Genomic DNA, 571,714 nt, shown 5'->3' with positions numbered 1-571,714 from the left:
TAGCTGCCGCATTCTGGATTAGTTGCAGTTTCCGGGTCACCTTGCCCAAGGATGGTAGATTTGAGACTGGGCGATAGTTGGCCATACTCTCTCACTCTTTCTCTGTGGGTATTCACAGGTTACACTAGAGAGTTTAATAGTCTATATCCCTATGTAAACAATAGCTAAACTGTACAAATCCTAACATATGAAAAAGCCTCCTCTCAGTTTCTCATTTCCACATCAGTTTGCAATTGTTTTTGAAAAATAAGGCCCCATGAAAATTTATCAGCTTTTTAGCGCAGCCTTAGTAATCAGCCTTTGCCTTGCCTTGGTAATGGACTGGATGGGAGTCAACTGACTGACACACAATTCAGGTAAGACTTGAGGCACTGTCGGTGGGTGGGTCCATAGACCGGAAGGAATGGGTACTCCTGGATCCTTCACTGTCACTTGAGGGTCAGGTGGTCTCAGGGTGCAGAGTGCCTCACATCAGCTTTGGCTGGGGGTCCAGCTACGCCCCCATCTGGACAGGGATAGCCTAACTACTGTCATCTATGCTCTGGTAACCTCTAGGCTTGTTGTTGTTGTTTAACCGTTTAGTTGTGTCCGACTCTTCATGACCCCATGGACCAGAGCACGCCAGGCACTCCTGTCTTCCACTGTGTTCTTGAAGCTACCAACATGCTCCAATACTTTGGCCACCTCATGAGAAGAGAAGACTCCCTGGAAAAGAGCCTGATGTTGGGAAAGATTGAGGGCACTAGGAGAAGGGGACGACAGAGGACGAGATGGTTGGACAGTGTTCTCGAAGCTACGAACATGAGTTTGACCAAACTGCGGGAGGCAGTGGAAGACAGGAGTGCCTGGCGTGCTCTGGTCCATGGGGTCACGAAGAGTCGGACACGACTAAACGACTAAACAACAACAACAGGGAAGTAAAGCAGTCTCCCCACCCTCCTGGGATTGACAGGAGGGACCGCTGGCCCGCGGATGCCCCTCAACCCATCCCGATCTTTGAGGGGTGGGGGGGCCTGGGCCAAGCACCCATGGGGGCCAGAGCTGCTGGAGGCCACCCTGTTGGAGCGCGAGGAGGAATAATGGGATTTAAATTCATGGACATGCTTCAAATGATGGGGGAGAAGACACTGCCAGAAATTCAAGCCTCTGAGTGATAAGAGAGTCAAGGAAATACCATATTTAAGGAAGATAATGACATGGACTGAACAAAAATGGAAGTGAACTTTTTAAAAATATACATCTTAAGAAGCACTTACCACCTTCCCTGGACGGATGGCCCATAATTTAACGAGAAGTTAGGAAACGAACTTTGTGGATGTTGGAGTATATATAATAGAGGAGTGTGATTTTTTATGTTTTTGGAAGTTGCTTTGCTAAGTTTGTAAGATCAAAGCCTCCCCAAGTTGGTTATATTAATGCTGGAGCTCTTAAAAATACCTTGCGGACAGCTATAAGTGGATTTATGATCTGTGACGCACTTTAAATCCGAGCCGCTGAAGGGAGGGGTTTGCCAATTGTGTTATTGAGCTAGATCTGATCCTATAGTTTGCATTGCTTGCATTGTATTAATTCTGACTGTATGGTTAGCCCCCCCCCCAATACCCCTGGGATGTCTTGCTTAAAATGCTCTCCTCTTTGCCTCTCTGTGTGCCAAAGTGGAACAGCAAAAAGAACAGGATGCCCAGCTTGCCATCAAGGCTAAGAGCTGGCCTTGTCTGGAACACAGAGAGGGGCTTATCAGTGGATGAGCTTGACGCTGGAAGCTGCTATCCTTGACGCATAGTCTTACTCAAGGCTGAGTGTGGATGCTACCGGGGCAGCATGAGTCAGCATGTGTTTATGCACAGGACCGGACACGGATCTTCCTTATATGTACTTGTGACCCCCTTGCGTGCGCACATTTACAGAGGAGGGGGAAGGAGCCCAAGAAGTGTATAAGAATGTTTGCAAATTTGTGTTTCTTACTCTTGTCGTGGAGCTGACCACCAAGAGTCTCTTATTAATAAGAAATTAAATTCTTTCTCTGAATTCAACCCTTGGAGTCTTGTTGACTGTCTCTGTCCTTGCCTGGGCGCAATTTAAGGACCCTTATCAGCTAATAAGGCTACACCGCCTAATTGGAGGAGGCAGAGGAGCAGCTAAAGGGTGGGGGAGCCATAAATCTGTCCCAAGAAGAATGCTAATATTTATATTTGGCCAAAACTCGCCTGGAAAAGCTGCATTTCTGCAATCGGTGGAATTATAGAGCAGAAGATGGGACACAACAAATGAGATCTTTAAGATGTTGTCTGCTTGTGTTTTGATTGTTGGAGCGGCCGGGAAAACATCCCAGTTTGTAAAAGAGGATTTATGGGGAGGACAGACTGGACAGAAAATCCACACAGGAAGAGTGACTTTGTGTTAAATCTCGCTTGATATTTATCTCAGAAGCTGTGACAAGAGGAAGACAATGATAAGGAAGAATTGTTGGGAAAGATCGGGATTATAATGGAGTACAAGGATAAGAATTTGGAAATTGGACTAGGATGGCAGGAAGTATTGTTATTCAGAATCCCCAGATTATGAAGCATGGGAAGTCAAAAAAATTATGATTTGGCATAATATTTGGTTTAATTGATATGTATTTGTATAATTTAGAATAATTGATATGATAAGATTGGTTTGTAATTGGAAAATTTAATAAAAATTATTTTTTTAAAAAAAAATATTATATTGAATTGGTTAGAAAAATTAAGAGATGGGTCCCCAAATCAGCCACTGGGTGAAACTTCCAATTAAGTGGGCACGGGTTGCAGCCCCAGTGTGATCCTTCATACAGTATGCTTATTCAGAAGCCAGCCCCATAGTGCTCAGTGGGGCTTAGTCCCTTGTGATTGCATTTAAGATTGCAGCCTAAGAAGGATAGATTTCAGTCTTAAAACTGGTAACAGAGAAAAGGGAAAAAGACAAAGATGTAGCAGTATTTATTTCCATACAAATCATTACAAAACTTCCATCCTTGCTGGTTTGTTGTGCAGTTCTTTACTTGGCAGTCAGCACATGCGAGTCAAGATGCTACTACAAACATTTCACCGGACCTGGCACAATAAATTTGGACCAAACTTAGCCAAAGGAAGAATGACTGAAAGAGTTGCTGGCCAGTGTCAGATACCTCAGCCCACAGAGGTTCAACACGGAACTTCAAATCCAAACAAATGCCATCTTCAGAGTACAATAAGGTGGGTCATAAAAATAAAATAAAATTCAAAGCTGTTTCCTCCCTCTCAGGCGTATGGTATAAACATAGTCAAATTTCAAATTTGGGAGAAATCGGTTAATATTTAGACCCTGCTCCTACAGATTGACATTTTGCCTCACTACGAGTGATAAAAACATAGGAATTTGACTCCTTTAATTCTCAGTATGTTAAATTGTGAACTAATCAACATACATTTTAGGTTTTATGTAGAGCAATAATAGTTGCATACTATTATTTTCTGCAATATTTATTTAAGAGAAAACATGTTGATAATTTACATGAAAAACCAATGGTTTTGAAAAAATGATATGGAACAGTTAAGCAAACGGTGTACTCAACAAGTAAATGCCACTCATATTATGTGTTGCGTCAAAACATCACATTAGACTTAATTACTTGGTATAAATTGTACTAAATGCTTACATTTTGTGTAATTAATAAAATGATGCCTTATGCAATATATACATTGTACATGTACACCATCTTATATCATGCTAAAAAATATGCTTTTATGCATGACACTAAACGTCTATTTTGGTGCAAAGTCCTTCTTTGTCTCTTGTTTTGGGAATTTAGAGCGATTGTTCATTGTTGTTTTGATGGTAGCATCACGTCTTTTCTCTCCAATAACTATCCTAGATGCTCTAGTCATCTCCTTCACTGCACGTGAAGCATTTGTATTCAACAACACTGGGCAGTAATTTCCCAATAGGCCCTGAAAAGGTGTTAGCCCCAGATGTGGGTCCATCTAGTTCAATGATGAGATGTCGTAGAGGCAGTTCATTGGCATGAAGGAGGCAAATATTCCATTGCAATGGCCGGCCAATGTCTATTTCAATAAGATGCTTAATTCCTCCCTGGGCACCTATGTTTGTGTTTGTCCCATCACAAACGACTGCTGAAAGTTGACTCACCAATCCATTAACCATTCCAAAATTCAAGTGCCATTTGCAAATGGTTGAACGTGCAGTAAAGGAGCATCTACAGTGGAACCTCGGTTTATGAACACCTCGGTTTACGAATTTTCCGTTTACGAACGCCGCGGACCCATCTGGAACGGATGAATTCACTTTCCATTACTTTCAATGGGAAAGTTCGCTTCAGTTTATGAATGCTTCAGTTTATGAACAGACTTCCGGAACCAATTACACCCATGCTTCGGGTTAAGTACGCTTCAGGTTGCGTACTCCGTGGACCCATCTGGAACGGATGAATCCACTTTCCATTACTTTCAATGGGAAAGTTCGCTTCAGTTTATGAACGCTTCAGTTTATGAACAGACTTCCGGAACCAATTGTGTTCATAAACAGAGATACCACTGTAGTTCAAATTTCAATCTGTAGGAGCAGGGTCTAAATATTAACCGATTTGTCCCAACTTTGAAATTTGACTATGTTTATACCATACGCCTGAGATAAAATCAAGGGAGGAAACATTTCTGGGGAAAAAAATATGACCCACCCTAGTGTGCAATGCATTTTAAAGGTCTATGTCCTTTATCACGTCCTGCCTATGGGCTTCCCACAGGCAGCTGATAGATCACTGTGCAAAACAGATGCTTGACCCGTCTTGGACTCATCCAGCAGGGCTGTCTTCTTCAGTCTTTTTAGAGGAAGTCTTGTGGAGCCAATTGGCCATAAACGAATAGTGCTGTTCAAGCTGGAGGAGAAAATGATCTTGGCCAAATGAAATTCCTGATTGTCCATGCTGATCGTGCTTCTTGTCTGCAAATGTAGTCAAAGCAGCCGCACTCTAAATTATCCAAGTGTATGATTGTCAGTGAGAAGCCATTAGACACAACAGTCAATGATTTGGTCCTAGGGCAGTGATGGGCAACCTTTTGAGCTTGGCTTGGTGTGTCAAAATTCGCCAAAAAACCAAGCATAACTCGGGTGGTGTGTCACTTCGAGAAAAAAACCATAATTTTGTGATATTTATAGTTTAAATAACAAAAATGTATAATTGTAATATATAACTATATTTAACAAACCAAAAACTAATTATTTAACCAAACCAAACCAAACCCCCCTTATTTATCACAAAGTGCCCAGAGTTGTTGAGCTTTTTGGGGGGAGCTGCTGACCAAAGTTTTTGAAGTTTTTTGGGGGGTGCCCCAAAGTTGCTGGGCTTTTGGGGGGGGGAGAACAGAAATAAATGATGAAAATACCTTCGCTGGAACTAACACACAGCACCAAGATAGTCTGCCAAAGCGCAAGAAAAACCCAGCACAGAACGGGTTAAAAATTAACGCTGTTACACCCAATCATATTCTGCCAAAGCGACAGGAAAAAACAGCACCAATCTCTGGCTACCAGCAGCAACAACAAGGATCCGGGTTTTAACAGAAGGGTTTTAACAGTGGAGACAAGCTGGAGCGTGAGGAGGAGTGGGAGAACAAATGGGGGGGGGGACAAGAACAGCAGCGCGAATGGGCCAATGGGGCACGTGCCAGCAGAGAGGGCTCTGCGTGTCTAATAATAATAATAATAATAATAATAATAATAATAATAATAAATATTATTTATTACTTATACCCCGCCCATCTGGCTCGGTTTCCCCAGCCACTCTGGGCGGCTTCCAACAGAAACATTAAAATACACTAATTTCTTAAACATTAAAAGCGTGTCTTAGGTTCGCCATCACTGTCCTAGGGGAAGCTGCAAGTGTTTGCATTTTGCCATTATTTCTTTGCTGCAGGCCTTTGCATTGTATGCAACTCTTCATCAATCCAAGTGATCACTCCTAATGCAAAGCTTTGTGTGAACAGAAAGCTTGAATACTACTTTTATCAACCCAAACAGGTGACCAATAGAAAAAAACAGAGAGAGGAGCACACCTGACTATCTGGGCAGTCTAAATGAACCCCCAGACAAAAAGTAGCTACTCTTTAGCAGTGATGGCGAACCTATGACACGCGTGTCAGCACTGACACACGTAGCCATTTTCGGTGACACGTGGCTGCATGCCAAGAAGGACGCATCTCTTGTGGATTTCCGGGGAGGCAAAATGGCCATCGGCACGCTGCCGCGGAGCTATTGGAAATGGACAGTGTGTCTGCGCTCCCTGACCGGCTTCCGAGCCGCCAGGATCGCCACCGCCACTGTGCAAACACCCGGGGAGCCCAGAGCAGCAACCAGGGAGCCGCCAAACCCCCCTCAACGCCCCCCACCAGGCCAAAGCTAAGGGGTCCCGAGGCCTGAGACCACCTAACTCGAGGTGTGCCGGCACCACGGAGAGGGAGAAGGAAGGCCCCGGCGTCGCCGCTGGAACCGCTGCCGATACCACCGCCATGCTGTCGCTCTGGAGGGGGGATCGCCGGGGGTGCCCAGTGCGTCAAGTGGGGAGCCGCCGGACCCCCCCAGCAACCCCACTGGGCAAAGGAGGAGAGCATCTGGCCAGTGACGAGGCAAAGCCCCAGGGCCTGGAGGCCTAGAGCGGCCAACCCCGCGACACACCGGAGCTCTGGAGGAGGGAATCCACGACCTCGCTACGGCCACCCCAGCATGAGTACTGTCTCCCTGTTGCCACGCCGCCACACAAGCATAGCCGATTGAGGGGACAGGTGGGCTGAAGAGGGCCACGAGGAGGCACAGGCCCAACTCGAGCCCACCTCCCCAGTGGCAGACCTGTTGGAGGAAGGCCTGAGCCCAGAGTCCCACTGGGAAAGACCTCTGGGTTTTGCCTTATTTTCCCCCTTTTTAAATATATTTTTAAATTTTTTTATAAAAAAAACTTTGATAATTCCCCCCTCCCCTTTTCCCTTTTTTTTTTAAGGGGAACACCTTTTTTTACTTTTTTTTTTTTGGAGTGACACACCACCCAAGTTATGCTTGGTTTTTTGGCGAATTTTGAAACACCAAGCTCAAAAGGTTGCCCATCACTGATGGTTCTGTAAGGCTAGGAAACAGTTGTGTATACAACACAGAAGAGGCAGCAACTTTGTGGTAAACCATGGTGATTTGTATCATGGCCGTACCCAGCGCGGGGCAGGGGGGCAGCTGCCTCCCCTAGAAGCAAAAAAAATATAATAAAGTGAAGATCAGGCGGCTCCTCAAAAAGCACAAGGCCGCAGCCACAGCCGCGGTGTCATCGGGCCCACTGGCAGGGCCGTCCTTCCTATTGGAGGCCCCAGCAGGGGCGCATCAAAGGCTCCATGCCCGGCCTGCGTCGGCTCAGCGGCACCCGATCGGCCTCCACAGGCAACAGCACCGTCGTGGTCATGGTCTGCCTGCCAGCGAGCGCCGCTGCCCCATTAGCAGGTGGCCATGGGGCCCTCCGTGGTGCTGCGCTCTGCACCTGCAGCCAGCTCCAAGAGCAGCCTGTTCCCTGCCCGGAACTCACGGTGCCCGCCTCGCCCTGACTTGTGTTTGTGTCTCCTCAAGCCCCACCTTTCCACTCCACCCCCAGGGGAGGAGAGCCGACCCGGGACCATGGAAGCCTGGAGGGTCGCGCCCGCCGAGTCCCCTGCCTTGAGCAGCTCGCTGGAAAGCGGCGCCGGCTTTTCGTGCTTGCGCAGGCTGGGTTTCAGATTTATGGCTGCTTGTGACTGAGGTGCAAGCCGTACTTCAGGGATAGAGAGTCTCGGGCGGGCCCGGAGCTTTCCCCAACCTACAACCCCTCTGCCCAGGCCACACCCCTCCTCACCAGCGCCGTTTCATATCCTCTTCGGTGTTGTTTTTTCCCCTTGCACTTTCAACTTTGACAATGCCTCTTTGCTCCTCTGGATGGAGGACTGGGGTGCCATCAGCGGTATACATTTAAAGCTGTATGCCCTTAAATAATTCCGCCCCCCCCAAAAAAAATAATCCTGGGGACTATAGATTATGAGTGGTGAGGGAGGTGTCATCGGGCCCACGGACCCTGTAGCCCTACCCACGTTCCCACTTCGTGGGCCCTCCCCTCCTGTGCATTGGCCCCACCCATGGCTTGCCCCCCCCCCCTAGTTTTGATCCTGGGTACGCCCCTGTCAGGATGCCCTCAAGCCCATCATCCAAGTCATTGATGAAGATGTTGAATAAGACTGGGCCCAAGACAGAACCCTGCGGCAACCCACTAGTCAATAGTCTCCAGGATGATGAGTAGAGTTGGCTCTGCCTATCATTAGCTCTGGTTCGCCCTTCTATTGGGCTCCCTCTCTTTTGCCCACCAGGGCACCAGGCACCACTGGACTGAGCTGAGGCCACCTCTGGTTTCTCCATTTTACCTCCCTCCCTCTCGAGGGGCTGGGCTCAGGGGTGCCAACTTGAATAAAATAGGGGGGGGGCAGGTAAGTTCTGTCCTGCATAATTGATCACAAGATGCAGTGCGCACAACACACCATTTGAATGGCAATGCCCACCAACTTTGGCGCTCCAGCACCATCAAATGTTTTCTTGGGAGGATTGAAGAGACCTCGGCCCCTAGGAGTTGGCTCCTACCGTATGGCTGGGCTCATTTTGGCCAGCTGATGCAAGCTTAATAAAAACTAAGCAAAACACAAACCCGCTTCTCAAGTAAACAGCAGACTAGCGGCACATGGCTTGCCTCCCTGGAATAAAAAACAAAATCTTTGATCTGTTCCACTCCATGCCACTCTTCTTTCCAGCTCCTCTTGGGTCTATTTGCAGGATGTTCTGTTAGTAATGCAAAGAGTTGGCACAGGGATAAGGTGAGCTAGCAGGCTTGTGGGGGTGGGGGGAAGAGGAGCCATAGCAGGTGGTTGAGCAAATCCGACGGTTTTGGTTTCTCACAATGTCTCATTATTTCCAATCTCCAGTTCTCCACGTTTCAACATTTGCCTTGCAGTTTTTTTTGGTAAAAGTAAAAAGTCCCTATTAAAAAGTTAGCAGCATTTCCGTTCCCCTCCCAACCCCCACAACCCACTTCTCCCTCCCACAAGGGAGTGCTGTCCTTCACCCTCTCAAAAAGGTTGCCCATCCCTGTTACAAAAGGGCTGGGTAAAATTCATGGTCTTGCCCACAGCTCTTCACTGTGACAGCTGAGAACCGAACCTCCATGTACAAAGGAAGTCTACCTCTGTATACCTGCTCTGAGCAGGAGGCAAAACACAGTGGAGGGCTGCCTTTCTTGCAAGATTCTCGGAAGTACCTTTTTGGCAGATACCAGGTGCCAAGCTCTCATCCTGATCCGACAGGGGTCGTTTTGTGTGCTAATACAGGCCCTCTGGTGGGGTTTCAAACCATGAGGTTTCTTGGCAGCAACGGGCTGTGAGCTCCAGTGTTTAAGGAGTGTGGGGGGGGGGGAGCATCCAAGTCATCCAAAGCATCATGCCCAAGGGCATTGTGGGAAATTTAAAACAGCAGCTGAGCGGCCTGGCGGCCTGGCACAAGGAAGGCATGGGGCTAGGAGCAACGGTGGCCCTTGAGCCACCTTCGAGGACATCTCTTTCCCTCCTCCTGTTGTGGAAAGGGCTGCGTGCCCCAGAAGCTCCTCCCGACTGCCCCGCAGGTCCATGGGTTTGGCACTTGTGTGGTTTCTCCTCCGCCCCACCCCACGGGGAGCTTCAGTCCCAGTTCGGGTAGGAGAAGGTGATGTTGTAGAGACTTGCCCACTTGGCAAAGACCCGCTTCTCAGTGATGAACCGGTGGTGGTGCCCCTTTCGGCTTTGCTCGTTGTGGATGTAGGTGGCACATTCATCCGGACCCTTCGGCTCATAGTAGTGGTAGGGCAACTTGTGGGGCGGAGGCTTCCTGCTGTTGGGAAGAGGAACCGGGGAGGGGGGGGGAGGTTCGGTGAGCAGGGAGCGGTGCAGAGAAGCAGAGGCAGAGATAGAGACAGCCCTGGGGCAACCTCTCCTCCCCTCCCCCCAAAAAACCTGACAACGAGCATGCAGAGTGCAGAACTTACATGCAATACTCGGGAGGGACCATTCCATAGACGTGGATCTTGTCACACAGCTCAACGGCAATCACCATTGTGAACCAGCCGGTGCTCAGCCATGACCGTGACGTCACTCTGCAAAAGCAGGGAGAAACAAAAGGAGGGGTTTTTTCCCCAAAGGAAAGGGAATCCCAACACAACAATTCTTGGGCAAGGTGATTGAGCAAGTGGTTGCTGAACAACTCCAAGCACGCCTTGAAGAAGCGGACCATTTGGATCCCTTCCAGTTGGGATTCAGGCCTCATCATGGGACTGAAACTGCCTTGGTCGCACTGGTCGATGATCTCCGGCGGGCTAGAGACAAAGGTGAGAGCTGTTTCCTAGTTCTGCTGGATCTCTCAGTGGCTTTTGACACCATCGACCATAACATACTTCTGGACCGTCTAGAGGGGGTGGGAGCTAGGGGCACTGTTATACAGTGGTTCCGCTCCTTCCTCCTGGGCCGTGTTCAGAAAGTGGTGGTGGGGGAGGAGTGTTCAGACCCCTGGCCTCTCACTTGTGGGGTGCCTCAGGGCTCTGTGCTCACCCCCATGCTTTTGAACATCTATATGAAGCCGCTGGGAGAGATCATCAGGGGGTTTGGGCTGGGTGTTCATCAGTATGCGGATGATACCCAGCTCTACCGCTCTTTCAAATCAGAACCAGTGAAGGCGGTGAAGGTCCTGTGTGAGTGTCTGGAGGCGGTTGGAGGATGGATAGCGGCTAACAGATTGAGGTTGAATCCTGACAAGACAGAAGTACTGTTTGTGGGGGACAGGAGGCGGGCAGGTGTGGAGGATTCCCTGGTCCTGAATGGGGTAACTGTGCCGCTGAAAGACCAGGTGCGCAGCCTGGGAGTCATTTTGAACTCACAGCTGTCTATGGAGGCGCAGGTCAATTCTGTGTCCAGGGCAGCTGTCTATCAGCTCCATCTGGTACGCAGGCTGAGACCCTACCTGCCCGCAGACTGTCTCGCCAGAGTGGTGCATGCTCTAGTTATCTCCCACTTGGACTACTGCAATGCGCTCTATGTGGGGCTACCTTTGAAGGTGACCCGGAAACTACAATTAACTCAGAATGCGGCAGCTAGACTGGTGACTGGGAGCGGCTGCCGAGACCACATAACAGCTGCTCTCCAAGGCTTCAGGTTCAGAGACATTGGACTAAAGTACCCCAGCTTTTTCTCCAAAGAGCTCAGAGCAGCCCCCACCACACACATTATTATTATTTTTGACTGGGAGCGGCCGCCGAGACCACATAGCACCGGTCTTGAAAGGCCTACATTGGCTCCCAGTACGTTTCCGAGCACAATTCAAAGTGTTGGTGCTGACCTTTAAAGCCCTAAACAGCCTTGGTCCAGTATACCTGAAGGAGCGTCTCCACCCCAATTGTTTAGCCCAGACACTGAGATCCAGCGCCGAGGGCCTTCTGGCGGTTCCCTCACTGTGAGAAGCAAAGCTACAGGGAACCAGGCAGAGGGCCTTCTCGGTAGTGGCACCCGCCCTGTGGAACACCCTCCCATCAGAGGTCAGAGAGATAAACAACTACCTGACATTTAGAAAATACCTAAAGGCAGCCTTATTTTTAATCTGTGATATTTGATGTATTTTAATGTTTGTTGGAAGCCGCCCAGAGTGGCAGGGGAAGCCCAGCCAGATGGGCGGGGTATAAATAATTATTATTATTATTATTATTATTATTATTATTATTATTATTATTATAACTTGTGAGTGATTGGTATAGATTAGATGCTGACCTGCAACGAAATGTTGCAGTGTGGAATTCTCCACGTTGAGGATTCCAATCCCTCTATTCCATTTCACATCAATTTTTCATTCCACACACCCCATACTCCACGTTCTTTTATCGCTCAGCACACACTCAACCCTCATTAGGCTGGTTTTGTTTTTGTTTGTTTTTTGGTGGGAGGTGCCTGCCCCTCTCTCTGCCGATCCAATGGGGTCCCAGGCATCCACACAGGGCCCGTGTCCCTTTCGGAGATAAGACACGGCAGAGACCATATTGGCAGAATTGGAATGATATTTGTAAAAGAAAAATAACGGTAGTTAAGGAAGGAAAGAAGAACGTAGACAGAAAGAAGACGACGTAGTAATAAAAACCTGTGGAAAAAATAAGGATAGAAGAAATCAGGAACAATGAAAAGGATTGGAAGTCTCATATGTTTAATCTGATGTAACATTTTGGATAGGTTTTCATTTTTTAGCTGTCTTTTTTCCCTATATTCTTATGCGTATGAGTTAAAATGTATGTGAATTTTTTAAAATATATTTTTGTCCCTTTGTGTACTTTTAAATAATCTTCAATAAAGAATATATTTTTAAAGAAAGAAAGAAAGAAATGTGGTTTATTCTCCTATTTATACCCTCAGTCTGCATGGAGGGAGTCCAGATCTTATAGCATAGTTCTTTCAAGAGGCAGCAGGGCCATAGCTGCCAAGTACCCCGTTTTCCCCGGGAAATCCCCGTTTTTTCATACCGTTTCCCGACGGTCCCCCGTATCACTTTGTCTCCCATTATTCTCCCTTATATTCTCCTGCCGGCGGCCATTTCCCCCCCTGCTTTGCCCATCTATGGGCACTGAAAATGGCGCCGCAAGTCGCGTCTACGCATGTCCGGAAGTGCGTAGACGCGACTTCCGGTGTCGGTGTCGGCCATTTTTTGTGCCCATAGATGGGCAAAGCGACACCAGAAGTTGCGTCTACGCACGTCTGGATATGCGTAGACGCGACTTCCGGTGTCGTCGTTGGCCATTTTTGGTGCCCATAGATGGGCAAAGCGACACCGGAAGTCGCGTCTACGCACTTCTGGATATGCATAGACGCGACTTCCGGTGTCACGCGGCTGCCGGTCCCACATTCTGCAGTCCAGGACTTGGCAGGTATGAGCAGGGCAGGCAACCTGCCCAAGATGGATCTCAGCTCCTCTTCATCCTTCTCCTTCCTGGCAAGGAAGCTTCGCGCAGGGAGCGCAAGCCTGGGGCCGCCTCCACTGCGCCTGTCAGCTGTAGCCTGTAGAGCAGCTTCAGGTCGCTCTCCGGAGGCACGTGTGTGCCTCGGGAGAGTGGCCTGAAGCCGCTCAGCACCGGGCGGCGGGGGGGCGGGCAGGCTGGCCAGCGCCCCCTCCATTCTGGCACCCTAGGCAGCTGCCTAGGTCACCTGAATGGACGCACTGGCCCTGTGTGCGGGGCCAGCTCAGCGCAGCCTCAGGCAGAAAGGGCTGGTGGGAGAGGCGGCCCGTGGAAATCGAGGGGGGGGCTTTCCCAAAAATTAGCTCGCGTAGGACGGAGAGATGCCACACGTAGGTGTTTGCTATCGGGTTGCTGACGCGGACACAATCTCCTGCATGTCTACTCAAAAGTCAGACCCACAATTTTTTTAAAAATCAAACCCGGGTTCAAGTATTTCTACTCAGAAGTAAGTCTCACTGAGTCCAATGGGACTTACTCCCAGGAAAGTGAGAGAAGGGCCGGCTTACAGTGCACTCCTATATATGCCTACTCATATATACTCATGTTTGAAATATGATTGGCTGGGGGGGGGGCGCCAGAAGGTGATCTCGCCTAGGGCGCAAAAAACCCTAGCACCGGCCCTGCCTGCAGACACCTCCCTCTTGTAAGTTAAAAGGAAAAGATACAACCATCTTATCTTTCCTCCTTCCCCACAGCAAGAGGATCTGCACAAAGTAGGCCGGGGGGGACAATTGCAGGTGAATTTACCTGTCCTTCCCTGTCTCCTTTTTGAACAAGTCATCAAACTGTTTCATGCGACTGGGGGAAGCTACAAAGGCTGTCATGTTGGGGAACGACCCGCTGACCCGCTGGATGACCTTCAGCAAGCTCTTCTGCATCCTGACCGGTGGCCCCCAAAAGATCAAGACGGTGTCCGGAGTCTTGTTGACAAACTCCTGTGGTCTCTTCAGGACCCGGAAGATACTCGAATGGGCCACCACCCTAAAGGTCGTCTTGTTGCCAACATCCACTTCGTAGGCTGTCGTGGGAGCATCATTCATGCGGATTGTGCACTCCGACTGGTCAATTGCTGCCCCCAGCTTGCTCCCCAGCAGGTGACTGGAACTGGTGACGATCACGCATTGGCTGCAGTGATGATCCAAAGTCTGGGGGTTGGGGGTGGGGAAATAAGAGTAAGAGGTGATGTAGCAGAAGTTAATAATAATAATAATAATAGTAATAATAATAATAATAATAATAATTTATTATTTATACCCCGCCCATCTGGCCGGGTTCCCCCAGCCACTCTTGGCTGCTTCCAACAAAATATTAAAATACAGAAATCCATCAAACATTAAAAGCTTCCCTAAACAGGGCTGCCTTGAGATGCCTTCTAAAGGTCTGGTAATTGTTGTTCTCTTTGACCTCCGATGGGAGGGTGTTCCACAGGGTGGGTGCCACTACCGAGAAGGCCCTTTGTCTAGTTCCCTGTAGCTTTGCTTCTCGCAGTGAGGGAATTTAATGCGTTTCCCCAGCCACTCTGGGCGGCTTCCAACAGAAAAATGAAATAAAATAATCTATTAAACATTTAAAAGGTATAGGTAAAGGGCCCCTGACCATCAGGTCCAGTCGTGTCCGACTCTGGGATTGCGGCGCTCATCTCGCTCTATAGGCGTTTGTCCACAGACAGCTTCCGGGTCATGTGGCCAGCATGACAAAGCTGCTTCTGGCAAACCAGAGCAGCGCACGGAAACGCCGTTTACCTTCCCGCCGGAGCGGTCCCTATTTATCTTCTTGCACTTTGATGTGCTTTTGAACTGCTAGGTGGGCACAGCTGGGACCGAGCAACGGGAGCTCACCCTGTTGCAGGGATTTGAACTGCTGACCTTCTGATCAGCAAGCCCTAGACTCTGTGGTTTAACCCACAGCGCCACCTGGGTCCCTATTAAACATTAAAAGCCTCCCTAAACAGGGCTGCCTTCAGATGTCTTCTAAAAATTTGGTAGCTGTTTTTCTCTTTGACATCTGATGGGAGGGCGTTCCACAGGGCGGGCGCCACCACCGAGAAGGCCCTCTGCCTGGTTCCCTGCAACTTGGCTTCTCGCAACGAGGGAACCACCAGAAGGCCCTCGGTACTAACAGCTAACCTCTAAAACTCTATTTATAAGAAAAAACAATGGAGAACAAATCGGCAGAAGTTGAGAATCCATTTCCCATGGAGCAGCTTCAGAATCACTCCTCTGCCATTCTGCAACTGCTTGTTACCAACAGCTGCCAAGATAATTCTTAAAGGCAAGATTTCCTTACCCATTATTCCATCCTTCTGGTTTATAGAACCAGAGGGAAGGGTACTGTGGCTGGTGGCGTGCCAGAAATTATGGAATTTCTCAAGATCCCTCCCTGCCCACCAACGATCAATCTACAGCCACAAAGCCCACTGGGAGACCTTGGGCCAGTAACTCAGCCTAACTGACCTCACAGGGTTGTTGTTGTTGTGAGGATACCAGTAAAAAGGGGCTGAGGAAGTGTCTATAGCAGGCATCCCCAAACTTCGGCCCTCCAGATGTTTTGGACTACCCATCTTCCCCGACCACTGGTCCTCTTAGCTAGGGATCATGGGAGTTGTAGGCCAAAACATCTGGAGGGCCGCAGTTTAGGGATGCCTGGTCTATAGCATGCCTTGATGTGTTTTGGAGAAAGGAATTTTTGGTGATGTAAATGTAAATGTAAACAGAGGTAGGGAACCTATTTCTGAGGGCTGCACTCCCTTCTAGGCAGCCGCCCAAGGGACAAATGTCAGTGGTGGGCAGGACCAGAGGCAAAAGTGGGAGGGGCGGTGAATGTCAATTTTATCTTAGTTGCTTACACAGTCCTTTTTCTCCCAAGAGTTCAAGGACACTTTCTAGTTAGGCAGAAAACACCTGGGTGTGCAGCAGAGCCAATGGGGAGATAATAGAATCATAGAGTTGGAAGAGACCACGAGGGCCATCCAGTCCAACCCCCTGCCAAGCAGGAAACACCATCAAAGCATTCTTGACATATGGCTGTCAAGCCTCTGCTGAAAGACCTCCAAAGAAGGAGACTCCACCCCACTCCTTGGCAGCAAATTGCACTGCCCAACAGCTCTTACTGTCAGGAAGTTCTTCCTAATGTTGAGGTGGAATCTTCTTTCTTGTAGCTTGAATCCATTGCTCCGTGTCCGCTTCTCTGGAGCAGCAGAAAACAACCTTTCTCCCTCCTCCATATGACATCCTTTCATATATTTGAACATGGCTATCATATCACCCCTTAACCTTCTCTTCTCCAGGCTAAACATACCCAGCTCCCTAAGCCGGGCACCCCCAAACTTCGGCCCCCCAGATGTTTTGGACTCCAATTCCCATCTTCCCCAACCACTGGTCCTGTTAGCTAGGGATCATGGGAGTTGTAGGCCAAAACATCTGGAAGGCCGCAGTTTGGGGATGCCTGCCCTAAGCCGTTCCTCATAAGGCATCTTTTCCAGGCCGTTGACCATTTTGGTTGCCCTCTTCTGGACACGTTCCAGCCTTTCAGTATAGACAGAGGTTTACCTTTTTTGTATCATTGTAACCTGTTGCTTATATGATCACTTTGGGAACTATTTGATCAAAGGCAATAGTGTAAAGCTCACACAATAAATAAATAAAAATAGATTTGCTCCTCGGGCCCCTTGGTGTCAGATCTCTGGGCCTGAGATTGTCCCGGCCTGAGATTCCCCCCCTATGACCTGCAAAACAATGGCAGCGGAAAGTTCACATGCTTCCCATACCTTGTTTCCAGAGACTGGCAGGTACCCATTCTTCACCCCCCATTTCTTGAGGCTAGAAGGCAGCGGGGGCTTCACTTTCACCGCAGTGTAGTGGAAGACCTCACTCCTGCCGTTGTAGATGATTAGCAGCATAACCAGACCAAACAGAACCACAAAGACAACTGCGCGCTGGCCCTGCGGACACAAAGAGCAGACGAGGGGGCAAACAGTCAGAAGAGCCAGGTTGCTCTCCAGGGCATCTATTCACACAGGGCACATTTCTAGCTTGGCTACTACCCTGTTTCCCCTTTTTTAATACGTAGTCATAAAGTAAGCCATGGCAGGGTTTTGAAGCATTTGAGAGATATAAGACATACCCTGAAAATAAGCCATACTTCCACGCCACGGAAGCCAACCCCCACAGGCACCTCCACTCACAGAGTCACTCCATGCGGCTGGCACTGCAGGAGCGCGGTCGGCTGGGAAGCGGCACTCCAAGAGCGCCGCTTAAAAGCTGATCACGCTCCCACCTTGCTGGCTGCATCCCCGCGTTCCTTGCCTGTGTCCAAGTGTCTCTGCGTCCAGTTCCTGTGTCCAGTTCCCTGGGTCCAGTTCCCTGGGTTTGCGCTAATGTGCATGTGCCCCACGGACAGCCGTTGGGACTTGGAATGCAGAGACACTTGGAGCGCACGAGAGCAAGAGAGAGAGAGACAAGATGGTGGTGGCGGCAGCCGGATCCGCTCGAGCTTCTCCCTCCCTTCCCAGCCCTCAGGGCTACCTTTCCTGAGAGAGCAGAGAGAGCGCTGACAGCCATGGAAGCGTGTGGAGGGGAACGTCCACTTCCTACAAAGGGGCCTGGTTGCGAATGGAGCCTCGGGGACCGGAGTCCTCCCACCCTCCCCCCATCCTCCATACTTCCCCCGTCCTCTTCTTCTTCCTCCTCCCACAGACAGACCCCTCGAAATCCTGGCTTTTTCGTAGCGGGAGCTCCATCTTGGTCCGCCGCTTCTTCCTCCGCCTCCTCCTCACAACCCTCCCTGGCCCGAGTTTGTTTGCTTGCATTCCCGGCACGCCCCGAGGCCAAGCGCAGAGAGGGAGGAAAGGCCACGGCCCCACCACTCCTCTCATATATGTTCTAGCACCCGTTTATTTAACGGACTCAATGACACTAGTAAAAAAATAAGACATCCCACCGAAAGTAAGCCACCCTGTTTTTTGAGGGGGGAAAGGGTCTTTAAAAAGGGGAAACACGGTAGTAGCCTGCGTAAAAAGGGATTCTGGGACAGTAGTTGTTCGCAAGCAGAGCACGAGCCAAGAGCCTGACGGGGCAGCAAAATATGAAGGTTCCAAGTCATGGGAAGCGGGAGATCTGCTTGATCCTGGGTGCAGAGGGTCCAGGATACATCCACTCAGGGATGGCCTGTCCCACGTCACCACTTGAGGTAAAACAGAAAGGTGCTGCTTCCCCACAAGGCTGCCGCCAATGTCTTGTGAATTGGGGTTGAGCAGCAGCAGCAAGCCTTTGACTGTGTTGACCGCAGCAAACTATGGCAAGTTCTTAAAGAAATGGGAGTGCCTGATCACCTCATCTGCCTCCTGAGAAATCTCTATGTGGGACAAGAAGCTACAGTTAGAACTGGATATGGAACAACTGACTGTTTCAAAATTGGGAAAGGAGTACGACAAGGTTGTATATTGTCTCCCTGCTTATTTAACTTATATATTACAATTATACATTTTTGTTATTTAAACTATAAATATCTCGAAATTATGGGTTTTTTTCTCGAGGTGACACACCACCCGAGTTATGCTCGGTTTTTTGGCGAATTTTCACACACCAAGCTCAAAAGGTTGCCCATCATTGTACTAGAGCAACTTTCATCAACCGGTTTTGGACCACAGCTCTCAGCAAGCACAAATTTATGCAAAGCCTGCTTTTTGAAAGCAAACAAACAAACTTAAGTGCTTCATGATTGCCTTTTGTGAGTAAATTATTTAGTGTTGTGATCCTGGGGAAATCTGAATAAGGAACTAATGGAACTGCTGGGCGGGGGGACGGGGACAGTGGGTGTAGTGGTGAACAGCTGCAAGAGAATAAACAAATTGAAGTGTGCAGCAAACCCAGAGAACCAGAAGTGCTTTATGTGGCTCTTAACATTTAACGTTCATTTAGCCTTGAAGCAGCAGCTTTTGCATAGCTGTCTATGCAGCATGCCCATAGGAGAGCACTATGAATTCCTGGCTTGGTGCAGGAGGCATGCCGTTCCCAAAGTTTGTGCAGAAGCTAAATGTGCCCATCCAGGCCTCTCTATCTGGTCCTTGAACCTCTCCCTAGGCTACACACTTTCTCATGCCATGCCCCTCTATAGCTGTCAATTTCCGGATTGGAAAATAAGGGATCAGCAGTGGCGCGGCACCGGAAGTCACTTCTGTGCATGTCCAGACATGCGCAGAAACGAATTCCGGTGCCAGCTCTGCCCGATTTCCAGTGCCCAGATATGGGCAGAGCGGCACTGGAAATTGGTTCTGTGCATGTCCAGACATGCGCAGAAGCGACTTCCGGTGCCAGGCTGCCCATGTCCGCATGTCTGGGCACCAGAAATCGCTTCTGCACATGCCCGGGCATGCACAGAGGCAATTTCCACCAGCACTTGGCAAGTGAGCGAGCAGCCAGCCGGGAGCCGGGACATTTACAGGGTATTTTACAATCCGGGGTTGCAGCGGGAAATGGATTTAAATTCGGGGGTATCTGTTGGATTTTTTGAATAGTCAAGTTACTTTAGAGCCGGTCTACTGTAAATACTGTCTGTTTAAGAGAAACAGGTGCCGGTGATTTCTGTTACTTGCTCACAGGCGTGGGCTCTGCTCCTTGTATATAAGGCTCTGCCAGAAAGCCTTCTGTATCTCTTAGATAGATCTCTTAGTAGATCACTCTCTCAGTTGAATGTATCTCTCAGTTAAATATGTGATTTAATTCTCAGTTTAAGAGATTCCAAGTTGAATCTTAGTAAGAGAGACTCTAAGTTTAAGAGATTCCTTCGTTGAATCTTAGTATGAGAGTTGTTTAGTTATAAAGCTAGTTTGCTGTTAATTCTTGGGTAGTTTAATGGGAGTTATGTGGGAGTTTATGGGAGGTTTGGAATAGTTTAAAGGTTGGAATGTGGGTAGATAAAGTTGCTAAGAGAGAAAGCATTTATCTTTAGTTTAAAGTCTCTTTAGAGTCAGTTTGTTTTTCAGTTAAAGAAACCCAACCGTTTGTATTTTCTTCTGTATACTTTTCTCCTGCTCTGGAGGGTAGGACTCAAACCAGTGGATTCCAGTTACAAGAAAGGAGATTACAACTAAACACCAGGAAGAACTTTCTGGTGGTAAGAGCTGTTTGACAGTGGACTCCCACAAGAGGTGGTGGACTCGCCTTCCTTGGAGGTTTAAAAGCAGAGGTTTGATGGCCATCTGTCATGTGGGGGGGGGCAACTTCCATCTTTCGCTGGGGCTCAATTAGTGTCAGCCCCTTCTGTCAAGAGCTTGGGTGTAACCTTGGATGCCTCCCTTTCCAGGGAGGCACAGGTTGCAACCACAGCCAAGGTGGCATTTTTTCATCTTCGCCGCATTAAGCAGTTGGTCCCGTACCTTTCTCAACCTGACCTGGCCACAGAGATCCATGCGATGGTCACCTCTAGGCTTGATTATTGTAACTCGCTCTACGCGGGGCTGCCCTTGAAACGGACCCAGAAACTCCAGCGGGTGCAAAATGCCGCGGCGAGGCTCCTTACGGGGTCCCGGCCATGGGATCACATTCATCCAGTGCTTTACCAGTGGAGTACAGGATCAGATTTAAGGTGCTGGTTTTGACCTTTAAAGCCTTATGCGGCTTAGGACACTCGTACCTATGGGACCGCCTCTCCTGGTATGACCCGCAGAGTAGGGTGGGTCATTTTTTTAAAAAAAATGTTTACTCCCTTGATCTTATATCAGGCGTATGGTATAAACATGGTCAAATTTCAAATTTGGGACAAATCGGTTAATATTTAGACCCTGCTCCTACAGATTGAAATTTTGCCTCACTACGAATGATGAAAACATAGGAATTTGACTCATTTATTCTAGGGCCTGCAAGACAGAGCTGTTCCGTTTGGCCTTTGGACTGACGCAGTCTGACCCCGGGATTACCCTCCCCTAAGGTTTTATCTCATAATGGTTTTATCTTATTTGTAGATTTTTAATTTTAAAATTGAATTTTAACATTGTATTAATCAGCATTTTAACTGAATTGTTTTTTTTCTATACTTGTGTTGATATTTTCGTTGTTAGCCGCCCTGAGCCCGGTCTTTACTAGGAAGGGCGGGGTATAAATAAAATTATTATTATTATTATTATTATTATTATTATTATTATTATTATTAATGATCTACATGAGATTCCATCATTGCAGGGGGTTGAACTAGCTGACCCGGCCACACGTTGCTGTGGTTCTTTCCTGTGACCCCCCACCCCACCCTGTCCCGATCCATGACGTATCCTGCCCCCCTCCACCCCGGCTCATCCCTGTGTTTCGGTAGGGTACCCTTCCCTCTGTTGTCGCTGGGGAGTGTTGGCCCTTGGAAACTTTGGGCAGGAGAGAATGAGACCGTACAGGCTGAAAAAGATTCCCTGCCACTGGTGCAGTGCAGGAATGCAATATTCATATTCATAGATCATGAATATGAGGAAGAAACAGATTTCTCCGGAGACTGCAGGGGGTAGGAGTGGGGTAGGGAGCTCACCTTGTCGTTTTTCATGTCGCCGTCCTGGCCTTAGGTTGGAGCCTCGATCAGCGTAACTTGGGTGCCTGCAATAAAGTCAAAAGGACAGGGTGATATTTGTGGCTTCTGGGTGAAAACGAAGGGGCTTTTATTAGTATACAAGGTGTTCCACCACCCTGGGGTAGGGGTCACTTCAATGCAAGGGAGAGTGGGACAGGGTCTAGTTTGAGCCTGGGCTAAGCGCTGGAAAGTTGCAATGTACTAATAAGGAAGCGGAGTGTGAGCATGCATAGCTGCCAAGTACCCCGTTTTCCCCGGGAAACCCCCGTTTTGTCTTACCTTTTCCCGGCGGTCCCCCGTATCACTTCGTCTCCCGTTATTCTCCCTTATATTCTCCGGCCGGCGGTCATTTTTTTTCTTTCTGATTTGCCCATCTATGGGCACCGAAAATGGCCGGCGCCGGCTTCGAAAGTCGCGTCTACACATGTCCGGAAGTGCATAGACTAGACGCAACTTCCAGTGTCGCTCTGCCCATCTATGGGCACCGAAAATGGCCGTCGCCGGATTCGAAAGTCACGTCTACACTTCTCCGGAAGTGCGTAGACGCGACTTCCGGTGTCGGCCATTTTTAGTGCCCATAGATGGGCAAAGCGACACCGGAAGTTGCGTCTTTGCAACTTCCGGTGTCACCCGGCTGCCGCTCCCGGATTCTGCAGTCCGGGACTTGGCAGGTATGGTGAGGATGTGCCAAGTGTACTGTTACAAAAGCCCGGTGCCTGCCCCTCTTTCTGCAAAGCAGTGGCCAGAGTGCAGGGAGGCCACAGGCTCACACATGGTCTGTGTCCCTTTGGAGAATAGAAGACATGGCAGAAGGACCTGAGTCTTCTAGCAGAAGGACCTGCCTGCTCCTCTCCTTCTGGCACATCTGCAGCCACTGGCACATCTTATCCTGGAGAGTAGTGACTAGTGGAGTGCCACAGGGTTCTGTCTTGGGACCAGTCTCCTTCAACATCTTTATCAATGACTTGGATGATGGGCTTGAGGGCATCCTGAGCAAGTTTGCAGATGACACCAAATGGGGAGGGGTGGCTAATACCCCAGAGGACAGGATCACACTTCCAAATGACCTGAACAGATTAGACAACTGGGCCAAAGCAAACCAGGTGAATTTGAACAGGGAGAAATGTAAAGTACTCCACTGGGGCAAAAAAAATGAAAAGATGGGTGACACCTGGCTTGAGAGCAGTACATGTGAAAAGGATCGAGGAGTCTTGGTAGACCACAAACTTGACATGAGTCAGCAGTGTGATTCAGCAGCTCAAAAAGCCAATGCAATTCTGGGCTGCATCAATAGGAGTATAGCATCTAGATCAAGGGAAGTAATAGTACCGCTGTATTCTGCTCTGGTCAGACCTCACCTGGAGTACTGTGTCCAGTTCTGGGCACCACAGTTCAAGAAGGAGACTGACAAGCTGGAACGTGTCCAGAAGAGGGCAACCAAAATGGTCAAAGGCCTGGAAACGATGCCTTATAAGGAACGGCTTAGGGAGCTGGGTATGTTTAGCCTGGAGAAGAGAAGGTTAAGGGGTGATATGATAGCCATGTTCAAATATATGAAAGGATGTCATATGGAGGGGGGAGAAAGGTTGTTTTCTGCTGCTCCAGAGAAGCAGACACGGAGCAATGGATTCAAACTTCAAGAAAGAAGATTCCACCTAAACATTAGGAAGAACTTCCTGACAGTAAGAGCTGGCCGAGAGAGGGATGCAAGTGTGTGCAGAAGCTAACCAGCTGCACCAATGTAGAACGGTTGTGTTTCAATTCATATTTTGGGGGAAAGTACTTCAGATCAGCCCATCCCCCTCAATAAACTTTCTCTTTTTCTTACTTCCCAAGAACAATGTGGTAGCTGGCATTCTCTTCTTAACTGTCACGTGTCTTGGATATCTAAATGCTTTTTTTGAAGCTCTCGTTTTCTCCTGCACTGCACTCAGAGTGCTCTAATTGACAAGGGGACTGGCGACGGAGAGAGGCAGGAAACCAGCAGGGTCTATAAATAACACTCGGGAAAAGCAGCTGTGAATGGAAAATCTAGACCTGACCGTAGCGCACTGGACTGGGTCTGCCAAACATGCCCAAGGACAGGATTGCTACGCATGATTAATCTGGGCAACGTGATTACCTCGTGGGTTAGATGTCAGCAAAGAGGCCAAGAGAGGCAGGCACATCCTGACTGGAACATAGGAAACTGCCTTTATACGGAGCTTATGAACGACAAGGTTGTATATTGTCTCCCTGCTTATTTAATTTATATGCAGAATTCATCATGTGAAAGGTTGGACTAGATGAATCCCAAGCCGGAATTAAGATTGCCGGAAGAAATATCCACAACCTCAGATATGCAGATGACACAACCTTGATGGCAGAAAGTGAGGAGGAATTAAAGAATCTTTGAATGAGGGTGAAAGAGGAGAGCGCAAAATAGGCCCGGGGGGGGGGAGAGGGGGAGTGCCCGATCGCAGGCCGCAGCATGGCCTTTGTTTTATGTAGGCCCCTGCCAGGCCCCCAGGCCCCCCACTAGGCACACTTGGGGGGCACGGCAAGGCGTTTTTACTTTAAAGTTTAGTGGCCGTTGTAAAACAGGGGGACTCTGAGGCTCAGGGGGATCTGAAGGGGGGCTGTTACCCTCCATTTGACAGACTAACACAGTGTTTCTCAACCAGTGTGCCTCCAGATGTTTTGGGACTACAACTCCCATTATTCCTGACCACTAGTCTTGCTAGCTAGGGATGATGGGAGTTGTAGTCCCAAAACATCTGGAGGCACACTGGTTGAGAAACACTGGACTAACACACAGCAACGCGTGCAGGGCCAGCTAGTGCATTATATTAGAGGAAATTTGCTTTGCAAAAATTTGCATGTTCTATAAAACTGCATGCATGCATACATACATACATACATACATGTGTGTATTAGGAGGAATTCCCTGTTGCATAAAGGAAAATATTCAAATGTGGATAACTGATGTTAAGACCAGAAAAATGAGAATCTGAAGAATTTGACAGTTTTTGCCCACCCCTAGTTTGCAGAAGGAATTTTCCCCACCTTTAGGAGCATGCCATTTTAAGCACAATGGAAGGTTTGTTTGCGGTGTTCTTTAGCAATATTGCCTGAAGAATTTTAACAATCTGTGGGTGTTAAAATGAAATCCCAGCATCCTGTGCTCGGGATGGAATGTTCTGGGCTGCACAGCAGTGCTTTAACGCCAACATTTGACAAAGAAACTGTCACCCATTACTCTCTTAAGTGGGAATAAGCCCCAGTGATCTCAATGGGGCTCTGTAAAACATGCGTGCAATTGATTCTTTGAGCAGAGCTCCCAAGGGGAGCAGAGATCCCTTCTCTCAAATGTCCTACTGGAGAGTTTCTCCACCTCCACCTACCCATTGCTCTGCCAACAACCAGAAAGAGGCTTGAATGAGCAAGGATGATTAGGTTTATGCCTGGGCTGCTTTGAAAATAAAATAAAACCTTAAGTATACATACTTGCCTTTTGTGAGTTAATTATTTAGTGTTATGATCCTAGGGAAATCTGGCACAGGAACTCATGGAATGGGGGGGAGTAGGAGTAGAAGAAGTACATTATTATATTATTATTATGGCAGCTGTTGACGACTGTTAACGACTGCAATTGGTCTTGCAGGAAAAAGCAAGGGGTGACATGGCTAAATATAGTTTTATCATGTATTGTATAATGAGATAAGAATCCAATGTCTCTATTCAGGTCTGAATAAGTTTGGTAATAAGACCTCTCTAAGTTTCTAAGGTGCTACTGGAAGGATTTTTAAGGCATCGTTTCGAGGCCTTTGACCATTTTGGTTGCCCTCCTCTGGACACGTTCCAGCTTGTCAGTTTCCTTCTTGAACTGTGGTGTCCAGAACTGCACACAGTACTCCAGGTGAGGTCTGACCAGAGCAGAATACAGTGGTACTATTACTTCCCTTGATCTAGATGCTATACTCCTATTGATGCAGCCCAGAATTGCATTGGCTTTTTTAGCTGCTGCATCACACTGCTGACTCATGTCAAGTCTGCGGTCTACCAAGACTCCTAGGTCCTTTTCACAAGTACTGCTCTCAAGCCAGGTGTCATTTTTTTGCCCAAGTGTAGTACTGTACATTTCTCCTTGTTAAAATTCATCTTGTTTGCTTTGGCCCAGTTGTCTAATCTGTTAAGGTCATTTTGAAGTGTGATCCTGTCCTCTGGGGTATTAGCCACCCCTCCCAATTTGGTGTCGTCTGCAAACTTGCTCAGGATGCCCTCAAGCCCATCATCCAAGTCATTGATAAAGATGTTGAACAAGACTGGGCCCAAGACAGAACCCTGTGGCACCCCACTAGTCACTACTCTCCAGGATGAGGAGGAGCCATTGATGAGCACCCTTTGGGTTCGGTCAGTCAGCCAGTTAAAAATCCACTGAATGGTAGCATTGTCTAGCCCGCATTTTACCAGCTTCTTTACAAGAATATCATGGGGCACCTTGTCCAAGGCCTTGCTGAAATCAAGTGTTGGACAGTGTTGGACAGAGATGGTTGGACAGTGTTCTCAAAGCCACCAACATGCTCCAAGACTTTGGCCACCTCATGAGAAGAGAAGATTCCCCTGATGTTGGGAAAGATGGAGGGCACAAGGAGAAGGGGGCGACAGAGGACGAGATGGTTGGACAGTGTTCTCGAAGCTACCAACATGAGTTTGACCAAACTGCGGGAGGCAGTGGAAGACAGGAGTGCCTGGCGTGCTCTGGTCCATGGGGTCACAAAGAGTCGGACACGACTAAACGACTAAACAACAACAACTATATTGCATGCCGCCTTCAGAACTTCAGCTGGGGACAAATGTTTTAAAACAAGCAGATAAGCAAGTGCTATTTGGGCCTGTGCCTGATTGAAGCTCTAACATAACATATTAAAAATCCAGGTCGATGTCTCCCTCCTTACCAAGGCAGGATGTCTCACGTGAACAAAGTCAGGAGCATGGTTGGGGGGGTCTTCTCCTTCGTGGGGAGCCATGAGGTGCCGCCGGCCCCAGTTGCCAGACCATCCTTCCATGACGCAACCCACGTGCTTGCTCCTTTTATTCAAGCATCGCAACGAGACGGTAGGCACCCAGGCCAGCAGCCCTGCTCTCGGAGGCCTGCAAAAGCAAATGGTGTTTAAAAAACAAAACGAAAACCAAAAAGATGGGCTGGTTTTTCAAACCCGTTTGCTGGTGGGGGAATCAAATCCAAAGCAGCCCCAGATCTGCTGGTTGAAGTAGAAGGCTTTCTCTCGAGCTAAACCTGAGCAAAACGCATGATGCCAATTGGCGGAAGGCCAAATTCCCTGCCCCAAGCCAAGCGTTTTTCCCAAACAGCTGTTTTCATTAGGGCAGCCTCCGCAAACTTGGTGCCCTCCAGGTTGGCAAAGGCTGCGTTAGGGATAAAATAAAATCAAGCTGAGTTATGTCACATCTCACAGCACAAACACACAAAATGCAAAAGTGTCTCAAAGGGAGGATCCAGTGCTGGCTCAGCACATCTTGACCAACCATGCTTTTTAACATCTACATGCAGCCGCTGGGAGAGATCATCAGGGGGTTTGGGCTGGGTGTTCATCAGTATGCGGATGATACCCAGCTCTACCTCTCTTTCAAATCAGAACCAGTGAAGGCAGTGAAGGTCCTGTGTGAGTGCTTGGAGGCGGTTGGAGGATGGATGGCGGCTAACAGATTGAGATTGAATCCTGACAAGACAGAAGTACTGTTTGTGGGGGACAGGAGGCGGGCAGGTGTGGTGGATTCCCTGGTCCTGAATGGGGTAACTGTGCCCCTGAAGGATCAGGTGTGCAGCCTGGGAGTCATTCTGGACTCACAGCTGTCCATGGAGGCACAGGTCAATTCTGTGTCCTGTGTCCAGGGCAGCTGTCTATCAGCTCCATCTGGTACGCAGGCTGAGACCCTACCTGCCCACGCCTGCCTCGCCAGAGTTGTGCATGCTCTGGTTATCTCCCGCTTACACTACTGCAATGCGCTCTACGTGGGGCTACCTTTGACAGTGACTCAGAAACTACAACTAATCCAGAATGCGGCAGCTAGACTGGTGACTGGGAGCGGCCGCCGAGATCACATAACACCGGTCTTGAAAGATCTACATTGGCTCCCAGTACGTTTCCAAGCACAATTCAAAGTGTTGGTGCTGACCTTTAAAGCCCTAAATGGCCTCGGTCCAGTATACCTGAAGGAGCGTCTCCACCTCCATCGCTCTGCCCGGACACTGAGGTCCAGTACCAAGGGCCTTCTGGCAGTTCCCTCGTTGCGAGAAGCCAAGTTGCAGGGAACCAGGCAGAGGGCCTTCTCGGTGGTGGCGCCCGCCCTATGGAACGCCCTCCCATCAGATGTCAAAGAAAAAAACAGCTACCAGATTTTTAGAAGACATCTTAAGGCAGCCCCGTTTAGGGAGGCTTTTAATGTTTAATCAATTATTTTATTTCATTTTTCTGTTGTAGGCCGCCCAGAGTGTCTGGGGAAACCCAGCCAGATGGGCTGGGTAAAAGGTAAAGGTAAAGGGACCCCTGACCATTAGGTCCAGTCGTGACCGACTCTGGGGTTGCGCACTCATCTCGCATTATTGGCCGAGGGAGCCGGCGTATAGCTTCCAGGTCATGTGGCCAGCATGACTAAGCCGCTTCTGGCAAACCAGAGCAGCACATGGAACCGCTGGGTATAAATGGTAAATAATTATTATTATTAATATTAAAATGCAAAAGTGTCTCAAAGGGAGGATCCTGTGCTGGCTCAGCACATCTTGACCAACCACAGACGAGGGCTGTCAATACCCCATGAATTTAATGGACAGTTACCCCCCCCCCACTTGTCATGAATCCCTGGGACTTGCTGCTGCCAGAGCTACAATTCCCAGCACCCTTAACAAAACACCGTTTTCATAATTCTTTGGGGAGCGGGGGAATGTGCTTTACATGTATGGCGTATATGTAGTTAATACAACATCTGCCAACCAGAGAGAGATTTTGGGTTGTGCAATACATCCGACATCTTGTTCCCTGGATATTTTATAACTTGCACTGCCTTGCGAAATTTTAGGCGAAAGTGCCAGCGTGCATGACGCTGTAAATAAGTTTTTAAAATATATTCTTAGGAGTGGTGTGGTGCAAGGAAGTTAATGAAAGAAAGCTGAGCAGTTATGCTTCACTGACCCAAGTAAATCCTTTCATCCCATACAGACAAGAAACTTTACAAGTAAGACACACACACCCTGCCTCCTAAAAAGACACCAAGCAGGAAACACCATCAAAGCATTCTTGACACATGCCTGTCAAGCCTCTGCTTAAAGACCTCCAAAGAAGGAGACTCCACCACACTCCTTGGCAGCAAATTCCACTGCCAAACACCTCTTATTGTCAGGATGTTCTTGCCCCTTGTATGTCAGGAAGGGCCATAGCTCAGTAGCAGGGCACCTGCTTGGCATGCAGACAGTCCCAGATTCGATCTCCAGGATCTCCAGGCAGGGTTCAAGGAGATCCCCGTCCAAATTCCCGGAGAGCTGCTACTAGTTGTACTGTAAACCAGGGGCTCCCCAAACTAAGGCCCGGGGCTCGGATGCGGCCCAATCGCCTTCTAAATCCGGCCGGCAGACGGTCCGGGAATCAGCATGTTTTTACATGAGTAGAATGTGTCCTTTTATTTAAAATGCATCTCTGGGTTATTTGTGGGGCATAGGAATTCATTCATATATTTTTTCAAAATACAGTCCGGCCCCGCACAAGGTCTGAGGGACAGTGGACCGGCCCCCCTGCTGAAAAAGTTTGCTGACCCCTGCGAGCTCAGTGGACCAGTGCACTGACTCAGTTTTGACAGGTTCCTCTTTTAATTTACCCCTTCCTTCCTTCTGCATGGCTATGTTTTAAAAAAATAAATATTGGGGGAGTCTTCTTATAATAAACAACTCTTTTACATTTAGAAGACCACTGACGGCGGCCCTGTTCAGGGAAGTTTGTAATGTTTGATGCTGTGCTGTTTTTAATATTCGGTTGGAAGCCGCCCAGAGTGGCTGGGGAAACCCAGCCAGATGGGCGGGGTATAAATAATAAATTATTATTATTATTATTATTATTATTATTATTATTATTATTATTATCAGGTGTCCAGTTCTGGGCACCACAGTTCAAGAAGGAGACTGACAAGCTGGAACGTGTCCAGAGGAGGGCAACCAAAATGGTCAAAAGCTTGGAAACAATGCCTTACGAGGAATGGCTTAGGGAGCTGGGTATGTTTAGCCTGGAGAAGAGAAGGTTAAGGGGTGATATGATAGCCATGTTCAAATATATCAAAGGATGTCATCTAGAGGAGGGAGAAAGATTGTTTTCTGCTGCTCCAGAGAAGCGGACACGGAGCAATGGATTCAAACTACAAGAAAGAAGATTCCACCTAAACATTAGGAAGAACTTCCTGACAGTAAGAGCTGTTCGGCAGTGGAATTTGCTGCCAAGAAGTGTGGTGGAGTTTCTTTCTTTGGAGGTCTTTAAGCAGAGGCTTGACAGCCATATGTCAGGAATGCTTTGATGGTGTTTCCTGCTTGGCAGGGGGTTGGACTGGATGGCCCTTGTGGTCTCTTCCAACTCTAGGATTCTATGATTATCATAGCTAGAACTATCACCACTCTGTTATATGAGTGCACTACACACACACACACACACACACACACACACACACACACACACACACACACATGAATGACACACCATCCTTCTCTCTAAACCTACCCCTATCCTTTGGAGATTTGTCAAATAAATAGTTAGCATGCACACACATAAAAAGCTTAGCAGGCAAGTGTAACTGACGGTACGGGTCCATTTGGAGGAGCCCCAAGACCTTCCCCCAAACAAAAATTGAATGATGCATTTGCAAGGAGAGGCCTGTTTGTTGTTAAACTCAGTCGCCTGCTGTCAGGCAGGCAGCCCAAACCCACGAAACAGATCTAGGGGCGAGCAGACAAGAAGCAACACTACATATATCTTAAGGGTTTCTAGACATTGGCAGCTTCTCCACACAAACCCCCAGCCCCACACACCCCCAACCCCCCCCAAAAGCCATGCATGCCACCTTCTTGATCTTCCGGTGCGCCCTCGATCCAATTCTAGATTTCACCAGGAAAGGATCTTTCCCCTGGGCTGGGTACCAGCTTCACTTGCACATCCCACCACCAGAAGAAGAAACTGCTAAACCTCTGGGACTCTGATGAAAAGATGACTCCCTTGGATTTTGCAAGCCTCTGGGTCCTAGCAAGTCTCGCTTTCTCCTGTCTGCATTGATGCTCCGAGCAGCAAATCAGGGGCACCCTTCCCCTCCCCCTCCTCTCTCTCTCCTGATCCGATTTCAGCTTGCTCTGGCTCTCTGGCTCTCGCTGTGTTTGTGTGTGCATGCAGGCGCAGTCACTGAGATGTTGGGAGGAGAGATCTGATACCAAGGGGCCCGAGGAGCAAATCCAAGCGATCTATTTTTATTTTTTGGGTGAGCTTTACACTATTGCCTATCCATTCTGAAGGAAATCAGCCCTGAGTGCTCACTGGAAGGACAGATCCTGAAGCTGAGAGCTGGACCATCAAGAAGGCTGATTACTGAAGAATTGATGCTTTTGAATTTTGGTGCTGGAAGAGACTCTTGAGAGTCCCATGGACTGCAAGAAGATCAAACCTCTCCATTCTGAAGGAAATCAGCCCTGAGTGCTCACTGGAAGGACAGATCCTGAAGCTGAGAGAGCTGGACCATCAAGAAGGCTGATCGCTGAAGAATTGATGCTTTTGAATTATGGTGCTGGAGGGGACTCTTGAGAGTCCCATGGACTGCAAGAAGATCAAACCTATCCATTCTGAAAGAAATCAGCCCCGAGTGCTCACTGGAAGGACAGATCCTGAAGCTGAGGCTCCAAGACTTTGGCCACCTCATGAGAAGACAAGACTCCCTGGAAAAGACCCTGATGTTGGGAAAGATGGAGGGCACAAGGAGAAGGGGACGACAGAGGACGAGATGGTTGGACAGTGTTCTCAAAGCTACGAACATGAGTCTGACCAAACTGCGGGAGGCAGTGGAAGACAGGAGTGCCTGGCGTGCTCTGGTCCATGGGGTCACGAAGAGTCGGACACGACTAAACGACTAAACAACAACAACAAAAACAACACTATTGCCTTTGATCAAATAGTTCCCAATGTGGTCATATAAGCAACAGGTTACAATGATACAAAAAAGGTAAACCTCTGTCTATACCAGGGTCCGCAAACTAAGGCCCGGGGGCCGGATGTGGCCCAATTGCCTTCTAAATTCAGCCCGCGGACGGTCCGGGAATCAGCATGTTTTTACATGAGTAGAATGTGTCCTTTTATTTAAAATGCATCTCTGAGTTATTTGTGGGGCATAGGAATTTGTTCATTATTTTTTTCAAAATATAGTCCGGCCCCCCACAAGGTCTGAGGGACAGTGGACCGGCCCCTTGCTGAAAAAGTTTGCTGACCCCTGGTCTATACTGACAAGCTGGAACATGTCCAGAAGAGGGCAACCAAAATGGTCAAAGGCCTGGAAACGAAGCCTTATGAGGAACGGCTTAGGGAGCTGGGTATGTTTAGCCTGGAGAAGAGAAGGTTAAGGGGTGATACGATAGCCATGTTCAACTATATAAAAGGATGTCATATAGAGGAGGGAGAAAGGTTGTTTTCTGCTGCTCCAGAGAAGCGGACACGGAGCAATGGATTCAAACTACAAGAAAGAAGAAGTTTGGGGCAGGCAGCATCACTCCAGGGCTTCAGTCAAGAGCCTCTCCCAGCCTTACCTCCCAGCCCTACCTTCTTTCTCATAGTTTGAATCCATTGCTCCCAGTCCTCTTCTCTGGAGCACCCTTTGGGTTTGGTCAGCCAGCCAGTTCCAAATCCACTGAATGGTAGCATTGTCTAGCCCACATTTTACCAGCTTCTTTACAAGAATGTCATGGGGCACCTTGTCAAAGGCCTGGCTGACATCCACAGCGTTCCCCAATTAAGTGTTCCATAAGCTGCTGCCATTGAAGGCCTTGTCCCCAGGAGGCAGGTTTGCTGAGGAAATCTTAGACAAATTCCTGGAGGACAAGGCTGTCAGTGACCACTAGGCATGATGGCTATGCTCTGCCTCTCCAGATGGGGGCTGTATGCTTCCAAGTATCACATGTGAGGAGAGTTCCTGTTGCACCTGGGTTCTGCTTTTTGAATTGTTTGTTTGTTGTTGTTGTTTAGTCGTGTCCGACTCTTCGTGACCCCATGGACCAGAGCACACCAGGCACTCCTGTCTTCCACTGCCCCCCAGAGTTTGGTCAAACTCATGTTGGTGGCTTCGAGAACACTGTCCAACCATCTTGTCCTCTGTCGTCCCCTTCTCCTAGTGCCCTCCATCTTTCCCAACATCAGGGTCTTTCCCAGCGAGTCTTCTCTTCTCATGAGGTGGCTAAAGTATTGGAGCATGTTGGTAACTTCGAGAACACTGTCCAACCATCTCATCCTCTGTCATCCCCTTCTCCTTGTACCCTCCATCTTTCCCAACATCAGGGTCTTTGCCAGCGAGTCTTCTCTTCTCATGAGGTGGCCAAAGTGTTGGCGCCTCAGCTTCACGATCTGTCCTTCCAGTGAGCACTCAGGGCTGATGAAATAAATTTATGTAATTACAATTTGCAGCCAAATTGCTTTGCAGCCAATTTGCAGCCCTATGCTTCTCACACTGTGTGTGTGTGTGTGTGTGTGTGTGTGTGTGTAATGAAATGGTGGGGTGGGATACACCGTTTTGTGGTTCACATCAGGTGCCAAAACCTCTTGGACAGGCCCTGGTTGCATCTCCCAGCAAACAAAAGTTCCTTCCTGTAGAATCCATAATGGCAAATTGGCTTCTGAAAACAGCATTATTCTCTGCCAAGATCCTGGTTTGAATTTGAATTACCTCAATATTGTCCTCTCATGCATTCACGGGAACTTTTATAAAGCAGCAAAGAGCCCAGATTGCTGACACTTTAGATATTGCCAGCTTGTTCATCATCTGCTAGACCTGGCATGTCCAACAGGTAAATCGTGATCTACTGGTAGTAGATCATTGGATGTCTGTGGTAGATCACCGGTAGATGAGTGGCCTCCCCCCAAAAAAGCTAAAAAACCTTTGGCTCCCCTAAAAAAAAGCTCAACATCTTTGCCCTGCACCCCTAAAATGACCTGAACCAGGACTTTCCTTCCTAAAAAATGCTCAGCAACTTTGACCTGAACCCCCCAAAGGGGGTAGATCACTGCCAGTTTTTAACTCTGTTAGTAGATCACAGTTTCTTGGGAGTTGGCCACCCCTGTGCTAGACCAAACCTGCTTCTTTGCCCGCCTGTAAGCAAAATCCATTCTCTCTCTCTCTCTCTCTCTCTCTCTCTCTCTCTCTCTCTCACACACACACACACACACACAAACACACACACACACACACACACACACACACACACAGGCAACCTTTCAGTTCCGATTGCTCTGCAGTCACTACTTTAAGACTTGAGTTATTTCTCATCAAAGCTGATACATCTTGCCCTGCAAAGCTCGCAACTCAAGATTTCAGTCCAACTGGGTTAAAAGCTTACTTAACTTCGAAAGGGATACAATACCTGTAAAGAGGTTTGATACACAAACACACACACACACACACACACACGTAAATATACATCAAGCATAATGTCTCTGATAATATTAAGGTACTCGGTAGCCAACTACACAAGTGCTTCTGTTTATTAGAGTTGCCAACTTACTAAAATCATGCTTAAAGGCACAAGATGCATTTTAATCATGGCCAGGACTTGCATCCCTAACCATCAGGTCCAGTCGTGTCTGACTCTGGGGTTGCGGCACTCATCTCGCTCTAGAGGCCGAGGGAGCCGGCGTTTGTCGGCAGACAGCTTCCGGGTCATGTGCCCAACATGACAAAGCTGCTTCTGGCGAAACAGAGCAGCGCATGGAAACGCCGTTTACCTACCATTCACTGGATTTGTAACTGGCTGACTGACCGAACCCAAAGGGTGCTCATCAATGGCTCCTCCTCATCCTGGAGAGTAGTGACTAGTGGGGTGCCACAGGGTTTTGTCTTGGGCCCAGTCTTCTTCAACATCTTTATCAATGAATTGGATGATGGGCTTGAGGGCATCCTGAGCAAGTTTGCAGACGAAACCAAATTGGGAGGGGTGGCTAATACCCCAGAGGACAGGATCACACTTCCAAATGACCTTAACAGATTAGACAACCCACAGCGCCACCTGGATCCCTATAGACTTGCATCACGAAGCAGCAAACCTGGTCCTTAAGAGGTGTGCCTGACCCCTTGTAGAATGCTTCCCTGGCCTGAAACTGTAAACTCATTGAAAGCCGCTTTGGGTGATATTTCTTAAAGCAGGATACTGTATAGTATACAGTTGGAACATGCGCTAGACATGAGGGCAAATCCTCAACCATACTTGCTAGTGGCTTGGTGCGTCAGATGGTTGTTCCCCATGGTTACCATGCTCTCAAAGTACAGTCGTCATAGCAACTCTGTCTCCCAGATTTTGGTTTCTCAACATTTCCGGAGACAGCAGCTCTTTGCAAGGGGGCAAAGAAAGCCCACTCCATTTTGAATGCTGTTCCGCAAACAGAGCTGGGGGCACTGTTATACAGTGGTTCCGCTCCTTCCTCCTGGGCCACGTTCAGAAAGTGGTGGTGGGGGATGAGTGTTCGGACCCCTGGGCTCTCACTTGTGGGGTGCCTCAGGGCTCTGTCCTCTCCCCCATGCTTTTTAACATCTACATGCAGCCGCTGGGAGAGATCATCAGGGGGTTTGGGCTGGGTGTTCATCAATATGCAGATGATACCCAGCACTACCTCTCTTTCAAATCAGAGCCAGTGAAGGCGGTGAAGGTCCTGTGTGAGTCCCTGGAGGCGGTTGGCTGGGGAAAACCAACCAGTTTGGCTTGGTATAAATAATAAATTATTATTATTATAGATTCAAAATTCAAAATGACGTTAACAGATTGGAGAACTGGGCGCAAGCTAACAAGACAAATTTCAATAGAGGCAAACATAAGGTTCTGCACTTAGGCAGGAAGAACCAAATACACCAATATAGGATGTGGGACGCCTGGCTTACTAGCAGTACATGTGAAAAGGATCTGGGGTCTTGGGGGACCACAAGCTTAGCATGAGTCAACAGTGTGATGCAGCAGCTAAAAAAGCCAATGCAATTATGGGCTGCATCAAGAGGAGTATAGCATCTAGATCAAGGGAAGTAATAGTACCACTGTATTCTGCTCTGGTCAGACCTCACCTGGAGTACTGTGTCCAGTTCTGGGCACCACAGTTCAAGAGGGATACTGATAAGCTGGAACGTGTCCAGAGGAGGGCAACCAAAATGGTCAAAGGCTTGGAAACAATGCCTTATGAGGAACGGCTTAGGGTCCAACCCCTGCAATGCAGGAATCTCAGCTAAAACATCCATGACAGATGACCATCCAACCTCTGCTTCCAAATCAAATAATCGATTAAACATTCAAAGCCTCCCTAAACAGGGCTGCCTTCGCGTCTTCTAAAAGCTGTATTTTTCTTTGACATCTGATGGGAGGGCGTTCCACAGGGCGGGCGCCACCACCAAGAAGGCCCTCTGCCTTGTTCCCTGCAACTTGGCTTCTTGCAGTGAGGGAACCGCCAGAAGGCCCTTGGCGCTGGACCTCAGTGTCCGGGCTGAACGATGGGGGTGGAGACGCTCCTTCAGGTATACCGGACCGAGGCCGTTTAGGGCTTTCAAGGTCAGCACCAATACTTTGAACTGTGCTCGGAAACGTACTGGGAGCCAATGTAGATCTTTCAAGACCGGTGTTATGTGGTCTCGGCGGTCGCTCCCAGTCACCAGTCTAGCTGCCACATTCTGGGTAATAATAATAATAATAATAATAATAATAATAATAATAATAATAATAATAATTTATTATTTATACCCCACCCATCTGGCTGGGTTCCCCCAGCCACTCTGGGCGGCTTCCAACAAAATATTAAAATACAGAAATCCATCAAACATTAAAAGCTTCCCTAAACAGGGTTGCCTTGAGATGCCTTCTAAAGGTCTGGTCATTCTTGTTCTCTTTGACCTCTGATGGAAGGGCGTTCCACAGGGTGGGCGCCACTACCGAGAAGGCCCTCAGCGCTGGACCTCAGTGTCCGGGCAGAACGATGGGGGAGGAGACACTCCTTCAGGATTAGTTGTACTTTCCGGGTCACCTTCAAAGGTAGCCCCACCTAGAGCGGATTGCATTAGTCCAAGCGGGAGATAACCAGAGCATGCACCACTCCAGCGAGACAGTCCATACTGAGGCTTTCTCTCGCGCGCGGCCACCCACTTCCCCCCTCCTCGTCACCTGCATAAAATAAAGCTGAATTTAGCCTGGGGGCCACCGGCGATTGACAAGGTACACATCCCACCCGTTTTCCAACAGCCAAGACACGTGAAGCACAGCCGTGTGTCTTTCTCAAGTAGCTGCGTCTCATGCTCACAAAGGCCATGCGCTGTCAGCGCTTTCCATGCTCAGGTTTCTAAAATGTTTGATAATCTCTTGCAAACAGCTGAAAGGAAACAGAAGCACGGAAGGCGGTGGAGATAAGAGGAAGCAACTGAAGGGGTGGGGAAGGAGGGTGATATGGTGGAGAGGCCCACAGAGCCACGTGGCCCACAAACGCAAAAACAGTCACACGGCAGCCAAGGCTGTTTTTTGCTCCTGAGCCCTGCAGGGAGCCTTCTTTGCCCCGGCTGAGATTCTCAGGCCGAGAGGGGTCCTTTATTTCATTTCATTTTATTCCCAAACCACTTGATGTTTAACAATCTCTCAGCAGTGCACAAAACATAGGAACAGTTATCATGAAAACTTTCCCCCTCACCTGCTTCCCAAGATCCCATTAACTCAGGGGGTGAGGAGCCTGTTATCAGGTCAACTATCGTGTTTCTCCTAAAATAAGACACCGCCTTATATTTATTTTACTCAAGAAAATAAGCCTAGGGCTTATTTTCGGGGGGTGTCTTATTTTTTGAATACCGGTAAGTACCGTATGGTTCTGGGCCCCTGCCTCCTCCTGCCACGGCCGGCGCTGCTGCTGGGTCCCGCTGCTGGGCGCCCACCCGGCAGGCCTCCTCCTCCTCCTCCCTCCGGCTCCTGGAGGCTCATGGCGCTCTGTGCGGCACTGCTGGGCACTTGGTCGGCGCTTCAACAGCAGGGTCCCGCTGGCTCGGGTCACGCGGCGCCGACCTGGCAAGCATCCTTCTCTTCCTGCCGCGGCTCGGCGCCCGTAACTGGCTGTTGCTGAAGCGCCGACAAAGCGCCAAGCAGAGCCGCAGCAGCAGGAGGATTCAGAATGCTACAGAACAGTGCTGGGTCCCGCTGGCTCGGGGCTCCACTCGGCGCGCGCTGCTGGGTGTTTTGGCGGGGCTGCAGCAGTGGCAGCATCCGGTTCTGGGCCCCAACCTGACAGGCCTCTTCCTCTTCCTTGGCGCCCTCCAGAACTGCGCCTAGCACTACAGCCTATTTTCGGGGTATGTCTTATATTTTGTCAACGCATGAAAATCCTACCATGGCTTATTTTAGAGGTACGTCTTATTTTATGAGAAACACTGTACAGTGGTACCTCGACTTACGAATAACTCTACTTACGAATGTTTCGACTTACGAACAGAGCTCCGTCCGCCATCTTGGATGCGGTTTAGATTGGATTTTTTTTCGACTTGCGAATTTTTAGATAAGGTTGCTTCGACTTATGAATTTTTTCTCCCAATGCGTTCCTATGGGATTTGACTTACGAACGTCCGTTCGGAATGCATTAAATTCGTAAGTCAAGACGCCACTGTATATGGGATCTCCAGCATTAGAACACGTTGCTGCCTAATCCAGGTATACTTCCCATCAGGCAATGTGTCAAGCACAGAAAACATAATTTGGTGAAGTAGGCCGGTAACAATCCAACACTAGTGAGGATTGCTTAAATAAATATATATAGATTTAGTACAATTTATACCAAGTAATTAAGTCTAATGTGATGTTTTGACGCAACACATAATATGAGTGGTGTTTTATTGTTTATGTTTACTTGTTGAGTACACCGTTTGCTTAATTGTTCCATATAATTTTTTTCAAAACCATTGGTTTTTCATGTAAATTATCAACATGTTTTCTCTTAAATAAATAAATATTGCAGAAAATAATAGTATGCAACTATTATTGCTCCACATAAAACCTAAAATTTATGTGGATTAGTTCACAATTTAACATACTGAGAATTAAAGGAGTCAAATTCCTATGTTTTTATCACTCGTAGTGAGGCAAAATGTCAATCTGTAGGAGCAGAGTCTAAATATTAACCGATTTGTCCCAAATCTGAAATTTGACTATGTTTATACCATACGCCTGAGATAAGGTCAAGGGAGGAAACAATTTCGAATTCATTTTTTTATGACCCACCCTAATATATATACCTCTACTTACGAATTTAATGCGTTCTGAACGCACATTCGTAAGCTGAAAAAAATTGTAAGTCGAATCCCATAGGAATGCATTGGGAGAAAAAAATTGTAAGTCGAAGCAACCCTATCTAAAAATTCGTAAGTAGACAAAATCCTATCTAAACCGCATCCAAGATGGCGGATGGAGCTCCATTCATAAGTAGAAACATTCGTAAGTAGAGGTACCACTGTATATACACACTACAATATTTGAAATGTTTCCATCCCTCCACTTTTGCAATAAAAGAATTCCAAAGTGTTTCTCACCTACCAATGACAAGTACTTTCCACTCAGTGTTCAGAAAAAGGAGAACAACTCCTTGCCTCTTGATCGGCAAGTTTAGAAATACCGGCAAGTTTAGAAATACATGGCCAAGGGAACGGGAAGAGGCTCTGCATTGTCTGGTCTGCATCCTGATGCCTCGTTGCCCTTCGAAAACCACGCGTGGAGGAGCCAGCGCTCTGCACAGAACCAAACAGTGACAGACGTGGCTTCCGTCACAAACGTTTGAAGATCAAATTCGTAGAGAAGATCAAAACGAGATCGCCATGGCTGGCCTGCCCCTCGCCTCACCTACCCATCTGGCCACGAAGGGTGAGTGAAGACAATGTTCCTTTTCTTTGCCCAGCGAGAGAATACGGCCTTCTCTGTGATGAAACGATGCCCGCCATGGGGGGCTCTTTCGTGGGTCAGGTACATCTTGCATTCATCTAGTGTGCTATCTTCAAAGTAGTGGTAAGGGACAATGGGCTGGCTTCTGTCCCTGCCAATCAAAGGACGACAAAAACACAGAAAATGAAATCCAGGTTGCTGCATGCTTACAGCGGCCTGGGCATACCTGCCAAGTTCCTGCCGGAAAAATAAGGGATCGGCAGACCGAAAGTAGCGCTGCCGCCATTTTGGAACTGGGCGGAGCATGCTCAGAAGCGACCTCCGATGCTGCTCTGCCCAGTTCCAAAATGGCCACCGCGCCAGAAATCGCTTCTGCACATGTCCAGAGACTCCAGACATGTGCAAAAGGAGCCTCCCCCGGTCGGTAAGTAAACCGGGAAAAAAAATCTGTTTTTCCAGCTGGGAACGGCTGGAAAAACGGGGGTTTCCTGGGGAATACGGGAGACTTGGCAGCTATGCCCACAACCCAGAAGGAATAAGAGGGCACCAGATAGACTGAACCGTGAATTAACTAGCAAGGACTGAGGACTGTGTTTTATTTACTCAAGAGTAAGAACTCTGTGGACAACCCAAGCAAGCTACTACAAGAAGAGGGGGTGGGGGTTTCTGCTCGCGACACTGTGAACTGACCCACAAAGGGACTGTACCTGCAAGTTCAACAATGACTCTGAAATGTTGTGATGTTTTGTTTCAATTCCATGCCACTGGCCAGATCCGGCAGGGCTCTTCCGGACACTCTACCTGAAGGAGCGTCTCCACCCCCACCGTTCTGCCCGGACACTGAGGTCCAGGACCGAGGGCCTTCTGGCGGTTCCCTCGTTGCGAGAAGCCAAGTTGCAGGGAACCAGGCAGAGGTCCTTCTCAGTGGTGGCACCCGCCCTGTGGAACGCCCTCCCATCAGATGTCAAAGAGAAAAAGAGCTACCAGATTTTTAGAAGACATTTGAAGGCAGCCCTGCTTAGGGAGGCTTTTAATATTGAATAGATTATTTTATCTCATTTTTCTGTTGTAAGCCACCCAGAGTGGCTGGGGAAACCCAGCCAGATGGGCAAGGTATAAATAAATTATTATTATTATTATTATTATTATTATTATTATTATTATTATTATTAACTAGACAGAGGGGCTTCTCGGTGGTGGTGCCCGCCCTGTGGAATGCATCCGCCATCAGATGTCAAGGAGCTAGAAGACACCAGAACGGAGCTCTGTACAGAGAAGTTTGTTGTTTTTGCACACACTGGAAGCTGCACAGGGTGGTTGTGGCAACCCAGTCAGATGGGCAGGGTACAATTATTATGTTTATGAAAGACATCTACTTCTGCTTCATTGACTAGGCAAAAGCCTTTGACTGTGTCGACCACAGCAAACTTTGGCAAGTTCTTAAAGAAATGGGAGTGCCTGATCACCTCATCTGTCTCCTGAGAAATCTCTATGTGGGACAAGAAGCTACAGTTAGAACTGGATATGGAACAACTGACTGGTTCAAAATTGGGAAAGAAGTACGACAAGGTTGTATTTTGTCTCCCTGCTTATTTAACTTATATGCAGAATTCATCATGCGAGAGGCTGGACTGGATGAATCCCAAGCCAGAATTAAGATTGCTGGAAGAAATATCAACAACCTCAGGTATGCAGATGACACAACCTTGATGGCAGAAAGTGAGGAGGAATGAAAGAACCTTTTAATGAGGGGGAAAGAGGAGAGCGCAAAATATGGTCTGAAGCTCAACATCAAAAAAAACCAAGATCATGGCCACTGGTCACATCACCTCCTGTCAAATAGAAGGGGAAGAAATGGAGGCAGTGAGAGATTTTACTTTCCTGGGCTCCTTGATCACTGCAGATGGTGACAGCAGTCACGAAATTAAAAGACGCCTGCTTCTTGGGAGAAAAGCAATGACAAACCTAGACAGCATCTTAAAAAGCAGAGACATCACCTTGCCGACAAAGGTCCGTCTAGTTCAAGCTATGGTTTTCCCAGTAGTGATGTATGGAAGTGAGAGCTGGACCATCAAGAAGGCTGATCGCCGAAGAATTGATGCTTTTGAATTATGGTGCTGGAGGAGACTCTTGAGAGTCCCATGGACTACAAGAAGATCAAACCTATCCATTCTTAAGGAAATCAGCCCTGAGCGCTCACTGGAAGGACAGATCCTGAAGCTGAGGCTCCAAGACTTTGGCCACCTCATGAGAAGAGAAGACTCCCTGGAAAAGAGCCTGATATTGGGAAAGATGGAGGGCACCAAGAGAAGGGGACGACGGAGGACGAGATGGTTGGACAGTGTTCTCGAAGCTACCAACATGAGTTTGACCAAACTGCGGGAGGCAGTGGAAGAAAGGAGTGCCTGGTGTCCTCTGGTCCATGGGTCACGAAGAGTTGGACACGACTAAACGACTAAACAACAGCAACAATGTGTGTGTATCTCTGCTTACAAATTGTTTCATACCCCACCTCCCTGTGCCATACCTGCAGTAGTTCTCGCTGACCATGCCAAAGACAAAGATCTGCTCACACAACTCCATCGCCAAAACCATTGTGAACCAGCCTGTGCTCAGGAAGGAGCCGGATTTCATCCTGTGGATTTGGGAGAGACAGGGCGAACGCTAACATAGAGACAGGCAAACTTCTCTCCGTTTCTCACTTTTCCGACTTTGTGCATCTTTCCGTGGGAAATTCTGCCTGAAATGCACATTTTTGGGAAAGCATGCCCCCCACCCAAAATGCAGCCTATTTTGTACAGTGGTGCCTCACTAGACGAATTTTTCGCTTAACAAAGAGATTTTGCGATCGGAGGTTGCCTCGCAAGACGGCGAGGTTTCCTATGGCCGCCGCTTCATCTTGCTAGCGAAAGGGGAACCAGCTGTAGTGTGGGAAGAAGGCACAGTGAGGGGCAGTGAGGGGCAACCGGCAGAGACCAGCAGAACACTAGCGCGGGAAGACCCTCGTCCGATCCCGGCTCTGTCGGGCGGGGTGGGGGAAAGGCGGAGGAACCAATCGATCCTCCGCCTTTCTCCCACCCCGCCTTCCACACAGCCGGGGGACAGAGCTGAAGATTGGTGGGCACTGCTTGCTGGGGTTGACAAGCCCTGGCAAGCAGTGCCTGCTGATCTTTGTGTGACAGGCGGTGGGGAAGGCAGGCAGACAAGAGAGCACAATTCAAAGTGTTGGTGCTGACCTTTAAAGCCCTAAATGGCCTCGGTCCAGTATACCTGAAGGAGCGTCTCCACCTCCATCATTCTGCCCGGACACTGAGGTCCAGCACCGAGGGCCTTCTGGCGGTTCCCTCGTTGCGAGAAGCCAAGTTGCAGGGAACCAGGCAGAGGGCTTTCTCGGTGGTGGCGCCTGCCCTGTGGAACACCCTCCCATCAGATGTCAAAGAGAAAAACAGCTACCCGATTTTTAGGGAGCCTGGGGCCGCTTCCTCTGAACAGCCGAAAGGCGCAGGCCACGTAACCCCACCCACATTCCCACTGTGGCCCCTCCCCTCCCGTGCCTTGGCCCCGCCACTTGCCCCCCCCCCAATTTTGGTCCTGGGTACGCCCCTGCCAGCAGGTCTTGTCCCCGTGAAGCAGTTGCTGAGACTGCCTCCACACAGCTGCCTAAGTCCCCTCCTCTCCATGGATTTTCCTAAACAATTTGAGGCTGCACCTGTGAGAAGCCCACTTCTCCTCTGCCCTCTTCATGCCTCTCCTGGTTCTGCGAGACCAGGCTGGACGAGAGCTTGTGGCAACTGGAGGGGGAGACACTTGTGCCTCTTCACCGGCCAGACTCATCTCTGCCTCTTGGCCTCCCTCCTCCCTCCTCCCTGCTTCAGCTTCTGCCTCTGATTCTGGACTGCTCTCTGGCACAGACTCTCCCTGCTCACTAAGCCCTGTTCCCTCTTCAGCTTCCAACACCTCCTCTTCCTAGTCTTCTCCCTCTGACCGCTGATCACCGTCCCACCACCAATCCCTAGGCCCTGAGCTTTCTTCCCTTGGGGGTTCCCCAGCTGGTTCCTCCCACAATTCCTCTGTGTCCAACCAGTCCATGACAGCTGGACAGGCCCCCTTGGCTGGATCCTAGGGGCTCTTCTTATGCCCCTTGGCACCTGTGCTTTATCAATATGGTCCCCGCCTGGTGATAACCCACTCTAGCCACCTCTCACCTGTTCTTCCCTGTCTCCAGCAGGAAGAGCTCGTCACAGTGCGCCATCATCCGGTCCGTCAGCGTGTAGAGGTGCAGGCTTGGGTACATCTCTTTCACCTTGAGGAGGGTCCGGTAGACCAAGCCCACTTTTTCCCGGCTCATCAGCCTGGTAGGACCCCAGATCACATAGACTGTGTCCCGGGACTGCTTGAAGAAATAGCTCTGGTTCCGCAAGAGCAAGGGGATGCTGGTATGAGAAACGACCCGGATGGTGCTCTTGCCACCCACGTCCTCCTCATAACCCTGGGTGGGGGCCTGGTTCATGCGCAGGACACACTCCTTCTCGTCAATCTCCTTCCCAGAACGCGAACCCAGCATCTGCCCAGAGCTTGAAACCACAGCACACTGGCGACATGGCACACGAGCCAATGGCTAAAGGTAGAAGAGAATTGAGTCTGGAGGGAGCTTAGAGAAGACCAGAGGCAGTGGCTGAGGCTACACTTGCTGAACTGCTTCCTTTCCCCCATTAAATCTAGGAGCGGCCTCCATGCCTCACATCTGGGCGATGTTCCTCCGGCCTCATGAGGAGCCTCCTCAGTGGGGCTGGTGAGTGTGGGCCCAGCCCCTTAGGCCAGGTGGAAAGGGCCTTGCAGGGAGTGGCCTTCACACTCACAGTCCAGACTCAACCAGCCCTACAAAAGAGGCCGACGGAACATCACCCGGCTGTGAGTGTGAAGGCCGCTCCCTGCAAGGCCCTTTCCACCTGGCCTAGAATCATAGAATCCTAGAGTTGGAAGAGACCACAAGGGCCATCCAATCCAACCCCCTGCCAAGCAGGAAACACCATCAAAGCATTCCTGACATATGGCCGTCAAACCTCCGCTTAAAGACCTCCAAAGGAGGAGACTCCACCACACTCCTTGGCAGCAAATTCCACTGCCAAACAGCTCTTACTGTCAGGAAGTTCTTCCTGATGTTTAGGTGGAATCTTGTTTCTTGTAGTTTGAATCCATTGCTCTGTGTCCACTTCTCTGGAGCAGCAGAAAACAACCTTTCTCCCTCCTCTATATGGCATCCTTTCATATATTTGAACATGGCTATCATATCACCCCTTCACCTTCTCTTATACAGGCTAAACATACCCAGCTCCCTAAGCCGTTCCTCATAAGGCATTGTTTCCAGGCCTTTGACCATTTTGGTTGCCCTCCTCTGGACACGTTCCAGCTTGTCAGTCTCCTTCTTGAACTGTGGTGCCCAGAACTGGACACAGTACTCCAGGTGAGGTCTGACCAGAGCAGAATACAGTGGTACTATTACTTCCCTTGATCTAGATGTTATACTCCTATTGATGCAGCCCAGAATTGCATTGGCTTTTTGAGCTGCTGCATCACACTGTTGACTCATGTCAAGTTTGTGGTCTACCAGGACTCCTAGATCCTTTTCACATGTACTGCTCTCAAGCCAGGTGTCACCCATCCTGTATTTTTGCCCTTCTTATTTCTAAGAAGGGCATGGCTGGCTGGAACCCGGAACAGGAGTGCTTCATTATGCAGATCCAAATGACCTTTTCAGAAGTTTTCTGGATCCCTTTCTAAACCCTTTACATACTCACCTGGGTCTCCACACAGAGCACAACAAGGGGGCAGAACAGTGTGGGGAGGAGGAAGTCACATTTCTGAATGCTCCCCTCCCCATATGTTTTGCTTTTTAAAAAAACACCCTGCAAGTAGAAAACAAGCACATCAGGGAGGAGATAGAACCCTCCCCCCCCCGCTTTTCTCTCTTCTTCATGGGGGATAAAAATGACACCCCAAAATGCAACCTGAATTGGTGCCTCTCAACTGACCAAGGCCATGGTTTGACAAGGGTCACTTTCCAAACCAGGAGGCTTGACTCACCTTCCCATCAGGGACGCTGATGTAACCCTCAAACTGGGCAGCTCCAGGCACAGCTGGCAGGACTCCGTCTTGCTCTTCCAGGTGACTGCAGCCAAGCCAACACAACGACACACAGAAGTGAGGGCAAAGCAAGATGTACAGGATGGAGCAGGAGCACAGGATGACCAGAGTTAAGAAGAGTCGAGACTGAAGAAAAAGGGAGAGGAGAGTGAGCTTCCTCTTGGCAGACAGAAAGGCAGGTGCACGTCATAGTCCGAGGGCCGCATTCTCTTCTGGGCAACTTTCCAAGGGCCACATGCCAGTAGCAGGTGAGGCCAGAGCTAAAAGCGGGTGCAGCAACAACAACAAATATAATTTCATGCAGCAGCTCAAAAAGCCAATGCAATTCTTTGCTGCATCAATAGGAGTATAGCATCTAGATCGAGGGAAGTAATAGTACCACTGTATTCCGCTCTGGTCAGACCTCACCTGGAGTACTGTGTCCAGTTCTGGGCACCACAGTTCAAGAAGGAGACTGACAAGCTGGAAGGTGTCCAGAGGAGGGCAACCAAAATGGTCAAAGGCCTGGAAACGATGCCTTATGAGGAACGGCTTAGGGAGCTGGGTATGTTTAGCCTGGAGAAGAGAAGGTGAAGGGGTGATATGATAGCCATGTTCAAATATATAAAAGAATGTCATATAGAGGAGGGAGAAAGGCTGTTTTCTGCTGCTCCAGAGAAGCGGACACGGAGCAATGGATTCAAGCTACAAGAATGAAGATTCCACCTCAACATCAGGAAGAACTTCCTGACAGTAAGAGCTGTTTGGCAGTGGAATTTGCTGTCAAGGAGTGTGGTGGAGTCTCCTTCTTTGGAGGTCTTTAAGCAGAGGCTTGACAGGCATATGTCAAGAATGCTTTGATGGTGTTTCCTGCTTGGCAAGGGGTTGGACAAGTCATTGATAAAGATGTTGAATAAGACTAGGCCCAAGACAGGAGGATGTTGAATAAGACTGTTAAGAGGAAAGCCCCATTTTGGGGGGAGTTGAAGGCTAAGCTGTTGTCCATTTTTAGGGAGAACGGGGTACAGCCACTCACCACTGGGGAAACAAACAGCCTCACTGAGTTCTCTCCATCTTCCATTCTGGCAGATCGTGCAACAATGGAGGGCAGGGCAAGGGCAAGGGGGCGGAGCCAAATTCTATTTTACCAACGCTAAGGGAAGAGACCCAGCAATCGACCACGATCTACCAAAACCTCCCAGAGATGTACCAGTAGATCACGATCGACCTGTTTGACATCCCTGTTGTAGAACAAATAATGTGGCATTGCTTTCCCAGAGTCCTTCGAGGGCCAGGGTTTCTGCACAGCAGGACCCCAGCTGCGCAGCAGAGCACGGCCTTTGCATGTGCAGAGTCCCAGGTTCATTCCCTGTTAACAGGTTCAGTTAAAAGACCGCTCTCTGCCTAATGCAATGATGGGGAACCTTTCACCTGGGGGCTAAATGGCCTCCCCTCTCTCTGCCCCTTGGGACTGTCCCTGGGCTGCACTCCTCCTCAGCCAGGCCCCATCTCTCACCAGCCCCGTTTGCCCTGCGCTTTTGTGTTTACAGGTGGAAATCGGAAAATTAGAACCTCGTCGAAAAGTGCCTTGATTTCCGGAATGCAACTTCTAATTTTTTCTTTTTTCTTTTCTTTTGACAAATGCTTTCTTTGGGAAATTCCACAGGAATCAAGTCAAGTCAAGTGCACAGTTAAGAACAGAACTGGGCCTCCCCTCCATTGTTGCGAGAGCCCACATGAGAATTCTTAGTTTTTGTTGTAAATTAAGAAATGCCCCGGGTTCTCTATTAGCCAGGCAAACCTTTTTAACTTGTTCCCATAGCAACAAATGGTCGAAGGCCATGGAGACTATTATTACACGCTACTCCCTCCCAGAATTCGACACGCTGTCATCCTGGGACCAACATAAAATCCGGGCCTGGATTCTTACAAGGGACGAGGCCATGGACCGGGCACAGTCCACCACAGCCCGCCTCTCTACGTGGCTTCCTAAAGTGAAAGTGATAAGATTTGAGAAGAGCGTTTACTATGGCCCTTTTCCATTCTATACCCACGGCCTTCCTGCAGGGGGTTTACTCTAAGACCCCTATTACTCAGTGACTATGCCCATGCACAATGAATGAAATAGAGGACTTCCTACATTTCTTTTTCTACTGCCCCATTTATGAGCCAATAAGATCTAAGCTCTTGATCCCATCCACCATTACATCTAAGACTGTTTGAAATCGCTTCTTGTGGACGCAAATCCCCAAATTCCACGTGGGGTGGCAATCTTCATAGTGCAGGCTCTGAAACTCAGGGCTACCCAGACAGGGTAGTGCAGGGTCCCCAAACTACGGCCCCCGGGCCGGATGCGGCCCAACTAGCCTGCCAATCCGGCCCGCGACGACCCCCGCCGCCCGCCGCCCGCTCTTATGGTGCGCAGCGCGGCAGCGCTCTTCCGGGTTGGGGAAAAAAGCGCTGAAAATCCTTTGTGCGCATGCGTATGGGCCTCTCCCGACCCGGAAGAAGTCATTTCAGGTGCACTTCTGGGTCGGGGGAGGCCCACGCGCATGCGCATAACGGATTTTCGGCGCTTTTCCCATCCTGGAAGCGCGCTGCCGCGCCAGTAAGCACCCGTGCGCATGCGCACGGGCGCGCACTCCCCCGCCCATCGGCCCGCACAGGCGCGCGCTCCCCCGCCCTCCGGCCCGACGCACGATCGGCGCGGTGGGAACCGGCCCAAACGCCGGTAAGTCTGGGGACCCCTGGGGTAGTGTGTCCCAGACCTGGACCTGTTTTAATTCTCTCTATTTCATTTTTAACTCAATGCGCCGAGCCTATTTTGGGCTATTTTATGCTTTACATATATCTGCATATTAGATTTTTGGTGCTGGCACCTAAATCTTTGCACTATTGTCTCAGGGTAATTTAAATGTTATTATGCCAGCAATATCGCCTTGAATTATGCTTTGTTGCTTGTCTCTGGCATTTTTGTATTGTTTTATTTGGCTATGGCTGTATGCTAACGCAATATTGGCTGCATCAATAGGAGTATAGCGTCTAGATCAAGGGAAGTAATAGTACCACTGTATTCTGCTCTGGTCAGACCTCACCTGGAGTACTGTGTCCATTTCTGGGCACCACAGTTCAAGAAGGATACTGACAAGTTGGAACGTGTCCAGAAGAGGGCAACCAAAATGGTCAAAGGCCTGGAAACGATGCCTTATGAGGAACGGCTTAGGGAGCTGTGTATGTTTAGCCTGGAGAAGAGAAGGTTAAGGGGTGATATGATAGCCATGTTCAAATATATGAAAGGATGTCATATGGAGGAGGGAGAAAGATTGTTTTCTGCTGCTCCAGTGAAGCGGACACGGAGCAATGGATTCAAACTTCAAGAAAGAAGATTCCACCTAAACATTAGGAAGAACTTCCTGACAGTAAGAGCTGTTTGGCAGTGGAATTTGCTGCCAAGAAGTGTGGTGGAGTCTCCTTCTTTGGAGGTCTTTAAGCAGAGGCTTGACAGGCATATGTCAAGAATGCTTGGATGGTGTTTCCTGCTTGACAGGGGGTTGGACTGGATGGCCCTTGTGGTCTCCTCCAACTCTAGGATTCTGTGATAAAGAACGAGGGGCAAGCACCACAGGTTTGCACATACAACGCTACAGAACAGTTCAGCACAAAGGAGGCCAGCCAGTGGCCCACGCAGTCGCCCCTGGACTCCAATTCCCATTAGCCCCAGTATGGCCCAACGGTCAATGAAGCTGGGAGCTGGGGTCCAAAGTCACCTTCCAAAGGGCCACCCATGATTTAGGGCTGTATCTGAACAGGACATGCAACTCAGCCTTACATCAGCTGCTCTCCACCAAACCTCTGTCCCACTCGGACTTTGCAGGTCTGCCAATTGTCCCACCTGCCCTTCTTCCATGAGCTAAGTGGATGGTGATCAATGTGCTTTTAAGAGGCTTGTTTTAGATGCCATAATTGGCTTAGGCTTGCATGCCACGAAATCTAACAGCAAAGCAGCTTAAAAGAAACAGAGCTTTGGTTTAACTCATGGCTAGGCAAACTAAGGCCCGGGGGCCGGATCCAGCCCAATCGCCTTCTAAATCCAGCCCACGGACGGTCTGGGAATCAGCGTGTTTTTACACGAGTAGCATGTGTCCATTTATTTATTTATTTATTTATTTATTTATTTATTTATACCCCGCCCATCTGGCTGGGTTTCCCCCACCACTCTGGGCGGCTTCCAACAAATAGCAAAATACATTAAAATATCACAAATTTAAAAACTTCCCTAAACAGGGCTGCCTTGAGGTGTTTTCTAAATGTCAGGTAGTTGTTTATCTCCTTGACCTCCGATGGGAGGTTGTTCCACAGGGCGGGCGCCACTACCGAGAAGGCCCTCTGCCTGGTTCCCTGTAGCTTTGCTTCTCGCAGTGAGGGAACCGCCATAAGGCCCTCGGCGCTGGACCTCAGTGTCCGGGCTGAACAATGGGGGTGGAGACGCTCCTTCAGGTATACTGGACCGAGGCCGTTTAGGGCTTTAAAGGTCAGCACCAACACTTTGAATTGTGCTCGGAAACGTACTGGGAGCCAATGTAGATCTTTCAAGACCGGTGTTATGTGGTTTCGGTGGCCGCTCCCAGTCACCACTCTAGCTGCCGCATTCTGGATTAGTTGTAGTTTCCGGGTGACTTCAAAGGTAGCCCCACGTAGAGCGCATTGCAGTAGTCCAAGCGGGAGATAACCAGAGCATGCACCACTCTGGTGAGACAGTCCGCGGGCAGGTAGGGTCTCAGCCTGCGTACCAGATGCAGCTGATAGACAGCTGCCCTGGACACAGAGTTGACCTGCGCCTCCATGGACAGCTGTGAGTTCAAAATGACTCCCAGGCTGCGCATGTGGACCTTCAGGGGCACAGTTATCCCATTCAGGACCAGGGAGTCCTCCACACCTGCCCGCCTCCTGTCCCCCCAAAACAGTACTTCTGTCTTGTCTGGATTCAACCTCAATCTGTTAGCTGCCACCCATCCTCCAACCGCCTCCAGACACTCACACAGGACATTCACCGCCTTCACTGGTTCTGATTTGAAGGAGAGGTAGAGCTGGGTATCATCCGCATACTGATGAACACCCAGCCCAAACCCCCTGATGATCTCTCCCAGCGCCTTCATATAGATGTTAAAAAGCATGGGGAGGGGACAGAACCCTGAAGCACCCCACAAATGAGAGCCCAGGGGTCTGAACACTCACCCCCCCCCACCACTTTCTGAACACGGCCCAGGAGGAAGGAGCGGAACCACTGTATGACAGTCCCTCTGGGTTCTTTGTGGGGCCTGCCTGATGTTTTTACATGAGTAGAATGTGTGCTTTTTACAGTCATACCTCAGTTTAAGTACACTTCGGTTTGAGTACTTTCAGTTTAAGTAGTCCGCGGACCCGTCTGGAACAGATTAATCCACTTTCCATTACTTTTAATGGGAAAGTTCGCTTCAGGTTAAGTACAGACTTCCGGAACCAATTGTGCCTCCTTAAACCGAGGTACCACTGTATTTAAATGCATATCTGGGTTATTTGTGGGGCATAGAAATTCATTCATTCCACACACAGCCCAAAAAAATATAGTCCAGTCCCCCACAAGGTCTGAGAGACAGTAGACCGACCCCCTTCTGAAAAAGTTTGCTGACCCCTAGTTTAACTAGTTCCTGGTTAAATTCCTCCCCACCCCACGCAGGTGAGCAGGCAAGTGGCCAAACGTGGAACAGAATTACCGGTAGGTATGTGCCCACAACTACCGCACAATTGCGCTCATTTCACACGCTAGCAAGGTTATGCTTAAAATTCTACAAGGCAGGCTTAGGCAGTCTGTGGACCGAGAATTCCCAGAAGTGCAAGCTGGATTTCAAAGGGGCAGAGCTGGATTATGGAGAAAGCTAGAGAGTTCCAGAAAAACGTCTACTTCTGCTTCATTGACTATGCAAAAGCCTTTGACTGTGTCGATCACAGCAAACTATGGCAAGTTCTTAAAGAAATGGGAGTGCCTGATCACCTCATCTGTCTCCTGAGAAATCTCTATGTGGGACAAGAAGCTACAGTTAGAACTGGATATGGAACAACTGACTGGTTCAAAATTGGGAAAGGAGTACGACAAGGTTGTATATTGTCTCCCTGCTTATTTAACTTATATGCAGAATTCATCATGCGAGAGGCTGGACTGGATGAATCCCAAGCCAGAATTAAGATTGCTGGAAGAAATATCAACAACCTCAGGTTTGCAGATGACACAACCTTGATGGCAGAAAGCGAGGAGGAATTAAAGAACCTTTTAATGAGGGTGAAAGAGGAGAGCGCAAAAGATGGTCTGAAGCTCAACATCAAAAAAACCAAGATCATGGCCACTGGTCCCATCACCTCCTGGCAAATAGAAGGAGAAGAAATGGAGGCAGTGAGAGATTTGACTTTCTTGGGCTCCTTGATCACTGCAGATGGTGACAGCAGTCACGAAATTAAAAGACGCCTGCTTCTTGGGAGAAAAGCAATGACAAGCCTAGACAGCATCTTCAAAAGCAGAGACATCACCTTGCCGACAAAGGTCCATATAGTTAAAGCTATGGTTTTCCCAGTAGTGATGTATGGAAGTGAGAGCTGGACCATCAAGAAGGCTGATCGCCGAAGAATTGATGCTTTTGAATTGTGGTGCTGGAGGAGACTCTTGAGAGTCCCATGGACTGCAAGAAGATCTAACCTATCCATTCTTAAGGAAATCAGCCCTGAGCGCTCCCTGGAAGGACAGATTGTGAAGCTGAGGCTCCAATACTTTGGCCACCTCATGAGAAGAGAAGAATCCTTGGAAAAGACCCTGATGTTGGGAAAGATTGAGGGCACTAGGAGAAGGAGACGACAGAGGATGAGATGGTTGGACAGTGTTCTCGAAGCTACAAACATGAGTTTGACCAAACTGCGGGAGGCAGTGTAAGACAGGAGTGCCTGGCGTGCTATGGTCCATGGGGTCACGAAGAGTCGGACACGACTGAACGACTAAACAATAACAAATGTGCCCACAACAAGTTTGGGGGAGCAAGGAGGTTGATCTTAAGGTTACACTTGGTCTAAAAGAAACCATCATGGATGGGGTTGGTGCTGTAGCTCAGCAACAGACGGTCAGATTTGCAGGCAGAAGATCCCAGCCTGCAATCCTCAAGCAAAGGACTGGTTTAAGGCAGCTTCCTATGTTACTCAAGGCCAAACGTTGCTGGACTACAATTCCCATCTTCAGGGGGACAGCCATAGCTTCAGTGTCAGAGAGCTTGGCATGCAGAAGCCCCGAGTTCAGCGCTTTGCTGAGAACTACGAGGACCAGAATCTTACTTTAGCTTTAGGTGAAGAACAACAGCTCAGTAGCAGAGTGTATGCTTTGCAAGCAGGTGGTCCCCAGTTCAATCCCTGACATCCCTCCCATACAGGATGGAAGACAGCTGGCTTGAGAGCAGTGCATGTGAAAAGGATCTAGGAGTCTTGGTAGACCACAAACTTGACATGAGTCAACAGTGTGATGCAGCAGCTCAAAAAGCCAATGCAATTCTGGGCTGCATCAATAGGAGTATAGCATCTAGATCAGGCACCCCCAAACTTCGGCCCTCCAGAGGTTTTGGACTACAATTCCCATCTTCCCTGACCACTGGTCCTGTTAGCTAGGGATCATGGGAGTTGTAGCCCAAAACATATGGAGGGCCGTGGTTTGGGGATGCCTGATCTAGATCAAGGGAAGTAATATTGCCACTGTATTCTGCTCTGGTCAGACCTCACCTGGAGTACTGTGTCCAGTTCTGGGCACCACAGTTCAAGAAGGATACAGACAAGCTGGAACGTGTCCAGAGGAGGGCAACCAAAATGGTAAAAGCTTGGAAACAATGCCTTGTGAGGAACGGCTTAGGTAGCTGGGTATGTTTAGCCTGGAGAAGAGAAGGTCAAGGGGTGATATGATAGCCATGTTCAAATATATGAAAGGATGTCATATGGAGGGGGGAGAAAGGTTGTTTTCTGCTGCTCCAGAGAAGCGGACACGGAGCAATGGATTCAAACTTCAAGAAAGAAGATTCCACCTAAACATTAGGAATAACTTCCTGACAGTAAGAGCTGTTCGGCAGTGGAATTTGCTACCAAGGAGTGTGGTGGAGTCTCCTTCTTTGGAGGTCTTTAAGCAGAGGCTTGACAGGCATATGTCAAGAATGCTTTGATGGTGTTTCCTGCTTGGCAGGGGGTTGGACTGGATGGCCCTTGTGGTCTCTTCCAACTCTAGGATTCTATGATTCTATGATTCTATCTCTCAGAAAGTGCTGGGAAACAACTCCGGTCTGAAATCCTGGAGAGCCCCTGTCTGCCAGCCTGTAGACAAACGATCTGACTTGATTTAAGGCAGATTCCTCTGTTACTAAAGCATCTGCATCTGCTGGGCAAAATGAACCCAACAGGCAGTCAAATGAGCAGAAGGCAAGGAGGCACGTGAATAATGTTACATGGAAGGAATATTCCCATGGTGAAAGGAGCGTACGAGTGCAAACTTAGATCCCATACCATACACACCTTCTCCCCAATTGCATACTTACAAGCACCTGCATCCTTTTAAGGTCTTATCAGCCATGTATCTGCTTTGGGCCTTGAGGACAATGCCCTGGAAAAAAATAAAAACGATTGTTCAAGAGACTACTTCTTAGGACATCTCTGTCACATGAAGACATTTGACAAAAAAAATTAAAAATTCCTTCCAGCAGCACCTTAAAGACCAACTAAGTTTTTTATTTTGGTATGAGCTTTCGTCTTGCATTTGCAGTCGTTTGGAGTCGTCAACAGTTATCAGTCCGTCAATCACCCATTTCCACTACCCACCCTTTCTCTATATATAAGTGTCTGGGGACTTCTATTTCAGCGTATCTGAAGAAGATTCCACCTAAACATTAGGAAGAACTTCCTGACAGTAAGAGCTGTTTGACAGTGGAATTTGCTGCCAAGAAGTGTGGTGGAGTCTCCTTCTTTGGAGGTCTTTAAGCGGAGGCTTGACAGCCATCTGTCAGGATGCTTTGATGGTGTTTCCTGCTTGGCAGGGGGTTGGACTGGATGGCCCTTGTGGTCTCTTCCAACTCTAGGATTCTAAGACAAAGGCTGTCAAGCCTCTCCTTAAAGACCTCCGAAGACCTCTTGGATAGCTTTATAGAATCAGGAAGTTCTTCCTAATGTTTATTCTTGCTGCTGTGCTATTGCTGGGTTGGATTTATGATTTCATGTTTTTATTGAGTGCTTCAACTCTGCTCTTCTTACCATACGTGTTGGACTTGAGAATATTTCTATTAGGCAACTCAAAAACTGAGTTAAATAAATGGGTAAAATTCTAAAAGTACTGTATATTCCTGCGTATAAGACTACTTTTTAACCCAGGAAAATCTTCTCAAATGTCGGGGGTCATCTTATACGCCGGAATATACATAATAATGAGAATCTGACAACAATAATTAAAATAAAAAAATTAAAATACTGTGGGTCCCTTCCAACTGTTGTCACACTCCTGAGAAGACTCACTGAAATTCAATGACATGACTAGCTTAGATCCATTAGGACAGGGGCCAGCAAACTTTTTCAGCAGGGGGCTGGTCCACTGTCCCTCAGACCTTGTGGGGGGGGCCGGACTATATTTTGGAAAAAAATATGAACGAATTCCTATGCCCCACAAATAACCCAGAGATGCATTTTAAATAAAAGGAAGCATTCTACTCATGTAAAAACATGCTGATTCCTGGACTGTCCGCGGGCCAGATTTAGAAGGCGATTGGGCCACATCCGGCCCACGGGCCTTGGGAGACCCCTGCATTAGGACTACTTTGAATAGGGTTTAGTTGGATACATCACGAACACACACACACACAGAAGGGTGGGGGGGGAGGCGGAGGCGGCGACTGGGACTGGGATGTAATAATGAGAATCTGACAACAATAATTTTTTTAAAAAAAATTAAAATACTGTGGGTCCCTTCCAACTGTCGTCACACTCCGGAGAAGACTCGCTGAAATTAAATGACATGACTAGCTTAGATCCATTAGGACAGGCATCCCCAAACTTTGGCCCTCCAGATGTTTTGGACCACAATTCCCATAATCCCTGACTACTGGTCCTGTTAGCTAGGGATCATGGTAGTTGTAGGCCAAAACATCTGGAGGGCCGCAGTTTAATGATGCCTGCATTAGGACTACAGTACTTTGAACAGGGTTTAGTTGAATACATCACGAACACACACACACACAAATACAGGACCATTTTTGTACAACCCAGATGCCCAAATGCGTAATCTTAGCCGGATAGGGGGGGCACTGCACAGTTGATTAAAGAGGAGGGCGTTCTGCACATGCTCAACAGCACATTCATCATACCTGCTCTGTACCTGAGCTCAAGGAGGGGGCGGAGGCGATGGCTGGTCTTCCTTCCACGCGCAAAAGCAAGACTGGGCTGAGAGCGAGGTGGTGAGAGCCCGACCTCCCCGGCTCAAATTCAGACGGCTGACTTCACGAAACTCGGGCGCAAGAGGAATTGGGGCCACCGCACCGCTGCTTTCTCGGTGCTCGAAGAGGAGACGTGCGCGACTCCCACAGCGCTGCAGAGGGCCGGGAGGAGAGGCGCCCGTGGTCCCCAAGGGCGGGCGCTTGGCGAGGAGGGGTCCTTCCCAAGGCGCGCTGCGCAACGTGCCAAAAGGCGCGGCGGGAAGCGGAGGCGGAGGAAGCGGCGACTGGGTCTGGGTCTGGGACTTCCCAGCCTAGCTGTTTGCTCGCGGGTTCCGAGGGAGAGAGCCGGGAGGAGAGGCGCGCATGGCCCCCTAGCGCGGCCGCTTGGCGAGGAGGGGTCCTTCCCAAGGCGCGCTCCGCACCGTGCCAAAAGGCGCGGCGGGAGGCGGAGGCGGCGAGTGGGGCTTCCCAGCCTAGCTGTTTTGCTCGCGGGATCCGAGGGACGGGCCTCGCCCGGCGTTTCGCAGCCTCAGCCGAGGCCTGCGCGCAACATCCAGCCGCCGCCCGCTCTCCAAAAGCGCAACGCGGCGCGCAACCGCTCGGCCAGCTGGCGCCCTGCTTCCTTCCTTAGCTGACTACGACTCCTCCCTTTCCCCTTCCACTGCCCAAGGGTCTGCGCGACCACCGCTGTCCCCTTTCCAAGCATAGCTGCCAACCCTCCCTTTTTTTGCGGGAAACTCCCTTATTCCAAGCCCCAGCTCTAGTTAGCCGTGTTGGTCTGACGCAGTCGAAACAAAATTTAAAAAGTTCCTTCCAGCAGCACCTTAAAGACCAACTAAGTCAGGGGTTCCCAAACTAAGGCCCATTATCTTAACAATTGTAAAGTTGGAAGGGACCCAAGGGTCATCTAGTCCAACCCACTGCAATGCTTGGAACCTGGCATTGGGCTGCAAGAATGTACTGTAAACTATCACATTTTCAAAATGTCTGATAGCCAAGTTCCACTACTTTTCACAGGCTGGGAGTAGTGGCTCCCTCAGATTGTACCCATTGTGGAATTAGACTTGAAAAGGTCAGCAACTTTGGGGTCCCCCCCTTTAAAAGGTTGACAACTCTGGGAAATGGGGGGGAGGCGCTGGAGGGATCTTTGCACCATGGCGCCGGATATGCTTAAGAGGGCCCTGGCCCAGGGGCCAGATCCGGCCCAATCACCTTCTAAATCCGGCCCGCGGACGGTCCGGGAATCGGCATGTTTTTACATGAGTAGAATGTGTCCTTTTATTTAAAATGCCTTTTATTTAAAATGCATCTCTGGGTTATTTGTGGGGCATAGGAATTCGCTCATAATTTTTTTCCAATATATAGTCCGGCCCTCCACAAGGTCTGAGGGACAGTGGACCGGCCCCGTGCTGAAAAAGTTTGCTGACCCCTGAACTAAGTTTTTATTTTGGTATGAGCTTTCGTGTGCATGCACACTTCTTCAGATGCCAATATCTGAAGAAGGGTGCAATATCTGAAGAAGTGTGCATGCACACGAAAGCTCATACCAAAATAAAAACTTAGTTGGTCTTTAAGGTGCTGCTGGAAGGAATTTTTTTATTTTGTTTCCAAGCCACAGCTGACAACTTTTCCTTTTTTTTGCTGGAAATTCTCTTATTCCAGTGCCGTTTCCCGCTGCTATCTTGGATTGTTAGATCAGTGTTTTTCAACCACTGTTCCGCGGCACACTAGTGTGCCAGGAGATGTTGCCTGGTGTGCCGTGGGGAAAAGACGGCAGTGGGGCGGCGAGCTGCCGCGTCGCGCCTGCAGGATCCCTGGCTGGCTGGCTGGCTGAGCGCGTGTGGTTCCTTCCAAGAGGAGCCTGGCAGGCGCCAGCAGGGGGAAGCGCTTCTGCGGGGAAAGAAGGCAGAGTCAGCCTTCCGGGGCTTCCGGTTTCCTCGCGCCAGCTACGGACACGCTTTGCCGGAGCTCTGAAGAAGCTCCGTGAAAAAAGCGGCCGCCTAAAGGGGTTTGGGGGGCAACACAGAGGCTAGGCGACCCCGTGAATCCTGGGGTGACCAGGACGAAACTGAAGCCTGCAGCGCCAGTAAAAGGGAGACCACCGAAGCCTACATCTCCGACGAGGTGAGACGACGGTGGGAACTCGTGGCGCAAGGCGGAGAGCAACCCAAGGCGAGCAAGCCTTAGAGTCCGAGGGGGCAAGGTGGGGGAATATCCATTAACATAACCCCAAAATAAAACATAGAAAAAGTCATTAGAACCATCGAAAGAGAGGGGAACCGGAAAAAAAGACTGACGCTGAGCGCGGAAGTGACCAGCTTATTAAGGAAAAAAGGACTCTCCCCATTAAATGAAATAGACGCCAGTGAAGTATTTCGCGGGGAAAAGAAGGGAAAATACAAAGGAAGCCCTTCTAATATTACAAAACTGTTAACACGGGATTTCTTACGAGGCAAACGTTAGTTTAAAAGGGAGAAAAAGAACAAGAGAGACTGCGGTGTGTTTTACATTAAAGACAGAGACTTTGTTAAAAGGAGAACTGAGCAGCTAAGAGCGCCGGTTCTAAGGAGCAAAAGCAACACTAATTAAGAGACTCTGAACGCCAACACAAAGCCAAAAAAAAAAAAGTAATTTTTTTAACATTTTCTAATGGTGGTGTGCCTTGTGATTTTTTTCATGAAACAAGTGTGCCTTTGCCCAAAAAAGGTCGAAAAACACTGTGTTAGATGTACCGTAGAGTCCAGGGGTCAGCAAACTTTTTTAGCCGTGGGCCGGTCCCACGAGGCTTTTAATGTTTAATAGATTATTTTATTTCATTTTTCTGTTGGCAGCCACCCAGCCAGATGGGTGGGGTATAAATAATAAAGTCCTGCCACTCACCACCTGGCCCAGGGCGGGGCCAAGGCCTATAAGAACTGCTGCTGCTGCTGCTGCTGCTGCTACCAGCCAGGAGGACTCCCCTGCTCAGCGCCTGAAGGCCCCAGTCCTACCACTCACCACCTGGCCTAGGGTGGGGCCTGATGGGCTTTATAAAGGACTGTTGCCGCCACCGCTGCTGCTGCTGGACAGAGAGGGCTCCATTTTGTTTTTTATTTAAATTCCTGTTATTTTTTTACCTATGTTATTTTAAACTGCATTAAGGATGTATTCTTAGTTTTAGATTTTGATTCGTCGAAATTGTTTTCCATTCGGTTGTGTATTTTTTGATATGGTTTATGTATTGTTTGTGACTTTTGTAACTGTGCTATTGCTGTATTGTTTTGATATTCGATTGGAAGCCGCCCAGAGTGGCTGGGGAGACTCAGCCAGATGGGCGGGGTACAAACTAAAAAATTATTATTATTATTATTATTATTTATAACTATGCTCAATAACTATGCTGGAGGAGACTCTTGAGAGTCCCATGGACTGCAAGAAGATCAAACCTATCCATTCTGAAGGAAATCAGCCCCAAGTGCTCACTGGAAGGACAGATCGTGAAGCTGAGGCTCCAATACTTTGGCCACCTCATGAGAAGAGAAGACTCTCTGGAAAAGACCCTGATGTTGGGAAAGATGGAGGGCACTAGGAGAAGGGGACGACAGAGGACGAGATGGCTGGACAGTGTTCTTGAAGCTACAAACATGAGTTTGACCAAACTGCGGGAGGCAGTGCAAGACAGGAGTGCCTGGCGTGCTCTGGTCCAGGGGGTCACGAAGAGTCGGACACGACTAAATGACTAAACAACAACAACATGCTCAATAACAAGCTGGGATGCAGAAAGACACACAAATACTTTTGTAGATTGCTGTATTGTCACCACCCTCATCTCCAGGATGCAGCAATGCTGTTTACAATGTCCAGGATTCAGGTCCAAATCCCAGCAGATGCCGTGTCTCCGCTTTTCAGGACACCAGTCTCTCCACCCCCACAAAAATACACACCACTCCTGCAGAAAAAAATCTGTTCCCTTCTGGCCTTGTGACATAACCCAGCTACCAGGACATAGCAGGTGCTGTCCTCGTCCCTGGGCATCAAAAAGTTTCCACAATAACTTCGACTTCCTGGAGCAGTCGCTTCAAAGCTTGTTCTTATGTACTTGTTGTTTTCTCTGCAAGGCATGTAGGGGACAAGGCTTTGGGGGACAGTCTGGGGATGTTTCCCTCACCCCCTCCTGCAACTGCTCCCCTCCCTCCCTCCCTCCCTCCCTGCCATCATGTGGTATGGTCTTGCACCCATTTGCAGAGCCTCCTGGCGTAATAGACAGGCCCAACCGTGGAAAAACTTTTGTCCCGGAACCGAAGGGTCTTCCAGAAATGCTCCATCTTCTTGCGGAAGTTGTAGACCGTGAACAAGTCGACGATACCTATGTAATAGCGATAGTCGGGCCCGTCAATCACGTGCAAGGCATTCCGCGTGTTGGGAAGGAGCCGCCTGTTCTGGGTCAGGTGGAAGAGGGACTCCGCCAGATTGCTGATGGAGGGCGAATGCCCGTCCTCCTCCGTTGTAACCGAAGACTGGGCAGTCGGGTCGAAGCTGACCCCATGGAGCACATAAGGAGCCAAGACTTCCCGCATGAAGGTCTCGCTTCCCCTAGAAGTCTCGGACTCCTTGTCTGAGTTGGTTCTCTTCTTCAGGTACAGCGCCAGCATGTTCTGGATGGTGTACCTGCTTTCGGGAGAGAGCTTGTAGAACTGGTCCACACTAGGAGAATAGGCAGGACTCGGAGACGTGTGAGACTCATACATGGCGTTCCCAAAGTTCTGGTTATGGTGATCACTGTCAGTGTCAATCGACCTGTCAGGGGGAACATAAGCGCATTTGAAGACCGCCCTGTGTAACGCCCGCCCTGTGGAACGCCCTCCCTTGCAGGCACATTCAATGCAACATCCGTATGTGTTCATCAGTATGCGGGTGATACCCAGCTCTACCTCTCTTTCAAATCAGAACCAGTGAAGGCGGTGAAGGTCCTGTGTGAGTGCCTGGAGGCGGTTGGAGGGTGGATGGCGGCTAACATATTGAGGTTGAATCCTGACAAGTCAGAAGTACTGTTTGTGGGGGACAGGAGGCAGGCAGGTGTGGAGGACTCCCTGGTCCTGAATGGGGTAACTGTGCCCCTGAAGTACCAGGTGCACAGCCTAGGAGTCATTCTGGACTCACAGCTGTCCATGGAGGCGCAGGTAAATTCTGTGTCCAGGGCAGCTGTCTATCAGCTCCATCTGGTACGCAGGCTGTGATCCTACTGCCCGTGGACTGTCTCGCCAGAGTGGTGCATGCTCTAGTTCAGGCATCCCCAAACTGCGGCCCTCCAGATGTTTTGGCCTACAACTCCCATGATCCCTAGCTAGCAAGTCCAGGGATGATGGGAATTGTAGTCCAAAACATCTGGAGGGCCGAAGTTTGGGGATGCCTGCTCTAGTTATCTCCCGCTTGGACTACTGCAATGCGCTCTACGTGGGGCTATTTCTGAAGGTGACCCGGAAACTACAACTAATCCAGAATGTGGCAGCTAGACTGGTGACTGGGAGCGACCACCGAGACCACATAACACCGGTCTTGAAAGAGCGACATTGGCTCCCAGTACGTTTCCAAGCACAGTTCAAAGTGTTGGTGCTGACCTTGAAAGCCCTAAATGGCCTCGGTCCAGTATACCCGAAGGAGCGTCTCCACCCCCATTGTTCTGCCCGGACACTGAGATCCAGCGCCAAGGGCCTTTTGGCGGTTCCCTCACTACGAGAAGCAAAGCTACAGGGAACCAGGCAGAGGGCCTTCTCGGTAGTGGCGCCCGCCCTGTGGAACGCCCTCCCATTGGAGGTCAAGGAGATAAACAACTACCTGACATTTAGAAAACACCTAAAGGCAGTCCTGTTTAGGGAAGTTTTTAATCTGTGATATTTTAATGTATTTTGGTATTTGCTGGAAGCCGCCCAGAGTGGTGGGGGAAACCCAGCCAGATGGGCGGGGTATAAATAATAAATAATAATAATATGGACCTTAAGGTCCTCCGTGGGACATACTGGGAGAGGCGGTCCCATGGGTACGAGGGCTTTCAAGGTCAATACCAGCAACTTAAATCTGACCCTGTACTCCACCGGGAGCCAAGGCAGGTGGAAAAGCACTGGATGAACATGCTCCCATGGCAGGGACCCCATGAGGAGCCTCGCTGCAGCATTCTGCACCCGCTGGAGTTTCTGGGTCCGTTTCAAGGGCAGCCCCGCGTGGAGCGAATTACAGTAATCAAGCCTGGAGGTGACCGTCTCATGGATCACTGTGGCCAGATCAGGGCGGGAAGGGGAAGGTATAAGGCTGAGTTGGCTAGTAGAGGGTAGGGAGAAAGGAAGACTGGTTTCCCCTATGACCGATACCACCCCACCACCAAGAACAACCCCACCGTAGGGCCTCACATGGCAATGATGTTGGCAAGTGCGTGGCTCAGGAGCCTCTCGTCCTCATGAAGGGGCTGCAAGCCCACCAGAAGGCTGTAGTCAATCACGCCCAAATCCTTCAGGAATTGTGTGTCCAGCTCCAACTGGGTCAACATCCAGGTGCGTTGCGGACCTACATGGATGAGAGATGGGCATATTCAACCAGGAGGCTACCAGTCAGGGGTGAAGAGCTTGCAAGATCTCCTGTAATGAGCAGAAAACTACAGTGGTGCCTCGCTAGACGAATTTAATTCGTTCCACGGGTCAATTCTTATAACGAAAAATTCGCCTAGCCCTCGAGGGGAAGGCGGCGGAAGGCAGCCCGGGGGCGGCGAGGGGACTCAGGGGAGAGCTCGCCAGCAGCGGGCGGAGCAGGGTTGGCGGGGCCTCCATAAGCGGCCTCGTCTTGGCAGCAGAAGTCCTGGTCACTTTTGCTTCTAGGGGGGGCAGCTGCCCCCTGCCCAACGCTTGCACGGTGGGGGGGCGGCGACGAGAGACCTACCAAGGCAGATGGTCTTATCGGCAAAGTTTAGATCCTTATAAACCACAATGATTTCGCTGCCCTTCGGGGTCGGATCTGTCCAGCGGCCCACATCACACCCTTTAATATCATACCTGCGAGGGAAAAGGAGGGCTGGTAAGTGCCAGAGAAGTGGTCTTCATATACTCACCTGTTGTCCAAGAAGGCCACCGACAACATCCCTGTGAGGTAGGTCAGACACAAGAGATGGGGACAATAAGAGGGCAAGAAATCCAACAAGTGAAAATCTATAGGTACCTGGGAATTTTATTCCAGAGCAATTTAGGGTGGGCAAACCATCGTACAAACGCCATAAAACAGGCAAATTGCACCTCATCAGCAGTTGCCCGTTTTTATTATCAGAAAGGTAATCAATTTATTCCTGCGGCCAACCAGATATTTCAAACAAAAGTGCTATCCCAGATATTCTGTGGAATCCCACTATGGGTCCAAGCATATAACAGTGACTTTAAAAAGATTCACTCCAGCTTTCTGAGACATATTCTTGGACACCCAACTGTTATCAAATATGAAACAATGTGTGCAGAAATAGGCATACACACAATGGAATATTGGGTTTGGACCACCTGAATAAAATACTGGTTACGCTGCCATTTTTGCTGCTCCCCATCAAATCTGCTCGCTGATTTGCTCAAGGACTCCTATAAATCAAGATGGTATCAGTACCTTGAAAAAAAGATTGAATCTATAGGCATCGAGTTGGAGCCCTTGTACAATTCAAGCGAGCAATACATTTCCCATAATATCCTAACTAGACTAAAGGATGTCGAGAGACAAAATATTGTGGCAGCTGTAGACAAAATTTGCTCCCCTATATTCTATGATTTAAATATCCTAGATAGCAGAGCCAATTACGTCACCAAGTTAATGATCCCAGCCCAACGTAGAGCTTTTATGTTGGCCCGTCTAAATGTTTTTCCCTCGGCATTTGTCAGGGGAAGATATCAAAACATTCCTAGAAACAAGAGATTCTGCAGATGTTCTATGAATGTCCCAGACACTGTAGAGCATATTCTCTTTCATTGTCCATTGTAGAATACACTCCGTCAACATATTGTCCCCTCTTTTGGATGGTCTGGAACCCCAGCAAGGTGAAAGTGTGGGATTCCGCCTATCTGACGTTGACCAAAGGGTAACGGTGGGGGTAGCTGAGTTTTTAGTAGCAGTCCTCCTAGCTCCGCTAGGCTGTGCTCCGCCTCCGCCTCTGCCCACCAGCCCCGCCGGCAGCGCCGCTCTCACCCACGGCCGTGCCGGCCCTGCTTCTAGGAGGGGCAGGTGCCCCTCCTGCACCGCGCTGGGTATGCCCATGAGTGGACAAGTTTATCTTGCCCACTGCTACACCTTCTCTCATTCCCTGGCAACACGCAACTTCGGGTGTGTGTGGGTGTGTGTATGCACCAGACATGTCCCAGGGTGTTTTGCATTTGGGCCCAGCTTTTGCTGAGGCCAGGTACCAGCATCTAAGCTGTAGCAATTCACACTTGCTAGAAACAAAAACGATAAATCCCTGCACACAGAAACCTAGCATGTCAGGGAGAGGGATAGGAAGCCTTGCTTCAAAGAGCCCAGTCAGTGGACAGGATTTGATAGGGGATAAGGTCTACCTCCACAGCACAATTCTGTGCGTGTTCCTCCAGAATTACCCCCCCCCCCTTTGTTCAATGCTTCCTTCCAGGGGCATAAGGAAGTCAAGCAGCAGGAGTGGAGGAAGGCCTCTATCGTCAACTCAGATAATAATAATAATAATAATAATAATAATAATAATAATAATAATAATAAAGCAGCCCTGTTTAGGGAGGACCTTAATGTTTAATAGATTATTTTATTTCATTTTTCTGTTGTAAGCCGCCCAGAGTGGCTGGGGAAGCCCAGCCAGATGGGAAGGGTATAAATAATAATAATAATAATAATAATAATAATAATAATAATTTATTATTTATACCCCCGCCCATCTGGTTGGCCTTCCCCTGCCACTCTGGGCAGCTTCCAACAAACATTAAAATACATTAAATATCACAGATTAAAAACTTCCCTAAACAAGGCTGCCTTTAGGTATTTTCTAAATGTCAGGTAGCTGTTTATCTCTCTGACCTCTGATGGGAGGGCGTTCCACAGGGCAGGTGCCACTATCGAGAAGGCCCTCTGCCTGGTTTCCTGTAGCTTTGCTTCTCGCAGTGAGGGAACCGCCAGAAGGCCCTCGGCGCTGGATCTCAGTGTCTGGGCTAAACGATGGGGGTGGAGACGCTCCTTCAGGTATATAGGACCGAGGCCATTTAGGGCTTTCAAGGTCAGCACCAACACTTTGAATTGTGCTCGGAAACGTACTGGGAGCCAATGTAGGTCTTTCTAGACCGGTGTTATCTGGTCCCGGCGGCCGCTCCCAGTCACCAGTCTGGCTGCCGCATTCTGGATTAATTGCAGTTTCCGGGTCACCTTCAAAGGTAGCCCCACGTAGAGCGCATTGCAGTAGTCCAAGCAGGAGATAACCAGAGCATGTACCACTCTGGTGAGACAGTCTGCAGGCAGGTAGGGTCTCAGCCTGCGCACCAGATGGAGCTGATAGACAGCTGCCCTGGACACAGAATTGACCTGCACCTCCATGGACAGCTGTGAGTCCAAAATGACTCCCAGGCTGCGCACCTGGTCCTTCAGGGGCACAGTGACCCCATTCAGGACCAGGGAGTCCTCCACACCTGCCCGCCTCCTGTCCCCCACAAACAGTCCTTCTGTCTTGTCAGGATTCAACCTCAATCTGTTAGCCGCCATCCATCCTCCAACCGCCTCCAGACACTCACACAGGACCTTCACCGCCTTCACTGGCTCTGATTTGAAAGAGAGGTAGAGCTGGGTATCATCCACATACTGATGAACACCCAGCCCAAACCTCCTGATAATCTCTCCCAGTGGCTTCATATAGATGTTAAAAAGCATGGGGGAAAGGTCGGAACCCTGAGGCACCCCACAAGTGAGAGCCCAGGTGTCTGAACACCCCCCCCCCAGAGCTAAAAATGGTGCCATTCCTCTCAAACCATGCAAGGAACTCACCGCTCGACAATCTTATCATGAGGGTAGAAGATACTCTGCATTATGATGAAGTATCTCTAGAGGCAGAAGCAGAAAACAGCAGCATGTCAGTTCAGGGCTAAGACCGTTCAAGCATGCAGCGCTCATGGCAGTGTGCAATGCTCCCATAGGACGTTTCCAGGATGCTTAATGCTGAGACAGAAAGATGGGTGGAAAGCAAGGGCCTTCCTCAATGGGTGGGGAAGGGAAGGACCCCTAAGACCCACCTCTTTCCCTTGGCTTTTTGACACTTAAGATGTATACTTTTAGGACCCACTTTACTTCTGTAATTTCCACTTGTTGAAAACTAGCTTTGATGGTGTTTCCTGCTTGGCAGGGGGTTGGACTGGATGGCCCTTGTGGTCTCTTCCAACTCTATGATTCTACTACCGGTAGCTGACCCGGCCACACGTTGCTGTCAGCCATATGTCAATAATGCTTTGATGGTGTTTCCTGCTTGTTTCCTGCCCAGGTGCGAAATTTGAGGGATTGTGGCCTGGATCATTGTGTCAAAATGATCCGGACGATCGGTCAAGCGGTTATGGAGAAAAGTGGATCTTTTACATTTATATATATATAGATACAAACGTGTCCAGAGGAGGGCAACCAAAATGGTCAAAGGCTTGGAAACAATCCCTTATGAGGAACGGCTTAGGGCAGGCATCCCCAAACTGCGGCCCTCCAGATGTTTTGGCCTACAACTCCCATGATCCCTAGCTAGCAAGTCCAGTTGTCAGGGATGATGGGAATTGTAGTCCAGAACATCTGGAGGGCCGAATTTTGGGGATGCCTGGCTTAGGGAGCTGGGCATGTTTAGCCAGGAGAAGAGAAGGTTAAGGGTGATATGATAGCCATGTTCAAATATATCAAAGGATGTCATATAGAGGAGGGAGAAATGTTGTTTTCTGCTGCTCCAGAGAAGCGGACACAGAGCAATGGATTCCAACTACAAGAAAGAAGATTCCACCTCAACATTAGGAAGAACCTCCTGACAGTAAGAGCTGTTCGGCAGTGGAATTTGCTGCCAAGGAGTGTGGTGGAGTCTCCTTCTTTGGAGGTCTTTAAACAGAGGCTTGACAGGCATATGTCAAGAATGCTTTGATGGTTTTTCCTGCTTGGCAGGGGGTTGGACTGGATGGCCCTCGTGGTCTCTTCCAACTCTATGATTCTAGTTTTAATATTGTGTTTTAATCATATTAACCTGCCCTGGGATCTGAGGGTGAACAGTGGATAAACAGCAACAACTTCGGAATGCTACTAAGCATTGTTGTTATTTTTAATAAAGCACCTATAGTGTGGGGTGTGTGTGTTAAGCAATGGGTGGTGGGTCATATTCATCCCGCCTCCAAAAAATTGTGAATCCCCAAAGACTCCCCAAATTTGTCATTTCTAATATGAAAAATGAGTTTTTAATTTTTTTTCCTTTTGGTAATAAAATAATTATTGATCACCCCAACTGTGATGCCAAAGTCTTTTTTGTGCCCCACAAAGCTTTCAAAATTTGTCCATTATAAAAACCATTTCCCGCCCCTCTTTTTCAGGGTTTCCTGCTGTGATGCTGTGACGCAAACAAGGCCCCTAAAAATGTATTCAGTTTAAAAAAATGATGATGATGATTTTGTACAGCGCCTCAAAATCTCTGGACGGCATTTAAAAAAACCAAAAAAGCAAGACAGGCCCTGAAAAAGTGAGGTGGGGACAAGAAAACAAGCAAATGTAGGTGCCTGTTCTTCCCAAGTTAGATAATAAACATAATGGCTTGCAGCCATTGGAATTAATGGCCCTATGTAACCCACATAGTTGCCAAGTTATCCCTTTTTTACAGGGATTTTCCCTTATACTGAATAGGCTTCCTCGCGAGAAAAGCGAAAAGTTGGCAGCTATGGTAACCCACGCTTGCCAGTTTCGATGGGTCTACTCTGAGCAGGGCTGGCACTGGGTACAACCCCTCAAGCTTTTCAAAATAAAAATGAAGGTGCTAGGAGAGGAGGGGTGATTACATAGAATTTATAGATGTTTCTGTTGTGGCAATTATCTAACATTCCCTTTAACAGCAAACTCAAGTGTTTCGAATGCCAACAGGATTGTCTTCAAAACAGGGATTTTGAGGAACAAGAGGGAGGTATTTGTAGGTGTGCAAAAGCTGCAGTACAGACCCTCCAAGTGTCCTGATTTAGAGAAGCCACCCCAGTTTCTGATGTAATCCCAGAATGTCCTGCTTTTCCTTAAAGGTAAAGGGACCCCTAACAATTAGGTCCAGTCGTGTCTGACTCTGGGGTTGCGGCGCTCATCTTACATTACTGGCTGAGGGAGCCGGCATACAGCTTCCTGGTCATGTGGCCAGCATGACTAAGCCGCTTCTGGCGAACCAGAGCAGCGCACGGAAACGCCGTTTACCTTCCCGTCGGAGCAGTACCTATTTATCTACTTGCGCTTTGGCATGCTTTCGAACTGCTAGGTGGGCAGGAGCTGGGACTGAGCAACGGGAGCTCACCCCATGGCGGGGATTCGAACTACCGACCTTCTGATCGGCAAGCCCTAGGCTCTGTGGTTTAACCCACAGCGCCACCCGCGTCCCCTTGCTTTTGCTTAGGATGTTCCTATTTTTGTTGGTGGGTATGGGGTTATCAGACCCCTGAGCCTTCTGAAGGGAATTCTGTATAGGGAAGTTTTTTTTAAAAAAAATGTTTAATGTTTTATTATGTTGGGAGCTGTCCAGAGTGGCTGGGGCAACCCAATAAAATGTGTGGGGTATAAAAAGTAAAAATATCATTATAGAATGGGATGTCCCTATTTGTTGGATTTTTTGAATAGTCAAGTTACTTTAGAGCCGGTCTAATGTAAATACTGTCTGTTTAAGAGAAACAGGTGCCAGTGATTTCTGTTACTTGCTCACAGGCGTGGGCTCTGCTCCTTGTATATAAGGCTCTGCCAGAAAGCCTTCTGTATCTCTTAGATAGATCTCTTAGTAGATCACTCTCTCAGTTGAATGTATCTCTCAGTTAAATATGTGATTTAATTCTCAGTTTAAGAGATTCCAAGTTGAATCTTAGTAAGAGACTCTCAGTTTAAGAGATTCCTTAGTTGAATCTTAGTATGAGAGTTGTTTAGTTATAAAGCTAGTTTGCTGTTAATTCTTGGGTAGTTTAATGAGAGTTATGTGGGAGTTTGTGGGAGGTTTGGAATGGTTGGAATGTGGGTAGATAAAGTTGCTAAGAGAGAAAGCATTTATCTTTAGTTTAAAGTCTCTTTAGAGTCAGTTTGTTTTTCAGTTAAAGAAACCCAATCGTTTGTATTTTCATCTTTATACTTTTACAAGTGTGCAGCTAGTAAGGGGTTTCATATAAGGGAGATAATACCCTACGCTCTTGGTGGTGTTTTCTTAGCCAGGTCGACTTCTGACTGCGTATACTCTGTGTGAAGCGTACTTTAAAGCAGTGTTTCTCAACCAGTGTGCCTCCAGATGTTTTGGGACTACAACTCCCATCATTCCTGACCACTGGTCTTGCTAGCTAGGGATGATGGGAGTTGTAGTCCCAAAACATCTGGAGGCACACTGGTTGAGAAACACTGCTTTAAAGGGCCACTGGAAACTGGGATATATGATTTAGGTTAAGCAAGTTTCAATACCCAGTTTTCTCCAATATTATTCTTATTACCGGTATATATATATATATTTTCCAAAACTATTTTCTGGAAGTACTGGAGGGTATGGTAACAGGGTTAGCTGAAATCAAAAGGCCAACCATTTCTTCCCACCCCCAACAAAATGCCCTGGAGGGGTTAAGAGTCAACTGCCCTGTTTGAGCCCCCTAACTAGCTTATTGCACCCTGGAAGAGCGCAAGGCTGGAGCCCTGGCAGAAATATTCCAGCAAGGGAGCTTTGAAGCCCTGCAAAATCTCCTCGCAGGTACTGTGTATTAACAACTAATAGCGATAGCTCACATAAAACCTTACCTTCTTTTCCCGAGGGACGATAATACTGTGCACACCTGTTGGAAGGAAGGGGGAAACACACATCACAGCCAAAGGATTTGGCCTGATCGTAAGAAACGTATTACTGCTGCTGACTTTTAAGGCTTATTTTCATTCATGTGTAAGCTTATCAGATCTTTGTCCAGTCAGCGTGCCCCTCCCCCCGCAATAGGGTGGGTCATAAAAATTTCCCCCCCGAAAATGTTCCCTCCCTAGATCTTATCTCAGGTGTATGGTATTATCCACATGTTTGATCTTAAATAAATAAATATTGCAGAAAATAATAGTATGCAACTATTATTGCTCTACATAAAACCTAAAATTGATGTTTATCAGTTCACAATTTAACATACTGAGAATTAAAGGAGTCAAATTCCTATGTTTTTATCACTCGTAGCGAGGCAAAATTTCAATCTGTAGGAGCAGGGTCTAAATATTAACCGATTTGTCCCAAATTTTGAAATTTGACTATGTTTATACCATACGCCTGAGATAAGATCAAGGGAGGAAACATGTTTTTTAAAAAACCCTTTTTATGACCCACCCTACCCCGCAAGGAGAAAGGAGTCAAACGACACTGGGTTTGGGTTCAAGAGACAAGGCTTTATTTTGCTAACCCAGGAATTAGCAAAAGGTGTGTGCGTGTGATCTCTCACAAAATCACACAACCCCCCTTCAAGGGAGGGTTTAATTTCTTATACCCTTCGCAAGCGACCACCACCTGATTTCTCGGGAAACACACGATTTCTAGGAAATCGAAAGCTAAGTGGGAAATCGAAAATGAAGAAACATTTACAGGAATTTGTACCGTTCAACAAAGTAACAAAGACCAAAAGCATCATTTCATGTGCCCACCATTCTCCCCTTTCCCTCATCTGTTCTGGATACCTAACTGGTACTCCTTTATCTTGACCCTGGCATGCCTGCCTGTCTATTCTCTGTTTTCATGTATAAGTAACAATAACTATTAAAAATACTTATTGCTTAAATGTTAAAGCAGGATCCATTATATATATATATTCTTTAATAGCATAGACTGTTTGATACATTATAATCAACAAAGCTTTTTCTATGATCCTTTTACCTTCTGCACAACTAATAATTCTAGAAATGCCTGCTTCAATAAGTAATGAGATTGTGATGCTTCCGATACATGACTATATAGTAGCAAGCTTTTATATGCATAAAATGTACAGTGGTGCCTCGCTAGACGAAATTAATTCGTTCCACGGGTCAATTCGTGTAACGAATTTTTTGTCTAGCGAGTTGCGGTTTCCCATAGGAATGCATTGAAACTTAATCAATGCGTTCCTATGGGCTCCGGGGGACTGGCGGTGGGGAAGGCAGGCAGGCAGGCAGGCAGGCGCTTGCTCTCTTGCCTGCCTGCCTTCCCCACCGCCTGTCACACGAAGATCGGTGGGCGCTGCTTCCCGGGCTTGTCAACCCCGCAAGCAGCGCCCGCCGATCTTCGGCTCTGTCCCCCAAAGCGCTATGGCTCGGGGAAGCAGGCAGGGAGATGGCAACAGCCCACAGCTTCCTGGGCTGTTGCCGTCTCCCTGCCTGCTTCCCCAAGCCGAAGCGCCCAGGGGACAGAGCCGAACTGTGGCACTGTGGGAGCTTTTCACCGTTTGCCTTCCTTGAGCCAAGGGGGAGGCAGACGGCGAAAAGCTCCCACAGCGCCGCAATTCGGCTCAGAGACTGGCTTGGCGGCGGCAGGAAGAAGGGGAGGAACAATGCATTCCTCCTCTTCTCCCTGCCGCCGCTTGGCACACAGCAAGGAGAGATCCCGGAGTTTGGAGAAGTGCTTCTCCAAACTCCGGGATCTCTCCTTGCTGTCGGCGGTGGGGGGAAAGGAACGAATGGAGAGAAAGGGCAGCTTTCTCTTCCTTTGTTCCTCTCCCCACCCCTGCCCGACAGAGCCGGCATCTGACGGGGGTTCGGAAGCCCCGTGAAATGCAGGCTCTATCGGGCGGGGTGGCGGCGCTAGAGGAATACCCTGCAGATTTTCTGATCAGAGGTTTTTATGGCCACGCTTCGCAAGACGAAGCGGTGGCCATAGAAAACCTCTCCGTATAGCGAGGCAACCTCCAATCAGAAAATCCTTTCATTAAGCGAAATTTTCGTCTAGCAGGGCATTCATCTAGCGAGGCACCACTGTATACCCAAAAAAGGAAAAACATACTTAATAATATTGGACAGGAACTGAATCTGGCATTATCAATGAACTACCTATGCAACAATAATTGATCTGGACTGTAATTGTGTGTTCTTCTCAGCATCAAAGACCATTTTTGGGATGACCAGTGCAGCCTTCATTCACGCAACATTTTATCTCTCTCCCAGATCTGTTCTGGACATGTGCTACGAGCATGTCTTACCCAGGAATTTGACGAGGATGGAATGAGGGTTTCTCTCCATGTGCTCAAGATATTTGGGCAGGTTTGTGAGGAGGAATTGGATTTCTTGCTTACTTTGAGTCTTCAGGAAGTAGCGCTTATCGTTGCTGTTTAAGATGGGGAGGGAAGCAGGAATACACTTATTTGTTTCAATTTACATGCCACTTTCCCACGTAAGTATGCCCAAATCAGCTGACAACGGAACGAAACTGCAAATCAATACATTGTTACAACGAAGCTCAAATATGAAATAACTGCATTGAAGGGGTTTGGACTAGATCCATAGCTGCCAAGTCTCCCGTATTCCCCGGGAAACCCCCGGCTGTTCCAAGCCGAAAAAATGGATTCCCCCCCCCCAGTTTATTCTGGCGTGGTGGCCATTTTGGAACTGGGCAGAGCATGCTCATACGCGACTTTTGATGCTGTTCTGCCCAGTTCCAAAATGGCGGCAGCGCCACTTCCAGTCTGCTACTTCCGGTCCGATCCCTTATTTTTCAGGCAGGAACTTGGCAGGTATGACTAGATCAGGGTCTCCAAACTAAGGCCCGGGGGCCGGATGCGGCCCAATCACCTTGTAAATCTGGCCTGTTGACGGTCCGGGAATCAGCATGTTTTTACATGAGTAGAATGTGTGCTTTTATTTAAAATGCATCTCTGGGTTATTTGTGGAAGGCTCGCTGATTGTTGTGGGGTAAAAAGGTAAAGGTACCCCTGACCATTAGGTCCAGTCGTGACCGATTCTGGGGTTGCGGCGCTCATCTCGCGTTATTGGCCGAGAGAACCGGTGTACAGCTTCTGGGTCATGTGGCCAGCATGACAAAGCCACTTCTGGCGAACCAGAGCAGCGCACGGAAACGCCGTTTACCTCCCCTATTTACCTACTTGCCCTTTGATGTGCTTTCGAACTGCTAGATTGGCAAGAGCTGGGACCAAGCAACGGGAGCTCACCATGTCACGGGGATTCGAACCGCCGACCTTCTGATCGGCAAGCCCTAGGCTCTGTGGTTTAACCCACAGTGCCACCTGCTGCGATTGTGGTGGGGAGGGGCAACCAAAAGCCAGGGAAGCAGGGCGGGGGAGATATGATATACTGCAGCTCGTCATTGCAGGTCTCACTCATGTCTTTTCTTGCAGTGGACGATAGGGCGGGTCATTAAAAAAAAAATCGGAAACGTTTCCTCTCTTGATCTTATCTCAGGCGTATGGTAAAAACACAGTCAAATTTCAAATTTGGAACAAATCGGTTAATATTCAGGCCCTGCTCCTACAGATTGAAATTTGCCCCACTAGGAGTGATAAAAACATAGGAATTTGACTCCTTTAATTCTCAGTATGTTAAATTGTGAACTAATAGACATAAATTTTAGGTTTTATGTAGAGCAAGAATAGTTGCATACTATTATTTTCTGCAATATTTACAGTGTTTCTCCTAAAATAAGCCATACCCCGAAAATAAGCCATACCCCGAAAATAAGCCATAGTGTTAGGCAGTTTAACCAACAAAAACACACGGTGGCTTATTTTCAGGGGATGTCTTTTTTTATATATTAAGTATGGTACAGTTTAACCTACAAGGTTAAACTGTACCATACTTAATTTTTTTTAAAAAAGACATCCCCTGAAAATAAGCTACCGTGGTTTTTTTTTTAGGAAATTAAATATAAGACGGTGTCCTATTTTTGGAGAAACACGGTATTTATTTAAGAGAAAACATGTTGATAATTTACATGAAAAACCAATGGTTTTGAAAAAAATTATATGGAACAATTAAGCAAACGGTGTACTCAACAAGTAAACATAAACAATAAAACGCCACTCATATGATGTGTTGTGTCAAAACATCACATTAGATTTAATTACTTGGTAGAAATTGTACTAAATGCTTACATTTTGTGTAATTAATAAAATTATGCTATTGTACATGCACACCATCTTATATCATGCTAAAAATACCGGTATGCTTTTATGCATGACACTAAACGTCTATTTTGGTGCAAAGTCCTTCTTTGTCTCTTGTTTGGGGAATTTAGAGTGATTGTTCATTGTTGTTTTGATGGTAGCGTCACGTCTTTTCTCTCCAATAACACACCATATTTATCACTCGTAGTGAGGCCAAATTTCAATCTGTAAGAGCAGAGTCTAAATATTAAGCGATTTGTCCCAAATTTGAAATTTGACTATGTTGATACCATACGCCTGAGATAAGATCAAGGGAGGAAACATTTTCGCAGTATTTTTTTCGATATTATTATTATTATTATTATTATTATTATTATTATTATTATTATTATTATTACCCACCCTAGTGGACAAGGTAGTTCTCTGACCTGAGGAAGAAGTCAGCCGTGCTTTTGGAATTGCTGATGAACTGCAAGTACGAGCTGTCACAAGTCAGGGACCGTTGGTAATCGACATCCACCATGCCGAGAAATTTTCGGAAGCGGGTAAAAGCAGGAGCAGCGTATGTCCTCATCTCAAAGCCCTGCCGGGAAGCAGAACAGAGTTCAGTGCAGAGGCAGAGAAAGGAGCAACCAGAATGCTCAGGGGGCCAAAATGCTGCCTGTGGGAGTCTCATGTGGGGTGGAAGAGTAAAACAAAGACAGAGACAGGCTTGACCGGCAGAGCCTGTGGAGTAAGTGCGATCCCACCTTTACCTCTCAGATCATTCTTATTACAATCAGAACACGTCACAGATTTCAAACGCTCCAGTGACAATTCATTCAGCTTTCCCCAGCTCCTCCCAAAGGTTCCCAAATGGCAGGAAGGTGAGATACAGAGACATCTCATGAGAAGGTGAGATACAGAGAAATCTCATCAGAACTACAAAAGGATCTTGCATACTTGGTAAGAGGACGTAGGAACAGTAAAAATTCCTGAAAGGATTAGGCAGGGGGAACATCAGGAAACAGGTTTTACCCCCTTTAGGATCTACTTCAAAGGATGTTTACCAAAAGGGGGAGAAATGCAAAAATGCCTCTTATCACCAAATGTTTAGACAAATGGTTTGTGCCTGCTCAAACCCAAATGGTTGTGTTTGCCTGAAAGCATCTCAGGTTGAAACGTGATTTTTCAAGTACAGTGGTACCTCTACTTACGAATTTAATGCGTTCCGAACGCACATTCGTAAGTTGAAAAAATTTGTAAGTCGAATCCCCTAGGAATGCATTGGGAGAAAAAAATTGTAAGTCGAAACAACCCTATCTAAAAATTCGTAAGTAGAAAAAATCCTATCTAAACAGCATCCAAGATGGCGGACGGAGCTTCGTTCGTAAGTAAAAACATTTGTAAGTAGAGTTATTCGTAAGTAGAGGTACCACTGTATAGAGAAATGGAGACTTAAGCATCCTGTGGACTTTATATCGCAAATCATACATTCTATAGCCCAGGTGGAAAAAGTCTGACATAATGAAATATGAAATTCAAGTCATCCTCTTCAACCACACACATGATCCTAAATCTATGATTTCTTTCAATAAATCCCTGGGATGCTACTGCTACAGCTGCTCTTCTGATGGAGAGGGCATGGAATGCTTCAATTCAGTGTGAATTCTCTGCTTCACACACTTTTTCAAAGCAATATATATGAGAACTGAAACACAGCAGGCCTTCAAAATGTGTCCTCGTCCAAATTGTCCATTGCTATGTTTTTGTAATTAGTTTATTGTGGCCATTGGCCCACATCAAAAACAAAACAGAAAGCAAAAACAAACAATTTGTCATACATTAATCACAGAAAAAGAATTTGACATCCTTTGATATATTTGAACATGGCCATCATATCATATCATATCAATAGGAGTATAGCATCTAGATCAAGAGAAGTAATAGTACCACTGTATTCCTCTCTGGTCAGACCTCACCTGGAGTACTGTGTCCAGTTCCGGGCACCGCAGTTCAAGAAGGATACTGACAAGCTGGAACGTGTCCAGAAGAGGGCAACCAAAATGGTCAAAGGCCTGGAAACAATGCCTTATGAGGAACGGCTTAGGGAGCTGGGTATGTTTAGCCTGGAGAAGAGAAGGTGAAGGGGTGATATGATAGCCATGTTCAAATATATCAAAGGATGTCATATAGAGGAGGGAGAAAGATTGTTTTCTGCTGCTCCAGAGAAGCAGACATGGAGCAATGGATTCAAACTACAAGAAAGAAGATTCCTCCTAAACATTAGGAAGAACTTCCTTACAGTAAGAGCTGTTCCACAGTAGAATTTGCTGCCAAGAAGTGTGGTGGAGTCTCCTTCTTTGGAGGTATTTAAGCAGAGGCTTGACAGGCATATGTCAAGAATGTTTTGATGGTGTTTCCTGCTTGGCAGGGGGTTGGACTGGATGGCCCTTGTGGTCTCTTCCAACTCTAGGATTCTAGGATTCTATGATTACCCCTTAACCTTCTCTTCTCCAGGCTAAACATATGTTCCAGCTTGTCAGTATCCTTCTTGAACTGTGGTGCCCAGAACTGGACACAGTACTCCAGGTGAGGTCTGACCAGAGCAGAACACAGTGGTACTATTACTTCCCTTGATCTAGATGCTATACTCCTATTGATGCAGCCCATAATTGCATTGGCTTTTTGAGCTGCTGCATCACACTGTTGACTCAAGTTTGTGGTCTACCAGGACTCCTAGATAGACTTGTGGTTGGGAAGTTTCCTTTGGGGACCCCCACCCACAGGATACCAGGATGCCTACCTCGTGCATCTGCCTAAGCACTGCCTTAATCTGATCCTCCCTCCGGACGTCCTGCAGAAAGAAAGAGAGTCAGAACACGCCCCCTTTCTTTCCCCCTTCTCCCCCACTTTTTTCTCCCCCCTTTTCCCCTTATTGTGCTTAGAACTCCCAGCAAATTCCTCAGAATTTCCCAGCAAATTCCTCACGTGCTTGTCAACAATAAAATACATCTCTTTACATGCAAGAAAAACTTGAATCTCTCAGGCATTTCTCAAATGCTGAGGCTGCTGAACAGACTCTTGTAGCACAGGGTTGTTGTTTAGGGGGTATTGCATGTGGGGTTGTTGCTGTTAATTTTATGTGTCTCTATTTTGGATCTGCAGGGATGAGCCAGGGCGTTGGAGGGAGGAGGGGTGGGATAGGTCATGGATCGGGACACGTGGGGGGAAATCACAGGGATGACCAACAGCAACGCGTGGCCGGGCAAGCTAGTAAATCATAAGATTCAAAATTGTTGTTGTTTAGTCGTTTAGTCGTGTCTGACTCTTCGTGACCCCATGGCGTGCTATGGTTCATGGGGTCACAAAGAGTCGGACACGACTAAACGGCTAAACAGCAACAATTTTGGATCTTATTATTTACTAGCTGGCCCGGCCACACGTTGCTATTGGTCATCCCTGTGATTCCCCCCACCCTGTCCCGATCCATGACCTATCCCACCCCTCCTCCCTCCAACCCCCTGGCTCATCCCTGCGCACGCATCGTGAACATTTTTATATATTTAGATTAAAAAATTTAGAAAGAAGAACATGAGAAGCAGAAGTTATTATTGTTTAATTTTATTTTGGGGGTTGTCAGAAGGTGTAGTGCACCACAATGGTGTGGCAGGAGAGGGTGGTGGGAAGGTTCAAGGCCAAGTGTGTGCTCAGAGGAAACACCCATCATCCCTGGCCATTGACCATGCTTCCTGGGGTGATGGGGGTTGAAGTCCAAAAATATCTGGAGGGTCACAGGTTCTCCATGCCCAGTGACAGGGAACCTTTCTTCAGTTCAAGGGCCTCGTTGCTTTCTGAGCAACCTTCAAAGGGCCACATGCCAGTGGGTAGGTGGGTGGGGCTGGTGCAAGACTGGGCAAAGCAAAAATGTCAATATTGTACTACCGGTACCTCTGTACCGTGCAATGTTTGCTCACCATTGTTTGTGCAAAGAAGACATCTTACATGCAGGAGGCTAGTTTCTACCTCCACACTCACACACCCTTCCCCATAGTCCATCAAGGCAAGAAAGAACCATGATCCAGGATGCAGCAACACTCCATGAGTGTGCAAAGTAAAGGCAGCAAGGAGTGTGACTTGGGGAAGAGGGGTATGGCCTCGGGGTAGTCGCGAAAGCCAGGCAGATAAACCTGGGGGACACATTTAGGCCTCAGGCCTGAGGTTCCCCACCAATGGTATTTATGGGTTCACATAGCACTGTCTATGCATACCAAGAATGAGGAACCTGCCACTATTGAGCTCTTGTCTCGCCAGAGTGGTACATGCTCTGGTTATCTCCCGCTCAGGGCCGGCGCATCCTTTAAGGTGAACTAGGCAGCTGCCTAGGGCGCCAAGATGGAGGGGGCACTGGCCAGCCTGCCCGCCCGCTGCCCCCCAGGTGCTGCCTGGGGCCGCCACCACTGCACCTCTCAGCTGTTCAGCGGAGGCGGCCCCAGGCCTGCGCTCCCCTCACGCCTCCCAAGAGCTGCCTGAAGCCACTGAGTTCGGTGCCCCTTCCGTGCCCCTGATGGAGGGGTAGGCCCAGCCCGGGCCTAGGGATGGCCCTGGAGGTGCCCTCTCCACTCGCTCACTCGAGCCGCGCCTACCCCTCCAGCAGCTAGGCTCCAGAGGAAGCAGGGGAAGGCTGCGCCAGAAACAGGGAAGACCGCTAGCTGACAAGGTGAAGAGACTGCTTTTTACCCCTTCCCCTCACCAACAACCAAGGAACTCTCTTTTTATTTTTTATTCCACTCTTATTTTTTCTTTAAAAAGGTCAACAACTCTGGGAAATGGGGGGCGGGGGCGCCAGAAGGTGATCTCGCCTAGGGCGCAAAAAACCCTAGCACTGGCCCTGCTCCCACTTGGACTACTGCAGTGCGCTCTACGTGGGGCTACCTTTGAAGGTGACCCGGAAACTACAACTAATCCAAAATGTGACAGGTAGACTGGTGACTGGGAGTGCCCGCCGAGACCACATAACACCGGTCCTGAAAGACCTACATTGGCTCCCAGTACATTTCCGAGCACAATTCAAAGTGTTGCTGCTGACCTTGAAAGCCCTAAACAGCCCTGGCCCAGTATACCTGAAGGAGCGTCTCCACCCCCATCGTTCAGCCGAGGGCCTTCTGGTGGTTCACTCACTACAAGAAGTGAGGTTACAGGGAACCAGGCAGAGGGCCTTCTCGGTAGTGGCCCCTGCCCTGTGCAACGCCCTACCACCAGATGTCAAGGAAATAAACAACTACCTGACCTTTAGAAAACATCTGAAGGCAGCCCTGTTTAGGGAAGTTTTTAATGTTTGATGTTTTATTGTATTTTTAATATTTTGTTGGAAGCCACCTAGAGTGGCTGGGGGGGGGGCATCCAGATGGGCAGGGTATTATTATAATTATAATTATTATTAACTCCCACCATCCTTGTAACTGTAACTCAATTGGCCAGGGCCGATGGACCTTGGGAATCCAACAACACCTGAGGGGCCACAGCTTCTCCATCCCTGATGTGGGCTTCTCTGCCCTCTCCTTCCTCCTCCCCATGGCATAGCGTGGGGTTGCCAGCACCTGGGTCGGGACAAGTGTTATCCCTGCCCCCGCCCCCTGTGGACTGGGCAGCTGGAGTGGAGGCGTGCATCTGAGGGGAGAGACTTTCTCCCTCTTGGGTGGGTGGCACCGCTGCCCTCCCCCTCCATCCCTCTCAGCCAGGCCAAGCAGTGTGTGGGTGGCAGTAGGAGAACTGAGAGCCGCCATCCTCACGCGCTCTGCTGTTGCCTGCCAACCATGGCCTCCCACTGCCAGCAAGGTCAACGCCAGGATCACTTAATGGAGGTGTCACCGCTCTGCACACGACAACCCCAACACAGCCTCTGCCCAGGGCCGGCGCGTCCATTTAGATGAACTAGGCAGTTGCCTAGGGCGCCAAAATGGAGGGGGTGCAGGCCAGTCTGCCCAGGGCCGTCCTAGCCAGGGCAGCACGGCCTGGAGGGAGCTGGCAGCACCACTCCGCCGCTTCGGCTGAGCAGGCACAGCCCAGAGGAGCGCGAGTTAGGGGTTCCGCCTGCCGCACCGCGCCCTCCCTCCAGCTCCCCATCGCGCCCTCCGGCAAGGCCAAGCGCGGCGGGCAGCCAGAGGGCGCAGCGGGAAGCTGGAGGGCGCGGCGTGGTGGGCAGGAACGCCGAACTCGTGCTCCGCCGGGCTGTGCTGCCTCCGCCTGCTCAGCCCCACTGCTTTGGGGCGAACAGCGAGGGAGGGAAACGGAGCCCTCCTTCAAGGCTTTGAAGCAGCGAAGCTGGGCAGGACGGTCCTGAGGAGACGGCCTTGAAGGAGGGCTCCGTTTCTCTCCCTCGCGGTTTGTTTTGGAGCAGCGGGGCTGCACACTTAGCTCCTGCCTAGCCCTGCTGCTTTGGGGCGAGCGGCGAGGGAGGGTTCCGTCTGGGCTGCTTTCCCTCCCCCCGCCCCACAGTGAGCAGGGGAGAAGGGAGACGCGGCCGCCCCTGCAAGAGGTGACGACAGGATCAGCGCCCCAAAGCGCTCCTTTTGGGGCACTCATCCTGCCGCCGCCTCTCACAATAGCAGGCTTCCTCCCCCCTTTCTTTTTCTCTCTCCCTTCTCTCTCTCTCCCCCACCCCTCCCTTCCTTCCTTCTCTCTTCCCTCTCTCTCTCTCTCTCTTGCTATTTCCCTCTCACCCCCCTCCCTCCCTCCCTTTCTCTCTCTCTCTCTATTTCCCTCTCACCCCTCCTCCCTCCCTCCCTTTTCTTCTGTCTCTTCCCTCCCTTCCTCTCTCTTTCATCCCTTCCTTCCTTCCTTCCTTCCTTCCTTCCTTCTCTCTCTCTTCCCCCTCCCTCCCCACCCTGCACTATTATTCTGTGGTAGCAGGGCTGCCACTGCTTTGGAACATGTAGCAGAGATCATGGTTACAAGGAACAGGTTGGATGTGAAATACACCTGTGTTTTAAATATGATTGGGGGGCGCGCCAGAAGGTGCAAAAAAACCCTAGCACCGGCCCTGCCTCTGCCGTAGCCTCGCCCTAGGTGGAAGCAGAGGACTCCTCCTTGGACTGGGTCTTGCGCCTTGCATTCCTCTGGCCCCGCCACCTCCATCCTCGCCACCTCACAGGCTGGGCGAGCTCTCACCTCTTGGCCAGCCCAGGAGCCGTGCGCGTGGGGGCATCTGAGGAGGAGGAGGAGGAAGCACTGCCCCAGCCCGGGACTCCAGAAGGCAGCAGTAGCTCAGCAGAGAGCCTGTCCTGGGAGCACCTAGTTGAATCCCTCTCAGGATTCCGCACCTGGTCGTCGTCGTCGTCCCCCGCACGCACTATGCTACCTGGCTCCAGATGGTCAACCTTGGGGTTCCAGGGGGAAGTGGGAGAAGTTGATCCCCCAGTCACAAGTCCCCAGAAGGCTCCTGTTTCAAAGTTGCCAAGGGGGCAACCAAGGTGGGAGTCAGTAGAACCTGCCCCCCACATCCTTGCAGCCCAAACTCACTGCAGTTACTGGGTGATTGATAGCATGTTGGACAGAATCCCTGAGCCCCTTCTTTATCATAGTGGTGAACTGATAGAGCGGGTGATCCTCGTTGATCTCAAAGAAGCCCAAAAGGTTCCACTGCTGGCGGATTCTCCAGAGGAGCCGATACATGAATGGGTTAAACCTCCGACTTCGATGTTTATGTAGATTCCCGCCATGCTAAAAGGGAAGGAAGGGAGGGATCAGCAGTGGATGGGGAGAGGCACTTGAATGCAGTAAAACCTCTACACAGTTTTCAAAAAGTATTAAATGTATCAATTATAATTTTTTTAAACAATGGAACTCTATCTACCTATCATCTACCTATCTACCTATCTATCTATCTATCTATGGTAAAAGAGATTAAGCATGTCAAGGTGTCTGGATCAGGTTGCCTAAACAAAAATGTTTTAAGCAGTGCTGGAAAGTGTATTGCAGGCATGTCCAACAGGTAGATCGTGATCTACTGGTAGATCACTGGACGTCCGTGGTAGATCACTGGCAGATCACTGGTTCCCCCCAAAGAAGTTCAACAACTTTGGCTCCCCTAAAAAAAGCTCAACATGTTTGCCCTGCACCCCCTAAAAATGTGGCTTTCTTCCTCCCTAAAAGAAGCTCAACAACTGTGACCTGAACCCCTAAAAGGGGGATAGATCCCCGCCAGTTTTTAACTCTGTGAGTAGATCTCAGTCTCTTGGGAATTGGCCACCCCTGGTGTATAGCAAAAGAACCTGTCAGGTGTCAACAGGTAGGGAGTTCCGAAGTGTAGCTGCTGCCACATTACAAGATCTACAGTGGTACCTCTATTTACGAATTTAATGCATTCCGAACGCACATCCGTAAGTCGAAAAAAATTGTAAGTCGAATCCCCTAGGAATGCATTGGTAGAAAAAATTCGTAAGTTGAAGCAACCCTATCTAAAAATTCGCAAGTAGAAAAAATCCTATCTAAACAGCATCCAAGATGGCGGATGGAGCTCCATTCGTAAGTAGAAACATTCGTAAGTCGAGTCATTCGTTAGTAGAGGTACCACTGTAGTTACAGGTAGGTAGCCATGTTGATCTGACGTAGTCTGAACAAAATTAAAAAATTCCTTCCAGTAGCACCTTAGAGACCAACTAAGTTTGTCATTGGCATAAGCCAATTTCTTTAGGTATCTGAAGAAGTGTGCATGTACACAAAAGCTCACACCAATGACAAACTTAGTTGGTCTCTAAGGTGCTACTGGAAAGATATTTTTTTATTTTGTTTAGATTACAAGATCTGTTACTCACAAGTGCAGAGTGAGTCTTCTGGGGCACCTGTAAGTACCATGTTTCTCCAAAAATAAGACACCGTCTTATATTTATTTTTCCTCAAAAAAACAACAACACGGTGGCTTATTTTCAGGGGATGTCTTGTTTTTTTTATTAAGTATGGTACAGTTTAACCTACAAGGTTAAACTGCCTATCACTATGGCTTATTTTCGGGATATGGCTTATTTTCAGGGGTACAGCTGATTTTCGGGGTATGGCTTATTTTCGGAGAAACACGGTACCAGCTCTGTAGATCAATGCAGAATTCTATTGTTTGTCTTGATTTTATCCCAGATTCAGTCCTCAGAAGGATTAAATGCAAGACCAATCACTGGAAATGTAAGGATGCAACAGTGGCCGAGAAAATTGTGGACACCCTTTATCAGTGGATAGCTATGGTTTTCCCAGTAGTGATGTATGGAAGTGAGAGCTGGACCATCAAGAAGGCTGATCGCCGAAGAATTGATGCTTTTGAATTCTGGTGCTGGAGGAGACTCTTGAGAGTCCCATGGACTGCAAGAAGATCAAACCTATCCATTCTGAAGGAAATCAGCCCTGAGTGCTCCCTGGAAGGACAGATCCTGAAGCTGAGGCTCCAAGACTTTGGCCACCTCATGAGAAGAGAAGACTCCCTGGAAAAGACCCTGATGTTGGGAAAGATGGAGGGCACAAGGCGAAGGGGATGACAGAAGGCGAGTTAGTTGGACAGTGTTCTCGAAGCTACCAACATGCTCCAAGACTTTGGCCACCTCATGAGAAGAGAAGACTCCCTGGAAAAGACCCTGATGTTGGGAAAGATGGGGGGCACAAGGAGAAGGGGACGACAGAGGACGAGATGGCTGGACAGTGTTCTCAAAGCTATGAACATGAGTTTGACCAAACTGCGGGAGGCAGTGGAAGACAGGAGTGCCTGGCGTGCTCTGGTCCATGGGGTCACGAAGAGTCGGACACGACTAAGCGACTAAACAACAACAACCACATTCACATCTAGGGAGGTTTACTCCCCAGTTCCCCAGGCTGGATAAAAAAAATGGCATCACCATGAGGTCTCATTCCAAGGAAGGGGACAGGAAGCTTTGGGGAACATACTGTCACTTGTCTAGGAGTAAAGCCCCACTGCGATCAGTGGGACTTTCTTCTGAGTAAACAGGCAGAATTGTCTGGGAGCCCTTTAAAAGGATCTGACGGTGCGTTCCACTGAGATGTAAGAAACATTGATTAAGAGAGTGTTAGGGGAAATATCAACAACCTCAGATATGCAGATGACACAACCTTGATGGCAGAAAGTGAGGAGGAATTAAAGAACCTTTGAATGAGGGTGAAAGAGGAGAGCGCAAAAGATGGTCTGAAGCTCAACATCAAAAAAACCAAGATCATGGCCACTGGTCCCGTCACCTCCTGGCAAATAGAAGGGGAAGAAATGGAGGCAGTCACGAAATTAAAAGACGCCTGCTTCTTGGGAGAAAAGCAATGACAAACCTAGACAGCATCTTAAAAAGCAGGGACATCACCTTGCCGACAAAGGTCCGTCTAGTTCAAGCTATGGTTTTCCCAGTAGTGATGTATGGAAGTGAGAGCTGGACCATAAAGAAGGCTGATCGCCAAAGAATTGATGCTTTTGAATTATGGCGCTAGAGGAAACTCTTGAGAGTCCCATGGACTGCGAGAAGATCTCTAACCTATCCATTCTGAAGGAAACCAGCCCTGAGTGCTCACTGGAAGGACAGATTGTGAAGCTGAGGCTCCAAGACTTTGGCCACCTCATGAGAAGAGAAGACTCCCTGGAAAAGACCCTGATTTTGGGAAAGATGGAGGGCACTAGGAGAAGGGGACGACAGAGGACAAGATGGTTGGACAGTGTTCTCGAAGCTACGAACATGAGTTTGACTAAACTGCGGTAGGCAGTGGAAGACAGAAGTGCCTGGCGTGCTCTGGTCCATGGGGTCACGAAGAGTCGGACACGACTCAACAACTCAACAGCAATAACAAGGGGACCCTGAGGGCTGCATTTGCTTCTGGGCAATTTTCCGAGGGCCACACAACAGTGGTGGGTGGGGGCAAAGGCAAAAAAAATGGGTGGAGACCTGAATGTAAATGTTCCTTTTGTACAGTAGGCTTGTTTCTACACCTACACCCCTCTCTATCCTCCATCCAGGCAACTGAGTGGCATGTTCAGAGTTCAGGGACATATTCCAGCCAGGCAAAAACACCTGGGGTGCACTCTAGGCCCAGTGAGGGGCGTATGGGTGAGGGAGAGTTCTAAGGGCCATGCAGAGAGGTGCATGGAGGGCTACACTTGGCCACTGGGCCCGAGGTTCTGTATTAAAGGATTGATTTGTGGATTCTGCGCAATCACGAGGGTGGGTCATTAAAAAAAAAAACCGAAGATGTTTCCTCCCTTGACCTTATCTCAGGCGTATGGTATCAACATAGTCAAATTTCAAATTTGGGACAAATCGCGTAATATTTAGACCCTGCTCCTACAGATTGAAATTTGGCCTCACTACAAGTGATAAATATGATGTGTCATTGGAGAGAAAAGACGTGATGCTACCATCAAAACCACAATGAGCAACCGCTCTAAATTCCCCAAAGCAAGAGGCAAAGAAGGACTTTCCACCAAAATAGACGTTTAGTGTCATGCATAAAAGCATATTTTTAGCATGATATAAGATGGTGTACATGTACAATGTATATATTGCATAAGGCATAATTTTATTAATTACACAAAATGTCAGCATTTAGTACAATTTCTACCAAGGAATTAAGTCTAAGGTTGTTGTTGTTATTTATTTATTTATTTATTTATTTATTTATTTATTTATTTATTTATACATACCCCGCCCATCTGGCTGGGTTTCCCCCACCACTCTGGGTGGATTAAAATACATTAAAATATCACAGATTAAAAACTTCCCTAAACAGGCTGCCTTTAGGCGTTTTATTGTTTATGTTTACTTGTTGAGTACACCGTTTGCTCAATTGTTCCATATCATTTTTTTCAAAACCATTGCTTTTTCATGTCAATTATCTACATGTTTGATCTAAAATAAATAAATATTGCAGAAAATAATCGTATGCAACTATTCTTGCTCTACAAAAAACCTAAAATTTATGTCTATTAGTTCACAATTTAACGTATTGCGAATTAATTGAGTCAAAGTCCCATGTTTTTATCACTCGTAGTGAGGCAAAATTTCAATCTGTAGGAGCAGGGTCTAAATATTCACCGATTTCTCCCAAATTTGAAATTTGACTATGTTTATACCATACGCCTGAGATAAGATCAAGGGAGGAAACATTTTCAAAAATAAATAAATTATGACCCACCCTAACAATCACCAGTAAATGAGCCGACCATGATGTGGACTGACTCCCACACGCCTTTCATTTTGTTCAAAACAAGGGTGTGAATATGAGTCCATTATTGAGATGGTTTAGATATGGGACAACCTAGCTTTCCGAATGCTCCTATAAGTGTCAACAAGGGGTATGAAGAAGGATCCCAGACCTGGCTTTTTGTGAGCAAGTGGGGAAAGGTTTCCTACATACCTGACTTTTGGAACTCATGATAAACTGATGGGTCGAACCATCACTTCTGAGAGAAACAAGCTGGTGACGACCAGGTGAGTTCTGATCTCCCTGGAAACCATGGAACCACTTGGAGGTTCCTTTCCAAGGATGGCAGTTCCGTCACCTTGTGGTCTGGTGGCCTTTCAGTAGGAGAAATTGGATGAGGTTCTGGGGCCAATTGACAGTGGAGGCTGGTCCATACGGGTGAGTGTGGCACTGCCTCCACCAACCGTTCTGCCCTCAGCCAGCCAGCCATCTGTCCATCATGTGATATGATATTCTTGTAAAGAAGCTGGTAAAATGCGGGCTTGACAATGCTACCATTCAGTGGATTTGGAACTGACTGACTGACCAAACCCAAAGGGTGCTCATCAATGGCTCCTCTTCATCCTGGAGAGAAGTGACTAGTGGGGTGCCACAGGGTTCTGTCTTGGGCCCAGTCTTATTCAACATCTTTATCAATGACTTGGATGATGGGCTTGAGGGCATCCTGAGCAAGTTTGCAGATGACACCAAATGGGGAGGGGTGGCTAATACCCCAGAGGACAGGATCACACTTCAAAATGACCTGAACAGATTAGACAACTGGGCCAAAGCAAACAAGATGAATTTTAAGAAAGAGAAGTGTAAAGTACTACACTTAGGCAAAAAAATGAAAGGCACAAATACAGGATGGGTGACACCTGGCTTGAGAGCAGTACATGTGAAAAGGATCTAGGAGTCCTGGTAGACCACCAACTTGACATGAGTCAACAGTGTGATGCAGCAGCTTAAAAAGCCAATGCAATTCTGGGATGCATCAATAGGAGTATAGCATCTAGATCAAGGGAAGTAATAGTACCACTGTATTCTGCTCTGGTCAGACCTCACCTGGAGTACTGTGTCCAGTTCTGGGCACCACAGTTCAAGAAGGAGACTGACAAGCTGGAACGTGTCCAGAAGAGGGCAACCAAAATGGTCAAAGGCCTGGAAACGATGCCTTATGAGGAACGGCTTAGGGAGCTGGGTATGTTTAGCCTGGAGAAGAGAAGGTTAAGGGGTGATATGATAACCATGTTCAAATATATAAAAGGATGCCATATAGAGGAGGGAGAAAGGTTGTTTTCTGCTGCTCCAGAGAAGCGGACACGGAGCAACGGATTCAAACTACAAGAAAGAAAATTCCACCTAAACATTAGGAAGAACTTCCTGACAGTAAGAGCTGTTCGGCAGTGGAATTTGCTGCCAAGGAGTGTGGTGGAGTCTCCTTCTTTGGAGGTCTTTAAGCAGAGGCTTGACAGCCATCTGTCAGGAATGCTTTGATGGTGTTTCTTGCTTGGCAGGGGGTTGGACTGGATGGCCCTTGCGGTCTCTTCCAACTCTAGGATTCTACGATTCTAATGCTCAATAAAGACCAGGTTTTAGGTCACATTCACACCATACATTCAGACCTTGTGACTCCCCCCACCCACCCAAAGGAATCCTAGGAATTGCAGTTTGTTAAGGATGCTATGACTTGCAGCTCTGTGGTGGATGAACTATGGTTCTTTGAGGGAAGCCATGTGCTATATATGGTTTTAAATGTAACCATATATAGTTTTAAATGCAAGGTGTGGATGTCACCCCGTAGTCCAGCCACCACATAAGCTTCATGCCAGCAAGTAAGAATGATGGCTGAATAAACAGGGCTTCAGGAGGAACATCTGGACTGGAACATAATCTGTTTTATGCCAGGTCAGACTGTCTATAACCAGTCCTCTCTCTTCTGCCCGGCAGTGCCTTTTCAGGACTTCAGAGAGAGATCACCCCCTGCTTCTTTTAATTGGAGATACCAGATTTCGAACCTCTTCCGCACTCCTCACACCACCAACCACAATGTTTTTGTTTGTTTGAGGAAGGTAGAGGGTGTGTGTCCCATTTCGCTGCCTGAGGTCAAATGGGAAGGGGCCAGCTGAGGCAAAACAGGAAGGGGCCGCCCCACCCCTGCCAAAATATGGCTCTACTAGTACCGTGAAGCCCGTTAAATTAACGGGTGCTAGAACGGGAGGAGGAGGCGGAGCAGAGACGGAGGAGCAGCGCCGGTGGCAGCCCAGGAGAGTCCCGGCTTGGGTGAGTCCGTGCAGGGAAAGAGGTCCCTCGTGGGCTTTTCGGGGGGACGGGGACACTCAGACACTCAGCCTTGCGATTGCACCGCCCGCTCCGCTCACAACACCCCCCTCCTCCTCCCCGTGTGCGCTCTGCCTCTCTCTCCGCTTTTCCTTAAGCGTCGCAGGCTGGGAGAAAAGAGCTGTAAAAGACAACCTCGCTGTCCCGTCGTGCCCCGTGGCCGAGCGCAGGGAGGGCCACGGCCCCGCCGCTTCTCTCACAGGCCAGGGAGGGTTGTCAGGAGGAGGAGGCGGCGGACCAAGATGGCGGCATCAGGCTCCGGGGCCGCGGCGGTGGGAGCCGGACCGGGCTCCTCCTCGTCATCTTGCTGTTGGTCGCCGGGGGGGGGAGCATAGGGGGGAAGGGGAAAAAAGCAGCCTCCTCCTTGCGCTTTAGCGCAAGCGCACTGAGGCGCTTGTCCGGCCGGGAGCGGCGGTTGGCGGCCACAGGGAAACGGTAGGCAGAGGGGTGGGGGTGGGGGGTTTCCTGCTTGGCAGGGGGTTGGACTGGATGGCCCTAGTGGTCTCTTCCAACTCTATGAGTCTATGATTCTATGAGCAGAGACTCTGCTCCTGCCAATTGGGGGAAGTAGGCCACCCCGAACATCTTTTTTTTAGATGCCCTCTGATAAGGCACGCAGAGATACCATTCTGGAGAGCCTGGCCGACCTCCCACATAAGGCCAAACTAAAGGCCCTACTATTAGGAAAGGAGCAAAAGTTGACTCGGATGGTAGCCAGATTCTGCACGCAGATCTGCAGGACCAGCCCCCCCCCCCCGAACAAGACAGCCATTGGAATAGCAAACTCGGTATTGGACTGTGGGAAGTAGTTCCTTCGCTTGGGTACGAAACTGAGAACTTTGAGCAGCACCAGGGGAAAGGCCAGCTGGACCCGCCCTCTGGAAACAGAGCCCCTTCAAACTCATAGACTCTTATATCCACCCCGAATAACAACTCCCATAGTCTTGTCAAGCATTTTTATTTTTAATAACTGGTATATGACCGTAATAAAGCTTGATTGATAGTAATGCCCAATCATTTCAATCATGATGAAGACCCATCCAGATCCCTTCTGGTCGCTAGATTTCTGACGAAAGTCTTGTTCTAGAAGAAGGAAAACGGAATCCTCTATGATTTTGATGGTCTACCAATATTAACACTTACTAAAGGGACCTAGAACTGTGCTGTGCATTTACAATTTTATTTGGTAGAAGCTGAATTATGGTTTGGATGGTTTGAATTTGATTGAATTTGGTTGTTTTAATTGAATTAATTTTAATCTGAATTTTAATTCATTTGTTTGCTGTTTTAAATCTATCAAATTGTTTTGTTAGTTGTATGATGAATGTTGTGTTGTTACGTAGATATGGGCCTATGGCTGTAATAAACTTGAACTGAACTGAATCATTTCAATGAGTCTACTCTGAGTAGGACTGGATTGGATATTATTTTGCACTGCATTTTGGGCACTGCTTCCAAATTTCTAAATAATGAATTGGAAATTGCTAAAGATGAATGAGTAATGAACCGCAGATTGTTTTTTCTTGTTATTTTTGTTTGTAAGTGTTGTGTTTCTTCTTTTTGTAAAATTAATAAAAAATATTTACAATAACATCAGCAAGAATAAGGGGGCAAACAAGGCAAAAAGCAAAGAAGGAATGGGAGATGTTTGAAGAATATTTATTGAAAAACAGAATATCAAAATCCCTAATAGCAGGCTTAGGCTGAATCTGATTTATTATATATGAAAAAAGTATTAAGTAGTTAATATATTCTTGAATGTGCGATAATCTAGGAATAATATGAATTATAGACTGGATAATTGGAAGAACCATTTCTTTTCTTCTTTTTCTTTTTTAAAGCTGTTTGGTATTATTCTTTTCTTTTCTTTTTGTATTTTTCATTTTTATTATTTTTCTTTTTGCTTCTTCTTGTTTTTGCAATGGGGGTTTTCTTTGCTGCACAATGTCTGGGGAAATTGTGTATGTATGAAGTATGAAACGTTTGTAATTATACTTTTTTAAAACAATAAAGACATTTTCTAAATAAAAAAATTAAAAGAAAAGAAAAGAAAGTGTTCCTAGGACCTCTTTTGCCATTTTGACAAGCAAAGGGGCTTGCAGGATGGAGCAGAACTGCCCGGGGCTTCTGGGAGTGGTAATCCACAGCAACGGCAGGGCACTGCACTAGGGGAGGCCGAACCGAAGGAAAACCTGGTCCAAAGAGTTGAAAGGGGAGTGAGATTGGTGGCGGCAGGGAGATGGCATTGAGAGGGGGAGGAGGCGGCAAGGGAAGAGGAAAAAGTGTGTCAACAAAAAGGGGCTGCGGAGTAGAGTGGGTCATAATTTCCCCCCCCTCGAAAATGTTTCCTCCCTTGATCTTATCTCAGGTGTATGGTATAAACATAGTCAAATTTCAAATTTGGGAGAAATCGCTTAATATTTGGGACTTTGACTCAATTAATTCTCAATACGTTAAATTGTGAACTAATCGACATAAATTTTAGGTTTTCTGTAGAGAAAGAATAGTTACAAACTATTATTTTCTGCAATATTTATTTATTTAAGAGAAAACATGTTGATAATTTACATGAAAAACCAATGGTTTTGAAAAAAAATGATATGGAACAATTAAGCAAATGGTGTACTAAACAAGTAAACATAAACAATAAAACGCCACTCATATTATGTGTTGCGTCAAAACATCACATTAGACTTAATTACTTGGTAGAAATGGTACTACTGTAAATGCTGACATTTTGTGTACTGTAATTAATAAAATTATGCCTTATGCAATATATACATTGTACATGTACACCGTATTATATCATGCTAAAAAGATGCTTTTATGCATTACACTAAACGTCTATTTTGGTGCAAAGTCCTTCTTTGTCTCTTGTTTGGGGAATTTAGAGCGATTGTTCATTGTTGTTTTGATGGTAGCATTACGTCTTTTCTCTCCAATAACACATCATATTTATCACTCGTAGTGAGGCCAAATTTCAATCTGGAGGAGCAGGGTCTAAATATTTAACCGAATTCTGTATAATTTGCTGGCCAGAGAATGTTAATTATTAGGGTGGGTGATAATTAGGGTGGGTCTTGTTTGGGGAATTTAGAGCGATTGTTCATTGTTGTTTTGATGGTAGCGTCACGTCTTTTCTCTCCAATAACACATCATATTTATCACTCATAGTGAGGCAAAATTTCAATCTGTAGGAGCAGGGTCTGAATATTAACCGATTTGTCCCAAATTTGAAATTTGACTATGTTGATACCATACGCCTGAGATACAGTCAAGGGAGGAAACATTTTCGAATTATTATTTTTTTATGACCCACCCTACTGCGGAGCAACCAGAGGTAGCCAATATGGCACCTTGCAGATACTGTTGCGACTCTAGCTCCCATCAGCCCCCAATGGTTCAGGGATGGCAGGAGATGTAGCCTAACAACATCTGGGAGGCCCACAGGTTCTACATCTGTACTCCAAGACATCCCCTAGAGCAGGCACCCCCAAACTTCGGCCCTCCAGATGTTTTGGACTACAATTCCCATCTTCCCCGACCACTGGTCCTCTTAGATAGGGATCGTGGGAGTTGTAGGCCAAAACATCTGGAGGCCGCAGTTTGGGGATGCCTGCCCTACATCATTTGAGAGATGGAGGAAGACCTCTGTTTGGACGAGGCCTCCCTTCCTGAGAAGGGATGGAGAACCTGGTGCCCTTCGCTGTGGGGTGGAGTCAAAACCATGGGATGGCCAACTGTTATGGGATGGCGGGGGTGAGTGTGACAACATCTGGAGAGCGTCTTGCTAGTCACTTCAGATTGAGGCTCTTTCCTGGGGTAGCCTAGAGGACAGTGGGGCGCTGATCTATGTATTCCAAAAGGCTGGCATTGTTTGGGGTGCCTCTCGCTTGGAGTGCCTTTGGTCCATACCCAGACTGGGACATTGCTGATGAGGGTAGCATCCAAGTCCCTCTGCCCTTCCCAGCATCTGCTGCTGGGCGTCTGCTAGTTATTGTGGGCTGGGCTGCCCCAGAAAATGGGTTGCTGTTCAATAAAAAGGATTTGGGGGGGGAAACCCACAAACGTTGCTGCTGTCAAAAGCGCCGGCGGGATTTCCTGTGTCCTCTTTCCTCGCCACCTTCATGCCGATTTCTTCCCAGTCTTCCGGTTCTTCCATGTGATGGTGGCTATGAACGTTCCTAGGGAAACACAAAAGGAGGGTGGTGTTGGGGGATGAGTGTTCAGACCCCTGGTGTCTCACTTGTGGGGTGCCTCAGGGTTCTGTCCTCTCCCCCATGCTTTTTAATATCTACATGCAGCCGCTGGGAGAGATCATCAGTATGCGGATGATACCCAGCTCTACGTCTCTTTCAAATCAGAACCAGTGAAGGCGGTGAAGGTCCTGTGTGTGTGCCTGGAGGCAGTTGGAGGATGGATGGCGGCTAACAGATTGAGGTTGAATCCTGACAAGACAGAAGGACTGTTTGTGGGGGACAGGGGCCAGGCGGGTGTGGGAGACTTCCTGGTCCTGAATGGGGTCACTGTGCCCCTGAAGGACCAGGTGCACAGCCTGGGAGTCATTTTGGACTCACAGCTGTCCATGGAGCCACAGGGAGGCTGTCTATCAGCTCCATCGGGTACGCAGGCTGAGACCCTCCCTGCCCACGGACAGTCTCGGCAGAGTGGTGCATGCTCTGGTTATCTCCCGCTTGGACTACTGCAATGCGCTCTACGTGGGGCTACCTTTGAAGGTGACCCGGAAACTGCAATTAATCCAGAATGCGGCAGCTAGACTAGTGACTGGGAGTGGCCGCCGGGACCACATAACACCGGTCCTGAGAGATCGACACTGGCTCCCAGTACATTTCCGAGCCCAACTCAAAGTGTTGGTACTGACCTTTAAAGCCCTAAACCAGACACCCCCAAACTTCAGCCAAGACACTGAGATCCAGCACCGAGGGCCTTCTGGTGGTTCCCTCGTTGCGAGAAGTGAGGTTACAGGGAACCAGACAGAGGGCCTTCTTGGTAGTGGCACCCGCCTTGTGGAACGCCCTCCCAGCAGATGTCAAGGCAATAAGTAACTATTCTACTTTCAGAAGACAACTGTTTAGTTTTTAATGTTTGATGCTGTACTGTTTTTAATATTCAGTTGGAAGCCGCCCAGAGTGGCTGGAGAAACCCAGCCAGATGGGCGGGGTATAAATAATAAATTATTCTTATATTATTATTATCTGTTTTAAGGCACTGCTGTGCTGCCCTGAGCCACATCAGACTCTCGGCCATAAAGTTATTCAAGAAACAGAACCATTGGTGCGTTGGAAGAACTCTTCTCTATACAGTGGTAACTCTACTTACGAATAACTCTACTTACGAATGTTTCTACTTACGAACAGAGCTCCGCCCGCCATCTTGGATGCGGTTTAGATCGGATTTTTTTCTACTTACAAATTTTTAGATAGGGTTGCTTCGACTTACAATTTTTTTTCTCCCAATGCATTCCTATGGGATTCGACTTACACATTTTTTCGACTTACGAATGTGCATTCAGAACGCATTAAATTCGTAAGTAGAGGTACCACTGTATATTGAAGTGAGGAAGGAACCTCATTTCCTCGCCCCCTAGGCTTTACGTTGTGCATTTCAGATTATGTGAAAGGGTGACGTGAAAGGAAGAACAGGCGACACAAATAAGGCAGGTTCTGCTGAGAAGCCAGTTCCATCAGGCACCTCCCTCGCCCGATTGTCATCTGCCAGCAGCTATTCCATCAGGCTGCAGCAGAAGGAAAGAAGGTAAGCGGGGCTACTCCACTGGCTCTCCAAAGAGACGAGCAATTTCTGACTCCTTTCCTTGAGCAATTTCCCCTTCCAGTCGGTTGTGGGGAGATACTGCCCAAGCAGGATTACCACCCCACCCCATGCGTCAGCTGATGCATGGGGGATTCGGTTCGGTCCTGCTTTCTTCAGAGTTTGGGTACACCAAACAGTTTCTAGTAAGAACTTGCTGCCATGCCTGAACCAGGCAGGATTTAACTCTCCAGTCACCAGCTGGTATCTCCTTGTCCTTTTAGATTGTTGGCTGGGGCTGATGGAAGCTGTAGTGTAGTGCAACAAGATCTGGAGGCTTGGGACCCCACCTCCATTATTATTTTTTACAGCTTTTAAATTCTGTATAATTTGCTGGCCAGAGAATGTTAATTATTAGGGTGGGTGATAATTAGGGTGGGTCTTGTTTGGGGAATTTAGAGCGATTGTTCATTGTTGTTTTGATGGTAGCATCACGTCTTTTTTCTCCAATAACAAATCATATTTATCACTCGTAGTGAGGCCAAACTTCAATCTGGAGGAGCAGGGTCTAAATATTAACCGAATTGTCCCAAATTTGAAATTTGGCTATGTTTATACCATACGCCTGAGATAAGATCAAGGGAGGAAACATTTTCGGAATTTTTTTTTTATGACCCACCCTATTAATTATTGGGCAGTACACCCATATTATGGATCAATACAGAGATTCCTTGCTAAGCTCTTATCACAAGTTTCCACCTGTAAAAAAACAAAAAACACAACATGAAGACATGGAGATTTGACTTACCTATGAAGAGCAGCAACACAAGCCCCGCAACCACAGGGATGATCACTGAATACTCCCGTGGCAAAAAATACTTGTGAATCAGATGGTCAACTTCAATGAAGGGCTAGAGGAACAGGTGCAAATGTCAGTGAGTGCAACTGGGGAAAGGTTTCTGCCTGTACCCTCAGCAGTAGACCAGATTCCAACACCCCTCCACCTTTTTTGAATGGAGAGTTTGTGGCGGTCAAATGACCAACCACAAACTCAATGGTTAGGGAGCTCACGCTTTACGTCTGGAATTTCCTGGATTCAGAACCCAAAACCTCCAGGAAATAGGATCAGAGAGCGATTGACGGGAAAAACTTTCCTACAGAAGTTCTGTAGCTAAGTGGCAGAGCAGCTGCTTGAAATGCAGAAGGACACCGCTTCAATCGTCAGCATGTCGTCATGGGGCTGGAAAAGTCCCCAATCTAAAATCTGGCGACCCACTGCTGGTCAGTGTTAACAATACAGTGGTACCTCAGTTTACAACCACAATTGGTTCTGGAAGTCTGTGCTTAAACTGAAGCGTACTTAACCTGAAGCCAACTTTTCCATTGAAAGTAATGGAAAGTGGATTGATCCGTTCCAGACGGGTCTGCGGAGTACTCAACCTGAAGCGTACTTAACCCGAAGTATGAGTGTAATTGGATGATGGGCTTGAGAGCATCCTGAGCAAGTTTGCAGACAACACCAAATTGGGAGGGGTGGCTAATACCCCAGAGGACAGGATCACACTTCAAAATGACCTTAACAGATTAGACAACTGGGAAAAGCAAATAAGATGAATTTTAACAAGGAGAAATGTAAAGTACTACACTTGGGCAAAAAAGAAAGAAAAAAAGAAAGGCACAAATACAGGATGGGTGACACCTGGCTTAAGAGCAGTACATGTGAAAGGGATCTAGGAGTCTGTGGCTCAGTGTTGGAGCATCTGCTTGGCATGCATCTCTTGGTAAGAAGGGAAAATCCCTGCCCAAAACATTGGGAGAGGTTATGCTATCACGATTGTGCTGCAGTTGAATTTGCAAGAACCGGTGTTCTGCCATGGTTCAAGTGCGATTAGGGAGTGGGATTTGAACCCACACTCAGTCGCAGTGCTTACTAAGTAGTGCTGGTTCAATCACTATCGCTCAGCCTAACCTCCCTCGCAGGCTTGTTGTGAGGATAAATACCCAAAAAAGAGGCAACACTTCGACCAATTCCAATGGGCGAAATATATCTGTTTGTTGTTGTTGTTTAGTCGTGTCCGACTCTTCGTGACCCCATGGACCATAGCACGCCAGGCACTCCTGTCTTGCACTGCCTCCCGCAGTTTGGTCAAACTCATGTTCGTAGTTTCGAGAACACTGTCCAACCATCTCGTCCTCTGTCGTCCCCTTCTCCTAGTGCCCTCCATCTTTCCCAACATCAGGGTCTTTTCCAAGGATTCTTCTCTTCTCATGAGGTGGCCAAAGTATTGGAGCCTCAGCTTCAGGACCTGTCCTTCCAGTGAGCACTCAGGGCTGATTTCCTTCAGAATGGAGAGGTTTGATCTTCTTGCAGTCCATGGGACTCTCAACAGTCTCCTCCAGCACCATAATTCAAAAGCAACAATTCTTCGGTGATGAGCCTTCTTTATGGTCCAGCTCTCACTTCCATACATCACTACTGGGAAAACCATAGCTTTAACTATACGGACCTTTGTCGGCAAGGTGATGTCTCTGCTTTTGAAGATGCTATCTAGGTTTGTCATTGCTTTTCTCCCAAGAAGCAGGCGTCTTTTATTTTCGTGACTGCTGTCACCATCTGCAGTGATCAAGGAGCCCAAGAAAGTAAAATCTCTCACTGCCTCCATTTCTTCCCCTTCTATTTGCCTATCTGTTTATAAAGATAAAAACAGATATATTTCACCTGTTGGAATTGGTCGACGTGTTGGTCGACATACGAGACAGTGATCCAAGGTAATCATACTGTTTTGGTTTGGTCTTCTTCAGTTTTTTATTTAAAAAATAAATCAAATAAATATATATCATTAATCAAGGATATTGAAATTGTAAAGTTATTGAAAGTTTATTTTTAGGTTCACAATTTATTTTTATGTTCAAAACGCTTCATCCAGAAGGATTGAGTTAGATTTGAATTGTTTCATCTAATTATATTACTTTCAGGATCTTGAGGTTGCACGAAACTTTAAAATGCCAATATCCTTGATTAACTAGGGTGTTACCTGTGGTGGAACTGTATATTAAGCTTTCTATTTCCTGCTTCAGGCAGCAGGGGTTACATATGTGTATGACCCCTGTCCCGCAGATTGCTTACAAATGCCAAGGTATGTTTTATTTTTGTATTTTCCTGTATTTTTTCAATGTTAAGATATTATGGACTGTATAGACTTGTGTTCATGCTGGCCATTGGCCTTAATATAATGTATGACATAATAAATGATATATATTTATTTGATTTTTTTTTGTAGTTAAAAAACTGAAGAAGACCCAACCGAAAACAGTATGATTACCTTGGATCACTGTCTCGTATGTCGTTATACAGTGGAACCTTGGTTTACGAACTCCTTGGTTTACGAATTTTCGGTTTACGAACGCCGCGGACCCATCTGGAACGGATTAATTCACTTTCCATTACTTTAATGGGAAAGTTCGCTTCAGTTTATGAACGTTTCAGGTTGAGTACTCCGTGGACCGTCTGGAACAGATTAATCCACTTTCCATTACTTTCAATGGGAAAGTTCGCTTCAGTTTATGAACGCTTCAGTTTATGAACAGACTTCCGGAACCAATTGTGTTTATAAACCGAGGTACCACTGTAGGAAGATTCTCCCTATACAGTATTTAGCAGGTATATCTTTACTCAAGATTCCCAGAAGAAATGCCTCTGGCCTTTTTTGGAATGCTATTCAGAAAATCTTTTTCATTTCTTCATATACTGTATTCCAGAAGTCTTTAACTATACAGAACCCCCACCCCATATGCATAAAATCACCTCTCCCTTTTCTGAGAGGTGAGAAAAGTGGGCCAATCAAGGAATGTAACATTTCCCCCTCATACAGGAGGCTAATTTCTGTGTACACACCTTCCATTCAGGCAGGTGACGGGTGAGCTGGGGGGGGGCAGTTCCGAGGGCCAAACAGAAGGGCCTCAAGGGCCACATTCCACCCCCAGGCCTGTTTTCCTACCCGTTCCTTGGAGTAAAGACTAAAGGTACTAAAGGTACTAAAGTAAGGTACTAAATTAAGGTACTAAAATAAGATTTTTAAAAAATAATAATAAAGAACATACCAGAATGATAATCCAGACAGTATAGTAAGCAAAGAGGACAAGACTGAAGGCAACCAAGCCATACCCAACCAACTGGTCAGTAGCAGTGGCCTAAAACAAAGCCAGAGGTAGAAGAAAAATTAGGGTCCTCTCAAGGAAAGGCAGTCAAGATATACACCAGCATATATACTGTTTATACTCAACATAAAACTTCCAAGTGGTTTACAGAACACAACGTAAAACATTCATAAACAAAATACAGATAAAAAGCAAACATTAAAGACAAACACACATAAAACATTACAAAAATCTGAACAAAACCAGAAATTTTAATGTTATGCTAATTGTGCTAGGTTTTTTGTTTTTTTGGCAGGGCGTTGAAATTTTCTTACTGATTCAAATGTTCAAAATTATTGTTATACTGTTAGAATTGTATATTATTTGAACTCAGTGCAAACAACCCAGAGGACTTTTTTTCTTTACACCCTTGCTTCTTCTTTCTTTAAAATTTCAATCTGGAGGAGCAGGGTCTAAATATTAACCGAATTGTCCCAAATTTGAAATTTGACTATGTTGATACCATACGCCTGAGATAAGATCAAGGGAGGAAACATTTTCGGGGGAATTTTTTTAAAGACCCACCCTAGTGGTCAGGGAGGATGGGAGTTGTAGTCCAAAACATCTGGAGGGCCGAAGTTTGGGGATGCCTGTTCTAAACCAGGTATCCCCAAACTTCGGCCCTCCAGCTGTTTTGGGACTACAACTCCCATCATCCCTAGCCAACGGGACCAGTGGTCAGGGATTATAGGAGTTGTAGTCCCAAAACAGCTGGAAGGCCGAGGTCGGGGAAGCCTGTCAAGAAAACAAATAAGCTCCCTGCAACGCCGAGTCCCTCCAGTCTGAGTCCCAACGCAAGAGGCAAAAGGCCCTTTCCCTGCAGCGAGACCCTCAACTAGGCGGACGGGGGAATGGACTCACCATAGTAAGCGCGGCCAGGCCTGCCTCTCCCTTCCCAAGGCGGGTTGACGGGTTCACTTCCGGTCAAGTTGTCCAACCAGCACTCAGGACGTCAGACAAGCGCCGCAAGAGGGCGGATGCGCCACTCAGCCATAGAGATAGGAAAAGGAGGAAAGGCTACGCTAGGGAGTGCGTCTGCAACTCTCCCTTTCTAAGGCGGGTTGACGGGTTCACCTCCGGCCAGGTTGTCGAAGGAGAGTGAATGCGCCGAAGGAGAGTGAATGCGCCTCTCAACCATAGCGATAGGAAAAGCAGGAAAGGCTACGCGAGGGAGTGCATCGGCTGCAGCTGGACTTCCGGGAACGAAACCCCCACCATAGACTTATTAATTTCAGACGGGACCAAGGACACTGTGGGTTTTTTGTTTTTCGAAAGAATATTTCTTTCATTCTAACTGACAGGCTGTTCGCACTAACCAGTGGACGTGGCTCTAACTGGGGAGCAGGGGGCAAGTGTCCCTCCCCGCTCCCCAAAAAAGCACCAAGAGGAGGGACCATCAAAGAAAAAGCCCTTTCTCAACCACATACTGTACTGTTTGTGTGTGAAATGTTCAGCCTTGTTGGCCATTTGCAGTGTAGCCCTGCAAATGCCTTCCCAGAGGTAAAACCCTTATTAGTTGAATGGGACTTTCTGTCCTGTAAGTGAGCCTGGATCTTAGAGAGCTTCCTTACACTGAGTCAGCTCTACATCACTTTTATTTATTTTTAAATGTATTTATTTGGGAAAAAATTCTTTAACAAACAAAAACATACAAAAATACAAAATACAAAAAAATAATAATTCTAACTTATAACCCTTATTTCTAATTATAGAATCATAGAGTTGGAAGAGACCTCAAGGGCCATCCAGTCCAACCCCCTGCCAAGCAGGAAACACCATCAAAGCATTCTTGACATATGCCTGTCAAGCCTCTGCTTAAAGACCTCCAAAGAAGGAGACTCCCCCACACTCCTTGACAGCAAATTCCACTGCCAAACAGCTCTTACTGTCAGGAAGTTCATCCTAATGTTGAGGTGGAATCTTCTTTCTTGTAGTTTGAATCCATTGCTCCGTGTCCGCTTCTCTGGAGCAGTGGAAAACAATCTTTCTCCCTCCTCTATATGACATCCTTTTATATATTTGAACATGGCTATCATATCACCCCTTAACCTTCTCTTCTCCAGGCTAAACATACCCGGCTCCCTAAGCCGTTCCTCATAAGGCATTGTTTCCAAGCCTTTGACCAATTTGGTTGCCCTCTTCTGGACACGTTCCAGCTTGTCAGTCTCCTTCTTGAACTGTGGTGCCCAGAACTGGACACAGTACTCCAGGTGAGGTCTGACCAGAGCAGAATACAGTGGTACTATTGTTGAGGTTTTTTCACTGTGCTGAGTACGTGCATCTGGTCACATAGCAATTCAGAGCTGGCAAAATGCCCAGAAGAGTGATTCAGCAATCTCCAGGGCTGGATAATTTGCCTAGTGATAGAGCCTTAGCAACAGCTTGGTGATTGGTGCAGTAACCCTATTAGACTAAGGGTGAATTTGTGGGGTTTTGTGGAGAGTTGGTGGTGTGTTTCTGATGTGCTTATTGTGTTGTAGAGAGATAGAGAGAAGTACTGATCTATGTACTGTTTGTTGTTTTGTTCCAGTAAATAAAGCTGTATATAGTTACACAGTACTAGTGGAAGTGAGTTCCTGTGTTTCTGCAACTTGCCTTCATCTTGCAACCAAGAAGTTTCCGCTGTGCCTGCGCTACTCTGCTGAGTTCAACAGGTTCAGCCTTGCCGGTCTTTAACAACTATTACTTCCCTTGATCTAGACGCTATACTCCTATTGATGCAGCCCAGAATTGCATTGGCTTTTTGAGCTGCTGCATCACACTGTTGACTCATGTCAAGTTTGTGGTCTACCAGGACTCCTAGATCCTTTTCACATGTACTGCTCTCAAGCCAGGTGTCTCCCATCCTGTATTTGTGCCTTTCCCTTTTTTTGCCCAAGTGTAGTACTTTACATTTCTCCCTGTTAAAATTCATCTTGTTTGCTTTGGCCCAGTTGTCTAATCTGTTCAGGTCATTTGGAAGTGTGATCCTGTCCTCTGGGGTATTAGCCACCCCTCCCAATTTGGTGTAATCTGCAAACTTGATCAGGATGCCCTCAAGCCCATCATCCAAGTCATTGAGAAAGATGTTGAAGAAGACTGGGCCCTTGTATTCTCAGCAAGTCCAGAGTGCTGTATTTAGAGGTGTTTGCAGCCCACGAATGCCAAAAGGCTGAAGACAAAAAGGAAACCCACACAAAAAACAGTCAAGACAGATCAGGTGTGAAGTACCAAAAAGAAAAAGAATGAAGATCACCTTTATTACCCCCAAAACCGTAATGACCATTTGACATTATAGTGATTTTCTCATTTATACTTGTGACTTCCCTACATTAGGAAGCAAAAATCAGAGAACACAAACACGATTGGTTGAATCAGAGACGGCACAGCATTCTATTAGAAAACAAAAAACCAGAACACACGAGTGGAGCAAGTTAGAAATGGTGTGGGTGGGGGGAAAAGACCCATTCGCAAACCATTCTCCTCTAGCCCCACAAAATCTGAACAAGAATAATTGAAAGAACAGAGCAGTGGAACTAACAAATCTTCTATACTTGCTTTTAATGATAATGTAATCTTTAGATTTTACTTAAATCTGCGTTTAGTTTATAACAGGCATAGGCAAACTTGGCCCTCCAGATGTTTTGGGACTGCAACTCCCATCATCCCTAGCCAACGGGACCAGTGGTCAGGGATGATGAGAGTTGTAGTCCCAAAACATCTGGAGGGCCGAGTTTGCCAAGCCTGGTTTATAAAGTGTTAAAAACTATCTCTTCAAACATTTTTTTAAAAAGTTTGCATAGTCCCATTTTCCCTTTCCAAAAATATCTGAATATAAACTGAGCGCGGCTCTCTTCTGAGCCTCAATAACTTTCCCAAGAAAATAAACATGATCTCTCTCATATTTTTTTTTCTAACCCTCTCAAAAATATGGGCTTAAAAAACAAAACTAGCAAACATTTTCTCTTGAAGCGAAGGAAAAGAATCAGAGGCTCTACTCTTAAGTTCCAAGTTCCTTTTACTTCTCCAGGGGAAGGGGAAAATATCTCCCCCCACTAGCCAAAGAGAGAAGGGGAAAGGTTAGGACTGATGGGAACTGCAGTGCACCAATATTGAGAAGGCCACATGTTCCCCAATCCTGATGTAGGATGGCAGATGCAGTCAGCCCAAATTGGGGACTCTGCAGAATGAGACCCTTGGGATGTGGAGGGCTAAAGATCCTACAAACACTTGCTACTAGGCAGAGAGTGGATCGGGCCCTATGAAGAACAGCCCTGTCCACAGGGCAAAGAAACAATGGCATACCTTTCCTTAGCTAGCTTGAGGAGGGGAGCAGGAAAAGTGGGTTCATTTAGCAGCTCCTGAGATCAAGCTACAGGGGAGAGATCTGCTCTCCTCCTTGTCGTTCCCCCTCTCCAGGAGAGGTGCATTTCACATGGGAGATTTAATGTGATGCGTACCAGCTACGGGGCCTTCCAGAGGTTCACATTATGGGCACAGTCCAGCTGCGCAGTTTGTTTTTTGTTGTCAAGCAGGGGTGGGGCGGGGGCGAGAATACACCAAACGAAATATCAACACTGTTCAAGACCGTCAATCATCACGGGCTTTCTTTACAGAGGAACAAACACGCCTTTGAAAATAAGGAAATAAATCTTCTCAACCAGCCAGGGACAGCCAAGGGAATTTAGGACATAACTACTTTTTGCCCCTCCCCGAGTGCTGAGCAAACGGTGAAATTCAGTTACCTGATCCCTTTCGCCACCATTCTAGCCTTCAGGGTCTCGACTGAGCCCATCTCCATCATCAGTGCAGCAGGAGATTGGCACGATTCACTAATGCTCAATGTATTATCCGCAGGGGAAAGGGGCCTCATTCACTACCCACCACAAATACCACTACACTGAATATAATACCCTTTGCATTCTGCAGATCAGATTCACAGAGAGACAGGGAGATACCAAAACACAAAAAGTCTAGGTTGCAGGAGAGCTGAAGCTCAACCTGTTCTCATTTGGCACTGGACAAAGGAGGACAAAGATACCAGCTCTGCTCCCTAGCAGCTAACACAGGGATCCCCAAACTTACCCAGCTTCGGGCCGGATGCCCGCCGCGCCGATTGCGTGGTGGGCCAGACGGTGGGGGAGCATGCGCGCCCATGCGCATGCACAAACGCTGTTTCTGGCACACTCCTGACCCGGAAAGCGCCGGAAATAACTTGTGCACATGTGCAGAAGCCTCCTCCGACCCGAGCTATTTCCGTCGCTTTTCCGGGTCAGAAGTCGGCAGCTGCACCGCACCGCGCCGGTAAGAGAGGGCGGCGGCAGGGGGTGGCCCCAGGGGGGCTGAATAAAAGAGCCTTAGGGGCCGTATGTGGCCCCCGTGCCGTAGTCTGGGGACCCCTGAGCTAACAGCTTTCTCCAACCAAGTACCTCCAGATAAACTGGTCTACAACTGCCATCATCCCTGATGATGGGCCCTACTACTGGTGCTGATGGGAGTTGGGTCTGTTCTGTGTAGAACTAACATTGGATACAAACATTTGCCCCTAGAAAATCTTTTGCATGACCTACCCGAGGGCTGTGAATTTGATGGAGGTGTTCTTGCAAAAAATCCTGAAACTTCTGGATTTTAAAGCAGTATATCAAAATTGTGAGGCTTCACTGGGTTCCAGCTCTGTCTCACACATTAGAATAATAATAACCACCCCCCCGACACAAGATAGCAATGAAACAGTGATTCCCCTCCCAAAAGAAAGAAAGAAAGAAAGAAGGAAAGAAAGAAGGAAAGAAAGAAAAGAAAAGCTGCAAAACACCAGCCTGCTGGGTTCATAAAGAAAATTCAACATAAATTCAAGAATTAAAAAAAAGAAAAAGGTCTCCAGGCGGGATCAGTGGTCTGAGAAGTTCAATTAAGAAACAAAAACAAAAAACAAAAAACAAATACAACCATTATCTTCCAGTTAACTAGGAACAAACACACCAACCATGCCAAGAAAGACAGTGCTTGTGATGCAACTAACATTTTAAGCAGCAGCAGCAGAATGGTTGGCCAAAAAAGTCCCCAGCACCCCCATCACAGATCCTATTCAACTAGCGAAGTGCACTTAGGGAAGAGCCATGGATGGAATTTTAGGATTGGGCGAGAAAATCTGAGACCCCTAAGACTCACTTGAAACAAAACTGGTTTAGCCTTGAAAGCAAGACCAAGTGGCTAGGCACAGCAGAGCACGCAATTTCATAATAGCAACGCATTTTAGAGTCAAAGGTTCAAGAACCTAACAAGCCGTCGAGAGCACTGAAAGATGTTACTGCCTGGGGTCTGCAGGGAGCTGTCGCTCCAAACTTCTGGTGGGCAATAGTTTGGGGAAGGTCACAACAGAAGGATGCCCTTGCCCCCCCCCACTTCCTCCTGATCATGCACAAAGCAATTAAGAGGCTAAAGGCTGGGAGTCTTTTGTGATGTTATAGACTCAGTGGCTGATTTGGCCACTGAAAGAAAACTACCGGTAAGTATGTAGACCAGAGCATCATCTCACTAACTTCCTACCAGGGGAGAGGCTGAGCAACAATTTGAGCAACTGGTTAATGAAAGAATTCCTTCCTTCCCCACCCCCACCCCTGGTAATGATTACACCCCACAACAAGTCTTGCCAGCTTTCAAGGGGCTCTAATAACTCCGTTTTTAATGAGGCACAAGCACAGAGGAATTACAGCCCTCTGAAGAAAGCATCCTTACTCCCCTTTAGTAGATCTGGGAGGTGAACCTTAAGCCCACCAGCCTAATTAGGGTCTATCCATTTGGTCTGTGAGGCTCTTTTGGCCAAGCCATGCCCACCTGCCCTACACGGCAACTGAAAAGAGGGGCTTGTAAACATCACTGCTTGGCAATGCCTACAGCAGGCATCCCCAAACTGCGCCCCTCCAGATGTTTTGGCCTACAACTCCCAGGATCCCTAGCTAACAGGACCAGTGGTCAGGGAAGATGGGAATTGTAGTCCAAAACATCTGGAGGGCCAAAGTTTGGGGATGCCTGCTCCAAAGCATGTAAAGTGAAGGTTGTGTGGCACACTTCCACCTCAGGACACAGTGGCCTGGTTGGTTCACAGAGACAGCAACCCTACAGAGCCCTGTTTCCTTTCCCAATTCCCACCCACCCACCTGAATTCCATCTGTGGCACTCCATTCATTACAAAGATGGCTCTCAGCCCGCTTGAGTATAAGTAACGGGGGTGGGGAGAGAGAAAAGGAGCAGAACCATCCCTTCTACTTTGCTGCAGGTGATAAAGTGTGCATGTGTGTGCTTTCATGTACACAAACACCCGGTGCTGAGCACATGTGCTAACAGAACATTAATGGCCTTGGCCACACTCTTCTCAACAGGCAGTGCCCCCCAAATGTATATGCTGTCTGCAGAGTAGCAGACGTGAAAGTGAGGTGGGGAGGGTGCTAAATGGAAAATAGCGTATAGGCTGAAACTATACACAAGTAGTGCCAGTGTCCTGCCTGCAAATACAAGACCTAGAAATACAATTGCCAGGATTATAAGGGTGGAGAGAAAATTGAGCTTTCTCTTTCTCCACTTGTGCAGACACGAACTGTTATTCCCACCCCCTTCAAGGTCTCAGTGTTGGAAGGTGAAAGACGAAACAAAGCTCAAGCAGCAATTATTACAAAAACCCAATCCGTCACCATGCTCCAAATCAGGCACCCCCAAACTGCAGCCTTCCAGATGTTTTGGCCTATAACTCCCATGATCCCTAGCTAACAGGACCAGTGGTCGGGGAAGATGGGAATTGCAGTCCAAAATATCTGGAGGGCCGCAGTTTGAGGATGCCTGCTCCAAATCCTGGTAAACTAGAACCCCAAGATGGCAGCTTCCTCCCAGGAAAACCAATATCTCCTGCAAGCAGAAATCTACCACAGCAACAAGTAGACTGAACTAGACCCTGTCTTTCTTCTGTGCTAAGTGTTCTACTTCAGAAGAATGTTTTTCTTTACATAGGGGGAGCATGAAAAAACCGGAATCTCTCCTGTTTTAAGTTTACCTCTTTGTTCTGCTGCTGGCATTCAGCAGATTTCGCTTGGTTCAGCAAGGGATGGAGTAGAGAGTCCACGGGCCAAAGCAGGAGCCTCTGGGACAGATTTTAGGCACATTTTAGGCAAAGGGAGAGGAGGCTGGACTCCTTACAGCAGCAGCAGCACCGATACCCTATTCCAAATCAAAGCCGAAAGACTGGTAGGGGACAGGGGAAAGAACGATCAACCATGTTTTAGTTTTGGAAGAGTGTCAAAACTCTCCTCGCCCAGAACGGAATAAAAGACAACCCTAATTCAACACATTTTCTGACCCAGAAAGCAGCCGTATTGGGGCATGTTAAATGATTTCTCCTACTGGCCTCACAATGAGCAGACAGAAGCGTAATTACTCTGATGCCCAACTGTTAGAGACACCCCCACCAACCTATAACATCGGTTCTTTGTTGAAAAAAAAAAAAAGAATGAAGAGTGCAGGTTCCACTTCTGAAAGTGGCCTTTCAAGGGTACGTTCGGAATCTGGAACGTGCTCCGTCTAATGAAAACTGAGGCCAGGCACCCCTTCCATGCCCTGCAGTGGAGGGCAGGCGGGGGCGGGGCGGGGGGCTGCTGCTGCTGCAATACCAAGACGTGCTCAGCATTCGTAATTCTTTTGTTTTCTCTCTTTCTTGGAACAATTAAGTTCTATTTTTCAGCAACTCTTGACATGCACTTTTGGAAGAAAAAAAAAGGAAAGGAAAAGCCATTTCCTATGAATGGATAATCTTTGGGGCTGTTGACTTTAAACTTTAAATTGCATTCAGCTAACGATGCTTCTCCTCAACCCCGATTTGATTTGGGGAGGTTGGGAGGTTGAGAGGAAGCATTCAAAGTGGTATAACCCAATGGGCTGAGATACACAGGACCAGCAAAATCCTACACGTGAGAAGATAAAGTGGTTCAATGGAATGAGGGTTTAACATGGGAGTGCAGAGTTGCCTGACGAGGAAGATTGGCAGGAAAATTCTGGGACATTGCCAGATAAATCTGAGGCAGCATGAGGCAGATTTGGGCAAAAGTGCATGTTCTGGAGTGTCAAGTCCTCGGAGAAGGTTCTGCAGTGCCCACATGTCAGGGAACAGGTTTGGGGAAATCCTGCCTGGAATGTTGCTTGAAGAGAGGTTAGAAAAGGAAGAAAGGATGGCATCCACCACCACCACCGCTGCAGATGGGGAAGGAGACTGTTTCCAGCAGGTCTACTTGCTTCTGTTCACATTTAATGGGTTTCGATTACCACTGGCTCGTAAACTCCAGATGAGACTCTGTGTAAGAAAGAGGGGAGGGAACCATTATAATCTCTGTGTGAGCAAGGTCCCGTTTGCAAAGAGCTGGAACTTAAAAACGAAGACACGAAGAACTGTTCTAATGGAGATATTGAAGGTAACTAACCTGGCCTGAAATCATACGTCAGAAAGCTTTTTTGGTGGGGGGTTTTCGGGGGTGGGTGGAGAAAGAGAGAAAGAGACACACAGACATTGCTTTAATTCAAGACAGTTTACCATGTTATTCGCAGGGCATGTCAATACTAGTAAAAATGGATTTCAATGGAGCTAAATATCAGGATTCCTTCTTTTTTCATGCATGCCATGCTTTTAGCAAAGTTTGCAGGTAAGGTCACATCCTCTAACTTAGTAGTAGATAATGGGTACTATGATTTCGTCAGTGAAACGGCCTAAGACTTGTGGATTTGTGCTTACAAAACAACACCTGTGATTTATTATTTTACAACAGAACAGAAGGCTTCAAAGAGGTCACTCAGGACTACAGCATATATGCTTTGCATACAAAAGATTCATGATTCAATCCCTGCCATCGTCTGGTTACCGGTAGGCAAGAATCCTGCCTGAGGTCAATAAAGACCAGGGGTTCCCAAACTAAGGCCCGGGGGCCCGATGCGGCCCAATCGCCTTCTAAATCTGGCCGGTGGACTGTCCGGGAATCAGCATGTTTTTACATGAGTAGAATGTGTCCTTTTATTTAAAATGCATCTCTGGGTTATTTGTGGGGCCTGCTAGGTGTTTTTACATGAGTAGAATGTGTCCTTTTATTTAAAATGCACCTCTGGGTTATTTGTGGGGCATAGGAATTCGTTCATATTTTTTTTCCCAAAATACAGTCCAGCCCCCCACAAGGTCTGAGGGACAGTGGACTGGCCCCCTGCTGAAAAAGTTTGCTGACCCCTGATAAAGACTGACATAGTGTTCACCAACTCCCATCAGCTCCAACCAAGAGTCAGGGATGATGAGCTGTAGTCTGGGAAAGCTAGGGTAGACAGCACTGAGCTAGCCTGTCTGATATGGAAAGCATATGGTTGCAGAGGTGACCGAGCATGCGTTAGCCAAAACAGGAGTACCAAAAGAGCACCTCCCAAGGCCTTTTACAGTACTTCAGTATTTCTTAGGCACTGCTTAGATTCCCCCCCCCAAATGAGCTCTTGCCATTCATTTCCAAAGTTGTGGATTAACTGAAAACACACATCCACAAGATAGCAGCAAAAGCATCAATAATAATAATAATAATTTATTATTTATACCCTGCCCATCCTGGGCGGCTTTCAACGGAAAAATGAAATAAAATAATCTATTAAACATTCAAAGCCTCCCCAAACAGGGCTGCCTTCAGATGTCTTCTAAAAATCTGGTAGCTGTTTTTCTCTTGGACATCTGGTGGGAGGGCGTTCCACAGGGCGGGCGCCACCACCGAGAAGGCCCTCTGCCTGGTTCCCTGCAACTTGGCTTCTCGCAACGAGGGAACCGCCAGAAGGCCCTCGGCGCTGGACCTCAGTGTCTGGGCAGAGCGATGGAGGTGGAGACGCTCCTTCAGGTATACTGGACCGAGGCCGTTTAGGGCTTTAAAGGTCAGCACCAACACTTTGAATTGTGCTCGGAAACGTACTGGAAGCCAATGCAGGTCTTTCAAGACCGGTGTTATGTGGTCTCGGTGGCCGCTCCCAGTCACCAGTCTAGCTGCCGCATTCTAGATTAATTGCAGTTTCCAGGTCACCTTCAAAGGTAGCCCCACGTAGAGCGCATTGCAGTAGTCCAAGCGGGTGATAACTAGAGCATGCACCACTCTGGTGAGACAGTCTGCGGGCAGGTAGAGTCTCATCCTCCTACCCTGGACACAGAATTGACCTGCGTCTCCATGGACAGCTGTGAGTCCAGAATGACTCCCAGGCTGCGCACCTGGTCCTTCAGGGGCACAGTTATCCCATTCAGGACCAGGGAATCCTCCCCACCTACCCGCCTCCTGTCCCCCACAAACAGTACTTCTGTCTTGTCAGGATTCCACCTCAATCTGTTAGCCACCATCTATCCTCCAACCACCTCCAGGCACTCACACAGGACCTTAACCTCCTTCACTGGTTCTGATTTGAAAGAGAGGTAGAGCCATCTACCCAGGGGCATGGCCTAAACCTAGTCTTTCTAAAGGAATCTGCTAGGGAACTCATACCTGTTGGCAAGCTGAATTCCACTGAGTGTAGTTGTGCCATCTCTGCTCACAAACAGTCTCAGGTTACTATCTGTAAAGAACAACAAAAAAAGGGGAAGAGGGAAATATAACACTGCCACAATCCTCAGAGGGCCTCCTGCCAGCTATGCAAAACTGCTGAGCAAGGCAAGGCATTTTCACAGCTGCCATTTTTGCACAGCCATGAGATTACACAACTTCAGCAGCAGAGAACCTGCTTAGCCGAGTGTTTGGGAAAGTGCTCTTCGTCCTGGGTACATTGCTGTGGGTTATTCCCCCAAGTGCGTTGCTGTGGGTTATTTCCCCCCCCCCGGGCCTAGTGGGGGCCTGGCATGGGCTTACATAAAACAAAGGCCATGCTGTGGCCTGCGACCCGGGCGGTCGCCCTTCCGCCCCCTCCCCCGGGGCTAGTGGGGGCCTGGCAGGGGGCTACATAAAACAAAGGCCGTGCTGCGGCTTGCGATCCGGGCATTCCCCCTCCCCCCCCGGGCCTAGTGGGGGCCTGGCAGGGGTCTAGGGGTCTGATAATGGCCGCCTTGGTGGTTTCAGTTGCTTGGTTGATGATGTCATTATTTGGTTTGTGGGTGTGGTGTAGATTTCACAGGAAGGGAGGGGGTGTACTGTGGGAGGAAATCCACCTGAGGGCACTGTTTTACTTTGTGGAAAAACAGGTTTCTACCTGCCCAGCTGTGAGATTTGATGGATTTTTTTTTTCTAACAACGCTCGGGGAGTGGCATGGATCGTTGTGTCAAACAGTTCCAAACTGTTTCCTTCCGATTTTACTCAAACGCTATCATAGAGTTTTTATTCTCACTATATTCTTTTTACCTATTTCTTATACCTATCCCACTTTTTGACAAATTCTTTCTTTACCTTTCAAACTGTTTGTTAACCAGTGCCATTTCAGCCAATTCCTGCAATTTATTCTGCCACTTGGTAATTTCTGGAGTTCTTTCCAACCTTTGGCAATAACGATACGAGCCGCTGCTAAAGAATCATAGAATCATAGAGTTGGAAGAGACCACAAGGGCCATCCAGTCCAACCCCCTGCCAAGCAGGAAACACCATCCAAGCGTTCTTGACATATGCCTGTCAAGCCTCTGCTTAAAGACCTCCAAAGAAGGAGACTCCACCATACTCCTTGGCAGCAAATTCCACTGTTGAACAGCTCTTACTGTCAGGAAGTTCTTCCTAATGTTGAGGTGGAATCTTCTTTCTTGTAGTTGAATCCATTGCTCCGTGTCTGCTTCTCTGGAGCAGCAGAAAACAACCTTTCTCCCTCCTCTATATGACATCCTTTTATATATTTGAACATGGCTATCATATCACCCCTTAACCTTCTCTTTTCCAGGCTAAACATACTCAGCTCCCTATGCCGTTCCTCATAAGGCATCGTTTCCAGGCCTTTGACCATTTTGGTTGCCCTCTTCTGGACACGTTCCAGCTTGTCAGTATCCTTCTTGAACTGTGGTGCCCAGAACTCGACACAGTACTCCAGGTGAGGTCTGACCAGAGCAGAATACAGTGGTACTATTACTTCCCTAGATCTAGACGCTATACTCCTATTGATGCAGCCCAGAATTGCATTGGCTTTTTGAGCTGCTGCATCACACTGTTGACTCATGTCAAGTTTGTGGTCTACCAGGGCTCCTAGATCCTTTTCACATGTACTGCTCTTAAGCCAGGTATAGAAGGATGTCTAGAGAAGGATTTCTCTAAATTGTATTGGAATATCTTTTTGGAAAGCGATACTCAACAGACAGAAAGATCTCTGGTTAAAGCCAGTTGTCGTTTCAACCAGAAGTTCAAGGGAAGAACTTGGGCCGCCTTAGGTTGCTGTGGGGAGCTTCCGGCCAAACCCCACCAATGCACATAGGAGGCAAAGCCTTACAGAATACAAACCTCAAGACCATGGAAACACGGTCTAGTAAATACTAGTCAACTCACCTTCAGTGTTGCTGACATCCGTGAAGTCCTGGCTCTGCATGATTTTCTCCACTATGTCATCCGCATCGATCCGGGTATCATCCACCCAGGTGGGATGGCTTTCCACAGAATCCTTTTTTCTCCTTAGGAAGAGAATATGGGAAAAAAATAGAGAAAAGTGAAGGAGGCTAGCCTGATAAGGAAAACCTGAATTTCTGCTTGAAAGTTCTGCTTTTATATCCAAGAATTTATGTCCCACATATTTAAGTGTCACTTTTAACATTTTAACCTACTGCAGACAATGACAAAATTAGCTATAGGGTAAACTGCCCATTTGGCCCGGGATGATGTACCCAGGTACATGCCCTCAGGTATTAAGTCTATGTCTCAGGTACATATCTGCAAAGCCTGAGCCGTCTTTGTCTCTTTTGCCTAGAAGCAGAAGCAGAGATTCATATTTTCTTTAAAAATCATTTCTAAGTCTGTGCTCTCTGTCCCACTAAAGAAAGGAGGTGATGGAATCATGTTCTGACAAGCGCATCCTTATTTGAGATACCAACCACCTGGTTTTAGTATGTACATTATTCTTCTTTAGGAAGACGATGTTCAAGGTTTCTGAAAGGCCTAGAACTGTGATAGGAAAGGAATTCTTGCGAAAGCAGGACATGGGTTATGTGGACTAGACTAGAGTATTCAGATTTCAAATATATATATAAATATATATGAATGTATCTAATAATCATTTTCCCCTTCTGTATCACTTCTTTGTACAGTATATCAATAATGTATCTGTAATGGAAATAAGGATGTTGGAATGTACCTGTGTAGGGAACCTAGCTTCTTTCTGTAATGGGACTAGATGTTGACATGAGTCCTACAGAAAGGGAGGGGGTTTGGTTTGGAGGAAGGCTGCTCAACGGAACTGGGTGAAAGTTCCATACTTTACAAACCACTAGGTCATTGTAACCCTAAGTTTTGCCTGGACAAACCTTATAAGGAATAGCGGTCCGTCATCCTAAGTGAGATAATTGCGGATATTTCATTTATAGTCATTAGGTGGGCTTTCTTAGAATGGGAGGTCTCTTCCTAGAATAAGGGTGGAACTGTTCAAATAAGGTCTGAACGGAAGGGCTTTCACCCCTAGGATTGGTTGTTCTTTGTTCTTTTAGAATGAATTTCATTGGTTGTCCTGTGTTGCAATATCTGGTCTAAAGGTATATATTTTGTTGGCAAATGATGTTCTGGGCCAGCCTATGCTGAGTCGCTTTCTTGCAAGCTCGCAATAAAGAACTTTTTATACTTTCAAACTCAACCCCACATTTCTGGAAGTCTTATTCGCCTTCGCAGCTGCCCAATAATTTGAACCCGCTTCTCAGGTACAAGAGTGAGACAATTTTGGACAAGCCATGCCCACCTGCACCACACCTGATATCATGTATGACTTCAGATGTGGGGTAGGTAAAGCCAAGCTTTGACCAGAAGGGTATTTGCAGGCACTGCAGATTGTAGGCACTGTGAAAGGTGCATCACATAGCCACTCCCAAGCATGAGACAACCACCTGGTTGCTGGGTGCTTAGGAAGCACTATGCAAGAGACTTTGGCATGTGTCAATCACCTGGCACCAAATGATTGACAGGCCAGTTATCCTGCCCACCTGCCAAAGCTGGCCAGTGGGGAGGGGGGCAGAAATAAATATAATATATCTGGCCACCATGACTTCACTGTGTAGGTCTGGAAACACTATTCATTGCAGCAGGCAGCCCAGAACTAGAAAAACCTGAATTCTGATTCAGAAAAAGGAGAAATGTGCCCAAGATTACTGGGAAACGCCTTTAACTCAGTGCCATAACACATGGGACTGAAACTGCCTTGGTCGCACTGGTTGATGATCTCCGGCAGGCTAGGGACAAAGGTGAGAGTTATTTCCTGGTTCTGCTGGATCTCTCAGTGGCTTTTGACACCATCGACCATAACATCCTTCTGGACCGTCTAGAGGGGTTGGGAGCTGGGGGCACTGTGTTCAGAAAGTGGTGTTGGGGGATGAGTGTTCAGACTGCTGGGCTGTCACTTGTGGGGTGTCTCAGGGTTCCGTCCTCTCCTCCATGCTTTTTAACATCTACATGCAGCTGCTGGGAGAGATCATCAGGGGGTTTGGGCTGGGTGTTCATCCATATGCGGATGATACCCAGCTCTACCTCTCTTTCAAATCAGAGCCAGTGAAGGCGGTGAAGGTCATGTGTGAGTGCCTGGAGGCGGTTGGAGGATGGATGGCGGCTAACAGATTGAGGTTGAATCCTGACAAGAAAAGAAGTACTGTTTGTGGGGGACAGGAGGCGGGCAGGTGTGGAGGACTCCCTGGTCCTGAATGGGGTAACTGTGCCCCTGAAGGACCAGGTGCGCAGCCTGGGAGTCATTTTGGACTCACAGCTGTCCATGGAAGCACAGCTTAATTCTGTGTCCAGGGCGGCTGTCTACCAGCTCCATCTGGTACACAGGCTGAGACCCTACTTGCCCGCGGACTGTCTCGCCAGAGTGGTGCATGCTCTAGTTATCTCCCGCTTGGACTACTGCAATGCGCTCTACGTGGGGCTACCTTTGAAGGTGACCTGGAAACTGCAATTAATCCAGAACGCGGCAGCTAGACTGGTGACTGGGAGCAGCTGCCAAGACCACATAACACCGGTCTTGAAAGACCTACATTGGCTCTCAGTACGTTTCCGAGCACAATTCAAAGTGTTGGTGCTGACCTTTAAAGCCCTAAAAGGCCTTGGTCCTATATACCTGAAGGAGTGTCTCCACCCACGTTGCTCAGCCCGGACACTGAGATGCAGTACCGAGGGCCTTCTGGCGGTTCCCTCACTGCGAGAAGCAAAGCTACAGGGAACCAGGCTTAGGGCCTTCTCGGTAGTGGTGCCCACCCTGTGGAACGCCCTCCCATCGGAGGTCAAGGAGATAAACAACTACCTGACATTTAGAAAACACCTAAAGGCAGCCCTGTTTAGGGAAGTTTTTAATCTGTGATATTTTAATGTATTTTCGTATTTGTTGGAAGCCGCCCAGAGTGGTGGGGGAAACCCAGCCAGATGGGTGGGGTAGAAATAATAAATAATAATAACAATAATAATAAGCAGGCAGCCCAGAACGAGAAGAACCTGAATTCTGATTCAGAAAAAGGAAAAATGTGCCCAAGATTACTGGGAAACGCCATTGACTCATTGCCATAACACATACTTTGAATGAGTAAGATCCCAAGCATAGACTCCATCGCGTCCAGTTTAACTGGTGGTGGAGAACATGTAGCCCACCTGGTGTTGCTGGACCAGAACTCCCAGCATGTCTGGCCACTTGTTGGTTGGGGCTGATGGGAGCTGAAGTTCAACACCACCTGAAGGGCTATATATTTCCATACCATTGAATTAAAGTGTCTTTGGGATCTGTGGTCTTAATTTGGGATAAAGAAGTTTCAAAAGTGCTCCACCAACCAACCAACCAACAGTTTCTCACCTGGATGATCTGTCCAACAGAAGGTTTGGTCTTGGTGGGCGAGGTGGTTTCTCCGGCTTGTGCTCCCGCTCACCTTCTGGGCACTCCACTGTCATGCTGAGCCCTCCTGAGGCGCTGCTGCTGGTGGACGTGTTGCGGCGGTGGGTCAGGTCAGACAAGCTGGAGGATCGTGAATGCTCGGTGCTGTAGCCTGTAAACGGATGTATCAGGTAATACAAGCAACCCACTTATCCACACCACAGCCACCAGGCACAAGGGTTTGCATGCAGTTTGCTCCACCAACAAGGAAAGCTTTAATCTGCTTATAAACAGGACACATATAGTAGGGTGGGTCATAAAAAAAATAAATCCGAAAATGTTTCCTCCCTTGATCTTATCTCAGGCGTATGGTATAAACATAGTCAAATTTCAAATTTGGGACAAATCGCTTAATATTTAGACCCTGCTCCTCCAGATTGAAATTTTGCCTCACTATGAGTGATAAAAACATAGGAATTTGATTCATTACTGCTCTCAAGCCAGGTGTCTCCCATCTTGTATTTGTGCCTTTCATTTTTTTTGCCCAAGTGTAGAACTTTACATTTCTCCTTGTTAAAATTCATCTGGTTTGCTTTGGCCCAGTTGTCTAATCCAGGCACCCCCAAACTGTGGCCCTCCAGATGTTTTGGCCTACAACTCCCATGATCCCTAGCTAAGAGGACCAGTGGTTGGGGAAGATGGGAATTGTAGTCCAAAACATCTGGAGGGCCGAAGTTTGGGGATGCCTGGTCTAATCTGTTAAGGTCATTTTGAAGTGTGATCCTGTCCTCTGGAGTATTAGCCACCCCTCCCAATTTGGTGTCGTCTGCAAACTTGCTCAGGATGCCCTCAAGCCCATCATCCAAGTCATTGATGAAGATGTTTAATAAGACTGGGCCCAAGACAGAACCCTGTGGCACCCCACTAGTCACTTCTCTCCAGGATGAGGAAGAGCCATTGATGAGCACTCTTTGGGTTCAGTCAGTCAGCCAGTTACAAATCCACTGAATGGGAGCATTGTCTAGCCCGCAATACTTTGCATTTCCCTAGGAAGCTATGCAACAAGCAAAGTTACCAGAGATTTTGGACTGCTGGCTGGCGTAGCTTGAATTCCGTGAGTGTCCGGAATGGAACACTTCATCAGGACTTGACAGGTTCTGGTCTGGTTCTTCTGTTACACCTGATAAGGAAAGGAGACAAGGACATGGAAATATGCTGGGAGGTGTCAGCTATGTGGTTTCTCTTTCTCTAGAAAAGTTCCACAGGCTTTCTGTTTCCACTGGCATGTAGTGAGGAAGCCACGCCATCAAATGTCAATATTATCTGTGCAACAGCTCTGGAACTGCCAAGCAATTTCCCACAATGATTGCATGAGGCTTTCCCTTGGACTGCCCCAACCCCCCTCCTGAGATGCACCAGGGCCAGCGCGTCCATTAAGGCTTGATGCTAATTCAGAATGTGGTGGAGACATAGCAAAAGTGCTTCAGAAAACATCGATTACCTGTACCCGAACCAAGAATGGTGGGCCTGGGCTTGTTCTGACGGACTGAACCAATGGTGGCAGATGTGCTACTGGTGGGAGTTGTGCTGCTGCTGGTCGTCCCCTCCCCTTTACAGGTCAACTGCAGGGTCGAGTCCTGGCCTGGTATAGTAATGGATTTGGCTGTGGACGGAGGCCTACAAAAAGCAAACACACAGAGAGAGTTTAACACAGGCATCCCCAAATTGTGGCCCTCCAGATGTTTTGGCCTACAACTTCCATGATCCCTAGCTAACACGACCAGTGGTCGGGGAAGATGGGAATTGTAGTCCAAAACATCTGGAGGGCCAAAGTTTGGGGATGCCTGGTTTAACAGGATGACCACAGCGATCTAGGAACATTAGCAGTAGTCAGTCAGCCAGGGAACATTTGCACCGATTCTTTTGCTTTGCTGCATTCATTACAAGGAAGAATAGAGGCAAGCAGGTTGTAAATAACAACATAACAGAAAGAAGGGAGGGAGAAAGCATTGCTCATGAGAAGTTGAGGTACTTGCTGGTATGTCCTTGAAAAAAATTCTGTAACAGCTGTGTAAGTGAAGTATGCATAGAATCATAGAATCATAGAGTTGGAAGAGACCACAAGGGCCATCCAGTCCAACCCCCAAGCAGGAAACACCATCAAAGCATTCCTGACAGATGGCTGTCAAGCCTCTGCTTAAAGACCTCCAAAGAAGGAGACTCCACCACACTCCTTGGCAGCAAATTCCACTGCCGAACAGCTCTTACTGTCAGGAAGTTCTTCCTAATGTTTAGGTGGAATTTTCTTTCTTGTAGTTTGAATCCGTTGCTCCGTGTCCGCTTCTCTGGAGCAGCAGAAAACAACCTTTCTCCCTCCTTTATATGACATCCTTTTATATATTTGAACATGGTTATCATATCACCCCTTAACCTTCTCTTCTCCAGGCTAAACATACCCAGCTCCCTAAGCCGTTCCTCATAAGGCATCATTTCCAGGCCTTTGACCATTTTGGTTGCCCTCTTCTGGACACGTTCCAGCTTATCAGTATCCTTCTTGAACTGTGGTGCCCAGAACTGGACACAATACTCCAGGTGAGGTCTGACCAGAGCAGAATACAGTGGTACTATTGCACCACTGCAATATGATATGAAGTAAAACACTAGCAAGCTGAGATTGAAATATTTTAGCATGTAAACAGAGGGCTCTGATGCGGCAATCAGGGCTCCATTTTGAGTATAGTGGTACCTCGGTTTATGAACACAATTGGTTCCGGAAGTCTGTTCATAAATTGAAGCGTTCATAAACTGAAGCGAACTTTCCCATTGAAAGTAATGGAAAGTGAATTAATCCGTTCCAGATGGGTCTGCGGCGTTCGTAAACCAAAAATTCGTAAACCGACGTGTTCGTAAACCGAGGTTCCACTCAGTGGAACCTCGGTTTATGAACACCTCGGTTTACAAATTTTGGGTTTACGAACGCCGCAGACCCATCTGGAACGGATTAATTCACTTTCCATTACTTTCAATGGGAAAGTTCGCTTCAGTTTATGAACAGACTTCTGGAACCAATTATGTTCATAAACCGAGGTACCACTGTACCTGTTGTGAAGCAACAACAGAGAATATATCTTTAACTGTAGCTGTTGAAGCAGAAGTACCTTGTGAATAAGTGGTTGCTGACTGGCTAGCAGCCCTCTCCAAAGCCAGCAGCCCCCACCCATGCCACGCAGGGACTCTTAAACCAGCCAGCAACAACACACAGGCACAGCACCGGCAGAAATGCCTCCTACAGTTCAACATCAGAGGTCCTTCTGTGTGTATTCTCTCTCAGGCAGGCACACAAGGACGAGGTATTTTCAGTGGTGGCTCCCTGACTGTAGAATACACTCCTCAAAGAGCTGTGCTGGGTGCCATCATGATCAACCTTTAGACACACCGGGTGAAGATGTTCCCATTCACTCAGGCATTTGACTCTTAATTGGTGTCATATGGCACAATGCCTTTGCCTGTATTGGTGTTCATCTTTTGGTAGGGTGGGGTGGAATTTGTCTTTTATATGTTACAGCAGGATAACATAATGGAGTCCTTCTGGACTCACAGCTGTCCATGGAGGTGCAGGTCAATTCTGTGTCCAGGGCACTTGTCTACCAGCTCCATCTGGTACGCAGGCTGAGACCCTACCTGCCTGCAGACTGTCTTGCCAGAGTAGTGCATGCTCTGGTTATCTCCCGCTTGAACTACTGCAATGCGCTCTACGTGGGGCACCGGCCTTGAAAGATTTACATTCGCTCCCAGTACGTTTCCGAGCACAGTTCAAAGTGTTGGTGCTGACCTTGAAAGCCCTAAATGGCCTCGGTCCAGTATACCTGTAGGAGCATCTCCACCCCTATCATTCTGCCCAGACACTGAGGTCCAGTACCGAGGGCCTTCTGGCGGTTCCCTCGTTGTGAGAAGCCAAGTTGCAGGGAACCAGGCTTAGGGCCTTTTCGGTAGTGGCGCCCGCCCTTTGGAACGCCCTCCCATCAGATGTCCAAGAGAAAAACAGCTACCCGATTTTTAGAAGACATCTGAAGACAGCCCTGTTTATGGAGGCTTTTAATGTTTAACAGATTATTTTATTTCATTTTTCTGTTGGAAGCCGCCCAGAGTGGCTGGGGAAACCCAGCCAGATGGGCGGGGTATAAATAAGTTGTTGTTGTTGTTGTTGGGCGGGGTATAAATAATAAGTTGTTGTTGTTGTTGTTGTTGTTGTTGTCGTCGTCGTCGTCATTATTATAAGCACTTTTAGTCAAGAATATTTTCAATTTTAGAATTATGTACCGGGTAGGCTTTTATACATGTGAGTCGCTCTGAAACATTTTAGGCAGTAAGTGACAAATGCAAATGATAGTGATGATTTTCTTACTGGTGAAAGAAGCACTGGAATCCTGGACTCCTCTGGGAGGAAGGGTGGGGTTTTACGGTGATTACTTTTTTACAACCTCATTTCCCCTGTATCATAATTTGATGAGCTTTCATTAAAGATTAGATGAAATCTTACTTTCAAAGAGATTTGATAAAAAAAAATGATTTTTTAAAAAATTATTCATCAGTTTTTTGACCAGTTTTGAAGTCACTGTAAGCAGATATAAAATTAAACCCAAACTTTAGAGTCACATATATACAACATTATATAGGGTCATCAAACCCACAAGGAAGCTTTTTTTAGCTGCAGTAACAGTATAGACGCCGCTAGAGGGCGATTTTTGTGACCTCTCCTGTAGGTTCTTTTCCCAGCATGTCCGGCAGGGTCTGCTGGCTGAGTTTTGAGGTCCCAAAAAGGGGCTTTTACCTTGCGCAGGTGTGACATTTGTATAGCCTATCCTGACTATAAGTTCGTTGTATATCTTCCTACTAGCGAAATAAGTTGTTTTGCTTATCTCATCACTCTTTTTTAATACCGATCCATTTTAATACCGATCCAGATAGCTTGATATCCTATCTTCTGAAAGACAACTATAGCTGTATATGGTTCTCTAATATTTCCAACAAACTCAGACAACTAGGCTTCTCAGTGGATTCCCTCTTGACATATGAGGACTCATATATCTTTACTCTTATTAAGCAGAGACTGCTTGATATTGAACTCCAGAAACTTCATCCTGCCCAACCTCTAGTATGCTCGCCTGCCTTCTTGGGGCTGCCGCCACACCAAGGATTGATACCTAATTATATATATGACCTGGTGTCTCCTTTTTATCGCAGAGTATTTATGTTGGCCCGCCTAAATGCTTTTCCATCCTCTGTGCTATCCGGAAGACTCAAAGGCATCCCCTACTGGAATAGATTATGCCCTTGTGGCCAGAAAGAGGTAGACTCTATGGCTCACATGATTCTGGACTGTCCCCTTTCTAATTTTTTTGATTTTGGCCCCCTCTTATCCTTTATGAGACCTGGAACCCTCCCCAACAAGGAAACAGTGGTCCAGCTCTTGCTGAGGGATGTCTTCCCCGAAATTACCAGAATTATGGCCCACTACTTGTCCAGAATTTATGTAATTAAAATCAATACATCTAGCCTTCAACAATGATAGCTGAGGATCCCTTGTGTGCCTCTTCCTCCTCCTGCTCACCATTATTTCTGTACGATGTAGAGTTACTATTTATACTAATGACCTATATGCTTTGTATGTTTTGTCTTTGTTTTTATATTTATATATATATGCCAATAAAGGTGTTGAATTGAATTGAATTGAGTATAGCCTATCTTGCTAAGAACACTCGCCATTGTGGAATGTGGCGTTGTGTCCAAATTTGATACGAAATATATCTAGAATTGTGAATACAATTTGATGAAATGGTAAAACGGCATACAGAAAAATTAAAAACGGTTTCTGCGTGACCTTTTTAAATATTTCCATGGAATATACCTCATTTTTGTCATTCATAGGCAAAAGTTCATCCATTTGTGCTACAGGAAATAATTTTTAAGAAAAAAAGGAAAAAGTCATCACCCTAGTGGGGTATCAATCAAAATGAATTAATAAACTGAATGAATCAATACTCTCTTGACTGCCCCAGGGCAGCAGAAAGCAGTTCCCACCAGCAAACAGCTTTACTATAGCCACTGTTGAATGTCACCCTGTAGAGAGGTGACCTCCAACAGGCAAATACTCAACATTACCGTACATCCCAAGCCACACACCCTGCTCAGGTGTGAGAGGGAAGCAGGCAAAGGCATGACAATCCTGGGCTTTGCACCCAGCTCCTCGCCATCTATTTCTAGCGTAGAAGTGTTTGGAAGCACAACAGCAGACATCATTTTCTCTCTGAACTCTGCCTGCTTTACTCAAGTCCCTCTGCTGACAAAATAATGGTAAAACAAAACAAAACAAAACAAAACAACCACTCACGTTTTGAAGCAAGGATCTCCAGAGAGCAGGGACATGCCAATCGTTACCTGAGGAAGATTGAAATGAAAGCCTTGAAAAGAAATATGTAGACCACCCTGGTAATTCATAAAACAAAAGCATATAAACCATAGTTTTAAAACAAACCAGAGTTATGGGTTTAGAAGTTATTGGGAACTGTCGTTGGAGTTTTGTTTCTTTTCCCTTCTTAAATGGAAGCAGAGGCTTTCCATCTCTTTCTGACCATAACTATTTGGACAGGATTTAGTTTCAGCCAAGAGAGCTGTCTCTCAAAAGTTAGAGGAGGCTGACCACCAAAAAGTTAGAGGAGACTGACCACCAATTTTGACAGGTTGTGGCACTTGTTCACCGACAAATTTGGGCTTATCACCACCAATGAAACTTTCATCCTATTTAAATACTTTATCTGTTGTGATGTATAGGTACGCCTTTATAAAAGCCAGATTTAATGCTTTCCCATCGAATGTTATGAGTAACCGACTTTCTAATGGCCACATCTGTCTTCTATGTGACTGTAATAGTGGCTTCATAGAATCTTTACAACATATAATCTTTTGCTGTCCACTTCATGCGACGGCTCGGTCTAAATTTCTGACCCCACTTCTATCAAAAACTGCTGACGGAACTCAGGAAACTAAATTAATTTACCTACTGAATGATGATGATGACCCGAGTAGATCTCTTATGGTCGCTAGATTTTTTATTACTGTTTTATTTCATAAGAAAAGAAATGGAACACTGCACAACCTCGAGAGTTTTGTCAAAACCAAGTATCATAAGGGGAGTTAAGTATGATGTATATTAGATTTATATGATGCTTTAAATTAAGATCTCAGACGGATTATTTATCCAGTATATGGGTTAATTGAAATGAAAAAAATGTTATTATGGCGGCTAACAGATTGAGGTTGAATCCTGACAAGACAGAAGTACTCTTTGTGGGAGACAGAAGGCGGGCAGGTGTGGAGGACTCCCTGGTCCTGAATGGGGTAACTGTGCCCCTGAAGGACCAGGTGCACAGCCTGGGAGTCATTTTGGACTCACAGCTGTCCATGGAGGCGCAGGTCAATTCTGTGTCCAGGGCAGCTGTCTATCAGCTCCATCTGGTACGCAGGCTGAGACCCTACCTGCCTGCAGACTGTCTCACCAGAGTGGTGCATCACCCACTTGGACTATTGCAATGCGCTCTACATTGGCTCCCAGTACGTTTCCAAGCACAGTTCAAAGTGTTGGTGCTGACCTTTAAAGCCCTAAATGGCCTCGGTCCAGTATACCTGAAGGAGCGTCTCCACCCCCATCGTTCTGCCCAGACACTGAGGTCCAGTACCGAGGGCCTTCTGGCGGTTCCATCATTGCGAGAAGCCAAGTTGCAGGGAACCAGGCAGAGGGCCTTCTCGGTAGTGGCACCCGCCCTGTGGAACGCCCTCCCATCCAGATGTCCAAGAGAAAAACAGCTACCAGATTTTTAGAAGACATTTGAAGGCAGCCCTGTTTATGGAGGCTTTTAATGTTTAATAGATTATTTTATTCCATTTTTCTGTTTTCTGACCATAATAAGGGAAAGGGAAGGGCGCGCTTGCAAGCCCTTGGCTTGTTGCAGTTTGTTACCAAAGCAGGAAGCTGTGGTTTCCCTTTACGTTTGAACCAAGTCGAAAGGAACTAAAATTGCCCCTAAAAGTGATGACAGCATAGCTCTAGGCAATGTGTGTGGATATGGATTTTTGCTGATCATATAGTTCTCCACATCCTAAATGGGAAACTGTTTTTTCCCACTGGGTAGGGAACCAGGAGCTTCAAGTTCCTCCTGCCAAAACACACCAGAACCGGAAGAAATAAGAGGTTGGGGAGGGAGTGGAGTAGAGAGAAGGATTTTAAATATATACACATTCAGGCTGAAATTCAGAAACAGCACCTGCCCATGGAATTTCTGAGCATTTACCTTCAATATGGAATTATCCTGCCGAGTATTCTTGGTGTCATATCCCTCCAGCAAGCAGCACCTGACAGTGAACCCGGAGCCTGCAAATTCTGCTAGATTCAGATCAGCAAAACCCAGCTGGAAAGGCAACAGAGTCAAGATCAGCAAAACCCTGCGTGAAGGCAAAGTGCACTGCACATTAAACCAAAAAAAAGAAGACCACCAAGTGGGACAGGGCCAGAATTATTTGCGGCATCCAAATCCCATTTTGGAACATGCCCTGTTACTCACCTGCAGGAAACTTTTGGAAAAGTTTTGTTCAGGAAACATTTACAGAAAGGGTGGAAGAAGGTTGAATCCTGACAAGACAAAATCCTGACAAGACAGAAGTACTGTTTTTGGGGGACAGGGGGAGGGCGGGTGTGGGGGACTCCCTGGTCCTGAATGGGGTCACTGTGCCCCTGAAGGACCAGGTGCGCAGCCTGGGAGTCATTCTGGACTCACAGCTGTCCATGGAGGCACAGGTCAACTCTGTGTCCAGGGCAGCTGTCTATCAGCTCCATCTGGTACTCAGGCTGAGGCCCTACCTGCCCGCGGACTGTCTCGCCAGAGTGGTGCATGCTCTGGTTATCTCCTGCTTGGACTACTGCAATGCGCTCTACGTGGGGCTACCTTTGAAGGTGACCCGGAAACTGCAATTAATCCAGAACGTGGCAGCTAGACTGGTGACTGGGAGCGGCCGCCGAGACCACATAACACCGGTCCTAAGAGACCTACATTGGCTCCCAGTACGTTTCCGAGCACAATTCAAAGTGTTGGTGCTGACCTTTAAAGCCCTAAACGGCCTCGTTCCTATATACCTGAAGGAGCGTCTCCACCCGCGTTGCTCAGCCCGGACACTGAGATCCAGCGCCGAGGGCCTTCTGGTGGTTCCCTCACTGCGAGAAGCAAAGCTACAGGGAACCAGGCAGAGGGCCTTCTCGGTAGTGCCACCCGCCCTGTGGAATGCCCTCCCATCGGAGGTCAAGGAGATAAACAACTACCTGACATTTAGAAAACACCTAAAGGCAGCCTGTTTAGGGAAGTTTTTAATCTGTGATATTTTAATGTATCTTGGTATTTGTTGGAAGCAGCCCAGAATAAATAAATAAATAAAGAAATAAAGAAATAAATAAAGAAACAGAACTGCTGTTCTGGCAAGGACAGCGTTAACCTGCCTGGAGTCATTGCATAACTAAGGACACAGAAGACACTAGGGTCAGTGATGTGGAAAAACACACACTCCTATGCATGCACGCACACGCACACACACACACTACAACATAATAAGACAGTCTTTGTATTATGCCACCCCAGAATGCATTGCAGCAAGCACACCGAGAGATGAAAGGATATTGCTGTAGTAGATGAAAATCAGTGCACTGTTCCTAAGGAACAAGACTGGGAGACTGCGCAGAAAGAAGGCTTCGGACTTATTTTAAAATTCTGGGGGATGAGTTGGAAGTGTTCTTGTACAGCAAAGCCAGATGGTGAAGTGGAGGAACTTGCCACTAGAGTATGAGATGTCCAACTGACGGAGGGTCTCCACCCCCCATCATTCTGCCCAGACACTGAGGTCCAGCGCCGAGGGCCTTCTGGCAGTTCCCTCGTTGCGAGAAGCCAAGTTGCAGGGAACCAGGCAGAGCGCCTTCTCAGTGGTGGCGCCCGCCCTGTGGAATGCCCTCCCATCAGATGTCAAAGAAAAAAACTACCAGATTTTTAGAAGACATCTGAAGGCAGCCCTGTTCAGGGAGGCTTTTAATGTTTAATAGATCATTTTATTTCATTTTTCTATTGGAAGCTGCCCAGAGTGGCTGGGGAAACCCAGCCAGATGGGCGGGGTATAAATAAATTATTATTATTATTATTATTATTATTATTATTATTATTATTATTATTTATAACATTCTCACATGCTGACCCAGCTAAAGATAGCAAAGGACACTTTTAAGGGATATGTTTTGAGGAGTTAAAAATCCATTATTGTCTCCAGTGATGAGAAGGACTGAATGCAGTTGTGAATTGGGGGGGGGGAGAGAGAGAGAAAGAGGATGGCACCAGCATTGTTATAAGCCACCTTTCTAGGTAAATGGCCTTCCAAAGCAGATTACAAATGAAACAAAAAGTACAATAGCACAAAATTTAAAAGTGAGACAGACACAAGCTAATGGATATCACGGCTGGAAAGCCGGTGCAGGGGAGGAATAGGTCTCTGGGGCCTTATGCAAAGCAGGTATAATAATAATAATAATAATAATAATAATAATAATAATAATAATAATTTATTATTTATACCCCGCCCATCAGGCCAGGTTCCCCCAGCCACTCTGGGCGGCTTCCAACAAAATATTAAAATACAGAAATCCATCAAAAAATTAAAAGCTTCCCTAAATAGGGCTGCCTTGAGATGCCTTCTAAAGGTCTGGTAATTGTTGTTCTCTTTTACCTCTGGTGGGAGGGCGTTCCACAGGGTGGGTGCCACTACCGAGAAGGCCCTCTGCCTGGTTCCCTGTAACTTGGCTTCTCGTAGTGAGGGAACCGTCAGAAGGCCCTCAGCGCTTGATCTCAGTGTCTGGACTGAACAATGGGGATGGAGACGCTCCTTCAGGTATATTGGAACGAGGCCGTATAGGGCTTTCAAGGTCAGCACCAACACTTTGAATTGTGCTTGGAAACGTACTGGGAGCCAATGTAGGTCTCTTAGGACCGGTGTTATGTGGTCTTGGCGGCCGCTCCCAGTCACCAGTCTAGCTTTGTAGCTAACCTTTGTAGCTCCTGGCCCACATACTTCCTTACAGTAAGAGCTGTTTGGCAGTGGAATTTGCTGCCAAGGAGTGTGGTGGAGTCTCCTTCTTTGGAGGTCTTTAAGCAGAGGCTTGACAGGCGTATGTCAAGAATGCTTTGATGGTGTTTCCTGCTTGGCAGGGGGTTGGAATGCATGGCCCTTGCGGTCTCTTCCAACTCTATGATTCTATGAATTAAGAGCGGATAAGTAACTTTAAAAGGGGGAAGCAGGGTATGCTGAAAAAATAGGTCACCATTTTCCTGAATCAAACATCTGAAGGAATCCTCTTGTTCCTTCAGGGTTCCAAGCTGTTGACTAATGTGAGAAGGGTGTGGTGAGATTTGCTGACTGGGAAATGCCACCCATAATGACAAAAGCTAGGTAACTTTTAATAGCAGGAGTAAGCAGTGGGTGTGTGGTCATGTTAAAATAGAAAATGAAATGCACAAGTGGAAGAATGTATTGGGGCATGTTCCAGAAAATTAGCTGGTCACATTTTGGAGATGTCTTTGCCTTTGAGGCATGTCTATGATGTGTAGGTCATGTAAAAGCAGGACATCTGGTTGACCACTGAGAATGCAGATGTTCTGTAGCTGCTTTCTGAAGTACCCTATTGCTAGTGCCATAACTCATAACTAGGGCAATGAAGATCTCATAGTAGGGTGGGTCATAAAAAAATATATCTGAAAATGTTTCCTCCCTTGATCTTATCTCAGGCGTATGGTAGCATCATGTCTTTTCTCTCCAATAACTATCCTAGATGCTCTAGTCACCTCCTACTAGTCACCTCCTACAATTTTTCATGTAAATTATCAACATGTTTGATCTTAAATAAATAAAGTTCACAATTTAACATACTGAGAATTAAATGACTCAAATTCCTATGTTTTTATCACTCATAGCGAGGCAAAATTTCAATCTGGAGGAGCAGGGTCTAAATATTAACCGATTTGTCCCAAATTTGAAATTTGACTATGTTTATACCATACGCCTGAGATAAGATCAAGGGAGGGCAGCAGGTTGGTGGAGGCTGTATTAACAAATAGCAGAGAAATGTGGGGCGCTTGCTGGCTTCAAAGAAGACCCACGAAAAGATGCTGTGGGTTCCTAACCCAGTAGCCACCAATGCTATGTGTAATACATGCTGAGGTCTAAACTTTCCCCAGGAAATGGATTCCAGACACCAAACAGATAACTGAAGACAGCCAAAAACTGCTAGAGGAAGAACAATCCTTTTAACAATAGGATGTTCACATATAACCTTTCAGTACAGCTTCCTTCATTTTCATTCCATAGCCAACTCTACCATCCGGTTCAGAACCTAGAGTTTTCACTAGATCAGCACATCCATCAGATCTCTCCCAAAAAAATAATTTAACTGAGTAGAGATCTGGGGGAGCGTGGCTTTTGAACAGTACATGAACCCAGCTTAAAAGCCAGCCACTAAAAAGGGGCATACCTAATCTCCCGCCTGGACTACTGCAATGCGCTCTACGTGGGGCTACCTTTGAAGGTGACTCGGAAACTACAACTAATCCAGAATACGGCAGCTAGACTGGTGACTGGGAGCGGCCGCCGGGACCACATAACACCGGTCTTGAAAGATCTACATTGGCTCCCAGTACGTTTCTGAGCACAGCTCAAAGTGTTGGTGCTGACCTTTAAAGCCCTAAATGGCCTCGGTCCAGTATAGCTGAAGGAGCGTCTCCACCCCCATCGTTCTGCCCGGACACTGAGGTCCAATGCTGAGAGCCTTCTGGCGGTTCTCTCGTTGCGAGAAGCCAAGTTGCAGGGAACCAGGTAGAGGGCCTTCTCGGTGGTGGCGCCCGCCCTGTGGAACGCCCTCCCATCAGATGTCAAAGAGAAAAACAGCTACCCGATTTTTAGAAGACATCGGAAGGTAGCCCTGTTTAGGGAGGCTTTTAATGTTTAATAGATTATTTCATTTCATTTTTCTGTTGGAAGCCGCCCAGAGTGGCTGGGGAAACCCAGCCAGATGGGCGGGGTATAAATAATAAATTATAATTATAATTATTATTAAAGGTGAGGAACCTCAGGCCCATGTGCCAAATGTGACCCTCCAGGCCTCTCTATCTGGCTCTTAGGATCTTCCCCAGCCACACATCCTCACCCCAGGCCTCACACCTCACTGGTGTTTTTGTTTGCATAGGATGCGGTCGCTAAATAACACTTTCTGGCTCATGCCCCCCCCACTAGTCAGCCTCTGAAATGACACGCAAGATCAGGCATCCCCAAACTGTGGCCCTCCATATGTTTTCGCCTACAACTCCCATGATCCCTAGCTAAGAGGACCAGTGGTCAGGGATTGTGGGAATTGTAGTCCAAAACATCTGGAGGGCCGAAGTTTGGGGATGCCTGCGCAAAATGCATGGGTGGATCATTCACACCAGCTTCCTAAGCCCACTGGAGCCAGTCTTCCATTATAAATATAAAAATATATTAGAACCGAAAATTCCGCTCTGGACTTCACCAATAGAAGCCATTGTGGTGAAAAGAAAAAATATGAGAAACAATTGGCCTACATATAGAGAAGTATTTGAAATTAAAGAAGGAAAACCAACATTGAAAAAATATGAGGAAATTAAAAATTATTTTACAGATTGGCTGCAATATTTTCAATTAAATCAAAAATTCGGAACAGATTTAAAACAAGGATTGGCAATAGAAACATCCAAATTTGAAATGAATATAATTAGAATTAAAAAGAAAAATATATCCTTGCTATATGATTACCTCCTGGAGTGGGAAACAAAAGAAGAACAGACCAAGGCAGTAACGATCAAGTGGGCCCAGGACTTTGGATATAACATTCAGATGGAGCAGTGGGAAAAGTTGTGGGCAGAAGACATGAGATTTACTGCATGTTATAGTCTGCGGGAGAATAATGTGAAAATGTTCTACCGTTGGCATCTCACTCCCCACAAATTGGCCAAAATGTATGAAGGGGCAAATCCACACTGTTGGAGATGCAAGAATGAAAATGGGTCGTGGCGCTGTGGGCTAAACCACTGAGCTAGGGCTTGCTGATCAGAAGGTCGGCGGTTCGAATCCTCACAACGGGGTGAGCTCCCGTTGCTCGGTCCCAGCTCCTGCCAACCTAGCAGTTCGAAAGCACACCAGTGCAAGTAGATAAATAGGAACCGCTATAGCGGGAAGGTAAATGGTGTTTCCATGTGCTGCTCTGGTTAGCCAGAAGCGGCTTTGTCATGCTGGCCACATGACCTGGAAGCTATATGCCGGCTCCCTTGGCCAATAACGCGAGATGAGCGCACAACCCCAGAGTCAGTCACGACTGGACCTAATGGTCAGGGGTCCCTTTACCTTTACCTTTACCATATGTGGTGGACCTGTGAAGAATTAGAAAATATTGGAATAGTATTTATGAGGAAATTTAAAAAATTATTCAAACAACCAATTAAGAAAAGGCCGGAAATGTTTTTGCTGAGCATACTCCCACCAGATATTAAGAAAGAAGCAAGAACTCTACTGCTATATACAATAACAGCAGCCAGGATCTTAGTGGCAAGGAAATGGAAAAGCGAGAACTTGCCCACAGTAGTAGAATGGCAAGCACTTATGCTTGAATATTTACAGCTGGCAAAATTAACCAACTCAATAAGACAAGTACCATCTTAAAAAATATCAAAAGAATGGATTGCCTATAAAAAGTACCTAAAAATGTATTATCCAAACAATTCTTTACTAGCAGAAATAGAGTAACGTTTGAAAAATAGAAAGAAGAGGAAAAAAGAAAAAGAAGGAAACAGGAAACTTAGAACATCAACCCGTGGCATTGAAAGAAGTTGATATTGTATAATTAGGAGGTCTGGAAGTAGTTAAGATATAACAGGAAGAGATATATCAGTCATAAGCCGTTCACGTTGTGAACAAATTTTTTTGTGTTTGATTATATATTATTTACATAATTCTTTTTTGTAACTTTTGTTTTTGCTATGAATTAGATGAATTGGAAACCATTCTGTATATCGAAGACATATCTGTACAAATTTCTTTTTAGACAATAAAGTTGTCTCTTCCAACTCTATGATTCTATGAACAGCAGAAATTGCAGATTCCTAAAACTGCAGGGCAACCCACTGACAGAAAGTGTCCTTTTTTCTCTATGGGCATTAAGAATGTGGTATCGTTATCTTAAAACAAAGACAACAACAGGTAAAGGAGAGCTGATATCCACCAGGAACCAACAGGTGCAACAGCTGAAAACAGGGAGACACAAGCCAACTCTGTCAGAAAGTGTAATTTAGGGGGCAACCGATTCCCTGGTACAAAGCCCTCAACAGCCTCGGTCCTGTATACCTGAAGGAGCATCTCCACCCCCATCGTTCAGCCCAGACACTGAGATCCAGCGCCAAGGGCCTTCTCAGTGGTGGTGCCCGCCCTGTGGAACGCCCTCCCATCGGAGGTCAAGAAGATAAACAACTACCTGACATTTAGAAAATACCTAAAGACAGCCCTGTTTAGGGAAGTTTTTAATCTGTGATATTTTAATGTATTTTGGTATTTGCTGGAAGCCGCCCAGGGTATTGGGGGAAACCCAGCCAGATGGGCGGGGTATGTATAAATAAATAAACAATACAAAGTACACCCATATCTCTGAGTTTCCCTGAATTATTTTCCAGACTCTGTAAGACAGCATCATTGGCAATCCTCTCCCTGGTTCAGTTCCCCATTTGCATTAAGGGGATAATACTAAATTAATACTAAACCTTACAGGGCTGTTGTAAGGACTGCCAAGAACGTATTTGAAGTGTTTTGTATCCTCAAAAGCTCATTATTCTACAATTAAAAAGGTAAAGGGTCCCCTGACCATCAGGTCCAGTCATGTCCGACTTGGGTTGCGGCGCTCATCTCGCACTATAGGCAAGGGGAGCCAGCGTTTGTCCACAGACAGCTTCCAGGTCATGTGGCCAGCATGACAAAGCTGCTTCACGGATGACTCTGGGGTTGTGGCGCTCATCTCGCGTTATTGGGCGAGGGAGCCGGCGTACAGCTTCCAGGTCACGTGGCCAGCATGACAAAGCCACTTCTGGTGAACCAGAGCAGTACACAGAAACACCGTTTACCTTCCCGCTGTAGCGGTCCCTATTTATCTACTTGCACTTTGATGTGCTTTCGAACTGCTAAGTGGGCAGGAGCTGGGACCGAGCAACGGGAGCTCACCCCGTTGCAGGGATTCGAACCGCCGACCTTCTGATCAGCAAGCCCTAGACTCTGTGGTTTAACCCACAGCGCCACCTGGGTCCCTATTCTACAGTTACAAAGAGATTATGTAAAACAGGGGTCAGCAAACTTTTTCAGCAGGGGGCCGGTCCAATGTCCCTGAGACCTTGTGGGGGGGCAGACTATATTTTGAAAAAAAAATATGAATGAATTTCTATGCCCCACAAATAACCCAGAGATGCATTTTAAATAAAAGGACACATTCTATTCATGTAAAAACATCAGGCAGGCCCCACAAATAACCAAGAGGTGCATTTTAAATAAAAGGACACATTCTACTCATGTAAAAACACCAGGCAGGCCCCACAAATAACCCAGAGATGCATTTTAAATAAAAGAACACATTCTACTCATGTAAAAACAGGCTGATTCCCAGAACATCCGCGGGCCGGATTTGGAAGGTGATTGGGCCGCATCCGGCCCCCGGGCCTTAGTTTGGGGACCCCTGCCTTAGACTCTGTGGTTCCCTGCCTTAGACTCTGTGGTTTAACCCACAGCGCCACCTGGGTCCCTATTCTACAATTACAAAGAGATTATGTAAAGTTTGGTTTTTCACTGCTCAGAATCCATCTTACCTTGGAATAAGTTTTCCCTCCCTTCAGTTCCTGTAACGAGAAGACAAAAAGAGGATAGAAGAGTTTCATTACAGTAAGTATAGCAAAGGCATCCATCTCCTTGCCTGAGTGTAGTGACTGTCCATGGTGAAAATACCTTTCAGTGCAATGAAAGGAATATGCGGTACTAACCATTCATCCACTGCTTGAAACTATTGCTGCTTCCCTAGCTATTTAAATTGGGTGCATTAGCTTCTCTGTTAAAAATGAGGTACATTTAGTCCAGCAACAACCACTTAGGACATGCATTATGTGTGTTTGGGGGGGTTGTTAATCAGACACCCCTAAGTAACCTGGTTTTATTATACTGTATTTACTTTAAAAATGTATAAACCCTTTATCCAAAAGACATTATAAAACCAACCAACAATACAAGAAAATGTAAAAGGAATAAAACCTTTAGACTAACTAAATCTGCTAAATATATTGGAAAGTACCGCACAATTGCACTCATTTCACATGCTAGCAAGGTTATGCTTAAAATTCTACAAGGCAGGCTTCAGCAGTACCCTGTTTCTCCAAAAATAAGACGAGCCATAAAATAAGCGATAGCAGGATTTTTAAGCATTCAAGGAATATAAGCCATACCCTGAAAATAAGCCATAGGGATAGGTAGTTTAACCTTGTAGGTTAAATTGTACCATACTTAATACTGTAAAAAAATAAGACATCCTCTGAAAATAAGCCATAGTGGTTTGTTTGTTTTTTTTGAAAAAATAATTATAAGAACTCCCAGAAGTGCAAGCTGGATTTCGAAGGGGCAGAGGAACCAGAGACCAAATAGCAAACATGCGCTGGATTATGGAGAAAGCAAGAGAGTTCCAGAAAGACATCTGCTTCATTGACTATGCAAAAGCCTTTGACTGTGTCGACCACAGCAAACTATGGCAAGTTCTTAAAGAAATGGGAGTACCGGATCACCTCATCTGTCTCCTGAGAAATCTCTATGTGGGACAAGAAGCTACAGTTAGAACTGGATATGGAACAATTGATTGGTTCAAAATTGGGAAAGGAGTACGACAAGGTTGTATATTGTCTCCCTGCTTATTTAACTTATATGCAGAATTCATCATGCGAAAGGCTGGACTAGATGAATCCCAAGACGGAATTAAGATTGCCGGAAGAAATATCAACAACCTCAGATATGCAGATGACACAACCTTGATGGCAGAAAGTGAGGAGGAATTAAAGAGCCTTTTAATGAGGGTGAAAGAGGAGAGCGCAAAATATGGTCTGAAGCTCAACATCAAAAAAACCAAGATCATGGCCACTGATCCCATCACCTCCTGGCAAATGGAAGGGGAAGAAATGGAGGCAGTGAGAGATTTCACCTTCTTGGGCTCCTTGATCACTGCAGATGGTGACAGCAGTAACGAAATTAAAAGACGCCTGCTTCTTGGGAGAAAAGCAATGACAAACCTAGACAGCATCTTAAAAAGCAGAGACATCACCTTGCCGACAAAGGTCCGTATAGTTAAAGCTATGGTTTCCCCAATAGTGATGTATGGAAGTGAGAGCTGGACTATAAAGAAGGCTGATTGCCGAAGAATTGATGCTTTTGAATTATGGTGCTGGAGGAGACTCTTGAGAGTCCCATGGACTGCAAGAAGACCAAACCTATCCATTCTGAAGGAAATCAGCCCTGAGTGCTCACTGGAAGGACAGATCCTGAAGCTGAGGCTCCAAGACTTTGGCCACCTCATGAGAAGAGAAGACTCCCTTGAAAAGACCCTGATGTTGGGAAAGATGGAGGGCACTAGGAGAAGGGGACGACAGAGGACGAGATGGTTGGACAGTGTTCTCGAAGCTACGAACATGAGTTTGACCAAACTGCAGGAGGCAGTGCAAGACAGGTGTGCCTGGTGTGCTATGGTCCATGGGGTCACGAAGAGTCGGAAACGACTAAACAACAACAACATCATACCACCCCCCCCAACCTTATCTTCTCCAGGCTAAACATACCCAGCTCCCTAAGTCGTTCCTCATAAGGCATCGTTTCCAAGCCTTTGACCATTTTGGTTGCCCTCTTCTGGTCACGTTCCAGCTTGTCTGTATCCTTCTTGAACTGTGGTGCCCAGAACTGGACATAGTACTCCAGGTGAGGTCTGACCAGAGCAGAATACAATGGTACTATTACTTCCCTTGATCTAGATGCTATACTCCTCTTGATGCAGCCCAGAATTTCATTGGCTTTTTGAGCTGCTGCATCACACTGTTGACTCATGTCAAGTTTGTGGTCTACCAGGATTCCTAGATCCTTTTCACATGTACTGCTCTCAATCTTCAATCTGAAGAAGTGTGCATGCACACGAAAGCTCATACCAAAATAAAAACTTAGTTGGTCTTTAAGGTGCTGCTGGAAGGAATGTTTTTATTTTGTTTCGACTACGTCAGACCAACACGGCTAACTACCTGTAACTGCTCTCAAGCAGTTGGGGTGGTGATAGAGGGAAATCATATTCTTAGCTTAATAGAGATAACAACTACTGTACTACAAAAACTATTTTAAAAAGGAATTATTGCTTGAGACTGTATTGCCCACTTAAAGCCATATTTCTAGGTCATAAACCAAACGGGTAGAGTCAATGTAGGATACTCACCTTGCGGACAGACACACGGCAGATGCAGGGGTCCAGAAGGCCAGTGGCAGGATTGGCACTCATTTTGCAGACAAAGGTAAATTTCTTCTTCCAGTGAACACAGTTCTCCTGAACTTCTTCTCTATAAAGAAAGCAAAAAGAGGCAATGTTGAATTCAAACCACTATGAACATATTCCAGAACGAAACTATCTTGGTCATAGACTTCTGTTAGGGCAAAATTCTGGGTGCGAGAATGCTCAGCCATCCAGCTCATCAGGCAAGGGCCTGTGGTCGTTGCGGAGTATAAAAGGAAGGAGTCCAGCCACGATCCAGAGCAAACAGCAAGGATTATTACTGCGCAGCAGGTTCAATGCCAGACAGAACACCGTGAACATGGCTGCAAGAACTTTTAAAAGTTCCCACCACCATCCCATAATGCACATCGAAAACATCATACATACATCACTTGTGACAGGGTAAAACATCAGAAAAGGGGAAGGTGCAAGGGGCATTAGCATACAGGTAAACATACAACATACAGTAAACATATAGCATACAGGTAAAGTCGGCGGTTTGAATCCTTGCAACGGGGTGAGCTCCCGTTGCTCGGTCCCAGCTCCTGCCCACCTAGCAGTTCGAAAGCACATCAAAGTGCAAGTAGATAAATAGGGACCGCTCCGGCGGGAAGGTAAATGGCGTTTCCGTGCGCTGCTCTGGTTCGCCAGAAGCAGCTTTGTCATGCTGGCTACATGACCCGCAAGCTGTCTGCAGACAAACGCCGGCTCCCTCGGCCTATAGAGCTCCTTAAGCCGTTCCTCATAAGGCATTGTTTCCAAGCCTTTGACCATTTGGGTTGCCCTCTTCTGGACACGTTCCAGCTTGTCAGTATCCTTCTTGAACTGTGGTGCCCAGAACTGGACAGAGTACTCCAGGTAAGGTCTGACCAGAGCAGAATACAGTGGTCCTATACTTCCCTTGAACTAGATGCTATACTCCTCTTGATGCAGCCCAGAATTGCTTTGGCTTTTTGAGCTGCTGCATCACACTGTTGACTAATGTCAAGTTTGTGGTCTACCAAGACTCTGAGATCCTTTTCACATGTATGGGTATGTTTAGCCTGGAGAAGATAAGGTGAAGGGGTTATTTGATAGCCATGTTCAAATATATCAAAGGATGTCATATAGAGGAGGGAGAAAGATTGTTTCCTGCTGCTCCAGAGAAGCGGACACGGAGCAATGGATTCAAACTACAAGAAAGAAGATTCCACCTGAACATTAGGAAGAACTTCCTGACAGTAAGAGCTGTTCGGCAGTGGAATTTGCTACCAAGGAGTGTGATGGAGTCTCCTTCTTTGGAGGTCTTTAAGCGGAGGCTTGACAGCTATAAGTCAGGAATGCTTTGATGGTGTTTCCTGCTTGGCAGGGGGTTGGACTGGATGGCCCCTGTGGTCTCTTCCAACTCTACGATTCTATGATCAACTGCTGCAAAGGAGTGCTGATGCACCAGTTCAATCAGAGTGGGCGGGCAGTTCCAACTCCAGAGTCTTTCTGCCACATCTACAGAAAGAACATGGATTGCTTTTGGTCAGAGGCCAGGGACGCTTGCCAGAGAAAAATATCACAAGGGTCACAAAGTGAGCTCATGCTGCAGCTCGAAGAGACAGATGGGCCTTGACAGAACCAAAGCAATAACTGGGCAGGCAATGCTCTGTTACTGAAAAACGCATCCAGAACTTTCAACAACACAGATTTGCAAATAACCCTACAGAAAAGATATCAATTACTACTCAACATGCTGGCTATTGTATATTGTTGTATATTGTCTCCCTGCTTATTTAACTTATATGCAGAATTCATCATGCGAAAGCATGTATATGCTCCTACAACCTTGAGCCCTTGTAGGAAATGTGAGGCACCTTCAAAGAATACTTTTTTTCCTTTTTAAATTGCATTTATAGCCCACAACAGTGAACAGCCTTTCCAATGAGTTACCAAAGGCCAGACACCTTTCAGAACTTTTATTTAAGATACAACCTGCACTTCACTTTGGGTGGCTGAGGTTAAGCAAGTGAAAAGGGTTGGGCTTTATTGCCTTTTGGTTGGTTTCATGTAAATAGCTGACCTATGTTCTCATTTCAAAGAGTTACCTTTAGACATTTGAATAGGAGCACATGTAGTTAAGAAGCAGATAAAACTGAGGTACGTCAGCCAAGAAGAACAACTGGTTGAGCAAACAAGAGTAGGTACAATTCTTCTTCTGTCAATGGTGACACACTATTAACAATGCGAAAAACTGAGTGCATACACAAGATCACAGGTTGTTATTTTGGATTTTGAGAACAGCTACAATTCCCTTGAAGATTGATAACACCATAAACATAGGTTGGAAACTACTTTATGAAACAAACGTATGCATACAAAACAAGTGTCTCTTTTCTGTCTAATCTCTTCATGAAAAAGATTGAGTGACAAGTGATAAACAGTAATCATGAGATCATGTTGTTATGCATTCTAGGACTAGTGCAAAGCTGCCAAGTCTCCCGTATTCCCCAGGAAACCCCCGTTTTTCCAGCCATTCCCAGCTGGAAAAACGGATTTTTTTGTTTTCCCCCGGTTTACTTACCGGCCGGGGGAGGCTCCTTCTGCGCATGTCTGGAGTCTCTGGACATGCGCAGAAGCGATTTCTGGCGCGGCAGCCATATCGGAACTGGGCGGAGTATGCTCGGAAGCGACTTCCGATGCTGCTCTGCCCAGTTCCAAAATGGCGGCAGCGCTACTTCCGGTCTGCGGATCCCTTATTTTTCCGGCAGGAACTTGGCACTGAAATGGAGACATGTGAACTCAACTATATTTGGCAAATAGGATAACATAATGAAGTGGTGGGGAAAAGAGGTGATAGGTTTTTAAGATCAGTAGATGGAAAACTTATAGGCACATGTTTCGTAGTAGGAAAGGTCATTCTGGTTACTGTATTGGAATCTGACTTCTAGTATTAATATTTTCCTGAGAAGCAAAGGGCTACTGTTGGAAGCTCAACTCAGAAACTGACTTACTGTTTAAATAATTGAGGACAGCAAAAGTCGGAGTTGTTTTTTTTTAGTCGTTTAGTCGTGTCCGACTCTTCGTGACCCCAAAGTCGGGGTAGAGGGCGGTGAAAACCATTCAAGCTTCAATGCTCTCCACTGTCCAGTACCAGGTACAGCTGTGCTTACAAGCTACCTAGGAGCATCTGGGTGGAGACAGGCCTGGTTCACACATCACTTTAAACCAGCCAGGTTTCACCATGGTTTAAGATGGAAGTGCAGAGTGCTTCTCTTAAAGAAATTTCTTAAAGAAATGGGAGTGCCTGATCACCTCATCTGTCTCCAGGGGTCAGCAAACCTTTTCAGCAGGGGGGCGATTCACTGTCCCTCAGACCTTGTGGGGGGGCCGGACCATATGGGGGGGGGGATGAACGAATTCCTATGCCCCACAAATAGCCCAGAGATGCATTTTAAATAAAAGGACACATTCTACTCATGTAAAAACACCTAGAAGGCCCCACAAATAACCCAGTGGTGCATTTTAAATAAAAGGACACATTCTACTCATGTAAAAACATGCTGATTCCCAGACTGTCCGCGGGCCGGATTTAGAAGGCGATTGGGCCGCATCTGGCCCCTAGTTTGGGGACCCCTGCTCTCCTTTCTCCTCCCGTACTCCTTTAAAAATTTGTTTCCAGACCTCAGATTCTGAACTAACATATTGGTTCCATTTTTATTTTGCTTTTTACAGGCATGGTGAGGTGCAGTCCATTTTCACTTTCAGATTCACTAAAACAGAGTAAAAACCTCTCCGGGGGAAAAAAGAGGATGCCCAGAGCTGGTACCTTTACTACGGTAGTACCAGTATCTTCATTCTACATAGTTTCCAATTCACTCTTCGGATCTGCAAATAAATTGAAGCCTAATAGAGCTATACACGAATAATATACTGTAAGCCTAAATTCAGTCCAGCAGTGAACTTTACCCTTGCTTTTTATCTCCAAAGCTGCACCACCTTTAAGCTTAAGACAAGAAATGACAACATCTACATTACATAAGAGCTATAAAAATAGCCCTGATTAAACAGTAGGTCCACACCCCAACATGTATGGACAAGTCCTATCAAAGCAACACTACCAGGTGCTATCAAGTCCACAAAGAAACAAGACCACCATCACAATCAAATAATGTTCTGCCTCTGAATACCAGTTGCTGGGAATCCCAGGTAGGGACAGCCCTGTAGCTTAAAAAAAAAAAAAACCAACCAGCTCACCTCCAGCTTGCATTAGGCAACTTAGAGCAGTGTTTCCCAACCAGTGTGCCTCCAGATGTTTTGGGACTACAACTCCCATCATTCCTGACCACTGGTCTTGCTAGCTAGGAATGATGGGAGTTGTAGTCCCAAAACATATGGAGGCACACTGGTTGGGAAACACTGACTTAGAGGTGCAGGCTCCATTATACCCCCACCACCACCACCAAGGCAGCCATAGCCTTGACATGGGGCTTTGGTGGGCTCAGCCAGGCAGTGCAAGGACTCTCTGATGCTGCTGCCGGGTCCAGCGCTTGCCAGCAACCTCAGGTAGTCCTGCCTTGCGGACTTCACCCAGCAGGGTGGCTAGGAGCCCCGAGATCCCTGTTCATGCACAAGCAACAGGGACTTCAGGTCTCCTGCCCCCAGCTAACCTTGCAGAAGCACCCCAATGTTTCCTGGGCTCCTGGATCACTGCAGATGGTGACAGCAGTCCCGAAATTAAAAGACGCCTGCTTCTTGGGAGAAAAGCAATGACAAACCTAGACAACATCTTAAAAAGCAGAGACATCACCTTGCCAACAAAGGTCCGTATAGTTCAAGCTATGGTTTTCCCAGAAGTGATGTATGGAAGTGAGAACTGGACCATCAAGAAGGCTGATCGCGGAAGAATTGATGCTTTTGAATTTTGGTGCTGGAGGAGACTCTTGAGAGTCCCATGGACTGCAAGAAGATCAAACCTATCTATTCTGAAGGAAATCAGCCCTGAGTGCTCACTGGAAGGACAGATCATGAAGCTGAGGCTCCAATACTTTGGCCACCTCATGAGAAGACTCCCTGGAAAAGACCCTGATGTTGGGGATTGGGATCAGCTGCATTGGCCCCAGCCCATGAGGCGCTGGGGTGAAAGCGCCTCAGCTCCCATGGTGAGAGCTGACACAGTTTCATCCCACGCCTCGCTGGCTGGGGCCAATACAACTTCTTTCAACATCATCTGGTACGCAGGCTGAGACCCTACCTGCCTGCAGACTGTCTCGCCAGAGTGGTGCATGCTCTGGTTATCTCCCGCTTGGACTACAGCAATGCGCTCTACGTGGGGCTACCTTTGAAGGTGACCCGGAAACTACAACTAATCCAGAACGCGGCAGCTAGACTGGTGACTGGGAAACACCATCAAAGCATTCTTGACATATAGCTGTCATTCTTGACATGAGGCTCCTTCAGGAAGTGATAAAATGGGATATCAAATCCAAACTCTTCTTCTTCTTCTTTCTACCCTGTGGGCTATAAGACGAGGTGCTGCTCCTTTTGCTTAAAGACCTCCAAAGAAGGAGACTCCACCCCACTCCTTGGTAGCAAATTCTACTGCTGAACAGCTCTTACTGTCAGGAACTTCTTCCTAATGTTGAGGTGGAATCTTCTTTCTTGTAGTTTGAATCCATTGCTCCGTGTCCGCTTCTCTGGAGCAGCAGAAAACAACCTTTCTCCCTCCTCTATATGACATCCTTTGATATCTTTGAACATGGCTATCTTATCACCCCTTCACCATTAAAAGACGCCTGCTTCTTGGGAGAAAAGCAATGACAAACCTAGACAGCATCTTCAAAAGCAGAGACATCACCTTGCCGACAAAGGTCCGTATAGTTAAAGCTCTGTTTTTCCCAGTAGTGATGTATGGAAGTGAGAGCTGGACCATCAAGAAGGCTGATCCCCGAAAAACTGATGCTTTTGAATTTTTGTGCTGGAGGAGACTCTTGAGAGTCTCATGGGCTTCAAGAAGATCAAACCTATCTATTCTGAAGGAAATCAGCCCTGAGTGCTCACTGGAAGGACAGATGACAGATCCTGAAGCTGAGGCTACAATACTTTGGCCACCTTATGAGAAGAGAAGACTCCCTGGAAAGACCCTGATGCTGGGAAAGTTTGGGGGCACTAGGAGAAGAGGACGACAGAGGATGAGATGGTTGGACAGTGTTGTCTAAGCTACGAACATGAGTTTGACCAAACTGCGGGAGGCAGTGGAAGACAGGAGTGCCTGGCGTGCTCTGGTCCATGGGGTCACGAAGAGTCAGACACGACTAAACGACTAAACAACAAACAATGGGAAAGGATGCCAACCTGCCATTGCATCTTATCACCACCTCCTCCCTCCATCCCACAATGGTTGTGTACAGCTGAGTAGGAACAGTTGCATTTTGTGCCTCCACTGAAACCCTGGCAGCAGGATGATTATTCTTCTGCCAAACTTTAAAAGTGCTTGGCTAACAACATGCATTTGCTAGCTGTTAATCCCCAGTCAACTGCTGTTGCCTTGGGTTTCTGGTTTACTGCAAATAATTTTACAAAGCTAGACTTTCATCCACTTCTTAAGCAAAGTGTTAACTTCCCTCTGCAAGTGAGCATGTATCATATGCCTGCTGGACTCCTCCTAATGGTTGAACATATTTTTGCCTGGTACTGTTAGTCCCTGTCTGAGTTCTAAATCCTTCATTTTAGGGTTGGGAGTGCCAGTCTGATGTAGAATGACATATTCTCCTTGGACCCTGCTCCTGTTCCTGCAAGCTTGCTATTTGCCCATCTGCGTGTCGCGGCCATATCACTGGGCCGGCATTCTGAGCTAATCTCGATGTGGTACCATTCAGCAGGGCCCTGAATCTCATGTACTGGCTGGGTTTGAAAGACTGTTCTCGTTAGATAAAACAGTTATGCTTATGTTCACAAAATAAATAATCCAGTTTTTGTGAGTGAGGGAATGGTTCTGTCAGGGAGGTGGAGGAAATGAAATCTTTTTGTAGTGACTGTTTCTCTTTTCCTGTGCCTTCTCATGACCCTAGCTCCTCCATCAGATTGTGCTCAGAAAAATAAGTACAGTTATGACTCATATTTTCAGAAGGTTATTTCAGTTCATTAAACTCTTGAAACAGGGGAACTAGAGGATAAAGACTAAAATTTAAGTGAGGCAGTAGAACTTCTTAGTGGATTTCAGCACCCTGGCAAAGTAGGGTACTTAATCAATAAAATGGCAAGTGACAATGAAATGGCATAAATGGCAATGGAATAAATTAATACAGTGGTTGTTGTTGTTTAGTCGTTTAGTCGTGTCCGACTTTTCGTGACCCCATGGACCAGAGCACGCCAGGCACTCCTGTCTTCCACTGCCTCCCGCAGTTTGGTCAAACTCATGTTGGTAGCTGGGAAAGTTTGGGGACCCCTGCTTTAAAGCCATCAATAATAATAATAATAATAATAATAATAATAATAATAATAATAATATCATATCATAGTTTTTCTTGAATCTTTCAAAAATTGCCCTGCTGGATCTCACCAAAAGATCCAGTCCAGAGATTTGTTTCCCAACCAAGGCCAGCCAGATGCCTTGGGCAGTTACATAGCCATCTCCTGCTTTGTAACTTTTCTCTCTGTATGTATGTGTGTGGTAACTGGAAAAAGACAGTATTCCTGGCAATTAAGATTTTAGTTTTAGCCACCATCACCACAGGCTAATAAAGCTATGGTAGACTCATTCATTGAATATTATTTAAATCATCTAAGTAGCTATCTATTGCTAGTAGCCATCACAATTCGTGCTGTAACAAATTAAATGGCATGACCCTGTCAAATAAAGTATTTTATAATAATAATAATAATGTATTATTATTATTATTATTATTATTTATACCCCACCCATCTGGCTGGGTTTCCCCAGCCACTCTGGGCAGCTTCCAACTGAATATTAAAAACAGCACAGCATCAAACATTAAAAACTTCCCTAAACAGGGCTGCCTTCAGTTGTCTTCTAAATGTAAAATAGTTGTTTATTGCCTTGACATCTGCTGGGAGGGCGTTCCACAGGGCGGGTGCCGAGAAGGCCCTCTGTCTGGTTCCCTGTAACCGCCAGAAGGCCCTCGGTGGGGGTGGAGACGCTCCTTCAGGTATACAGGACCGAGGCCGTTGAGGGCTTTAAAGGTCAGCACCGACACTTTGAAATGTGCTGGGAAACGTACTGGGGGCCAATGTAGATCTTTCAAGACCGGTGTTATGTGGTCTTGGCGGCCTCTCCCAGTCACCAGTCTAGCTGCCGCATTCTGGATTAATTGCAGTTTCCGGGTCACCTTCAAAGGTAGCCCCACGTACAGCGCATTGCAGTAGTCCAAGCGGGAGATAACTAGAGCATGCACCACTCTGGCGAGACAGTCTGCAGGAAGGTAGGGTCTCAGCCTGCGTACCAGATGTAGTCAAGCACCATCTGGATGGTCACATATGTTAAATATGCATTATTAAAACAATGAATATGTTAAATAACTGGCTTACCATAATTCAGTACTGTACTATAATATTGTATTGCTCAGTGCACAGTTGCATAATCACAACATCTATTTATAAAATCTATCTTATTTGTAATGCAAAATAAAAAAATTCCTTCAGTAGCACCTTAAAGAACAGCTAAGTTTTTATTTTGGTATGAGCTTTCGTTTGCATGCACACTTCTTCAGATACACTGGAAACAGATGTTTGTAATGCTTCCTCAAGTCTAGGTTGTTCCCTAGAAATAAAAAACAACAACAACCCCTACCTCCAACAACAAATAACCAGGCACGATTCCTATTTATTTAAAGAAAGAGTTTTTTAAAACAAATCTTAAGAACTTCACAGATATGTCTGTAGACAAGTTGTAGAGATGTCTGACATGTTTGCACCTGCAATTTCTGAAGTGATTTAAGGTTGAAGATTCCCAAGTTCTTAATATGAGCAATGCCACTATATATTAATTGAGTCAGTGAATGTAGCTTGTCTTTCTAAATCATAATCCTTCCAGTCTCTTTGGCTGGGTGTATGCACCTCATGAAGCTAGATGATGACACAGCGCTGTTCTTATTCTCATTCCACTGCCTAATTATGAGTGAGTTTCCCTCCTGCGTTCCCTCTTGTGAGCTGACTTATGGGGAGAGGAGGAGAGGGTAAAAGGAGTTGTTTTCTGGCTCCTGCCTTCCACTGGAATTTCTACCCTTCTAGATCAAGGGAAGTAATAGTACCACTGTATTCTGCTCTGGTCAGACCTCACCTGGAGTACTGTGTCCAGTTCTGGGCACTACAGTTCAAGAAGGATACTGACAAGCTGGAACGTGTCCAGAAGAGGGCAACCAAAATGGTCAAAGGCCTGGAAACGATGCCTTATGAGGAACGGCTTAGGGAGCTGGAGAAGAGAAGGTTAAGGGGGAATATGATAGCCATGTTCAAATATATCAAAGGATGCCATATAGAGGAGGGAGAAAGGTTGTTTTCTGCTGCTCCAGAGAAGCGGACACGGAGCAATGGATTCAAGCTACAAGAAAGAAGATTCCACCTCAACATTAGGAAGAAGTTCCTGACAGTAAGAGCTGTTCGGCAGTGGAATTTGCTACCAAGGAGTGTAGTGGAGTCTCCTTCTTTGGAGGTCTTTAAGCAAAAGGAGTAGCACCTCATCTTATAGCCCACAGGGTAGAAAGAAGAAGAAGAAGAGTTTGGATTTGATATCCCATTTTATCACTACCTGAAGGAGCCTCAACGCGGCTGACATTCTCCTTTCCCTTCCTCCCCCACAACAAGCAATCTGTGAGGTGAGTGGGACAGACTTCAAAGAAGGTCACCATTCTTAACCACTACAGCACACTGGCTTTGCTTAAGGCACTATGCGTGTCAGCACTGACATGCATAGCCATTTTCGGTGACACACGGCCGCATGCCGAGACCTCACTTCCGGCTGGCGGCGTAATGCTGCAGGTGACGCATCTCTGGGGGCCTTGTGGACTTCCGGCGAGGCAAGATGGCGGTCGGCACAGAGCCACGAAGCTCCTGAAAGTGACCAGCGCTGCAGGAGCTGCCAGACGGGCTCCAGAGCCACTGAAACCGCCACCACCCGGACACTAGGGGCCACCAGTGCAGCAACCGGGGAGCTGCTGGACCCCACCCCCACCCCGCGAACCTGATGGACGGCCTCAAGGCACTCCGGAGGAGGAAAAAGGAAGCCCCGGGCCCGCTTCCGCCACCGCCACAAAAAGGAGGGAGAAAAGAAGGGAAACAAGGCAAAGGAGAACAGGGGTCCGCTCACTCCGTTTCTGTCCCTGTCACCCCCGCCTCAAGGGTGAGGAGGGTGCCCTTGGAGGAGGGAGAGGAACCCCGACCCCGACCTTGTTGCTGCCACCGCTGCCACCTCGCCACCATCCTGGGAAGAGAGAAGAGACACCCAAGTAAGCTGAAACCCCTTCCCTGTTGCCCTGCCGCCGCACAAGCATTGCCAAGTGAGGGGAGAGGTGGGCTGAAGAGGGCCACGAGGAGGCACAGCCCAGCCCGAGCCCACCTCCCCAGCAGCAGACCTGTTGGAGGAAGACCTGAGCCCAGAGTCCCACTGGGAAAGACCTCTGGGTTTTGCCTTATTTCCCCCCCCTTTTAATTTTTTTTTTAAAAAATTAAATATTTTTTCCCTCCCCCCCCTTTTTAAGGAGAAACAAGTATACATTTTTGTTATTTAAACTATAAATATCACAAAATTATGGGGTTTTTTCTCAAAGTGACACACCAACCAAGTTATGCTTGGTTTTTTGGCGAATTTTGACACACCAAGCTCAAAAGGTTGCCAATCACTAGCTTAAGGGAACAACCATTTGCAGTGGTTTCCGTTTGCTCAGATGACACAGGTGCAAAAACCACAGCCTGGAGAGATGAACATCATGATGAAAATGAGGTACGCCGAGAAGAAAATGCAACTCATATCTACCGAAGGAACACTGTCTCTAGGACACATTTATGTTGCCTGCTCTGCTGCTCCCTTTCACATAGTTTCCCCCACTTCCCACTCTTCGCTGAAAAGTGTTCTCTCAGAAGCTAGTGCCATCTGGACCTCCTCCCTGCCAAACTGGTTTTCAACATTCCACTGGAAAGAGTCCATAGCTATTGTCTTGCTTATACTGCTAGATGTTTGTTGGGAGGCAGTGCGCACAGTCACATGTGTGATTGATACAACTTTCTGTTCAAGTTACTTCTCAATGTTAAACTGTTACTACCCTGTTTCGCCTTTTTTAATACGTAGTCATAAAGCAAGCCATGGCAGGGTTTTGAAGCATTTGAGAAATATCAGACATACCCCGAAAATAAGCCATGCTTCCGCGCCGTGGAAACCACCTCCACTCACAGAGTCACTCCATGCGGCCGGCACTGCAGGAGCGCGATCAGCTGGGAAGCGGCACTCCAAGAGCTCCGCTTAACAGCTGATTGCACTCCCGCCTTGCTGGCTGCATCTCCGCACTCCGCCTTCTCGTCCACCGCCGTCCCTGCCGCTTCCATGCTTGCCGCCACCGCTGGGCTCACTGCTTCTTCCTTGCCTGGCCCGGCCAAGGAGCTTGGAGCACTCTGCAGCAGCGGGCCGAGTGCCTGAGCCAGCTGCCTCCGCCTGGCCCGGCCAAGGACGCCTGCCGCCCCACCACCTGGAACCGGTAGCTGCTGCAGCGCCGAGCACTCAAGAGAGCCCAGCAGCGCCCTGAGCCATAAAAACCGTACCATATTTTTTTAAAAATAAGACATCCCACCGAAAGTAAGCCACCCTGTGTTTTTTGGAGGAAAAAAGTTATAAGACGGTGTCTTAAAAAAGGGGAAACACGGTACTTCTGATATTGGATGTGATAGGGGAAACTATTGTGTAAAACTGACTTCCTAATTTAGTAAGACTGGGATGGGATGTGCAAGAAATACCTCCGTTTCCTTGATGAAACTTCCGTACGTTTACCGTGTTTTCCCGAAAATAAGACATAAAATAAGCTGTCGCAGGATTTCTAAGCATATATTGCAGAAATGCTTAGAAATGCTTAGACATGGACACGGCGCCTCCTGGCAACAGCTCGCTGCCCCCCGCCATGCCGGGCTGCGCCCGGAGCCCTTCCCGCTGGAATAATACACCCCCCGAAAATAAGCCATAGCGTGTCTTCTTGAGTAGGTTGGGTCATAAATTTTTTTTTGTGAAAATGTTTCCTCCCTTGATCTTATCTCAGGCGTATGGTGTAAACACAGCGCCAGTGCCGCCACAGCCGAGCTTGGGGAGGAGGAGGAGGTGGCGTTGGCCCGAGCGGCAGCGGCGGTGGCTGCGAGGGAGCATCCCGCCCTCGCCTCTCCAAGGCCTCCTCGCTTGGGCAGCTCGTTCTGCAGCGGCTGCGAGGAAGCAGGCAGGAGGAGGAGGAGAGGACGCCGCCGTTTCCAAGGCCCAGCCCCGCATGACGCGCCGGCTCTGAGGGGCAGGCGGAGGGCAGGGCCGCCCTGGGCCAGAAGGAAGGGAGAGCGCAGCGGAGTGCCAGGCCTGGCAGGGCTGCCTCCTCCTCCGCCACGAGGGGCTCCTCCGCCGCCTGCTTCCCCCAGCAACTGCCGTCTGTGAGGGGAAGGGCCAGGACGGATGAAGACCCTCAGTGCTTGCTCTTGTTTTAAAGCCGGGGCTCACTCGAGGGCTTGTTTTTAGTATTAAAAAAAGAGAGACAAGTTGCCTCTGAGCGTGGACAAAATTCCCCTCGTGCCTCGCTTCGTGAGGGTCACAGCCAGTCCCCCTCGTTGCATCGCTTTGGGAAAGGGGCTCCCTGACTGACCCCCATGTGGCAAGAAAAGTGAATTCTTTGGGCTCCTCACATCCCAAATAAAACTTCGCTTCGTTTTTAATGCTGTGACATCATTACTTCAAAGTACAGGTGCGGTCTCTCTTTTTTTAAATAGCTCAGTAAATCACCCCACTGAAATCTACCCATTTCCCACTCTAACCAGCCAAATCTCTATAAGGATTTTATAGCCCCATGATGGTAAATATGTAACTGATGGGTTTTTGAGCAGTCGTTTTAAATTATGATCCATAGCAGCAGGGAAAGCTATGAATGTGCAGTAAAAGATAGGATATTTAGCTTTACAGTATTTGCCCCTTTTTGTTTTCAAAAACAATATTTTCTTTTAAGAGAAATTGTTCACCATGCACTGAAGCTCACTTAAAAACACCACTGAAATATTGTGATCGTTCATATATTGATTTTAGCTGGATCAATTGTTTTTTATTTTATTTTTGTTTTTTGTTTTTCTACTTTTTTATTTTTTCTACTTTTTTATTTATTTCTATTTTTTATTTCTATTTTTCTATTTTATTTTTTATTAATAGGGGGGGGCAGAAGGTGATCTCGCCTAGGGCGCAAAAAACCCTAGTACCGGCCCTGAGCGCATTGCAGTAGCCCAAGCAGGAGATAACCAGAGCATGCACCACTCTGGTGAGACAGTCTGCAGGCAGGTAGGGTCTCAGTCTGCATACCAGATGGAGCTGATAGACAACTGCCCTGGACACAGAATTGACCTGCGCCTCCATGGACAGCTGTGAGTCCAGAATGACTCCCAGGCTGCGCACCTGGTCCTTCAGGGGCACAGTTACCCCATTCAAGACCAGGGAGTCCTCCACACCTGCCCGCCTCCTGTCCCCCACAAACAGTACTTCTGTCTTGTCAGGATTCAATCTCAATCTGTTAGCCACCATCCATCCTCCAACCGCCTCCAGGCACTCACACAGGACATTCACCGCCTTCACTGGCTCTGATTTGAAAGAGAGGTAGAGCTGGGTATCATCCACATACTTGAGCTCTTATAGAGGTTGCAGAGTCCAGTGGACAAGACATCAAAATGTGAAGCTTAGTGGAAAGGAAACAGGTTTCCACACACTTTCTCATAAAGGGCAGGCTGCCCATGGGTGGATTGGTGATCAGACTGCATACCCTATTGCCAGTTTTTCCACTTTACTAGTTTATGAGTAACCATGCTGGTAAAGAGAAAAATGCATGCATCTGGATTAAATTAGAGGCAGTTTCTCTGCAGGAACACATCTGTGATCTGCAACAATCACATGCTTAGAGGACTGCTGAAATTCAGCCAGGGAAAAAAAGAGTTTAGCAGCAGCAGCAACAGCAGCAGCAGCAGCAGCACCGGAACAGACAAACACCAGAACTACACCACTGAATCCAAGGTCAACAAGGAGGCATTACTTGCAAGCAAATTACCTAGATTCTTATTTTGTTGGGGAGAGGGGGAATTAATTTCTTACTCTTCCCAATCTTTCACACACTTCAAATTCCAGAGATAAGCCTCTTTCACCCAAAACAATAGGTAAAACTAAAGGGGGAGGGTGATGGTCAGGCAGCACTTATGAAGAACTCAACCCTTAAACTAAAGGGCTTCTAGATTTGGAGGGGAAAGAATCTGGCCTCTGCACAGTACAAGGGGGTGGAACATCTTCCAAAAAGAATCAGCAAAGAGAAAAACACTTTAGTAGTTAAGTTTGCTCATCTCCTTGAACACCTATATCAGGCATCCCCAAACTTCGGCCCTCCAGATATTTTGGACTACAATTCCCATCATCCCTGACCATTGGTCCTCTTAGATAGAGATCATGGGAGTGTAGGCCAAAACATCTGGAGGGCCGCAGTTTGGGGATGCCTGACCTATATGGACTACCCTGCTGAGCGCCTGAGGGCCCTGTTCCTGCCTCTTTCCACCTGGCCCAGGGCAGGGCCTGACAGGCCTCTGAACAGCAGAGACGGTTATTTTTAAAAAATGTTTTAAAATCATTCTTTTACCCTTTTAAATTCTTTTTATCGTTGGATGTGGGATACAGTAAACGTTTAGTTGGGGTTAGGGATTTGTTTAATTTTAGTAAGATTGTAACTTTTTATTATTTTTAGTTTCTATTGTTTTATTGGTTTTTCGTATAGGTTGTATTCTGTTTTTAAGGGGTGGGGTCAGGGCTGCCTGGGAGTGGGCCCCAGCCAACAGAATGGTTGGGGCAGGTTCCATGGGGGGGGGGGTTTGCACTGGGACACCCAATCTCAGTGATCACGGGTAGGAGGAAGAGTTACGCTAAGACCAGCCCATGTCATTACAGACGAAGCAGATTTAGTCGCTGTTTGAGGACTATCCTGCCTCCGGGTCCGGTCTTGAACGGATGGATACTGGAATCAGCAAGGGAGACCCACATGACCTGAAGGTGCTGCTGTGCAATGCCAGGTCAATGATTCATAAGACCACTGTCATCCATGACTTGAGTGTGGATGGAGGACTTGATCTGGCATGTGTGACAGAGATTTGGTTGGATGAAGCAGATGGGCCTGTCCTTGCCACCAGGTTTCCTCTTACGCACAGCAGCCCAGGTCATGTGGGTGGGGAGAGGGGTTGCAGTGATTTTTAGGCATACCTGCCAAGTTCCTGCCGGAAAAATAGGGGATCGGCAGACCGGAAGTAGCGCTGCCGCCATTTTGGAACTGGGCAGAGCAGCATCGAAAGTCGCCGCCCAGTTCCAAAATGGCCGCCACGCCAGAAATCGCTTCTGCGCATGTCCGGAGACTCCAGACATGTGCAGAAGGAGCCTCCCCCGGCTGGTAAGTAAACCGGGAAAAAACAAAAAAATTCATTTTTCCAGGTGGGAACGGCAGGTGTGGAGGACTCCCTGGTCCTGAATGGGGTAACTGTGCCCCTGAAGGACCAGGTGCACAGCCCGGGAGTCATTTTGGACTCACAGCTGTCCATGGAGGCGCAGGTCAATTCTGTGTCCAGGGCAGCTGTTTATCAGCTCCATCTGGTACGCAGGCTGAGACCCTACCTGCCTGCGGACTGTCTCGCCAGAGTGGTGCATGCTCTGGTTATCTCCCGCTTGGACTACTGCAATGCACTCTACGTGGGGCTACCTTTGAAGGTGACCCAGAAACTACAACTAATCCAGAATGCGGCAGCTAGACTGGTGACTGGGAGCGGCCGCCAAGACCACATAACACCACTCCTGAAAGACCTACATTGGCTCCCAGTACATTTCTGGGCACAATTCAAAGTGTTGGTGCTGAGCCTTGAAACCCTAAACAGCCTCGGCCCTGAAGGAGCGTCTCCACTCTCATCGTTCTGTCCAGACACTGAGGTCCAGCGCCAAGGGCCTTCTGGCACTTCTCTCACTGCGAGAAGAAAGTTACAGGGACCAGGCAGAGGACTTTCTTGGTGGTGGTGCCCGCTCTGTGGAATGCCCTCCCACCAGATGTCAAAGAAATAAACAACTATCTGACTTTTAGAAAACATCTGAAGGTAGCCCTGTTTAGAGAAGCTTTTAATATTTGATGAATTATTGTATTTTTATATTTTGCTGAAAGCTGCCCAGAGTGGCTGGGGAAACCCAGCCAGATTGGCAGGGTAGAAATAATAATAATAATAATAATAATAATAATAATAATAATAATAATAATGAATAGACAAAAAAACTTTGGCTTCGTGCTGCTTTTTAAAAAGAAAGCCACACAAAAATTAATTTTGTCTCTTCCTAGAGACCTACCTGCTTTTGTACAAGTACAAGCAAAGCTTCTAAAATCTCCTGCCATGAGTTACAGAACAAGGCAGTTCACGAGCAAGTCCAGGATTGTTTTGGAATTTGTTTTGGCACAATGCTAGGCAATAATCAATCTGCACACAGCCAAGAACAAAAGCAACATTTGATTAGCAGTTACTGAAAGACAGGGCAGTTGCCTTTTAGAGAAGAGAGAAAATAGTCCTACAAATTAAATGGTTTTTAAAAAGGGACTCCCTCCATGGAACCAGACCTGCATTAGTTTAATTTATGATACAGCATGTTGGTCTATTAATGAATGTAAAACAACAAGAAAAGAGAACAACAGAGCATCTAAAGCTGTGATTTTTCAAACAGATTCTCAAGTATCACCTACTTTGCAACCTAGAATCAGCTCAACAAGGGAGCAAAGAGGAAGGATATGCAGAACTATCTTCCCCAAATCTCAATTTCCTTACTGAGTATCAATAATAATAATAATAATAATAATTTTATTTATACCCCAACCTTCCCAGTCAAGACCGGGCTCAGGGCGGCTAACAACAAAAATATCAATGCAAGTATAAAAGAAACAATTCAATTAAAATGCAAATTAATACAATGTTAAAATTCCATTTTAAAATTAAAAATCTACAAGTAAGATAAAACCATTATAAGACAAAACCTTAGGGGAGGGTAACACTGGGGTCAGACTGAGTCAGTCCAAAGGCCGAGCAGAACAGCTCTGTCTTGCAGGCCCTACGAAAAGATGACAAATCCCGCAGGGCTCTAGTCTCCTGAGAGAGAGCATTCCACCAGGCCGGGGACAGTACTGAGAAGGCCCTGGTCCTGGTCGAGGCCAGCCTAACCACCTTGTGACTCGGGATCTCCAGTATGTTATTATTTGTGGACCTTAATGTCCTCTGCGGGGCATACCGGGAGGGGCGGTCCCATAGGTACAAGGGTCCTAAGCCACATAAGGCTTTAAAGGTCAAAACCAGCATCTTAAACCTGATACTGTACTCCACTGGGAGCCAGTGCAGCTGTTAAAGCACTGGATGAATGTGATCCCGTGGCTGGGACCCCGTAAGGAGTCTCACCGCGGCATTCTGCACCCACTGGAGTTTCTGGGTCCGTTTCAAGGGCAGCCCCGCGTAGAGCGAGTTACAATAATTAAGCCTAGAGGTGACCATCGCATGGATCACTGTGGCCAGGTCAGGTTAAGAAAGGTAGGGGACCAACTGCTTAATGCACACACTCATCACTAGGGTGGGGAAATGAAAAGTTTTTCGGATCACAAATGCTTTAGTTTGAAAAGTCTTGAAAAATGTGTACCCAACTTCTTGAAGAACCTCACACAGCAGGCCATCAGTGTCCACAGAACTTCATTTCCTCTCTCCCCCACCCACCATGCACACAGAAAGCATAAGGGGGGCACTAGACAAGGGGAAATAGCCCTAGTTGCTCAGTACAACAAATATCAAACAGGGAAGGCTGTTAAATGAAAAACTTCCTACCTGGAAGACAAAGTGGCAAAATCTCCTCCATCAAGAAGCCTAATTTTGCAGAACAGAACCCCATTCACAAAAGGAACAGCAGTCAGCTCCTCTAAAGTGAAATTGGTTTGAAATTTGAACTTCTTCTTCTTCATCAAGAAAGCCATGGGCAAATTCAAACAAGGCCAAAAAACACAGAGTCTAGAAACTCCCAATTTTTCAAGAAAAAAGAAAAAGAGCAAAAATATCTCTAGAGTGCAGCAGCTCCAAATATAAACAATAAAGAGTTTTCAAAAAAGGTGAAACCACAACATCAGTAATAAATCCCCAGTCAATCCAGTTTACAAAAATAAGAGCACAGAAATCTCAGTTCAAATGCAATGGCACCCTAGCTTTAAATGAAAAATCCTCTTCTCTCTTTGGTGGTCTGATCTGGCTATAGTATCATCGCTGGTGCAGACTTCAGGTAAGGAGGAGGGCAAGTGAAGTCTCTGGTTCATCTCCAAGGGTAGAGGGGGAAATCTAAGCTCCGGACCAGCAGGAGCTCCCTTGACTAGAGATTGTGGTGCTTGGCTGCTCTCAGAACTCCTCTTGAAAGTACTGCTAGTTTCTTTCTGAGCTGGTGCACAGCAGTGTCGACACGTCACAGTTCCAGCCTCCTCCCCTTGTGCAAAAGCTTCACGTGGGCAACTGGATCAGCAGCGTATGTTGTGGCTCCCACAGGTTTCTTGCAAGCCTATAGAAAAGGGAGAGAAGGGGTTAGTCTCAGCTTAGGATCCGCTAGTGTCAGTTCCTCCCTCTGCCCCCCAATCTAATTGTAGATAAATGAATATTCAAGTCTTACTTCATACCCTGTTTCCCCTTTTTTAATACGTAGTCATAAAGCAAGCCATGGCAGGGTTTTGAAGCATTTGAGAAACATAAGACATACCCCGAAAATAAGCCATACTTCCACGCTGTGCAAACCAACCAACCCCCCCAGGCACCTCCACTCACAGAGTCACTCCATGCAGCCGGCACTGCAGGAACGCGATCAGCTGCGAAGCGGCGCTCCAAAAGCTCCACTTAAAAGCTGATCGCGCTCCCACCTTGCTGGCTGCACCCCGGCGCTCCGCCTTCTCGTCCACCGCCGTCCCTGCCGCTTCCGTGCTTGCCGCCACCGCTGGGCTCACTGCTTCTTCCTTGCCTGGCCCGGCCAAGGAGCTTGGAGTGCCCTGCAGTGGCGGGCGGGCAGAGCGCCTGAGCCAGCGGCCTCCGCCTGGCCCGGCCAAGGATGCCTGCCGCCCCGCCACCCGGAACTGGTGGCTGCTGCAGCGCCGAGCACTCCAGAGAGCCCAGCAGCACCCGGAGCCAGCACCCTGAGCCGCAAAAACCGTACTGGTAATAAAAAAAATAAGACATCCCACCGAAAGTAAGCCACCCTGTGTTTTTTTGAGGAAAAAGTTAAAAAGTCTTTAAAAACGGGGAAACACGGGTATCTATCTACAAATAAATTCAAGATGCCTTCATCACCACCAAAACGCTATCCTTTACATGGCAAATGCTTCTGCAACCTTCTTGAATCGTTTTTATTTTTCTGTACTGTATACATAGAGGATTAGATCTTCAGCTTATCTTCAGCAAGCAGTCTCAGAAAAGGATGGATGCTCATGGGCACATTTGCATGTATGCATGCGTTCTCTCTCTCTCTCTCTCTCTCTCTCTCTCTCTCTCTCACACACACACACACACACACACACACACACAGTCTTCCAGTGAAAAGGATGATCAAAAGAGATATAAGTACTGTAGTCCACAAATGGCTGCTAGATATCAGACAGTGGGGTATCAAGGATAGGCACTTTCCATCCACCACACCTCGCCTTTCATCCAGCTTCTCCACAAGAAGGAAGCACAAAACATGTCAAAGTAATGTGACCAAGGTTTTACAAAACATGGTTATGAGGCTTGCTTTTCCTAGGCCTTAAACCTGCCTTTACACCAGGGAGGGGTATAAGGCTCAGGGTTTGTTCAGCCCATTAACTCTTTGGAGAAGACAAAACAGATAACTGGCTATGGGCACAGTCAGTTTCAAAAGCAACTCAGATTAGAGTTAAAATGTAATAATGAGACAGTAATGAGACAATGAGCCTGCCAAAAGCCTCGGTTTACGCCAGAGGTCCCCAGACTACGGCCCCGGGGCCACATACGGCCCCCAAGGCTCTTTTATGCGGCCCCCGGGTACCCCCGCCTCCCGCTGCCGCCACCTGCTCTTACCAGCAGTGCAGCGCAGCTGCCGACTTCCGACCTGGAAAAGCGACAGAAATAGCTTGTGCGCGCGTCATTTCCAGTGTACTTCCAGGTCAGAGGAGGCTTCTGCACATGCGCACAAGCTATTTCCGGCACTTTCCAGGTTGGGCTCCCCCACCCTCCGGCCCACCATGCAATCGGCGCGGCAGGCAGCCGGCCCAAAGCCAGGTAAGTTTGGGGACCCCTGCTTTACGCTTACCTCCGTTTACGAATGCCTCCATTTATGAACGCCGCGGACCCGGAAGCGTTTACATCCGGGTTCCACGGCGCTCGGATGCACAGAAGCGATCTGCACAGCATGCGAAGAAGTGCCTTTGGCGAGCGAACGCCTCGGCGGGACAGATTGCGTTCGCAAACCGAGGTACCGCTGTATGAAATTATTTTTCAAGCCTACATGGCAGTTCTTGACATACTTCCAGCATCTTTTTCCTAACCCACTCTGCCTTGATGTATGCTTCTAAAGTTCAATGTCAAGAGTTCATACTGATCTGTAGTTACATATCTTGCCTACCGTGCTTCCCCCTTTTTAAGACTCCGTCTTATACCTTTTTTTACTCAAAAAAACACACGGTGTCTTATTTTCAGGGGATGTCTTGTACCTTAAGGCCTCCTCGGGAGGGGCCAGGCCGCCGTGCCGGGGTGCTGCCGGGGCGCTCAGCGCGGCGCTACAGCAGCCGCCAGTACCAGGCATTGAGGCGGCAGGCCGCTGGCTCGGCGCTCCGTCCGGCGCTGCAGGCTGCTCCGAGCACTTGGCGCTGCACAGCACTCCGCTCTGCAGCTGCCGGTTCCGGTGGCGGGACGGCAGGCCTCCTCGGGCAGGCAAAAAAAAAGAGAGGCTAGGCTGCTGGCTCGGGCAGCAGCAGCCGGTTCCAGGCCCCTCTGGCTGGCTGGGTCCCGCTGGCTGCCTTGGGCGCTCGGCGGTCTCGCTCTACACAGCATGGAGGTATGTCTTATTTTCAGGGTGTGTCTTATATTTCACTAATGCTAAAAAAAATGCTGCCATGGCTTACTTTCTGACTCCAGCTCCCTTAAGCCCCAGCCTGAATGACCAGTCTTCAGGAATGATGAAAGATAATAATAATAATAATTTATTTATACCCCGCCCAACTGGCCGGGCTCCCCCAGCCACACTGGGCGGCTTCCAACAAAATATTAAAATACGGAAAGCCATCAAATATTAAAAGCTTCCCTAAACAGGGCTGCCTTAAGATGCCTTCTAAAGATCTGGTAATTGTTATTCTCTTTGACCTCTGGTGGGAGGGCATTCCACAGGGCGGGTGCCACTACCGAGAAGGCTTCCTGCAGCCATCAGAACCCTTGATTTGATTTTCAAACATTTTGGAAGTCAAATGGACTTCCAGAATGGATTCCGTTCGACTTCCAAGGTACAACTATATTCTTAGACATGTTCTGGAGTAGCAGCTCTGTTGTAGTGCAATCCAAGTAGGGCTGGTGATATATCGATATATCATCCAAAACTGGTTTGAAGTCCATGCTGTGTTATCAGTTGCATTGCTTTTGACCTGGAAATATATCACAAATTATGACTGTGTGTGTGTTTTATGCAAAACTCATAATGTAGGAAAAACCCGTGAAGCCAGCCAATGCTTCTCTTGATTCCTGCAGCCCCTGTAAACTCTGCCAGCTCAGCTTTCCCCTGCCTCATGCAGGGGGCAGTGAATCACAAGAGCAGGCGCTGGCAAAAATCACGATGGAAGAAAAACCATGAAACCAGCTAATGCCTCTACATAGCTCCAGCCTTATTTCAGACATTGTGATGTATCAGTATATATTACAATGTTTAGCTGGTGGTATAGCGCAATGTTAAAAACCAGATAAATCTAAGACAAGTATATTTCAAAGTAAGCTCCAGAGTGTTCAACAGCCTTACTCCTAGGTAGCATTGCATAGGATTGCAGCGTTCTTACATTCCAGGAATTCTAAGGAGGAAGGTCACTTGGACACAGGGAGATTTATTTCCAAACACGCACAGAAGTGTACTGCTTAGGAGTGAGCACAGGAGTCCTGTCGCACCTTAAAGACCAACACAACTTACAAGAGTAAATCTTAAAGTGCAATTCATTCAAAAGCAACATTAACTTTAAAAAGTGTGGCATGACTATAATATTTGTGTGTCTGCAGGTACACGGAACTATATACATGTACAATATGTAATTAATTAATATATTTTTACACACTTTTTATTGCTGAAGCATATAAAGAGCAGACTACAGTAAAACAAAACAGGAAAGAATACACACATACACATCTCTAACTAAGTGATACAGCAATTCTCACTAAAAGGCTTGGGCATTTAGATACCAAGCTTCTATCAAAAGCTTAAAGGAGTCAGCACCAGACATTTCTGAGAAGGGAGAGAATTCCATAAACAGGGTGCCTGTACTATGAAGGCCCTCTCTCACGGTGCTACATATTGGATTTCAGTTAACTGTGGCAGAGTTTAGAGAGTCTTCCCTGTGGATCTTAAAGCTAGGGCATGTTTATACAGGAAAATTTGTTCTGTCAAGAACACAATACACATTTGTGGACACCACCACACATGTATCTTACCTGCACACACGAGGTATGTATGTATGGGTGGGTGGGTGTGTTGTATAAATACACACACATACACATGTAGGTGCATATGTACACACATCCACACACAAAAAAGTGTGTGTATGTAATTTAGATAAAGCTACACAGGTATAAGGGACGTGGGTGGCGCTGTGGGTTAAACCACAGAGCCTAGGGCTTGCCGATCAGAAGGTCACCGGTTCGAATCCCCGTGACGGGGTGAGCTCCCATTGCTCAGTCCCTGCTCCTGCCAACCTAGCAGTTTGAAAGCACATCAACGTGCAAGTAGATAAATAGGGAAGGTAAACGGCATTTCCATGTGCTGCTCTGGTTCGCCAGAAGCGGTTTTGTCATTGGCTCCCTCGGCCAATAATGCGAGATGAGCGCCCCAACCCCAGAGTCGGTCACGACTGGACCTAATGGTCAGGGGTCCGTTTACCTTTACCTTACACAGGTATATGTGTTTGTATCTACATTCTACAAAAACAACGTTGGATCCGGACTTCACCACACTGAGACTAAACCCCCTGAAATCAACAGAGCTGATGTTAGTCCAACCTAAGCCCCACTTATTTCAGTGCAGTCTGGCTCTAAGCTTGATCAAGCCTGATTCAACCCACAAATTAGACTACATACACAGCATACTTAAAGCACATTCTCAACTGCCAAAGCTACAATTTCCAGCACCTTTAAACTACACTTTGAGGGTTATTTGTGCAGGGTGAAGTGCTTTGAATGTATACAGCTTTACACACTTCCAGACTTAGGCTGTGCACGCAGCATATTTTAAAGCGCATTCTCTCCCTTTCCCACCCCTACAAAGGAATCGTGAGAACTGTAGTTTGCCCCTCGCAGGGCTTCAATTCCCAGCATACATAAACTACAGTTCCCAGGGTTATTTGGGTGTTCACATATGTGTGCGCTTTAGATGTATACAGCTTTATGCCCTTTCAAACTTAGGTTGCATACACACCATACATTTATAGCACATTCTCCCCATACCTAATAATAACAAGCATAGTCACCCCTCACAGAGCTACAAACAGCAACCATAAACTACATTTCCCATGATTCAGAGGAAATGTATACAGCTTGGCACAAAGTATGAATATGTTTCAAACGCTTCAGACTAGGCACCCCCAAACTGCGGCCCTCCAGATGTTTTGGCCTACAACTCCCATGATCCCTAGCTAACAGGACCAATGGTCAGGGATGATGGGAATTGTAGTCCAAAACATCTGGAGGGCCGAAGTTTGGGGATGCCTGGGTTACAGAAAGAAAGGTAGAAGAGGCAAGACAAGAGGAAGACCTTTATCTCCGCCAGAAGTTTCCTTGCATTAAGTTGTAGGAAATAAATACTGGCTGACTGAGCGAACCCAGGCATAGGCAGCCATGGCTCCCCAGATGTCTTGGAACTACAACTCCCATGATCCCTAGCTAACAGGACCAATGGTTGGGGATGATGGGAATTGTAGTCCAAAACATCTGGAGGGCCGAAGTTTGGGGGTGCCTGCTACAGACGCACGAGCCACCCGACGGGGAAATGAAAACCCCACTTCCCAGCCCCATAGAGGGGGTGGAAGAAGCAAAGAAATAAAAGCTGGTCTGAAAACTCTCCCACCCCCTCCGCTCGCCCCATACAGCCAGAGCCAAGCATCCCCAAACTGCGGCCCTCCAGGTGTTTTGGCCTACAACTCCCATGATCCCTAGCTAACAGGACCAGTGGTCGGGGAAGATGGGAATTGTAGTCCAAAACATCTGGAGGGCCGAAGTTTGGGGATTTCTGGCAAGAGCTGTGAGGAGCCCTTCACCCTTCATTTCCCCCTAGCCCACCCACCTGACCCCACCTGACCCTCAACCTCCCCCCACTCAGGCCCCTCTTCAAATAACGCGCGCCCCCCTCAAGGAGAAAGCTTTCCCCTCGCAGCCTCCTATTTTCTTTTTTAAAGGCCCTCCCCCCACTCCAAAAGACAGCTTGGCTCTCACCCCCCCACCACTATTTCTTCCGTGGGGAGAAGTATGCCCCCGCCTCACCCCGCTTTTACCTCACATCGCTACCCCGACCCCGACTCGCTCTCACCTCGCTCCTCCTCGGCGCTGGCACCGCTGCGCCGAATGCGCCCGCTGCGCCGACAGCGTAAGGCGAGGAGGCGGAAATGGAGGGAGGGGCGGGAGGAGCAGGAGCAGGAGCAGGAGGAGGAGGAGGAGGAGGAGGAGGCAACAGCCTGCGCTTGCGCAGTCAAGGCGTTCGCGCTCATTCGCGCTCTGGCTCTGTCGATAAATCGGGCACGAGAGCGAAGGGGAAGAGGAAGAAGCGCAGCCGCTCTCACAGGATTGGGCAGTGCTTTTCTCCGCCCCCTTCGCCACGGCCCAATGGAGAGAAGAAGGAAAAAAATGAAGGGGAAAGAAGTGCGGTTTCCAATTGGGCGCCGGAATGACATCAGCGGCGAAGGGATTGGAGGAGGGGTGCCTTCGCTCAAATGAAAGGGTCCGCCTCCTCTTCCCCTCCCCTCCCCCCAATACCTCAGGGTTTTATGGAAATGGCGGGAAAACTAGGCGTAACATCTGGAGGGCCGAAGTTTGGGGGTGCCTGTATTAAATTTATACTCCACTCTTCATCCGACACCGTATAAAAACACAAATATAAATATTTATTTTTGTAATGAACATCTCTCCTCCGAAGAGATGAATGTATCACTTAAGCATTTTATTTATTGGATTTTTATTTCCCACTTTTTTTCTCCAAAGGAGCTCAAGGGCCTAATCCAGCACTCTAACCCAGGCACACCCAAACTATGGCCCTCCAAGCACTGCACTCATAGAATCATAGAATCCTAGAGTTGGAAGAGACCACAAGGGCCATCCAGTCCAACCCCCTGCCAAGCAGGAAACACCATCAAAGCATTCTTGACATATGGCCGCCAAGCCTCCGCTTAAAGACCTCCAAAGAAGGAGACTCCACCACACTCCTTGGTAGCAAATTCCACTGCCAAACAGATCTTACTGTCAGGAAGTTCTTCCTAATGTTTAGGTGGAATCTTCTTTTTTGTAGTTTGAATCCATTGCTCCGTGTCCGCTTCTCTGGAGCAGCAGAAAACAACCTTTCTCCCTCCTCCATATGACATCCTTTCATATATTTGAACATGGCTATCATATCACCCCTTAACCTTCTCTTCTCCAGGCTAAACATACCCAGCTCCCTAAGCCGTTCCTCATAAGGCATCATTTCCAGGCCTTTGACCTTTGATCCTTCAGCCCTCTAGATGTTGGTGCCTATGTTCCTGAGGGGATTTCTTGCACCAGAATCAAATATATATGTATGTGTGTGCACCTATTTAGAGTACTGTTGTTGTTGCTGCTGTTGTGTGTGTGTCTCTGTGTTGCATGTGTGTCTTTGTGTGCAGAGAAAGAACTGGCTGAGGCAGCTTCCTAGGTAGCTTGTGACTGGCGGGAAGGAATAACGACGTTCGCGGGGCGGGGGGAGTAGGGAGGCGGCTGAGGGGAGGAGCAGGCGCCGCCACCACCTCACGTCGCGCCGCCCGGAGAGGCGGGTACAATGGGTGGCCGGGCAGGAACGGAGGGTAAGCCCTGGGATGCCACCGGGGGGGATGTGTGTCAAGGGCCCCAGGCTCCCCCAACGGACCACCGAGCAGCTGAAGAGGCTGAGCGCTGAGCAGGCGGGAAAATGGGGTGCGGGAAGATGGCGGCGCCAGCAGGGCCGGCGGCTTCTCTGAGCATCTTGCTGTCCCGCAGCAGCAGCAGCAGCCGCTCTCGAACGGGAGGCATGAGGAGAAGCTGCCAGTGGCTCGTTTGCTCGGTGCCGGTTCTATTCATCGGGAGCATGCGTACATCGGCCAGCTCTGCTTGTGCGAGTCCCTGGAGGCGTAGGGGAGAGGGAAATGGATGGAGATAATGTAATCCTATATAATAAAGTCCAAGCACCACCACCCCCGCTTGAGCAAGGGCGAGCGCTGGCGAGCGCTCTGCGTTCCAAGTCCCAACGGCTGTCCATGGGGCACATGCGCAGTAGCGCAAACCCAGGGACACAGGGACTGGACGCAGAGACACTTGGACTTTATTATATAGGATAGGAAAAAACTCATTATTTATAGGATTTCTTTGCTAGCCTCAGAAGTTCAATGGAATAGACAATTTTTTTTCTGTACAACATGGGGGTCAGTGTCCTGAAATATGCCTCAAATCTGCATTTTTATGACAGCCAATTACTTTTGAAAATGAATTTGACTGACTTATTGACAAAATGTTGGATGTTTTCTTTTGTTGACTTTGGCCATTATATGACAAAGCTAACCCTTACCTAAAATTAATGAAAATGGCCTTTCTTAACACAATAAATGAAAACAAAAAAAGTTTCTTTTATACGAAATCTATTTTCCCCATTTTGAAAAGTCCAGTGTTAAATGATGCATTTGTCACATATGCTCTATGCAGGCCACATCGAGAAACGGTGCACACATTTCCAAAAATAAAAAGCAAGAGCAGAAATAATCCAGAATAGGTTTTCAGCTTAAAAAAAAAGGCAGGCACCAAATCAGTTTGCAGAAACAAAGAAATACTCTCTTGATCGAGTCTGTGCCTGGAAGGCTTCACTTCATTGCATGATGCCATCTTGTCCATTTTATTTCACTGGATGATGCCATTTTGTCCACTCCATTTCGCTGATGCCATTTTGTCCATTCCGTTTCATTGAATGATGCCATCTTGTGCGTTTTGGGCCGCTCTGCTGGGGTCGGAGGCCACTTAAGGAGCAGGAGCATTGCTCTGTAGAAACCGGCGGAAGTCCTTAATCATGGGGCGAAGGATCTGCACAAGAGCATTCAGCGCAGCCTGCATCCCTTCCATGGCCTGGGCTTGGCGCTCCTGGGCACATGCCTGTAGTTCCTGAGAGCGGCGGATCATCTGCAGGAGGTCATTTTGCTGCTCGATGTTCTGGGCCATCTCTTTCATGTGGAGATTGGTCACGCGCTGCTCCTGCAGGAGCTTGGCTGAGTTCAGGGCAATGCGGCTCTTCAGTTCCTGAGGCTTCACGGAGACTTCTGCTTGTTGAGCCATCATCTCTAAGGGGGCCTCGGCGGTGACTGCGGCCGGAGCTTCTGTTGTGCAGTACTCCACAACACCATCCTCCAAACTATGGTAGGTTGTCTCAGCTGGAACTAAGAAGAAGAGGAAGCTACAGTTAGAACTGGATACGGAACAACTGATTGGTTCAATATTGGGAAAGGAGTACGACCACAGGAAACTATGGCAAGTTCTTAAAGAAATGGGAGTGCCTGATCACCTCATCTGTCTCCTGAGAAATCTCTATGTGGGACATTAAGCTACAGTTAGAACTGGATATGGAAAAACTGGCTGGATCAATATGGGGAAAGGAGTACGACAATGTTGTATATTGTCTCCCTGCTTGTTTAACTTATATGCAGAATTCATCATGTGAAAGGCTGGACTAGATGAATCCCAAGCCGGAATTAAGATTGCCAGAAGAAATATCAACAACCTCAGGTATGCTGATGACACAACCTTGATGGCAGAAAGTGAGGAGGAATTCAAGAACCTTTGAATGAGGGTGAAAGAGGAGAGCGCAAAAGATGGTCTGAAGGTCAACATCAAAAAAACTAAGATAATGGCCACTGGTCCCATCACCTCCTGGCAAATAGAAGGGGAAGAAATGGAGGCAGTGAGAGATTTTACTTTCCTGGGCTCCTTGATCACTGCAGATGGTGACAACATCCATGTTTATAAGCCAAATTACATATAATTGCGTTTTAAGGTTCTATAATGTAATTTCATCCAACATGTTTCTTAATATATTCTGCTGTTTTCTTACACTTCAAACTCTGCTGTGGTCTTCACATAGCAGTTTACATAGTAAAAACTGGAACAATTAAAGCATCCTAAAAAAAAAATCTGAAGTTTTCACAAAGATCTCATCTGCACTCTTTTGGAGGGATTGGAACAGAGAAGAACAAGGTAAGAGGGAAAGAAAATGCGAAACAACCAGTGACGATAGCACAAAACCAAAATGGTTTTGACAAGGCACTGTTGGTGATAACACAAAACAGCCTGGCAATGGTAAGATAGATGTGGTGAGAAAAATCCATAATCTTGACTCAAACCACAAATGAGAAGATTGGGGGTTATAATCCAAAATTAGTTCTACTTGCAGTTGAAAGCAAAATTATTCAGCCCCCATTGCAAAGCAGGCCTATCAAAATTTACAGACTTTCAGGTGTTTGCAATGAGAAAATCATATGAAAGCAATTGAATTAGCTCAAGCCAAAGGATTCTGCAAGTCGAGGCTTATTATCCATTACAGTATTTTAATGATTAAACATCAAATTTCTATACCTCCGTTCATTTGAGGATCACAGGTTAGCTTACAATGTAAGAAATCAAATAACTTAATCACACTGAATGTTTAAGTTAAGCATTGTGTATTGCGTCCAGTCTTATTCAACATCTTCATCAATGACTTGGATGATGGGCTTGAGGGCATCCTGATCAGATGACACCAAATTGGGAGGGGTGGCTAATACCCCAGAGGATAGGATCACACTTCAAAATGACCTGAACCGATTAGACAACTGGGCCAAAACAAACAAGATGAATTTTAACAAGGATAAATGTAAAGTACTCCACTTGGGCCAAAAAAATGAAAGAATGGGAGACACCTGGCTTGAGAGCAGTACATGTGAAAAGGATCGTGGAGTCTTGGTAGACCACCAACTTGACATGAGTCAACAGTGTGATGCAGCAGCTAAAAAAGCCAATGCAATTATGGGCTGCATCAATAGGAGTATAGCGTCTATATCAAGAGAAGTAATAGTACCACTGTATTCTGCTCTGGTCAGACCTCACCTGGAGTACTGTGTCCAGTTCTGGGCACCACAGTTCAAGAAGGATACTGACAAGCTGGAACGGGTCCAGAAGAGGGCAACCAAAATGGTCAAAGGCCTGGAAACGATGCCTTATGAGGAATGGTTTAGGGAGCTGGGTATGTTTAGCCTGGAGAAGAGAAGGTTAAGGGGTGATATGATAGGATGGTGCTTTGATGATGTTTCCTGCTTGGCAGGGGGTTGGACTGGATGGCCCTCGTGGTCTCTTCCAACTCTATGATTCTATAACATGGAGAAGGAAGCAACAACACACTCACTCTGAGTAAGGGTGACTGTTGTGGCTGCGGCAGTAATGGGTATCTCTGATCCATCTGAAGTGCAGTCTCCAGCTGGCAGGCTAATAATGGTGGCTTCCCCCAGCAAGTTACAGATGCGCTGCTGCATGGGAGTTAGAATAACTGGCGCCGCTGTGACTCCTACTGGATCTTCAGCATCTTGGCCCTCCACACCTCCATCCTGGCCGTCACCCCCTCCTTCCATTGCAGCCCGGACCTGTGCCACTTTGCGCCGCACCTCCGTCTTGAGATCAGACCATTTTTTCTTGACTTCGGGCAGCTCCCGGCGGCAGGTGGCGACAGCGTTAACCCGGCGTAGGATGTTGTGCCAAGCAGCAGCCTTGGCAGCCAGTGGGACGCCAGCATTGAAGTGGTTGATCAGCAGGTGCTTGCTCCGCTCCAGCTCCTCCACAATTATCTCCACCTCTCGCTCCGAAAAGTTCATTTTCCGCTTTTTAGCCGGCGGAGCTGGGGGGGATGCCATTGCCATGGAATGTTCAAGTCCCCGAACAAACCGGGGGCTGGCGGCCTTGGTGAAGTCCGGAGACAAAACAGGAGGGCAGGATGTCTGGGTAGGTTGAAAGGCAGCTGCCAAGGACACAGATATGGCTGCAGTAAACAACGAAACGCTAGAAAAAGGCGAGAAGCAAGGTTATTCCTTGTGACCAAAATGGTTAGTACTCAGGGCCAGCGCGTCCATTAAGGCAAACTAGGCAGTTGCCTAGGGCGCCAAAATGGAGGGGGCGCTGGCCAGCCTGCCCCCACCCTCCGCCGCCCGCCCGCTCGCTGTGCCCAGAAGGGAGAGCGAGGGCTCCAGCAGCGCTTTCCCTCTCCGCCAGCACGGCGAACAAGAGCACGACAACACACCGCCAGGGCTGCAGGCAGGCAGGAGAGCGCCTGTCATGGTGCCCGGAAGCTCTGGGCTGCAACAGGCACTCGCGGAGGTTGGGAGCGCCATGCCCCACCACCCGCGCCACCCCACCCGAGGCTGGGGAAGGAACCTGGCAGGCAGGGCCGCCTTCGCACCTCTCCGCCTCTGGGGCCATCTACGCAACACATAATATGAGTGGCATTTTATTGTTTATGTTTACTTGTTGAGTACACCGTTTGCTTAATTGTTTCTTTTTTTTTCAAAACCATTGGTTTTTCATGTAAATTATCAACATGTTTGATCTTCAATAAATAACTATTGCAGAAAATAATAGTATGCAACTATTATTGCTCCACATAAAACCTAAAATTTATGTGGATTAGTTCACAATTTAACATTCTGATAATTAAATGAGTCAAATTCCTATGTTTTTATCGCTCGCAGTGAGACAAAATTTCAAACTGGAGGAGCCGGGTCTAAATATTAAGCGATTTGTCCCAAATGCCTGATATAAGATCAAGGGAGGAAACATTTCCGATTTTTTTTTATGACCCACCGTAACGTCCAACAGGTAGATCGTGATCTACTGGTAGATCACTGGACATCTGTGGTAGATCACTGGAGCCCCCCAAGAAGCTCAACAAGTTTGGCTTCACCAAAGAAAGCTCAACATTTTTGCCCTGGACTCCTAAAACACGTGGCTTTCCCCTCCCTAAAAAAAGTTCAACAATTTCAACCTAACCCCCCCCAAAATGGCCCTAAAAAAGCAAAAGAGCTCATCAACATTGACCTGAACCCCAAAAAGGGGGTAGATCACTGCTAGTTTTTAACTCTGTGAGTAGTTCTCTATCTCTTGGAAGTTGGCCAATCCCTGGAATAGAGAAAGCACCTATGTTAGGAAAGGAGTAAAAACTGAAGTTTCATTACATCAGAAAGTGTAATTTCAGTAAATTTTCTGAGTGGGTAGAGAATAAAGAAAAACTGAAATATAATGCATGCACATAACTCACAAATGCAAATATTTAACTTATGCATATTCAGCTGTACACATGTGGCAATTCTCCCCCCCCCCCCGCTGTACACACTTGGTAGTTATTTTTTAAGAGGGTGGGTGTCCAAAAAAAGAACATTTGGCAATCCTACCTGCCATTGAACCCAATGTGTTTTACTATACAGTGGAACCTCGGTTTATGAACACCTCGGTTTACAAATTTTTGGTTTACAAACGCCGCGGACCCATCTGGAATGGATTAATTCACTTTCTTACTTCCAATGGGAAAGTTTGCTTCAGTTTATGAACGCTTCAGTTTATGAACAGACTTCCGGAACCAATTACACCCATGCTTTGGGTCAAGTACGCTTCAGGTTGCGTACTCCGCGGACCCGTCTGGAACGGATTAATCCACTTTCCATTACTTTCAATGGGAAAGTTCGCTTCAGTTTATGAATGTTATGTTTACGTTATATTATGTTTTCATTATGTTTTCATGTTATATTATGTTATATTTTTGTGTGTTCTGTAATGTTTTAATAGTTGGAGGAAATAACTTTTAAAAAATTATTTAAAAAAGAAAAAAGAAAACACATACTGTTTTAAAATGCCAGTGTGATTTCTTGTGGGAAGGGAGAAGTAAAAGAATGAGCTTTAAATTTAAGAAGGAGACCGGGGGAAAAAAGGATGAATATGGGGGTGGGGGAGAGAAAAAGGAAGAGGGTATAATGAAACATGATTTCGCATGGAAGTTTATGGTTTTCGAGGAGAGGAGGGAGGAAGAAGGACATGAAACTTCCAACCTTCAAGATATGTGTGAACCACCCTGCGATCTTCGGGTTTCATCCAGGCATCCCCAAACTTCGGGCCTCCAGATGTTTTGGACTACAATTCCCATCTTCCTCGGCCACTGGTCCTGTTAGCTAGGGATCATGGGAGTTATAGGCCAAAACATCTGGAGGGCCATAGTTTGGGGGTGCCTGTGTTAGAGTGCTGGATTAGGCCCTTGAGCAGGCATCCCCAAACTTCGGCCCCCCCAGATGTTTTGTTGTTTTTTAAAAAAAATATTTTTTATTGGTTTTAACAAAAAAAGCATAACAACATAACACTTTAAACACAACAAATACAAACAGAAATAAGAAGAAAAAATAACTCCAGATCAAGATGGAACTTGGGGTCCTGGTTTTACAGTGGGAGAGGGAGATCAGGCCCCAGTCAGAGACAATCAAGCTGTGGTAGATGAAGATTATTGGGTCTGGTTTTGTGCCTCTCTAGTGAGAGAAGGGGGACACAATCCAGACAGAAGATGGGTGATAACAGGGGACAAGGAAAATGAAGATGTGGGAGGGAGACTGGCTGAAGATTCGAAACAACAGAAGGAGAGGAGGGGCGAATGGTGTGGGTTGGAGTGGTTAAGAGAGGGTGTGGGGTGAAAAATTTCATGGAATATCAATCAATGGATGGTTTAAGAGGTCTGAGAATGGAAAGGATTAAGGAGCTGGTTGGGGAATCGAGGGAATTGTTACCCAAGGGACGGAGGGTAAGATTTAACAGGAATTGTAAATATATATGGACCATGGACCAGAGCATGCCAGGCACTCCTGTCTTCCACTGCCTCAGGGAGAAATTAAAGGCTAAGGGACATAATTAGAAGTTAAAATGTCGTTGAAAATTGAGTAATATATATTATTGAGTGAAGAATAAGAATTGTAATTGTCGAATTATTCCACAAACATTGTGAAAGCTGTATAATGGGATTTAAAATAGACTCGGGAAGGAAGGGACGGGTCGATGACACGATATTAACAAGATTGGTTTTTTTGTATTTTGTTTTGTTTTCTTTTTGCATTTTTCTTTTTGTTATATTTTTTACCTAAAAATCCTCAATAAATAAATTATTAAAAAAAGAAGAAAAAATAACTACAAAAAAACCAAAAAACCCCCCACAAAGATAAAAATACCCGAATCGTTTTCCTTTAACATTGTAAGAGGGGACTTCCTCGAGTTCCCTCTATCTGCGGTTCATTTCTCATTCATCTTTAGCAATTTCCAATTCATTGTTTAAAACTCCTTGCAATTTCAAATCTCTCATGCATCAATTTCTTTGGATGTTTTGGACTACAATTCCCATCTTCCCCGGCTACTGGTCCTGCTAGCTAGGGATCATGGGAGTTGTAGGCCAAAACTTCTGGAGCGCTGCAGTTTGGGGGTGCCTGCTCTTGGGTGTGGGTCATGCCTGGAGTAGCCGCCTTGAAATCAATGGGCCCAGGCAAGCGTAGTTCAGGCATCCCCAAACAGTTTGGGGGTGCCTGGGTTAGAGTGCTGGATTAGGCCCTTGAGCAGGCACCCCCCCAAACTTTATCACTCCAGATGTTTTGGACTACAATTCCCATCATCCCTGACCACTGGTCCTGTTAGCTAGGGATCATGGGAGTTGTAGGCCAAAACATCTGGAGGGCCATAGTTTGGGGGTGCCTGATTTAAGAAATCAATAATAATTTAATATTTCTAATGGGGAATGAGGGGGGCAGAGAATCCCCCGATGGGTGACAAATATGTCAGGGACGCTTTCGTTGAGATTCCTGTATCGCAGCGGGTTGGGCTAGATGATCCCTGGGGTTCCCTCCCGACTCTACGAGTCGATGATTCCGTGGAAGGGAGTTTGCTGAGGTAAACCCAGCAAGGGAAATAAAGAAGATTGCCGTGAGGGGAAGGTTGAGGCAAATGGCGCCAGAGGGCGCTGAGGGGAACCCAGGAAAGGCCCGAGGCCTAGTAGGAGGGTGGGGAGGGGACCCTGGAGAACTGCCCCGCCGGCCTCGGGCGAGGCTGGAGCCCGAAGTGCCCTCGGGGGAGTCCCTTCCTCGCTCCCCATTTCTATTACCCAAAATAATCGATTAAAAAAACCGAAACCAAAATAACATTACGCAAATTGCGTACCCCAACTACCGATCGGATCCAAAGAGGGCCTCTATTCTGCGGCAGTGGCGTAATGGCTTCCAGAATCTGCGTCTCTTGCCTCTCCGCTTTGATTGGACTGCGCTCCTGCCTTTCATGAAACGGTGTCCACCCCTCGCCCGCAACGCTGCGCTGCTATTGGCTCGCTTTGGATTTGCGCCATAGACCGATACCCCTCGTTTAGCTGTTTGCCCCGCCTTATTAGACGTAGGAGCGCATTGGGTTACAGTCATGTCCGTCATATGCCAATTGCACCCTCTCCGCCGTAGTCTTGCCTATCACATTTGAAGTTCCGCCTCCTGCCTGGATGCCTACCACGTAGCTGTCCGTATGCAGTTACATTGGCCAATAGGCAATCCCCCCTCGTTACACATATCTATTTCTCCAATCGCTGCGCGACATCTTGCCAATCCTTCATTTTCGTTGGCTGAGAGGCTTTCGTGCCGTCCCGCCCTTCTTGTGAATGCTCATCAGAAAGCCACGAAATGTGTATACCAGGCACTCCCAAACTGCGGCCTACAACTCCCATGACCCCGAGCTAACAGGACCAGAGGTTGGGGAAGATGGGAATTGTAGTCCAAAATATCTGGAGGGCCGAAGTTTGGGGATGCCTGGTGTATACAGTAGGTGGTACTGTACCGGTACTTGTGCCAGTCAAGAAAGCCAGCGAAGCACCGGGTTGGGTGGGTGGAAAGAGGCATATTGAAAGACGACCGAGTCACGTGTCGCCCGACGCCCTGTCATTTTGCGCCCCCGCCTCCTTTGACTTCGTGGGACCTTCCTTGCCCCCTTTTGATTGGTTAATAGAGGGCGTCCCCAGCCCCTTCCCTTCTCCCCGCCCCTTTTTTGGGGGGGCGGCGCTTCGGGTGACGAGCCCGTTCTTTGGCCCGAGCCTGGCCAACCAGGCGACTCGGTTCCGTCACGTGTACGCAATAAGCCAATCGGCGGGCGAAAGAGAAAGACGCCGGCTCCGTTGAAGCAGGCGCGGCGCCATTTCCCGGCGAGACGCCTCCAGGGTGGAGTTGCGCGTGTGGCGGCGGCGGCGGCTGAGGTAACTCCTGGGTATGCCGGCTGGCGCGCGGCGCTCGCTGGCTTCCCCCGTAGTGAACGGCGTGCTCTGCCAGTGCGGCGCCGCCACGGCGAGCGCGGCGGTGGCGGCGACGGGGCCCACCGCCCCCGCCATTGAGGGAAGCGGCGGCTCGTCACCCCTGGAGCAGGAGCGGCGCCTGCGGAGCCTCTTCCTGCAGCTGGACGTGAACCGCGACGGCGCCCTTTGCGTCCACGACTTGGCAGTCGGCCTGCAGCGCCTCGGCCTTCAACGCTCCGAGAGAGATGTGTGGGTAAGGTCTTCCCTTCCGCAATTGCCCCCCGAGGCCTGCTTCTTTCATCCACCGCTACGTACCCATCTCTCGCCAAGGGCCCTTGTCCATAGCTGTCAAGATCTCCGGGAAACTCCCTTATGCTGAATAGGCAAATATGAAAAGCAATAACAAGACATAGACCAGCCTTGTGTTTAACAATTTGCCCAGTAACCAGGTAAAGGGACCCCCTGACCATAAGGGAAATAATAGGACCACTGTATTCTGCTCTGGTCAGACCTCACCTGGAGTACTGTGTTCAGTTCTGGGCACCACAGTTCAAGAAGGATACTGACAAGATGGAACGTGTCCAGTAGAGGGCAACCAAAATGGTCAAAGGCCTGGAAACGATGCCTTATGAGGAACGGCTTAGGGAGCTGGGTATGTTTAGCCTGGAGAAGAGAAGGTTAAGGGGAGACATGATAGCCGAGTTCAAATATATCAAAGGATGTCATATAGAGGAGGGAGAAAGATTGTTTTCTGCTGCTCCAGAGAAGTGGACACGGAGCAATGGATTCAAACTACAAGAAAGTTGATTCCACCTAAACATTAGGAAGTACTTCCTGACAGTAAGAGCTATTCGGCAGTGGAATTTACTACCAAGGAGTGTGGTGGAGTCTCCTTCTTTGGAGGTCTTTAAGCGGAGGTTTGACAGGCATATGTCAAGAATGCTTTGATGGTGTTTCCTACTTGGCAGGGGGTTGGACTGGGTGGCCCTTGTGGTCTCTTCCAACTCTATGATTCCTCGCAAGAAAAGGGAAAACTTGACAGCTATGCCCTTGTCCCTCTTTTCTTCTTCCCTCCCCGCCCCTTCTTTCGAGGCTAAATCGTTTAGTGGGAAAGGCTAATTTATTGCAAACCTTAATTGAAAGATAATGCATGCATCATTTCATTTGTGTTTATATTTCATAAGTTGTAAATCTATCAGTTGCAGCTGATAGTGGATGAGCTGCTGCCTGCCACTTCATATACGGATGCTCATTTTTAGTTGATAATATATGGTAGGACAATGATGTTTTCCTAGTACTGTATTGTTGTTGTTCTTTAGTCATTTAGTCGTGTCCGACTCTTCGTGACCCCATGGACCATAGCACGCCAGACACTCCTGTCTTGCACTGCCTCCCGCAGTTTGGTAAAACTCATGTTCCTTCCTTCGAGAACACTGTCCAACCATCTCGTCCTCTGTCGTCCCCTTCTCCTAGTGCCCTCGATCTTTCCCAACATCAGGGTCTTTTCCAGGGAGTCTTCTCTTCTCATGAGGTGGCCAAAGTATTGGAGCCTCAGCTTCAGGATCTGTCCTTACAGTGAGCACTCAGGGCTGATTTCCTTCAGAATAGATAGGTTTGATCTTCTTTCAGTCCATGGGACTCTCAAGAGTCTCCTCCAGCACCAGAATTCAAAAGCATCAATTCTTCGGTGATCAGCCTTCTTTATGGTCCAGCTCTCACTTCCATACACCACTACTGGGAAAACCATACCTTGAACTATACGGAGCTTTGTTGGCAAGGTGATGTCTCTGCTTTTTGAGATGCTGTCTAGGTTTGTCATTGCTTTTCTCCCAAGAAACAGGCATCTTTTAATTTCGTGACTGCTGTCACCATCTGCAGTGATCAAGGATCAAGTACTCTATATTCCTGCATATAAGACTACTTTTTAACCCAGGAAAATCTTCTCAAAAGTCAGGGGTCGTCTTATACGCCGGGTCATATTTCTTATATGGTATATCCCAAACTCTATATTTTAACTGGGAAAGTTGGGGATCGTCTTATACGCCAAGTCATCTTATATGCCGGAGTAAGTCTATCTAAATCATAGAATCATAGAGTTGGAAGGGACCTCTAAAGAAGGAGACTCAACCACACTCCTTGGTAGTAAATTCCACTGCCGAACAGCTCTTACTGTCAGGAAGTTCTTCCTAATGTTGAGATGGAACCTTCTTTCTTGCAGTTTGAATCCATTGCTCCGTGTCCGCTTCTCTGGAGCAGCAGAAAACAACCTTTCTCCCTCCTCTATACCACATCCTTTTCTATATTTGAACATGGCTATCATATCACCCCTTAACCCCCTCTTCTCCAGGCTAAACATACCCAGCTCCCTAAGCTGTTCCTCATAAGGCATTGTTTCCAGGCCTTTGACCATTTTGGTTGCCCTCTTCTGGACATGTTCCAGCTAGTCAGTATCCTTCTTGAACTGTGGTGCCCAGAACTGGACACAGTACTCCAGGTGAGGTCTGACCAGAGCGGAATACAGTGGTACTATTACTTCCCTTGATCTATATGCTATACACCTATTGATGCAGCCCAGAATTGCATTGGCTTTTTGGGCTGCTGCATCACACTGTTGACTCATGTCAAGTTTGTGGTCTACCAGGACTCCTCGATCCTTTTCACATGTACTGCTCTCAAGCCGGGTGTCTCCCATCCTGTATTTGTGTCTTTCATATTTTTTTTTGCCCAAGTGGAGTACCTTACATTTCTCCTTGTTCAAATTCATCTTGTTTGCTTTGGCCCAGTTGTCTAATCTGTTAGGGTCATACAAGATGGTGGACGGAGCTCCGTTCGTAAGTAGAAACATTCGTAAGTAGAGGTACCGCTGTACTATAATATTCCTCCTAAACAATGGGGGTTGTTGGGGGAAGGAAGGAGGTTCCCGACCTCTCCAAAGCAGCTTTCCTGGACCTCATTATTTGTCAAAACAACAACAAGGCAACCTCCCAACTCTTGCTTGATTCTCTCACCCCTCCTCTCCCAAAGCAAAGCTCATTTTACTTAAAAGTACACCCATTCACACCTCTTCTCTTCTGAAATAAGGTGGGAAGGAATCCACTCCTTTTCTGTGTAGCAACCGAAAGTTCCTCCTTAACAGTGGAGCAAACACAGAGAGGCAGAGGAAGAGATAGGTGTGGGTGGGCTGAACTGGAAATCTGAACTTGGTTATTAGGTGGTGCTCTGGAGTCACCAAAAAATAAATAAAAAGACTGGTTATGGCTTAATTTTGAACTGAACAAGATAGCAGCGGCACTTCTGAAAAATTCTTAGGTGATATGGCCAGCCAGTTTTAGTTAAGAACACAAGGGCAAGGAGCTACAGTGGTACCTCTACTTACGATTGTTTCTACTTAGAAATAGAGCTCCGTCCGCCATCTTGGATGTGGTTTAGATAGGATTTTTTCTACTTACGAATTTTTAGATAGGGTTGCTTCGACTTACGAATTTTTTCTCTCAATGCATTCCTATGGGATTCGACTTACAAATTTTGCCGACTTATGAATGTGCGTTCGGAACGCATTAAATTTGTAAGTAGAGGTGCCACTGTATTATAATGGCACAAACCAGTTAAGAAGCAACAACAGAGATGTGAGGCTTCGACAGCTTTTTGTGGTGGGGGTGGGTCAGAGTTGAGGACTGCTCTGCCATGCCTGGGGTGTGTGTGTGTGTGTGCAAAAGGGCTTGAGTGAATGCTTCATATGAAGTAATCCCGCAAGGATATGCCAGCTAGTGGGACAGTTTCTGGTCGATAGATAGGGAGCAGAGAGTATTCCATTGAAGCCACTGAGTAAAAGTGTGATAGGAGCATAGAGCCATTATGATTAAATGTAATTTGTTCACGAGAACTACTGGAAGGAAAGGTTTTTTTTGGTTGTTGGTTTTTTTTGGGGGGGGGTATCCTTAATGGGACCCAGGTGGCACTGTGGGTTAAACCACAGAGTCTAGGGCTTGCTGATCAGAAGGTTGGCGGTTCGAATCCCTGCAACGGGGTGAGCTCCCGTTGCTCGGTCCCAGCTCCTGCCCACCTAGAAGTTTGAAAGCACATCAAAGTGCAAGTAGATAAATAGGGACCGCTTTGGCGGGAAGGTAAACGGTGTTTCCGTGCGCTTCTCTGGTTCGCCAGAAGCAGCTTTGTCATGCTGGCCACATGACCCGGAAGCTGTCTGCGGACAAACGCCAGCTCCCTCGACCTATAGAGTGAGATGAGCGCCGCAACCCCAGAGTCGGACACGACTGGACCTGATGGTCAGGGGCCCCTTTACCTATTCTTAGAACAGGCATCCCCAAACTTCGGCCCTCCAGATGTTTCCCATCTTCCCCGACCACTGGTCCTGTTAGCTAGGGATCATGGGAATTGTAAGCCAAAACATCTGGAGGGCTGCAGTTTGGGGATGCCTGTCTTAGAATATACTTATTTTTAAATGTTACAGGTAGGTAGCCGTGTTGGTTTGATGTAGTCGAAACAAAAAATAAAAAAAATCCTTCCAGTAGCACCTTAGACACCAACTAAGTTTGTCATAGGTATGAGAACACTGAAGAAGTATGCATGCACATGAATGCGCATAACTCTGACCAGGCACCCCCAAACTGCGGCCCTCCAGATGTTTTGGCCTACAACTCCCATGATCCCTAGCTAACAGGACCAGTGGTCTGGGAAGATGGGAATTGTAGTCCAAAACATCTGGAGGGCCAAAGTTTGGGGGTGCCTGCCTATGGCAAACTTAGTTGGTCTCTAAGGTGCTACTGGAAGGAATTTTTTTTATTAAAAAAAATAATTTAAATGGTTGCACGTTTTCCTGCACCACATCATTCAGGAAGGATAACTGAAAAATTGTTTGAGATATGAGATGTCAGTGCTAGATTAAATGGAAACATATCCTGACATAGCTTGTTTTTTAATTACTTTGCCTGAAACCTATTGTTTTCAACTCATATATATATACACCTATATACATATATATAAATGTAAAAAAAGGTGAAACTGTGGGCTCCACTTTTCTCGGAAACCGCTTGACCAATTGGAATTTGGACACAATGGTCCATGCCACTACCTGAGTGTTTGAACAACCTTGGATTGCTCACATCTCATACCTGCGCAGGTAAAAACCTGCTATTCCAGAAACTAAAACAGCGCCCTCTAGTGGCGTTATTCCCACAGCTCCTCCTCCACCTCCTCCTGCCTCCCCATGGAGTCTAGCCTACACCCACAAACCCCACCTCCGCCGTGAGATTTTGTAAAACAGGGGGACTCTGAGACTCGGGGGGGGGGATCTGAAGGGGGGCTAGTACCCTCCATTTGACAGACTAACGCACAGCAACGCATGCAGGGCCAGCTAGTTACCAATAAATCTGAAATTTCATGTTGGAACAGCTGGACATAGGTAGGGGTTAATTTCCTTCATGAACATAAATTGCCCCAGGGGTGAGGTAATCTGTGCAAGGTACAATGAGCCTGTTGCTGTGGTTATGGCCGAGCCATGACCATGGCAATAATGTATGTCAGCTAGGTGTGCTGTGTCTTGGTTATTTGGTGCAACAGTAATGCATTGTATATCTCTCTCTGAAAAGCCTGCTACAAGCTGGAATTTATTATTCTCTGTACAGTATAACTTTGTCCAGAGCTGTTTGCTGAGCCTCTTCTACAACAGCAAAATATTTGGGCATTACTCTGATACTGCGAGCAAGTAACTTACTTCCACTGTGTGTGCATCTTATATTCGATTCCCAACATTGCATTCTAAAAGTTTGCATTTGCTGTTGAATGTACTGATGGGTATATAGAATCATAGAGTTGGAAGAGACCACAAGGGCCATCCAGTCCAACCCCCTGCCAAGCAGGAAACTCCATCAAAGCATTCTTGACATATGCCTGTCAAGCCTCTGCTTAAAGACCTCCAAAGAAGGAGACTCCACCACACTCCTTGGTAGCAAATTCCACTGCCGAACAGCTCTTACTGTCAGGAAGTTCTTCCTAATGTTTAGGTGGAAACTTCTTTCTTGTAGTTTGAATCCATAGCTCCGTGTCCGCTTCTCTGGAGCAGCAGAAAACAACCTTTCTCCCTCCTCTATATGACATCCTTTTCTATATTTGAACATGGCTATCATATCACCCCTTAACCCCCTCTTCTCCAGGCTAAACATACCCAGCTCCCTAAGCTGTTCCTCATAAGGCATTGTTTCCAGGCCTTTGACCATTTTGGTTGCCCTCTTCTGCACATTGTTGGTCTAACTGGGTCAATATTTCTAGTTACAGTTAGGTAGCCGTGTTGGTCTGACGTAGTCGAAACAAAAAAAAAAATCCTTTCAGCAGCACCTTAAAGACCAACTAAGTTTTTTATTTTGGTATGAGCTATCATACCATGGGGTCACGAAGAGTCGGACACGACTAAACGACTAAACAACAACAACAATCACAGTTATCATACTATTCAAGAAGGATACTGACAAGCTGGAACGTGTCCAGAAGAGGGCAACCAAAATGGTTAAAGGCTTGGAAACGATGCCTTATGAGGAACGGCTTAGGGAGCTGGGACACAGGACTCCAGGTGAGGTCTGACCAGAGCAGAATACAGTGGTACTATTACTTCCCTTGATCTAGATGCTATACTCCTATTGATGCAGCCCATAATTGTATTGGCTTTTTGAGCTGCTGCATCACACTGTTGACTCATGTCAAGTTTGTGGTCTACCAAGACTCCTAGATCCTTTTCACATGTACTGCTCTCAAGCCAGGTGTCTCCCATTGCATTCAAGCCAGGTGTCTCCCATTGCTGTTGAATGTACTGATGGGTATATAATTTTGGAGAACTTGTAAAAAAATAATAATTCCTGAAACATTTGAAAGCTTTATTTCGCAGAAATGATGCTTCAGCTGATTCACGATATGAATAATATTTAGGTTGGCTAGGATATTTAGATTTGTAACTTTTGTTTAAAATACGGTGGACCCTTGGATTATGTTACTTTTGGGTAACGTAACTTTCAGGTTGTGAATGCTGCAAACCTGGAAGTGGGTTTGCCGCATGCGCAGAAGCACTCTACGGCGCCGCACACATGTGCAGAAGAGACACCTCCGGTTACGAAGGTTTCGGGATATGGCTGGGCCTCTGGAATGGTTCCCGTTCGTAACCACTGTACTGCTTTTAAGTTTTCTTTCACAATGATCAAACCAGGGCCGTCTGAAGGTCATCGGGCACCCTGGTGCAGGGATCCCACTCTTAAAAAAAAGAGGAAAGCTCTTATCTGGCATGCGGGAGCCTCACGGCAGCCCCCGCACCTTACAGCAGGGGTGTGCTGTGCCGGAGGCTGCCCGCCTGTCCGATGCCGGATTGAGTGGGAGAGGGGACGCCGCTGCTCTGTGCGGCCTTCCTCCCTTCTCCCAGCAGGCCGCGCTGCGCTGTGGCCTTCCCACCGTCTCCCGCGACTCCATTTCCTTCCCGCCAACAGGGCGCTGCGTTTCATTGGTAGAAGTGGCGCCGGGGTGAGGGATGACACTGGCGCTGCAGAGCGGAACAGGGTCCTAGTGCCCCTGTTCCGCTCCCTTACCTCCCTGCTCTCCCGGCGCGGCTGGTGGAGGGAAAAGGGAGGCCGCTGCGCAGCTCCTCCACTTGCTGGGGCGCCCCTGATCGCTCAGGCGCCCTGGCACAACGCGCCACTAGAGTCAATGGGCGAGCCGGGCCTGGATCAAAATGTGATGCACGTAGTGTGGAAGAGGCTCAAAGTTAGCCTCAGTACATGGAAATGCTCTTACATTTCTGCTATCTGTAAGCGTGATGTGTGCCATGAACATTGTGACTGTCCACTACATTTGTACTAGTAAATGTTCTTCTTAGTAAATGTTCTTCTCCCTTTCACGCTTTTATTGGTATGACCTCCTTTCATCTGTCCTTGTTCAGAATCCTCATCTTTACTTTCATCTCTTTTCTCACAGACTGTGGCAACTCCTCTCTCACTTGTCTTCTCATGTATCGACTGTCTAGATTCCTGCTTGTGACCTCTACTACTTGACATCTTCACATGTTCCAAGAGCTGCTCATTTGCACCACAAGCTACAGTGTTTGGAGTTCCCGTTTAAAACTTTGCAACTGTGTTCAGAACTGTCTTCAGTTGATTACAAGTTTTCTCTTATAAACTATCACTCTCGGACAGATTAACTGCATATATTCAGCCTTCATTCTTATATTTATGGATAAATGTTTCTCTTCTCACTGTGACATTTGAGGTGCCATATAACAGACTACTGTACTGTATTACATAAATGGAAGTAGTACAGTAGTACTCATGGAAAAAATAATGAACTGCGTGGGATTATTATGAGAGAGATGGATACCTTTCCAGCTGATATTTTTGACCTGGATCATATCAGTACAGTACAGTAGTAATATCCTCAGTAGTCCACCCCCATTGTTCTGCCGGGACACTGGGGTCCAGTACCGAGGGCCTTCTGGCGGTTCCCTCGTAGCGAGAAGCCAAGTTGCAGTGAACCAGGCAGAGGGCCTTCTCGGTAGTGGCGCCCGCCCTGTGGAATGCCCTCCCATCAGATGTCAAAGAGAAAAACAGCTAGCAGATTTTTAGAAGACATCTGAAGGCAGCCCTGTTTAGGGAGGCTTTTAATGTTTAATAGATTATTTCATTTCATTTTTCTGTTGGAAGCCGCCCAGAGTGGCTGGGGAAACCTAGCCAGATGGGTGGGGTATAAATAATAAATTATTATTATTATTATTATTATTATTATTATTATTATTATTATTATTATTATATGTTTTCTCTAGTTGTGGTAGTTAGATGTTATTTGTGATCACCAAGCCTGCCTCTTCCCCCAAATCCTCCAGCAATACCACATGCAACTTGTAAAATTGTAAGTGATGGTCTGGAAATTTGTACTGTGAGATAAATATCACCATAGTCTGTCTGCATTCTGTTACTTATCTCGGTGACTTTAATGGGAAATCTCACCTAAATGTGATATGGCTGTTTTAATAGTCTTGTATAATTTTGACACCAATGATTCAGCCTGATATTGCATGTCAGGTTTAATTTCCTGTTGAGCAGGAAGCAGAGACTGTAATCCGTTTGGGCTCCTCCCTTGGCGTGTTAACCTTATATGACACCCCACAGGCATGCTTGCTAGGGGGGGGGGGTCATGCTTGCTAGGGTGCCAATGCCTAAGCCAATACCAATACCTCTCACTTGCTCTAACCCAGGGGTCCCCAAATGAAGGCCCGGGGGCCGGATGCGGCCCAATCACCTTCTAAATCCGGCCCGTGGACGGTCCAGAAATCAGAATGTTTTTACATGAGTAGAATGTGTCCTTTTAGTTAAAATGCATCTCTGGGTTATTTGTGGGGTCTGCCTGGTGTTTTTACATGAGTAGAATGTGTCTTTTTATTTAAAATGCATCTCTAGGTTATTTGTGGGGCATAGGAATTCGTTCAATTTTTTTTTCAAAATATAGTTCGGCCCCCCACATGGTCTGAGGGACAGTGGACTGCCCCCCTGCTGAAAAACTTTGCTGACCCCTGCTCTAACCAGTAAAGTTGTGGACTTATTTTACCCATTAACTCAAATCCATGTGTCACTGTGTCTTCATTTCTCACGGGCGGGTCCTCAAACCGCAAATGCAAGTGAGGAAATGTAGGTGACTCACCTTCTCTGAGTTATTCAAGCCCCTTCGCCACGACAAGGCATGGATCCATGAAGGGGTCTGCAGCTATAGCTCTAAGAAAAAAGTAACTTCTCCACACATTATTTGCATACTCTGCAAAAGTGCAGCAACTCTTAACCAAATCCTAAATGAAAATCTATGTTAGCAATTCTAGACTCCAAGGAACAAAACTGTTAAAATAGAGCCAGCTCCAGACTTTCAACTTGAAATATGTCTGTGAAATGTGTGGCAAGCATAATGAGGGCGGCATTGCCCAATATAGATGTTGAAACAATGCAAAGAGGTCATGTTAGGCTTCTATAATTAAGGCATAGAAACACTCAATCACGACTCAGTCTGGTTTCTGCTTCCCTAGTGCCAAGCTGGACATAGGAGCAAGTCCATGTTTTGCTTTGTTTTAAACATCTATATATATAAAAATGTAAAAATTGTGAAAGTGTGGGCTCCACTTTTCTCCGTAACCGTTTGATCGATTGTGCTGAAATTTGGACACAACAATCCATGCCACTCCCTGAGTGTTTGCAGAAAAAAATACTTCAAATCTCACACCTGTGCAGGTAGAAACCTGATCTTCCACCAAGTAAAACAGCGCCCTCAACTGGAATTCCTCTCACAGTACACCCCCTCCCTTCCTGTGAAATCTACACCACACCCACAAACCAAATAATGACATCATCAACCAAGCAACTGAAACCACCAAGGCGGCCATTACCAGACCCCTAGGCCCTGCCAGGTTGCTAGGCCCCCACTATGCCCGGGGGGGGGGAGAGCGCCCTGATCGCAGGTCGCAGCACGGCCTTTGTCTTATGTAGGCCCCTGCCAGGCTGCCAGGCCCCCACTAGGCCCGGGGCGGGGGGGGGGAAGAGAGGGCCTTCTGTTGCTACCATAACTACAATTCAAACACTCCAAAAAGGACTCTGAATGTAACATACCCCATCTGTACCCCCACCTACATGACTTCTTAACTTCCTAATTTTACCAATACCCCCCCACAACCCCTTCATAAACCCAATTCACAACCATTACTACCTACATTTCACACACACCCTGCAACACTTTCCTCCATTCCACATCTCCCCACTAATCCACCCCCTACCCACCACACCACAACAAAGAGACCACTCCACAATACAATGACAAACATCCATAGAACAAACCCTAGCCCCAAGAACAGCCGACCCACCGATTAACATATTTCCTAACTTCAAATACCTCATGGTTCAGGACAGGATAACCCCAATCACAGGGATGACCTGGGGGGTGGAGGGAAGAGGGGATGGGATAACTAATAGATCGGAACAGGGTGGGGGGATTCACAGGGATACCCCTGTTTAAACAGAACACCTGTAAAACAGGGGGACTCTGAGGCTCAGGGGGATCTGAAGGGGGGCTATTACCCTCCATTTCACAGACTAACACACAGCAACGCGTGCAGGGCCAGCTATCACATATAAAAAGGGGATATGATTTGTAGAGCAAAAAAGGCTCATGGGTGAGGAGTATAGAATGCTTTTCTCCCCACCCTTAGCTCAGTTCCCTGCAGTCTTTGTCCTGAGCACTGTTTTTCCTAGCCAGCCTCTGATACTAGAAGTGAGCTTAACTGTAGAAAGATCATTTGGGGGATCAGATGGCAGAAAGTGAGCTATGGGCAGTAAAAGCATTGAGCCATCTCCTTTAGGCACCTATGTCATTACCACATAAATTTGTATTTACATTGAATATCTAGTTTGGCCCTTATTCCCCTGACAAGTATTATCTAGCTTCCTGGTTTTTTTTTTAATCGTTAGACTAAGGTAAGATGTTGGGCATAAACATTGAATGTAATCTGTCACAGTGTATTAAAGCAAACAAGATTAATTTGAACAAGGAGAAATGTAAAGTACTACACTTGGGCAAAAAAAAATGAAAGGCACAAATGCAGGATGGGAGACACCTGGCTTGAAAGCAGTACATGTGAAAAGGATCTAGGAGTCTTGGTAGACCACAAACTTGACATGAGTCAACAGTGTGATACAGCAGCTCAAAAAGCCAATGCAATTCTGGGCTGCATCAATAGGAGTATAGCATCTAGATCAAGGGAAGTAATAGTACCACTGTATTCTGCTCTGGTCAGACCTCACCTGGAGTACTGTGTCCAGTTCTGGGCACCACAGTTCAAGAAGGACACAGACAAGCTGGAACATGTCCAGAAGAGGGCAACTAAAATGGTCAAAGGCCTGGAAATGATGCCTTATGAGGAACGGCTTAGGGAGCTGGGTATGTTTAGCCTGGAGAAGAGAAGGTGAAGGGGTGATATGATAGCCATGTTCAAATATATCAAAGGATGCCATATAGAGGAGGGAGAGAGGTTGTTTTCTGCTGCTCCAGAGAAGTGGACACGGAGCAATGGATTCAAGTTACAAGAAGGAAGATTCCACCTAAACATTAGGAAGAACTTCCTGACAGTAAGAGCTGTTCAGCAGTGGAATTTGTTGAAACGGGTGCCGAAGTTGATATAATACGCCTTATGGGAGTTTCTAGCTTTTTGTTACATGAGGTCACCTCTTTGTGACCCCATGGACCAGGCATCCCCAAACTTTGGCCCTCCAGATGTTTTGGACTACAATTCCCATCTTCCCTGACCCCTGGTCCCGTTAGCAAGGGATCATGGGAGTTGTATGCCAAAACATCTGGAGGGCCGAAGTTTGGGGATGCCTGCCTTAGTTCCTACAAAGGCCCCTAAAGAACAATGATTTTGCTGACGTCGAACATAGGCATGGTTTGAAAAAGACAAGGGATTCCTTCCTCTGTTTCCAAGATTCTTGTCTGGGTCATGGTTCAGATGCTGGAACATCTTTTGAATGTGTCTTCAGCTCTGCTTTCCCCTGTTTATAATGCTGCCCCCCCCTTGATTGTTAGCCAGGTCGAGCAACCTCATCTTTGAGGTTATAGTCAGCACTCTGCAGAATTGTCTGCCTGCATGCAAGAGACTGTCTAGTCACACGCTTCCCTGATTGGCTCAAGATTGCTGCTTGAATAATGAACATGCTAGTGTTAGAAACAGGGATTGGCTGAGCACTGCTGCAGTGAGAATGCAGGCTGGATGCTCTGGGCTTCTGATCCTTTGATGTGTATGGGATGAGCTGGAAGCACAGGTTCAATCGCTACGGCTGTCTGCAGTGAAAGGATCTGTTACCCAAGCTTTCTAAGAGCAGTGCCTTTGCATTCTTTTGTTTAGCCTTTCCGTAACATCCAGCATCTTTGCTTCATGCTAGGAGACTTGCGATTTCCCCTTTCATTGTCTATTTGAGTAAACTGCTCGTGACGCCAGACACGACAGCAGAACAGCAATTTTGAAGGCAGGAAGCGGCTGCAACTCTTCTGCTGTTGTTGCTGTGTTTGAAGCATTGCCACGATGCAGGATACTTGGTAGTGCATTCACTTTTTCTTTTTCTTTTTAAACCACTGTCTGCAGTGACTTCTTTACCAGGGCTTTAGTTGAAGGGTAAGTGATGCTGCAGTCCCTCTGGTGGGGTTTTTCACGCCTTTTTTCAAAGGCTACATGTCAAGGCCCTGCTGAAGGAAAGGAGAATGAGGCAAAGGAATCTCCAGACCAGGGACCAAAGATGCTGGGGAAACCGCTCAACAAAGAGACTAATCCCTCTGAAAGGAGACCAACTATTCTATTGGTAGTTGGACCCGCAGAGCATTTCACACAGGTATTGTGGCTTTTATTCACCACCATCCTTCAGTGTGGGAATAACTCACTAGCCTGGACAGGTGTGTGTGAATGTGACATGGCTGTAAAAGATCAAGGATGGGGCATGCTAAGACTTGGTTGCATGGTTGGAGGAAAAGAGAAATAGTGAATAGTTTGCCTCTTGAAATGTTTTTTATGGAAGCGGCTTGATGGTAAAGCTATTATTAGGGACAAATATCATTAGCACTGAAAGATTATGTTACATAGAGGAATAATCTATATTATAGAGTGGCAGAAGTTCTTTTGATAGGAAGTGGGATGTTAAATTTGGTGCTTGTTTGGTGCTTATTTTACCGTGCTTGTTTGTTTAAAAGTATTTCTAAACTGCTTAATATTTAAAATCTCCAGGCAGTTTTCAAACACATTTATGGTTGTGTTTTACAAAATAAATGGGATTTGAAGCTTCTGGCTTTGTTATATTTTTAGAGATACACATTACAATAATTGTTGAACAAATTACAAAGCTTTGAGAGGGCATGATACTGGCACTTCAGTTGAATCGTGTTTGGCTACAAAAACCTGTTATAGCATTCAAGTTATGAATTTACTTCAATGTAGACTTTCAAAGCAACAACAGTGGAATTTGCTGTCAAGGAGTGTGGTGGAGTCTCCTTCTTTGGAGGTCTTTAAGCAGAGGCTTGACAGGCATATGTCAAGAATGCTTTGATGGTGTTTCCTGCTTGGCAGGGGGTTGGACTGGATGAGTCTATGATTCTACTAGCTGACCCGGCATTGCTGTCAGCCATATATCAAGAATGCTTTGATGGTGTTTCCTGCTTGGCAGGGGGTTGGACTGGATGGCCCTTGTGGTCTCTTCCAACTCTAGGATTCTATGAAATGTTCATCTCTTTGTACTGTAGAATGTTATTTGGATTGTGTGTGTGAGTGTGTGTGTGTGAGAGAGAGAGAGAGAGAGAGAGAGAGTGAGAGATCATGTGAACCTTTTATCTCTTGATATGGGAACCTGCCTTTCAAGGGGAGGCGTGCTAAACGCCTTACACAAAAAGCTGGAGGACCACAGATAACTTTCCTCTATAGTCAATGCAATTTTAAAATTGTCACTTGCAGGGGGATAGAACTGAAGCAGTTATATTTTTAAAAGAACACCTTTAAAATAAATGTGAAATGATCTAGCCCCACAGCCAGTAATTTATTGCTTCGATTTGTTACAGTAGTTTACATTACAGGATAATTATATATCAGCACATTATTGTGTTGAAAACTCTGGTTCAGGATCCAGCAAGGGAGGAATTGGCAGTGTTGCTGGATGCTTCCTTGAAAAAATGCAATTTGAAAAAAAAATGTAAATACTTTACATCCAGGCTTTATCATTCTGAAAGCTTTTCCTGGCATCTTTTCCATTGAGATTATATTTTCCTGTGGGGTAGAGCCTTCATTAATTTTTCAAGCAAACAAGCCACTGTTCCAGATTATTCTTTCTCAAACTATCATTAAGCACACAGACTAGATCAGGCATCCCCAAACTGCGGCCCTCCAGATGTTTTGGCCTACAACTCCCATGATCCCTAGCTAAGAGGACCAGTGGTCAGGGATTGTGGGAATTGTAGTCCAAAACATCTGGAGGGCCGAAGTTTGGGGATGCCTGGACTAGATCTTTGGTATGGGCTGGGGAAACATTTTTTTGTGAGTGGCACAAATGCTCTTGGTTACTATTGGCCCTCTTGAAGGTCGTTCTTTGACAATGTCAGGCTTGGAAAGTCACATTTTTGGCTGGAAAACAAAGTGCCTGCTTTCATTTGAAATTCTGGAAGCTTTAGAAAGCAGGAGGATCTACAAGCAGAGCTTCTTCTATTGTAGCACTCAATTTCATAAATGCCCTCCTTAGCCAGCTTCATCAGCCTTCGTTGTTAAGATTTAGGCACCAAGTAATAAAACCAGTTTGCACAAACTTTGGTATTTGCATTCTCTCCCCAACCTAGTGTCCACGACTGTTAAATTTCTTGTATAGTTTTAGCATAAGAATTTTATTATATTAGCCACATTGGACATTAGATTTTATGAAAAGGCATAACATAAATAAGAAACATGCACATAGTGTGTTAGAGAACATATGTGACAATTAACATGCTTTCTTTTATTCCACTTTCTAGATAAAATGAGATGAATGCTGCTTGTGTGATGTTAGACTGGGAAAAAAGTCCTGCCTGTTGCTCTTGTTCCCCTGGATACATTAGACGTTCCTTAGCTATGTTGGCATCTCAGCTTGCAGTTAGAGAGGAACTGTGTGCTCTCTGCAAGAAAACTTAATTAGGGAGGTGGGGGTTGAGAAGGAGTCAAGCAAAGAAGCCAACAGTTAAAGGCTTCAAAGATTCTGGGACTACAGTGGTACCTCGGGTTACAAACACTTTGGGTTACAGACTCTGCTAACCTGAAAGTAGTACCTTGGGTTAAGAACTTTACCTCCAGGATGAGAACAGAAATCACGCGGCAGTGGCGCGGCGGCAGCGAGAGGCCCCCATTACCTAAAGTGGTACCTCCGGATAAGAACGGTTTCCGGCTAAGAACGGATCGTAACCAGAGGTACCACTGTATTTGCTTGGCTTCCATTACTCTTTCAGAGACAACATAAAAATACTACCCTCAAATAAGAAATATTGTTGTTGTTTAGACGTTTGTTGTTGTTTAGTCGTTTAGTCGTGTCCGACTCTTCGTGACCCCATGGACCATAGCACACCAGGCAGTCCTGTCTTGCACTGCCTCCCGCAGTTTGGTCAAACTCATGTTCGTAGCTTCGAGAACACTGTCCAACCATCTCGTCCTCTGTCGTCCCCTTCTCCTAGTGCCCTCAATCTTTCCAAACATCAGGGTCTTTTCCAGGGAGTCTTCTCTTCCCATAAGGTGGCCATGAGAAGTCTACCGGAAGTCCACAAGGCCCCCAGAGATGAGCTGCCAGCAGCATTACGCCGTCGGCTGGAAGTGAAGTCTCAGCATGCGGCCACGTGTCAACGAAAATGGCTATGCGTGTCAGTGCTGACACACGTGTCATAGTTCGCCATCACTCAGGGGTGTACCCAGGATCAAAACTGGGGGGGGGGGGCAAGAGAGGGAGGGAAGAGAGAGAAGGGAGGGAGGGGTGAGAGAGAGAAAAGGAAGGATGGCCAGAATCAGGCTATTTTGGAGAAGGAAGGTATTGTAAAGTGAAACAGGGATATAATTTACTGGGACTGAGTCAAGAGTGGTACTGGCACCTGATGTGAGAAGAGCAGCTTGCGATAACTACGCGTGCTGGTTGAGTGTTCATATGAGGGAACATTGCCATGGGGGTGATGGTACAAAATGAAAGCATTTATAAATACAAAAACTCAAATATTTATAAGTACAAAGCATTTATAAATACAAGCATTTATAAATACAAAAACCCAGGTGGTGCTGTGGGTTAAACCACAGAGTCTAGGGCAGGGGTCAGCAAACTTTTTCAGCAGGGGGCCGGACTATATTTTGAATGAATTCGTATGCCCCACAAATAACCCAGAGATGCATTTGAAATAAAAGGACAGATTCTACTCAAGTAAAAACACCAGGCAGGCCCTACAAATAACCAAGAGATGCATTTGAAATAAAAGGACACATTCTAATCATGCTGATTCCCGGACCGTCCGTGGGCCAGATTTAGAAGGCGATTGGGCCGCATGCGGCCCCCGGGCCTTAGTTTGGGGACCCCTGGTCTAGGGCTTGCTGATCAGAAGGCCGGCGGTTTGAATCCCTGTGACAGGGTGAGCTCCCTTTGCTTGGTCCCAGCTCCTGCCCACCTAGCAGTTCGAAAGCACATCAAAGTGCAAGTAGATAAATAGGGACCGCTCCAGCGGGAAGGTAAACGGTGTTTCCGTGTGCTGCTCTGGTTCGCCAGAAGCAGCTTTGTCATGCTGGCCACATGACCTGGAAGCTGTCTGCAGACAAACGCCGGCACCCTCTGCCTATAGAGCGAGATAAACGCCGCAACCCCAGAGTCGGACACGACTGGACCTGATGGTCAGGGGCCCCTTTACCAAATCAGTGAAAAATATTTACAAAGTAAAACAGCACACCAGTAATACCAAAGGGGAATTGTAACTTCCATAATTGTAGATTTCTAACAAACACCATTTGGTGCAGGCATCCCCAAATTTCAGCCCTCCAGATGTTTTGGACTACAATTCCCATCACCCCTGACCATTGGTCCTGTTAGCTAGGGATCATGGGAGTTGTAGGCCAAAACATCTGGAGGGCCGAAGTTTGGGGGGGATGCCTGCACCAAATGGTTTTTTTGAGAAATCTACAATTATGTAAGTTACAATTCTCCTAAACATTAGGAAGAACTTCCTGACAGTAAGAGCTGTTCGGCAGTGGAATTTGCTGCCAAGGAGTGTGGTGGAGTCTCCTTCTTTGGAGGTCTTTAAGCAGAGGCTTGACAGGCATATGTCAAGAATGCTTTGATGGTGTTTCCTGCTTGGCAGGGGGTTGGACTGGATGGCCCTTGTGGTCTCTTCCAACTCTATGATTCTATGGTACATCCCATTACGGTAGTAATACAGGAGCAGTGAAACTCCCTTACGCCTCTTCCCACGTTCCAGCTATGGTTACCAGTTTCCAAGTAGAGGTAGATTACGTTGTAAAAAAAAAAAAAAGTACAAAACGGTCATGTGCTTCAGTTTGAACTAAAAAGTGACGTCTCTGGTCCCTGCGCGGCTGGGCTCATACCCAAGCTTTAGATTTCTAGCTATCTCAACTAAAATATTTGTCTTGAGTTGAACTCTGTTCACTTATAGTTGGCAGACGAAACACCAGAAAGCGGCAGCGCTTTTAGCTCACTTGGCTGTGAGCACTTGGATGCTGGTTGGCAGAAGTGAGGTGAAGTTTGGGTTGCTTTCCCCCCGCCTCTTGCGCAGCCTGCTGCTGATCTCTAAGAGGATCTGGAATTTTGCGACAAGATCCTGTTTGCTATGGAGAATAGACGTCAGAGGTGGCGGGAGGGGGAGAGAAGGTTAATCCATGTTAGGTAACAGACATGAAAGGGCACAACTGGTGAAGTAATAACTTAAAAGGGCTCTGAACGGACGAATTGGTTGTCCTATTTTTCATGTTCAGCTTACCAGTTGAACATACAAGTTGTGGTGACATAATTAAAATTTTGTCAGGATTTATTACAGTGTAGTTTCCCCACAATGTAATGGTCTACCTTTCCAGTATAATTTGCATTTGTGAGATAATTCTGCTAGAAATGATGATAATAATAATAATAATAATAATAATAATAATAATAATAATAATAAATTAATAAATTATTGTTTGTACCCCCCTGTTGGCGGCTTCCAACAGAAGAATAAAATAATCGATTAAAAATTAAAAGCCTCTCTAAACAGGCCTATCTAGGTGTCCTGAGTGCTCCCTGGAAAGACAGATCCTGAAGCTGAGGCTCCAAGACTTTGGCCACCTCATGAGAAGAGAAGACTCCCTGGCAAAGACCCAGATGTTGGGAAAGATTGAGGGCACAAGGAGAATGAGACGACAGAGGATGAGATGGTTGGACAGTGTTCCCAAAGCTACGAACATGAGTTTGACCAAACTGCAGGAGGCAGTGGAAGACACGAGTGCCTGGCGTGCTCTGGTCCATGGGGTCACGAAGAGTCGGACACGATTAAACGACTAAACGACATGGAGAATGAGACGACAGAGGATGAGATGGTTGGACAGTGTTCTCAAAGCTACCAACATGAGTTTGACCAAACTGCGGGAGGCAGTGGAAGACAGGAGTGCATGGCGTGCTCTGGTCCATGGGGTCACGAAGTGTCGGACACGACAAAATGACTAAACAACAACAACAACAAAACAGGGCTGTCTTCTAAAAATCTGGTAGCTGTTTTTCTCTTTGACATCTGATGGGAGGGTCTTCCACAGGGCGGGCGCCACTACCGAAAAGGTCCTCTGCCTGTTTCCCTGCAACTTGGCTTCTCGCAATGAGGGAACCACCAGAAGGCCCTCAACGCTGGACCTCAGTGTCCGGGCAGAACGATGGGGCTGGAGACGCTCCTTCAGGTATACTTGACCGAGGCCATTTAGGGCTTTAAAGGTCAGCACCACCACTTTGAATTGTGCTTGGAGGCCGCACCCAGTCACCACTCCAGCTGCAGCATTCTGGATTAGTTGTAGTTTCCAGGTCACCTTCAAAGGTATCCCCACGTAGAGCGCATTGCAGTAATCCAAGCGGGAGATAACTAGAGCATGCACCACTCTGGCGAAACAGTCCGTGGGCAGGTTAGGGTCTCAGCCTGCGTACCAGATGGAGCTGATAGACAGCTGCCCTGGACACAGAATTGACCTACGCCTCCATGGACAGCTGTTAGTCCAAAATGACTCCCAGGCTGCGCACCTGGTCCTTCAGGGGCACAGTTACCCCATTCAGGACCAGGGAGTCCTCCACACCTGCCCGCCTTCTGTCCCCCACAAACAGTACTTCTTTTCTTGTCAGGATTCAACCTCAATCTGTTAGCCGCCATCTATCCTCCAACCACCTCCAGACACTCACACAGGACCTTCACCGCCTTCACTGGTTCTGATTTGAAAGAGAGGTAGAGCTGGGTATCATCCGCATACTGATGAACACCCAGCCCAGACCCCCTGATGATCTCTCCCAGCGGCTGCATGTAGATGTTAAAAAGCATGGGGGGAGAGGACAGAACCCTGAGGCACCCCACAAGTGGGACACCACAGGTCTGAACACTCATTTCCCCCCCCACTTTCTGAACACGGCCCAGGAGGAAGGAGCGGAACCACTGTATGACAGTGCCCCCAGCTCCCAACCCCTCTAGACGGTCCAGAAGGATGTTATGATCGATGGTGTTAAAGGCCGCTGAGAGATCCAGCAGAACTAGGAAACAGCTCTCACCTTTGTCCCTAGCCCGCCGGAGATCATCAACCAGTACGACCAAGGCAGTTTCAGTCCCCTGGTGAGGCCTGAATCCTAACTGGAAGGGATCCAAATGGTCCGCTTCTTCCAGGTGTGCCTGCAGTTGTTCAGCAACCACTCGCCGAATCACTTTGCCCAAGAATGGAAGATTTGAGACTGGGTGATAGTTGGCCATATTGGCCGCATCTAAAGATGACAACTTTTGTATAATTCTGCCTCTGAGACTTTGTTCAGTTTAGTAGTTCAGTTTTGTTACAGTACTTCTTCCTGCTTTCAGCCTTAAAAATGGGTTTAACAGAGGTTTGATGTCCATCTGCCATAGATGCTTTAGTTGAGATTCCTTCAATTGCAAGGAGGTGGACTAGATGACCCCGAGGATCCCTTCTAACGAAACTTCATGTAACAAAAGTAGGATCCATTTTCCCCAAAGAAAATTCTTGGTTACAGCTTGTGGTATGTTTGGAGAGACATAAGTCACCTACCTAACTTTGGACATAGTGCTAAGCCAAATCATGGCTTGGTTCTCAGCTGTGTGGTTGGGTGGGGGAGCAAAACAGGCATGATTTCAGTCCTGTGCCCAAGCACACTGCACATGCATCTTGAAACCACAGTTCAGCTTAACTGTGCTTCAAAGTGACATGTACACCAGGACAATCTCAAACTGCTTGTCTATCAAGCTCAGTTTTATGTAGATGCAGCAGCTTTCAAAGATCTAGGGCAGCAGAGTTTATTCCAGCCCTGGCACCTGAGTTGGCCTTTAACTAGAGATGCCAAGGGTTGGACTTGGCACTTCTGCACGCAAAGCATGGGCTACACTGCTCAGCTACTGTCCCATCCCACAGTCTTGCAAGGCAGCTCAAGGATCAATCAGAGTTCAGCAATTGTAATTCCATAGCTAGCAGCTGGTTCCTGTCTGTAAATGCTATCTCCCGAATCCTCCTTGCTTCCCCCACAGTTCAAAGTGAATGGCTGCAAAATGGGAAATTAACCTTGTTCAGTACTATTGAAATCAGGAAATCAGCCCTGAGTGCTCACTGGAAGGAAAGATCGTGAAGCTGAGGCTCCAATACTTTGGCCACCTTATGAGAAGAGAAGACTCCCTGGAAAAGACCCTGATGTTGGGAAAGATGGAGGGCACAAGGAGAAGGGGACGACAGAGGACGAGATGGTTGGACAGTGTTCTTGAAGCTACAAACATGAGTTTGACCAAACTGCAGCAGGCAGTGGAAGACAGGAATGCCAGAACTGGACACAGTACTGCAGGTGGGGTCTGACCAGAGCAGAATACAATGGTACTATTACTTCCCTTGATCTAGACGCTATACTCCTATTGATGCAGCCCAGAGTTGCATTGGCTTTTTTAGCTGCTGTATCACACTGTTGACTCATGTCAAGTTTGTGGTCTACCAAGACTCCTAGATCCTTTTCACATGTACTGCTCTCAAGCCAGGTGTCTCCCATCCTTTAATTTTTTTTTTGCCCAAGTGTAGTACTTTACATTTATCCTTGTTCAAATTCATCTTGTTTGCTTTGGCCCAGTTGTCTAATCTGTTCAGGTCATTTTGAAGTGTGATCCTGTCCTCTGGGGTATTGGCCACCCCTCCCAATTTGGTGTCATCTGCAAACTTGCTCAGGACGCCCTCAAGCCCATCATCCAAGTCATTGCTGAAGATGTTGAATAAGACTGGGCCCAAGACAGATCCCTGTGGCACCCCACTAGTATTCTTCTTCCCTTAAAAAAAAATTGTCCCCTGTTAGCCCTTCCCATACAAATGGATGTTCCAATAACAGTTTGGGTTTCCTGAGTGTTTTTTTGCATAGGGCTTTCACTCTTTTTCATACCAGTAAAGTAGAACTGTCACATAGCCCTGTCTAGAGTAGCTCTGAAGCGTAGAAGAAGCTGCAGAGGGTTAATCTAGCCTGCCAGGGAAAGTGACGTTCGGGGAAAGCAGGGATTGAGCAATCTGGAGCTGCCTCACACGCACTTGTCAGGATTCCAGGGTGGCTGGGAAGGGCTTGAGAGACGCATGCTTCCCTTTTAAGCAGAAGGGTAGGGCTCGGGCAGCCAATCGCAGCCCAGCGAGGACAGCTCATAGGCATGTGTCATGAGCCTTGCCGGCATTTCCTCTCCAGCACGAGAAAGCAGAAAGGAGCGGAATTGGGTGATTTGCAAGAGAGCCTGAGCACAGCTGGGGGAAATGCTTTGCCTGTGCCTCTATGTGCCGACTTTCGGCGAGTCCCAGGCGGAGTTTGAGTACTTTGAGTCGAAGGGGCTTCCTGCCAAGTTGAAGCCCATCTTGAGAATGAGCCTTTTGATCCCTTCCCAGGAGTTCTCCACCTACCGTCAATGGAAGCAGGTATGAAAGAACGCATGTGAGCTGAATTGTTCTAATCTGTTCAGTATGCCTTCAAGAAGTTGAGGGTGGCACACATACCGTGTTTCCCCTTTTTAAAGGCACTGTCTTATAACCTTTTTTCCTCAAAAACAACAACAGGGTGGCTTACTTTCGGTGGGACGTCTTATTTTTTTTATTACCGATACTTTTTTTACGGCTCAGGGCGCTGCTGGGCTCTCTTGCGTGCTCAGCGCTACAGCAGCCACCGGTTCCGGGTGGTGGGGCGGCAGGTATCCTTGGCCGGGCCAGGCGGAGGCCGCTGGCTCAGGCGCTCTGCCCGCCCGCCACTGCAGGGCGCTCCAAGCTCTTTGGCCAGGCCAGGCAAGGAAGAAGCAGTGAGCTCAGTGGTGGCTGCAAGCACGGAAGCGGCAGGGGATGCATGGTGGACGAGAAGGCAGAGCGCGGCGGTGCAGCCAGCAAGGCGGGAGCGCGATCAGCTGTGAAGCGGAGCTTTTGGAGTGCCGCTTCACAGCTGATCGCGCTCCTGCAGTGCTGGCCGCATGGAGTGACTCTGTGAGTGGAGGTGCCTGTGGGGGTTGGTTTCCGCAGCGCAGAAGTATGGCTTATTTTCGGGGTATGTTTTATATTTCTCAAATGCTTCAAAACCCTGCCATGGCTTACTTTGACTACATATTAAAAAAGGCGAAACACGGTAGTTGCCTTTCCCCTCCTTTATCTGGACAACAGGCTGTCGAGGTAAAATTGGCTGGGACTGGGTCAGTGGCTCAAGTTTCATCTGTGAACTTCGAGGATCAAGTGGGTATCAGAACCCAGATCTCCCTAGTTGAAGCCCAGTTCTGTTCTGGAGACAGGTTCTAGCTTGGGATGGTTATTAGCTGCTGCTCCATAGCAGCTTTCAGTGTAAAGAGTGTTGGTGAGTCATCTTCCCTGCCCTTCCTCAACAAGTTCTCATTTTCCTTGCAAGGTAAATACAGTGTGGAAGATTGTGTGGAGATGTCATGGGTTTCCAAGACCCACCTGCTGCATTTCCAACATTCAGCCCTCATGCTGCCTTCTGCTTCATACTACCTATTTTCCGCAAAGCCTATGGATATGTGTTCTAATCATGCCAGTTCATGTTGGGCTCAAACTCCAGTTGGCTGTATATAATCTGAAGTGGGGGAAATCCTCCCTTTTAGTTTCATGTACAGGATATCAATCTGAGCAACTTGAGTAGAACTTCCCAGCATCCTTCTATAGAACACCCTGTGACAGTACTTTTGGCCAGGCCCTTGATTCTTCTGAAGGATGGAACTGGTTGTGCCTATTGTTGCTACAACTGAGCTACATGCAAATAAAAAGGGTGGAGAGGGATGCACCAGAGACATTTAAGGTGAAGAGGAGGCACATCCGGGGCTGGATGGCATTGTTCGTGGCAGGAAGAAGGAAGCATCAATTAATCTCTTCGTTTCTCACCTAACTTTCCCAACACAGGAATTTCAGTTCAGATAGCCAATGTTACTTCTATTCAGAGTATGCCCATGGAAATTAATGGGCATGGCTAACTTAAATTCATTCATTTCAATTGGTCTACTTTTACTAGAAATTAGTAGGATGCAACCCAGGGTTCAACATCTTTATCAATGACTTGGATGATGCGCTTGAGGGCATCCTGAGCAAGTTTGCAGACGACACCAAATGGGGAGGGGTGGCTAATACCCCAGAGGACAGGATCACACTTCAAAATGACCTTAACAGATTAGACAACTGGCCCAAAGCAAACAAGATGAATTTTAACAAGGAGAAATGTAAAGTACTACACTTGGGCAAAAAAAATGAAAGGCACAAATACAGGATGGGTGACACCTGGCTTGAAAGCAGTACATGTGAAAAGGATCGAGGAGTCTTGGTAGACCACATACTTGACATGAGTCAACAGTGTGATGCAGCAGCTCAAAAAGCCAATGCAATTCTGGGCTGCATCAATAGGAGTATAGCATCTAGATCAAGGGAAGTAATAGTACCACTGTATTCTGTGGTGGAGTCTCCTTCTTTGGGGGTCTTTAAGCAGACGCTTGATAGGCATATGTCAAGAATGCTTTGATGGTGTTTCCTGCTTGGCAGGGGGTTGGACTGGATGGCCCTTGTGGTCTCTTCCAACTCACTGATTCTATGATTCTATGTGAAAGTTCAGGAGACCGTAAGTTTTTAAAAGAAAGCCTGCACAACTTGTAACCCAGCCCAGCCCAGCAGTGTCTGACTGAAGTATCTGAACAAGAATTTGGCATAAATGGAGCTGTTAAGCACCTGTCAGGCTACAATGCACATCTGGTGCGCTGTTTTGAATTTGGTGGATCGTGTGTTGTGCTGGTCTAACTTAAAACATAAGTACATAAGGGGTGTCCTATTTGTTTCCATAGGGAAGATGGGAAGCTCACACAGAGAGAGCAATGGTACATCTTCTTGTTGTTTAGTCGTGTCCAACTCTTCGCGACCCCATGGACCAGAGCACGCCAGGCATTCCTGTCTTCCACTGCCTCCCGCAGTTTGGTCAAACTCATGTTTGTAGCTTTGAGAACACTGCCCAACCATCTCGTCCTCTGTCGTCCCCTTCAACCTTGTCGTACTCCTTTCCCAATTTTGAACCAATCAGTTGTTCCATATCCAGTCCTAACTGTAGCTTCTTGTCCCACATAGAGATTTCTCAGGAGACACATGAGGTGATCAGGCACTCCCATTTCTTTAAGAACTTGCACTGGATGGGGTTGTGGACAATGATTGCGGGGATACATGGAAGCAGACTGATTCTTCAAATGTAAATATCAGACCTGTAGGAAGACCACACTCTGTTTAGTACAGTAACCTTAAAACCTGCATCAATTGGGACCTTAGCAGTCTTGCTTTCTCAGTGCTAGACCCAGGGCACATGTAGGAAAGAATTTCAGCACTGACCGTGATGTGAGCCCAGAGTTACAACTTTAGAAACCGTTTGCATCACAGTGATGCGAGTTCAGTGGGGACAGATTACTCGGCAGATGCATTTGGGAGTGCTCATTAGCAGACATTTATCCCCCGTTTGCCTTGTATCCGCTGTAGGATCCGTTACAGAAAGGGGAGGTGTGTTTGGCTTCTCCAGGACCAGTTCACATGGACCGCAGTGCTTCAGTGCCTCTCCCAAAGGGTCATGTGGTAGATATTGGGAAACCCTGAATTGGCTCGTTAGCAGTTATCTGATGACCTGCCAGAGATTTCCTTCTATCTTTAGCTTACAAATTACGACCCCTTCTAGCTCTCTTCTTTTACAACTGTCACATGCATGTCTGCAGATTAGATCCACCTTAGATGTCTCAAAGGTCACCACAGACGGCGACCGGCTGTCCTTATCAAGTTTAGGTTAGGAGGAGTATTAAATTATACGAAGGCCTAAGTTTAGTAATAAGGGGGACAGGGAAGGGGAAGAAGGAGCATTCCAAATTATGTCTAGCGTAATTCTCAGGGGAGTCGTTTCTTAAACAATACTAGCTGGCCCTGCACTCGTTGCTGTGCGTTAGTCTGTGAAATGGAGGGTAATAGTCCCTCTGAGGCTCAGAGTCCCCCTGTTTTACAGGTGTTATGTTTAAACAGGGGAATCCCTGTGAATCCCTCCACCCTGTTCCGATGTATTAGTTATCCCGTCCCCTCCACCCCCCACCCCCCAGGTCATGGCAGATGGATATTAGTGTTGGGTCTCGTTAGTGTTGGGTTTCATGGCAGAAGCGGGGTTTGTGGGTGTGGGTAGACTCGATTGGTAGGGAGGGGGTGGAGGAGGAGGAGCTGTGGGAATAACGCCACTTAGGGGCACTGTTTTAGTTTGTGGAAAAGCAGGTTTTTTAACTGCACAGGTATGAGATGTGAGCCATGCGTGGTTCTGCAAACACTCGGGAAGAGGCATGGACCGTTGTGTCCAAATTCCACGTCGATTGGTCAAGAAGTTACCGAGAAAAGTGGAGCCCACCATTTCAGCATTTTTACATTTTTATATATATAGATGAAATGTTTATTACCTTAATACAGAGCATATTTATCAGCAGCCTGGCCCATTCCTCTAGTAGCCTGGTGTTTAATGCAGGCACCAGTGACTCATAGCCTTGTGTTGCGTGGAGATCAGCAGGCAGCCCAGTTGAGCCATTGTGAGCAGCCAGTTGGTCTTTGCTAGGTGCTTTTTGGCATATAATCTCACTTAACAAATTTCCTGATCTCTATGCAAAACAGGTGATAGCAAAGCAGGTGTTGACCCAGCCATTTAGTTGCTGTGTCTGGTTTGCTTACCTGCCTATATGGGCAAGGCTCAAGTGCTGTTTCCTGCTTAGAGGAATGTTAAGGATGAAGTTTCCTTATTTATTAGCAACATGACTTTGTCATCTCTTAATCTCTTCCGTAAATATACACTTTGCTTCTAAAATCTAGTTTCTCCCAGTAACTTGCACAAGTGCATAGCTGCAGGGTGACCAAATCAGTTCCTGCTTGCCTCAGAGCTGCTTTTTGACATCTCTCTTCAGCTCCTGTATTGGTATTTGATGGTTAATCATTGTTTCTAGGAGCTGGTGTGGTTTAACTTCCTTGCTTCCTTGTGCAGAGGCAAAGTATGATGACATCTCTGTACCCAGTGCCTAGCAAGGAGCTCTTACAGAAGAACTAGTGGTCTCTCTCTCTCTCTCTCTCTCTCTCTCTCTCTCTCTCTCTCTCTCTCTCTCTCTCTCTCTCTCTGCATTTGGTAGCAGCACTTCTCTCAAGTCCACAACATTGATCCTGCATCTTAAGACAAGGTGTAGCCTAAGCAGTGTTTGGGGGAAACACACAAACTGTCTCTCAAAAAAACCAGCACAACTGGTATCGAACATAGTTGATTAAACTTAAGAGCTTCTGGCAGTGGGGAGTGTGAACTGCTGTGATCCAGTTCTGCTTTTAGGGTTTCCATAGGCATGTAGTTGGCCACTGTGAGAACAGGATGCTAGATGTGCCATTGGCCTGATGGGGTAGGGCTCTGGATTCTACGAGGTAGCCTTCCCAGACCAACTGAAAGAGGCGGTCATTAAACCGCTTCTTAAAAAAACATCTTTAGATGCGGCTAATATGGCCAACTATCGCCCAGTCTCAAATCTACCATTCTTGGGCAAGGTGATTGAGCGAGTGGTTGCTGAACAACTCCAAGCACGCCTGGAAGAAGCAGACCATTTGGATCCCTTCCAATCGGGATTCAGGCCTCACCAGGGGACTGAAACTGCCTTGGTCGCACTGGTCGATTATCTCCGGCAGGCTAGGGACAAAGGTGAGAGCTGTTTCCTGGTTCTGCTGGATCTCTCAGCGGCTTTTGACACCATTGACCATAACATCCTTCTGGACCGTCTAGAGGGGTTGGGAGCTGGGGGCACTGTCATACAGTGGTTCCGCTCCTTCCTCCTGGGCCGTGTTCAGAAAGTGGTGGTGGGGGATGAGTGTTCAGACCCCTGGGCTCTCACTTGTGGAGTGCCTCAGGGTTCTGTCCTCTCCCCCATGCTTTTTAATATCTATATGAAGCCGCTGGGAGAGATCATCAGGGGGTTTGGGCTGGGTGTTCATCAGTATGCAGATGATACCCAGCTCTACCTTTCTTTTAAATCAGAACCAGTGAAGGCGGTGAAGGTCCTGTGTGAGTGCCTGGAGGTGGTTGGAGGATGGATGGTGGCTAACAGATTGAGCTTGAATCCTGACAAGACAGAAGTACTGTTTTGGGGGGACAGGAGGCGGGCAGGTGTGGAGGACTCCCTGGTCCTGAATGGGATAACTGTGCCCCTGAAGTACCAGGTGCGCAGCCTGGGAGTCATTTTGGACTCAGCTGTCCATGGAGGCGCAGGTTAATTCTGTGTCCAGGGCGGCTGTCTACCAGCTCCATCTGGTATGCAGGCTGAGACCCTACCTGCCCGCGGACTGTCTCGCCAGAGTGGTGCATGCTCTAGTTATCTCCCGCTTGGATTACTGCAATGCGCTCTACGTGGGGCTACCTTTGAAGGTGACCTGGAAACTGCAATTAATCCAGAATGCGGCAGCTAGACTAATGACTGGGAGTGGCTGCCAGGACCACATAACACTGGTCCTGAGAGATCTATACTGGCTCCCAGTACGTTTCCGAGCACAATTCAAAGTGTTGGTATTGACCTTGAAAGCCCTAAATGGCCTCGGTCCAGTATACCTGAAGGAGCGTCTCCACCCCCATCATTCTGCCCGGACACTGAGATCCAGCACTGAGGGCCTTCTGGCGGTTCCCTCATTGCGAGGAGCCAATTTGCAGGGAACCAGACTGAGGGCCTTCTTGGTAGTGGCACCCGCCCTGTGGAACGCCCTCCCATCAGATGTCAAGGCAATAAGTAACTATTTTACTTTTAGAAGACAACTGAAGGCGGCCCTGTTTAGGGAAGTTTTTAATGTTTGATGCTGTACTGTTTAATATTCGGTTGGAAGCCGCCCAGAGTGGCTGGGGAAATGCAGCCAGATGGGCGCGGTATAAATAATAAATTATTATTATTATTATTATTATTATTTACAGTCTGTGAGGCTGTTCAACAACAGGCGTGCTATGTATTCTCCCTGCTCTTGTTCCCTAGCCACAGCTATATAAAAAGGCTACAAAACCAAGTCCAAGCAGAGATCATTTTGTGCAGGGGTTCCGTTCACAGGCCCCATCTGTGTCAATGGGGCATGCATAAGGGCACCCTGCCCTGTTATGTCCCTTGTTCTGCCCTCTTCTGGGTCCAAAAGGATCCACAGGTCTGCAGTTGTGTGTCCATTGGGTGTGCCTAAAATGGTCACCACCTGTAATGTTATTTTTATGTCTTTTCATACAGAAAATCGTTAAAGCTGGAGATAAGGACCTAGACGGGCAGCTGGACTTCGAGGAGTTTGTTCACTATCTCCAAGACCATGAAAAGAAACTGAGACTGGTTTTCAAGAGTTTAGACAAAAAGAATGATGGTATGCACATTTTGGTTTATTTATTGGGGGAGAAGGAATTCTGTTGCAGGTTGTCTGGCAGCTTTGTTTTGTTCATTAAACTTAGAGCTTCCTTGTCATCTTTACAGGCTGCATTGACGCCCAGGAGATCGTGCAGTCCCTTCGGGATCTGGGAGTCAAGATCTCTGAACAGCAGGCTGAGAGAATTCTCAAGAGGTAAATGTTGCAGGTGGCTCTAGTGCAGGCACCCCCAAACATCGGCCCTCCAGATGTTTTGGACTACAATTCCCATCTTCCCTGACCACTGGTCCTTTTAGCTAGGGATCATGGGAGTTGTAGGCTAAAACATCTGGAGGGCCGCAGCTTGGGGGTGCCTGCTCTAGTGTTTTCACTCTGGCGACCATGGTGTAAGGTATTGGCTTTGTCTCCCTTCTCTTCCTTTATATCTCTCCCCTTATAAAACCTCTGAAGCAACTCTGCAGCATTTCATCCAGAGCAAAGCATGCTAGAGCAGCAAATGGGGCTAGAATAGCAATCACAAGGGAAGATCCCCTAACATCTCTTGCTGGGACAGTAGGGACAGATGGAAGCCAGAATGCATAAGAGCATGTGGTATCCAAAGTAGCAGAATGCTGATCAATGAGAGAGTAGCGTTCCCTCTTGGAAAGGCTTCTTCGTTAGGGTGGGTCATAAAAAAAAACAACCCCCGAAAATGTTTCCTCCCTTGATCTTACCTCAGGCGTATGGTATAAACATAGGCAAATTTCAAATTTGGGACAAATCACTTAATATTTAGACCCTGCTCTTCCAGATTGAAATTTTGCCTCACTCACTACATCCTGAGAATTAAATGAGTCAAATTCCTATGTTTTTATCACTCGCAGTGAGGCCAAATTTCAATCTGTAGGAGCAGGGTCTAAAAATTAACCGATTTGTCCCAAATTTGAAATTTGACTATGTTTATACCATACGCCTGAGATAAGATTAAGGGAGGAAACATTTTCGAAAAATCTTTTTTTTTTTACCCACCCTATTCTTTCTGCTTGCCAGGAATTGATTTATGGTGCTAACTTTTCATCCTGTAAGCTAGGCAAGTAGCATGTAGGCCAAACAGAAACTTGCTTAATATATGCTAAGCAAATGGTATGAATGATTTTGCCAGCATTCTAGAATTGCTGTCCTTGTAGTATTCTGTATAATGATTTTCTGAAGGTTAGATCATCTTAAATTAAGGTATATGTTCCAGTGCTCTCTGCTTTAATACGTGCATGCAACTTAACACACTGAAATGCTTTCAGCTGCATGCATGTTGCGCTAACTTTTAACATTTGTCCCTTTCTTGCTCTTTGTATTCTCCCCTCTGCTTCCCTGTCTGTCAGAATAAGAACGGGGCACTTCTGGGGTCCTGTCACCTAGTAAGTACCAAAGTGTATATTCTTGTCTGGCTCCTTTTCCTTTTTGTACCAGTTTTTATCCCTACCTGCAATGAAGTTGGTAACGTGTAGCAGATTTTCAGAGAGCCTGGTGGTAATGGAGGCTGAGTCCACAGGCAGACATCAGTATATCTCATAAAAACATAAAAAATTCAGTATCGATATCAACAAATTACACAGCTAATCAATATAAAGCACTCCTAAACCCCCAGGAAAAATATGCAGTATAACGGGTAACTATTAAAAACACGCTGGGACGCAGGTGGCGCTGTGGGTTAAACCACAGAGCCTAGGGCTTGCAGATCAGAAGGTCGGCGGTTCAAATCCCTGTGACGGGATGAGCTCCCGTTGTTCGGTCCCAGCTCCTGCCAACCTAGCAGTTCGAAAGCACGTCAAAGTGCAAGTAGATAAATAGGTACCGCTCCGGCGGGAAGGTAAACGACGTTTCCGTGTGCTGCTCTGGTTCGCCAGAAGCAGCTTTGTCATGCTGGCCACATGACCCGGAAGCTGCCCGTCGACAAACGCCGGCTCCCTCGGCCTATAGAGCGAGATGAGCGCCGCAACCCCAGAGTCGGACATGACTAGACCTGATGGTCAGATTTGGTGTATGACTTATTGGCTTAGGCTAAATTTAAACCTCATTGGTCTACTACCCTTAGTATTGCAAGAATGTCAAGAGAGCGCTCAGACCAAAATTGTCAGTCAAAAGCTTTACTTTCGGTTTGTCACCACAACAGTTATTAACACTGGGCCTACAGCAGACCAACACGGCTACCTACTTGCAACTCCTCCAAGTATTTTACACTATCTGATAAATAAAGCTCTTAAAATTGTACTTGCATGTTCTTTTCTACAAATATTTATGTTTTGTGTGGTTGGTGTGGAGTTAAAGAGCTGATATGACAGACCTCCTCCTCTTGGCTCATTTTACCTTCCCAATTGATTCTTGCAGCATGGATAAAAATGGGACCATGACAATAGATTGGAATGAATGGCGTGACTATCACTTGTTGCATCCTGTGGAGAACATTCCTGAGATTATCCTATACTGGAAGCACTCAACGGTAAGAAATTAAAATCCTTCAAGGAGAAATGTAAAGTACTACACTTGGGTAAAAAAAAAAAGAAAGGCACGAATACAGGATGGGAGACACCTGGCTTGAGAGCAGTACATGTGAAAAGGATCTAGGAGTCTTGGTAGACCACAAACTGGACATGAGTCAACAGTGTGATGCAGCAGCTCAAAAAGCCAATGCAATTCTGGGCTGCATCAATAGGAGTATAGCATCTAGATCAAGGGAAGTAATAGTACCACTGTCTTCTGCTCTGGTCAGACCTCACCTGGAGTACTGTGTCCAGTTCTGGGCACCACAGTTCAAGAAGGATACTGACAATCTGGAACATGTCCAGAAGAGGGCAACTAAAATGGTCAAAGGCCTGGAAACTATGCCTTATGAGGAACGGCTTAGGGAGCTGGGTATGTTTAGCCTAGAGAAGAGAAGGTGAAGGGGTGATATGATAGCCATGTTCAAATATATCAAAGGATGTCATATAGAGGAGGGAGAAAGATTGTTTTCTGCTGCTGCAGAGAAGTGGACACGGAGCATTGGATTCAAACTACAAGAAAGTTGATTCCACCTAAACATTAGGAAGTACTTCCTGACAGTAAGAGCTGTTCGACAGCAGAACTTGCTGCCAAGGAGTGTGGTGGTGTCTCCTTTTTGGAGGTCTTTAAGCAGAGGCTTGACAGGCATATGTCAAGAATGCTTTGATGGTGTTTCCTGCTTGTCAGGGGGTTGGACTGTATGGCCCTTTTGGTCTCTTCCAACTCTATGATTCTACTAGCTGACCCGGCCACGCGTTGCTGTCAGCCATATGTCCAGAATGCTTTGATGGTGTTTCCTGCTTGGCAGGGGGTTGGACTGCATGGCCCTTGTGGTCTCTTCTAACTCTAGGATTTTATGATTCTATGCACAACGTATGTGAAACACATGGATGCATTTCTGAGGTTTCCGCTCCATGCTTTTGACTCCTATCATCAGTCTCTATCAAAAGCTAGCTGCCTTCTCGCTTTCTGTTTTTTTATGTGCCCTCTGGCCTTGTTCTTAAAATTTCTGGCCCAGGTGAAGGTGAATGTTCTCGGGAAGTGGGAAAGCAGGTAAGCTGCTTGACTTTTACCCAAGGTACACAAACAACTGGGTCCTGCTAGTTTGCAACCTGCCAACTCTGGAAAGTGATACAAATGCTCTGTGAATAAATTTGGCTTTTAGTGCTGCATAACGAGATCGAACTGGGCTGTGAACTCCAGAAGAACTCTAGATCTTTCCCCCTGTTCTGTTCCTCTTGGCCAGTCATTTTGAACATCAGCAGATTGCAAGGCTGGCCAGTGGCCAATTTTTGGAACTGCAACTATGGTCTCTCTTCTGAAATACCCTCTTTTTTATAAATCATTTTTATTAAATTTTCCACCTTGACAATCCAATCAAATCACATTAAATATTCCAAATTATACATGTCGTTTAATCGTGTCCGACTCTTCGTGACCCCATGGACCAGAGCACACCAGGCACTCCTGTCTTCCACTGCCTCCTGCAGTTTGGTCAAACTCATGTTCATAGCTTTGGGAACACTGTCCAACCATCTCATCCTCTGTCGTCCCCTTCTCCTTGTGCCCTCCATCTTTCCCAACATCAGGGTCTTTTCCAGGGAGTCTTCTCTTCTCATGAGGTGGCCAAAGTATTGGAGCCTCAGCTTCAGGATCTGTCCTTCCAGTGAACACTCAGGGCTGATTTCCTTTAGAATGGATAGATTTGATCTTTTTGCAGTCCATGGGACTCTCAAGAGTCTCCTCCAGCACCATAATTCAAAAGCATCAATTCTTCGGCGATCAGCCTTCTTTATGGACCAGCTCTCACTTCCATACATCACTACTGGGAAAACCATAGCTTTAACTATACGGACCTTTGTAGGCAAGGTGATGTCTCTGCTTTTTAAGATGCTGTCTAGGTTTGTCATGGCTTTTCTCCCAAGAAGCAGGCGTCTTTTAATTTCGTGACTGCTGTCACCATCTGCAGTGATCAAGGAGCCCAAGAAAGTCAAATCTCTCACTGCCTCCATTTCTTCCCCTTCTGTTTGCCAGGAGGTGATGGGACCAGTGGCCATGATCTTGGGTTTTTTTGATGTTGAGCTTCAGACCATCTTTTGCGCTCTCCTCTTTCACCCTCATTCAAAGGGTCTTTAATTCCTCCTCGCTTTCTGCCATCAAGGTTGTGTCATCTGCATATCTGAGGTTGTTGATATTTCTTCCGGCAATCTTAATTCCGGCTTGGGATTCATCTAGTCCAGCCTTTCGCACGATGAATTCTGCATATAAGTTAAATAAGCAGGGAGACAATATACAACCTTGTCGTACTCCTTTCCCAATTTTGAACCAATCAGTTGTTCCATATCCAGTCCTAACTATAGCTTCTTGTCCCACATAGAGATTTCTCAGGAGACACATGAGGTGATCAGGCACTCCCATTTCTTTAAGAACTTGCACTGGATGGGGTTGTGGACAATGATTGCGGGGATACATGGAAGCAGACTGATTCTTCAAATGTAAATATCAGACCTGTAGGAAGACCACACTCTGTTTAGTACAGTAACCTTAAAACCTGCATCAATTGGGACCTTAGCAGTCTTGCTTTCTCAGTGCTAGACCCAGGGCACATGTAGGAAAGAATTTCAGCACTGACCGTGATGTGAGCCCAGAGTTACAACTTTAGAAACCGTTTGCATCACAGTGATGCGAGTTCAGTGGGGACAGATTACTCGGCAGATGCATTTGGGAGTGCTCATTAGCAGACATTTATCCCCCGTTTGCCTTGTATCCGCTGCAGGATCCGTTACAGAAAGGGGAGGTGTGTTTGGCTTCTCCAGGACCAGTTCACATGGACCGCAGTGCTTCAGTGCCTCTCCCAAAGGGTCATGTGGTAGATATTGGGAAACCCTGAATTGGCTCGTTAGCAGTTATCTGATGACCTGCCAGAGATTTCCTTCTATCTTTAGCTTACAAATTACGACCCCTTCTAGCTCTCTTCTTTTACAACTGTCACATGCATGTCTGCAGGTTAGATCCACCTTAGATGACTCAAAGGTCACCACAGACGGCGACCGGCTGTCCTTATTAAGTTTAGGTTAGGAGGGGTATTAAATTATACGAAGGCCTAAGTTTTGGTGTGATGGGACCAGTGGCCATGATCTTGGTTTTTTTGATGTTGAGCTTCAGACCATATTTTGCGTTCTCCTCTTTCACTCTCATTATACATATACATATCAAATAGTCCAAATATTCTGCCAAATTATTCCCATGCTTCAGGTTGGGAGGGCTCTGATCATCATCATACTTCTGCATTTCATAATCATTTCTGGTGGTTCCTCTATTTCTTTCTGTTGTTATCCTTCATTCTTTCACAGCCTCTGAGTTGTTCCCACAAGCGAGTTAAAACAAACAATGATGTGTTTCTGTGTGGATTTTATTTCTATGATTCCCTTCCATAAATTTGCAGTATCTCCTCACACGCTGGTGTTTCTGCCGAATCAATCCAAAAGTCTTTTTACTTCTGGCAGCCGCCATCTTCACATAGTTCCAATAAAATCAAGTCTAAGCATCTGCTCAATAATTTCCCCAAACTGGTTGCATCAAACATTAGCCTTTCCAGGGGAGATTTACCAAATCAAACTGGAAATAGAAATATAATGACATGTTAAAGGCTCACCTCCCCCTATGACTATTTATAATTCTGCAGCCCGGTCTTGACTTCCAATATGGCGGATTTCCAAATTAAAACTGCGACACTGCTCCCACAAAGATTCCAGGAAACCGTCCAAGGTTTTTTAACAAGACTCCAGCGGCTAATGAGATCCTGCTTCTGTCTGATTTCAACAAATAGGAGAATCTTCTATCCTCTTCCAAGCAAATCAAAGATCAAAAGCCTTAATCATATAATATTTTCATTTCTATATGATTTATAATTTTAAAGCCATACTATGTCAACGAATATTAAACTTTCCAGTCTTGCTTGTTATAGGTAATGTAAACGGTTCTTCTTGGGTTTTTTTGCCAAGTAATATAATGAAGCAAAGTACAATAATAAGAGAGGCTCACGCCCCCCCCCTTCCGTTCCATTCTAACATACCAACTTAGATGTTAATCCTTCTTCTACTCAGTATTTTTGGCACCTCAGTGGCTGGGTTGTTTAGCAGAGTAATTCCCCCCTCCTTGCTCGAAGCATGTCCAAAACGTAATCCAATTTTTCATCTTAAGAAATGGAACTTGATTCGCCTGCGGAGACAGCGGCCAGGAGAGCGAGACTCTCTCAGGGGTTTTCCATCCAGTGCCCCCCCAGCCCCTTCTTCCGTTTGAATTTGGGGCTGGGTTGTTGGGCATCTGCGGATGAGACTCTGTCTTCCCGTACCCCTCGGGAAGATTTGGGGGGCTATTTACTCCATGTCAGCCTCTAATTACCCCGTGAGACCCGGAGCGATGGAATTTTCAGCCATCTTCTGTGGCGCCTCAAGCAGAAATCCTCTCTTCAGAAATATCCTCTAATGAATTTTATTCGCTGCAATCACATGCAGATGCAGATAAAGCAGATGCAGGTGTTTGAATAGTAAACTACAGTGTTTCCTTGCTAGACGAATGCCCTGTATGACAAATTTTCACTTAACGAATAGGTTTTGCGATCAGAGGTTGCCTCGCAAGGTGATGAGGTTTTCTATGGCTGCCGCTTCACCTTGCGAAGTGTGGCCATAAAAACCTCTGATCACAAAAGGCATTTGTCTAGCGAAAGGGGAACCAGCTGCAGCGCAGGAGGAAGGCAAAGGAAGATCAGCTGAGAGGCGCTGACAGCTGCCAGCGCCTCTCAGCTGATCTTCCTTTGCCTTCCTCCTGCGCTGCAGCTGGTTCCCCTTTGTGTTCCGCTGGTCTCTGCTGGTTGCCACAAGCAGTGGCGGGGCAACCGGCAGAGACCAGCGGAACACAAAGGGGAACTAGTGTGAGAAGAAGGGGGGAAGAAGCTGAGGAACGGAGACCTCCGAAGTCGCGTCCCATGCCGGGGAATGCAGGCAGGAGTCGGCGGCGGCGAGGAGAAGCACTTCTCCCGGTATCCCCATGCCGCCGCCAGTCCCCCGGAGCACATAGGAACGCATTAAGTTCCAATGGATTCCTATGGGAAACCGGGACTCGCTAGACGAATTTTTCGTAGGACGGATTGAGTCCTGTAACGAATTGAATTAATCTTGCGAGGCACCACTGTAGTGCTAACTGTTTCCATGCTCAAATTGTTTAATCTAAGTGCATGATGAACAGATCTCTGAGGAAGTGCTCATGCACACCTAGCACAGCTGAAGAAAATGGTTTTACTAATGCCATGCTTTGTTGCTTTGCAGATTTTTGATGTAGGAGAGAACCTGACAGTGCCAGATGAATTCACAGTGGAGGAGAGGCAGACTGGAATGTGGTGGCGACACCTAGTTGCAGGTGGAGGGGCAGGGGCAGTGTCAAGAACATGCACTGCTCCCTTGGACCGCTTGAAAGTTCTCATGCAGGTAAGGGTGGAAGCTCGGCAGAAGGGTCTTTGTTGTCCTGGCTCCATGAACTTTTCCCCTTAGTTCCTTAGTTTCCTCTTGATTTCAGCAAGGCATTTGACAAGGTGCCCCATGATGTTCTTGTAAAGAAGATGGTAAAATGCGGGCTAGACAATGCTACCATTCAGTGGATTTGGAACTGGCTGGCTGACCGAACCCAATGGGTGCCTCATCAGTGGCTCCTTCTCATCCTGGAGAGTAGGGATTAGTGGGGTGCCACAGGGTTCTGTCTTGGGCCCAAGAGAGAAGAATGCTAATTCTACCAGGGTCAGCCTGGGTTTCCTGACAGTAAGAGCTGTTTGGCAGTGGAATTTGCTGCCAAGGAGTGTGGTGGAGTCTCCTTTTTGGAGGTCTTTAAGTAGAGGCTTGACAGGCATATGTCAAGAATGCTTTGATGGTGTTTCCTGCTTGGCAGGGGGTTGGACTGGATGGCCCTTGTGGTCTCTTCCAACTCTAGGATTCTATGATTCTAGTTCAAGGATATAGGTAGAATATAGTCTTTCCTCTAGAAGCAAGAGAGCTGTAATATATATTGATGTCTGCTTGATTCTGACACCCAGAGGGAAGCCACTCTCAGCCGTTTCTGTGAGCCCTGCTTTTCTACATATGACTTGCAGTTCTGGTTCCCTCCAGAATTTATACTTGTAGTTTTTTGGAAGTTGGGCAGGTCAGGTCAACAACAGCACAATCCTTGGACTGTGCAGCCTTGGCAGAACACGCAATCCCTTTAAACTAGTCTTGGCAGCTCTAGCTGGAAATGAAGTAACCGGTGACTTGCTGTCAGCTCTTACTGTCCTGGGCTCAAAGGACAGAGAAACACAACTGTCATTGGAAGTACGTTGTGAAATGGGGAATTTGGACTTTGCATAGGAGTCACCGGACTAACCCATGCCTTCCTTTCATCATCAGTTCCATTTCCCACTGCTTCCCTTTTCACTTCTTGCTGTTCCATGAGCTACTACCGTATATTCCGGCGTATAAGACGACTTCCTAACCCATGAAAATCATCTCAAAAGTTGGGGGGGCCGTCTTATACACCGGGTACTAGAATCTGCGGTTGCCGCATATGGTGAGGGGGAGTGAGCTCCAAAACGGCCGTGGCGCGTGGCACAGTTTCCCTAACGGAGTCCCTGAAGAAGCGCGCACTGGGAGAGGGCTGCTCTCCGGCTTCTCGACCCAGATTAGCACCTCTTCATCAGCACACGGGGGTGCCTGAAGTGAGGCGGCAGGATAGCAGGAGTCCTAGAGAGGATAGCCCACTCAGCCCAGCCGCCCGAAGCTGCACATGCAGGAACAAAATGGAAGGCTTTCCTGCAAGGAGAAGGCTGTTGTCTCTTTCCTCTGCAAGTGCTGCCTTCTGGGTGGGTGGAAGGAGCCCCGAAACTGGGGGGGGGGGGAGAGAAGCGGCACAGGAGCATAGGAAGTTGCCTTATAGACAGACCACAATATGCCATGGATATACTTATGACATCAGATGAGGAACAGGTGGATTTTGATGGCTTTTAAAGAGAAATTAAAATGACCATATTGAAATCAAATCTGATGTTTCTTTCATTTTTATTTGGTCTGCGGTGCAGTGGAAGAGGGGTAGTCTTAAACGGTGAATATATACCAAACTCTATATTTTAACTGGAAACGTGGGGGGGGGGGTTCGTCTTATATGCCGGAATATACGGTAATTTTGATAATATTGGACTGTAGATAACTGATGTTGAATGGAAGTGTCCCTTTTCCTGCTATACTTGTGAGGGAAGCTAGTTTAAAACTTGCATGTAGATAAGAAAAGCTTTTTTGCCCAAGCAGGAAAACTGAAAATGGGCCTGGATCCAACCAGAAATGTCTTTCTCCTTTTCAGGTCCATGCTTCTCGCAGTAACAACATGTGCATTGTTGGAGGCTTTACCCAGATGATCAGAGAGGGGGGCACAAGGTCACTTTGGCGAGGGAATGGCATCAATGTTTTGAAAATTGCTCCAGAGTCTGCCATCAAGTTCATGGCCTATGAGCAGGTAAAATAATCCGAAGGGCCCAAGGCACAGCGAATGAGATGGTGCTGCTGCTGTTCAGCTAGCATCCCAATGTTGAGGCTAACAAGGGAATAAGAAGCAGGTGTGAATTGTGCAGACTGCTGAATCAAATGACAGAATTCTTTTCTCTCTATAGATCAAGCGATTCATTGGCACAGACCAGGAGGTGCTGAGGATTCACGAGAGGCTGGTAGCAGGTTCATTGGCAGGAGCTATTGCACAGAGCAGCATCTACCCAATGGAGGTGAGTTCCTCCAACTTGACATGAGTCAACAGTGTGATGCAGCAGCTCAAAAAGTCAATGCAATTCTGGGTTGCATCAATAGGAGTATAGCATCTAGATCAAGGGAAGTAATAGTACCACTGTCTTCTGCTCTGGTCAGACCTCACCTGGAGTACTGTGTCCAGTTCTGGGCACCACAGCTCAAGAAGGATACTGACAAGCTGGAACAGGTCCAGAAGAGGGTAACCAAAATGGTCAAAGGCCTGGAAACTATGTCTTATGAGGAACGGCTTAGGGAGCTGGGTATGTTTAGCCTGGAGAAGAGAAGGTTAAGGGGTGATATGATAGCCATGTTCAAATATATCAAAAGATGTCAGATAGAGGAGGGAGAAAGGTTGTTTTCTGCTGCTCCAGAAAAGCGGACACGGAGCAATGGATTCAAGCTACAAGAGAAAAGATTCCACCTCAACATTAGGAAGAACTTCCTGACAGTAAGAGCTGTTTGGCAGTGGGATTTGCTGCCAAGGAGTGTGGTGGAGTCTCCTTCTTGGGAGGTCTTTAAGCTGAGGCTTGACAGGCATATGCTAAGAATGCTTTGGTGGTGTTTCCTGCTTGGCAGGGGGTTGGACTGGATGGCCCTTGTGGTCTCTCCAACTCTAGGATTCTATGATTCCTGAATTTAGCCTTTGGCAGCTGCAGTTGATGTTCTCCTTTCCTTTTGCGTACAACAGACTGCTTTCAAATGTTTTAGATGCAACTCTTGGGGACTTCATTGGTGACATGCCCATCAGAGATACTAACACTTCACTAGCAAAGTGGTCTATTGCAGTGTTCTTCAGCCAGGGGTCTGCCCGGACATTGAGGTCCAGTACCGAGGGCCTTCTGGCTAGGGTGGGTCATTAAAAAAAATGTTGAAAATGTTTCCTCCCTTGATCTTATCTCAGGTATCTCAGGCGTATGGTATAAACATAGTCAAATTTCAAAATTGGGACAATTCGGTTAATATTTAGACCCTGCTCCTAAAGATTGGAATTTTGCCTCACTACGAGTGATAAATATGATGTGTTATTGGAGAAGAAAAACTTGATGCTACCATCAAAACAGCAATGAACAATTACTCTAAATTCCCAAAACAAGAGACAAAGGAGGACTTTGCACCAAAATAGACGTTTAGTGTCATGCATAAAAGCATATTTTAAGCATGATATAAGATGGAGTACATGTACAATGTATATATTGCATAAGGTATAATTTTATTAATTACACAAAATGTAAGAATTTAGCACAATTTATACCAAGTAATTAAGTCTAATGTGATGTTTTGACGCAACACATAATATGAGTGGCGTTTTATTGTTTATGTTTACTTGTTTAGCACACCGTTTGCTTAATTGTTCCATATAATTTTTTCAAAACCATTGGTTTTTCATGTAAATTATCAACATGTTTTCTCTCAAATAAATAAATATTGCAGAAAATAATAGTATGCAACTATTATTGCTCTGCATAAAACCTAAAATTTATGTTTATTAGTTCACAATTTAACATACTGAGAATTAAATGAGTCAAATTCCTATGTTTTTATCACTCATAGTGAGGCAAAATTTCAATCTACCATACGCCTGAGATAAGATCAAGGGAGGAAACATTTTCGGGGGGAATTTTTTTTATGACCCACCCTACTTCTGGTGGATCCCTCATTACGAGAAGCCATGTTACAGGGAACCAGGCAGAGGGCCTTCTCGGTAGTGGTGCCCGCCCTGTGGAATGCCTTCCCACCAGATGTCAAAGTGAAAAACAGCTACCAGATTTTTAGAAGACATTTGAAGGCAGCCCTGTTTAGGGAGGCTTTGAATGTTTAATAGATTATTTTATTTCATTTTTCTGTTGGAAGCCGCCCAGAGATGGGCAGGATATAAATAAATAAATAAATTATTGTTATTATTATTATTATTATTATTATTATTATTATGGTTCCTCAGATGATGTTGGGCCTGCAACATTGGCAAAAACTGGCTGGTAATTATGGGAGCTGTAATTAAACAATGCCTGAGGACCCAAGGTTTACGAACACATAATTTACTAGTTATCGTTCTTTGACTTGGTTCAGGGAAAGTTTGTATTTGCCTGCTTGTTCTATACAGGCTCTCCTGACGCTTCTGTTCTTCTCATGGGCAGGTTCTGAAGACACGGATGGCCCTGCGCAAAACAGGGCAGTACTCGGGGATGCTGCACTGTGCCAAGAACATCCTCACCAAAGAAGGAATGGCTGCTTTCTACAAAGGCTACATCCCCAATATGCTGGGGATCATTCCCTATGCAGGGATTGACCTGGCTGTGTATGAGGTAAGAAGTGTATGAGGTAAGACAGTGCTTCCAGCTCCCAACCCCTCTAGACGGTCCAGAAGGATGTTATGGTCAATGGTGTCAAAAGCTGCTGAGAGATCCAGCAGAACCAGGAAACAGCTCTCACCTTTGTCCCTAGCCCGCCGGAGATCATTGACCAGTGCGACCAAGGCAGTTTCAGTCCCATGATGAGGCCTGAATCCCGACTGGAAGGGATCCAAATGGTCCGCTTCTTCCAGGCGTGCCTGGAGTTGTTCAGAAACCACTCGCTCAATCACCTTGCTCAGGAATGGAAGATTTGAGACTGGGCGATTGTTGGCCATTTGGCCGCATCTAAAGATGGTTTTTTTAAGAAGCAGTTTAATTACCGCCTCTTTCAGCGATTATTCAAAGCTGTAGTATTACTCTCTCCCTACTACACCCCAAGTACCATTATATAGATTCATAAGGGTCCTACTGATGCTTGACTTGACTTGCGAACATTTTCCCCCCCTTCTAGACATTGAAAAACAGCTGGCTGCAACATTATGCTGTGAACAGTGCCGATCCTGGGGTGTTCGTTCTGTTAGCCTGTGGTACCATCTCTAGCACCTGTGGACAACTGGCCAGCTATCCTCTTGCCCTAGTACGCACACGAATGCAAGCTCAGGGTAAGAGAATTTGAGGGGCCCTTGGGTGTAACCTATGATGCAGAAAGCCTGTTGCTGCTCAGCACCTGGTTTTTAGAAATATATACAATCTCTGAACCTGAAGGTTCTACTTCGCCACGATAACTTAGTAAACTAATAGACATTTTCCTCCATGGAAAGACAAAGTCTCTCTTGAAAGCCACCTGAGATTATTTTAAATGTTCAACACATCTTGAGCAGTGAATCCCATAAACAACTTCTGTAGAAGTACTTAATGTTTTTTTGCTCTGAATCTAATCCTAATTTAACTTGGTGATCCTAAACTTCTAGCATATATATGTGTCTGGTGGTGGGTTTTTGCCTCTCCACTCCCCCCCCCACTCCCACTCAACAGTTGTTATTTAGTCGTGTCTGACTCTTTGTGACCCCATGGACCAGAGCACGCCAGGCACTCCTGTCTTCCACTGCCTCCCACAATTTGGTCAAACTCAGGTTCGTAGCTTCGAGAACACTATCCAGCCATCTCGTCCTCTGTCGTCCCCTTCTCCTAGTGCCCTCCATCTTTTCCAACATTCAGGGTCTTTTCCAAGGATTCTTCTCTTCTCATGAGGTGGCCAAAGTATTGGAGCCTCAGCTTCACGATCTGTCCTTCCAGTGAGCACTCAGGGCTGGTTTCCTTCAGAATGGATAGGTTTGATCTTCTTTCAGTCCATGGGACTCTCAAGAGTCTCCTCCAGCACCATAATTCAAAAGCGTCCATTCTTCGGCGATCAGCCTTCTTGATGGTCCAGCTCTCACTTCCATACATCACTATAAACCACATTTGTCGGCAAGGTGATGTCTCTGCTTTTGAAGATGCTGTCTAGGTTTGTCATTGCTTTCTCCCAAGAAGCAGGCGTCTTTTAATTTCGTGACTGCTGTCACCATCTGCAGTGATCAAGGAGCCCAAGAAAGTCAAATCTCTCACTGCCTCCATTTCTTCCCCTTCTATTTGCCAGGAGGTGATGGGACCAGTGGCCATGATCTTGGTTTTTTTGATGTTGAGCTTCAGACCATCTTTTGCACTCTCCTCTTTCACCCTCATTCAAAGGTTCTTTAATTCCTCCTCACTTTCCGCCATCAAGGTTGTGTCATCTGCATATCTGAGGTTGTTGTTATTTCTTCCGGCAATCTTAATTCCGGTTTGGGATTCATCTAGTCCAGCCTTTCACATGATGAATTCTGCATATAAGTTAAATAAGCAGGGAGACAATATACAACCTTGTCGTACTCCTTTCCCAATTTTGAACCAATCAGTTGTTCCATACTGTATCTAGTTCTAACTGTAGCTTCTTGTCCCACATAGAGATTTCTCAGGAGACACATGAGGTGATCAGGCACTCCCATTTCTTTAAGAACTTGCCATAGTTTGCTGTGGTTCGACACAGTCAAAGGCTTTTGCATAGTCAATGAAGCAGAAGTAGACATTTTTCTGGAGCTCTTTAGATTTATCCATAATCCAGCGCATGTTTGCTATTTGGTCTCTGGTTCCTCTACCCCTTCGAAATCCAGCTTGCACTTCTGGGAGTTCTCGGTCCACATACTGCCTAAGCCTGCCTTGTAGAATTTTAAGCATAACCTTGCTAGCGTGTGAAATGCGCGCAATTGTGTGGTAGTTGGAGCATTCTTTGGCACTGCCCTTCTTTGGGATTGGGATGTAGACTGATCTTCTCCAATCCTCTGGCCATTGCTGAGTTTTCCAAACTTGCTGGCATACTGAGTGTAGCACCTTAACAGCATCATCTTTTAAAATTTTAAATGGCCATGTTTAGTTACCCCAAATTTCACCTCTTGCCACCCAGACTAGTCTCCACCAACCTGGCACCCTCCAGCTGTTTGGGCTATAATGTGTGGGCTAGGGCTGTAGTCCAGAACATCTGGGGAAAACCGAGTTGGTGAAGGCTGGTCCAGAAATTAGAACAGTGCTGCTTGGGACATATCCAGTTCTAACTGTAGCACGTACTTAATTTTATTTGCCCTGAATCAAATCCTAATTTAACTTGGTGATCCTAAGCTTCTAGCATATGTCTCTGGTGGTGGGTTTTTACCTCTCCGCTCCACTTCCCCACTCCCACTCAACAGTAGGTAAAGCTTTATAGGTTTATAATGTTGCTAGCATATCTAAGTGCAAACACCTCTTGTTTCTTTGCGTTGAGCTGATCTTGGCATCTGTCTCAGGCTGGCACATAGCCAGTTAGTTACAGAGACGTAATCACAGGCTATTAAATGCCACACAGCAAGTTAAATGTGTGTCTTGGTATGCAGTGTCCTGCCCCTCAGGAATTGAGCTGTGACTAGTAGAGGTCTCCCCCTTCACTTTTCTTGAAAGAAATCTTTGGTCCATTAGTCCCTCAAAGCACTGCCAACAATGCACAAGATAAGCCTCTCTTCTCCACAACACAATACATACAAGCTTTGCTTTTGTTGTTGTTTAGTCGTTTAGTCGTGTCCGACTCTTCGTGACCCCATGGACCATAGCACGCCAGGCACTCCTATCTTGCACTGCCTCCCGCAGTTTGGTCAAACTCATGTTCGTAGCTTCGAGAACACTGTCCAACCATCTTGTCCTCTGTCGTCCCCTTCTCCTAGTGCCCTCAATCTTTCCCAACATCAGGGTCTTTTCCAAGCTTTGCTAATCCCCTCTTTTACTACCCTGACTGCCAAGCTATGCTCTAGCTTGAGGAAAGTTGAACAGAACCTGTCCTTTTTCCTTTCCCAGCCCCAAATACTAGGGGGGCTGGATGAGGATCATTGTTCCAGGTGTTCTCTCCACCTTGCCAGATGAATGAATGAATCTTTATTTGTGTCAGACACCGGCCATAGCAATGGAACAACAATATGACATACAAAGAAAATAAAAAGTCAATTACAGTGGTGCCTCGCTAGACGAATTTAATTCGTTCCAGGACTCAATTCGCCCTACGAAAAATTCGTCTAGCGAGTCCTGGTTTCCCACAGGAATGCATTGAAACTTAATCAATGCATTCCTATGTGCTCCGGGGGACTGGCGGCGGCATGGAATGGGGCTTCGGAGAAGGTCTCCGAAGCCCCGTCCGATGCTGGCTGTGTGTGAGGCGGCGGGGAGAAGCTCTCTTCTCCCGGCCGCCGCCTCGCCCGCCTTCCCCGGCATGAGACGTGACTTCAGAGACCTCCGAAGCCGCGTCCCATGCCGGCTGTGCGCGGTGAGGCAGCGGCCGGGAGAAGTGCTCTTTTCCCCGCCACCTCACCTGCCTTCCCCGGCCTGGGACGTGGCTTCGGAGACCTATGCGCGAGAAGGCGGCGGGGGGAGAAGCGTTTCTCCCTCCGCCGCCTCACCTGCTCTCCCCCCCGCCTGTCACACAGCAGGGATCAGACAGGCGGCGGGAGGAAAAGCGGAGAAAGGAACGGATCCCTTCCTCCGCTTCTCCCCCCTTCTTCCTGCGCTAGTGTTCCGCTGGTCTCTGCCGGTTGCCCCTCACTGCCCTTCCCTGAGATTGTTCTACTCCCACCCCACCCTAGACTCATCCTTCCTGCTTGGCAGGAGGTTGGACTGGATGGCCCTTGTGGTCTCTTCCAACTCTGTGATTCTACTAGCTGACACGGCCACGCGTTGCTGTCCGCCATATGTCAAGAATGCTTTGATGGTGTTCCCTGCTTGTCAGGGGGTTGGACTGGATGGCCCTTGTGGTCTCTTCCAACTCTATGATTCTATGATTACTCTGGCTCTGCCAGCCCTGACATGCTGTATTGTGCCGTCCACAGTCCATGTGACCAGGCTCTTGATGACTGTCTAATGGCTTCTCTTTCAGCTTCAGTGGAAGGAGCGCCACAGGCGACAATGAGGAGTCTCTTCAAGCATATCCTGAAGACAGAGGGAGCCTTTGGCCTTTACCGGGGCTTGGCTCCCAACTTCATGAAGGTGATCCCAGCAGTGAGCATTAGCTACGTGGTCTATGAGAACCTGAAGATGACTCTGGGCGTGCAGTCGCGGTGACCAGATAGTTCCTGGACCCTTGAACTTTTTCAGCAAAATCTTGGGGCTCCGACCCCCAGGGTGTGCCGCCATTTCATTCTGTGAATGTGTTGAATGACACTAAGCTGATCAAACGAAGCTGTGAAAATCCCAGATGGGGCGTGTTGGGGAATGAGGAGGTCTTGGGCCTTTCTATTGTGTTGCTATTGAAAGCTCTGTATGTGTTTGAAACAATCATTTGGCAGCCCTTCCCACGTGCAAGGGACCAACTGGGAATTGAAGGAAAGGGTCTTGAGTTGGCTTTTAGCGCAGTGGAGAGGAAATGAACAGAGTCTTTCAGCTGAAGAATGTCTCACCTTCCAACTTGCTTGAAAGAGCTTCTTTCTGTTGAGTTGTCAACTCTTCTTCGCCATGGTTTTTATTCTGCAAAAGACCTGCCTTAGGTAGCAATGGCTGCTGGGCCAAAATATTTTGCTGTTTACATGAATTTTTTTGGATAGGAGCAATTATTTTTTCTACTTTGAAATCCTGACGCTGCAGTGTCAATTCAAACCAAGGCTTCAGGGTGCAAAGCCAGTCCCTGCTGAGTCTGAGCGTTAGTTTCAGGTTAGCCAGACAGAGTTTAAAATATTTTTATTTAGTTTCTGTGTTCCTGTAAAACCGCTGGCAAAATGCACTTTATAACAAAAGCAGAGTCTGCATGTCTGTGTTTGCGTGCTGGAGTAGCTGAGAGGACCTGGCACGTGCCATTCTGCACATTTTGAATGGCCTGACCAAGGAACTGGGGAACTGTGTTGCCGTTGGCCCAGTTTCTGCATCTGAGCTCTCTGCAGCTTGGCACAGGCTGCGGAGAGGCCACTTTTGCTGCCCAGGTAGCGTTTTGCATGGTTCTGCCAAGTGCTCTAGGTAGCAAATTCTCCTTGAAACTTCAAGCCTTGGGTTGCTTCATTCATGCGTAGAACTTTATAGTTTGATGCTAGAGTTTGAATTAGGTTTGGGTGGGCTGGTGGACTTACGAACTTTGGACAAGGAAAAAATGTTGCTATGGGGAACAGACCAGGTTAACTGACAAATGTGAAAATGGTAGCCTTCATTATGTTGTTAGACGGGAGCGGTCCGCTTCTACAAGGTGCTTATCATAGGGAGAAGGGAAGCTGGTGGCTGCCATATCTCTGACTTGACCAGGCACCCCCAAACTGTGGCCCTCCAGATGTTTTGGCCTACAACTCCCATGATCCCTAACTAACAGGGCCAGCGGTCAGGGAAGATGGGAATTGTAGTCCAAAACATCTGGAGGGCCAAAGTTTGGGGGTGCCTGGACTTGACTGTTTCAAGGGCTCATTTTCTTTGTCCGCTAAGACTTCTTGGGGTCCAGGGGACCCTTGACGAGGACCAGCATCACATTCCGTTGTTGTTGTTGTTGTTGTTGTTGTTTTGCTGCTTTCAAAGCATATTTATTTTGTATTTATTTAAAGACAAAAGACTTAACTGTCACACTATTTTTGTAGACATGTTTCAATCGAGTTACTTTGTCCTTGGCATTCTGTATTTTTGTACAGGTCTCATATTTATGTTCTCAAAAACGTTTTGCACATTTTCAGTATCGTCCAATAAAAGAATAATTGCAAAGTGGACCCCCTCAGAGGTCCTTATTGCTCCATTTCCTTTTCGTGTCGCCTGCCTGCCTGCCCTGCATCTGGGTTGACTGAGAGCCTCGGTCAAGAAAAAATCCTTTTGTGGGGAAAAGCCTTAGGAGAGTGGTGGGTGGTGGGGAATGAAAGGCCCTTGTTTGGGGTCTGCCTTACTTTGGCATCGCCTCATCATTAGTGACTTTATTTTTAGGGGTGTTTGACGAACCACAAACTAGATGTATGTTTGTTTTGGCAAAAAAAGGTTAATAATGAAAAGGGCTGATTGGACTTGGGAGAGAAAAAAATAAATCTCAGGGAGAGAAAAATCACAAAATGCCCATTTTTTCTGTTGTGCAGAAGGAAGTTTCTGCTTGGAGCTGAGCTGCTGCTGTTTTCTGTACTGGCACATCTGCCTGCCTGCTGCTCCTTCTCCAGGGGCAGGAAAGCGCACTGTGAAGAAGCAGATATCCCTGAAGGCTGCAGCGGCTCAGAGGGCCCTGCTGCTGCTACTCTGTACACAGAAAGCCTTGTGCAGCAGAGAGCAGCTTCCTCTCCCCCAAATCTCTCTGGGCCTTAAGTTGGGTCTGTCCACTAGGGTGGGTCATTAAAAAATTTCCAAAAATGTTTCCTCCCTTGATCTTATCTCAGGCGTATGGTATAAACATAGTCAAATTTCAAATTTGGGACAAATCGCTTAATATTTAGACCCTGCTATTGCACATTGAAATTTTGCCTTGCTACGAGTGAAAAAAACGTAGGAATTTGACTCTTTTAATTCTCAGGATGTTAAATTGTGAACTAATAGACATAAATTTTAGGTTTTATGGAGAGCAATAATAGTTGCATACTATTATTTTCTGCAATATTTATTTAAGAGAAGACATGTTGATAATTGACATGAAAAACCAATGGTTTTGAAAAAAAATGATATGGAACAATTAAGCAAACGGTGTACTCAACAAGTAAACATAAACAATCAAACGCCACTCATTATGTGTTGCGTCAAAACATCACATTAGACTTAATTACTTGGTATAAATTGTACTAAATGCTTACATTTTGTGTAATAAAATTATGCCTTATGCAATATATACATTGTACATGTACACCATCTTATATCATGCTAAAAAGATGCTTTTATGCATGACACTAAACGTCTACTTTGGCGCAAAGTCCTTCTTTGTCTCTTGTTTGGTGAATTTAGAGCGATTGTTCATTGTTGTTTTGATGTCACGTCTTTTCTCTCCAATAACTATCCTAGACTAGGATCTATCCTAGATCCTAGTCACCTCCTACTAGTAACCTCCTACCATTTTTCATGTAAATTATCAACATGTTTGATCTTAAATAAATAAATATTGCAGAAAAAAAATAGTATGCAACCATTATTGCTCTACATAAAACCTAATATTTATGTCGATTAGTTCACAATTTAACGTATTGAGAATTAAATGAGTCAAATTCCTATGTTTTTATCACTCGCAGGATAAATCTGTAGGAGCAGGGTCTAAATATGAACCGATTTGTCCCAAATTTGAAATTTGACTATGTTTATACCATACGCCTGATATAAGATCAAGGGAGGGAATGTTTTCGATTTTTTTAAAAAATGACCCACCCTACTGTCCACTGCTGCTTGGGGAGAAACTGCCTGTCTGCCTTGAGTTCATATCTCAGTCGTGTGTCTTCCCCACCCCTTTTGTGAGTCCCTCTACCCTTGGGAGCACCTCCTCACCACCTTTGGTGGCCTGGAGAGATTTCGGCACATACAAATCAATGCAATATGAACTCTCTGTGTAGCTGTAACCTTAATATATGAAGGGCAATACTAAAAAAACAAGAAGCCTGTGATGGTAGGGGAAAGGCATATGAACCGATCATTATCTGAGGCCCTTCTTTGTGTGCCTCTTCCATGAAAGGTCCAGAGCAGGCACCCCCAAATTGCGGCCCTCCAGATGTTTTGGCCTACAACTCCCATGATCCCTAGCTAACAGGACCAGTGGTCGGGGAAGATGGGAATTGTAGTCCAATACATCTGGAGGGCCAAAGTTTGGGGATGCCTGGTCCAGAGGGTTGCAACATAAGAATGGGCCTTTTCTGCGTTGGCTCCCCACTTGTGGAATGCTCTCCCCAGGGAGCCTCACCTGGCGCCTTCATTATACAGTGGTACCTCTACTTATGAATGACTCGACTTACGAATGTTTCTACTTACTAATGGACCTCCGTCCGCCATCTTGGATGCAGTTTAGACTTACGAATGCAGTTTCTGACTTACGAATTTTTAGATAGGGTTGCTTTGACTTACGAATTTTTTCTCCCAATGCATTCCTATGGGATTCGACTTACAATTTTTTTCGACTTACAAATGTGCGTTCGGAACGCATTAAATTCGTAAGTAGAGGTACCAGTGTATATCTTTAGAAACCAGACAAAAAAGTTCCTGAATAACCAGGCCTTTGGCTGATGAACATTTTATGGCCTTTTAAATGTGTTTGTGGGAGGGTGCGTGTGTGTTTGTTTTTGTTTATTAAAGTCGTTTGTGTTTTCTTTTTACGTTGTGAACCGCTCTGTGATCTGAGGATGAAGGGCGGTATACAAATTTAATTAGTAACAATAACAATAATAAAGGTTTATCAAAGATGCTGGTGGCTTCCTTGTTTTGTTTTGTGTTGAGTTGGGAGTCCGTGGCTTCAAGGTGTGCACGCATGCATCCTTCACCCAAACAAGTTTGCATTTACTCACACTCGATTACAATAAAAGCTTCAGTCATTGATAAGTTTCACATGATTTGAATGCCCTTCAGTTGTCTTCTGTGACTTTCTAAAGCAGGCATCCCCAAACTGCGGCCTTCCAGATGTTTTGGCCTACAACTCCCATGATCCATAGCTAAGAGGACCAGTGGTCGGGGATGATGGGAATTGTAGTCCAAAACATCTGGAGGGCCGATGTTTGGGGGTGCCTGCTCTAAAGTGTCAGCCCTGGCTTGAGGCCCATATTTCTGTCACAGAGGTGCACTTCTTAAGGGTACATGGAAGGAAGTTGCCTACAAAGATCATTTAGACAAGGAAATGGACACATCACGCTGCTCCTGTTGACTTGGTACAGTTGAATGAGGTTTGGGATTTGATTGTCATGGGTAGCCTAATTAGTTGCATATGGGAGAGAAAAATCAAAACTCATTAATAATAATAATAATAATAATTTATTATTTATATCCCGCCCATCTGGCTGGGTGGCTTCCAACAGAAAAATGAAATAAAATAATCTATTAAACATTCAAAGCCTCCCTAAACAGGGCTGACTTCAGCTGTCTTCTAAAATTCTGGAAGCTGTTTTTCTCTTTGACATCTGATGGGAGGGTGTTCCACAGTGCGGGTGCCACTACCGAGAAGGCCCTCTGCCTGGTTCCCTGCAACTTGGTTTCTCGCAGCGAGAGAACTGCCAGAAGGCCCTCGGTGCTGGACCTCAGTGTCCGGGCAGAACAATGGGGGTGGAGACGCTCCTTCAGTTACACTGGACTGAGGCCATTTAGGGCTTTAAAGGTCAGCACCAACACTTTGAACTGTGCTCGGAAACGTACGGAGCCAATGTAGATCTTGGTCTCGGCGGCTGCTCCCAGTCACCAGTCTAGCTGCCGCATTCTGGATTAGTTGTAGTTTCCGGGTCACCTTCAAAGGTAGCCCCACGTAGAGCGCATTGCAGTAGCCCAAGCGGGAGATAACCAGAGCATGCACCACTCTGGCGAGACAGTCTGCAGGCAGGTAGGGTCTCAGCCTGCGTACCAGATGGAGCTGATAGACAGCTGCCCTGGACACAGAATTGACCTGCGCCTCCATGGACAGCTGTGAGTCCAAAATGACTCCCAGGCTGCGCACCTGGTCCTTCAGGGGCACAGTTACCCCATTCAGGACCAGGGAGTCCTCCACACCTGCCCACCTCCTGTCCCCCACAAACAATACTTCTGTCTTGTCAGGATTCAACCTCAATCTGTTAGCCGCCATCTATCCTCCAACCGCCTCCAGGCACTCACACAGGACCTTCACTGGCTCTGATTTGAAAGAGAGGTAGAGTGTGTGTCGATTGTCTGTGGTGGTCTGTTTCAGATGGTTCATCAGAGGCCAGTGTCATCTGTTGGGACAACCCCACCAGCAGTGGGCTGAGGAAAAAGGTTTTACCATGACCTTTCTTCCACCATTTCATATTTGCGTAACTATGAAATGTGGTGGAGATGCACCTTGCATTGTGTTTGTTGCAAACCACTGCTTTGGTGTCAGTGAAGAGAAGCAGACATTGTAAATTATAATCTGGTGCAAAAAAAGGGATTAGAGAAGCTGGTGGGCACCCTAGTACCCTGTTTCTCCTAAAATAAGACGTAGCCATAAAATAAGCCATAGAGGATTTTCAAGCATTCAAGGAATATAAGCCATACCCCAAAAATAAGCCATAGTGATAGGCAGTTTAACTTTGTAGGTTAAACCAGGTATCCCCAAACTGCGGCCCTCCAGATGTTTTGGCCTACAACTCCCATGATCCCTAGCTAACAGGACCAGTGGTCGGGGAAGATGGGAATTGTAGTCCAAAACATATGGAGGGCCGAAGTTTGGGGGTGCCTGGGTTAAACTGTACCGTACTTAATAATAATAATAAAGACACCCCCTGAAAATAAGCCATAGTGTGTTTTTTTGAGGAAAAATAAATATAAGACGGTGTCTTACTTTTGGAGAAACACGGTAGGTCTCTCTGGGCCTCAAGGCCCGCGGGTACCACATTATTGGATTTGTAACTGGCTGGCTGACCGAACCCAAAGGGTGCTCATCAATAGCTCCTCCTCATCCTGGAGAGAAGTGACTAGTGGGGTGCCACAGGGTTCTGTCTTGGGCCCAGTCTTATTCAACATCTTTATCAATGACTTGGATGATGGGCTTGAGGGCATCCGGATCAAGTTTGCAGACAAACGATGAATTTTAAGAAGGAGAAATGTAAAGGACTACACTTGGGCAAAAAAAAAAAAAAAATTGAAAGGCACAAATACAGGATGGGAGACACCTGGCTTGAGAGCAGTACATGTGAAAAGGATCTAGGAGATCAAGTGACCACCAACTTGACATGAGTCAACAGTGTGATGCAGCAGCTCAAAAAGCCAATGCAATTCTGGACTCCCATCAATAGGAGTATAGTATCTAGATCAAGGGAAGTAATAGTACCACTGTATTCTGCTCTGGTCAGACCTCACCTGGAGTACTGTGTCCAGTTCTGGGCACCACAGTTCAAGAAGGATACTGACAAGCTGGAACGTGTCCAGAAGAGGGCAACCAAAATGGTCAAAGGCCTGGAAACGATGCCTTATGAGGAATGGCTTAGGGAGCTGGGTATGTTTAGCCTGGAGAACAGAAGGTGAAGGGGTGATATGATAGCCATGTTCAACTATATCAAAGGATGTCATATAGAGGAGGGAGAAAGGTTGTTTTCTGCTGCTCCAGAGAAGCGGACACGGAGCAATGGATTCAAACTACAAGAAAGAAGATTCCACCTCAACATTAGGAAGAACTTCCTGACAGTAAAAGCTGTTCAAGAGTGGAATTTGCTGCCAAGGAGTGTGGTGGAATCTCCTTCTTTGGAGGTCTTTAAGTAGAGGCTTGACAGGCATATGTCAATAATACTTTGATGGTGTTTCCTGCTTGGCAGGGGGTTGGACTGGATGGCCCTTGTGGTCTCTTCCAACTCTAGGATTCTATGATGATGATGATGGCAATTGTAGTTCTACGACATTAGCTTGCCCAAGGTTGGAACATTGTCCTAGTGGGCTTTTTTCTTACTCAGGCAGTATATGCACACATTGTACAGGAGAGGGAGCCCTTTGCATAGACTTGTTCAGCTGAACTGATCCACCAATCTGCCTCTGAATTTACTGGAGGAGTGGGACAAGCAACAGAAAAGGGTTATCGGCCTCAAACCCAGCTGCTTAACGGACTTCTTAATGCCAATGTGGGAAGGAGGAGAGTGGACTAAATGAACTTTCACTTACCGTAGAATCATAGAATCCTAAAGTTGGAAGAGACCACAAGGGCCATCCAGTCCAATCCCCTGCCAAGCAGGAAACACCATCAAAGCATTCTTAACATATGGCTGACAGCAACACGTGGCCGGGTCAGCTAGTAGAGAAAGGTTGTTTTCTGCTGCTCCAGAGAAGCGGACACGGAGCAATGGATTCAAACTACAAGAAAGAATATTCCACCTCAACATTAGGAAGAACTTCATGACAGTAAGAGCTGTTCGACAGTGGAATTTGCTGCCAAGAAGTGTGGTGGGGTCTCCTTCTTTGGAGGTCTTTAAGCAGAGGCTTGACAGCCATATGTCAAGAATGCTTTGATGGTGTTTCCTGCTTGGAAGGGGGTTGGACTGGATGGCCCTTGTGGTCTCTTCCAACTCTATAATTAACTCTATGATTCTATGATTCTACTAGCTGACCCGGCCACGCGTTGCTGTCAGCCATATGTCAATAATGCTTTGATGGTGTTTCCTGCTTGGCAGGGGGTTGGGCTGGATGGCCCTTGTGGTCACTTCCAACTCTATGATTCTATGAAAATCAATAATCAAACCTTAAATGTTTAAAGGTCAACACTCTCTTTTCCACTCACTTCATCATTGTTACTTTGTACAAAGTCAGGTAGAAACCTGAAAATGTGAAGTCTAGCCCTCGTCTGATTATACTTCCATGGTCTAGCTCTAGAAAGTACATCAAAGCCGAAGAGAAAATAGCAGTTATTTAGGACCCTGGGATGATTCCTAACTCCTGGTGATGAAATATGTTGTCCACCACAGCTCTAACTTAACTTGCTCGCTAAAAATGCTGGAACACAGGAGCATCCAGGCTGGAAGTTGGACGTTTACAAGAAGCCAGGATCTCTCAGTCCCAACAGGTGGAGGTGGCTGAGCCTGGGTACCTGAAAAAGTGCAGGTCTTGCTCAGTATGCCATTTGGCGCTGCTTCAACGCTCGCCCTGCCTTCACTGCCCCTGCTTTGCACCATAAATGTTTTTGCCTGGCTGAAATATGTCCTCGGACTCTGACGGTGCCTCTTGCTGGCCATGGCAGAGGCTACAGAAGGATGTCCAAGTGTGCGTAGAACAGGGTGATGACTTTTTTTACAACCTCATTTCCCTGTATCATAATTTGATGAGCTTTCATTAAAGATTAGATAAAACCTGACTCTCAAAGAGATTTGATCAAAAAACCCTCATGCACAAAATGATTTAAAAAAATTTATTGATCCGTTTTTGGACCATTTTTGAAGTCACTGTAAGCAGATATAAAATTGAACCCAAGCTTGAGAGTCACATATATACAACATTATATAGGGTCATCAATCACACAAGGAAGCTTTTTTTAGCTGCAGTAACAGTATAGACGCCGCTAGAGGGCGATGTTTTGCTACTTCTCCTGTAGGTTCTTTTCCCAGCATGCCCGGGCAGGGTCTGCTGGCTGAGTTTTGAGGTCTCCAAAAGGGGCTTTTACCTTGTGCAGGTGTGACATTTGTATACCCTATGTTGCTGAGAACACTCCCCATTGTGGAATGTGGCGTTGTGTCCAAATTTGATACGAAATGTATATAGAATTGTTCATACGATTTTATGAAATGGTAAAACGGCATACCAAAAAAATGAAAAACGGTTTGTGCGTGACCTTTTTAAATATAATGGGCAAAAGTTCATCCATTTGTGCTACAGGATAATTTTTGAGAAAAAAATTGAAAAAGTCATCACCCTAGTGTAGAAATTGCCTACCTGTAAGGAAACAAAATTAGCATTAGTTGCTCAACTACTTTTGCCTCTTGCCCCACTCCCCATTTGCATGTGGCCTGTGAAAGGTTACTCGGAAGAAAATGCAGCCCTAAGGCTGAGAAAGGGTCTCCTACATGCGGACAACTTAAGCAATGGATCATAGCTGAGTAGTTGAGCACATACTTTGCCTCCAGAAGGTCCCAAGTTCGATCCCTGACATCTCCAGGTAGCAATAATACGTGGTAGCAGGTGATGGGAGAAACCTCTTTCTGTCTGAGCTCCTGGGCAGCTGTCAGTCACAGTAACTGGCTTGCTGGACAAATATTTGGTTAGATGGTTCGGCAGATTCTGATGGTCCTTAACTGAATTGGGAGGGGTGGCTAATACGCCCAGAGGACAGAATCACACTTCAATGACCTGAACAGATTAGACAACTGGGCCAAAGCAAACAAGATGAATTTGAACAAGGAGAAATGTAAAGTACTACACTTGGGCAAAGAAAAATGAAAGGCACAAATACAGGATGGGAGACACCTGGCTTGAGAGCAGTACATGTGAAAAGGAGCTAGGAGTCTTGGTAGACCACAAACTTGACATGAGTCAGCAGTGTGATTCAGCAGCTAAAAAAGCCAATGCAATTCTGGGCTGCATCAATAGGAGTATAGCATCTAGATCAAGGGAAGTAATAGTACCACTGTATTCTGCTCTGGTCAGACCTCACCTGGAGTACTGTGTCCCAGCTCCCTAAGCCGTTCCTCATAAGGCATCGTTTCCAAGCCTTTGACCATTTTGGTTGCCCTCTTCTGGACACCTTCCAGCTTGTCAGTATCCTTCTTGAATAGTGTGATAACTGTGATTGTTGTTGTTGTTTAGTCGTTTAGTCGTGTCCGACTCTTCGTGACCCCATGGTATGATAGCTCATACCAAAATAAAAAACTTAGTTGGTCTTTAAGGTGCTGCTGAAAGGATTTTTTTTATTTTGTTTCGACTACGTCAGACCAACACGGCTACCTAACTGTAACTAGAAATATTGACCCAGTTAGACCAACGATCTGACTCAGTGCAAGGCAGCTTCCCTGGATCCTAAGATCTCAGAATCTGGTTCAAACCCGATTAGCATCAAGCAGCAGTTTGTTCTGCTCTGTGCTGACACCCCTCCGCTGGCAAGCCCTCTGTAAGATGCTGCCTTGCAGGGTTGGTAAACATGTATAGCCTGCTACTCAGAAGCACAACCGTGGCCTCTATGTGCTTGTCGGACTCCACTGAGGTCTTTCTGTTGCCCTCTCGAGTCTCTTGGTGGGACTATCGTGCTTTGGCCAAAATTTCCGTGCCTACTGCTCTTCCCCTGGTCTAAGTTTGATATACACTGAAGCTCTTTCATAAGAAGTTCACCTGAGGGAAATCGATGCTCTTCGGAGCCAAATATTTGCACACAAGCTCCTCCATACTCCGCAAGGCTTGTAACCCATGAAACAGGCCATCTTCTGTGATTCGGGTAAGCACAGATTTATGACGAGTTTGGCGGCTGCCTGGAAATGTGGATCCCAAGGTTTTGGTTTTTAAAATAAGAATCAAGTTCCTAGTCCTTGGCATTGTGGCACTGCATCGGACACCATGAAGCCAGCAGCTGTAAAATGCTACTCAACCACCTAGGGGCGCAGGTGGCGCTGTGGTCTAAACCATTTAACGTCTTGGGCTTGCCGATAATAATAATAATAATAATAATAATAATAATAATAATAATAATAATATATTATTATTATTATTATTATTAATTCCCCGCCCATCTCGCTGGGTTTCCCCAGCCACTCTGGGCGGCTTCCAACAGAAATATTAGGTAAAGGTAAAGGGACCCCTGACCATTAGGGTCCAGTCATGACCGACTCTGGGGTTGCGGCGCTCATCTCACATTATTGGCCAAGGGAGCCGGCGTACAGCTTCCAGGTCATGTGGCCAGCATGACAAAGCCACTTCTGGTGAACCAGGGCAGCACACGGAAACACAGTTTACCTTCCCGCTGTAGCGGTACCTATTTATCTACTTGCACTTTGATGTGCTTTCGAACACCTAGGTTGGCAGGAACAGGGACCGAACAACGGGAGCTCACCCCGTCGCGGGGATTCGAACCGCCGACCTTCTGATCGGCAGGTCCTAGGCTCTGTGGTTTAACCCACAGCGCCACCCGCGCCCCTAACAGAAATATTAAAATGCACTAATTTCTTAAACACTAAAAGCTTCCCTAAACAGGGCTGCCTTCAGATGTCCTCTAAAAGTCGGGTAGTTGTTTTTCTCTTTGACATCTGATGGAAGGACATTCCACAGGGCGGGCGCCACCACCGAGAAGGCCCTCTGCCTGGTTCCCTGTAACTTGGCTTCTCGCAGCGAGGGACCCACCAGAAGGCCCTCGGCACTGGACCTCAGTGTCCGGGCAGAGGCGATGGAGGTGGAGATGCTCCTTCCGATCAGAAGTTCGGCAGTTCGAATCTACGTTGCTCTGTCCCAGCTTCTGCCAACCTAGCAGTTCAAAGGCATGCCAGTGGAAGTACTGTAGATACAGGGCCATCTTAAGCTCATCGGGCGCCCTGGTGCAGGGATCCCTCGGGCGCCCCCCACCCCTACTCCCCCCTCTTTAAAAAAAAGGAAAAAGGAAAGCTCTTACCTTCCCTGGAGGCGCTTGCGCCGGAAGGCCTCGGGGCTTCCCGGAGCCCTCCTGCTGGCAGCGGAGGTCAGATGGGCGCGCCATGGAGCCAGCAGGGAGAGCCTCCCTGGCACAGCATTAGGGCCCAGCATGCCGGACGGCGGGGGGAGCCTCACGGCGGCCCCCGCACCTCACAGCTTCTCATGGCCCTGTCTGTCTCCCATGGGACTGGAGATGCTGGATTGAGTAGAGGAGGGGGCGCTGCTGCTCCACACAGCCTTCCTCCCTTCTCCCAGCGGGCCGGGTGCTTGGCGGGCCCGGGCCGCGACAGGGCCTTCCCGGCTGTCTCCTGCGACTCCGGTGCTTGCTGGATCCACGCGGCCTCCCCCCTTCCTTGGGTGGGCCGCAGGGCAAGGAACATTCTTCCTAATGTTGAGGTGGAATCTTCTTTCTTGTAGTTTGAATTCATTGCTCTGTGTCTGCTTCTCTGGAGCAGCAGAAAACAACCTTTCTCCCTCCTCCATATGACATCCTTTCATATATTTGAACATGGCTATCATATCACCCCTTCACCTTCTCTTCTCCAGGCTAAACATATCCAGCTCCCTAAGCCGTTCCTCATAAGGCATCGTTTCCAGGCCTTTGACTATTTTGGTTGCCCTCCTCTGGACACGTTCCAGCTTGTCAGTATCCTTCTTGAACTGTGGTTCTCTCTGTGAGAGGGGACAGCGGTGGTTGTTGTATGTGAACTCCCCTCCTGATGTGGTGGGGCTGATGATGGGGGAGATTGCTGCACCATTTTGTGATCATAACCCCCCCCCTCTTCCAGGCTCAGCAGTCTTTTTGCGCTATGCCATACACACACATTCATGGCATCCTCTCCTCCATTCTCTTCTGAGAATGACAGATGCCAACAACACACACCCATGACAGCCACTACTGTATGTGACCTGAGCCATCAGCACAACTCTCATTAGCCCCACCAGCAAGCATAACCAATGGTAGGGGACGATGGGAGTAGTGGTCCATCAACATCTGGAGAGGGTGTCCACACCTGGGTGTCCACACCTGGGCGTCCACAAACTTGTGGCTTGCCAGAGGTTGCCGAACCTCAACCCCCATTGATAGGAGTTGGAGTCAAGCAACATCTTAAATCTTTGCCCATGGAGTTTTCTTAGCAGGGATACTGGAGTGGCTTGCCAGTTCCTTCTCCAGGTGGATCACATTTGGTCAAAACTCTCCGCTATGACCTGCCCATCTTGGGTGTCCCTGCACGGCATAGCTCATAGCTTCTCCCTGGAAAAGACCCTGATGTTGGGAAAGATGGAGGGCACAAGGAGAAGGGGACGACAGCGGACGAGATGCTTGGACAGTGTTCTCGAAGCCACCAACATGCTCCAAGACTTTGGCCACCTCATGAGAAGAGACTCATGAGACTCACCTCATGAATATTGGTAGACCCCAAACTTGACATGAGTCAACAGTGTGATGCAGCAGCTAAAAAAGCCAATGCAATTCTGGGCTGCATCAATAGGAATATAGCATCTAGATCAAGGGAAGTAATAGTACCACTGTATTCTGCGGACACGGAGCAATGGATTCAAACTACAAGAAAGAAGATTCCACCTAAACATTAGGAAGAACTTCCTGACAGTAAGAGCTGTTTGACAGTGGAATTTGCTGCCAAGGAGTGTGGTGGAGTTCTTTGGAGGTCTTTAAGCAGAGGCTTGACAGGCATATGTCAAGAATGCTTTGATGGTGTTTCCTGCTTGGCAGTTGGTTGGACTGGATGGCCCTTGGGGTCTCTTCCAACTCTAGGATTCTACGATTCTACTAGCTGACCCGGCCACGCGTTGCTGTCAGCCGTATGTCAAGGATGCTTTGATGGTGTTTCCTGCATGACAGGGGGTTGGATTGGATGGCCCTTGTGGTCTCATCCAACTCTAGGATTCTATGATTCTATGAAATGTCCTAACAACAAAAATGTCCTTTGCTCTCTTTCAGAGAAGGCATTTAAGCAGAGGCTCAGAAAGTTGTAGATCCTGCATTGAACACATCTCTCTCTCTCTCTCTCTCTCTCTCTCTCTCTCTCTCTCTCTCTCTCTCTCTCTCTCTCTGTGTGTGTGTGTGTGTGTCTGTCCGTGTCCCAACTCTTTGATTCTGCAGTTCCCTGATACAATGCAATGTAACTGTTAAAACCAAAACAAAAAGCCAAGCTTTGGATGGTTTGACCTTCCTGGATGAGGACCTGTTAGTCACGCATTCCATCCCCCCCCCCCGGTCTTCCTGCGTCCCTTTCCCTCATCCATGAATAGAGTCTTCATCCGTCCAAAGGCAGAAAGACAACACCATCTCTCACATGCACCTTCACCAAAAGGCCCTCAGTAATATATCCCCCCCCCCCTCTTTTTGTCGTTGTTGCTGTTTTGGGTGGTGGTGGTGGTGGAGGGAGTAAACATATGAATTTCCAAACGCTTTTCGGTGTGGAAAATGTTTGGATTTGAACAGGAAGCTGCGGAGAAAAGGCGTATAGGTCGAAATATTAATGAAGGGGTTTTCTTTCCGTTATAAAGGCCTCCATTGAAAGGATTTCAAAGGAAGCAGGGGGTGGGGGAAAAATATATGACTCTTATGGGACCCAGAGTTTTTATCTGCCAAGCCCGAGGGCCCGGTAGGAATTTTAAATATATATATTTAAAGGGTTGGTCCGAGAGGCAGAAGCTGATGTGGCAGAGAAAGTTTAGAATTAAACTGTTATGAATATGGAAAACAAGGTGAATTTAGGCTTATTCATTTATTTATTGGACGACAGAGGACGAGATGGTTGGACAGTGTTCTCGAAGCTAAGAACATGAGTCTGACCAAACTGCGGGAGGCAGTGGAAGACAGGAGTGCCTGGTGTGCTCTGGTGCATGGGGTCACGAAGAGTCGGACACGACTAAACGACTAAACAACAGCAAATTTATTTATTTATTCATTTATTTATTTAAACAGAGCAAGTTCCGAGGTATTCATTTCTGTTGTAGTCTTGCATCAGGGGTGGAGAACTACTTAAGATGTTGTTGTTGTTTAGTCGTTTGGTCGTGTCCGACTCTTTGTGACCCCATGGACCAGAGCATGCCAGGCACTCCTGTCTTCCACTGCCTCCTGCAGGTTGGTCAAACTCATGTTGGTGCCTTTGAGAACACTGTCCAGCCATCTCGTCCTCTGTCGTCCCCTTCTCCTTGTGCCCACCATCTTTCCCAACATCAGGGGAGTCTTCTCTTCTCATGGCCAAAGTCTTGGAGCATATTGGTGGCTTCGAGAACACTGTTCAACCATCTCATCCTCTGTCGTCCCCTTCTCCTTGTGCCCTCCATCTTTCCCAACACCAGGGTCTTTTCCAGGGAGTCTTCTCTTCTCATGAGGTGGCCAAAGTCCAAGAGCCTCAGCTTCAGGATCCGTCCTTCCAGTGAGCACTCAGGGCTGATTTCCTTAAGAATGGATAGGTTTGATCTTCTTGCAGTCCATGGGACTCTCAAGAGTCTCCTCCAGCACCAGAATTCAAAAGCATCCATTCTTCGGCGATCAGCCTTCTTGATGGTCCAGCTCTCACTTCCATACATCACTACTGGGAAAACCATAGCTTTGACTATACGGACCTTTGGAGCAGGAACTGGCAAGCCACTCCAGTATCCCTGCCAAGAAAACTCCATGGACCCCTCTGTACACAGGTGAAAATATACTATATGCGCATTGCTCTGCCTACTTTAGCCTCTGACCCTCCCCACCAGTCAGTGGCATGTGGGGCCCCCAGAAGGTTGCACAGAAGAGAATGTAGTGCTTGGGCTGCAAAAGTTCCCAACTCCCATCTTTAGACCGCCACTCCTGTTGACTCCAGCCAAAACATCAGGTTGGCAGGGTAGCCCTGTTGTCCGACAGCCCTTCACATAGAGGGCTGCCTTCTGTGAAGTAGGGCACCTGGCCTCCCAAGCAGAATCGCCTTTTCAGGAGGCCCAGAGGAAAGAAGGTGGCAGTCATTTATCAAGGACTTGGATGATGGTCCTGAGGGCATCCTGAGCAAGTTTGCAGACGACACCAAATTGGGAAGGGTGGCTAATACCCCAGAGGACAGGATCACACTTCCAAATGACCTTAGCAGATTAGACAACTGGGCCAAAGCAAACAAGATGAATTTTAACAGGGAGAAATGAAAAGTACAAAAGGGCAAAAAAAATGAAAGGCACAAATACAGGGTGGGTGACACCTGGCTTGACAGCAGGACATGTGAAAAGGATCTAGGAATCTTGGTAGACCAGAAACTTGACATGAGTCAGCAGTGTGATGCAGCAGCTCAAAAAGCCAATGCAATTCTGGGCTGCATCAATAGGAGTATAGCATCTAGATCTAGGGAAGTAATAGTACCACTGTATTCTGCTCTGGTCAGACCTCACCTGGAGTACTGTGTCCAGTTCTGGGCACCACAGTTCAAGAAGGATACTGACAAGCTGGAACGTGTCCAGAAGAGGGCAACCAAAATGGTCAAAGGCCTGGAAACGATGCCTTATGAGGAACGGCTTAGGGAGCTGGGTATGTTTAGCCTGGAGAAGAGAAGGTTAAGGGGTGATATGATAGCCATGTTCAAATATATGAAAGGATGTCATATAGAGGAGAGAGAAAGATTGTTTTCTGCTGCTCCAGAGAAGCAGACACGGAGCAATGGATTCAAGCTACAAGAAAGAAGATTCCACCTCAACATTAGGAAGAACTTCCTGACAGTAAGAGCTGTTTGACAGTCGAATTTGCTGCCAAGAAGTCTGGTGGAGTCTCCTTCTTTGGAGGTCTTTAAGCAGAGGCTTGACAGACATATGTCAAGAATCCTTTATGGTGTTTCCTGCTTGGCAGGGGGTTGGACTGGATGGCCCTTGGGGTCTCTTCCAACTCTATGATTCTAAGCAAACACTGTGTGTGTGAGAGAGAGGGGGGGGGAAGAGAATGCTATCGGTGACCAATGGTGTGTTTTCTCTCCCCCTTGAACTTCCGAGGTTAAGGAATTAATTGTGAGCCCCCCAGGTCTCTCCAGCCCTTGAAACCCTCCCTAGGTCTTGCATACACCCTTTGATAGTCCTGCTTTTGCCTGGCTTTTGCCTGGCTGGAAAGTGTCCTTGAGCTCTGAAAACGCTTCTTGCTTGGCTCAATGGGCAATAGAAACGGCTGCCTATGTAGCCTATGGAAACCAGCCAGCTATATGAAGTTCCAGTTTTCATTCACTGCTCCACCCACTTTTGCCTCTGACATTGCCCACCACTGGTATGCGGCCACTGTAAGGTTGCTCAGAAGAGAATGTGGCCAGGGCCAGCACATCCATTCAGGCGACCTAGGCAGCTGCCTAGGGCGCCAGAATGGAGGGGGCGCAGGCCAGCCTGCCCCCCGCCCCCCGGTGCTGAGCAGCTTCAGGCTGCTCTACAGAGGCACGCACCTGCCTCCGGAAAGCGGCCTCAAGCCGCTCAACAGCTGACAGGCACAGTGGAGGCGGCCCCAGGCTTGTGCTCCCCGCGCAAAGCTCTGGAGGTGCGTGTCACGGTCCGGTCGGCGGGCGTCAGGACCAGAGGCAAGATGGTGGTGAAGAAGCAGGAACAGGTGCAGGGCTCAGGGTCCAGCAGCAGGCAGTTGCAGGGTCAAGGAGCAAGGCAGAAACGAAGGTCCATGGGGCAAGAAGCAAGGCGAAGGCTCAAGGAACAAGAAGCACGGCGAAGGTCCAAGGAACAAGAAGCAAGGCGAAGGTCCAAGGGTTGAGGAGCAAGGCGAAGGCAAAGCAAGGGTCCCAGGAGCAAGGAGAAGGCGAAGGATCAAGGAACAAGAAGCAAGGTGAAGGTCCAAGGGTCGAGGAGCAAGGCGACGACAAGGCGAGGGTCCAAGGAGCAGGAGGCCAGATGCAACCAGGCAGGGATAGCGTTGCTGTGGCAAAGAGCTGAAGGGAAATGCTGGGCTTTTATCCCTCCCAGCTCCTGCCACCAGGTGCAGTGAGATCTCAAGTGGCCTCACCTGGGTGACTACTCCTTGCCTCTCCAGCACAAGCTGATGTCTTCACCTGTGTGGCCACGCCTTGCTTCCCCAGCACAAGCTGAGGCAGGCCCCAGTCCTGCAAGGCACTACAGGCCCCAGAGCCTGACTCCTGCCCATACTCCTGACAGTACTCCCCCCATAGGGAAAACGGGGTTCCACCCCCGGTCATGGCCCAGGCTACCTGGGAACCTCCGATGGAAGACCCGAACCTTATCCCCAACCTGGAACGCAGGTCCTTGCCACCGCCGTTGATCCGCTTGCACCTTATAGTCCGCTTTGGCCCTCTCTAGGTGCTGTACCAGGTCGGCTTGTGTCTCCTGGATGTGGGGGACCCGATCATTGGCGGACGGCACGAGAGAAGCCGCGGGGGTGCAGGGATGATTGCATGGGTGGTACTCTCGGAGGGCCCCAAGTTCAGGGACCGACAAGTTCATGAGCCGACGTCCGGTGCGGTGACGTTCCAGGAACAGCCGAACCTTATCCCCAACCTGGAACACAGGTCCTTGCCACCGCCGTTGATCCGCTTGCACCTAATAGTCCGCTTTGGCCCTCTCTAGGTGCTGTGCCAGGTCGGCTTGTGTCCCCTGGATGTGGGAGACCCGATCATTGGCGGAAGGCACGAGAGAAGCCGCGGGGGTGCAGGGATGATTGCATGGGTGGTACCCTCGGAGGGCCCCAAGTTCAGGGGCCGACAAGGCATAAATGCGGCCAAAGGGTAACTCTGCTCCTGGCTGCAGATCAATGGGGCAATCATAAGTCCGATGGGGAGGCAAAGTCTCGGCTCCTTCCTTCTCAAACACGTCCACCAAGTCCCGGTAGGGCTCCGGGATTAACCGGACATCCGGAGATGCTATTCCATCAGGGGCAGTCCCCTGTAAGGTAGAAGAAGTAAGAGTCGGCTGGTGAGATGCCCCTGGCGCTTGTGGCAATGGAGGTAACACTGGGGGTTGAGCGCAGACATCCTGGCAGAAGGATGATGAAAAAGACAGTGTCCGCTGTGCCCATGAAATGGCGGGGTCATGCCGGATCAACCAGGGACTACCCAGGACCACCGGGAAATTAGGCGTCTGGATCAGGTCAAAGGCTAATAGTTCCTGATGTCGGGGCGCCACTAACATGGCCAGTGGGCTGGAACTGCAGCAGGGGCCGCTCGAAGTGCTCGAACCTCCCCCTGGAGTGTAGCTACCTGTGTGTGGAGGTTCTGCAGCACAGCGGTGAGGTCCATAGGCCGGGCTCCATCCATCTTGCACCCTGGCCGGGACGAGGTTTGGCCACAGCAAACTGTCACGGTCCGGTTGGCAGGCGTCAGGACCAGAGGCAAGATGGTGGTGAAGAAGCAGGAACAGGTGCAGGGCTCAGGGTCCAGCAGCAGGCAGTTGCAGGGTCAAGGAGCAAGGCAGAAATGAAGGTCCACGGGGCAAGAAGCAAGGCGAAGGCACAAGGAACAAGAAGCACAGCGAAGGTCCAAGGAACAAGAAGCACGGCGAAGGTCCAAGGGTCGAGGAGCAAGGCGAAGGCAAAGCAAGGGTCCCAGGAGCAAGGAGCAAGGCGAAGGATCAAGGAACAAGAAGCAAGGCGAAGGTCCAAGGAACAGGAAGCAAGGCGAAGGTCTAAGGGTCGAGGAGCAAGGCGACGACAAGGCGAGGGTCCAAGGAGCAAGGAGCAAGGCGAAGGATCAAGGAACAAGAAGCAAGGGGAAGGTCCAAGGTACAGGAAGCAAGGCGAAGGTCCAGGGAACAGGAAGCAAGGCGAAGGTCCAGGGAACAGGAAGCAAGGCGAAGGTCCAAGGGTCGAGGAGCAAGGCGATGACAAGGCGAGGGTCCAAGGAACAGGAGGCCAGGTGCAACCAGGCAGGGATAGCGTTGCTGTGGCAAAGAGCTGAAGGGAAATGCTGGGCTTTTATCCCTCCCAGCTCCTGCCACCAGGTGCAGTGAGATCTCAAGTGGCCTCAACTGGGTGACTACTCCTTGCCTCTCCAGCACAAGCTGATGTCTTCACCTGTGTGGCCACGCCTTGCTTCCCCAGCACAAGCTGAGGCAGGCCCCAGTCCTGCAAAGCACTACAGGCCCCAGAGCCTGACTCCTGCCCATACTCCTGACAGTGCGTGGGAGGGCGAGCCTGAGGCCACCTCGCTGCGCCTGTCAGCTGTAGAGCGGATTCAGGCCGCTATCCCAAGGGGCGCACGTGCCTCCGGAGAGTGGCCTGAAGCCGCTCTACAGGCTACAGCTGACAGGCGCAGCGTTCCCTGGTGGCCCCAGGCTTGTGTTCCCACGTGAAGCTCTGGAGGCGCTCAGGAGAGGGAGCCTTGGACCACCCCCCCACGCCTCTCAGCTGTTTTTTATTTTATTTTTATTTTTTCTACTTTTTCTTTTTTTCTTTTTTATGTTTTCTATTTTTTATTTTTATTTTCTATTTCTATTTTTTATTTTTTAAAAAATCTATTTTTATTCTTTTTATTTTTGGGGGGGGGGAGAGAAGGTGATTTCGCCTAGGGCGGAAAAAACCCTAGCACCAGCCCTGAATGTGGCCCTTGGACTGAGAAAGGTTCCCCACCCCCACTTACCGGGGGGGGGGGGAAGTGTACAACATTGAAATATTGTGTGTGCGTATCTGTGTCTCCCTGCCCCCTGCCCCAGTTGAGGCCCAGATCTCAATAGATGCATATAAAAGGCCAGCTGTTTTTGTGTGTGTAGGGCTGAGATAAGTCTTCCCCCTATGAACAATACTGTCCTTTTTCAGAGAGTGGAAAGTTTTCTATATACACAAGTCAGGGATGTGAGTCAATCAAAACAGCCAGGGTTGGAGGGCCCTGAAAGGGCATTTTTGTGTGGTGGGGGGAAGAACCCAACCCATTTGGAGCACCACCCTCTCCCCCTTCTGTTTTGGGTGTGAACATTTCAACCTAACCACCCACTGATGCTATGTGGCAGCAGGAATCAATCCTCCTTTGAGTGAAGCTTGTCCACAAAACATGGATGTAAGGGGCCTCACAGAATCACACCAGTCTGCTAGATCTCACGGGCAAATGGCACCAAACTGAATCATAGAATCATAGAATCCTAGAGTTGGAAGAGACCACAAGGGCCATCCAGTCCAACCCCCTGCCAAGCAGGAAACACTATCAAAGCATTCTTGACATATGTCTGTCAAGCCTCTGCTTAAAGACCTCCAAAGAAGGAGACTCCACCAGACTTCTTGGCAGCAAATTCCACTGTCGAACAGCTCTTACTGTCAGGAAGTTCTTCCTAATGTTGAGGTGGAATCTTCTTTCTTGTAGTTTGAATCCATCGCTCTGTGTCCGCTTCTCTGGAGCAGCAGAAAACAACCTTTCACCCTCCTCTATATGACAACCTTCTCTTCTCCAGCTCCCTAAGCTGTTCCTCATAAGGCATCGTTTCCAGGCCTTTAACCATTTTGGTTGCCCTCCTCTGGACACGTTCCAGCTTGTCAGTCTCCTTCTTGAACTGTGGTGCCCAGAACTGGACACAGTACTCCAGGTGAGGTCTGACCAGAGCAGAATACAGCGGTACTATTACTTCCCTTGATCTAGATGCTATACTCCTATTGATGCAGCCCAGAATTGCATTGGCTTTTTTAGCTGCTGCATCACACTGTTGACTCATGTCAAGTTTGTGGTCTACCAAGACTCCTAGATCCTTTTCACATGTACTGCTCTCAAGCCAGGTGTCCCCCATTCTGTATTTGTGCCTTTCAATATATTTTTTTTGCCCAAGTGGAGTACTTTACATTTCTCCCTGTTAAAATTCATGCTTCAGAGTGGCTTTTTCCACATTACTGGCTGCAATATCAAGGCACCTCCTGGTGGGTGGTGCTGATTTTGTGCAGGTGTATTTTGCAACATGCCATAATAGTGCATTACTGGTGGAGTTGTGCTGAGCAGCCAATTCTGCTTCCCCAGTGTCACTTCATTATTGCCACCTGGAAGGGCATTCCTGCACTGCAGCACAACTAAAGTAGAACAAAAATATGCCTGTTCCAGGCTGTTTGTGGTATAAAAATTTACTCGATTTTAGCAGGGATGTGCACTGACTAGATAAGAAGCAGCTATGTCTGCCCTGAAACTTACACAAGGTCAAATAGCAGTGAAAGCACATTTAACTGCCCCAATACTTTCATGGGCACAGATCTAGGCTACATCAACAGGCGTATAGTGTCCATATCAAGGGAAGTAATAGTACCACTATATTCTGCCTTGGACAGACCACACCTGGAATACTGGGTCCCATTCTGGGCACTGTGAGGGATTCCCAGTTTCCCACCCCTCACTGCTTTAACAACAGATAACAACAGAGGCTCTCCCTGTGCTTCTAAATGTAACTAGTATCATGAAGCGCGTTAAATTAACGGGTGCTAGAACAGTGAGCTATAATTGGTGATGGACTATGTGTATTGTCATCATGTTTTGTTTGAGAACTTCCCTGGTACCATCATGGTCATTAACAGAAACACATAATTTACCTGGAGGGACACACCAGCCAGCCCCAACCGGTGCGCACACGCTCCCTTCCTCTCAGACCAACTGTCTCTTCTGGTCCCCTCAGCGCCCAACCTACCTCCGGGCTGATGTAGGAGATGAAGGAGGGCTTGGCCGGCCTGGCCTTGCGCCGCCCCCCAGCGCCCAGCATGTCTGGCCCCCGCGAACTGGTGGTGGCGGCAGGCAGGGGCGGTGACTGCATCGGCGTCAGCAGCTCCTCCCAGGAGGACTCCGCGTCTTCCGCCCTGCTTCGCCTCACGTAGTTAATCCCTCCCATCACAGCGAGCGGCAAGAGCCTACAGTCCCGGCGGCGCACGTGAGCCTCCAAGTCCCAACGGCTGTCCGTGGGGCACATGCGCAGTAGCGCAATCCCACGGACACAGGGACTGGACGCAGAGACACTTGGATATTATTATAGAGGATAAGCAAAAATCTGCTCTTATTCCCTTATGGGGTACACAAGAGCCCTTATTGGGTTCTCCATCGGTCGGAGAATAGAACAGAGGCCAACCAGAGAAGTTTGAGAAGCAAAGCCTTTATTTTTGCTGTTGGAACAGGGTCCTTCCCCTCACGCAGGAGAGCAAGGAAGGAACGCCAAACAAAGGTGTCCTGCCCTTAAATAGAAATTTGAAATTGGTTTCAGCCCACCCCCAGAAGCATCACCCATAGTCACAGAAGGGGTGTAGCCCAAGACCACCCTCCCTAAATTCATCATAGATACATCATGAAAGGGGAGGTCTGGTGGCAGTAATCTGAGCATCCTGGCCCCTGCCCCCTGCCCCCAAAACCCAATCAAGTAAAAAAAAAAAAAGAGAGAGAGAGATTTACATTTCCCAGCCAAGTTAATCACACCCTTTTGTCTGGCACTCAGGTATCAGGATGCCAGGGATTATCGCTTTAATTCCTGAGACAATGAGAAGGCTCCCCCCCACCCCCCTTCTTCCTTGCAGAGGAACACCTGGTCAGAGAGAGTCAAAATGGTGTCAGTCAGGCCTGTCTTCCTGTGCTGCTTCAGACATACCGTATGCCTGTACATTCATGTACATGTTAATGAACAATTATCCTATATAATAAAGTCCAAGTGTCTCTGCGTCCAGTCCCTGTGTCCCTGGGTTTGCGTTACTGTGCATGTGCCCCACGGACACAGGGATTGGACGCAGAGACTGGACGCACACACACACACGCTCCCCCCCTCTGCCTCCCGTTTCCCTGCGGCCGCCAACCGCCGCTCCCGGCCAAACAGCGCCTCACTGTGCTTGCGCTAAAGCGCGAGGAGGAGGAGGCTGCTTTCTTTTCCTCCCCCCCCTACGCTCCCCCCTGGCGACCAGCAGCAAGCGGGCGTCACACACACACACGCTCTCTCCCCCCGCCTACCGTTTCCCTCGCAGTGCAATCGCGAGGCTGAGTGTCTGACTGACTTTGGTTGGCTACGGTGGCGGTCACGTAGCGCTGCGGCGGCGGCCACCGAGGGGGGGGGGGGCAAACGACAGGGGGAGTGTTGGTGGGAGGCGGCAGCAGACAAGGAGGGGGCTCCAGCCAAGGGGGAAGGCAGGAAGGAAGGAGGGCCCTGGCCGCCCCTACCTTCTCCCCTCCCCTGCCTAGGCATGGACCGCGGCAGTGGAGGAGGAGGAGGCGGAGCAGCAACGGAGGAGCAGCGACGGTGGCAGCCCAGGGGAGTCCCAGCACGTGTGGGTGGAGAAAAGAAGGGAGGGGGAGAGAGAGAGAGCGGGAATGGGGGGGAATTGCACGTTCTAGCACCAGAATCGGGGCAGCGGGGAAACCCCTAGCCTCTGGATCAGGCCCCAAAGAAGCCTCTACGAATGTCCCCAAGGTTGCTAGAGCAACAGGTCTGCTCTAGCACCTGTTATTTTAACGGGCTTCAAGATACTAGTTATATAACCTTAAAACTCTTACAACATATACAAATGGGAATAAACCTCCAGTGTCCAAATTGGACTTGTCTCCAGGGTACCTCAGGGCTCTGGGTTCGAAAGCTATCGCCACCAGTGAGGTCTCCCTCCCTACTGCTGCAATTTGCCTCTCCCTTAGGCAACTACCGGTATGTGGCTCCCTTGGCTTCTCTAACCAGCCCTTTGCATGACAGGAGAAAAAGCAAACTGTTTCATCTTCCACTGGAAAGCTTTGTTCTCGCCTCTTAGTCACACCTCTGAAGGTACTGAGACACTGCCCGAGTCCACGAACATTTAGGCACCTTTAACTTTATTATTTAACTTGAAAACATGGATTTCTCTGGTTCTTAAACGTGCATATCTTCTTTTCATATAACACAGACTTGTTAATACATCTCCTGTATCTTGATAATAATGGTTATAACCTTTATTCCCACCCACCCAAACCTAACCTCCTGCTCCCTCTCTAACCCTCGACTCCCCAACTGCCAACTCCCAACTGCCTTTCAACGGTTAGAATAGAATCATAGAATCCTAGAGTTGGAAGAGACCACAAGGGCCATCCAGTCAAACCCCTTGCCAAGCAGGAAACACCATCAAAGCATTATTGACATATGCCTGTCAAGCCTCTGCTTAAAGACCTCCAAAGAAGGAGACTCCACCACACTCCTTGGCAGCAAATTCCACTGCCGAACAGCTCTTACTGTCAGGAAGTTCTTCCTAATGTTGAGGTGGAATCTTCTTTCTTGTAGTTTGAATCCATTGCTCCATGTCCGCTTCCCCCTCCATTTAGACCGCAGTCTAGTTCCGCCTCCCAGGGAACACCTGCCTATCATGGGAGTGATAGGTTAACCCATGATGAACCGGAATCATCACCAGGCACTATTCTGCCACAGGCGCCACAATTTAAGAACAATATTCAAGCTAGAACACGTGCAGAGGAGGGCGTCCAAGATGATCAAGGATCTGGAAGCCAAGCCTTATGAGAGACAATTGAGGGAACTGGGTATGTTTAGCCTGGAAAAGAGGAGAGCGAGAAAAGATAGGATAGCAATCCTATATAATAAAGTCCCTGTGTCTCTGCGTCCAGATTCCCTGTGTCCCTTTGTCCGCGCTAATGCGCATGTGCCCCACGGACACAGGGACTGGACGAAGAGGCGGGACGTACACACGCGCACGTTCTCTGCCCCCCTCAACCCTCTGCCTCCCCCTGCAGCAGCGGACCAAGATGGCGGCATCGGACTCCGGGGCAGTGGCAGTGGGAGTCGGGTCTGGCTCCTGCCGCCGCTGCGGGCCACAGCCCCGGAACCCGATGCCACCATCTTGGTCCGCTGCCGCCTCCTCCTGACAACCCTACCTGGCCTGTGGGAGGAGCGGCAGGGCCGCGGCCTTCCCTCCCTCTCTGCGCTCGGCCACGGGACACACGGGAGAGCGCTTTGTTTAATTGCGTTCCCGGCGCGCCCCGCTGCCGAGCGCAGAAAGGGAGGGAAGGCCGCGGCCCCGTCGCACCTCTAGCACCCGTTTTCTTAACGGGCTGAATGAGACTAGTAGTCAAATAAAGGACTGTCCCATGGATGATGGAGCAAGCTTGGTTTCTCCTGCTCCAGAAGGCGGGACCCAAACTCATGGATTCAAGTTACAAAAGGAGGTCCCGGGTAAACATCAGAAATAAGTTTCTTATAGTAGGAGCTGTTGACAGTAAGGGCTTGGACTAGATGAGTTCCAACTCTACATTCTATGATTCCTCAAGGATATATCTCTGGAGGGGGCCCTCATTTTGCCTTTGGGACAATCCACGCTAACTCACGTTGATTTATGATTGCGACAATTAAGTAATATCTAAACATAGTAATTGAGAAGCAATCTTGAATAAAATAATTGTGTATATAATACATACCTGGTTATTATAGAATCTTATTACCTTTTTTATATTAATTTCAAAATATGAAAAATAAAAATTATTTTTGTGTGGTAACTCACGTTACATGAATTGGACAGCTTAATTTTATGCACCCACTGTTTTTTTCTTTTTCCTCCTCCATGATGAATTTAGGGGGGGGGGAACTTTTTAGGTAAGAGTATTACAGAAACCTTGCCTTTCATAGCATAGTGGTCTGGCATTTCTAATTTCAACGGTTATTAATTGAATAACTTTTCTCATGGTAACTCACGTTACATAACATGGTAACTCACATTACTTTTCAAATCATAATTTCGGGCATTGGAATTCTATGAAGGTAAATAATTATTTTCTTGTCACTTAGGAAATTTTGACAAATATTTATTTAAACATGAATATTAGAGACAGTTTAGAATCTATAATAGCCTCTTGAATTAACCATAGTAGATGGGAAATCCCCCCCCCCATTTTCATGGACTGACCCCTTTGTCTGTTCAGGTTGTTGCATGCTGATGACGTCTCACCGGACACTCTTTTTAAAATCTCACAAGAATGGTGAAAACTCCTTTATAGGAAATCAAGAAACATGCTTGGGTTCACCTGGTTGCTCCACAACATTTCAGGTTTGCTTGGGCAAAAGAAATGGTGCGTCATCAATGCCAGCTCACAAGCACTGTTGACCTTGGAGGGAGGTTCAAGAGAGGCAGCCTGGTGCTGGATTTCTAAAATAAGAACTTGCTAAGTCAGACCAAGCATCCATCTAGCCCTGCACTCTGGCCCAATGTAGACATTATCTCAGGAAACACACAGCCTCGTGAGCCTCCTTGGCCAAGACAGCAGGTGTCGAAAGGCGGCTGCTTAGAGGGACACAATGGCAGCAAAGCTAGTAGAGAACATTTTTCAATCTGAGGGCCATATTCTCACGGTCTGTGAGCACCTAGAAAGGAACGCTGTGATCACTAAAAGTCAGCATGGGTTTCTGAAAAATAAGTCATGTCACACTAATCTGATCTCATTTTTTGACAGAATTACAAGCCTGGTAGATGAAGGGAACGCTGTGGATGTAGCCTATCTTGATTTCAGCAAGGCCTTTGACAAGGTGCCCCATGATATTCTTGTAAAGAAGCTGGTAAAATGTGGGCTAGACAATGCTACCATTCAGTGGATTTGTAACTGGCTTACTGACCGAACCCAAAGGGTGCTCATCAATGGCTCCTCTTCATCCTGGAGAATAGTGACTAGTGGGGTGCCACAGGGTTCTGTCTTGGGCCCAGTCTTATTCAACATCTTTATCAATGACTTGGACGATGGGCTTGAGGGCATCCTGAGCAAGTTTGCAGATGACACCAAATTGGGAGGGGTGGCTAATACCCCAGAGGACAGGATCACACTTCAAAATGACCTTAACAGATTAGACAACTGAGCCAAAGCAAACAAGATGAACTTTAACAGGGAGAAATGTAAAGTACTCCACTTGGGCAAAAAAATGAAAGGATGGGGGACACCTGGCTTGAGAGCAGTACATGTGAAAAGGATCTAGGAGTCTTGGTAGCCCACAAACTTGACATGAGTCAGCAGTGTGATGCAGCAGCTAAAAAAGCCAATGCAATTCTGGGCTGCATCAATAGGAGTATAGCATCTAGATCAAGGGAAGTAATAGTACCACTGTATTCCACTCTGCTCGGACCTCACCTGGAGTACTCTATGATTCTATGATTCTCCCCTGACAGCGTCTTCTTTCCACCCCATCTCCCTTGCCAGGAAGGAACCACCTGGGATTCGTCTCCAAGGCTACTCACACGTAGTGAGATGTTCCCAGGGGGGCCAAATGCAGACCAGTGAAAGTAGAGCAGCTGCAAGAGGCAGAGCCAGTGGCATCGCAACAGGGGGCGGTTGGCTCCCGGTGCCATGTCTCCGGGGGTGACAAGATGGCGCCCCACTGCAGCGGCGTGAGCAGCCATCATGCTGCTGCAGCTGCCTGTGGAGGACCCTCCGTTTGCGGCTGCAGGCGCGAGCAGAGGATCCCGGCACCGCGCTGCCGGCAAACCACTACATAGTGTGCTTGTGCAGCATTGCTACATACGGCGCATGCATCGTACATAGTGACGCCGGACATGTGCGCTACGTAGCGACGCCCCGCCCTCGGGTGCTTGTCATGTTTGCCGCCGCTCCGGGTGCCCGAGCGGCTTCCTCTGCCCCTGGGCAGAATCAAATGCCACACCCATGACAAGAGGCTAGCCTGCTATCCCAAGAATTAGAAGCTGGATCCAGGGATTAGAGGGGTCTCGCTGCTTGGAGATGCCGGGCAAGGCCGGCGCATCCATTAAGGCAAACTAGGCAGCTGCCTAGGGCGCCACAATGGAGGGGGCGCTGGCCAGCCCGCCCGCCCGCTACCCCCAGGTGCTGCCTGGGGCCGCCTCCACTGCGCCTCTCAGCTGTTCAGTGGAGGCGGCCCCAGGCTCCCTCTCCCCGCGCAAAGCATGAGCCTGGGGCTGCCTCCTCCGCGCCCCTCAGCTGTTCATGCGGCCTCCCCTCCGGAGAGCTGCCGGAAGCCACTGAGTTCCATGGTCCTTCCGCGTCCCTGATGGCCAGGCGCCCTGGCGCCTTGCGCCACCCAAACCAAGCCTAGGGATGGCCCTCGAGGCGCCCTCTCCACTCGCTTGCTCGAGCCGGGCCTACCCCTCCAGCAGCTAGCGCGCCGAGATCGGGCTCCAGGGGAAGGCTGCACCAGAAACAGGGAAGGCCGCTAGCTGACAAGGTAAAGAGACTGCCTTTTACCCCTTCCCCTCACCAACAGCCAAGGAACTTTCTTTTTATTTTATTTTTTCTACTTTTTTATTTTTTCTACTTTTTTCTATTTTTCTATTTTTATTTGTTTTTTGTTTTTTATTTAATCCCACTTTTAGGTCAACAAATCTGGGAAATTGGGGGGGGGTGCGCGCGCGCCAGAAGGTGATGTCACCTAGGGCGCAAAAAACCCTAGCACTGGCCTTGATGCTGGGTTGAACTGGGCACGTTCTGCAGTCAAAGAAGACATTCTTAGCTCAGAACTACAGTTCTAGAGCTGCAGTTCTCAAGTCCTCTTGGGGGCAGCCATGACAGCAAAGCAGTTTCAGTTCAAACCGATCTGTGTTTGCCATGGGACAACTCCCACCGGGAATCTTGAGTCAGAAGGTGGCTGCTGCAGCCTCCGCACTAGGGTGGGTCATAAAAAGAAAGAAAGAAAATGTTTCCTCCCTTGATCTTATCTCAGGCGTATGGTATAAAACTTAGGCAAATTTCAAATTTGGGACAAATGCTTAATATTTAGACCCTGCTCCTACAGATTGAAATTTTGCCTCACTACGAGTGATAAATATTGAACAATGAACAATTGCTCTAAATTCCCCAATCAAAATACAAAGAAGGACTTTGCACCAAAATAGACGTTTAGTGTAATGCAGAAAAGCATATTTTTAGCATGATATAATATGGTGTGCATGTACAATGGCATAATTTTATTAATTACACAAAATGTAAGCATTTAGTACAATTTATACCAAGTAATTAAGTCTAATGTGATGTTTTGACGCAACACATAATATGAGTGGCGTTTTATTGTTTATGTTTACTTGTTGAGTACACTGTTTGCTTAATTGTTCCATATCATTTTTTTCAAAACCATTGGTTTTTCATGTAAATTACCAACATGTTTTCTCTTAAATAAATAAATATTGCAGAAAATAATAGTATGCAACTATTATTGCTCTCCATAAAACCTAAAATTTATGTTTATCAGTTCACAATTTAACATACTGAGAATTAAATGAGTCAAATTCCTATGTTTTTTATCACTCGTAGTGAGGCAAAATTTCAATCTGTAGGAGAAGGATCTGAATATTAACCGATTTGTCCCAAATTTGAAATTTGACTATGTTTATACCATACGCCTGAGATAAGGTCAAGGGAGGAAACATTTTTGAATTTATATTTTTTATGACCCACCCTACTCCACACAGTGTTTTCTTTTCACTATACCCTTGTTCGTCAGGTAGGGGAAAAGATTTGACACCAAACTGCTGTTTGCTGACGAAAAATAGAAAGAAGGGAAGCTCGATCTCGGCACTTCCTTTTTTTTGATGCCTGACCAAGACTTGTGAAAAATTCAGGCTAAAAATACCCAAGAAGCAAACTCATAAGGAGGCAGTTTGTTCGGCAGTGGAAGAAACTTAAAGAGTTGACTTTGGGAACTGTGGAGGTCTTTTTTCACTCTCTTTATTTTGCAGACCAAAGACAAGTACTGCATATGAAAACGGCCACTGTCATCAAGCAGGCCCCCCCCCTTTTGCTGACCCACCCAACGGAGGCAACTGCCTTGGCTCACTTAACAAATGCTTCTTAAAACGATGTGCAGTTTTTGACACCTTCCTGGAGTTCTTCATCCCCGCTTTGCCACCGAAGAGCCTGGCACATATGTTCAGTGCTAGATTAATCAGAGGTAGAGGTCAGATGAGGACAAAGAGGGAGGCCGTGATGCTGTCACAGGTACAGTGACAAAAGTGGCTTGTCTTTCTGGGGGCCCAAATTTCCAGACAGAACAGGAAAGAGGTTTGGTTCCAGACCTCTGCCAAAAACCATTTTTTTATTTCAAACTTTAGACCAGGCATGCCCAAACTTTGGCCCTCCAGATGTTCGTTAGGCGAGTGAGGTTGAGGTGGTTGGGTTGCACTCAAGTGCTGGTTCTACCCAGAGTAGATCCACTGAAATTAATCAACATGGCTTACTTTGATCCATTAATTTCAATGGGTCTACTCTGAGTAGCATTTAGTTACAGCAGGGGTCCCCAAACTTACCCAGCTTTGGGCCGGATGCCCGTCGCGCCTATTGCGTGATGGGCTGGAGGGTGGGGAAGCACACGTGGCTGTGCGGGCCCATGCGCATGCACAAACGCTATTTCTGGCACACTCCCGACCTGGAAAGCGCCGGAAATAGCTTGTGCGCATGTGCAGAAGCCTCCTCCGACCCGGAATTACACCGGAAATGACGCTTGTGCGTGTGCACAAGCGTTTCCATTGCGTTTCCGGGTGGGAAGTCGGCAGCCGCGCTGCACCGGTAAGAGCGGGCGGCGGGTGGCGGGCGGTGGTGGTCCCTGGGGCGCATACAGTAGTGGCTGTCATGGGTGTGTGTTGTTGGCATCTGTCATTCTCAGAAGAGAATGGAGGAGAGGATGCCATGAATGTGTGTGTATGGCATAGCGCAAAAGGACTGCTGAGCCTGGAAGAGGGGGGGGGTTATGATCACAAAATGGTGCAGCAATCTCCCCCATCATCAGCCCCACCACATCAGGAGGGGAGTTCACATACAACAACCACCGCTGTCCCCTCTCACAGAGAGAACCACAGTTCAAAAAGGATACTGACAAGCTGGAACGTGTCCAGAGGAGGGCAACCAAAATAGTCAAAGGCCTGGAAACGATGCCTTATGAGGAACGGCTTAGGGAACTGGGTATGTTTAGCCTGGAGAAGAGAAGGTTAAGAGGTGATATGATAGCCATGTTCAAATATATCAAAGGATGTCATATAGAAGGGGGAGAAAGATTGTTTTCTACTGCTCCAGAGAAGCAGACACAGAGCAATGAATTCAAACTACAGTGGTACCTCGGTTTATGAACACAATTGGTTCCGGAAGTCTGTTCATAAACTAAAGCGTTCATAAACTGAAGCGAACTTTCCCATTGAAAGTAACCCAGGCGGGTCCACGGAGTACTCACCCGGTAGCGGGGATTCGAACCACCAACCTTCTGATCAGCAAGCCCTAGACTCTGTGGTTTAACCCACAGTGCCACCTGGGTCCACATAGGTTTGGGTATGGAGACTTAAATAACTAACTAAAAGTAGAGCTTTCAAAGTGCTCCAAAGTGCCCATTTATTACAAGAGTGTCCGTTGTGCTTCCAACAGCTGCTTTCCCCCTGCCTCTTGAACTATAGCCAAAAACCTGCTGCATTGGAGGAAGAAATTGTTTTAGGAGAGTCTGTTGCCGGCATACAAATGTGCTCAAACAAAGCTACTTCTTTGAAAACCAGATGTTGGCCTCGTTCCTACCGAGGTGGCTAAGCTTCATCTTTGGGTTGTCCCACTATGGACTGAAAGTGGGGAGACGTCAGTGCTTGGTGGGGTCAGCCATCTAGGGCAGGCTAGAAGCCACGGGAGATGGAAAGTGGTACCGCGTTAATTTGGACCGGCACCCACTGATGGGCAAATATGTCCATTTCAGATTCTCTAAGTTTCTCTTTTTTTTCAAGTCTTCAGCTCTCCACATTTCAACCTCATAGAATCATAGAGTTGGAGTACTCAACCTGAAGCGTACCCGAAGCATGGGTGTAATTGGTTCCGGAAGTCTGTTCATAAACTGAAGCGTTCATAAACTGAAGCGAACTTTCCCATTGAAAGTAATGGAAAGTGAATTAATCCGTTCCAGATGGGTCCGCAGCGTTCGTAAATCGAAAATTCGTAAACCGAGGTGTTCGTAAACCGAGGTTCCACTGTACAAGAAAGAATATTCCACCTCGACATTAGGAAGAACTTCCTGACAGTAAGAGCTGTTCGGCAGTGGCATTTGCTACCAAGGAGTGTGGTGGAGTCTCTTTCTTTTGAGGTCTTTAAGCAGAGGCTTGACAGGCATATGTCAAGAATGCTTTGATGGTGTTTCCTGCTTGGCAGGGGGTTGGACTGGATGGCCCTTGTGGTCTCCTCCAACTCTATGATTCTATGATTCTAAGACCAACAGCAGCTGGTGCCAAAGACAGGCAGAGTCAATCCTTCTGGTTTTGCCCCCCAGCCCTCCTCCCCGCTGAGTTAACTAGAAGAGCAACACTGAGACTATGAAGCGGAAACTGACACAGGCAGGAATATTCGAAATATATATGAATTATTGTTAATGTTTTCATCGCTGGATTGCTTGGGGATATTTTCTAGGATGTGATTCATAAATTGAAATGAATAGCGGAGCTTTGAATTGGGTGTTTTGAAGACACCGTACGAGTCTAGAACACTTGTTGATTCTTTATTTTATTGATGACATTTCCATCCTGCCCATCACAGTGTGGTTTACAATATAAAAACACAAAAAATATATAGCTTAGTGTCATGGACTGCCTGGATGCTGAGGAGTGAGGGGAGGCACCAGCTGGGGAACTGGCAAGGGAACACCCATGGGAAGAATGCTTGGAGCCCAGGGATTGGGGGTGGGATGAAGCTGAGTGGTCAGACGGAAAAGAGGGAGCAGACTGGGGGGAGGAGGAGGAAGTGTCAGGACCTGAAGAGGGAGCAGAGTTTAGTGAGCAGAAAGAGTTTGTGGCAGAGGGCAGTCCAGAATCAGAGGCAGAAGTACAGAGCTTCTACTTCTCCTCTTCATCCTGGAGAGAAGTGACTAGTGGGGTGCCACAGGGTACTGTATTGGACCCAGTCTTATTCAAGATCTTTATCTTGAATGATGGAGATTTCATAGAGATTTGATTAAAAAACCTCACACACAAAATGTTTTTTAAAAAATTATTGATCATTTTTGGACCATTTTTGAAGTCACTTTAGGCAGATATAAGATTGAACCCAAGCTTTAGAGTCACATACAGTGGTACCTCGGTTTATGAACACAATTGGTTCCAGAAGTCTGTCCATAAATTGAAGCGTTCATAAACTGAAGCAAACTTTCCCATTGAAAGTAATGGAAAGTGGATTAATCCGTTCCAGATGGGTCCGCGGAGTACTTAAACTGAAGCGTACTTAACCCCACGCATGTGTGTAATTGGTTCCGGAAGTCTGTTCATAATCTGAAGCGTTCATAAACTGAAGCGAACTTTCCCAGTGAAAATAATGGAAAGTGAATTAATACATTCCAGATGGGTCCGCGGCGTTTGTAAACCGAAAATTCGTAAACCAAGGTGTTCATAAACTGAGGTTCCAGTGTATATACAACATTATATAGGGTCATCAAACACACAAGAAAGCTTTTTTTAGCTGCAGTAACAGTATAGACGCCGCTAGAGGGCGATGTTTTGCTACATCTCCTGTCGGTTCTTTTCCCAGCATACCCGGCAGGGTCTGCTGGCTGAGTTTTGAGGTCCCCAAAAGGGGCTTTTACCATGCGCAGGTGTGACATTTGTATAGCCTATGTTGCTAAAAACACTCCCCATTGTGGAATGTGGCATTGTGTCCAAATTTGATACGAAATATATATAGAACTAGCTGACCCGGCCACGCGTTGCTATGGTTCTTTCCTGTGATTCCCCCCACTTGAAATATATATAGAATTGTTAATACAATTTTATGAAATGGTAAAACGGCATATAAAAAAATTAAAAACGGTTTGTGCGTGACCTTTAAAAAAATATTTCAATAGAATATACCTCATTTTATTCATAGGCAAAAGTTCATCCATTTGTGCTATAGGAAATAATTTTTGAGGAAAAAAATGAAAAAGTCATCATTATATATATATATATATATATATATATATATATATACACACACACACACACACACACACACACACACACACATACATACATATATATATATATATATGGGTGGGTCATAAAAAAAAATTCAAGTGCCATTCACAAATGGTTGAACGTGCAGTGAAGGAGGTTACTAGAGCATCTAGGATAGTTATTGGAGAGAAAGACGTGATGCTACCATCAAAACAACAATGAACAATCGCTCTAAATTCCCCAAACAAGAGACTAAGGACTTTGCACCAAAATAGACATTTAGTGTAATGCATAAAAGCATATTTTTAGCATGATATACAGTAACTAGTGTCTTCAGCCCGTTAAATAAACGGGCGCTAGAACGCATGTGAGCGCTGCGTGGAGCACCGGATCGAGGAGCCGTTGCTGGGCGCTGACTCTGCAGACCGGCTCCTCGATCCGGTGCTCCGCGCAGCGCTGATCAGCGCCGACCCGGCAGGCCACCAGATCAAGGAAGCGGCCTGCCGGGTCGGCACCCAGCAGCGCTGCACAAAGCACCGGGGGACTGGCGGCGGGGCAGGCAGGCAGGCAGGCGCTTGCTCTCTTGCCTGCCTGCATTCCCCACCACCTGTCACACGAAGATCGGCGGCCGCTGCTTGCCGGGGCTTGTCAACCCCAGCAAACAGCGCCCGCCGATCTTCGGCTCTGTCCCCCGATGCGCTACGGCTCGGGGAAGCAGGCAGGGAGACGCAACAGCCCACAGCTTCCCGGGCTGTTGCCGTCTCCCTGCCTGCTTCCCCAAACCAAAGCGCGGGGGGGGGGGCTTTTCGCCGTTTGCCTTCCCCGAGCTAAGGGGGAGGCAAACGGCAAAAAGCCCCCGCGGCACCGCAATTCGGCTCTGGGACTGGCTTGGCGGTGGCGGGAAGAAGGGGAGGAATTCCTCCCCTTTTCCCCGCCGCCACCAAGCCAGTCCCCGAGCCGAAGTGCGGCGCGCCGAGTGCTTTTTGCCGTTTGCTTCCCCCTTCGCTCTGGGAAGGCAAACGGCGAAAAGCCCCCGCTGCGCCGCACTTCGGCTCGGGGACTGGCTTGGCGGCGGCGGGAAAAAGGGGAGGAATTCCTCCCCTTCTTCCCGCCGCCGCCAAGCCAAAGCCGGCTTCCCTCGGCGCCCGCTGCCGCTTCGGCTTCCTCGGCTGCCTGCCTGCTTGCGTTCGCCGAGGAAGCACCGTCCCATGCCGGCAGTACGTGGCAAGACTGCTGGGGGGGAGCGCTTCTCTCCCCGGCCGCCTCACCGCGCACCTCCAGCATGAGACTGGGCTTCGGAGCGGGTGTTGGCGGAGTGGCGGTTGGCAGTTGTCTGACCATAGGCAGAGGGGTTGCGGGGGGGGGGAGAGAGAGCGTGCGTCCAATCCCTGTGTCCCTGGTTGTCTCTCCGTCCAATCCCTGTGTCCCTGGGGCCCATGCCAAGTAAGACTTTTTTTCAAGTCTTCAGCTCTCCACATTTCAACCTCATAGAATCATAGAGTTGGAAGAGACCACAAGGGCCATCCTGTCCAACCCCCTGCCAAGCAGGAAACACCATCCAAGCATTCTTGACAGATATCTGACAGCAACGCGTGGCCGGGTCAGCTAGTATAATCTCTCTCTCTCTCTCTCTCTCTCTCTCTCTCTCTCTCTCTCTCTCTCTCTCTCCCACCCCCACACCCCCACACAGTGTTTGCTTGGAAGAGACCACAAGGCCATCCAGTCCAACCCCCTGCCAAGCAGGAAACACCTCCAAAGAAGGAGACTCCACCCCACTCCTTGGTAGCAATTTCCACTGCTGAACAGCTCTTACTGTCAGGAAGTTCTTCCTAATGTTGAGGTGGAATCTTCTTTCTTGTAGCTTGAATCCATTGCTCCGTGTCCGCTTCTCTGGAGCAGCAGAAAACAATCTTTCTCTCTCCTCTATATGACATCCTTTCATATATTTGAACATGGCTATCATATCACCCCCTAACCTTCTCTTCTCCAGGCTAAACATACCCTGCTCCCTAAGCCGTTCCTCATAAGGCATCGTTTCTAGGCCTTTTACAATTTTGGTTGCCCTCTTCTGGACACCTTCCAGCTTGTCAATATCCTTCTTGAACTGTGGTGCCCAGAACTGGACACAGTGCTCCAGGTGAGGTCTGACCAGAGCAGAATACAGTGGTACTATTACTTCCCTTGATCTAGATGCTATACTCCTCTTGATGCAGCCCAGAATCGCATTGGCTTTTTGAGCTGCTGCATCACACTGTTGACTCATGTCAAGTTGGTGGTCTACCAAGACTCCTAGAACCTTTCATTTTTTGGGGGCCCAAGTGTAGTACTTTACATTCCTCCTTGTTAAAATTCATCTTGTTTGCTTTGGACCAGTTGTCTAATCTGTTAAGGTCATTTGAAGTGTGATCCTGTCCTCTGGGGTATTAGCCACCCCTCCCAATTTGGTGTCATCTGCAAACTTGCTCAGGATGCCCTCAAGCCCATCGTCCAAGTCATTGATAAAGATGTTGAAGAAGACTGGGCCCAAGACAGAACCCTGTGGCACCCCACTAGTCACTTCTCTCCAGGATGAGGAGGAGCCATTGATGAGCACCCTTTGGGTTCGGTCAGCCAGCCAGTTACAAATCCACTGAATGGTAAAAGAGTTGTCATTGTTTCACAGACTCATTTCACAAATATCTAAGACAAGGATTTCTGGAATATTAACCTTGTTTCTCCGTCCTGGGCTTCATCAGCAGTACAAGTGCATATATGATGTACCAAAATAGTGAATCTGTGGCATAGTAGTAGCCGTTTGGACCTGATTAATGTGGGTATTGAGCATGTTTTACGTAACCTAAGGTTTGATGTTGTTTTGCTAACCCAGAGCGCTAATTTCTCTGCTGAGCCTCAGCAGCTTCGCTCACGTGCGTCATAAGTTCAGTGCAAGAAAAAATGTAAAAACAACTCAGTCATGCTAAATTTTATCAAATAATTGTAGAAGACAATATTGAGTATGCATTTCCAAATGTAGATATTTGCTTTCACATATTTTTACATTAAGGGTTACAAATTGCTCAGCTGAGTGTTCATTTTCTCTGAAACCTTATCTCCACTAAGTATAGAAGGACAGTTGTTATGTGATAGAGTGGTACCCCGGGTTATGAACTTAATTTGTTCCGGAGGTCCGTTCTTAACCCGAAATTGTTCTTAACCTGAGATACCACTTTAGGTAATGGGGCCTCCCGCTGCCACCGCACGATTTCTGTTCTTATTCTGGGGCAAAGTTATCAACTTGAGGTACTACCATACTTCCGGGTTAGCGGAGTCTGTAACCCGAAGTGTTTGTAACCCGAAGTACCACTATATTAGTTTTGAGGACCTGATTAAAGACCTTGCAATTAGAAAAAAGAGGGGGGAAATCAAATAGTGTATAAATGAAGTAGAAGTATAGAAAAACAAACATTTTCCATCTTACTGTAGGTGTTGTTTTTTTGGAAACTTTTTTTGTGGTTTATTATTGTTTATATTTTGAATAATATAGTCATACCTCGTTTTACAACCGCCTCGGTTTACAAACACCGCAGACCCATCTGGAACGGGTTAATTCACTTTCCATTACTTTCCATGGGAAAGTTCGCTTCAGGTTAAGGAAGCTTCAGTTTAAGTACTCCGTGGACCGTCTGGAACAGATTAATCCTCTTTCCATTACTTTCAATGGGAAAGTTCGCTTCAGGTTAAGTACGCTCCAGTTTAAGTACTCTGAAATCTCTCACTGCCTCCATTTCTTCTATTTGCCAGGAGGTGATGGGACCAGTGGCCATGATCTTGGTTTTTTTGATGTTGAGCTTCAGACCATCTTTTGCGCTCTCCTCTTTCACCCTCATTCAAAGGTTCTTTAATTCCTCCTCACTTTCTGCCATCAAGGTTGTGTCATCTGCATATCTGAGATTGTTGATATTTCTTCCGGCAATCTTAATTCCGGTTTGGGATTCATCTAGTCCAGCCTTTCGCATGATGAATTCTGCATATAAGTTAAATAAGCAGGGAGACAATATACAACCTTGTCGTACTCCTTTCCCCATTTTGAACCAGTCAGTTGTTCCATATCCAGCACTTTAATCCACCTTAATTGCACAAACCCAGAGTTCCAGTAAGGGCTCGAGTCCCTCCTGCAAAATACTGACCATTTGGAATCACCCTTAGCTTTTTTTAAAACAGTGAGATTTGGAATCCAGAGCCATTTGGGAATACAGGCCAAAAGGCTCCCTTCTAATGAAATTCTGTTTGAGACTGTTAAGATCCCACTCACCCTGGTGGCATGAGGCCAAGTCAAACTGGGTCCAGGCTGGTTCATTCTCACTGCAGCAGATTTAAAGAGCCTTTCTTTCTTTTTCTTCCCTCCCCCTCCTGCGCCTTTTCGTCTTAGGCTCTCTTTTAGTTTAATGTGCTAATTTGGCACATCAGAGCCAAGGCCCATGATATCCTGTTCCTTCGGAAAAGACGCCAGGCTAGCACACTGTAGACTTACTGTTCCAGCCTTGGTCCGGCTTGCTTTAATTAAAAAGCTCACTTGTTGAGCCTTCCAATTAATTGGGTGAAGCTGCAGCCATTGAAAAAGAGTGGAGGGACCAAGGCCGGTGCTAGGTTTTTTTTTGCTCCCTAGGCGAGATCACCTCCCCCCCCCAATTTCCCAGAGTTGTTGACCTTTTTTAGAAAAAATAAAAGTGGAATAAAAAAGAAAAATAAATAAAAAAGAAAAATAGAAAATAGAAAATAATATAAAATAATAGAAAATAGAAAATAGAAACAATAAAAATAGAAAATAGAAAAAATAATAAAGTAGAAAACAATAAAAATAAAAAATAAAATAAAAAGAGAGTTCCTTGGTTGTTGGTGAGGGGAAGGGGTAAAAAGCAGTCTCTTCACCTTGTCAGCTAGCGGCCTTCCCTGTTTCTGGCGCGGCCTTCCCCTGCTTCCTCTGGAGCCCGATCTCGGCGCGCTAGCTGCTGGAGGGGTAGGCCCGTCCCTAGGCCCGGGCTGGGCCTACCCCTCCATTAGGGGCGGCATCAGGGGCACGGAAGGGGCGCCGAACTCAGTGGCTTCAGGCAGCTCTCGGGAGGCGTGAGGGGAGCGCAGGTCTGGGGCCGCCTCCGCTGAACAGCTGAGAGGTGCAGTGGTGGCGGCCCCAGGCAGCACCTGGGGGGGCAGTAGACGGGCAGGCTGGCCAGCGCCCCCTTCATATTGGCACCCTAGGCAGCTGCCTAGTTCACCTTAATGGACGCGCCGGCCCTGGGAGGGATCTTCTATGATAGAGGAAATGCTGGGGCAAGAGGAATGGGGAGAGGAAGGATAAATGATAAAAGATAATACATACTTATGGTACAATATCAATCCTGGGGCTCGCAAGTCCTTGTCTGTTTAAAAATTTGACCTGTGTGCATTTGCTTCTGAATCAGAAAATTGTGAGTCAACATTTTACTGGTGCATAAGAAGTTGCCTTATACCAAGTCAGACTATCCACCCATCCCACTCAGTGTTTATAGTGAATGGCAGTGCTTCTGCAGGGATCTCGATGGGGACCTTTCTCAGCCCTGCCTGGAGATGCCAGGGGTTCGATTCCATTTTATTTACGGTCCCAGACCAGCTCACAAACAGAATCAAAAATCATAAAACCCAATAGTGTAGCATTAAAATATGGTCTGAAGCTCAACATCAAAAAAACCAAGATCATGGCCACTGGTCCCATCACCTCCTGGCAAATAGAAGGGGAAGAAATGGAGGCAGTGAGAGATTTTACTTTCTTGGGCTCCATGATCACTGCAGATGGTGACAGCAGTCACGAAATTAAAAGACGCCTGCTTCTTGGGAGAAAAGCAATGACAAACCTAGACAGCATCTTAAAAAGCAGAGACATCACTTTGCCGACAAAGGTCCGTCTAGTTCAAGCTATGGTTTTTCCAGTAGTGATGTATGGAAGTGAGAGCTGGACCATCAAGAAGGCTGATCACCAAAGAATTGATGCTTTTGAATTCTGGTGCTGGAGGAGACTCTTGAGAGTCCCATGGACTGAAAGAAGATCAAACCTATCTATTCTGAAGGAAATCAGCCCTGAGTGCTCACTGGAAGGACAGATCCTGAAGCTGAGGCTCCAATACTTTGGACAGTGTTTTCGAAGCTACGAACATGAGTTTGACCAAACTGTGGGAGGCAATGGAAGACAGGAGTGCCTGGCGTGCTATGGTCCATGAGGTCACGAAGAGTCGGACACGACTAAACAACTAAACAACAAGAACAACAATGGTAAAGTAAAGGGGCCCCTGACCATCAGGTCCAGTCATGTCCGACTCTGGGGTTGCGGCGTTTATCTTGCTCTATAGGCCGAGGGTGCCGGCGTTTGTCCGCAGACAGCTTCTGGGTCATGTGGCCAGCATGACAAAGCTGCTTCTGGCAAACCAGAGCAGCACACGGAAACGCCATTTACCTTCCCACTGTAGCGGCCCCTATTTATCTACTTGCACTTTGACGTGCTTTCGAACTGCTAGGTGGGCAGGAGCTGGGACCGAGCAATGGGTGCTCACCTCGTTGTAGGGATTCGAACTGCCGACCTTCTGATCAGCAAGCCCTAGACTCTGTGCTTTAACCCACAGCACCACCTGGGTCCCCCTACCTATGGTCTTTACCTATGGTAATGATTCACCTCTAAATACGGGGAAAAAATAAATAAGCAACCCCAAAGGTTGCAGAAGTACTAAAAATCTTGATGGTGGTGGTGGGAGAGACCTCAAGTGGAAGAGAACCTAGAAGCATCTCCAAGAGGACTGGGCACTCTCAGTGGCCATGGGATGCAAACTGGCTGCAATGTTCAGCTCGTTTCAGTTTCTCATTTTTTCAATTTTAGATTCAGCTATCCACATTTCCACATGAATTTGTTATTTTATCTTTTTAAGTTTGTTGGCATTTTGGAGACTTGACAGGCATATGTCAAGAATGCTTTGATGGTGTTTCCTGCTTGGCAGGGGGTTGGACTGGATGGCCCTTGTGATCTCTTCCCACTCTAGGATTCTATGATTCTAGTTCTCCTTATACACATTTGTATGCGAGTTTTCCTACCATACAAAGCTTTGCAAAACAATTTCCTCTCATACGTATCTCCAGAAGTTATTTTCACTAAAGTGTGCATATTTATGCAAATTTCGCTTTACTCTAGGCATTATTATTTTTTACACGCTACATTACGATGCAAAATCCGGTGCAAATTTCAAAGAGTGTTTCAGTCTGTGTATCATTTTGGTACGAGCAAATTTCATGGGTCTGCCTTTAAATGCCTTTAAATGCAAACTGAATCAAATGTCTTTCCTCATTCCTAATAACAGTTGGAGGGGGACAATAGAAACTAGGGGACTGGTGAGAATGGGATGGGGGTAGCGGTGGGGAAATCGCTCCACGCTGCAGCGTTTTGTTTCAGAGCCTGCTTGTCTATTATATTGCAAGTCCAGCAGAGCCGAAGCATGCCTGGGTTTCTGTACATCAGGCTTTTGTGGTGACCTGAGTTGGCAAATGTTGGCTGTTGAGAGCTGAACTAGGTTTTGTGTTTTCATGAAAGCATCTTTCATCCTGCATTTGGGAAGGGCATGGCACCAGAGGCTTGGAAGCCAAAAATGATGTGGGGATAAGTTAGCTCACCTGAGGTCACTTTTAGCACATGTAAATTTGTCTGTCTTGTGCTAAGACGACACAAGTATGAGTGCCTGTAGGCGGTTGGAGGATGGATGGCGGCTAACAGATTGAGGTTGAATCCTGACAAGACAGAAGTACTGTTTTGGGGGGACAGGGGGCGTGGGTGTGGGGGACTCCCTGGTGCTGAATGGGGTCATTGTGCCCCTGAAGATTCCACCTCAACATTAGGAAGAACTTCCTGACAGCAAGAGCTGTTCGGCAGTGGAATTTGCTACCAAGGAGTGTGGTGGAGTCTCCTTCTTTGGAGGTCTTTAAGCAGAGGCTTGACAGGCATATGTCAAGAATGCTTTGATGGTGTTTCCTGCTTGGCAGGGGGTTGGACTGGATGGCCCTTGTGGTCTCTTCCAACTCTATGATTCTATGATTATATGAAGGACCAGGGGCACAGCCTGGGAGTCATTCTGGACTCACAGCTGTCCATGGAGGCGCAGGTCAATTCTGTGTCCAGGGCGGCTGTCTATCAGCTCCATCTGGTACGCAGGCTGAGACCCTACCTGCCTGCAGACTGTCTCGCCAGAGTGGTGCATGCTCTAGTTATCTCCTGCTTGGACTACTGTAATGCGCTCTACGAGGGGCTACCTTTGAAGGTGACCCGGAAACTGCAATTCATCCAGAATGCGGCAGCTAGACTGGTGATTGGGAATGGCCGCCAAGACCACATAACACCGGTCCTGAGAGACCTACATTGGCTCCCAGTACGTTTCCGAGCACAATTCAAAGTGTTGGTGCTGACCTTTAAAGCCCTAAACGGCCTCGGTCCAGTATACCTGAAGGAGCATCTCCACCCCCATCATTCACTGAGATCCAGCACCGAGGGCCTTCTGGTGGTTCCCTCATTGCAAGAAGTGAGGTTACAGGGAACCAGGCAGAGGGGCTTCTCGGTAGTAGCACCCGCCCTATGGAACGCCCTCCCATCGGAGGTCAAGGAGATAAACAACTACCTGACACCTAAAGGCAGCCTTGTTTAGGGAAGTTTTTAATCTGTGATATTTTAATGTATTTTGTTATTGTTGGAAGCCGCCCAGAGTGGTGGGGGAAACCCAGCCAGATAGGTGGGGTACAAATAAATAAATAAACAAATAAATAAATAAAAAATGCCCATCATGAAGTTGTTTATGGATTCTACTTGGGGGAAGACATCACCTTGCCAACAAAGGTCCGTATAGTTAAAGCTATGGTTTCCCCAGTAGTGATGTATGGAAGTGAGAGCTGGACCATCAAGAAGGCTGATCACCGAAGAATTGATGCTTTTGAATTCTGGTGCTGGAGGAGACTCTTGAGAGTCCCATGGACTGAAAGAAGATCAAACCTATCTATTCTGAAGGAAATCAGCCCTGAGTGCTCACTGGAAGGACAGATCCTGAAGCTGAGGCTCCAATACTTTGGCCACCTCATGAGAGGAGAAGACTCCCTGGAAAAGACCCTGATGTTGGGAAAGATCGAGGGCACAAGGAGAAGGGGACGACAGAGGACGAGATGGTTGGACAGTGTTCTCGAAGCTACGAACATGAGTCTGACCAAACTGCGGGAGGCAGTGGAAGACAGGAGTGCCTGGCGTGCTCTGGTCCATGGGGTCACGAAGAGTCACACACGACTAAACGACTAAACAACAACAACAAATCCCATCACCAGACCCACCAAGGTGACAGACAATGCAAAGCCAGGACTTTATTGTCCCTTTTCTGTGGATACTCAAGAAGTTCCTCCCGGTATTTATCACACATTTACTTTTGCCCTGAATCATTGCCCTTATGTTAATCTTGTTTACCAGTATGTTAATATTGTATGTACCTCCCCTTTTCTGACGTTTAGCTATGTAACAGGGATGTAGGAATGACACTTTTGAAATGCATTATGGGATTCAGGTGGGAAGTTTTAAAAGTTCTCGTCACCCTGTTCTCGGGGTTCAGTCTTGGCTTGAACTTGCTGCGCAGTAATAAACCTTGCTGTTTGCTCCAGATGGTGGCTGGATTCCTTCCTTTTCATTCCGCAGTGGACTGCGGGCTCATACCCGATGAGCTGGGTGGCAAAGCAGCCTGGCACCCAGATTTTTCCCTAACAGTTGGTGCCGAAACCCGGGACTTGCGGTTCTCCCGTGTGGCTGACCGGGGGCCCCAAGGTCTTCAGCCGGCACCAGGCATTTTTACCTGGGATGATCCCTTTGGAACCTTGGCCATGCCTCACCAACCTCAGCCTGTCTTCAGACTAGATTATCCTGTTTTTTCCAGGGATCTGATCCAGTGTTTTGTTCTCTCAGTGGCCTGCCACTGTGGACTCACAAGCAGGAAACTAGCATAATACCCATAGCTGCCAAGTACCCCATTTTCCCCGGGAAACCCCCGTTTTTACTTACTTTTTCCTGGCGGTCCCCCATATCACTTCGTCTCCCGTTTTTCTCCGTTATTTTCTCCTGCCGGCGGCCATTTTTTCTGATTTGCCCATCTAAGTGCATAGATGCAACTTCCGGTGTCGGGGCGGCCATTTTTGGTGCCCATAGATGGGCAAAGCGACACCTGAATTTAGATGGAGGGAGTTGGGGTCTTACAGCCTGGTCTTCTCAAGAGGGGCCTGTTCCCCACAGCAGTGCAGCCCTGGAGTCCAAGGCATCTCTCCCAGCCAGCCTTCTGCCAGACAGCCAAGATTGTTGTGTCTATTTCTGTGTCTTTTTCTCAGCATAGGGGGAAGTCGGGCACGTTGAGGCATTTTTTACTTTAAGCTCCACACACCTCAAAATAATGGAATCCCCAAAACAAAACACAGTGCTTTTTAAAAATACATAGGGGAAAGGATTGTTTTAAGTATTTGCATTGAAAAATGCTTTCCTAGCTTTCTTTTCTGTGAATTCTTGGATTACAGAGGAAAAAATCTAGCAACTTCGCCTTATCGTGGTTCATGTTGATCATTGCTAAACCATTTAGGCGTTCTTGAGGCATTGTTGATCGAAAGAAAGACTTAATCCGTTTTAATATATTGAAACTTCTCTCATTGGAGGCCACTGTAGCTGGTAAAGATAGGAAAAAGGTGTGATGCTCCATCACCTTGGCAACCCCTGCCTTCCACAGACCTGAGACCTTTCCTTTGATGTGCTAATGACCAGCAATCAACACCGTTGTCTGTTAATGGCTTTGCTCTTAACTAGCCTGGCCCGGTTGGATTGGATAAGGGAGCCCTGGTATTCTTTGTCTGGTACAGTTCTGCACCTTGAGTTTTCCATTCATAATACCACAAATACTAGCTAGATTCTGACATTCATACAACATTGAAGGGAACGCTCTGGATGGAGCCTATCTTGATTTCCTTTGACAAGGTGCCCCATGATATTCTTGTAAAGAAGCTGGTAAAATGTGGGCTAGACAATGCTACCATTCAGTGGATTTGTAACTGGCTGGCTGACCGAACCCAAAGGGTGCTCATCAATGGCTCCTCCTCATCCTGGAGAGTAGTACAGTGGTACCTCTACTTACAAATTTAATGCATTCCTAACGCACATTTGTAAGTAGAAAAAAAATTGTAAGTCGAATCCCATAGGAATGCATTGGGAGAAAAAAATCATAAGTAGAAAAAAATCCTATCTAAAAATTTGTAAGTAGAAAAAATCCTATCTAAACCGCATCCAAGATGGCGGACGGAGCTCCATTCGTAAGTAGAAACATTTGTAAGTAGAGGTACCACTGTAACTAGTGGGGTGCCACAGGGTTCTGTCTTGGGCCCAGTCTTCTTCAACATCTTTATCAATGACTTTATCATTCCTATCCTATGAGATAAGAATCCAACGTCTCTGTTCAAACCAGGTCTCTCCATGATTTTAAGCTTGGTGATGAGTTGCAATTCAGCAACTTCTCTTTCCAGTTTATTTCTGAAATTCTTTTGTAGTAAGACAGCTACTTTGAGATCTTGTATAGAATGTCCTGGGAGATTGAAGTGTTCTCCTACTGGTTTTTCTGTCTTCTGGTTCCTGATGTCAGATTTATGTCCATTTATCCTTTGGCGTAGGGTTTGGCCTGTTTGTCCAATATAGAGAGCTGAAGGGCATCGTTGGCATTTGATGGCATACACAATGTTAGAAGATGAACAATTAAATAGTCCTGAGATGGTATGCATAGCTGCCAAGTTATCCCTTTTTTAAAGGGATTTTCCCTTATGCTGAATAGGCTTCCTCGCGAGAAAAGGGAAAACTTGGCAGCTATGATGGTATGTTGGATGTTGTTGGGGCCAGTAATGGTGGTGTCTGGGTGTATGTGGCAGCAAAGTTGGCATCTGGGTTTATTGCAGGCTCTGGTACCATTGTCCATGCTGAATTGCAACTTATCACCAAGCTTAAAACCATGGAGAGACCTGGTTTGAACAGAGACGTTGGATTCTTATCTCATTATACATGATAAAGCAATCTTCAGCCATCTCACCCCTTGCTTTTTCATGCAAGACCATTTGCAGTCGTTTACAGTCGTCAACAGCTCTCAGTCAATCAATCACCCATTTTCATCACCCGCCCTTTCTCTACATATAAGCGTCTGGGGACTTCTATTTCAGCGTATCTGAAGAAGTGTGCATGCACACGAAAGCTCATACCAAAATAAAAACTTAGTTGGTCTTTAAGGTGCTGCTGGAAGGATTTTTTTTATTTTGTTTCGACTACGTCAGACCAACACGGCTACCTACCTGTAAATATATAGGTACTGTAACTCATCCTACTATTTTGCTCCCAGGTGAATTTGGTTCCCCCCCCCACTGACCCAGGAAACAAAAAAGAATTTGGGTTTTGCTGGCACTGACAGCCTGTGTTTTGACAACAAAGTATCTCTCACTCTCTGACTTCTGTCCTAGAAATAGCATACTGTGATTAATCTATTCCTGGCTTTGCTCTCATCCCAACAAGGGGACTTTGTCTATGGAGCTGTTTGTTTCCTGCCTTGGAAGAGGTTCCTGCAGCCTGCAAAACAAAAGTCACCCAAATAGCTCCGATTGTGGAGACAGAAAGAGAAAAGGAAAAAGAGCGAGGGACAGAGCCTTGCCCAAACTGGATGCAAATGGCGGTCAACTCTGACAAGGGTTGCTAACATCCCGGTTGGTCATGGGCTTGCTTCATTTAGCCAAAGAAGAAAGATCTGGTGCAACATAGAGATCACAAGCTTCTGCCATTCCTTGGCCCTCCCCTGACCGCCTCTGTTTACATGATAAAATAGGATTCATCCCAGCTGATTGCACATGGTGCTGTTGGCCACATAGCTCCCTTGGCTATGCTTGGCCGGCAAAGATCAGTAGTAGCAGGGTGGTAGATGAAAGGCAGGCCAACCTTCCCCAGCCCAGTGCCTTCCAGATGTTGTTGGACTTTACCTCCCTTCAACCCTGACAGTTGGTTGTGCTGGTGGGGGCTGGTGGGGGTCCAGCAACATCTGGAGGGCCACAGGTGTCCTGCAATCCCTGACATGCTTTTGGAAGTCAAGCAATGGAGTGACATTCTACAGCTTACTAAAGAGAAGTAGACCTCCCCACATCAGAAGCTTTGTTCAATCCAGGGCCGCCTTAAGCCTATCCAGCGCCGTGGTTCAGAGATCCTGCTAGCGCCCCACCCCTCAACCCTTTCCTAGCTGGAAAACCGCTGGGTCACTTTCAGCAGGAGCCTCTGGGCTCAGAGGACCGCTGGAATTGTTATTATCCTGGCACGTGGAGAAGCCGGGCTCAGGAGCAGCCGAAGCTCTTTCTGCGCTGCTCGCTTCCTGCGCTTCTCTCTCTCTCTCTCTCTCTCTCTCTCTCTCTCTCTCTCTCTCTCTCTCTCTCTCTCTCTCTCTCTCTCTCTCTCTCTCTCTCTCCTACACCAAAGGATAAATGGACATAAATCTGACATCAGGAATCACAAGACAGAGAAACCAGTAGGAGAACACTTCAATCTCCCAGGACATTCTATACAAGATCTCGAAGTAGCTCTTTTATTACAGAAAATTTTCAGAAACAAACTGGAAAGAGAAGTTGCTGAATTGCAACTCATCACCAATCTTAAAACCATGGGGAGACCTGGTTTGAACAGAGCCGTTGGATTCTTCTCTCATTATACATGATCAAGCGATCTCCAGCCATCTCACCCCTTGCTTTTTCATGCAAGACCATTTGCAGTCGTTTGCAGTCATCAACAGTCAATCACCCATTTCCACCACCCTTCTGAGTGATACCCCTCTCCACCCTTTCCTTACATATAAGTGTCTGGGGACTTCTATTTCAGTGTATCTGAAGAAGTGTGCATGCACACGAAAGCTCATACCAAAATAAAAAAACTGAGTTGGTCTTTAAGGTGCTGCTGGAAGGAATTTTTTTTATATTATGTGATGTATGAATAAGGATTTCACATGGGAAGTCGCTGCATTCTAGTTGCCCTTTTCAGTACCTTTTCCAACTCTACAATATCCTTCATGAACCAGGGAAAACCAGAACTGTACGCAGCGCTGCCAGTGTGGTCTTTAGCAGGGAACTGTGTAACAAGATTGTGGCGCTGGCAGTTTTATTTTCAATTCCTTTCCTAATGATCCCTAAAATGGAATTTGCCTTTTTTTCACAGCTGTCGCCACTGGGTCAGCACCAATCCATCCAATACAACCCCCAAGGTTTCATTCCTGGTCAGTCACCACCAGCTCAAATTAGGATTTTTTGCCCAATGGGCACCACTTTTTTTTTAAATGATTTTTATTCATTTTACAATTAAACACAACCAACAACATGTAATACAAACATAACACACACACACACACACACACACACACACACACACACATATATATATATATATACATACACACACACACACACACAATCCAAAAAAAAACAAAGAATACTAAGATACAATAAATCATTTTCTTTTAACATTCCTAAAAGGGGACTTCCTCGAATTCCCCCTATCTGCGGTTCATTTCTCTTCATCTTTAGCAATTTCTAATTCATTATTTTAAACTCCTTCCAGTTTCAACTCTCTCACTCTAACAACTTATTGAACAAAATTCTCAAACCTGCAGTTTCTATACACTTCTAAATCTACTCTCAATATTCAATTTTACCATACCTTTAAAAATACACTTTAAAACTTTTCCAATCTTCTTCCGCCACTCCTTCTCCTCGGTCTCCCGGTCAGCTCAGCAAGTTCCATATAATCCATCATTTTCATTTGCCAATCTTCCACTGTTGGTATCTCTTGAGTTTCCCAGTTCTTAGCTAATGATACTCTTGCCGCTGTCGTAGCATACATAAAAAAGGTTACATCTTCCTTGGGAATTTCTTTTCCAACTATACCCAATATAAAGCATTCTGGTTTCTTGATAAATGTGTTTTTCAACACTCTCTTTAATTCATTATAAATCTTTCCCCAGAAATCCCTTACTAGTGGGCAAGTCTACCACATATGGTAAAAGCGTCCTTCAGTTTTCTTACATTTCCAACATTTATAATCTTGGTTATGATACATCTTGGCTAGTTTACTGGTGTAAGATACCATCTATACATCATCTTCATTATGTTTTCTCTTAAAGCATTACACACAGTAAATTTCATATTCTGCCTCCACAACTTTTCCCTTGATGCAGTTACACTGAATTGCATTTGCCGTTTTACTGTTCACCAAGTTTAGAGAGATCCTTTTAGAGCTTCTTGCAACTCTTTTTTGTTTCACCATCCTGAATCATTTGGTGCCTTTAGCAAATGTGGTTACCTAACTGCAGGTGAATTATGAATGAGTTAAAAAGCACAGGATCCAATACCAGCCCTTGGGGGACTCCACTTTCTATAATCCCCCCATTGCCAGAGTGCCTGGTGCCCAGTGAGGCCAACAATAGGTAGAGAGAACTATTGAAAGGCAGAGGCAATTCATTCCAGTTTTGTCCCCATCTTCCTCCCTCTTGAGTTCTACAAGGGACAACACTGAGATCATAGAATCCTAGAGTTGGAAGAGATCACAAGGGCCATCCAGTCCAACCCCCTGCCAAGCAGGAAACACCATCAAAGCATTCTTGACATATGCCTGTCAAGCCTCTGCTTAAAGACCTCCAAAGAAGAAGACTCCACCACACCCCTTGGCAGCAAATTCCACTGTCGAACAGCTCTTACTGTCAGGAAGTTCTTACTCCCAGGAAAGTGAGAGAAGGGCCGGCTTACAGTGCAATCCTATATATGCCTACTCATATATACTCATGTTTGAAATATGATTGGCCGGGGGGGGGGCAGAAGGTGATCTTGCCTAGGGCGCAAAAAACCCTAGCACTGGCCCTGAGCACTGGGTTGGACTAGATGCACTCCAGGAATCTTTCCATCCCTAAAATTTTATGACCATACTGTCTGAATTGAGCTACATTTGACTGAGATCATGGAAGCTCTGTGCAAGTAGGTGGGGCTGTTCAGGTAAAAACCATGTCAATAAAAGCAACATTTAAAAACCAGGCCTGAGAAGAGATGGCCACTTGTGTCTTCTATGTGCGGTGCAGTGGGCAGGCTGGGCGGAGCTCCCTGCCCTGGTATTTCAATGAGCGGCTCCCAGTTCTGGTTTGTTTAATGTTGGCTTTTCTTCTACCTCTACTTTGCATGGTTATTTCTGGCAAAGGGGAGACTAAACCTTCCGTGGACGTTTGGCATGTCAATAGCTATAATTCGGTTTCCATGTGGTTCCGCATCAGCATGGATGACCTGTAATTTTCCAGAGGGTGGTCTTTGTTGGTTTGAGAAAACAGAGCCAACACGAAGCAACGCAGAAGGGCGAGCTGAAAGAAAGTTGATTGATGCACCAGTAACAGGCTGGAGGGAACTTGGTCCTTGCGGGCATCAGCGCCTGGCACACATTGCTGAAAACGCCTACGGGAATTAGAATCATAGAATCCTAGAGTTGGAAGAGACCACAAGGGCCATCCAGTCCAACCCCCTGCCAAGCAGGAAACACCATCCAAGCATTCTTGACATATGGCTGTCAAGCCTTCGCTTAAAGACCTCCAAAGAAAGAGACTCCACCACACTTCTTGGCAGCAAATTCCACTGTCGAACAGCTCTTACTGTCAGGAAGTTCTTCCTAATGTTTAGGTGGAATCTTCTTTCTTGTACTGTAGTTTGAATCCATTGCTCCGTGTCCGCTTCTCTGGAGCAGCAGAAAACAACCTTTCACCCTCCTCTATATGACATCCTTTTATATATTTGAACATGGCTATCATATCACCCCTTAACCTTCTCTTCTCCAGGCTAAACATACCCAGCTCCCTAAGCCGTTCCTCATAAGGCATCGTTTCTAGGCCTTTGAACATTTTGGTTGCCCTCTTCTGGACACGTTCCAGCTTGTCTGTATCCTTCTTGAACTGTGGTGCCCAGAACTGGACACAGTACTGCAGGTGAGGTCTGACCAGAGCAGAATACAGTGGTACTATTACTTCCTTTGATCTAGATGCTATACTCCTATTGCTGCAGCCCAGAATTGCATTGGCTTTTTGAGCTGCTGCATCACACTGCTGACTCATGTCAAGTTTGTGGTCTACCAAGACTCATAGATCCTTTTCAAATGTACTGCTCTTTTTATTTTAAATTACGTTTTTCTACCTTGCCATAAAACTTACTCCTTCATGGATCACTGCCTTGTCGTGGCGAAGGGGCTTGAAAAACTCAGAGAAGCTATGAGCTATGCCGTCCAGGGCCACCCAAGATGGACAGGTCATAGTGGAGAGTTTGGACTAAATGTGATCCACCTGGAGCAGGAACTGGCAAGCCACTCCAGTATCCCTGCCAAGAAAACTCCATGGACAAAGGCAACAGGCATATAAAAGTTATGACGCTGGAAGATGAGCCCCTCAGGTCAGAAGGCGTCCAAGATGCTACTGAGGAAGAGCGGAGGACAAGTACAAGTAGATTCAGAGCTGATGAAGCGGCTGGGCCAAAGCCGAAAGGTCGCTCAGTTGCGGATATGCCTGGAAGCGAAAGGAAATTCTAATGCTGTAAAGAAAAATATTGCATAGGAACCTGGAATGTAAGATCCATGTACAATGGTAAACTGGAGGTGGTCAAAAAGGAGATGGCAAAAATAAATATTGACATCCTGGCCATCAGTGAACTAAAATGGGCGGGAATGGGCGAATTCAGTTCGGATGACCATATTATCTACTACTGTGGGCAAGAATTCCGTAAAAGAAATGGAGTGGCCCTCATAGTCAACAAAAGAGTGGTGAAAGCTGTACTAGGATGCAATCCCAAAAATGATAGAATGATCTCAATACGAATCCAAGGCAGAACTTTTAACATCGCAGTAATTCCGTCCTCTCCCCCATGCTGGGAATAGCTGCCAAGTTATCCCTTTTTTAAAGGGATTTTCCATTATGCTGAATAGGCTTTCTCGCGAGAAAAGGGAAAACTTGGCAGCTATGATGCTGGGAGAGATCATCAGGGGGTTTGGGCTGGGTGTTCATCAGTATGTGGATGAAACTCAACTCTATCTCTCTTTTAAATCAGAACCAGTGAAGGAGGTGAAGGTCCTGTGTGAGTGCCTGGAGGCGGTTGGAGGATGGATGGCGGCTAACGGATTTAGGTTGAATCCTGACAAGACAGAAGTACTGTTTTTGGGGGACAGGGGGCGGGCGGATGTGGGGGACTCCCTGGTCCTGAATGGGGTAACTGTGCCCCTGAAGGACCAGGTGCACAGCCTGGGAGTCATTTTGGACTCACAGCTGTCCATGGAGGCGCAGGTCAATTCTGTGTCCAGGGCGGCTGTCTACCAGCTCCATCTGGTACGCAGGCTGAGACCCTACCTGCCCGCAGACTGTCTCGCCAGAGTGATGCATGCTCTAGTTATCTCTCGCTTGGACTACTGCAATGCGCTCTACGTGGGGCTACCTTTGAAGGTGACCCGGAAACTACAACTTATCCAGAATGCGGAATCTATTCTGTTAGCCGCAGTAGTGCCCCGTGGAAAACAACAGTCCAGGTATGACCACAGCTGTCCTACCAGGTGGAGCTGGAAAAAGGTACTCCGAGCCACTGGGTGTCTAGTGCCAGAGGTGGATCCAGGTGGACCCCCAGACTATGAATCTGCTCCTTCAGAGGGAGCACAACTCCAGGCAAATCAGACAACAAGTTTGCAGGCGACACCAAATTGGGAGGGGTGGCAAATACCCCAGAGGACAGGATCACACTTAAAAATGACCTTAACACATTAGACAACTGGGCCAAAGCAAACAAGATGAATTTTAACAAGGAGAAATGTAAAGTACTACACTTGGGGGGGGGGGAGAATGGCACAAATACAGGATGGGAGACACCTGGCTTGAGAGCAGTACATGTGTAAAGGATCTAGGAGTCTTGGTAGACCACCAACTTGACATGCGTCAACATTGTGATGCAGCAGCTCAAAAAGCCAATGCAATTCTGGGCTGCATCAATAGGAGTATAGCGTCTAGATCAAGGGAAGTAATAGTACCACTGTATTCTGCTCTGGTCAGACCTCACCTGGAGTACTGTGTCCAGTTCTGGGCACCACAGTTCAAGAAGGATACTGACAAGCTTGGACGTGTCCAGAAGAGGGCAACCAAAATGTTCAAAGGCCTGGAAACGATGCCGTATGAGGAACAGCTTACGGAGCTGGGTATGTTTAGCCTGGAGAAGAGAAGGTGAAGGGGTGATATGATAGCCATGTTCAAATATACCAAAGGATGTCATATAGAGGAGGGAGAAAGGTTGTTTTCTGCTGCTCCAGAGAAGTGGACACGGAGCAATGGATTCAAGCTACAAGAAGAACTTCCTGACAGTAAGAGCTGTTCGGCAGTGGAATTTGCTACCAAGGAGTGTGGTGATGTCTCCTTCTTTGGAGGTCTTTAAGCGAAGGCTTGACAGCCATTGGCAAGAATGCTTTGATGGTGTTTCCTGCTTGGCAGGGGGTTGGACTGGATGGCCCTTGTGGTCTCTTCCAACTCTATGATTCTATGACCAGCTTTTTATTATTTATTATTATGGATGTGAACAATCAAAGAAAAGCGTAGTTGCATTATCACGAGCTGTTCTAGATTCTCCAAGCGAACAGCATTGCTGTGAGGGGAGCACCCTTAGCAGGATTCCTAAGGCACCTCTGCTTTTACCCTGCATGGTGGCTTCTGGCAAACATGGTCAAGGAACAATGGCCATGAGTGTTCTGGGAAAGAATGTAAAACATCTTACTTCAAACGGTGGCAGGAGTTTAAACATGTCACCGCTGGCAAAGCACAAAATGGCCCGTATAATTTGTCAAAAGCCTGTTGAAAGCTTTGGGGCTGGTGGGGAGGGGAGAGGGGGGAGGGGAAAGCTAGCCGCTCTCTGATCTTTAGCCTCCTACCCGAAATTTCTTGCCACTCTATAATACGGATTGTATGGCTGGGAAGAGATGTCAACTCTGCGGAACGCGGGACCATTCCAGTTTCAAAGGAGCCACCGAGCGGGAACTGGATGTTGACTTTTTAAAAATTGAATTATCTATAAAAAAATAAGTCTGTTGCCTTTCATGCCTGCAAAGGCATCTCTGGCAATTGGACAGCTCAGGTATTGGGAGTAGGGGAACAGAAATAACACCCCTCCCTTTTAAAAAAAGAAAGAATAGCCCTTCATTATACCGAAGTTGCTCCAACCCTTTGATCATTCCAGTAGCACCTTAGAGACCAACTAAGTTTGTCATAGGTGTGCATGCACTGAAGAAGTGTGCATGCACACGAAAGCTCACACCTATGACAAACTTAGTTGGTCTCTAAGGTGCTATATGGAACAACTGACTGGTTCAAAATTGGGAAGGAGTATGACAAGCTTGTATATTGTCTCCCTGCTTATTTAACTTCTATGCAGAATTCATCATGCGAAAGGCTGGACTAGATGAATCCCAAGGCGGAATTAAGATTGCCGGAAGAAATATCAACAACCTCAGATATGCAGATGACACAACCTTGATGGCAGAAAGCGAGGAGGAATTAAAGAACCCTTGAATGAGGGTGAAAGAGGAGAGCGCAAAAGATGGTCTGAAGCTCAACATCAAAAAAACCAAGATCATGGCCACTGGTCCCATCACCTCCTGGCAAATAGAAGGGGAAGAAATGGAGGCAGTGAGAGATTTGACTTTCTTGGGCTCCTTGATCACTGCAGATGGTGACAGCAGTCACGAAATTAAAAGACGCCTGCTTCTTGGGAGAAAAGCAATGACAAACCTAGACAGCATCTTCAAAAGCAGATACATCACCTTGCCGACAAAGGTCCATATAGTTAAAGCTATGGTTTTCCCAGTAGTGATGTATGGAAGTGAGAGCTGAACCATAAAGAAGGCTGATCGCCGAAGAATGGATGCTTTTGAATTATGGTGCTGGAGGAGACTCTTGAGAGTCCCATGGACTGCAATTCTGAAGGAAATCAGCCCTGAGTGCTCACTGGAAGGACAGATCGTGAAGCTGAGGCTCCAATACTTTGGCCACCTCATGAGAAGAGAAGAATCCTTGGGAAAGACCCTGATGTTGGGAAAGATGGCGGGCACATGGAGAAGGGGACGACAGAGGACGAGCTGGTTGGACAGTGTTCTCGAAGCTACGAACATGAGTTTGACCAAACTGCGGGAGGCAGTGCAAGACAGGAGTGCCTGGCGTGCTATGGTCCATGGGGTCACGAAGAGTCGGACACGACTAAACGACTAAACAACAACAAGGTGCTGCTGGAAGGATTTTTTTATTTTATTTTTTACTGCGTCAGGCCAACACGGCTACCTACCTGTAACTAGTCCTTTGATCATTGTTTTGGTTTGCCTATTCCTCCAGCTCTGCAATAAACATTTTCAAAAGCGGTGTGTGTGGATTATTTATGTTGACTTATTCCTAATGCATTTTATAGAAGACAAGGCGGCAAAGGCAGCTTGACCAATCTGGGCTGGGTTGAAAGGCTGCATGAAAGGCTGCTTTTACCAGAGTATCTCACCACCTTCTGTGGTCTAAACTAGGGGTGGCCAACGCCCAAGAGATTGTGATCTACTCAAAGAGTTAAAAACTGGCAGTGATCTACCCCCTTTTGGGGGGGGGGTTCAGGTCAAAGCTGTTGAGTTTTTTTAAGGAAGGGAAGCCCTGTTTTTATGGGTTTAGGTCGAACTTGTTGAGCTTCTTATAGGAGGGAGGGAGGTCCATTTTTATTTAGGGCTTCAGGTCATAGTTGTTCAGCTTTTTTTTAGGGAGGAGGAAAATTTTGGGTGAGCTTTTTGTAGGGGTGCCAGTGATGTAGCAGTGATCTACCTGTTGGACGTGCCTGGTCTAAACAGATCACCCTAAACGCCTTTCTTGAATGAATGAATGAAGGAATGAATGTGACAATACGACAGATTTCAAAATGGCACATTTTGGTTCTACTGTATCTGAAAAATCTGAAACTGGGTCAGTGTCAGATTTTTTTAATGAGGGTTTAGGGAACTGCAGATTTCAGGACATCTTCTAGAGTGCCTTCTTGAGATGACTGGCAATCAGGGCAGGTGCTAGGGTTTTTTAAAATTAAAATTAAAAATAGAAAATAGAAGAAATAAAAATAGAAAATAGAAAAAAATAAAAAAGTAGAAATAAAATAAAATGAAATAAAGAACAGCTGAGAGGCGTGGCAAGGTGGCCCCAGGCTCACGCTCCCTGCGCGCCTCCGGAGCTTCGTGCGTGGAGCGCGACCTGGGGCCGCCTCCACTGCGCCTGTCAGCTGTTGAGTGGCTTCAGGCCGTTCTCTGGAGGCACGCACGATTTTGAAATTCAAGACATCATCATGACAGCCACACCCTCCAAGGACTGGTCAAAAAGGCAAGCAGCTGTTTCGATCTACTGTATTATTACATCCATACGCTGAAAGAGCAGCAGTTCATAGCACAGTGGAAGCTAGTCCATCGGAGTGAAGGTGGTCCCAGCAACCTCAGTGAACCCTCAACCCACCACAACCTGCCTGCCTGCCTTCTTACATAAAAACAGTCGGGGGTGGGGTGGGGGGCTCCGCCTGTCCTTGGCTCTAGGGTTGCCATATTTTGAAGAGCAAAAAAAGGAGTCACATTTGCCAACTTCTAAGTTTAACTATGGTTCGCTATGGCGACTCTACCCGTGAAAACGAGGACTTCGAATCATAGAATCATCACAGTTCAAGAAGGATACTGACAAGCTGGAACGTGTCCAGAGGAGGGCAACCAAAATGGTCAAAGGCCTGGAAACGATGTCTTATGAGGAACGGCTTAGGGAGCTGGGTATGTTTAGCCTGGAGAAGAGAAGGTTAAGGGGTGATATGATAGCCATGTTGAAATATATCAAAGGATGTCATATAGAGGAGGGAGAAAGGTTGTTTTCTGCTGCTCCAGAGAAGCGGACACAGAGCAATGGATTCAAGCTACAAGAAAGAAGATTCCACCTAAACATTAGGAAGAACTTCCTGACAGTAAGAGCTGTTCAGCAGTGGAATTTGCTGCCAAGGAGTGTGGTGGAGTCTCCTTCTTTCTAGATCTTTAAGCAGAGGCTTGACAGGCATATGTCAAGAATGCTTTGATGGTGTTTCCTGCTTGGCAGGGGGTTGGACTGGATGGCCCTTGTGGTCTCTTCCAGCTCTATGATTCTATGATTCTAATCCTCCCCTGGATTTGCCACCCTGCCCAGCTGTCCCCAGCCTGCCACCTGAGGTGGCTGCCTCACCAATCTTCATGGTGGGAGCCAAGCTGGGCCTGTTTGTGGAGGATTTCCATTTAAACGGCGATGCTCCTGAGCTGAGAGAGTTTCTACAGGGGAAGCCAGATAGTCTGCACTGTCGGAGACGTTGGATGTGGTCCGAAGTCGTGCAGGAAAGTGGGGAGGTGGGTGGTGAGGAGGGGGTGCAACCCCCCTCCTTGAAAATCTGCTTCAAGCTGTCAAATTCCAAAACCTTTCCCCAGAAAGCTGAGGGGGATCTGATATCTCCAGGAAGCCCGGCTCCAGCACCAGAGCAAAGAAACAATGAGGTCTGTGTGTGCCACTTCTAGAAGAGCAATAAAAATGAGCAGGAATGCAGAACAATTTCTGTGCAAGGCAAGGCTAGGAGGAGCAAGGCCCTTTGACTTACAGAAGAGGCAGCTGGGTGGTGTTTCAGTGCAAGAATATAAAAAGCATGAGCGGATTTGGGCAGTTTTCTAAACAACAATGAAAAACCCTGCCTGGTCTGTTAGCCTCTTGCAGCCTGAAAGAACAGAGCTTTTTTTGGGGGGGGGGATCTGGTTTGCTTACCTTAAACGAGGCATCTCCAAACTTCGGCCATCCAGATGTTTTGGACTACAATTCCCATCTTCCCCGACCACTGGTCCTGTTAGCTAAGGATCATGGGAGTGATCGTTTGGACTACTGCAATGCGCTCTATGTGGGGCTACTTTTGAAGGTGACCCGGAAACTACAATTAATCCAGAATGCGGCAGCTAGACTGGTGACTGGGAGCGGCCGCCGGGACCACATAACACCGGTCTTGAAAGACATGTATTGGCTCCCAGTACATTTCCGAGCACAATTCAAAGTGTTGGTGCTGACCTTGAAAGCCCTAAACGGCCTCGGTCCAGTATACCTGAAGGAGCATCTCCACCCCCACCGTTCTGCCCGGACACTGAGGTCCAGCGTTGAGGGCCTTCTGGCGGTTCCCTCGCTGCGAGAAGCCAAGTTGCAGGGAACCAGGCAGAGGGCCTTCTCAGTAGTGGCACCCGCCCTGTGGAACACCCTCCCACCAGGTGTCAAAAAGAAAACCAACTACCAGACTTTTAGAGGACATCTGAAGGCAGCCCTGTTTAGGGAAGCTTTTAATCTTTAAGAAATTAGTGTATTTTAATATTTCTGTTGGAAGCCGGCCAGAGTGGCTGGGGAAACCCAGCCAGATGGGCGGGGTCTAAATAATAAATTATTATTATTTATAATAATAATAATAATAATGTCTGCCTTAAAACTTCCCCCACCCTACTAATCAAAGGAAGAAAAATATGTAGCTGCTTACAGTCCTCTTCATAAGACAGGGATGGGGGAACTGGATCTGGACACATTACACCCCCCACCCACCCACCCCACCCTGCTTCCATGGGCAGTGTTTGACAGGTGGAGAAGACACCCACCTGTTAATCGCCTGACATCACCATGATGTCAGATGATCCATTTTCACACATCAACTGCAATTCAATCAATGGCTCCTCCTCATCCTGGGGAGAAGTGACTATGATATTCTTGATTTCAGCAAGGCCTTTGACAAGGTGCCCCATGATATTCTTGTAAAGAAGCTGGTAAAATGTCGGCTAGGCAATGCTACCATTCAGTGGATTTGGAACTGGCTGGCTGACCGAACCCAAAGGGTGCTCATCCATGGCTCCTCTTCATTCTGGAAAGTAGTGACTAGTGGGGTGCCACAGGGTTCTGTCTTGGGCCCAGTCTTCTTCAACATCTTTATCAATGACTTGGATGATGGGCCTGAGGGCATCCTGAGCAAGTTTGCAGATGACACCAAATGGGGAGGGGTGGCTAATACCCCAGAGGACAGGATGACCTGAACAGATTAGACAACTGGGCCAAAGCAAACAAGATGAATTTTAACAAGGAGGAATGTAATGTACTCCACTTGGGCAAAAAAAATGAAAGGCACAAATATAGGATGGGAGACACCTGGCTTGAGAGCAGTACATGTGAATAGGGTCTAGGAGTCTTGGTAGACCACAATCTTGACATGAGTCAACAGTGTGATGCAACAGCTCAAAAAGCCAATGCAATTCTGGGCTGCATCAATAGGAGTATAGCATCTAGATCAAGGGAAGTAATAGCACCACTGTATTCTGCTCTGGTCAGACCTCACCTGGAGTACTGTGTCCAGTTCTGGGCACCACAGTTCAAGAAGGATACTGACAAGCTGGAACGTATCCAGAAGAGGGCAACCAAAATGGTCAAAGGCCTGGAAACGATGCCTTATGAGGAACGGTTTAGGGAGCTGGGTATGTTTAGCCTGGAGAAGAGAAGCTTAAGGGGTGATATGATAGCCATGTTCAAATATATCAAAGGATGTCATATAGAGGAGGGAGAAAGATTGTTTTCTGCTGCTCCAGAGAAGCAGACACGGAGCAATGGATTCAAACTACAAGAAAGAAGACTCCACTTCAAGATTAGGAAGAACTTCCTGACAGTAAGAGCTGTTTGGCAGTGGAATTTGCTGCCAAGGAGTGTGGTGGAGTCTCCTTCTTGGGAGGTCTTTAAGCGGAGGCTTGACAGGCATATGTCAGGAATGCTTTGATGGTGTTTCCTGCTTGTCAGGGGGTTGGACTGGATGGCCTTTGTGGTCTCTTCCAACTCCAGGATTCTATGATTCTACTAGCTGACCCGGCCACGCGTTGCTGTCAGCCATATGTCAAGAATGCTTTGATAGTGTTTCCTGCTTGGCAGGGGGTTGGACTGGATGGCCCTTGTGGTCTCTTCCAACTCTATGATTCTATGATTCTAAGATTGACAACAGGAACAAGGGGGAAATAAATATCCACATCAGGATCAGTTGCCTAAGAGTCATCAGTTTCTAGGAATCACAAGTGGGGGCGAGAGTTGCTGCACGCAGGGCCTGTTTGTGGGTCTTTGCAGAGATAACTGGCTGGTCACTGTGAGAACAGGATGCTCAGCTAGATGGGCCTTTGCCTGATCCCTGGCGGCCCTCCTCTTCTTTTTCAGTATGTGTGTGTGTGTGTGTGTGTGTGTGTGTGTCATGACAAGGCAAGGTGGGAAGAGTCAGCTTCTGCCTCTCCGGCACATTTGTGTTTGTGATTTTTCAGAGCATCTGGGACCCTGCCCTCTGGAGGCCGGACCAGTGGCTCATTAGCTGAATTGCCTGCTGAAACTGGATACCTGGCTCCCTCCAGCCAAAAAAGCAGACTTCCTGAAAGCTATTTAAACAGGACAAGGGACACCTTCTCTCAGAGGCATCCCACACCCCTTCTCCGGCCCGTCTCCACACCAAGCCAAACATCTCCCTCCCGAATCCGTCTTCTCCATGGACTGACCTATTCCAGAATCACTCGAATCCTTCGGGCAGGGAAGAAGAAGCAGCCACCTGCAGGGAAGAAACCCAGAGGAGACTCTCCTGAGATGCACTAGGGGCCCTCAAACTCGCAGCAGGGATTGGCATCTCCCAAGGCTCGAACGTTCACAGTGATTCCTTCGTTCGGGAATCAAATTGCTATGTGAAAAAAAGGAGAGCAGCTCCCTACAAGAGATCGGTTTAAAAACGCCTGTCAAGACCAATGACTGGAACTGCTGTTCACCTGGATATAGAGTAAGTGTCCATTATCACGATGGGGCGACTTTGCACACCTGGGCAGCTCTACAAGGCCGTGAGTTGGGCTGAAATGAACAGGGTTTAACTCTCAGGTAAGAGGGCATAGGACAGGGGTGGCCAACTTCCAAGAGACTGCGATCTAGCCTGGAGAAGAGAAGGTTAAGGGGTGATATGATAGCCATGGTCAAATATATCAAAGGATGTCATATAGAGGAGGGAGAAAGGTTGTTTTCTGCTGCTCCAGAGAAGCGGACACGGAGCAATGGATTCAAACTACAAGAAAGAAGATTCCACCTCAACATTAGGAAGAACTTCCTGACAGTAAGAGCTGTTTGGCAGTGGAATTTGCTGCCAAGGAGTGTGGTGGAGTCTCCTTCTTCAGAGGTCTTTAAGCAGAGGCTTGACAGGCATATGTCAAGAATGCTTTGATGGTGTTTCCTGCTTGGCAGGGGGTTGGACTGGATGGCCCTTGTGGTCTCTTCCAGCTCTATGATTCTATGATTCTATTCACAGAGTTTAAAAAGTGGCAGTGATCTACCCCCCTTTTGGGGGTTCAGCTCAAAGTTGTGGAGCTTTTTTTAAAGAAGGAAAGCCCTGTTTGGGGGGGGGGGGTTTCACATAAAAGTTGTTGAGCTTCTTTAGGGAAGAAAGCGACATTGAGCTTTTTTCAGAAGGAAAGCCCTGTTTTTTGTGGTTCAGGTCATTTTAGGGGTGCAGGGCAAAGATGTTGAGCTTTTTTTAGGGCAGCCACAGTTGTTCAGCTTCTTTGGGGGGGGAGCAAGTGATCTACCAGTGATCTACCGGTAGACATGTTGGACATGCCTGGGGTATAGGATAAGGTTACCAGATTTTGTATGGGGACCGATTTGTAAATCCTGGGACTGCCCCCGGGAAATGGGGATGTCTGGTAACCTTGTGCCCCTGAAGGACCAGGTGTGCAGCCTTTGAGTCATTTTGGACTCACAGCTGTCCATGGAGGCGCAGGTCAATTGTGTGTCCAGGGCATCTGTCTATCAGCTCCATCTGGTACGCAGGCTGAAACCCTACCTGCCTGCAGACTGTCTTGCCAGAGTGGTTCATGCTCTAGTTATCTCCCGCTTCGACTACTTCAATGCACTCTATGTGGGGCTACCTTTGAAGGTGACCCGGAAACTACAACTAATCCAGAATGCGGCAGCTAGACTGGTGACTGGGAGCGGCCGCAGAGACCACATAACACCGGTCCTGAAAGACCTACATTGGCTCCCAGTACGTTTCCGAGCACAATTCAAAGTGTTGGTGCTGACCTTTAAAGCCCTAAACGGCCTTGGTCCAGTATACCTGAAGGAGCATCTCCACCTCCATTGCTCTGCCCGGACACTGAGGTCCCGTGCCGAGGGCCTTCTGGCGGTTCCCTCGCTGCGAGAAGCCAAGTTGCACGGAACCAGTAGAGGGCCTTCTCCGTAGTGGCGCCCGCCCTGTGGAACACCCTCCCACCAGAGGTCAAAGAGAACAACAATTACCAGACCTTTAGAAGGCATCTCAAGGCAGCCCTGTTTAGGGAAGCTTTTGATGTTTGATGGATTTCTGTATTTCAATATTTTGTTGGAAGCCGCCCAGAGTGGCTGGGGAAACCCAGCCAGATGGGCAGGGTATAAATAATAAATTATTATTATTATTAGTAGTAGTAGTACAGGATTGCAGCCTAAGTGGGGTGGCGGGGAGAAGCATTGATCAAATGGGGAAAAAATAGGTCGAGGCTTAAGGCTTCTGATTGTTTCTGAATAACTACAGTTACAGGTCGGTAGCCGTGTTGGTCTGACGTAGTCGAAACAAAATAAAAAAATTCCTTCCAGCAGAACCTTAAAGACCAACTCAGTTTTTTATTTTGGTATGAGCTTTCGTGAGCATGCACACTTCATCAGATACACTGAAATAGAAGTCCCCAGATGCTTATATGTAGATAAAGGGTGGGGAGGGGTATAACTCAGAAGGGTAGTGGAAATGGGTGATTGACTGACTGATAGCTGTCGACGATTGTAAATGACTGCAAATGGTCTTGCATGAAAAAGCAATCTTTTTTTTTAACATGATAAAGAATTTCAGAAATAGACTGGAAAGAGAAGTTGCTGAATTGCAACTTATCACCAAGCTTAAAACCATGGAGAGACCTGGTTTGAACAGAGACGTTGGATTCTTATTATACATGATAAAGCGATCTTCAGCCATCTCACCCCTTGCTTTTTAATGCAAGACCATTTGCAGTCGTTTGCAGTTGTCAACAGCTATTGGTCAGTCAATCACCCATTTCCACCACTCTTCAGAGTGATACCCCTCCCCACCCTTTCTCTGCATATAAGCTTCTGGGGACTTCTATGTCAGTGTATCTGAAGAAGTGTGCATACACACGAAAGCTCATACCAAAATGAATAACTCCAGTTCTCATTTAGAACCATTCTAGGGTGTTTGGGTGTTTTCAACTCTAGCTACTTAAAGAGAAGAAGGGAAACTAGGGGAAAGCATTCTCTCGGGCAATTCCTACTATTTTGCTTGCGTCCATTTCTTGAAAGCATTGATGAAATGTTTTTAAATAACGAGTGTGGTCACCTCTGCCTTTTACTGGGACCCAGGTGGCGCTGTGGGTTAAACCACAGAGTCTAGGGCTTGCTGATCAGAAGGTCGGCGGTTCGAATCCCTGCAACAGGGTGAGCTCCCGTTGCTCGGTCCCAGCTCCTGCCCACCTAGCAGTTCGAAAGCACATCAAAGTGCCAGTAGATAAATAGGGAAGGTAAACAGCATTTCCATGCGCTGCTCTGTTTCGCCAGAAGTGGCTTTGTCATGCTGGCCACATGACCTGGAAGCTGTACGCCGGCCCCCTCGGCCTATAGAGCGAGATGAGCGCCACAACCCCAGAGTCGGTCACAACTGGACGTAATGGTCAGGGGTCCCTTTACCTTTACCTTTACTTGAAGAGAAGAAGGAAAATGAGGAAAAAGCATTCTCTTGGGCAATTCCTAGTATTTTGCTTGTGTCCATTTCTTGAAAGCATCAATGAAATGTTTTTAAATAACGAGTGTGGTCACCTCTGCCTCTTACTGGGAGGGAGATTTTTTTCGCAGTCCATCTGGCAAGCTCTGCAACTGGAAACATGCAAAGGAAACATGCTGAGCCCCATTAAGGATGCACCCCTCAGCAACAGAGTTCATGGGGGGCTTACTCAGGACTTCATCCTTTAAACTTGCAGGGGTGGCCAACTCCCAAGAGATTGTGATCTACTGACAGAGTTAAAAACTGGCAGTGATCTACCCCCTTTTGGGGGGGGCTCAGGTCAAGGTTGTTGAACTTTTTCTACGAAGGAAAGCCCTGTTTTTTGGGGTTCAGGTCGAAGTTGTTGAGCTTTTTAGGGAGGAGAGGAAAGCCCTGTTTTTTGGGGGGTTTAGGTCTAAAAGTTGTTGACCTTCTTTTAGGGAGAACAAAAGCCACATTTTTGGGTGGTGCAGGGCAAAAATGTTGAGCTTTTCTTTTAGGGAAGCTAAAGTTGTCGAGCTTCTTTAGGAGGAGCCAGTGATCTACCACAGACATCCAGTGATCTACCGGTAGATCGCGATCTACCTGTTGGATGTGCCTGCAAAAGGAATGCAAATTGATGAACCCCACATTTCTTCCAGATGAAGCTGTTGCAGATCAATTCAGGCCATCGGTCCATCGTGTGCGTTTGTGTGCGTTTGTGTAGATGACAGATAGGACTGGTTTGTTGGCAAATCGTAGCCCTTTCCTGTTTTCCTTCGCAAGCACCGTGTTTCTCCGAAAATAAGACACCGTCTTATATTAATTTTTCCTTAAAAAACCCCACACACTATGGCTTATTTTCAGGGGGTGTCTTATTATATATCTATCACTATGGCTTATTTCCGGGGTATTACTGTAAAAACTGGAGTTCTGGGTGAAGTCCAGAAAGAAACCGTAAATTGCAAGAACTCGGGCCAGGAGGAAGATGAATTTCAAGGAAGTCTTCCAAAGGTTTTATTTATGTAATGAGAAGATGAATTCAAAGAGGAATCAATTCCAGTATGATAGCGAGGCAAATAAAAATAAATCCCAGGGGGAAAAAATCCCAGGACAAGGCCCTGTTTTGACAATTCTTCAATGTTTGAATGGTCAGAGTGTACCAAGTCTGTTTGCCTTCTTACTTGAAATTCATCTTCCTCCTGGCCCGAGTTCTTATTTTCGGGGTATGGCTTATATTCCTGGAATGCTTAAAAATCCTGCTATGGCAGGCACCCCCAAACTTTGGCCCTCCAGATGTTTGGGACTACAATTCCAATCATCCCTGACCACTGGTCCTGTTAGCTAGGGATCATGGGAGTTGTAGGCCAAAACATCTGGAGGGCCGCAGTTTGGGGATGCCTGTGCTATGGCTTATTTTATGGCTACATCTTATTTTCGGAGAAACAGGGTACTACGGTAATAGATGCAGATTGATATCGTATTTATGGCAGCTCGGGAGGCCTCCTGCCACCTCCTTGCTTTCAATTACAGTATCTGGAGGAGAGTTCGTTCACTTTTCATTACCTGTTCTTCAAGCACTGGTATGTTTTCCCCATAAATGTTCCTTTCCTTTCCTTAATTTTTTTTAAAATTAACTTTATTGAAATTCAAATTCAAATACAATCACATAATCACCTACCCACTCAAAAAAACAAAACAAAACAAAACCATAATATAAAGAATATAGAAATAATAACATACAAAATCATATAGAAATAATAATGAAAACATATCCTATAATGAAATAATAATGAAAATGTAATGTAAAACTTAATATCATGTGGCGTCAAACAGAAATAATACGGTAATACTCATAATCATAAAAAATACAGACTAAAGAACCAAAATGCATACATTCAAATACTCATTCATACCCAAAATCATAATAATCAAAATAATCAAAAAATAATATTTTTTTTAAATTTTGTTTTGACTGCGTCAGACCAGCACGGCTACCTACCTGTAACAAAATAATCCAGATACATTTCAGCTATATTCACCTCAAATTATTCCCCTATATCTCCTCCTCTCCTGTCAGACTTCCACTCATCGCTCTCTCAGGTTCTTTAAATACTGTGTTTCGTTACTGCTTCCCCTCATTCCTACAAATATATATCCTATAGTTCTCGAATATAATCATAACTCACAAAAAAGGAAATAAAAGATTCATCATCTTTCAATTTTATCAACGTAAATCAAATCAGCTCGATACGAGACTTTAGAAATAAACCCAGGATTTTATCACGGGGCACTGTCCCTTCATGTATTCCTTTCCTTTCCTTCCCTTTGGGAAGAGAACCTTGCAATGCCCTGCTCCTTCCTGCTCCTTCTCAGTATACTTACTTAGTTGGAAGTTAAAGGAGCACTAAGCACTCCAGGCAGCTCCTCGCTCCCATCACTGTTTGAATCCACCCACCACCACCCCTGCCCCCCCCCCAATCCAGGAAGTAGCTGTGGAAGCCAAATAAAAGACGCCTTGTGGCTCTTTCAAAGGCGGTTGCTGCAATCCTGCCTAGCACACCTACCGAAAGCCCTATTTTGGGGAGGGGGGGGAAGCCCAGGATTGCAGTGATAGCAGCTGAAGCTTGCAAGGATTACAGGCTACTTCGTCAGATGCCTTTTTCTGCACAATGCACTTTGGGGTATCTCCAGCCTATTTTTGCAAAGCATTTACTTAAAGGGAGTGTGTGTGTGTGTGTGTGTGTGTGTGTGTGTGTGTGTGTGTGTAAAAAGTCAAACCCTTTCCCATAACTCTTGCTCAACTCCTCACATACAATCTGGAGGAAAGTCATTTCCTGTTAGAGGTGCAACTGACTGGAGTGGGAAAATAATTTTTCAAAACAAAACAAAACTGTGTGAGTGCCTGGGAGGCGGTTGGAGGATGGATGGCGGCTATCAGATTGAGGTTGAATCCTGACAAGACAGAAGTACTGTTTTTGGGGGACAGGGGGCGGGCGGGGGCGGGGGATTCCCTGGTCCTGAATGGGATAACTGTGCCCCTGAAGGACCAGGTGCGCAGCCTGGGAGTCATTTTGGACTCAGCTGTCCATGGAGGCGCAGGTTAATTCTGTGTCCAGGGCGGCTGTCTACCAGCTCCATCTGGTACGCAGGCTGAGACCCTACCTGCCTGCAGACTGTCTGGCCAGAGTGGTGCATGCTCTGGTTATCTCCCGCTTGGACTACTGCAATGCGCTCTACGTGGGGCTACCTTTGAAGGTGAGCCAGAAACTGCAATTAATCCAGAATGCGGCAGCTAGACTGGTGACTGTGAGCGGCCGCCGAGACCACATAACACTGGTCCTAAGAGACCTACATTGGCTCCCAGTACGTTTCCGAGCACAATTCAAAGTGTTGGTGCTGACCTTTAAAGCCCTAAACAGCCTCGGTCCAGTATACCTGAAGGAGCGTCTCCACCCCCATTGTTCAGCCCGGACACTGAGATCGAGCGCCGAGGGCCTTCTGGCGGTTCCCTCACTGCGAGAAGCAAAGCTACAGGGAACCAGGCAGAGGGCCTTTTCGGTAGTGGCGCCCACCCTGTGGAACGCCCTCCCATCGGAGGTCAAGGAGATAAACAACTACGTGACATTTAGAAAACACCTAAAGGCAGCCCTGTTTAGGGAAGTTTTTAATCTGTCATATTTTAATGTATTTTGGTATTTGTTGGAAGCTGCCCAGAGTGGCCGGGGAAACCCAGCTAGATGGGCGGGGTATAAATAATAAATAATAATAACAACAAAACAAAACAAAACAACAAGTGAAACCCTAGACACCTCTACTCGGATTTAAGTCCCACTGGGTTCAATGAGACTTAACTGTGCAATGCGATCCTATGCTGTACATGTTTACTAAGGTTAAATGAATAACTAAAAGTTATTGCCTGATCCCTGGGTAGCTGTGTTAGTCTGTAGCAGCAACGTGCTGGGGTCAGGTGTGTGTTAATATGGTTCTCAAGAAAATGTATCAGGCAGTATGCTCAGTTGCCTCTTTCCCCCCCCAAAACCTGTTGACTATTGAAAAGTGATTCAAAGGTACCCCTCCCCCTTTTGCAACATACGTACATTTGCAAAACATTTGAGGCAGCATTAATATCTACAACCATGGAACGATTCTATATGTTATATACCTATACTGTACATACCTATATATGTAATTAAAAACCTTCATTGGATTTGCAACTTTCCCAAGCGCTCTCCCTCCGCGTCTACACTGTTGTCGTTTAGTTATTTAGTCGTGTCCGACTCTTTGTGACCCCATGGACCAGGCACCCCCAAACTTTGGCCCTCCAGATGTTTTGGACTACAATTCCCATCTTCCCTGACCACTGGTCCTGTTAGCTAGGGATCATGGGAGTTGTAGGCCAAAACATCTGGAGGGCCGCAGTTTGGGGATGCCTGCCATGGACCATATCATGCCAGGCACTCTTGTCTTCCACTGCCTCCTGCAGTTTGGTCAAACTCTTATTTGTACGGTAGCTTCAAGAACACTGTCCAGCCATCTCGTCCTCTGTCGTCCCCTTCTCCTTGTGCCCTCCATCTTTCCCATCAGGGGAGTCGTCTTTTCACATGAGGTGGCTATGTTGGTGGCTTCAAGAACACTGTCCAACCATCTCGTCCTCTGTCATCCCCTTCTCCTTGTGCCCTCAATCTTTCCCAGCATCAGGGTATTTTCCAGGGAGTCTTCTCTTCTCATGAGGTGGCCAAAGTACTGGAGCCTCAGCTTCACAATCTGCCCTTCCAGTGAGCACTCGGGGCTGATCTCCTTCAGAATGGATAGGTTTGATCTTCTTGCAGTCCATGGGACTCTCAAGAGTCTCCTCCAGCACCATAATTCAAAAGCATCCATTCTTCGGCGATCAGCCTTCTTTATAGTCCAGCTCTCACTTCCATACATCACTACTGGGAAAACCAAAGCTTGAACTAAACGGACCTTTGTTGGCAAGGTGATGTCTCTGCTTTTTAAGATGCTGTCTAGGTTTGTCATTGCTTTTCTCCCAAGAAGCAGGCGCCTTTGAATTTTGTGACTGCTGTCACCATCTGCAGTGATCAAGGAGCCCAGGAAAGTAAAATCTCTCACTGCCTCCATTTCTTCCCCTTCTATTTGCCAGGAGGTGACAGGACCAGTGGCCATGATCCTGGTTTTTTTGATGTTGAGCTTCAGACCATATTTTGCGCTCTCCTCTTTCACCCTCATTCAAAGGTTCTTTCATTCCTCCTCACTTTCTGCCATCAAGGTTGTGTTGTCTGCATATCTGAGGTTGTTGATATTTCTTCCAGCAATCTTAATTCCGGCTTGGGATTCATCTAGTCCAGCCTTTCGCATGATGAATTCTGCATATAAGTTAAATAAGCAGGGAGACAATATACAACTTTGTCGTACTCCTTTCCCAATTTTGAACCAGTCAGTTGTTCCATATCCAGTTCTAACTGTAGCTTCTTGTCCCACATAGAGATTTCTCAGGAGACACATGAGGTGATCAGGCACTCCCATTTCTTTATGAACTTGCCATAGTTTGCTGTGGTCAACACAGTCAAAGGCTTTTGCATAGTCAATGAAGCAGAAGGAGATGTTTTTCTGGAACTCTCTAGCTTTCTCCATAATCCAGCACATGTTTGCAATTTGGTCTCTGGTTCCTCTGGCCCTTCGAAATCCAGCTTGCACTTCTGGGAGTTCTCGGTCCACATACTGCCTAAGCCTGCCTTGTAGAATTTTGAGCATAACCTTGCTAGCGTGTGAAATGAGCACAATTGTGCAGTAGTTGGAGCATTCTTTGGCGCTGCCCTTCTTTGGGATTGGGATGTAAACTGATCTTCTCCAATTCTCTGGCCATTGCTGAGTTTTCCAAACTTGCTGGCATATTGAGTGTAGCACCTTAACAGCATCATCTTTTAAAATTTTTTAATAGTTCAGCTGGAATATCATCACTTCCGCTGGCCTTGTTATTAACAGCGCTTTCTAAGGCCCATTTGACTTCACTCTCCAAGATGTCTGGCTCAAGGTCATCAACCACACTACCTGGGGTGTACGAGACCTCCATATCTTTCTGGTATAATTCCTCTGTGTATTCTTGCCACCTCTTCTTGATGTCTTCTGCTTCTGTTAGGTCCTTACCACTTTTGTCCTTTATTATGGTTATCTTTGTAAGAAGTCTTCCCTTCATATCTCCAATTTTCTTGAACAGATCTCTGGTTTTCCCCATTCTATTGTTTTCCTCTATATATAAACCTGTATATGTGTGTGTGTGTGTGTGTGTGTGTGTGTGTGTATACACACACACTGTATACTGTATACTGTATATACCTATATAATTTAATAAAAAAATTCCTTCAGTAGCACCTTAAAGACCAACTAAGTTTTTATTTTGGTATGAGCTTTCGTGTGCATGCACACTTCTTCAGATACAGTGAAATGGAAGTTTCCAGGCACTTATGTAGAGAAGGGGTGGGGAGGGGTGGGGATGGGGAGGGGGGATCACTCAGAAGGGTGGTGGAAATGGGTGATTGACTGACTGATAGCTGTTGATGACCAGAAACGACTGCAAATGGTTTTGCATGAAAAAGCAAGGGTTGAGATGGCTGAAGATCGCTTATCATGTATAATGAGATAAGAATCCGATATCTCTGTTCAAACCAGGTCCCTCCATGGTTTTGAGCTCGGTGATAAGTTGCAATTCAGCAACTTCTCTTTCCAGTCTATTTCTGAAATTCTTTTGTAGTAAGACAGCTACTTTGAGATCTTGTATAGAATGTCCTGGGAGATTGAAGTGTTCTCCTACTGGTTTTTCTGTCTTCTGGTTCCTGATGTCAGATTTATGTCCATTTATCCTTTGGCGTAGGGTTTGGCCTGTTTGTCCAATATAGAGAGCTGAAGGGCACTGTTGGCATTTGATGGCATACACAATGTTAGAGGATGAGCAATTAAATAGTCCTGAGATGGTATGTTGGATGTTGTTGGGGCCAGTAATGGTGTTGTCTGGGTGTATGTGGCAGCAAAGTTGGCATCTGGGTTTATTGCAGGCTCTGGTACCAGTGTCCATGTTAAGTCTGGTGGTTGTATTATTGTGGGTGAGGAGTTGTTTAAGATTGGGTGGCTGTCTGTAGGCAATGAAAGGTCTTCCTCCCAGAATTTAAAACCTTCCTTGGATTTGCAACTTTCCCAAGTGCTCTCCCTCCGTATCTGCACTAGAGGGCAGAAAAGAGCAGCAACTGCAGGGAGCTGCTTTTGGTTTTTGGTTTGTTTTTTAACTCCAAAAACCCACCCCAAACCGTTTTTTTTCCTTCACTGCTCCAAATCTTCCCTTTCCCCCTTTCCAAAGTCCTTGTGGCGGAAGGACACCGGTATCTGCATCTCCAAAAGCAGAAAGAGTCTGCACAATCGTGCGCGCCTGCTCTCGCGCCACCAAGCAAGGGCTGAGCAAAACCCCTGTGCCCAGAGGTGGGGAAGGAAAGAAAGAAAGAAAGAAAGAAGGAAAGAAAGAAAGAAAGAAAGAAAGAAAGAAAGAAAGAAAGAAAGAAAGAAAGAAAGAAAGAAAGAAAGAAAGAAAGGGGATCGTATCCCCCCACAACTGAGTTTTTTTGTTTGTTTGTTTTTTTAAGAGGGTGGGTGCGAGGGAGAGAAAGGAAGGAGTCGCGTGTCGGGATACCATTCTAAGGCTGCGCGCCCGTCGATCATGCGGGCGCTTCGCTTCCCAACGTCCCGTTTCTTTTCTCCTTCCTCCCCTCCTTTTCCCCCCAAGGCACCCGCGATCGGAGACTTAAATGGGATTTAACAGTCCTCCCCCTCCTCCTCCGCCAGCGACCAAGGAGGGACTGCAGCGCAGAGCGCGAGCGCAACGGGAGCGAGGCGCAGGGGGATCTCTGGGGCTGCGGAGCTGAAGAGCCCCGGCGTCCGAGGGAGGGAGGGTGGGGGGAAGGCAGGCAGGGGGAAAGGATGCGCCCCCAAGGCAGCTTTCTGAGGGATCGCAGCGGAACAATGCACTAAAAACGTGATGAAGCTGGAATTAGCACCGCTCTCCAAACTCAAAGCAGCGGCAGCAGCAGCGAGCAGGGGGTGAGTAGTGAAAGCCAGGAGCGGGAGGTGAGAATGGTTGGGGCGGGAGTGCTTCTGCTGCGTGTGTGTGTGTGTGTGTGTGTGTGTGTGTGTGTGTGTGTCGCCTCCCCCCCCCCCCGCCTCAGAATTTGCACCCCAAACGCAGCGAGGCTGGTTCTTAGAATCATAGAATCCTAGAATTGGAAGAGACCACAAGGGCCATCCAGTCCAACCCCCTGCCAAGCAGGAAACACCATCAACGCGTTCTGGACATATGCCTGTCAAGCCTCTTCTTAAAGACCTCCAAAGAAGGAGACTCCACCACACTCCTTGGTAGCGAATTCCACTGCTGAACAGCCCTTACTGTCAGGAAGTTCTTCTTAATGTTGAGGTGGAATCTTCTTTCTTGTGGTTTGAATCCATTGCTCTGTGTCTGCTTCTCTGGAGCAGCAGAAAACAACCTTTCTCCCTCCTCTATATGAAATCCTTTTATTTATTTGAACATGGCTATCATATCACCCCTTAACCTTTTCTTCTCCAGGCTAAACATACCCAGCTCCCTAAGCCGTTCCTCATAAGGCATCGTTTCCAGGCCTTTGACCATTTTGGTTGCCCTCTTCTGGACATGTTCCAGCTTGTCAGTATCCTCCTTGAACTGTGGTGCCCACAACTGGACACAGTACTCCAGGTGAGGTCTGACCAGAGCAGAATACAGTGGTACTATTACTTCCCTTGATCTACATGCTATGCTCCTATTGATGCAGCCCAGAATTGCATTAGCTTTTTGAGCTGCTGCATCACACTGTTGACTCATGTCAAGTTTGTGGTCTACCAAGACTCCTAGATCATTTTCACATGTACTGCTCTCAAGCCAGGTGTCTCCCATCCTGTATCTGTGCCTTTCTTCTTCTTCTTTTTTTTTTGGCCCAAGTGGAGTACTTTACATTTCTCCTTGTTAAAATTCATCTTGTTTGCTTTGGCCCAGTTGTCTAATCTGTTAAGGTCATTTGGAAGTGTGATCCTGTCCTCTGGGGTATTAGCCACCCCTCCCAGTTTGGTGTCATCTGCAAACTTGCTCAGGATGCCCTCAAGCCCATCATCCAAGTCATTGATAAAGATGTTGAATAAGACTGGGCCCAAGACAGAACCCTGTGGCACCCCACTAGTTAATACTCTCCAGGATGAGGAGGAGCCATTGATGAGCACCTTTTGGGTTCTTAAACCACCTTAAAAAAATAAGTGGTGGGTTGCACCTTGCCCAGTGGTGCAGTTAGATACTAATTTGATTTCGTAGAATCTTAGAATTGCAGAGTCGGAAGGGACCCCCTGTGCCATCTAGTCCAACCCCCTGCTATGCAGGAATCTCAACTAAAGCATCCATGACAGATGGCCATCCAACCTCTGCTTAGAAACCCCCAAAGAAGGAGAGTCCACCATTTTCTGAGGGAGTCCGTTCCCCTGTTGAACTGCTCCTACCATCAAAAAGTTCTTCCTGCTGTTAATAATAATAATAATAATAATAATAATAATAATATATTATTTATACCCCGCCCATAGGGCTTGGCTTCCCTGCCACTCTGGGCGGCTTCCAACAAACATTAAAATACATCAAATATCACAGATTAAAAATTTCCCTAAACAAGGCTGCCTTTAGGTATTTTCTAAATGTCAGGTAGCTGTTTATCTCTCTGACCTCTGATGGGAGGGTGTTCCACAGGGCGGGTGCCACTACCAAGAAGGCCCTCTGCCTGGTTCCCTGTAGCTTTGCTTCTCGCAGTGAGGGAACCACCAGAAGGCCCTCGGCGCTGGACCTCAGTGTCCGGGCAAAGCAATGGGGGTGGAGACGCTCCTTCCGGTATACTGGACCGAGGCCATTTAGGGCGGGCATCCCCAAACAGCGGCCCTCCAGATGTTTTGGCCTACAACTCCCATGATCCCTAGCTAACAGGACCAGTGGTCAGGGATGATGGGAATTGTAGTACAAAACATCTGGAGGGCCAAAGTTTGTGGATGCCTGGTTTAGGGCTTTAAAGGTCAGCACAAACACTTTGAATTGTGCTCGGAAACGTACTGGGAGCCAATGTAGGTCTTTCAAGACCGGTGTTATGTGGTCTTGGTGGCCGCTCCCAGTCACCAGTCTAGCTGCCGCATTCTGGATTAGTTGCAGTTTCTAGGTCACCTTCAAAGGTAGCCCCACGTAGAGCGCATTGCAGTAATCCAAGCAGCAAATAACCAGAGCATGCACCACTCTGGCGAGACAGTCTGCAGGCAGGTACGGTCTCAGCCTGCGTACCAGATGGAGCCGATAGACAGCTGCCCTGGACACAGAATTGACCTGCGCCTCCATGGACAGCTGTGAGTCCAAAATGACTCCAAAATGTTTAGTCTCCTTTCTTGAACGTTGAAGCAATTGGTTTGGGACCTGTCCTCCTGAGCTGGAGAAAACAAGCTTGCTCTATCTACCATGTGACAGGCCTTAAAATACAGTATTCTAAGATGGTATCATATCTCCTCTTTACCAGGCTGTTGTTGTTTAGTCATTTAGTCATGTACGACTCTTCATGACCCCATGGACCATAGCACGCCAGGTACTCCTCTCTTCCACTGCCTCCCGCAGTTTGGTCAAACTCATGTTCGGAGTTTCGAGAACACTGTCCAACCATCTCAGCCTCTGTCATCCCCTTCTCCTTGTGCCCTCCATCTTTCCCAACATCAGGGTCTTTTCCAGGGAGTCTTCTCTACTCATGAGTTGGCCAAAGTCTTGGAGCCTCAGCTTCAGGATCTGTCCTTCCAGTGAGCACTCAGGGCTGCTTTCCTTCAGAATGGATAGGTTTGATCTTCTTGCAGTCCATGGGACTCTCAAGAGTCTCCTCCAGCACCATAATTCAAAAGCATCCATTCTTCGGCGATCAGCCTTCTTTATGGTCCAGCTCTCACTTCCATACATCACTACTGGGAAAACCATAGCTTTAACTATACGGACCTTTGTCGGCAAGGTGATGTCTCTGCTTTTTAAGATGCTGTCTAGGTTTGTCATTGCTTTTCTCCCAAGAAGCAAGCGTCTTTTAATTTCGTGACTGCTGTCACCACCTGCAGTGATCAAGGAGCCCAAGAAAGTCAAATCTCTCACTGCCTCCATTTCTTCCCCTTCTATTTGCCAGGAGGTGATGGGACCAGTGGCCATGATCCTGGTTTTTTTTATTTTGAGCTTCAGACCATATTTTGCGCTCTCCTCTTTCACCCTCATTCAAAGGTTCTTTAATTCCTCCTCACTTTCTGCCATCAAGGTTGTGTCACCTGCATATCTGAGGTTGTTGATATTTCTTCCGGCAATCTTAATTCCGTGTTGGGATTAGGGATTAGGGATCAGCAAACTTTTTCAGCAGGGGGCCAGTCCACTGTCCCTCAGACCTTGTGGGGGGCCAGACTATATTTTGAAAAAAATATATGAACGAATTCCTATGCCCCACAAAAACCCCAGAGATGCATTTTAAATAAAAGGACACATTCTACTCATGTAAAAACATGCAGATTCCCGGACCTTCAGCTGGCTGGATTGAGAAGGTGATTGGGCCGCATCCGGCCCCCGGGCCTTAGTTTGGGGACCCCTGATCTAGTCCAGCAAGTGAAGTATGTAGCTCTTATTGAGACAGAGAGTGCCGCTAGTTAAAGAGATCAGGCAGCGCCAATTGACAGGAAGCAACCTCTGCCTGAGACCTTGGAGAGCTGCTGCTAGTCAAAGTGTAAAGGACAGCCTGGCCTGGTATAACACACCTTCCAATATCTTCATGCTCTGGTTACGTCCAAAGCACAAGCTCATTTTTCAATGCATATTTAGCTAATCGTGTGAGTCTCCCTATGACTGATGGGGAAGAGAACCACAGAGGGGGGGAGAGAGGGAGAGGGAGAGAGGGAGAGGGAGAGAGGGAGAGGGAGAGGGAGAGGGAGAGGGAGAGGGAGAGGGAGAGGGAGAGGGAGAGGGAGAGGGAGAGGGAGAGGGAGAGAAACATTTCTGTTTTGCCCAGACTTGGCTTCAGCATGTCTGAAAGCCTCAGAACGGCTCCTCCTATTTGCCCAGATATAACTGCCTGCCATCTCTGTTGGGTTCCCCCCCCCCAGGAGCTAGGCATTTGCGCTTTGCAGGGGAAACACCTACCTGGCTTTAGAGCTGGCGCTTAAATAATAATAATAATAATAATAATAATAATAATTTATTTATACCCCGCCCATTGGGCTTGGCTTCCCCTGCCACTCTGGGCAGCTTCCAACAAACATTAAAGTACATCAAATATCATAGATTAAAAACTTCCCTAAACAAGGCTGCCTTTAGGTATTTTCTAAATGTCAGGTAGTTGTTTATCTCTCTGACCTCTGATGGGAGGGCGTTCCACAGGGCGGGCGCCACCACCGAGAAGGCCCTCTGCCTGGTTCCCTGCAACTTGGCTTCTCGCAATGAGGGAACCGCCAGAAGGCCCTCGGTACTGGACCTCAGTGTCCGGGCAGAACAATGGGGGTGGAGATGCACCTTCAGGTATACTGGACCGAGGCCGTTTAGGGCTTTAAAGGTCAAAACCAAAACACACAACAACGCCCAAATCATACAATACCCACCAAAATAAATGACAACCCCAAAAATAAAATCAAACAATAATAACTTCTGCTTCTCATTTTCTTATTTCAAAAATCTAAATATATAAAAATGTTCATGATGCGTGCGCAGGGGCCAATGTATGGCAATACAGGGGGGAGGGGACAACACTCCCTGGGGAAAACAGAGGGAAGGGTGTCCTACCAAAACACAGGGATGAGCCAGGCGGTTGGAGGGAGGAGGGGTGGGATACATCATGGATCGGGACAGCGTGGGGGGAATCACAGGGATGACCCACAGCAACGCGTGGCTGGGCCAGCTAGTTTCTTTTAAGACAGGCATGTTCCTGGTAGATCCTGGTAGATCTCCGGCCTCTCAGCGATCTCCTTCCCCCCCCCCAAAAAAGTTCGGCTCAATAACTTTGGCTTGGCTTCCTAAAAAAAAAAAAAAGCTCCACAACTTTGCCTTTCCAAAATAAGCTCCACAACTTTGCCTTCCTAAAAAAAGCTGAACAACTTTGACTTCCTAAGAAAAAGCTCAACAAGTTTGGTCCATCCAATGACAATGGGTAGATCACTGTCATTTTTTTTATATACTGTTTGTAGATCGCAGTCTATTGGGAGTTGGACATCCCTGTTATAAGACAAGGAACCTGGGGCCTGTCTGATGTCACTGGTAGCCCTTTCAGCATGGCCAGTGATCTACACTTGGAGGGCTGTATGCTCAGCACACCTAATAAAAGGAAAAATAGAGGGAAGCCCTATCTTGAAAGTTTCCGTCTGTCAGTTACAGGCCTGATAATTGAAAGCTGGCTTTGCTTTTTCCATGGAAATGGGGAGGGTGTGTGTGTTGCCAGTGCTTTCCTGGAAGCAGGTTCTCTCTCCCCTCCCCCTCACACTTTTCCTGTGATGTTGTGACTCTCCTTCATGTTATGGGTCACTGTGTGCCAGTAGAACCCTGGCTCATTTATTGCCTTTTTTTGTTACAGCCTCTGCTTGCTAACTGAACCACCTGTTGCTGCAAGTTTCTGTCTGAAGATATTTCGAAACTGAAGTAATTTTGGTGTTTTCTTCTTTTTAGGGGATTCCCGTCTTTCTGGACCGTTTTCTATTTCACCTGTTTCCTAGGATTCACACAGGGAAGTCCTGAAGGTAAATTTCAATTTTGAGAATCCTTTCCCACCCATTTTGGTAGGGGGTGGGTGGGTGGGTGAAGAACAGTATTTTATTAAGCAAATCGTTGGTTGCTTTTCTGCTTGAAGCATTCAAGGCAAGGTAGAAAACAGGCCCGGCTTGCTCATTGGCTCTAGTGGCGCATTGCGCCAGGGCGCCTGGGCGCTAAGGGGCGCCCCAGCAAGTGGGGGAGCTGCGCGGCAGCCTCCCTTTTCCCTCCGCCAGCCGCACCGCTCAGGGGAGAGCAGGGAAGTAAGTGAGCGGAACAGGGGCACTAGAACCCTGCTCCACTCTGTAGGGTCATCTCTCACCCCGGCACTGCGTTTCATTGGTAGAGGGTGACACCACATGGCAGCAGCTCTACCAATGAAATGCAGCGCCAGGGTTGGCGGGAAGGCTGTCAAACTTCCAAGGCCAGGAGCCGCGTGGCCTCTGAGGCACCTCGGCTGCTCCTGCAAAGAAGGCTGCTTCCTTGCTCCGGGCCCGGCGGCAGGGCGGCCCTTCCTCCTCGGGTCCCGCCCCGCGCTCAAGCGGCGCAGCAGAGATGCGGCGGGGCCGGCGGTCGCGGGTGTCCCGAGTGGGAGGGCCTCTGGCTTTGGTGGTGGTGGCGGACCTGCTGGTGGCGGCAACAGGGCGCTGGGCCGGCAGCGGGGCCTGCCGGACTCGGAGCTCGGCGAGACCGGTGGAGTCGCGCTCCCTTTGCAGCAGCCTCCCGAGCTCGCCCGGCAGCTCCTCCGCAGGCCCGCGTACAACAAGCCTCCGCTGGGCAGGGAAGCGGAGCTGGGCGAGCTGGGCCGCCTCATGCGCCTGGAGCTGAGCACCGCCGAGCAGCGGCGCCAGGAGGAGAGCATCTGGAGCCACCAGAGGTGAGTGACTCGGAGCCGAGAGCCAGGCAGGCCAGAGGGAAAGGGGGGGGGGCGGCAAAACTTTTTTGCGCCAGGGCGCTGGGTACCCTTAAGACGGCCCTGGTAGAAAACATAAAAGCAGCGGTGGCCACCCTCTATCCTCTGATCTGCACCTTGAGAAGTACATAGAGCTGAAAGGGGAAGTGGGAAAGAGTGCCACTCTTCCAACTTCCTCCTTCAGCTCTGTGTACTTTTCAAGAGGAAAAAACATGGCCACCTAAACTACCTCATCACCGAGTGTTCCATAGCTTTCACAGGCACCATTTTAACGACCCCTGGTTTAACAAGGAATTCCTACCTGGTTGTGCTTCTGTGTGCCACAGAACACTTGCTACTCCTGTGTAGGGGAATGAGTGTACAGGGAGAGGAGCAGGGCCACCCTTTCAGCCCTCCCAGTGTGGTGTAGTGGTTAAGAGCGGGAGACTCGTTATCTGGGGAACCGGGTTCGTGTCTCCGCTCCTCCACATGCAGCTGCTAGGTAACCTTGGGCTAGTCACACCTCTCTGAAGTCTCTCAGCCTCACTCACCTCACAGAGTGTTTGTGGTGGCGGAGGACGGGAAAGGAGAATGTTAACTGCTTTGAGACTCCTTCGGGGAGTGATAAAGCGGGATATCAAATCCAAACTCTTCTTCTTCTTACCGGGAGACTGGGAATGGGAGATTCTGGGAATAGGAGCCGGGGGATGGGAGCCAGTTTGGTGTAGTGGTTAAGAGTGGTAGACTCATAATCTGGTCTCCGCTCCTCCACATGCAGCTGCTGGGTGACCTTGGGCTAGTCACACTTCTCTGAAGTCTCTCAGCCTCACTCACCTCACAGAGTGTTTGTAGTGGTGGAGGAAGGGAAAGGAGAATGTTAGCCGCTTTGAGACTCCTTCGGGTAGTGATAAAGCGGGATATCAAATCCAAACTCCTCCTCCTCCTCCTCCTCCTCCTCCTCCTCCTCCTCCTCCTCCTCCTCCTCCTCCTCCTCCTCCTCCTCCTCCTCCTCCTCCTCCTCCTCCTCCTCCTCCTCCTCCTCCTCCTCCTCCCCCTCCCCAAGTACCTCTGCTTTCCCCACATCCAAATGTTGCAGAAGAACAAAACCTAGCATGTGAGCTGCTGTTCTTGAGGAGGGAGGATAGCATAATCACAGGGGTAGGCAACCTCAGGCCTGTGGGCTGGATGCAGCCCAATTGCCGCCTCAATCCGGCCCGCAGACGGTCCGGGAATCAGCGTGTTTTTACATGAGTAGAATGTGTGATCTTATTTAAAACTAGCTGGCCCTGCACGCGTTGCTGGATGTTAGTCTGCCGAATGGAGGGTAATAGCCGCCCTTCAGATCCCCCTGAGTCTCAGAGTCCCCCTGTTTTACAGGATCTCATGGCGGAGGCGGGGTTAGTGGGTGTGGGCTAGACTCCATGGGGAGGAAGGAGGAGGTGGAGGAGGAGCTGTGGGAAGAACGCCACTTGAGGGCGCTGTTTTAGTTTGTGGGAAAGCAGGTTTTTACCTGCGCAGGTATGAGATGAACTCCCATTGCTCGGTCCCTGCTCCTGCCCACCTAGCAGTTCGAAAGCAGGTCAAAGTGCAAGTAGATAAATAAGGAAGGTAAACGGCGTTTCCGTGCGCTGCTCTGGTTCGCCAGAAGCGGCTTAGTCATGCTGGCCACATCACCTGGAAGCTGTACGCCGGCTCCCTCCGCCAGTAAAGCGAGATGAACGCCGCAACCCCAGAGTCGTCCGCGACTGGATCTAACGGTCAGGGGTCCCTTTACCTTTACTTAGTTGGATACAACCCTATATTCATCAGCAAATTTAGAAACAATTGCCATTTAAATAGATATGCAATGTGCTTTACCCTAGTGGGAGAGGCTGTGTCCAGGTGACCTCTGTGCTACCTCAGTCTGCTACCCAGGTGCTACGGTTGCTGGGGAACTTTGTGGCCTTTGCTTCTTCTGATGATGATTCTTTCCTTTATGTTGGGCTTAGGCTGGTGAGTCCTTCAAACAGAGGATGCCTTCAAATCATAGAATCCTAGAGTTGGAAGAGAGCATGAGGGCCATCCAGTCCAACCCCCTGCCAAGCAGGAAACACCATCAAAGCATTCCTGACATATGCCTGCTTAAAGACCTCCAAAGAAGGAGACTCCACCACACTCCTTGGTAGCAAATCCCATTGCCGAACAGCTCTTACTGTCAGGAAGTTCTTCCTAATGTTGAGGTGGAATCTTCTTTCTTGTAGTTTGAATCCATTGCTCCGTGTCCGCTTCTCAATATATCAAATATATCAAAGGATGTCATATAGAGGAGGGAGAAAGGTTGTTTTCTGCTGCTCCAGAGAAGCGGACATGGAGCAATGGATTCAAACTACAAGAAAGAAGATTCCACCTCAACATTAGGAAGAACTTCCTCACAGTAAGAGCTGTTAGACAGTGGAATTTGCTACCAAGGAGTGTGGTGGAGTCTCCTTCTTCAGAGGTCTTTAAGCAGAGGCTTGACAGCCATATGTCAAGAATGCTTTGATGGTGTTTCCTGCTTGGCAGGGGGTTGGACTGGATGGCCCTTGTGGTCTCTTCCAACTCTATGATTCTATGTGTATATATATGTATGGATACACACACACACACACACACACACACGCACACACACACCCCACACACACCCCAATAGAAGTTTGATTGTTAAGTGCCAGTGCAGTGTGATAGTATTTTATATATAAAAAAACCTAGGCCGACAAATGACCTTCTGGAAGGCAGCAGAGCCAACTATTCTCCGGCACAATGTCCCCGAGGGAATTTCCAGCAACAGATGAAACTCATTATAATATTGCTGGGCTGTCAGCCGAATGGAAAGCATTGTGTGCCATCATTGTAAAGCAAAGGGGAGGTAGGCTAACAAACAGAGAGAACACAGCATAGTAAAGCATGTTCTCTGAGGTCGAGCCATGCCATATGGCAGTAGTGACCAACAGCTGGCTTACAGGCCAGGGCCAGCCCCCACCCCCTAGCAATTTTTTTTGTTGATTCCCTATGTGTCTGGCCACATTCACACCACACATTTAAAGCACTATGTTATTGTTTAGTCATTTAGTCGTGTCCGACTCTTCGTGACCCCATGGACCATAGCACACCAGGCACTCCTGTCTTCCACTGCCTCCCACAGTTTGGTCAAACTCATGTTCGTAGCTTCGAGAACACTGTCCAACCATCTCGTCCTCTGTCATCCCCTTCTCCTAGTGCCCTCCATCTTTCCCAACATCAGGGTCTTTTCCAGGGAGTCTTCCCTTCTCATGAGGTGGCCAAAGAATTAGAGCCTCAGCTTCAGGATTTGTCCTTCCAGTGAGCACTCAGGGCTGATTTCCTTCAGAATGGATAGGTTTGATCCATGGGACTCTCAAGAGTCTCCTCCAGCACCATAATTCAAAAGCGTCAATTCTTCGGCGATCAGCCTTCTTTATGGTCCAGCTCTCACTTGTATACATCACTACTGGGAAAACCATAGCTTTAGCTATGCGGACCTTTGTTGGCAAGGTAATGTCTCTGCATTTGAAGATGCTGTCTAGGTTTGTCATTGCTTTTCTCCCAAGAAGCAGGCAGCCTCCTCCGCGCCAAGGCACTTGCTCCAGAGCCGTCTCTCTTTCCCGCTTCAAGGGAAACGGGCAGCGGAGTCTCCGGCTGAGAGCGGGGCAAAAGTTTAAGCGAGAGGGGGTGGCGGGGCGGGCGAGGGCAAGGGCAAGGCAAGGCAAGGCATGGCCCAGTCACGACCGCTTCAAGGCGTTGCTGCAGGGGCTGAGCAGGGCCAGCGGGCCTGGCGACACTGCGGCGGTGGCGGCTACAGCGGCCGCCTTGTGCTTCTTTAGGAGCCGCGTGATCTTCACTATATATATATATATATATATATATATATATATATATATATATATATATATATATTGCTTATAGGGGGGCGGCTGCCCCCCCTCGCCCCATGCTGGGTATGCCCATGACACCCCCTAACATTTTGGAAGTGGAACATGTGACGGCAGCAGAAATAAGAAGACCCACTAAACACATATTCAGGCTGCAGCCACTTTGAACGGGAGAAAACCCATTCTCTCTTGCAGCAGAAAGACTGCATTTTTCCTCCTCCATCGCTGCCTGAGATGGCTCCGTAACTCAGCAAACCCATTCCATATGGCATATGGAATGTGTTTGCTGAATTATAAACCCTCTTCAGTGAAGGCAGGGAAAGAGGAGGAAATGGTTTGAAGGACAAGCAAAGAGGCCAAGCAATGACCTGCATTAATGGGAAGATGAGAAGGACCTACACACCATTTACTTCGCGGAGCGAGGCAGAAGAAAGAATGTCTGGATCTCCTGGTAGATCACAGTAGACTGATCAGTTTCCAGTGTTGCTTAAGTATGACAGCAAAAAAAAGACTCCTTTTTCAATTACAGTGGTGCCTCGCTAGACGAATGCCCTGCTAGACGAATTTTTCGCTAGACAAATGGGTTTTGCGATCGGAGGTTGCCTCGCAAGACAAATTCGTTTTGCGAAACGTTCGTCTAGCGAATCGTGGTTTCCCATAGGAATGCATTACCACTGTATTATGCTCTGGTCAGACCTCACCTGGAGTACTGTGTCCAGTTCTGGGCACCACAGTTCAAGAAGGATACTGACAAGCTGGAAGGTGTCCAGAAGAGGGCAACCAAAATCGTCAAAAGCCTGGAAACAATGCCACAACAGTGGACACGGAGCAATGGATTCCAACTTCAAGAAAGAAGATTCTGCCTCTGCTTAAAGACCTCCAAAGAAGGAAACTCCACCCCACTCCTTGGTAGCAAACTCCACTGCCGAACAGCTCTTCCTAATGTGGAGGTGGAATCGTCTTTCCCTGGGCCTGAGGTTCCCCCCAACCTTGGGACAGCTCTTACTGTCGGGAAGTTCTTCCTAATGTTGAGGTGGAATCTTCTTTCTTGTAGTTTGAATCCATTGCTCCGTGTCCGCTTCTCTGGAGCAGCAGAAAACAACCTTTCTGCCTCCTCTATATGACATCCTTTGATATATTTGAACATGGCTATCATATCACCCCTTAACCTTCTCTTCTCCAGGCTAAACATACCCAGCTCCCTAAGCCGTTCCTCATAAGGCATCGTTTCCAGGCTTTGACCATTTTGGTTGCCCTCTTCTGGACACCTTCCAGCTTGTCAGTCTCCTTCTTGAACTGTGGTGCCCAGAACTGGACACAGTACTCCAGGTGAGGTCTGACTAGAGCAGAAGACAGTGGTACTATTACTTCCCTTGACGTAGATGCTATACTCCTATTGATGCAGCCCATAATTGCATTGGCTTTTTGAGCTGCTGCATCACACTGTTGACTCATGTCAAGTTTGTGGTCTACCAAGACTCCTAGATCCTTTTCACATGTACTGCTTTCAAGCCAGGTGTCTCCCTCTCTTTCCTCAGGCAACATCAAAAGTTCAAAGGTAAAATTTATGTTTGTCGCTCCTCCTACCTTTGTCTCTGGCCTCACATGTGCCCCCGTAAGAGTCCCTATCTTTGACTTGTGCTATTGGCTACAACACAATGATTCTTTGAAGCCCCATCTTAGCTGGGGGAGGGGACCAGGTAAACCCCCACAGGTGTATGCTCTAACTCCAAAGAGTCGCCTTCTTTGGGGGTCTTTAAGCAGATGCTTGACAGGCATATGTCAAGAATCCTTTGATGGTGTTTCCTGCTTGGCAGGGGGTTGGACTGGATGGCCCTCATGGTCTCTTCCAACTCTGCTTCTATGATTCTACCAGCTGACCCGGCCACGCGTTGCTGTCAACCATATGTCAAGCGTGCTTTGATGGTGTTTCCTGCTTGGCAGGGGGTTGGTCTGGATGGCCCTTGTGGTCTCTTCCAACTCTAGGATTCTATGATTCTGTTATGCAACACTACATCTATTTTTTGTGGTCTTGTTCTGCATCTTTTCTATCAAAAGTATGTGGGTTGTTTTTGTTGTTGTTGTTTTATTTTGGTAATGTCAGGCAGACACTTTCCTTAGTCTCCCTCTTTTGCTCCTGGAAGAGTTTATAGCGCTATAGTAGTGACTTTAGGAGCAATATGAGTGGCAAAACCGTGCTTTAAAATATGCAGGAAAGAGGACAAAAAAAGATGTGGAGACAAAATAAGAAAGTTTCTTGAAGCTGGGCCTGTTTATCAGTTTTTGAAAAACATAAAGCGAAAGAGAGAATAGCAGAACCTGTGGTATTAGCTTTTTTAAAAAATAAAATGTAATCTCCCTCCTCCCTGTCCGATTTATTACTTCCTCACGTAAGAGTTGGACATCTGGTGAAATCACTTAAGCAAACATTTTTCAGTCTGCACTGTATGCTAACGTTGAGAAAAGGAGGACTAAAATATTTAGCTGTTTCCCTCTCTCTTTTGGGGACTAGCCATATTCATATACTGTACAGCAGTTCTCAATGATGTTTCTCCACTCCCAGCGGAGCTAGGGAACGCCGGCATGTTTCTAGTCTGGCAGTAGGCCCTGTGACACACATGTAACCATCTCCACCGCATTTATTTATTTAAATAAATATGCATAGAGCTCATTTTCATAATAATAATAATAATAATAATAGGGCAAATCAGGATACAGCATACAAAATTACAGTAAGAGAAATAATAATAATAATAATAATAATAATAATAATAATAATAATATATTATTTATACCCTGCCTATCTGGCCGGGTTCCACCAGGCACTCTGGGCAGCTTCCAACAAAATATTAAAATCCAGAAACCCATCAAACATTAAAAGCTTCCCTAAACAGGGCTGCCTTGAGATGCCTTCTAAAGGTCTGGTCATTTTTGTTCTCTTTGACCTCTGGTGGGAGGGCGTTCCACAGGGTGGGTGCCACCACCGAGAAGGCCCTCTGCCTGGTTCCCTGTAACTTGGCTTCTCGCAGGGAGGGAACCGCCAGAAGGCCCTCGGTGCTGGATCTCAGCGTCCGGGCTGAACAATGGGGGTGGAGACGCTCCTTCAGGTATACAGGACTGAGGCTGTTTAGGGCTTTAAAGGTCAGCACCAACACTTTGAATTGTGCTCGGAAACGTACTGGGAGCTCTTTGGACTGGTGTTATGTGGCCTCGGCGGCTGCTCCCAGTCACCAGTCTAGCTGCCGCATTCTAGATTAATTGTAGTTTCCGGGTCACCTTCAAATGCAGCCCCACGTAGAGCGCATTGAAGTAGTCGAAGCGGGAGAGAACTAGAGCATGCACCACTCTGGTGAGACGGTCTGTGGGCAGGTGGGGTCATTTTTTCCCCTCAAAAATTATTTCTTGTAGCACAAATGAATGAACCTTTGCCTATGAATGACTAAAATGAGGTATATTCCATTGAAATATTTAAAAAGGTCACACACAAACCGTTTGACCATTTCATCATTTACCTCATTTTAGTCATTAATAGGCAAAAGTTCCTCCATTTGTGCTACAGGAAATAATTTTTGAAGAAAAAAAAATGAAAATGTCATCACCCTAGTGGGGATCCCTCTGATGTTGCTAGACCACGACTCCCAACATTCCTGACCATTGGCCGTGCTGGCTAATGGGAGTTGGAGTCCAACATCTGGAGGGAGTCTGGGGGTCATCACCATACCTGCCAAGTCCTGGACTGCAGAATCAGGGACCCGCAGCCGCGTGACACCAGAAGTTGTGTAGACGCAACTTCTGGTGTCGCTTTGCCTATCTATGGGCACGGAAAATGGCCGCCGCCGACACCGGAAGTCGCGCCTACGCACTTCCGGACATGCGTAGATGCGACTTCCATAGATGGGCAAAGCAGGGGAAAAAAGGCCCCCGGCAGGAGCAGAATAAGGGAGAATAATGGGAGACGAACTGATACGGGGAACCGCCGGGAAACGGTACGAAAAACGGGGGTTTCCCGTGAAAACGGGGTACCTGGCAGCTATGGTCATCACCCTAGTCTCCATCGATATTCCCTCTACTCCTTTTCTGTTTGTTCTGGCTTAGCCACTTCTACAACCCCCCAACAGCAGCCATTTTGTGTTGTTGTTGATTAAATTTGTATACCACCCATCATCCATAGATGTCAGGGTAATTCCCAGCATAAAAATACGAGATAAAAACACAAAATGCATAATGAAAGCAAGAATAAAACAAAACAATACAATACACACCTCTCCCTCCCCTTCCCACTTGCCTCCCCACAGCAACCATTTTGTGTCTTGGTGCCCACAGTACAGGGGGGGGGTAAGAGAGGGGAAGAAAGAGAGAAGGAAGGAAGGAAGGAAGGAAGGAAGGAAGGAAAGAAGGGGTGAGAGAGTGAGAGAAGGGAGGGAGGGAGAGACAGAGAAAAAGGAAGGAAGAAAGAGGGGGAAGGAAGGATGGAGCTCCCGTCCACCCCCCCCCCAGCTCAGGCTGCTCCTCCCCCCTCCCCACGTTCCTGTCGCTGGCTGCAGCCATGGAGAGGGCGGAAACAGCCCAATTTCCATAACCTGCAGCGACTTTTCCCTTTCAGTTTTCGGAGGGAAAAAGTGCAGGTTATGGTCCGTAAAATACGGTAATTTTTTTTTGCTTCTGGGGGGGCAGCTGCCCCCACCCCTTGCTGGGTATACCCATGCCACAGTATTGTCTGAAAATTCCAAATGTGCCCCCCGGCCCCAAAAGGTTGGTGGCCCTAGTATAAAGCATGACTAATTTAAACCATTGAATCCAACACAATTAACGTATAACCTTTCGTTTCCATTTAAAAGGCAGCAACAAAGTAGCTGGCTGAATCTCAACTGGCTGAGTTTTCTAGAGCTGTGGAGCCACCACAAACAAGTGTGTGTGTGTGTGACTGATAGCTAGGGTAAAGTTACAGCAGTGTTTCTCAACCAGTGTGCCTCCAGATGTTTTGGGACTACAACTCCCATCATTCCTGACCACTGGTCTTGCTAGCTAGGGATGATGGGAGTTGTAGTCCCAAAACATCTGGAGGCACACTGGTTGAGAAACACTGAGTTACAGTGTCAAAGCTCAGGCAGGGGTATGTGTGTGTGTTTGTGTGTTCGTTCTCTTTAGAGCAGGGGTCCCCAAACTTACCCGGCTTCGGGCTGGTTCCTCCGGCGCCGATCGCGTGGTGGGCCGGAGGGTGGGGGAACGCGCTCACTCTCCTTTTCTGTTGCATACGTCATTTCTGGTGCACTTCCGGCAAAGCGCGGCACCAGAAATAGCTTGTGCGCATGCGTATGGGAGCGCGTTCCCCCGCCCTCCGGCCTGCGCGTGCACACAAGCTATTTTTGGCTCCACACCGACCTGGAGATGGGCAAGTGCACCGCAGCGCACCAGTAAGAGCGGCCGGTGGTGGGGATCATTGGGGGCTGCACAATTGGCTCGTGCGGGCTGCATCCGGCCCCCGGGCCGTAGTTTGGGGACCCTGCTTTAGAGTAACCAGATCCAATATTGTTTAGGGTGGGGGTAGGCAACCTTTTCTCTGCTGAGGGCTGCATTCCGTCGTATGCAGTGGTGGGCAGGACCAAGGACAAAAGCAAGTGGATTCATAGATTTATGTCCATTTATCCTTTGGCGTAGGGTTTGGCCTGTTTGTCCAATATAGAGAGCTGACGGGGAACCGTTGGCATTTGATGGCATACACAATGTTAGAAGAAGAGCAATTCAATAGTCCTGAGATGGTATGTTGGATGTTGTTGGGGCCAGTAATGATGTTGTCCGGGTGTATGTGGCAGCAAAGTTGGCATCTGGGTTTATTGCAGGCTCTGGTACCAGTGTCCATGTTAAGTCTGGTGGTTGTATTATTGTGGGTGAGGAGTTGTTGAAGATTGGGTGGCTGTCTGTAGGCAAGGAAAGGTCTTCCTCCCAGAGGAAGGAAGGAACAGGCCAAACCCTACGCCAAAGGATCAATGGACATAAATCTGACATCAGGAATCACAAGACAGAGAAACCAGAAGGAGAACACTTCAATCTCCCAGGGCATTCTGTACAAGATCTCAAAGTAGCTGTTTTATTACAGACAAATTTCCGAAACAGACTGGAAAGAGAAGTTGCTGAATTGCAACTCATTATCGAGCTTCAAACCATGGAGAGACCTGGTCTGAATAAGGACACTGGATTCTTATCTCATTATACAGGATCAAGCTTTCTTTAGCCATCTCACACCTTGCTTTTTCCTGCAAGACCAATTGCAGTCGTTAACAGTCGTTCACAGTCATCAACAGGTTTACCACTCCTATCAGCCAACCACCCATTCCCACCCCCCTTCTGAGTAATACCCCCACACCCACCCTCTGACTATACATAAGGGTCTGGTGACTTCTGTTTCAGTGTATCTGAAGAAGTGTGCATGCACACGAAAGCTCATACCAATGGCAAACTTAGTTGGTCTCTGAAGTGCTACTGGAAGGATTTTTTTATTTCATCCCCTTTTTTGAGAGAGAGAGAGAAAGGTTGGCAGAGTTCTCTTCCAGGACGGTATTCCTGGGGTGAGTGTCACTTGTCCAGGATCAAACACACCTTTTTTAAAAAAAATCACACCAGTGGCAGCTGTCAGTCCTATTCTCTCCAGAATGAAGCAGAGGAGTGACAATTTCCATGCTCCTTCTGCTTGGCGTCTGGAATATATCTGTAGTCTTCTGTGTTATGAAGTCTGTATTTGTCCTGGAAGCCGAAAGGAAGCTTGCAAACTGCCTCCCTCCCCCGCCAACTGGTCCCTTTGTGAGCAGGAAGTATGGGGGGGGAGGCTTGAATTGCCTTTCAGCTGTTTTATAAAATACTAGCTGGCCCGGCCACGCGTTGCTATGGGTCATCCCTGTGATTCCCCCCACCCTGTCCCAATCCATGACGTATCCCACCCCTCCTCCCTCCAACCCCCTGGCTCATTCCTGTGTTTTGGTAGGACACCCTTCCCTCTGTTTCCCTCGGGGAGTGTTGTCCCCTCCCCCCTGTATCGCCATACATTGGCCCCTGCGCACGCATCGTGAACATTTTTATATATTTAAAAATTGAAAAAAGAAAATGAGAAGCAGAAGTTATTATTATTGTTTAATTTTATTTTTGGGGTTGTCATTTATTTTGGTGGGTATTGTATGATTTGGGGGTTGTTATGTGTTTTGGTTGTGTGTGTGTGTGTTGTGTTATTTGGATTTTCTAATTTTGGAGTAGGTGACTCAGAGAACCTAGATAACTACTTTAATAATCCCGACCGGGGGGGGGGGTCAAATAGTGAAGCAATAAATGATTGCTTCCCGACTACCCCTTGCGGGGATGGGGCCTGAAGGCAGCCCCCTGGCTCATCACTAGCTGGCCCTGCCGTGTTGCTGTAGTCCAGGCACCCACAAACTTCTGCCCTCCAGATGTTTTGGACTACAATCCGCATCTTCCTCAACCACTGGTCCTGTTAGCTAGGGATCATGGGAGTTGTAGGCCAAAACATCTGGAGGGCCGCAGTTTGGGGATGCCTGCTGTAGCCTATCCTTGTGACTGTCACCACCCTGAGTCGATCCATGAGATACTGTGTTTCTCCGAAAATAAGCCATACCCCGAAAATAAGCCATAGTGATAGGGAGTTTAACCTTGTAGGTTAAAGTGTACCATACTTAATAAAAAAAAATAAGACACCCCCTGAAAATAAGCCACTGTGTTTTTTTTTGAGGAAAAATAAATATAAGACGGTGTCTTATTTTTGGAGAAACACGGTATCCCACCCCCTCCTCCCCCCACCCCGGCTTTCCCCTGTGATTTCCCCCAACCTGTCCCGTCCCATGATGTATCACACCCCCCTCTTCCCACCCCCTCCCGGGTCATGCCTTTTTGAGATTCGAATTCTGACAACTTTCCCCTACTACAAGGGTTCCCCCCATTGTAGTGATTGGGTCTCTTCTCTTTCTCGTCTGGCCTAAGGAGATGTCAGGATGTCAGCCGAACAGAAGTTGGCGGCTTCTCAATTGTGTCTGCAGATTTTTTTTTCTGCCTCGGGGAATACAGAGGACGTAATGTCATCTGTAACAGTGAAGGGGGAGGGGGAGGGGGAGGCCGGATGTCCTGGACCGTTTTGGCCGAGGCCTTAAAAATAGCCTCGGGTTTTTCACTTTCACTTTGCAAGTTGAAATCCCCACTCGGTTTATGAACACAATTGGTTCCGGAAGTCTGTTCATAAACTGAAGCATTCATAAACTGAAGCGAACTTTCCCATTGAAAGTAATGGAAAGTGGATTAATCCGTTCCAGACGGGTCCGCAGAGTACTTAAACTGAAGTGAACTTTCCCATTGAAAGTAATGGAAAGTGAATTAATCCGTTCCAGGTGGGTCCGCGGCGTTCGTAAACTGAAAATTCGTAAACCGAGGTGTTCATAAACCGAGGTTCCACTGTACAACTTGCGACTGGCTTCTGGGCACAATTGGTAGTAATGGTTCTAACCTTGAAAGATCTAAACTTGGGGTGGGGAAGTGTAGATTAGGGGGGTGACTTTTTTACAACCTCATTTCCCTGCATCATAATTTGATGAGCTTTCATTAAAGATGAGATAAAATCTTACTTTAAAGAGATTTGATAAAAAAAACCTCATGCACAAAATGATTTTTTTTAAAAAAATATTTTAAATAAACAAATTTTATTATTCAATTTCCCAACAATAAGTATCCAATACAAATTTTCTGCATTGTCAAAACAAACAAAACATAATCCATATTTACATTTTTAAACCCTCCAGCACCCCGCCACCCATATGCACCCCACTTCCCTCCCCCCCGCTAGATTTCCTTAGATTGCACTAAACACTTTTCATTCCTTGCATTTCGTATAATCTATACACATTCTTACATCAAAACTCCATTCCATTACTTTCCTTTTTATTTTAACGATCTATTTCCCACTCCACATTTCTTAATCAAGACATATTAGTGTGTTTTTCTCTGAGCAGTGTTTTAAAAAATTTATTTATCACTTTTTTGACCATTTCTGAAGTCACTGTAAGCAGATATAAAATTGAACCCAAGCTTTAGAGTCACATACAGTCGTACCTCAGTTTAAGTTCGCCTCGGTTTGAGTATTTTCAGTTTAAGTACTCTGCGGACCTGTCTGGAACGGCTTAATCCACTTTCCATTACTTCCAACGGGAAAGTTTGCTTCAAGTTAAGTACACTTCATGTTAAGTACGGACTTCCGGAACCAATTACACTCATATCTTGGGTTAAATATGCTTCAGGTTGAGTACTCCATGGACCCATCTGGAACGGATTAATCCACTTTCCATTACTTTCCATGGGAAAGTTCGCTTCAGGTTAAATACGCTTCAGGTTAAGTACAGACTTCCGGAACCAATTCTGTTTGTAAACCGAGGTACCACCAAACATTATATAGGGTCATCAAACACACAAGGAAGCTTTTTTAGCTGTAGGAACAGTATAGACGCTACTAGAGGGCGATGTTTTGCTACCTCTCCTGTAGGTTCTTTTCCCAGCATGCCCGGCAGGGTCTGCTGGCTGAGTTTGGAGGTCCCAAAAAGGGGCTTTTACCTTGCGCAGGTGTGACATTTGTAGAGCCTATGTTGCTAAGAATACTCCCCATTGTGGAATGTGGTGTTGTGTCCAAATTTGATACGATTGTGAATACAATTCGATGAAATGGTCAAACGGTTTGTGTGTGACCTTTTTAAATAGTTCAATGGAATATACCTCATTTTAGTCATTCATTGGCACAGGTTCATTCATTTGTGCTACAGGAAATAATTTTTGAGGGGGGGAAATGAACCTACTTGCCCGTAGACTGTCTCACCAGAGTGGTGCATGCTCTAGTTATCTCCCGCTTAGACTACTGCAATGCGCTCTATGTGGGCCTACCTTTGAAGGTGACCCAGAAACTGCAATTAATCCAGAATGCGGCAGCTAGACTGGTGACTGGGAGTGGCCGCCGAGACCACATAACAGTGGTCCTAAGAGACCTACATTGGCCCCCAGTACGTTTCCAAGCACAATTCAAAGTGTTGGTGCTGACCTTTAAAGCCCTAAACGGCCTCAGTCCTATATACCTGAAGGAGCGTCTCCACCCCCATTGTTTTGCCCGGACACTGAGATCCAGCGCCGAGGGCCTTCTGGCGGTTCCCTCACTGCGAGAAGCCAAGCTACAGGGAACCAGGCAGAAGGCCTTCTTGGTGGTGGCGCCCGCCCTGTGGAATGCCCTCCCACCAGATGTCCAAGAGAAAAACAACTACCTGACATTTAGAAAACACCTAAAGGCAGCCCTGTTTAGGGAAGTTTTTAATCTGCGATATTTTAATGTATTTTGGTATTTGTTGGAAGCCGCCCAGAGTGGCAGGGAAAACCCAGCCAGATGGGTGGGGTAAATAATAATAATAATAATAATAATAATAATAATAATAATAATAATAATAATAATAAAGGTCAGCACTCAGCAGCCACTCCCAGTCACCCGTCTAGTTGCCACATTCTGGATTAGTTGTAGTTTCCAAGTCACCCTCAAAGGTAGCCCCACATACAGCGCATTGCAGTAGTCCAAGCGAGAGATAACTAGAGCATGCACCACTCTGGCGAGGCAGTCCGCAGGCAGGTAGGGTCTCAGCCTGCATACCAGATGGAGCTGATAAACAGCTTTCCTGGACACAGAATTTCAAGGGTTATATCCAGTGTGGCACTAAATTGAAGTCAATGAGCAGTGTAGATGGTTTGCCCCAGCAGAACCTTGTTGTGCACGAAAGCGCATGAATGGGTTGCCAGTTAATTTTGTGGCACAATAGATAGCCCAGTCCATTGTGCCACGAGTGTCTCCTAGTGCTATTGTGTTGGATTCCTCCACTGCACAGCATTCAATCCCACCCGTCTGTTATCTCAAGGGAAAGGTGGCTACAACTCAGATTCTTTGAAGGAAATTGAAGATTTCACTTTGAATTGAAGCACAGAGAACAGGATGGAAATATTTCCACTGGTTCCCCATTCCCGGATCTCAATCAACTCTGTGCTCAATGGCCATGATGGATAGGGAGAAAAAGAGCACCTCTGTTGGTATAGAATCACAGAATTATAGAGTTAGAAAGGATCCTGGGGGCCATCTAGCCCAACTGCCTCCAATACAGGAATCTGCATTGGACTCAGTCTCATTTTTGCTACTCCAGTATTGTTTTCCAGGCTTGCCTTGATCCTGACCTCTTCATAATGGGCGTACCCAGCAAGGGCCTGGGGGGCAGCTGCCCCCCAAAGCAAAACCAATTTTTAAACGGTATTTTACAGACCATATCTCGCACTTTCCCCCTCCAAAAACTGAAGGGGAAAAGTCGCTGCGGGTTATGGAGTGAAGGCACGGCAGCAGATCCCTCGAGCGAAGGCACGAACGGCAGTGGGATCCCTCGACTGCAGGGATGCCACTGCCGTCAGAACCATGGTTCCCAGCGGTGGGGGAGGGAGGAGCCAGGGCCGTCTCAAGCATGTCGGGCGCCCTGGCACCGTGGTGCGGAGATCGCTCCGGCGCCCACGCCCTGCCCCGTTTTGTTGCTGCGGCTGGTGGGCAGGTGCAGCGTGGAGCGCACCACCCCTTGCCACCCACCCTACCCCTAGAACCGGCCCTGGGAGGAGCAGCCCGAAATCAGGCTGTTTTCGCCCCCTCGTAGCTGCATCCAGGGCCAGGAACGTGGGAGGGGAGAGGAGCAGCCTGAGCTGGGGGTGTGTGTGTGGATGGGAGCTCCTTCCTTCCATCCTTCCTCCCCCCTTCCATCCTCCCCCTCCCCCTTCCTTCCTTCCCTCCTTCCTTCCTCCCTCCCTCTTTCTTTTTTTCTCTCTCCCTCCCTCCCTTCTCTCTCTCTCTCACCCCTTCCTTCCTTCCTTCCTTCCTTCCTTCCTTTCTCTCTCACCCCTCCCTCCCCATTCTCTTCCCCTCTCTTGCCCCCCCCCAAGTTTTGACCCTGGGTACACCCCTGCTCTTCATGGTCCCCTTTTCCTTCTTCCCCAGATGTGGACATTCTTCAGAAATTGGGCTTGGTGGCTCCAAGACTGCCTGGCTCCCCACCCCGCTCTATTCCTCAGGGATTCATCCCCTTCAAGTCAGGGGTCATCTTCACCCAGCGGGCATGCCTCGAGGTGCCGATCAACAGGGTTATTCCCGCCCAGCTTGGCAAGGACTTGGCTTTAGTGTTGAGCCTGTGCTCCCACCGAATCAACAGCGCCTTTTTATTCGCCGTCAAGAGCAAGAAGAAAAAACTGCAGCTAGGAGTGCAGTTCGTCCCCGGGAAGGTCATCGTCTACGTCGGTCACAAACGCTCGGTATATTTTGATTATAACATCCACGACGGACAATGGCACAATTTGGCCATCAACATCCAAGGCCGGGTAGTCACCCTGTTTACCGCTTGCGGGAAGCAAAGCATGCATGCGGATCTGCACCATAAAAAGGAGGAGGCGTTGGATCCCGAGGGGTCCTTCCTCTTAGGCAAGCTCAACCAGCACTCAGTACATTTCGAAGGTGCCCTTTGCCAGTTTGATATTTATCCGTCTGCCGAGGCCGCTCACAATTACTGCAAGTACCTGAAAAAGCAATGCCGGCACACAGATACTTACCGGTCCAACCTTCCGCCTCTTGTCCTGCTCCTTCCCAACGACCCGAGAGCTTCTGAAATGACTCCCTTGAAGAATCTGACCACTGCAATTCCTCCATCGCCACTCTTCAAGTCCACCCCTCCTCCAAGGAACAGGAGGTTGATGGCAGCACCCACCCCCGCCGCCGGGCCATTGAAGCTGCCAGCTCCGCGGGTGACCGTCAAAGCTCCCAAGATCGTTGTGGCAACCTCTCCTGCCTTGATTAGCGCTGAAGCACAGCTCCCAGGCCACACGTTCCACCAGGCCACCACAGAAGGCCGCTGGCTCTCCAGCGTTGCTCTCCGGACAACCACCATTGCCACTTCCAGTTTGGGTTCAGAGAAATCTCGTTTGCCCGCCAGGAAGAAGGTTTTCCCTGCCACCTTTCCCTACTCAGCCACAAGCCCTGCTGCAGGGATGAAAAAGAAGGAGGTGGGCAAAGGGGCCACAAAGATGGCCAGCCCAAGCCAAACCACCAGGTCTCCAGCAGCAAACGCCACAAAGCCAACGATGGAGAAGGCAATGGATGCTCCTGGCAGTCTCCACCCCGTGACCCTGAAGCCCAAGCCCGGGGGTGTAACCAAGAGCGCTGCACCAAAGAAAACAACTCTGCTGGCCCCAAAGAAGCCAGATCTGACCATCACTGCTGTCCCAGATGCCCAACCAATTCGAGGAGCTCATTCTTCTGCCCGCAGAGCAAATGTACAGAATGTGAATTTTGCAACCCCGGCTGCCACAGCTGGGTACCCACTGTTTGACCCTGTCGGGCCCACCCTCTTTCCGTTTGTTCTGGGTCTTCCCGGACTGAAAGGAGACCTCGGTCCTCCGGTAAGTCAAAGATGTTTTGCTTTTTGATGTGATTTGGGGTTTTTTCATCCCTTATGAGGCCTTATGAGGATGCCTTATGAGGAACGGCTTAGGGAGCTGGGTATGGAGAAGAGAAGGTTAAGGGGTGATATGATAGCCATGTTCAAATATATAAAAGGATGTCATATGGAGGAGGGAGAAAGGTTGTTTTCTGCTGCTCCAGAGAAGCGGACATGGAGCAATGGATTCAAACTACAAGAAAGAAGATTCCACCTCAACAAGCCCGGCAGCACCCCCCCTCCCGGTTGCTTGGGCACGGCCGATGCCGCTCGCTATCCCCCCGCCGCCTCAGCATGGAGGGAAGGACGGAGGGAAGGAGGCTAGATGGGCGCCACGGAGCCAGCGGGGAGAACCCCAGACTGCGGGAAGGCATCCGAGCCTTCCCGCCAACAGGGTTGACCCTGGCGCTGCGTTTCATTGGTAGAGCTGCTGCCTTGTGGCGTTGCCTCTACCAATGAAACGCAGCGGTGGGATGACCCTAGCGCTGCAGAGCAGAACAGGTTCCTAGTGCCCCTGCTCCGCTTGCTTACCTCCCTGCTCTCTCGAGTGGCGCGGGTGGCGGGCGTGCAGGAGGAGGGAAAAGGGAGGCCGCCGCGCAGCTAGTCCACTTGCTGGGGCGCCCCTCAGCGCCCTGGCGCCCCGCGGCACTAGACCCAATGGGAGAGCCGGCCCTGCTAACAGGACCAGTGGTCCGGGGAGATGGGAATTGTAGTCCAAAACATCTGGAGGGCTGAAGTTTGGGGATGCCTGGGGAAGAATTTTCAGCCCTGGAGCTAAGATGGTTTCATATTGCATAAATATTTGTGAGCTGCAAGCAGCAACCTTCCCCTTTGGATATTTTTCAGGGTTGGGGATGGTCTTTGGATAAGCATGGAGTCTTGGCTTTACTTACATGCTTTGCATGCAGAAGGCACTACGTTCAATCTCTGGCATCAAATATCACCTCCCTAAAACTTTGGAGAATCACTGCCAGTCAGTGTAGTTAGCTAGATAGATCTTTTTTACAGCCATACCTTGTGTTGCATTAGGTTCACGTTGTGTCTTTTCAGCTTGCTAACGCGGCAAACTTGGAGGTGTATACTTCCGGGTTTTGCCACACGCACAGAAGCATTCTGCACGCTTCGCCATAGCTGCCAAGTCTCCCGTATTCCCCGGAATACCCCCGTTTTTCCAGCCGTTTCCCGCTGGCAGCCCGGATTTAAAAAAACCCGTAAATCCTCCGGATTCTTACCGGTTCAGGGAGGCTCCTTCTGCGCATGTCTTGAGTCTCTGGACATGCGCAGAAGCGATTTCTGGTGCTGCAGCCCGGATTTAACCCCCCCGTAAATCCCCCGGATTTTTACCGGCCCAGGGAGACTCCTGCGCATGTCTGGAGTCTCTGGACATGCACAGAAGCGATTTCTGGCACTGTGGCCATTTTGGAAATGGGCAGAGCGTGCATAGAAGCAACTTCTGGTGCTGCTGTGCCCAGTCCCAAAATGGCCGCAGCGCGACTTCCAATCCCGGATTTTTTCATCTGGGAACTGGCACCTATGCGCTTCGCACATGTGCAGAAGTGCTCTATTGCGCTCCTCGCTTGTGCAGAAGCACTGCTCTAGTTGCGGACTTTTGGGGGTGCAAACGGCACCCCGGAATGGATCGTGTCCGCAACGAGAGGTACCACTGTATATATAACTAGCAGGCCCGGCCACGCGTTGCTGTGGGTCATCCCTGTGATTCCCCCCACGCTGTCCCGATCCATGATGTATCCCACCCCTCCTCCCTCCAACCCCCTGGCTCATCCCTGTGTTTTGGTAGGACACCCTTCCCTCTGTTTTCCCCAGGGAGTGTTGTCCCCTCCCCCTGTATCACCATACATTGGCCCCTGCGCACGCATTGTGAACATTTTTATATATTTAGATTTTAAAAAATTGAAATAAGAAAATGAGAAGCAGAAGTTATTATTGTTTAATTTTATTTTTGGGGTTGTCATTTGTTTTGGTGGGTATTGTATGATTTGGGCATTGTTGTGTGTTTTGGGGTGTGTGTGTGTGTTTGTGTGTTTGTGTGTGTGTGTGTGTGTGTGTGTTGTTATTTGGATTTTCTAATTTTGGAGTAGGTGACCCAGAGAACCTAGATAACTACTTTAATAATCCCGACCCGGGGGGGGGGTGTCAAATAGCGAAGACCCACAGTCCCATAGCAACAGAAGGCGAGTTCCAAAGCACCGAGGACTAAAATCTTGAAAGGCACAGCACAAAAGGAAAAAGCAATGGGGTGGGGAGAGGAAAACAAGCAAATGCTTCCACCACATTTTTATTTTTTTGAAAAAAAGAATAAGCACTTCCACTTAGTGAAGGTCAATTCTGGCCTGCTTCAACCTGGGACGGCAGGCAAAACAATGTGTATGGGGGTGGTCCCTGGGGCCGCGCTAGAGGACCAGGACATGACCATTGGCCTATGAATCACAGATGACTTTTCCGAAAAGAATTGTGGTGGTTTCTCCATAAGTTGTGGAAAGTTCAGGCTCTGTGTCCTAGGCAAAGAGGGGGGGGAGCAGTATAGCCTCTGCCAGCAGATCGTAAAACAAGCCCAGTGAGGAAAAGGTTACATCTGTGTTCAAGTGGCCTCCTTGACCTTTGCAGTGACTAATTTTGAGGGACCTTCCCCGCCTCCCCCCCGGTACTTTGTAAGATGTGCCCAGAATAGAGATCGAGATGACATATTGAGAAATGTAACTTCTTAACATTTATGGAGCCAGACAAGCGAGTTTTTAGAACACAGATGCTGTGAGATTGAGTAACTGCTTTAGCATTGTCTTCACACTCTTGGGCAGGCTCCCTGCAGCCTAAGTCTCCTCACCTCATCATTTTTATGTTCTATCTCAGCTTGCTCACCTCTATTCTGTCAAGTAATTTGCAGGCCCAGAATTTGCATTCTTTAAACTGCTGGGCTTCTCATAGAATCATAGAGTTGGAAGAGACCACAAGGGCCACCCAGTCCAACCCCCCGCCAAGCAGGAAACACCATCAAAGCATTCTTAACATATGGCTGACAGCAATGCGTGGCCGCGTCAGCTAGTAGAATCATACAATCCTAGAGTTGGAAGAGACCACAAGGGCCATCCAGTCCAACTCCCTGCCAAGCAGGAAACACCACCAAAGCATTCTTGACATATGCCTGTCAAGCCTCTGCTTAAAGACCTCCAAAGAAGGAGACTCCACCACACTCCTTGGCAGCAAATCCCACTGCCAAACAGCTCTTACTGTCAGAAAACCCAGGCTGACCCTGGTAGAATTAGCATTCTTCTCTCTTGGATTATCTGGTAGTATTGCCCCCCTCCCTCAATTAGGATGAGGCCTTTGGATCATACAGTGTAATTATGTAACAAGTTCTTTATTTGGCTGTTTTGTTTTTATTTTCAATTTAAAAATACTAATTATATTGTGGCTATTTGTGCAGTTGCATAATCGCATTATGAACGGGGCTGCGACTGAACATAATGGCCAGTTGAACTCATACGGTGCACTGTGTGAAGGCAGTCGTTTCTATTGGGGGTTGTCCATATTATGTGGAACTGGCTTACTGACCGAACCCAAAGGGTGCTCATCAATAGCTCCTCCTCATCCTGGAGAGAAGTGACTAGTGGGGTGCCACAGGGTTCTGTCTTGGGCCCAGTCTTATTCAACATCTTGATCAATGACTTGGATGATGGGCTTGAGGGCATCCTGTATTTTGGTATTTGTTGGAAGCTGGCCAGAGTGGCGGGGTATAAAGAAATAAAATAATAATAATAATAACAATAATAACCATGAGATGGATGAGGCTGCAGCTTTGGAAGGATCCGAAGAAGCCCAGTTTTGGTCCTATGCCGAGTGAGTGCTTTCCTTTCCTGGAAATAGTGTAAGAGCATCTGCACAGAGCTGAATTGTAGGATCCTTGGCTGCTGTCCCAGCTATGCCCTCTTGTTAATTTTGGCCCCAGATACACCTGTTGTCTTCCTGGAGTTGCATCTGCTTTTGGAGCCGAGGTCTACTTTTGGTAAAAAGCTGTGCAGTCTCCAGAGCTCTTGAGAAGTCAGGGCCAGCTTCCAAGCATTCCCGAGCCTTCTGGTCTCTCTCACTCCCTCTTTCTTTCATACAAAGAGGAGGGCAGGGGGGGGGGAAACACCCTCAACTCATCATTTATAACAAGCTACTTGAACATAAATCCTTCAGGAGACATCTTGGTTTATTCTGAAATATAGTTGCGTCTGCTGGAAGCGCTTGATTGGAAGAATGCAACAGTTTCACCTCCACATCCTTAAAGCCTCAGGTAGGAGTGCTTTTTTATACAGTGGTACCTCACTGTGGGTTAAACCACAGAGTCTAGGGCTTGCTGATCAGGAGGTCGGCAGATCGAATCCCTGTGATGGGGTGAGCTCCTGCCAACCTAGCAGTTCGAAAGCACATCAAAGTGCAAGTAGATAAGTAGAAAGTACTCCAGGTGAGGTCTGACCAGAGCAGAATACAGTGGTACTATTACTTCCCTTGATCTAGATGCTATACTCCTATTGATGCAGCCCAGAATTGCATTGGCTTTTTGAGCTGCTGCATCACACTGTTGACTCATGTCAAGTTTGTGGTCCACCAAGACTCCTAGATCCTTTTCACATGTACTGCTCTCAAGCCAGGTGTCTCCCATCCTGTATTTGTGCCTTTCATTTTTTTTTGCCCAAGTGGAGTACTTTACATTTCTCCTTGTTAAAATTCATCTTGTTTGCTTTGGCCCATTGTCTAATCTGTGAAGGTCATTTTGAAGTGTGATCCTGTCCTCTGGGGTATTAGCCACTCCTCCCCATTTGGTGTCATCTGCAAACTTGCTCAGGATGCCCTCAAGCCCATCATCCCAGTCATTGAAAAAGATGTTGAATAAGACTAGGCCCAAGACACCCCACTAGTCACTACTCTCCAGGATGAGGAGGAGCCATTGAAAGGAACAGGTTCACAGTCTAAAAAGACGAACATGAGAACAGAGGAAAAGAGAAGAGGAAGGGCTTTAGTCCCCACTTCCCCATATCCATGTCTCCTCCTCTCCAGGCCTTCTTGTAAGCAATCAGAGACCGTGCCTGCTTGCAGTCTGTTGCTGCTCCACCCATTTCAGCCCTCTCCTGGTTCTGGGAGATGGGAGGAGAGGAGCTTTTTGCAGCAGGAGGGTGAGATACCAGTGGCTCTTCATCAGCTTGACCCATCTTTGCCTCATGACCTCCCACATCTCACTTACTTGCTTCAGCTTCTGCCTCTGATTATGGTCTGTTCACTGCCACAGCCTCTTCCTTTTTTGGACACCTATCCAGTTACCACCACCCAATCTTCTCCCTCTTCTTCCTAGGACCACTCATTGTCTTCCCACCACCAATCCCTGGGTTGTGAGCCTTTTTCTCTGGGGAGTTCCTCTTTCTCCAACCAATCGGTGTCAGCAAGGCTATGTGAGGTTGTGTGGAAACAAGCCTACCATTCAAATGGCAAGCAAGGACATAAACCTTAGGAAGAACTTTCTGACAGTGTTGTTGTTGTTGTTGTTGTTGTTGTTGTTTAGTCGTTCAGTCATTTCCGACTTTTCGTGACCCCCTGGACCAGAGCACGCCAGGCACTCCTGTCTTCCACTGCCTCCCGCAGTTTGGTCAAACTCATGTTTGTAGCTTCGAGAACACTGTCCAGCCATCTCGTCCTCTGACGTCCCCTTCTCCTAGTGCCCTCAATCTTTCCCAACATCAGGCTCTTTTCCAGGGAGTCTTCTCTTCTCATGAGGTGGCCAAAGTCTTGGAGCCTCAGCTCCAGGATCTGTCCTTCCAGTGAGCACTCAGGGCTGGTTTCCTTCAGAATGGAGAGGTTTGATCTTCTCGCAGTCCATGGGACTCCTCCAGCACCATAATTCAAAAGCATCAATTCTTCGGCGATCAGCCTTCTTGATGGTCCAGCTCTCACTTCCATACATCACTACTGGGAAAACCATAGCTTGAACCATAGCTTGAACCATAGCTTGAACCATAGCTTGAACTATACGGACCTTTGTCGGCAAGGTGATGTCTCTGCTTTTGAAGATGCTATCTAGGTTTGTCATTGCTTTTCTCCCAAGAAGCAGGCGTCTTTTAATTTAATAGTTTGCTGTGGTCGACACAGTCAAAGGCTTTTGCATAGTCAATGAAGCCGAAGTAAATGTTTTTCTGGAACTTTCTAGCTTTCTCCAGCGCATGTTTGCGATTCGGTCTCTGGTTCCTCTGCCCCTTCCCGCTGTAGCGGTCCCTATTTATCTACTTGCACTTTGACGTGCTTTCAAACTGCTAGGTTGGCAGGAGCTGGGACCAAGCAACGGGAGCTCACCCCGTCACAGGGATTCGAACCGCTGACCTTCTGATCAGCAAGCCCTAGGCTCTGTGGTTTAACCCACAGCGCCACCTGCGTCCCTCCATTGGAGCATACAAATATACTAAAAGTGCTACTCGAAAGTCACTCAAATAAGAATACCCACCCCGCACTCAAGAACAAATGCCAGAAATGGCTGCTAAAAGACAGGCCATGAGTATACTAAGTGCCTCTGAAAAGAATCAAGGTTGAAATGTGTTCTCTCTTTTCTTTTCTTTTCAGGGCCTCCCAGGTCTGCCCGGTTTACCAGGACCACCTGGCAAGCGAGGCCCACGGGTAAGTAAAGCACAGGGGAAAATGTGGGTAAATTGGCAGGGAGCCCCCCCAAGTCAAAAGGCTGCCACATATTCTAGCTGCAGGACACCTTTTGCTGTGCAGCATGTGACCAGGGCCGGCACGTCCATTTAGGCGAACTAGGCAGCTGTCTAGGGTGCCAAAATGGAGGGGGTGCTGTATTTCAGGGGCACAGTTACCCCATTCAGGACCAGGGAGTCCCCCACACCTGCCCGCCTCCTGTCCCCCACGAACAGTACTTCTGTCTTGTAAGGATTCATCCTCAATCTGTTAGCCGCCATCCATCCTCCAACTGCCTCCAGACACTCACACAGGACCTTCACCGCCTTCACTGGTTCTGATTTGAAAGAGAGGTAGAGCTGGGTATCATCCACATACTGATGAACACCCAGCCCAAACCCCCTGATGATCTCTCCCAGCAGCTGCATGTAGATGTTAAGAAGCATGGGGGAGACGATGGAACCCTGAGGCACCCCACAAGTGAGAGCCCAGGGGTCCGAACACTCACCCCCCACCACCACTTTCTGAACACGGCCCAGGAGGAAGGAGCAGAACCACTGCATGACAGTGCTCCCAGCTCCAAACCCCTTATGGTCGATGGTGTCAAAAGCCGCTGAGAGATCAAGCAGAACTAGGAAACAGCTCTCATCTTTGTCCTTAGCCCGCCGGAGATCATCAACCAGTGCAAGCAGGGCCATTTCAGTCCCATGATGAGGCCTGAACCCTGACTGGAAGGGATCCAAATGGTCCGCTTCTTCCAGGCGTGCCTGGAGTTGTTCAGAAACCACTCGCTCAATCACCTTGCTCAGGAATGGAAGATTTGAGACTGGGCGATTGTTGGCCATATTGGCCGCATCTAAAAATGGTTTTTTAAAGAAGCGGTTTAATAACCGCCTTTTTCAGCAGGTGTGGGAAGGCTCCCTCACAGAGAGAAGCATTCACCAACCCGCGAAGCTCATAGCCCAGCCCTTCCCGGCTAGCTTTTATAAGCCAGGATGGGCAAGGATCAAGGAGACAGGTGGTTGGTTTCACTCGTCCAAGCAGCCTGTCCACATCCTTGGAGGGCATTGAACCTTCTGCATGCGAGGCAGATGCTGTCATTGACCTACGGCAGCTTGACTGTGGGAGGGAAGGCTCAAGCTGTGGGTCAACAGGAAGCCGGCTTTGACTATTTCCCAGAGGGTGTGGAGAGCGAAGCCCGCTCCCTGGAGAGAAGTGACTAGTGGGGTGCCACAGGGTTCTGTCTTGGGCCCAGTCTTCTTCAACATCTTTATCAATGACTTGGATGATGGGCCTGAGGGCATCCTGAGCAAGTTTGCAGATGACACCAAATGGGGAGGGGTGGCTAATACCCCAGAGGACAGGATCACACTTCCAAATGACCTGATCAGATTAGAGAACTGGGCCAAAGCAAACAAGATGAATTTGAACAAGGAGAAATGTAAAGTACCGTGTTTCTCATATTTTAAGGCATCCCCAAAAAATAAGCCATGACAGGATTTCTAAGGGTTGGTGAAAAATAAGACATACCCCGAAAATAAGCCATGTCGTGTAGCCCCGACCGAGCGAGAGGCGAAGGCGCGGGACACAGCAGGAGCTCCCTTCCTGCTTCCCCGAGCCGTCGCGCATCGGGGGACAGAGCCGAAGATCGGCGGGCGCTCCTTGCTGGGCTTGACAAGCCCGGCAAACAGCGCCCGCCGATCTTCGGCCCTGTGCTGTGTGACAGGCGGGGGTGGTGGGGGAAGCGGAGATCGTTCTCCGCTCTCCGCCCACCCCCGCCTGTCACCGAAGATCGGCGGGCGCTCCTAGCTGGGCTTGACAAGCCCGGCAAACAGCGCCCGCCGACCTGTGCTGTGTGACAGGCGGGGGTGGGGGGGGAAGCGGAGATCGTTCTCCGCTCTCCCCCCACCCCCGCCTGTCACCGAAGATCGGCGGGCGCTCCTTGCTGGGCTTGACAAGCCCGGCAAACAGCGCCCGCCGATCTTCGGACCTGTCCTGTGTGACAGGCGGGGGTGGGGGGGGGAAGCGGAGATCGTTCTCCGCTCTCCCCCCACCCCCGCCTGTCACCAAAGATCGGCGGGCGCTCCTTGCTGGGCTTGACAAGCCCGGCAAACAGCGCCCGCCGATCTTCGGACCTGTCCTGTGTGACAGGCGGGGGTGGGGGGGAAGCGGAGATCGTGCTCCGCTCTCCCCCCACCCCCGCCTGTCACCAAAGATCAACGGGCGCTGTTTGCTGGGCTTGACAAGCCCGGCAAACAGCGCCCGCCGATCTTCGGACCTGTCCTGTGTGACAGGCGGGGGTGGGGGGGAAGCGGAGATCGTGCTCCGCTCTCCCCCCCACCCCCGCCTGTCACCAAAGATCGGCGGGCGCTGTTTGCTGGGCTTGACAAGCCCGGCAAACAGCGCCCGCCGACCTGTGCTGTGTGACAGGCGGGGGTGGGGGAGAAGCGGAGATCGTTCTCCGCTCTCCCCCCATCCCCGCCTGTCACCGAAGATCGGCGGGCGCTCCTAGCTGGGCTTGACAAGCCCGGCAAACAGCGCCCGCCGACCTGTGCTGTGTGACAGGCGGGGGTGGGGGGGAAGCGGAGATCGTGCTCCGCTCTCCCCCCACCCCCGCCTGTCACCAAAGATCGGCGGGCGCTGTTTGCTGGGCTTGACAAGCCCGGCAAACAGCGCCCGCCGACCTGTGCTGTGTGACAGGCGGGGGTGGGGGAGAAGCGGAGATCGTTCTCCGCTCTCCCCCCATCCCCGCCTGTCACCGAAGATCGGCGGGCGCTCCTAGCTGGGCTTGTCAAGACCGGCAAACAGCGCCCGCCGACCTGTGCTGTGTGACAGGCGGGGGTGGGGGGAAGCGGAGATCGTTCTCCGCTCTCCGCCCACCCCCGCCTGTCACCGAAGATCGGCGGGCGCTGTTTGCTGGGCTTGACAAGCCCGGCAAACAGCGCCCGCCGATCTTCGGACCTGTCCTGTGTGACAGGCGGGGGTGGGGGGGAAGCGGAGATCGTTCTCCGCTCTCCCCCCACCCCCGCCTGTCACCGAAGATCAGCGGGCGCTGTTTGCTGGGCTTGACAAGCCCGGCAAACAGCGCCCGCCGATCTTCGGACCTGTCCTGTGTGACAGGCGGGGGTGGGGGGGAAGCGGAGATCGTGCTCCGCTCTCCCCCCACCCCCGCCTGTCACCAAAGATCGGCGGGCGCTGTTTGCTGGGCTTGACAAGCCCGGCAAACAGCGCCCGCCGACCTGTGCTGTGTGACAGGCGGGGGTGGGGGAGAAGCGGAGATCGTTCTCCGCTCTCCCCCCATCCCCGCCTGTCACCGAAGATCGGCGGGCGCTCCTAGCTGGGCTTGACAAGCCCGGCAAACAGCGCCCGCCGACCTGTGCTGTGTGACAGGCGGGGGTGGGGGGGAAGCGGAGATCGTTCTCCGCTCTCCGCCCACCCCCGCCTGTCACCGAAGATCGGCAGGCGCTGTTTGCTGGGCTTGACAAGCCCGGCAAACAGCGCCCGCTTGCACTTTATTAAAAAATAAGACATCCCTCAAAAATAAGCCATGTCGTGTTTTTTGGAAAAAAAAATTAATATAAGACATGACTTATAATATGAGAAACACGGTACTACACTTGGGCAAAAAAAATGAAAGGCATAAATACAGGATGGGAGACACCTGGCTTGAGAGCAGTACATGTGAAAAGGATCTAGGAGTCTTGGTAGACCACAAACTTGACATGAGTCAACAGTGTGATGCAGCAGCTCAAAAAGCCAATGCAATTCTGGGCTGCATCAATAGGAGTATAGCATCTAGATCAAGGGAAGTAATAGTACCACTGTATTCTGCTCTAGTCAGACCTCACCTGGAGGTCTGGGCACCATAGTTCAAGAAGGATACTGACAAGCTGGAACGTATCCAGAAGAGGGCAACCAAAATGGTCAAATGCCTGGAAACGATGCCTTATGAGGAACGACTTAGGGAGCTGGGTATGTTTAGCCTGGAGAAGAGAAGGTTAAGGGGTGATATGATAGCCATGTTCAAATATATCAAAGGATGTCATATAGAGGAGGGAGAAAGGTTGTTTTCTGCTGCTCCAGAGAAGTGGACACGGAGCAATGGATTCAAGCTACAAGAAAGAAGATTCCACCTCAACATTAGGAAGAACTTCCTGACAGTAAGAGCTGTTTGACAGTGGAATTTGCTGCCAAGGAGTGTGGTGGAGTCTCCTTCTTTGGAGGTCTTTAAGCAGAGGCTTGACAGGCATATGTCCAGAATGCTTTGATGGTGTTTTCTGCTTGGCAGGGGGTTGGACTGGATGGCCCTTGTGGTCTCTTCCAACTCTATGATTCTATGATTCTACTCACAGAGTTTAAAAAGTGACAGTGATCTACCCCCCTTTTTGGGGTTCAGCTCAAAGTTGTGGAGCTTTTTTTAAAGAAGGAAAGCCCTGTTTGGGGGGGTTCACGTAAAAGTTGTTGAGCTTCTTTAGGGAAGAAAGCGACGTTGAGCTTTTTTCAGAAGGAAAGCCCTGTTTTTTGTGGTTCAGGTCATTTTAGGGGTGCAGGGCAAAGATGTTGAGCTTTTTTTAGGGCAGCCACAGTTGTTCAGCTTCTTTGGGGGGGAGCAAGTGATCTACCAGTGATCTACCGGTAGACATGTTGGACATGCCTGGATGGCCCTTGTGGTCTCTTCCAACTCTATGATTTTCTATGATTCTATTGACCTACTGCACAGCTTAACTGGGGGAGGGAAGGCTCAAGCTGTGGGTCAACAGGAAGCCGGCTTTGACTATTTCCCAGAGAGTGAGGAGTGCGAGGCCCGCTCCCTTTTGTAAAGTGTCTCTTTCCTGAACACTGCAAGGCTTTCCTTAAGGGGCCAAAGCGGGTGGGGGTGGAGAGGTAGGGAAGGAAAGAAAGCTTTTCAAGAAACGGTTGGTTTGGCTTCCCTTCAAATACGTCGCTCCTACTTTGGCAAACCAAAGGTCAGGGTGGAATCGAGAGGTCAAGCTCCCATTTGTTTCCCCTCTGCTTCCCACTCCCTCTACCCATCCCCAAAAATTCACAAACATGAGCTGTGAATGAGCCTCTGGACACTTCTTAAGAATCCAGAATGTGGCAGAGGAGGCAAGTTGCGCCCACTTCACATTGCTCTTATTTTTTTCTTTTTATTTTTTTAAAAGAAGACCCTGAGCAAACAAACTCTTTTTTTAAAAAAGAGGATGGGGGTGTGAAGGGGGCGCTTCTGAGGGACAGGGGTCGTTTCCTGCAGCTCCTGGGAGCGCTGCAACCCTTCTGTGCCTGGTGCTTTCCGGGTTTCCCCAAGAAGCAGACTCTCTCCCTCCCCCACCTCATGTGAATGGAATTCCATCCAGATTACAAGACCCACTACCTTTGGGTACTCCCCTTCTCCCTCCCCCTGCCCCACTCTTTTGGAGAGAGCATATTGCAGGATTGCTCTCTAGGTTTTGCTGCTGCTGCTGGTGGTCCTCTGGCATAAGAATCATAGAATCATAGAGTTGGAAGAGACCACAAGGGCCATCCAGTCCAACCCCCTGCCAAGCAGGAAACACCCTCAAAACACTCTTGACATATGGCTGACAGCAACGCGTGGCCGGGTCAGCTAGTAGAATCATAGAATCCTACGGTAGAGTTGGAAGAGACCACAAGGGCCATCCAGTCCTCCCTCTATATGACATCCTTTCATATATTTGAACATGGCTATCATATCACCCCTTAACCTTCTCTTCTATAGGCTAAACATACCCAGCTCCCTAAGCCGTTCCTCATAAGGCATCATTTCCAGGCCTATGACCATCTTGGTTGCCCTCTTCTGGACACGTTCCAGCTTGTGGCATCCCAAGGACGAAACTTTCCATGGAATCTCAGAGACCATGAATGGGAGGCTCTTTTTCCTGCCTTGACTTGTTCTGCTGATGAGGAGGGTCAGTGTGTGTCTATATGCGCACACGCATATGTGTGTGAAGGTCCTGTGTGAGTGCCTGGAGGCGGTTGGAGGCTGGATGGCGGCTAACAGATTGAGATTGAATCCTGACAAGACAGAAGTACTGTTTTTTGGGGGGCAGGGGGCGAGCGGGTGGGGGGGACTCCCTGGTCCTGAATGGGGTAACTGTGCCCCTGAAGGACCAGGTGCACAGCCTGGGAGTCATTTTGGAGTCACAGCTGTCCATGGAGGCACAGGTTAATTCTGTGTCCAGGGCGGCTGTCTATCAGCTCCATCTGTTACGTAGGCTGAGACCCTACCTGCCTGCAGACTGTCTCGCCAGAGTGGTGCATGCTCTAGTTATCTCCCGCTTGGACTACTGCAATGCGCTCTACGTGGGGCTACCCTTGAACGTGACCCAGAAACTGCAATTGATCCAGAATGCGGCAACTAGACTGGTGACTGGGAGCGGCCGCTGAGACCACATAACACCGGTCCTGAAAGACCTACATTGGCTCCCAGTACGTTTCCGAGCACAATTCAAAGTGTTGGTGCTGACCTTTAAAGCAGTGTTTCTCAACCTTTTTTGGGCCATGGCACACTTGTTCCGTGAAAAAATTCACAAGGCACACCACCATTAAAAAAGTTAAAAATTTTAACTCTGTGCCGCCCTATATTATTATTATGACTGTAAGAAACACTTGCCAAATATTGCTTTCCGGCGGGTTAGTGTTGATTATTGGCGACCGCCAGGCACGTGACAGTGCAAATCGCCCTTCTCGTCGCCGCACGTCACGGCACACCAGCCAGCGTCTCGCGGCACACTAGTGTGCCACGGAACAGTGGTTGAGAAACGCTGCTTTAAAGCCCTAAACAGCCTCGGTCCAGTATACCTGAAGTAGCGTCTCCACCCCCATCATTCAGCCCGGACACTGAGATCCAGCGCCGAGGGCCTTCTGGCGGTTCCTTCATTGCGAGAAGCCAAGCTACAGGGAACCAGGCAGAGGGCCTTCTCGGTAGTGGCACCCGCCCTGTGGAACGCCTTCCCAGCAGATGTCAAGGCAATAAGCAACTATTTTACTTTTAGAAGACAACTGAAGGCAGCCCTGTTTAGGGAAGTGTTTAATGTTAGATGCTGTAATGTTTTTAATATTCGGTTGGAAGTCACCCAGAGTGGCTGAGAAAACCCAGCCACATGGGCGGGGTATAAATAAATTATTATTATTATTATTATTATTATTATTATTATTATTATTATTAATGTTGACTTCCTTGATTTCTCAGGGTCCTCCTGGCCCCCATGGGAATCCTGGCCGGCCTGGGCCACCTGGCTCTAAGGTAAGGGAAGAGACCCACATGCTTGTGGGCCACTGGGCATCTGCAAGCCATGGACGATGATCAGATTTGTGTCTAGATTTGTCTGGCTGGGGGGGGGAAACCCAGAATAAAATTTAAATTATTGGTTGATAGAAAAGAAAGGGGTAGATTCTCCATGCCGGACCTGAAGATATATTATGAAGCGTCCTGTCTCTGTTGGTTAAGAGAATGGATAACACTGGAAAACACAGATCTGTTAGATTTAGAAGGTTACGACAACAGATTTGGTTGGCATGCTTACCTCTGGTATGATAAAACAAAGTTTATAAAGGTTTTACAAACCATGTGATAAGAAGATCATTATAGGAGGTTTGGGGAAAAAATGCTGTTAGAGACAAAGACCCCATGGTGGATCTCACCAGTGGAGGTGTTGACTGTTAAAAAGATAAATATGGAGGGGAGGAGGGCCACCTACAAGGAGATTTTGATTTTAGAAGATGAGCAATTCAATAGTCCTGAGATGGTATGTTGGATGTTGTTGGGGCCGGTGATGGTGTTGTCCGGGTGTATGTGGCAGCAAAGTTGGCATCTGGGTTTATTGCAGGCTCTGGTACCAGTGTCCATGTTAAGTCTGGTGGTTGTATTATTGTGGGTGAGGAGTTGTTGAAGATTGGGTGGCTGTCTGTAGGCAATGAAAGGTCTTCCTCCCAGAGCTTGAGAAAGAGAGCTGTCATTGTCTAGGAGAGGTTGTAGATCTCTGATGATGCGCTGTGCTGTTTTAACTTGGGAGCTGTATGTGATAACTAGTGGTGTTCTGTTATTTTCTTTTTGGGGTCTGTCTTGCAGCAGGGTCTCTCTAGGTATCAGTCTGGCTCTGTTGATCTGTTGTTTAACTTCATCAGGTGGATATTTTAGTTCTAAAAAGGTTTGCTGTAGATCTCTTAGGTGAGATTCTCTGTCTGTAGAGCTGGAACAGATGCGGCTGCAAAGTAGGGCCTGGCTGTATACAAAGGATTGTTTGGGATGTTTGGGATGGTAGCTAGAAGCATGTAGATATGTTTGTCGGTCAGTTGGTTTTTGGTATAAGGTGGTGTTTATACTTCCATCCTGTATTTTTATAGTAGTGTCCAAAAAAACTGGCAGTGATCTACCCATTGTTGTAAAAAAAAAAAAAAAAAACTAGCAGTGATCTACCCAAAGTTTTTGAGCTTTTTTTGGGAAGCAAAAGTTGTCGAGTTTTTCTTAGGAGGCCAAAGTTGTGGAGCTTTTTGGAGAAAGGCAAAGTTGTGTTTTTTTGTTTTTTGCTTTATTCTAAGGAGATCACTGGGGGGGGCAGGGATCAACCAGGATCTACCAGGAACACCCCATGATCTACCAGTAGATCACGATCTACCTGTTGGACATGCCTGCCTTATGGGGTACACAAGAGCCCTTATTGCAGGGGTCAGTAAACTTTTTCAGCAGGGGGCCGCTCCACTGTCCCTCAGACCTTGTGGGGGGCCGGACTATATTTTGGAAAAAAAATAATGAACGAATTCCTATGCCCCACAAATAACCCAGAGATGCATTTTAAATAAAAGGACACATTCTAGTACTCATGTAAAAACACCAGGCAGGCCCCACAAATAACCCAGAGATGCATTTTAAATAAAAGGACACATTCTACTCATGAAAAAACATGCTGATTCCTGGACCGTCTGGGGGCCAGATTTAGAAGGCGATTGGGCCGCATCTGGCCCCCGGGCCTTAGTTTGGGAACCCCTGTTCTAGAGAGGTGGGGGAAGTTTTCCACTAAACTGGCCTGCTGCCTCTGTGTGATTAAGAATTAGCCGGTCAAGATGTGTTGGCGGGTGACAGCTGTTCTGAATTTAAAAGTGCTGTTATACAGTCTGAAAAAGTGAGGTCGTAAAAAAGGGGGGGGCTAAAACCCAGTCCACTACCTTGTAGCCCTTTTGTAATTTATGTTCTTGTTGATGACTTCCAGATCATGTTTCTTTGTGTAGGATTCCCCCCGCCTTTTTTTTTATTAAAAAAACGATTGGTTTTACAAGTCAGTATCGAAAGCTTTCATCTCTGATGCTGCTGGCCCTGCAAACTCCACATGAAATCTCTCAGAAAGCCCAGTTTCTCTGAGCAAGTGGTATCAGTAAGTCAGTGAAGGCAGCAGGGTCGGCGCTTCCATTTAGGCAAACTACCCCATTGCCTAGAGCGCAAAAAATGGAGGGGCGCTGACCAGCCTGCCCCCCACCCGCCGCCTGCCGCCGTCCACGTTAGCCCTACTCCGACAGCAGCTCCAGCCCCACCATGCCCAGCAGCAGCAGGAGCAGGAGGAGGAAGCCGGGCTCCGCTCCGCCCCTCGGCACCAGCCTCGCCCCCTGCACCGCCTTCCTCCCGCCAAACAGCTCCTGAGTCCTGAGTGTTGCACGCCCCCCCCCCCGCCAAGCTGGGAAGTGGGGATCAGGAATTGATGCCAGGAAAATGCTAGGGAGCCCGCTGCCAACTACCACGACGCCCCCACCAAGGGCGCGTCCTGGAGGAGGTGAGGCCGCTGTGGCTGCGGGATGCGCAGGGCGAAGGGCCGGGAAAGCCCTCGGGGCGCAGGGCAAAGAACCGCCCTGGTGCCTGGCAAGGACACGCCTCCGGGTTGCCTCTGCCAAGAAAGCTTGTTGTTGTTTAGTCGTTTAGTCGGGTCCGACTCTTCGTGACCCCATGGACCATAGCATGCCAGGCTATGGTCAAGAAAAGCTAGAATATATGCCAGGAAAGTTATAATATAAGAAAAAAGCAACCAGTGCTGTTGATAACGATAGTATAACGCATACAACGCGTTGGGGACAATTGTTTCAAAGAAATTTTTTACATCATTTGTCTGATTTGTGAACAAGAGACAATTACTTGTAAAGTGCCACAAAAACTTCAGAACTTCATGAGAGATGGAGTGTGGAGGGTGGCAAGTCCTCTCACCCCTGCTCCAGAATAACAGCCTGTGGTTTTAATGGAATTTTACTCCCAAATTATTGACACGGGCTACTTTTCTAGATATCAAACTAGAGTTAAAAATTAAAAAGATGTGTTAGAAACAATGCCAAACATTGTTTTCACTAAGCTTTTCAAAAACTAGGTTTATAATATGGTGTCAACTTCTCCCAAGAATTGAGTTGCTTCTGCCCAAAGATATGGGCACACAGTAATGAGTTCTGCGTGCAAGTGTGTCTGTGTGCACCTCTCCACCAAATAGATGTTGTTGCTGTTATATATGGCTTTTCAGTCCAAAACCCCCTTAACGTGGCAAATAGCATATTAAAACAAAATATAATAGAAGAGTACAATAGAAGGCCATCAATCAATCAATCAGCAGATAGAATAATATAAGACAGAAAAATCACAAGGTGGGAGAGACGAAAGGAAGTGTTATTGAGCTAGACGATTAAATGGTGCTCTCACAATCGCTTAGGGTGAAAATCCTGAACAGACAATAAAATAAAATACTTTTTTTTGGGGGGGGGGAGCATCCAGAACTAAAAAAAAATAGGGCTGCTTTCACCAACCTGTTACAGTCTGGAGCAAGGAGTACTGCACTTTACAGCCTAATAATAATAATAATAATAATAATAATAATAATAATAACAATAAGTTTTATTTATACCCCACCCTCGCCAGTCAAAACCAGGCTCAGGGTGGCTAACAACACTGAAATCACAGCAAAACATAACAGAAAAAACAATTAAATTAAAATACGGTTTAAAATATGATATTAGCCTTTTCTTCTCCTGAATATGTCCTGCAGAGCAGCTTCCCAGTAGTACACGTGAAAAGGATCTTGGTGTCTTAGTAGACTGCAAGCTTAACATGAGTCAACAGTGTGATGCAGCAGCAAAAAACAAACAAACAAAAACCCCTAATGCTATTCTAGGCTACATCAACAGATGTATAGTGTTCTGATCAAGGGGCATAACAGTCCTGTTCTATTCTGCTTTTGTTAGACCACACCTGGAGTACTGTGTCCAGTTCTGGGTGCCACAATTTAAGGATATTGACGAACTAGAACATGTGCAGAGGAGGACGACCAATATGCTCAAAGGTTATGAGGAATGGTTGAGGGTGTTGAGTATGTTTAGCCTGGAAAAGAGGAGATATGATAGCCATTGTCAAATATTTAAAGGGTTATCACATGGAGGATGGAACAAGCTTGTTTTCTCCTGCTCCAGAGGCTAGGATCTGAACCAATGGCTTCTACGTACAAGAAAGGAGATTCTCACTAAACATCAGGAATAACTTTCTGACAGTAAGAGCTGTTTGACAATGGAACAGTCTCCCATGAGAGGTGGTGGACTTTCATTCCTTGGAGGTCTTTAAGCAGAGTTTTGGTAGCCACCTGCCATGTACGGTATATTTTAGATGAGATTCCTCAATTACAAGGTGTTGGACTAGATGACCCATGGGTTCCCTTTGAACTCTACAATTCTATGATTCTATGTTTCTTTGTACCTGTAGGTTCAGTTCCTGGGGGGGGGGGGGGGCAGGTCCATTACGGCAAAGGGTTTGCTGCACCACCACCCTTTGTCAGCCAAAGCAAGATGAATCTGAACAGGGAGAAATATAAAGTAATACACTTGGGCAAAAATAAAAATGAAAATGAAAGGCACAAATACAGGATGGGTGACACCTGGCTTGAGAGCAGTACATGTGAAAAGGATCGAGGAGTCTTGGTAGACCACCAACTTGACATTTCCAGTGTTTTGTGTCATTCTGTTATTATGGGTCTGATAGCTTTTTGTGTTTTTTTGGCTTGCCACTTTCACAAGGAAAACCCACTGTTTACTGCTGAATCAGAACAAATGTCAGTCTGCAGAAAACCTGAAGGAAAAATGGTCCTGAACCAGTCCTAAAATAGCTCCTGAGCAGGATTTCACTTTCCAAGTAGCTGTGTTGGGGGTGGCCTGCTCACATATCCTCCCATCTGGCTCCTTTTGTTTATGCCATCTGATTGATTTATCTGGTTTTCTGATTTTCTGCCACGGAACGGCAGAAATGAATGTGGAGACAACATGAAAAGCGAGCTGTTGATGATAGGCAGAATGAACAGGAAAACAAGGGTCTTCAGGGGTCTTTCCCTAAGTAGAATCTGAAGCAAAAATCACAAGCCTGAATACCCAGCCCTGGACCAAATTATTCAACATCTTTATCAATGACTTGGATGATGGGCTTGAGGGCATCCTGAGCAAGTTTGCAGATGACACCAAATTGGGAGGGGTGGCTAATACCCCAGAGGACTGGATCACACTTCAAAATGACCTTAACGGATTAGACAACTGGGCCAAAGCAAACAAGATGAATTTTGACAAGGAGAAATGTAAAGTACTCCATTTGGGCAAAAAATAAAATAAAAAATGAAAGGCACAAATAGAGGATGGGTGACACCTGGCTTGAGAGCAGTACATGTGAAAAGTATTGAGGAGTCTTGGTAGACCACCAACTTGACATGAGTCAACAGTGTGATGCAGCAGCTCAAAAAGCCAATGCAATTCTGGGATGCATCAATAGGAGTATAGCATCTAGATCAAGGGAAGTAATAGTACCACTGTATTCTGCTCTGGTCAGACCTCACCTGGAGTACTGTGTCCAGTTCTGGGCACCACAGTTCAAGAAGGATATTGACAAGCTGGAACGTGTCCAGAAGAGGGCAACCAAAATGGTCAAAGGCCTGGAAACAATGCCTTATGAGGAACGGCTTAGAGAGCTGGGTATGCTTAGCCTGGAGAAGAGAAGGTTAAGGGGTGATATGATAGCCATGTTCAAATATATAAAAGAATGTCATATAGAGGAGGGAGAAAGGTTGTTTTCTGCTGCTCCAGAGAAGCGGACACGGAGCAATGGATTCAAACTTCAAGAAAGAAGATTCCACCTAAACATTAGGAAGAATTTCCTGACAGTAAGAGCTGTTCAGCAGTGGAATTTGCTACCAAGGAGTGTGATGGAGTCTCCTTCTTTGGAGGTCTTTAAGCAGAGGCTTGACAGGCATATGTCAAGAATGCTTTGATGGTGTTTCCTGCTTGGCAGGGGGTTGGACTGGATGGCCCTCGTGGTCTCTTCCAACTCTAGGATTCTATGATTCTAAGATTGACAATAGGAACAAGGGGGAAATAAATATCCACATCAGGATCAGTTGCTCCTGTGGATCCTGTGGCCTGAGGCAATTGCCTCACCTTGCCTTGTGGATGGGCCAGCTCTGCTTCCACCCCACCAGTCTCAGAGTTGGCCAGCTCGACCCCAGGACAGGAGCACTCTGCACTGCAACATGTTACTGCAAGTCCCACTTCTTTTGCCTCTGTAATAAACAAAACACAGAAAAGAAGTATGCCCTGATTTAGAGAAAGATTTATCGCTGTAGGTTTTTTTTTAATTCTAGAAAATATAGCAAACATAATGTAAAAGAGCAGGGGTGAGGAGAAACGAAAAAGGATCTACTCTGTGAACACAAATTTGCACACGCACGCACACAGTTTCTGAATCAGATTGTTTGGGGAAAGCAAAGGGTGTCGATTAATTTTTCTCTGTTGGGCGTGCATCAGCAAGTGAGGAGATGTGAGGAGATGTTGCCTGCTCAATTAGCAAGGTGTAGGTTAAAAACAGGACACTTCAGTGCCTAATTGAGAGCGGGAGCTTAATTAGCTCTGACAGCAATTGAGAGGGGTGTGGCTGCTGTGGGTTTGTTCCAAGGATGCTGTTCTCCAGAGCATCTTAGTAGCAGTTGGGCATTTTTTAAAAAAATTGTGTCTTCATCCATACGTGCCTCTTAAAGTTCCTTCCTTTTTTCCTTTTGGGCGGGGTCTGAATTGCACAGTGATTTAGACTTTCTCCAGGGGCTGTGAAGGGCCATAGCCTAGAGGCAGAATATCCTAGGTTCAATCTCCAATGGCATCTCCAGGTAGGGCTGGTAAAGCCTCCTTTCTGAGAGCTGCTGCCAGTCAGTGCTGACGATGCTAAAGTCAAGATAGGCTACATCCACAGCTTTCCCTTCATTTACAAGCCTGGTAGATGAAGGGAACGCTGTGGATGTAGCCTATCGTGATTTCAGCAAGGCCTTTGACAAGGTGCCCCATGATATTCTTGTAAAGAAGCTGGCAAAATGCGGGCTAGACAATGCTACCATTCAGTGGATTTGGAACTGGCTGGCTGACCGAACCCAAAGGGTGCTCATCAATGGCTCCTCTTCATCCTGGAGAGAAGTGACTAGTGGGGTGCCACAGGGTTCTGTCTTGGGCCCAGTCTTATTCAACATCTTTATCAATGACTTGGATGATGGGCTTGAGGGTATCCTGAGCAAGTTTGCAGATGACACCAAATTGGGAGGGGTGGCTAACACACCCAGAGGACAGGATCACACTTCCAAATGACCTTCACAGATTAGACAACTGGGCCAAAGCAAACAAGATAAATTTTAACAGGGAGAAATGTAAAGTACTACACTTGGGCCAAAAAAATAAATAAATGAAAAAATGAAAGGCACAAATACAGGATAGGTGACACCTGGCTTGAGAGTGGTACATGTGAAAAGGATCTAGGAGTCTTGGTAGACCACCAACTTGACATGAGTCAACAGTGTGATGCAGCAGCTCAAAAAGCCAATGCAATTCTGGGATGCATCAATAGGAGTATAGCATCTAGATCAAGGGAAGTAATAGTACCACTGTATTCTGCTCTGGTCAGACCTAACCTGGAGTACTGTGTCCAGTTCTGAGCACTACAGTTCAAGAAGGATACTGAAAAGCTGGAAGGTGTCCAGAAGAGGGCAACCAAAATGGTCAAAGGCCTGGAAATGATGCCTTATGAGGAACGGCTTAGGGAGCTGGGTATGTTTAGCCTGGAGAAGAGAAGGTTAAGGGGTGATATGATAGCCATGTTCAAATTATATCAAAGGATGTCTTATAGAGGAGGGAGAAAGGTTGTTTTCTGCTGCTCCAGAGAAGCGGACACGGAGCAATGGATTCAAACTACAAGAAAGAAGATTCCACCTCAACATTAGGAAGAACTTCCTGACAGAAACACCATCAAAGCATTCTTGACATATGGTTGTCAAGCCTCTGCTTAAAGACATCCAAAGAAGGAGACTCCACCACACTCCTTGGTAGCAAATTCCACTGTTGAACAGCTCTTACTGTCAGGAAGTTCTTCCTAATGTTGAGGTGGAATCTTCTTTCTTGTAGTTTGAATCCATTGCTCCGTGTCCGCTTCTCTGGAGCAGCAGAAAACAAGCCGGGTTTCGGTAGGCTAAATCCACCACAGATGGCTGCTTTTGTTCATTTGATTGGCACATATGCCAAATCAAATTCAAAATCGGGAGGTTTGCTTTTGTGAGAGGACTACCTCCAACTTCCAAAGTTTGAGGACATTTCCGGGCCGCTCCCTGCTCTTCAATGGAGCTTGCAATTTGCTCCGAGGCTTGCGATGAGGATGCCTCCGATAGAAACGTCAGCTCTGATAGCAGCTGCATGCAAAGTGGAATTATCTGCATGACTTCATTTTACCACTTGGCAAAGCCGGTCAGTCGTCATTCAGAATTTGGGCAGCAATATCTGTACTGAATCAGCAGTGCTCTCTCTCTGCAGCTGTTGTCCAAGAATTATTTCCCAACTAACAGATCTCCTTTTCTTGGCCCGGATTGAGGGGTGTGTGTGAATGTTGGGCTATTATTTATTTATTTATTTATACCCCACCCATCTGGCCAGGTTTCCCCCACCACTCTGGGCGGCTTCCAACAAAGATAGAAGTTGGAGAGTTTGTGGGAATTAGAAGGATGATGCAGTTAGAATCATAGAATCATAGAATCCTAGAGTTGGAAGAGACCACAAGGGCCATCCAGTCCAACCCCCTGCCAAGCAGGAAACACCATCAAAGCATTCCTGACAGATGGCCGTCAAGCCTCTGATTAAAGATCTCCAAAGAAGGAGACTCCACCACACTCCTTGGCAGCACGTTCCACTGTTCCACTGTCGAACAGCTCTTACTGTCAGGAAGTTCTTCCTAATGTTGAGGTGGAATCTTCTTTCTTGTAGCTTGAATCCATTGCTCCGTGTCCGCTTCTCTGGAGCAGCAGAAAACAACCTTTCTCCCTCCTCTATATGACATCCTTTTATATATTTGAACATGGCTATCATATCACCCCTTAACCTTCTCTTCTCCAGGCTAAACATACCCAGCTCCCTAAGCCGTTCCTCATAAGGCATCGTTTCCAGGCCTTTGACCATTTTGGTTGCCCTCCTCTGATATGGTCAATATCAGTTGATATTGCACGGAAACTAACAGGAATCACTACTCATCTACCTGCCCCCCCCCAACACCTGGGAAAGCACTGGTTGATTTTCTTTTCATTTCATTTTAAAAAAGAACCCTTTTATATTTGTACAATAGCCATTTTCTTCATAGAAGCTCCAAAGATTTGGACCACATTTTAGTTTTCCCACGTGTTTAGGAAGCTGAAGATAAAATTTCCACTTTTACAGAGGGGCCGGAGGGGAAAGCAAGATTCAAATATACAGCTTTGGCTCTAGCAAGCTAAAAAGAAATTCCTAGGGACAGGAAAACCTGAATTGTTGTTTGCGCTTATCTAGTGGCAAAAATAGGGTTTTCCTGGGGAAAGTAGTGGCTGTGGCGGTGGCAGCGTTGGCAGTGCTCTGACACGGACAGGGAAAGACCTACCGGTATGTCTAGAAAGTACAGGGCCAAGGGTAAGCGTGGAGAAGCCCAGACTCAAAACCCCAGACCTGTAAGAATTTCCCAGTGTGTGAATAACTACTGGAAGTGTTAATTATTATCCTGCATATTCTGTGGATGTAACCTATCTTGATTTCAGCAAGGCCTTTGACAAGGTGCCCCATGATATTCTTGTAAAGAAGCTGGTAAAATGCGGGCTAGACAATGCTACCATACAGTGGATTTCTAACTGGCTTACTGACCGAACCCAAAGGGTGCTCATCCATGGCTCCTCCTCATCCTGGAGAGAAGTGACTAGTGGGAAGAGCCACAGGGTTCTGTCTTGGGCCCAGTCTTCTTCAACATCTTTATCAATGACTTGGATAATGGGCTTGAGGGCATCCTGAGCAAGTTTGCAGAAGACACCAAATGGGGAGGGGTGGCTAATACCCCAGAGGACAGGATCACACTTCAAAATGACCTTAACAGATTAGACAACTGGGCCAAAGCAAACAAGATGAATTTTAGCAAGGAGAAATGTAAAGTACTACACTTGGGCAAAAAAATATATGAAAGGCACAAATACAGGATGGGAGACACCTGGCTTGAGAGTGGTACATGTGAAAAGGATCTAGGAGTCTTGGTAGACCACCAACTTGACATGAGTCAACAGTGTGATGCAGCAGCTAAAAAAGCCAATGCAATTCTGGGCTGCATCAATAGGAGTATAGCATGTAGATCAAGGGAAGTAATAGTACCACTGTCTTCTGCTCTGGTCAGACCTCACCTGGAGTACTGGTCAGACCTCACCTGGAGTACTGTGTCCAGTTCTGGGCACCACACTTCAAGAAGGATACTGACAAGCTGGAACGTGTCCAGAAGAGGGCAACCAAAATGGTCAAAGGCCTGGAAACGATGCCTTATTAGGAATGGCTTAGGGAGCTGGGTATGTTTAGCCTGGAGAAGAGAAGGTTAAGGGGTGATATGATAGCTATGTTCAAATATATCAAATGATGTCATATAGAGGAGGGAGTAAGATTGTTTTCTGATGGTGTTTCTTGCTTGGCAGGGGGTTGGACTGGATGGCCCTTAGGTCTCATCCAAATCTATGATTCTATGATTCTATGAAATACATCTACCTGCAGTACAAAAAAGGCATTTAACCGTCAAAGTGAAGGATGGCGAAGAATCCTATGAGAAAGGGCCATAGCTCAGTGTTAAGATACTGTACCTGCTTTGTACTCAGAATGTCACAGGTTCCAATCCTGGTATCTCTTGGTAGGGTGGGAATGTCCCTTGTCTGATGCCCTGGAGAGCTGCAAGAATCTTTAAGCGGAGGCTTGACGGCCATCTGTCAGGGATGCTTTGATAGTGTTTCCTGCTTGGCAGGGGGTTGGACTGGATGGCCCTTGTAGTCTCTTCCAACTCTATGATTCTATGATGATGATGATCATCATCTAGCCCAACTCCCTGCAGTGCAGGAATCACAGCTAAGCATACCCCCGTCCTGAATTTCCAGTACAGAACAAAATGTCTAGGCGGGGGAGGCGAAGGGAAGGCAATGGGGAGGACAGCATGGTGCAAACATACTGGCAGGAGTGCTGAATTGGCTCTGCTTGTGCATTTGCACTGCAGTACCCTCTTCGCTGTTTCAGCCCACCCTGTCTCAGCCAAGGTGTCATTTTCTTAAGTGAGTGGCAACCCCAGTCTTTCTCCATCTCTGTTTCTCCATTTTTCTTGGACTTCCCCTCCATTGGATCTGTGTCACTTGCTTACGTAGAAGAAACCAAACTAAACAGCACAACAAAGATGGTGATGGTATTTGCAGGGGTGTACCCAGGATCAAAACTGGGGGTTGGGGCAAGCCATGGTCGTTCAGGGGCAGGGCCAGGGCATGGGAGGGGAGGTGCCATAAAGTGGGAACGTGGGCAGGGCTACGGAGCCCAGGTGAAACTGACTGACTGCTCACAGAGGTGATCCGTGCGCCCGGGATTTTGAGGTCACCCTGGCCAAAGAGCTGAGCCCAAGGGAGAGGAACAGCTTTCCCAAGGCTGCTGCTCGCAACTCGGGCCGCCGCCTTGCAGGATTCAGCCGGGGAGGGAGGGGGCGGGGGACCTGCTTTGCAGGGCTCACTGGGGCACCCCCTAGAGGCTGGGCACCCTGGTAACCCCAAAGGAAAGGACGGCTTTGCGACGCGTCTCCAGCTCAGCTGCCGCGCCGCCGAGAACTCTTCAAGGGCTAGTCAACTCCGTGGCCATCGTGAAGCAGGACGATTTAAATTTTATTTTATTTTTTGGTTCTGGGGGCGGGCAGCTGCCCCCCTGCCCCTCGCTGGGTACGCCCATGGCTATTTGTCCACCTCTGGTCCTGACCCATCAGTTGAAGAAGAGCATTCGAGGAAAAGTGTTTTCTTTGCTATAGTCTTGTTGAACTACAATGCACAAGCCAAAGTTGTGCTAAGTTTCCTTCTCTTTTTCAGGGCCAAAAAGGTGATCCTGGGCTATCTCCCGGAAAAGCGTGGAATGGTCAGAAGGTAAAACTGCATTTATCATTTAATACAGTGATGGGCAACCTTTTGAGCTCGGTGTGTCAAAATTCACAAAAAACCGAGCATAACTCGGGTGGTGTGTCACTTCGAGAAAAAAACCTATAATTTCACGATATTTATAGTTTAAATAACAAAAATGTATAATTGTAATATATAACTGTATTTAATAAACCAAAAAACTAATTATTTAACCAAAACAAAACAAAAACCCCTTATTTATCACAAAGTGCCCAGAGTTGTTGAGCTTTTTGGGGGGAGCTGCTGACCAAAGTTTTGGAGGGTTTTTTTTTTGGAGTGCAAAAGTTGCTTTGCTTTTTTTGGGGGGGGGGTGCCCCAAAGCTGCTGCGCTTTTTTGGGGGGGAAAGAGAACAGAAATAAATGACGAATAATACCTTTGCTGGAACTAACACGAAAGGAGATTAACGGGAGAGGATCTCAAATGGGAGACCAGCAGGAAAGGGTAAGAAAAAACGGGGGTTTGCTGGGAAATACGGGGTACTTGGCAGCTATGTGTCTTATTTTCAGGGGATGTCTTATTTTTTAATTACATGTCCAGCCTAGCCTCTTCCTTGGCGCCCTCCAGAACTGCGCCTATCACTATGTCTTATTTTTGGGGTATGGCTTATATTGCGCAAATGCTTAGAAATCCTGCTACGGCTTATTTTAAGGGTATGTCTTATTTTCGGAGAAACAGGGTAGGCACTTAATTTTGTACAAGTCAGATTAGAAAGCTTTATATATATGGTGTGGATACGGTCTTCCTGTTCACTTGCACAACCATGAGACCTAGGCACCCTTCTTTCTTTTTTTTAAAAAGAAAACTAAGATTTGAAGGGTTTTTGAAGGTCAGACCAACAACAACGCAATTTATACTTCTGGTTACAGGGTGATGTCGGCTTGCCTGGATTGACAGGGCTTCCTGGATCACCTGGTAGGAAGGTAAGCTATTTCTATTCCTGATATTGGGCACAATCTGTGGGCATTTTCTCACCTCTGTTGGAGCTTACAGTGTTTTGGTATGGACCTCACCTGGAGTACTGTGTCCAGTTCTGGGCACCACACTTCAAGAAGGAGACTGACAAGCTGGAACGTGTCCAGAGGAGGGCAACCAAAATGGTCAAAGGCCTGGAAATGATGCCTTATGAGGAACGGCTTAGGGAGCTGGGTATGTTTAGCCTGGAGAAGAGAAGGTTAAGGGGTAATATTATAGCCATGTTCAAATATATCAAAGGATGTCATATAGAGGAGGGAGAAAGGTTGTTTTCTGCTGCTCTAGAGAAGCGGACACGGAGCAATGGATTCAAGCTACAAGAAAAAAGATTCCACCTCAACATTAGAAAGAACTTCCTGACAGTCAGAGCTGTTGGGCAGTGGAATTTGCTGCCAAGGGATGTAGTGGAGTCTCCTTCTTTGGAGGTCTTTAAGCAGAGGCTTGACAGCCATATGTCAAGAATGCTTTGATGGTGTTTCCTGCTTGGCAGGGGGTTGGACTGGATGGCCCTTGTGGTCTCTTCCAACTCTATGATTCTATGAGGTAGCAAAACATCGCCCTCTAGTGGCGTCTATACTGTTACTGCAGCTAAAAAAAGCTTCCTTGTGTGTTTGATGACCCTATATAATGTTGTATACATGTGACTCTCAAGCTTGGGTTCAATTTTATATCTGCTTACAGTGACTTCAAAAATGGGCCAAAAATGGATCAATAAAATTTTAAAAATCATTTTGTGCGTGAGGTTTTTTTTTTTTTTATCAAATCTCTTTGAAAGTCAGATTTTGTCTAATCTTTAATGAAATCTCATCAAATTATGATACAGGGAAATGAGGTTGTAAAAAAGGTCATCCCCCTAATGCAGGCATCCCCAAACTTTGGCCCTCCAGATATTTTGACCTACCACTCCCATGATCCCTAGCTATCAGGAGCAGTGGTCAGGGATTATGGGAAATGTAGTCCAAAACATCTGGAGGGCCGAAGTTTGGGGATGCCTGCCCTAAAGGCTACCCTAGGCCTCCTTGCTCATACGCATTGAACCATGCACGATTATTCTTCTAGCATTTTAAAAAGATCTTTCCATAAAATCAATTTACCTGAATTTTTCTTCTATTGAACAGGGACAGAAAGGATATCCAGGACCAGCGGGTCATCCTGGAGACCAGGTGAGTGGCGCTTGTTGTTGTTGCAGCTACTGCTGCTGCTGCTGTTGTTGTTATGTTCTGTTTCAAGAGTGACTTAACTAGTTGTGGCAGCTGCCCTTCCCTTGGCAGGTGCTTGATTGCTTCAGAAATAAGTCAAGTGTCTCCCTCCTCCCCACCCCCACCGCAAATCAAGAAATAGCTCTGGTTATTTCCGAGCAAGAAATAACTGTATAGTTAAAGGTCCGTATAGTTATAGCAAAAGATGGTATGAAGCTCAACATCAAAAAAACCAAGATCATGGCCACTGCTCCCATCACCTCCTGGCAAATAGAAGGGGAAGAAATGGAGGCAGTGAGAGATTTTACTTTCTTGGGCTCCTTGATCACTGCAGATGGTGACAGCAGTCACGAAATTAAAAGACGCCTGCTTCTTGGGAGAAAAGCAATGACAAATCTAGGCAGCATCTTCAAAAGCAGAGACATTACCTTGCCAACAAAGGTCCGTATAGTTCAAACTATGGTATTCCTGGTAGTGATGTATGGAAGTGAGAGCTGGACCATACATAAGGCTGATCGCCAAAGAATTGATGCTTTTGAATTATGGTGCTGGAGGAGACTCTTGAGAGTCCCATGGACTGCAAGAAGATCAAACCTATCCATTCTGAAGGAAATCAGCCCTGAGTGCTCCCTGGAAGGACAGATCCTGAAGCTGAGGCTCCAAGACTTTGGCCACCTCATGAGAGGAGAAGACTCCCTGGAAAAGACCCTGATGTTGGGAAAGATGGAGGGCACAAGGAGAAGGGGACGACAGAGGACGAGATGGTTGGACAGTGTTCTCGAAGCTACAAACATGCTCCAATACTTTGGCCACCTCATGAGAAGAGAAGACTCATTGGAAAAGACCCTCATGTTGGGAAAGATGGAGGGCACAAGGAGAAGGAGACGACAGAGGACAAGATGGGGAAGACACTTGACAATTGTCCACTGTTCGACAGTGGAATTTGCTACCAAGGAGTGTGGTGGAGTCTCCTTCTTTGGAGGTCTTCAAGCAGAGGCTTGACACGCATATGTCAGGAATGCTTTGATGGTGTTTCCTGCTTGGCAGGGGGTTGGACTGGATGGCCCTTGTGGTCTCTTCCAACTCTATGATTCTATGATTCTATGACTCATTTTGGAGGTCAAGGAGATAAACAACTACCTGACATTTAGAAGACACCTAAAGGCAGCCCTGTTTACCGTGTTTCCCCCTTTTTAAGACACCGTCTTATAACTTTTTTTCTCAAAAAAACACAAGGTGTCTTATTTTCAGGGGATGTCTTAATTTTTTATTACGATTTTTTTTATGGATCCACCCTGGGGAGCAACTTCTTTTAAAAAGAGACACGGAAAAAAGAGCAAAAGCAGCGGTGAGGGAGGCACTTTGTGCATGCTTAGAGACCACCCCATCCCCAGCTATAAACCCACCCCGGCTTTCCAAGACCCCTTTTCCCCGGCACTGGACTGGTGGGGGGGATGTGAAGGGGGTGTCTCTCTGTGCATGCTCAGAGGCAGCCTCGTCCTGGGTGCCGCTATGGGAGGGGAGGGAACTCACCTAACCATGACCCAGATCCCGGCTACGACGAGGCACCGTGCGCCGGCAACGGACTGAGCCGGAGCCCCTGGCGCAGGCCGGCGCAGGCCAGCGTTGAGCTCACTACCGGCCCCGCCGAGCGCAGCCACGGGCCCATCGCCCAGCCCACCTGCCTGCCTCCCGCTTCCCTGCCCACAAAATTCCGGCGGCGGGCCATGCAGCCCACGCCGCTCCAGTGGGGCGGAAGGGGCCAGCAGCGCTTCCGCTGCCGTCCGTGCCCTGGCACCGCAGAAGGACCCGCGGGCCTCCCGCCGCCGTTCTGCCTTGGGCCATGTGGCCCACAACGTTCCGGCGGCGCGGAAGGGGCCAGCAGGGCTCCCGCCGCCGCCCGTCACCCTAGCAGGGCCAGCGGGGCTCCCGCCGCCGCTCTGCCTTGGGCCATGCGGCCCACAATGTTCCGGCGGCGCGGAAGGGGCCAGCAGGGCTCCCGCCGCCGCTCTGCCTTGGGCCATGCGCTCTGCCTCGCCGCTCTGCCTTGGCACTCCGCCCGGTGCTGCTCGGCGCTGCGGAACGCTCCACTCTGCAGCCGCCTGTTCCGGCAGCGGGGCGGCAGGCCTCCTCGGCCGGGCCACGAAGAGGCCAGGCCTCCTCGGCCGGGCCACGAAGAGGCCAGGCCGCTGGCTGGGCACTCTGCCCGGCACTGCTGTGCGCTCTGAGCGCTCGCTGCTGCGGAGCGCTCCACTCTGCAGCCGCCTGTTCTGGCGGCGGGGCTGCAGGCCTCCTCGGCTGGGCCAGGAAGAGGCCAGGTGGGTGGCTGGGCGCTCCGCCCGGCACTGCTGTGCGCTCTGAGTGCTCAGCGCTGCGGAGCGCTCCACTCTGCAGCCGCCTGTTCTGGCGGCGGGGCTGCAGGCCTCCTCGGCTGGGCCAGGAAGAGGCCAGGCGGGTGGCTGGGCGCTCCGCCCGGCGCTGCTGTGCGCTCTGAGTGCTCGGTGCTGCGGAGCGCTCCACTCTGCAGCCGCCTGTTCCGGCAGGTGGCTTGCCGCTGCAGCAGCTGGTTCCAGGCCCCGCTGGCTGGCTGGGTCCTGCTGGCTGGCCGGGGCGCTCGGCGGTCTCGCTGTACACGGTATGAGAGGTATGTCTTATTTTCGGGGGGTGTCTTAGATATAGCAACTCCTAAAAAATGCTGCCATGGCTTACTTTATGGCTACGTATTAAAAAGGGGAAAACACAGTAGGGAAGTTTTTAATCTGTGATATTTTAATGTATTTTGGTATTTGTTGGAAGCCGCCCAGAGTGGCGGGGAAACCCAGCCAGATGGGCGGGGTATAAATAATGATAATAATTATAATAAGAAGAGCATAATCAGACACATATAATAAAACACATGTAATACATAAGACAGACATAGATATTAAATGAAGAGGTTTGCACTCCAAAGGTGTCTCTGGGGGTCATTTGTTGGATTCTGCTTTGGTTTATGGTGGGGCCCCTCATGCTATCTCAGTGCCATGCAGCTGCCGAACCATGGAGGGCAAAGCCTGTGGAGATGTGCGTTCAGTTTGTAAATGTTTCCTGATGTTTTCAAAAACCTTTATGTTAGGGATATAGCTGTACATTTACTTCCCCTCCCTCCCTCCTGTCGTGCATTAATGTTTCAGCTGGAGCGGACTGAATCACTTCTTAAAGGAGGAGGCTGTAATTTAATTTTCTCCTACTCCCACCTCACCCCTTTTCTGTTTAGATTAGCATGATGTTTACAGTGAAAAAATAAAGAAAGAATGAACTCGATGAATGGCAGAGTCTGTTAAGCTGGATGTGAAAGTATTTTATACACCAATTCATTCAGCATGGAATCTATTGCTGGGAATTCAACATTCAAGCAGTTGGGGCTTCGCTCAGGACCTTCACATCTTTTATTATTGCGTTTAGAACCCACGTATCCTCCAAGATAGGGGCACAGGTGGCGCTGTGGGTTAAACCACAGAGCCTAGGGCTTGCCGATCGGAAGGTCGGCGGTTCGAATCCCCGCGACGGGGTGAGCTCCCGTTGCTCGGTCCCAGCTCCTGCCCACCTAGCAGTTCGAAAGCACGTCAAAGTGCAAGTAGATAAATAGGGAAGGGAAACTTCCATGTGCTGCTCTGGTTTGCCAGAAGCGGCTTTGTCATGCTGGCCACATCATCCGGAAGCTGTACCCTCGGCCAATAACGTGAGATGAACGCCACAGCCCAAGAGTCGGTCACAACTGGACCCTAATGCTCAGGGGTCCCTTTACCTTTACCTTTATCCTCCAAGATGCTCAATCCATACTATCCTCACAACAACCAGCTGAAAGCTGGTGACTGGCTTAAGGTTGCCCAGTGAATATCATGGCCGATGAAGTTCAGCTCAGAGTAGACCCATTGAGATTAATGAAGATGGGGACAAGATTTGGGGAAGACGATCATGCTGAAAAAGTGGGAAAATTTGTGGGAGAGAGATTCTAAATTTACACCTAATTATGATATAAAAGAAAATTAATTAAAAATGCAAAACGTTGTTGAGTTGTTGAGTCGTGTCTGACTCTTCGTGACCCCATGGACTAGAGCACGGCAGGCACTCCTGTCTTCCACTGCCTCCCGCAGTTGTGTCAAACTCATGTTGGTAGCTTCGAGAACACTGTCCAACCATCTTGTCCTCTGCCGTCCCCTTTTCCTTGTGCCCTCCATCTTTCCCAACATCAGGGTCTTTTCCAGGGAGTCTTCTCTTCTCATGAGGTGGCCAAAGTCTTGGAGCCTCAGCTTCAGGATCTGTCCTTCCAGTGAGCACTATGATTCTATGATTCCACTAGCTGACCCAGCCACGCGTTGCTGTCAGCCATATGTCAGGAATGCTTTGATGGTGTTTCCTGCTTGGCAGGGGGTTGGACTGGATGGCCCTTGTGGTCTCTTCCAACTTTAGGATTCTATGATTATATGAAAAGGGCAGGGGGAGGGAAGACGCTACTTGTGGTGAGAACACGAAGAGAAGGTTGGATTCTGTGAAGCAAATGCTAGTTCAGTTAGTCCAGGAATGGGGAAATGGTGGCCCTCCAGATGTTGTTGGACTACAACTCCCATAATCCTTGACTGTTGGTCATTGTTGGCCAGAGCTGATGGGAGTCCAGTTGGAGTCCAATAACACCTTGAAGGCCTCAGGGTCTCCCTGGTGTAACCAGGCTCTGAGTTTCTCTCCCCCCCTCCATTTTTATTAATTTTAACATAAAGCATATTACATAGTCAAACATTTAGTCTCATTACATTTGTTGTATTTACAATTTAACTTTTACATTTGCCCATATTATTGTCTCCTAGTCTTGATTCTCAAATTAGAAATTCAACTTAACATTAAAGACTTCAACTTAGGACTCAAAATTACAAATTCGACTTCCACAGTACTTGCTTCTGCTATTTTAAAATTCATATATCTGGTTGTGTTGTATAACATTCCTTATAGTTTCGGTTCATTTTTGACTTTCTTCATATCATTATCAAACCTTTATACTCTTACTTATATACTTATATCTTCTTACTTAAGCCCCCCCTTGCTATACATTGTATTTGTATTTTCTATCTGTATATCCAATAAAGATTTCTAATTTGTTGTTGTGGATTCATTTCCTTCTGCGAGTAATTTCTGCTTAAAGATGTTATTTTAATTCTACTATCTTGTCTATGTATGTTATAAATTTACCCCATTCATTCATGTACATCCCACTGCCTTGCTGTCTTATTATCAATGTTAGTTTTGCAATCTCCATGTTCTCCACAATTTTCTTTCGCCAGTCTTCCACTGATGGAATTAGCTCTTGTTTCCAAACCTGAGCTAAAATTACCCTCACTCCTGCAGTCGCATAAAGGAACCATTTCATGTCATCTTTCTCAACATCTTTTCCCACCATTCCCAACAGGAATGCCTCCAGCTTCTAATTTATTGCATATTTTAAGATTTTTTTGATCTCATTGTATATATCCTCTCAATATTTCTTGACTTTTTCACAGGACCACCACATGTGTATAAAGTTGCCTTCCTTAGACTTGCATTTCCAGCATTTCGTATCTCCTGACTTGTACATTTATGTAGCTTAGTTGGTGTAAGGTACCACCTGTATATCATCATATATATATATTTTCTTTTAAGATTGTACATGCCGTGAATTTAACTACTACATTCCAAAGTTTAAACCACTCTGCATATTCTATATTGTGACCAAGGTCCATCGCCCATTTAATCACAACACTCTTAGTTTCTTCATCTTTAGTGTTCCATTCCAGTAGGAAATCGTAAATTTTGATATGTTTTTCACCTCACTTGATAATACTGTTTTTTCTAATATTGTCTTAGAGTGCTCGAATCCTTTTGATTTCCTATCCTTTATGAACACACTATATATTTGTTGATATTCCCACCACCCCTGTAGATGATCTTTGAGTTCTTCATATGGTTTCATCTTTAACTCATTATCTTGCTCTATCAGTATATCTCTGTACGTTAACGATTTTGTTTTCATATTTATTTTTTTCACCGACAAAGCCTCCTGGGGTGATAACCAATCTGGCGTTTTCCTTTCAAACCATTCTTTATATTTGGACCATACTTCGAATAGCGATTTTTTTTACACAGTGATTTAAAAAGTCTTTGTGTACCCTCACCTTATTGTACCAGAGGTACGCATGCCATCCATACCGATTTTGGAATCCTTCTAAGTCCAGCACTTCTACATTATCTAGTTTAAACCATTCCTTTAACCATACTATACATGCTAATTCATAATATAGTTTAAACTCTGAGTTTCACTGTGCTTCTTTTGCGGATGGGTTCCATATGCGCTCCTGATGCTCTTTCTGTCAGATGGATCAAATTTCATGCACAGTGCCTACTATGAACCTGTTGTCCTTATCAGCATGGCATCCACCATGTTGAGAAATATGAATTATTATTATTATTATTATTATTATTATTATTATTATTATTAATTCTTCCTATTCCCTGCCCTGCTGCCCTTTCCTCTCTCTTTTTTTACAGGGTGAACGAGGATCTGACGGGAATCCAGGTGCCAAAGGTTATCCTGGCAGGCAGGTGCAGTAAATCTTACCGTGCTGTGTACAGCATAGGGGTTTGGTGGGCAGGCAGGTAGATGGCTACAGTGTCCCACAATTAGTAAGGGATTCAGTCCCAGCTATAATGTGTTTGCATGCCAGTAGTGTGATTAGGTACCGTGTTTTCCCCTTTTTAAGACAACGTCTTATAAATTTTATTTCTCGAAAAAACACAGGGTGTCTTATTTTTTGTGGGGACACTGAAAATGCATGTAGGAGGGAACACACACACACAGAAAAGCACACTTTCATTTCAGGGACAAGGAAGACAATACATTATCATATTTGCATACCTTTAAGCTGGTCAAAAACTTATAGAAAAACCAAAGGGAAGAAAAGGAGGACTGTGAGCTGAGAGTGGGGCATAGGTGGCTCCAGGGCCGGCGTCCATTAAGGCGAACTAGGCAGCTGCCTAGGGCGCCAAAATGGAGGGGGCGCTGGCCAGCCTGCCCACCCGCTGCCCCCAGGTGCTGCCTGGGGCTGCCTCCACTGCGCCTCTCAGCTGTTCAGTGGAGGCAGCCCCAGGCTCCCACTCCCCATGCAAAGCGTGAGCCTGGGGCTGCCTCCTCCGCGCCTCTCAACTGTTCAGCGGAGGCGGCCCCAGGCCTGCGATCCCCTCACGCCTCTGGAGAGCTGCCGGAAGCCACTGAGTTCGGCGCCCCTTCCGCACCCCTGATGGCAAGGCACCCTGGCGGTTAATCGGTTAATACTTAGACACTGCTCCTACAGATTGAAATTTTGCCTCACTACGAGTGATAAATATGATGTGTTATTGGAGAGAAAAGACGTGATGCTACCATCAAAAAACCATGAACAATTGCTCTAATTACACAAAATGTAAGCATTTAGTACAATTTATACCAAGTAATTAAGTATAATGTGATGTTTTGACGCAACACATAATATGAGTGGCATTTTATTGTTTACTAGTATCTTGAAGCCCGTTAAATTAACGGGTGCTAGAACATGCAATTCCCCCCTCTCCCCCTCCCTTCTTTTCTCCAACCACACGTGCCGGGACTCTCCTGGGGTGCCACCGGCGCTGCTCCTCTGTCGCTGCTCCACCTCCTCCTCCTCCACTGCTGCGGTTCATGCCTAGGCAGGGGAGGGGGAAAGGTAGGGGCGGCCAGGGCCCTCTTTCCTTCCTGCCCTCCCCCTGGGCTCGAGCCTGCTTTTGCGAAGGGTTAGCGGGGAAGAATGAGCAGCATCCCTCCGCTGCCACCAGCTTCTTGCTGAACGCAGCAGAGGCACGGGGTAGCAGAGGAGATGCTTCACGGAGCAGGGAAAGAGGGGCAGGCGGCGGGCGGCTGCCACCCGCCCCTCCTTCCCTGCTCCCTGTCAAACATCTCCTCCCCCCCCCCCCGGGCTGCTCTTCCTTCCTCCCCCATGCACTGTCCTCGCTTCTGTCTGCCTCTGACCCTGCACCGCGAGGGAAACAGTAGGCAGAGGGGTGGGGGGGAGAGAGAGTGCGTGTGCGTGACGCCCGCTTGCTGCTGGTCGTCGGGGGGGAGCAAAGGAGAGAGAAAAGGGGGGAAAGCAGCCTCCTTCTTCTCGCCTTTCCCAACCCACCCAGAGCTGAGCCCGCCACACACCAGGTGGGGGAAGGGGTTGGGATGCGGCGATGGGGTGGGGATGGGGAACGGCGGCGGCGGGGACACGAATGCCCCGGCGGCGGCGGGGAACGCACACTTGCGTCTCAATCCCTCACGGTCCCTTCCCCTCTTCCCCTCACGCCATTAATCGGGAGGCGAGGCGCGGAACAGCAGTTTGGAGGGGAAGCCGTTGAGGGAGAGAGAACCGCATTCCGCTCCCCCCGGCTCTGTGTGCGTCCAGTCTCTGCGTCCAATCCCTGTGTCCGTGGGGCACATGCTCAGTAGCACGGAAAACGGGACACACGGAATCTGGATGCAGAGACACAGGGACTTTATTATATAGGATGTTTACTTGTTTAGTACACTGTTTGCTTAATTGTTCCATATCCTTTTTTCAAAACCATTGGTTTCTCATGTAAATTATCAACATGTTTTCTCTTAAATAAATAAATATTGCAGAAAATAATAGTATGCAACTATTATTGCTCTACATAAAACCTAAAATTTATGTCTATTAGTTCACAATTTAACATACTGAGAATTAAAGGAGTCAAATTCCTATGTTTTTATCACTCGTAGTGAGGCAAAATTTCAATCTTTAGGAGCAGGGTCTAAATATTAAAAGGGACCCAGGTGGCGCTGTGGTTAAACCACTGAGCCTAGGGCTTGCTGATCAGAAGGTCAGCGGTTCGAATCCCTGTGACGGGGTGAGCTCCTGTTGCTTGGTCCCAGCTCCTGCCAACCTAGCAGTTCGAAAGCACGTAAAAATGCAAGTAGATAAATAGGAACCGCTACAGCGGGAAGGTAAACAGCGTTTCCATGCGCTGCTCTGGTTTGCCAGAAGCGGCTTTGTCATGCTGGCCACATGACCTGGAAGCTATACGCCGGCTCCCTCGGCCAATAATGCGAGATGAGCACGCAACCCCAGAGTCGGTCACGACTGGACCTAATGGTCAGGGGTCCCTTTACCTTTACCTAAATATTAAGCAATTTGTCTCAAATTTGAAATTTGACTATGTTTATACCATATGCCTGAGATACGATCAAGGGAGGAAACCTTAAAAAAATATATATATATATTTTTTTTTATGACCCACCCTACTGAGCGCGCACGTGTCCAGTTGTTAGGCAGACGGGTTTTAAAAAAAGAAAAGGAAAAAAGAGAGTGCGGCCTTTGGGGTGGGGTGGGGCAGTGGAGGACACGCTCCACACTCCAAGCTCCTCCCCTCATGCGCCTCCTTGGCCAATCACCGAGCGGGAAGGCGGGTGTGTGTGCCAGAAGGGGATCTCGCCTAGGGCGCAAAAAACCCTAGCACCGGCCCTGTGCAAAGGAATGGGACAGGACATGTACACAAATGGCTCAGCATGTGCCAGAGTGCAGGCAGCACTCTGGACTGCCCCGACCCACATCTTTCCCACTATGCGCGCCTGTTGTTGCTGTGTCTAAAATAATAATTGCTGGTTGAACTGTGGTGTGAAGGGCAGCTGTGTTGTGTTGTGTTGTGTTGTGTTGTGTTGTGTTGTGTTGTGTTGTGTTGTGTGTGTGTGTGTGTGCTTATGGGAGGGAGATGTTCTATAGCTGCACCTCCTCTCTTTGAGGCAATGCAGTTGTTTGATGAAGGGAACGCTGTGGATGTAGCTTATCTTGATTTCAGCAAGGCCTTTGACAAGGTGCCCCATGATATTCTTGTAAAGAAGCTGCTAAAATGTGGGCTAGACAATGCTACCATTCAGTGGATTTGGAACTGGCTGGCTGACCGAACCCAGGCATGGGCTCCTTCCCCCACTATCACTCCTCCTCCTCCGATGCCGCGCATGGCACCTGCGGGGGCGGAGCGGCCTCACAGAGCAGGCAGCCGCGGACCCCTTTGCACCCGCAGCAGCCCCCGGGCCTGTCTCCCGCTCCCTGTCCTCCGGAGGCGAAACCAGCAGCATCGGTGGCCACCACCGCCTCCTCCTCCTCCATCCCAACCCCGGCGGCAGAGCCCCTTGGTGGCCAGGCACCCTGGCGCATTGCGCCACCCAGCCCAGGCCTAGAGACGGCCCTGTTTCTGCTGGCCATTCCCTTATTTTCCGCATTTTTTTCATGTTACCATCACTACTACAAGGACTTTTGTACACCATTTCCCCTCATATGCACATTTATATTTTTGGGTGGCAAGCTGTGTCACAAAGTTCAGACACATGGGAATTACAAAGGACATCTCTGTTTCAGTTGCTCATGGGCTTAGGGGGTATAAATTAGGTGAGCTTGTACTAACATGCAAAGGGAAACAAATTTCTCTCCCATTCCTATTCTAAACTTCCACGGTTATTTACTCTACGCCAGTTGCCAGACTAAATGAAATGGAACGATCTCCTTCCACCTCCAACTTCTATACTTCCAATTCAGGAAGGCTCTGGACGATAAACCCAGATCCCACTGTCAAAATGTTTGTTTGCATACTTCTGCCATCAGGCCAAAGTTAACAACTTTGCCTCCGACGCCTGAACCAAAAAAAGAAGCCAAAGTTTCCAACTTTCCACTGTGATGCAAAACCAAAACTTGCCAAAAGGAGAAGTAATGAAAGCACCGAATAAGGAAAGTAAACATAACTGAGACTGAAGAGGTTAGTTTGGGCAGCTGTACTACCGTATATTGGTCCCAGAGGATAAGAAACAGGGCTATTCTGCGCCTTCCCCCCTTTGAATAAGCTTCTGTTGGTGAAAAAAGCACACAAGCCTTCAGGGACATACCCAGGATCAAAACTAGGGGGCAAGGGGAGGGGCCAAGGCATGGGAGGGGAGGGGCCACAGTGGGGACGTGGGCGGGACTACGGAGCCCAGCTGAAACTGACTCCGGTCTCACCTAGGTGCCGGGGCTCCACTGACAGCATGCAGCCAGGGCGCTCGCTCTGGCCTGCCGGGCTGCCCCCAGTGCACCATGGCCAGGACCCCGGCGGAGTGCACAGCCGTGGGCGAGAGCAGCGCTGCCGGTGGGGCTGGTGGGCAGAGGCGGAGGACAGGCCGGCGGAGCGTGAGTTCGGCATTCCCGCCCGCCGCGCTGCGCCCTCCAGCTTCCCATCGCGCTCTCTGGTTCCCCACCACGCTTGGCCTTGCCAGAGGGCGTGACGGGGAGCTGGAGGGAGGGTGCGGCATGCCACGGGGGCGGGAATGCCGAACTCACGCTCCACCGGGCTGTGCTCCGCCTCCGCCTCTGCCCACCAGCCCCGTCGGCAGCGCCACTCTCGCCCACGGCTGCGCCGGCCCTGCTTCTAGGGGGCAGTTGCCCCCCCTGCCCCGCGCTGGGTATGCCCATGCAAGCCTTTGGCTTAGACAGAACGTTGCATCAAAAAAATATGAAAGGTGGAAACTTACAGAGAGAAAGGATTCCAGGTGTCTCATGGCCTCTAGTGCTGTGTCTTGAATAAACTTTTTGAAAAGTTGGTTCAGCCATGCAGAGATAAGTGGACATTTGGGCCCATTGCTTGCTTACTTATTTATATTTAGTATTATTATTAACAGGAACGTAAAATGGGCCAAAACAACAAAGAGTCTTGTGACACATGCCAGGATTTCTCTATTAATAACCGAGAAAGAAAACGGTTGATTGATGGTGACTACACTGGGTCAGGTATGAATCTGAAAGTCACTTCCACAATCTCCCACCCATTCAGAATGACCAACGTCAGTTAAAAGCTTGCATGCCCTTTTCAGCAACATAGGCTGGCATACAGCTAGGGTTCAGGGCAGGCCAAGCCTTTGATGCTCCTTTTATAGAATCATAGAATAATAGAGTTGGAAGAGACCACGAGGGCCATCCAGTCCAACCCCCTGCCAAGCAGGAAACACCATCAAAGCATTCTTGACATATGGCTGACAGCAACGCGTGGCCGGGTCAGCTAGTAGAATCATAGAATCCTAGAGTTGGAAGAGACCACAAGGGCCATCCAGTCCAACCCCCTGCCAAGCAGGAAACACCATCAAAGCATTCCTGACAGATGGCCGTCAAGCCTCTGCTTAAAGACCTCCAAAGAAGGAGACTCCACTACACTCCTTGGTAGCAAATTTCACTGCCAAACAGCTCTTACTGTCAGGAAGTTCTTCCTAATGTTGAGGTGGAATCTTCTTTCTTGTAGCTTGAATCCATTGCTCCGTGTCTGCTTCTCTGGAGCAGCAAAAAACAATCTTTCTCCCACCTCTATATGACATCCTTTTATGTATTTGAAAATGACTAGCATATCATCCCTTAACCTTCTCTTCTCCAGGCTAAACATACCCAGCTCCCTAAGCCATTCCTCATAAGGCATTGTTTCCAGGCCTTTGACCATTTTGGTTGCCCTCTTCTGGACACGTTCCAGCTTGTCAGTATCCTTCTTGAACTGTGGTGCCCAGAACTGGACACAGTATTCCAGGTGAGGTCTGACCAGAGCAGAATACAGTGGTACTATTACTTCCCTTGATTTAGATGCTATACTCCTATTGATGTAGCCCAGAATTGCATGGGCTTTTTTAGCTGCGGCATCACACTGTTGACTCATGTCAAGTTGGTTGTCTACCAAGACTCCGCGATCCTTTTCACATGTACTGCTCTCAAGCCAGGTGTCTCCCATCCTGTGTTTGTGGCTTTCATTTTTTTGGCCCAAGTGTAGTACTTTACATTTCTCCTTGTTCAAATTCATCTTGTTTGCTTTGGCCCAGTTGTTTAATCTGTTACGGTCATTTGGAAGTGTGATCCTGTCCTCTGGGGTATTAGCCACCCCTCCCAATTTGGTGTCGTCTGCAAACGTGCTCAGGATGCCCTCAAGCCCATCATCCAAGTCATTGATAAAGAAGTTGAATAAGACTGGGCCCAAGACAGAACCCTGTGGCACCCCACTAGTCACTACTCTCCATGATGAAGAGGAGCCATTGTTGAGCACCCTTTGGGTTCAGTCAGTCAGCCAGTTACAAATCCACTGAATGGTAGCATTGCCTAGCCCACATTTTCCCAGCTTCTTTACAAGAATATCATGGGGCACCTTGTCAAAGGCCTTGCTGGAATCAAAATAGGCTATATCCACAGCATTCCCTTCATCTACCAGGCTTGTAATTCTGTCAAAAAATGAGATCAGATTAGTCTGACATGACTTGTTTCCGGAAACCCATGCTGACTTTTAGTGATCACAGAGTTTCTTTCTAGGTGCTCACAGACCGTTTGCTTAATGATCTGCTCTAGAATCTTTCCTGGGATTGATGTCAGGCACATCAGTTAAAAGCCATTGAAAAAGAGAGGTCTTGAAAGCTCTCATTACGGGAGTCCAAAACATATGGCGGGCACCAGGTTAGGGAAGGTGAATGGAGGGGAGCAACACACAGGTGTTCCTGTGATTAGGAAAACCTCTGCACCTAGATGGAGGAGGAAGCAGTGGCACCTCTAATCGGTGAAGGTCCTGTGTGAGTGCTTGGAGGCGGTTGGAAGCTGGATGGCGGCTAACAGATTGAGGTTGAATCCTGACAAGACAGAAGTACTGTTTGTGGGGGACAGGAGGAGGGCAGGTATGGAGGACTCCCTGGTCCTGAATGGAGTAACTGTGCCCCTGAAGGACCAGGTGCGCAGCCTGGGAGTCATTCTGGACTCACAGCTGTCCATTGAGGTGCAGGTTAATTCTGTGTCCAGGGCGGCTGTCTATCAGCTCCATCTGGTACGCAGGCTGAGACCCTACCTGCCTGCGGACTCTCTCGCCAGAGTGGTGCATGCTCTGGTTATCTCCCTCTTGGACTACTGCAATGCGCTCTACATGGGGCTACCTTTGAAGGTGACCTGGAAACTACAAATGATCCAGAATGCGGCAGCTAGACTGGGGACTGGGAGCGGCCGCCGAGACCACATAACACCGGTCTTGAAAGATCTACATTGGCTCCCAGTACGTTTCTGAGCACAATTCAAAGTGTTGGTGCTGACCTTGAAAGCCCTAAACGGCCTCGGTCCAGTATATCTGAAGTAACATCTCCACCCCCATTGTTCTGCCCGGACACTGAGGTCCAGTACCAAGGGCCTTCTGGCGATTCCCTCATTGCGAGAAGCGAAGTTGCAGGGAACCAGGCAAAGGGCCTTCTCGGTGGTGGCGCCCGTCCTGTGGAACGCCCTCCCATCAGATGTCAAAGAGAAAAACAGCTACCAGATTTTTAGAAGACATCTGAAGGCAGCCCTGTTTAGGGAGGCTTTTAATGTTTAATAGATTGTGTGTTTGCTTGTTTTTTCCATTTTTCTGTTGGAAGCCGCCCAGAGTGGCTGAGGAAACCCAGCCAGATAGGCGGGATATAAATAATAAATTATTAGTTGTTGTTGTTGTTGTTGTTGTTGTTGTTGTTGTTGTTGTTGTTGTCTTATATCAACCAGCCTTTGCTTTTCCCTTCTTGCATTCGGTCCACTCCTCTGTTGAAGCTGAGCTGCACTGGAACGGAGTGGAATTAACTATGAGTTCTGTTTTAAAACATGAATGCCTTCCGAGCCGTCTCCTTGTAACAATTAGGGCATTTGTTTCCCGAGGCTTCTTGTGATGACGATCATTCTTCCCCTCCGAATTCCTTCCTAGCTATCTCTTGGACCGCCTCCTAAATTGCAAATAGAAGCCTCTGCCTTGGAACTGCGTGTTTCCCGTTTTTTAAGACACCGTCTTATAACTTTTTCCCTCAAAGAAACACAGGGTGGCTTACTTTCGGTGGGATGTCTTATTTTTTTATTATTGGTACGGTTTTTACGGCTCAGGGCGCTCCTGGGCTCTCTTGAGTGCTCGGCGCTGCAGCAGCCACCGGTTCCGGGTGGTGGGGCAGCAGGCGTCCTTGGCCACTAGGGTGGGTCATAAAAAAAATATTTTCGGAAATGTTTCCTCCCTTGATCTTATCTCTGGCGTATGGTATAAACATAGTCAAATTTTAAATTTGGGACAAATCGGTTAATATTTAGACCCTGCTCCTCCAGATTGAAATTTTGTCTCAGTACGAGTGATAAAAACATAGGAATTTGACTCCTTTAATTCTCATTATGTTAAATTGTGAACTAATAGACATAAATTTTAGGCTTTTTGGAGAGCAAACATAGTTGCATACTATTATTTTCTGCCATGTTTATTTATATAAGAGAAAACATGTTGATAATTAACATGAATAACCAAATGGTTTTGAAAACATTGTATGGAACAATGAAGCAAACGGTGTACTCAACAAGTAAACATAAACAATAAAACGCCACTCATATTATGTGTTGCATCAAAACATCACATTATACTTGGTATAAATTGTACTAAATGCTGACATTTTGTGTAATTAATAAAATTATGCCTTATGCAATATATACATTGCACATGTACACCATATTACTGTATATCATGCTAAAAATATGCTTTTATGCATTACACTAAATGTCTATTTGGCGCAAAGTCCTTCTTTGTCTCTTGTCTCTTGGGTAAACCCAGCCAGATGGGCGGGGTATAAATAATAAATTATTATTATTATTAGGGAATTTAGAGCGATTGTTCATTGTTGTTTTGATGGTAGCATCACGTCTTTTCTCTCCAATAACTATCCTAGAAGCTCTAGTCACCGCCTACTAGTAACATCCCACAATTTTTCATGTAAATTATCAACATGTCTGATCTTAAATAAATGAAGATTGCAGAAAATAATTGTATGCAACTATTATTGCTCTCCATAAACCCTATTGGCCGGGCCAGGCGGAGGCCGCTGGCTCAGGTGCTCCCTCCGCCTGCCGCTGCAGGGTGCTCCAAGCTCCTTGGCCGGTCCAGGCAAGGAAGAAGCAGGGAGCCCAGCGGTGGCGGCAAGCACGGAAGCAGCAGGGGCGGTGGTGGACGAGAAGGCGGAGCGCGGGGTTGCAGCCAGCAAGGCGGGCGAGCGATCAGCTGTTAAGTGGAGATTTGGAGCGGCACTTCCCAGCTGATCGCGCTCCTGCAGTGCCGGCTGCATGGAGTGACTCTGTGAGTGGAGGTGCCTGTGGGGGTTGGTTTCCGCAGCGCGGAAGCATGGCTTATTTTCAGGGTATTACTTATATTTCTCAAATGCTTCAAAACCCTGCCATGGCTTACTTTATGACTATGTATTAAAAAAGGGGAAACAGGGTGTTTGCAGATGTGTGTGTGTGTGTGTGTGTGTGTGTGTGTGTGTGTGTGTGTGTGTGTGTTTGTGTATTTTCAAAAAGTTCTAACATGTCCACATTTATCTGTTTTTCTTGCTTTGCTTTGCTTTGCTTTTTCTTTTCCTGTGTTTCAGGGTTTACCTGGACCTATAGGAGAACCTGGTCCAAAAGGCAGCCGGGTAAGTGAGAGAGATCCCTTTATTTTTATTTTTATAAGAAATCTTGATTGTTTAAAAGCAAGCTTATATGACACACAAACACACAAAAGCAGTACTCACAAACATAAACTTCCCACTAACACTAACTACACAACATACAAAACACATTTTTACTATCACTTTCTAACTCAGGGTCCGCAAACTAAGGCCCGGGGGCGGGGGCGGCCCAATTGCCTTCTAAATCCGGCCCGCGGACGGTCTAGGAATCAGCATGTTTTTACATGAGTAGAACGTGTCCTTTCATATAAAATGCATCTCTGGGTTATTTGTGGGGCATAGGAATTCATTCATTCCCCCCCCCCCAATATAGTCCGGCCCCCCACAAGGTCTGAGGGACAGTGGACCGGCCCCCTGCTGAAAAGGTTTGCTGACCCCTGTTCTAACTTATATTCCAAATTCTAACTTTCAGATGACTTCCAATTAAACTTGCTGTAACTTATCCTCTATTCGTATCTTTATGCACAGTTTTACTATATACATATCATTTTCTTTTCCCTTCTTTTCCCTATATTTAACCTTTATAATGTAAATTTCTTATATACAGTACTTTAATATTTCTTAAATAATCTTTAAATACTTCCCATTCTTTGTTGACTGAGAGAGATCCCTTTTTAGACATTTCCAAAACAAAATAAAAAAAATCCTTTGAGACCAACTAAGTTTGTCATTGGTATGAGCTTTCATGTGCATGCGCACTTCTTCAGATACACTAAAACAGAAGTCACCAGACCCTTATATATAGTGAGAGGGTGGGGAGGGGTGTTACTCAGAAGGGTGGTGGGAATGGGTGATTGACTGACTGACAGCTGTTGACGACCGTTAACGACTGCAATTGGTCTTACAGGAAAAAGCAAGGGGTGAGATGGCTAAAGATAGTTTTATCATGTACTGTATAATGAGATAAGAATTCAATGTCTTTATTCAGACCAGGTCTCTCCATGGTTTTAAGCTTGGTAATGAGTTGCAATTCAGCAACTTCTCTTTCCAGTCTGTAGCACCTTAGAGACCAACTAAGTTTGTCATTGGTATGAGCTTTCGTGTACATGCGCACTTCTTCAGATACACTGAAACAGAAGTCACCAGACCCTTATGTATAGTCAGAGGGTGGGGAGGGGTATTACTCAAAAGGGGGGTGGGAATGGATGATTGGCTGATAGGAGTGGTAAACCTGTTGATGACCGTTAACGACTGTTAACGACTGCAATTGGTCTTGCAGGAAAAAGCAAGAGGGCAGATGGCTAAAGAAAGCTTGATCCTGTAGAATGAGATAAGAATCCTATGTCCTTATTGAGACCAGGTCTCTCCATGGTTTGGAGCTTGGTAATGAGTTGCAATTCAGCAACTTCTCTTTCCAGTCTGTTTCTGAAATTTTTCTGTATTAAAACAGCTATTTTGAGATCTTGTATAGAATGTCCTGGGAGATTGAAGTGTATGTTCTGGGAGATTGAAGTGTTCTTCTACTGGTTTCTCTGTCTTGTGATTCCTGATGTCAGATTTATGTCCATTTATCCTTTGGCGTAGGGTTTGGCCTGTTTGTCCAATATAGAGAGCTGAAGGGTATGGTTGGCATTTGATGGTCTCTCCGTGGTTTTAAGCAGGGCCATCTCTAGGCCCGGGCTGGGTGGCACAAGGCGCCAGGGAAGGGGTGCCGAATGGTGTCTGGGAGCAGCGCGCGGCCATTGAGCTTCTTCTCCTCTTTTTGCCCATGAAGCAGAATCAGCGAGACTCCTGGCTAGAGTGGCACCATACGCCTACTGCCATTCTAGGCAGGAGTCTTCCTGATTCTGCTTACGGCGCGCCTCTTGGTGGGCACCCCTCAGGCGCCGGTGCTGCCACCGCCCGCCCACCCGCTCACCCTGCTCTTTGACTCCCGGCCATCGGGGACATGAGGAGGACGAGAGGCTGGGCGCTGCACGGCACCGCTCGTCCCAGCAGAGGCCTCTGCGCCGGAGGAGCAGGCGGCGCCCTAGAGGACGACCAGGCAGCCCGGCCCGCCTGCCGCAACGCCTCCATCTCCTTTTCCGCGCGCATTTCCCTTCCTGTGAGAAGCCGCTGAGAGACCCAGCAGAACTAGGAAACAACTCTCACCTTTGTCCATAGCCTGACGGAGATCATCAATGACTGGGAAGATACAAGCAGGCCCACAGCAGTTCATGGACACTTGGAAGCAATAGGTCCCCTGAGAGAACAGGCAAGGCTGGTTCAGGGAGAAGGTAAGGTTTGCTGCCTAGATAAGATCCAGTGCTCCACACAAATCTGGCAGCAAGCCTTGGAAGGCTTCCTTTTGCAGCAGCTGCTGGCAGGCAGGGCAAGCAGATCAGTTCCAGCGGCTCCTCATTCCAGGACAGCAAGCCTCATTGGCCCAGGCATTTAAAACCCAGAGCCCTATAGGCTGGCAATGACCTGTGCTCCCTGTTTACATGGGTGCTTTGCTCCCATTCTTGCCAGAAGCACAAGAATGGGCCACTTTGCTGTCAGGGGTTCCTTAGCAGCTGTTCGTCACTGTTTCCAGAATCATATAATCATAGAATCCTAGAGTTGGAAGGGACCACAAGGGCCATCCAGTCCAACCCCCTGCCAAGCAGGAAACACCATTAAAGCATTATTGACATATGGTTGTCAAGCCTCTGCTTAAAGACCTCCAAAGAAGGAGACTCCACCACACTCCTCGGCACCAAGTTCCACTGCTGAACAGCTCTTACTCTCAGGAGGTTCTTCCTAATGTTGAGGTGGAATCTTCTTTCTTGTAGCTTGAATCCATTGCTCAGTGTCCGCTTCTCTGGAGCAGGAGAAAGCAACCTTTCTGCCTCCTCTATATGACATCCTTTGATATCTTTGAACATGGCTATCATATCACCCCTTAACCTTCTCTTCTCCAGGCTAAACATACAGCTTGGAAGAAGCTGGCTGGACTGGTGGCTGAATGAGAGTTTCAGCACTGGTAGGTGGGATAGGACTTTACATTGCATCTGAAGCAGCAAACTAGTTTTGGGACCCTAGGTCGGGCCCTGTGGTAAGCCCTGCTACAGTCAGGGAACTCTCCCTGCTGTCTTTTAGCATCTGTCACCTGAGGCGGTTGCCTCACTTTGCCTCCTGCCCTGAAGCAAATATCAAAGTACTTCCCACCCTGCTTCCATACTTAGTTAGTTTACTACTTGTGTCCCCCACCATAATAATAATAATAATAATAATAATAATAATAATAATAATAATTTATTTATTTATACCCCACCCATCTGGCTGGTTTTCCCCACCCACCCTGGGCGGCTTCCAACAGAAATATTAGAATACACTAATTCCTTAAAAATTAAAAGCTCCCCTAAACAGGGCTGCCTTCAGATGCCCTCTAAAAGTCTAGTAGCTGTTTTTCTCTTTGACATCTGGTGGGAGGGCGTTACACAGGGCGGGTGCCACTACCGAGAAGGCCCTCTGCCTGGTTCCCTGCAACTTGGCTTCTCGCAGCGAGGGAACCGCCAGAAGGCCGTTGGTACTGGACCTCAGTGTCCGGGCAGAACAATGGGGGTGGAGACGCTCCTTCAGGTATACTGGACCGAGGCTGTTTAGGGCTTTCAAGGTCAGCACCAACACTTTGAATTGTGCTCGGAAATGTATTGGGAGCCAATGTAGGTCTTTCAAGACCGGTGTTATGTGGTCTCGGCAGCTGCTCCCAGTCACCAGTCTAGCTGCCATATTCTGGATTAATTGTAGTTTCCGGGTCACCTTCTAAGGTAGCCCCACGTAGAGCGCATTGCAGTAGTCCAAGCGGGAGATAACCAGAGCATGCACCACTTTGGCGAGACAGTCCGCAGGCAGGTAGGGTCTCAGCCTGCGTACCAGATGGAGCTGATAGACAGCCGCCCTGGACACAGAATTGACCTGCGCCTCCATGGACAGCTGTGAGTCCAGAATGACTCCCAAGCTGCGCACCTAGTCCTTCAGGGGCACAGTTACCCCATTCAGGACCAGGGAGTCCTCCACACCTGCCCGCCTCCTGCCCCCCACAAACAGCACTTCTGTCTTGTCAGGATTCAAGCTCAATCTGTTAGCCGCCATCTATCCTCCAACCGCCTCCAGGCACTCACACAGGACCTTCACCGCCTTCACTGGTTCTGATTTGAAAGAGAGGTAGAGCTGGGTATCGTCCGCATACTGATGAACACCCAGCCCAAACCTCCTGATGATCTCTCCCAGCGGCTGCATGTAGATGTTAAGAAGCATGGGGGAGAGGACGGAACCCTGAGGCACCCCACAAGCGAGAGCCCAGGGGTCTGAACACTCATCCCCCACCACCACTTTCTGAACACGGCCCAGGATAGCAGGATAACGAAATGGAACTTTCGAAATGGAACTTTCCACACCAAGAGTGTGGTGGAGTGTCCTTCTTTGGAGGTCTTTAAGCAGAGGCTTGACAGACATATGTCAAGAATGCTTTAGTGGTGTTTCCTGCTCGGCAGGGGGGTTGGACTAGATGGCCCTTGTGGTCTCTTCCAACTCTAGGATTCTATGATTCTACTAGCTGACCTGGCCACGCGTTCCTGTCAGCCCTATGTCAAGACTGCTTTGATGGTGTTTCCTGCTTGGCAGGGGGTTAGACTTTATGGCCCTTGTGGTCTCTTCCAACTCTAGGATTCTAGAGGGCTACAGATCTTCCCTTTCCTCGGTTCCTGAAGGTCTTAGTTCTAGAGGGTCTCTTCCAACTCTAGGAGTCTATGATTCTATGTTCATGGGCAGTCTACCCCAGACTGCAGTGGCTAGAGTAGCAAACAAGCTGGGAACGTTTGGGTCTCCTGCTTGGGTTAGGTGGACTTTTGGTCTAATCCTGAAGGGCTCTTCTAGTGCTAGGGCTTAGCTTTGTAAGGAGGGAGCCACTCGAGGGGCCAAATTTTGACACCTCTTCTTCTAACAGTGAACCCTCTGAAGCCACAGTAGTGCTTTGCGTCCTCACTTGGGCTCGCTCAATCTGAGTGTGTTCACTTTCGAGAAGCTTCTTCCTCTTCTCCATTCTACCCTCCTCTTCTTCACTTTTATTTGAAAGAAGCAGAGCTCTAGTTAACTGCCTCCTACTCTCCCCTGCAATTCTAAGTCAACGTGATGCTCTGAGCCAACGAATCCATCCCCCTGGTTGTCATGTGCTCTTTTTCCTTGTGAGCAAGTAAATGCTCCCAGCTGGCTCTCATCACCGGAAAAACGGCAAGCGATAAACAAAGGTTGACCCCATCAGAGGTTTTCATTCTTGCACAAGGGCAGAAGGCGGGGGAAGGGGCCAATCAACTCTTTAATATCCTGTCATGACAGGCTGTTCTACAACACAGCCTATCCCCCCAGCTGTCCTTTTAAAAAAAAGTCTGATGGAGATAACAAACACATATCCATCCTCAAAGAATGAGGGGGCATTGTCATTTCAGCAGTTAGTTTTTGAAGCAGAGAACCAGATGGGCAGTGTATAAATAAATAAATACAATTATTTTTAGTTGGGTGAATGAGAAGGCATTGGAGGTGGCTGGCCAGAGTTAATCTGCAAATTGGGCATGGAGAGAACATTAGACATAGGATGGAAGGGTTCCATGTGTCATTGTGAAAAGGATCTAGGAGTCTTGGTGGACCACAAACTTGACATTAGTCAACAGTGTGATGCAGCAGCTCAAAAAGCCAATTCTGGGATGCATCAAGAGGAGTATATCATCTAGATCAAGGGAAGTAATAGTACCACTGTATTCTGCTCTGGTCAGACCTCACCTGGAGTACTGTGTCCAGTTCTGGGCACCGCAGTTCAAGAAGGATACTGACAAGCTGGAACGTATCCAGAAGAGGGCAACCAAAATGGTCAAAGGCCTGGAAACGATGCCTTATGAGGAACGGCTTAGGGAGCTGGGTATGTTTAGCCTGGAGAAGAGAAGGTGAAGGGGTGATAGGATAGCCATATTCGAAGATATCAAAGGATGTCATATAGAGCAGGGAGAAAGGTTGTTTTATGCTGCTCCAGAGAAGCGGACACGGAGCAATGGATTCAAACTACAAGAAAGAAGATTCCACCTCAACATTAGGAAGAACTTCCTGACAGTAAGAGCTGTTCAACAATGGAATTAGCTACCAGGGAGTGGGGTGGAGTCTCCTTCTTTGGAGGTCTTTAAGCAGAGGCTTGACAGGCATATGTCAAGAATGCTTTGACGGTGTTTCCTGCTTTGCAGGGGGTTTGACTGGATGGCCCTTGTGGTCTCTTCCAGCTCTATGATTCTATGACTCTACTAGCTGACCCGGCCACGCGTTGCTGTCAGCCATATGTCAGGAATGCTCTGATGGTGTTTCTTGCTTGGCAGGTGGTTGGACTGGATGGCCCTTGTGGTCTCTTCCAAATCTATGATTCTATGAAATATATCTACCTGCAGTAGAAAAAAGGCATTTAACCGTCAAAGTGAAGGATGGGGAATAATCCTATGGAAAAGGGCCATAACTCAGAGTTAAGATACCTGCTTTGCACTCAGAATGTCACAGGTTCCAATCCTGGTATCTCCTGGTAGGGTGGGAATGTCCCTTGTCTGATGCCCTGGAGATCTGCAATAATGTTTAAGCGGGGGCTTGACGGCCATCTGTCAGGGATGCTTTGATAGTGTTTCCTGCTTGACCCTTGTGGTCTCTTCCAACTCTGGGATTCTGTCTTGTCAGTATTCAACCTCAACCTGTTAGCCGCCATTCATCCTCCAACCGCCTCCAGGCACTCACACAGGACCTTCACCGCCTTCACAGGGAAGTGCATAAAAAGGCTCCTGCTTCCAGTTAGTACCTCACTGAAGCAACATGGTGTTTTCCTGAACCCTGGCACACACACACTGGTGAATTCCCTAACACTATGATTCTATGAGGAAACACCATCAAAGCATTCTTGTTATATGGCTGACAGCAACCCGTGGCCGGGTCAGCTAGTAGAATCATAGAGTTGGAAGAGAGCACAAGGGCCATTCAGTCCAACCCCCTGCCAAGCATTCTTGTTATATGGCTGACAGCAACGCGTGGCCGGGTCAGCTAGTCAGATCTGTAGAGGGCTACAGATCTTCCCTTCCCTCGGTTCCTGAAGGTCTGAGTTCTTTCCTCCCTGGTGGGGTTCTGACACGAAATGCCAGCAGCAGAAACTTTTCTATACACTCACAGCTAACCTGGATCCGAGCTCCATTTCTCCCAGGTCCACCCTGAGCCAGCCCAGGTAAGGCCCTAGCTGGCTGGCACCTGCCTTCCTTCTTGGAGTCCTCATGGTCCCTGGTGTGAGCGTATGTGCCCTTGGACTACATCGTGGAAGCCAACACCATGCAGTCCATGGGCAAATACACTTGCTCCAAGGTGTATTTCATCACGGCTTCCCTGGACCAGCGCCAGAAGATGCTTTGCTTGTTCCCAAGGTACAGGACTTGACCCCAACCCACTGCATCAGAGGAGACCAAATGCTCTTTGTTTTTTTCCCTCCCCCTTCCCTCCATAGGGGTACATTGGACCACCAGGATTATTCGGGCTGCCCGGTGCTGACGGAGAACGAGTGAGTTTTTTCCTTCTGTGTGCCAAAACTGCCATCTGTCTTGGCTTTCTCATGTTGTCCATGCTGCTGTCTGTCTTGGCGGCTGCCAGGGCCGGCACGTCCATTCAGGCGACCTAGGCAACTGCCTAGGGCGCCAGAATGGAGGGGGCGCTGGCCATCCTGCCCGCCCCCCCGGTGCTGAGTGGCCAGAAGCCGCTGTACAGCTGACAGGCGCAGTGGAGGTGGCCCCAGGCTCGCGCTCCCCGTACGAAGCTCCGGAGGTGTGCGGGAGCGTGAGCCTGAGGCCACCTCGCTGTGCCTGTCAGCTGTAGAGCGGCTTCAGGCCGCTATCCCGAGAGGGGTGCACGTGCCTCCAGAGAGTGGCCTGAAGCCGCTCTACAGGCTACAGCTGACAGGCGCAGCGAGGTGGCCCCAGGCTCGCGTTCCCACGTGAAGCTCCGGAGGCACGCAGGAGAGGGAGCCTGGGGCCACCTCCCCATGCCTCTCAGCTGTTTTTTTTCTAATTTTTATTTTTTATTTTTTCTATTTTCTATTTCTATTTTTTATTTCTATTTTCTATGTTTATTTTTTCTATTTTCTATTTTTTCTATTTTCTATGTTAATTTTTCTATTTATTTTTTCTATTTTCTATTTTTCTATTTTCTTTGTTTATTTTTTCTATTTTCTATTTTTCTATTTCTATTTTTATTTATTTATTTTGTTTTTTATTGGGAGGGGGCACGCCAGAAGGTGATCTGGCCTAGGGCGCAAAAAACCTTGCTCCCAAGCAGAGTCGCCTTTTCAGGAGGCCCAGAGAAAACGAGGTGGCAGCAGTTTGGTGCCATTTGCCCGTGAGATCTAGCAGACTGGTGTGATTCTGTGAGGCCCCTTACATCCATGTTTTGTGGACAAGCTTCACTCAAAAGGAGGATTGATTCCTGCTGCCACATGGCATCAGTGGGTGGTTAGGTTGAAATGTTCACACCCAAAACAGAAGGGGGAGAGGGTGCTGCTCCAAATGTGTTGGGGTTTTCCCCTCACCACACAAAAATGCCCTTTCAAGGGTCCTCCAACCCTGGCTGTTTTGATTGACCCACATCCCTGACTTGTGTATACAGAAAACTTTCCTCTCTCTGAAACAGGACAGTATTGTTGATAAGGGGAAGACTTATCTCAGCCCTACACACACAAAAACAGCTGGCCTTTTATATGCATCTACAGTGGTACCTCTACTTACGAATTTAATGCATTCTGAACGCACATTCGTTAGTCAAAAAAAATTGTAAGTCAAATCCCATAGGAATGCATTGGGAGAAAAAATTCGTAAGTCGAAGCAACCCTGTCTAAAAATTCGTAAGTCGAAAAAATCCTATCTAAACCGCATCCAAGATGGCGGATGGAGCTCCGTTCGTAAGTAGAAACATTCGTAAGTAGAGTTATTCGTAAGTAGAGGTACCACTGTATTGAGATCTGGGCCTCAACTGGGGCGGGGGTCAGGGAGACACAGACACACACACACAATATTTCAATGTTTGAATTGTACTCTTCCCCCCCCCCGGTAAGTGGGGGTGGGGAAGCTTTCTCAGTCCAAGAGCCACATTCAGGGCCTGTGCTAGGGTTTTTTGCACCCTAGGCGAGATCACCTTCTGGCGCCACCCCCAATAAAAAAATATAAAAATAAAATAAATAAAAATAGAAAATAGAAAAAAAATTCAAGTAGAAAAAATAACAATAAAATAAAAATCAGCTGAGAGGCGTGGGGAGGTGGTCCCAGTCTCCTGCTCCCACGCGCCTCTGGAGCTTTGCGCGGGAATGCGAGCCTGGGGTCACCTCGCTGTGCCTGTCAGCTGTAGCCTGTAGAGCGGCTTTAGGCCGCTCTCTGGAGGGCCTCGGGATAGCGGCCTGAAGCCGCTCTACAGCTGACATGCACAGCGAGGTGGCCTCAGGCTCGCGCTCCCGCGCACCTCCAGAACTTTGTGCGGGGCACCGGGGGGCGACGCTCAGCACCGGGGGGCGACGGGCGGCAGGTAGGCTGGCCAGCACCCCCTCCATTCTGGCGCCCTAGGCTCTGCCCATGCCTGTAGAAAGGCTCTTCTTCAAGAATGGCTTTCTATAGGGTTTTGACAGATACAGTCATACCTCGGTTTGAGTACGCCTCGATTTGAGTATTTTCAGTTGAAGTACTCCGCGGACCTGTCTGGAATGGATTAATCCACTTTCCATTACTTTCATTTTCTAAAAAAATAAATAGACAACTATTTAAAATAAATAGGTTTTTATGGGTTTCCTTGTTAAAAAACATTAACAGACAACATAGTTACAAATGCGAACATTCTTCATCTACATAATTCCTTTACAAAAAAAAAAAAAGAATGAAGAAAAAATTATATAAGAAAAAGCAGACAAGGAGAAAAAAAGAAAAAAGAAAAAAGAAAAAACAACACATAAAATAAAAAATAATAATCATTAATTAAACATTGTTTGCATCTCTTCTATTTTGACTTCCAATTTACCTCTCTGCAATTTGTAAACTTTAACCTTACTATATCGCACAATTATTAACCTAATTACATCGTTATCTATTCCTTAATTTACATTGGGTTCAGTTGTGTTCTGCCAGGTGGATTTTCGATATCTTGTTATTTACTATACCTGTATAGTCGTCAAAAATCCTCCATTCCTTTTTTATTTTCTGTTTTGTCTGCCCTCTAATTCTTAGTGGTGACGTTAGTTAAACCACAGAGTCTAGGGCTTGCTGATCAGAAGGTCGGCGGTTCGAATCCCTACAACGGGGTGAGCTCCCGTTGCTCGGTCCCAGCTCCTGCCCACCTAGCAGTTCGAATGTGCAAGTAGATAAATAGGGACTGCTCCGGCGGGAAGGTAAACGGCGTTTCCGTGCGCTGCTCTGGTTCACCAGAAGCGGCTTTGTCATGCTGGCCACATGACTCGGAAGCTGTCTGCGGACAAACGCCGGCTCCCTCGGCCTATAGAGCAAGATGAGCGCCGCAACCCCAGAGTCTGACACTACTGGACCTGATGGTCAGGGGCCCCTTTACCTTTACCTAGGATAAAACCTTAGGGGAGGGTAACACCGGGGTCAGACTGAGTCAGTCCAAAGGACAAGCGGAACAGCTCCGTCTTGCAGGCCCTACGAAAAGATGACAACTCCCACTGGGCCCTAGTCTCCCGAGAAAGAGCGTTCCACCAGGTCGGGGCCAGTACTGAGAAGGCCCTGGTCCTGGTCGAGGCCAGTCTAACCACCTTGTGACCCGGGATCTCCAGTATGTTTTTCTTTGTGGACCTTAATGTCCTCTGCAGAGCATACCGGGAGAGGCGGTCCTGCAGGTACGAGGGTCCCAAGCCGCATAAGGCTTTAAAGGTCAAAACCAGCCCTGTAAACCTGACCCTGTACTCCACCGGGAGCCAGTGCAGCTGGTAAAGAACTGGATCAATGTCATCCCGTGGCAAGGATCCCGTAAGGAGTCTTGCCGCGGCATTCTGCACCCGCTGGAGTTTCTGGGTCCGTTTCAAGGGTAGCCCCGCGTATAGCAAGTTACAATAATCAAGCCTAGAGGTGACCATCGCATGGATCACAAGAGGGTATCCACTGCCTATCTTAACACCAGAGGTGGGGGCAGGGACTGTAGGGAAAGAGGTGGTTAGAGACTGGCACAAGGCTCAAGGCCAGACAGGGATTTTGAACCTGGGTCTCGCCCGTCCTAGAATTAATAGCTCTTTCCCATCAGCAGTGTGCCAGATATTCCCAAATGAAGTCCTGAATGGGGTAACTGTGCCCCTGAAGGACCAGGTGTGCAGCCTGGGAGTCATTTTGGACTCACAGCTGTCCATGGAGGCGCAGGTCAATTCTGTTTATCAGCTCCATCTGGTACGCAGGCTGAGACCCTACCTGCCCACGGACTGTCTCACCAGAGTGGTGCATGCTCTAGTTATCTCCCGCTTGGACTACTGCAATGCGGTCTACGTGGGGCTACCTTTGAAGGTGACCCGGAAACTGCAATTAATCCAGAATGCGGCAGCTAGACTGGTGACTGGGAGCGGCGCCGAGACCACATAGCACCGGTCTTGAAAGATCTGCATTGGCTCCCAGTACGTTTCCGAGCACAGTTCAAAGTGTTGGTGCTGACCTTTAAAGCCCTAAATGGCCTCGGTCCAGTATACCTGAAGGAGCGTCCCCACCCCCATCGTTCTGCCCGGACACTGAGGTCCAGCCCCGAGGGCCTTCTGGTGGTTCCCTCATTGCGAGAAGCCAAGTTGCAGGGAACCAGGCAGAGGGCCTTCTCGGTGGTGGCGCCCGCCCTGTGGAATGCCCACCCATCAGATGTCCAAGAGAAAAACAGGTACCAGGTTTTTAGAAGACATCTGAAGGTTTTTAGAAGACATCTGTTTAGGGAGGCTTTGAATGTTTAATACAGTGGTACCTCGCTAGACGAATGCCCTGCTAGACAAATTTTTCGCTAGACGAATGGGTTTTGCGATCGGAGGTTGCCTCTCAAGATGAATTCGTTTTGTGGAAAATTCGTCTAGTGAATCGCGGTTTCCCATAGGAATGCATTGAAATTCAATTAATGTGTTCCTATGGGCAAAAAAAAACTATAAATAAAAAATTTAAATGCATTCCTATGGGATTCACAAGACGAAATTTTTGCAAAACGAATTCGTATTGCGAGGCAACCTCTGATCGCAAAACCCATTCGTCTAGCATCAAATTCGTCTTGCGAGGCACCACTGTAAATTATTTTATTTCATTTTTCTGTTGGAAGCCGCCCAGAGTGGCTGGGGAAACCAGCCAGATGGGCGGGGTATAAATAATAAATTACTACCACTACTACTACTATTACAGTGGTACCTCGGTTTATGAACACAATTGGTTCCGGAAGTCTGTTCATAAACTGAAGCCTTCATAAACTGAAGTGAACTTTTCCATTGAAAGTAATGGAAAGTGGATTAATCCTTTCCAGACGGGTCCGCGGAGTACTCAACCTGAAGCGTACTTAACCTGAAGCATGGGTGTAATTGGTTCTGGAAATCTGTTCATAAACTGAAGCGTTCATAAACTGAAGCGAACTTTCCCATTGAAAGTAATGGAAAGTGGATTAATCTGTTCCAGACAGTCTGCAGAGTACTTAAATTGAAGCCTTCATAAACTGAAGTGAACTTTTCCATTGAAAGTAATGGAAAGTGGATTAATCATTTCCAGACGGGTCCGCGGAGTACTCAACCTGAAGCGTACTTAACCTGAAGCATGGGTGTAATTGGTTCCGGAAGTCTGTTCATAAACTGAAGCGTTCATAAACTGAAGCGAACTTTCCCATTGACAGTAATGGAAAGTGGATTAATCCGTTCCAGATGGGTCCGTGTAGTAGTCAACCTGAACCGTACTTAACCCGAAGCGTGGGTGCAATTGGTTCCAGAAGTCTGTTTATAAACTGAAGCGAACTTTCCCATTGAAAGTAATGGAAAGTGGATTAATCCATTCCAGACGGGCCCGCGGCATTCGTAAACCGAAAATTCATAAGTCGAGATGTTCGTAAATTGAGGTTCCACTGTATTGAGAAGGCAGGTTCTGGAAAAGTGTTTGTGTGCCGTCTGCATGGATGAGGGGGGATTTGGAGCCACTGATCTAATGCTTGTGCGTGTCACAAATAGGAGGAAACCTAAACAGAGTTTCTTGAGCAAGTCTTGGCTTTGGCTTTCGTTTGGTTCCAGACCGGTAGCTTAATTATTTCTTCTGCTAAGCTATGCCTCAGTTTCCTGGCCCTGTGTGTGTGTGTGTGTGTGTGTGTGTGTGTGTGTGTGTGAGAGAGAGAGAGAGAGAGAGAGAGAGAGAGAGAGAGAGAGAGAGAGAGAGAGAGAGAGTCTTTCCTCAGCCTAAGCAATGATCCTCTTCCTCCACATTTGCTTGCTTTTGCAGCGGACAATTTGGCCCACAATCATCCTGCAGTTGTTCCAGACATGTTCCTGGGTTTTTTCTAAAAAATTTTTTTAAAAAAATACCCTTTCTCTTTACATTTGAACTTTGTGTCTCCTTCTGACTTCTACCAGATGTTAACATTTTTTCCTCCCCACCCCCTTTGTTTGTTTTCTAGGGATTCCCCGGAGTTCCTGGGAAGAAGGGCAAGATGGGTAGGCCGGTAAAGTTTTTCTTCGTCTACTATGCAGACTTTGTTTAAAACAGTTTTAAAAAATGGGAGTGGGGCAGTGGAGGTGGGAATCTTGGACAGAGTGTGTTTTTTTTGCAGGCAGGGGGCAGTTGGTTGTGGGTCATCTATATATATATATATGAAAAAAAGGTGAAACTATGGGCTCCACTTTTCTCCAAAACCGCTTGACCGATTGTCCTGGAATTTGGACACAACGATCCATGCCACCCCCCAAGTGTTTGCAGGGGGAAAAAAATCCCTCAAATCTCACACCTGCGCAGGTAGAAACCTGCTATTCCACCAAGTAAAACAGCGCCCTCAAGTGGAATTCCTCCCACAGTACACCCCCTCCCTTCCTGTAGAATCTACACCACACCCACAAACCAAATAATGACACCATCAACCAAGCAACTGAAACCACCAAGGCGGCCATTACCAGACCCCTAGGCCCTGCCAGGCCGTCAGGCCCCCACTAGGCCCGGGGGGAGGGGGAGTGCCCGGATTGCAGGATGCAGCATTGTTTTATGTAGGCTCCTGCCAGGCTGCCAGGCCCCCACTAGGCCCGAGGGGGGGGGTAGAGGGCAAGCGCATGAATGGCAGGCCCCAGCATGACCTTTGTTTTATGTAGGCCCCTGCCAGGCCCCCACTAGGCTTGGGGGGGAGATAACCCACAGCAACGCACTTGGGGGCACGGCAAGGCCTTTTTACTTTAAATTTTAGCGGGTGTTGTAAAACAGGGGGACTCTGAGGCTCAGGGGGATCTGAAGGGGGCTATTACCCTCCATTTGACAAACACAAACTAAAACCAGCGCCCTCAAGTGGCGTTATTCCCACAGCTCCGCCTCCACCTCCTCCTCCCTCCCCATGGAGTCTAGCCCACACCCACAAACCCTGCCTCCGCCATGAGATCCTGTAAAACAGGGGGACTCTGAGACTCAGGGGGATCTGAAGGGGGGCTATTACCCTCCATTTGACAGACTAATGCACAGCTAGTGTTATATAATGGGGCTGGGAATGTGGAAGTCTTGTTTGGTTTCATAAAGGGCACGTCCATTAGGGTGATGAATTTTCTACATCCTCATTTCCTTGTATCATAATTTGATGAGCGTTCATTAAAGATTAGATGAAGTCTGACTTTCAAAGAGATTTGATTAAAACCTCACGCACAAAATGATTTTTTAAAAAATTATTGATCTGTTTTTGGACCATTTTTGAAGTCACTGTAAGCAGATATAAAACTGAACCCAAGCTTTAGAGTCACATATATATTGTTTTCTGCTGCTCCAGAGAAACGGACACGGAGCAATGGATTCAAACTTCAAGAAAGAAGATTCCACCTCAACATTAGGAAGAACTTCCTGACAGTAAGAGCTGTTCGGCAGTGGAATTTGCTACCAAGGAGTGTGGTGGAGTCTCCTTCTTTGGAGGTCTTTAAGCGGAGGCTTGCAACCATCTGTCAGGAATGCTTTGATGGTATTTCCTGCTTGGCAAGGGGTTGCACTGGATGGCCCTTGTGGTCTCTTCCAACTCTATGATTCTATGATTCTACTAGCTGACCCGGCCACGCGTTGCTGTCAGCCATATGTCAAGAATGCTTTTATGGTGTTTCCTGCTTGGCAGGGGGTTGGACTGGATGGCCCTTGTGGTCTCTTCCAACTCTAGGATTCTATGATTCTATATTCAGTGTTACCTCGACTTACGAATAACTCTACTTACGAATGTTTCTACTTATGAACAGAGCTCCCTCCGCCATCTTGGATGCGTTTTAGATATGATTTTTTCTACTTACGAATTTTTAGATAGGGTTGCTTCGACTTACGAATTTTTTCTCCCAATGCATTCCTATGGGATTCGACTTACAAATTTTTTTGACTAACGAATGTGCGTTCGGAACGCATTAAATTCTGCAGCCCACCCTTGGAAGGGGGGAGGCCATGTGGACCCAGCAAGTGCCTGAGTCACGGGTAGAGGGCCAGGAAGGCCCCAGCATGGCCCAGGCTCGCTGGGAGAAGGGAGGAAGGCCGCACGGAGCAGAGGCATCCACTCCCCCACTCAATCCAGCATCTTTGGCCCCACGGGAGACAGACAGGGCCATCAGAAGCCGCTGGGCGGCCTCCGGCACAGCGCGGCCCCGCTGTGAGGTGCGGGGGCCACTGTGAGGCTCCCCCCACCGCCCGGCACGCCAGGCCCTAATGCTGTGCCAGGGAGGCTCTCCCCGCTGGCTCCATGGCGTCCGCTGCCGGCAGGAGGGCTCTGGGAAGCCCCGAGGCCTTCTGGCGCGAGTGCCTCCAGAGAAGTAAGAGCTTTCCTTTTTCCCTTTTCTGCTTTTTAAAAAGAGGGGGGCGCCCATGGGGGCACACGAGGGATCCCTGCACCAGGGTGCCCGATGAGCTTAAGACAGCCCTGACTGTCAGTAAGTACTTTTGTCTAGCTGGAAGATGTGCTTGAATTCTGCTATTGCCTCTTGCCTATCTGGGTAGATTTGTGAGCAGGGTGGCAAGAGGTGAAGTTAGCATTTGCTGCTCCGCCACATTTTTCCTCTGGCTCCGCCCACCACTAGCATGTGGCCCCTGGAAGGTTTCCCAGAAGTGAATGGGGCCTCAGACTGAGAAAGGGTTACCTAGCTCTGTTCAATGAAAAAGAAAGCATTCACGGGGGGGGGGGGGGAGGAAAACGACAACTGGTTACAGGGCCGTCTTAAGCAAATCCAGCGCCGTGGCACAAAGGTCCCTCCGGTGCCCCTCCCTTTCCCCAAGCTGCTCTCTATTGCCCTGGCTCAGGGTCCCCAGTGCCACCAGCCCAGACTTCCCGCCGCCCCTCACTTGCTGTGCGGTGTCCCGCTGCCAGTGCAGGCCACGCCGCCGACCCCTCTCCGCCCCAGCCAGGGCGCGGGCAGCTCCCCGGCTCCCGCCACCTCCCCAGCCCAGAGGCCGCATGGCCCAGCGGCCGCCATCCGCACCGGAGGAAACAAGCGTGAGCGGTGAATTCCGGGTCCCGCAGTGCGCCGCTTGTTCCCCGGCCGGCTGACTGGTCCACCGCTGCCTTTGCCTGCACTCTCTCGCTGCGCTCCCAGCGGCCAGAGGAGCAGGATGCAGTTGCCACACTGCCGCCTGTGCCCCAGGAGTGGTGGTGGTGGGGCGGCGGGCACCAGATGTGGAGGAGGCCCCTCGGGAGCCGCGACCGCCACTCCCGCAGGCCTCAGCGGGCAGCAGCTGGGGGGATTCCTGCGGGCCGAAGGAGAGGAGGCAGCGGCGGAGCCATAGGGCTCAGACATCAGCTGTCTGGCGGGTGCAGCAGCGCCCCTGGTGGCCAGGCCTAGACTGGTTACATCAGAGGCGAACATAACTGTCTGAGGTTGTTGTGGCTACTCTTGAGTAACGGCCCTGCACATCTGCTTGTCTTTCAGATGTTTTTATCGGTGCATATTATTTACAGTGCAAAGTGTCCAAAAATCATGTCTCCCTCAGTCTGAGTCAGAATCTCGCAATAGCTGCTTTCTGTTTCGCGCCCCACGTAACAGCCTGGGAATCCCTGAAGCGCCTCCCCCTACTCCAATGGAGAGCCGTTCGTCTCAATTCCGGCATGGGGGGGGGGGGAATGGCCTCCCGGCTGACTGTCTGCCGGTTCCTTCCACTGCTCTCTCTCCCTCCCCTTGGAGCAAGGGCTCTCGGAGGCTATCAGAGCCTCGGGTCTCCCTTTCAGTTTCCTGGCTCTTGTAATCTGATCCTGTGCTTGACTTACTGCTTGGCGAGGAACTGGACCTGATGAGGGGGGGGCTGTTCCCTATAAGCCTTCCCCCTTACAATAACTGTAAAAGAAAAGAAAAGAAAGATTGGAGAAAATATCTGACTAAAGAGTAACTCAACAAGGCAATGGTTGTTAGGTAAGGGGGCCTGGTCAGAGTTTTTGGAATGGTTTTACATACAGTTTGCCTGCACGCTCAATCTGTTCCAGCTGTGGTTCGGACTTGTGCAATCTTCCATTGAAAAATGCCATCCCCACCCCCCAGTTTTAACAGCATTTGTTTTTATTTTCATAAACGGAGTTGTATTCTCCCTCTGGGGAATGGTGGGATTTCTTTTGCAAAGATATATTCACGCTGAAGTCAGGATTTTCAGCCTCCTCCTCCTCCTCCTCCACCACCACCACCTCCATTAATAAAACCATCCACAATGACTATCTCAAGCCATAACATGGAATTAAAGGAATCCACGACATATTTAAATTGATCTTAAATTTGCTTGACCTTACATCATTTCAACAGAAAGCCTGCTATGAAAATGCAGTCCTGCATTTTGGATTGTGTGTGCTAATTGTCCCTCCTGGATCAAGCTTAGCAGGAAACGCCCCCATCCCCCAATGTAGCAGAATGTAGCAGAAGCTAGATTCTCTTAGCACTGTTTTTCTTTTAAAATAATTTTTATTCATTTTATAATTGAACACACCGAACAACACATAAAACAAACATATCACAAACATAAAACAACATAAAAAATAAACAATACAACTAAAACTAAAATACAATCAACCATTTTCCTTTAACATTCTAAAAGGGGACTTCCTCGAACTCCCCCTATCTGTGGTTCATTTCTATTCATAGAATCATAGAGTTGGAAGACACCACAAGGGCCATCTAGTCAAACCCCCTGCCAAGCAGGAAACATCATCAAAGCATTCTTGACAAGTGCTTAAAGACCTCCAAAGAAGGAGACTCCACCACACTCCTTGGTAGCAAATTCCACTGCCCAATAGCTCTTACTGTCAGGAAGTTTTTCCTAATGTTGAGGTGGAATCTTCTTTCTTGTAGTTGGAATCTATTGCTCCGTGTCCGCTTCTCTGGAGCAGCAGAAAACAACCTTTCTCCCTCCTCTATATGACATCCTTTGATATATTTGAACATGGCTGTCATATCACCCCTTAACCTTCTCTTCTCCAGGCTAAACATACCCAGCTCCCTAAGCTATTCCTCATTCGGCATCATTTCCAGGCCTTTGACCATTTTGGTTGCCCTCTTCTGGACACATTCCAGCTTGTCAGTATCCTTCTTGAACTGTGGTGCCCAGAACTGGACACAGTACTCCAGATGAGGTCTGACCAGAGCAGAATACAGTGGTACTATTACTTCCCTTGATCTAGATGCTATACTCCTCTTGATGCAGCCCAGAATTGTATTGGCTTTTTGAGCTGCTGCTTCACACTGTTGACTCATGTCAAGTTGGTAGTCTACCAAGACTCCTAGATCCTTTTCACATGTATTGCTCTCAAGCCAGGTGTCTCCCATCCTGTATTTGTGCCTTTCCTCTTTTTTTGCCCAAGTGTAGTACTTTACGTTTCTCCTTGTTAAAATTCATCTTGTTTGCTTTGGCCCAGTTGTCTAATCTGTTAAGGTCATTTTGCAATTTCTGATTCATAACTTTAAACTCCTTCCATTTTCAATTCTCTCAATCTAACAACTTATTTAACATAATTCTCAAACCTGCAGTTTCTAGACACTTCTAAATCCACTCCTAATACTCAATTTTTCCATACTTTTTAAAATACATTTTAAAATCTTTCCAATCTTCTTCCACTGCTCCTTCTCCTCGGTCATGCTGTCTCCCGGTCAGCTCGGCAAGTTCCATATAGTCCATCATTTTCATTTGCCAATTTTCCACTGTTGGTATCTCTTGAGTTTCCCAGTTCTTAGCTAATAATACTCTTGTTGCTGTTGTGGCATCTGTTAGCACTGAGTGGCCAGTACCTATGCCAGTCATGACTGCCATCTTCCTGCTTCTTGAATCTGGAATTGGACCATAAAACAAACAAAAAAATCCCAGTGGGGAAAAAAAATAACCAAGTGGATAACCGTGCCAGGGGTTTGGTGGGTAGTAGAGAAAGGAGCTTATTTAACTTCTATGCAGAATTCATCATGTGAAAGGCTGGACTGGATGAATCCCAAACCGGAATTAAGATTGCCGGAAGAAATATCAACAACCTCAGATATGCTGATGACACAACCTTGATGGCAGAAAGTGAGGAGGAATTAAAGACCCTTTGAATGAGGGTGAAAGAGGAGTGCGCAAAATATGGCCTGAAGCTCAACATCGAAAAAACCAAGATCATGGCCACTGGTCCCATCACCTCCTGGCAGATAGAAGGGGAAGAAAGGGAGGCAGTCAGAGATTTGACTTTCTTTGGCTCCTTGATCACTGCAGGTGGTGACAGCAGTCACGAAATTAAAAGACGCTTGCTTCTTGGGAGAAAAGCAATGACAAACCTAGACAGCATCTTAAAAAGCAGAGACATCACCTTTCCGACAAAGGTCCGTATAGTTCAAGCTATGGTTTTCCCAGTAGTGATGTATGGAAGTGAGAGCTGGATCATCAAAAAGGCTGGATCATCAAAAAGGCCGAAGAATTGATGCTTTTGAATTATGGTGCTGGAGGAGACTCTTGAGAGATCAAACCTATCCATTCTGAAGGAAATCAGCCCTGAGTGCTCATTGGAAGGACAGATCGTGAAGCTGGGGACGACAGAGGACGAGATGGTTGTGGCTACGAGCATGAGATTGACCAAACTGCGGGAGGCAGTGCAAGACAGTAGTGCCTGGCGTGCTCTGGTCCATGGGGCCACGAAGAGTCGGACACGACTGAACAACTAAACAACAACAAGAGAAAGGAGATGGGAGAAGGAATAAAACCCAAGATTTTGAGGAATGGTCATCGCTCAGTGATAGAGCATCTGCTTGCACGAAGAAAGATCTCAGGCTCAGTCTTTGGCATCTCCAGTTAGATGGCTCTAAAAAGGATTAAACAAATCTATTTAAGACAAGGATATCAGTGACTGCAAACCATGATGGCAGGCTATGTTCTTCATTGTTGGAGGCAATATGCTTCTGAATACCAGTTGCCTGGATCTGCAGTTGGGGAAAGGTATTACTGAGCTCCGGTCCCGCTTGCAGATTTCCCATTGGGGCATCTGCTTGGCCAGTGAGGTAACAAGATGCTTTGGCCTGATCCAGCAGCCAGGCTCTCCTGTTCTTAAACTGGGCACCGAATCAAATCTCCTGTTTTGTTTAGTCGTTTAGTCGTGTCCGACTCTTCGTGACCCCATGGACCAGAGCACGCCAGGCACTCCTGTCTTGCACTGCCTCCCGCAGTTTCATCAGACTCATGTTGGTAGCTTCAAGAACACTGTCCAACCATCTCGTCCTCTGTCGTCCCCTTCTCCTTGTGCCCTCTATCTTTCCCAACATCAGGGTCTTTTCCAGGGAGTCTTCTCTTCTCATGAGGTGGCCAAAGTCTTGGAGCCTCAGCTTCAGGATCTGTCCTTCCAGTGAGCACTCAGGGCTGATTTCCTTCAGAATGGATAGGTTTGGTCTTCTTGCACTCCATGGGACTCTCAAGAGTCTCCTCCAGCACCATAATTCAAAAGCATCAATTCTTCGGCAATCAGCCTTCTTTATAATCCAGCTCTCACTTCCATACATCACTACGGGGAAAACCATAGCTTGAACTATACGGACCTTTGTTGGCAAGGTGATGTCTCTGCTTTGTAAGATGCTGTCTAGGTTTGTCATTGCTTTTCTCCCAAGAAGCAGGCGTCTTTAAATTTCGTGACTGCTGTCACCATCTGCAGTGATCAAGGAGCCCAAGAAAGTCAAATCTCTCACTGCCTCCCTTTCTTCCCCTTCTATTTGCCAGGAGGTGATGGGACCAGTGGCCATGATCTTGGTTTTTTTGATGTTGAGCTTCAGACCATATTTTGTGCTCTCCTCTTTCACCCTCATTCAAAGGTTCTTAAATTCCTCCTCACTTTCTGCCATCAAGGTTGTGTCATCTGCATATCTGAGGTTGTTGATATTTCTTCCAGCAATCTTAATTCCGGCTTGGGATTCATCTAGTCCAGCCTTTCACATGATGAATTCTGCATATAAGTTAAATAAGCAGGGAGACAATATACAACCTTGTCGTACTCCTTTCCCAATTTTGAACCAGTCAGTTGTTCCATATCCAGTTCTAACTGTAGCTTCTTGTCCCACATAGAGATTTCCCAGGAGACAGATGAGGTGATCAGGCACTCCCATTTCTTTAAGAGCTTGCCATAGTTTGCTGTGGTCGACACAGTCAAATGCTCCTGTTACCTTGCCTCTGTGTTTCATCCGTAGCAGGATACATCGCTGTCCTCAGTGCAACTCCTTCTAAGGACAATTTCTTCCATGTCAGCTTATCAGCGCTTTCTCCCTGTGACGGATCTCTCGAAACATCTCTCTCTTTCTCTGGAGCAATGTATACACAAACCGAGGGAACGATCTAAAGCCAAATGTTTACACATCCCTGCTCTTGATTGCTGTAAAATCTCAATAGATGGAGCAGATTGTTTGCTCTGTTGTACAATTGGGCCTCCTGGAATGATGTAAGAATGTAAAAAGATTAAAATAGACGTGCTGGACGTGAGTCAGAGACTGAAACTTTTCCAGGGCAGTTCATCGCAGTGGGGACATGAGAGGAACATGATGACTCAGTCTTGGAAACAGGACTTTGAGGAGGTTTCCCCACCCCCACCCCCTGTCTCCTCCTCTGCTCTTTCCCAGTGCATCAGAACTGCAGCAGTTGGGGGTGTGTGTGGGCAAAGCAATAATTCCTGGGTGAGGGCAGAAGCAGCGTGTGAAGGGGAATCCTGCTCTTCAAGGGGCAGTGAGAAATCCTGGGTTATTTTGAGCAGGTTTTTTTCTGAGATGCCGCTGGATCCTTAGAGTGTCATTGTAAACAAATAAACCACCACCATCCCATTGTCATCAACAACTGGAAACAAGTCATTAAAAAAGTCATGTTCAAAAAAGAAGTGGAGAGATGCAACAGCCAACATAGAATCATAGAGTTGGAAGAGACCCCAAGGGCCATCCAGTCCAACCCCCTGCCAAGCAGGAAACACCATCAAAGCATTCTTGATATATGGCTGACAGCAACGCGTGGCCGGGTCAGCTAGTAATAGTACCACTGTATTCCGCTCTGGTCAGACCTCACCTGGAGTACTGTGTTCAGTTCTGGGCACCACAGTTCAAGAAGGATACTGACAAGCTGGAACGTGTCCAGAAGAGGGCAACCAAAATGGTCAAAGGCCTGGAAATGATGCCTTATGAGGAACGGCTTAGGGAGCTGGGCATGTTTATCCTGGAGAAGAGAAGGTTAAGGGGTGATATGATAGCCATGTTCAAATATATCAAAGGATGTCATATAGAGGAGGGAGAAAGGTTGTTTTCTGCTGCTCCAGAGAAGCGGACACGGAGCAATGGATTCAAACTACAAGAAAGAAGATTCCACCTCAACATTAGGAAGAACTTCCTGACAGTAAGAGCTGTTCGGCAGTGGAATTTGCTGCCAAGAAGTGTGGTGGAGTCTCCTTCTTTGGAGGTCTTTAAGCAGAGGCTTGACAGGCATATGCCAAGAATGCTTTGATGGTGTTTCCTGCTTGGCAGGGGGTTGGACTGGATGGCCCTTGAGGTCTCTTCCAACTCTAGGATTCTAGGATTCTACTAGCTGACCCAGCCATGCATTGCTGTCAGCCATATGTCAAGAATGCTTTGATGGATATAATCATGGATATAATTATGGAAGACACGTGTGGCCATATAAACAAATAATTACAAAGATGACTTGGGAGGAAACGGTCCTGAAATCTTCACATTTTTAGCTTCGGGGAGACAAAAACTGTTGCAACAAACAGAACCAATCTCCCATCATTTCTTTTCAACTTCTGAAAAGTATTCTTGGGGGGGGGGGTTTGTTTAGACATTCAGCAGTTCAAGTTGCTTCTAGCCTAGCTGCAGGGAATCTTTTTTTTTTTTAGCCCCCAGGGCCACATTCCCTTAGGAGGAAACTTCGGAGGGCAGCATTTCAGTGGAGCGAGAGGCAAAAGTGGGTGGGGCAATTGATGTGACCCTTAAGTGTGTACACTAGGCTGCTTGCGTGTCAAGTTACCAAGACTTCCCACCAATAACTCACACTTCACACGGAATTTAAGTCTAAGGTTTTTGGCATTAATTTTGGCCACAACTTTATTTAAATACAACCAATGTGAGTGGTTGCTTAGGCATTGGTTCCCATGCCACCTGTCCCCCACCTGGGACAGATCGGACTCCCCTAGCGTACTGGGGAAGCCAGGATAGGTAAGCACCCTCTGAGAGAGGCCAGGGCAGGGCCACCACACCCTTGACCTCTCCCCCAGATACTCCCCGAGGCTCATGTGTGGTCCTAGCCCCTACCAGGGGTACGGACAAACATGTGGAGCCCCAGGATTCCTTTAATGGAATACCCCTAAAGGCAGCAGAAATTTTGAGGGGCAGGCCCAGCCAAATCCATACCCCTCCACCATCCAATTTGAATCAATGCCTAACCGCCAACCTTACAAGTTGTGACATTTTGCTATGTAGTAGGCAAAAAAACCACTTGGCACCAGCCAATCAGCCAAGTGGCAAAATTCCTACTAGGCGCCCGCATCAATACAGACGACCCCATGACAGGCACAGCAATGTCATACGCAAACAAACAAAAAACCCTAAATATAGGGAGGGAGGGAGGGAGGGAGGGAGGGAGATCCGTTGCAAGCACCAAAAGCGAAAGCAAAAGCTGATTGCCCCAGTATATATTGGCTGTGGTGTCAATCAAATAATTGAAACATAACATTCTCCCCAGCAACAATACCCTCAGTAGCCATCCAAACTGACCCGCCCAACAAACCAGGGAACGTCTTGTTAACCCTTCCGCAACCCATGCTCTCCTTAAGGGGAGAACCTGCTATTCAAAAATTAATTCATATGAAAGGCGGAGACTTCTTCTGCACTGCCAGCCAGACATCTCCCCATCCAGGCATGCAGGAGGCATTATCATTCAAGAATGCATTCCAGTCAGGCTAAAGTCCTTAAGGAAGTATTTCACAGGCGGAGTCCTGAGGAGTTTTGTTGGAGAATTCGGATGAAAATGGAAATAGGAGCAGGTATTGCTAACCTCTACAGAATTACAAGCCTGGTAGATGAAGGGAACACTGTGGATGTAGCCTATCTTGATTTCAGCAAGGCCTTTGACAAGGTGCCCCATGATATTCTTGTAAAGATGTTGGTAAAATGTGGGCTAGACAATGCTACCATTCAGTGGATTTGTAACTGGCTGACTGACCGAACCCAAAGGGTGCTCATCAATGGCTCCTTCTCATCCTGGAGAGTAGTGACTAGTGGGGTGCCACAGGGTTCTGTCTTGGGCCCAGTCTTATTCAACATCTTTATCAATGACTTGGATGATGGGCTTGAGGGCATCCTGAGCAAGTTTGCAGACGGCACCAAATTGGGAGGGGTGGCTAATACCCCAAAGGACAGGGTCACACTCCCAAATGACCTTAACAGATTAGACAACTGGGCCAAAGCAAACAAGATGAATTTGAACAGGGAGAAATGTAAAGTACTACACTTGGGCAAAAAAAATGAAAGGCACAAATCCAGATGTATGGTATAAACATAGTCAAAATTCAAATTTGGGACAAATCGTTTAATATTTAAATAAATAAATATTGCAGAAAATAATAGTATGCAACTATTATTGCTCTACTGAAAACCTAAAATTTATGTTGATTAGTTCACAATTTAACATACTGAGAAATAAATGAGTCAAATTCCTACGTTTTTATCACTCGTAGTGAGGCAAAATTTCAATCTGTAGGAGCAGGATCTAAATATTAAGCGATTTATCCCAAATTTGAAATTTGACTATGTTTATACCATATGCCTGAGATAAGATCAAAAAAATTCCGAATTTTTTTTTAATAACCCACCCTAGTGTAGACCCCAGGAGACGCCAGAGGGAAGCCTCTGCCATTTTCTCCGTAGCGGTGGGAGGAGACAAGCAGTGCCTTTATCAATCACTAAGCTTTATTTGCATAGCTGACAGTCATAGCAACAGAATACACGCAACATACAATTAAAAATGACATGGATAAAAAGATCAGTCATGTGACTATGATTATCGTTGAAAAGATAGCCCTTAGTCTCATTGCACCCTCGAGGAATCTGGCAACTTGTGTTGTTCTCAGCTCATTTTGATCTGATAGACGAAAGAACAATGTGGCCTCGATTGGGCAGCATGGGATAGTTATGAGTAGTGGTGGAATGAGATCGAGCCGCAAGTCTTTCTACAGAAGTCATGACAGAAGGACGCGAGCCACTGTTTCCATGTTGCTCCCATTCCACAGGGGCAGAGTCGTTTTCCCGCTGGAATCTTTTGAAATCTGTCCTCGAGAACAGCTTAGGGGATATTTTTCCTTGTTAAATTCATCTTGTTTGCTTTGGCCCAGTTCTCTAATCTGTTCAGGTCATTTTGAAGTGTGATCCTGTCCTCTGGGGTATTAGCCACCCCTCCCCATTTGGTGTCATCTGCAAACTTGCTCAGGATGCCCTCAAGCCCATCATCAGTATTTTCTACCCAGACTGGCAGTGGCCCTGTAGAGATCAAGGCAGAATGGCTTGTTTTTTCACTCTATTTATGGCTGGCTTTCCTGTCAAAATGATAAGAAACGGCACTAACATTCCGAACATTTCAGTTCAGTATTGTTTGCTCTGCTCCTGCTGAGTGGGACTCATACTAGCGAGAAGACATCTCACGTCCGTTCTTTTGTATTTTGCTTCTGAGCAACAGGAAAACTATGCAGCTTCCCAACTGGGCTCCAAGGGGGCATTGCCCAAGGCATTGCGGGGAGAGATGGTCACAAACAACTCATTGGCATCTGCACATACTAATACCTATTCACACACACAAACACACACACAGAGAGAGCTGACTTTTTAAAGTTCCAGAAAAACATCTCCTTCTGCTTCATTGACTAGGCAAAAGCCTTTGACTGTGTCAACCACAGCAAACTATGGCAAGTTCATAAAGAAATGGGAGTGCCTGATCACCTCATCTGTCTCCTGAGAAATCTCTATGTGGGACAAGAAGCTACAGTTAGAACTGGATATGGAACAACTGATTGGTTCAAAATAGGGAAAGGAGTACGACAAGGCTGTATATTGTCTCCCTGCTTATTTAACTTATATGCAGAATTCATCATGCGAAAGGCTGGACTAGATGAATCCCAAGCCGGAATTAAGATTGCTGGAAGAAATATCAACCACCTCAGATATGCCGATGACACAACCTTGATGGCAGAAAGTGAGGAGGAATTAAAGAACCTTTGAATGAGGGTGAAAGAGGAGAGTGCAAAAGATGGTCTGAAGCTGAACATCAAAAACAAAACAAAACAAGATCATGGCCACTGGTCCCATCACCTCCTGGCAAATAGAAGGGGAAGAAATGGAGGCAGTGAGAGATTTTACTTTTTGGGCTCCTTGATCACTGCAGATGGTGACAGCAGTCACGAAATTAAAAGACGCCTGCTTCTTGGGAGAAAAGCAATGACAAACCTAGGCAGCATCTTCAAAAGCAGAGACATCACCTTGCCGACAAAGGTCCGTATAGTCAAAGCTATGGTTTTCCCAGGAGTGATGTATGGAAGTGAGAGCTGGACCATAAAGAAGGCTGATCGCCAAAGAATTGATGCTTTTGAATTATGGTGCTGGAGGAGACTCTTGAGAGTCCCATGGACTGTGAGAAGATCAGACCTCTCCATTCTGAAGGAAATCAGCCCTGAGTGTTCACTGGAAGGACAGATCCTGAAGCTGAGGCTCCAAGACTTTGGCCACCTCATGAGAAGAGAAGACTCCCTGGAAAAGACCCTGATGTTGGGAAAGATGGAGGGCACTAGGAGAAGGGGACGACAGAGGACGAGATGGCTGGACAGTGTTCTTGAAGCTACCAACATGAGTCTGACCAAACTGCGGGAAGCAGTGCAAGACAGGAGTGCCTGGCGTGCTCTGGTCCATGAGGTCACGAAGAGTCAGACACGACTAAACAACTAAACAACAACAACAACAAATAGAATGTTTAACAGTAGGCCAGAGAGATATGTAGCTCAGTTGGTAGAGCATGAGACTCATTCTTCGAGTCATGGGTTTGAGCCCCACATTGGGCAAAAGGTCCCTGCACTAAATGACACTAATTGGACTAGATGACCCTCAGGGTACCTTCCAGCTCTACACTTCTAGGATTCTTTGTGCAGATGTAAGCTGCCCCCCTCTATAAACTCAAATACAACCTTCAAGAAGGACGCGGTTGGCGCTGTGGGTTAAACCACTGAGCCTAGGGCTTGCTGATCAGAAGGTCGGCGGTTCGAATCCCCGTGACGGGGTGAGCTCCCGTTGCTCGATCCCAGCTCCTGCCCACCTAGCAGTTCTAAGTGCAAGTAGATAAATAGGGAAGGTAAACGGCGTTTCCGTGTGCTGCTCTGGTTCACCAGAAGCGGCTTTGTCATGCTGGCCACATGACCTAGAAGATGTACGCCGGCTCCCTCGGCCAATAATGCGAGATGAGTGCGCAAGTGCAGAGTCAGTCACGACCAGACCTCATGGTCAGGGGTCCCTTTTCTCTTTACCTTTACAACCTTCAAGAAGCGCCATGGGCTGTGTACAAAAAAATAATAATTCTCCTTGCTTTCTCCATATTTGTTAATCAGATGGGCAAGAGTGAATGCATTATCCATTGTCAGAAGAACCAAACCTGATCTAAATCCTGTTTATTCTTCAAAGATGCTCCCATTTGCCAGAGCCCAATCCTCACATCTCTCAATCTGATGCCCGGCATATAATGTTATCTGCAATGTTTATCAGACAGATAGGCCGTCTAATTGCTGGGCTGAATTCATTCTCTCTTCTTATCAATGGTGATATCTATACTCACCGTCTAACCAGCTGGGATTTTAGTAGTGAGAGTCATAGAATCAAAGGGCTTTGCAACTGTATCCATCTTTGCCAGTGGCCTTAATTCCTTCCAAAAAGCCAATTCAACCACCACCCCCCCACACACACACCTTTTTTTTCGTTGTAAGGAGCCATGGAGCCATGGTTTCAAATTCAATGTGACAAGCCTGCAAGCTAGCATCACAAACTATTTTGCTGAACGCTCTGGAACAGCGAGTTCCCCTGACACCATTAGAAACATGTTAATTGAAGGGATTAATGTATGGGAAAGCAGAGGCATCACCTTGCCGACAAAGGTCCGTCTAGTTAAAGCTATGGTTTTCCCAGTAGTGATGTATGGAAATGAGAGCTGGACCATAAAGAAGGCTGATCGCCGAAGAATTGATGCTTTTGAATTGTGGTGCTGGAGGAGACTCTTGAGAGTCCCATGGACTGCAAGAAGATCAAACCTATCCATTCTGAAGGAAATCAGCCCTGAGTGCTCACTGGAAGGACAGATTCTGAAGCTGAGGCTCCAAGACTTTGGCCACCTCATGAGAAGAGAAGACTCCCCTGATGTTGGGAAAGATGGAGGGCACAAGGAGAAGGGGACGACAGAGGACGAGATGGCTGGACAGTGTTCTCGAAGCCACCAAGATGAGTTTGACCAAACTGCGGGAGGCAGTGGAAGACAGGAGTGCCTGGCGTGCTCTGGTCCATGGGGTCACGAAGAGTCGGACACGACCAAACGACTAAACAACAACAACAACAACTTAACCAGATCCCACAGCTGTTTCTGATGCCTAAAACATTGTTTTTGAAACACCTCCCCACCCCACTCTGTCGTTGGACTGAAATTGAAGCATCTGACAGTTCTGAGCACAATTAACATTTAGCCACCCTGAGCTACCTGGTTTCTTGACAGCTCAGCAACTTTCATCAAATGCTTCCATGCCTATGCATGTTACTTTCAAAGACTGACTTGTGGCCATTGAGAATTATTGAAGCTTATCTACTGGAAGAGACTTGGCTTGGACTACTGCAATGCGGTCTACGTGGGGCTACCTTTGAAGGTGACCCAGAAACTCCAATTAATCCAGAATGTGGCAGCTAGACTGGTGACTGGGAGCGGCTGCCGGGACCACATAACACCGGTCTTGAAAGATGTACATTGGCTCCCAGTATGTTTCCGAGCACAGTTCAAAGTGCTGGTGCTGACCTTGAAAGCCCTAAATGGCCTCGGTCCAGTATACCTGAAGGAGCGTCTCCACCCCCATCATTCTGCTTGGGCACTGAGATCCAGCACTGAGGGCCTTCTGGTGGTTCCTTCACTGCGAGAAGCCAAGTTGCAGGGAACCAGGCAGAGGGCCTTCTCGGTAGTGGCACCCGCCCTGTGGAACGCCCTCCCATCAGATGTCAAAGGAAAAAAAAACAGCTACCAGATATTTAGAAGACCTCTGAAGGCAGCCCTGTTTAGGGAGGCTTTTAATGTTTAATAGATTATTTTATTTTATTTCATTTTTCTATTGGAAGCCACCCAGAGTGGCTGGGGAAACCCAGCCAGATGGGCGAGGTATAAATAATAAATTATTATTATTATTATTATTATTATTATTATTATTATTATTATTATGACGGTGTCTTAAAAAAAGGGGAAACACAGTAGGTTCTGTTAAACTCTTTTCTCCGCTAGAGTAAAGGAGAGTTAGCTGGCAGAAGCCTCAAATAGTCCTGGCGATCCTTCCAGCCGTTTGGCTCCTTCTCCAAAACTAGGATTTTTATTTTCCTTTTGGCCCAACCCTGCCGTTCCTCGAGCTACCCAACCCTCTAGTCTTGTCTGAGAAAGGCGGTGCCTTCCAGCTGGCTCCAGTCAGGTGAGCTGGTGCCCAGTAGATGCTCCCCGAGGGCTCATAATTTGCAAATCAAACCATTTTTTAACCAAGTGGGAGGGAGGGAGAGAGATCAAGTTCAGGATTCATTGAATGCAGATAGTTAGCATGGGGGAGATAGAGGGAGAATGAATCAAATCAACAACCGGCCCCTAAAGCTTATGTTGGCTGCATCCTGCTTGGCAGGCTGCTCTTTGAGTAGAAGAAGCCTTGTCAGAGTGGATGGAGGAGGTCAGAGTAGAACGGGGCACAGCCAGATAGGATATTTGAAGTAGTGCAGAAGCTCAAAGGAGTTTTTGCCTGGGCTGAAAGCAACAGTGGCCACATTCAGGATCAATTCATAGAATCATAGAGTTGGAAGAGACCACAAGGGCCATCCAGTCCAACCCCCTGCCAAGCAGGAAACACCACCCAAGCATTCTTGACATATGCCTGTCAAGCCTCTGCTTAAAGACCTCCAAAGAAGGAGGTCTTGATGGTCCAGCTCTCACTTCCATACATCACTACTGGGAAAACCATAGCTTGAACTAGACGGACCTTTGTCGGCAAGGTGATGTGTCTGCTTTTTAAGATGCTGTCTAGGTTTGTCATTGCTTTTCTCCCGAGAAGCAGGCGGTTTTGATCCTGGGTACGTCCCTGCTCACCCCCCTTCTCTCCTTGCAGAGAAACACCTGGTCGTCCTGGGAGAATCAAAATGGTTTTCAGGCCTGTCTTCCTGTCCTGTTTGCTTGTTACATTTATGTACATGTTTATGAATAATTATTATATATATATAAAACCTTAAAATTCTCACAACAGCATATTGAGACTTGCCTCTTGTTTCAGTCCATTTGGACTGCCTCTGTCATCATGACACCATGTCTGCCCTTTTTAAATCCTCATCATCCTAATGATTATCTGAACCCGATCCGTGGTTGTGAGACACCTCTCAGAAGAAACTTGCTTTGTGCCATGAGCCCCATGGCGATGTCATGGAGGAGAGGGCTGGATCCTGAAGTGCTCTGGGTGTTGGAGCTGGGCAGCCGTGGTAGGGGGGATTTGATTTCAATCAAACTGATTTAAATCATGATTCAAATTACGCTTTAAATCACTTGTCAGTAAGGCTTGATTTAAATCATAGTTTCAGAGCCGTCTTTCCTATTGGGGCTAGTGGCGCGTTGTGCAGGGCGTCAGCCTCTCAGGGGCGCCCCAGCGAGTGGGGGAGCTGCGCAGCTTTGCCAACAGCCTCCCCTTTCCCTGCCGCCGAGCGCCGCTTCCTCCTTTCCCCGCGCCTCCACCATCGGGGAGCAAGCGCCCGTCCTCCGCCTCACCAAGACGTATCATGGCGCTGTGCCAGGATGTCGCCGGTGCGCGCCTGGCCCGGAGCAGCGGCCAAGGCCGCCGCGTCCCCCAGAGCTGCATCTGTAGGAGCAGAGTCTAAATATTAACCAATTTGTCCCAAATTTGAAATCTGACTATGTTTATACCATACGCCTGAGATAAGATCAAGGGATGAAACATTTTCGAATTATTATTTTTTTATGACCCACCCTATTGTGGGAGTATGTTTGTCCGCTGTTCGTTGAATGTCCACTGGAGGGCGCCATTTCTTGGACCACAAATCCAGGTTTTAACCTGGCTTAGGTGTGTCAGCTGGTCAGTGTAAGTGCATGATGACCTGCTCACATGTGACTCTGAGGTTGTGGCCAAATTTCAGGACGATCAGGTAAGTGCTTGTGGGAGAAAAGTGGGGAAGAACACACATGCAGCTTCACCATTTATATATATATAGATCAGCAATAAATGGTACACAGGAACTTTTCCTTCTCAAGACAGCTTTTTGGACTTGAGCAAAAAGAGGCAGGATTTTAACGTCTCATATTTACCACCTGCATATCCATTGCATTGTCCTACTTTGTAACCAAAGGGTTTCCCCCCTCCTCCCCGTCTTTCTCTTTCTTTCTTTCTTTCTCTCTCTCTCACTCCCACCACTTACTGCTCCTCAGGGCTTTCCTGGTGATCTTGGAGAACGAGGACCTCCGGGCATTGACGGCAACCCAGTAAGTTGGCAAAAGTTTCTCTCCTGGTTTTTGTTTTCTTTTGCGGGTCTCTTTGGGAGGCAGCCTGTTTGCTGTTCGGGATTGGCCCCTTGGAATCATCAATGGCTCCTCCTCATCCTGGAGAGAAGTGACTAGGGGGGTGCCACAGGGTTCTGTCTTGGGCCCAGTCTTATTCAACATCTTTATCAATGACTTGGATGACGGGATTGAGGGCATCCTGAGCAAGTTTGCAGACGGCACCAAATTGGGAGGGGTGGCTAATACCCCAGAGGACAGGATCACACTTCCAAATGACCTTAACACATTAAACAACTGGGCCAAAGCAAACAAGATGAACCAGTGGCCATGATCTTGGGTTTTTAGATGTTGAGCTTCAGACCATATTTTGCGCTCTCCTCTTTCACCCTCATTAAAAGTAGACCCATCGAAACTGGTGGATATTACTAAGTTAGGTGCCTTAATTTCAGTGGGTATTCTCATGAGTATAACTGCTCTGCATAAAATCGAATCCCCCTCCTCCCTGTTGGTATAGTGAGAATCATAGAATCCTAGAGTTGGAAGAGACCACAAGGGCCGTCCAATCCAATCCCCTGCCAAGCAGGAAACACCTCCAGACTTTGGCCCTCCAGATGTTTTGGACTACAATTCCCATCACCCCTGACCACTGGTCCTGTTAACTAGGGATCGTGGGAGTTTTAGGCCAAAACATCTGGAGGGCTGCAGTTTGGGGATGCCTGGTCTAGATGCTATACTCCTTTTGATGCAGCCCAGAATTGCATTGGCTTTTTGAGCTGCTGCATCACACTGTTTACTCATGTCAAGTTTGTAGTCTACCAAGACTCCTAGATCCTTTTCACATGTACTGCTCTCAAGCCAGGTGTCTCCCACCCTGTATTTGTGCCTTTCATTTTTTTTGCCCAAGTGTAGTGCTTTACATTTCTCCTTGTTAAAATTCATCTTTTAATTGCAACTTATCACCAAGCTCAAAACCATGGAGGGACCTGGTTTGAACAGAGATATCGGGTTCTTATCTCATTATACATGATAAGCGATCTTCAGCCATCTCAACCCTTGCTTTTTCATGCAAAACCATTTGCAGTCGTTTGCAGTCATCAACAGCTATCAGTCAGTCAATCACCCATTTCCACCACCCTTCTGAGTGATCCCCCCTCCCCATCCCCACCCCTCCCCACCCCTTCTCTACATAAGTGCCTGGAAACTTCCATTTCACTGTATCTGAAGAAGTGTGCATGCACACGAAAGCTCATACCAAAATAAAAACTTAGTTGGTCTTTAAGGTGCTACTGAAGGAATTTTTTTATTTTACTTCGATCCAGACCAACACGGCTACCTACCTGTAACCAAAATTCATCTTGTTTGCTTTGGCCCAGTTGTCTAATCTGTTCAGGTCATTTGGAAGTGTGATCCTGTCCTCTGGGGTATTAGCCACCCCTCCCAATTTGGTGTCATCTGCAAACTTCCTCAGGATGCCCTCAAGCCCTTAAAACCTTGGTTCTGGCGAAGGTGTGCAAAGGTAGCGTACTATGAAGCCATTAGCCTTTTACAAAACCCTGATAGGATTGAATTGCATTGTAGTGACACTGAGTACACTTAAATAGCTTTCAGCTTTGATATAAGGCTACCTGTATGTCTGGTATCTGAAGAAGTGTGCATGCACACGAAAGCTCATACCTATGACAAACTTAGATGGTCTCTAAGGTGCTACTGGAAGGATTTTTTAAATCTTGTTTTGGCTTCTTCTGTAATCTCTCAGAAATAACCTTACAACCTAGTTGTTTTTGCAGTGTTTACCTTTGGTCCCCTTAAGGATTGAAGAGAAATGTGATTCGGTTCTCATTTCAATGGAAATCTATGAAATCTGCACTTTCCAAAACCAAATGTGAATGAAAACATAGCGGTTCTTTGAAATTTGCACTTCTCCAAATTGTCCAGCCAGTGTTTGCAAAACTGCATAGGTTAGGGGGAAGTATGCCTGAAATGAATGCATTAGAGAAAATGACATACAAACAAAAAAAAATATCTGGGGAAATCTGCAAAGCTGCATAGAAAAATGAGTATAAAGTGGTGACTCGCAAGACAAATTCGTTTTGCGAAAAATTCATCTTGCAAATCGCAGTTTCCCATAGGAATGCATTGAAATTTCTTTTTTTGCCCATAGGAATGCATTAATTAAATTTCAGTGCATTCGTATGGGAAACCACGATTCGCAAGACGAATTTTTCGCAAAACGAATTCGTCTTGCGAGTCACCATCAGATCGCAAGACGCATTTGTCTTGTGAAGAATTCATCTTGCAGGGCATTCGTCTTGCGAGGTACCGCTGTACAGTGGTACCTCGGTTTATGAACACAATTGGTTCCAGAAGTCTTTTCATAAACTGAAGCGTTCATAAACTGAAGCTAACTTTCCCATTGAAAGTAATGGAAAGTACTTAAACTGAAGCATACTTAACCTGAAGTGAACTTTCCAATTGAAAGTAATAGAAAGTGGATTAATACATTCCAGATGGGTCCGCGGCGTTCGTAAACTGAAAATTCGTAAACCGAGGTGTTCATAAACCGAGGTTCCACTGTATTAGGATAAGTTTGCATGGAAATGCTGGATAATTTTTCAGGAGGATTTTTTAAAAAAATGCAAATTGTTGCAGAAATGTGGAGAAGTGGATTTAATATTTGAAAAACTCAAAATTCAGAGGACCACGCCTGGTCACCTCACCATACAATTTCTTGCTCAACCTATCCCCTTCTATCGAAGCAGGCCAGGAATGCCCCCTTTCCTTTTATTCCTTTTTTAAAAAATCTGCATTGTCAGCAGAAAAGATGCCTTGGACCAGCATATTGCTTTCCCCAGCCCTTCCTAAACGTTGCTTTTAACTCTCCCTATCCTCAAAATTCTCTTTCAAATGATTTTCCTTCGTGCATTCGTGTGTGTGTGTGTTTGTTTTAAGTAGAACAGCTGCCCAGCAGTTTGCCCAGTTGTCAGAGCAGAGATAAAATGCGTAAAAATTGCTTGCTTTCGACACAGCATATGCCCTTCAATTCTGGCTGCTTGTGTGAGAATTAAAGGGTAGGAGTTCCGGTCAATTAGAAGGGACCTGTTGGAGCAGACCAAGGGCTGACCCGCCTGCTCTACAATCTTTTCCCACAGTGCCCAACCTCCAGCTGCCTCTGGGAAACCCACAAGCCGTTCAGCACAATCAGGGGTGTATTATTTATTTATTTATTTATTTATTTATTTATACCCCGCCCATCTGGCTGGGTTTCCCCCACCACTCTGGGCGGCTTCCAACAAATAGCAAAATACATTCAAATAGCACAGATTAAAAACTTCCCTAAACAGGGCTGCCTTTAGGTGTTTTCTAAATGTCAGGTAGTTGTTGATCTCCTTGACTTCTGATGGGAGGACGTTCCACAGGGCGGGTGCCACTACCGAGAAGGCCCTCTGCCTGGTTCCCTGTAGCTTTGCTTCTCGCAGGGAGGGAACCGCCAGAAGGCCCTCGGCGCTGGATCTCAGTGTCCGGGCAGAACGATGGGGGTGGAGACGCTCCTTCGGGTACACAGGACCGAGGTCAGGAATGCTTTGATGGTGTTTCCTGCTTGGCACGGGGTTGGACTGGATGGCCCTTGTGATCTCTTCCAACTCTATGATTCTATGAACACTAAGAGTGAGCCACTGTGGGCAGCAGCCTGAGAGGAGCCATGGACCATGAGATTAGCCATTAGTCAGGACCAAAGAGCAAGCCTGGACTACAGGGCAAACCAGCAGATAGGATAGCGGAGTGAATAAGACGTCAGGACTGAAGATTTCCAGGAGTGTGCCAGGGTTCAGGAAAACACCATGTTGCTTCAGTGAGGTTCTAACTGGAAGCAGGAGCCTTTTTATGCACTTCCTTGTGAAGGCAGTGAAGGTCCTGTGTAAGTCAAAGTAAAGTACCTTCAGGCCCTAGACCAGGGGCTTATGGGAGCTGGAGTCCAACAGCATCTGGAGGGTACCTCTGTGGCAAAAGGGGTCTCTCCAGATGCCATTGAACTGCAACTTCCATCAGCCCCAGACATCATGGCCGATGGACCTACCCTGCCCTAGAATGAATGCACTCAGCCAGACTGGTCGCTGGATTCTCCCAAGAATAATAATAATAAAATAATAATTCTTAATAATGAAAAGAATTAAACTCAACAACAAACTAAAAACAGATCAAACACACATCAACTCCCTCATGTGGTGAGCCTTTGAACTACAGTTGGCAGCGTTTGTCCACATCACCATTTATCTTGTGATAAGCCATAGAGGTGGGTGGGTGTGCCATTAGGTTTTTAAATTGGTACAGGAACAGAGGAAGCTGTCAGGGATCCTTTAGTTTAGATTCCTGCATTGCAGGGGGTTGGACTAGATGACACTCGGGGTAGCTTCCAACTCTACAATTCTAGGATTCTGCGATTTCAGGTCATGGAATCATAGAATCATAGAATCAGAGTTGAAAGAGACCACAAGGGCCATCCAGTCCAACCCCCACCAAGCAGGAAACACCATCAAAGCATTCTTGACATATGCCTGTCAAGCCTCTGCTTAAATACCTCCAAAGAAGGAGACCCCACCACACTCCTTGGTAGCAAATTCCACTGCTGAACAGCTCTTACTATCAGGAAGTTCTTCCTAATGTTGAGGTGGAATCTTTTTTCTTGTAGTTTGAATCCATTTGCTCCGTGTCCACATCTCTGGAGCAGCAGAAAACAACCTTTCTCCCTCCTCTATATCACATCCTTTGATATATTTGAACATGGCTATCATATCACCCTAAGCCATTCCTCATAAGGCATCGTTTCCAGGCCTTTGACCATTTTGGTTGCCCTCTTCTGGACACGTTCCAGCTTGTCAGTATCCTCCTTGAACTGTGGTGCCCAGAACTGGACACAGTACTCCAGGTGAGGTCTGACCAGAGCAGAATACAGTGGTACTATTACTTCCCTTGATCTAGATGCTCCTATTGATGCAGCCCAGAATTGCATTGGCTTTTTTAGCTGCTGCATCACACTGCTGACTCATGTCAAGTTTGTGGTCTACCAGGACTCCTAGATCCTTTTCACATGTACTGCTCTCAAGCCAGGTGTCTCCCATCCTGTATTTGTGCCTTTCATTTCTCTTGCCCAAGTGTAGTACAGTGGTGCCTCGCTTAACAAACGCCCCGTAAGACAAAATTTTTGCTTAAAGAAAGGATTTTTCTAGCGGAGGTTGCCTCGCTAGACAAATTCGTTTTACGAAAAATTCGTCTAGCAAATCGCGGTTTCCCATAGGAATGCATTGAAATTCAATTAATGCGTTCCTATGGGCAACTTTTTTTAAAAAAAAAACAATATTCAATGCATTCCTATGGGATTTGCTAGACAAATTTTTCATTATAAGAATAGACCCGTGGAACGAATTAAATTCGTCTAGTGAGGCACCACTGTACTTTACATTTCTCCCTGTTCAAATTCATCTTGTTTGCTTTGGCCCAGTTCTCTAACCTGTTAAGGTCATTTTGAAGTGTGATCCTGTCCTCTGGGCCCAAGACAGAACCCTGTGGCACCCCACTAGTCACTACTCTCCAGGATGAGGAGGAGCCATTGATGAGCACCCTTTGGGTTCGGTCAGTCAGCCAGTTACAAATCCACTGAATGGGAGCATTGTCTAGCCTGCATTTTACCAGCTTCTTTACAAGAATATCATGGGGCACCTTGTCAAAGGCCTTGCTGAAATCAAGATAGGCCACATCCACAGCGTTCCCGTCATCTACCAGGCTTGTAATTCTCTCGGGAGTCTCTCTCCAAAACCTTCCTGGAGATGCCACTGGGGATTGAACATGGACCTTCTGGTTGCACGGCAGATGCACTGCCATAGAGCTATGACCCTTCCCATGAACTGACTGTCTACCCCAACCCAAAACCCTTTCAGGTGTGGTTGGACTCTCAACTCCCCTCAGCTCCAGCCAGCATGCAAAATGGACCAGGATTACGGGTGCTGAAGTTCAGGGTATAAGGAGCGTGTCAAGCTGAGGAAGACAAAGCTGTGTTGTAGGAAGAAAACACTAGCTGCCTTTTTGGAATGTCTCCAGTCATCTGGTCCAGTTGCATGCAGGTCCTCTTTTATTCCCAGCAACATATTGGGCTCATTCTGAAAGAGGGGCATAGGATCTGTGGCTCTCCAGATGTTGTTGGGCTCCCATCACCCCAGACCATCGCTCAGGCTGGCAGGGGCTAAGCAGATTTCATGGGGCTCAACGTGAATCTGGCTCGGAGCTCTAGGTCACTTTTTCAAATCTCTGCCTGGGATATCCGGAGAATCCAGAGTCCTGCAATATTAATTCCCCAGCGGAAAAGCATACTTTCCTTTGGCCTTTTTAGATTTCCTCCCCCCACTCAAAACACTTAGTGCACAGAATGAAAGGGGAAAGCTTTGGCTTGTTTGAAGAGACGTTTGGTGGGGTCAAGGAAAGTGTCACAGACCGAGCAAATTCCAGCAAAGGACACCCAGGGAACAGATTCTGAGGTCTGCTGGGAGGAATGTATGTGGAAAACACAGTTGTGGATCCCACGTTTCTGTCCTTTCACCTGCTTCCAGATTTTGATACACACTTTGGGCTCTTGACTGTTTCTTCCCGTGCCACTGAATTTGGGTGGCTTGTACTGCTTACCTCAGATTGGCTTGGGGCAGTCTCCTCCCACACCCCCAGCCCCTTTCTGTACTTCTCTCTCTTCGTGGAAAGCGTTTGGAGAGATTTTAGAAATGGATGCAGCACAGAGCGCTCATGGTCCCTGCTCCAGCCGAATAGCTAGTCATGCCATCCTCCATGCTATTCCATAGAATCATAGACTTGGAAGAGACCGCAAGGGCCATCCTGTCCAACCCCCTGCCAAGCAGGAAACAGCATCAAAGCGTTCTTGACATATGCCTGTCAAGCCTCTGCTTAAAGACCTCCAAAGAAGGAGACTCCACCACACTTCTTAGCAGCAAATTCCACTGCTGAACAGCTCTTACTGTTAGGAAGTTCTTCCTAATGTTGAGGTGGAATCTTCTTTCTTGGACTGGATGTACTGGATGACCCTTGTGGTCTGTTTCAACTCTATGATTCTAATAGTCAAAGTAGACCAACCTGAAATTAATGAATCTGTCAGCTGTGACCATTCAGTTCAGTGGGTCTACTCTGAGTAGAACTAACACTGGATACAACCCATGCCCAAGACTGGTGCTAGAGTTTTTTGTGCCCTACGTGAGATTACCTTCTGCCGGCGGCGCCCCCCCCCCCAATTTCCCAGAGTTGTTGACCTTTTTTAGAAAAAATAAAAGTGGAATAAAAAATAAAATAAATAAATGAATAAATAAAAATAAAAAGTAGAAAATAGAAAAAATAGAAAATAGAAAAAATAAAAAGTGAGCGAGTGGAGAGGGCGCCTCCAGGGCCATCCCTAGGCCCGGGCTGGGTGGTGCAAGGCGCCAGGGCGCCTGACCATCAGGGACGCAGAAGGGGCCCCGAACTCAGTGGCTTCAGGCAGCTCTCCGGAGGCACGAGGGGAGCGCGGGCCTGGTGGCGCCTCCACTGAACAGCCTCCGCCCACACCTCCCTCCTCCCACCCGGCTTGGGACGCACAAAGGAAGAAAAGATGGGAACCGAACCGAGCCGAGCCGAGTCGAGCACTGGATTCAAAGCGCTCAGCTCCTTCTGCTGGAGTGCCACCAGGTTCTGTCTTGGGCCCAGTCTTCTTCAACGTGCCGTGCCGTGCCTCCTTCTCCCTTTTCTCATGGCGGGCTCTGCTTAGTCAAGCTTCGCCACCAGCGGGCACACAGCGCCCAAGCGGCTCTTGCTGGTCCCGACACCATGCCAGCCTCCTCCATGCCGTGCCGCTGGTGGTGAAGCTCTAAATTTTGAGAAAGGGATCTTTGTGCCACGGCACTGGCTGTGCTAAAACGGCCCTGCTCTCAGCCTTATCGTGTTTCCCCTTTTTAAGACACCGTCTTATAACTTGTTATCTTCAAAAAAACACAGGGTGGCTTACTTTCGGTGGGATGTCTTTTTTATTATTATTACCAGTACGGTTTTTATGGCTCAGGGCGCTCCTGGGCTCTCTTGAGTCCTCGGCGCTGCAGCAGCCACCGCTTCCAGGTGGCGGGGCGGCAGGCGTCCTTGGCTGGGCCATGCAGAGGCCACTGGCTCAGGCGCTCCGCCCGCCACTGCAGGGCGCTCCAAGCTCCTTGGCCGGGCCAGGCAAGGAAGAAGCAGTGAGCCCAGCGGTGGCGGCAAGCACGGAAGCGGCAGGGATGGCGGTGGACGAGAAGGCAGAGCGCGGGGATGCAGCCAGCAAGGCGGGAGTGCAATCAGCTCTTAAGTGGCCCTCTTGGAGCGCCGCTTCCCAGCTGATCGCGCTCCTGCAGTGCCGGCCACATGGAGTGACTCTGTGAGTTTCCGCAGCGCGGAAGTATGGCTTATTTTCGGGGTATGTCTTCTATTTCTCAAATGCTTCAAAACCCTGCCATGGCTTACTTTGTGACTACGTATTTAAAAGGGGGGAAACAGGGGTAGTTCATCCATCTGTAAAATGGGAGCGGTCGTGTCTGTTCTTAGCCACAGGGCTGGTTTTGAGGTGAGCGAGGCAGAGGTTTGTGCTGGATTTTTGTAGGTGGGAAAGAGAAAAGTGACGGTGGAAAATTCTCTTTCTTTCTTTCCTTGTCCGGCACCCTTCTCTTGCTCCGCTCCCCGCCCCCCCTTTCCGAAAGCACACAGTGAAATCCTTCTTCTCTCCTGTCCCACTTTTGGGGGAGGCGGGGAGGAAAGCTGGTCTTGAACAAGCAGCCTTGTGTCTCCCAAGGAGGTCTCTCTTATTGACAAGCTTGCTGAAGATGGAAGCTCTAGATTGCCCACGGCGCACGCTTAACCCTTCCTTCCCCTGCAGCCCTCGCCGCACGGAGACACTTCTTCTTCTATGTTTTTTATTATCATTATTATTCTTTATTTATTTTCCTTCTTAAAAAACATACATGAAAAGAAAAGGACACGAACATAATCGACACGACCTAATGAAAGAAAACATAACATAACATTCAACATAACAAAATCTCAAACATTAAAAAAACAAAACACATCTCAAACAACAATATATAACAAAACACATAATGAAATAATATTAAATCCGAATCCTATATACATAAAATTAACATAACTTAGATTCATATTCATAATATTAAATGATAATAATCAAAATTAACGATACAACAAAACAAATAATGAAATAAATCATGAAATAATATTAAATCCGAATCCTATATACGTAAAAATAACATAACTTAGATTCATATATATATATAATAATATTAAATGATAATAATCAAAATTAACGATATAACAAAACAAATAATGAAATAATATTAAACCCGAATCATATATATATATAAATAACATAACTTAGATTAATATATATCATAATATTAAATGATCATAATCAAAATTAACGATATAACAAAACAAATAATGAAATAAATAATGAAATAATATTAAATCCAAATCATATACAGTGTACCTCTACTTACGAATTTAATGCGTTCTAAACGCACATTCATAAGTCGAAAAAAATTGTAAGTCGAATCCCATAGGAATACATTGAGAGAAAAAATTCGTAAGTCGAAGCAACCCTATCTAAAAATTCGTAAGTAGAAAAAATCCTATCTAAACCACATCCAAGATGGCAGAGGGAGCTCCATTCGGAAGTAGAAACATTCGGAAGTAGAGTTATTCGTAAGTAGATGTACCACTACCGTATACATAAAAATAACATAACTTAGATTCATATATATAATAATATTAAATGATAATAATCAAAATTAACGCTATAACAAAAAATATCTTAAGATTGAACAACGCTAGAAAAATTCACCCCCCTCCACCCCTTGTGACTTCCAGCCTCTCCTATATACTGATTTATATTACCTTGATCAATTGCATCCTTGATTCTAGTAATCTTTTCCTTTTCCTTTTTGAATTTGTGCCCTTCATACCTCTGCTATAAGATTCGCGTTCTCGATCTGTTTCTTTCAATATGATTTCAATAATTCCCAATCCTACCCTGCTTTTTCTTCACTTAACCCTTTCATTCTAAATCCCACTTTCATTGCTAAATTTTTAGAATTTGTTAATTTCATGAGCCAATCTTCTATACTCAGAACTTTTCAGCTTTTCCAATTTTTTGCAATTAGGAGCCTGCCGGCTACTGCTATGTTTGTAGTTGGGGTGTGTGGAGGGAAGAATCTCCACTTGTGCTGACAAAAAGCCTGTTAACTGTGTTCCTCCTTCTTTCCTTTTAGGGAGATGTGGGAGCCCCTGGTCCTGCGGGAGTTGACGGACTCATTGTAAGTACGGTAAAGACAGGAGCGCTTTTCATCTGGGGCTCTGGAGCGCTGCTGCCTATTTTGAATTTTTTCCAAGGCACCACTCAGAGCCTTGTGGAAATGCACTGTGTTGATTTAATCAAAGCAAAATAAAAAAATCCTTCCAGTAGCACCTTAGAGACCAACTAAGTTTGTCATGTAGTTGTTTAGTCGTTTAGTCGTCTCTGACTCTTCGTGACCCCATGGACCAGAGCAGGTCAGGCACTCCTGTCTTCCACTGCCTCCCGCAGTTTGGTCAAACTCATGTTCGTAGCTTCGAGAACACTGTCCAACCATCTCCTCCCTTCTCCTCCCCTTCTCCTTGTGCCCTCCATCTTTCCCAACATCAGGGGCTTTTCCAGGGAGTCTTCTCTTCTCATGAGGTGGCCAAAGTCTTGGAGCCTCAGCTCCAGGATCTGTCCTTCCAGTGAGCACTCAGGGCTGATTTCCTTCAGAATGGATAGGTTTGATCTTCTTGCAGTCCATGGGACTCTCAAGAGTCTCCTCCAGCACCATAATTCAAAAGCATCAATTCTTCGGCGATCAGCCTTCTTGATGGTCCAGCTCTCAGTTCCATACATCACTACTGGGAAAACCATAGCTTCAACTATACAGACCTATGTTGGCAAGGAGAAGAGCGTGGGGGTGTGGGTATTATTCAGAAGGGTGCCATCCCAAACATACAATCCATTGTATACAGCCAGGCCATACGTTACAGCCGCATCTGTTCCAATTCAACAGACAGAGACTCTCCCCTAAGAGATCTACAGCAAACCTTTTTAGAACAAAAATATCCACCCGATGGAGTTAAACAACAGATCAACAGAGCCAGACTGATACCCAGAAAGAACTTGCTGCAAGACAGACCCAAAAAAGGAAATAACAGAACACCACTAATTATCACATACAGCTCCCAAGTTAAAACAGTACAACGCATCATCAGAGATCTACAGCCTCTTCTGGACAATGACAGCTCCCTTTCTCAAGCTCTGGGAGGAAGACCTTTCATTGCCTACAGGCAGCCACCCAATCTTAAACAACTCCTCACCCACAATAATACCACCACCAGACGTAACAGGGACACTGGTACCAGAGCCTGCAATAAACCCAGATGCCAACTTTGCTACCACATACACCCAGACAACACCATCACTGGCCCCAACAACATCCAACATACCATCTCAGGACTATTGAATTGCTCATCTTCTAACATTGTGTATGCCATCAAATGCCAACGGTGCCCTTCAGCTCTCTATATTGGACAAACAGGCCAAACCCTACGCCAAAGGATCAATGAACATAAATCTGACATCAGGAATCACAAGACAGAGAAACCGGTAGGAGAACACTTCAATCTCCCAGGACATTCTATACAAGATCTCAAAATAGCTGTCTTACTACAAAAGAATTTCAGAAACAGACTGGAAAGAGAAGTTGCTGAATTGCAACTCATTACCAAGCTTCAAACCATGGAGAGACCTGGTCTCAATAAGGACATAGGATTCTTATCTCATTATACAGGATCAAGCTTTCTTTAGCCATCTGCCCCCTTGCTTTTTCCTGCAAGACCAATTGCAGTCGTTAACAGTCATCAACAGGTTTACCACTCCTATCAGCCAATCACCCTTCTGAGTAATACCCCTCCCCACCCTCTGACTATACATAAGGGTCTGGTGAGTTTTGTTTCAGTGTATCTGAAGAAGTGTGCCTGCACACGAAAGCTCCTACCTATGACAAACTGAGTTGGTCTCTAAAGTGCTTTGTTTTGACTACGCCAGACCAACACGGCTACCTACCTGTAACTTGATTTAATCTGCTACCCTTGCTGGGCGGGTCCGTGTTAAAGCTGCAGTGTTGACACAATGGGTGAAAACACCAGCACTGAGTTACCTTTGCTGGGGTGGGAGAAGGAGGAGGCTACGTAGCAGGTGCCCCTCCTACATGCAGGAAGCAGCTGAGACTGCTGCAATAACACACCATGCATTTAAAGCACACCAACTCCGCCACCCAAAGAGTCCTGTGAGCTTTGGTTTGCCCTCTGAACTACAATTCCCAGCACTGCACTCATAGAATAATAGAATCCTAGAGTTGGAAGAGACCACAAGGGCCATCCAGTCCAACCCCCTGCCAAGCAGGAAACACCATCAAAGCAATCTTGACATATGCCTGTCAAGCCTCCGCTTAAAGATCTCCAAAGAAGGAGAATCCACCCCACTCCTTGGTACCAAGTTCCACTGCCGAACAGCTCTTACTGTCAGGAAGTTCTTCCTAATGTTGAGGTGGAATCTTATTTCTTGTAGATTGAATCCATTGCTCCGTGTCCACTTCTCTGGAGCAGCAGAAAACAACCTTTCTCCCACCTCTATATGACATCCTTTTCTATATTTAAACATGGCCACGCGTTGCTGTCAGCCATATGTCAAGAATGCTTTGGTGGTGTTTCCTGCTTGGCAGGGGGTTGGATTGGACGGCCCTATGATTCTATGTCTTAGTCCAGCACTCTGAGCATTAACACCACACTAGAGACCTTTCTGCTGATGCTCAGCATAACACCCCTCGTGGTTGACTTTGCCCCTTCCCTCCTCTTGGTTCTGGATGTCCTTAGGGGCTTGGTACACAGTTATCTCTTGCTGGCATTGAGTGCTGGCATTGAGTGCTGTTCCTCCACAAGTGGAGCAAGGTGTGAGCAGTAACCAGAGCTGGCCACATCCCTCCAAGCTGCGTGACCCAGGCCTGCTTTGTGAACCCAGCGCTTTCTTGCAAGGACCCTCTATGAGAGATCATCAGGGGGTTTGGGCTGGGTGTTCATCAGTATGCGGATGATACCCAGCTCTACCTCTCTTTCAAATCAGAATCAGTGAAGGCGGTGAAGGTCCTGTGTGAGTGCCTGGAGGCGGTTGGAGGGTGGATGGCGGCTAACAGATTGAGGTTGAATCCTGACAAGACAGAAGTACTGCTTGTGGGGGACAGGAGGCGGGCAGGTGTGGAGGACTCCCTGGTCCTGAATGGGGTAACTGTGCCCCTGAAGGACCAGGTGCACAGCCTGGGAGTCATTTTGGACTCACAGCTGTCCATGGAGGCGCAGGTCAATTCTGTGTCCAGGGCAGCTGTCTATCAGCTCCATCTGGTACGTAGGCTGAGACCCTACCTGCCTGCGGACTGTCTCGCCAGAGTGGTGCATGCTCTGGTTATCTCCCGCTTGGACTACTGCAATGCGCTCTACGTGGGGCTACCTTAGAAGGTGACCCGGAAACTGCAATTAATCCAGAATGCAGCAGCTAGACTGGTGACTGGGAGCAGCCGCTGAGACCACATAACACCGCTCTTGAAAGACCTACATTGGCTCCCAGTACATTTCCGAGCACAATTCAAAGTGTTGGTGCTGACCTTGAAAGCCCTAAACCATGGGGCAGCAAACTTTTTCAGCAGGGGGCCGGTCCACTGTCCCTCAGACTATGTGGGGGGCTGGACTATATTTGTGGGGGAGGGGAAATGAACGAATTCCTATGCCCTACAAATAACCCAGAGATGCATTTTACATAAAAGGACACATTCTACTCATGTAAAAACACCAGGCAGGCCCCACAAATAACCCAGAGATGCACTTTAAATAAAAAGGACACATTATACTCATGTAAAAACATGCTGATTCCCAGATTGTCCGCGGGCCAGATTTAGAAGGTGATTGGGCCACATCTGGCCCCCGGGCCTTAGTTTGGGGGTCCCTTCCCTATACGGCCTCGGTCCTATATACCCGAAGGAGCGTCTCCACCCCCATTGTTCTGCCCGGGGAATACGGGAGTCTTGGCAGCTATGGTTTCTAGTCCTTGTGGCCTGAATGTTCCGCTTTGGCAGTAAACTGCTTAGCAGCAAACTTTAGGTAGCCTTCAGAGGAGGCAGAAGGCTTTGTTGTCCTCCATTCCTAAGCCTCACTTCTCTCTTTTTCTCCTCTCTCCCTCTCTCTCTCTCACCAGGGCGATATGGGTGCAGTTGGACCGATAGGTTTCCCAGGACCAAAAGGATTAAAGGTGACTGACTTCCAATAAGCAGAGGCCATAGCTCAGTGGTGCAGAACACGAGGTCCCAGGTTTGACTCCCAGCATTGCCACTCAAAGACCAGGTAGCAGGTGATGGGGAAATCCTCAAAGAGCAGCTGTTGGTCAGAGTAGACAACCGGTGGGGAGACAGCCGCAATGACTTGCCTGCCAAAAGTAGAAGCCAGCTTTATATGTTTTTCAAATCGTCTGAGCTAGGCTCCCTTTTGTCACATTCTTCTTTCTTTAGGGTTCCCTTGAACCCAGGACCAACCATTTGTTCTGCATGCAGAAGTGTATCTTGTGATCTGTAAAGGTGGAGCACAACTCCAAGCCACAAATTAGAAGACCATGGAATATGTTGATCAATATGATCCATGGCTCCTCATCCTAGAGAGAAGTGACTAGTGGGGTGCCACAGGGTTCTGTCTTGAACCCAGTCTTCTTCAACATCTTCATCAATGACTTGGATGATGGGCTTGAGGGCATCCTGAGCAAGTTGGCAGATGACACCAAATGGGGAGGGGTGGCTAATACCCCAGAGGACAGGATCACACTTCCAAATGACAGATTAGACAACTGGGCCAAAGCAAACAAGATGAATTTGAACAAGCAGACATGTAAAGTACTCCACTTGGGCAAAATAAAATAAAATTGAAAGGCACAAATACAGGATGGGTGGCACCTGGCTTGAGAGCACTGCATGTGAAAAGGATCTAGGAGTCTTGGTAGACCACAAACTTGACATGAGTCAACAGTGTGATGCAGCAGCTCAAAAAGCCAATGCAATTCTGGGCTGCATCAAAAGGAGTATAGCATCTAGATCAGGCATCCCAAAACTTCGGCCCTCCAGATGTTTTGGACTACAGTTCCCATCTTCCCCGATCACTGGTCCTGTTAGCTAGGGATCATGGGAGTTGTAGGCCAAAACATCTGGAGGGCCGCAGTTTAGGGATGCCTGATCTAGATCAAGGGAAGTAATAGTACCACTGTCTTTTGCTCTGGTCAGACCTCACCTGGAGTACTGTGTCCAGTTCTGGGCACCACAGTTCAAGAAGGATACTGACAAGCTGTAACGTGTCCAGAAGAGGGCAACCTAAATGTCCAAAGGCTTGGAAACAATGCCTTATGAGGAACGGCTTAGGGAGCTGGGTATGTTTAGCCTGGAGAAGAGAAGGTTAAGGGGTGATATGATAGCCATGTTCAAATATATCAAAGGATGTCATACAGAGGAGGGATAAAGGTTGTTTTCTGCTGCTCCAGAGAAGCGGACACGGAGCAATGGATTCAAATTACAAGAAAGAAGATTCCACCTCAACATTAGGAAGAACTTCTTAACAGTAAGAGCTGTTCGGCAGTGGAATTTGCTGCCAAGAAGTGTGGTGGAGTCTCCTTCTTTGGAGATCTTTAAGCAGAGGCTTGACGGCCATCTGTCAGGAATGCTTTGGTGGTGTTTCCTGCTTGGCAGGGGGTTGAACTGGATGGCCCTTGTGGTCTCTTCCAACTCTAGGATTCTATGATTCTACTAGCTGACCCGACCACGAATTACTGTCAGGCATATGTCTGGAATGAATCATAGAATCCTAGATTTGGAAGAGACCACAAGGGTCATCCAGTCCAACCCCCTGCCAAGCACAAAAACACAAAAATGCTTTGATTGTGTTTCCTGCTTGGCAGGGAGTTGGACTGGATGACCCTTGTGGTCTCTTCCATCTCTAGGATTCTATGATTCTATGATTCCATGGCTCTTAGATTTGGAATGAAGGACAATGTTTCCATTCACTTTGGTCTCACTCTCTCTTTTCTCTTTCTTAGGGGCTGATGGGAAATCCTGGAGAGAGTGGACTGAAAGGTGATAAGGTGATCTGAATATTCCCTTATTGCACGGTTGTTATCTCTCTGCATGCAAGATCCTGTTTTCCTCACACTGTGTGATATTTAGGGACCTCATTACTTATAACTCCCTTAGTTTGCCAGTCTTTCCGATCTGTATATCTGAGTTTAGAGCATACTGGAAAAACAAAGATTTAACGCTCTCAAGATCGGTCCCATCTTGTTTTGTGACAGGTTCCCAGAATTAAAGGGGATGGATCTATATAGCAATGTCTTACAATTTAATATGATCTAGGGCTGTTTTGTCATTTTTGGTGGCAAAAATCACTTCGGTTTTCTGGGGAAGAAATATGGGGGTTGTGTACAACATTAGCACTACTTAGTGTATACTCAGAGTAGATCCGTTGAAATTAATGAATATGATTAATTAGGCCAATTGGTTTCAGTGGGTTTATTCTGCTTATAACTTAGATAGGTACAGCCTTTGGGGTTTTATATGCACAGGTAGATATTTTGTGATAATAATAATAATAATAATAATAATAATAATAATAGTAATAATAGTAATAATAGTAATAGTAATAGTAATAGTAATAGTAATAGTAATTTATTTATACCCCACCCATCTGGCTGGGTTTCCCCAGCCACTCTGGGTGGCTTCCAACAGAAATATTAAAATACACTCATTTCTGAAAGATTAAAAGCCTCCCTAAATGGGGCTGCCTTCAGATGTCCTCCAAAAGTCGGGTAGTTGTTTTTCTCTTTAACATCTGATGGGAGGGCGTTCCACAGGGCGGGCGCCACCACCAAGAAGGCCCTCTGCCTGGTTCCCTGTAACTTGGCTTCTCACAGCGGGGGAACCGCCAGAAGGCCCTCGGGACTGGACCTCAGTGTCCGGGCAGAACGATGGGGGTGGAGACGCTCTTTCAGGTATACAGGACCGAGGCCGTTTAGGGCTTTCAAGGTCAGCACCAACACTTTGAACTGTGCTCGGAAACGTATGTGGTCTTGGCGGCCGCTCCCAGTCACCAGTCTAGCAGCCACATTTTGGATTAGTTGTAGTTTCCGGGTCACCTTCAAAGGTAGCCCCACGTAGAGCGCATTGCAGTAGTCCAAGCGGGAGATAACTAGAGCATGCACCACTCTGGCGAGACAGTCCACGGGCAGGTAGGGACTCAGCCTACATACCAGATGGAGCTGATAGACAGCTGCCCTGGATACAGAATTAACCTGCGCCTCCATGGACAGCTGTGAGTCCAAAATGACTCCCAGGCTGCACACCTGGTCCTTCAGGGCCACAGTTACCTGATTCAGGACCAATGAGTCCCCCACACCTGCCTGCCTCCTGTCCCCCACAAATAGTAATTCTGTCTTGTCAGGATTCAACCTCAACCAATTTGTTCTCCATCAAGAGACTTTAGGATAGGCATCCCCAAACTTCGGCCCTCCAGATGTTTTGGACTACAATTCCCATCTTCCCTGACCACTGGTCCTCTTAGCTAGGGATCATGGGAGTTGTAGGCCAAAACATCTGGAGGGCCACAGTTTGGGGATGCCTGCTTCAGGATTATGCTTTTAGCTATAATTTTTCTCTGCAATTCTAATTTCCCAGTGAAATATACATTGGATAAGATCCAACGTTAGCCACGCCCAGAGTAGACCCATTGAAATTTAAGTCTCTTAATTTCAACAGGTCAACTCTTAAGAATGACTTAGTAGGATCCCACCCATTATTTTTATGTTGTGGTCCATCTTGTAGAATACAGTATTAGGGTGATGACTTTTTTACAACCCCATTTCCCTGTATAATAATTTGATGAGTTTTCATTAAAGATTATATAAAATCTGACTTTCAAAGAGATTTGATAAAAAAAACTCACACACAAAATGATTTTAAAAATTTTATTGATCAGTTTTTGGACCATTATATCTGTAGTCAGATATAAAATTGAACCCAAGCTTTAGAGTCACATACATACAACATTATACCGTATAGGGTCATCAAATACACAAGGAAGCTTTTTTTAGCTGCAGTAACAGTATAGACGCTGCTAGAGGGCAATGATTTGCTACCTCCCCTGTAGGTTGTTTTCCCAGCATGCCCGGCAGGGTCTGCTGGCTGAGTTTTGAGGTCCCAAAAGGGGGCTTTTACCTTGCGCAGGTGTGACATCTGTATAGCCTATGTTGCTAAGAACACTACCCATTGTGGAATGTGGCATTCCTAAAGCAGTTTCCAAAAACCTGGCAACTAAAACTGAATGAAAAAAATAGATAATCAATAATTTGTTTTTATTTTAAAATAAATAAATAAATAACTTTTTCCTTTTTCTTTTTATAAGATTTTTTTAAAAACTTTATTAATTATTTCCTTTATACATAAAAACAAAAAGAGAAATTACAAAAAGTTACATTACATTACAATTTTAGTATACTATACTATACATACTTCTCAGCCTAAACTGGACTTCTGTACCTAACCCTATGTTGACCACTCCTTCTATAATTATTTAATTTATAACGTAATAAACTAGATTAATTTATAGTATAACAAACTAAATTGTCAAATATCAATATAATATTTATCTGGCTAATCTAATTTCTAGAACCATTAAACATCTGAGAGAAGAGTTGGTCTTTCCACAAATGCATTTATATAGTCCGTAAACAATTTCCAATTGCTTTCGCTTTCTTCCGGTTTCACTTCTTTTATAGCCTCATTATTATTTTTTGCGAGATTGTAATATGATAATAATTTTTGTAACCAATCTTCCTTATTTGGGACATCTTGTGATTTCCACGCTTTTGCTATTAATAATCGAAGCTGTAGCCGTCGCATAACTCACTATACATCTATCCTTGGGTTTTATATCGTCACCTAGCATTCCTAGTAAAAAAAAATTCTGGTTGTTTTTTAAACGAATACTTCAATATATATATTTTTATATATCAATTCCCAGAACTCCTTGATATTACTAAAATGTTCCACCACGCATGCATATAGGTACCTATATCTTTGTGGCATCTCCAACAAATATTGCTGGCTCCCGGGTACATTCTGACCAATTTGTTCGGCGTTAGATGCCATTGGTTTTGCATTTTTAATAAATTTTCTATCAGATCAAAATTTGGGGTGAATTTTGAATCTCTTTTCTATAATTGTTCCCATCTCTGAAAATTAATTATTTTCCCCAAATCCTGGCTCCATTTGATCATAAAACTTTTAGTTAGTTCCTCCTCAGTTTACCATTTTAACAATACATTTGATATAAATTTGTGATACTGTATATTTATCTTTGTTGCCAATTAATATTTCTTCCAATTTTGATTTTCCCTTTTCAAATCCAACTTTTTTATCTATTTGAAACCTTTGGTTAATTTGGAAATATTGTAGCCAATTATTTAAATATTTTTTAATTTCTATATATTCCTTTACTTTAAATACACCATCTTCCTCCTCTATGAGCATTCGATAAGTTGGCCCATTATCACCCATATTACGTTGGCCCAATTATCACCCATATTACTTTTGAATGTTTGAAGTAAGACAGAATAAAAGTCAGCAAAATACCCAGTAACTTCAAAATGCTTTAAAAACCCATGGGATTGGAAAGCATCAAAATTTAAAAACCCATATATCAGAGTAGCTAATCAGATAGACAAACCCTTTGAGTGGTCACTAGGCTTAGCTGCCAAGTGTCCCACTGTTCACGGGAAACCCCCGTGAAACCCCCGGATTTTAATTCGTTTCCCGCTGTTCTCCCGAAGGAAGAAAAATCCCGGAAATCCCCCGGATTTCCTACCTGCCAGGGAGCCTCCCTTTTGGGTGCTGCTCTGACCGTGTGTGGGCACCGGAAATAGGGCAGAGCGGCACCGGAAGTCGCTTCGACGCAGGCCCGGCGACCATCTTGGTTTCCCCCCCAGGTTTTGTTTATTAATTTTATAAACATCTATTAGAAACAAAACACTACATGTACAATACACAAATACAAAACAGGAAAAAAACAGGATCAAATAAACCACAACAACAAAAATACAAGATTCCATAAACTTAACTTCTTTTCTAATCATTTTAAGGTGACATCCTCGAGCCACCCATACTGCGATTTACTGCAAATCCTCTTTAGCAATTTCTATTTCTTAATCTATTATCATATTTTCTATCTATGTTGTTGTTGTTTAGTCATTTAGTCATGTCCGACTCTTCGTGACCCCTAATAGATGTTTATAGATAGACCGACTCTATACTTATTTTTAATTCTAAACCATTATGTATCATTTTATCACATTTTCCTTAATTAAGGCGGTGGCCATCTTAGTGGTGGCCACATGGTGGGGGCCGTCTTGGTGGTGGCCGCATGGCGGTGGCTATCTTGGTGGGGGCCGCATGGTGGGGGGGGCATCTTGGTGGGGGCCGCATGCGGCCCCCACCAAGATGGCCGCCAGGCACGCGAAGAAGCGACTTCCGGTGCCGCTCTGCCCTATTTCCGATGCCCACACATGGGCAGAGCGGCCCGGGAAGTTGCTTCTACGCAACTTTCAGTGTCGCGCCGCTGCTGTTCCCGCATTTTTCAGTGGGAGACTTGGCAGGTATGTCACTAGGCCACACCCCTCACCCAGCCTTGACCAACTACAGAAGCCCTTGACTGCTTCTGCTTGACCGGAGTGTGTTCCTCAGTAGGTTGCTAATAATAATAATAATAATAATAATAATAATAATAATAATTATTATTATTATTTATTTATACCCTGCCCATCTGGCCAGGTTCCCCCAGCCACTCTGGGTGGCTTTCAACAGAAAAATAAAATAAAACAATCAATTAAACATTTAAAAGCCTCCCTAAACAGGGCTGCCTTCAGATGTCCTCTAAAAGTCTGGTAGTTAATTTTCTTTTTGACATCTGGGGGGAAGACGTTCCACAGGGTGGGTGCCACTACCAAGAAGGCCCTCTGCCTGGTTCCCTGTAACATGGCTTCTCATAGCGAGGGAACCACCAGAAGGCCCTCGGTGCTGGACCTCAGTGTCCGGGGAGAACGGTGGGGGTGGCGATGCTCCTTCAGATATACTGGACCAACGGCATTTAGGGCTTTAAAGGTCAGCACCAACACTTCGAATTGTGCTCGGAAACGTACTGGGAGCCAGTGTAGATCTTTCAAGACCGGTGTTATGTGGTCTCGGCGGCCGCTCCCAGTCACCAGTCTAGCTGCTGCATTCTGGATTAGTTGTAGTTTCCGGGTCAGCACAGAACCCCAACTTTACTGGGCTCCAGACAGGCAGGGAAGTATCCCTTGGGTCTGAGCAAGTTTGCAGATGACGCCAAATTGGGAGGGGTGGCTAATACCCCAGAGGACAGGATCACACTTCAAAATGACCTGAACAGATTAGACAACTGGGCCAAAGCAAACAAGATGAATTTTAGCAAGGAGAAAGTACTACACTTGAGCAACAAAAATGAAAGGCACAAATACAGGATGGGAGACACCTGAATTGAGAGTACATGTGAAAAGGATCTAGGAGTCTTGGTAGACCACAAACTTGACATGAGTCAACAGTGTGTTCAAGAAGGATACTGACAAGCTGGAACATGTCCAGAAGAGGGCAACCAAAATGGTCAAAGGCCTGGAAACGATGCCTTATGAGGAACAGCTTAGGGAGCTGGGTATGTTTAGCCTGGAGAAGAGAAGGTTAAGGGGTGATATGATATCCATGTTCAAATACAGTGGTGCCTCGCTAGACGAAATTAATTTGTTCCAGGACTCAATTCGTCCTACGAAAATTTCGTCTAGCAAGGCACCGTTTCCCATAGGAATGCATTAAAAGTCAATTAATGTGTTCCTATGGGCTCCGGGGGGGAACTCGTGGCGGCGGCGGCGCTTGTTCTCTTCGCTCGGGGAAGGCAGGCAGGCGCTTCCCCGAGCCAAGAGAGCAAGCGCCGCTGCTGCCAACGACAGAGCTGGATCGGACGAAGCTTCAGAAGCTTCGTCGGATCCTGCTCTGTCGGGCGGGGTGGGGAAAAGGCGAAGGAACGATCCTGCACCTTTCCCCCACCTCTGCCAAGCCCCATGTCGGCGAGAAGCGGTGAGAAGCGGCGGCGGGGGGAGACCTTCCCCGACATGGAGCGCGGCTTCGGGAGACCTCCGAAGCCACACTCCATGCCGGCAGTGCGCGGCAAGACGCGGTGGTAGGGGAAGACGTTCCCCCATCGCTGTGTCTTGCCTGCCTCCCCCGACATGGAGCGCGGCTTCGGAGACCTCCGAAACCGCGCTCCATGCCGGCTGTGCGTGGCAAGACGCGGTGGCGGGGAAAGACGTTCCCCCGCCGCCGCGTCTTGCCTGCCTCCCCCGACATGGAGCGCGGCCTCGGAGACCTCCGAAACCGCGCTCCATGCCGGCAAGCGTGGGACACCTACCTAGCCCGCCCCCTTGCCTTCGCCAAGAAAGCGCCGCCTCGGCGAAGGCAAGCAGGCGGACACCTAGTTCCTCCCCCGCTAGTTCCTCTTTGTGTTCCGCTGGTCTCTGCCAGCGGAACACAAAGGGGAACCAGCTGCATCAGGGAAAGAAGGCAAAGGGAGATCAGCTGAGAGGCGGTGACAGCTGTCAGCGCCTCTCAGCTGAGCTTCCTTTGCCTTCTTCCCTTGCTACAGCTGGTTCCCCTTTCGCTAGATGAATGCCCTGATTTTCTGATTGGAGGTTTTTATGGCCACGCTTCGCAAGACGAAGCGGTGGCCATAGAAAATCTCGTCATATAGCGAGGCAACCTCCGATCAGAAAATTCTTTCGTTAAGCGGAATTTTTGTCTATCAGGGCATTCGTCTAGCGAGGCACCACTGTATATCAAAGGTTGTCATATAGAAGAGGGTGAAAGGTTGTTTTCTGCTGCTCCAGAGAAGCGGACACGGAGCAATGGATTCAAACTACAAGAAAGAAGATTCCACCTCAACATTAGGAAGAACTTCCTGACAGTAAGAGCTGTTCGGCAGTGGAACTTAGTGCCAAGGAGTGGGGTGGATTCTCCTTCTTTGGAGGTCTTTAAGCGGAGGCTTGACAGGCATATGTCCAGAATGCTTTGGTGGTGTTTCCTGCTTGGCAGGGGGTTGGACTGGATGGCCCTCATGGTCTCTTCCAACTCTAGGATTCTATTATTCTATGAAGCCCAAGATGCTGGCTCAGCAGCAGCAACAGCATGGCACTCCAAATGTCCTCTGTCCTGCCAGGAGCCAGCAAGCTTTTCCGAATTATTAACTCAAACCAGATGAGATCAGCATCCCGGGACCTAACTTGTTCCATCTGCTGCTTCTTGCTGACTTGCAGAGTTCTGGGAGAAGCACTTGCAGGTTTTGAGGGCATCCCACATCCTGCTTGGCACGACCTGATGCCTCTCTCCTTCCACCAAAGTGTTGCAGGATCGATGCAACTGCATCTTGGCTCTGCTGGTGGAGGATCTTATACACATCTCCAATTTTCTGTTGTTCTTTAGTCGTTTAGTCATGTCCAACTCTTTGTGACCCCATGGACCAGAGCACACCAGGCACTCCTGTCTTCCACTGCCTCCCGCAGTTTGGTCAGACTCATGTCCGTAGCTTTGAGAACACTGTCCAACCATCTCGTCCTCTGTCGTCCCCTTCTCCTTGTGCCCTCCATCTTTCCCAACATCAGGGTCTTTTCCAGGGAGTCTTCTCTTCACATGAGGTGGCCAAAGTATTGGAGCCTCAACTTCAGGATCTGTCCTTCCATTGAGCACTCAGGAATGATTTCCTTCCGAATGGATAGGTTTGATCTTCTTGCACTACAGTAGGGTCTCCATATAAACCAGAAAATCCCGGTAATGTCTGGGGATGGGGCTAAAACGGTGCCTGGGGGGGAGTTATCAAATGAATAGTAAATGTCTGGGATTTAGTCTGTTCTCTGGCAATAGAAGAAGTGCAGAATTCATCACGCAAAAGGCTGGACTGGATGAATCCCAAGCCAGAATTCAGATTGCTGGAAGAAATATCAACAACCTCAGATATGCTGATGACACAACCTTGATGGCAGAAAGGGAGGAGGAATTAAAGAACCTTTGAATGAGGGTGAAAGAGGAGAGCGCAAAAGATGGTCTGAAGCTCAACATCAAAAAAACCAAGATCATGGCCACTGGTCCCATCACCTCCTGGCAAACAGAAGGGGAAGAAATGCAGGCAGTGAGAGATTTTACTCTTGGGCTCCATGATCACTGCAGATGGTGACAACAGCCACGAAATTAAAAGACTCCTGCTTCTTGGGAGAAAAGCGATGACAAACCTAGACAGCATCTAAAAAACCGAAACATCATCTTGCCAACAAAGGTGCGTATAGTCAAAGCTATGGTTTTCCCAGTAGTGATGTATGGAAGTGAGAGCTGGACCATCAAGAAGGCTGATCGCTGAAGAATTGATGCTTTTGCATTTTGGTGCTGGAGGAGACTCTTGAGAATCCCATGGACTGCAAGAAGATCAAACCTGTTCATTCTGAAGGAAATCAGCCCTGATTTCCTTCAGTGTTCTTGAAGCTACGAACATGAGTCTGACCAAACTGCGGGAGGCAGTGGAAGACAGGAGTGCCTGGCGTGCTCTGGTCCATGGGGTCACGAAGAGTTGGAGACGACTAAACAACTAAACAACAACCACTGTAGTGCAGCCCTTATGACTAGTTGCAACGGAGAAGCTCATCCTTTACAAGGGATAAGGAGGAATGAGGAGGATGTCACTCGCCAACTTGGATGGTTCGGGAAAAGGGGCTGGACCAATTCAGAATGGGTTTAGACCAACATATAAGCACTTTTGTGCACCATTAATTGACTGGTGATTCGTCAAGGAAGGACCTTGTGATGAGTTCTGTCCTCCTGTCATTGGTGTGGGGAAATGGCCCACTTCACTTAGAAGTCCTGTTCTGCTCTCAGTTTTTGTTTTTGTTTGCCACCAAGCCTGCCTTGAACAAGCCTGGAAAAGACATTTCTGCTGCTCCAGTAAAACCAAGTCCTTTTCTATAAACGTGGGCATGTGTTTTATCCCTGTTTCGGGAATATCTGTTTTTAATGTTTGATGCTGTACTGTTTTTAATATTTGCATGGAGCCACCCAGAGTGGCTGGGGAGACCCAGCCAGATGGGCAGGGTATAAATAAATTATTATTATTATTATTATTATTATTATTGATAATAATAATAATAATAATAATAATAATAATAATAATAATAATAATTTATTTATACCCCACCCATCTGGTCGGGTTCCCCCAGCCACTCTGGGGGATAATAATATTATTATTATATGACGTCTGTTGTAACTTTCTTTGGTGGTATGTGTTCAGGGTGATCAGGGAGTGCCCGGTGTTCCAGGAGACGCTGGATTCCAAGGAGACAAGGTAACTGATTTTAAATATAAATCTTGAGGCATTGCTTCACCTGATTCCCACCCACCACCCGCCCTTGGTGACATTATTGCACTCCAAACCCACTTTCCTTCCAATTAAAACTTCTTGGTTTTTTTATATCAAATTACCAAAATTACCCTCTCTTCATGACTAGTGGGGTGCCACAGGGTTCTGTCTTGGGCCCAGTCTTCTTCAACATCTTTATCAATGACTTGGATGATGGGCTTGAGGGCATCCTGAGCAAGTTTGCTGATGACACCAAATGGGGAGGGGTGGCTAATATCCCAGAGGACAGGATCACATTTCCAAATGACCTTAGCAGTGTTCAGAACGGCATCTCTCCCTGCTCCCTTCCTGTGCCCTCCATTCATCTGAAAAGAACTGCACTAGCGAGAGTGGATATAGCCTATCTTGATTTCAGCAAAGCCTTTGACAAGGTGCCCCATGATATTCTTGTAAAGAAGCTGGTAAAATGCGGGCTAGACAATGCTCCCATTCAGTGGATTTGGAACTGGCTGATTGACCGAACCCAAAGGGTGCTCATCCATGGCTCCTCTTCATCCTGGAGAGAAGTGACTAGTGGGGTGCCACAGGGTTCTGTCTTGGGCCCAGTCTTCTTCAACATCTTTATCAATGACTTGGATGATGGGCTTGAGGGCATCCTGAGCAAGTTTGCAGATGACATCAAATTGGGAGGGGTGGCTAATACCCCAGAGGACAGGATCACACTTCCAAATGACCTTCACAGATTAGACAACTGGGCCAAAGCAAACAAGATGAATTTTAACAAGGAGAAATGTAAAGCACCACACTTGGGCAAAAAAAAAAAAAAGTGAAAGGCACAAATACAGGATGGGAGACACCTGGCTTGAGAGCAGTACATGGTAAAAGGATCTAGGAGTCTTGGTGGACCACCAACTTGACATGAGTCAACAGTGTGATGGAGCAGCTAAAAAAGCCAATGCAATTCTGGGCTGCATCAATAGGAGTATAGCATCTAGATCAAGGGAAGTAATAGTACCACTGTATTCTGCTCTGGTCAGACCTCACCTGGAGTACTGTGTCCAGTTCTGGGCACCACAGTTCAAGAAGGATACTGACAAGCTGGAACGTGTCCAGAAGAGGGCAACCAAAATGGTCAAAGGCATAGAAACGATGCCTTATGAGGAACGGCTTAGGATGCTGGGTATGTTTAGCCTGGAGAAGAGAAGGTTAAGGGGTGATATGATAGCCATGTTCAAATATAGAAAAGGATGTCATATAGAGGAGGGAGAAAGGTTGTTTTCTGCTGCTCCAGAGAAGCGGACACGAAGCAATGGATTCAAACTACAAGAAAGAAGATTCCACCTCAACATTAGGAAGAACTTCCTGACGACAGTAAGAGCTGTTCGGCAGTGGAATTTGCTGCCAAGGAGTGCGGTGGAGTCTCCTTTGGAGGTCTTTAAGCGGAGGCTTGACAGCCATCTGTCAGGAATGCTTTGGTGTTGTTTCCTCCTCTGATATTGGATTCTTTCCCCCCCCCCTCTTTTTTCTTTTATTTTTTATATTTTTGATATTTGTATGTGGTATAAAATGAATAAAAATTATTTGGAAAAAAGAAAAAAGAAATATTCACATTAGTGGCTCCGCCCACTCTTGCTTCTTTCCTACCTTACCCTTAGAAAGTTACCCAGAAAGGAACATGGCCTTCAGGCAGAAAGGGATTCCCCACATTCTCCATCAAAGAACGTAAAAGCCCAGATACCAGTCACCACTCTAGCTGCCGCATTCTGGATTAGTTGTAGTTTCTGGATCACCTTCAAAGGTAGCCCCACATAGAGCACATTGCAGTAGTCCAAGCGGGAGATAACTAGAGCATGCACCACTCTGGCAAGACAGTCTGCAGGCAGGTAGGGTCTCAGCCTGTGTACCAGATGGAGCTGATAGACAGCTGCCCTGGACACAGAGTTGAGCTGCGCCTCCATGGACAGCTGTGAGTCCAGAATGACTCCCAGGCTGCGCACCTGGTCCTTCAGGGGCACAGTTACCCCATTCAGGACCAGGGAGTCCCCCACACCTGCCCTCCTCCTGTTCCCCACAAACAGTCCTTCTGTCTTGTCAGGATTCAAGCTCAATCTGTTAGCCGCCATCCAACCTCCAACCGCCTCCAGACACTCACACAGGACCTTCACCGCCTTCACTGGTTCTGATTGGATAGAGAGGTAGAGCTGGGTATCATCCGCATACTGATGAACACCCAGCCCAAACCCCCTGATGATCTCTCCCAGCGCCTTCATATAGATGTTAAAAAGCATGGGGCGAGAGGACGGAACCCTGAGGCACCCCACAAGATGGTGTTTCCTGCTTGGCAGGGGGTTGGACTGGATGGCCCTTGTGGTCTCTTCCAACTCTATGATTCTATGATGCTATGATTCAAGTCATAGCTATTAGACCGCCATGACTCATCTGTGTGCATGCTATTTGTAAAACGGGTATTCATTATTATTTCTGAACTGCTTTCTTTATTGTTTGATGTGTTGTTGTGAGCCCCTTTGGACACAATTTTATGAAAAAGGAGCATGCATACAAATAAGCAGATTATTTTCATGATTAATAATAATTATATTAACAATGTTTCACCTTAATCAATTAGATCCTCTGACGGGACATTTTTTTTGGGGGGTGGAGCTTTTAACATGGCAGGTCATGTCCTGTGGAACTCTCTGCAAATACATTTGGCAGGAATTGCCCCTATTTTCTTTTAGATGTCTTTTGAGAATGGAATTGTTCCGACAGTCCTTTGGACCAAGAATATTTTTTTTTACCAACCCATTTTTATCAATTTAGTACTGATGCTTTGTGGCGCTGTGGTCTAAACCACTGACCCCTAGGGCTTGCCGATCGGAAGGTTGGCGGTTCGAATCCCCACAATGGGGTGAGCTCCTGTTGCTATTGGGGATGCAGGTGGCGCTGTGGGTTAAACCACAGAGCCTAGGGCTTGCCGATCAGAAGGTCGGCGGTTCGAATCCCTGCGACGGGGTGAGCTCCCGTTGCTCGGTCCCAGCTGCTGCCAACCTAGCAGTTCGAAAGCACCTCAAAGTGCAAGTAGATAAATAGGGAAGTTAAACGCCGTTTCCGTGTGCTGCTCTGGTTCGCCAGAAGCGGCTTCGTCATGCTGGTCACATGACCCAGCTCCCTCGGCCAATAACACGAGATGAGCGTCGCAACCCCAGAGTCAGTCACGACTGGACCTCATGGTCAGGGGTCCCTTTACCTTTACCTTACTGATGCTTTTACTAACGCTATTATATCAGCATTGTCTTTTCATGTTATTGACCACCTTGTTCCATTTTCTATGAAAGTGCACACATCTAATTTTGAGGCCCCTTTTCATTCACTGACTACCGACATGGTTACCAATAAAAGCTGCAATAATAAAACGTTACAATGAATTGTTCAACCATCTAAAGAACTGGTAATAGTGGCTGGGGAATCTCATTCGCCTGGTCAGTATGTCTGGTGTCTGGAGTCAACAGTGTGATGCAGCAGCTAAAAAAGCCAATACAATTCTGGGCTGCATCAATAGGAGTATAGCATCTTGATCAAGGGAAGTAATAGTACCACTGTATTCTGCTCTGGTCAGACCTCACCTGGAGTACTGTGTCCAGTTCTGGGCACCACAGTTCAAGAAGGATACTGACAAGCTGGAACATGTCCAGAGGAGGGCAACCAAAATGGTCAAAGGCCTGGAAACGATGCCTTATGAGGAACGGCTTAGGGAGCTGGGTATGTTTAGCCTGGAGAAGAGAAGGTTCAGGGGTGATATGATAGCCATGTTCAAATATATCAAAGGATGTCATATAGAAGAGGGTGAAAGGTTGTTTTCTTCTGCTCCAGAGAAGCGGACACGGAGCAATGGATCCAAACTACAAGAAAGAAGATTCCACCTAAACATTAGGAAGAACTTCCTGACAGTAAGAGCTGTTCGGCAGTGGAACCTGCTGCCAAGGACTGTGGTGGAGTCTCCTTCTTTGGAGGTCTTTAAGCGGAGGCTTGACAGCCACCTGTCAAGAATGCTTTGATGGTGTTTCCTGCTTGGCAGGGGGTTGGACTGGATGGCCCTTGTGGTCTCTTCCAACTCAATGATTCTATGATTCTACTATCTGGGGCCTAAGCAGGGCTGTCTTAAGGGTATCCAGCGCCGTGGTGCAACATCCCTCCGGCGCCCCCTCCTATTGCTAGGCGCAGTTGGAACAGTGGCTAGCAAGCCTACTGTTGCGAGGGGACGTGGCGGGAACAGCACACCAAAAGGAGCCCTTTCGGGCGCTGCTTCCGCCGCCCTGAACATGAGCAGCACGTCTTGCGAATCACAGTTTCCCAAAGGAATGCATCGAAATTTCTTTTTTTGCCCATAGGAACGCATTAATTAAATTTCAATGCATTCCTATGGGAAACCGGGATTCGCAAGATGAATTTTTCACAAAACGAATTCATCTTGCGAGTCACCATCAGATCACAAGACGCATTCGTCTTGCGAAAAATTCGTCTTGCAGGGCATTCGTCTTGCGAGGTATCACTGTACTCACTGCTGCAGTGAGATCCTTGGAGGCTGATCTGCTGCCTCCTTGGCAGACTCTCCCCCCCCCCCACATGCTACCTCCATAGCAGGGCCGCCTTAAGCAAATCTTGCGCCGTGGTGCAAAGGTCCCTCCATTTCTCCAAGCTGCTCTCTCTCACCCTCGCTCAGGGTCCCCAGGGCCCCTCACCTGCTGCACGGTGTCCCACTGCCAGGTCACACCGCCGACCCCTTTCTGCCCCAGCCAGGGCACAGGCAGCTTCCCAGGTCCCACCACCTCCCCAGCCCGGAGGCCACATGGAGCGGCCATCCGCACCGGAGGAAACAAGCGTAAGCGTTGAATTCTGGGTCCCACAGTGTGCCGCTTGTTCCCCGGCCGGCTGACCGGTCAACCGCCGCCTCCACCTGTACTCTCTTGCTGCTGTCCCAGTGGCTAGAGGAGCAGGAGGCGGTTGCTACGCCGCGGCCTGTGCCAGAGGTGGGGCGGCGGGCACCAGATGTGGAGGAGGCCCCTTGGGAGCCCCTTCTGCCACCACCGCTCCCGCAGGCGACATCAGCTGAGGGGATTCCCGCGGCCAAAGGAGAGGCTGCAGCGGTGGAGCCATAGGGCTCAGACATCAGCTGTCTGGTGGGTGCAGCAGCGCCCCTGGTAGCCAGGCGCCCTGGCGCATTGCACCACCCAACCCAGGCCTAGAGACGGCCCTGCTCCATAGCAACCTCTTGGTGAATAGGAGACACTGCTGGCCTCCTCCCACCCCTAGGGAGGAAATGGCAGGGGGAATACCCTCTGGGGTCTTTGGGGCTCTGCATCTACCCATGATGATTCAGAGCAGGCCCTTTCCCCACCCCTGATTCCATGGACGTACCCAGGATCAAAACTAGGGGGGGAGCCATGGGTGTTTAGGGCGGGGCCAAGGCACGATGAGGGGAGGGGCCACAAAGTGGGTGGCAATGTGGGCCAGCAGGCCCGACGACACCGCGATCCTCCCAAAGAAGTGCAAACAGACCAGAACTGCAGCCTCCAAACACCCCACCACTCCCCCCCTCATTAGTCTACTGGCAGGTTCCTCTGACCGGTGCTTGTGCTGCTCCCAGGGCTGGATCGCTGCCCCATAGCCAGCTGCCGGTGCCTCTTCCCCGGGAGCCACCTGGATGGATCCTAGGGACAGCGGCGAGCTGCGCTGGGTCTCATTCCCTCGGCTGCTCATTCCAAATCATCGAGGGTCCGCTGCATGGGGAGGGGAGGGAGGAGTGATGGGGAGAGTAAGCCACAAGAAGCCTCCCTCGGCGGGGAAGGGGAAAAGAAATCCAAGGGGGAGCCTCCCTCCCTCAGCTCTGGTGTGCATGCAAATGCCTCCCAAGACTCCAGCCAATCACCTCTCAGGATGCTCAATTAATCCCTGGCTGGCGGCGGCAGAGAGAAGGGCGCCTGGCGGAGTGCTCCGCTTCGCCTCCTGCCATTCAAGGGGCGCGAGCGACTGCGCTTTCCTGGCCCGGCTCGGCTCCTGGAGTGCCGCTTCCAAGCGCAGGCTCTGCTCACCGCGCTGCGCTCCGCAGCCTTGCTAGGAGGAGTTTGTTTCCAAGGCACTTGCTCCAGAGCCGTCTCTCTTTCCCGCTTTGAGGGAAACGGGCAGCGGAGTCGCCGGCTGAGCACGGGGCAGACTTTGAGCGAGAGGGGGTGGCGGGGCGGGTGAGGGTGAGGGTGAAGGTGAGGGCAAGGCAAGGCACGGCTGCAGTCATGACCGCTTCGAGGCGTTGCTGCAGGGGCTGAGCAGGGCCAGTGGGCCCAGCGACACTGCGGCGGCGGCGGCTGCAGCGGCCGCCTTGTGCTTCTTGAGGAGCTGCGTGATCTTCACTTTATTTATATATATATTGCTTCTGGGGGGGCAGCTGCTGCCCCATGCCCTATGCTGGGTACGCCCATGTCTGATTCCCACTTCAACCATTGCGTGAGATTGATTTGATCCTCCCCCTTGTCCCTGACATAGATCAGGCATCCCCAAACTTTGGCTCTCCAGATGTTTTGGACTACAATTCCCATCTTCCACGACCACTGGTCCTCTTAGCTAGGGATCATGGGAGTTGTAGGCCAAAACATCTGGAGGGCCGTAGTTTGGGGGGGGGATGCCTGATGTAGATCTTCACTCACCCTTTCTTCCCTGGCTGGGGGTGTGGACACAATTTTGGGGTTCTCCTCAGGTGCCAAAACATATTGCCAATTTGTAGGGAGTTGTCATACTTAGGGCTGGAGTACATGGGCGTACCCAGTGAGGGGCAGGGGGCAGCTGTCCCCACCGAAGCAAAAAAGAAAATTAAATCGTCCTGCTTCACGATGGCCACTGAGTTGACGAAGCCCTTGAAGAGCTCTCGGCGGCGCTGCAACTGTGCTGGAGACACATCACAGAGCCGTCCTTTCCTTTGGGGTTACCAGGGTGCCTGGCCTCTAGGGGGTGCCCCAGTGAGCCCTGCAAAGCGGCTCCCCCGCCCTCTCCCTCCCAGGCTGAATCCTGCAAGGCGGCGGCTCGAGTTGCGAGCAGCAGCCTTGGCAAAGTTGTTTCTCCCTTGGGCTCAGCTCTTTGGCCAGGATGACCTCGAAATCCCGGGCACACGGACCACCTCCGCGGGCCCAGCGCGCATGGCTCTCGCTGCTGCTGCCGCTGCTTCCTCCTCCATCCAGCCATACTCCACCTCGCCAAGCTTATCTCTTTTTTTTTAATATAATATTTTTATTGGTTTTATAATAACAAAAAAAGGGGGAAAAGATACATTCTGCATTGTTGTTTCTTAACTCTACGGACTTCCTCACATCACCCTTTTGTGCTCATTTTTTTGCTATCTAAATTTTGAAGTTTCAAATATCTTAATTTAACATCATACCTCATATTTTAAACCTTAATTCTTAGTTCTTACACATTTGTCTTTACAAAAGAATCCTCTTAATTTCTCTCTTATATTATCATAATTCTCTTAACTTTTATACAATTTCAAAACCATTATTCCCTACCCAAAAATATCCGTACATCCTTTTCTATATCTTCTTCTTTAATCCCGTCTTTAAACTAATTCATCCCCCCTTCCCCTTGGAATCGGTGTCTCCAGAGATTTCAGCTAGCTCCTTAAAACTTTCCAGGTTCAGACCGTCTTTATCCACTCAATTGAAATAAATCAACATTCCACCTTCACCCCACTCCTACTCTGTCCCAATCCATCCCTTGCTCAGCCCGCTTCTCCCCCTGCTGTATTCCCAACTTTTTATCTTCCATCTCCTTTTCTTTCTGACCCCAACCTACATCCTTCCCTCCCCCTCTCACTGGTTTTCCCTTTTTGGGGGGACTTCCGACTCAAGTCCAATCCCTGTTCCTCCCCTCCAACCGGTGGAACAGTGATTTTCTTCTCTTCTTCTTCTTCCTCCTCCTCTTCTTCTTCTTCCTTATATTTTTCACAGTTTAAATCTCGTAGTTCAAAATTCAGTTCTTTTGGTTCAGCAGTCTTCTCCTCCAAGATTAATGTTTTTCCATTAGAGTTGAGCATTTCCTCTTTCATTTCCAAAAAAATTTCCAGAATCAAATCCCACAGTATATTTTCTTCCTCCAAATCCCAAACCTTCTCCTCCATCTTGTTGTTGTTCTCCATTTCCATAAGTGTGACAGAGCCGGAAATGGTATTATTATTGTCTTTGTTTTTTGTTTCCAAATGAAAGTCCTGTCCAACTGGTTCCAACTTATATTTCTTTGATCTTCCTCCTAATGTTCAATTTTAAAATCTGTGCTGAGCAATCTTCAAATTCAATAGTAGGCAGCCTGTCGGTAGCTCACAGTCTCTCATTCTCCGAAAGGCAGGCACATTCCTTTCTATTGTGACGACATAATGGCGGCTAGCCGGTCCTTCCTTTGACCCGACTCCAATTTCCAGAGGGGTTTCCTCTTATCAGAACACGGTCCTTTGCAGAGATCTAAGCACAGTTCGACTCTCCCCCTTACTCTGCTTCAGGGAGAGATTTTAAAGCCAATTTTTGGGCAATTAATTACTCCACTGCATCCTCCAGCACTCAAATGGGGAGACCGACTTCCCTTTTAAGTCTCATCCCATAACCAATTGCAAAGTCCAATTCATAAATTTTTCACTTACTCAGTCCAAGTCTCTTCTTTATAAGGGGAAGAATCCATCGCTTACAGGCTGTCGGCTTGGAGCTTCGCTCCATGGAGGTAGTGATTGTGCTCAAAATGGCTCCCACGACTGCAACTCCGCTGGCTCTCGGGGCTCCAAGGAGCTTACCGGGCAGTGGAGGAATCTCTCCGGGGCACTGCCGAGCAATCTGCGCCCCCAGAACGCTCGATCCAGGGTTTTGGGGGGGCGCGTCACCCCCGTGGAATTCCCCCCTCCTCCACGCAGCCAGAAACCTCAGAGCTCTCCTCCCCAGCCCCGCCGCGGCTCCGCACGCCCAAGGCATTCGAGAACAGAAACAGCCACACATGCGCGCTCTCCCCTGGGGCGGCGCCCAGGATGAAACTTCTTCCCGGAGTCAGTTTCACCTGCGCTCCGTAGCCCCGCCCACGTTCCCACTTCGTGGCCCCTCCCCTCCCGTGCCTTGGCCCTGCCCCTGAACGACCATGGCTTGCCCTCCCCCTCTAGTTTTGATCCTGGGAATGCCCCTGCTGGAGGATACTGATTTTGCTGGACTACAACTCCCATCGTCCCTGATTGTTGCACATGTTTGCATTGGGCTGTCCTCTAGAAGCGTCTCTTTTGTTTTTCAGGGTAGCCAAGGCTCACCTGGGATGACAGGTGCGCGAGGAAAGCCAGGACCTGCTGTAAGTAACTGCTCCTATTTCCTATTATTATTATTATTATTTTAAAAAGACTTTATTTCAATTCTTGTAAACAATACAATAACCATAAAAGAAATTGACCAAGGAAAACACAAATGGAGATAAGCAAAAAAGACATAAAATAATACTCTACAATACTCAATAACATAATACATAAAAATACAAAAGAACACAACACAAACAATACAATAAACATACTACCGGTAGTTAAAATTGACTCCCTACTATCCATGCATCCCTTCCCTTTTCTTCCTTTCCTCTAATCTTGCTTTGATTTCATTACCAATTCCTAGATCTAAAGCTATTTCATTATTTATATAAATTCCTATATGTCTTCCTCTATACGTTCTTTTCTTTAGAACTCCTCCAATTCCCTGCTCATCTTTCATTTTAAAGTCAAAATGCTGAGAAAAGGAGGCAACACGTCGACCAGTTCTTGGGCAAAAAATAACTGTTTTAATCTGTAGTTAACCATAAATCAGACAGTGATCCAGGGTAATCATCTGTTTCAGTTAATGCTTCTTCAGTTTTATAACCAAAATAAATCAAATAAACATAAGTCGATAATCATGTCATGCATACTATAAATCATACATTATAATCAGGTCAATAGCCGGCATGGACACGAATCTATACAGTCCATATTATTTTCACAATGCAAAAATACAGGAAGATACAGCAATAAGACAATAAAACAAACATACAACATACCTAGTACTTGCATGTACTCTGCAGAACAGGGGTCATACTCATACGTAACCCCTGCTACCTGATGCAAGGAATTAAGAGCTTAATATACAGTAGCACCACAGGTCACACCCTAGTCAACCAAGGCTAATGAAATTTTAAAGTAACATGCACCTCAAGATCCTGAAAGTAATCTAATTGAATAAAACAACTCAAATCAAACTCAGAGTTCAATCCTTCTGGATGGAGCGTTTTAAACATGAAAATAAACTGTGATTCTTTCTGTCTTAATAATCTGACATAATCTCGTTTAGCACTCCCCTTCCTCCTATTGATCCACAAGACAATGTACATCAAGTCGGTTAAGACTCAAACGGATAGGACTCAAACGGACTAATTGTCTTAAGAACTTATTAGTGCATACAGATATGAACAGATTATCTTGCACCCACATCTCTGGGGGTCGTATGGGTCATTGTACTTTTGATTTATTTTCCAAAAATCCAATTTTTAAATGTTTGTTAAATGCTCCTCTTTCCATTTTGACCCATATAGGCTTCTGCCAGTAGACTACTACAGTACTCAGAACCAGTGTAATGGTTAGAGCAACCTTGTCCCAGCCTTAGGTCCCCAGTTGTTTGAGGATTTCAACTCCCATCATCCCTGACCATTGGCCATGGATGAGGGTTTTGGGGTTTGTGGTGCAACAACATCTAGGGACACAAGATTGGGGAAGGCTGGATTACTGGGGAGAAGAAAGGTGAGGTGTAAATGTCAGAAAAGAAAAGGTGATTGAATGTGTCCTCATGGAAAAAAAAGTATTTTCTTGGTAAGCCAGGTAGAAAGCAAAGCTAGTCCTGACTTGCTAGTTGTCTAGGTGGAAGGGTATGTTGGGTTTATGTTTTATGTAGGAGCATTTCAATGAGGGCATCCTGAGCAAGTCTGCAGATGACACTAAATTGGGAGGGGTGGCTAATACCCCAGAGGACAGGATCACACTTCCAAATGACCTGAACAGATTAGACAACTGGGCCAAAGCAAACAAGATGAATTTGAACAAGGAGAAATGTAAAGTACTCTACTTGGGCAAAAAAATGAAAGGATGGGTGACACCTGGCTTGAGAGCAGTACATGTGAAAAGGATCTAGGAGTCTTGGTAGACCACCAACTTGACATGAGTCAACACTGTGATGCAGCAGCTCAAAAAGCCAATGCAATTATGGGCTGCATCAATAGGATTATAGCATCGAGATCAGGCATTCCCAAACTTTGGCCCTCCAGATGTTTTGGACTACAATTCCCATCTTCCCCAAACACTGGTCCTGTTAGGTAGGGATCATGGGAGTTGTAGGCCAAAACATCTGGAGGGCCACAGTTTGGGGATGCCTGATCTAGATCAAGGGAAGTAATAGTACCACTGTATTCCGCTCTGGTCAGACCTCACCTGGAGTACTGTGTCCAGTTCTGGGCACCACAGTTCAAGAAGGATACTGACAAGCTGGAACATGTCCAGAGGAGGGCAACCAAAATGGTCAAAGGCCTGGAAACGATGTCTTATGAGGAACGGCTTAGGGAGCTGGGTATGTTTATCCTGGAGAAGAGAAGGTTAAGGGGTGATATGATAGCCATGTTCAAATATATGAAAGGATGTCATATGGAGGAAGGAGAAGGATTGTTTTCTGTTGCTCCAGAGAAGCGGACACGGAACAGTGGATTCAAACTACAAGGAAGGAAGATTCCACCTCAAAATTAGGAAGAACTTCCTGATAGTAAGAGCTGTTCGGCAGTGGAACTTGGTGCCAAGGAGTGTGATGGAGTCTCCTTCTTTGGAGGTCTTTAAGAAGAGGCTTGACAGGCATATGTCAAGAATGCTTTCATGGTGTTTCCTGCTTGTCAGGGGGTTGGACTGGATGGCCCTTGTGGTCTCTTCCAACTCTATGATTCTAGGATTCTACTAGCTGACCCGGCCATGCGTTGCTGTCAGCCATCTGTCAGGAATGCTTTGATGGTGTTTCCTGCTTGGCAGGGGGTTGGACTGCATGGCTCTTGTGGTCTCTTCCAACTCTACGATTCTAGTATTCTATGTAAATGTCAGAAAAGAAAAGGTGATTGAATGTGTCCTCATGAAAAAAAGTATTTTCTTGGTAAGCCAGGTAGAAAGCAAAGCTAGTTCTGACCTGCTAGTTTTCTAGGTGGAAGGGTATGTTGGGTTTATGTTTTATGTAGGAGCATTTCAATCTTAAAAAGCTCTCTCTTGAGTAATTTTTCCCCTTCTGGTTTTCTGCAGGGGAAGTTCGGCGACAAAGGTCCAGTTGGAATTCCAGGATCCCCTGGCCCTGAGGTATGAGTTCAAGATTACTTCTTCCTTTGGAGACCGATTGTCATTTTAAAAGTTCATTTCTTCTGAAACCCCGTTCTATCCTAAGCTGGTCTTCCTGCCTTTCTTAAAATTCATCCACTTCTTGGAATCCCACCCCCTTGCTTAGTACATTTTTTTAAAAGGCAAGTAAAATGAATGCAAGAAGGGCCAAGGGCCCAGCCAGATGCCTGTGGAAATCCAAAATGGATTGACACAACTGCTTGCAGGGTTCGGCCCTTCCTGGGAGCAGGGAAGGCTATCTCAATGGGGCAAATGGCCCATCAACCTCACCCGCTCTCAGCCAGCCCACACCTGCCAACATCTTAAATGCAGCCAGTCTAGTTACAGGTAGGTAGCCATGTTGGTCTGACGTAGTCAAAACAAATTGAAAAAAAATCCTTCCAGTAGCACTCAGTTTGTCATAGGTATGAGCTTTCGTGTGCATGCGCACTTCTTCAGATACACTGAAACAGAAGTCACCAGACCCTTCTATATAGTGAGAGGGTAGGGAGGGGTATTACTAGGAAGGGGGGTGGGAATGGGTGATAGGCTGATAGGAGTGGTAAACCTGTTGATGACTGTTAACGGCTGCAATTGGTCTTGCAGGGAAAAGCAAGGGGTGATATGGCTGGAAAAAGCTTGATCCTGTATAATGAGATAAGAATCCAGTGTCCTTATTCAGACCAGGTCTCCCCATTGTTTGAAGCTTGGTAATGAGTTGCAATTCAGCAACTTCTCTTTCCAGTCTGTTTCTGAAATTTGTCTGTAATAAAACAGCTACTTCGAGATCTTGTATAGAATGTCCTGGGAGATTGAAGTGTCCTCCTCCTGGTTTCTCTGTCTTGTGATTCCTGATGTCAGCTTTATGTCCATTGATCCTTTGGCGTAGGGTTTGGCCTGTTTGTCCAATATAGAGAGTTGAAGCGCACTGTTGGCATTTGATGGCATACACAATGTTAGAAGGTGAGCAATTGAATAGTCCTGAGATGGTATGTTGGATGTTGTTGGGGCCAGTAATGGTGTTGTCCGGGTGTATGTGGCAGCAAAGTTGGCATCTGGGTTTATTGCAGGCTCTGGTACCAGTGTCCCTGTTACGTCTGGTGGTGGTATTATTGTGGGTGAGGAGTTGTTTAAGATTGGGTGGCTGTCTGTAGGCAAGGAAAGGTCTTCCTCCCAGAGCTTGAGAAAGAGAGCTGTCATTGTCCAGAAGAGGTTGTAGATCTCTGATGATGCGTTGTACTGTTGTAGCTTGGGAGCTGTATGTGATAACTAGTGGTGTCTTGTTATTTTCTTTTTTGGGTCTGTCTTGCAGCAGGTTCTCTCTAGGTATCAGTCTGGCTCTGTTGATCTGTTGTTTAACTTCATCGGGTGGATATTTTTGTTCTAAAAAGGTTTGCTGTAGATCTCTTAGGGGAGAGTCTCTGTCTGTAGAGTTGGAACAGATGCGGCTGCAACATAGGGCCTGGCTGTATACAAAGGATTATTTGGTATGTTTGGGATGGTAGCTAGAAGCATGTAGATATGTGTGAGGGACAGGGGATATCGCGAAGTCCCTCCCCTCCTGAGTTCAAGCCCATCCCCGAGCACAGGGGAAAGCAGAGAGAGTTCCGATTCCAGGGGGGAAGCAGGAAGTCGTGTCCGAGGCTCAGGCAAGGTAGAGGAGCCAGGGTCCCAGGTGGGACAGGAAGGGGCGAATATGGGGGGGGAGACCCATCCCCCCAACTCCGGAATTACGCAGAAAGAGGAGGGGAAAGAGGATGGGTCTGCCAAAGCTTTTGTGTTGGAGAAAGACGCGCCAAAAGCCATTCGGAGGTTCTGAAACCGAATGACCACATCGTTCCTTGTAAATAGCAATGACTTCAGCACTGTAAATACGCAGCACCAATAAAAGAATAAAATGCAGAGCTGCGTAGCGTCGTCACTCTGAAGTAGCCTGATCCGGCCTCTGTGACAGCAACCTCCGAATCTTTTTTTTGGGCTACTTTGGAGTTGGCGGGATGAGTGTGTCAGAGGCGGAGAAATGGCGGCAGATCGCAGAGAAAGCCCAGCAAGACCTGCAGCAGCTGGCGCAGCAGGCGCAGGGGGAATTAAAGGCAGCTAAAGAAGAAACCAAGAAGGTCCAGGACGACAGGCTACAACTTGCGGAACAGGTGAGAGCACTTCAGGAAAGAGAGCAGCAATTAAGGGCGGCGGCGGTAGACCTCCAAAACAAGCTAGATGCAGAGAAAAACAAGGCGGGAGGGGCACCCCAAGTCCAAGTGCTGCCAGGAAGGAGAGCCGGGACCCTAGTAAGCAAGTTCAATGGAGACCCGAGGGAATATCATGGCTTTGAGACTGAGATTGTGTATGCTCTTGAGCTGCACCATGATGAGTTCCCTGATGATGAGCACAGGGTAGCGTTTATTGTGGAGCACCTTACCGGGGCAGCCAGGGAGTGGCTAAGACCGTTAATCGCAACAAAGAATCCTTGCATGAAGAATGTCAAACTATTTCTAGAAGGTCTGAAAACGATGTATTCGTCCGATAGTCATATGGACCAGACTAAGGAGGAACTTCATAATTTACGCCAAGGAAATATGACAGTTCGCGCATATTGGGCGAAATTCACCATGCTGGTGCACAGACTGGGGTGGGAACTAGAGTCAGCCCCAATGCAAGCGGCGTTCTACTTGGGTTTGCATGAGGAGGTGAAGGATGAGCTCTCGAGAGGTCCAAAGCCCAGTACTATGGATCAGCTGAGCAAAGCGGCTCTGGCGGTGGGGGTGAGACAGGAATCCCGGTGGAGCGACAAGCAAGCAACGCGCGCAAAGCGGGCTTGGTTCCCACGGTCGCAGGAGAAGCCACTCCCCCAACAACCCTTTCAAGCCACGCCTGGGGCCAGCCAGGACCAGGAACCCATGCAAATTGATAGTGCGCGCGCGCGGGCTTTTCAAACCCCAGCGGCGACAAGACGCAGGGGGGGAAGAGGCGGGAATTGCTTTCTCTGCAACTCCCCCCAGCATCTCGTCAGAGACTGCCCACATCGCAGGGAGTGGCAAGGAAAGGCGGGAACGGTTATGCCCTCCCCCACTAATGCAGCACCACAGCAGGGAAACGGGAAAGCCTGGCTGCAGGAGACAAGGGGCAGCAGCCAGGCACAGTCAGCAGACAACAGCCCCAGCCCGCCCACCCGCACAGAGAGGAGCAGAGCCAGCCCACCCCTCCCAGAGCAGGAGTGGTTCTAGAAGTGACCCTAACGCTCCCAAATGGCTATCCCCTGACGGTCCTCGCCCTAATTGACAGTGGGGCGTCAGCGAACTTCTTCTCGAGGAACTTTGCAGAACAGCACCAGATCCAGCTTCTGCAGCTGGATTTTCCTCTGCACGTGGCAACCATTGACGGCAGAGAGTTGCTGGGAGGGGCCATCACTCATCAAACCCCCCCCCCATGAGAATGACGGTGGGAAGGCACTCAGAGACACTGGCATTCAACGTCACCACCATCTCAGACCCCCCCATCGTCTTGGGCATGAGCTGGCTGGCGCGCCACGACCCCTCCATCAGTTGGCACCAGAGAAGCATCACGTTTGGGTCGGACTTTTGTCTGGAACATTGCATGGAGCACCAACCAGGGGAGGGGCCTCCAATAGCCACGGTGGCCACCATGCACGTCAAAGGGGGTGAGGCGATACCCAAGCCGTACTGGGACCTGCAGGAGGTCTTCAGCGAAGCGGAGTCCGACCACCTACCCCCACACAGGCCTTTTGACTGCCAGATCAACCTGGTGCCAGGGGCAACTATACCCCCAGCCAAGCTGTACGCCATGTCAGACCAGGAACTGGAGGATCTGCGCGCTTTCATCGACAAGAACCTCAAGCGGGGGTTCATCAGAGAAAGCAAGGCAGCAGGGGGCAGCCCGGTCTTCTGGCTTGACAAGAAAGACACGCAACAGCGCCGTCTGGTGGTGGATTTTAGGCGGCTGAATTCAGTGACAGAGCCAGTGGCTTTCCCCATGCCCAGAGTGGATGATCTCCTGACAGCGGCACGCAGGGGCAAGATCTTCACCAAGCTCGACCTGAGGGGGGCGTACAACTTGATCAGGATCAGGGAAGGCGATGAATGGAAAACCACGATGTTCACGCCTCTGGGCTCTTTTGAATATCTGGTGATGCCCTTCGGGTTGCAAGGGGGCTCAGCATGCTTCCAGGCCTTCATGCACCACGTCCTGGGGTCCCTCCTCTTCAAGAACTGCTTGGTCTTCCTAGATGACATCCTTATTTACTCCAATGACCCAGTGCAGCATGTGAAAGACGTCAGGGAGGTGTTGCAGCGCCTGAAGGAGAACCACCTGTATGTGAAGCTGGAGAAGTGCAAGTTTCACACCAAAGAGGTGGACTTCCTGGGCTACAAGCTGTCAGACAAGGGGTTAGCGATGGACAAGGACAAGGTGCAGGCCATCCTGGACTGGCACAGCCCCAGGACGCGCAAAGATGCCCAACGACTACTAGGCTTCGCCAACTTCTACAGGAAGTTCATCAAGAACTTCTCTCGCGTTACGGCTCCCATCACTGACTGCCTGAGAGGCAAGCAGAAGTTCAGGTGGACACCAGAGGCGCAAGCAGCGTTCGAAAGCCTCAAGAGGGTGTTCGCCTCAGACCAGAACCTGTTCCACGTGGTTCAGGACGCGCCCCTTCGCGTGGAGACAGATGCTTCTGATAGAGCTCTGGGCGCCATTTTGTTGCAACTGGACGCCAACAGGGAGTGGAGACCTTGTGCCTTCTTCTCCAGGAAGCTGACCCAGCCAGAGCGCAACTACACGGTGTTTGATAGGGAACTTCTTGCGATCCACGCTGCGTTCCAGCATTGGAGACACTTCCTGGTGGGCGCCAAGCACCCCATCCAGGTGTGCACAGACCACAAGAACCTGGAGTTCTGGAGAACGGCCAGGGTGCTCAACCAGCGACAGATACGGTGGGCAGAGTTCTTCTCGAACTTCAACTTCTCCATCCACTACATCCCGGGGGAGCAGAATGTCAGGGCGGATGCCCTCTCCCGCAAACCGGAGTACATGGAGGAGGAGGCGCCACCGGCACCCAGGCACATTTTCCCCCCGTCAGCATGGTCCTGCGGAGCAGCAGTGGTGAGTGAGGCAGAACTCACAGCACTGACAGCAGCGGATGAATTTGCCACCCGCATCTTCAGAGAACTGAGAGGGGGGAGGGAGCAGGCGAAAGACTTTGCAGAACGCAGTGGGCTGCTTTTCTACAAGGGTGCACTGTACCTGCCCACCACCCAGCTTAGACGTAAGGTCCTCAAGCAGATGCACGACAACCCAACGGCGGGTCATTTTGGGAGGGACAAGACCGCTCACCTGGTCATGAGACACTTCTGGTGGCCAGGGGTGCGGGAAGATGTTCGAGACTATGTACGGGGCTGTGACACCTGCCAGCGGGCAAAAGTGGTCAGAGCACCGCCAGCAGGATTGCTGGAGCCCTTAGCCACACCACACAGGCCGTGGGAAGTGGTGTCCATGGACTTCATCACAGACCTGCCTTCTTCCAGAGGCAAGACCGCAGTGTTGGTGGTGGTGGACCTTATGTCCAAAATGTGCCATTTTATACCGTGTGCCAGGGCGGTCTCCGCAGAAGAAACGGCCAAACTGTTTGTTGACCACGTCTTCAGACTGCATGGATTGCCTTTAAGAGTTATTTTGGATCGTGGCCGCCAATTTGTTTCCAGGTTCTGGCGGCGACTCATGAACCTCCTGCAGGTGGAGGTCAGCTTGTCGACGGCTAGACACCCGCAGACTAATGGACAGGCGGAGAGGGTCAACGCCATCCTGCAGCAGTACCTCAGATGCTACGTCAGCCAGAGGCAAACAGACTGGGTGGATCGCCTGCCACTGGCAGAATTTGCCTACAATAATGCAGTGCACGTCTCCACAGGGGTGTCGCCCTTTAAGGCCAATTATGGGCGCGACCTCAGATCTTTCCCAGAGAGGGAGGGGGAGGAGGAGGAGGAGGGCCCGCAGGCTGAGGATTGGGCAGAGGAACTGGAGACGGTGCACCAGCAGCTCAGAGAACACTTGGAGAGAGCCAAGGAAGCGTACAAGAAGGGGGCAGATCGCCACAGGCGACAAGGGGAGGTCATTAGGGTGGGGGACAAAGTTTGGTTGTCCTCGGAGGGCCTTCCCATCAGAGGGAGGTGCAAAAAGCTGGCGCCCAGAAGGTTGGGCCCCTTCACGGTCACGCAACAGGTCAACCCGGTGGCCTTCAGACTGGCACTGCCAGAGGACATGAGGGTGCACCCAGTGTTTCATAGATCGCTGCTGTCGCCGTACAGGGAAAGCAGCAGGCTCCGAGGCAGCGAACAAACCCCCGAGGGAGGGGGGGAGAGGGAAGGCAGGGAGCAACTCAATGAGGCCACGGCCATCCTGGATTCAAGGAGGGGGGTGGGGGGCCTGGAGTACCTCATGGCATGGGAGGATGCTCCACCGTCCCAGAATGAATGGGTCCCAGCCACTCAGATACAGGAGGAATTCCTGGTAGAAGAATTTCACGCCCTCTTTCCCCACAGACCCAAGCCCTGGCACATGGAAAGGGAGGGGGAGGGGGAGGAAGCACGGGAGAGCAGTTCACCATGGCGCTGGGAAGCGGAGTTTGAGGAACCAGAGGATGAGGTATGGGCGTCACCGAGATCCACCCAGTCAGAGGAAGGAGCAGATTGGCAGAACATTTTTACCCCCACCAGCTCTGACGCCACGGACTTTTTGGGATTCCCGTCCTCCCAGGCGGAAGGGGGGGGCTCGCAGGACTGGGGGGAGGTGTTCACACCAACGGGCTCGGAAAGCACTGAGTTCTTAGGCTTCCAGTCGTCACCGACACCTGGGGGGGACCTGGGGAGGGGTGAAGGAGAGCTTGGGAGGGGGGTGGATGTGAGGGACAGGGGATATCGCGAAGTCCCTCCCCTCCTGAGTTCAAGCCCATCCCCGAGCACAGGGGAAAGCAGAGAGAGTTCCGATTCCAGGGGGGAAGCAGGAAGTCGTGTCCGAGGCTCAGGCAAGGTAGAGGAGCCAGGGTCCCAGGTGGGACAGGAAGGGGCGAATAAGGGGGGGAGACCCATCCCCCCAACTCCGGAATTACGCAGAAAGAGGAGGGGAAAGAGGATGGGTCTGCCAAAGCTTTTGTGTTGGAGAAAGACGCGCCAAAAGCCATTCGGAGGTTCTGAAACCGAATGACCACATCGTTCCTTGTAAATAGCAATGACTTCAGCACTGTAAATACGCAGCACCAATAAAAGAATAAAATGCAGAGCTGCGTAGCGTCGTCACTCTGAAGTAGCCTGATCCGGCCTCTGTGACAATATGTTTGTCCGTCAGTTGGTTTTCGGTATAGGGTGGTGCCTATACAACCATCCTGTTTTTTATTGTTGTTTAGTCGTTTAGTTGTATAGTCGTGTCTGACTCCTCGTGACCCCATGGACTAGAGTGCGCCAGGCACTCCTGTCTTCCACTGCCTCCCGCAGTTTGGTCAAACTCATGTTCGTAGCTTCGAGAACACTGTCCAGCCATCTCATCCTCTGTCGTCCTCTTCTCCTAGTGCCCTCCATCTTTCCCAACATCAGGGTCTTTTCCAGGGAGTCTTCTCTTCTCATGAGGTGGCCAAAGTCTTGGAGCCTCAGCTTCAGGATCTGTCCTTCCTGTGAGCACTCGGGGCTGATTTCCTTCAGAATGGATAGGTTTGATCTTCTTATTAATATTAATAATACAAATATTAATATGTCTGTATCAGGAATAGTCCTTGGCAGATACTAGACGTCCATCAGAAAGCCAATGGAGTTAAAATATTTAAGTATCAGGACACAGTATTGGTGGCTGAACTAGCATCCTATAAACATGTCAGAGAGGAAAGGCAGAACATGGATAGGTTTCAAAGAGGAATGGTTTATATTATGAAATTGTATGCAGCAAAACAGTTTGTTCCACAGTCAAAATAGGAGTCTTAAAAGCTTGTGGTGAGGTTCTGGATGAGTTTCAATGAATTATATTTTTCGGAGTGGCTGTCCTGTGAGGTTTACTACAGTTTCTCTCGTTCTTGTATGTGACGATGCAGTGATTGAGCATTGCCCAGCGTTCTTTTATATAAGGAAGAGGATGAAACACTCAATATTTAAAGAGCTCCCCCTATCTTCCTGAAGAAGGCTAATTTAAGCCCAGTTCTCATTTTTTGACAGAATTACAAGCCTGGTAGATGAATGGAACGCTGTGGATGTAGCCTATCTTGATTTCAGCAAGGCCTTTGACAAGTGTGGTGGAGTCTCCTTCTTTGGAGGTCTTTAAGCAGAGGCTTGACAGGCATAGGTCAAGAATGCTTTGATGGCGTTTCCTGCTTGGCAGGGGGTTGGACTGGATGGCCCTTGTGGTCTCTTCCAACTCTAGGATTCTAGGATTCTATGCCTCGTTCCCTGTTACATCAGTGCTGGATCTCAGTGTCCAGGCTGAACGATGGGGGTGGAGATGCTCCTTCAGATATACAGGGCCAAAGGCATTGAATGCTTTAAAGGCCAACAACAGCCCTTTTAAAACGACATGTGCATCATCGGAGAATGGTTTAAAATATTGGCTGACACCACCAGCTCCCCCCCCCCATCAATGTAATGTTATTTTGCTGGGTCTGGAACAGCTCTCCATTGAGTGGTATCAGTTGATCATTTTTTTCTTTGTTAATATTGGCTTTCTTTGTTTCCTTAGTTGAATGGATTGTGGGCGGAAAGTGGGGTTGGTGTTAAACGTCCAGTGCTCCGTCTAATGAGCATGTCGTCACCTCTCCATTTGCAATGCCAAGTCTGCCTCCCCCCCCTTTTCTTGGTCAAGCTTGCAATGCTTTGATTTATTTGTTCAAGGAAACATGACTAACTGCTGACTCTAAATGCGGAAAGAACTGAATGGGGATGGCCTTTGCTGTGTCCCGCTAATGAAACGTTTGCTGACATAAGCACATCTTTAGCTGAGAGGAAGGGGAAAGTTTTCAGGACAAAGAAGGATTGATTTCAGCAAGGCCTTTGACAAGGTGCCCCATGATATTCTTGCAAAGAAGCTGGTAAAATGCAGGCTAGACAATGCTACCATTCAGTGGATTTGTAACTGGCTGACCGACCGAACCCAAAGGGTGCTCATCAATGGCTCCTCCTCATCCTGGAGAGTAGTGACTAGTGGGATGCCACAGGGTTGTGTCTTGGGCCCAGTCTTCGTCAACATCTTTATCAATGACTTGGATGGTGGGCTTGAGGGCATCCTGAGCAAGTTTGCAGATGACACCAAATGGGGAGGGGTGGCTAATACCCCAGAGGACAGGATCACACTTCCAAATGACCTGAACAGATTAGACCAGTCATCCCCAAACTTCGGCCCTCCAGATGTTTTGGACTACAATTCCCATCTTCCCCAACCACTGGTCCTCTTAGCTAAGGATCATGGGAGTTGTAGGCCAAAACATCTGGAGGGTCGCAGTTTGGGGGTGAGTGGATTAGACAACTGGGCCAAAGCAAACAAGATGAATTTTAACAAAGTACTACACTAGTATGATTCTATATCTTAAAGGTTCCTCTCCTGCACCTTATCATATACACATTGTCAATGTAAAGCTTCTGGGCGACCCTGCTACCAGCCTCAAGCAGCCTTGAGTGGGGGCTTGAATTCCTGTCTTGCCTACGGTAGTTTCTGCGTCAAACTGGTCGTGCCTCATCCTTTTGATAAGCCATCGGCCTTGATAGCTAGCAGGGCATCCTGTCTAAAGTTTACATTGCACTACAATGAACCGGGCTTATTTCAGCAGGCAACAGGCTAGCTTTCTCCTCCCAATGCCTGGTGTGTGAAGATTTGGCTTGGGGACCTTGTTGTTATAACAGCATTTCTCTCTGATGCTCTCTAGGGCTTTCCAGGCGACATTGGCCCACCAGGACAAAACGGCCCCGAAGGCATGAAGGTGAGTGGTGCTGAAAGAAACAGACGTCACCTTTTTCTCGGCAAGTGCCAGCAAAGATGAAAGAAGCAAAGAAAGAATGGCCGGGGAAGGAGAGGAGGAGAGAAAATCCCGGAGATCCCTGCAGATAGTCGTAGCCAAAGCTCTGGTTTTCAGGGCTTGTTTGTCTTGAGATGGCTCCAAGAGAGCTGGAACAGAATTGATGTTGGACGCCGTCCTGTGGCAACACACACTGGAAGTCAGCTTTTCACTCTGTGTTTCCAGGATCCCTCTCTCAGCCTTCCCCACTCTCTCCCCTTGTCTGTTGCAGGGAAAACCAGGAGCGCGTGGGTTACCTGGCCCCAGGGGACTACCTGGCCAAGAGGTAAGAAAGGAGCAGGAGATGCTGACTGATGGCTTTGGCCATGCTGCGTAGTCCAAAACTACTGGAGGGCACTGGCTTGGCCATGGGTTCAGACACCTTTCCTGCTTTCAGCAAACTTCCTTTCTTTTGTAGAGTTATACAGCTTGATGCAGGGTCTTCTAAATCATCTAGTCCAGCCCCCTTCCAATTCTGCCTGATGCAATAAATCTGACAGCTGGCTGTCCCTAGCCAGCTTCTGCTTGAAGAGAGAGTAGAGAGAGAGACTGTCACCACTCTGGCAACTGCGTCCATTGCCAAACTGCCCTCACGAACAATAAATGTCTCCTTGTGTTCAATATTCAGTCCAACCCATCCTGTAACCCATTAGGATCCTCCTCATCCTGGAGAGTAGTGACTAGTGGGAAGAGCCACAGGGTTCTGTCTTGGGCCCAGTCCGAGCAAAGTTAGCTGCTCTGCACGTATATCTGATTGTGAGGAGTCCTTCCAGAGAGGGGTTGCTGTCCAAGCCAGCCAGAATCGGTGTCGACAGAACTATAGAACTATGGTGTAAGAGTTTTAATTTTAAGAATTGGTGCCCAATCTTGCTTTCCTCCTCCTCCCTCCTCCTCCCTTTCCCCTCTAAAATGCGGGCTAGACAATGCTACCATTCAGTGGATTTGTTCCAAAGAACATTTGCAAACCAGAACACTCACTTCCGGATCTGCACCAAGGCGTTTGGGGTCCAAGGTACGACAGTAGTTATAAACAATTAATTCTTTGCAATGATGCAAAGCCGATACTTGACTGGCATCCGAAGCATTACCACATAGATACAGGTTTAGCACCTCAACAAGAAGTCAAATATTTGCTAGCTCAGAAAGCATAAAACTATACTGTTGATTAACTATACTGTTGATGGCTCTCCCTCATCCTGGAGAGTCTTATTCAACATCTTCATCAATGACTTGGATGATGGGCTTGAGGGCATCCTGAGCAAGTTTGCAGATGACACCAAATGGGGAGGGGTGGCTAATACCCCAGAGGGCAGGATCACACTTCCAAATGACCTTAACAGCGTTCAGGATGGCATCTCTCCCTGCTCCCTTCCTGTGCCCTTCCTTCATCTGAAAAGAACTGCACTAGAGAGAGTGGATGTAGCCTATCTTGATTTCAGCAAGGCCTTTGCCAAGATGCCCCATGATGTTCTTGTAAAGAAGCTGGTAAAATGCGGGCTGGACAATGCTCCCATTCAGTGGATTTGGAACTGGCTGGCTGACCGAACCCAAAGGGTGCTCATCAATGGCTCCTCCTCATCCTGGAGAGTAGTGACTAGTGGGGTGCCACAGGGTTCTGTCTTGGGCCCAGTCTTCTTCAACATCTTCATCAATGACTTGGATGATGGGCTTGAGGGCATCCTGCGCAAGTTTGCAGATGACACCAAATTGGGTTTGTTTCCTGCTTTGCAGGGGGTTGGACTGAATGGCCCTTGTGGTCTCTTCCAACTCTATGATTCTATGATTCTAAGTCCATCATGCTCATTACTTTCAATAGGTCAACTCTTGAGTAGGACTAGCAGTGCATACAACCCAGAGAGAAGATGCTTTTTCCTTCTAGAACAGTTCCTTGACTTTGTTCTCTTGCAACTTACTAATGAATCCAATAAAACCCATTTTATGAATTAACTGCAACCTGTTTTGACCTGTCTCCTATTTTCGTTTTGTGATCCAGGGGGATGAAGGACCAGGGGGAACACCTGGCATCCCAGGGGCACAGGTAAGAGAAGTGAAGAGGGTTGTCGTTGTTGTGGGTGGGTGAGATAAGATCAAAAGCGGGAAACATTTTCGATTTTTTTTTATGACCCACCCTACTGTTACAGATAAAGCAATCATGTTTTTTTCTGATTCATGTGCCTCTCGCTTCCGCTCCTGACAGTGTTTTCTGCCCTTGTATGTGTGTGTGTCGTTTTCCAGGGTCCCCTTGGCAGGAAAGGATTTCCAGGCAAACCAGGCGCTGATGGCTTCAAGGTAAAGAGGCTTTTTTTTTGAGACACAAGAAGGGAGGCGTTGGGGTAAACCAGGGTGTTCAAATCCAGGGAACCCTCCTGGTTAAGTTACAGGTAGGTAGCCGTGTTGGTCTGACAAGGTTGAAACAAAATAAAAAATTTCCTTCCAGCATCACCTTAAAGACCAACTTAGTTTTTTATTTTGGTATGAGCTTTCGTGTGCATGCACACTTCTTCAGATACACTGAAAGAGAAGTCCCTAGACGCTTATATGTAGAGAAAGGGTGGGGAGGGGTATCACTCAGAAGGGTGGTGGAAATGGGTGATTGACTGACTGATAGCTGTTGACGACTACAAACGACTGCAAATGGTCTCGCATGAAAAAGCAAGGGGTGAGATAGCTGAAGATCGCTTGATCATGTATAATGATCATGTATAACGCCAAAGGATAAATGGACATAAATCTGACATCAGGAATCACAAGACAGAGAAACCAGTAGGACAACACTTCAATCTCACAGGACATTCTATATAAGTTCTCAAAGTAGCTGTTTTATTACAGACAAATTTCAGAAACAGACTGGAAAGAGAAGTTGCTGAATTGCAACTCATTACCAAGCTTGAGACCTGGTCTGAATAAGGACACTGGATTCTTATCTCACATGATCAAGCGATCTCCAGCCATCTCACCCCTTGCTTTTCATGTCTATTTTGGTGCAAAGTCCTTAGTCTCTTGTTTTGGGAATTTAGAGCGATTGTTCATTGTTGTTTTCATGGTAGCATCACGTCTCCAATAACTATCCTAGATGCTCTAGTCATCTCCTACTAGTAACCTCCTACCATTTTTCATGTCAATTATCAACATGTTTGATCTTAAATAAATAAAGATTGCAGAAAATAATAGTATGCAACTATTATTGCTCTACATAAAACCTAAAATTTAGGTTTATTAGTTCACAATTTAACATCCTGAGAATTAAATGAGTCAAATACCTATGTTTTTATCACTCGTAGTGAGGCAAAATTTCAATCTGGAGGGTCTAAATATTAACCAATTTGTCCCAAATTTGAAATTTGACTATGTTTATACCATACGCCTGAGATAAGATCAAGGGAGGAAACATTTCCGTAAAAAAAAATTTATGACCCACCCTACTCCCATTCCCACCCCACCCCCCACTGCAAACTCCTGTGTAAATGCCGTGCTAATTGGATGCTTTCCTGCCAGGCAACCATGCCCCTTGCACTATTTTCAGCATCATTGCAGCTTGGTTAAATCTCTGCTACTCTATAAATTTTGGGGGTAGGTGCTAATAATAATAATAATAATAATAATAATAATAATAATAATAATAATATTTTATTTATACCCCGCCCTCCCCAGTCAAAACGAGGCTCAGGGCGGCTGACACCAATAAAATTACAATAAGACGTAAAAGAAAAGAAAACAATGAATTAAAATACAGATTAAAAGAGAATATTAAAATTTAAAATGCAGCCTCAGTTTAAGTAGTCCTTAATCCAAACCATGAGGGAGGAAAACACTGAATCCAACCCAAATGCCAGGTGGAACAGCTCTGTCTTGCAGGCCCTGCGGAAAGATGACAAATCCCGCAGGGCCCTGGTCTCCTGGGAAAGAGTGTTCCACCAAGTTGGGGCCAAAACCGAAAAGGCCCTGGCCCTGGATGAGGCCTTATGGCTCGGGATCTCCAGAATATTGTTGTTTGCGGACCTTAAGGTCCTCCGCGGGGCATACCAGGAGAGGTGGTCCCGTAGGACCAGGTGCACAGCCTGGGAGTCATTCTGGACTCAAGCTGTCCATGGAGGCGCAGGTCCAGAGTGGTGCATGCTCTAGTTATCTCCCGCTTGGACTACTGCAATGCGCTCTATGTGGGGCTACCTTTGAAGGTGACCCGGAAACTACAACTAATCCAGAATGCGGCAGCTAGACTGGACTGGGAGCGGCCGCCGAGACCACATAACACCGGTCGTAAGAGACCTACATTGGCTCCCAGTACGTTTCCGAGCACAATTCAAAGTGTTGGTGCTGACCTTGAAAGCCCTAAATGGCCTCGGTTCAGTATACCTGAAGGAATGTCTCCACTCCCACCATTCAGCCCGGACACTGAGATCCAGCACCGAGAGCCTTCTGGTGGTTCCCTCATTGAGAGAAGTGAGGTTACAGGGAAACAGACAGAGGGCCTTCTCGGCGGTGGCACCCGCCCTGTGGAACGCCCTCCCAGCAGATGTCAAGGCAATAAACAACTATTTTACATTTAGAAGACAACTGAAGGCAGCCCTGTTTAGGGAAGTTTTTAATCTTTGATATTGTAATGTATTTTAATCTTTGTTGGAAGCCGCCCAGAGTGGTGGGGAAAACCCAGCCAGATGGGCGGGATATAAATAAATAAATAAATAAATAAATAAATAAATAAATAAATAATAAATATTAGAAGACAACTGAAGGCGGCCCTGTGTAGGGAAGTTTTTAATGTTTGATGCTGTACTGTTTTTAATATCCGGTTGGAAGCCGCCCAGAGTGGCTGGGGAAACCCAGCCAGATATGTGGGGTATAAATAATAACAATTTATTATTATTATTATTATTATTATTATTATTATTATTGTTATTATTATTATTAAATTTGGAAGGCACTTGGGAAGCAGAGAGTCTAGTGAATAAGGATTCTTCTTTGAACTTTACATTCATGAACAAACCTGTCTGTCCCAGTCATAAGTCTGCAAAACACTTTGCAAAATTGTAAGTGTCATATGAACGGCAAGTAGTAATCCTATTCTGCTGCTTCTCTCTTGTCTTGATTCAGGGTGAATCAGGGAATCCAGGGCGACCGGGAAAAGTTGGTGATCAGGTAAATGTCTTGCGGAGCATTTTGCTCATTTCTCCTTGACCCCGTGGAATGGTAGTGATTTGTTTGTTCACAGGAGCTTTGATGGCTGTCCAGGTAAGCCACCGTTCTGGATCTGAAAATGTTGTCTTATTAGAGCAGCAATTCCCTGAAGTGAATAAAATGCAGTTATAAAAATGTACATGGTGCTTGAACAGGAAATGGTTATATGTCGATTGAAATACTCCAAAACTCACAATGCGATGTGACCATGTGTGGAGCATGTATGCCTAAAGATACCTTGCTGTTTTTTAGTCATTTAATTGTGTCTGACTCTTCGTGAACCCCTGGACCAGAGCACGCCAGGCACCCCTGTCTTCCACTGCCTCCTGCAGTTTGGTCAAACTCATGTTCGTAGCTTCGAGAACACTGTCCAACCATCTCGTCCTCTGTCGTCCATTTCTCCTTGTGTCCTCCATCTTTCCCAACATCAGGGTCTTTTCCAAGGAGTCCTCTTCTCATGAGGTGGTCAAAGTATTGGAGCCTCAGCTTCAGGATCTGTCCTTCCAAAATGAAAGGTGCAAATACAGGATGGGTGACACCTGGCTTGAGAGCAGTCCATTTGAAAAGGATCTAGGAGTCTTGGTAGACCACAAACTTGACATGAGTCAGCAGTGTGATGCAACAGCTCAAAAAGCCAATGCAATTCTGGGCTGCATCAAGAGGAGCATCTAGATCAAGGGAAGTAATAGTATTACTGTATTCTGCTCTGGTCAGACCTCACCTGGAGTACTGTGTCCAGTTCTGGGCACCACAGTTCAAGAAGGATACTGACAAGCTGGAACGTGTCCAGAAGAGGGCAACCAAAATAGTCAAAGGCCTGGAAACGATGCCTTATGAGGAACGGCTTAGGGAGCTGGGTATGTTTAGCCTGGAGAAGAGAAGGTTAAGGGGTGATATGATAGCCATGTTCAAATATATCAAAGGATGTCATATAGAGGAGGGAGAAAGGTTGTTTTCTGCTGCTCCCGAGAAGCGGACATGAGCAATGGATTCAAACTACAAGAAAGAAGCTTCCACCTCAACATTAGGAAGAACTTCCTGACAGTAAGAGCTGTTTGACAGTGGAATTTGCTGCCAATGAGTGTGGTGGAGTCTCCTTCTTTGGAGGTCTTTAAGCAAAGGCTTAACAGGCCTATGTCAGGAATGCTTTGATGGTGTTTCCTGCTTGGCAGGGGGTGGTCTCTTCCAACTCTATGATTCTATGGCTATCAATGGCAACTTTATGAGTTCAAGGCCCTCCTTCTTCGATTGCTGCAGCAGGAATAGCTATTCTATTGCACTCATCAGATTCCTATGTTTTCTTTTGCAGCCCTTAGCTTAGATTAAAGAGAAGAAATATGTAGCAGGGGGGGGGAATCATAAATATAGCACCACCTCTCTCTCTCTCTCTCTCTCTCTCTCTCTCTCTCTCTCTCTCTCTCTCTCTCTGTAGCTTAGGGTTGTGGCACTGCCTGTAATTTGTTCCTGGTCTGTTGTGTGTTGTGGCTCCCGCAGGCGCCGAGCTTCAAAGGCCCAACTGCGGTTTTAAAGTGGGACCAGCTGGCTGAGCTGCTGTGGTCACAGTCTGGGAGCAATTGTGTCTCTGCCAGTAGCCAAGAAGAGGTTGTGGGCAGTTTTGAAGGGGTACCGGGCTAATTCATCCCACAAGGAGGGCATTGTCTCTTTCTCTGTTAATAGCTTGGACTTGAGCAAACCAGAAAATCCATTCTGTTTGCAGTTTCAAAAATTTCGCTCCCCTGGAGGCATTTCAAACTCAATTTTTCCTTTGCCTATTAGGGATAACCCCCCCTCCCCTGCGTTTCCAATATAGCAGTCCATATAGAAGTTGGACTAATACCTGTCAGTGCGCGGCTGTGGACTCTAGAGGCACTATTGGCTAAAACTTTTTTTCCCCTGCCAAGCAGGAAACACCATCAAAGCATTCTTGACATATGCCTGTCAAGCCTCTGCTTAAAGACCTCCAAAGAAGGAGACTCCACCACACACCTTGGTAGCAAATTCCACTGTCAAACAGCTCTTACTGTCAGGAAGTTCTTCCTAATGATTAGGTGGAAGTTTGAATCCATTGCTCCGTGTCCGCTTCTCTGGAGCAGCAGAAAACAATCTTTCTCCCTCCTCCATATGACATTCTTTCATATATTTGAACATGGCTATCATATCACCCCTTAACCTTCTCTTCTCCAGGCTAAACATACCCAGTTCCCTAAGCCGTTCCTCATAAGGCATCGTTTCCAGGCCTTTGACCATTTTGGTTGCCCTCTTCTGGACACGTTCCAGCTTGTCAGTATCCTTCTTGAACTGTGGTGCCCAGAACTGGACACAGTACTCCAGGTGAGGTCTGACCAGACCTCACTAGGAGAAGGGGACGACAGAGGACGAGATGGTTGGACCGTGTTCTCGAAGCTACGAACATGAGTTTGACCAAACTGCGGGAGGCAGTGGAAGACAGGAGTGCCTGGCGTGCTCTGGTCCATGGGGTCACGAAGAGTCGGACACGACTAAACGACTAAACAACAACAACAATAGACATTCCTTCTCCATGGCCAGATTTAATGTACTCCCCTCCCCTGTTGCAAGGCAGGTACGAGGGCAAACCTTATGAGACACTTATTTGCTCATGTGGCTCATCAGAAGTAGAAACAAAAACACATGTATTGCTATACTGCAGCCTCTACGAGGATTTACATTTATTACCCCAGTTTTACAAAAATTGAAGTATGAACCAGAACCCCAACGCCTGAGAGCCCTGGTGGAAGACAAGGACCCCGAAATCACGACCAATGTTGCAAAATTTTGTGTTTCTGCTATTCAACATAGGAAACTAGAGTTTCCCAACGGCAATTGGCAGGGGAATGCTCACATTTAATCTTCTGTTTTCAAACTCTAAAGTGTAATTGTTGATCAACTTGTACTGAAATTGTTCCTGTTATCTTTCTACCGTATGTTATGCTCTGCCGACTCGCCACGTGAGTCGAATTGGTCTGTGACCATTCAATAAACTTTTGATTTGATTTGATTCTGTTGTTTTTCTTCTCTCTCTCTCTGCCCCCCCTCCATGCCCCGACCCCATGCCGCCCTCTTTTTCTTCTCTTCAGGGCCTGATGGGGTTCATCGGTCCAGTAGGAGAGCCTGGAATAGTCGGGGACAAGGTAAGAATGGGTTGCTAAATGGACTGACTGTATTGTGTTGCAGACATGAGGGACATGAGTGTGGAGAGTCCTGCTTGATGCTTTCCAGAAGAGGAAACAAGATGCTGGGTTGGGGGGCTGGCTTTGACCTGATCCAGCAGAATTCCTTATTTCAGGGCTGTCCTCTCCATTTGGCTTAGTGGCGCGGTGCGCCAGGGCGCCTCCCCATCAGGGGCGCTGGGCTGGGGTACCAAGCAGCCCCGCGTGCTGCTCATGTTTGAGGCGGCCACTGCCCCTCTTCTGCCACTGCCCCTCCTCCTTCACACTTGCAGGGGGCGGTTGGCTGTATCTTCTGCCATGCGCTGTTCCCGCCACGCCCCCTCGCAACAGCAGGCTTGCAGGGGGGGGCGGCAGGAGCAGCACCCGAAAGGGCTCCTTTCGGTGTGCTGTTCCCGCCACATCCCCTTGCAACAGCAGGCTTGCTAGCTGCCGTTCCAATGGCACTTAGCAAGTGTGGGGGCGCCAGAGGTATTTTGTGCCAGGACGCCTCCCCATCAGGGGCGCTGGGCTGGGGCGCCCAGCAGCCCCGCACACTGCTCATGTTTGAGGCGGCCACTGCCCCTCTTCTGCCACTGCCCCTCCTCCTTCACACTTGCAGGGGGCGGTCGGCTGTATCTTCCGCCGTGCACTGTTCCCGCCACGCCCCCTTGCAACAGCAGGCTTGGTAGCTGCCGTTCCAATGGCACTTAGCAAGCGGGGGGGGCCGCAGGAGGTATTTTGCACCACGGCGCTGGATACCCTTAAGATGTCCCTGCCTTCCTTATTTGTGTGTTCAGACCCAGAGACCTCCCCCCTAAATAAATTCACAATTTTAGCTTGGTTTTTGGCAGAATTCCGGCTACAACTTGATTGTGGCTGCATAGCCTCTTTTTCGACTAGCTCCCTGCACCCTTGCAGGTAGCGCTGACGCAGGGCAACAGCATAGGTCAGCCAATGGCAGGGCCGTCTTAAGGGTATTCAGCGGCGTGGTGCAAAATCCCTCTGGCACCCCTGGAATGGCAGCTAGCAAGCCTGCTGTTGCAAGGGGATGTGGCGGGAACAGCGCACCGAAAGGAGCCCTTTCCGGCGCTGCTCCCGCCACGTCCCCTCGTCTGGGCAGGCTTGCTAGGCGCCGTTGGAACGACGGCTAGCAAGCCTGCTGTTGTGAGGGGATTTGGCGGGAACAGCGCACCGAAAGGAGCCCTTTCAGGCGCTGCTCCCGCCGCCCCAAATATGAGCAGCGCATGGGGCTGCTGGGCGCCCCAGCCCAACGCCCCTGATGGGGAGGCGCCCTGGCGCACCGTGCCACTAAGCCAAATGGAAAGGACGGCCCTGGGTTTTTGGCAGAATTTAGGCCACAACTTGGTTGTGGCTGCATAGGCTCTTGTTCGACTAGCTCCCTGCACCCTTGCAGGTAGCGCTGACCCAGGGCACCAGCATCGGTCAGCCAAGGGTGAACACCTGGATAGGCGGAGAGCCAGGAGCAGAGTATGTCCACCCCCAGATGTTCCCCTGGACTTAGGCATGTGCACAAACCCCTTTTGGGGGTTGACCAAACCATTTGAGTCCCTGGATTCCTTTAACGGAATACCCTTCATATTGGGATGGCGAGAGCGTTCCCCCATCCCTATCACCTGAACCAGACCCTATCCACAACCCTATCCAACAAAGTTGTGACGATTTGCTATGTGGCAGGCGAAACCCAAATGGCGCCAGCCAATCAGCCAAGTGGGGGGAATTCATGACGTGCCCCTGTCCCAATGAGGGACGACGACACATGACAGCATAGCAAGGTCAAGCGCAACAAGCCCTAAAAGTAGGGAGAGGTAGGCAGGTGTTCCAAAAGCACGCGCCGAAAGAGGACGCTCTGGGACGCTCATAGGTCCCTCGATCCATTTGGACTGCGCCCCATTGGCCCAATTGAACCCAACATCAAGGGACCGACCAATCAGGTGTTGTGGCTGACCAATCTTACCCACCCACAACACAGAAGGTCGGTCTCCAGGTCTCACCGCAACACATGCCCTCTTTTAGGGAGGACACGATTTCCACTCAACTTTTCAGAGCTGGCTTTTGGCTCCCCCTTACCCAAAAATAAGGGGACGCAGGTGGCGCTGTGGGTTAAACCACAGAGCCTAGGGCTTGCTGATCAGAAGGTCGGTGGTTCGAATCCCTGCAACGGGGTGAGCTCCTGTTGCTCGGTCCTAGCTCCTGCCAACCTAGCAGTTAGAAAGCACATCAAAGTGCAAGTAGATAAATAGGGACCACTTGTGGGTTAAACCACAGAGCCTAGGGCTCGCTGATCAGAAGGTTGGCGGTTCGAATCCCTGCGACAGGGTGAGCTCCCGTTGCTCGGTCCCAGCTCCTGCCCACCTAGCAGTTCGAAAGCACGTCAAAGTGCAAGTAGATCAATAGGGACAGCTCCAGCGGGAAGGTAAACGGCATTTCCGTGTGCTGCTCTGGTTCACCAGAAGCGGCTTTGTCATGCTGGCCACATGACCTGGAAGCTGTACGCCGGCTCCCTTGGCCAATAATGCGAGATGAGTGCCACAACCCCAGAGTCGGTCACGACTGGACCTAATGGTCAGGGGTCCCTTTACCTTTACCTTTACCCAATATTATTTTTAGGTTGTATAGAGTGTTTGTGCTACTAAGAGTAGAACCATTGGAATTTGTGGCAACAGCTAGCTTAGGTTCATTAATTTCAGTGAATTTCCTATGAGTAGAACTTAGTTGGATACAACCCATTTTTATTTTACGTATACAGGAATCTCTCAATTTACGCAGGGGCTACGTTCCAAGGCACCACACATTTAAGTGAAATTGTGTATTAGGGTGATGACTTTTTTACAACCTCCTTTCCCTGTATCATAATTTGATGAGTTTTCATTAAAGATTAGATAAACTCAGACTTTCAAAGAGATTTGATTTTAAAAAACCTCACGCGCAAATTGATTTTTAAAAATTTTGTTGATCCGTTTTTGGACCATTTTTGAAGTCACTGTAAGCAGATATAAAATTGAACCCAAGCTTGAGAGTCACATATATACAACATTATATATGGTCATCAAACACACAAGGAAGCTTTTCTTAGCTGCAGTAACAGTATAGACGCCGCTAGAGGGCGATGTTTTGCGACCTCTCCTGTAGGTTCTTTTCCCAGCATGCCCGGCAGGGTCTGCTGGCTGAGTTTTTAGGTCCCAAAAGGGGCTTTTACCTTGCGCAGGTGTGACATTTGTATACCCTATGTTGCTAAGAACACTCCCCATTGTGGAATGTGGCGTTGTGGAATGTGGCATTTCATATCCAAATTGGATACGAAATACCGTGTTTCTCCAAAAAAATAAGCCACACCCCAAAAATAAGTCATACCCCCAAAATAAGCCACACCCCGAAAATTAGCCATACCCCGAAAATAAGCCATAGTGATAGGCAGTTTAACCTTGTAGGTACAGTTTAAATCTTGTAGGTTAAACTGTACCATACTTAATTTTAAAAAAAGACATCCCCTGAAAATAAGCCACCATGTGGTTTTTTTGAGGAAAAATAAATATAAGACGGTGTCTTATTTTTGGAGAAACACGGTATATAGAGAATTGTGAATACAATTTTATGAAATGGTCAAACGGCATACCAAAAGATTGAAAACGGTTAGTGCATGACCTTTTTTAAATATTTCAATGGAATATATCTCATTTTAGTCATTAAAAGGCAAAAGTTTATCCATTTGTGCTACAGGAAATCATTTTTGAGGGGGGGGGATGAAAAAGTCATCACCCTAATGTGAATACTTGGAACTGGTGAAACTTACAGATTTAATACGACCAAAACCCAAAGATGAGATCAAAAAAACAATGGGATTGCTTAAGTGAATATTTAAAGAAAACGGCCATGGGGAATAGAAGATGGTTATGTTTAGATTAACCTTGCAAGATGGGAGAATTAAAAACATATGTGTAGATTAGTATATATGCTTGACTTGTAATCGTTTACGGAAAGACAGGAAATTTAACGAGTACAATGTAAATTACTGTGTAGAAGGCGGTGGAAGTATTGGCTAAGACCTGAACTCTTTTGCCTAAAACCTATTCTTTATATTTTTCTTATTCTTTCTATGCCTTTTTCTAAAATTGCTAATTTTCCGATTTTTTTATTTCTCTTAGGTTTTCTCTCTTTTCTTTTCTTTCTTTTCTAAGCTATATACAGTGGTACCTCGACTTACGAATTGAATGCGTTCCGAATGCACATTTGTAAGTCAAAAATATTTGTAAGTCAAATCCCATAGGAATGCATTGGGGGGGATTTGTAAGTCTAAAAATTCGTAAGTAGAAAAAATCCTATCTAAACCGCATCCAAGATGGCGGACGGAGCTCCATTCATAAGTAGAAACATTCGTAAGTAGAGTTATTCGTAAGAAGAGGTACCACTGTAATATTATCTTCATATGAATGTACTTTAATGCCTTTTTTCCCCTTAATTTATGATATATCGTAATAACTGTTATCTTAATAAAAAAGGGGGGGGTTACAACAGTTTTACAAGTCCCTCCACCATTCCTTGGGACATGGTTTGCTAACAGAACTTCTTACTCTTCCTTCTTTGTGCACCTGTCTCCCTTAGGGGGATCGAGGTGCAGTCGGACCTCCAGGACCGCCAGGCGCCAAGGGATCGATGGTAAGGAGTAAGTCTGCATTCTCTCGCCTCCTTTTGTGTGGCAATGGCCCTCCCTCCCCATGGAAATAAAACACCAGACACAAAAGAGAGATTTAAATGGGCAAAAAGGCCACAACTTTACAGTGGAACCTCGGTTTACTAATTTTCGATTTACGAATGCCGCGGACCCATCTGGAATGGATTAATCCACTTTCCATTACTTTCAATGGGAAAGTTCGCTTCAGGTTAAGTACGCTTCAGTTTAAGTACAAACTTCCAGAACCAATTACACTCATACTTTGGGTTAAGTACGCTACAGGTTGGGTATTCCACGGACCTGTCTGGAACGGATGAATCCACTTTCCATTACTTTCAATGGGAAAGTTCGCTTCAGGTTAAGTACGGACTTCCAGAAGAACCAATTACACTCAAACTTTGGGTTAAGTACGCTTCAGGTTGAGTACTCCGCGGACCCATCTGGAACGGATTAATCCACTTTCCATTATTTTCAATTGGAAAGTTTGCTTCAGGTTAAGTACGCTTCAGTTTAAGTACTCCGCGGACCTGTCTGGAACAGGTTAATCCACTTTCCATTACTTTCAGTGGGAAAGTTTGCTTCAGGTTAAGACTACCAGAACCAATTACACTCATACTTCGGGTTAAGTACGCTTCAGGTTGAGTACTCCGTGCACCCATCTGGAACGGATTAATCCACTTTCCATTACTTTCAATGGGAAAGTTCAGGTTAAGTACGCTTCAGTTTAAGTACAGACTTCCGGAACCAATTGTGGTTGTAAACCGAGGTACCACTGTACAGTGGTACCTCGGTTTATGAACACAATTGGTTCCGGAAGTCTGTTCATAAACTGAAGCGTTCATAAACTGAAGCGAACTTTCCCATTGAAAGTAATGGAAAGTGGATTAATCCGTTCCAGACGGTCCGCGGAGTAACCGTTCATAAACTGAAGCGAACTTTTCCATTGAAAGTAATGGAAAGTGGATTAATCCATTCCAGACGGGTCCATGAAGTACTTAAACTGAAGCGTTCATAAACTGAAGCATGGGTGTAATTGGTTCCGGAAGTCTGTTCATAAACTGAAGCGTTCATAAACTGAAGCGAATTTTCCCATTAAAAGTAATGGAAAGTGAATTAATCCGTTCCAGATGGGTCCGCGGCGTTCATAAACCGAAAATTCATAAACCGAGGTGTTCATAAACCGAGGTTCCACTGTATTGCCTTAGGCATTGGATCCTAACCGACTATGTCCGACTCCAACCCGTGTGTTGGAGTCTGGGAGAAGTTAACCACCAGTAAGGAGCTCAGTGATGTACATCAACCGAAACTCCTCCTGTGATCACTGTTAGGGGCGTGCCTTATGGCCCTGGCCTCGCCAGGCTCTGGACCAAGCCCCGCCCCCGGAAACCTTTAATGGAATACTCCTCCATTTCCTGGGCAAGTGATGGCGCTACGTGCCTGCCCCCCGCTCATTTTTTACTGTAATATCCAATGCCTAACCGCCAAACCAATACCCTGTTTCTCCGAAAATAAGACGTAGCCATAAAATAAGCCATGCTCGAAGTCTTAAAAGTCCAGTATAAAGTGCAATAATCAAGTCTGATAAGAGTCCGATGAGATAATAACACATGGGAAAAGATAAGATCACATGATACATCGTAGCACTTTATTATCGGACTCGATTATTGCACTTTATACTGGACTTTTAAGACTTCGAGCATGAGATTTTGTACACATTTTTGAATCTTGTTGTATATGTGAAGGTTGTCGGTGAATATACATTTAAATATTTGCACTTCACGGTTGTTTACCTTTTCATTGTTTTGCTAACATTACCGTGTTGTCTGTTTGTTGCTGCTATAAAAGAAGCCATAGCATAATTTTAAAGCATTCAAGGAATATAAGCCATACCCCGAAAATAAGACATAGTGATAGGCGCAGCAGCAATGCCGGCCACAGCAGGAGCAAAAAAAATAAGACACCCCCTGAAAATAAACCATAGTGTTGTTTTTTAAGGAAAAATAAATATAAGACGGTGTCTTATTTTCAGAGAAATACGGTAGTTGTGACGGATTGATACGAGGTAGGCGGAAAAACCATCTTGGCTAGCCCAAGTGGGAAAAGTCCTGTCAGGCCCCTGGCCAACCAGGCAAGCAACCGAAGTCCATAGCAGTGTCAGCTTAGCCAAAAGGGCGGGCGGGCGGGTGAACTGTTTGCGCTGGCGAGCAGGGGCAAAGAGGCCAGGTTCTGCTTAAGAGTGGCTGGTCATGCCCCCGGCCGACTGAATAGGTCAGCTCCAGTCTGACGTACGCGGCAAAAAACCCCTCAATAGTGAAGGGGCTGAACTCTCAGCCCCGACACGAGTATTCAGTGCGTGACGCCACCTCAATACCACCTCCGACACAGGCACAGAAGTGGTTGTCTGCGTGACAAGTAGGGTGATGACTTTTTTACAACTGCATTTCCCTGTATCATAATTTGATGAGCTTTCATTAAAGATCAGATAAACTCGGACTTTCAAAGAGATTTGATAAAAAAAACTCACACACAAAATGATTTTAAAAATCTTATTTATCAGTTTTGGGACCATTTTTGAAGTCACTGTAGGCAGATATAAAATTGAACCCAAGCTTGAGAGTCACATACAGTGGAACCTCGGTTTATGAACACCTCGGTTTATGAATTTTCGGTTTATGAACGCCGCGGACCCATCTGGAACGGATTAATTCACTTTCCATTACTTTTAATGGGAAAGTTCGCTTCAGTTTATGAACGCTTCAGTTTATGAACAGACTTCCGGAACCAATTACACCCATGTTTCAGTTTATGAACGCTTCAGTTTAAGTACTTCACGGACCGTTCTGGAACGGATTAATCCACTTTCCATTACTTTCAATGGAAAAGTTCGCTTCAGTTTATGAACGGTTACTCCGCGGACCGTATGGAACGGATTAATCCACTTTCCATTACTTTCAATGGGAAAGTTCGCTTCAGTTTATGAATGCTTCAGTTTATGAACAGACTTCCGGAACCAATTGTGTTCATAAACCGAGGTACCACTGTATATACAACATTCTATAGGGTCATCAAACACACAAGGAAGCTTTTTTTTAGCTGCAGTAACAGTATAGACGCCGCTAGAGGGCGATCTTTTGCTACCTCTCCTGTAGGTTCTTTTCCCAGCATGCCCGGCAGGGTCTGCTGGCTGAGTTTGGAGGTCCCCAAAAGGAGCTTTTACGTTGCGCAGCTGTGACATTTGTGTAGCCTATGTTGCTAAGAACACTCCCCATTGTGGAATGTGGCATTGTGTCCAAATTTGATACAAAATCTATATAGAATTGTGAATACAATTTTATGAAATGGTAAAATGGCATACAAAAAAAAAAAAATTTAAAACGGTGTGTGCGTGACCTTTTTAAATATTTCAATGGAATGTACCTCAGTTTAGTCATTCATAGGCAAATGTTCATCCATTTGTTCTACAGGACATAATTTTTGAGGGGGGGGGGAATGAAAAAGTCATCACCCTAATGTCTTATACACGGAAAAATATGGCGCAGCATGGAGATGGGTGAATTGTATCTGGATATGAATACAGACGTCTTATGCAGAGTTTCATGCATTCTCTCCTTTGTTATATAGGGGCACCCTGGAATACCTGGAGCAGTTGGTGAATCGGGGGCCCCTGGACAGCCCGTAAGTCACGCCTATTTTCCTTGCTGCTCCCCAATGCCCCTTGTCTTTCATACCCCAACATATTTTCTTCATACCTGCCAAGTCCTGGACTGCAAAATCCGGGAGCAGCAGCCACGAGACACCGGACGCTGTGTAGACGCAACTTCCGGTGTCGCTTCAATGCCTTATGAGGAACGGCTTAGGGAGCTGGGTATGTTTAGCCTGGAGAAGAGAAGGCTAAGGGGTGACATGAGTCAACAGTGTGATTCAGCAGCTCAAAAAGCCAAGGATACTGACAAGCTGGAACGTGTCCAGAGGAGGGCAACCAAAATTGTCAAAGGCCTGGAAACGATGCCTTATGAGGAACGGCTTAGGGAGCTAGGTATGTTTAGCCTGGAGGAGAGAAGGTTAAGGGGTGATATGATAGCCATGGATTCAAGCTACAAGAAAGAAGATTCCACCTCAACATTAGGAAGAACTTCCTTACAGTAAGAGCTGTTGGGCAGTGGAATTTGCTGCCAAGGAGTGTGGCGGAGTCTCCTTCTTTGGAGGTCTTTAAGCGGAGGCTTGACAGCGATATGTCAAGAATGCTTTGATGGTGTTTCCTGCTTGGCAGGGGTTGGACTGGATGGCCCTCGTGGTCTCTTCCAACTCTATGATTCTATGATTCTACTAGCTGACCCGGCCACGCGTTACTGTCAGCCATATGTCAGAAATGCTTTGATGGTGTTTCCTGCTTGGCAGGGGGTTGGACTGGATGGCCCTTGTGGTCTCTTCCAACTCCATGATTGTATGATCTATGGGCACCAAAAATGGCCGGCGCCGGCAATGGAAGTCGTGTCTACGCATGTCCAGAAGTGCGTAGATGCGACCTCCGGTGTCGGCGCCGGCCCTGGCCATTTTCGGTGCCCATAGCGACACCAGACGTTGCGTCTGCGCATTTCCGGACATAGAACCATAGAGTTGGAAGGGACATGCGTAGACGCGACTTCTGGTGCCGGCGCCTGCCATTTTCCAGTCCCATAGATGGGCAAAGCAGGAAAAAAATGGCTGCCAGCAGGAGAATAAGGAGATTAACGGGAGACGAACTGATACAGGGGACTGCTTGGAAACGCTACGAAGAAACGGGGGTTTTCCAGGGAAAACAGGGTACTTGGCAGCTATGATTTTATTCAAGGGAGAATACGTTATCTTCTGCTAGGGAGGCTGGATCAATTAGATCCTGCTTGCATTTTATGGAGAAACCACCTAATCCACACTTCTTAAACCAATACAAAAACAGCTACCCTTTGAAGTTGTACAGCGCTTGTCCAGATTTTTTCAATGCAGTTCTCCAACCAAACAAGGTGTTCAAAAATCCATATATAAGAAGGAAATGTAATGGAAACAACCCACAAAAATGTATTAGGTGGGAGAAAACCGCTTGCAAAAATGGTCACATGAGTCAAAACTGCAGGCAAAATTCTGTTTCTTGGGGGAAATTCCCTCTAAAATGCGGGTGGATTTTTATGAGGAAATCATGGGTTGCTGTGTACGTTTGGAAATCTGAATTTAAGATGAGGGGGGAAATGGGAACTAGAAATTGTCAGAAAATAATACCCCCTATCTTCCCATCAGTGCTACATCTGAATACAGTGGTGCCTCGCAAGACGAATTTAATTTGTGGCCCCTCCCCTCCCATGCCTTGGCCCTGCCCCTTGCCCCCCCTAGTTTTGATCCTGGGTATGCCCCTGCGCCAGAGGAGTCTTTGCACCACGGCGCGAGATATGCTTAAGACGGCCCTGGCTACAGAACCTTTTACAACCTGGCGGCCGCATCCAACCCCAGTCAGTCAGCCTTCTGTGGGCTGTGTTGCCAGGGGCAGACGGGGCCAGAGAGCAAAGTGAGTAGGATCTGAATCAAAAGTGGGTCGCGCCAAATAGGGGCCTAGCACATTGGATCAGTCGTTTACATCCCAGCCATGCAAAAATAACGGTTCTGCACCCGCTAAACACACACAATTTGTCCGTCCTACATCCATGCCAAGAGGAGCCTCTGTTCAAAGACACAGTTCAGCCAGACGAACAAGTTGCGAAGTAGAGACAGTGAGGTGGGTGGTATACGGAGCATCCGAGGGGCAAGATAGGGAAGTCTTGAGGGCCACATTTGGTTCACGGGCCAGAGTGTCCCCCAGCCCCACATACACATACACTTTATAGCACTTTATTACCCATTAGGATGGGTCATATATATATATATATATATATATATATATATATATATATATGGCGTATGATATAAACATAGTCAAATTTCAAATTTGGGACAAATCGGTTAATATTTAGACCCTGCTCCTACAGATTGAAATTTAACATATTGAGAATAAAGGGAGTCAAATTCCTATGTTTTTATCACTCGTAGTGAGGCAAAATTTCATTTTCCGGGGGGGGGGGTGGTTTATGACCCACCCTATTACCCATTTCAAATATGCTCATCTAAATTTGGTCTTCCTTTTAAAAAAAGTAATGGAACTCAAACCTTTTGGCATCCTGATGTGACCCCGTGCTGTAAGCAAGTGACCTCCAACATTTTTTCTTTTTTTACCAGGGTCCCGCTGGAATTCGTGGATCCATAGGAGCGGGAGGTTCGAAAGGTCGCCGGGTAAGTTGTGGCTAAATTGGCAAAGTTTCCTTTGAGAATTTTCCCATTCATGTCCCAAAGAAGAAATTGCCGTGGGGCACTGCATGCAGTCAAAATATTACTAAGAGAGGGCGGGAAATGGGGATAAGAGCTTTTGTGTGCGCATGTAGCAATTGGGTGGAATTGCTGAATCATTTGTGCCTTGTTGCTGGTCCTCAACAAGGCCCCATGGCAGCTTACAACATTAAAACCAAAGGGAATTTCCAGGTTGGTTTATTTATTTATTTATTTATTTATACCGCGCCAATCTGGCTGGGTTTCCCCCGCCACTGTGGGCGGATTCTAACAAATTCCAAAATACATTAAAATATCACTGATTAAAAACTTCCCTAAACAGGGCTGCCTTTAGGTGTTTTCAAAATGTCAGGTAGTTGTTTATCTCCTTGACCTCCGATGGGAGGGTGTTCCACAGGGTGGGTGCCACTACCGAAAAGGCCCTCTGCCTGGTTCCCTGTAGCTTTGCTTCTCACAGTGAGGGAACCACCAGAAGGCCCTCGGTGCTGGACCTCAGTGTCCGGGCTGAACAATGGGGGTGGAGATGCTCCTTCAGGTATACTGGACTGAGGCCATTTAGGGCTTTCAAGGTCAGCACCAACACTTTGAATTGTGCTCGGAAACGTACTTGGAGCCAATGGAGGTCTCTTAGGACCGGTGTTATGTGGTCCCGGCAGCCACTCCCAGTCACCAGTCTAGCTGCCGCATTCTGGATTAATTGCAGTTTCCAGGTCACCTTCAAAGGTAGCCCCACGTAGAGTGCATTGCAGTAGTCCAAGTGGGAGATAACTAGAGCATGCACCACTCTGGTGAGTCTACGGGCAGGTAGGGTCTCATCCTGCGTACCAGATGGAGCTGCCCTGGACACAGAATTAACCTGTGCCTCCATGGACAGCTATGAGTCCAGAATGATTCCCAGGCTGCGCACCTGGGCCTTCAGGGGCACAGTTATCCCATTCAGGACCAGGGAGTCCCCCACACCCATCCGCCCCCTGTCCCCCCAAAACAGTCCTCCTGTCTTGTCAGGATTCAACCTCAATCTGTTAGCTGCCATCCATCCTCCAACTTCCTCCAGGCACTCACACAGGACCTTCACCGGTTCTGATTTGAAAGAGAGGTAGAGCTGGGTATAATCTGCATACTGATGAACACCCAGCCCAACCCCCCTGATGATCTCTCCCAGGGCTACATGTAGATGTTCAAAACCATGGGGGAGAGGACAGAACCCTGAGGCACCCCACAAGTGAGAGCCCAGGGGTCTGAACACTCATCCCCCACCACCACTTTCTGAACACGGCCCAGGAGGAAGGAGTGGAAACACTGTATAACGGTCCAGAAGGATGTTATGGTCGATGGTGTCAAAAGCCACTGAGAGATCCAGCAGGACTATGAAAGATAGATCATACCATGCTTTGAAACAGCTGTTTCTTGTGGAATCCCTCTGTCTTGTTGTAAGGCGGCTTCCTACACCCTTATGGAAGATTGACAGAGCACTCTCTCCCTAGCAGACAATAGTAGCATTTCTTTGTAGGCTGTTGTTGTTAAGTCGTTTAGTCGTGTCATACTCTTCGTGACCCCATGGACCAGAGCACGCCAGGCACTCCTGTCTTCCACTGCCTCCCGCAGTTTGGTCAAACTCATGTTGGTAGCTTCAAGAACACTGTCCAACCATCTCGTCCTCTGTCATCCCCTTCTCCTTGTGCCCTCCTTCTTTCCCAACATCAGGGTCTTTTCCAGGGAGTCTTCTCTTCTCATGAGGTGGCCAAAGTATTGCAGCCTCAGCTCCAGGATCTGTCCTTCCAGTGAACACTCAGGGCTGATTTCCTTCAGAATGGAGAGGTTTGATCTTCTTGCAGTCCATGACACTCTCAAGAGTCTCCTCCAGCACCATAATTCAAAAGCATCAATTCTTCGGCGATCAGCCTTCTTGATGGTCCAGCTCTCACTTCCATACATCACTACTGGGGAAACCATAGCTTTAACTATACGGACCTTTGTTGGCAAGGTGATGTCTCTGCTTTTTAAGATGCTATCTAGGTTTGCCATTGCTTTTCTCCCAAGAAGCAGGGGTCTTTTAATTTCATGACTGCTGTCACCATCTGCAGTGATCAAGGAGCCCAAGAAAGTCAAATCTCTCACTGCCTCCATTTCTTCCCCTTCTCTTTGCCAGGAGGTGATGGGACCAGTGGCCATGATCTTGGTTTTTTTGATGTTGAGCTTCAGACCATCTTTTGCGCTCTCCTCTTTCACCCTCATTCAAAGGTTCCTCAATTCCTCCTCACTTTCTGCCATCAAGGTTGTGTCATCTGCATATCTGAGGTTGTTGATATTTCTTCCGGCAATCTTAATTCCGGCTTGGGATTCATCTAGTCAGCCTTTCGCATGATGAATTCTGCATATACCGTGTTTCCCCCTTTTTAAGACACCGTCTTATAACTTTTTTTCCTCAAAAAACCACATGGTGTCTTATTTTCAGCGGATGTCTTATTTTTATTATGTTTTTATGGTACCTATGGTTCCGGGCAGTGGGGCGGCAGGCCTCCTCGGCATGGCCAGGAAGAGGCCAGGCCGCTGGCTCGGCGCTCTGCCCGGTGATGCCTTTGTCGTGGTTTTTTTAATCCCACCCCACCCCTGCCAACCGCCCCGAGGTTCCTGCTGCTTTATTTGGGGGGGGGGCGTGTTTCGCGAAATAAACACATGAGGATGAGGAGGGCTGAGGGATCCCGCCCGGCCTTAGACAGGCCACCCGCGCGCCTTCCACCCACCGCATGAGGCCGGCCTCCGGGGAATGCGGGGCCCGGGCAAGGCAGCACCGAGAGCCCCCACGGCCACCAGGAGACGTGACGCAGCCGCCGCCCTCGCAGCCATCACCCTCGTCGCCGCATCCCTTTCATGCCTCTTGCTCAAAGCGAGGCGCGGCGTTCACTGCACTTGGAAGGAGCCGGGTGCCCATGGATCATGCAGCAAGGGCCCTCCCGACTCCTTCCCAGGCGCCCCTTTCTCCTCCTCCTTGCCGGTTCCGGGCGGTGGGGTGGCAGGCAGGAAGAGGCCAGGCTGCTGCGGCGCTCTGAGCGTTCGGCGCTCTGCAAGGCGCTGCTGGGCTCTCCGAGCACTCGGCGCGGCAGAGCACTCCGCTCTGCAGCCGCCGGTTCCGGGCGCTGGGGAGGCAGGCCTCCTCGCCGGGTGCTCCGGCGGCGCAGAAGGGGCCAGCAGCGCTCCCGCCGCCGCCTGTTGCCCCGGTCTCACAACACCGCTCTGCCTTGTGCCGGCGGCGCGGAAGGGGCCAGCAGCGCTCCCGCCACCGCCCATCACTCCAGCCGCGCAGAAGCTCCCGCGGACCTCCCGCCGCCGCTCAGCCTTGGGCCATGCAGCCCCCAGGGGCGAGCAGCGGCCTCGCCTCCGCCTGGCCCGGCAGCAGCAGCAACAGCAACAGCAGCGGGAGGACAAGGACAGCGCTGCTGCTGGGTCCCGCTGCCTCAAGGCGAGCGGCGCTGCTGCGTGGAGGTATGGCTTATTTTCAGGGGGTGTTTAATATTGAACAAATGCTTTAAAAGCCTGCTATGGCTTACTTTCTGACTACGTATTAAAAAGGGGGAAACACGGTAAGTTAAATAAGCAGGGAGACAATATACAACCTTGTCGTACTTCTTTCCCAATTTTGAACCAATCAGTTGTTCCATATCCCGTTCTAACTGTAGCTTCTTGTCCCACATAGAGATTTCTCAGGAGACAGATGAGGTGATCAGGCACTCCCATTTCTTTAAGAACTTGCCATAGTTTGCTGTGGTCGACACAGTCAAAGGCTTTTGCATAGTCAATGAAGCAGAAGTAGACGTTTTTCTGGAACTCTCTAGCTTTCTCCATAATCCAGCGCATGTTTGCTATTTGGTCTCTGGTTAAGCCCAATTGTTTAAACATGTGAAGAATGTCACCTGTAGCTTGGCCCTTAGTGCATTGTTCAGCCTCGATTTCATGAGCCCAATGATCCACAGTGACCCTAATTTAACAGCAGGGCCTCATGCTCGCCAGGGCAAATTGGATCTGGCCACCCAGAGCATGGAAAGAGCTCAACTCCTTCAGGACCCACCTTTTCGCTCTGCTAAAGTGACAAGTCCCGCTGGTCTTTCTAAAGCCTTTAACTGCCTTATTTCCACCTCATTAAAATAGCATTCTTCTTTTTGAGAGAAACTGGTGGTTGGTTGGGAAAGCAGCTCTCCAAAATTAAGTGGCTCCGACAGCTTCTGGGGCGAGGGCAGCCGGGAAGCTTTGCCACTGGCGCCACGCCTCAAGAGTTGCCTGCTTGGCTCAGCCTGAGCTGGGAAGGAAGGCAAATGGAGTGAACCCGGCACAATCTGGGGCCTTTTGGCAGAGGTAGCCCAATGCTGCAGTTGCAGAGAATTGGCTGCTACCCGTGTTTCTCCTAAAATAGAACGTAAAGGTAAAGGGGCCCCTGACCATCAGGTCCAGTCGTGTCCGACTCTGGGGTTGCGGCGCTCATCTCGCTCTATAGGCCAAGGGAGCCGGCGTTTGTCCACAGACAGCTTCCGGGTCATGTAGCCAGCATGACAAAGCTGCTTCTGGCAAACCAGAGCAGCACACGGAAACGTCGTTTACCTTCCCGCCAGAGTAGTACCTATTTATCTACTTGCACTTTGACGTGGCTTTGAACTGCTAGGTGGGCAGGAGCTGGGACCACAAGGGCCATCCAGTCCAACCCCCTGCCAAGCAGGAAACACCATCACAGCATTCTTGACATAGGCCTGTCAGGCCTCTGCTTAAAGGACACGGTACTCCAGGTGAGGTCTGACCAGAGCAGAATACAGTGGTACTATTACTTCCCTTGATCTAGATGATATACTCCTCTTGATGCAGCCCAGAATTGCATTGGCTTTTTAAGCTGCTGCATCACACTGCTGACTCATGTCAGGTTTGTGGTCTACCAAGACTCCTAGATCCTTTTCACATGTACTGCTCTCAAGGCAGGTGTCTCCCATCCTCTATTTGTGCCTTTCATTTTTTTTGCCCAAGTGGAGTACTTTACATTTCTCCCTGTTAAAATTCATCTTGTTTGCTTTGGCCGAGTTGTCTAATCTAATCTGTTGTTCCATTTTGAGAAACATCAAGGCTTTAATCGACTGCCTGGAGAGCCGTTGAGTCTACAAGGTGGCCTATAAATTTCATTTCCTGCACTAAAGTAAACTGCAGGACTCTAAATACTAGCAAATCAGCTGTTTGATAAAAGAAAACGGTGTGGGACGAACAACCCAGCCTTTCTAGTCTAAACAAAGTTAGCTGCTCTCCTCTTATATCTGATTGTGAGGGGTTCTTCCAGAGAGCGGTTGCTATCCAAGCCAGCCAGAATCGGTGTTGACAGAACTATAGAACTATGGTGCAAGAACTATAACTTTAAGAATTGGTGCCCAAAGTTGCTTTTCTCCTCCTCCCTCCTCCTCCCTTTTCCCTCTAAAATGCGGGCTAGACAATGCTACCATTCAGTGGATTTGTAACTGGCTTACTGACCGAACCCAAAGGGTACTCATCCATGGCTCCTCCTCATCCTGGAGAGTAGTGACTAGTGGGGTGCCACAGGGTTCTGTCTCGGGCCCAGTCTTATTCAACATCTTTATCAATGACTTGGACATGGGCTTGAGGGCATCCTGAGCAAGTTTGCAGATGACACCAAATTGTCATCCTAGTCCTGTGCCCCTGAAGGACCAAGTCTGCAGCCCGGGAGTCGTTCTGGACTCACAGCTGTCCATGGAGGCGCAGGTCCATTCTGTGTCCAGGGCAGCTCCGTTTGGGAGGCAGGATGAGACCCTACCTGCCTGTGGACTGTCTCGCCAGAGTGGTGCATGGTCTGGTTATCTCCCGCTTGGACTACTGCAATGCGCTCTACGTGGGGCTACCTTTGAAGGTGACCCGGAAACTGCAACTAATCCAGAATGCGGCAGCTAGACTGGTGACTGGGAGTGGCTGCCGAGACCACATAACACCGCTCTTGAAAGACCTGCATTGGCTCCCAGTACGTTTCCGAGCACAATTCAAAGTGTTGGTATTGACCTTGAAAGCCCTAAATGGCCTTGGTCCAGTATACCTGAAGGAGCGTCTCCACCCTCACCGTTCAGCCCGGACGCTGAGATCCAGCGCCGAGGCCCTTCTGGCAGTTCCCTCACTGCGAGAACCAAAGCTACAGGGAACCAGGCAGAGGGCCTTCTTGGTGGTGGCACCCGCCCTATGGAACGCCCTCCCATCAGAGGTCAAGGAGATCAACAACTACCTGACATTTAGAAAATACCTAAAGGCAGCCCTGTTTAGGGAAGTTTTTAATCTGTGATATTTTAATGTATTTTGGTATTTGTTGGATGCCACCCAGAGTGGTGGAGGAAACCCAGCCAGGGTATGTATGTATGTATGTATGTATGTATGTATGTATGTATGTATGTATAAATAAATAAATAAATAAATAAATAAATAATGTTTGATGCTGAACTGTTGGGTGGGGTATAAATTATTATTATTATTATTATTATTATTATTAGTAGTAGTAGTAGTAGTAGTAGTATTTAACCTCCCACATGCCCAGTAAAATTGTTACAGGATGAGCAACGCAGCTTTGCCCTAACCAAGCTCACCCTAATCGTCTCATGTGAACAAGCCTTTAATTTCGTCACCATTCTTTTCCTTTTTGCTTTGGTTTTGTGACGTTTCCGAGGGGCAGTCATTCCAGATTCTGTCCTCCTGGGCATGCCCTGTGTTTCTGATCCCACATCGAAGGACGTAATTCAAATCAGAGTGGAAATACAGTCATACAGCTTTTTTTGCCAGATGCATGTGGATTCTGTCGGTGTTTAATTTCAGTTTTGAAGGCAACACTAATGGCTGATCTGGTTTCGATTGAGAATAACAATGGAGATTTGTAGGGGTCTCTGCTTCAATGTTTATAGTTATTAGATTGAGAAAACACCATGTAAACCTCTGGGGGAGGGGACAGAAACGATCTTTATTTAGATGAATATTCCTCCTGATAGAAGAATATAATTTTGTTCTGATTTCGTTGACGCTTTCCCATTCCCTCTTAAGAAAATAGATTTTTGTTTTCTTTTTTGTTTAAAAAAACTAATACAGTGGTTCCTCGGTTGACAAACACAATGGGTTCCAGAAGTCTGTTCTTAACCTGAAGCGTACTTAACCTGAAGCGAACTTTCCCATTGAAAGGAAGGGAAATTGGATTAATCCGTTCCAGACGGTCCTCGGAGTACTTAAACTGAAGCATACTTAACCTGAAGTGAACTTTCCCATTGAAAGTAATGGAAAGTGGATTAATCCGTTCCAGACGGGTCCGCGGAGTACTCAACATGAAGCGTACTTAACCCGAAGTATGAGTGTAATTGGTTCTGGAAGTCCGTACTAACCTGAAACGTACTTAACCTGAAGCGAACTTTCCCATTGAAAGGAAGGGAAAGTGGATTAATCCGTTCCAGACGGTCCTCGGAGTACTTAAACTGAAGCATACTTAACCTGAAGTGAACTTTCCCATTGAAAGTAATGGAAAGTGAATTAATCCGTTCCAGACGGGTCCGCGGAGTACTCAACCTGAAGCATACTTAACTCGAGGTATGAGTGTAATTGGTTTTGGAAGTCCGTACTTAACCTGAAGCGTACTTAACCTGAAGCGAACTTTCCCTTTGAAAGTAATAGAAAGTGGATTAATCCGTTCCAGACGGGTCCGCGGAGTACTCAACCTGAAAATACTCAAACCGAGGCGTACTTAAACCGAGGTATGACTGTATAGGAAATCTATTTTTGTTCCATTCTTCACAAATACCTTCCCCGCCCCCTCTTGGATGAGTCCCAGATTTTCAGCCAAATGATTTAATCTAAGGATTAATTTTAAACACATCCCAAAGACTGCTCATGCCCTCTGCACATGCACCAAAGCCTCTCTGGAATTAAGGCCATATGTGTTGGGGTTCAGGATTAGGTTTCCCAGTTGGATGCAAATCTGGGCCACTTCAGGAATGGGGAACTTGTGACCTTTCAGATCATAGAGTTGGAAGAGACCACCAGGGCCATCCAGTCCAACCCCCTGCCAAGCAGGAAACACCATCAAAGCATTCCTGACATAGGCCTGTCAAGCCTTTGCTTAAAGACCTCCAAAGAAGGAGACTGCACCACACTCATTGGCAGCAAATTCCACTGTCAAACAGCTCTTACTGTCAGGAAGTTCTTCCTAATGTTTATTCAGCTGAGTCTCTCATGATCATACCTGGGGCTACAGCTGATGGGAGCCAGAGTCCCAACAACATCTGAAGTGACCACAGCTCCCCCACTCCTCGTCCGTGTTGTTAATCTGCCCATTTCTGGGGAGAGAATCCATCGCTTTCATCAGTTTCTCCAAGGAATCCATGACCCAATAAAAGTTGAGAATGACTGGACTTGAACATTTTATGCAATTTCCATTTGGCCTCCTCTCCTCTGGCCTTTTGGCAGTCCTGAACCATTCATTTATTTTCTACTCAGCTTTTTATAGACTGTGTTGCTGGTTCTCATTTATATAATTTTTATCAGATGCTAGTTTTATTACATGCTATCTTATTCCATTGTTGTCTTATGTTTTCAAAGTTCTCCTTGCGAGCCTCTTCCTGTGATGGCTAGGGTGGTCATGTGTCCTGCTTTGCAGAGGACAGTCTTCTGTTTGAAACCATCTGTCTGAAAGACTCTCCTCCAGCCATGTGTTGTGTAAAGATAACAGGGTCATTCCCAACTACGTTCTGTTCAGAGTAGACCCACTGAATTAATGAACCCAAGTTGGTTATGGCCATTTGTTTCAATAGATTATATCCAACACTAGCCCTACTCAAAGTAGGCCTATTGAAGTTAATATCTGTGACCAACTTCTGTCCATTAATTTCAGTCTGCTCTAACTAGGACTTAGTTGGATACAACTCAATGAGCCTACCCTGAGTATAGAATCATAGAATCCTAGAGTTGGAAGAGACCACAAGGGCCATCCAGTTCAACCCCCTGCCAAGCATGAAACACCATCAAAACATTCTTTGACATATGCCTGTCAAGCCTCTGCTTAAAGACCTCCAAAGAAGGAGACTCCACCACACTCCTTGGCAGCAAATTCCACTGTCGAACAGCTCTTACTGTCAGGAAGTTCTTCCTAAGGTTTAGATGGAAGCTTCTTTCCTGTAGTTTGAATCCATGGCTCCGTGTCCGCTTCTCTGGAGCAGCAGAAAACAACCTTTCTCCCTCCTCTATATGACATCCTTTGATATATTTGAACATGGCTATCATATCACCCCTTAACCTTCTCTTCTCCAGGCCAAACATACCCAGCTCCCTAAGCCGTTCCTCATAAGGCATCATTTCCAGGCCTTTGACCATTTTGGTTGCTCTCCTCTGGACACGTTCCAGCTTGTCTGTATCCTTCTTGAACTATGGTGCCCAGAACTGGACACAGTACTCCAGGTGAGGTCTGACCAGAGCAGAATACAGTGGTCCTATTACTTCCCTAGATCTAGATGCTATACTCCTATTGATGCAGCCCGGAATTGTATTGGCTTTTTGAGCTGCTGCATCACACTGTTGACTCATGTCAAGTTTGTGGTCTACCAAGACTCCTAGATCCTTTTCACATGTACTGCTCTCAAGCCAGGTGTCTCCCATCCTTTCCCTCTGTGACAGATTGCTGGATTCCCCTGATATATGAGAACCAGTTATCTGAAAGGGATAGGGGTAGGCAGCTTCAGATTTTGTGTGACAGGAGATAGCTGCTCCCCCACCATCTGGAGCCAAGTCATCAGTCCCACCTGCCAGTTAAAACAAACCAAGAAGTAAATAAAGTGCAGGATCTCTGCATTTACAACTGCCTCCTGTCCACTAAGCTTCCAGCTATTTGGGCTCCTGGTGTGATCTTGCCGTCACAGATTGGCCAGCAATTCCTGCCTTGCTTTGAAACAAAGAAATAACTGCTGTAGCAGTTTGGCTGTCTTCCCCGCTGCACACTTTAGGCACTTACACTACCGCTCTGTGTGACTCTTCCTCTCTCTCATGTTGTTGTTTAGTCGTTTAGTCGTGTCCGACTCTTCGTGACCCCATGGACCATAGCACGCCAGGCACTCCTGTCTTGCACTGCCTCCCGTAGTTTGGTCAAACTCATGTTCGTAGTTTTGAGAACACTGTCCAACCATCTCGTCCTCTGTCGTCCCCTTCTCCTTGTGCCCTCCATCTTTCCCAACATCAGGGTCTTTTCCAGGGAGTCTTCTCTTCTCATGAGGTGGCCAAAGTATTGGAGCCTCAGCTTCAGGATCTGTCCTTCCAGTGAACACTCAGGGCTGATTTCCTTAAGAATGGATAGGTTTGATCTTCTTGCAGTCCATGGGACTCTCAAGAGTCTCCTCCAGCACCACAATTCAAAAGCATCCATTCTTCAGTGATCAGCCTTCTTGATGGTCCAGCTCTCACTTCCATACAACACTACTGGGAAAACCATAGCTTGAACTAGACCAGTGATGGCGAACCTACGACACGCATGTCAGACATGACACACAGAGCCCTCACTGCTGGCACACGCCCCATCATCCCATTCACGCTGTTGTTTCTTTCCCCCCATTTGTTCTCCCGCTCCTCCTCACGCTAGAGCTTGTCTCCGCTGTTAAAACCCGGATCCTTTTTTTTTTGTTGTTGTTGCTGGTGGTGGCCAGAGATTGGTTTTTCAACCCTTTCTGTGCTGTTTTTCTGGCGCTTTGGCAGGCGATGATTGGGTGTAACAGTGTTTGTTTATTAACCCGTTCTGTGCTGGGTGTTTTGTTTTGTTTTTTGCGCTTTGGCAGACTATGTCGGTGCTGCGTGTTAGTTCCTGCGAAGGTATTAATCGTCATTCATTTCTGTTCTCTTTCTCCCCCAAAAGTGCAGCAGCTTTGGAGCATTCCCCCAAAAGCAAAGCAACTTTTGCACACACACCCCAAAAAAACCTCCAAAACTTTGGTCAGCAGCTCCCCCAAAAAAGCTCAACAACTCTGGGCACTTTGTGATAAATAAGGGGTTTTTGGTTTGGTTTAATAATTAGTTTTTGGTTTATTAAATACAGTTATATATTACAATTATACATTTTTGTTATTTAAACTATAAATATCGCGAAATTATGTTTTTGTTTTTTTTCTCGAAGTGACACACCACCCAAGTTATGCTCAGTTTTTTGGCGAATTTTGACACACCAAGCTCAAAAGGTTGCCCATTACTGAACTAGACGGACCTTTGTAGGCAAGCCTTCTTTATGGTCCAGCTCTCACTTCCATACATCACTACTGGGAAAACCATAGCTTGAACTATACGGACCTTTGTCGGCAAGGTGATGTCTCTGCTTTTTAAGATGCTGTCTAGGTTTGTCATTGCTTTTCTCCCAAGAAGCAGGCGTCTTTTAATTTCATGACTGCTGTCACCATCTGCAGTGATCAAGGAGCCCAAGAAAGTCAAATCTCTCACTGCCTCCATTTCTTCCCCTTCTCTTTGCCAGGAGGTGATGGGACCAGTGGCCATGATCTTGGTTTTTTTGATGTTGAGCTTCAGACCATCTTTTGCGCTCTCCTCTTTCACCCTCATTCAAAGGTTCTTGAATTCCTCCTCACTTTCTGCCATCAAGGTTGTGTTATCTGCATATCTGAGGTTGTTGATATTTCTTCCAGCAATCTTAATTCCGGCTTGGGATTCATCTAGTCCAGCCTTTCGCATGATGAATTCTGCATATAAGTTAAATAAGCAGGGAGACAATATACAACCTTGTTGTACTCCTTTCCCAATTTTGAACCAATCAATTGTTCCATATCCAGTTCTAACTGTAGCTTCTTGTCCCACATAGAGATTTCTCAGGAGACAGATGAGGTGATCAGGCACTCCCATTTCTTTAAGAACTTGCCATAGTTTGCTGTGGTCGGCACAGTCAAAGGCTTTTGCATAGTCAATGAAGCAGAAGTAGATGTTTTTCTGGAACTCTCTAGCTTTCTCCATAATCCAGCGCATGTTTGGTCTCTGGTTCCTCTGCCCCTTCAAAATCCAGCTTGTACTTCTGGGAGTTCTTGGTCCACATACTGCCTAAACATGTTTATCCTAAATGTATATGTCTGTAAAATAAATAAAAATGATATGGCAAAGAGAGAGAGAGAGAGACCTTCTGTTCATTCCTCATGTACAACTTTCTTCTTTCTTTCCCCCGTCCCCACTTTTTAAAATGTTGTATATTTATGTATATTCATCTGTGCCTGTGTTTGTTTTTCCCTAGGGTGCTCGAGGTCTTGATGGACCAGTGGGCGAACCAGGGCAGCAAGGTGCTAAGGTGAGCCCCCCCCCCAGCTCCGGAGACTGTTAGTTGTGGCTCGATTGTTTTGGGGCATGTTATGAACTTTGTCCATTGCACTGCGGTGACCCATGATATTCTTGGTGCCCCATGATATTCTTGTAAAGACACTGGTAAAATGCGGGCTAGACAATGCTACCATTCAGTGGATTTGTAACTGGCCGGCTGACCGAACCCAAAGGGTGCTCATCAATGGCCCCTCCTCATCCTGGAGAGTAGTGACTAGTGGGATGCCACAGGGTTCTGTCTTGGGCCCAGTCTTCTTCAACATCTTTATCAATGACTTGGATGATGGGCTTGAGCGCATCCTGATCAAGTTTGCAGATGACACCAATTTGGGAGGGGTGGCTAATACCCCAGAGGACAGGATCACACTTCAAAATGACCTTAACAGATTAGACAACTTCTTTCTAACAGGGCCTTCCAGGACATCCAGGGAAACAGGGACCAGATGGGCAACAGGTAAGTTGGTTGAACTTTGGAGTGTCTGAAAGAGATGAAAATTGGGGAAGATTGTGGTTAGCAACTGGTGTAGGTTTTCCTTTGCTTTGCTTTTCAAAAATGGTTAAAATAGAGGAAGGACCAGCCTTCAACACAGGAATTCTGGAACCTGGAGTGTTCTATGTATTGCTGGACTATAACTCCCCTTACCACTGTCCCCTCGGCTACAGGGCTGGCGCGCCCATTTAGACAAACTAGGCAGCTGCCTAGGGCACCAAAATGGAGGGGGCACTGGCCAGCCTGCCCGCCGCCCTCTGGTGCTGACTGGGGCCGCCTCCACTGCGCCTGTCACCTGTTGAGCGGCTTCAGGCCGCTATCCCGAGGCACGCGCGTGCCTCCGGAGATCGTCCTGAAGCCGCTCAACAGGTGACCGGCGCAGTGGAGGCGGCCCCAGGCTCGCATTTCCCACACGAAGCTCAAGAGGCGTGCGAGCCTGGGGCCACCTCGCCGTGCCTCTCAGCTGTTTTTAATTTTAATTTCAACTTTAATTTTTATATTTTCTACTTTTTATTTTTTCTATTTTTATTCTTATTTTTTATTTTCTCTATTTTTTATTTTTATTTTTTTCTATCTTATATTTTCTGTTTTTATTTATTTATTATTATTTTTAATGGGGGGGGGCGCGCCAGAAAGTGATCTCGCCTAGGGCGCAAAAAAAACCTAGCACTGGCCCTGCTCCCCTACATTGGTTGGGGCTAGTGGGATCTGGAGTCCAGCAACATCTGGAGGGCCACAGATCTTCCAGCCCTTCTCTGAACAGCCATCCCACCCGGATGTTCCCTGAAGTGTAGTAAGCATCCTTTATGAAGGGGGTGGAGATGCTCCTTCAGGTATACTGGACCTTTAAATCCCTAAACGGCCTCGGTCCACTATACCTGAAGGAGCGTCTCCACCCCCATCGTTCTGCCCGGACACTGAGTGCCAGCGCCCAGGGCCTTCTGGTGGTTCCTTCGCTGCGAGAAGCAAAGGTACAGGGAACCAGGCAGAGGGCCTTCTCGGTAGTGGCGCCCGCCCTGTGGAACGCCCTCCCATTAAACGGTCTCGGTCCAGTATACCTGAAGGAGTGTCTCCAACCCCCATCGTTCTGCCCGGACACTGAGTGCCAGCGCCCAGGGCCTTCTGGTGGTTCCCTCGCTGCGAGAAGCAAAGCTACAGGGAACCAGGCAGAGGGCCTTCTCGGTAGTGGCGCCCGCCCTGTGGAACGCCCTCCCATTAAACGGCCTCGGTCCAGTATACCTGAAGGAGTGTCTCCAAACCCCATCGTTCTGCCTGGACACTGAGTGCCAGCGCCCAGGGCCTTCTGGTGGTTCCCTCGCTGCGAGAAGCGAAGCTACAGGGAACCAGGCAGAGGGCCTTCTCGGTGGTGGCACCCGCCCTGTGGAATGCCCTCCCATTAGATGTCAAAGAGAAAAACAAGTACCAAATGTTTAGAAGGCATCTCAAGGCAGCCCTGTTTAGGGAAGCTTTTAATGTTTGATGGATTTCTGTATTTTAACATTTTGTTGGAAGCCGCCCAGAGTGGCTGGGGGAACCTGGCCAGATGGCCGGGGTATAAATAATATATTATTATTATTATTATTATTATTATTATTATTATTATTATTATTTATCTTCCTCTGTGCTTTTGCTGCCAGCTTACCAAGACATGATTTTGTTTGGATTCATACTCATAACTGTATATGTGTTTTCAGGGAAAGATGGGAGAGACTGGTGCGATGGGATCTCGTGGCTTCCCTGTAAGTTTATGCTGCGTCCTGTTTTATAGCAAACTTATATGTGTGTTTTTTCCTTAATAATTTTAATAATTTTATCTGTTTATTTTGAGATGGATGCACAAGAAGCATCTCAGCAATTTATGGAAAGTAAAGTTCAAAATGACCTTAACAGATTAGACAACTGGGCCAAAGCAAACAAGATGAATTTGAACAGGGAGAAATGTAAAGTACTACACTTGGGCAAAAAAAAAAAAAATGAAAGGATGGGTGACACCTGGCTTGAGAGCAGTGCATGTGAAAAGGATCTAGGAGTCTTGGTAGACCACAAACTTGACATGAGTCAATAGTGTGATGCAGCAGCTAAAAGAAGCCAATGATATTCTTGGAAAGAAGCTGGTATAATGCGGGCTAGACAATGCTACCATTCAGTGGATTTGGAACTGGCCGGCTGACCGAACCCAAGATTTCCTGCTTGGCAGGGGGTTGAACTGGATGGCCCTTGTGGTCTCTTCCAACTCTAGGATTCTATGATTCTACTTGCTGACCCGGCCACGCGTTGCTGTCAGCCATATGTCAAGAATGCTCTGGTGGTGTTTCCTGCTTGACAGGGGGTTGGGCTGCATGGCCTTTGTGGTCTCTTCCAACTCTATGATTCTATGATTCACTAGGGGCGAGGAATATTTATGGGCCTTGCTGTCCTTGGACTCATCAACTCCAGCCAGCACGGCCAAAGGTCCGGGATGACATGGTTCCTGTCTGGAGGGCCACGGGTTCCCCTTCCCCCAGGGGATTATGAGTTGATGTTTGCTTTGTTTTTTCCTAAATTGAGCAATATATCTGCCCTGATAGAATATCTAACAGGTTAAATTAAATGTCTTCATTGGCCTTACCATTTCTCTGGAATTGGGTCAGTTGTCATCCCAGAGAGTGAGGCACTAGGTCATTTCTCCGTCCTAGTTCTGAATCACCTCCTTGCTCCTTTTATGAAGTATTTGCAAGGTGCTAATTTGCAAGGGACCCAGGTGGCGCTGTGGTTAAACCACTGAGCCTAGGGCTTGCTGATCAGAAGGTCGGTGGTTCAAATCCCTGTGACGGGGTGAGCTCCCGTTGCTTGGTCCCAGCTCCTGCCAACCTAGCAGTTCGAAAGCACGTCAAAGTGCAAGTAGATAAATAGGAACCGCTACAGCGGGAAGGTAAACGGCGTTTCCATGTGCTGCTCTGGTTTGCCAGAAGCGGTTTTGTCATGCTGGCCACATGACCTGGAAGCTATACGCCGGCTCCCTCGGCCAATAATGCGAGATGAGCGCGCAACCCCAGAGTCGGTCACGACTGGACCTAATGGTCAGGGGTCCCTTTACCTTTACCTTTTAATGAGTGACTAGGGACGCAGGTGGTGCTGTGTGTTAAACCACAGAGCCTAGGGCTTGCTGATCAGAAGGTCGGCGGTTCGAATCCCTGCGATGGGGTGAGCTCCCGTTGCTCGGTCCTAGCTCCAGCCAACCTAGCAGTTTGAAAGCACGTCAAAGTGCAACTAGATAAATAGGGACCGCTTGTGGGTTAAACCACAGAGCCTAGGGGCTTGCTGATCAGAAGGTCGGCGGTTCGGATCCCTGCGAAGGGGTGAGCTCCCATTGCTCGGTCCCAGCTCCTGCCAACCTAGCAGTTTGAAAGCACGTCAAAGTGCAAGTAGATAAATAGGAACTGCTCCAAGCGGGAAGGTAAACGGCGTTTCCATGCGCTGCTCTGGTTTGCCAGAAACGGCTTTGTCATGCTGGCCACATGACCTGGAAGCTGTACGCCAGCTCCCTCGGCCAATAATGCAAGATGAGTGCCGCAACCCCAGAGTTGGTCACGACTGCACCTAATGGTCAGGGGTCCCTTTACCTTTAATGAGTGATTAAGAGGTGTGAAAAATTGCACTCCAACCTTGAACTCTGAACTTTTTGTTGTCCTACTTTATTCCAGGGTATCCAAGGACCTTCTGGCCCCCAAGGAGCTAAAGGGCCTTCAGGAGACCCGGCAAGTACCCATTCATCCCAGGCAACAACAAATCTAAACTTTCTTTCTAATGGGAAACAGACTAGAGCGGGCTGCTTCTGGGGAGAGAGTTCCATAAAAACCACTTCCGCGCCTGCATCAGAGGTGGTGTTGTGGGCATCATGCACTGAACACTCGCGTCGGGGCTGAGAGCTTTCACGATTGAGGAGGGGGGTTTCCTGCCTACGTCAGACTGGAGCCGACCGATTCAGTCGGCTGGGGGCTAAGCGGTCCCAGCGGGGTTAGCATCGGGCACCGGCAGCCCGGCCGCGTCGGCGGCCACATCCAAGGCGGTTAGAATCGCCGAGAGCGCCGTGACAGCAGCTAGCTCACCAGCCGCTGAAGAAGCAGCTGAGGGGGCTGGATAAATTCTCCTGCTGGCTATGTAAATCCTCCAAAGGCTTCGGCATGAGTGGCGGAGGAGCGGCAGCCACAGGAGATTCAGAGCGAGAGGCACGGTCCCTGTTCCACTCGCCCGCGGCTAACAGCTGAGTCGCGGCTCTCGCAACAGCTCTCCCAAAAGCGCTGAAACTTCGTGCGGTCCCGGCGCTAGCAACTAGGCAACTCCACACCGCTTGGTGCAGTCTTGGGTAATGGGTATCCGTAACACTATCTTGAGTGTCCCTATGGCTGAACCCATTTAAGAGTTCCATAATAGCAGAGCCACCGACACAACGTTCTCCTCCTGAACAGAGCATCCATGATCCAAGGCAGCCTACCTCTGAATACCAGTTGCTGAGACATGGGGAAGGTAGAACAGGTAGCATCCTTTAAATACCTGGGTATAACCTTCCAGGGAAGGGGCTCTTGTGGCGCTATCAGATTAAAAATACTATTGCCGGTGCGGAAAGATCTACCAAAGCGCTAATAATATTTTTCTATGGGAAAGGGGGCCAACACATACCGGCAGCCTCCCAGGTCTTTGCTGCAAAAATACTATCACAATTGTTATATGGATGCCATTCCAAATTCACACCTACGGTATTATTATTTATTATTTATACCCCGCCCATCTGGCTGGGTTTTCCCGGCCACTCTGGGCGGCTTTCAACAAATATAAAAATACATTAAAATATCACAGATTAAAAACTTCCCTAAACAGGGCTGCCTTTAGGTGTTTTCTATTTATTTTTAATAATTTTTATTAATTTTACACAATAAAGCAAGACATACATAACATATTCTCCCCCTTCTTCTACCACCCCCCACGAGCCCCCTCCTGCCACGAGAGAGTCCCATGCAAAGTGGATAGTTTAAGGTGGTCCATTTTATAATTGGGTTTGTCCCCTCCTCCCTCTCTCCCCCCACCCCAGAGCCCCCTGATTTAAAAGAGAGATAGAGTTGGGTATCGTCCGCATACTGATGAACACCCAGCCCAAACCCCCTGATGATCTCTCCCAGCGGCTTCATATAGATGTTAAAAAGCATGGGGGAGAGGACGGAACCTAATTACGGAACCTAATTACGACATGAAATTTTTTTTATTGAAAATGCAAAACAGGTGGTATCTAACCCCGGACAAATTGGCAAAGATGTATCCAGGAGTTAGTAACCAATGTTGGAGATGCCATAGAGAAATCGGCTCCTATATCCACATGTGGTGGAAATGTAAAAACATCAAAGTGTTCTGGGAAGAAGTATATAGAGAATTGAAGAAAACGTTAAAATATTCTTTTAAGAAAAATCCGGAGATTTTCCTCCTAGGCATGTTGGGAGATGATATTAAACCAAAAGACAGATGTTTAGTAAGTTACTCCACAGCGGCAGCTAGATTATTGATAGCTAAAGATTGGAAATCTCAAAAAAAAAAAAAATACCAAATAAGGAGGATTGGCAGACCAAATTATTGATGTATTATAATATGGCAATAAAATATGAAGAGGTTAAAGGGATAAAGAAAGAAGAGAGTGGAAAAAATGGGAAATCATTTATAGACTACATTAAGTGCCAAGTGGAAAAGTCCAATCTCTTCCCGAAATATTAAATGCTCAAATAAATGAAAGAGGGAAAAGAGAGAAAAGATAAGGGAAGAAAAAGTGATGAAATATGAACGAATGAAAATTTAAAAAGGTCAAACTCAATGTTTTCTCTTAAATAAATAAATCTTGCAGAAAATAATAGTATGCAACTATTATTGCTCTACATAAAACCTAAAATTTAGGCTTATTAGTTCACAATTTAACATCCTGAGAATTAAATGAGTCAAATTCCTACGTTTTTATCACTCGCAGTGAGGCAAAATTTCAATCTGTAGGAGCAGGGTCTAAATATTAACCGATTCGTCCCAAATTTGAAATTTGACTATGTTTATACCATACGCCTGAGATAAGACAAAGGGAGGGAACATTTTCGTTGTTTTTTTTTTTCCATGACCCACCCTTTTGGGTATCTGTAACACTATCTTGAGTGTCCATACTCGCTGAGCCCATTTAAGAGTTCCATAATAGCAGAGCCACCAACACAATGTTCTCCTCCTGAACAGAGCATCCATGATCCAAGGCAGCCTCCATCTGAATACCAGTTGCTGGGACATGGGGAAGGGAGAGGAATGGTTCAATAATTCCGTGAAACAGCGGGAGAGGACTTTGCGTTCAGCTTGTGGGGACCAGATGAACCTTTGATCCATTCGAGCAGAGATCTTCTGACTGTTCTTAGAAGCGGCTCATATACCGTATATTCCGGCGTATAAGATGACCCTCAACTTTTCCAGTTAAAATATACAGTGGTACCTCTACTTACGAATAACTCTACTTCCGAATGTTTCTATTTACGAACGGAGCTCCGGCCGCCATCTAGGATTTTTTTCTACTTACGAATTTTTAGATAGGGTTGCTTCGACTTACGATTTTTTTCTCTCAATGCATTCCTGTGGGATTCGACTTACAAGTTTTTTCGACTTACAAATGTGCATTCGGAACGCATTAAATTCGTAAGTAGAGGTACCACTGTATAAAATTGAACCCAAGCTTTAGTCACATATATACAACATTCTATAGGATCATCATATATACAACATTCTATAGGATCATAAAACACATAAGGAAGCTTTTTTTTAGCTGCAGTAACAGTATAGACAACGCTAGAGGGCGATCTTTTGCTACCTCTCCTATAGGTTCTTTTCCCAGCATGCCGGCAGGGTCTGCTGGCTGAATTTTGAGGTCCCCAAAAGGGGCTTTTACCTTGCGCAGGTGTGACATTTGTATAGCCTATGTTGCTAAGAACACTCCCCATTGTGGAATGTGGCGTTGTGTCCAAATTTGATACAAAACATATACCCTCATATTTTAAGACATACCCATAAAATAAGCCATAGCAGGATTTTTAAGCATTCAAGGAATATAAGCCATACCCCGAAAATAAGACATAGTGATAGGCGCAGCAGCAATGCCGGCCGCGGCAGGAGGAGGAGGAAAAAAATAAGACATCCCTTGAAAATGATCCATAGTGGGGGGTTTTGAGGAAAAAATATATATAAGACGTGTCTTATAATATGAGAAACACGGTACAGTGGAACCTCGGTTTATGAACACCTCAGTTTACGAATTTTCGGTTTACGAACGCATTTAATTGGTAAGTAGAGGTACCACTGTAGAGTTTGGGATATACTCGCCGTATAAGAAATACAACCCGGCGTATAAGACGACCCCCGACTTTGGAGAAAATTTCCCTGGGTTAAAACGTAGTCTTATACGCAGGAATATACAGTACCTAGGACCCAGGGGGCGCTGTGGGTTAAACCACAGAGTCTAGGGCTTGCTGATCAGAAGGTCGGCGGTTCGAATCCCTGAAACGGGGTGAGCTCCTGTTGCTCGGTCCCAGCTCCTGCCAACCTAGCAGTTCAAAAGCTCGTCAAAGTGCAAGTAGATAAATAGGGACCGCTCCGGCGGGAAGGTAAACGGTGTTTCCATGCGCTGCTCTGGTTCGCCAGAAGCAGCTTTGTCATGCTGGCCACATGACCCGGAAGCTGTCTGTGGACAAACGCCGGCTCCCTTGGCCTATAGAGCGAGATGAGCGCCGCAACCCCAGAGTCGGACACGACTGGACCTGATGGTCAGGGGGGCCCCTTTACCTTTATCTTGACATTCCCAAATCCATAACAATATGCAGCCTATAGGAGACTTTGGATGTGGTGATGACCACCACAAAACAAGAATTACAGCGGTACCTTGGGTTCTCAAACTTAAACTGTTCCAGAAGTCCGTTCCAAAACCAAAGCGTTCCCAAACAAAGGTGCGCTCTCCCATAGAAAGTCATGCAAAACGGATTAATCTGTTCCAGACTTTTAAAATGACACCCAGCTCTACCTCTCTTTTAAATCAGAACCAGTGAAGGCACTGAATGTCCTGTGTGAGTGTCTGGGGGCAGTTGGAGGATGGATGGCGGCTAACAGATTGAGGTTGAATCCTGACAATACAGAAGTGCTGTTTTGGGGGGACAGGGGGCGGGCAGGTGTCGAGGACTCTCTGGTCTTGAATGGGGTAACTGTACCCCTGAAGGACCAGGTGCGCAGCCTGGGAGTCATTTTGGACTCACAGCTGTCCATGGAGGCGCAGGTCAATTCTGTGTCCAGGGCAGCTGTCTATCAGCTCCATCTGGTACGCAGGCTGAGACCCTACCTGCCCACAGACTGTCTCACCAGAGTGGTGCATGCTCTGGTTATCTCTCGCTTGGACTACTGCAATGCACTCTACGTGGGGCTACCTTTGAAGGTGACCCGGAAACTACAACTAATCCAGAATGCGGCAGCTAGACTGGTGATTGGGAGCAGCCGCCGAGGCCACATAATACCGGTCTTGAAAGACCTACATTGGCTCCCAATACATTTCCGAGCACAATTCAAAGTGTTGGTGCTGACCTTGAAAGCCCTAAATGGCCTCGGTCCTGTATACCTGAAAGAGCATCTCCACCCCTATTGTTTAGCCCGGACACTAAGATCCAGCACCGAGGGCCTTCTGGCGGTTCCCTCACTGTGAGAAGCAAAGCTACAGGGAACCAGGCAGAGGGTCTTTTCGGTAGTGGCGCCCGCCCTGTGGAATGCCCTCCCATCGGAGGTCAGAGAGATAAACAACTACCTGACATTTAGAAAACACCCAAAGGCAGCCCTGTTTAGGGAAGTTTTGAATCTGTGATATTTTAATGTATTTTGGTACAGTGGTACCTCGACTTAGGAACGACTCGACAACAAATTTTTCGACTTACGAATGGGGGTAATGGCCGCGGGCTTACGAATGTCTCAACATCCAGAAAAAAACCCGCAGTGGTTTTAGATAGGGTTGCTTCGACTTACGAATTTTTCCATTTTCAATGTATTCCTATGGGAAATCGCATTTCCAATGGCGTTTTTCGACTTACGAATTTTTCGACTTACGAAGGTGCCTTCAGAACGGATTAAATTCGTAAGTCGAGGCACCACTTTATTTGCTGGAAGCTGCCCAGAGTGGCCGGGGAACCCCAGCCAGATGGGCGGGGTATATAATAATAATAATAATAATAATAATAATAATAATAATAATAATAATAATAATAATAATAATAATTTATTTATACCCCGCCCATCTGGCCGGGTTTCCCCAGCCACTCTGGGCGGCTTCCAACAGAGACATTAAAATACACTAATTTGTTAAACATTAAAAGCCTCCCTAAACAGGGCTGCCTTCAGATGTCTTCTAAAAATCTGGTAGCTGTTTTCCTTTTTGACATCTGATGGGAGGGTGTTCCACAGGGCAGGCGCCACCACCGAGAAGGCCCTCTGTCTAGTTCCCTGCAACTTGGCTTCTCGCAATGAGGGAACCGCCAGAAGGCCCTCGGAGCTGGACCTCAGTGTCCGGGCAGAACGATGGGGGTGGAGACGCTCCTTCAAGTATACGGGACCAAGGCCGTTTAGGGCTTTAAAGGTCAGCACCAACAACAACAACAACAACAACCCCTAAAACATCAATTTAACATGAATTTTACTCTCTAACGAGACTATTGATCCATAAAATGAAAGCAACCATCAATGCACTGTACTATAAAATAAATAAAACAGTATTGTAGATGATTTTTTTTAAAAAAATTGTATTTCAACATTTACAAATCATCATAAGAAACAGAAATCATGAACAAAGGAGATAAAAAAGGTAAACAATAATAATAAGTCAACTAAAAATATAAGGTTCAACAAAATATATACAAATATATGTATATATATATACAAATATATATATATATATATATATATATATATATATATATATATATATATATACACACACACACACACACACACACACACACACACACACACACATATATATATGGAATAACGACAAATAATAACAAAACATCAAACAAAAAACAAAAACATGTTAATATTGTGTTCCTATTTCCCACCACCACCCATCCCTCCACCCACCGTGCGTGATTTGGTACTTCCAGCCATAATTTGTTCTGCGCCTTTCATGTTCTCACGGTCGATCGTATACCTAATTGTTTGATATGACTCTATTAAGGAACCTTTTGTTGCTGAGCATTCATGTGGCTTCTGCAAGCAAGGGATTTTCCACCTTTGCCATTAGATAATCTCTATATTTCCCCCAATCTTTGTTTCTGGATTCTTCATTAATTCCTTTAACTTCAGCATTTTTTGTTGCTGAGTTATAATATATTAACAATTTGTTCTGCCAGTCCTCTTTGGACAGTATCTTATTACTTTTCCAATTTGAACCAATTAGATTTCTAGCTGCTGTCGCTGCATACATTATGATATTTCTATCTTTTGGGCAAATTTCGTCGTGGAGGATACCTAGGAGGAATAATTCAGGGTTCTTTTTAAAGGAGTACCTGAGTATTTTTTCCATTTCCCTATATATCATATCCCAGAAAGGTTTAATTTCCGTACATCTCCACCATATGTGAATGTAGCTGCCTATCTCCTTTCGGCATCTCCAACACCTCTCATCCACTCCTTTGTACATTTTGGCCAATTTTTGTGGGGTTAGGTGCCATCTATATTGCATCTTGATTAAGTTCTCCTTCAGATCATAACTTGGAGTATAGTTCATATCTCTATTCCATAATTTCTCCCAGCTCTCAATCATGATCGTCTTTCCCGAGTCCTGCCCCCAACGAATCATTGATGTTTTAGTTAATTCTTCTTTTGTTTCCTATTCTAATAATAAGCTATATAAGTTTTTTATGTATTTACTCTTTCCGATTGTTAAAATTTGTTCAAATTTAGAAATTTCCTTATTAAATCCTATTTCTCTATCTTTTTGAAACCTTTTATTTAATTGGAAGTGCTGCAACCAGCTATTTAGAAAATGTTTTAATTCATTATAACTTCTTAATTTTAATTTGCCCTCATCGTCTTGTAATACATCATTGTATGTTGGCCAATTTGTCCCCATATTGCGTTTTTTAACTGCCACCACTTCCAGTGGTGATATCCATCTCGGGGGGTTTTGTTTCTAATATCCCGCTGTGTTTTTTCCATATTCTATAAATGGACTTCCTAATAATGTTGTTAAAGAAATTATTTTGTGGCCTTAAATTCTCTTGAAGTAAGTAAAAGTGCCAACCAAAACCTATTCCGTCCCCTTCTAGATCCAATATATCGTCATTTTTAAGCTCCACCCATTCCTTCATCCAGTGTAGAGCTGTGGCATCGTGATAGAGCTCCAGATTGGGCAGATCCAGTCCTCCTCTGCTTCTATGGTCAATTAATACCTTGTATTTTATTCTGGGTTTTCTACCTCCCCATACAAATTTGGTTATATCTTTTTTCCAATCCTTAAAACACTTCATTCCGCCGAGAATAGGTAAGTTTTGGAAATAATAATTCATCTTTGCTAAGATTGACATTTTAACCAAATATATGCATCCCAATAGTGATATTTTTAATTTAGTCCAAGTATTCATTTTTGTTTTAATCTCCTTCCAAATTTTTACATAGTTTTCCTGGAATAAATCAATGCTTTTTGATGTTATTTGTATTCCCAGATATTTTATTTTCTTTTTAATTTGAATACCAGTCAATTCTTGTAATTTTTCCCTTTCCTCTATTTCTAAAAATTTTACCATCATATTTGTTTTATTATCATTTATTTTGAATCCCGCCAGGCGGGATTTTTTAAAAAAAATCTTACCTGCACCGATGATAGTCATTGTTTGTATGGGGGAGCTTTTATCCATTTCCGCAGTCACAAAATCAATCACTCATGAAATGATAAACAAGCCACAGACACAAAAATGAAAAACGCAAAAAAATAGCAAAAGCTAAAGCACCAAATATCACCTCAGAACACTGCAGTCAGAAACAGAAGTCTTTAATTACAATGCGAGGAGGAATTACATTTGCTGCTTAAGGGTGAAAACGGGAGGGAAAACCCTTAATTACTATGAGGGGGGGGGACTTAAATTTGTTGCTTAAGTGTTAAAATGGAGGGGGGAGCCTTAATTACTATGCGGGGGACTCAAATTGCTGCACAACAGTCAAAACGGAAGCTCGGGAGCATGTTTGGCTTCCAGGGCAACGTTTAAAAACCAGAACACCCCCTTCCGGATTTGCAGGGTTCGGGTTCCAAGTTGTTCGGAAACTAAGCTGTTCGAAAACCGAGGTACCACTGTAGACAAATCAGTGTAGGAGAGGTGGCTATGAATCATGGTAGCTAAACAGAACCTCCACATTCAGAGGCAGTCTACCCAGGCCTGTCTTAGCCATAGAGGCTAGTGGCGCAGGGAACCACGGCGCTGGGCACTGGAGGGCGCCAGGGAAGAGGTCCGGGGCCACGGCTTGGTAGGGGGTGTCCGGAGATGCCGGGGCGCCGGTCGCGGCCAGCATAACTCCCACCGAGGCCACTCAGGGCGCCCCGTCACGGTCGTCACCTTCACCGGCTACTCGCCTGTAGCGCTGCATTGACTGCCGGCCAAAGGTCCTGCGCAGGAACTGCAGCATGGTGCGCCTTCGCTCCGGGGGAGGCAAGCGGGACTCCGGCTCCTACCAGCCCTCTGCCGATGCTACTGTGCGGACAGACCTCCCCCAGCCGCGCCGCCAGCCAACGCCCAAGGCAGGCAGGCAGCGGCGGGCTTGCCACCGCTGGTCAGGGTCCCCATCAGCCGCTGCAGCGCACCACCTCCCTTCCTGCCTCAGACGGCGGCTGCACAAAGCCAGAGGGTGCCGGCGACCTGTCACGGCAGGCCCCATCGCTCTCACTCGGCCAAAGGGGGTCGTGCTAACCCCACGGAGCTGCTTCCCTCACCCAGCATCACGTGCCTCTCCTAAGCGACTCAGCTCCTCACGGCCACTGGGTAGCAGCGAGAGCGCTGGCAGCAGCCCCAATGGCACCCTCGGCTCCAGGCTAAATTTGGGGAAGGGAGGGGGCACCATAGGGACCTTTGCACCACGGCGCTGGATGTGGTTAAGATGGGCCTGAGTCTACCCCTGCATACTAGTTGCTGGAAGGGCAGTAGTTGTGAGGGGGTGCAGCCTGCACACCCTGTTTATAAGCATTGCAGGGAGCATCGGCTGGTCATTGTTGGGAGCAGGATGCTTATTTAGTCTATGTTTCATTTTGATCCAGCAGGACGCTCTCCATACATTCTTAACAATATGCTTCTTTATTTCAGGGATCTCAGGGAGCTCAAGGTCCACCTGGGCCTTTGGGAGAAATTGGACATAAGGTAGAGTCTGTAGCCTATCTTGATTTCAGCAAGGCCTTTGACAAGGTGCCCCAGGATATTCTTGTAAAGAAGCTGGTGAAATGCGGGCTAGACAATGCTACCATTCAGTCTTCATTACCATTCAGTGGATTTGTAACTGGCTGGCTGACCGAACCCAAAGGGTGCTCAACAGTGGCTCCTCCTCATCCTGGAGAGAAGTGACTAGTGGGGTGCCACAGGGTTCTGTCTTGGGCCAAGTCTTCTTCAACATCTTTATCAATGACTTGGATGAGGGCGTCCTGAGCAAGTCTGCAGATGACATCAAATTGGGAGGGGTGGCTAATACCCCAGAGGACAGGATCACACTTCCAAATGACCTGAACAGATTAGACAACTGGGCCAAAGCAAACAAGATGAATTTGAACAGGGAGAAATGTAAAGTACTCCACTTGGGGGGGGGGGAGAGGAAAGGCACAAATACAGGATGGGAGACACCTGGCTTGAGAGCAGTACATGTGAAAAGGATCTAGGAATCTTGGTAGACCACAAACTTGACATGAGTCAACAGTGTGATGCAGCAGCTCCAAAAGCCAATGCAATTCTGGGCTGCATCAATAGGAGTATAGCATCTAGATCAAGGGAAGTAATAGTACCACTGTATTCTGCTCTGGTCAGACCTCACCTGGAGTACTTTGTCCAGTTCTGGGCAACACAGTTCGAGAAGGATACTGAGAAGCTGAAACGTGTCCAGAAGAGGGCAACCAAAATGGTCAAAGGCCTGGAAACGATGCCTTATGAGGAACAGCTTAGGGAGCTGGGTATGTTTAGCCTGGAGAAGAGAAGGTGAAGGGCAGATATGATAGCCGTGTTCAAATATATCAAAGGATGCCATATAGAGGAGGGAGAGGGGTCGTTTTCTGCTGCTCCAGAGAAGCGGACATGTAGCAATGGATTCAAACGACAAGAAAGAAGATTCCACCTCAACATTAGGAAGAACTTCCTGACAGTAAGAGCTGTTCGGCAGTGGGATTTGCTGCCAAGGAGTGTGGTGGAGTCTCCTTCTTTGGAGGTCTTTAAGCAGAGGCTTGACAGGCATATGTCAAGAATGCTTTGATGGTGTTTCCTGCTTGGCAGGGGGTTGGACTGGATGGCCCTTGTGGTCTCTTCCAACTCTAGGAATCTATGATTCTAATATACAAGAGACCCCACCGAGGTTAAATCCAGCTTAATTCCAAATTTAAAATCACCAAAATACACCATATAAATTGCCTGACAAGACTTGATATTTTCTCACGTGAACTGCATACAACTGATGGTACAATGCTGGAGGAGGGAAAATTGGATGTGACAATGACAAGGCTCAAAAATGGACATGGCTGGTAGGAAAATGTCAGTTCAAATAGGTTATCTGGGGGTAATCATGGAGTAATTGATAATTGCATTTTCATGGGTTTTCTATTTGTTGACAATGTCCTTTTCCTTTTTTTCTTCCTCTCCACTCTACCAGGGACCTCCTGGCCTGGCAGGGCAACGTGGACTTCCAGGTGAAACAGGCATGAAGGTAAAGGGGGTGGTGGCAGGGGAACACACACCTCTATAAGCGATGTTCGATCAGAGGGGTATTTTTGGCTTTTGTTTCTGCAATGTCTTGGTGTCAAAGAGCGTGCTGGTCAAAAGCACGATCTGCAGAGGAGCAGGGCCGGTGCTAGGGGTTTTTGCGCCCTAGACGAGATCACCTTCTGGCGCCCCCCCCCCCGGCCAATCATATTTCAAACACAGGGGGTGTTCGCCCCCCAGGGGTGCCCCAGGAAGTGCAGAGATCTGGGGAGCCGCGCGGCCCCACCGGCGGCCTCCCCCTCCCTGCACACCGCCAGATGACCGGTGGGGTGCTACCAGCCACCAAGATGTCATGGATGCAGAGGAATAGTGGCAGGAACCAGCAGCGGGACCACCAAGGGAAGAAGGTTCACAGCGCAGCAATTGGTGGCGAGACAATGAGCAGTGGTCATAGGGAGACGACTGGAAAGAGGAGGTGTCAGAAGCAAAGTGGTAGATCAAGCTCTGCCCTCACCCAGGTCATCAGGCTCCAGTAGAATAGATGGAATATGGATCTCTAAAAATATCCTAACGAGAATAGGAAAGGCAGAAATATTACCTAAAACCTTGACAGATCACCACCCGGTAACTTTAAGTATAGAAGAAAAAGAACAAGTAACACACAAAAGATGGAGAATGAATATATTCCTTATGAATAATAATAAAAAATCTTACAGGGGGCCTGTATTAAATTAAATTGTAATGGAGAGGTGGACTTAAAAACAATATGGGATGCTGGGGAGGCAGTGGCAAGGGGATATTTTATCCAACAGAATAAGATTATAGGAATGCTAAAGAAGAAAGGAAAAAGAAATTGATGGAAGAAATAAAAAAGAAGGAGAAATGATTATATAAAACCAATAAAAAAGAAATTAATCAAGAAATTAATATCCTAAGGGGCGAATACGAAAATTTGGTTGATCAGGAGATGGAAAGAGAAATTCAGTTCTGGAAACGTAAAAATTTTGAGTGGGCAACAAACCGGGGAAGATGTTAGCGTGGCAATTAAAGAAAAGAAAAAGTGAAAGATGGATAAATAGATGAAAAATAGAAGGGAGAATGATAGAAAAACCCAAAGAGATAAGAAAAATTTTCGAGAAATTTTACACAAACCTCTACTGAAGGGAAGAGGAAAAGGAAGAAGAAATTTAAAAATGCCTAATGAAACCATAACAGGAATAGAAATAAAAGCGGTAATCAGGGCCAGCCCTACGGCAAGGCTGGCTGGCGCCACCAGGGGGGGTGTTGGGCTGCTGCGCCCGGCGCTGGGAAACGGGGCAGGGGGGCGCCGGAGGGATCTTCGCACCACGGCGCCAGGGGGCCAGATATGCTTAAGACGGTATGCTTAAGAAGGTAATCCAGAAGACTTAAAGCTCTGAAACCCTGAGCACCTTGCAGCCTTGCTTTGTGCAGTTCTCTAACGTAATAATATGCTGTCTTCCAAATTTGCCTCCCCATCCTTCCCTCTTTGCCCCTTTAGGGTGACCTTGGACCTCTTGGGATTCCAGGAGAACAAGGCCTCATTGGCCAGCGGGTAAGTCGAAGTACCATTTCTATGAAGGGGCTACTTGCAGTTCCAACAAAATATGAACCGTAGTGCTGGGCTGAATTGCCCTCCTGTTTTGCAGCCCTGAGCGGTTTGGAGATATCGCGAAATAATATTGGGGGAAACTGGGTATTAAGAGTGCTAACATAAAATCATTGACCCCAGTTTCCCAGTGGCCCTTCCAAGTACAGTGGAACCTCGGTTTACGAACACCTTGGTTTATGAATTTTCAGTTTACGAACGCCGCAGACCCATCTGGGATTAATTCACTTTCCATTACTTTCAATGGGAAAGTTCGCTTCAGTTTATGAACAGACTTCCGGAACCAACTGTGTTCATAAACCGAGGTACCACTGTACGCTTCATGCAGAGTTTATCGAGAAACAAAATACGCAAACCGAAGTTGACTTGACTTGGCTAAAATACACCACCAAGAGATTAAAGATTTTTTCCCAACCTAGCAGGGCCAGCCCGAAGGTACGGGTGGGTGACGCAATGCCACCAGTGGGCACCGTGCTGCTGTGCCCACCAGACAGCCTGGCCACCCTCCCGCTCCCCCTGCTCCTTGCCTCCCGCCCGCCACAGGTTTGAGTCCCGGCCTCAGCCTGGCGGGTCAGGTCATGGGCATGAGGAGGACAAGAGGGCAGGCACTGCGCGGCAGAGCCGCCCCCAGCAGAGGCCTCCGCGCAGGAGGAGGAGGCACAGGCGCCCCGGAGGACAAACAGGCAGCCCGGCCCACCCTCAGCGCTCGGCCCACCCATGCCATGTCCCTCCTCTGCGTCCGCGGTGAGTTGGGGGGGGCGCAGCGGAGGGACCACGGCGCTCGATGTGGTTAAGACGGGCCTGCAACCTAGCATGAAACCCCTGACTAGCAGTATACCGTTGAAAGTATACAGAGGAAAAACAAAAGGTGGCTTTCTTTCACAGAAAAACAAATTCTATGATTCTATGAAATAGTAGAAATTCTTTATTAGTTTAAAATACAAATTCAAACATTCCACAAATAATCAGATCTTAACAAATTACAACAAAGAAAAATACACAGAGAAAAAATACCTCAAAAATCAGATTTGAACCAAAAAAGGGGAAAAAAGGGAAAGGAACAGAAAAAAGAAGAAAAAGAAAAAGATTTTTTTTTTTTTGCAAAACATTAAAACCATTCTTCCAATTATTCCCTCGGTAGCTTATGTTGTTTCTAATTTATCACACCTTTCAGAATATTATAACTGCTTAACATTTCGTACACTATTATTTAAACTAGATTCAGCCTAAGCCTGCTATTAGGGTTTTTGATATTCCATTTTTCAATAAATAATCTTTAAACATCCCCCATTCTTTTCTTGCTTTTTGTCTTCTTTGCCCTCTTATTCTTGCTGACGTTGTTGCCAATTGTAGGTATTCTACCATTAGAGTTTGCAAATCAGTAATGCTCGGTATACTTCCAGATTTCCAATTTCGAGCTACTAGCATCCTAGCTGCTCCTATTCCATACATAAGTAATTTTCTTTTTGTTGTTTTAATTTCCACCGGTATTATATTGGAGCGGTCCCTGTTTATCTACTTGCACTTTGACGTTCTTTCGAACTGCTAGGTTGGCAGGAGGTGGGACCGAGCAGCGGGAGATAGATAGATACTTTATTGTCATTGTACTTTAAATAGTACAACGAAATTGAATGCCCTCCCTTAAAAGCATAACAAAAACACAATTACAGTCATACACATACTGTACATACACATCCCCCTATTCTCTTACACTGTCTTTGTTTAAAGTTGTGGCTTCCAAAGTTTTTACAGTGTTGGAGGAGAAAGTTGCTTATGTTTCCTTTTCCTTTTGTGTTGCATATTAGCTCTGCTTCCCTTCTGAGGCAGGTTGCTATGTATATCTTGAAGGGCTTGGTTTAAGTTTTGCACATTTCACAGTAGCGCGGTAGTCTGCAAGTGTGGGTTAGTGAAGAGCAGTAGTTGGGAGATGGAGGATTGGAGTGGTGTTCAGCTTGTTTCAAAAAAAGTAGGCGCAGTCCTTGTTTCAGAACTTCATCCCTCACTCAAGAGATTCAGTGGTGTTCTGGGTTAAAATGTATGCTGGAGGACAGATTAAAAACCGGGACTCTCTGAAAGAGAAACTTGCGTGCATAGCTGGGTGAAATGGAATCAAAGAAGGTGGAATTTCCTTGTTTCTTTGGTATGTGAGAGTGGGAACAATTGATGAGCTTGGGGGCCTCATATCAGCATGCCGGCCCAATAGCCCCACCCCTGCCTCCTCTCTCTGCGTTGCCCTCACCTCCTTCTTAAGTGGATCGTAATCCATGGAGAGCCTGGTGTCTCAGCTACTCCCGTCGGGATATTGCGCTCACCCTGTGGCGGGGATTCGAACCGCTGACCTTCTGATCGGCAAGCCCTAGGCTCTGTGGTTTAACCCACAGCACCACCTGCCCTTCAACGTGCCCAAAAGGTGCTCAAGTACAGAGCAGTTTGGGCTCTGCACCCCGTAAGCTAGCCTGGTGATGATCTGGGATGTTTGCAAGTGCTGACAACTGTTCTTTGATTCTTTTGTAGGGCGATCTGGGCCTTGAAGGTGACAGTGGCCCTCTAGGGCCAGATGGGCTAAAGGTAACAGTTTGGTGATTTTTCCTCGAGAAAAGCCTTGCTTAGCTGAATATAAATTTTCCCAAATCTTCTTTCTTTTGAATGAGTCTGAAATCAGGGCCGGCCCTATGGAAAGGCTGGGTGGTGCAGAGTGCCAGGCCGCCGGGCCGCCAGGGGGTGCCGCACGGCGGGTGCTGGGAAATGGGGTGGGGGGCCGCCGGAGGGATCTTTGCACCACGTTGCCAGGGCGCCAGATATGCTTAAGATGGCCATGCCTGAAAGACGACTCCCGCCTTACAAAGTTGAAGCTCCGGAACATATATCTTTTCCCATTGGACTCTATAACCATATGAGCTCGAGTACTTCCATTCCTGGAAAACTCGGCCGAAAAATCCTCCAGCAGTGGGGGAACTGTCATACAGTGGTTCCGCTCCTTCCTCCTGGGCCGTGTTCAGAAAGTGGTGGTGGGGGATGAGTGTTCAGACCCCTGGGCTCTCACTTGTGGGGTGCCTCACGGTTCTGTCCTCTCCCCCATGCTTTTTAACATCTACATGCAGCCGCTGGGAGAGATCATCAGGGGGTTTGGGCTGGGTATTCATCAGTATACGAATGATATACTTTTTAACCCAGGGAAATCTTCTCAAAAGTTGGGGGTCATCTTATACGCCGGGTCATATTTCTTATACGGCGAGTATATCCCAAACTCTATATTTTAACTGGAAAAGTTGGGGGTCATCTTATACGCCCAATTGTCTTATACGCCGGAATATACGGTACCAGACTTTTAGAGGGCATCTGAAGGCAGCCCTGTTTAGGGAAGCTTTTAATCTTTAAGAAATTAATGCATTTTAATATTTCTGTTGGAAGCCCCCCAGAGTGGCTGGGGAAACCCAGCCAGATGGGCGCGGTATAAATAAATTATTGTTATTATTATTATTATTATTATTATTATTATTATTATTATTTGCTGCTCTTCACTGCTGCCATCTCTCATGAACGTCTGAGCCAGACAATCCCTTCTTACAAGATAATCCCTTATTTTAACCTCTTCCTGTGCGCCCCCCCCTCTTGCAGGCTTATTGAATGGTTCCTTTCATGCCCTTAGCTAAATGATCTGGCTACCCTTGCATGGACTTGGCTATAAGCAGGGGGTGGGGAGTCTCTGTGTTGAACTACGCTGGATTTCTGTCGCATTCTTTTTTCCTTGCTGGTGAAACTCAGGGCAACCTGTGAGAATTAACAGAAAATCAACTTACCCATGTCACTCTTCCAGGGTGACAAAGGAGAACCAGGCCTAGAAGGAGGAACAGGAGACAAAGGGCAGGAAGGCGTCAAAGGAAAGGAAGGACCTCCTGGATCCCCTGGGCCCACAGGCGTTCGAGTGAGTTTGCCAAATTCCTTGCTTTTTCTTTGAATATTTTTACTTTGCTGTTTAACCATGCTGGCCCCTTGCCTTATTCCTTTTCCTTCTTTTTCAGGGTGTGTGGTGTGTAGGTGCTGTTTGTACCCTTTCTATTCTCACAATATGCAGGGGTGTACCCAGGATCAAAACGGGGGGGGCAAACCATGGGGAGCATGCCAGGGGATCGTTGGCTGCGCCCGCTGCTCTCCGGCAACCTCCTCGACTCTCCTCCCAGCGGTGGAGAGGAGGAGCGAGAAGAGGCTCTTTGGCCGCCTCTCTGGCGCTCGTTCGCTCGAGGGCTGCTGGCTGCACGCACGCACGCCTGCCCGCTGATTGGGCGAAGGGGCGCTTCTCCCAGAAACTGGCCCCTCTCCACGGGTGGAAGGGGAGCTGGCGCCCTGTCCCGCTCCAGGTGCGAAGGGCGCTGGAGGCGCCTAGCCAGCGGAGCAGAGCTCCTTTGCGCTCATGGTGGCGGCGAAGCACAGTGTTGAGGGAAACGCGCCTGCCTTCTCTCTGTGAAACTCGCTGGCAAAACTCCCCCCCCCCAATCCGTCGCACGTTTACAAGAGCTCAACCGGCTCCCTCTGAGGATTCCCTTTCCCTTCTGGGCGGCTGTGTCGCCGACGGGATACCTGCCTTCCTCGCTTGGCTGTTGCCTGTTTCATCACTTTATAACCATGTAAATTTTTGCTTCTGGGGGGGCAGCTGCCCCCCCCATCCCATGCTGGGTACACCCATGACAATATGGGTTTGAACGGAGTTTCCATTTTGGGGATTTCACATACCTACCGTGTTTCTCATAAAATAAGGCGTACCTCTAAAATAAGCCAGGGCAGGATTTTCATGCGTTGACAAAATATAAGACATACCCCGAAAATAGGCTGTAGTGCTAGGCGCAGTTCTGGAGGGCGCCAAGGAAGAGGAAGAGGCCTGTCGGGTTGGGGCCCAGAACCGGATGCTGCCACTGCTGCAGCCCCGCCAAAACACCCAGCAACGCCCAGCAGCACGCGCCGCGTGGAGCCCTGAGCCAGCGGGATCCAGCAGCGCCCCCTGCTGAAGCACCGACAAAATCCCCGGCAGCACCATGTGAAGTGCCCTGAGCCAGCAGGACCCAGCAGTGCTCTGTAGCACTTTGAATCCTCCTCCTCCTGCTGCTGCTGTGGCTCGGGGCGCTCTGTGCAGAGCTGCTGGGTGCTTTGTCGGCACTTCAGCTGGGTCCCGCTGGCTCGGGGCTCCACGCGGCATGCGCTACTAGGCGCTTTGTCGGTGCTTCAGCAGCAGCAATAGCCAGTTCCGGGCACTGAGCTGCAGCAGCAAGAGGAGGGTGCTTGCCAGGTTGGCGCCGCACGGAGCGAGACCGCCGGCTGACGCCAGCCAGCAGGACCCTGCTGCTGAAGCGCCAACAAAGTGCCCAGCAGCGCCGTGCAGAGTGCCCTGAGCTTCCAGGAGCCGGAGGGAGGAGGCCTGCCGGGTCGGCGCCTGTCAGCACCACGTGCCCCGAGCTAGCGGGACCCAGAAGCAGCAAAGCCGGCCGCAGGAGGAGGAGGCAAGCACCCAGAACCATACGGTAAAGGTAAAGGTAAAGGGACCCCTGACTTGACCATTAGGTCCAGTCGTGACCGACTCTGGGGTTGCGCGCTCATCTCGCATTATTGGCCGAGGGAGCCGGCATATAGCTTCCAGGTCATGTGGCCAGCATGACAAAGCCGCTTCTGGCAAACCAGAGCAGCACACGGAAATGCCATTTACATTCCCACTGTAGCGGTTCCTATTTATCTACTTGCATTTTGACGTGCTTTCGAACTGCTAGGTTGGCAGGAGCTGGGACCAAGCAACGGGAGCTCACCCCGTCACAGGGATTCGAACCACCGACCTTCTGATCAGCAAGCCCTAGGCTCAGTGGTTTAACCACAGCGCCACCTGGGTCCCCCTGTGAACCATACGGTACTTACCGGTAATAATAATATAAAAAGACACCCCCCGAAAAATAAGCCATAGGCTTATTTTCTTGAGTGAAATAAATATAAGACGGTGTCTTATTTTAGGAGAAACACTGTACCAAGGTTCCTAAAGCAATTTGATAACTCTGCATATTTTCTTATGTACCAGGGTGGAGGGTGGGACACTAAGGTAACCCTCCAGGCTCCCTTCTGTCAGCAATAAGCTGTCCCGGGGGCCAGTGGCTAAACTGGCCCAACAGGCCAAATATGCGATTGCTCTCCCAAATGTGAACAACAGCACACACAAGTCAGTAAAAAAGGCTAAACTGCTTTATTTACATATAAACTGGGAACTCTACATTATGGCTCCCTCTCTCTAGCATCACAGGCAGTAAAGAGAGAGAACGAAGGAACAACAGTTCCACTTAGGAAGACAGAAAGACAAACATCCTGTCTACGTCACATCCACTCTGTGGAAACAAAACAAATACAGTCATATGATACACAATAAACCTATGGCTGCAGACGGGGGGGGGGATGAATATACCAACAACCTCCCCCAATTTATGCCCTGTGCTGCAGTTCACCTTTGGAACTGCCTGCAACCAGATTGGCATTGGGCCATACCATTTTGCACTTCTGATGAGTCATGGTGTCATAGCACTTTGATGATCACGAAATTGCACAGTTGGCTTTGGACGTGGTCCAGCTTTCTTTTCCAAGGAAAATGGTCTTTACCCATACAGCCTTTGGGCAAGGTTTTCTGTCTCTTGAGGACAAACCCTGTACCCATACCTGCCAAGTCCTGGACTGCGGAATCCGGGACCGGCAGCCGCATGACACGGGAAGTTGCATATTCTGCTCTAGTCAGACCTCACCTGGAATACTGTTTCCAGTTCTGGGCACCACAGTTCAAGAAGGACACTGACAAGCTGGAACATGTCCAGAGGAGGGCAACCAAAATGGTCAAAGGCCTGGAGAAGATGTCTTATGAAGAATGGCTTAGGGAGCTGGGTATGTTTAGCCTGGAGAAGAGAAGGTTAAGGGGTGATATGATAGCCATGTTCAAATATATCAAAGGATGTCATATAGAGGAGGGAGAAAGGTTGTTTTCTGCTGCTCCAGAGAAGCGGACACGGAGCAACGGATTCAAACTACAAGAAAGAAGATTCCACCTCAACATTAGGAAGAACTTCCTGACAGTAAGAGCTGTTCAGCAGTGGAATTTGCTGCCAAGGAGTGTGGTGGAGTCTCCTTCTTTGGAGGTCTTTAAGTGGAGGCTTGGCAAGCATATGTCAGGAATGCTTTGATGGTGTTTCCTGCTTGGCAGGGGGTTGGACTGGATGGCCCTTGTGGTCTCTTCCATCTCTATGATTCTATGATTCTAGCAAATTGGCCAGGTAGGTGGTGGGTTCAAAGAGGGCTGCACAGTCATTAGGGCAAATTTTGAAGGATGCTCACTGTTTTGGTTCCCATATTGTTTCAGGAACCGCGAATTAGGTCAGCTTGCTTTTAAATGCCAACAGAATAAATTTTCTCCCTTCTCCCTCACCATCAGACATAAATGGCCCTTCCGTGCCTTCAGCTACTGTCTCTTTTCTCTCCCTCAGACCCTGCATAAAAATCTCACTGCTTAATCAGGATGGGGGAAGAGTGCATATGAAATGTGGTTCTGATAAGTCTGAAACATTGATGTCTTGAAGCGGCTGCCTCTAATAATCCCACTAATTTCCTGAATACTTTCAGTCTGTTTCTCTGTGTGAATGTTTATTAATGGGAAGATCTCGTATAAAAAGCTGCAGAACAGGAGGAAATGGCAGTGCTGGAGTCTCTCTCTCTCCTATCTCATCTTTGTTTATGTGAACCAGCTGCAACACAAAAGTCATATGCACAAGGTTACAAGGACAGCTCCTGTCTGGGGTTTTTTCCCTAGCTGGGGATGTATATCCTGAATTTTTGTATCCTAGCATATTCCAAAGTACATTATTGTAAAAACTGGATTCTGCAATATGCAATTAATTATGCAAGATCAGCAAGCAAATAAAGATATGTTTGCAATCATCATCTTTTGCTTCTTAACATTGTTGTTGTTGTTTCATCGTTTAGCTGTGTCCGACTCTTCGTGACCCCCTGGACCAGAGCACGCCAGCACGCCAGGCACTCCTGTCTTGCACTGCCTCCCGCAGTTTGGGCAAACTCATGTTCATAGCTTCAAGAACACTGTCCAACCATCTCGTCCTCTGTCGTCTCCTTCTCCTTGTGCCCTCCATCTTTCCCAACATCAGGGTCTTTTCCAGGGAGTCTTCTCTTCTCATGAGGTGGCCAAAGTCTTGGAGCCTCAGCTTCAGGATCTGTCCTTCCAGTGAGCACTCGGGGCTGATTTCCTTCAGAATGGATAGGTTTGATCTTCTTGCAGTCCATGGGACTCTCAAGAGTCTCCTCCAGCACCAGAATTCAAAAGCATCAATTCTTCGGCCCTTCTTGATGGTCCAGCTCTCACTACTGGGAAAGCCATAGCTTGAACTAGATGGACCTTTGTCAGCAAGGTGATGTCTTTGCTTTCTAAGATGCTGTCTAAGTTTGTCATTGCTTTTCTCCCAAGAAGCAACGTCTTTTAATTTCATGACTGCTGTCGCCATCCTCAGTGATCATGGAGCCCAAAAAAGTAAAATCTCTTCCGCTTCTATTTGCCAGGAGGTGATGGGACCAGTGGCCATGATCTTAGTTTTTTTGATGTTGAGCTTCAGACCATCTTTTGCACTCTCCTCTTTCACCCTCATTCAAAGGTTCTTTAATTCCTCCTCACTTTCTGCCATCAAGGTTGTGTCATCAGCATATCTGAGGTTGTTGATATTTCTTCCGGCAATCTTCATTCCGGTTTGGGATTCATCCAGTCCAGCCTTTCACATGATGAATTCTGCATATAAGTTAAATAAGCAGGGAGACAATATACAACCTTGTCATACTCCTTTCCCAATTTTGAACCAATCAGTTGTTCCGTATCCAGTTCTAACTGTAGCTTCTTGTCCCACATAGAGATTTCTCAGGAGACAGATGAGGTGATCAGGCACTCCCATTTCTTTATGAACTTGCCATAGTTTGCTGTGGTCTGCACAGTCAAAGGCTTTTGCATAGTCAATGAAGCAGAAGTAGATGTTTTTCTGGAATTCTCTAGCTTTCTCCCTAATCCAGCGCATGTTTGCTATTTGGTCTTTCGTTCCTCTGCCCCTTTCAAATCCAGCTTGCACTTCTGGGAGTTCTCGGTCCACATACTGCTTAAGCCTGCCTTGTAGAATTTTAAGCATAACCTTGCTAGCGTGTGAAATGAGTGCAATTGTGTGGTAGTTGGAGCATTCTTTGGCACTGCCCTTCTTTGCGATTGGGATGTAGACTGATCTTCTCCAATCCTCTGGCTGCTGCTGAGTTTTCCAAACTTGCTGGCATATTCAGCGTAGCACCTTAACAGCATCATCTTTTAAAAATTTAAAAATAGTTCAGCTGGAATATCATCTAAGGCGCATTTGACTTCACTCTCCAGGATGTTTGGCTCAAGGTCAGCAATCACACTACCTGGGGTGTACGAGACCTCCATATCTTTCTGGTATAATTCCTCTGTGTATTCTTGCCACCTCTTCTTGATGTCTTCTGCTTCTGTTAGGTCCTTTTCACTTTTGTCCTTTATTATGGTAATCTTTGTACGAAATGTTCCTTTCATATCTCCAATTTTCTTGGACAGATCTCTCTTCTCTGTAGATATGATAGTCATTCGAACTGAATTTGCCCATTCCCATCCATTTTAGTTCACTGATGCCCAGGATGTCAATATTTATTCTTGCCATCTCATTTTTGACCACCTCCAGCTTACCATTGTACATGGATCTTACATTCCAGGTTCCTATTCAATATTTTTCTTTACAGCATTGGACTTTTCTTTCGCTTCCAGGCCGCTTCGTCAGCTCTGAATCTACTTGTACTTGTCTTCCGCTCTTCCTCAGTTGGACGCCTTCTGACCTGAGGGGCTCATCTTCCAGTGTCATCACTTCTACCTGCCTGTTGTCTTTGTCCATGGAGTTTTCTTGGCAGGGATACTGGAGTGGCTTGCCAGTTCCTTCTCCAGGTGGATCACGTTTAGTCAAAACTCTCCACTATGACCTGTTCATCTTGGGTGGCCCTGCATAGCATAGTTTATAGTTTCTCCGAGTTATTCAAGCCCCTTCGCCACGACAAGGCAGTGATCCGTGAAAGGGAGTGATCTCTTCTTAACATGTTGTTGTTGTTGTTGTTTAGTCGTTTAGTCGCGTCCGACTCTTCGTGACCCCATGGACCAGAGCACGCCAGGCACTCCTGTCTTCCACTGCCTCCCGCAGTTTGGTCAAACTCATGTTCGTAGCTTCGAGAACACTGTCCAACCATCTCGTCCTCTGTCGTCCCCTTCTCCTTGTGCCCTCCATCTTTCCCAACATCAGGGTCTTTTCCAAGGAGTCTTCTCTTCTCCTGAGGTGGCCAAAGTCCTGATGTCAGCTTTATGTCCATTGATCCTTTGGCATAGGGTTTGGCCTGTTTGTCCAATATAGAGAGCTGAAGGGCACCATTGGCATTTGATGGCATACACAATGTTAGAAGATGAGCAATTCAATAGTCCTGAGATGGTATGTTGGCTGTTGTTGGGGCCAGTGATGGTGTTGTCCGGGTGTATGTGGCAGCAAAGTTGGCATCTGGGTTTATTGCAGGCTCTGGTACCAGTGTCCATGTTACGTCTGGTGGTTGTATTATTGTGGGTGAGGAGTTGTTTAAGATTGGGTGGCTGTCTGTAGGCAAGGAAAGGTCTTCCTCCCAGAGCTTGAGAAAGGGAGCTGTCATTGTCCAGGAGAGGCTGTAGATCTTTGATGATGTGCTGCACTGTTTTAGCTTGGGAGCTGGATGTGATTACTAGTGGTGCTCTGTGATTTTCTTTTTTGGTATTTGACAGAGAAGCCAGTAGGAGAACACTTCAATCTCCCAGGACATTCTATACAAGATCTCAAAGAAAAAAAATCAGAAACAGACTGGAAAGAGAAGTTGCTGAATTGCAACTCATTGCAACCAAACTTAAAACCATGGAGAGACCTGGTCTGAATAAGAACATTGGATTCTTATCTCATCATACATGATCAAGCTTTCTTCGGCCATCTCACCCCTTTCCCTGCAAGACCAATTGCAGTCATTAACAGTCATTAACAGTTGTCAACAAGTTTACCACTCCTATCAGCCAGTCGCCCATTCCCACCCCCCTTCTGAGTAATACCCCTCCCCACCCTCTGACTATACATAAGGGTCTGGTGATTTCTGTTTCAGTGTATCTGAAGAAGTGTGCATGCGCACAAAAGCTCCTATGTTGCTACCAAGGAGTGTGGTGGAGTCTCCTTCTTTGGAGGTCTTTAATCGGAGACTTGACAGGCATATGTCAAGAATCCTTTGATGGTGTTTCCTGCTTGGCAGGGGGTTGGACTGGATGGCCCTTGTGGTCTCTTCCAACTCTAGGATTCTATGATTCTATGACCAACTGAGTTGGTCTCTAAGGTGCTACTGGAAGGGATTTTCTTATTTTGTTTTGACTGCGTCAGACCAACATGGCTACCTACCTGTAACTCGTAGGGAGCTGTGTGCGAAGGGCGCCAGTGTAAAAAATTCTACCTGCTAATATTCTGATCTCCTTTGGAAGGTGATGAATAATGAAGGGGTGGTCTCTCTCTCTGTCTCCCTTCTCCGCTCAGGGACCAGAAGGAAAACCAGGCCAAGAAGGGGAGAAGGGGAAAACCGGACTAAAGGTATGGCTGCCTCTGTTCTTCCTGCTCCCGTTGATGCTCTAGGGAACGCCCATAGCTCAGTGATAGAGCAGACGGTCCCTGGCTCAATCCCCAGGATCTCCAGGTAGGGCTAGGAAAATCTCCCTGCTTCAAACCCTAGAGAACCCCTGCTAGTCAGTGTCGACAATACTGAGGTGGATGGACTCAGCATGAGAGCTTCCTCAGTTCCTGTGATGTTTGTGACCTCCCATTCCTGCTTCCCAGGGTGATGACCTTTTCATTTTTTCCCCTCAAAAATTATTTCCTGTAGCACAAATGGATGAACTTTTGTCTATTAATGACTAAAATGAGGTCTATTCCATTGAATAGAAAGGTCACGCATAAACCATTTTTAAATTTTTGGTACGCCGTTTGACCATTTCATAAAATTGTATTCACAATTCTATACAGTATTACGGAAACTTAAATAAAGAATTCAGTATATATTTCGTATCAAATTTGGACACAACACCACAATCCACAATGGGGAGTGTTCTTAGCAACATAGGCTATACAAATGTCACACCTGCGCAAGGTAAAAGCCCCTTTTGGAGACCTCAAAACTCAGCCAGCAGACCCTGCCCGGGCATGCTGGGAAAAGAACCTACAGGAGAGGTAGCAAAACATCGCCCTCTAGCGGCGTCTATACTGTTACTGCAGCTAAAAAAAGCTTCCTTGTGTTTTTGATGACCCTATATAATGTTGTATATATGTGACTCTCAAGCTTGGGTTCAATTTTTATATCTGCTTAAAGTGACTTCAAAAACGGTCCAAAAACAGAACAATAATTTTTTTGAAAACATTTTGTGCGTGAGGTTTTTTTTTTTTTTATCAAATCTCTTTGAAAGTCAAATTTTATCTAATCTTTCATGACAGCTCATCAAATTATGATACAGGGAAACGAGGTTGTCAAAAAGTCGTCACCCTACCAGTGCTTACATTTTGGCATAGTTCTCGCTGAGACGGCAAACCTCGTCTCCCCCAAAATAGTAAAGAGGCGCAGCTCAGGGGCAGAGCATCTGGTTTGCATGGAGAAAGGTCCCAGTTTCAGTCGCTGTTGTTATCAAGGTGGGCTAAGAATGGCTCCTGCCTCAGACCCTGGACAGCTGCTACCAGTAAGTGTAGACCAGGCATCCCCAAACTTCGGTCCTCCAGATGTTTTGGCCTACAACTCCCATGATCTCTAGCTAAGAGGACCAGTGGTCAGGGATGATGGGAATTGTAGTCCAAAACATCTGGAGGGCCAAAGTCTGGGGATGTCTGTGTACACCATGTTGACCTAGATCAGGCATCCCCAAACTTCGGCCCTCCAGTTGTTTTGGACTACAATTCCCTGTGACATTATGAGATATAAATCTTCATAATGATCGCCAATAGTCCAGCAGGCTTCCTCTGACCAGCTGAGCCTGCTCCTCCCTTCGGGGCTCCTCTCGGCGTAAATCGCAGAGTTTCCCTTCTCACAGCGGTAGCTGTGTTGACCACAGAGGTCAACACACAAATACAGTGGTACCTCAGTTTATGAACACAATTGGTTCCGGAAGTCTGTTCATAAACTGAAGCAAACTTTCCCATTGAAAGTAATGGAAAGTAAATTATTCCGTTCCTGATGGGTCCGCAGCGTTCGGAAACTGAAAATTCGTAAACCTGAGGTGTTCATAAACCAAGGTTCCACTGTATACAACATTATATAGCAGGCATCCCCAAACTTCGGCCCTCCAGATGTTTTGGACTACAATTCCCATCATCCCTGACCACTGGTCCTGTTAGCTAGGGATCATGGGAGTTGTAGGCCAAAACATCTGGAGGGCCGCAGTTTGGGGAAGCCAACACACACGGGTCATCAACATATAGGGTCATCAAACACACGAAAGCTTTTTTTCGCTGCAGTAGCAGTATAGACCCCACGGGGTGCTCATGTTTTGCTACCTCTCCTTTAGGTTCTTTTCCCAGCATGCCCGGCAGGGTCTGCTGGCTGAGTTTTGAGGTCCCCAAAAGGGGCCTTTACCTTGCGCAGGTGTGACATTTGTATTGCCTATGTTGCTAAGAACACTCCCCATTGTGGAATGTGGTGTTGTGTCCAAATTTGATACGGAATATATATAGAATTGTCAATGCAATTTTATGAAATGGTAAAACGGCATACCAAAAAAATTAAAAGCAGTTTGTGTGTGACCTTTTTTAATACTTCCATGGAATAGACCTCTTTTTCGTCATTCCTAGGCAAACATTCATCCATTCGTACTACAGGAAATGATTTTTGAGAAAAACAAAATGAAAAACTCATCACCCTAGTGTAGACCATATTGACCTAGATCAAGAAGGGGAAATTGTTAACCCACCAGCTGCTGTTGAACTGGGGCTGCTGGGAGTTGGAGTCCAGCACCATCCGGGTGGTCATAGGCTCAGCATTCCTAATCCAGTTTATTTAGGATAACTCACTTTCCTATACAGTGGTACCTCGCAAGACGAATGCCCTGCAAGATGAATTTTTCGCAAGTCGAATGCGTCTTGCGATCTGATGCGTCTTGCGAATCGCGATTTCCCATAGGAATGCATTGAAATTTAATTAATGTGTTCCTATGGGCAAAGAAAGAAATTTCAAAGCATTCCTATGGGAAGCCGCAATTCGCAATATGAATTTTTCGCAAAACGAATAGACTCGCGGAACGAATTAAATTCGTCTTGTGAGGCACAACTGTACAGTGGTGCCTCGCAATATGAATTTAATTCGTCCCACGAGTCGCTTCGTATAGCGAAAAATTCGTTTTGCGAAGCGGCCCCCATAGGAACGCGTTGAAGTGCGGTTTCCCATAGGGTGCCTTGCAAGACGAATTTTTAAAAATCGTCTTGCGACGCACGCCATAGGAAACTTTGTCTTGCGAGTCTCCATCGAAATCTCAAAACGCATTCGTCTTGCGAAAAATTCGTCTTGTGAGGCATTCGTCTAGCGAGGTACCACTGTATTCCTAAAATGAGTATGGGATTAAATCTTGGCCAGTCTTTTTGACATGCTAGGCTCCCCCCTTTTATTGTTTTGTATTGTTGTGTTGTGTTGTGTTGTGTTTTGTGGAATCATTCTGTGCTTTGTTTGTCTGGCAGAGTACTCAGATTTTTGAGCCCCCCCCCCTCTGTAGTTCAGCGATAGAAGCGGCTTTGTCATGCTGGCCACATGACCTGGAAACTGTACGCCGGCTCCCTCGGCCAACAACACTAGATGAGTGCCGCAACCCCAGAGTCGGTCAACGACTGGACCTAATGGTCAGGGGTCCCTTTACCTTTACCTGTAGTTCAGGGTGGTACACCCCAGACCCTAAGTACTAGGTCTTTTGTTTCCCACACTTTCACTTTCTTTAGGGCATCAGAGGTCACCAGGGGCAACTTGGAGAGACCGGCCCACCAGGGAAGACGGGTTTGAGAGGGACTCAAGGTCCCAAAGGATCCAGAGGAAGCCTGGGAGCGATGGTGAGGACAGTGTTGGCTCGTGACATGTAATGTGAACGTTGTGGATGTAGCCTATCTTGATTTCAGCAAGGCCTTTGACAAGGTGCCCCATGATATTCTTGTAAAGAAGCTGGTAAAATGCTGGCTAGACAATGCTACCATTCAGTGGATTTGTAACTGGCTGACTGACCGAACCCAAAGGGTGCTCATCCATGGCTCCTCCTCATCCTGGAGAGTAGTGACTAGTGGGGTGCCACAGGGTTCTGTCTTGGGCCCAGTCTTATTCAACATCTTTATCAATGACTTGGATGATGGGCTTGAGGGCATCCTGAGCAAGTTTGCAGATGACACCAAATGGGGAGGGGTGGCTAATACCCCAGAGGACAGGATCACACTTCCAAATGACCTGAACAGATTCGACAACTGGGCCAAACCAAACAAGATGAATTTTAATAGGGAGAAATGTCAAGTACTCCACTTGGGCAAAAAAATTGAAAGGCACAAATACAGGATGGGAGACACCTGGCTTGAGAGCAGTACATGTGAAAAGGATGGAGGAGTCTTGGTAGACCACAAACTTGTTGTTGTTGTTGTTGTTTAGTCGTTTAGTCGTGTCCGACTCTTCGTGACCCCATGGACCATAGCACGCCAGGCACTCCTGTCTTGCACTGCCTCCCGCAGTTTGGTCAAACTCATGTTCGTAGCTTCGAGAACACTGTCCAACCATCTTGTCCTCTGACGTCCCCTTCTCCTAGTGCCCTCAATCTTTCCCAACATCAAGGTCTTTTCCAAGGATTATTCTCTTCTCATGAGGTGGCCAAAGTATTGGAGCCTCAGCTTCACGATCTGCCCTTCCAGGGAGCACTCAGGGCTGATTTCCTTAAGAATGGATAGGTTTGATCTTCTTGCATTCCATGGGACTCTCAAGAGTCTCCTCCAGCACCACAATTCAAAAGCATCAATTCTTCGGCGATCAGCCTTCTTTATGGTCCAGCTCTCACTTCCATACATCACTACTGGGAAAACCATAGCTTTAACTATACGGACCTTTGTCGGCAAGGTGATGTCTCTGCTTTTTAAGATGCTGTCTAGGTTTGTCATTGCTTTTCTCCCAAGAAGCAGGCATCTTTTAATTTCGTGACTGCTGTCACCATCTGCAGTGATCATGGAACCCAAGAAAGTAAAATCTCTCACTGCCTCCATTTCTTCCCCTTCTGTTTGCCAGGAGGTGATGGGACCAGTGGCCATGATCTTGGTTCTTTTGATGTTGAGCTTCAGACCATCTTTTGCGCTCTCCTCTTTCACCCTCATTCAAAGGTTCTTTAATTCCTCCTCGCTTTCTGCCATCAAGGTTGTGTCATCTGCATATCTGAGGTTGTTGATATTTCTTCCAGCAATCTTAATTCCGGCTTGGGATTCATCTAGTCCAGCCTTTCGCATGATGAATTCTGCATATAAGTTAAATAAGCAGGGAGACAATATACAACCTTGTCGTACTCCTTTCCCAATTTTGAACCACTCAGTTGTTCCATATCCAGTTCTAACTGTAGCTTCTTGTCCCACATAGAGATTTCTCAGGAGACAGATGAGGTGATCAGGCACTCCCATTTCTTTAAGAACTTGCCATAGTTTGCTGTGGTTGACACAGTCAAAGGCTTTTGCATAGTCAATGAAGCAGAAGTAGACGTTTTTCTGGAACTCTCTAGCTTTCTCCATAATCCAGCGCATGTTTGCTATTTGGACTCTGGTTCCTCTGCCCTTTCGAAATCCAGCTTGCACTTCTGGGAGTTCTCGGTCCACATACTGCTTAAGCCTGCTTTGTAGAATTTTAAGCATAACCTTGCTAGCGTGTGAAATGAGCACAATTGTGCGGTAGTTGGAGCATTCTTTGGCACTGCCCTTCTTTGGAATTGGGATGTAGACTGATCTTCTCCAATCCTCTGGCTGCTGCTGAGTTTTCCAAACTTGCTGGCATATTGGGTGTAGCACCTTAACAGCATCATCTTTTAAAATTTTAAATAGTTCAGCTGGAATATCATCACTTCCACTGGCCTTGTTATTAGCAGTGCTTTCTAAGGCCAATTTAACTTCACTCTCCAAGATGTCTGGCTCAAGGTCAGCAACCACACTACCTGGGGTGTACGAGACCTCCATATCTTTCTGGTATAATTCCTCTGTGTATTCTTGCCACCTCTTCTTGATGTCTTCTGCTTCTGTTAGGTCCTTACCACTTTTGTCCTTGATAATGGTAATCTTTGTACGAAATGTTCCTTTCATGTCTCCAATTTTCTTGAACAGATCTCTGGTTTTCCCCATTCTATTGTTTTCCTCTATTTCTTTGCATTGCTCATTTAAGAAGACCCTCTTAAGACCACAAACTTGACCACAAACTTATGTATATTCAGGGGGTAGGGAGGGGTATTACTCAGAAGGGTGGTAGGAACGGGAGTGGTAAACCTGTTGATGACTGTTAACGACTGTTAACGACTGCAATTGGTCTTGCAGGAAAAAGCAAGGGATGAGATGGCTAAAGAAAGCTTGATCATGTATAATGAGTTAAGAATCCTATTCAGACCAGGTCTCTTCATGGTTTGAAACTTGGTAATGAGTTTCAATTCAGCAACTTCTCTTTCCAATCGGTTTCTGAAATTTTTCTGTAATAAAACAGCTGCTTTGAGATCTTGTATAGAATGTCCTGGGAGATTGATGTGTTCTCCTACCGGTTTCTCTGTCTTATGGTTCCTGATGTCAGATTTATGTCCATTTATCCTTTGGCGTAGGGTTTGGCCTGTTTGTCCAATATAGAGAGCTTAAGGGCACTGTTGGCATTTGATGGCATACACAATGTTAGAGGATGAGCAATTCAATAGTCCTGAGATTGTATGTTGGATGTTGTTGGGGCAAGTAATGGTGTTGTCCAGGTGTATGTGGCAGCAAAGTTGGCACCTGGCTTTATTGCAGGCTCTGGTACAAGTGTCCATGTTAAGTCTGGTGGTTGTATTATTGTGGGTGAGGAGTTGTTTAAGATTGGGTGGCTGTCTGTAGGCAAGGAAAGGTCTTCCTCCCAGAGCTTGAGAAAGAGAGCTGTCATTGTCTAGGAGAGGTTGTAGATCTCTGATGATGCGCTGCACTGTTTTAGCTTGGGAGCTGGATGTGATTACTAGTGGTGCTCTGTTATTTTCTTTTTTGGTATTTGACAGAGAAACCAGTAGGAGAACACTTCAATCTTCCCGGACATTCTATACAAGATCTCAAAGTAGCTGTCTTATTACAGAAAAAATTCAGAAACAGACTGGAAAGAGAAGTTGCTGAATTGCAACTCATTGCAACCAAGCTTAAAACCATGGAGAGACCTGGTCTGAATAAGGACATTGGATTCTTATCTCATTATACATGATCATGCTTTCTTCGGCCATCTCACCCCTTGCTTTTTCCTGCAAGACCAATTGCAGTCGTTAACAGTCATTAACAGTTGTCAACAGGTTTACCACTCCTATCAGCCAGTCGCCCATTCCCACCCCCCTTCTGAGTAATACCCCTCCCCACCCTCTGACTATACATAAGGGCAGGTGTCCCCAAACTAAGGCCCGGGGGCCGGATGCAGCCCGCGTGAGCCAATCGTGCGGCCCCCGATGACCCCCGCCGCCCGCCCTAATTGGTGCGCCACAGTGCGATTGCCCATCTCCGGGTCGGCGTGGTGCCAGAAATAGCTTGTGCGCACGTGGAGGGCAGGGAAACGCGCTCCCATACTCACACGCACAAGCTGTTTCTGGTGCCACCCCGCCTCGGAAGTGCACCAGAAATGACGTCTGCGCATGCGCAGAAGCCATTTTCAGCGCCACGCCAGTATGGAAGCACGTTACCCCACCATCCGATCGGCACCGGCGGAACCGGCCCGAAGCCGGTTAAGTTTGCGGACACCTGCATAAGGGTCTTGTGACTTCTGTTTCAGTGTATCTGAAGAAGTGTGCATGCACACGAAAGCTCACACCAATGACAAACTTACCGTAGTTGGTCTCTAAGGTGCTACTGGAAGGATTTTTTTTTATTTTTTATTTTGAGGCCAACATGGCTACCTACCCGTAACTAACTCTCTCCGACAAGTTCCTTGGAGATATTTGACATGGAAAGTTTGGGGGCCAATGGATAGAACTGGAGATTGGGAGGGTGGGCGAGTCCTTATCACAGAGCGAGTCCTGAAAGCCGCAGAGACCGATGAAGTCGCCGAAGGAAAGAGTGTAAAGAGAGAATCATACCTGCCAAGTTCCTGCCGGAAAAATAAGGGATCGGCAGACCGGAAATAGCGCTGCCACCATTTTGGAACTGGGTAGAGCAGCACCGGAAGTCGCTTCTGAGCATGCTCCGCCCAGTTCCAAAATGGCCACCACGCCGGAAGTCGCACTGTGGCCATTTTGGAACTGGGCAGAGCAGCATCGGAAGTCGCTTCTGAGCATGCTCCACCCAGTTCCAAAATGGCCGGGGGAGGCTCCTTCTGCGCATGGCTGGAGTCTCTGGACATGCGCAGAAGCGATTTCTGTATGTAAACCGGTGGAAAACAAAAAGAATCTGTTTTTCCAGCTGGGAACGGCTGGAAAAACAGGGGTTTCCCAGGGAATACGGGAGACTTGGCAGCTATGGAGAGAATAAGAGGGAGCCAGGTACAGGAAGAGCTTTGCCCATTGGAAACACCAAACTGGTGACTGGGCCAGCAGGATCAGGGCAGGAGCAGAGATTACCTTTCCTTGTTCCCACAGGGTTCTCCAGGGCGGATGGGGGCTGCAGGGCATCCTGGCTTAAAGGGCTATCAGGTAAGCCATTACTTTGGACTGTCTGTGTGTCTTTTTCCTCTCCTAGCCATACACCAGAGTGCAAAATTTAACGATGTGAATTATTTCTGCAGCCAGGGCTTTCTGCAGCTAGGGTTTTTTGCGCCCTAGGCGAGATCGCCTTCTGCCGCCCCCCCCCCGCCCCAAATTTCCCAGAAATAGAAATAGAAAAGAGAAAATAGAAATAGAAAAGAGAAAAATACAGTGGTACTTCTACTTATGAATAACTCTACTTACGAATGTTTCTACTTACAAACAGAGCTCCATCGCCATCTTGGATGCGGTTTAGATAAGATTTTTTTCTACTTACCGAATTTTTAGATAGGGTTGTTTCGACTTACGAATTTTGTCTCCCAATGCATTCCTATGGGATTCAACTTACAATTTTTTTGACTTACGAATGTGTGTTCGGAACGCATTAAATTCGTAAGTAGAGGTACCACTGCAGAAAAAAATAAAAATAGGAAATAGGAAAAAATAAAAAATGTAGAAAAAATAAAAATAAAAATAAAGTAAAAAATAAAAAGAGAGTTCCTTGGTTGTTGGTGAGGGGAAGGGGTAAAAAACAGTCTCTTTACCTTGTCAGCTAGCGGCCTTCCCTGTTTCTGGCGCAGCCTTCCCCTGCTTCCCCTGGAGCCCGATCTTGGCACGCTAGCTGCTGGAGGGGTAGGCGCGGCTCGAGCGAGCGAGTGGAGAGGGCGCCTCCAGGGCCGTCCCTATGCCCGGGCTGGGTGGTGCCTGGCCACCAGGGGCGCGGAAGGGGCGCCGAACTCAGTGGCTTCAGGCAGCTCTCCGGAGGCACGAGGGGAGCGCGGGCCTGGGGCCGCCTCCGCTGAACAACTGAGAGGCGCGGCAGCCCCCGGCTTGCACTCCCCGTGCGCCTCCGGAGGGCGGCCTGAAGCTGCTCAACAGCTGAGAGGCACAGAGGTGGCAGCCCCAGGCTCACGCTTTGCACGGGGAGCGGGAGCCTGGGCCGCCTCCACTGAACAGCTGAGAGGCGCAGTGGAGGCACCCCCAGGCAGCACCTGGGAGCAGCTGGCGGGCGGGCGGCGGGCTGGCTGGCTGGCCAACGCCCCCTCCATTTTGATGCCCTAGGCAGCTGCCTAGTTCACCTTAATCGATGCGCCGGCCCTGTTCTCAATATCATTGTTATTGCCGCTGTCATTATCAGGTCTTGTTTTATTTCCTGCACCCGCACCAGAAGGTTTCAGGGTGGATCATAGCCATGTAGAACACAACATTAAAACAGTTTAAAATGAATTCATTTATTTCATTTATTTGATTCATGTACCACCTTTTATCCAAAATCCCATGACTGTGTACAATAGGGTGATGACTTTTTTACAACCTCATTTCCCTGTATCATAAATCTGATGAACTTTCATTAAAGATGAGATAAAATCTTACTTTCAAAGAGATTTGATAAAAAAACCTCAAGCACAAAATGATTTAAAAAAATTTATTGATCAGTTTTTGGACCGTTTTTGAAGTCACTGTAGGCCAGGCACCCCCAAACTTCGGCCCTCCAGATGTTTTGGACTACAATTCCCACCATCCCTGACCACTGGCCCTCTTAGCTAGGGATCATGGGAGTTGTAGGCCAAAACATCTGGAGGGCCGCAGTTTGGGGATGCCTGCTGTAGGCAGATATAAAATTGAACCCAAACTTGAGAGTGAAATATATACAACATTATATAGGGTCATCAAACACACAAGGAAGCTTTCTTTAGCTGCAGTAACAGTTTAGACGCCGCTAGAGGGCGATGTTTTGTTACCTCTCCTGTAGGTTCTTTTACCAGCATGCCCGGCAAGGTCTGCTGGCTGAGTTTTAAGGTCCCCAAAAGGGGCTTTTACCTTGCACAGGTGTGATATTTGTATAGCCTATGTTGCTAAGAACACTCCCCATTGTGGAATGTGGCATTGTGTCCAAATTTGATACGAAATATATATAGAATTGTTCATACAATTTTACGAAATGGTAAAACGGCATATGAAAAAAATTAAAAAATGATTTGTGCGTGACCTTTTTAAAGATTTGCATGGAATAGACCTCATATTCGTCATTCATAGGCAAAAGTTCATCCGTTTGTGCTACAGGAAGTAATTTAGAGAAATGAAATGAAAAAGTCATCACCCTAATGTAGAACAAAAACAGTTTAAAATTAATTCTTTTCTTTCATTTATTTGATTCATATACCACCTTCTATCCAAAGATCCCATGACTGTGTGCAACATTAAGAAGATAATTTATGCAGAATAATAATAGTAATAAAAATACACAGCAAAGTAATAACATACAGTGGATCCTCGGTTTATGAACACCTCGGTTTACAAATTTTCGGTTTACAAACGCCGGAGACCCATCTGGAACTGATTAATCCACTTTCCATTACTTTCAATGGGAAAGTTCGCTTCAGTTTAAGTACGCTTCAGGTTGAGTACTCCGCGGACCCGTCTGGAACGGATGAATCCATTGTCCATTACTTTCAATTGGAAGGTTTGCTTCAGTTTATGAAAGCTTCAGTTTATGAACAGACTTCCGGAATCAATTGTGTTCATAAACCGAGGTACCACTGTAATCATAAAAAGCATGCCCCCCCCCCATATTTTAACAGGCCATAGATTAATGGCCAAAGAGGAAAGTTTTCACCTGGCACCAAAAGCCATGGAATGATGCTGCCAGAATAGCCTCTCTTCATGTTGGGCTTCCTACCTTTCTCTTTCTTGGTGGGTCTGAGCAGGTGCCCCATTTCTCTGCCACCAGAGCCCCCCAACCCCCCCCCCCACACCTTCCATATATCTGCAGGGAGGTTAGAGGAGATGGACGGTCAATGCCTGATCTAGACCTCCGCCAGTGTGGTGTAGTGGTTAAGAGCGGTAGACTCGTAATCTGGGGAACCAGGTTCGTGTCTCCGCTCCTCCACATGCAGCTGCTGCGTGACCTTGGGCTAGTCACACTTCTCTGAAGTCTCTCAGCCCCACCCACCTCACAGGGTGTCTGTTGTGGGGGAAGAGGGGAAAGGAGATTGTTAGCCACTTTGAGACTCCTTCGGGTAGTGATAAAGCGGGATATCAAATCCAAACTCTTCTTCATTCTCTTTCAGGGGCACGCAGGAGCACCAGGCCCAATCGGGCCACCTGGACCCAAAGGTGAAAAGGTAAATGGTTTTTAGGTATGTTTTTTTGACCAAATCAGTGTTGGTTGCCTTATTAGGAGAGGGACAGAGAGAGTTTGACCCTGGTGCTCTTATTTGACCATGATAATCTCCTGGATCATAGAATCCTAGAGTTGGAAGAGATCACAAGGGCTGTACAGTCCAACCCCCTGCCAAGCAGGAAACACCATCAAAGCACTCCTGACGTATGGCTGACAGCAATGCGTGGCCGGGTCAGCTAGTAGAATCATAGAATCATAGAGTTGGAAGAGACCACAAGGGCCATCCAAGTCCAACCCCCTGCCAAGCAGGAAACACCATCAAAGCATTCTTGACATATGCCTGACAAGCCTCTGCTTAAAGACCTCCAAAGGACTGGATGGCCCTTGTGGTCTCTTACAACTCTATGATTCTATGATTCATCTTGCACCCTCCTGTTGTCTCCCACACAGAACATTTTTATTTGAACAGACTTTTGCTGGTCCGCTAGCTTGCATTTCTCATTCTACTGCTGTTTGTAATTCAGCACCTCCTCCGCACCTGTCACTATTGAGCAGCTTCAGGCCGCTATCCCGAGGCGTGCGCGTGCCTCCAGAGAGCAGCCTGAAGCCGCTCAACAGGTGACCGGCGCAGTGGAGGCGGCCCCAGGCTTGCGTTTCCCACGCAAAGCTCCAGAGGCGTGCGAGCCTGGGGCCACCTCACCGCGCCTCTCAACTGTTTTTAATTTTAATTTTATTTTATATTTTTATATTTTCTACTTTTTTATTTGTTTCTATTTTTTTATTTCTATTTTTATTTTTTCTATTTTTAGTTATTTTTCATTTTTTTAATGGGGGCAGAAAGTGATCTCGCCTAAGGCGCAAAAAAACCTAGCACCTGCCTTGCCGGTGGCAGCTGCTCCAAGACACCTGCCGGCCCGTTCAGTGCCACTTCAGCGCCCCTGATGGCCAGGCGCCCTGGCGCCCCGCGCCACCCAGCCCGGGCCTAGAGGCAGCCCTGAGATGATCTCCAGAGTCCTTTCCAGAAACCAAACTCTCAACTTCTACTCGCATTGTAAACCGTGGTCTGTTTTAACACGAGTGTTTATTGCTTGCAGGGAGAACAAGGTGATGATGGGAAGGTGGAGGGGCCTCCTGGACCACCTGGAGACAGGGTAAGGAATCTGGACTGCCCAGTGCTAATCTTTAATATGAGACACACCTCAAAGTCAAGCTAAACCCTATGACTTAAGCTGGGTCTACACATCCAACAAACTGAGGTGATAAGAGTGCTGTGATTATTATTTATTTATTTATACCCCGCCCATCTGGCTGGGTTTCCCCCGCCACTCTGGGCGGCTTCCAACAAATACCAAAATACATTAAAATATCACAGATTAAAAACTTCCCCAAACAGGGCTGCCTTTAGGTGTTTTCTAAATGTCAGGTAGCTGCTTATCTCCTTGACCTCCGATGGGAGGGCATTCCACAGGGTGGGCGCCACCACTGACAAGGCCCTCTGCCTGGTTCCCTGTAGCTTTGCTTCTCGCAGAAAGGGAACCGCCAGAAGGCCCTCGGTGCTGGATCTCAGTGTCCGGGCTAAACGATGGGGGTGGAGACGTTCCTTCAGGTATACTGGACCGAGGCCGTTTAGGGCTTTGAAGCTCAACACCAACACTTTGATTTGTGCTCGGAAACGGACATAGGTGGGAGATGAAGCAGGCACTTGGAGGACTCTAACACCTCTCTTGCATTTCCTTTTCTAGGGCCCAGCTGGTGACCGAGGAGATCGTGGGAAGCCTGGAGATCCTGGTTATCCTGTGAGTCCTTCTCCAAATGCCTGGTTAGCAAATGAACCATCTTAGGAAAAAGCTATCTCCTCTTTGTAAAATTCCGTGACACTGAGCTAGGGAATATCCTGTCTTTTATATTGCAGTGTGTGTGATATGTGATTGACAGACTTGACCCCAGAGCTTTAGGGATGGGCAGGCTGAGATTGATCTTGGTGATCCAGGTAGACACAAGTTGTTGTAGGCAACAACAACAACAACAATAATGTTGTTGTTGTTGTTGTTGTTTAGTCGTGTCTGACTCTTCGTGACCCCAAGGACCAAAGCACGCCAGGCACTCTTGTCTTCCACTGCCTGCCGCAGTTTGGTCAAACTCATGTTTGTAGCTTCAAGAACACTGTCCATCCATCTCGTCCTCTGTTGTCCCCTTCTCCTTGTGCCCTCCATCTTCAGCCTCAGCTTCAGGACCTGTCCTTCCAGTGAGCACTCAGGGCTGAGGAGATACAATAGCCATCTTCAAATACCTGAAGGGTTGTCCCATGGAAGATAGAGCAAGCTTGTTTTCTTCTGCCCCAGAGAGCAGGACCCGAACCAATGGATTCAAATGGCAAGCAAGGACCTAAACCTTAGGAAGAACTTTCTGACAGCGTTGTTGTTGTTGTTTAGTCGTTTTGTCTTGTCCGACTCTTCGTGACCCCCTGGACCAGAGCACGCCAGGCACTCCTGTCTTCCACTGCCTCCCGCAGTTTGGTCAGACTCATGTTGGTAGCTTCAAGAACACAGTCCAACAGTCTCGTCCTCTGTCGTCCCCGTCTCCTTGTGCCCTCCATCTTTCCCAACATCAGGGTCTTTTCCAGGGAGTCTTCTCTTCTCATGAGGTGGCCAAAGTCTTGGAGCCTCAGCTTCAGGATCTGTCCTTCCAGTGAGCACTCGGGGCTGATTTCCTTCAGAATGGATAGGTTGGATCTTCTCGCAGTCCATGGGACTCTCAAGAGTCTCATAATGAGAAGAACATCCTTCTTTGGTGTCATCCTTCCCATAATGAGAAGAACATCCTTCTTTGGCGTCATTTCTATAAGGTGTTGTAAGTCTTCATAGAATTGGTCAATTTCAGTTTCTTCAGCACCTGTAGTTAATAATAGTAATAGTAATAGTAATAATAATAATAATAATAATAATAATAATTTTACTTATTTCCTGCCCTTCCCAGTCAAGACAAGGGCTACAAAGTGTGAAAAGCTCACCATGTAGTATGCTAAAGAGTTTGCTAACACAGTTGTTATAGATTACACTGTTGTAAGCGGCTCGACGCAGGTCTCGAAACCCGGAGTCCAGAGAAGGGTACAGGGTTTGTCCTCAAGAGATAGAAAACCTTGGCCAAAGGCTGTATGGGTAATGACCATTTTCCTTGGAGAAGGAAGCTGGACCATGTCCAAATGGCCGAGTGTACCAACAAAGCCAACTGTGCAATTTCCTGATAGTCAAAGTGCTATGACGCCATAATACTAATACTAACAACAACAACAACAACAACAACAACAACAACAACAACAACAACAACAACAACAACAAATTTATTTATACCCCAACTGTGCAATTTCCTGATAGTCAAAGTGCTATGACGCCATAATACTACTACTACTACTAATAATAATAATAATAATAATAATTTTACTTATTCCCGGCCCTTCCCAGTCAAGACCGGGCCTCAGGGCAGCTAAAAACAAAAATATCAAAGCAAGCATAAAAGAAATGATTGAATTAAAATACAGATTAAATGCAATGTTAAAATTCCATTTTAAAATTAGGAATCTACAAGTGGAATCTCATTGAAATATCTGTAGGATAAAACCTTAGGGGAGGGTAACACCGGGGTCAGACTGAGTCAGTCCAAAGGCCAAGCGGAACAGCTCTGTCTTGCAGGCCCTACGAAAAGATGACAACTCCCGCTGGGCCCCAGTCTCCTGAGAGAGAGCGTTCCACCAGGTCGGGGCCAGTACTGAGAAGGCCCTGGTCCTGGTCGAGGCCAGTCTAACCACCTTGTGACCCGGGATCTCCAGTATGTTATTCTTTGTGGACCTTAATGTCCTCTGCGGGGCATGCCGGGAGAGGCGGTCCCGTAGGGAAGCAGCTTTAACAAAGTGTTCACTCTCAGGTATTAATTTTATATTCATAACTGTAAAAAGTTTTTAAAATGAATATGTAAAGTTAGTAAGTTGATTTAAACCTGGAAGAGCCAATGTATTGCCCTCCAAATGATTTGGACTACAACTCTCATCAGCCCAGCTGGCGGGGCCAACAATCAAGGTTGATGGGAGTCTGGAGTCCACCATGTTGATGACATTTCACTCCTGCTATAGTTATTACTATATTTATTTATTTATTTTGAAAAAACTCTTATATAACCATCTTAATTGTTGTTGTTTAGTCGTTCAGTCGTGTCCGACTCTTTGTGACCACATGGACCAGAGTACGCCAGGCACTCCTGTCTTGCACTGCCTCCCGCAGTTTGTTCTCCGACATGAGTCTGACCACTGTCCAACCATCATGTCCTCTGTCATCCCCTTCTCCTTGTGCCCCCCATCTTTCCCAGCATCAGGGTCTTTTCCAGGGAGTCTTCCCTTCTCATGAGGTGGCCAAAGTCTTGGAGCATGTTGGTGGCTTCGAGAACACTGTCCAACCATCTCATCCTCTGTCATCCCCTTCTCCTTCTGCCCTACATCTTTCCCAACATCAGGGTCTTTTCCAGGGAGTCTTCTCATGAGGTGGCCAAAGTCTTGGAGCATGTTGGTGGCTTCGAGAACACTGTCCAACCATCTCATCCTCTGTCGTCCCCATAATCCAGCACATGTTTGCTATTTGGTCTCTGGTTCCTCTGCCCCTTCGAAATCCAGCTTGCACTTCTGGGAGTTCTCCATCCACATACTGCCTAAGCCTGCCTTGTAGAATTTTAAGCATAACCTTGCTAGCGTGTGAAATGAGCGCAATTGTGCGGTAGTTGGAGCATTCTTTGGCACTGCCCTTCTTTGGAATTGGGATGTAGACTGATCTTCTCCAATCCTCTGACCATATTTTGCACTCTCCTCTTTCACCCTCATTCAAAGGTTCTTTAATTCCTCCTCACTTAGGCCAATTTCGAGAGGGTTTATTGAGAGCAACTGGCCCAAAACCTTGAGGCCCAACTGGTGTTAGTAAACTAGTCAAGCACGTTATAATGTTTTAATACTTATCCACTAGGACACTGCCTCATTGAATTAGTGAGGAACCTCAGGCTTGCATTGTTTGAGGAAGTGTTTAGGATTGCTCAGACCAGGCACCCCCAAACTTCGGCCCTCCAGATGTTTTGGACTACAGTTCCCATCATCCCTGACCACTGGTCCTGTTAGCTAGGGATCATGGGAGTTGTAGGCCAAAACATCTGGAGGGCCGCACTTTGGGGGTGCCTGGCTCAGACTCACCACTCTGCCCCTGGGAGGGAAGAAGGATCTCGGATGGCAGTTTAACTTGAATCTTCCCTCTCACTTCCTTTTAGGGCCAAGAGGGTATTGATGGAGATGGAGGAAAACCTGGACAGCAAGGCTTACCAGTAAGAAGCTCCCCTCTGCCCACCTTTGGAAAGTTGTTCTGTGCATGGGACAGGGTGTGCGTATGTGGAAGAGAGGGAGAGACAACATGCAGAGGTGGGAGGTGGAACCAACATGCATTGGGTTGCTCTTCAATGCCACAATCCTACGCATGCTCGCTGCGTCTATTGGGTATTACTGCCTAGTTAGCATGTTGAAGTTTGCAACCTAAGTTTCCGAATTGGAATCGGGCTTTGGTTTCCAAACCCTGTGAGAGCAGCAGGGCCGGCGGGTCCATTTAGGCGAACTAGGCAGCTGCCTAAGGTGCCAAAATGGAGGGGGCAATGGCCAGCCTGCCCGCCCCCCGCCGCCCCGCAGTGCTGCCTGGGGCCGCCTCCATTGCACCTGTCAGCTGCTGAGCAGCTTCAGGCCACTATCCTGAGGTGTGTGTGTGCCTCCGGAGAGCGGCCAGAAGCCGCTCAGCAGCTGAAAGGTGCAGTGGAGGCGGCCCCAGGCTCGCGCTCCCCGCACAAAGCTCCGGAGGCGCGAACCTGGGGCCACCTCTCCATGCCTCTCTGCTGTTTTTTTCCTATTTTCTATTTTTTCTATTTATTTTATTTTATTATTTATTAATTTGGGGGGTGGGGGGCGCGCCAGAAGGTGATCTCGCCTAGGGCGCAAAAACCCCTAGCACTGGCCCTGGAGAGGAGGTGCAGTCCACTTCCAAACATTTGCAAAGAGGTGCTTCCATGCTTTACTTTAAAGCTCACCTTGGAAACTGCCTTAAGCTAAGTGAGGGCATTGATCCATGTATCTCCGCACTTCCTACACTGTGTCTGCCAGCAACTCACTGCGGTTTCAGTAAGCCTCCCTTAGAGAGGTTAAGGATTGAACCTGGAACCTTGGTCATGCAAAACTTTTCATCTACCCCAGAGTCATGGCTCCTCGCCTTCCAGGGCAAACACAATCTTACACACAAGATGGGAGGGGTGGCTAATAACCCGCAGGAGAGGATCACACTTCCAAACGACCTTAACAGATTATACAACTGGGCCAAAGCTAACAAGATAGATTTTAACAAGGAGAAATGTAAAGTACTACAATTGGGCAAAAAAAATATAAAAAAATGAAAGGCACAAATAGAGGATGGGTGGCACCTGGCTTGAGAGCAGTACATGTGAAAAGGATATCAGAGTCTTGGTAGACCACAAACCTGACAAGAGTCAACAGTGTGATGCAGCAGCTCAAAAAGCAATTCTGGGCTACATCAATAGGAGTATAGCATTTAGATCAGGCATCCCCAAACTGCAGCCCTCCAGATGTTTTGGACTACAATTCCCATCATCCTTGACCACTGGTCCTGTTAGCTAGGGATCATGGGAGTTGTAGACCAAAACGTCTGGAGGGCCACAGTTTGGGGAAGCCTGATCTAGATCAAGGGAAGTAATAGTACCACTGTATTCTGCTCTGGTCAGACCTCACCTGGAATACTGTGTCCAGTTCTGGGCACCACAGTTCAAGAAGGATACTGACAAGCTGGAATGTGTCCAGAATGGTCCAAAGGCCTGGAAACAATGCCTTATGAGGAACGGCTTAGGGAGCTGGGTATGTTTAGCCTGGAGAAGAGAAGGTTAAGGGGTGATATGATAACCATATTCAAATATATCAAAGGATGTCATATAGAGGAGGGAGAAAGGTTGTTTTCTGCTGCTCCAGAGAAGCGGACATGGAGCAATGGATTCAAACGACAAGAAAGAAGATTCCACCTCAACGTTAGGAAGAACTTCCTGACAGTAAGAGCTGTTCGGCAGTGGAATTTGCTACCAAGGAGTGTGGTGGAGTCTCCTTCTTTGGAGGTCTTTAAGCAGAGGCTTGACAGGCATATGTCAAGAATGCTTTGATGGTGTTTCCTGCTTGGCAGGGGGTTGGACTGGATGGCCCTTGTGGTCTTTTCCAACTCTAGGTTTCTATGATTCTATGATTTTAAAAGCTAATTCCATATGGCTAGAACTGTCCTAGGCACAGTAATCTATGCTCTTCACGATTCGTGAAAGACATCTCTGCCAGAAGGGTCTTTTAAAGCCGTTTTCCCACCCTGTTCCTTTTATTCTCTTAGGGACATCCAGGACCACCAGGTCAACCAGGGCTGAAAGGATTCAAGGGCAATCCGGTAGGTTTGGAAAAAAAACACCTCAACTTAACCTAACAGTAAGAGCTGTTCGGCAGTGGAATTTGCTGCCAAGGAGTGTGGTGGAGTCTCCTTCTATGGAGGTCTTTAAGCAGAGGCTTGACAGGCATATGTCAATAATGCTTGGATGGTGTTTTCCGCTTGGCAGGGGGTTGGACTGGATGGCCCTTGTGGTCTCTTCCAACTCTAGGATTGTATGATTCTAACCATGCATCCTTGCAGAGTTGCCCCACTTGCAGCAGACCTATGCGGTAACCAGAGAGTTGTGAGGTCCGTGGGGGCGGGGAGCTGGAAAGGAGAAGGTCTTGGAATGATTACAAATCTAAGTTCTCCAAGAGATTATGGACCTGTGATTGGGCTGTACTACTTCAGGACACAGGTGGAAAAGAATTCTGGCTTAACCTCCCTGATACGTCTATATTAGGGTGATGACTTTTTTACAATTCTATATATGTTCCGTATCAAATTTGGACACAACGCCACATTCCACAATGGGGAGTGATCTTAGCAACATAGGCTATACAAATGTCACACCTGCGCAAGGTAAAAGCCCCTTTTGGGGACCTCCAAACTCAGCCAGCAGACCCTGCCGGGCATGCTGGGAAAAGAACCTACAGGAGAGGGAGCAAAACATCGCCCTCTAGCGGCGTCTCTACTGTTACTGCAGCTAAAAAAAGCTTCCTTGTGTGTTTGATGACCCTATATGTTGTACTGTATATTCCTGCGTATAAGACTACAGTGGTACCTCTACTTACGAATTTAATGTGTTCCAAACACACACTTGTAAGTCGAAAAAACTTGTAAGTCAAATCCCATAGGAATGCATTGGGAGAAAAAATTCGTAAGTTGAAGCAACCCAATCTAAAAATTCATAAGTAGAAAAAATCCTATCTAAACCGCATCCAAGATGGCGGCCGGAGCTCGGTTCGCAAGTAGAAACATTCGGAAGTAGAGTTATTCGTAAGTAGAGGTGGTACCACTGTACTTTTTAACCCAATAAAATCGTCTCAAAAGTTGGGGGTCGTCTTTTACGCCGGGTCGTATTTCTTATACGGCAAGTATATCCCAAACTCTTTTTTTTAAAAAAAATAATTTTCATTGATTTTACAAAAACAAACAAACACAATACTTTAAACACATAATATAAAAACAAAAATAACAAGAAAAAACAACATTACAAAACTAACAATAACAAACACAAAAATCAAAATACCAAATCCTTTTCCTTTAACATTGTATGAGGGGACTTCCTCGAGTTCCTTCTATCTGCGGTTCATTTTTCCTTTATCTTTACCAATTTCCAATTCATTGATTAAAACTCCTTACAATTTCAAATCTCTCATACATCAATTTACTTCACACCATTCTCAAACCCACAGTTTCTATAAACTTCTAAATCTAATCTCAATATACAATTTTACCATATTTTTTAAATTAAACTTTGAAATCTTTCCACCAAACTCTATATTTTAACTGGAAAAGTTGGGGGGTCGTCTTATATGCCCAGTCGTCTTATACATCTTATATGTGACTCTCAAGCTTGGGTTCCATTTTATATCTGCCTACAGTGACTTCAAAAACGGTAAAAAAACCACGGATGAATAAAATTTTAAAAATCATTTTGTGCGTGTGGTTTTCTGATCAAATCTCTTTGAAAGTCAGGTTTGATCTAATCTGTAATGAAAGCTCATCAAATTATGGTACAGGGAAATGAGGTTGTCAAAAAATCACCCTAATGAGAGAGAGAGAGAGAGAGAGAGAGAGAGAGAGAGAGAGAGAGAGAGAGAGAGAGAGAGAGCTAGAGAGCTAGAGAGAGCTAGAGAGCAAGAGAGCTAGAGAGCAAGAGAGATAGAGAGATAGAGAGATAATGGCCCAGAGCTGGTCCCAAACCCTGTTGAAATGAAATTCTTTCTCTTTTTCTCGAATGATTAGGTGTGGAACTGGACTTCAAGGGACAGCAGGATTAGATCTTCCTGGAGCTTTGGTGACGCTTGCCTTATTTTTCCTTTCCTTTTTTTTATTTTCAGGGGCAGAAAGGAAAGCAAGGGCTTGGCGGTGCCCCAGGCAGCAGAGGCTTGCCGGTAGGTGATTAATGCACAGTCATTTTGTTTTGTTTTTTCCAAATAATTTTTATCAATTTTCATCAAAAATACAAAAAAGGTCAAAGAAAAAAAGCAAAAAGGAAAGAAAAAACACAGACATCATTGTTAGATCTTACTTATTAAACCTTTTCAGACTTCCCCGTCCTTCCCCTTCCCAAGTTCAATTTTTACCCATCCTAGGCAGCTTTCCACATTACATTCAAATATCTAACTGATAACTATTCTGATTATGTAAAGATTATTTTTAATGGATGGATATGTATGGTTTGAACTGGGTACAATAAATGGAATTAAGTGAATTGTCTGGGAGATTTCGCTTCAGAAGTAGGGGGGGTGAGTTTAATTAAAATAATTAAAAAGAAGAAGGATAGATTATTCAAGATTTAAAATATATTGCATTCCTGGTAAAAAATAATAAGTTAAGAGGAGAAATATTAGATATAAGAATGATAAGTTAGAATTGAATTAAGGTGAGGATTTGGAAGAGTAGAAATTGAATAAATAAATAAATATACAATTATATGTGTAAAGGAGTAAATTTAAATCGATGTATGAAAATAATGTGAAAACTGCTTTAAGGATAATAATTAGGGAACCCAGGGGGGGAATGGGGAAGTCCAATTTTTTATGATAATGGTTAGAATTAAGAGATTTTTCTTTTTGTGTATGTTTTTCTTTTTTCTTTTTTATATTTTTCTTTTACTTTTTTATATTTTTGTCTTTTTTTATTTATTGGATGTAAATGAGAAAAAATTGGTTATGATGGGGAATCAAGACAATGGAATGCCAACATTATGATTGTACACAGGGGCGTACCCAGGATCAAAATTAGGGGGAGCAAGGGGCAGGGCCAAGGCACGGGAGGGGAAGGGCCACAGTGGAAATGTGGGCGGGGCTACGTGGCCTGCGCCTTTCAGCTGTTCAGAGGAAGCGGCCCCAGGCTCCCAATCCCCGTGCGAAGCTCCGGAGGCGTGCGGGGAGCATAAGCCTGGGGTCGCCACGCTGCGCCCCTCAGCCTTTTGCTTCTAGGGGGGCGACTGCCCCCCTGCCCCCGTGCCCCCCTGCCTACGCCCATGATTGTACATCTTTTATTTGATTGTAAATAACATTTTTTGAAACCAATAAAGATTATATATAAAAGAAGGGCCTTTTCCACTGACCTCTGTCTTGAATCTCCCAATATTCAGCTTCGAGGGATGTCCGCGAGTTTGAGTGTTAGGTGAGAGAGGGAGGGAAACACGTTCCTCTACCCACTTCCCCCATGATTGCCATGATCGTGTCACTTTTCCCGCGCCTTTTCCCCAAACCAAAAGAGCCCCAAACCTTTCCTCGCAGCCGAGTAGCTCCTCCCAGCCACTACTATAATTGCAGCAATTTCTCGCCGCCGCGCGGTGGGCGCCTACACTCTGCACCCCCTCAAGAGTTGCCCGCCCCTCAGCCAAAGAGGTTCTGGGGCCGAAGGCAGCAGGCACGGGCTCCTTCCCCCACCATCACTCCTCCACCTTTGATGCCGCGCATGGCACCTGCGGGAACGGAGCGGCCTCGCAGAGCAGGCAGCCGCAGACCCCTTTGCACCAGCAGCAGTCCCTGGGCTTGTCTCCCGCTCCCCGTCCTCCGGAGGCGGAACCAGCAGCATCGGCGGCCCCATCCTCCTCCTCCATCCCAAACCAGGCAGCAGCGCCCCCTGGTGGCCAGGCGCCCTGGCACATTGCGCCACCCAGCCCAGGCCTAGAGACGGCTCTGCCTAGAAAGCAACAGTCCGGGCAGTTTTCAATTTGCCCTGCCGCTTTTCCTGGGGAAACTGGCTTTTTAGCACTGAATCGGAGCAAGTGTCAATCCACAGAAAACTCAAACGATGCTTGCTCAGATTCAGCAATAAGGAGCAGGTTTCCGATGGCCTTAGATAGAGGGGTGTCCCCAGTCCTAACTGGAGATGCTGGAGATTATTGAGCATGTCATCTTAACTCCCCCCCCCACGTCAATAATTCCCCACAAGGGGGCAGGGAACTACCTCGACCAGCCTTGCTCAACTGGATGCCTTCTGGGAGCATGGCTAGAGGTCAGGGCTGATGGGAGCTGTAACCATTCAGTGGATTTCGAATGCTCCCATTCAGTGGTTTTGTAACTGGCTGGCTGACCGAACCCAAAGGGTGCTCATCAATGGCTCCTCCTCACCCTGGAGAGAAGTGACTAGTGGGGTGCCACAGGGTTCTGTCTTGGGCCCAGTCTTACAAGCCTGGTAGATGAAGGGAACGCTGTGGATGTAGTCTATCTTGATTTCAGCAAGGACTTTGACAAGGTGCCCATGATATTCTGGCAAAGAAGCTGATAAAATGCGGGCTAGACAATGCTCCCATTCAGTGGATTTGGAACTGGCTGGCTGACCAAACCCAAAGGGTGCTCATCAATAGCTCCTCCTCATCCCGGAGAGTAGTGACTAGTGGGGTGTCACAGGGTTCTGTCTTGGGACCAGTCTTCTTCAACATCTTCATCAATGACTTGGATAATGGGCTTAAGGGCATCCTGATCAAGTTTGCAGATGACACCAAATGGGGAGGGGTGGCTAATACCCCAGAGGACAGGATCACACTTCCAAATGACCTTAACAGATTAGACAACTGGGCCAAAGCAAACAAGATGAATTTCAACAGGGAGAAATGTAAAGTACTATACTTGGGCCAATAAAAATGAAAGGCACAAATACAGGATGGGAGACACCTGGCTTGAGACCAGTACGTGTGAAAAGGATCTGGGAGTCTTGGTAGACCACCAACTTGACATGAGTCAACAGTGTGATGCAGGAGCTCAAAAAGCCAATGCAATTCTGGGCTGCATCAATAGGAGTATAATATCTAGATCAAGGGAAGTAATAGTACCACTTTATTCTGCTCTGGTCAGACCTAACCTGGAGTACTGTGTCCAGTTCTGGGCACCACAGTTCAAGAAGGAGACTGACAAGCTGGAACGCGTCCAGAAGAGGGCAACCAAAATGGTCAAAGGCCTGGAAACGATGCCTTATGAGGAACGGCTTAGGGAGCTGGGTATGTTTAGCCTGGAGAAGAGCAGGTTAAGGGGTGATATGATAGCCATGTTCAAAGATATCAAAGGATGTCATATAGAGAACGGAGAAAGGTTGTTTTCTGCTGCTCCAGAGAAGCGGACACGGAGCAATGGATTCAAACTACAAGAAAGAAGATTCCACCTCAACATTAGGAACTTCCTGACAGTAAGAGCTGTTCGGCAGTGGAATTTGCTGCCAAGAAATGTGGTGGAGTCTCTATCTTTGGAGGTCTTTAAGCCGAGGCTTGACAGGCATATGTCAGGAATGCTTTGATGGTGTTTCTTGCTTGGCAGGGGGTTGGACTGGATGGCCCTTGTGGTCTCTTCCAACTCTATGTTTCTATGATACTGTGAACTGCTGCACCCCCACTGCTGGTTTGCTGTGACCGTATTTCATGTCCTCACAGTTCAGCCTCAAATGTGTTTATATTTACAGGGTCTTGTGGGATTAACAGGTCCAAGAGGAGTGGTTGGAAGGCAGGGTCAAGAGGGCACCCCTGGAATTGATGGGATTCCTGGCAAAGACGGCAGCTTTGGACAAAAGGTAACCACCTGGAGGGCCAAATGTTCCCACCCTTTATTTATATAATTACTGTTGTTGTTTAGTTGTTTAGTCATGTCCGACTCTTCGTGACCCCATGGACCAGAGCACGCCAGGCACTCCTGTCTTCCACTGCCTCCCACAGTTTGGTCAGACTCATGTTCGTAGCCTCGAGAACACTGTCCAACCATCTTGTCCTCGGTCGTCCCCGTCTCCTAGTGCCCTCCATCTTTCCCAACATCAGGGTCTTTTGCATGGAATCTTCTCTTCTCCTGAGGTGGCCAAAGTCTTGGAGCCTCAGCTTCAGGATCTGTCCTTCCAGTGAGCACTCGGGGCTGATGTTCTTCAGAATGGATAGGTTTGATCTTCTTGCAGTCCATGGGACTCTCAAGAGTCTTCTCCAGCACCAGAATTCAAAAGCATCAATTCTTCGGCGATCAGCCTTCTTTATAGTCCAGCTCTCACTTCCATACATCACTACTGGGAAATCCATAGCTTGAACTATACGGACCTTTGTCGGCAAGGTGATGTCTCTGCTTTTTAAGATGCTGTCTAGGTTTGTCATTGCTTTTCTCCCAAGAAGCAGGCATCTTTTAATTTCGTGACTGCTGTCACCATCTACAGTGATCATGGAACCCAAGAAGGTCAAATCTCTCACTGCCTCCATTTCTTCCCCTTCTATTTGCCAGGAGGTGATGGGACCAGTGGCCATGATCTTGGTTTTTTTGATGTTGAGCTTCAGACCATCTTTTGTGCTCTCCTCTTTCACCCTTATTCAAAGGTTCTTTAATTCCTCCTCACTTTCTGCCATCAAGGTTGTGTCATCTGCATATCTGAGGTTGTTGATATTTCTTCCGGCAATCTTAATTCCGGCGTGGGATTCATCTAGTCCAGCCTTTCGCATTATAAACTCTGCATATAAGTTAAATAAGCAGGGAGACAATATACAACCTTGTCGTACTCCTTTCCCAATTTTGAACCAATCAGTTGTTCCATATCCAGTTCTAACTGTAGCTTCTTATCCCACATAGAGATTTCTCAGGATACAGATGAGGTGATCAGGCACTCCCATTTCTTTAAGAGCTTGGCATAGTTTGCTGTGGTTGACACAGTCAAAGGCTTTTGCATAGTCAATGAAGCAGAAGTAGACGTTTTTCTGGAACTCTCTAGCTTTCTCCATAATCCAGCACATATTTGCTATTTGGTCTCTGGTTCCTCTGGTTGCTTATTTTATAGGTACATCTTATTTTATGAGAAACACGGATTGTTTTCAAGGTTTGCTGGCATTATCTACACTTTTCAAAATATAAATTGATATCAGCAAAGTGAGTAAATGCTGAAGCTTCTGGATATTATTAAATGCACATAGGGGAGACAAAAATTATTAGAAAACAGTCCAGTTGATTATGTATCAGAATAACAAGGTGCAGGGTAGGCTCAGCCACATTACCCTGTGATATTAGGCTCAGCCACATTACTCTGTGATATTAGGAATCCCGCAGAGGTAGATTGCATTAACCTTTCTTGTTTCCTTTTCATCCTTTTTGTTGGAAATGTAAGCACCAAAAAATCTTTATTGCTCATTCTGTGCCATTTGATCTATTCCCCTCTGTAATGAGTCAACAGTGTGATGCAGCAGCTCAAAAAGCCAATGCAATTCTGGGCTGCATCAATAGGAGTATAGCATCTAGATCAAGGGAAGTAATAGTACCACTGTATTCTGCTCTGGTCAGACCTCACTTGGAGTACTGTGTCCAGTTCTGGGCACCACAGTTCAAGAAGGATACTGACAAGCTGGAACGTTTCCAGAAGAGGGCAACCAAAATGGTCAAAGGCCTGGAAATGATGCCTTATGAGGAACGGCTTAGGGAGCTGGGTATGTTTAGCCTGGAGAAGAGAAGGTGAAGGCGGTGATATGATAGCTATGTTCAAATATATAAAAGAATGTAATATAGAAGAGGGTAAAATGAAAAAAATCCTTCAGTAGCACCTTAAAGACCAACTACGGTAAGTTTTTATTTTGGTATGAGCTTTCGTGTGCATGCTGTGCATGCACACGAAAGCTCATACCAAAATAAAAACTTAGTTGGTCTTTAAGGTGCTACTGAAGGAATTTTTTTATTTTACTTCAACTCAGACCAACTCGGCTACCTACCTGTAACCATAGAAGAGGGTGAAAGGTTGTTTTCTGCTGCTCCAGAGAAGTGGACACGGAGCAATGGATTCAAACTACAAACTACAAGAAAAAAGATTCCACCTAAACATTAGGAAGAACTTCATGACAGTAAGAGCTGTTCGACAGTGGAATTGGCTGCCAATTGTGGTGGAGGTCTTTAAGCAGAGGTTTGACAGCCACATGTCAAAAATGTTTTGATAGTGTTTCCTGCTTGGCAGGGGGTTGGACTGGATGGCCCTTGTTGTATCTTCTAACTGTATGATTCCATGATTCTATGTAATTTCCCACCATTTTATAACAATTGAAATGTTTAAAAAAACACAACTCTCTCTCCCCACCTTTCTCAAGGGAGAGCAGGGCGAAGATGGAGAGGAAGGCACCCCAGGAGTGTTGGGGAACAGAGGGAATCCCGGTGTCCTTGGTCTTCCCGGAGCTCAGGGCCCCCCAGGATTGAAGGTTGGTTTCTCCCCTCCCCCTTTGGTTTGACAACCAGAGGTGGGGAGGCAAAGGGGAAAGCAATTCACAGAGAGCAATTTTCCCTCCCCACCAAAGAAACTGCCTTGGTCGCGCTGGTCAATGATCTCCGGCGGGCTAGGGACAAAGGTGAGAGCTGTTTCCTAGTCCTGCTAGATCTCTCAGCGGCTTTTGACACCATTGACCATAACATCCTTCTAGACCGTCTAGAGGGGTTGGGAGCTGGGGACACTGTCATGCAGTGGTTCCGCTCCTTCCTCCTGGGCCGTGTTCAGAAAGTGGTGGGGGGGATGAGTGTTCAGACCCCTGGGCGTGCCTTAGGGCTCTGTTCTCTGGGGTGCCTTAGGGCTCTGTTCTCTCCCCCATGTTTTTTAACATCTACATGCAGCTGCTGGGAGAGATCATCAGGGGGTTTGGGCTGGGTGTTCATCAGTATGCGGATGATACCCAGCTCTACCTCTCTTTCAAATCAGAACCAGTGAAGGCGGTGAAGGTCCTGTGTGAGTGCCTGGAAGCGGTTGGAGGATGGATGGCGCCTAACAGATTGAGGCTGAATCCTGACAAGACAGAAGTACTGCTTGTGGGGGACAGGAGGCGGGCAGGTGTGGAGGACTCCCTGGTCCTGAATGGGGTAACTGTGCCCCTGAAGGACCAGGTGCACAGCCTGGGAGTCATTTTGGACTCACAGCTGTCCATGGAGCCACAGGGAGGCTGTCTATCAGCTCCATCTGGTATGCAGGATGAGACCCTCCCTGCCCACGGACTGTCTCGCCAGAGCGGTGCATGCTCTGGTTATCTCCTGCTTGGACTACTGCAATGCGCTCTATGTGGGGCTACCTTTGAAGGTGCCCCGGAAACTACAACTAATCCAGAATGCGGCAGCTATACTGGTGACTGGGAGCGGCTGCCGAGACCACATAACACTGGTCCTGAAAGACCTACATTGGCTCCCAGTACATTTCTGGGCACAATTCAAAGTGTTGGTGCTGACCTTTAAAGCCCTAAATGGACTCGGTCCAGTATACCTGAAGGAGCGTCTCCAAATTGAAAGTGGTGAAGGTCCTGTGTGAGTGCCTGGAGGCGGTTGGAGGATGGATGGCGGCTAACGGATTGAGGTTGAACCCTGACAAGACAGAAGTACTGTTTGTGGGGGACAGGAGGCGGGCAGGTGTGGAGGACTCCCTGGTCCTGAATGGGGTAACTGTGCCCCTGAAGGTCCACATGCGCAGCCTGGGAGTCATTCTTAGACTCACAGCTGTCCATGGAGGTGCAGGTCAATTCTGTGTCCAGGGCATTTGTCTACCAGCTCCGTCTGGTACGCAGGCTGAGACCCTATCTCCCCACGGACTGTCTCGCCAGAGTGGTGCATGCTCTAGTTATCTCTCGCTTGGACTACTGCAATGCGCTCTACGTGGGGCTACCTTTGAAGGTGACCTTTAAAGCCCTAAATGGACTCGGTCCAGTATACCTGAAGGAGCGTCTCCACCCCCATCGTTCTGCCCGGACACTGAGGTCCAGTGCCGAGGGCCTTCTGGCGGTTCCCTCATCGCGAGAAGCCAAGTTACAGGGAACGAGGCAGAGGGCCTTCTCAGTAGTGGAACCCACCTTGTGGAATGCTCTCCCATCAGAGGTCAAAGAGAATTACCAGACCTTTAGAAGACATCTCAAGGCAGCCCTGTTTAGGGAGGCTTTTAATGTTTAATCAATTATTTTATTTCATTTGTCTGTTGGAAGCCGCCCAGAGTGGCTGGGGAAACCCAGCCAGATGTGGGGGTATAAATAATAAATTATTATTATTATTATTATTATTATTATTATTATTATTATTAGAGTGAACAGTTTTTTCCATTGAATGATATTGACCCTCTCCATTGCTTTTTAGGGAGAACAGGGCTTGCCTGGGCAGGCTGGCCCTTTAGGGAAACGAGGCCACCAAGGTGGGATGGGCCTTCCTGGACCCCCTGGTGAGGCAGGACCAATGGGGCAGCTGGTAAGTAGATGCGTCGTTCTACTGTTGAGAAGATTCCACCTCAACATTAGGAAGAACTTCCTGACAGTAAGAGCTGTTCAGCAGTGGAATTTGCTGCCAAGGACTGTGGTGGAGTCTCCTTCTTTGGAGGTCTTTAAGCAGAGGCTTGACAGGCATATGTCAAGAATGCTTTGATGGTGTTTACTGCTTGGCAGGGGATTGGACTGGATGGCCCTTATGGTCTCTTCCAACCCTATGATTCTATGATTCTATGATTCTATGACTTAACTGCACAGCTTGAAAGATTTGTTTTTGTGTTATTATCCCTGCATAAAATACTTTGGGTCTCAACCATGCTCTGGCTTATTTTGGGAGAGTTGGATGTGCACGCCAGATCCCCACCCTCCATCCCATCCTTGCAGCTCAGTGAATCAAGACCCTAGTCCAGGACTTAGCTTTCCATTCTCTCTAAAATGCCATCGAGGTGTCCCCTCAAATGTTCCAGCCGACTTTCCCATATTCTTGTGCAAAGGTCAGGAGATTTCAAACGGTGTCCTGCAGATAGAGAATGTAGCCTGTGTTTTGCTTGCAAAGGTTTGCCCACTTTGCACTGAATACTGACTTCCGACCAGGCTCTCTCTGTCGCAAACCTTCAAAACGTAGGCGCTAGGGTGATGATTTTTTTCACAACCTAATTTCCCTGTATCATCATTTGATGAGCTTTCATGAAAGATTAGATAAAATCTGACTTTCAAAGAGATTTGATTAAAAAAAAACCTCACACACAAAATGATTTTAAAAAATTATATATCATTTTTTGGACCATTTTTTGAAGTCACTGCAAGCAGATATGAAATTGAACCCAAGCTTTAGAGTCATATGTATACAATAGGGTGGTGACTTTCTTTACAGCCTCATTTCCCTGTATCATCATTTGATGAGCTTTCAGGAAAGATTAGATAAAATCTGACTTTCAAAGAGATTTGATAAAGAAACCTCACGCACAAAATGATTCTAAAAAAATTATTGCTCAGTGGACCATTTTGGACCACTGTAAGCAGATATAAAATTGAACCCAAGCTTTAGAGCAAGCATCCCCAAACTGCGGCCCTCCAGATGTTTTAGCCTACAACTCTCATGATCCCTAGCTAAGAGGACCAGTGGTCAGGGATGACGGGAATTGTAGTCCAAAACATCTGGAGGGCCGAAGTTTGGGGATGTCTGGTCTAGCTCATAGTTGCTCTCCCTTTGTCCTTTAAACTTGAGCTTCTTGAACACTTCCTTTAATCTCTTTTTTTCTTTTTAAACTTCCAGGGAGACTTCGGTGAATCAGGATTTCCAGGGATTGCTGGGCTGTTTGGGCCAAAGGTGAGATCACTGTGCATATAAATAACATATCACTGAAGCTGGCAATTTCACTGAGGGAAATGTTGCTTTCACCCTGCTTTTGAATGAGCAGTTGCTGAGCAGTTGACAGGGATGAAGAGAACGCTGTGGATGTAGCCCAGGCATCCCCGAACTGTGGCCCTCCAGATGATTTGTCCTACAACTCCCATGATCCCTAGCTAACAGGACCAGTGGTTGGGGAAGATGAGAATTGTAGTCCAAAACATCTGGAGGGCCAAAGTTTGGGGGTGCCTGATGTAGCCTATCTTGATTTCAGCAAGGCCTTTGACAAGGTGCCCCATGATATTCTTGTAAAGAAGCTGGTGAAATGTGGGCTAGAGAATGCTCCCATTCAGTGGATTTGTAACCGGCTGGCTGACTGAACCGAAAGGGTGCTCATCAATGGCTCCTCCTCATCCTAGAGAGTAGTGACTAAGTGGGGTGCCACAGGGTTCTGTCTTGGGCCCAGTCTTCTTCAACATCTTTATCAATGACTTGGACGATGGGCTTGAGGGCATCCTGATCAAGTTTGCAGGTGACAAATTGGGAGGGATGGCTAATACCCCAGAGGACAGGATCACACTTCCAAATGACCTGAACAGATTAGACAACTGGGCCAAAGCAAACAAGATGAATTTTGACAAGGAGAAATGTAAAGTACTCCATTTGGGCAAAAAATAAAATAAAAAATGAAAGGCACAAATAGAGGATGGGTGACACCTGGCTTGAGAGCAGTACATGTGAAAAGGATCTAGGAGTCTTGGTAGACCACAAACTTGACATGAGTCAACAGTGTGATGCAGCAACTCAAAAAGCCAATGCAATTCTGGGCTGTATCAGTAGGAGTATAGCATCTAGATCAAGGGAAGTAATAGTACCACTGTATTCGGCTCTGGTCAGACCTCACCTGGAGTACTGTGTCCAGTTCTGGGCACCACAGTTCAAGAAGGATACTGACAAGCTGGAACGTGTCCAGAGGAGGACAACCAAAATGGTCAAAGGCCTGGAAATGATGCCTTATGAGGAACGGCTTAGGGAGCTGGATAAGTTTAGCCTCGAGAAGAGAAGGTTAAGGGGTGATATGATAGCCATGTTCAAAGATATAAAAGGATGTCATATAGAGGAGAGAGAAAGGTTGTTTTATGCTGCTCCAGAGAAGCGGACACAGAGCAAAGGATTCAAACTACAAGAAAGAAGATTCCACCTCAACATCAGGAAGAACTTCCTGGCAGTAAGAGCTCTTCAACAGTGGAATTTGCTGCCAAGGAGTGTGGTGGAGTCTCCTTCTTTGGAGGTCTTTAAGCAGAGGCTTGACAGGCATATGTCAAGGATGCTTTGATGGTGTTTCCTGCTTGGCAGGGGGTTGGACTGGATGGCCCTTGTGGTCTTTTCTAACTCTAGGATTCTAGGATTCTATGATTCACACCCATCTTTTATACCTACAGGGACCCCCTGGAGATACCGGGTTCAAAGGAATCCAGGGCCCCAAGGGTCCTCAGGGCCTCATGGTAAGTTGCAGAAATCGGATTCCCTTCCTCAACCATTGCATCCTCATCTCTTCCTTAAGGGTATCTTCTAAACAGCAGACAGCAACAGCTGGAACAGAAATTAAGCACCAGCGCTGGGTTAACTGGCATGTTGCAGAAAATGACAGCATGGAGGCTGCCCAAGTGAGGATCTCCCTTCTGCTTTCTCTGTGAAACTGTCTTTGAGAAGAATTATTTCCTTTTCTACATTTTATTTTCAGATACAATTACATATATATATATATACATATACATATACATATACATATACATATATATATATATATATATATATACACACACACACACACACACACACACACACACACACACACACACGGTAGCTGGCCCTGCCACGCATTGCTGTGGCTAATCCCTGTGACTGCTACCACCCTGTGTTGATCCATGACATATCCCACCCCCTCCTCCCCCTACCCCCGGCTTTCCCCTGTGATTCCCCCCAACTTGTCCCGTCGCATGACGTATCACACTCCCTCTTCCCACCACGCACGCGCGCACACACACACACACACACACACACACATATGTCTTCCTCTTTGCACATTCTACCGGAATAGTGGTGCCCCTCAGCTGTGGCCATAAAACACGGGTCCCCAAACTTACCTAGCTTTGGGCCGCGCCGATTGCATGGCAGGCCGGAGGGTGGTGGCACACGGCTGTGCGCACCGATGCGCAAACACTATTTCTGGCACACTCCTGACCTAGAAAGCGCTGGAAATAGCTTGTGTGCATGTGCAGAAGCCTCCTCCGACATGGAAGTACACCGGAAATGACGCTATGTGCGTGTGCACAAGCTATTTCCGTCGCTTTTCCGGGTCGGAAGTCAGCAGCCACACTGCACCACGCCGGTAAGAGCGGGCAGTGGCAGCGGGCGGTGGGGGTCCCCAGGCTAAACATAAAAGAGCCCCGGGGGCCACATAAAAGAGCCTCGGGGCCACCTTAAAGTGGTGGACAGACCCTGGAGGAGGCTCTCACTCAGCATTAGGCAGAGGCTGGGCAGTGTAGTGTAGGGTGTAGAATACTGGACTTGGAGGGGGGGAGGAAAGCAGCGGGCAGTGGAGGCAGAGGGGGAAGCCCTTGGCAGGATGAGGGAGTAGGGGAGCGAATGGAAGAGGGATCCCAGCAGAAGGAGAGAGAGGGAAGGGAAGGAAGAGGATCTGGAGAAGGAGGAGAATGGAGTGCTGGGGGGGGGGTAGGGGCAAGGGCGACACTGAAAAATCTATGCAATGGCAAGCATACCTGCCAAGTTCCAGCCAGAAAAATAATGGGCGGCAGACTGAAAGTCGTGCTGCGGCCATTTGGGAACTGGGCAGAGCAGCATTGAAAGTCTTCTGAGCATGCTCTGCCCAGTTCCAAAATGGCCGTCGCACCAGAAATCGCTTCTGTGCATGTCCAGAGACTCCAGACATGCACAGAAGGAGCCTCCCCCGGCCGGTAAGTAAACCAGGGGGAAACAAAAAATAAATAAATCCGTTTTTCCAGCTGGGAACGGCTGGAAAAATGGGGGTTTCCCGGGGAATACGGGAGACTTGGCAGCTATGATGGCAAGAGGCTGGGGGGGGGGCAAGGGAATGCAGCAACAAAAGAAAGGAGAGCAAGCGAGTGGGGAATTATCAGAAATTGAAGCAGGAAGAAAACTCGTTTTTTTGGGGGGGGAATGTCATGCAGTTTAGAACACCAATAAATTGGAGTCCTTGGAGAGTTGAGAAAATCCAATGAAAAGATTCCAAGAGCTGTGGCCAGGTCAAGGAATAATTTTTAGAAAGTTTTCAGTTGATAATAAGAGGACAAATTCCAATTTTTAGAAATCCAGGACAAGGCCCTGTTTCGGTTTATTCTTCGGTTTATTCTTTATTCTTCATCAGCTGGAATGACAAAGAGTCTTACATTAAAAACTTCCTGACAGTAAGAGCTGCCCGACAGTGGAATTTGCTGCCAAGGAGTGTGATGGAGTCTCCTTCTTTGGAGGTCTTTAAGATGGCTTGACGGCCATCTGTCAGGAAAGCTTTGATGGTGTTCCCTGCTTGGCAGGGGGTTGGACTGGATGGCCCTTGTGGTCTCTTCCAACTCTATGATTCTATGGTTCTATTAGCTGACCTGGCTATACATAGCTGTCAGCCATATGTCAAGAATGCTTTGACGGTGTTTCCTGCTTGGCAGCGGGTTGGACTGGATGGCCCTTGTGGTCTCTTCCAATCTAGGATTCTATGATTCTAAAAATGTGTCTTAGAGTATTACATTACATTCTGTCTTCTTTATATATACAATTATAGACAGAAAATCCCAACAGACACAGACAGCACAGCTTTTGTCCTCTTTACATAGGAGATATATAGAAATTTTCATATAGACTTATAACAAACAAAGGATGCTTACCTCTAGTTTCATAGTTCCAAGGTCAAAGCGTACCATTCATGTTTTTTTAACTAACTCAATCTGTTTGCAGTATTTAAAGGTAAGCATAGAAACTACTTGGCAGCCAGTGCAGTCAGGCCAGAATTTGTGTGATACAGTGGTACCTCTACTTACGAATAACTCTACTTACGAATGTTTCTACTTACGAACGGAGCTCTGTCCGCCATCTTGGATGCGGTTTAGATAGGATTTTTTCGACTTACGAATTGACTTACGAATTTTTTTCTCCCAATGCATTCCTATGGGATTCGACTTACAATTTTTTTCGACTTATGAATGTGTGTTCGGAACATATTAAATTCGTAAGTAGAGGTACCACTCCCTGGTGTGTGGCTTGGCTGCCGAATTCTACACCAACGGAAGTTTCTGAACTTTCTTCAGAGGCAGCCCCATGTAGAATGTTTTGCAGCAATCTAAACTAGAGGCGACTCTATAATTCTATGATTCTACTAGCTGCCCCACGTTGCTGTCAGCCATATGTCAGGAATGCTTGGATGGTGTTTCCTAATTGGCAGGGGGTTGGACTAGATGGCCCTTGTGGTCTCTTCCAACTCTATGATTCTACTAGCTGACCCGGCCACGCGTTGTTGTCAGCCATATGTCAGGAATGCTTTGACTGTGTTTGACGGAGAGTACAGATGACAGAAGTTAGGCTACCCCTGTCCACACAGGGACACAGCTGAGCCACCAGCTGAAGCTGACAGAAGGCACTCTTGAAATGGAGACGGGTTCTTGTGTGAATGGGAAGCACAGAAAGGGAAAGAAAAAGGGCGGTCGGAAGTTCTGGTAGTTTAATGAATTGACCAACCTTTCTTGTTCTCCGCAGGGGAAAGAAGGCGTTACTGGCCCACTTGGGATCAGGGGTCCAACAGGAAGCCCTGTAAGTGTCTCTCCTGCTCATTCCGACTTAGGTTGTAAATACTGGAAGAAGTGTGGGGTTCTCTACATCAGTCGCTCCCAACTTTCGAGGAAGATGCATTGCTGGGTTCAGTTTTGGTGGCACAACAATGCCTTGGTTCCCTTCCTGATTAGCGTTGGGTAGCTTAACTCTGGAATTGTGGAGCTCCAGGGGACACCATGAGACCCAGGTTTTAACGCTGGGGGCTGGTCCGTTAGGGTGAGTGAGACTGCCCTCCACCAATCCCCTTCGCCACTTGCCTTACTACCGTATTTGCAATCAGTCCGGGGGGCGGCATTATCAGTCTCCTCCTCTTCCTCCTTAGCCTCAGCGTTGCCCTTGTACAATAGGGTGAGTTATAAAAAAAAAAAATGAGGGGGGGGAATGTTTCCTCCCTTGATCTTATCTCAGGCGTATGGTATAAACATAGTCAAATTTCAAATTTGGGACAAATCGCTTAATATTTAGACCCTGCTCCTACAGATTGACATTTTGCCTCACTACAAGTGATAAAAACATAGGAATTTGAGCCATTTAATTCTCAGTATGTTAAATTATGAACTAATCAACATAAATTTTAGGTTTTATGTAGAGCAATAATAGTTGCATACTATTATTTTCTGTGATATTTATTTATTGAAGATCAAACATGTTGATAATTGACATTAAAAACCAAAGGTTTTGAAAAAATGATATGGAACAATTAAGCAAATGGTGTACTCAACAAGTAAACATAAACAATAAAACGCCACTCATATTATGTGTTGCATTAAAAATTCACATTAGACTTAATTACTTGGTATAAATTGTACTATTGTACTAAATGCTTACATTTTGTGTAATTAATAAAATTAGTTGCATACTATTATTTTCAGAAATCTTTATTCATTTAAGATAAAACATGTTGATAATTTACATGAAAAACCAAGGTTGGACTGGATGGCCCTTGTGGTCTCTTCCACCTCTATGATTCTATGATTCTGTGATTCTATATGTTTATAAATTAGTGTTTGATTACAGCAGCCGGTTACTTTTTTTTTTTTTTTTTGTAATTGATACTTGCTAGTCGTAACCTACCGGTAGGTTTGTGTTATGTGAGTTGAATTTCGGTATAACATGTGCATCAATGTCTTTTCCTCCACATAGGGCCCCAAAGGAGACAAAGGCAGTCATGGTGAAATGGTGAGTCCTTTGCACTATTAGGGCTATGTTCAGAACCAGGTACCGGTAATTCAAAACATTTGATGTGGCAGTTTCCAAGGTGGGGGACAAATGGTGAACCTCTTCCCTCCCACCTGCTGGTCATCCGCAGCAGATTTCAGCCTCCTCCATACGCTTTTGGCTATAAAAAACACAGGTGGTGCTGTGGGTTAAACCACAGAGCCAAGGCTTGCCAATCAGAAGGTCGGTGGTTCGAATCCCCGTGACGGGGTGAGCTCCCGTTGCTCGGTTCCAGCTCCTGCCAACCTAGCAATTCGAAAGCACGTCAAAGTGCAAGTAGATAAATAGGTAAGGTAAACGGCGTTTCCGTGCGCTGCTCTGGTTCGCCAGAAGCGGCTTTGTCATGCTGGCCACATGACCCGGAAGCTGTACGCCATTCCCTCGGCCAATAACGCGAGATGAGCGCCGCAACCCCAGAGTCGGACACGACTGGACCTAATGGTCAGGGGTCCCTTTACCTTTACGTGGGACGCAGGTGGCTCTGTGGGTTAAACTACAGAGCCTAGAGCTTGCCGATCAGAAGGTCGGTGGTTCGAATCCCCGCCACGCGGTGAGCTCCTGTTGCTCGGTCCCAGCTCCTGCCAACCTAGCAGTTCGAAAGCACATCAAAGTGCAAGTAGATAAATAAGTAGGAAGGTAAACAGTGTTTCCGTGCGCTGCTCTGGTTTGCCAGAAGTGGCTTTGTCATGCTGGACACATGACCTGGAAGCTGTACGCCGGCTCCCTCGCCCAATAATGCAATATGAGTGCCGCAACCCCAGAGTCAGTCACAACTGGACCTAATGATCAGGGGTCCCTTGACCTTGACCTTTATAAAAAATTAGCCAGAAGGGAAATCATGGCTGTGTCCTGATAAATCTGTGAGGAGGAGTCTTAACCTTTAACTTCCTTCTTTGGTTTACCTTGGCTTGTTTGTTGTTGTGGTTGTTGTGGTTTTCTTGACAAAGTTGTCCAGACAGAAATTATAAAACATGGGCAACCAAATCATAAAACATGGGCAACCAAAATGGTCAAAGTCCTGGAAACGATGCCTTATGTGGAACAGCTTAGGGAGCTGGCTTAGAATTTTTAAGTGTCAGGTGTGACTGCAGCCTGAACACAGCAGAGTTTGCGCAGGTTTTTCCGGAAGCTTCTGGCGGTAACTTGAAAAAATGACTAGACGTCTGGACGCAGAATAAACTATATACAGGATTTATTAAAATAAAATAAAACAGAGTTTCTATATACAAAGCAAAATAAATCCTCTCCTCTCTGTCTCTCTCTCAACCTATACAGCAATTTCTCTCCTACACTCACCACACACACACTGAACTGGCTTTCACAGATAACAAGTCTCAGTGTTGAACCTCAACCAATAGAAACGCTGTTGCTAAGGTAGAAGCAGACCTTGGCTTTCTGCCAAATGTTATTAGTTTGACCTAGATTAGTTTGACCTAGATTCGATTGAGTGAAGAAGCAATCTGATGGTGTTTTATGCTACTGACTCAGCAAAAACCCGAACACCCCCTCTCAGATTCTTCTGAACCAATTAACTCTTCACTTGCTTTTTCTAGCAAACCTAAACCTTTACACATTTGTTTGTTCTTGATCTTTGACAACGGTTTAGTTAACACATCAGCAATATTTTCCTCACTAGATACATAAGTACATTTAATCACATCATTCTGTACACAGCAACGTACGTTTTGGTATTTCACTGCAATGTGTTTCGAACGTGATTTCAAACCTTCTGTATTACTCAAAGTTATGCATGCTTGGTTATCCACATAAACTTGTACAGGTTGTTCACAATTTACATTTATATCTGTTAACAACTGCTTGAAATAAATCACTTCGTTGCATAATTCATTAATTGCAGCAAATTCCGATTCAGTAGACGATCCACTTACTACGTTCTGCTTCCTGGACCGCCAAGTAATTAACGCCCCTCCAAACATAATGACTAAACCAGTAACAGATTTTCGATCTGGCAGATTTCCCCAGTCACTATCACAGTAACAATACAGTACTTCATCTCCTTCTGAATTTAATTGTAAAACATAGCCAATTGTTTGCTTAAGGTACCTTAGTACTTGTTTCACTGCTTTCCAGGCATTAAGCGTAGGTTTTGAAACCAGTCTGCTTAATATGCCAACTGCGTAACTAATATCTGGTCTGGACCACTGTGCCAGATATAACAAACTCCCAATAACTGATTGATATAGTTCAGGGTGTTCAAACAATGAGCTCTCATCTGTGTGAAGTGATTTTATAAATCCAGGCTCCATAGGTACTGCAGTTCCTTTGCAGTCTTGCATCCTATAGTTAATTAAAAGCTGCTTGATTTTACTCTGCTGATTTATCAAACAACTACCATCCTTGGCCCAGCACACTTCCAAGCCTAAATATGATCGAACTGGACCTAGGTCCTTTACTTTGAATTTGCTAGACAGTTGTTTTGCAAACCTGTTTGTCTGTTTGTCTGACCTGCAACCATATAAGACATCATCAACATATATTAGACACAACTCTTGTTCACTTCCAGTTCCACGTACATAGACACAATTGTCTGCTACACTCTGTTTGAAATTTAAAGATACCAATGCTTCGTGGAGACATTTATTCCAGGATCTAGCAGCCTGCTTAAGCCCATAGAGAGCTTTATTTAACTTTAACACTCTATTGCACCCTGTCTCAAAGCCAGGTGGCTCAGTAAGGTAAAGTTCTTCAGTTAAAGATGCATGTAAGTATGCAGCTTGTATATCAAAATGATTGAGTTTCAGCTTTCTTTTAGCTCCTATTGTCAGAAGTAACCTTACACTTTCTGGCCTGACAATCGGGGCAAAAGTCTCGTCAAAGTCCAGTCCAGGTCTTTGAGTATACCCCTGTGCTACTAAACGAGCCTTGTGTTTGTATCCTCCTGTTACTAGAGGCTTAAGCTTATACACCCATCTGCAGCCCACAATTTTAGCCCCCTCAGGCTTTGCTACTGGTGTAAAAACTTTATGCTCATTTAGAGAAGACATCTCTTCCTGCATAGCCTGTAACCACATGTTAGCCTGCTCTTCTGGCAAACTCAGCACTTCCTGATAGCTTTGTGGCTCCACTAAAACATTAAACACGTTAGCCATATCAGGAGAATAACGTTCTGGTGGTACACCTTTGTTTTTCCTCTGAGATCGCCTGGGAGAAAAAGTTTCTGCAGTCTCACTTTCCCCCTCAGAACTTCGCCCCCCTTTCGGTTCCTTAGCAACGGGTGAAGTCTGACTAGTTTCTTGCTGTGAGGATCTCTTATCTGTACTTTTCTCCCCCTCATTCTCAGACTCTCCACTCTCAGGCTCTTTTTTACTATCACTGCGTCCTTGGGAAGATTGAAACCAAATTTCTGTGTTAGCATGTAATTTCTCCCAACCACTATGCTCACAAAAAGTGGCATTTCTGGAAATTACAATCCCATTTGCTCCTTCTGCGAACCTATATCCTTTCCCAAGCTCTTGATAACCCACAAAAATTAGCTGCTTGGTTTTAGGCTCTCCTTTCTTGTGTACCTGTTTGGGAATAAGTACCCATGCTTTTGACCCAAACACATGCAAATGGTCTACTTTAGGTTTCTTTCCATTTTTTTTAAAAAAATATTTTTATTAATTTTCCAATTAAAACCAATTATATCACATTCAATATTTCAAATTATACACATATATATATCAATCAAACCGAATGTTATGCCAAATCATCTAAATAATTTATTTTTGGGTTCCCATGCTTCAAGAAATTGGGAATTCCTCGCAACTGTCCACTGCCGTCTTATTTCTAAAGTTCAAATCGTCCTCCAAGCTCATAATATTCCAAATCTTCCCCTTACAGTCACCTAGATGTTTTCCACTTTCATCCGATTGTTCCAGCTGCTGAGATAAATGTCAAACGAAGTTTCACAGATGTTCTTTCTCCTGTGTGAGTTAATCAGTCCAGCCTCCCCATAAATCTTCTTAGTGGAGCTCCCTGTTGCGACGGAGTAGCAGCGCCATCTTAAAAGGCTCAAATCACTTTCATTTTCTCTCATAGCCATGAAGATTTACGATTTATTTATCTTTATAGAATTTACAGCTTTTTCAGGCAGGAGACCCAAACATCCAACCATGAACTCTTGGTAAATTAATGGATCTCCTTGCCCTATAGCTGAACTTAGCTTCAGGTCGCTGCTCCAATTTAAAGTGCGTCACAGCTCATAAATCCTCCGAACGCGTCCAGAAGTCCTTCCGTCTGACTAGGGGGGGGCTTTTCTCATCGGCAACTTCACATCTTTAAGAAATATGCTCAGTAACAACAGCTATAGAGTTCAACTCACACAGTCTTTTGCTTCTCTTTCACTCCAAACAAGCCAGGACATCGCGTCCGGGAAGATACGAGGCAACAATATGAAGAAAAAATAAAAACTTGCTTCCCTTATCGCTCCGTCCCCATCAATCCTTCTTCCAGATGCCGTACATTCTTTGACTCCTCTCGCTCAGCAGCATAAAATTCTCAGCAGTAAACAGCGCTTCTTCCCCTCCTTCTGAAGTATGTCCATAGATTTAAGCCTAATTATCTTCTTTAACCATGGAAATCCCCGCCATGCAGATTAGCGTCCGGGAGTCCTGGCCGTCGTAAGTGCTCAGCCCAAGCTCCCCCCACTCCAAAAACAGTCGGAGTGGGTCTGGGGGCATCGCGGGCCAGCGGCCCCTCTCCGTAACCCCCGGAGAGGGTAGGGGGTTGCCATTTACTCCCCTAGCAACCGCCAAATTCCTTACGAAGGTCAGAGAGATGGAAAACAGGTCCGCCATTCCTGCAGGCGGAAACCGGAACCTACTTTAGGTTTCTTTCCAAACAATTTGAAATAAGGAGTTGTACCAATGGTTTGATGGAATAGTCTGTTCTGAAGATAGCAAGATGTAACCATGCTTTCCGCTCAAAAGGACATTGGTAACCCAGCATCTTCAATCATAGAAAACATCATAGTTTGTAAAGATCTATTTTTTCTCTCCGCAACTCCATTTTCTTCAGGAGAAAAAGTGTTTGTTTTTCTATGCCCTATGCCCCGTTTATGCAACCAATCACGGAAAGCATTTGACAAAAATTCTCCACCTTTATCCGTCTGAATCCTTTTCAGTTTGAGAGAAAAAAACCTCTCCACAGACGCCACCCAGCCTTTGAACTTGGTAAACACGTCTCCCTTGCTTTTCATGGGATAAACCCAGGAATAACGCGTTGCGTCATCCACAATAGTCAAAGAAAAACGCGCTCCACCTCTGCTAACAGCAAATGGACCAATTACATCCATATGAACAAGCTGTAGCGGTGTATCGCTCACTCTATCACTTCTGGGAAATGATACTCTCTGGGTTTTAACTTTTTTGCAAACATTGCAATCCAAAAATTTATTACAATTCTTCAGTTTGCACCCATCAGCTAGCATAGGCATTTTTAAAATACTTTTCCAACCAGCATGTCCCATTTTTCTATGTAATAAATGCACACAGTTGTCATGCACAGCTTTGTTACCCAACACAGGCTGAGATTCACTGACTACTGCTGAAATTGGAGAACCTGCTTTAAGCATAAACAAACCTCCCTCTGACTTAGCAGTTCCCAGAATCTCACCATTCTTTTTGATAACACAGCTGTTTTCTTCAAAATGTACTTTGAAACCAGCTTTTAGCAAACAATCTACTGACATTAAGTTGCTTCTTAGTGAGGGCACACATAACACATTCTCCAGGCACTCACGCAGACAAGGAACAAACACTGAACCCCCCGAATGTACCTCAGAAGTTCTCCCGTCAGCGAGAGCAATTTGGCTACGTTGTGCCACGCTCTTTGAAACAAACAACTCGTCAGAATTTACAATGTGACGAGTGGCACCTGAGTCAACCACCCAGACAGTTTGTTTCTCATTAGCAACCTTGACCACGGCTGTCACAAGATGAGCCGACTGTTTACGCTTGAAAAATTTCTTCTGCCGCTGTTGCTGTTGCTGCTGCTGATCTTGTCGCTGATACTTCGTCAACTCTGGGCACCCGCGTTTTAGATGTTTTGTCGATCCACACCGAAAACACCGTCGCACAGCATACGCTGACTCTTCACAGGAACGTGGTGGTTGCTGCTTCCCTTCTGGAACGGCATTCACATTCTTTCCAAGCCGACCGCTTGTCGATGCCTCTGCAGCCAACAACCTGTCTTCCCGTTTCTGCCATTCTTCCAGCAAACGCCCAGTAACATAACTAACAGTTAAATCATCTTCTTTCATTGCCTCAAAAGTCATTACTAAATTGTCCCAGCTTTCAGGGAGAGAGCTCAAAATGATAGACACTTTCTCCTCCTGGGCTAATGTACAGTCTCTTTCCTGAAGTTCTACAAACTTCATCTGTAAACTGTGCAGATGATCATGCATTGTCACTCCAGGCTGTAACATCGCCTTGTATAATGACTTACGAATAGATAACTTGGAAACAGCAGTTTCACGCACATGTAGGTCTTTTAACGCTTTCCACACACCTTTGGCTGTTTTAATCCCCCGTACATGCGGTAACTGGGAATTCTCAAGCCCCAAGATAATGGTGGCCCTTGCTCTTTGGTCATTATCCAGGTCTTCATCATCTGGCTTTGCAGGTGGCCCATTTACAGCCTGCCAGAGATGTTCCCTTTGCAGCACTGCCTGCATGCGTTCAGACCATAGCAAGTAGTTGCTGTCATTCAGACGCTCAAACGCCATCTGAAACGGTTGTGACGCCATCTGAGAGCAATGTTCCCTGGAACCTGGAACCAGCTACTCACGGCCTCCGAGAGAGAACAGGAAACACAGCATCCAGCACTTCCACGCTGCAGCTGTTGTCCAAACGATTCCACACGTCCACGGCTTCACCAGCTCACTGATGCCAACACGCCAGCCAGGAACCAGCCAGTGTCCTTCCCATAACCTCTTAGAATTTTTAAGTGTCAGGTGTGACTGCAGCCTGAACACAGCAGAGTTTGCGCAGGGGAAGCGTGCTGGGCCCATAACCTCTTAGAATTTTTAAGTGTCAGGTGTGACTGCAGCCTGAACACAGCAGAGTTTGCGCAGGTTTTTCCGGAAGCTTCTGGCGGTAACTTGAAAAAATGACTAGACGTCTGGACGCAGAATAAACTATATACAGGATTTATTAAAATAAAATAAAACAGAGTTTCTATATACAAAGCAAAATAAATCCTCTCCTCTCTGTCTCTCTCTCAACCTATACAGCAATTTCTCTCCTACACTCACCACACACACACTGAACTGGCTTTCACAGATAACAAGTCTCAGTGTTGAACCTCAACCAATAGAAACGCTGTTGCTAAGGTAGAAGCAGACCTTGGCTTTCTGCCAAATGTTATTAGTTTGACCTAGATTAGTTTGACCTAGATTCGATTGAGTGAAGAAGCAATCTGATGGTGTTTTATGCTACTGACTCAGCAAAAACCCGAACAGTTTAGCCTGGAGAAGAGAAGGTTAAGGGGTGATATGATAGCCATGTTCAAATATATCAAAGGATGTAATATAGAGGAGGGAGAAAGGTTGTTTTCTGCTGCTCCAGAGAAGCGGACACGGAGCAATGGATTCAAACTACAAGAAAGAAGATTCCACCTCAACATTAGGAAGAACTTCCTGACAGTAAGAGCTGTTCGGCAGTGGAATTTGCTGCCAAGGAGTGTGGTGGAGTCTCCTTCTTTGGAGGTCTTTAAGCAGAGGCGTGACAGTCATATGTCAGGAATGCTTTGATGGTGTTTCCTGCTTGGCAGGGGGTTGGACTGGATGGCCCTTGTGGTCTCTTCCAACTCTATGATTCTACTAGCTTACCTGGCCATGCGTTGCTGTCAGCCATATGTCAAGAATGCTTTGATGGTTTTTCCTGCTTGGCAGGGGGTTGGACTGGATGGCCCTTGTGGTCTCTTCCAACTCTCTGATTCTATGATTCTATGACCTGACTAACAAAAAAAGGGATTATTAGGGGGTAAAATACTAAACAGATCATTCTACAGTAAATAATAATAATAATAATAATTTATTATTTATACCCCGCCCCTCTGGCTGGGGGAACACTTTGGGCGGCTTCCAACAAAACACTAAAATTCAAAAATACAGCCTTATATAGGGTCATCAAACACACAAGGAAGCTTTTTTAAGCTGCAGTAACAGTAGAGACGCCGCTAGAGGGCGATGGTTTCCTACCTCTCCTGTCGGTTCTTTTCCCAGCATGCCCGGCAGGGTATGCTGGCTGAGTTTTGAGGTTTTTACTTTGTGCAGGTGTGCCATTTGTATAGCCTATGTTGCTAAGAACACTCCCCATTGTGGAATGCGACGTTGTGTCGAAATTTGATACAAAATATATCTAGAATTGTGAATACAATTTCACGAAATGGTAAAACGGCATACCAAAAAATTAAAGACGGTTTGTGCATGACCTTTTTAAATATTTCAATGAAATACACCTCATTTTAGTCAATAATAATAATAATAATAATAATAATTTATTATTTATACCCCGCCCATCTGGCTGGGTTTCCCCAGCCACTCTGGGCGGCTTCCAAGAAAAGAATAAAATAATCGATTAAAGATTAAAAGCCCCCCTAAAGAGGGCAAAAAGTTCATCCATTTGTGCTACAGGAAATAATTTTTGATACATTTCTGATTATTGCCGTTCGTTTCGCCATCCTCAAGTACTCTAACAATTTTTCCTGCCACTCTTGAACCATTGGGACAAATTCAGAAATGTACCAAGGCAAAAAAATAATGGACGGGTGGAAATATGTACAAGACGACTTGGAGAGAGAAAATATAGAAAATAATCTGTTGTTGTTGTTGTTTAGTCGTTTAGTCGTGTCCAACTCTTCGTGACCCCATGGACCAGAGCACGCCAGGCACTCCTGTCTTGCACTGCCTCCCGCAGTTTGGTCAAACTCATGTTTGTAGCTTCGAGAACACTGTCCAACCATCTTGTCCTCTGTTGTCCCCTTCTCCTTGTGCCCTCCATCTTTCCCAACATCAGGGTCTTTTCCAGGGAGTCTTCTCTTCTCATGAGGTGGCCAAAGTCTTGGAGCCTCAGCTCCAGGATCTGTCCTTCCAGTGAGCACTCAGGGATGATTTCCTTCAGAATGGATAGGTTTGATCTTCTTGCAGTCTATGGGACTCTCAAGAGTCTCCTCCAGCACCATAATTCAAAAGCATCAATTCTTCGGCGATCAGCCTTCTTTGTGGTCCAGCTCTCACTTCCATACATCACTACTGGGAAAACCATAGCTTTAACTATACGGACAGAAATAATCTAGTGATGTGCTTAGAATAAAAAATATAACAGGAGAGGATTTACTAATAGACACTGGAGAGTAGGGAGGGTCATAAAAATATTCCCCCTGAAAATGTTTCCTACCTTGATCTTATCTCAGGCATATGGTATAAACATAATTTCAAATTTAGGACAAATCACTTAATATTTAGACCCTGCTCCTCCAGATTGAAATTTGGCCTCACTAGGAGTGATAAAAACATAGGAGTTTGACTCATTTAATTCTCAGTATGTTCAATTGTGAACTAATAAACCTAAATTTTAGGTTTTATGGAGAGCAATAATACTTGCATACTACTATTTTCTGCAATATTTATTTATTTAAGATCAAAAATGTTGATAATTGACATGAAAAACCAATGGTTTTGAAAAAAATGATATGGAACAATTAAGCACAACGGTGTGCTAAACAAGTAAAAATAAACAATAAAACGCCACTCATATTATGTGTTGCGTCAAAACATCACATTAGACTTACAGTGGTGCCTCGCTAGACGAATGCCCTATAAGACTAATTTTTGGCTTAACGAAGAGATTTTTCGAGCGGAGGTTGCCTCGCAAGACAAATTCGTTTTGTGAAAAATTGGTCTAGCGAATCACGGTTTCCCATAGGAATGCATTGGAATTCAATTAATGCATTCCTATGGGCAAATTTTTTTAAAAAAAATTAAATGCATTCCTATGGCATACGCTAGACGAATTTTTCGTTATACGAATTGACCCGTGGAACGAATTAAATTCGTCTAGCGAGGCACCCCTGTACTTGGTATAAATTGTTCTAAATGCTTACAATTTGTGTAATTAATAAAATCATGCCTTATGCAATTTATACATTGTGCATGTACACCATCTTATATCATGCTAAAAATATGCTTTTATGCATTACACTAAACGTCTATTTTGTCTCTTGTTTTGGGAATTTAGAGCGATTGTTCATTGTTATTTTGATGGTAGCGTCACGTCTTTTCTCTCCAATAACTATCCTAGATGCTCTAGTCACCTCCCACTAGTAACCTCCTACAATTTTTCATGTAAATTAACTTTCATGTAAATTTCATGTAAAATAAATTTCATGTAAACAAATATTGCAGAAAATAATAGTATGCAACTATTATTGCTCTCCATAAAACCTAAAATTTATGTCGATTAGTTCACAATTTAACATCCTAAGAATTAAATGAGTCAAATTCCTACGTTTTTATCACTCGTAGTGAGGCCAAATTTCAATCTGGAGGAGCAGGGTCTCAATATTAACCGATTTGTCCCAAATTTGAAATTTGACTATGTCTATACCACACGCCTGAGATAAGGTCAAGGGAGGAAACATTTCCGAGGTGTTTTTTTTTATGACCCACCCTATTGTACAACTCAGCAGGGAGGAGGGTGGATTCTGCCAGACATTGGCTCCAGCTCCACCTGCTCTTGGTCACCCTGCCTTCTGCCCTACTGGACCCATTGGCCACCAGTCACCACCAGGGCTGGCACGTCCATTAAGGCGAACTAGGCAGTTGCCTAGGGCGCCAAAATGGAGGGGGTGCAGGCCAGCCTGCCCAGAGATAAGATCAAGGGAGGAAACATTTTTGATTTTTTTTTCTGACCCACCCTACTGGAGAGGCTCACAAGTATGTGATGTAGGATGTATAGCAAGGGAAAGTCAATGTACAAAGGGAAGCATGTTGTGAAAAATAGGAAGTGACCCTTTTTTTGGTATGTTGTTTCTTTTGTTCTTTGTTCCTTTTTACTTATTGGAATTCTTTTTCTACTTATTCTTGTATTATATGATTTGTATTAAGGGAGCAATTGCTAATATTTCCTTATTTTTCTTTTTTGACCTTATTTTTTGTGCTTTTGTGTTTTTTGTTGTGCTTTTTTCGATTTCTGTAATCTTTTAAAATTTGAATAAATAACACACACACACACACACACACACACACACACACATATAAAAGGAAATAATTTTTGAGATTTTTTTTAAAAAGTCATCACCCTAAATTAACTCATATTCACACCCTCTTTTTTTCTTTTTTGACCTTATTTTTGTGCTTTTGTGGTTTTTGTGTGTTTTTTGTTGTGCTTTTTTTATTTCTGTAATTTAAAATTGGGGTGTGTGTGTGTGTGTATATATATATATATATATGTATAATTTTTGAGGGGGGGGAATGAAAAAGTCATCACCCTAAATTGACCCATATTCACACCCTCTTTATTGATGTTTTTTTTTCTTTTTTGACCTCATTTTTTGTGTTTGTGTGTGTGTGTGTGTTGTTGTTGTGCTTTTTTTATTTCTGTAATCTTTTAAAATTTGAATAAATAATTTATATATATATATATGAAATGAAAAAGTCATCACCCTAAATAGACCCATATTCACACCCTCTTCATTTTTATTTTTTATTTTTTTTGTGTTCCAGGGATTGCAGGGTCCTAAGGTGAGTATGGCAGAGCAATTCTAGCAAGATTGCTGCTTCCATCAAAACTGTGCAAGCCTCTTTGAAGTAGAACAAGCAAATGTGACATGTATCGACATTGTCTTCCTAGGGCCCCCCGGGACCTCGAGGACCCCCTGGACCTCCGGTATGTGTTTAGAAAATTGTCTATACTTCAATTTGTATTTCCCTATCACTGTGGACCCGCTATTATTTATCTATTTATCTATTTATTTATTTATTTATTTATACCCCACCCATCTTGCTGGGTTTCCCCAGCCACTCTGGGAGGCTTCCAACGAATACCAAAATACATTAAAATATCACAGATTAAAAACTTCCCTAAACGGGGCTGCCTTTAGGTGTTTTCTAAATGTCAGGTACTTGTTTATCTCCTTGACCTCCGATGGGAGGGCGTTCCACAGGGCGGGCGCCACTACCGAGAAGGCCCTCTGCCTGGTTCCCTGTAGCTTTGCTTCTTGCAACGAGGGAACCGCCAGAAGGCCCTCGGCGCTGGATCTCAGTGTCCGGGCTGAACGATGGGGGTGGAGACACTCCTTCAGATATACTGGACCGAGGCCATTTAGGGCTTTAAAGGTCAACACCAACACTTTGAATTGTGCTCGGAAATGTACTGGGAGCCAATGCAGATCTTTCAAGACCGGTGTTATGTGGTCTTGGCGTCCGCTCCTAGTCACCAGTCTAGCTGCCGCATTCTGGGTTAGTTGTAGTTTCCGGGGCACCTTCAAAGGTAGCCCCACATAGAGCGCATTGCAGTAGTCCAAGCGAGAGATAACTATAGCATGCACCACTCTGGCGAGACAGTCCGCGGGCAGGGAGGGTCTCATCCTGCATCCCAGATAGAGCTGCCCTGGACACAGAATGGACCTGCACCTCCATGGACAGCTGTGAGTCCAGAATGACTCCCAGGATGTGCACCTGGTCCTTCAGGGGCACAGTTACCCCGTTCAGGACTAGGGAGTCCTCCACACCTGCCCGCCTCCTGTCCCCCACAAACAGTACTTCTGTCTTGTCAGAATTCAACCTTAATCTGTTAGCCGCCATCCACCCTCCAACCGCCTCCAGGCACTCACACATGACCTTCACTGCCTTCACTGGTTCTGATTTGAAAGAGAGGTAGAGCTGGGTATCATCCGCATACTGATGAACACCCAGCCCAAACCCCCTGATGATCTGTCCCAGCGGCTGCATGTGGATGTTAAAAAGCATGGGGGAGAGGACACAACCCTGAGGCACCCCACAAGTGGGACACCACAGGTCTGAACACTCATTCCCCCCCCACTTTCTGAACACGGCCCAGGAGGAAGGAGCGGAACCACTGTATGACAGTGCCCCCAGCTCCCAACCCTTCTAGACGGTCCAGAAGTATGTTATGGTCGATGGTGTCAAAAGCCACTGAGAGATCCAGCAGAACTAGGAAACAGCTCTCTCCTTTGTCCCTAGCCCGCCGGAGATCATTGACCAGTGCGACCAAGGCAGTTTCAGTCCCATGATGAGGCCTGAATCCCGACTGGAAGGGATCCAAAAGGTCCGCTTCTTCCAGGTGTGCCTGGAGTTGTTCAGCAACCACTCGCTCAATCACCTGGTCCCCATTTTCAGTGCATGAAATTATTAACTAAAAATGGGGATGAAGGGTAATGTCAAAAGGGACGTGTTTGGCGCAATATGACCTGTCATTTTGTCTCTTGACTTTGTAGGGTCCCCCAGGAATGCTAGCTACATTGGTAAGTTCTGAAATTTCATTCTGCTCGCGATTTCATGTGTTTTGGGACACCACTGAACGAAATTGTGTCAGCTATTGGGAAACTATACATATGACTAGGTCACCAGATTTTTGATTTTGTTTTAAAGGGTTGTCCTGTGTTGCAGACACCACCATCCCTTCGAGCAGAGATTAGAGATATTTTTCAGCCAAAGGGCCACATTACCTTCTGGGCGAACCACTTGAGAGCCACATGCCAGGAGTGGGTGAGGCCAGAGGCCAAAATGGACAGAACAATGAATGTCCATTCTACCTTTGTACAGTAGGCCTTCAATTCAGTTCTCAACATTTCCACAGGGTTTTGTAAAAATAAAATACAGTGGTGCCTCGCTAGACGAATGCCCTGTAAGACTAATTTTTCGCTTAACGAATAGATGTTTCTAGTGGAGGTTGCCTCGCGAGATGAATTCGTTTTGTGAAAAATTTGTCCAGTTACCCATAGGAATGCATTGAAATTGAATTAATGCGTTCCTATGGGCAAAAAATAAAAATAAAAATTTCAATGCATTCCTATGGGATTCGCTAGATGAATTTTTCGTTATACGAATTACGAATTAAATTCGAATAGGGAGGCACCACTGTATTTTAAAATCCTCAAGAAAACATGTCCGGATCTTAGTGCAAATTTCTCCAAGAAAGGCAGTTTTGCAAGCTGTTTCCCCCTAACAGAATGCATTGTTGCGTATTTTCACTAATATAGTTGCTTTCATGTGCTTTTTGTAAACATTGCTTGGGGAAACTGCATCAAAACATTTAGAGAAGTGTGAGTCTCGAAGGATAATGTGTTTCGGTTTGTGTACTGGGTCAGGAAATGCAGACTGGGCAGTAGGGTGGGTCATTTAAAAAAATCAAAAATGTTTCCTCCCTTGATCTTATCTCAGGCACACGGTGTAAACATAGTCAAATTTCAAATTTGGGACAAATTGGTTAATATTTAAACCCTGCTCCTCCAGATTAGGATGGGTCATAAAAAAATTTTTTTCCCGAAAATGTTTCCCCCCTTGAACTTATCTCAGGCGTACAGTATAAACATATAAACATAAACATTTGACTCCTTTAATTCTCAGTCTGTTAAATTGTGAACTAATAGACATAAATTTTAGGTTTTATGTAGAGCAATAATAGTTGCATACTATTATTTTCTGCAATATTTATTGATTTAAGAGAAAACATGTTAATAATTTACATGAAGAACCAATGGTTTTAAAAAAAATTATGGAACAATTAAGCAAACGGTGTGCAAAACAAGTAAACATAATAAAACGCCACTCATATTATGTGTTGCGTCAAAACATCACATTAGACTTACAGTGGTGCCTCGCTAGACGAATGCCCTGTAAGACGAATTTTTTGCTTAACAAAAGGATTTTTCGAGCGGATGTTGCCTCGCAAGACAAATTAGTTTTGTGAAAAATTGGTCTAGCGAATCGCGGTTTCCCATAGGAATGCATTGAAATTCAATTAATGTGTTCCTATGGGCAATTTTTTTCCCCACTGTATGCCTATGGGATTCGCTAGATGAATTTTTCGTTATACGAATTGACCCTTGGAACTAATTAAATTCGTCTAGCGAGGCACCTCTGTACTTGGTATAAATTGTACTAAATGCTTACATTTTGTGTGATTAATAAAATTATGCCTTACGCAATATATACATTGTACATGTACACCATCTTATATCATGCTAAAAATATGCTTTTATGCATGACACTAAACGTCTATTTTGGCGCAAAGTCCTTCTTTGTCTCTTGTTTGGGGAATTTAGAGTGATTGTTCATTGTTGTTTTGATGGTAGCGTCACGTCTTTTCTCTCCAATAACTATCCTAGATGCTCTAGTAACCTCCTTCACTGCATGTTCAACCATTTGTGAATGGCACTTGAATTTTGGAATTGTTAAGGAAGTGGTCACAATATACTGAGAATGAAAGGAGTCAAATTCCTATGTTTTCATCACTCGTAGTGAGGCCAAATTTCAATCCGGAGGAGCAGGGTCTAAATATTAAGCGATTTGTCCCCAATTTGAAATTTGACTATGTTTATACCGTACGCCTGAGATAAGATCAAGGGAGGGAACATTTAAAAAAAAAAAAAATTATGACCCACCTTACTCTGCAGTTATTTCAGTTTTTGTTATGGATGTTGTCAAGTTAAGTTTTTGTATGGCCACCAAGCTGCAAACTTTTCAGATGAAAAACCCAAAGGAAATGGCTATTAGCACATTGTTAAGTGTGGCTTCCATTTTCGTTTACAGTAAACCCACTTCCGCGCCTGCGATGGAGGTGGCATTGTGGGCAGGCCCCGACCAACTCTCACGATGGGGGCTGAGATCTTAGCCCCCTTTGCGATGGGCCGTTCCCGCCTCCGTTATCCCCTAGCCGACCAATTAGGTCAGCCGGGGTCGGGGCTTGCCCCCTTTTAAACGGCCCGGAGACAGGAACTCAGCCTCTTTTGCCCCGCTCACCAGCGCGTCCACTTCAACCGCCCGCCCACCCTTTAGGCTAGACCGACGCTGCTATGGACTTTGGTTGGTCGCCTGGTTGGCCAGGGGCCGGGTAGGACTTTTCCCACATGGGCTAGCCATAATGCTTTTTTCGCCTACCTCATAGCAATTCGTCACAACTTTGGTTTGGCGGTAGGCATTGGAAAGTTGCATAAAAAGAAGAATGGGGGGGGCAGGTTGCGTCATCAGCTGCCTCAGGAAATGGAGAAATATTCCGTTAAAGGTTTCTGGGGGCGGAGCTTGGTCCGGAGCCTGCAGAGGTCAGGGCCGTAAGGCACGCCCCAACGGTGGCCACAGGAGGGGTTCCGGTAGATGTACATCACTGGGCTCCTTTCTGGTGGTTAATTTCTCCCAGACTGCAACACACGGGGTGGTGTCAGACATTGTCAGTTAAGTTCCAATGCGTAAGCCAATAACCAATAAAGTTGTGGCCATATTCGCCCACTTAAATCTATCATCTGCGTCTTGTTTCTTATTTACTCATGGGAGGAGGGACATTGCCACACAACTAGAGTTTAGTGTTATGTCCAAGCCCTAAACTGCGGTTCATATTGACAATGCAATAGGACAGTTTCGCAATCCACAGTTGAAGTTGGCTTGTTTGAGACAAACCATACTTAGGTTAAACAAATCCTACTTTGCTTGCCCAGACAACATAAGAATTCATAGTTGTGCTACAGAGGATACCAAATTTTGGTGTATAGCAACATATGTAGTGAGGATGTCCACAAACAGAGCAATTTGGGAATGAAGTTTTATCTCCATATCTCGGGCAACCCCAGCATTTAGCTTTACTTCATTTATATACTTCAGATATGGACCAATTAAGAAGTAAGGAATTACAGTGGTACCTCTACTTACGAATTTAATGCATTCCGAATGCACATTCGTAAGTCGGAAAAAAATGTAAATCGAATCCCATAGGAATACATTGGGAGAAAAAATTAATGAATATTGATCACTAGTAGAATGTAGTCTGGCAAATAGACATAATGTAAAACTGTTGCAAAAACTGAAGGTGGCAATAGGAGAGAAATATGCCTGAGCTAAGATCAAGGGAGGAAACATTTTCAGGGGGGGCAATTATGACCCACCCTACTGGGCTGTTACTTCTTAAAATGCAAATAAAATCAAATTATTGATCTCCCATGCTGGAAAGGCGGCTTTGAACTGGGCCTCCCCAGCTTGAAGCTCTCGGAAATCCAACAGGCGCAGCAATTGGCACTAAAAAAACCCAGCAAGGGTAGCATGAATGCAGGACCATCTTAAGCAAATCTGATGCCCTGGCGCGAAGATCCCTCTGGCGCCCCAGTGCCCCGTTTCCCAGGGCAGCTGTCTGGCGGGCGCAGTGTGCAGCACGGCACCCCCTAGCGGCCTTGCCGTAGGGCCGGCCCTGCATGAATGCCCTGTCCAGTTAGGCCCTGAATCCCAAATCTGAGGTGCCTCAGGAGGCAGAGCTAATTTCTTGTCCATCTTTCGCCTTCAACTCTACCATGTCTTCTTCCTGTGTTTTTTCTCCCCAGCAGCAGCAAGATGGTTTTGGTGCAGCTTTCCAAACAGCGAGGAGTTCCAGCACTGGGTTCAAGTCTGAGGTATGTCATAGGAAGCTCAGGAATCCTTTCAGAAAGACCCGCTCGAACTTCTCCTGCGGAGTCTCCATGGAAATGAGCAGGATATTAGAATAATAGAATCATAGAGTTGGAAGAGACTACAAGGGCCATCCAGTCCAACCCCCTGCCAAGCAGGAAACACCACCAAAGCATTCTTGACATATGCCTGTCAAGCCTCTGCTTAAAGACCTCCAAAGAAGGAGACTCCACCACACTTCTAGGCAGCAAATTCCACTGCCGAACAGCTCTTACTGTCAGGAAGTTCTTCCTAATGTTTAGGTGGAAGCTTCTTTCTTGTAGTTTGAATCCATTGCTCCGTGTCCGCTTCTCTGGAGCAGCAGAAAACAACCTTTCTCCCTCCTCTATATGACATCCTTTGATATAGTTGAACATGGCTATCATATCACCCCTTACCCTTCTCTTCTCCAGGCTAAACATACCCAGCTCCATAAGCCGTTCCTCATAAGGCATCGTTTCCAGGCCTTTGACCATTTTGGTTGCCCTCTTCTGGACACGATCCAGCTTGTCAGTATCCTTCTTGAACTGTGGTGCCCAGAACTGGACACAGTACTCCAGGTGACGTCTGACCAGTGCAGAATACAGTGGTATGATAATGTAAATCCCTATAAATCTTCTGGACACATAAGGCATCACTGAGTGTCCACACTGAGTAGAACTTGTTGTTGTCGTTTAGTCATGTCCGACTCTTCGTGACCCCATGGACCATAGCACGCCAGGCACTCCTGTCTTCCACTGCATCCCGCAGTTTGGTCAGACTCATGTTGGTAGCTTTGAGAACACTGTCCAACCATCTCGTCCTCTGTCGTCCCATTCTCCTTGTGTCCTCCATCTTTCCCAGCATCAGGGTCTTTTCCAGGGAGTCTTCTCTACCAAGGAGTGTGGTGGAGTCTCCTTCTTTGGAGGTCTATAAGCAGAGGCTTGACAGGCATATGTCAAGAATGCTTTGATGGTGTTTCCTGCTTGGCAGGGGGTTGGACTGGATGGCCCTTGTGGTCTCTTCCAACTCTAGGATTCTATAATTCTATGATCATGAATGCACATCATAGATGCCTGGAGAAGCCCTTACTTTCCCTTGCATTCCTCTTACCCACCCTCCTCTCTAGAGCTATCAACATTCAGACCTTCCAGTGATGGACCAGGGAGGGGAGATCTTTAAGACTCTGCACTACCTCAGCACCCTCATCCAGAGCATCAAGAGACCCCTTGGAACCAAGGAGAACCCTGCGCGCATCTGTAGAGATCTCATGAACTGTGAACAGAAGATGCAGGATGGTAAGTGTGTGTGTGTGTGTGTGTGTGTGTGTGTGTGTGTGTGTGTGAGAGAGAGAGAGAGAGAGAGAGAGAGAGAGAGAGAGGGCACTAGGGTGATGAATTTTTTACAACCTCATTTTCCTGTATCATTATTTGATGAGCTTCCATTAAAGATTAGATAAAACCTCATCAAAAAACCTCATGCACAAAATGATTTTAAAAAAATTATTGATCCGTTTTTGGACCGTTTTTGAAGTCACTGTAGGCAGATATCAAATTGAACCCAAGCTTTGGAGCAGGCATCCCCAAACTTCAGCACTCCAGATGTTTTTGCCTACAACTCCCATGATCCCTAGCTAACAGGATCAGTGGTCAGGCATGATGGGAATTGTAGTCCAAAACATCTGGAGGGACGAAGTTTGGGGATGCCTCCTTGAGAGTCACATATATACAACATTATATAGGGTCATCAAACACACAAGGAAGCTTTTTTTAGCTGGAGTGACAGTATAGACGCCGCTAGAGGGTGATCGTTTGCCACCTCTCCTGGAGGTTCTTTTCCCAGCATGCCCGGCATGGTCTGCTGGCTGAGTTTGGAGGTCCCTAAAATGGGCTTTTACCTTGCGCAGGTGTGACATTTGTACAGTGGTACCTCGGTTTATGAACACAATTGGTTCCGGAAGTCTGTTCATAAACTGAAGCGTTGATAAACTGAAGCGAACTTTCCCATGGAAAGTAATAGAAAGTGGATTAATCTGTTCCAGATGGTCTGGGGAGTACTTAACCTGAAGCGTACTTAACCGAAAGCGAACTTTCCCATTGAAAGTAATGCAAAATGGATTAAATCATTCCAGACGGTCCGTGGAGTACTTAAACTGAAGCGTTCATAAACTGAAGCGAACTTTCCCATTGAAAGTAATGGAAAGTGAATTAATCCGTTCCAGATGGGTCCGTGGCATTCGTAAACCAAATATTAGTAAACCGAGGTGTTCATAAACCGAGGTTCCACTGTATACCCTATGTTGCTAAGAACACTCCCCATTGTGGAATGTGGCGTTGTGTCCAAATTTGATACAAAATATATATATAGAACTGTGAATACAATTTTATGAAATGGTAAAACGGCATACATAAAAAATTCAAAACGGTTTGTGTGTGACCTTTTTTAATATTTCAATGGAATAGACCTCATTTTAGTCATTCATAGGCAAAAGTTCATCCATTTGTGCTACAGGACAAAAAAAAATGGGGGGCGATGAAAAAGTCATCACTCTAGTGGGCACACCTGTGCTTTGCATGTTGCATTGAAGGTTTCGTGAATGAAGACCCCCATTCCACCCTTCCTCTTACCCAATGCAAAAGGAAGCAAAGATGTCGCAGGTGCATGGCTTTCACCTGCTGCCTCTAGATGGCAGGCCCTTTCATTTGTAATGTTTCCAATGCTTGCTTTATATAATAATAATAATAATAATAATAATAATAATAATAATAATAATATATTTATTTACACCCCGCCCATCTGGCTGGGTTTCCGCAGCCACTCTGGCCGGCTTCCAACAAAAATACATTCATTTCTGAAAGATTAAAAGCTTCCCTAAACAGGGCTGCCTTCAGATGTCCTCTAAAAGTCTGGTAGTTATTTTTCTTTTTGACATCTGGTGGGAGGGCGTTCCATAGGGCGGGCGTCACCGCCAAGAAGGCCCTCTGCAACGAGGGAACCGCCAGAAGGCCCTCGGTGCTGGACCTCAGTGTCTGGACAGAATGATGGAGGTGGAGACGCTCCTTCAGGTAATCTGGACCGAGGCCGTTTAGGGCTTTCAAGGTCAGCACCAACACTTTGAATTGTGCTCGGAAACGTACTGGGAGCCAATGTAGGTCTCATAGGACCGGTGTTATATGGTCTCAGTGGCCGCTCCCCGTCACCAGTCTAGCTGCCGCATTCTGGATTAATTGCAGTTTCCGGGTCACCTTCAAAGGTAGCCCCACGTAGAGCACATTGCAATAGTCCAAGCAAGAGATAACTAGAACAGGCATCCCCAAACTTCGGCCCTCCAGATGTTTTGGACTACAATTCCCATCTTCCCCGACTACTGGTCCTGTTCGCTAGGGATCATGGGAGTTGTAGGCCAAAACATCTGGAGGACCGAAGTTTGGGGATGGCTGAACTAGAGCATGCACCACTCTGGCGAGACCATCCGCGGGCAGGTAGGGTGTCAGCCTGCATGCCAGATGGAGCTGATAAACAGCTGCCCTGGATACAGAATTAACCTGCGCCTCCATGGACAGCTGTGAGTCCAGAATGATTCCCAGGCTGCGCACCTGGTCCTTCAGGGGCACACTTACCCCATTCAGGACCAGGGAGTCCTCCACACCTGCCCACCTCCTGTCCCCCACAAACAGTACTTCTGTCTTGTCAGGATTCAACCTCAATCTGTTAGCCGCCATCCATCATCCAACCGCCTCCAGGCACTCACACAGGACCTTCACCGCCTTCACTGGTTCTGATTTGAAAGAGAGGTAGAGCTGGGCATCATCCGCATACTGATGAACACCCAGCCCAAACCCCCTGATGATCTCTCCCAGCAGCTGCATGTAGATCAGGGGTGTCAAACTCAAATTCATCGGGGGGCCGCATCAGCAGTTTGGTCACCCTCAAAGGGCCGGTTGTGTCTGTAGGACTATGTGTCCACTCTTTATTATCATAAATTATTGTCACTGCATTCAATTATTACTGTTTTTTGTAATAATGTAAGCTCATTCCCGCCCCCACGCGGATCACATTCCTGCGTCGTGGCGCGTGTGTGGGAGGGGATGTAAACGAGGGAAATTTGAACAAAAGGTGGGGATCGACGGCTTCCGGGGGGGGGGCTAAACTAAACCTTCGGCAGGAAGGAGAAAGCCACTGCTGGGATTAAAAACCTGCAGATGGAAAGAGGGCTTCCCTCTCCCGCCCTGCGCACACCCAAACCCTGCTAGGCAGGATGCCACACGCTACAACCCACCCCATGCTTTGGAGAGGGGCAGGAACATGCGGTGCAGCGCCAACTCCCTGCTTTGCTTTTGCATCCTCCCTCCTCAGCGCCAGAGTCCCTTCCCCTCGTGCTGAGGGAGGGCAGCGGATTTCCCGAGGAGGAAGGCGGCAGCCCCAGCAGACGTGCATCTTCGCCTCAGAGCTGCTCTTCCCCCCACCCGCGCTGTTGTCGTCTTCGCCGCCGCCTCTCCCTACCGGGACTGCAGGCAGAGGAGGCTTGAAAACCTCCCCCCCAAAAAAATTCCCCTCCCACCTACTCAAACCGCGAGGCGACTCCATCTGGAGCTCTACATCACGAGGGGCTGAGAGGAGGCGGCGGCAGAGCGGGAAGAGCAGGAACCCGTGCCGTCGCCGCCACCTCCCTCCCGGCCGCCCCCCGGGGAGCAGCTCCGCCGGAACTGAGAAGCTAAATGGCGGCTCGGGGGTGGGGGGCAGAGCAAAAGCCAGGCACCCTCCTGAGTGTCTATGAGGAGAAAACGGGGGAAGAGGGAAGAGAAACCCGGCTCCATCAAGAGAGCGACTGTTGCGCTTCGCCTACTTCCCCCTCAGGCTCACTCCGTGTCCCTTTCGCCCGCTCGCTCACCCACCTCCCGGATGCAGCCGAGGAGAGGAAGGGAAGCGGTGGGCGGCGGCTCCCCAGTGCCGCCTCACTCGCTCTCAGAGACAACAGCAAAGCCCGCCAAAAAAAAATCCAGCGCTGCTCCATCCTGGCACCAACTTTGCCGGCGGCACCTGTAGGGCTTTCCTACCTCCTCGGCGGGCTTCCTCCTCCTCCTCCTGCATCTCACTTCCCCGTCTGGCCGCTGTGCCACCGCCTCCCTCAGCCTCATTCAAAATTGAAATTCCCTGGCCAAGGCTGTCAGCGTGGCTCCAGCACCCCAGCCTCCGCCTGCAGCCCCGCCCCCGGTTTTGACCCTCTGCCAATCGCAGGCTCCAGAACTACTGTCAGCGGCCAGTGTCGGCGCCGGCTACGCGGGCCACATGACGAGGTCTGGCGGGCCGGATTAGGCCCCCGGGCCTTGTGTTTGACACCCGTGATGTAGATGTTAAAAAACATGGGTAAGAGGACAGAACCCTGAGGCACCCCACAAGTGAGAGCCCAGGGGTCTGAACACTCATCCCCCACCACCACTTTCTGAACACGGCCCAGGAGGAAGGAGCGGAACCACTGTATGACAGTGCCCCCGGCTCCCAACCCCTCTAGACGGTCCAGAAGGATGTTATGTTCGATGGTGTCAAAAGCTGCTGAGAGATCCAGCAGAACTAGGAAACAGCTCTCTCCTTTGTCCCTAGCCCGCCAGAGATCATCGACCAGTTTGTTTAAAACAAAACAAAGTATTACACCCGTAGGTGTAATTTTACTACCAACCATTGTTTTTTTAAAATCTGTTTTTATTGCTAGGCATCCGGGTGTTTTTGGATTAAGGGGTGCATAAAATAAATAATGCTATGTCCCTTCTCTCCTTCAGGAACGTACTGGATCGACCCAAATCTGGGCTGTTCTTCAGATAGTATTCAAGTCACCTGTAACTTCACCCAAGGGGGACAGACTTGTCTCAGCCCCATCACTGCCTCAAAGGTATGCTTGAGTATCCATGGGCCAAAAGTCGGCCTGGATACACTGGTAGATTGCTGTGCGGTTTGCAGCAAATTCAGGGGGCTCTCTGGGTCTTAATTGCAACAGGCAATATTTTTTAAAGTTAGACTTCATTGCTGTTTTCTCCCTAATTTATACTATTTCATGGAAGTAGTTTACAAACATAGAATCATAGAATCATAGACTTGGAAGAGACCACAAGGGCCATCCAGTCCAACCCCCTGCCGAGCAGGAAACACCATCAAAGCATTCCTGACACATGGCTGACAGCAACGCGTGGCCGGGTCAGCTAGTAGAATCATAGAGTGGGAAGAGACCACAAGGGCCATCCAGTCCAACCTCCTGCCAAGCAGGAAACGCCATCAAAGCATTCCTGACATATGCCTGTCAAGCCTCTGCTTAAAGACCTCCAAAGAAGGAGGTCTTGGCAGCAAATTCCACTGCCAACCAGCTCTTACTGTCAGGAAGTTCTTCCTAATGTTTAGGTGGAAGCTTCTTTCTTGTAGTTTGAATCCATTGCACATGTTTGATTAAGTAGGACAGTGGTACCTCGGGTTACAAATGCTTCCGGTTACAGACTCTGCTAACCCAGAAATAGTAGCTCAGGTTCAGAACTTTGCTTTAGGGCGTCCTGAGCAACTTTGCAGATGACACCAAATGAAAGGGGTGGCTAATACCCCAGAGGACAGGATCACACTTCCAAATGACCTTAACAGTGTTCAGGGCGGCATCTCTCCCTGCTCCCTTCCTGTGCCCTTCCTTCATTTGAAAAGAACTGCACTAGAGAGAGTGCATATAGCCTATCTTGATTTTAGCAAGTCCTTTGACAAGGTGCCCCAGGATATTCTTGTAAAGAAGCTGGTAAAATGCGGGCTAGACAATGCTCCCATTCAGTGGATTTGTAACTGGCTTACTGACCGAACCCAAAGGGTGCTCATCAATGCCTCCTATTTATCCTGGAGAGAAGTGACTAGTGGGGTGCCACAGGGTTCTGTCTTGGGCCCAGTCTTCTTCAACATCTTTATCAATGACTTGGATGATGGGCTTGAGGGCATCCTGATCAAGTTTGCAGATGACACCAAATAGGGAGCTGTGGCCAATACCCCAAAGGATAGGATCACACTTCAAAATGACCTGAACAGATTAGACAACTGGGCCAAAGCAAACAATATGAATTTGAACAAGGAGAAATTTAAAGTACTACACTTGGGCCAAAAAAAATGAAAGGCACAAATACAGGATGGGAGACACCTGGCTTCAGAGCAGTACATGTGAAAAGGATCTAGGAGTCTTGGTAGACCACAAACTTGACATGAGTCAACAGTGTGATGCAGCAGCTCAAAAAGCCAATGCAATTCTGGGCTGCATCAATAGGAGTACAGAATCTATATCCAGGGAAGTAATAGTACCACTGTATTCTGCTCTGGTCAGACCTCACCTGGAGTACTGTGTCCAGTTCTGGGCACCACAGTTCAAGAAGGAGACTGACAAGCTGGAACGTGTCCAGAAGAGGGCAACCAAAATGGTCAAAGGCCTGGAAACGATGCCTTATGAGGAATGGCTTAGGGAGCTGGGTATGTTTAGCCTGGAGAAGAGAAGGTGAAGGGGTGATATGATAGCCATGTTCAAATATATCAAAGGATGTCATATAGAGGAGGGATAAAGGTGTTTTCTGCTGCTCCAGAGAAGCGGACACGGAGCAATGGATTCAAGCGACAAGAAAGAAGATTCCACCTCAACATTAGGAAGAACTTCCTGACAGTAAGAGCTGTTCGGCAGTGGAATTTGCTGCCAAGGAGTGTGGTGGAGTCTCCTTCTTTGGAGGTCTTTAAGCAGAGGCTTGACAGGCATATGTCAAGAATGCTTTGATGGTGTTTCCTGCTTGGCAGGGGGTTGGACTGGATGGCCCTTGTGGTCTCTTCCAACTCTACGATTCTAGGATTCTACTAGCTGACCCGGCCACGCGTTGCTGTTAGCCATATGTCAGGAACACCTTGATGGTGTTTCCTGCTTGGCAGGGGGTTGGACTGGATGGCCCTTGTGGTTTCTTCCAACTCTATGATTCTATTATTCTAGGTGACCACCAGATGTTCTGGACTAGAATTCCTCTCAGCTGCAGCCAACACAGTTGGGAGCTCGAGTCCAAAACAGCAAGCAGGCTGATTTTATGGGTGTTCATGAGCTTGATGAGAATTCCACCTCCTTTGTTTCCTGGGGGATCAGGGCACCCTTCATGCAGTCAGAGGATGAATGAAACCAAGCTGGAGTCCCAATCCCTGTCTTCATCGCAACCTCCCATTCTCCCCTTGTTCCAGCTTGACTTTGACATCGGACGAGTGCAACTGAATTTCCTGCACCTCCTGAGCACCGAGGTCACCCAGAACATCACCATCCACTGCCTGAACACCTCCGTGTGGCAGGAAGGGCCCTTGAGGAAACCTATGCGTTTCAAGGGCTGGAATGGGCAGATCTTTGAAGCTGGAGGGCACTTCACACCTGGTGTAGTTGTGAATGACTGCAAGGTATGCAAAAAATTGCCAGGGAAGCTCCGCAGGGGAGGGCTAGGAAGAGGATCTGTAGCCAGAGGTGGGGACAATGTGCTTGTCCGCATTTAGGGTTGCCAGACTCAATAGTGGACAGGACTTCTGTGCCTTGAATTGCCCTGCTCTCTTTTGAGTCTGGAAACCTGAAAGAGAAACCAGCAGACGCTATGTAAGGAATGCGTTGATGGTGTTTCCTGCTTGGCAGGGGGTTGGATTGGATGGCCCTTGTGGTCTCTTCCGACTCTACGATTCTATGATTCTTTGTTTCATTTCCAAGCAAAGGGTCTGCTGGTTTCTCTTGAAGGTTTCCAGACTCAAAAGAGAGCAGGGCAATTAACTAATAATAATAATAATAATAATAATAATAATAATAATAATAATAATAATAATGTATTATTTATACCCGCCACTCTGGGCAGCTTCTGACAGAAAAATGAAATAAAATAATCGATTAAACATTAAAAGCCTCCCTAAACAGGTCTGCCTTCAGATGTCTTCTAAGTCTGGTAGCTGTTTTTCTCTTTGACATCTGATGGGAGGGCGTTCCACAGGGCGGGTGCCACTACCGAGAAAGCCCTTTGTCTAGTTCCCTGGAACTTGGCTTCTCGCAATGAGGGAACCGCCAGAAGGCCCTTGGTGCTGGATTTCAGTGTCTGGGCAGAACAATGGGGGTGGAGAAGATTCTTCAGGTATACTGGGCCTAGGCTGCTTAGGACTTTCATGGTCAGCACCAACACTTTGAACTGTATTCGGAAACGTACTGGGAGCCAAAGTAGATCTTTCAAGACCAGTGTTATGTGGTCTCGGCGGCCGCTCCCAGTCACTAGTCTAGCTGCCGCATTCTGGATTAATTGCAGTTTCCGGGTCACCTTCAAAGGTAGCCCCATGTAGAGCACATTGCAATAATTCAAGTGAGAGATAACCAGAGCATGCACCACTCTGGCAAGACAGTCCACGGGTGGGGAGGGTCTCATCCTGCGTCCCATATGGAGCTGCCCTGGACACAGAATTGACCTGCGCCTCCTTGGACAGCTGTGAGTTCAGAATGACTCCCAGGCTGCACACCTGGTCCTTCAGGGGCACAGTTACCCCATTCTGGACCAGGGAGTCCCCCACACCTGCCCGCCTCCTGTCCCCCACATCTGAAGGCAGGCCTGTTTAGGGAAGCTTTGAATCTTTCAGAAATGTGTGTAATTTAATATTTCTGTTGGAAGCCGCCCAGAGTGGCTGGGGAAACCCAGCCAGATGGGCGGTGTATAAATAATAAATTATTATTATTATAAAGGGACCCCTGACCATTAGGTCCAGTTGTGACCGACTCTGGGGTTACAGTGCTCATCTCACATTATTGGCCAAGGGAGTCGGCATACAGCTTCCAGGTCATGTGGCCAGCATGACAAAGCCGCTTCTGGCGAACCAGAGCAGCGCACGGAAACGCCGTTTACCTACCCTATTGATCTACTTGCACTTTGACGTGCTTTCGAACTGCTAGGTTGGCAGGAGCTGGGACCGAGCAACGGGAGCTCACCCCGTCATGGGGATTCGAACCGCCGACCTTCTGATCGGCAAGCCCTAGGCTCTGTGGTTTAACCCACAGCGCCACCTGCGATAATTGGTGGATTTCTCCAGGGACAGCTGCAGGGCAAAGTCAAAACCTCTCAGACCCGCAGCTAGAAATCACAGGACAAGTGGGAGTGTGGGTGGGCCCACCTTGAACCTTTGATTGCACCTTATTTTGAAGGGACCTTTCCTATTTTGCAGCTTTCCAGTCGGATGCAACTTTGTCAGCCAGAGGGCTGGGTCGTTCTGCAAAGCAGCAGTGCCCCCTGCTGCCATTTTGCATGAACTGAATGCTTCTCAAATATGAATCTAAAGTAGGATTGGGAGAACCAGGGCGTCTCTAGGCCCAGGCCGGGTGGCGCAAGGCGCCAGGGTGCCTGGCCACCAGGGGTGCTGAAGCAGCGCCGAACGGCTGGTGTCTCGGAGCAGCTGTTGCTAGCCGCCCCCTCCTCTTCCTCTCCTCCTCTTGAAGCAGAATCAGTGAGGTGTCTAGGCAGGCGTCTTGTTGATTCTGCTTCAAGAGGAGAGGAGAGGAAGCTCAAGCGCCGTGCGCCCTCGCCGGATCGCTCCAGGTGCTGATGTGGCGGCTGTGGCCAGGGCTGCTCCTCCTCCTGCTGTCTGTGCTGTGGGGGTCCTGAGTAGCGTGGGTCATAAAAAAAAATCCCGAAAACATTTCCCCCCTTGATCTTATCTCATGCAAAGCTGTGACTTCCTTGGCAAAACATTGGCCCAAAAATGTCGAGATTAGTGTTAGTGTAGTATTTACATATGTTCCTTAATGTCTGCGGGTCTACTCTGAGTAGAACATAGTTGGATACACCCTATTATCCCTATTCATTTCAGCCTTGGAGGAAGCGCCCATAGCTGATAATAATTGTGTCAATAATCTGTTCAGGGCCGTCCTTTCAATTTGGCTTAGTGGCGTTGTTCGCCAGGGCGCCTCCCCATCAGGCGCGCTGGGCTGGGGCGCCCAGCAGCCCTGCGTGTTGCTCATGTTCGGGGTGGCAGGACCAGCGCCCGAAAGGGCTCCTTTCGGTGTGCTGTTCCCACCAACCCCCCTCGCAACAGCAGGCTTGCTAACTGCCATTCCAACGGCACCTAGCAAGTCCGCCCAAGCGAGGGGACGTGGCAGGAGCAGCACCCGAAAGGGCTCCTTTCGGTGCGCTGTTCCAACCAAGCCCCTTTGCAACAGCAGGCTTGCTAGCCGCCGTTCCAACGGCGCCTAGCAAGCCCGCCCAGATGAGGGGACGTGGTGGGAGCAGCGCCCGAAAGGGCTCATTTTGGTGCACTGTTCTCGCCACGTCCCCTCGCAACAGCAGGCTTGCTAGCCGCTGTTCCAATGGCGCTGGATACCCTTAAGACGCCCTGAATCTGTTCGTTTGTATGCTGCTTTTCTGGCTTTCGTGGGAAGGAAGACACACCTTTCACACGCGGCTGATGATGTGCTATTGCTTGGAGAGGAGATGCAAGGGACCACGGCCGTCTTAAGGGTATCCAGTGCTGTGGTGCAAAATCCCTCTGGCGCCCCCTGCTATTTAGGTGCCGTTGGAACGGCGGCTAGCAAGCCTGCTGTTGCGAGGGGACATGGCGGGAACAGCACACCAAAAGGAGCCCTTTTGGGCGCTGCTCCCGCCACATCCCCTCACCTTGGCGATCTTGCTAGGTGCCTTTGGAATGGTGGCTAGCAAGCCTGCTGTTGTGAAGGGACATGGTGGGGACAGTGCACCGAAAGGAGCCCTTTCGGGCACTGCTTCCGCCGCACCGAACATGAGCAGCGTGCGGGGCTGCTGGGTGCCCCAGCCCAGCGCCCCTGATGGGGAGGCGCCCTGGTGCACCACGCCACTAAACCAAATGGAAAGGACGGCCCTGCAAGGGACTGTTGCACTAAAGAGACCTGGCATTGTTGGGAAGACTTAGCTTTCTCTCTCTCTCTCTTCCCTCCCTGCCTCCTTTGCATTTAGATTCAAGATGGACACTGGCACAGGACCCTCTTTACCTTCCGGACACAAGACCCACAACAGCTGCCAATTGCCAACATCTACAACCTCCCACCATCCGAGCCAGGGAAGCAGCAGCACCTCCTCGAGGTTGGGCCCATGTGCTTTCTCTAAAAGTTGGCAGCCTCTGCGGCACTTCGAGCTCCTTCGTTTTGGAGATGAGCAGGGCCTGTTGGCCACCCCTGGACCTCTCTCCCAGCCTTGAGCGTTTGGACTCTGCCAAGTCATAAGGAATCCTTGGCCCGTCGGACTCTCCAGGATGGGGAGAGGCGAATGCTGTGGCTTTAGATGCTGAAGCAAGAGGCCAGTTGAGCAAAGAAATTCCACGCCCAAAGATTTCCCCCCCTCCCTCGCCACACCTTCGGCCAAAGAAACTGTATGCAATATCGGACTTCCGGTTTACCACCATTGAAGCCGGTGGGAAAATTCGGGGCTCCGAGTTTCCCTGCCTGGAAAAGGACGTGATGCTAGCAGGCAGAGCTTTTGGAAAGGAGACAGGAAGGAGTCTGGGGAAGACAGCTTTGCAAACTGGTCTTTGTCTGCTTGTTGCTCCGGAACAGGAAGCATTTTTACGTGCAATATTCGAGAGAGAGAGAGAGAGAGAATAAGAAAATGATATATCTATATATTTTATTTAAGGCAAAAATAAAAAATAAAAGCGAGCAAGGTCCTTCTTTCCGTTGGGAAAGAAAACAGCCCTTTTTAAGTGGCTTGAGAAGGGAAGGCAGGAAAGAGATGAGACGAGATTGGTGCTAAGTAGGAAAAAGAGAGAGAGGGATGGGTTTGTTAAATTTGATTCTACCTCTCACTGTGAAATACCTGGTGCTCTTTAATTTTTTTAAAAAAAGAAGTGTGTTTTATGTAGATGACTCAAACTATTTAAGGTTCTAAGACAGGCATCCCCAAACTGCAGCCCTCCAGATGTTTTGGCCTACAATTCCAATGATCCCTAAACTTAGAGGACCAGTGGTCAGGGATGGTGGGAATTGTAGTCCAAAACATCTGGAGTGCCAAAGTTTGGAGATGCCTGTTCTAAGAGGTGCTACTACAGCAGGCATCCCCAAACTGTGGCCCTCCAGATGTTTTGGCCTACAACTCCCATGATCCCTAACTAAGAGGACCAGTGGTCAGGGATGATGGGAATTGTAGTCAAAAACATCTGGAGGGCCAAAGTTTGGGGGTGCCTGTTCAAAGAGGTGCTACTACAGCAGGCATCCCCGAACTTCATCTTCCCCGAACACTGGCCCTGTTAGCTAGGGATCATGGGAGTTGTAGGCCAAAACATATGGAGGGCCGCAGTTTGGGGGTGCCTGCACTACAGTGTCTCCTCCCAGGCTCCTCCAAACCCTTGACATTGCTAAATTCCCTTGGGAATGAGAAGCAGGGGTTAAAACAGGGCAGGGAAGATCATCAGCGCAACAATGACAAATAAACTTTTTTTAACTTAAAGGTGCATGAAATATTCTACAGGGGCTTTGTACGTTCTTTGAAATCTAGGATTTGTTAACCGGTCGTTTGTCACGGGTGTGTTTTAAAAGAAAAATGTACCTTGAAAGGTGGTTTTTCAGAGCAATAATTGAGCTCACGAAAAACACATTTCTCTGCTTGTGTGTGTGTGTGAGTGTGTGTGTGTTCCTATACAATAGGGTGATGACTTTTTCATTTTTCCCCCAAAAATTATTTCCTGTAGTACAAATGGATGAACGTTTGCCTATGAATGACTAAAATGAGGTCTATTCCATTGAAATATTTAAAAAGGTCACGCACAAACTATTTTTAATTTTTTGGTATGCTGTTTGACCATTTCATAAAATGGTATTCACAATTCTATATATATTTCGGATCAAATTTGGACACAACACCACATTCCACAACGGGGAGTGTTCTTAGCAACATAGGCTATACAAATGTTACACCTGCACATGACCCTGCCGGGCATGCTGGGAAAAGAACCTACAAGAGAGGTAGCAAAACATCGCCCCCTAGTGGCATCTATACTGTTACTGCAGCTAAAAAAAGCTTACTTGTGTGTTTGAAGACCCTATATAATGTTGTATATATGTGACTCTCAAGCTTGGGTTCAATTTGATACCTGCTTACAGTGACTTCAAAAATGGTCCAAAAACGGATAAATACGATTTTTAAAAATCATTTTGTGTGTGAGGTTTTTTAATCAAATCTCTTTGAAAGTAAGGTTTTATCTAATTTTTAATGAAGGCACATCAAATTATGATACAGGGAAATGAGGTTGTAAAAAAGTCATCACCCTAATATACAACTGTTACTCACCAAAGCATTAGGCTGCAAGTAGCCAAGATGAGAGTGGGAAGAAAAATGAGAGCGAAACCGTTTGACTTGATTTCTGGGCTGAATGGGGGTCTGTCATCTGTTCCAGTCCTTCTGTCTATGGCGAGTCCTAGATTTGAACACCTACCGTGTATTCCAGCGTATAAGAAGACCCTCAACTTTTCCAGTTAAAAGATAGAGTTTGGGATATACTCGCTGTACAAGGAATATGACCCGGCGTATAAGACAACCCCCGACTTTGGAGAAGATTTTCCTGGGTTAAAAAGTAGTCTTATACGTAGGAATATACAGTAAGTCTCTTGTTTAAACAGTGGGAAGACAGGAATCTATTGTTTTGGTCCAAAGACCGTGTCGGGGTACTTTGTCGCTCCTCCACCTGCTCAGTCTTGGATGGGTTTTGTTTCTTATTGTTGTATTTGTCGTTTTTGTTGTATTTGTTGTTGTCGTTGTTGTTCTGTTTCATAGAAACCTAGACTCTATATGTAAATTTGGAGTTTAAAAAAAGAAGAGGAGGATTGATATGATGGTAATCGTTTTATTCTATATAAGGAATGCAATATTAAGGTAGCTGGGGCCGTACTGTAATGAACATTTTGGTGCCTGTTTTCTGTTTAATTTTCCATGTTTCGTAAAATATATGTGAGTCTTAATCAGTTTGTATTCTCTTTTTTTGTGGGGCGGGGGCGGGCAAAACACAACAGGATTCCTTCCCCCTACCGCCTCTTTTCTCAGATACCTCAATCCTCCATCCTTTCCTGAAAAATAAGTCATGTCAGACTAATCTGATCTCATTTTTTGACAGAATTACAAGCCTGGTAGATGAAGGGAACGCTGTGGATATAGCCTATCTTGATTTCAGCAAGGCCTTTGACAAGGTGCCCCATGATATTCTAGTAAAGGAGCTGGTAAAATGCGGGCTAGACAATGTTACCATTCAGTGAATTTGGAACTGGCTGGCTGACCGAACACAAAGGGTGCTCATTAATGGCTCCTCCTCATCCTGGAGAGAAGTGACTATGATATTCTTGATTTCAGCAAGGCCTTTGACAAGCTGCCCCATGATATTCCTGTAAAGAAGCTGGCAAAATGCGGGCTAGGCAATGCTCCCATTGGGAGGGGTGGCTAATACCCCAGAGGACAGGATCACACTTCCAAATGACCTGAACAGATTAGACAACTGTGGCCAAAACAAACAAGATGAATTTTAATAGGGAGAAATGTAAAGTACTATACTTGGGCAAAAAAATATATGAAAGGATGGGTGATACCTGTGAAAAGGAGTCTTGGTAGACCACAAATGTGACATGAGTCAACAGTGTGATGCACCAGCTAAAAAAGCCAATGCAATTCTGGGCTGCATCAATAGGAGTATAGCATCTAAATCAAGGGAAGTAATAGTACCACTGTATTCTGCTCTG

General features: G+C 47.2%; 8 protein-coding genes across 21 annotated transcripts; 2 read left to right on the top strand and 6 right to left on the bottom strand.

Moving 5' to 3' along the window:
- Positions 1 to 2,947: 2,947 nt before the first annotated feature.
- ST6GALNAC6 (ST6 N-acetylgalactosaminide alpha-2,6-sialyltransferase 6) lies at positions 2,948 to 31,502 on the bottom strand. Of its 4 annotated transcripts, none has more exons than XM_035101501.3 (7): positions 30,728 to 31,490; positions 26,569 to 26,764; positions 21,593 to 21,657; positions 16,851 to 17,024; positions 13,832 to 14,229; positions 10,085 to 10,192; positions 2,948 to 9,927 (listed from the first exon to the last, which is right to left on the bottom strand). In XM_035101501.3, exons 3-7 carry the CDS (start codon positions 21,605 to 21,607, stop codon positions 9,741 to 9,743), a joined length of 882 nt encoding a protein of 293 aa, XP_034957392.1. In that variant the 5' UTR covers positions 21,608 to 21,657; positions 26,569 to 26,764; positions 30,728 to 31,490; the 3' UTR covers positions 2,948 to 9,740. The 4 variants fall into 4 exon arrangements, with proteins under 4 accessions (XP_034957392.1, XP_034957391.1, XP_088521443.1 ...); XM_035101500.3 differs by having other exon boundaries at positions 2,948 to 9,930; positions 30,728 to 31,485; XM_035101502.3 differs by lacking the exons at positions 2,948 to 9,927; positions 10,085 to 10,192 and adding an exon at positions 10,202 to 12,216 and having other exon boundaries at positions 30,728 to 31,502.
- A 5,089-nt stretch (positions 31,503 to 36,591) lies between these two features.
- On the bottom strand, positions 36,592 to 56,991 carry ST6GALNAC4 (ST6 N-acetylgalactosaminide alpha-2,6-sialyltransferase 4). Of its 2 annotated transcripts, none has more exons than XM_035101496.3 (6): positions 56,306 to 56,991; positions 54,494 to 54,558; positions 45,867 to 46,052; positions 43,988 to 44,400; positions 42,310 to 42,417; positions 36,592 to 39,933 (listed from the first exon to the last, which is right to left on the bottom strand). In XM_035101496.3, the coding sequence occupies exons 2-6, from the start codon at positions 54,503 to 54,505 to the stop codon at positions 39,744 to 39,746; spliced, it is 909 nt and encodes a 302-aa protein (XP_034957387.2). In that variant the 5' UTR covers positions 54,506 to 54,558; positions 56,306 to 56,991; the 3' UTR covers positions 36,592 to 39,743. The 2 variants fall into 2 exon arrangements, with proteins under 2 accessions (XP_034957387.2, XP_034957386.2); XM_035101495.3 differs by having other exon boundaries at positions 56,317 to 56,955.
- A 3,155-nt stretch (positions 56,992 to 60,146) lies between these two features.
- On the bottom strand, positions 60,147 to 89,512 carry PIP5KL1 (phosphatidylinositol-4-phosphate 5-kinase like 1). Of its 3 annotated transcripts, none has more exons than XM_060270225.2 (10): positions 89,323 to 89,512; positions 82,153 to 82,353; positions 77,438 to 77,488; positions 75,081 to 75,235; positions 72,736 to 72,860; positions 70,340 to 70,374; positions 66,365 to 66,420; positions 63,281 to 63,393; positions 62,758 to 62,911; positions 60,147 to 61,150 (listed from the first exon to the last, which is right to left on the bottom strand). In XM_060270225.2, the coding sequence occupies exons 2-10, from the start codon at positions 82,303 to 82,305 to the stop codon at positions 60,568 to 60,570; spliced, it is 1,425 nt and encodes a 474-aa protein (XP_060126208.1). In that variant the 5' UTR covers positions 82,306 to 82,353; positions 89,323 to 89,512; the 3' UTR covers positions 60,147 to 60,567. The 3 variants fall into 3 exon arrangements, with proteins under 3 accessions (XP_060126208.1, XP_088521442.1, XP_060126209.1); XM_088665316.1 differs by lacking the exon at positions 89,323 to 89,512 and adding an exon at positions 89,031 to 89,183; XM_060270226.2 differs by lacking the exons at positions 82,153 to 82,353; positions 89,323 to 89,512 and adding an exon at positions 81,802 to 81,942.
- A 1,318-nt stretch (positions 89,513 to 90,830) lies between these two features.
- On the bottom strand, positions 90,831 to 100,291 carry DPM2 (dolichyl-phosphate mannosyltransferase subunit 2, regulatory). The gene is made up of 5 exons (XM_060270487.2): positions 100,228 to 100,291; positions 100,015 to 100,070; positions 99,058 to 99,147; positions 95,765 to 95,867; positions 90,831 to 93,371 (listed from the first exon to the last, which is right to left on the bottom strand). Exons 1-5 carry the CDS (start codon positions 100,289 to 100,291, stop codon positions 93,313 to 93,315), a joined length of 372 nt encoding a protein of 123 aa, XP_060126470.2. The 3' UTR covers positions 90,831 to 93,312.
- Positions 100,292 to 104,615: 4,324 nt separating this feature from the next.
- EEIG1 (estrogen-induced osteoclastogenesis regulator 1) lies at positions 104,616 to 160,904 on the bottom strand. Of its 2 annotated transcripts, XM_060270484.2 has the most exons (13): positions 160,789 to 160,904; positions 153,864 to 154,578; positions 135,753 to 135,873; positions 133,114 to 133,143; positions 124,474 to 124,590; positions 122,517 to 122,563; positions 117,627 to 117,802; positions 117,201 to 117,305; positions 116,108 to 116,297; positions 112,624 to 112,745; positions 110,658 to 110,727; positions 108,594 to 108,619; positions 108,301 to 108,466 (listed from the first exon to the last, which is right to left on the bottom strand). In XM_060270484.2, exons 2-13 carry the CDS (start codon positions 154,007 to 154,009, stop codon positions 108,435 to 108,437), a joined length of 1,182 nt encoding a protein of 393 aa, XP_060126467.1. In that variant the 5' UTR covers positions 154,010 to 154,578; positions 160,789 to 160,904; the 3' UTR covers positions 108,301 to 108,434. The 2 variants fall into 2 exon arrangements, with proteins under 2 accessions (XP_060126469.1, XP_060126467.1); XM_060270486.2 differs by lacking the exon at positions 108,594 to 108,619 and having other exon boundaries at positions 104,616 to 108,466.
- A 2,175-nt stretch (positions 160,905 to 163,079) lies between these two features.
- NAIF1 (nuclear apoptosis inducing factor 1) lies at positions 163,080 to 171,693 on the bottom strand. The gene is made up of 3 exons (XM_035101504.3): positions 170,697 to 171,693; positions 165,880 to 166,526; positions 163,080 to 163,882 (listed from the first exon to the last, which is right to left on the bottom strand). Exons 2-3 carry the CDS (start codon positions 166,385 to 166,387, stop codon positions 163,470 to 163,472), a joined length of 921 nt encoding a protein of 306 aa, XP_034957395.1. The 5' UTR covers positions 166,388 to 166,526; positions 170,697 to 171,693; the 3' UTR covers positions 163,080 to 163,469.
- An 85-nt stretch (positions 171,694 to 171,778) lies between these two features.
- On the top strand, positions 171,779 to 222,999 carry SLC25A25 (solute carrier family 25 member 25). Of its 6 annotated transcripts, none has more exons than XM_088665309.1 (11): positions 171,779 to 172,054; positions 201,343 to 201,469; positions 201,577 to 201,664; positions 202,828 to 202,863; positions 203,834 to 203,945; positions 209,314 to 209,472; positions 211,367 to 211,519; positions 211,674 to 211,781; positions 213,939 to 214,106; positions 214,606 to 214,756; positions 218,563 to 222,999. In XM_088665309.1, the coding sequence occupies exons 1-11, from the start codon at positions 171,779 to 171,781 to the stop codon at positions 218,745 to 218,747; spliced, it is 1,563 nt and encodes a 520-aa protein (XP_088521435.1). In that variant the 3' UTR covers positions 218,748 to 222,999. The 6 variants fall into 6 exon arrangements, with proteins under 6 accessions (XP_088521435.1, XP_088521437.1, XP_088521441.1 ...); XM_088665315.1 differs by lacking the exon at positions 171,779 to 172,054 and adding an exon at positions 184,609 to 185,201; XM_088665313.1 differs by lacking the exon at positions 171,779 to 172,054 and adding an exon at positions 194,227 to 194,503.
- Positions 223,000 to 289,918: 66,919 nt separating this feature from the next.
- Positions 289,919 to 570,949, top strand: LOC118084239 (uncharacterized). 2 transcript variants are annotated; one of them, XM_060270659.2, is made up of 61 exons: positions 289,919 to 291,639; positions 297,287 to 297,357; positions 314,205 to 315,655; positions 322,300 to 322,353; positions 329,582 to 329,635; positions 341,787 to 341,840; positions 342,741 to 342,794; positions 343,965 to 344,009; positions 350,598 to 350,651; positions 360,511 to 360,555; positions 368,066 to 368,119; positions 374,206 to 374,250; positions 392,931 to 392,984; positions 403,334 to 403,378; positions 407,371 to 407,424; positions 409,246 to 409,290; positions 418,587 to 418,640; positions 427,962 to 428,015; positions 431,008 to 431,061; positions 440,987 to 441,040; positions 441,348 to 441,401; positions 443,109 to 443,153; positions 443,351 to 443,404; positions 446,207 to 446,251; positions 449,386 to 449,439; positions 454,078 to 454,131; positions 457,769 to 457,822; positions 460,388 to 460,441; positions 472,761 to 472,814; positions 473,253 to 473,297; positions 475,028 to 475,072; positions 477,017 to 477,070; positions 486,695 to 486,748; positions 488,235 to 488,288; positions 489,804 to 489,857; positions 492,426 to 492,479; positions 493,729 to 493,836; positions 501,551 to 501,604; positions 504,977 to 505,084; positions 509,818 to 509,871; positions 512,994 to 513,047; positions 514,141 to 514,197; positions 514,789 to 514,842; positions 518,345 to 518,398; positions 520,492 to 520,545; positions 522,591 to 522,644; positions 526,162 to 526,269; positions 528,791 to 528,898; positions 530,799 to 530,906; positions 532,200 to 532,253; positions 533,717 to 533,779; positions 537,060 to 537,113; positions 538,278 to 538,313; positions 550,081 to 550,098; positions 550,208 to 550,243; positions 551,814 to 551,840; positions 555,906 to 555,971; positions 557,114 to 557,282; positions 561,762 to 561,871; positions 564,205 to 564,411; positions 567,954 to 570,949. In XM_060270659.2, exons 1-61 carry the CDS (start codon positions 291,578 to 291,580, stop codon positions 568,101 to 568,103), a joined length of 5,250 nt encoding a protein of 1,749 aa, XP_060126642.2. In that variant the 5' UTR covers positions 289,919 to 291,577; the 3' UTR covers positions 568,104 to 570,949. The 2 variants fall into 2 exon arrangements, with proteins under 2 accessions (XP_060126642.2, XP_060126641.2); XM_060270658.2 differs by having other exon boundaries at positions 555,903 to 555,971.
- The last annotated feature ends 765 nt before the right edge of the window (positions 570,950 to 571,714 follow it).

Source organism: Zootoca vivipara, chromosome Z2 (assembly GCF_965207765.1).
Source record: "Zootoca vivipara chromosome Z2, rZooViv2.hap1.1, whole genome shotgun sequence".
Lineage (NCBI taxonomy): Eukaryota > Metazoa > Chordata > Lepidosauria > Squamata > Lacertidae > Zootoca > Zootoca vivipara.
This window is presented reverse-complemented; position numbering and strand designations above follow the sequence as displayed.

Excerpts from the sequence above, each read along its gene's own strand:
- ST6GALNAC6 (XM_088665317.1), bottom strand. The coding sequence starts at position 26,679 with ATGGAAGGATGGTCTGGCAACTGGGGCCGGCGGCACCTCATGGCTCCC. Across the intron at positions 14,230-16,850 it reads TGCCAGTCTCTGGAAACAAG|ACTTTGGATCATCACTGCAG; the intron begins GTATGGGAAGCA and ends CCCAACCCCCAG. Across the intron at positions 9,931-10,084 it reads GTCCCTCCCGAGTATTGCAT|CAGGAAGCCTCCGCCCCACA; the intron begins GTAAGTTCTGCA and ends TCTTCCCAACAG.
- ST6GALNAC4 (XM_035101496.3), bottom strand. Across the intron at positions 42,418-43,987 it reads CTGGAGACAGGGAAGAACAG|GATGAAATCCGGCTCCTTCC; the intron begins GTGAGAGGTGGC and ends CCAAATCCACAG. Across the intron at positions 39,934-42,309 it reads GTCAGCGAGAACTACTGCAG|GGACAGAAGCCAGCCCATTG; the intron begins GTATGGCACAGG and ends TTTGATTGGCAG.
- PIP5KL1 (XM_060270225.2), bottom strand. The coding sequence starts at position 82,305 with ATGTATCGGCTCCTCTGGAGAATCCGCCAGCAGTGGAACCTTTTGGGC. Across the intron at positions 70,375-72,735 it reads CATCCTCGTCAAATTCCTGG|GTGTGCACAGTATTATCGTC; the intron begins GTAAGACATGCT and ends TCCTTCCAACAG. Across the intron at positions 66,421-70,339 it reads TCGTCCCTCGGGAAAAGAAG|AGATACTTCATCATAATGCA; the intron begins GTAAGGTTTTAT and ends TTCTGCCTCTAG.
- DPM2 (XM_060270487.2), bottom strand. The coding sequence starts at position 100,291 with ATGGTTGAGAGGCGCATTCACTCTCCTTCGGCGCATTCACTCTCCTTC. Across the intron at positions 99,148-100,014 it reads GCCTGGCCGCGCTTACTATG|GCCACTGCTACTGACCAGTT; the intron begins GTGAGTCCATTC and ends GCTTTGTTTTAG. Across the intron at positions 95,868-99,057 it reads CTGTCTGGATTATCATTCTG|CCCTTCATTGAAGTTGACCA; the intron begins GTATGTTCTTTA and ends CTGTTCCTCTAG.
- EEIG1 (XM_060270484.2), bottom strand. The coding sequence starts at position 154,009 with ATGGCTTTCTTGATGAAGAAGAAGAAGTTCAAATTTCAAACCAATTTC. Across the intron at positions 124,591-133,113 it reads GAGGGAAAACTTATTCCAAG|CTGGGTTTTGCTGATCTGAA; the intron begins GTAAGATGGATT and ends TTGCCTTTCCAG. Across the intron at positions 117,306-117,626 it reads CATTCTTGGTTCGGGTACAG|GTGTAACAGAAGAACCAGAC; the intron begins GTAATCGATGTT and ends TTTCCTTATCAG.
- NAIF1 (XM_035101504.3), bottom strand. The coding sequence starts at position 166,387 with ATGGCAATGGCATCCCCCCCAGCTCCGCCGGCTAAAAAGCGGAAAATG. Across the intron at positions 163,883-165,879 it reads AACAGTCACCCTTACTCAGA|TTCCAGCTGAGACAACCTAC; the intron begins GTGAGTGTGTTG and ends TCTTCTTCTTAG.
- SLC25A25 (XM_088665309.1), top strand. The coding sequence starts at position 171,779 with ATGCCGGCTGGCGCGCGGCGCTCGCTGGCTTCCCCCGTAGTGAACGGC. Across the intron at positions 201,665-202,827 it reads GCTGAGAGAATTCTCAAGAG|AATAAGAACGGGGCACTTCT; the intron begins GTAAATGTTGCA and ends CCTGTCTGTCAG. Across the intron at positions 214,107-214,605 it reads TTGACCTGGCTGTGTATGAG|ACATTGAAAAACAGCTGGCT; the intron begins GTAAGAAGTGTA and ends CCCCCCTTCTAG.
- LOC118084239 (XM_060270658.2), top strand. The coding sequence starts at position 291,578 with ATGAAGCTGGAATTAGCACCGCTCTCCAAACTCAAAGCAGCGGCAGCA. Across the intron at positions 350,652-360,510 it reads AAGGTTATCCTGGCAGGCAG|GGTTTACCTGGACCTATAGG; the intron begins GTGCAGTAAATC and ends CCTGTGTTTCAG. Across the intron at positions 449,440-454,077 it reads CTGGAATAGTCGGGGACAAG|GGGGATCGAGGTGCAGTCGG; the intron begins GTAAGAATGGGT and ends TGTCTCCCTTAG.